The sequence below is a fragment of the Phyllobates terribilis genome, unplaced genomic scaffold (genome assembly GCF_046119375.1).
Source record: "Phyllobates terribilis strain yellow unplaced genomic scaffold, ASM4611937v1 Scaffold_3__8_contigs__length_932513732, whole genome shotgun sequence".
Classification (NCBI taxonomy): domain Eukaryota; kingdom Metazoa; phylum Chordata; class Amphibia; order Anura; family Dendrobatidae; genus Phyllobates; species Phyllobates terribilis.
The window spans coordinates 251,848,418-252,425,133 of NW_027362763.1; positions in this window are offsets into that span (position 1 = coordinate 251,848,418).

Consider the following 576,716-nt stretch of genomic DNA (forward strand, 5'->3'; position numbering starts at 1 on the left):
TATATATACTGTGTATATGTGTGTATTTTTCTGCATAATGTGCACATGAACATTCTGTATATGTGCGTATCTCATTTATGTGTGTCAATGGATCTCAAACAGGCCACCAGATCGGCCATATTAGACTCTGCCAAATTCAAGATTGCAGCCAAGTCAGATTTTTGTATTAAAATTAATGTTTCAAAAGGGAATAGTAGAAACCAGATTCTCATAAAAATTATATTTAGGGTCCAATATAAAAAAAATAAATAAATAAAAATGGACGTATTTGGTATTGTTGGACTTGTAATAGTTTAAGCCAGGGGTCTCAAACATGCGGCCCGCAGGTACATAGACCCCATAACGATCGTGGCTCTCTCCAGCAGAAGCCGCCATCAGTGCCGTAGTGCAGTGTATTGCTGCGCAGAGACAATCCCAGCACAGCGGCGTATGACGTCACTGACATGTGCAGATGTCAGCTGCTGGCCTCTGATAGGCCGGCGGCTGACACTGGTATTGCTGTGCAGAGAGCCGGTCTCTGTGCGGCAATACACTGCATTACAGCGCTGATGGCGGCGGCTGCTGGAGAGAGCCGCGATCGTTACGGGTCTGTGCCTGCACGTCACAGGTGCAGAAAGGACGCCGAGGGAACGGAGGACAGGTGAGAATAATCTTTTTTTTTTTTTCTGTCATGTCTATGTGAAATACCTGGGGAGGGAACCTGTGCACAGTATATGGGGAGGGAGGGAGGGAACCTGTGCACAGTATATGTTGGGGGGGTGACCTGTGCACATTATATGGGGGGGAGGGAACCTGTGCACAGTATATGTTGGGGGCTGACCTTTGCACAGTATATGGGGTGGAGGGAACTTGTGCATAGTATATGGGGGGGGAAACCTGTGCACAGTATATGGGGGGGAACCTGTGCACAGTATATGGGGGGGAGGGAACCTGTGCACAGTATATGTTGGGGGGGTGACCTGTGCACAGTATATGGGGGGGAGGGAACCTGTGCACAGTATATTGGGGGGGGAGGGAACCTGTGCACAGTATATGGGGGGGTGACCTGTGCATAGTATATGGTGGGAGGGAATCTGTGCACAGTATATGGGGGGGACGACCTGTGCACAGTATATGGGGGGGAGGGAGGGAACCTGTGCACAGTATATGTTGGGGGGGTGACCTGTGCACAGTTTATGGGGAGGGGGAAACCTGTGCACAGTATATGTTGGGGGTGACCTGTGCACACTATATGGGGGGGAGGGAACCTGTGCACAGTATATGGGGGGGGGACCTGTGCACAGTATATGGGGGGGGAGGGAACCTGTGCACAGTATATGTTGGGGGGGCGACCTGTGCACAGTATATGGGGGAGGGAATCTGTGCACAGTATATGGGGGGGTGAGTTGTGCACAGTATATGGAGGGGTGACCTGTGCACAGTATATGGGGGGGTGACCTGTGCACAGTATATGGGGGGTGACCTGTGCACAGGATATGGGGGGGTGACCTGTGCACAGTATATGGGGGGGTGACCTGTGCACAGTAAATGGGGGGTGACCTGTGCACAGTATATGGGGGGTGACCTGTGCACAGTATATGGGGGGGTGACCTGTGCGCAGTATAATGGGGGGTGACCTGTGCGCAGTATATGGGGGGGTGACCTGTGCGCAGTATGGGGGGGGTGGACCTGGATGGGGGACGTGTCTGCAATATGGGGACCTGGATGGGGGACGTGTCTGCAATATGGGGACCTGGATGGGGGACGTGTCTACAATATAGGGACCTGGATGGGGAATGTGTCTGCAATATGGGGACCTGGATGGGGCACGTGTCTGCAATATGGGGACCTGGATGGGGGACGTGTCTGCAATATGGGGACGTGTCTGCAATATGGGGACCTGGATGGGGGACATATCTGCAATATGGAGACCTGTTCAAAAGGTGTATAGAAAAAAAAATGCTATCCCTAAAAATGTCACTTTGTCCTGCAAATAATGCGGCCCCCCAAATTAAATGTTTTTCCGTGTGCGGCCCATATACCCAGCTGAGTTTGAGACCCCTGGTTTAAGCCATGAAGTTGCAATGTGTTTTATTCAGTCTGGTGGTTGCTGTAAAATTAACTGAAGTTATCAAGGACTCAAATGTCTACATTGCTGCCCCCAAACTCCCCAAATAAAGATATGTTTTAATATTAGAATAAACTTTAACCCCTTCACGATATCCGCCATACATTTATGGCGCAAGTCAGAAGTAGGTGTATGGAGAAGGCTCACGAGGTGAATTTGTCCCTTACTCGGCAGCTAATGGCTGTGTGTTACGCCAGGACCTGCTTCTAACAATCACAGGTGGCATGAAACGCTGTTAACGATTGTTAACCTGTGGGGGGGGGGAACCTGTGCACAGTATATGTTGGGGGGTTACCTGTGCACAGTATATGTTGGGGGGTGACCTGTGCACAGTATATGGGGGGGAGGGAACCTGTGCACAGTATATTGGGGGGAACCTGTGCACAGTATATGTTGGGGGGGTGACCTGTTCACAGTATATGGGGGGAGGGAATCTGTGCACAGTATATGGGGGGGTGACTTGTGCACAGTATATGGGGGGGGTGACCTGTGCACAGTATATGGGGGGAGGGAACCTGTGCACAGTATATGGGGGGGAGGGAACCTGTGCACAGTATATGTTGGGGGGGTGACCTGTGCACAGTATATGGGGGGAGTGAATCTGTGCACAGTATATGGGGGGTGACCTGTGCACAGTATATGGGGGGGTGACCTGTGCACAGTATATGGGGGGGTGACCTGTGCACAGTATATGGGGGGTGACCTGTGCACAGTATATGGGGGGGTGACCTGCGCACAGTATATGGGGGGGTGACCTGTGCGCAGTACATGGGGGATGACCTGTGCGCAGTATATGGGGGGGTGACCTGTGCGCAGTACATGGGGGGGTGACCTGTGCGCAGTATGGGGGGGTGGACCTCGATGGGGGACGTGTCTGCAATATGGGGACCTGGATGGGGGACGTGTCTGCAATATGGGGACCTGGATGGGGGACGTGTCTACAATATGGGGACCTGGATGGGGGATGTGTCTGCAATATGGGGACCTGGATGGCGGACGTGTCTGCAATATGGGGACCTGGATGCGGGACGTGTCTGCAATATGGGGACGTGTCTGCAATATGGGGACCTGGATGGGGGACATGTCTGCAATATGGAGACCTGTTCAAAAGGTGTATAGAAAAAAAAAATGGTATCCCTAAAAATGTCACTGTGTCCAGCAAATAATGCGGCCCCCCCCCCAATTAAATGTTTTTCTGTGTGCAGCCCATATACCCAGCTGAGTTTGAGACCCCTGGTTTAAGCCATGAAGTTGCAATGTGTTTTATTCAGTCTGGTGGTTGCTGTAAAATTAACTGAAGTTATCAAGGACTCAAATGTCTACATTGCTGCCCCCATACTCCCCAAATAAAGATATGTTTTAATAATAGAATAAACTTTAACCCCTTCACGATATCCACCATACATTTATGGCGCAAGTCAGAAGTAGGTGTATGGAGAAGGCTCACGAGGTGAACTTGTCCCTTACTCGGCAGCTAATGGCTGTGTGTTACGCCAGGACCTGCTTCTAACAATCACAGGTGGCATGAAGCGCTGTTAACGATTGTTAACCTGTTAAATGCCGATGAGAGGGGGGTGAGCATCATTCTAGGAGCTGAACACCACACCTGTGATGTGTTCTCTGGTCACTGATGGGTTGCTATGACTGCAGGTGGTCAGTTGAAGATCTCCATGCTTTTCATTGCAGAGCTATCTTGAAACCCAGCATGTGGCATAAACCTCAATTAAGGATGGGGCCTATACCAAGATTTGATATCAGGCCTATGATTTCAGTGTTCACCTCTGATATCTCCAGACTGATATTAAAAGAGGGGCAGCAGGGAAGTCGTTTAACCAGCAACATTTCATGTAAGTGCCTCATCTATTATAACCTTAACCTTATATGCATGTCATACTTGCACAGTGACTTTATGCCTAATTTTGGTTACTAATTTGATATGTTATGTGGACCTGGTTTGTATAGTTGTATAATTATTTATTAAGTGAGCTATATTGCAAATAATCACTTTATAATGTTACGAGGTGTTAATTGCACAACTATATTATGTATATCTGGCTGGTGTAAATGTATACTATATATCCCCATATATAAATAGCAGCCTTTAGTTTTATTATTACTTTTAATTTGTTTAATTAATAAAGATTTACTTTGGTTGAACACACTTTGGGTGTATGGGCTTTTCTTTATGTCCGCGATTTTGCTTCAATGATATTAAAAGTGTTAGCAGCCGTGAGATATTTGATTAGTAGGGATCCCCCACTTACACACGTGAACCAAGTACTGTAGTATAATCTATGGTAGCCACAGATATAGCCAGGTGAAATAAATATTACTTTATAGCTTGTAGTTGTCATGGTTACATCCCTTACTTCTCCATAATGGGATAGAATGGAACATGATAACTTCACAATGGATGGAAAGGTTTTATACATGGAGATCCACTGTGTGACCCCTTTGAGGGTTTATAGTGAAGGCGAGTGAAGATGTCAGGTATGTTCTGGAAAAAGGTTTAACTTTTATTATTTCATTCTTTAGTGCCCTTATCCAACATTTCGGCAGGGTTGGCAGAAATTTTGGGGCCCATAATAGAGTGATCCAGTACCCCCTTGTGACTTTTTGTAGCTGTATGTCAGAAGTGGTCTAATCTCCATATACTGCCCTGTGATGATCACACAGCGACAAAGTGATTCGTGAGCAATGCGAACTGTCTGATTACGTGTCATTTCCTGGCAGTGTAATAATTCTCAAGTATATTAGGGCCAGTGTTATTATGGGTATTATGCCATGTATTAAGTGGTGGCAGCATTATTTATGGTGTATGGACTATATGATATGATATCAGCACCATGATGAGCAATATATATATATATATATTGGAAACATATTTGGCTCGTTATTTAGTAAAACCAATATTCTGAAAATGGGGGAGTTAGGTTGCCTCATTCAGGAGTCCCCCCAGAATTCAAGTTGCAGGCTCAGTTTGGTAATTTTTGGGCTATTTATTGTAATGATAAAGGTATGTTATCCTGCCCTAATATTAGAGCTCATATCAGCAACAGATAGTCTTCTCATAAGGAGTTTATAACATTAATATTTCTCTTCACAATCTGAGATTTTTTCATCCAATATCTTCCTCCTTACCCCGGGGTCCATACTTCTTACTCCTATTCAGAGCAGGATTACTCTGTCTAAAATTCACATTGGAACTTTATAGTGACCTCAATCCTACTGTAAATCTAATCTCTTTTTATACAGGAGTTTACAAGATTGTTGAGGTTTTCCTTGGTGCAATAGCCTTTGTGTTTATTGCACTTTTTCTTCTTGAAGTAGTAGCGTTTGCTATTAATCTACGATGTTGTTTCTGGTAAGTTACTGATCACTTGTATTATATTCATTATTTATAGATAGAAAGGCACACATAGTAACCATTATTATATCTCCGCGATGTATGTAATTGGGGTTCGGTGATATAAAATTAGATGGGTTCATGTAGAATAATAGATACTTCATCCTTTCCACCATGAGAGCTAGTGAGTTCTTATCACTGGACAAAGCATAGTGTGATGTTTCTGTATGATAGTTGTGTATGAGCTGGGAGTAGTGGTAATAATAAAAATGGTTTGCTGTCTATTGCCGCCCCGGATTTTATTGGATTAGGTAAAAGTTTACAAAAATCGAAAATTTTTTACTCTTACTGGGGGCTCCTTAGGCCAACCTGAGGGAATGATTCTGATGCCCATTCTTTTATTTTTACACACATAGGATAGCTCATCAAGAACCTCTAATATCTTATTTGTGTATACCTATATGAGGTCAAAATATATTTAAGGCACTCTCAAACATTAAAGAAACCCAAAAATAACTATAGAAACACAAATGGAAATAAAATATCAACCTTTATGAATGATTCATCAGAAAACATGACTGGCATAAATTCTTAATATTGACCATATGTCATATTACTCCCAATTACCAAAAACCTATAGAAAAATGGAGTGCTACAGTACTAGTAAAAATATATATAAATCTTTATTCACAAATGTTGATTCAAAATTACAACAATCAAAACAGCATAAACTTAAAAAACATGAATACATAGTACAGATGAGGGGGCCATAGACAGGGTTAATGACTAGAATCGGAAAATGATAGCACGTATGCTAGTTGAAGTTATTAGCATTCATACCCACCCACCACTAGGGATGTAAATGGCCTATTGTGCATCCATAACATAATATAAAACAATAGTGTGGCAAATTCACTAATAATGTGGCCATTTACATCCCTAGTGGTGGATGCTAATAACTTCGACTAGCATACGAGATATGTTTATATAATTATGCAGTAAACCCATCACCACTTAGCGATGCACCTTGTATTTGTGTAGGAATCTGTTCCACCATTATTTTATTGGTCCTCAGCAGTCCCTTTTCTTTCATCCACTAACAATAAGAGTGGTATTGGCTACAGTTTACACAAATCTTGGTTATAATTACTCTCTGTGGGCAATGATTAATTCATTTTCCGATTCTAGTCATTAACCCTCTCTACGGCCCCCTGATCTGTACTATGTCTTCATGTTTTTTATGTTTATGCTGTTTTTATTGTTGTAATTTTTAATCAATTTTTGTGAATAATTTAAAGCATGTTGTATAAGAGTATGGGAATGGGACACAGAACTTCATACCACCCGGGAAACAAATCAAAATGACGTCAAGATTCTAAGTGTAACATACAAAATGTATAACCAAAATATGTATAATGATAGGCCAAGTGGCCAAATGATTGAGTTAAATATAGTAAATAAAGCCCAAAAGTGGCTCAAGTAACAGTGCAAGTATATATGGGAAAGGGTTATTCCCATCTCCAAGACTCTATCCCAATATGTAGTAGCTGTAATAAAAATATTAGCAAATATCTCCAATTAGAAATGTAGTATAGTTGCAGTAGCTTAGGTATCCATGGTTACGACCACTAGCAACTAGCTAACTGTCACTATATGAGTGGTTGCAACCATGGATATCTAATCTACTGCAACGATACTACATTTCTAAGTAAAGGTATTTGCTATTATTAATATTACACCTACAACATATTAGGATAGGATCTTGGAGATGGGAATACCCCTTTAAGTAATAAATGGAATAGAGACCTGGGAGGAAATGAACCGAAATCCCAATGTATTAGCTTCTTCCAGGGGGATCACCTGGATATATAGGATTATAGATACTATATATATAGGATTGTGCATTTTGTATGTTACAGCTATAATCTTGATGTCATTTTGATTTGTTTCCTGGTTGGTAAGGATCTCTGTATACCATATTCTTATATAATAGGTTATTTCATTTTTTGCTGTCACAGTTTTTGGGGTTTATTTGTGAATCAGCCTATAAGAAATAGAGCCTGATGGGAAGTTATTGTCTCTAAAGTCACCTCAAACGTTGTCTTCTTCTGGACCTTTTTGGATTATTAATGTGGCATAGTCTTGGTTTCCTGATAAGCTCCTCTTATACTTTGATGGTTCAGTCCAACACTGGTCAGAAAAGTCTATCCTGCTTTAAAGAAAAAAGTAGAAATGGGAGATCACAAAATATGAGAACTTAGAAGTCATTTTAGAATTTTAATAAATCATAGAATCATAGAATGGTAGAGTTGGAAGGGACCTCCTGGGTCATCTGGTCCAACCCCCTGCTCAAAGCAGGATTCACTAGATCATCTCAGACAGATGTCTGTCCAGCCTCTGTTTGAAGACGTCCATTGAAGGGGAACTCACCACCTCTCGTGGCAGCCTGTTCCACTCATTAATCACCCTAACTGTCAAAAAGTTTTTTCTAATATCTAATCTGTGTCTCCTCCCATTTAGTTTCATCCCATTGCTTCTAGTCTTTCCTTGTGCAAATGAGAATAAAGATGATCCTTCTACAATGTGACAGCCCTTGACATATTTGTAGACAGCTATTAAGTCTCCTCTCAGTCTTCTTTTTTGCAAGCTAAACATTCCCAAATCCTGCAACCGTTCCTCATAGGACATGGTTTGCAGACCAGTCACCATTCTGGTCGCTCTTCTCTGAACTTGCTCCAGTTTGTCTATGTCTTTTTTAAAATGTGGTGCCCAAAACTGTACACAGTATTCCAGATGAGGTCTGACCAAAGAGGAGTAAAGACCGATAATGACTTCACATGATCTAGACTGTATGCTTCTGTTAATACATCCCAGAATTGTATTTGCCTTTTTTGCTGCTGCATCACACTGTTGACTCGTGTTCAGTCTATGATCTATTAGTATACCTAAGTCTTTTTCACATGTACTGTTGCTTAGCTCTATTCCTCCCATTCTGTATATGCTTTTTTCATTTTTATTGCCCAGATGTAGTACTTTGCATTTTTCCCTGTTAAAAACCATTCTGTTGGTTGCTGCCCACAGCTCCAGTTTATTTAGGTCTTTTTGAATCCTCTCTCTCTCTTCTCTAGTATTAGCTATCCCTCCTAGCTTTGTGTCATCAGCAAATTTAATCAGTTTACCCTCAATTCCTTCATCTAAATCATTGATAAAGATGTTGAACAATACAGGTCCCAGGACGGAGCCCTGTGGTACCCCACTTGAGACATTCATCCAGCTGGATGTGAAGCCATTTACAACCACCCTTTGAGTCCGATCACTAAGCCAGTTATGAATCCACCTAACAGTTGCCTGGTCCATTGCATACTTGGTCATTTTTTCAATAAGGATGGTGTGAGATACTTTGTCAAATGCTTTGCTGAAGTCAAGATATACTATATCTACAGCATTTCCCTGATCCACCCAGTCAATGATTCTGTCAAAGAAGGAAATTAAGTTAGTCTGACATGACTTGTTAGTTGCAAACCCATGCTGACTCTGGTTAATCACTTCATTCTTATCCATGTACTTACATACATGTTGTTTAATAATTTGTTCAAAGATCTTTCCTGGTATAGAAGTCAGACTCACCGGCCTATAGTTCCCTGGGTCCACCTTCTTCCCCTTTTTGAAGATAGGAACAACATTTGCTCTTCTCCAGTCTTCTGGGACTTCTCCTGTTCTCCAAGAATTTTCAAAGATTATGGAGAGTGGTTCTAAAATTTCTTCTACGATCTCCTTCAGTACTCTGGGGTGTAATTCATCTGGACCTGGAGACTTGAACTCATTTATGTTAGCTAAATATTCCCTCACAATCTTTCTGTTTACAGATAACTTGGATTCCTCTATTCCTTTAAAAGGACAGTGAAGATCAGTTGATGTTACATTTTCTTTCTGAGAGAAAACAGATGCAAAATAGGAATTAAAAAGTTCGGCCTTCTCAACATCCTCTCTTACCATTTCTCCATTTTCATCCTGTAAAAATCCTATAGCATCTTTGACTTTTCTTTTACTTTTGACATACCCCCAAAATCCTTTTTTATTGCTTTTGACATCTCTTGCAAGCCTTAATTCATTGTCAGCTTTAGCTAACCTGATACGTGCCCTACAGGATCTGCAGACTGCATTATAATCTTCTTTAGATATGCCTCCCTCTTTCCATTTAATAAACATTTCTTTCTTTCTTTTTAGCATGTGTTTAAGTTCTGTGTTCATCCATCCTGGTTTCCTTAAATGCTTCCCATTCTTCCAACTTTTCGGGATTGTTAACGATTGTGCTTTGAGAATCTCATTTTTAAAAATTTCCCATCCTTCCTGGACATTTTTGTTCTTAAGGACATCCAGCCATTGGATCCCTCCTATTCTCTTTCTGAGTCTCTTAAAATCTGCCTTTCTAAAATCTAACCTTGAAGTTTGAGTCTTCACATGTCTTCCTCCTCTAGTTATCCAAAATTCTATAATAGCATGATCGCTGCCTCCTAGGGTCCCAGCCACCTTTACCTCCTCAACCATTTCCTCCCTGTTTATAAGGATTAGATCCAAAGTAGCAGATCCCTTGTTTTCTCCCCTACCTTTTGGTAGGGGGAGAAATATACAGAATGGCTGTGAGACCAAGTATAGATATATATGAAATCTTTATCTGCTCAGCTATTACAACTTTCCTAATTATTAGAGATGAGCGGTGTTCGACTAGAACTGTTCGCCAATCTCAAATTCGAGCTGTTTTGGGCGGTGTTCGAGTCGTTCGACGAACGCAAACGATTTGCAAAAAATTCGGCTGTTCGAGGTTATGTTCGATAACTGTTCGTGCACCAAAAGCGTGTCCTGCGTGTCTGGCGCTATTTAGAGCACCAATCATGCAGGGATTGTCTGCCACTCACTGTAATGCCACAGCCATGGTGGTTGTGGCATTACAGTGGTTGCCCAAATCGATGGGAACAGTGCTCACAGTGAAACATGAAAAGCCGGCAATTCAGCAGCGGCATACACCGGTACCCGACAATATAGAACAGAAAGAATAGAGCATCACACATAGATTAGATAGATAGAAACATGTCAGTCACATATATAAGAAGTACAGTGACAGTGTTGGTTACTGTACTTGTCATTTAGCGTAAAGGATTTATTAAAAAAAATAATAGTGTTTTCATGCACCGTCTCTTTAAAAAAGCCAGCCGACAATTCAGAATTGGTACCCGACAATTTATAACAGAAAGAATAGAGCATGACACATAGATTAGATAGATAGAAACATGTCAGTCACATATTTAAGAAGTACAGTGATAGTGTTGATTACTGTACTTGTCATTTAGTGTTAAAATAAAGGATTTATTAAAAAAAAAAATTGGCGTGGGGTTCCCAGTAATTTTAGTCTCTAGCAGAGGTTAAGCAGACGGCTGGGGCAGATGTTTGAAGCCTGGGAAGGGGGTAATACCCACGGAGCTTCCCAGGCTACTAATATCAGCCCCCAGCTGAATACCTAGCCTTTACTAGGTATTAAAATGGGGGACACCAAAAAAAATGATGCAGGGTCCCCCCTATTTTAATAGCTAGCAAAGGCTAGGCAGACAGCTGGGGGCTGATATTAATAGCCCAGGAAGGGTGCCATGAATATTGGCCCCCTCCCAGGCTAGAAACACCAGCCGTCAGCCGCCCCAGAAATGGCGTATCCATAGGATGCGCCAATTCTGCCACTTAGCCTCGCTCTTCTCACTGCCCTGTAGCGGTGGCAGTGGGGTAATAGGGCTGGGGTTGATGTCAGCTTATAATGCCAGCTGACATCAAGCCCAGGTTAGTAATGGAGAGGCGTCTATAAGACACCCCCAATACTAACCCCATAGTCAAAGTTAAAAAAAACACAAACACCCAGAATAAAGTCCTTTAATTGAAATAAAGACACAATTCTTTATTGTTCTAAATTAAACCATACTTACCATCACGCCCATTCCAGCTGAAGCCAACGATCTCCTGCAATAAAAGTAAAATAATAAAGCAACATCATACTTACCTTTCCATGGTTCCCACGACAGTTTCAGCTCTGCTACATTCACATGACAGGCTGGACCGCAGCAGAACGCTGCCATCCAGCTTGCCATGCGGCAGACACTGAGAAGCGCAGGCATGCTTGCGCTCCTCAGTGTCTGGCTGTGACGGCATCCAGATGAGCCGAGTTCATGTCCAATGAACTCAGCTCACCTCATGCACATCACTAACAGCGTGGGAAAATTCTCCTGCGCATGCGGTGAGTGCAGGAGAATTTTCCCACGCTGTCAGTGACGTGCATGAGGTAAGCTCATGTCCAATGAACTCGGCTCACCTCATGCACGTCACTGACAGCGTAGGAAAATTTTCAGCGCTCAGCGCTTGAGCAGGAGAATTCTCCCACGCTGGGATGGCCTTGAGATGACAGGCTGGATCACAGCTGAGCGCTGCCATCCAGCATGCCATCATTCATAGACACTGCAGAGCGCAAGCATGCCTGCGCTTCTCAGTGTCTGCCGCATGGCAAGATGGATGGCAGCGTTCTGCTGCGGTCCAGCCTGTCATGTGAATGTAGCAGAGCTGAAGCTGTCATGGGAACCATGGAAAGGTAAGGATGATGTTGCTTCATTATTTTACTTTTATTGCAGGAGATCGTTGGCTTCAGCTGGAATGGGCGTGATGGTAAGTATGGTTTAATTTAGAACAATAAAGAATTGTGTCTTTATTTCAATTAAAGGACTTTATTCTGGGTGTTTGTGTTTTTTTTAACTTTGACTATGTGGTTAGTAATGGGGGTGTCTTATAGACGCCTCTCCATTACTAACCTGGGCTTGATGTCAGCTGGCATTATAAGCTGACATCAACCCCAGCCCTATTACCCCACTGCCACCACTACAGGGCAGTGGGAAGAGCGAGGCTAAGTGCCAGAATTGGCGCATCCTATGGATGCGCCATTTCTGGGGCGGCTGACGGCTGGTGTTTCTAGCCTGGGAGGGGGCCAATATTCATGGCACCCTTCCTGGGCTATTAATATCAGCCCCCAGCTGTCTGCCTAGCCTTTGCTAGCTATTATAATAGGGGGGAAACCACGTCATTTTTTTGGGGGTCCCCCATTTTAATAACTAGTAAAGGCTAGGTATTCAGCTGGGGGCTGATATTCGTAGCCTGGGAAGCTCCGTGGGTTATTACCCCCTTCCCAGGCTTCAAAAATCTGCCCCAGCCATCTGCTTAACCTCCGCTAGAGACTAAAATTATGGGAACCCCACGCCAATTTTTTTTAAAATAAATCCTTTACTGTACTTGTCATTTAGTGTTAAAATAATCAACACTATCACTGTACTTATTATATATGTGACTGACATGTTTCTATCTAGCTAATCTATGTGTGATGCTCTATTCCTTCTTGTCTAAATTGTCGGGTACCGGTGTATGCCGCTGCTGAATTGCCGGCCGGCTTTTTTAGAGTGTCTTCTGAGCAGTTTGTCAGCTTTTGGACACCTTTGCAGGTGTTTTCTATGTGTTTCTATGTGTTTTTGTTTGCCTGCCATTGGTTTTAACGGTGTTCGACGGTGTTCTAAGGTGTTCGACGAACAGTTCCTCGAACATCCCAGTGTTCGACGAACCGAACCGAACCCGAACACTACGGGGGTGGCTCAACACTACTAATTATCTTAAATGGATTGTAAATTCAGAAAAAAAATAATTTGTAACAGCAACTCCCAAAAGTCTAAGCTAATCATTGAGGATCCGGTCTCTACACCACCAAGTAATCAGCTTTTATTACTCAAAACTGTTGGCATTTAATACTTCTCATGCCTTAAAGCTGAATAGAAAATATAAAGTGACATATTGCAGTAGGGTATTCGGTCATACAAGACTATGCAAGTTCTCCAGAATGAGGCCTGCCTTTTTGGCTTTCTATCTGGCTAATTTAGAAGACAGTGGGGGTCAAACATGGGAGACCACCTCTACAATGTTCATATATCAGGTGTGTTAGCTGGGGGTGTCCTGCAAGGATAATCTTATTTAATCCAAAGCCCCATCTGTCTGCATTATCCTGCACAGTGCATCAATGTATCTACTGTCTTCTCTAAATCCTGTACAAAAAAGCTAAAGTCTTTTCTTCTTTTATTATTTGTTTTAGCTGCAATAAAAAGGATCGAAGAACAGATGATCTAATGGAAGTAATTCTAGATAATCCAGGTAACAACAATCAGAATTGATCATGGCTCCTAACAGGCAATATCTCACTAATCAGTCACCCGATAGAATACGATGTGATTTACTTTTGGTTGATTCCATAGAACTTTGTACTAGGCTATGTTCACATGCAGCATTTATGCAAGTTAAAAGCTGTGTTTTAATGTACCAGCAAAAGCTAGGAGATTTCAGAAATCTCATGGACATGCTTGTTTTTTTTCCCAATTGAATTTGAGAAATGTAGCTTTTTTTAAATCTGCAGCATGTCAATTCTTTCAGCATTTTTGTAGCTTTGTTGCATCATTTTTTTCACACATAGAAAGCAATGAGAAAGGTGTTTTTCATGATATTTTGTTTTTTTTCATCAATAAAATTTCCTTCATTAACCCCTTAAAAGCCCAAGGCGTACTAATACGTATCTGCGCCCTGGGACTTAAGAGCCTGGTGCGTATTAGTACGCCTTTGCGATTTTGCCCACACACAGGCTGTGCAGGCGAGATCGCCCCCGGGTGTCAGCTGATTGTTACAGCTGACACCAGGTGCTATGTGCAGGGAGTGATCCCGCACCTCTCCCGACACATTATTCCCCGCAATGCTGCTTTCGAAGTCGATAGCAGTATTGCGGTGACAAGGGGAGGTAATAGCGATACTCACCTCTCCTGCCGGCATCCAACGCTGTCTGCTGCAGCTTCCTGAATGTTGCCATGGCGTCCCAATCTCGTCATGACAACATCCGGGTGACCAGACAGCAGGAAGATACTTTGCTCATGCGCAGTGCATGACCAAAGATTCTTCTGTCACTGCAGCGCTGACAGCCTGTACTGTAAAGAACAGGGATGGTGCTCCATCCCTATGCTATACAGGCGATCAGAATAAAAAAAGTGAAAGTCCCATAGTGGGACAAAAAATAAAAGTAAAAAATGAAAAAAAAAAATTTTTTTTAAATAATCCACCAAAAATAAAATATAATGTACCCATCAATAAATATTATGAAAAAAAAAAAAACAGTAAAAGTACACATATTCGGTATTGCCGCGTCCAGAACGACCTGACCTATAAATCTGTCCCACTAGTTATCCCCTTTAGTGAACACGGTAAAAAAAAAAATAAAAATAAATACGAAGCAAAAAGCAATGCTTTATCATCATACCGCCAAACAAAAAATGGAATAACACGCGATCAAAAAGATGAAGATAAATAAAAATGGTACCACTAAAAACGTCATCTTGTCCTGCAAAAAACAAGCCACCTTACAGCTCCATCAGCCCAAAAATAAAAAAGTTATAGCTCTCAGAATAAAGCAATGCAAAAAATAATTTTTTTCTCTAAAATAACTTTTATTGTGTAAAAGCGCTAAAACATAGAAAAACAATATAAATGTGGTACAGCAGTAAACGTACTGACCCGAAGAATAAAGCTACCTTATCAATTTTACCACACGCGGAACAGAATAAAAAAATAAAACCATTCCTGAATTGTTGGTTTTTGTTTATTCTGCCTCCCAAAAATCGGAATACGAAGCGATCAAAAAATGTCACGTGCCTGAAAATGGTACCAATAAAAATGTCAACTCATCCCGCAAAAAACAAGCCATCACATGACTGTCGACCAAAATATGGAAAAATTATAGCTCTCAAAATATGGTGATGCAAAAACTAGATTTTACAAAAAAATGTGTCTTTTAGTGTGCAACAGCTGTCAATCATAAAAACCCGATATGAATCTGGTATCGCTGTAATCGCACCGACCCGAAGAATAAAGTCGTCTAATCACTTATATCGCATGAGGAATGGCGTAAAAAATAAACGTTGGGGTTGGGCTAGGGTTATGGTTAGGGTTGGGATTTTTTTTCAAAAATTAAAAAAAACAAAAATGACGATATGGCGACTAGTGTTGAGCGCAAGTGCTCGCTATTTGAGTTTTCATCGATTGCTCAGGTATGCACTGAGTATCGCGGGTGCTCAAGTGACATGCTCGAGTCTCTGCCCCATATACTTCTTGGCCAAAAGAACCTTGCGGGGATTGCCTACCATGCATGAGCAATCCCCGCATGTTTTTTTTGGGGTGTCTGATAACCATGAAACATGCGGGCGGGGACTCGAGCATCTCAATCGAGCACGCGCAATGCATAGTGCATACCTGAGTACCCGATGCAAACTCAAGTAGCGAGCACTTGCGCTCAAGACTAATGACAACTTATTCAAAATGATGACCTTGACCTAATGTTATCAAATTCTGTGTCGCACCTCTGGGTTCAAAATGTTCACTTTACCCCTTGATAAAATCCTTGAGGGGTGTACTTTCCAAAATGGGGTCACTTATTGGGGATTTCCACTATTTAGGCACATCAGGGGCTCTCCAAACGCGACATGGCGTCCGCTCTCAATTCCAGCCAATTTTGCGTTCAAAAAGTCACACAATGCTCCTTCCCTTCTGAACTCTGCCGTGAACCCAAACACTGTATTTTCCCCACATATGGGGTATTGGTGTACTCAGGAGAAATTGCAAAAAAGTTTTTGGGTCCATTTTTTCTTCTTACCCTTGTGAGAAAAAAAAATTGGGGATAAAAAGTTATATATTTTTTTTTTTACGGCTCCATGTTATAAACTTCTGTAAAGCACTTGGGGGTTCAGGGTGCTCACCACACATCTAGATAAGTTCCCTGAGGGGTCTAGCTTCCAAAATGGTGTCACTTGTGAGGGTTTTCCACTGTTTAGGCACATGAGGGGCACATCCGCTAATTATTCAAGCACATTTTACATTCAAAAAGTCAAATGGTGCTCCTTCCCTTCCGAACCCTGCCGTATGCCCAATCAGTGGTTTTCCCCCACATATGGAGTATCTGCTTAGTCAGGAGAAATTGCACAACAAGTTGCATGGTGCAATTTCTCCTGTTACCCTTATGAAAATGCAAAACTGGGGGCTGAAAAACATTTTTGTGGGAAAAATGTGAACATTTTATTTTCACTGCTCCATGTTATAAAATTCTGTGAAGCACCTGGGGGTTCAAGGTGCTCACCACACATCTAGATAAGTTCCCTGAGGGGTCTAGTTTCCAAAATGGTGTCACTTGTGGGGGGTTTCCACTTTTTAGGCACATCAGGGGCTCTCCAAACGCAACATGGCGTCCACTAATTATTCAAGCAAATTTTTCCGATCAAAAAGTCAAATGGCGCTCCTTCCTTTCCGAGCCCTGCTGTGCCCCAAATAGTAGTTTTTCCCCACATATGGGGTATCTGCATGCTCAGGGGAAATTGCACAACAAATTTTGAGGTCCATTTTTTCCTGTTACCCCTGCAAAAATAAAAAAAATTGGGTCTCAAATAATATTTTCCACATTTCAAAAATTCCTGTGAAGCATCTGAAGGGTTAACAAACTTCTTGAATGTGGTTTTGAGCACCTTGAGGGGTGCAGTTTTTAGAATGGTGTCACTTTTGGGTATTTTCTGTCATAAAGACCTCTCAAAGTGACTTCAAATGTGATGTGATCTCTAAAAAAAATGGTTTTGTAAATTTTGTTGGAAAAATGAGAAATCGCTTGTCAACTTTTAACCCTTATAGCTCCCTAATAAAAAAAAAAAAAAAAAAAAAAAAAAAATTGGTTCCAAAATTGTGCTGATGTAAAGTAGACATGTGGGAAATGTTATTTATTAACTATTTTGTGTGACATATCTCTGATTTAAGGGAATAAAAATTCAAATTTTGAAAATTGCTAAATTTTCTAAATTTTTGCCAAATTTCCATTTTTTTCACAAATAAACACAAGTGATATCGAAGAAATTTTACCACAATCATGAATCACAATATGTCACGAAAAAACAATCTCAGAATCAGGGGGATCCGTTGAAGCGTTCCAGAGTAAATACCTCATAAAGTGACGGTCAGAATTCTAAAATTTGGCCCGGTCATTAACGTGCAAACCCCCTTGGAGGGTAAAGGGGTTAAAGATATCCTGTAGACAAAGCATAAATTTACTCCACTCCTCAAAAGAAACCTCTGTAAAAATCGTGACAAAAATGTAGTGAAAGCGCTGAAAAACAGGCGTTTCACTGCATTGAACGCAATGAAGAAGAGAAAAAATGCTGCAAAAAATGTTTTGGTTTTTAATGAATAAAACTACCTTTATTAAACATTTACTGTAGACAAAAGACACATGTAGTCCACACCTAAAAAAAAAAAAAAAAAAAAAAAAAAAAAAAAAAAAAAAAAAAAAAAAATTGCCAAGAAGCTAGACGAAAATGCAGTGAAAACACTGAAAAACAGTAGTTTTGAATGTAGAATTTTTACAACTAAGAAAGCATAACCAATGTGAACACAGCCTTAGAGCTCATTTAGATGTTAGTTTTTCTTGTACGAGCGCTATCCGTGTTTTTCATTAATGGCACTCATAACTATGATATTCTATGGCCTAGTTCACATGACTGATTTTTTTCTTTGACCCAAGTGGTCTGCACAGAAGCCTAGAAACTTGTTCAATATTGATCTGAGTGTCGGCACTAAATTGCAAATTCAAGTCTATGGATCAGTGAAAAAATCGATTAGCACTTCGAAGCCATCTATGTACTGTCCAATTTTCACTGACTGTTTTATAGGAAAAGTTAGGCCACGTTCAGTATTTGGTCATTATTTTACATCATTGTTTGTAAGCCAAAACCAGGAGTGATAAATACAGAAGTGGTGATGTGTTTCAATTATAATTTTCCTCTGATTGTTCCACTCCTGTTTTTGGCTTACAAATAGTATTGCCAAATACTTAACATGGGTACGTGGCCGAGAGAAACTTCCATCAGTTTATCTTTTTCAGCAGAGAAAAACTGATGGTAAATTCTGTCACTGACAAAACTCTGATGACACTGATCAAAAACACTGATGAAACTCGGACCGTTTTCTACATATTGCATTGATAATGTGTCATTAACCTGCTTTAGAGCTATAGAACAATTTACAGCATCTTTTATTTTTTCCTTCTATAACATCGAAGAAGAGGAAATTGTGCTCTGGGTGAAGTCAGTGGAAGGATGAAAGAGTGGAAGAAATGTGCTGAGATACCAACATGATTTTGAGATAACAGCAAAAAAAATAAAAATACAATCATCATTAACATAATAAAATAATCATCATTAACACCACTGAGATCACAATTGGCATTATCATCATTATCAGCAGTGAGATCATAGTTAACATGGACTTTATGGTTCGATATGTACAGTACGGTTAGAATTAGGACTCCACTATGTTGTTTGGTTGCTAGCGATTGGCAGCAAGACAAAGCATTAAAACAATATTTCCTAATGAACAATTTTGCAGGAATCTTCTGCAGATTGCACATATTCCCTGTCTCCACCACAAAGGGATGCATTGAGGTTGCACATAAGTCTTGGTAATTCAGTATTTTTTCATGAATCATAGATGACCATATGTCATCATAGAATCCTAAGCACAGTACAAAACTAAAGCGGCCAGTACATGGTTTTGTCAGCAAACTTGACAGTCATTCTTTCTCAATCAGAACAACCAATTATTGCTGTGGTGGATTAAATTTAAACTGTTCGCTGATTATCAAATGTTGTCATCCGGATGGTCCAGAAGTTAGCCATTTCTAGTAGTTTTTTTAATTTATTTTATTCACTTGCATAGCACCATCAATTCCACAGCTCTTTACAGACTTGATCATCACTGTCCCCATTTGGACTCACAATCCCCTATCAGTATGTCTTTGGAGCATGGGAGGAAACCGGAGTACCTGGAGGGAACAAATGAAAACATGAGAAGAACATACAAACTCCTTGCATATGTTGTCCTTGGCTGGATTTGAACCCAGGAGCCCAGCACTTGATAGCAACAGTGCTAACCACTGAGCTTCCATGCTGCCCAGTTAGAGCCTCTCCGCTGCTCCCAAACAGTCTTTGGTGAGATATATGCAGCTGTGAAATCACATCCACGGCAAGGTACAACCAATTAACCAATAATTACAGGGAGCTGCTGAGAGATGGCACTGGAGCAGTAAAATCCAGGCCTCATTCTGGAGGACATGCCTATGAGTTATTAAAGTTTAAAAACGGAATACTTCTTTATGGCTCCAATTCCCTAATGCAAGATCTGGAACAAAGCCCTTACCAACATTTTTCCATTTATAATACTGGTGTTTTCTTACATGCTAGAGTTGGCTTTGGGTCCCTTTAGACTCTAGGCCTTTAAAATTGACCCTTGTGGCAAGTAATTGACTCCTGGCACATCCAAATGGGACGGTCTTCTGCTAGATCTTTATGGTTCAATAATATGCCCGAGCCTTGGCCAGGGACATTCTTTGGCACTCTGATGGGCCAGTCTGATCTTTATTCTTCAGACACGTACTTTTTAAGTTTTATAGGTTCAATGGTCAGGCAAGGACATTCTAAAAGTTGTCACTATCCTATCTTTTTTTCAGATTGTGACAGCACAGCACCTATAATGAATTGTTTCTCTGAGATCTGAGATAGTTACCATGAAGAATAAGTTAATAATCTAAAATAAAGGATCATAAGAAAATTTCATGAAGAAAAAAATAAACCACTTTCATTTTTACTTTTTTCCACAATTTGTTCAACAAATGTAACTATTGATGTTTTTCTGCTTTTATCTAGAATTATACGTGTATATGACAATATATCAGCTCAAAAATGGTTCACAGGGACATATTTGCAACTGGTTATGAAAGTTTCAGTACTTAAGGAGGCAGCTTTCAGGGGGTGGTGCCATGGGGGAAGACATTTTTTTTGTTATTTTATCTTTTTACATCCTCCTTCCCACCTTCCAACATCCACGTCTCCGAGAAGAGGGGGAGTTGGCAGAGTTCAATGCGCTTTGTATGCATCCCACATGAATATGAGTGCTGCTCTGACTGGTGGCGCAGCAGAAGGCTGACTACTGCTTTACCAATCACAGCTCAGTCAATACACTTGCGGTGCAATGGCAATTGTTACCTCACAATGAATGCTGTAAAAGAAAACCCAAAAACCAATGGAAGAATTGCAGTTTTTACACCAATTCACTATACTTGTAATTTTTTTCCCTGTATTCCAGTACATTGAATGGTAAAATTAATATCATTATTCATGAATAGTACTAGTTCTGCAAAAAAATACTTCTTCATATGGCTGTGGCAATGCAAAAATACAAAATTTATGACTCTTACAAGCGGAGAAAGAACTAAAGTGCAAAAAAGGAAATTCATCCAGTCATGGAAATTTTAAGAGTGAAATAAAGAGGGATGTAAATGGTGACTATCTGTATGCAACACTGTGCAATATATTGGTGGTATACTAGCATCAAGAAATAACATCAGGAATAAAATACGTAGCAGATCATAATATTAAATAAATGTGACTGACCACATAAAAAAATCTGTAGATTTCATGTGTTCTGTATATCATCTGAGGCTTCTGTGTCTGCCTAAAAGAGAAAGCCGTGATACAAGCTCGTTCAGAACTTCTTGTCCAGCTGCAGTACAGGCAGAGAGCTGTGTTAGCCAAAATAGTCACCGCAGAAATGTTTTCACTCTAATGCTTTCAACTACAATACAGATTGGTCGACCACAGGGAATCCTCTATTCCAATCTGCATGATTTGTTTTATCATATGTTGCCCTGAACTGATTCCAATTAATAGAAAAAAACTACAGTATGAAAGAAATAAGAGATCTGAAACTAAATGAGTATACAGTATGTAGAGACGTACACAGACAACCATCTCCAACATGCAAACTGCCTCTTCAGAGAGGAAGAGGATGAGAATGCTAGTGCCACCTATTGAAATCCTAAAAGTCAATATTGACCCTTCAGGAACCCTTGCCACATGACTTAAGATAACTACTTTTAGGATTTTTGACTTTTAGGAGTGCTACTTCCAATAGGTGGCACTGGAGTTCTAGTCTTCTTCCTCTCTGAAGAAACAATTTACATATTTAATTTCCCAGAGGAGCATTGCATTGCTTTTAAGCTTCCTTACACTGGCATGCCAGGCATGTCACTCTCCACAAGAAGAAACTTTACCCTTTAGAATTAATTTTGTTGGAAAATGATTATGACATGGTGGGGATATCTGAGACATCGCTGGACGAGAGCCATCACTGGGCCGTTTATTTACAGGGCTATATTCTGTTCAGAAATAACCGTACAAACAAGCGAGGGTAGGAGGTGTTTATATGTAAAATCATCCTTAAAACCCATCTTGAGTGAGAATATATGTGAATCTAATGAAAATGTAGAGTCCCTGTGGGTGGAGATAAGGGGAGGGGGGGAGGGATAAAAAATACTGATAGGGGTTTGTTGCAAGTCTCCAAAAATAGTGGAAGCAGCGGAGAATATCCTCATAAAGCAAATAGATGAAGCAGCGACTCAAGGAGATGTCATTATTATAGGGGACTTTAACTACCCTGAAATTCATTGGGGAACAGAAACCTGTAGTTCAAGCAAAGGTAATAGGTTTTTGACAACTATGAGAGACAATTACCTTTCACAACTGGTTCAGGACCCAACAAGAAAGGGGGCACTGCTAGACCTAATATTAATCAACAGGCCAGACCGCATATGAAATATACGAGTTGGGGGTCACTTGGGTAATAGTGAACACAAAATAATAAGTTTCCGTGTATCCTTTAATAAGATGTATAGCAGAGGGGTTACAAGGACACTAAACTTAAGGAAGGCAAATTTCTAACGGTTGAGAGATGATCTTAGTGCAATAAACTGTGACGATATCCTGAGACATAAAGCTACACAAAGCAAATGGGAGACATTTATTAACATCCTGAATAGGACCTGTGCACAATATATACCCTATGAGAATAAACATGCTAGAAATAGGGGGAAACCACTATGGCTAAATAGAGCTGTAAGTGACAAAAAGAAAGCATTTAGAGAACTAAAGCAAGTAGGTAGTGATGAAGCAGTAAATAAATGCAGAAATGTAAATAAATTCTGTAAAAACCAAACAAGGCAGCAAAGATTGAGACAGAGAGACTCATTGCCAGAGAAAGTAAAAATAATCCCAAAATATTCTTTTACTACATAAATAGTAAAAAATTAAAAAATGATAGTGTTGGCCCTCTTAAAAATAGTCTGGGTGAAATGGTGGATGAGGATGAGGAAAAAGCCAATATGCTAAATGATTTTTTTTCAACAGTATTTACACAAGAAAATCGTATGACAGAAAACATGATTAGTGATAACAAAAATTCTCCATTAAATGTCACTTGCTTAACCCAGCAGGAAGTACGGCGGCGTCAAAAAATCACTAAAGTTGAAAAATCCCCGGGCACGGATGGTATACACCCGCAAGTACTACAGGAATTAAGTAACGTCATAGATAGACTATTATTTTTAATCTTTAAAGATTTCATAATAGTGTCTGTACCACAGGACTGGTGTATAGCAAATGTGGTGCCAATATTCAAAAAGGGGACAAAAACTGAACTTGGAAATTATAGGCCAGTAAGCTTAACCTCTACTGTGGGTAAAATCCTGGAAGGTTTCCTAAGAGATGCTATACTAGAGTATCTGAAGAATAACCTCATGACCCAATATCAACATGGGTTTACGACGGACCGCTCCTGTCAGACTAATCTGATCAGCTTTTATGAGGGGGTAAGTTCCAGACTGGACCAAGGAAATGCAGTGGATGTTGTGTATATGGACTTTTCAAAAGCTTTTGATACGGTTCCACAAGAAAGGTTGATAAATAAAATGAGAACAATGGGGATGGGGGAAAATATATGTAAGTGGGTTAAGAATTGGCTCAATGATAGGAAACAAAGGGTGGTTATTAATAGAGCACATTCAGACTGGGTCTCGGTTAACAGTTAGGTACCACAGGGGTCAGTATTGGGCCCGCTTCTTTTTAACATATTTATTAATGACCTTGTAAAGGGGCATACAGAGTAGTATTTCAATATTTGCAGATGACACTAAACTCTGCAGGGAAATCAATACAGAGGAAGACAATTTTATATTACAGGAGGATCTATGTAAAGTAGAAGCTTGGGCTGATAAATGGCAAATGAGCTTTAATGGGGATAAATGTAAGGTAATGCACTTGGGCAGAGGAAATAAAATGTATAATTATATGCTTATGTGACGCCTCTACTCGAAAGCCTTTTATTTACCCTGGGAGATGGGGGATTCGGAGTCGGGTCCTATGATGGAGAGATGGGGTGCAGCCGTGGCCCGGACCCTACCCGTGCTCAGGGCCGTCACAATTAAAAGGATGGTGTGGGCTTATCCGGGTTGAGTGGCTAATTCTGACTATGCCACCTGTGGCACCTGGTGAAGGCCACCAGCGGCGCTGCAGTCCACTGAGGCATGGTGTTATGGCGGCCAAAGTTATTACTACTCCCCACAGGCGGAGCAAGGCCTCAGCGCAGAGAGACAGGATGACAGGGGTAGTAGTAGAGGAGTACGGGCGCCGCGTCGTGCGGTGTGGCGCAGAATAAACAGTCCGGAGGCCATAGGGGTGAAATTCCAAAGCTTTACTCACATTAGAGATGGCAGCAGGAAGGCAACCCCCTGCTCCCCGCGGAGTCCTGCGGTCACCAGGGACGGGGGTCCGAGCAAATCCAGCATTCGATCAGGACCCTGCACCAGAGTGCTCCTGAACTACAGACCGTCTGTGTGTGTAGATTGGCCCGAGTCTCCCTCTGAGCTCCTCTCAGAACAAGGGCATGGGTGGCAGCTCCGCTCCTTCCGATACCCGGTGGGATCCTCAGGGCCTACCGGGCTTTCCCGACCAGGACATGGAGTAGCAAGGTTGGGTGTAGGGGGCCAGTACCCCTCTTGCAGCCGGACTCCCTCTGAATATATCAGGTGGCGAGGACAGGTGGCATACGCCACTCCATCTGCATCCTTCCCGGGATCCATTTGCTGTGGAGCTACACTCTTAAGCTCCGGGCCTTCTTGGTCGTGCTCCTTGGTCGGGTCGAGACATTCCTTGTCTCCAACCTGCCCCTCGTCCCAAGGCCGGGGAACGAGGGCTGGGTCTCCATCCACTGCAGGTCCACACAGGATCCACGTTCAGGGTGGGAGATCCCAGTACCTCACAGTCCAAAGACAGTACCCCTCTTGCAGCTGGACTCCCTCTGAATAGATCAGGTTGTCGAGGACAGGTGGCGCATACAGCTCCGTCTGCATCCCCCCGGGATCCATTTGCGGTGGAGCTACACTCCTATGCTCCTGGCCTTCTTGGTCATGGTCCTTGACCGGGCTGAGACATACATTATCTGCAACCTGCACCTCGACCCAAGGCCTGGATACGAGGGCCGTGTCTCCATCCTCTGCAGGTCCACACAGGATCCACGCTCAGGGAGGGAGATCACGATCAAAGAACCCAGAACCAAGATGGCTGTGTATTAAATATGAAATTTAAAGTGTCACTAAAATGTGAATCCTCCACCCTCACCCACTAATTGGTTCCCCCATCTCTTGGTTCCCCAGTCTCCCAACTTCCAGTAGGGGCAGCACCTGGTGCCTACTTGCCCCCTCTGGTGGGAGAAGTGTGGTGTTGGATGTGGAGGGAGGGTCCTGACCATCGCACTGTTCTTACCTCAAAGGAGGAACACTACACCCCATTAAAGAGGTGCAGCATCCCTGTGGCGGTCGAACCCTCAGGGGCGCCACACATGCACATGAGAGATTCAGTTGTAATCTCATACCGAAATCCAGTAAGAACACAATCTTATGCTATTTCTCTCTTGTCCACATTTAAATGTCTGGAACTAGACCCCAACACTTCACACACCATGATCTCCCCCTCTTTTTGTAACTGGAATTGAATTGACAGTGATAAGTAATTTTTGCTACCAACTGTTCATCTTGGCAATGGCATCAAATTTCCAAACTTACATGGTGATTAATGAATTCAACTTTAACCAACATTGCCAATTAATAATAATAATCTGACAAAAAATACTAAATTTACAAAGGTAAAGGTGTTGTCCTCTTGCTGAAAATCTGGTTTCCCGGGCGCAGTTTGTAATGTAAAAAACATACTGCCCTTTACTCACCATGAAGAGTTCAATTGTGAGTTTCTAGTGCTGCTCCCAGTGTCTGGTATTAGCTGCAGCGCTGAAGTCACGTCAACAGTAGGACAGCCAATCAGTGAGCTCAGGGGCTCTGTCCGTGTAAATGGAACACCCTCTCTGAGCCGCTTGGAGTTCACTGATTGGCTGCTGCACTACAGTATTAGCAAACTAATTACTGTTGCACTCAACATAGCTTTACGAGAAACTGGGTTATGCTTTCTTCTTTTCTTTTTTCAGTTTTAATGTTTTTATTTGTCATAATGAAGACTTGATTTGTTTTTCCAATTCATAGGGTTTATTTGGGTTTAAAGACACCATTTCCCCCAATTGTTGATAATTATTCATCATATAATACATAAAAAAAAGCGAGTAACACATTCTATAAGCTTTGTTCCATACAAGACATTTTAACCTTGATTGTTTCCTTACTGTCATGATTCCACCCCTCAGTGTGTCTGGGATGCAGTTACTGACAGCTCAGCTGTCTAATCTGGTACAGGGGTGTGCTGAAACTGTCAGTACTGACTGCTCAGTGTTCAGTCTGGTGCAGGGGCGTGCTGAGTAGTGTTGAGCCACCCCCGTACTGTTCGAGTTCGGTTCGGTTCGTCAAACACCGTCGAACACCGTTAAAACCAATGGCAGGCAAACAAAAACACATAGAAACACATAGAAAACGCCTTCAAAGGTGTTCAAAAGCTGACAAACTGCTCAGAATACATAACTAACACATGGAAAAGTGACAAGTACATATAGTCATGCGAAAAGAAAAGAGGTGGAGGAGTAAAAGGAGGGGGAGACACAGATATAGGCATGTCATGCGCTTCTAAAACCCAAAAAGTGAGAAGCCGACACAGCCAGTCCGGGTTTGTGCCAGAGCCGCGGTGGACCCTGACGGCCAGCCCCCCTATCCCAATACTGGTGCCTGTCCGCTGGTGGGTCGAGCAAGCCCCCCTGTGGTGGAGGCAGGTCTAAGCTTTTTAATTTAAATTGTCTCTCTAATTTGAATGAGTACACTTTAAATCCTTTTACAAGGATCTATTGGAGGGCAAGTCTCATGCCAGCAGCCACGTAATTCCAGCTCCAGTAGCGTCCACTAAAGCTGCTGCAGTTAAAAAGCATTTATAAGGATCGAGCTCGGCGGTCCACTGCAAGGCGTCCTACCACCAGTCCCAGCCCCTGTGCCTTGGGGTGCCTCCTGATGCTCTTCACTGAGTGTCCCGGGGACCCGAACCATTTCCTTTGAAAAAATTAAGTGTCCAAACTACAGGTGGTGTAGCTTGCTTAACAGCTGGGATAATCCGCTAACTAGCAGACACTGCTACTAGGCACAAAGTATTTCCTGGGCTAGATGCAGTTAAAAATTTGTAATTAGATACTCTCGTTGGATGCTGAGAAAGCATTCCATAGAGTCTCGTGGCACGCCATATATTATTCTCTTAAAAAGCTTGGAGTAGGGGTCTAGGAGACCCTTTTATAGCCAAAATCACGGCCCTGTATCGCAATACGTCACCTAGGCTGAAGATAAATGGAACTGTAGCACCCCGAGGGCTCGGTTGCTACAGAGGTATTGCACCTCACCCAGAGGTATGATATCTCACTCTCAAGTAAGGATGGAGTGTGGATCAGGACCCCGACACCTGCATGCATTACACCACATTGCCATGGGGCAGGGCGACCAATATTCCCCTGAGATGGGCACGACAGTCCCTGTCCCTGGCTGGAGTGGGGGGAGGGAACACTGAGGAAGGGGAACCCTGTAGTGCAGGAGCAGGGAGGAAGCAGTTAATGGGTGCATTGAGAAGGGAGTATAAAAGGTGGGCACCATCTTAGTTCAGTGCAGAGAAGTCTGTGCAGAAGTGACAGGGAGCAGGGGCTCTGCTTGAGCTCTGCTCCGGAGGCGGGCCTAGTAACAGAGGCCCAGGCCTGGAAGAGGGAGAAGGAAGGAAGAGGAGCGGAGAAGGCTCCAGGAAAGACGAATGAAGGGATCCCAGGGGTGCGGACAGGCGAGTCGCCACCGCACGCCCTAATCCACCTGCGTGGAAGGGTCAGGCCAAAGGGGGAAAACGGTCCCCGAAACTAGTGGAGGCGGGAAATGACCCTCAGCTACAAACCGGAGACTGTGACATTTTATGTGGCGCAGCCCCTCGCTACACCCGCTAGGAAGGCACCACATAGGGTCAGGGAAACTGGCGCCAAGTTTACCAAGAGGAGGCCCGAGGCAGTCGGACATAAGCGTTGGTAAGAAAGGCCAGACAAAGGACACACAAAGGGGGTCCTGTGAAGAGCTCCAAAGTTATCTGGAAGTTGTCTGAGCCCCTCACCTGGTGAGCACAGTACGATGTGGGCAGCTGTTACCTGCAGAAGTGGTCTGGATAATAAGAACTGTGAGTAAAGGCCCTGGACTGCATCACTGACTCCGTGTCGATACTGCTGCTGCCCTGCACCATCACCCCCATCCTCCGCATACACTGCCCTGAGGCTATACTCCTCCCGTGGGGAGTTATACTACGCTCTGCTGCACCCACAACACCAACCTCAGCGGTCTGCCCTGCAGCGGCGGTTCACTCTGACTGGTGGTGTAGTCGGACATTTAAACATCAAAACCACATAAATAGTTCCGCCACTGGTTTGACCGCCCTGAGCCACGGAACCGGGTCGCTGCCACGGAAACTGCAACCCCCAGCATCCACCAAAAAGGGAACGGCTCCGGGTGTCCCAAGGCCCAGGGAGCGCGTCAGAACATTTTCATCACCTTTCATAATCACCAATGGGACAAGGCAGGGATGTCCTCTCTCCCCTCTCTTATACATCCTAGTGACGGAGCACCTGCTCTCATCAATTCGCCATAACCCCAATATTAGGTGGATTGAGGTGGGAGGCACCGAGTACAAGTGCTCTCTATTTGCTGATGATGTCCTAGTATATATCACTCAATCACATATATCCATCCCTGCTGTTATGGCTGAAATAGATCACTTTGTTACATGGTCAAATTTTAAAATCAATGCAGCGAAGTCTGAGGCCCTCGATGTCTCCCTCCCCAAATCCATACAGGATTCCATCCAGTCCAACTTTCCCTTTGCCTGGCCCTCACAGGGTATCAAATACTTAGGAATTCCTATTCATAGAGACCTCTCCCGTCTATGTTTTCTTAATTTTGGGCCCTTTATTGAAAAACTCCATACAGACCATGGTTGGCATATTAGAACTGTAACATTCACTACGTGAACCACTGGTGTTTTGTTGAAAAGCACATGTACACTGTGTTCCAAATTATTATGCAAAAAGTGTTTAGGAGTGATAAGGGAAGAATTTGTTTGTTTGTCAGTTAAACTCATTGATGGTGATGTGTGTCAGGGCTCTTTATATCACTGTAAGCAATTGCAGACACCTGTGCTAATTAGTTTGGCAGGTGTGTCCAATGAAAGGCAAGACTACTTAAGAAGGCTGTCCCACATTATTAAGCAGCCTACATTTTCTGCCAAAATAGGAAAGAAAAAGGATGTGTCGGCTGCTGAGAAGCAACAAATTGTGGAGTGTTTAGGTCAAGGCATGACTACAATCAACATTGTGCGATGATCAGGATGAAGTGTCTTGGCAATCAAGAATTATGTAGCTGATTCACAGTACACACATGTGCGTGCTGATAAGGGCAAATTGAGGACTCTTTCCTACAGGCAATTACGTCAGGTTAAAAGAGCAGCGGCAAAAAAGCCTTGTCATAGCAGCAGACAAGTTTTTCAAGCTGCTGGTGCCTCCAACGTCCCCCGAACAACAAGATGCAGGGTCCTTCAGAGGTTTGCAGCTGTGCGTAAGCCATCCTGTCGACCTCCTCTATCCACTGCACACAAGCAGAAATGGCTCCAGTGGGCCAAACAATACATGAAGACTTCAAAACTGTTTTGTTCACGGATGAGTGCCGTGCAACGCTCGATGGTCCAGATGGATGGAGTGGAGGATGGCTGGTTGATGGACACCCCACGCAAACACGGCTACAGCGCCAACAAGGAGGAGGTGGAGTAATGTTTTGGGCTGGAATCATGGGGAGAGATTGTCGGCCCCTTTAGGATCCCTGAAGGGGTAAAGATGAACTCCATAATGTATGTGGAGTTTCTCAAACAGCACTTACTGCCATGGTTCAAGAAGAAGAACCGTGTATTCCACAGCAAGATCATTTTCATGCATGATAATGCACCGTCTCATGCTGCAAATAACACACCTGCATCTCTGGCTGATATGGGCATAAAAGGGGACAAACTTATGGTGTGACCCCCATGCTCCCCTGACCTCTACCCCATTCAGAACCTCTGGAGCATCATCAAAAGGAGTGTCTATGATGGCGGGAGGCAGTTCACATCTAAGCAACAGCTCTGGGAGGGTATTCTGTCCTCATGCAAAACAATTGAAGCAGAAACCATCCAAAACCTGACAAATTCAATGGACGAGAGAGTTCAGAAGCTCCTTTCGAACAAGGGGTCCTATGTGAAAATGTAACATCACCTAGAATAAAGTTTTGAGTTGAAAACTGTTTGATTTCAGTTTCTAATAACCTGCTAATGCTTATAATTTCAAAAATGACAATTTTTTTGTTCTTTATTAAAATGAAAAGGTTGATCGAAGAGTATGGGGGATCTAAGAGTGTGGCAACCCAGTAGTCAGGATTACTTCGAATTCTGAGAATCTGAGGGTCATGTTGCAGGTAGTGCAGCAAGAAGGCACTCATGTGTCTTGCGCATCTAGGAGCCCCAAAATAATTTTCCAGGCTAGATGCAGCTAAAAATTATTATTAATTTTAAATCTGGTGGAGCTTAGTATAGATGGCCTAATAGAATCAGTACTGCAAACTGCTACAAAGCCCAAATTATTTTCCAGCCAAGAGACAGATAAACATGGTTAGTAATTTTAAATCTGGTGGAGCTTAGTATAGATGGCCTAATAGAATCAGTACTGCACACTGCTACAAATCCCAAATTATTTTCCAGCCAAGATACAGATAAACATGATTAGTAATTTGAAAGCTTAAAACGGTTGGTGAGGTGATTTTAACAAATCATCAAGCTTTTACTCTCCCCAGGATGACACAGGGGTAGAAAAGTCATTTCGGATCCATGATTTGTTCATCTTTATGAACGTGAGTCTGTCTACATTATCAGTGGAGAGCCCCGTGCACTTATCTGTCAGCACACCACCAGCAGCGCTGAACACACGTTCAGACAGAACGCTGGCTGCAGGGCATGACAAGATCTCCAAGGCATAAGTGGCGAGCTCCGGCCATTTATCCAAATTGGAAGCCCAAAAGAGCAAGGGTCCAGTGACACAGTCATGGCTTCAATGTTTACTTGGAGATACTCCTGTACCATCATCTCTAGGCGTTGACTATGTGTCAGACTTCTTGTATCCTGTGGCCTTGCAAAGGATGGGCTAAAAAAGTGGTGAAATGATTCCGCAAAATTGATGTTACCAGCAGATACTGTGGTTCTGTTACGGTTTGAGTGCTGAACACTCGACGGTCCCACGGTTGGCAAGTTGGAACTGTGAGATTCACTACGTGCACCACTGGTGTTTTGTGGAAAAGCACATGTAAGATTCTGCAACAGTCTCTGCTGATACTCCTGCATGCGTGCATCCCTTTCTATGGCAGCAATAATTTCTGCAAATTTACTTTTGTACCGGGGATCTAACAGTGTAGCAACCCAGTAGTCAGGATTATTTCTAATTCTCACAATTCGAGGGTCATGTTGCAGGTAGTGCAGCAAGAAGGCACTCATGTGTCTTGCGCATGCAGGAGCACCAAGTCCCTGTTGTGTTAGTGGCGAGGTAACAATCATGCTTCCTTCCTCTGTCCTCTCCCCCCAACCTCGCACAACAGAAATGTGATCAAGGTCTCCCTCATCTGATGAGTCTTCCATCAGTTCGTCCTCCACTTCTTCCTGGGCTCCTGCACCTTCCTCACTAGTTTGGCTGCTACCATGCGCCCTGGTAAAACCATCTCCCCCACCCTCACATGTCTGCCGCCTTGGTGCTGCCGACCGTCTGGACCTTGCAGATGTTAGCCCTTCCGCATACAACTCCTCCTCCTCTACTTCCTCCACCTTCTCTTGTGCCACCACCTGACTCCGAATTCTGTTTAACATGTGCTCCAGCATGTAAATCACCGGAATAGTCATGCTGATAATGGCATCATCAGCACTAAACATCTTCGCCGCCATTTCAAAACTGTGCAGAAGGGAGCATAGGTCCCTGATCTGAGACCACTCCTCCAGCGTAACTTGCCCCACCTCTGGATCTCGTTGGCCCAGGCTATACGTCAGAACGTATTGCACCAGGGCTTATCGGTGCTGCCACAGTCGCTGCAACATGTGCAGAGTTGAATTCCACCGGGTAGGCACATCGCATTTTAGCCGGTGAAGTGGCAGGCCCAACGACTTCTGTAGAGATGTAAGTCGCTGAGCTGCGGGATGCGAATGGTGGAAGTGAGCACACAGCGACCGTGCCCTCTGCAGAAGGCCATCTAGTCCGGGATAGTGGGCTAAACATTGCTGGACAACTAGGTTCAACACGTGAGCCATACAAGGCACGTGTGTGACATTGCCCCGGCGAAGGGCCTCACCCAGGTTTGCAGCAATGTCGCACACGGCCTTCCCTAGTTTCAGGTCCAGTGGAGACAGCCATTCATGAAATTGGTTCTCCAGAGCTGACCACAACTCCTCAGCTGTGTGACTCACATTTCCCAGACATTTCAAAGTAAAAACTGCCTGATGACGTTGAGCCCTGCTGCCAGCATAGTAAGGAGGTGTGCAGGATCCCTTCTGCGCAGTTAGAAAGCTTGTGGCATGATCAGACAGGCTTTGGGTGCAGGTGGAGGACCAAGAGGAGGTTGAGGAGGCAGAAGCAGTGGAGGAACTTTGAGATAAAGAGGATTGACGCACAACTCGTGGGGACGGCAAGACTTGGACAGCAGCCCCTTGTCCTGCTGTCACCATAGTTACCCAGTGCCCAGTCAGCGACATGTAACGCCCCTGTCCATGCCTACTCATCCAAGTGTCTGTGGTGAAATGCACCCTGTCACACACACAGTTTCTCAAAGAAGCGGTGATGTTGTGTGCGACAGCTGGTGGAGCGCAGGCACACCTTTCTTTGAGAAGTAGTGCCGACTGGGCATCTGGTACTGGGGCACTGCGACGGACATAAGGTCTCGAAAATCCTCTGTGTCCACCAGGCGGAAAGGGAGCATTTCTGTAGCCAAGAGCTTGCAGATGGTGAAATTCAACCTCTTAGCTTTCTTATGGCTAGGAGGAAATGGTCTTTTACTTGTCCACATCTGAGGGACCGAGGGCTGGCTGTTGTGCTTAGACGGGGTTGAGAAGGGTGTCCCTGGCAAACTTCCGGTCTGTGAGGAAGATGCAGGCGGACATGTTAGGTTGCCTTGATCCAAAGGTGGTGCTATTGATGTCGGACAGCGCTCAACACCAGCTGGTGTTTACACCTCCAAAGAAAATGATGACCTGCCAATCACCCTGGCTGTTGCGGGTAAAGAGGTGGCAGGTCTGCATCCCAAAACAGGTGTGACTGCTGTCCCCCAAGTCACAGAGGATGAAGAGGCCGCGGATGCACAAGATGTGGCAGACGGCGGTTGGCCCGGCCGGCAAAGCCGCATTGTAGCAAAGTGAGCTTCCCACTGCAACTTATGCTTCATGTCCATGTGCCGGTTCATGCATGAAGTACTCAAACTATGTATTTTTTGGCCTCTACTTAGCTTTTGCTGACAAATGTTACAGATAACACGAGTTGGGTCATCCTTATCGATCTGAAAAAATGCCCAGGCTATGCAAGGCTTAGCACCCATGCGACCTGAAGAGCCACCACGACTTGTGGTCAGAGGCAGAGTTGAGTTTGAGGATGCAGTTGTTGACGTGCTTCCAGTACTACGTCTCTGTCCAGGAAGGCGCAACCTGACCTCGTCGTCACTAGCATCCTCCTCCACCTCCTCTGCTGACCTCATCTCTTGGCTGACTGTGGGTTGACAGTAAGTGGGATCTCCAACCTCATCATCATCACCCCGTGCGTTATCACACCCGTCGTCCTCAGAGCCAACCTGTTCCTGTCCTGACAAAAAACTAAAGTTGTCGCTCCAATCAGGTATTTGAGTCTCATCATCGTCTTCCTCATTGTCTCCACCAACAGGAGTTACAGTTTGGGAACGAGGGTATACATTATGGTCAGAACCTTCTGCGTCTGGTCCTGGATACGACTCATAAAGATTCTGGGCTTCAGTGCAGATCATTTCCTCGTCTGGATTGACAGAAGCTCTGGAGCCGACCTCTGATTCCCAGGCTATAGCATGAGTAAACAGCTCTGCAGACTCAACCATCTGTTCTACCCCATACTCAGACGGGCAGCTGGAGATTTGGGAGCTGTGAGGAAGCAAGTGCGATTGGGGTGACACCTCTGAGGACTGGAGTATTTGTGATGTTGAAGTTGAGCTGGAGGAGAGCCCACTTAAAGGAGCACTTGATATCCGTTGAAGCACCTACTGTTTTTGTGCCTCATCTGGAATTTGTAGCGATTGGCGTGGCCGTAAGAAAGGGATCTTATCGCATTGTCCGCTAAAAGAAGTAGACATTTTAGTTTGGCTGGAAGATGGTCTTTCTTCTGCAGATGTTACTGTTGCTTTAACACCTACCCCACGGACACAACCTTTTTTCCCCTTCCCAACACGCCTATTCCCCTTTCCACCAGCAGCAGGCCTTTTTCCACTCATTTTGGTGGTTAACTAATTCACAACTCTGGAGTTGTTTGCACAAAAAAACAATGGATGGGAACCGAGCAGAGCTGAGTGGCCAAACTGTGGTATTAGGCCAAAAGTATTGGCTGGGTTAGATGCAGATAAAAATGATATTGAATTTGCAACCTGGTGGAGGTTAGTATAGATGGTCTAATAAAACAAGTCCCACACACTGCTAGATGCCCAAATATTTTTTCAGAGCTAGATGCAGAAAAAAATTATTTTGAATTTGCAACCTGATGGAGGTCAGTATAGATGGACTAATAGACCAAGTCCCACACACTGCTAGAAGCCCAAATATTTTTTCAGAGCTAGATGCAGAAAAAAATTATATTGAATTTGCAACCTGATGGAGGTCAGTATAGATGGACTAATAGACCAAGTCCCACATACTGCTAGAAGCCGAAATATTTTTTCAGAGCTAGATGCAGATAAAAATTATATTGAATTTGCAACCTGATGGAGGTCAGTATAGATGGACTAATAGACCAAGTCCCACACACTGCTAGAAGCCCAAATATTTTTTCAGAGCTAGATGCAGAAAAATATTATATTGTATTTGCATCCTGGTGGAGGTTAGTATATAAGGACTAATAGAATGATGCTATGCCCAAAAGGTTTTACTTCACTAGGTGCAGTAAAAAAATTGGTATTCTATACACAGGTGGTGTAGCTTGCAACACAGATAGGCTACTCCACTGACTAACACACTCTGCAATAGGCCAAAAAGGATTTGCTTTGCTAGATTTAGCCAAATGCTGTGAAAAAAACTTGCACAGCACTGGCACAGACCTGCCTGGCAAAAACTGATAGGAACTGATGTAACTTAGTCCTGAAAAGGACTGCAATTACAATTAGTCTTTACTCCCAACCTATCTATTTGAGCACAGACCTGTCTGATAAGTCGTAGGAAATGATTTAACCTAGTCCTTAAAAGGACTGCAATCACAACTCTTCCCTACTCCCAAGCTATCTGTAGATTTGTGTGAAAATTGGCTTGAAATGAACAGGTATAGCGCACACAGCAACAGCGGTGCCGTCTAACACGCGGCTGCAGCAGTGAGAAAATGGTGGCGACGGGGAAAATGGCTGGGTCTTATAGGGCAAGGACATGTGACATAACTGCCAATGACACATGCCCTTGCTTGTGTGAAATAAAGCACTTCGCTCCGTGTGTGCGCTGCTGATAGGCTGACAGATTGCACCTCCCCACTGTATATGCAGGAAAGAGAAAAAAAAATGGAGATCTTCATTATTCCTGCAGAGATCCATCCCCTGCCCCTCCCCCCGCCCCGCTGTACACTCAAACTGCGTATTAACATTAATTTTCATCATTACTGAGAAAAAATCCAGTTATGATTTTGGTGCACGAACAGTTATCGAACATAACCTCGAACAGCCGAATCTTTTTCAAATCGTTCGTGTTCGCCGAACGGCTCGAACACCGCCCAAAACAGCTCGAATTTGAGATTGGCGAACAGTTCGAGTCGAACAGCGCTCATCTCTAGTGCTGAGCTGTCGGTGTTTTGACTGACAGCTCGGCCATCCAATCTGAGACTGGAAGATGCTGGCTGTCTTCAAGTGTTCATGGTCCCAGGTGATTTCATGGGTACTTAGCTGGGCTGTTAGTTGCAGACCTCTGCCTGATGTAGCTTCTGCTAAGTGTGGTTGATTTTCTCTGTGCCTAGTGTTTTGCTTGATGATCATTCGTTGCTTCATCTTGGAATTCGTTCTGACTCTCCATTTTTTAACCCCCTTGTTCTGCTCTGCTATCCTGCTGATATTTTGACTTTGGACCTGACTATGCCTTTGTCTCTTCCCTCTGTTTATGATGCACCCTCCTGGCTTTTGACCTCGGACTCCTTAAATATCAAGACTCATGGCTGGTCCATGAGAAGTGACTCAGGGTCACACTTACCAAGCGTTTTTGAGCAAGTTGAAATAAGTATTGCTGATTGGTTGATGGTTTCTTCTGTGGAGCTTTTTCAGGAACACTAATCTCATTTATCTTCATTTATTACTATATGTATTATTATAATTATTATTTTTTAAATCGTAGGTATTAAATTAGTGACAGTCAGACTTTGGGAATCTCCACTGAATGGCATGAATAACAAAGATAAGCCAACAATATCAAAGCCATCAATAAAGTTTTTAGCAATCACGTTCACTAATATAAGCTATCCCAGGCAATTGGATTAATTCCCAACAGCTGTAGCTTTAGGCGTGCCTCACAAACACATCTTTTCAGGCAGACCTACAATTCTCTTCATTCAATATTACACTTCCTTGTTACTTTATTCTTCAGAATCTGATGCCTTCTCCAAATGCTATAGACATCACACATGACACAGATGGAAGACCTGCCAATGAGATGAACTTCTGGTCCATTGTTAAAGAGTTGATCTCAAGTTTAATCTGTGGCAGCACACCGTTGCCTTTTGGCTTCCTGATTAATGGGCGCGATGCATCCTGAAGAATGACGGCTCGGATCAGTGGCATAGTTACACTACTTTGTAGAGATATACGGCACTCCCAGGTTTGGAGACGAGGTGCTCAAGTAGGGTTCCAACTCGTAGATAAGCAAGTAAGAGACTTAGCACTCAAAATGCAGTGGAATGGCACCATTCTTTTAGACACAATTAACACAGCGCTGCAGCCTGGCAGAAAATAAGAAAAATCAAACAAGGCAATCAGTCCTGATGAAGGTCCAACGTTAGCAACAACTGCTTGAATTGCCATTAAGGAATGTATTTCATTCCATTGCATTGACAAGTCTCTTACTTGCATAGTTACACTACTGGCCTGAACTGTGCACACTTCTATGTTGCACTTCAGATGAGAGCAGTGTCACTTAAGCTGATCGATCCAGCCAACTTTAGATCAGTGCTTACAGGGATTTATTAAAAAGAGCCAGTAAGCACACAAGTGGTCAGTATCCTAAAAAATTAGAAATCCCTCCATTTGTGATAATGGAGAGGATTTTTAATGAAGTTAAAATTGCAAAATTGCTTGTTTTTACAAACACGATGCAATTTTAATCATTATTGATGTTGAAATGACCTCTTTAAGGCAACTCTTGAACTGACCTGTCAAACTGTTGTCAATCAATAGAATAAGTAGTAGAACTCTGAGGGATTTGGGGGTCTTTCATTGTCCCCTGTTAGTGATATTCAGGTGCATGTGGAAAGATGCTTTGCCTTTAGCTCGCTAGATGTTTACAGACTAAGGAATATCTAAATGTTGCCCTATTGGAAAGTATATTTTCATAGCAAACAAAAACTTGTTTTTAATGAGCTTAATAGCAGAGGATAAGGAACTGTAAGGAATTATCTTTAGAAAAATGCACACTCCTCCCCAACATACAATAAGGTAATTAAGAACAGTGATTGTTTTAAGTTAGCAATATTAGTACAGGAAATCCTCCTTGTGAGAGAGTACAATAGTTCTTTAATTTTTCCAGTGCATGGACAAGCCAGTAAAAACAGGCACTATCCTGTTACACTATATCAGTGGTATAAACAATATCTTTCAAATATTAGCATGTGTGAACAACACAGTTAACAGTTTAGAAATGGTCCCAACGCAAAAGAGAATCCTAAATATAGAAGAAAATGTATTAATTGCTGATCATACCATGCTTGCTCAATTTTAGGTTTTAACTTTATTTTATTCAAACAACACAGTTACGATTATGTAGAGGCTTTGTTTAGAATGACCCATCTCGTAGTGTATCCTTAACGTTAAAGGGGCTGTCTCATATACTGAATTTATCTCTTATTCAAATAATAGATGATACATTTAAGATTGCAGTGAGTCGAGCTGCTATAACCCCCTACTAATTACAAGAATGGATGGTCAAAAGAACCTGTATGAAAGAAGCATTTGTGAGCATGTGCAACCACTGCTCCATTAAAGGGGTATTCCCATCTCCAAGATCCTATCCCAATATGTAATAGATGTAATAATAATAATATTAGAAAATACCTCCAATTAGAAATGTAGTATAGTTCTTCTGATTCTTTATGTCTCTTACCCCATGTGCAGGGCATTGCAGTAGCTTAAGTATCCATGGTTGCGACCACTCATATAGTGACAGTTAGATAGTTAGCTGTTAGTGGTCGTACCATGGATACCTAAGTTACTGCAATGCCCTGCACATGGGGTAAGCGACATAGCGAATCAGAAGTACTATACTACATTTCTAATTGGAGATATTTGCTAATATTAATTTTTACATCTACTACATAAAGGGATAGGATATTGGAGATGGGAATACACCTTTCACTGTCTGTTATGGGACCCATATCTGGATTCTGATGATTCCTAAAAGGGGGTTCCACAGAAAGTCTTAGTGCTTCCTATTCTGCTTAGTAAATCCAAGGAAATCCTTTGGTGTTCACTCTTCTACCCCTGTAGAGGTATCTCACATCTACTGCAAAGGAATATCTGTTAACATTTAAGCATGTTTGCAGTAGAAAAGTGACCAATCTATGTCAAAGTAAAAGGGACCATACCAAGAACAAAATAAGCAGGCAGGGATGAGGTCAGGAGCATTTTCAGGGTCAAATCAGCGTGAGGGAACCAGAGGCTAAATTAGCAGGCAAGAAAGGGGTTAAATCAGTCCATAGTCATATCCAAGTAACAATCCAAGAGTCAGACATTAGAGTAATAATAAATGAGCTGGGTCAGGTAAAATAATTACCAATCAAGATCATAGCCCCAAGAGCAGAATAAATGCTTATAAATGCTTGGACCCCAGCAAAAATAAATTTATAATCTACACTGTGCATAGTTAATATATTTTATTAATGGTTAAAAAAACCCTTTAAAGGGCTATTCTAAGTTAGACATTCCAATGATATACCACATACAGTACAGACCAAAAGTTTGGACACACCTTCTCATTTAAAGATTTTTCTGTCTTTTCATGACTATGAAAATTGTACATTCACACTGAAGGCATCAAAACTATGAATTAACACATGTGGAATCATATACTTAACAAAAAAGTGTGAAATAACTGAAAATATATCTTATATTCTAGGTTCTTCAAAGTAGCCACCTTTTGCTTTGATGACTGCTTTTCACACTCTTGGCATCTGATTGGTAGAACAGAATCACATGACCCCTGTGCATGAACTGAGCCAACAGATGCTTGAAGAAAAGTTTCCCATACAGTTGTGTGTAACACTGCTTATCAGTCTATTGGCTGTTACAAAGCCGAATGAGCTCTCATAAGTATGAGAAAGAGAAAATCTTTTGATATTCTCCATCTTCACTGGATTATTTAAATCAATTTGAGGTGAATTGATTCGCAGAGAATCTAAAGTACTGCAAAGCCTCCTGAAAATACATGTATGCCTGTCTGAGGTTTCCTAGGACTCTATCTAACCAGTTTCAAGCTCTTTAAAACAAATACAGTTTTAGAAATGTCAAAGTGACCGCTACATATGGCTATGAGTAAATGGATGGTTACTGGTGATAACAAAGAGTCTGTTTCATGCACACTAGTCTTCTTTACTGCTGTACTGTCACACACAATCTTTTCATATTCTTCTGTGTTTTACGACTTTCTCTCCTTATCTCTATGGCTAAGCTGTGAGCTGTGTCATCTGATTGGCTGTGTTATGAAACCGAAATGATAGCTACAAGGCATTATGGGGATGCCCGCACTTCCTCACCTAGGTGGCAGCTTTAATTGATTCACGCAAGGCAAATAACATATTGCTCGAATTTGCCAGGTTCAATAAATTCTTAAATATTCAACATGAATATGATTCACATAGGATCAATTTGCTCATTTCTAGTAAATGTCAATTGTCGGAATAACTTTCTGAAATGCGGAAAGTGAAAAAATCAGTGGCTGCACTTGGTACAAAGAAACATAATATACGGTATATGTGGCAGGCTTACAAAATGAGTGTACAGTCATATCTTTTTAAAAAAATGTACATGTAAAAAATGTATGGTTAATTACCTACGCCAGTGATGGATTGTATTTTAGTACGGTGCACCAGTATTTACAAAGATTGAACTTGTTGCATGAACAAATGTATATTTCTTTGTCTTTTCTATTTGTTCAACAAATCTGAGATGTGTCATGAGATGAGCAGTTTTGAAAATAAAACATGATTTTAATGATACTATGTCTATGTTTTAAATGTCTATACGTTATGAACCAGTGGTTATGACATGAATTGCAGCTATTCAAGAGTTTTGTTAGCATGTAATAATAATGTGTTGAATCTATATCATAAGAAGTTGGAATTCTTAACAAAATTTGCGGCAAGTATGTCTATTTCCACTGTGTTTGTCTCATCATATGGCTGTTTAGTCCATTGAACGAAGGCTATTTTCACACATCATGTTATTTTCAGTGTGTTTGATGCGTTTTTTTATGCAAATTTTCAGCTTGGTTTTACAGTACCAGCAAAGTCTATGAGATTCCAGTAATCTCATGCACACAGCTTGGTTTTTCTTAATTCAGGATCTTGTGCTTTACATGTTTTTTGCAAAATCATAGAATCATAGAAAGGTAGAGTTGGAGGGGACCTGGTCATCTGGTCCAACCCCCTGCTCAAAGCAGGATTCAATAAATCATCTCAGGCTGATGTCTGTCCAGCCTCTGTTTGAAGACGTCCATTGAAGGGGAACTCACAACCTCTCGCGGCAGCCTGTTCCACTCATTGATCACCCTAACTGTCAAAAAGTTTTTTCTAATATCTAATCTGTGTCTCCTCCCATTCAGTTTCATCCCATTGCTTCTAGTCTTTCCTTGTGCAAATGAGAATAAAGATGATCCTTCTAAAATGTGACAGCCCTTGAGATATTTGTAGACAGTTATTAAGTCTCCTCTCAGTCTTCTTTTTTGCAAGCTAAACATTCCTAACTCCTGTAACCGTTCCTCATAGGACATGGTTTGCAGACCGGTCACCGTTCTGGTTGCTCTTCTCTGAACTTGCTCCAGTTTGTCGATGTCTTTTTTAAAATGTGGTGCCCAAAACTGGACGCAGTATTCCAGATGAGGTCTGACCAAAGAGGAGTAAAGTCCGATAATGACTTCACGTGATCTAGACTGTATGCTTCTGTTAATACATCCCAGAATTGTATTTGCCCTTTTTGCTACTGCATCACACTGTTGACTCATGTTCAGTCTATGATCTATTAGTATACCTAAGTCTTTTTCACATGTACAGTTGCTTAGCTCTATTCCTCCCATTTTATATATGCTTTTTTCACTTTTATTGCCCAGATGTAGTACTTTGCATTTTTCCCTGTTAAAAAACATTCTGTTAGTTACTGCCCACTGCTCCTGTTTATTTAGGTCTTCTTGAATCCTCTCTCTCTATTCTCTAGTATTAGCTATCCCTCCTAGCTTTGTATCATCAGCAAATTTAATCAGTTTACCCTCAATTCCTTCATCTAAATCATTGATAAAGATGTTGAACAATACAGGTCCCAGGACAGAGCCCTGTGGTACCCCACTTGAGACATTCATCCAACTGGATTTGAAGCCATTTACGACCACTCTTTGAGTCCGATCACTAAGCCAGTTATGAATCCACCTAATAGTTGCCTTGTCCATTCCATACTTGGTAATTTTTTCAATAGGAATGGTGTGAGATACTTTGTCAAATGCTTTGCTGAAGTCAAGATATACTATATCTACAGCATTTCCCTGATCCACCCAGTCAGTGATTCTGTCATAGAAGGAAATTAAGTTAGTCTGACATGACTTGTTAGTTACAAACCCATGCTGACTCTGGTTAATCACTTCATTCTTATCCAGGTACTTACATACATGTTTTTTAATAATTTGTTCAAAGATCTTTCCTGGTATAGAAGTCAAACTCACCGGCCTATAGTTCCCTGGGTCCACCTTCTTCCCCTTTTTGAAGATAGGAACAACATTTGCTCTTCTTCAGTCTTCTGGGACTTTTCCTGTTCTCCAAGAATTTTCAAAGATTATGGAGAGTGGTTCTAAAATTTCTTCTACGATCTCCTTCAGTACTCTGGGGTGTAATTCATCTGGACCTGGAGACTTGAACTCATTTATGTTAGCTAAGTATTCCCTCACAATCTCTCTGTTTACAGATAACTTGGATTCTTCTATTCCTTTAATAGTACAGTGAAGATCAGTTGATGTTAAATTTTCCTTCTGAGAGAAAACAGATGCAAAATAGGAATTAAAAAGTTCGGCCTTCTCAACATCCTTTCTTACCATTTCACCATTTTCATTCTGTAAAAATCCTATAGCATCTTTGACTTTTCTTTTACTTTTGACATACCCCCAAAATCCTTTTTTATTGCTTTTGACATCTCTTGCAAGCTTTAATTCATTGTCAGCTTTAGCTAACCTGATACGTGCCCTGCAGGATCTGCAGACTGCATTATAATCTTCTTTAGATATGCCTCCCTCTTGCCATTTGATAAACATTTCTTTCTTTTTAGCATGTGTTTAAGTTCTGTGTTCATCCATTCTGGTTTCCTTAAATGCTTCCCATTCTTCCTACTTTTCGGGATTGTTAATGATTGTGCTTTGAGAATCTAATTTTTATAAATTTCCCATCCTTCCTGGACATTTTTGTCCTTAAGGACATCCAGCCATTGGATCCCTTCTATTCTCTTTCTGAGTCGCTTAAATTCTGCCTTTATGAAATCTAACCCTGAAGTTTGAGTCTTCACATGTCTTCCTCCTCTAGTTATCCAAAATTCTATAATAGCATGATCGCTGCCTCCTAGCGTCCCAGCCACTTTTACCTCCTCAACCATTTCCTCCCTGTTTATAAGGATTAGATCCAAAGTAGCAGATCCCCTTGTTTTCTCCTCTACCTTTTGGAAGATAAAGTTGTCAGCAAGAGAGGATAAGAATTTGCTTGACCTGTTAGCTTCACTTGAGAGAGATTCCCAGCAAATGTCTGGATAGTTGAAATCTCCCATGACCACTACGTCATATTTTTTTGAGAACTTGGTCATTTGATACATAAAGAGGTCATCCATATCTTCAGCTTGCCCAGGTGGCCTGTAGTAAATGCCTACAATGGGGTCCTTTCTGTTGTTCTCTCCTTGTATTCTTACCCAAACAGTTTCCACAGAACTCCCAGTCTCTGCTTCAATCTCTGTGCAGATATACGCTTTTCTAACATACAATGCGACACCTCCTCCTCATTTATCAAGTCTGTTTCTTGCAAATAAGTTGTATCCTTTTAGCCTTGTATTCCAATCATGTGTATCGTCCCACCAAGTTTCAGTGATTCCAATGACATCATATTCCTTTTCCTGCGTTAGTAGTTCCAATTCTCCTTGTTTGTTGCCCATGCTTTGTGCATTTGCATAAAAACATTTTAGTTTGTGATTGGTTTCTCTTCCTCCCATATTTTTATTATTTAAATTTTTTTGTGTTTGTTCTTCTCTGCCACTTCCAATAGCAGAGATCTCAATAGTATTTGTCAGCTGTATAGCTTTTTCTGGCCTTTTGCTTCCCTTCCTACATTGTTCTAGTTTAAAGCTCTCCTGATGAGTGTAGCAAGGCGACTTCCAAATATCTAGCAAGTAGTCAATCATATAGGTAATTCATTCCGTGATCCAGAAATCCAAATCCTTGTTGACGGCACCATCGACGTAGCCAGTTGTTCACCTGTAGAATCTTATTCCACCTCATTGTTCCATGGCCATCCAAATAGAGCATGTCACTTCTTTCAGCATTTTTTTCAGCGTTTTTTCACCCAATGGAAGTAATGGGTGGTGAAAAAAAATGCTGAAAAAATGCACCAAAAACACAGGTGTCAGGTTTTTCAGCGTTTTTGGTGCCAAAACCAAAATGAGATTTTTTTTTTCACTGAACTTTATGTACATGCATAAAAGAGACAAAAGGACAGTGGAAAAAACACTGAAAAAATGCATCAAAAACACAAAAAAAACAAGCAAAGAAGCAAGAAAAATCCTTAACAACCTCCTGGCAAGAGATCAGGTTTTGTTGTAAAAAAACGCTGAAAAACTATGATGTGTGAACATAGCCTTAATGTAAAGTTATCATCTTCACATAGTGCAATTTATACAGTTAAATTACAAATTCATATCTGCTATGTCTGAACATTTATAATACTATGTATTAAAGTATGCATACAATGAATATACAGCAGTAATACATTTGTTTCTAAAGTAACACTGAAAATAGAGTTGAATCCAGAAGTTTACATACACTATATAAAAAGACACATATGCATGTTTTTCTCAATATCTGCATCAAATCAGAATAAACCTTTCCCTTTTTAGGTCAATTAGGATTACCATAATCTTTAATATTTGCCAAATGCGAGAATAATGAGAGAGCGAATGTTTTAAGGCATTTTTATTACTTACTGCAAAGTCAAAAGTTTACATACACTAAGATTACTATGCCTTTAAACAATTTTGGACTGCCCATATGATGATGTCATGTGTTTGGAAGCTTCTGATAGTTTTTTTAGCAACATCTCAGTTAATTAGAGACACATCTATGGATGTATTTTAATGCACACCTGAAACACATTGCTTCTTTTTGTAGCATCATGGGAAAGTCTAAAGAAATCAGCCAAGATATCAGGAAGAGAATTATGGACTTGCACTAGTCTGGCTCATCCTTGGGTACAATTTCAAGATACCTGAAGGTGCCTCGTTCATCTGTACAAACAATTATACACAAGCACAAGCAAGATGGGAATGTCCAGCCATCATACAGCTAAGGAAAGAGACGGGTTCGGTGTCCCAGAGATGAACATGCTTTGGTCCGACATGTGCATAACAACCCAAGGACAAAAGCAAAAGACCTTGAGAAGATGATGGCGGAGGCTGGTAAGATTGTGTCAATAGCCACAGTGAAACGAGTACTATATCAACATGGGCTGAAAGGCCACTCTGCCAGGAAGCCAATTCTCCAAAAGAAACATAAAAAAGCCAGATTAAAGTTTGCAAATGCACACAGGAACAAAGACCTTAATTTTTGGAGACATGTCCTGTGGTCTGATGAAACAAAAATTTTACTTTTTGGGCATAATGACCATTGTTACATTTGGAAGAAAAAGGGAGAAGCTTGGAAGCCTAAAAACACAATCCCAACTGTGAAACACGGTGGTCGCAGCATCATGTTGTGGAGTTATTTGCTGCAGGAGGGACCGGTGCACTTCACAAAATAGATGGCATCATGAGAAAAGAAGATTATGTGGCAATACTGAAGCAACATCTCAAGATATAAGCCAGGAAGTTAAAGCTTGGGTGGAAATGGGTCTTCCAAATGGACAATGACCTGAAGCATACTGCCAAAATGGTAACAAAGTGGATGTTTTGGAGTGGCCATCAGCAAGGCGACCTACAAACCTGGATCAGTTACAGCAGTTTTGTCAGAAGCAATGACCCCAAATTCCGACCAACTATTGTGAGAAGCTTGTGGAAGGATATCCCAAACGTTTGACCCAAGTCATTCAATTTAAGGGCAATGGTACCAAATACTAATGAAATGAATGTAAACTTTTGACTTTGCAGTAAGTAATAAAAATGCCTTAAAACATTCTCTTTCTCTCATTATTCTGACATTTGGCAAATACTAAAAATTATGGTAATCCTAATTGACCTAAAACGGGAAAGGTTTATTCTGATTTCAAGTCAGATATTGAGAAAAACATGCATACGTGTCTTTTTATATAGTGTATGTAAACTTCTGGTTTCAACTGTATGTGCTACACTGTAATATGTATAAATGACTAGAGCTTAGTTTTTCATTACAACATAATATGTCTAAGGAATTAATATATAGCTTGCAGCAAAACAGAATCACCAGCCTATATATTTACTCATTTTTATAGGATTTCTGTTCTCGTTGGGGACACAATTACCTTTTAGAAGTAACCTTGCATTGAGCCATTGAGCACACGGTGCAGAACTTACAGTTCCAGCTTTCAGAATAAAATATAACATACATTTTGATGAATTTTCATTTTCAGATATCAATTTCTAATATTTTGATATGAAAATATTTCTTAAAACATAGTCAGAAAAACTAAGGTGGAACCATCTATTGAAGTTATGATGCTGCAATGGGATAGGATGTTGGAATTATTTTATTTTTTTAATTAATAAAGGGGGACCCCAGGTTCTATTTTAAATGAGAGATTTTTTATAGCATGAATAATATATATATCCTTTTTAATCAACATGTTCTAAAATGCTTTGAGAAAAGTGAACCTTTAAAAGAACCAAATAGTAGGACTATATTTGCAGCATTTTAAATGTGATGGAATGCTAAGAATACGCACTGAAAAACAGCTCTATTGATCAAACAGATCTCAACAGCAACAGGTAGATTCTTAGGCCACTATCATGCCCACCATTCCTTGCTAGCCAGTGTTCAAATTTTAGGAGAATGGTTGCAGCCGATTGCAGTACTTATGTAAGTTCTTTGCGGATTTACTTTGCTTCTTTTTGATACTTTGTCTCTTTATAAGTGATGATCGAGCACTAAAATGCTCCAGTGCTCGGTACTCATAACGAGCTGGTCGGACACTGGAATGGGCTCAACTTGAGTAACAAATGTAATGGAAGTCAATGGGAAACTCAAGCATTTTTCTGGAAGACCTTATCTGGATGGCTGGGGGGGCAGGAAAATCACTGGGATAGAAACAGTGCTCAAATGGAATGGGAACAGCATGGGGAAGACTCCTGGACACATATCTGACTCCCAGATCGCTGCTGGGATTAATGTTGTCAGAGTATTATGCAACTTTTACGGACTCACAATAAAACATTCAAAACCAAAAATAAAATGGATTTTACGGGAAAAAATGTTAGGAAACATTCTTTACTGTATGTTGATTTGTATATAAGGCAAAATTAAAAGAGAAAAAAAATAAACACCTCCTCCACCCTTTTAACCCCTTTCCAACCTTGGACATATAAGTACGTTCAAGGTCATATCCCTGCACTCCATGCGGGCTCCGGTGATGAGCCCGCATATTTGAGATGCAGGGCAGCCCGATGACCCTACATTTGAATTGGCTTTATGTTCTGCTGCTGTCATCTGATGAGGTTAAGAAATATGTGCCAATCCAGGTCTTGTTCATTTTGAGTGAAGGCCGCCTGATGACCCTCTAAAGACTTTGAGTGAGGGCTGCCTGGTGCCCCTATAAAGAATTGAGCAAGGGCCACCTGAAGACCCTATAAAGAATTTAAGAGAGGGCAACCTGTTTACCCTATTAAAATGTTGAATGAGAGCTGCCTGCTGACTCTATAAAGATTTTGATTGAGAGCCACCTGATGACTCTATAAAGATTTTGAGTGAGGGCCGCCTGAAAACCATAAAAAGATTTTGATTGAGGGCCATCTGATGACCCTATAAAGATTTTGAGTGAAAGCCGCCTGATGACCCTATAAAGATTTTGAGTGCGGGCCACTTGTTGAGCCTGTAAATATTTTGAGTGAAGGCCGTCTGACGACCATACAAAAATTTTGAGTAAGTGTCGCCTGATGACCCTACAAAGTTTTTGAGTGAGCCAAAACATTGGCTTTATGTTCCGCTGCTGTAATCCAGTGTGGTTGAGAAGTCTGTGCCAATCCAGGCCTTGTTCATTTTGATGAGAATCAGCTTGTCACCATTTTCAGTTGACAAGCGGATGCGTCTATCAGTAATTATGCCCCCGATGTCACTAAAAATCCACTCTGATAAAACGCTAGCGGCAGGGCAGGCCAGGATCTCCATGGCGTAGAGGGACAGGTCATGCTACATGTCCAGCTTAGATACCCAATAGTTGTACAGCACATAGTAATCACTGCGGGTGCTGGTACATTCAGCTAGGTACTCCTTCACCATCTTCAATAACTTTTCCCTCCTTGTCAGACTATGTGTGCCAGACACCAGGTGGACAACTCTCTATCTCCTCCTTCTCACTCTCCTACTCCTCCTCCTCTTCAGCCCATCCGGAGTTTAAGCACGTGGTCACGTTGCACACCAGTCGATGAGCTGGCACTTGCAAGCACTGCTGCAGCACTGCTGCCATTCCAGTGGCAGTTGTAACCAACTTGTGGAAGTGGGCACGCACAAGGCATACCTTCACAAGTAGCTCAGGAAAGAATATGGATGGGTTTTCAGAAACCACTGAACCACTAAGTTGAGCACATGGGCCAGACATGGCTCATGTGTGAGCTTGCCAAGCGTCATAGTTGCCACCAGGTTATGGTTATTATCACACATGACCATGCTTGGTTTTAGGTTCAGCGGTGAGAGCCACAGATCTGTTTGAGTCCGACCCGGTCCTGGCCTTCACTAGGTTTACCCAATGTGCCATCAGTGAAATGTAGCATCCCTGACCACAAGCGCATGTCCACGTGTCGGTCATAATAGATTTTCTCAGTAACTAGGTTGGTCAGGGAACACGTGATGTTATGGAACAAGTGCTGGTGTAAAGCAGGGAAAGCACACCAGGAAAATAGTGGTGGCTGGGGACCAAGTACTGAGGGATGGTCACCGCCATGAGGTTGTGGAAAGCCTCAGTGTCCACAAGCCTAAATGGCAACATTTCCAGGGCAAGCAGTTGCAGTCTGGAAATGTGACTGTTTATTGTTTGAGCCTGTTGCTGGGTGGCTGGTTATTTACGCTTGCATTCCAAGGCCTGGGGTAGGGACAGCAGAACGCTGCATTGGGACAAAGAATTGGACGTTGCTGATGGTGCTTGCGAATGAGTAACGACAGATGCAGGACTGGAGGGTCTTCTGACCATGACTGATTAAATATTTGGGCATCACTACACATGAGCTCCTCATGTTCCTCTTGACATGTGCAGGGCGAAAGGCAAGAATCAATAAATTGAAATGTAAAGAGCTCCTTGGAGTGTCCGAGTGTGAGATCTCTTGTCTCCTGGGACTCGCCATGGTGGGAGTAAGGAAGATCAGTTTGAGGATTATGCAGTCCAGACTCTTGGCTAGTGAGACTGGACCATGTGGAAGACAGGAGTGATGCTGAGAAACATACTGGAAGCATTATGAGCCATCCAACCGACCACCTGTCCGCACTGTTGTGACTTCAAGTGTGGTGTCCCATGCATCCCTTCAAAGTGGTACAGGAAGCTACGTCTCGTGGATGAGCGTGTTTGTTGTGTTCCCTCAGCAGGCACAGTTTCACCTGGCCAATGGCCTGGGCCTCTGCATGTACCATCAACAGCATGTCTTACCGCACATCTTGCGCATTTTAAATTAGGTATAAATGCCTGCAAACTTTCTGTTATTAATAAGGAAACAAAATTTCGCCCTGACAAGGACTGTTGTTTTATCAGTGTAGTAGCAGTGGTATACAAGTACTGCAATAGTAATATTAAACCCTGCCTAGATGCCTATAATCCTAAACTTTGCCTCCACTGAATGCAGGTAACAGCAGTTTTACTACAGAAAAGAAAATATTTAGCCTCGATAAGGACTGTTGTTTTAACGGTGCAGCATCAGTCGTAGTATGAAAGTAATGCAATAGTAATATTAAACCCTGCCTAGATGCCTCTAAACCTAAACTTTCCCTCCACTGAATGAAGGTAACAGTAGTTTTACTACAGAAATTAAAATATTTAGTCCTGAAAATAACGGTTGTTTTAATGCTGCAGGGCCAGTATACAAGCGCTGCAATAGCAATATTAAACCCTTCCTAGATGCCTCTAATCCTAAACTTTCCATCCACTGAATGCAGGTAACAGCGGTTTTACTACAGGAAGGAAAATACTTAACCCTGAAAAGGACTGTTGTTTTAATGCTGCAGGAGCAGAATGCATGTACTGAAATAGCAATAGTATTAAAACGTGACTATGTCCCCGCTCTGAACTGCGCTCTCCCTCTTTTAACAACTCTACCTGACCTGCTTCCTGGACAGAGTGTGCCAAGCATCGCATCACCGAGTCTTATGGAAGACCCCATGAAGCGATGCAGCCGGCCAAACACAATATGGCTACGGAATTATCGTTCATGACGGGCAATTCCTGCATGTTCATTGGCTGCCTAACAGGTGCCAAACATGTGGGGCGGGGACTCGAGTATGGCGCTTGGGCACTCGTGAAACTTGATCGATTATCAAGCAGTGGTGAGTATGCTCGCTGATCACTATTTTTTATGTTTCCCTCCTCTTTTATCGCATAGTAAAACATTCAGTAACCTACGATCATAGAGGCATTCTCTAGGAATAGAAAAACTAAATACATACAACATGTCACTAAAAATAGATTCATAAGAACTAGTGATGAGCAAGCACTAAAATGCTTGGGTACTCGTTGCTCGAGTCAAGCAAATTGGAATGCTCGAGTGCTCGACCCGAGCAAAGAGTCCAATGTAAGTCCATGAGAAACTCTAGCATTTTTCCAGCTCCCCCCCAGAGGTCTGCAGTGGGCCTAAAAATTGCCAAAATCGATGGGAACAGTGCTCAAATGACATGGGAACAGCATGAGGAAGACCCCTGGAAGCATTTCTGACTCCCATGTCACTGCTGTCAACAACGTTGTCAGAGTATTAAGCCACTTTTACAGACTCACAATAAAACATACAAAAACAAAACAAAATGGATTTTCCTGGGGAAAAATGTTAAGGAACATCCTTTCCAGGGTTATGACTTGTATATAAGGCAAAATAAAGAAACAAAAACAAAAATGATCCTCCACACCTTGAGCTATGTTTACACGGATGTTTTGAAGCTGGTACTGAACAACTGCCCTGTGCTGCTCACAAATCCTCCCCAACATATGCAACGTTGAGTTCCAATGCGTACGGACATTGCACACCAGTCGGTGAGCTGGAAGATGCAAATGCTGATGAAGCATGGCAAGGGCGGCGCAAGCTGGAGCTAACTTTCTAAAATGGGCACACACGAGGCGTACTTTGACAAGTAGATCCGGCAGCTCTGGGTATGTTTTGAGAAACCACTGAACCACGAGGTTAAACACATGGGCCAGGCATGGTACATGTGTGAGCTTGCCTCGCTTCAGAGCCGCCACCAGGTTCCAGCCATTGCTACACACGACCATACCTGTCTGTAGGGTCAGCATTGTGAGCCACAGATCTGCCTGCTCTTTCAGAGCTGTCCACCACTCTTCAGAATTGTGTGGTTTGTCACCTAAGCATATTAGCTTCAGCACAGCCTGTTGCCGCTTGGCCGAGGCAGTGCTGCAGTACTTCCAGCGTGCGACTGATGTGGTAAATTCGGAGATGGATGCTGAAGAGGAAGAGGTGCAGGAGATGTAGAACATGGGGGCAACCCTGATTGACCCAGGACCCACAATCCTCGGCGTCGGAAGGACGTGTTCCATCCCAAAGTCCGACTTGGTCCCGGCTTCCACTATGTTAACCCAGTGTGCCGTCAGCGAGATCTACCATCCCTGCCCACAAGCACTTGTCCGTGTGTCTGTGGTTAGGTGGACCTTCCCAGTAAATGCGTTGCTGAGGGCATGGCTATTATTCTGGGACACGTGCCTGTGTAATGTGGGGACGGCACAGCGGGAGAAATAGTGGCGGCTGGGGACCGAGTATCGAGGGACAGCCGCTACCATCAGGTTGCGGAAAGCTTCTGTCTCCACAAGCCTAAAAGGCAACATTTCGAGCTCAAGCATTCGCAAAATGTGTGAATTTAGTAGTGTGGTCTGTGGGGCATTGACTGCATATTTGCGCTTGCGTTCAAAGAACTGAGGTAGGGACAACTGAACGCTGCCCTGGGATGAATACGTGGACGTGGTTGATGATTGTGCTAGTTAAGAGTGTGCAACGAGAGGTGCAGTGCAGGGGCATTTTCGCATGGACAGGGGATTCGCGTGCTCGCACAACAGCAGAACAAGCAGCGGTGTCACCCGCTGACACTGTTTCTGGACCCTGACGTTAGGCCCACTTAGTCGGGTACTTTGCTGTCATGTGCCTGATCATGCTGGTGGTGGTAAGACTGCTAGTTTTGCTACCCCTGCTGATGCTGGCCTGGCAGATGGTGTAAATGGCCTTTTTGGGGTTATCAGCAGAGTCTTTAAAAAAAAAACAGACTCGGGAAGACCTAACAGTTGTACTGGCAACTTCAACATCTACCACCTCATCTTCCACTTCAGGATCCTGGTCCTCCTACTGACTTTCTGGCAATTGTGTCTCATCATCATCATCCACCTCTTGCGACAGTAATTGCACTTTCGTGGTCTCGTCTTGCCCCGCTTGAAGCTGGCCAGGCGAGAGGCCCGAATCTATAAATGGAAAAGTTAACAGCTCTTCGGAGTGTCCAAGTGTGAGATCTGTTGTCTCTGGGCACTCGGCATGGTGGGAGGAAGGAGGATCAGGGTGAGGAATATGCGGTCCAGACTCACGGCTACTGAGACTTGACTGAGTGGAAGACAGGTTTTTGGTGGTGGTGCAAAGTGACTGGAAGCATTACCTGCTATCCAACCAACAACCTTTTGACACTGTTCTGGTTTCAATAGTGGTGTTCTCTAGTAATTGGAATAGGAAGATCGGTCGACAAGATGTGGGTGTTGTTACGGGTCCGGGTGGTGGAACCTCTGTGCTGCGGTGCAAGGAGTGACCAGAAGGGCGTGACTACGTACCTACTCGGCCTGACCAAGGTCGCACGGCGGCTCAGTCGACTCCGTGAACCAGGAAGGGACCGAGCAGGGGGACCAGGTGGGTAGGGAAGGACACCAGTAATGCCGGGCGATGAGCAGGAAGGTCTTCCTCTGGCCAGCATGGCTGGCTAGTTTGGATGAATGGCCCCAGAGAAGAACCTTCTTATGATCCGGAACCACTACAAAGGTCTTAGCGGGTGCAAGACGAGACCTTTCAAACGGAGCCGCAGTCATACACAGGTATACTAATAGATCATAGACTGAACATGAGTCAACAGTGTGATGCAGCAGCAAAAAAGGCAAATACAATTCTGGGATGTATTAACAGAAGCATACAGTCTAGATCACGTGAAGTCATTATCGGTCTTTACTCCTCTTTGGTCAGACCTCATCTGGAATACTGTGTACAGTTTTGGGCACCACATTTTAAAAAAGACATCGACAAACTGGAGCAAGTTCAGAGAAGAGCGACCAGAATGGTGACTGGTCTGCAAACCATGTCCTATGAGGAACGGTTGCAGGATTTGGGAATGTTTAGCTTGCAAAAAAGAAGACTGAGAGGAGACTTAATAGCTGTCTACAAATATGTCAAGGGCTGTCACATTGTAGAAGGATCATCTTTATTCTCATTTGCACAAGGAAAGACTAGAAGCAATGGGATGAAACTAAATGGGAGGAGACACAGATTAGATATTAGAAAAAACTTTTTGACAGTTAGGGTGATTAATGAGTGGAACAGGCTGCCACGAGAGGTGGTGAGTTCCCCTTCAATGGACGTCTTCAAACAGAGGCTGGACAGACATCTGTCTGAGATGATCTAGTGAATCCTGCTTTGAGCAGGGGGTTGGACCAGATGACCCAGGAGGTCCCTTCCAACTCTACCATTCTATGATTCTATGATTCATTACTTTGGAGGGGTCGATGATATGCAGAGGCTCCTCCTCTTGGTCGGAAGACAAGAATGAGCGGGATAGAGTGTCCGCTTTAATATTCTTGTCCGCAGGCCGGTAGTGTAGAGCAAAGCAGAATCGGGCAAAGAACAGAGACCACCAGGCCTGACGTGGATTGAGTCTTTGGGCGTTTTGTAAATAGGCCAGGTTTTTGCAGTTAGTGTAGATGACCACCGGGTGCAGAGCCCCCTCCAGCAGGTAGCACCACTCCTCCAGCACGAATTTGATGGCTAGCAGCTCACGATCTCCTATGAAGTAGTTGCGCTCGGTTGAGGAGAAGAGCTTGAAAATGAAGCTGCAGGTTACCATTCTCCGGGACGGAGATTTCTGGGTGAGCACCGCTCCGGCTCGGGAGGAGGAAGCATCAACCTCCAGGAAGAACTGATTGTTGCAATCTGGACGGTGCAGCACAGGGGCAGAGGAGAAAGCTTGTTTAAGGGAGACGAAGGCCTCCTCTACTTCGGAAGTCCATTCCCTGGGATTTGCTCCCTTACGGGTGAGCGCGGAGATGGGAGAGGTCCAGGAGGAGAAATGAGGGATGAAGAGGCGGTAATAATTTGCGAAGCCCAGGAATCGCTGAATCGCCTTCAACCCCTCCAGTCAGGGCCACTTTAAGACGGCAGAAACCTTCTTGGGATCCATCCATAGACCAGTCTCGGAGATAATATATCCCAGCAACGGAAGGGAAGTCTGCTCGAAGAGGCATTTCTCAAATTTTGCGTATAGGCAATTCTGCCAGAGCCTTAGCAGAACCTGATGAACATCCCTCCCGTATGTGGGCAGGTCCGGAGAGAAGACCAAGATATCGTCCAAGTACACCACCATGCAAGAATATCGGAGATCACGGAAGATGTCGTTAACCAGCTCCTGGAAGACGGCTGGGGCATTACAGAGACCTAAGGGCATCACGCGATATTCATAGTGACTGTCCCGGGTGTTGAATGCCGTCTTCCACTCATCTCCCTGGCGGATCCGGACCAAATTGTACGTCCCACGAAGCTCGAGCTTGGTGAAGATCTTCGCGCCTTTTAGGCGGTCGAACAGCTCCGAGATGAGAGGCAGGGGTACTTATTCTTGATGGTAATCTGGTTAAGACCCCTGTAATCAATACAGGGATGTAGTGAACCGTCTTTCTTCTTAACGAAGAAGAACCCTGCTCCTGCCGGGGAAGTAGATTTCTGGATGAATCCCCTAGCAAGATTCTCTTCTATGTACTCAGACATGGCCCGGGTCTCAGCCAGTGACAAGGGGTAGATACACCCGCGAGGACGAGAAGCTCCGGGTACCAGGTCGATTGCGCAATCATATGGCCTAGTGTCTCAGCCTCCATCTTGTCGAAGACGTCCGCATAGGACCAGAAGGGTGCCGGCAGACCAGGTAGATTAGCCGGAGTAGATGGGGGTCGAGCTGGACGAATCGGAACCAGACAGGACTCATGGCAATCCTGCCCCCAACAGAGTACCTCACCAGATCGCCAATTCAGGACGGGTTCATGTCTCTGTAACCAGGGTAGACCAAGCAAGAGGAAGTGAGAGAGACCGGACAGCACATGAAAGGAGATCCTCTCCTAGTGCAGCATTTCCACCTGAAGGGTTAAAGGCTCTGTGACGAGCAAGATGGTCTCCGGAAGAAGTCTTCCATCCACGGAAGCGACTGCCAATGGTTCAGCCAGACGTATGGTAGGAATCTGATACCGCTCCACTACAACCTGTGGAATGAGATTCCCAGCGGCTCCGGGCAGTCTCGAAGAAGAGGATCTCACCATTGGAAATGGAAACAGATAGGGTCAAGGACGGAGAGGATTTACTCTTGCCTAGGACGACCTCTCCGAGCCGTCCTAGACACTGGAGTTTCCCGGCCTCACTGGGCAGGATTGGATCAGATGCTCTTTACTGCCATAGTAGAAGCAACTCCCCTCGGCTCGGCGCGTCTCCTGGCGAGACTTGACCATGTTGGTTTGGTCAATTTGCATGCTCTCAGGCGAACATGCCCGGGGAATTGCTGGTTGAGAGGCAGGCTTTTGTAATACAGGAGCGAGACGCGGAAATCTTCTCTCCAGGGTAGTCTCCTTGGCACGTTCCTGAAAACGGATGTCAATCGGGGTAGCTAATGACACCTAGTCGTCCAGAGTGGTAGGGATGTCACGACCGGCTAGCTCATCCTTGATCCGTCCAGAAAGACTCTCCCAGAAGGTGGACACCAGGGCCTCATTGTTCCAGGCAAGCTCAGATGCGAGGGTTCAAAAATGTATGGCATACTGGCCCACGGTGAGATTCCCTTGGCAGAGACGGAGAAGTGTCGAGGCAGTAGAACATTTTCATCCGGGCTCATCAAAGACCTTCCGGAAGGCAGTGAGGAAAGCCGGAAGATCGGACACTAGTGGATCCCCTCTCTCCCACTGCCAATGCCAATGCCTCCCCGGTGAGGTGAGACATGATGAACGCCACCTTGGCCCGGTCGGAGGGGATCTGATGTGCCAGGAGTGCACTGATTTAGGAAGCCCCGACATAAGACGGGTCAACACCAAAACGTGGAGGTGCAGAGAGCCGGGGTCCAGAGCCGGGTGCCATAGCGCCAATAGGTCGAGGTGCCACCGGAGCGGGTGCCACTTGGCTAGAGACGGACACAGATGGGATGGACAGCGTGTCCAGGCGGGAATTGACATTCCGCAGATAGGTCAGGATAGTCTCCTGTTGGGATCTCTGACATGAGACTTCCTGGTACAGGTGAGAGACTGAAGGAGGCTGGGGGCTGTTACGGGTCCGAGTTGTGGAACCTCTGTGCTGCGGTGCAAGGAGGGACCAGAGGGGTGTGACTAAGTACCTACTCGGCCTGACCAAGGTTGCATGGCGGCTCAGTCGACTCCGTGAACCAGGGAGGGACCAAGCAGGGGGACCAGGTGCCACTCTGGGACCGACCTTGTATGAGAGCAGGTGACTCCCACGGGTCAGATGGCAGGAACAGACCGGTAAAGTGGATAAGCAGGCTGATTCGGCAGATAGCCAGATGGGTGCTCTGGGTAGACAGGCTGGCGGGCACAACGGGTAAATGGCAGGTGCTTCCATGTAAGCAGGTGGGCAGAGCCCGTAGACAGACTGGCGGACTGGACTGTAGACAGACTGTCGGGCTGGATTGTAGTCAGACTGGCGGGATGGACTGAAGAACAGGCTGGTCGACAGGACTGACTTACAGAGGGACCTGAGGGCTGAAGCAACAGTAAGAATACAGAGCAACAACCTTGCATGGGCACCTCTATATTGGAGGAGGTGCTTCAAATAGGGAAAGTCCTCCGGCCATTGGCCGGGGACTTTTAGGATGGCGTGAGCAGCCCCTTTAATAGGGAGGGAGCGCACGCGTGCCCTAAGCACAGTGCCCGGGAAGCTGCGTGCACCAGCAGCAGCAGCAGGGAGGCCGGAAGACGCCAGACCAGGACCGCGGTGGTAAGGGGGGCGGCGTCTCTGCCTGGCAGGGGGCAGAGACGCCAATGCTACAGGTGTTTGTTGTGGCCTTGGCCTCTGCATGCACCATCAGCATCACATCCACTTCCCCGTCCCTTGCCACACGCCTTGCCCATTTTAAATGGAAGACAATATTTTCCACAGTCGCTACAAATGGCTGTATTTGTACCCCAGTTATATGTGATACGCCTGACGGACGCCCACTGTTTTAAATAGCAGGCTTGTAGTTTCTTATTATTCACAGCGACCACGTGTGAACAGCTTCACTAACACACTGTTACAAACTGTAAATCAAAGACAATATTTTCCACGGTTATATAAATGGCTGGATTTTTACCGCAGTTATATGTGATACGTCTGACAGACGCTCACAGTTTTAAACAGTGGGCTTGTAGCTTCTAGTGATGAGCGAACGTGCTCACCACTGCTTGGTACTCACCCGAGCATCTCACTGCTCGAGATGCTTGGCGCTCGACGAGTACTTCTGGGTTGCTCGGGCGGGAACTCGGGTCTCCTCCTTTGGCGCTTTTTAGAGAGCCAATGAACACGCAGGGATTGCCTGCCACGTACTGTAATGCCGTAGCCATGTTGGTTGTGGGCAATACAGTGATTGGCTGGCCGCACAGCATGATCAGGTGAATATAAGACCAGGCACCGCCATGCTCATTACAGTCTACCCCGGAATCAGGCAGAGTGTGGAGAGCTGCTGCTGCGTCAGGGAAAGATTTGTTTATTCATAGTTCGTATAGGTATTCCACAACACATATTTATATCCATCTCAACTAAAACAGTCTTTCTTAGGACTAATCCAGCTGCATATATTCAGTGGTGACAGCAGGAATTAGGCAGGAAGGCAGTGTATGTGGCAGACTGCAGTGCATATAGCAAGAGGGTTCATTGGTCTAGGTATTCCACAACATATATATATTTATATATGTAAACTGCTCAAAAAAATAAAGGGAACACTTAAACAACAGAATATAACTCCAAGTAAATCAAACTTCTATGAAATCAAACTGCCCACATAGGAAGCAACACTGATTGACAATCAATTTCACATGCTCTTGTGCAAATGGAATAGACAATAGAGGGAAATTATTGGCAATTATCAAGACCCATTCAATAAAGGAGTGGTTCTGCAGGTGGGGACCACAGACCACATCTCAGTACCAATGCTTTCTGGCTGATGTTTTGATCACTTTTGAATGTTGGTTGTGCTTTCACCCTCGTGGTAGCATGAGATGGACTCTACAACACCACAGAAGTTGCTCAGGTAGTGCAGCTCATCCAGGTTGGCACATCAATGCGAGCTGTGGCAAGAAGGTTTGCTGTGTCTGTCAGCGTAGTGTCCAGAGGCTGGAGGCACTACCAGGAGACAGGCCAGTACACCAGGAGACATGGAGGGGGCCGTAGGAGGGCAACAACGCAGAAGCAGGACCGCTACCTCCGCCTTTGTGCAAGGAAAAACAGGAGCAGCACTGCCAGAGCCCTGCAAAATGACCTCCAGCAGGCCACAAATGTGCATGTGTCTGCACCAATGGTTAGAAACCGACTCTATGAGGGTGGTATGAGGGCCTGACGTCCATAGATGGGGGTTGTGCTCACAACCCAACACCGTGCAGGACACTTAGCATTTGCCACAGAACACCAGGATTGGCAAAGTCGCCACTGGCGCCCTGTGCTCTTTACAGATGAAAGCAAGTTCACACTGAGCACATGTGACAGACGTGACAGAGTCTGGAGACGCCATGGAGAGCGATCTGCTGCCTGCAACATCCTTCAGCATGACCGGTTTGGCAGTGGGTCAGTAATGGTGTGGGGTGGCATTTCTTTGGAGGGCTGCACAGCCCTCCATGTGCTCGCCAGAGGTAGCCTTACTGCCATTAGGTACCGAGATGAGATCCCCAGACCCCTTGGGAGACCATATGCTGGTGCGTTTGGCCCTGGGTTCCTCCTAATGCAGGACAATGCCAGACCTCATGTGGCTTGAATCCGATTGAGCACATCAGGGACATCATGTCTCGCTCCATCCACCAACGTCACGTTGCACCACAGACTGTCCAGGAGTTAGTGGATGCTTCAGTCCAGGTCTGGGAGGACATCCCACAGGAGACCATCCGCAACCTCATCAGCAGCATGTCCAGGCATTGTAGGGAGGTCATACAGGCATATGGAGGCCACACACAATACTGAGCCTCATTTTGACTCGTTTTAAGGACATTGCATCAAAGTTGGATCAGCCTGTAGTGTGTTTTTCCATTTTAATTTTGGGGGTGACTCCAAATCCAGGCCTCCATTGGTTTATAAATTTGATTTCCATTGATGATTTTTGTGTGATTTTCTTGTCAGCACATTCAACTTTGTACAGAACAAAGTATTCAATGAGAATATTTCATTCATTCAGAGCTAGGATGTGTTATATATACAGTACAGACCAAAAGTTTGGACACACCTTCTCATTTAAAGATTTTTCTGTATTTTCATGACTATGAAAATTGTACATTCACACTGAAGGCATCAAAACTATGCATTAACACATGTGGAATTATATACTTAACAAAAAAGTGTGAAACAACTGAAAATATGTCTTATATTCTCTATTCTTCAAAGTAGCCACCTTTTGCTTTGATGACTGCTTTGCACACTCTTGGCATTCTCTTGATGAGCTTCAAGAGGTAGTCACCGGAAATGGTTTTCACTTCACAGGTGTGCCCTGTCAGGTTTAATAAGTGGGATTTCTTGCCTTATAGAATCATAGAATCATAGAATGGTAGAGTTGGAAGGGACCTCCTGGGTCATCTGGTCCAACCCCCTGCTCAAAGCAGGATTCACTAGATCATCTCAGACAGATGTCTGTCCAGCCTCTGTTTGAAGACGTCCATTGAAGGGGAACTCGCCACCTCTCATGGCAGCCTGTTCCACTCATTAATCACCCTAACTGTCAAAAAGTTTTTTCTAATATCTAATCTGTGTCTCCTCCCATTTAGTTTCATCCCATTGCTTCTAGTCTTTCCTTGTGCAAATGAGAATAAAGATGATCCTTCTACAATGTGACAGCCCTTGACATATTTGTAGACAGCTATTAAGTCTCCTCTCAGTATTCTTTTTTGCAAGCTAAACATTCCCAAATCCTGCAACCGTTCCTCATAGGACATGGTTTGCAGACCAGTCACCATTCTGGTCGCTCTTCTCTGAACTTGCTCCAGTTTGTCTATGTCTTTTTTAAAATGTGGTGCCCAAAACTGTACACAGTATTCCAGATGAGGTCTGACCAAAGAGGAGTAAAGACCGATAATGACTTCACGTGATCTAGACTGTATGCTTCTGTTAATACATCCCAGAATTGTATTTGCCTTTTTTGCTGCTGCATCACACTGTTGACTCATGTTCAGTCTATGATCTATTAATATACCTAAGTCTTTTTCACATGTACTGTTGCTTAGCTCTATTCCTCCCATTCTGTATATGCTTTTTTCATTTTTATTGCCCAGATGTAGTACTTTGCATTTTTCCCTGTTAAAAACCATTCTGTCGGTTGCTGCCCACTGCTCCAGTTTATTTAGGTCTTTTTGAATCCTCTCTCTCTCTTCTCTAGTATTAGCTATCCCTCCTAGCTTTGTGTCATCAGCAAATTTAATCAGTTTACCCTCAATTCCTTCATCTAAATCATTGATAAAGATGTTGAACAATACAGGTCCCAGAACGGAGCCCTGTGGTACCCCACTTGAGACATTCATCCAGCTGGATGTGAAGCCATTTACAACCACCCTTTGAGTCCGATCACTAAGCCAGTTATGAATCCACCTAACAGTTGCCTGGTCCATTGCATACTTGGTCATTTTTTCAATAAGGATGGTGTGAGATACTTTGTCAAATGCTTTGCTGAAGTTAAGATATACTATATCTACAGCATTTCCCTGATCCACCCAGTCAGTGATTCTGTCATAGAAGGAAATTAAGTTAGTCTGACATGACTTGTTAGTTACAAACCCATGCTGACTCTGGTTAATCACTTCATTCTTATCCATGTACTTACATACATGTTGTTTAATAATTTGTTCAAAGATCTTTCCTGGTATAGAAGTCAGACTCACTGGCCTATAGTTCCCTGGGTCCACCTTCTTCCCCTTTTTGAAGATAGGAACAACATTTGCTCTTCTCCAGTCTTCTGGGACTTCTCCTGTTCTCCAAGAATTTTCAAATGGGGTTGGGACCATCAGTTGTGTTTTGCAGAAGTCTGGTGGATACACAGCTGATAGTCCTACTGAATAAACTGTTAGAATTTGTATTATGGCAAGAAAAAAGCAGCTAAGTAAAGAAAAACGAGTGGCCATCATTACTTTAAGAAATGAAGGTCAGTCAGTCCGAAAAATTGGGCAAACTTTGAAAGTGTCCCCAAGTGCAGTTGCAAAAACCATCAAGCGCTACAAAGAAACTGGCTCGCATGAGGACCACCCCAGGAAAGGAAGACCAAGAGTCACCTCTGTTTCTGAGGATAAGTTTATCCGAGTCACCAGCCTCAGAAATCGCAGGTTAACAGCAGCTCAGATAGAGACCAGGTCATTGCCACACAGAGTTCTAGAAGCAGACACATCTCTACAACAACTGTTAAGAGGAGACTTTGTGCAGCAGGCCTTCATGGTAAAATAGCTGCTAGGAAACCACTGCTAAGGACAGGCAACAAGCTGAAGAGACTTTTTTGGGCTAAAGAACACAAGGAATGGACATTAGACCAGTAGAAATCTGTGCTTTGGTCTGATGAGTCCAAATTTGAGATCTTTGGTTCCAACCAATGTGGCTTTGTGCGACGCAGAAAAGGTGAACCGATGGACTCTACATGCCTGGTTCCCACCGTGAAGCATGGAGGAGGTGAGATGGTGTGGGGGGGCTTTGCTGGTGACACTGTTGGGGATTTATTCAAAATTGAAGGTATACTGAACCAGCATGGCTACCACAGCATCTTGCAGCGGCATGCTATTCCATCCGGTTTGTGTTTAGTTGGACCATCATTTATTTTTCCACAGGACAATGACCCCAAACACACCTCCAGGCTGTGTAAGGGCTATTTGACCAAGAAGGAGAGTGATGGGGTGCTACACAAGATGACCTGGCCTCCACAGTTGTGGCGCCCCTGAGGGTTCGACCGCCACAGGGATGCTGCACCTTTTCAATGGGGTGTGGTGTTCCTCCTTTGAGGTAAGAACGGTGCAATGGTCAGGACCCCACCTCCACATCCAACACCACACTTCTCCCACCAGAGGGGGCTAGTAGGCACTAGGGTGCCGCCCCTACTGGAAATTGGGAGACTGGGGAACCACAAAATAGGGGGGAACCATGTAGTGGGTGAGGGTGGAGGACGCACATCTAGTTACACTTAATATTTCATATTTAATAAACAGCCATCTTGGCTCATGGTTATTTGATTGTGATCTCCCTCCCTGAACGTGGCTTCTGGGTGAACCTGCAGCGGATGGGGACATGGCCCTCGTAGCCTGGCATTGGGTCGAGGGGCAGGTTGGAGTTAATGTATGTCTCAACCCGGTCAAGGACCATGACCAAGAAGGCCCGGAGCTTAGGAGTATAGCTCCACCGCAAAAGGATCCCAGGGGGATGCAGACGGAGCGGTATACGCCACCTGTCCTCGCTATTCTGACCTAGTCAGGGGGATTCCGGCTGCAAGAGGTGTACCGGCCCCCGATACCTGACTTTGCTACTCTACGTCCTGGTCAGGGAAGCCTGGTAGGCCCAGAGGATCCCACCGGGTAACGGAAGCAGCGGAGCTGCCACCCATACCCTTTTTATTCAGAGCGAAGTCCAGATGGAGACCCGGCCTTTCTACACACACACAGACAGGAAAGGACCCGGTCTGAAGTCTAGGAACACTCTGGTGCGGGGTCCTTATTGAGCACTTGAGTTACTCGGAGGTTGTCGGAACCCCGTTCCTGGTGACCGCAGAACTCTGCGAAGAGCAGGGAGAAGCCTTGCAGCTGTACTCTCCACTGTGAGTAAAAACCCTGGAAGTCAACCCCTATGGCCTCCGGAATCTTTATTTCTGCACGGCACCGCACCACGTAGCACCAGACCTCCTACACTACAACCCCCTCCATCCTTGTCTCTGCTCTGAGGCCCTGCTCTGCCTGTGGGGAGTAGTATCAACGTCGGCTGCCACAGCATCCTGCCTCAGAGGACTGAAGCAGCGCTGGTGGCCTTCACCAGGTACCACAGGTGGCGTAGTCGATAGCAACCACTCAACCCTGATAGCCCGTACCACCCATTTTAATGTGACGGCCCTGGGCACGGAGCGGGTCCAGGCCACGGCTGCACCCTACCAAGACACAGGACCCGGCTCCGAGTAACCCCCCATCTTCCCAGGGTTAGGGCTGCGAGCGTCACACAGTCACCAGACCTGAACCTAATCGAGATGGTTTGCGGTGAGCTGGACTGCAGAGTGAAGGCAAAAGGACCAACAAGTGCTAAGCATCTCTGGGAACTCCTTCAAGATTGTTGGAAGACCATTTCCGGTGACTACCACTTGAAGCTCATCAAGAGAATGTGCAAAGCATTCATCAAAGCAAAAGGTGGCTACTTTTTATAAATATAAGACATATTTTCAGTTGTTTCACACTTTTTTGTTAAGTATATAATTCCACATGTGTTAATTCATAGTTTTGATGCCTTCAGTGTGAATGTACAATTTTCATAGCCATGAAAATACAGAAAAATCTTTAAATGAGAAGGTGTGTCCAAACTTTTGGTCTGTACTGTAAGTGCGATACAAATTCAGCCATTTCTGGCCTCCATTTAAATTTTGTTGCAGTGTGTCAGTGACGTTTTTGACACGAGGTCGCTGTGAAAAATAGTAACCTACAGGCCAGTTATTTAAAACTTTGGTTGTCCATCACATGTATCACTTATAAGTGCACCCCAAATTCAGCCATTTCTGGCCTCCATTTAAATGTTGTTGCAGTGTGTCAGTGAAGTTATTGACATGAGGTCACTGTGAAAAATAGTAACCAATAGGCCAGCTATTTAAAACTGTGGTTTTCCGTCACATGTATCACATATCACTGCGGTTCCAATCCAGCCATTTGTAGTGAACTTTGAAAATACTGGCGCGTGGCAAGGGATCGGAAAGTGGGTATGATGGTGATGATGCATGCAGAGGATGAGGCTGAAGTCGTGGGCAAGCTAAAATTAGTCCCCAAAAAAACTCACATCTTGTCGATCGACCTTCCTGTCTCATTTAATAGGGGACTGCAGAACACCACAATTGAACACAGAGCAGTGTGAAAAGGTTATTGCTTGAATAGCAGATAATGCTTCCAGTCAAATAGCCGCCACCACCACCACCACCCTGTCTTCCACACGGTCAAAACTCAGTAGCCTGGACTGCATATTCCTCACCCTGATCCTTCTTCCACCCACCATGCCGAGTGCCCGGAGACAACTGATTTCATACTTGAAAACTCTAAAGAGCTGTTCACTTTTCCATTTATAAATTCGGGCCTCTCACCCGGTCTACTTGAAGCGGGGCAAGAGGAGATCGCATGTAGCGATGCTCAAATATTTGAGCAGCCATGGTCACACGAAGGCGACAGTGAGAAACTGTCACAAGAGGTGGATGATGATGAGACATAATTGTCAGAAAGACAGGAGGAGGACCAGGGTGCGGAAGTGGAAGATGAGGTGGTGGACGATGAAGTCACTGACCCAATCTGGCAAGGTGACATTCAGAGCGAGGACAGCAGCACACAGGCGGAGGGAGGCATAGCACCACAACAGGCAAGAACAAGCAGTGAGGTGGCCGCAGACAGAAGGCAGGCAACCATTCCCCGTAACATCAACACGACGCCGAGAATTGCGGGCCCTGGGTCAATCAGGGTTGTCCCCACATTCTACAGCTCCTGCACCTCATCCTCCTCCTCTTGAGCATCCATCTCCAAAATGACCCCATCAGTCACAAGCTGGAAGCACTTCAGCACTGCCTCAGCCAAGCGGCAACAGGCTGTGTTGAAGCTAATATGCTTAGGTGACAAACCACACAATGCCGAAGAGTTGTCGACAGCTCTGAAAGAGCAGGCAGATCTGTGGCTGACACCGCTGACCCTACAGTCAGGCGTGGTTGTGTGTGACAATAGCCGGAACCTCGTGGCGGCTCTGAGGCGAGGCGAGCTACACATGTACCGTGCCTAGCCCATGTGCTTAACCTCATGGTTCAGCGGTTTCTCAAAACTTACCCGGATCTGCCAGATCTGCTTGTCAAAGTACGCCGCCTGTGTGCCCGTTTTAGAAAGTCAGATACAGCTTCCGCCGCCCTTGCCATACTTCAGCAGCATTTGCAGCTTCCGGCTCACCGACTGGTGTGTGATGTCCCCACGTGTTGGAACTCTACATTGCAGATGTTGGGAAGGATTTGTGAGCAGAAGAGGGCAGTTGTTGACTACCAACAACAAGTCCGTCGGTATTCAGTTCAGACTCCACACATAAGACCTCAGGAGTGGACATGGATGTCAGACATATGTAGCATTCTCCAAAACTTTAAGGACTCCACCAAGATGGTGAGCGGCGATGATGCCATAATTAGCGTCACCATCCTGCTTTTCTGTCTTCTGAAACGCTCTCTGTTCACAATTAAAGAGGATGCATTGCAGGCGGAGCATGATGAGATGGAGCAAGGAACCATACAGGGTGATTACACACAGCCCATCCTCATGTCATCCCAACATGGATTGGGTGACAATGAGGAAGAGGAAGTACAGGAGCTAAGTTCATGCACTATAGATAATACTACCTGCACAACTGTCATACAATCTGTTCAGTGTGGATGGCCTGAGGACAGGGAGGAAGAGGAGGAGGAGGAGAAGAGCATGGTCAGTCGTCCTCTTGGAGAGGACACGGAAGTCTTGCGTCTTTGCAGTCTGGCACACATGGCTGAGTTTATGTTACACTGCCTTTCCCATGACCCTCGCGTTGTCCAAATTTTGGGTGACAGTCTTTATTGGTTGGTGACACTTCAAGACCCACGCTACAAGGAGAACTTTCTGTCTCTTATTCCCGTTCAGGACAGGCCTAATAAAATGGGGCAGTACAAGAATGCCCTTGTTGCCGAGTTATTAAAAAAATTCCCATCTGAAAACGCTCGCGGCAGAGGTCACAGTTCGTTGGACAACCAAGGAGCACAGGCGAGAGAAACACAAATGCAATCCAGCAGAGGCAGACGAACACTGTCAAATTTCTGGGACAATTTTCTCAGACCCTGCCATCGCACAAGCCCTGATGCGCAGGGTACTCTCCCTAGGAGGGAGAAGTTGCAGATGATGCTGAGGGAGTACCTTGCTGACAGTACCAACATCCTCTGTGATTCCTCTGTGCCTTATAATTATTGAGTATCCAAGCTGGACACGTGGCATGAACTGGCTCTCTATGCCTTGGAGAACCTGGCCTGCCCTGCCGCTAGCGTTTTGTCAGAGCGTGTTTTTAGTGCCGCTGGTGGAATTATAACTGATAGGCGCATCCGTCTGTCAACTGAAAATGCTGACAGGCTGACTCTTATAAAAATGAACAAGGGCTGGATTGGGCCAGACTTCTCAAATCCAGTGGGTTTTTTTGGGGAGGTCTAACTCTATTCCCGTGCACCTCTGTCTTCACACCCAGACATGGGTATACGCTTCCTGATTTTGTCTATTTGCTCTTGTCCTCCTCCTTCTCCGCATCCTCCACCACCATAACACCACCATATGTACCATATTAACATACTGTATCTAAGTCTCTTGCAAGGGGCATTGGAGTTCCTACAAATTGTTGGCAGCCGTTGCTTCACTGCATAGGCAAACAGAATGGGAGACACACTTCTAATAATGGGAGCATTTTTGCAGGAGGACCTCCGACCTCTACGTCTCTTGCAAGGGGCATTGGAGTTCCTCCACATTTTTGGCAGCCGTTGCTTCACTGCATAGGCAAACAGTATGGGAGACACTTCTAATAATGGGAGCATTTTTTGCAGGAGGCCCCCCAACCTCTACGTCTCTTGCAAGGGGCATTGGAGTTCCTCCAAATTTTTGGCAGCCGTTGTTTTACTGCATAGGCAAACAGTATGGGAGACACACTTCCTAATAATGGGAGCATTTTTTGCAGGAGGCCCTCTGACCTCTACATCTCTTGCAAGGGGTATTGGAGTGCCTCCAAATATTTGATAGCTATTGCAGTCACTGCATAGGCAAACAGTATGGGAGACCCGCTCCTTTGTAATGGGAATATGTTGTTACTGTGGCCCTGCTCTATGTGTCTTTAAATTGTTAGTGAGGTTTTTCCTAAATGTTTTCAGCCATTGGACTTACTTCATACCCTATAACTGTATAGCAGACCCGCTCATTTCTAATGGAAACATGTCGTTACTGTGGCCCAGCTCTGTGTCTTTAAATTGTTAGTGGGGTTTTTCTTAAAATTTGACAGCCGTTGGACTCACTGCATACACTTTAACTGTATAGCAGACCCGCTGTTTACTAATGGAAGGATGTCATTACCTTGGCCCAGCTCTATGTGTCTTTAAATTGTTAGTGAGGTATTTCCTAAATGTTGGCAGCCATTGGACTTACTTCATACCCTATAACTGTATAGCAGACCCACTCATTTCAAATGGAAACATGTCATTAATGTGGCCCTGCTCTGTGTCTTTAAATTGTTAATTTTGGTTTTTCCTAAATTTTGGCAGCCTTTGGACTCCCTTCATACCCCATAACTGTATCGCAGACCCGCTCTTTGCTGATGGAAGCATGTCGTTACTGTGGCCCAGCTTTATATGTTTTTAAATTGTTAGTGGGGCTTTTCCTAAATGTTGGCAGCCATTGGACTTACTTCATACCCTATAACTGTATAGCAGAACGGCTCCTTTCTAATGGAAACATGTCATTACTGTGGCCCAGCTCTATATGTCTTTAAATTGTTAGTGGGGTTTTTCCTAAATTTTGGCACTTGTTGCACTCACTGCATACCCTATAACTGTATAGCAGACCCTCTCCTTTCTAATGGGAACATGTGATTAATGTGGCCCAGCTCTATATGTCTTTGTTAGTGGGCTTTTTTTCCCAAATTTTGGCAGCCCTTGCAGTCACGGCATTGGCTTTATCACTATAGGAGACCCTCTCCTTTATAATGGGAACATTTTTTTTACTGAGACCCTCCTCTATGTCTCTTCAAAGGGGTATTGTGTTGCGTCAAAACTTTTGCCTGCCCTTGCAGTCACTGCATACACAATAACAGTATAGAAGACCCACTCGTTAATAATGGGAACAATAAAGCATAGCCTGCTGATGGCTCTCTAAAAATAGCGAGGGCCGACTGCTTGCCCTTTAAAAGTAGTAAGGGCCGCCTGATGACCCGATAAAAATAGGCTTTGTGACTTTCAGAGTCCCTCCATTATAAATGAAACAGGATGTGTCTGATGATGTGTCACGCACCACATGGCCAGATAAGGTTGTAAAACGTTAAAACGACATTTCCCGGTGAATGCATTTGCCTAAAAAATGACGTGAAAAAAATTTAAAAAATAAAAACACAGTAGGATATTTGTTTAGTATAAAAACCAGACTCACCAATGTAACCTCAATGTAATCAGAGTGTTCAGCTCCTGCACCTCCTCCTCCAGTTCGGCCTCCATCTCTGAAATGACCATATCAGTCACAAGCTGGAAGCACTGCTGCACTGCCTTGGCAAACCGGCAACAGGCTGTGCTGAAGATAACATGCTTAATGCTTAGGTGACAAACGGCCCACCGCTGCAGAGTTGTTGAAAGCTGTAATACAGCATCCTGATCTGTGGCTCTCACCGCTGACCATACAGCCAGGCATGGTCATGTGTGACAATGGGCAGAACCTGCCGACGGAAAAATAACAGCAGGAGTAGATACGAGCTAAAGAATATGGCTGTGGTGAAATACAACTCCCACTGACAAGCAGTTTCAAACTGAAAAACATTGGGCCCACCAGAGGATTTGATTTTGAGGGCTCATCTTTCTCCCCCTCTCAAGAGCCCCATAGCTGCTGCAAAGTTTGCACTATCATGAACTCTCCTGATGGAGAAGCCAGGGCTCACCTGAGGATTCTCTGGTGGGACCGTCCAACCCTGCCGAGAAGCAGTCCTGGCTAAGAAAAGTGTGTGGGAAGGTTCCTGGACACTCTATGGCTGTTTTTTTTAATGTGGATTGGACATGCTTAATTGCATGTTATTTCTGAAACCGCGTTGCAGATCCAGCCATTGCCCAACTCTGTAGTCATGAAATTAAAGGGCAAAGAAAGATGTTTGTGTGTTAAAGCACCACCGATAAGAGCGAGCTGATGTTGGACGGGTTGATTGCCATTGCTTATGCGTCAAGCTGCATTAGAGGACTTCCTGTTAGAAATGACAGCTGGAGTAGATACTGTTTCCCAAAAGTCAGTCCTTCTACCCAGCTAAAAAATATGCTTGTGGTGAAATACAACTACCACAAAAAGCTGTGGACTAGCTCCGTACCAGCCATGGCCACATTTACTTGTCCACATGTTTGTGGTTAGGCGGTCCTTTCCAGTAAGTGCACTGGGGAGGGCACGGGTAATGTTCTGGGACCCGCGCTTGTGAAAGGCGGAGACGATACCGAGAAATAGTGGCGGCTGGGGACCGAGTATGGACACCCGGCCGCCGCCACCATGAGGTTGTGAAAAGCTTCCGCCTCCACAAGCCTAAAAGGCCACATTTCAAAAGCAAGCAGCTGCCCAGAAATCCGTCAGTTTACTTTTGCAGCCTGAGGGTGAATGGGTGGCAGGCTGCATACTTGCGCTTGCATTCCAAGTAACAGAAAACGAAGCAAATGGTGGCCTCTATCATCATCATGGCCTCACCTCGGCACTATGAACTCTCCTGAAGGAGAAGCCAGGGCCCCCCAGAGGAGTCTCCGGTTCTCTGGTGGTCCCGTCCAACCCTGCCGAGAAGCAAGTTTGTGTGTCGAAGATCCACCAACAAGTGCGAGCTAATGTTGGACGGGCTGCCATTGCTTATGCGCCAAGCTGCATTAGAGGACTTCCTGGGAGAAATGACAGTCCTTTCACTGAGCTAAAAAATATTGCTGTCGTGAAATACAACTCTCACAAAAAGCTGTGGACTGGCTTCGTACCGTCCCTGGTCGCAATCACTTGTCCAAGTGTTTGTGGTTAGGCAGTTCTTCCCAGTAAGTGCACTGGGGAGGGCACGGGTAATGTTGTAGGACCCGTGCTTGTGGAAGGGGGAGACGACACCGGGACAAATAGTGGCAGCTGGGGACTGAGTATGGACACCCGGCCACCACTTATGGGTGGGTGGATAGCTGGCTGCATACTTGCGCTTGCATTCCAAGGAATGGGGTAGGGACAACTGAACGCTGTGCTGGGACAAGGACATGGATGGTGATTATTGCAAGTCTGCAATGATAGGTGCATGGCGGGAGGCATCTTCGCATGCACCAAGGATCATTTATGATGGGCACACTTTTAGGCAGTGACCTGAGAGTCAGAGATGCTTCAAGGGGTCTTCCCCATGCTGTTCCCATGTCTTTTCAGCACTGTATGCATGTGTCTGATGATGTGTCACACACCACATGGCCAGATAAGGTTGTAAAATGTTAAAATGACATTTATCAGTGAATGCATTTGTCTTGGTTGAGAGCAAAAGTGCAAAAACGCATCAAAAACGCTACGTGTGAACATAGCCCACGGTGTGGAGGAGCATTTTTTGGGGGGGGGTATTTATTTTGCCTTATATTCAAGTCATTACCCTGGAAAGGATGTTCCTTAACATACTGAACAGGAAAATCCATTTTGGTTTAGGTTTTGTATGTTTTATTGTCAGTCCGTAAAAGTGTTACATATGATACGTCGGATGGACGCCCATGGTTTTAAATAGCGGTCATGTAGTTTCCTATTATTCACAGCAACCACATGTGAATGGCCTCACTGACACACTGCTACAAACTATAAATGGAGGACAATATTTTCCATGGTCGTTACAAATGGCTGGATTTGTACCGCAGTTATATGTGCTACATCTGACAGACACCCACGGTTTTAAATAGCGGGCATGTAGTTTCCTATTGTTCACAGCAACCACGTGTGAATAGCTTCACTGACACACTGCTACAAACTGTAAATGGAAGACAATATTTTCCACGGTCGCTACAAATGGCTGGATTTTTACCGCAGTTATATGTGATATGTCTGACGGACGCCCATGGTTTTAAATAGCGGGCTTGTAGTTTCCTATTTTTCACAGTGACCACGTGTGAATAGCTTCACTGACGCACTGCTACAAACTGTAAATGGAGAACAATATATTTAACAGTCGCTACAAATGGCTCGATTTGTACCGAAGTTATATGTGATACTTCTGACAGACGCCCACGGTTTTAAATAGCGGGCATGTAGTTTTCTATTATTCACAGTGACCACGTGTGAATAGCTTCACTGGCACACTGCTGCCAAACTATAAAAGAAGGATAACATTTTCCACGTGCTCTACAAATTTCTGGATTTTTATCGCTGTTATATGGGATCACGTCTGATGATGGAAAAGATCAGGCTGTTTTCTGCAGTGCTAACAAGAAAATTGAGCTGTAAAATGTTTGAAGCTAATAATTTTTAGAAAATAATCAGGATTAAGATGAAAAAATAATAATTAGCCCTGACCCCTGATATCTGGGGCTATGTCTACGGATATCTGTAACAGCAGGAACAGACAGAACGTGCAATGGACCCTCTTGTGCTGTATACACTGCCACAAGCCCTGCCCTCCTAACTCCTGCTATCACCACTGAATATATGCAGCTGGATTAGTCCTCAGAAGGACTGTTAGTTCAGATGGATATATATATACTCCTGGAGGACTACTACCTATATCTATCTATTACACAGCCAATTCTTTCCCTCACACAGCTGCACCTCTCCCTACTCTGCCTCTTTCTGGGATAGACTGTGATGAGCCTAGCATCACCAGGTCTTATATAGACCCGATGATGCTATGCGGACAGACAATCACTGTAATGCCGCAACCAACATGGCTAAGGCATTACAGTGTGTGGCAAGCAATCCCTGCCATATTCATTGGCTCTCTAAAGAGCATGCAGGGCGGGGACCAGAGCTCCCACCCGAGCAACCCGGAAATACTCGCCGAGCATGTCAAGAAGTGTGATGCTCGAGCGAGTACCTAGCAGTGGCGAGCACGCTCGCTCATAACTACTAAGAGCATTTAATTTGCATATTTGCAGACAACACTTGTTTTCTCAACGAATGTAATCACACTTGTTTTCTCAAGGAATTAAAATGGCCACTGTCTTTTTACGCTGACAGAATTGTAATATGAAAGGTTTCTGTGAGCATGTGCATTAGGAGAAGCTCTGCTCACCATCATTTCATTTGTAGAATATGTGCTCCCAGAGGGCATTCTAATGTAATACCGGAGATACCAGGGATGCTGAGGTAATAAGTGGCTGCTCATACTGCTGTCTGCCATGTCTGACTGATCTAATACAGAAGATACCATGGAGGCTGAGGTAAGAAGAGTCTGTTCACACTGCAGTCCACCTTGTCTGACTGATCTAATACTGCAGATACCAGAGGTAATGAGGTAAGAAGAGGTTCCTTATACTGCTGTCCACCTTATCTATCTGATCTAATACTGGATATAGTAGAGGTGCGGAGTTAAGAGGAGGTTGCTTACACTGTTATCCATCCTGTCTTTCTAATACTGCAGATACCATGGTGTTAAGGTATGATGAGACTGCTCACATTGCTGTCCACTCTGTCTTTTTGATCTAATGCTAGAGATAACAGTATGCTGAGGTAAAAGAGGCTGCTCACACTGCTGCCCACCCTGTATATCTGATCTAATGCAGAAAGTACAAGGGATCTGAAGTAAGAAGAGGCTACTCATACCGCTATGCACCCTATCTTTTTTATATAATACTGAATACATCAGGTGTGCTGAGGTAAGAGGCTGCTCATACTGCTGTGCATCTTGTCTTTCTGATCTAATATTGATTACACCAGGGGTGCTGAGGTAAGAAGACATTGTCACACTTCTGTTCATCCTGTCAACCTGATCAAATACTGGAGATTCCAGGTGTGTTAAGGTAAGAAGAGAGTGATCACCTTGCTGTCCACCCTGTCTTTATGATCTAATGCTGGAGATACTAGGGTGCTGAGGTAAAATAGGCTGTTCACACTGCTGTCCACCCTTTCTATCTGATCTAATTCTGGAGATACCAGTGGTGCTAAGGCAAGAAAAAGCTGCTCACACTGCTGTCCACCCTCTATATCTAACTTTATGCAGGGTGTTGAAGCAAGAAGAGGCTGCTCTTACCGCTCTGCACCCTGTCCTTTTGCTTTAATACTGGATACACTAGGGGTGCTGAGGTAAGAGGAAACTGCTCATACCACTGTGAACTCTGTCTGTCTGATATATACTGGAGATACCAGGGGTGTTGAGGTCAGAAGAGGCTGCTCGTACTGCTGTGCATCCTGTTTTTTCTGATCTAATATTGATTACACCAGGAGTGCTGAGGTAAGAAGAGGCTGCTCGTACCGTTGTGCATCCTGTCTTTTTGATCTAATACAGGATACACCAGAGGTGCTGAGGTAAGAAGAAGCTGCTTATACTGCATTGCCGTCTATCATGTCTTTTGATCTAATACTGGAGATACCAGGGTGCTGAGGTAAGAAGAGTCTTCTCACACTGATGTTCACTTTGTCTAACTGATCTAATGCAGAAGATACCAGGGATGCTGAGGTAAGAAGAGGCTGCTCATACTGCTGTGCACCCTGTATTTCTGATCTAATAATGATTAAACCAGGTTTGCTGAGGTGCGAAGATGCTGCCGCTACCATTGTGCATCCAGTCTTTTTGATCTAATACTAGATACACCAGGGGAGCTGAGGTTAGAAGAGGCTGCTCATACTGCTGTGCACCCTGTCTTTCTGATCTAATATTGATTAAACCAGGTTTGCTGAGGTAAGAAGAGGCAGCCGATACCGTAGTGCATCCTGTCTTTTTGACCTAATACTGGATACATCAGGGGTGCTGAGATAAGAAGAGGCTGCTTATAGGTTGCTCACACTGCTTTCCGCCATGGTGCTCACATACACCTGTTCAATTAGCATTCTATGACAGGTTTTTGCAAGTACAACAAAATGGCAGCCATTTTAATGTTCTATAATAAATATCTTTTTAGACAAAGCAAGTGTAATTTGATAATTAAAGGTATACAGAGATTTATTTATAATGACATTTTCTTTATGTATTTTTTTATCTATTCACAGGGAGCCACTTTAATGTATAATCCTAAATTGGCATCTTCTCCACCCAATTCCCTAGATTGACACTTGTCTGTGTGTGTATAAGGAGAGAACTGTAAGTCTATGAGAGCAGGTGTAAGGGGGAAGACCGAGGTGTAAGTGCTTTCAGAGCAAGGGATCCGGAACTGCTGGGGCCATACCTCCTGTTGCAGGGGGGAGACAGACTGCGAGCACAGGAGTCATGTGACTGGGAAGTTGGGGGTGTGTCCAGAGACAGAGATGGGAAGTCAGGTGACCGAGGGACTCCTGGTGTGACTGGAGAGAGGAAGAGACGAGGACGTTTTGCATGGAAAAGCGGAGCTGAGTCCTGCGCAGGAGAACAGTGTGAGGGGGTCCAAGCTCCTGGCTCGAGTACTGGGAGCAGGAGTCGAGTGCAGTGGACCGGAGGAGTCAAGCCCGACTATAGAGATAAGGGACGCAGGGTCCGTGGAGCCGAGGCACGTGAGGTGCCGTGTTATGGACTAGGGACTCAGCGGGTAAAACCGGAAAGCCAGGCGGAGGTGAGGGAGAGCCAGGCGGAGGTGACCGAGCAGACCGGGAGGACCAGTAGGAGGCGACCGGAGGGACGAGCGCAAGAGAGCGCTGTGGCAGCGTGCAGTGCCGGCCAGCGGAGGGTGCCAGGTGGTGGTGATCAGGAGGACCGGTAAGAGGCGACCGGAGGGACAAGCGCGCTGTGATAGCGTGCAGCGTCCCTAGAGGAGGTGAGTGAGGGGCAGAGGCCGCGATAAGCGGCCCTACTGAACCCAAGTGTGTACTGTACTGTATTGTATTTGTATCTGTATTGTAATTGTATTGTATTCCCTAGTCCATATTTAATTGATTACCCCCGTCCATATTTAATTGATCACCCCCGTCCATATTTAAATTGATTCCCCTGAACACCCCCGTCCATATTTAACTGATCCCTCTGACCACATTAAATTGACCCCCCGTCCTAATTTAATTGATCCCCGACCACCCCCCGTCCATATTAAAGTGATCCCCCTGACCACATTTAAATGATTGACCCCCCCAGCCCATAATTGATTGATCCCCCTTGTCCTATTTAATAGATTCCCCTTGTCCACTTTCACTCATCCCCAGTCCCTATCTATTTGCCTTATCCCCCACCATATTTAATTAACCCCTGTCCATAATTAATTGATTGATTCCCCAGACCACAATTAATTATTTCCCCAGTCCATATTTATTGATATTATTGATACTTATTGATCCCCAGTCCTTAGTTAATTGACCCACCGTCCATACCTATATATTTGCTTTACCCCCCATCCTATTTAATTAAACCCCCTGTCCATAATTAATTGATTGATTCCCTCTAGTCCACAATTAATTATTTCCCCAGTCCATAATTATTGATCCCAGTCCATAGTTAATTGACACACCGTCCATACTTAATTAATCCACCTGACCCACTCAGCTGATCCCCGTCCATACTTAATTGATACTTAATTGATCCCCCGTCCATACTTAACTGATCCCGCGCCGATATCTAATCGATACACTTGCACATCCCTAATTGATCCCCGTCCATACACCTATATATAAATAATTGTGTTTTGTACTTGTACATATATACTGACTGTATCCCCATATTTAGAATGACGTCCATGTTGGCCGGAGCCGTGCAGTGTACATCTTGCGCAATGTATGCATTCCCTGAGCTACCGCTCAGGGATCCATACTGCTGCGAGAGATGTGAGCATATCGTGCACTTGGAAGCCCAAATCCTGGATCTAAGTGCTCAGATAGCGGTACTGAGGAGCATCGACAACATGGAACGGAGTTTGCTGCTCACCGAGCAGACACTCAATGGGTCAACACAGGGGGTGGAGCTTAGTGGGGAAGCGCAGGCTGAACAGGCAGGGAGCTGGGTAACAGTTAGAAGGGATAGAGGGAAGAAGTATAGGAAGGCTGGTTCAGAACCGGCATTATTGGAGCACGACAGATCCTCTGACCGCCGGGGGAGTGTATGCTCCAGTAATGAGGGGGAGGGGGGAAGTGTAGGGCAGGCTAGACAGGTCCTGGTAGTGGGTGACTCTATTATTAGGGGGACAGACAGGGCAATCTGTCACAAAGACCGGGATCGCCGAACGGTGTGCTGCCTCCCTGGCGCTCGAGTCCGGCACATCGCGGATCGGGTTGACAGGTTACTGGGTGGGGCTGGCGAAGACCCAGCGGTCATGGTCCACATTGGCACCAATGACAAAGTGAGTGGTAGATGGAGGGTCCTTAAAAATGATTTCAAGGATCTAGGTAGGAAGCTTAGGGCAAGGACCTCCAAGGTAGTTTTCTCAGAAATACTACCAATCCCGCGAGCCACACAGGAGCGCCAACGGGAGGTTAGGGAGGTGAATAAGTGGCTAAAGAGTTGGTGCAAGGCAGAAGGGTTTGGGTTCATGGAGAACTGGGCCGACTTCGCTGTCGGCTACAGGCTCTACCGTAGGGATGGGCTGCACCTCAATGGGGAGGGTGCAGCGGTGCTGGGGAAGAAGATGGCTAATAGGTTGGGGGAGTTTTTAAACTAGAGACGGGGGGGGAAACCAAGGAAATAGGTGGGATGTGAGGCAAGCAAGGGGGAAGGGGAGAAGTGAATATAATGAGGGTGGAGAGGGGGGTGGGGATAGTACAGTTAGATCGTTAGAGAAGAATAGGATGCTAAATAACCCCAAAGTTTTATCTTGCATGCTGACCAACGCAAGAAGCCTGACCAATAAGGCGGATGAGCTGCGGGCGCTTATATCGGAGGAGAGGTATGACATCGTAGGTATAACAGAGACTTGGCTAGACGATAGCTACGACTGGGCGGTAAATTTAACAGATTATAGTTTATTTAGAAGGGACCGGAAACAGGGGAAGGGCGGAGGAGTCTGCTTATATGTAAAGTCACGTCTAAAGCCCAGACTAAGGGAAGATATAGGAGAGGGAGAAGAGGGGGTCGAGTCCATGTGGGTAGAGATAGAGGGGGCAAAAAATAATAATAAAATATTACTGGGGGTCTGCTATAAGCCACCCAATATAACAGAGGAGAATGAGAAACTGCTATTAGGACAAATAGACAAAGTAGCAAAACATAATGAGGTGATTGTAATGGGGGACTTCAACTACCCGGATATTGACTGGGAAACAGAAACCTGTAGATCGCAGAAAGGAAAAAGGTTCTTGACAAATATCAAGGATAATTATCTCTCCCAACTAGTGCAGGAACCAACGAGAGGGAAGGCAGTGTTGGACTTAATATTGACTAATAGGCCTGATAGAATAACTGAGGTACAGATAGGGGGGCACCTAGGTAATAGCGATCATAATATTATCAATTTCAAAATGCCCTTCAGTAGGGTTATCAATAAGTGAACAACTAAAACATTAAACTTTAGGAGGGCGAAGTTTGATCAGCTGAAAGAAAACCTTCAACTTATAGACTGGGACAAAGTTCTTAATCAAGGAAATACGAATAGTAAATGGGAAACCTTCAAAAGAATTCTGAATACTCAGTGCAAGAGGTATATACCGTATGGGAATAAAAGGGCCAGAAATAAGAGGAAACCAATATGGTTGAATAAGAACGTAAAAGGGGCGTTAAATAGCAAAAAAGAGGCATTCAAGAGATTAAAACAGGAAAACAGCAAGGAGGCACTAATGTGTTACAAGGAAAAAACGAGAACCTGCTAAAAACAAATAAAAATAGCAAAGGAGGAAACAGAGAGACGTATTGCTAGGGAAAGTAGATCAAATCCCAAACTGTTCTTTACGTACATAAATAGTAAAAGGATTAAATCGAATAATATTGGACCGATAAAAAGTGATGAAGGCAAAATCATAGAGAAAGATGAGGATAAAGCTAATCTATTAAATAAATTTTTTTCGTCAACTTTCACAAAGGAAAAAGAACTAACAGGCGAAATGAGAAGTGACAAGCTTAATCCTCCACTAAGTATGACAAATCTAACCCAAGCTGGGGTACAGAAACGCCTCAGTAACATTAAAATAAACAAATCACCAGGACCTGATGGCATACACCCACGGGTACTAAGGGAACTAAGTAATGTGATAGACAGACCGTTATATCTTATATTTAAGGACTCTGTTGAGACTGGGTCTGTACCACTTGATTGGCGACAGGCGAATGTAGTGCCTATATTCAAAAAGGGAGCAAAAAGTAACACCGGAAACTATCGGCCGGTGAGTCTGACGTCCGTTGTGGGCAAAATTTTTGAAGGCTTTATTAATGAGGCAATCATGGAGCATCTTGATGCTAATAATCTATTAACCCCGAACCAACATGGATTCATGAGGAATCGCTCCTGCCAAACAAACCTGATTGACTTCTACGAGGAGGTTAGCTCTCGAGTAGATCAGGGGGAACCAGTGGATGTCGTGTATCTCGACTTCTCAAAAGCGTTCGATAGCGTGCCACATAATAGGTTGGTATACAAAATGAGAATAATGGGGCTGGGCGAAAATGTCTGCAAGTGGGTAGCTAACTGGCTAAAGGATAGAAGGCAGAGGGTGGTTATAAATGGAATATACTCAGATTGGGTAAGCGTCACTAGTGGGGTACCACAGGGGTCTGTACTAGGCCCAATGTTATTTAATATCTTTATTAACGACATAGTCAACGGGATAAATAGTAAAATATCAATATTTGCAGATGACACAAAGTTATGTAAAACAATTAATACAAAAGAGGATAGTGAAGACCTACAGAGGGATTTGGATAAGCTGGGTAGGTGGAGCATTAAATGGCAAATGAGGTTTAACGAGGAGAAATGTAAGGTCATACATATGGGAAGGAAAAATGGAAGTCACCACTACTCACTGAATGGGAAATCATTGGGGAATTCAGAGATGGAGAAGGACTTGGGCATCTTGATTGATAGCAAACTAAATTGGAGTGCCCAAAGTCAGGCCGCTGCTGTAAGGGCAAACAGGGTAATGGGATGTATCAGAAGAGGTATAGCTGCAAAGGATGAGAACATTGTTCTTCCACTGTACAAAGCACTGGTCAGACCACACTTGGAATACTGTGCTCAGTTATGGGCCCCAATATATAGAAAGGATATAAATGAGCTTGAAAAGGTACAAAGGAGGGCAACAAAATTAATAAGGGGAATGGAGGGACTGCAATACCCAGAGAGGTTGGCAAAACTAGGACTATTCAGCCTGGAAAAGAGAAGGTTGAGGGGGGACATAATAAATGTGTACAAATATGTTAGGGGACAGTATAGAGACCTTGCCCGGGATTTGTTCAAAAGGAGGGATATTACGGTAACAAGAGGGCATTCACTAAGACTGGAAGAGAAAAGGTTTCAGCACCAGCATAGGAAGGGGTTCTTTACGGTAAGAGCAGTGAGAATATGGAATTCACTGAGTGAGGAGACGGTAATGTCGGATTCACTAAACCAGTTCAAGCGGGGACTGGATGCTTTTCTAGATACCAGGCAGATTTCTGCATATACTTAAAAATAGAATAAAATAGTAGGTTGATACAGGGATTTATTCTGACTGCTGGTTTCAGAGTCGGGAGGGAATTTTTCCTCAGGTGAAGATTGGCTAAATCATTTGGGGTTTTTGCCCTCCTCTGGATCAACTTTAGCAATTACAGAAGTAACAGGTCGAACTTGATGGACGCAAGTCTTTATTCGGCTTTACTAACTATGTAACTATGTAACTATGGAGACCGCCCGCTGCCGCCAGAAGACGGAGCATTGTTTGGGCAGGGAAGCCTGAAGAAATCATTACCTGCATCCGCTGGTGACTGCCTTGTGAGGAGCCAGAGTCAGCTAAGTGTACAAACTGACGTTTACAACCGGTTCGGCTCTGCTACATCTTGTCAGACTGTGAACTGTTAGTTATAGACTTTCACCTGCTATTTTCCTTGTTTTCTCCCCCCATATTTTTCTTGTTGCTCCCTGCTTGGAGATTTACCTTGTTCTTATAAACTCCCCCCTTTTTATTAACCCCATATTGGCTGCTCTGTGTTTCTGTGTCACTGCATCTAAAGTACCTGTGTTACATTTGGCGTAGTCGGCAGGATGCAGTCTTTAGACACAGACACTGCAGAGCAGTCCATCCTGGGTGCTCCTAAATCTAGCTTGCCGCTGGGGGCCATGCTCCACAATCTCCCAAAGTTCACCGGGGACAATATGATGCTGTGGGACTGGGTTGAGAGAGTTAGGAGTATGTTACGTATTCATCCGATGACCCCAGCTATGCAAGTCGAAATAGCCTTACTGGCCCTGGACGGCGATGCCCGACAATCCGTGATGTACCACCCTCCCCATGACCGGGATACTGTAGAAAAAGTAGTGCAGATACTAGGGGAGATGCATGGCGATCCCACCAATGTAGGAGAGCTGAGGATACGGCTGTTTCACCAAGTGCAGCAGGAGGGGGAGACTGTGACGCAGTCTGTTAATGCCTTACAGAGGGTGCCTGCCTATATCACAAGAAAAGACAACATGGGGAATTTGGGAATGGGCCCCCCTGACGTGATCTTGAGGGACCAGTTTGTGGCAGGCCTCATGGATGTGCAGCAGAAGCAGGCCTTGCGGGAGCGCCTGCGCGCCAACCCACGTATGACTTTTCTAGAAGTGGGGGCAGAGGCACGTGTGAGAGAGCAGGAGATGGGGGTGACGGCCCTGGCAGGGATGGTCCAGAGTAATGAGGTACCCACACCGCCTGCAGCTGAACCGGAATGGGCTCGAGAGATGCGGAAGGAGTACGGGAGATGCGGGATGAATGGTCCAGTCTCAAGAAGACCCCTGCCCCGACACCTGAGATACCCAGATTGATTGACCCACTTATGGAAAGAATTTAATTCAGCCCCCCCCCCTGCAGGAGAGTTCCGTAGAGGAGTGAGGCAGCCCTACACAGACAGAGACACGACCTGCTGGAAGTGTGGAGGCGCAGGACATTACGCCAGGGGCTGTGCTAGCCGAGGGCGGCCCCTGTCGCGGCAGCCATTAAACTAGCAGGCTCCATGTTTGGGGGACACAACCTGGAGCCTGAGGAAGGGGAAAGAAGAAAAGGAAGTCCCAAGGACCTGGTTTCCACCAGCCCAACTGTCTGGGCCAAAATAAGCGGTCGGGCTGTTCACTGCCTGATTGACTACAATGACAGAAGCCTACTTCCAACAGCGATTCCCAGAGATAGCTCAGCCTGAATGGGGACCAGTAATTAGACTCACGACAGCTAATCAATACCCATCCCGGTCGCAGGGGTGGTGTGGATGAAGATCCGAGTATGTGGAAAAGATGTGGGGAAAAAAGGAGTCGTCTTAGTCGCAGGGGGAACCGGAAGTGGACCCCCGGTGACCCTCGGAATGAATGTGCTGAAAGAGATCGGGCAAATCCTGATTAGTGAGCCGAGGGAGATTCCTCTAGACCAGTGGGACCCACAAACCCCCCAAAGGAGGGTCTTTCAACAACTAATCCGAGCTGCCCAGGCTCAGGAGACGTCAAGTGAAGGGAAGGTACTGGGAAAAATAATTGTGCCAGCAGCTACGGTGCTCAACTTACCGCCCGGACAAACTGTACTCACGTTACCCGCACGGCCTGTACACCTCTTGAGGGAGTCAAAGTTCAGATAGAACCAACATCGATGGACAAAGTACCTCCCGGACTCTTGGTGGCTCAGACACTGGCCACCATCTAGGGTGGCAATGTTATAGTGCGGTGTGTTAATCTGGGCGAAGATGATCTCACACTCCCTCCCAGGGCGGAAATAGCCCAGATTCTGGGAATGCCAGAGAAGTTGGTGCGACCTGATGTGGTACAGCTGTCCGCTGTATGAGGAGACCCCTCGACTCTGGCAGTCACCGTGCCGCCAGAACCCCACCGGGCTAGTGCGAAGGGGGGACGAAGAATCCTAGAATGAATGCGGGCTAAATTGAAGGGACTTACACCTCGACAGGTGCAGCAGGTTGAGGAGGTACTGGAGCGGTACCAGGAAGTCTTTGCTTGCCATGAAGATGATTTTGGTTGCACCGAAGCCATTACCCACGAGATTGCCACGGGGAGTGCTGCCCCATTGTGGGAGAGATACCGGCAGATACCTCCCCAGATGTATAAAGAGGTTAAGGAGATGCTAGCCCATATGTTACAGAATGGTGTGATACGGGAGAGTCAGAGTCCGTGGGCAGCCCCGATTGTCCTGGTCTGGAAGAAAGATGGGACCCTGCGGTTCTGTGTGGACTATAGAAGACTGAATGCCTGTACAGTACGGGACTCTTACCCACTACCTCGAATCGAAGAGTCTCTGTCGGCCTTAGGGAAGGCAAGATACTTCTACTCATTGGATCTGGCCAGTGGGTACTGGCAGGTGCCCGTGGCCGAACATGACCGTGCGAAGACGGCATTCATATTACCCATGGGAGCCTACATGGTCTAGTAGTCATGTTATCCCAAGCACAGGAGGGGAAAGAACGCGTGATTGCATACGCCAGTCGCTCCCTTCACGACTCTGAGAGGAACCCAGATAATTATAGCTCTTTCAAATTAGAGTTGCTGGCTCTGGTTTGGGCAATGACCGAGAAGTTTGCAGAGTATTTTTGTCCGGGTCCGAAGTACTAGTGAGAACAGATAACAACCCGCTGGCCCACCTGGAGAATGCAAAACTGGGAGCCCTGGAGCAGCGGTGGGTGGCCCGCATGGTCAGGTACCGGTATAAGATCGCCTACCGGCCTAAGGCAGAGAATACTCACGCAGACGCCCTCTCCAGAGTGACATATGAACGGCCTGATCATGACCGCGATGAAGATTTGGAGGCGGATGAGACCCCTAGCTTCCGAAGTTTCGTGGGACCGCTGACCGCGGCGCAGGGACAGATTGGAGAGACGTCGGAAGAACAAGTGCTAGGGCGGCCAAGAGATGACTGGATCCGACTTCAACAGACTGACAGAGAGGTTGCTCAATTACGTCAATGGGTGGCTTTGCGGCAAGTCCCCAGTCGAGAAGAGAGGAGTACCCTGTCCCCGGGAGCACTGAAAATGCTGGGACAAGGGGAGAGACTGTGTTTGCGAGGCGGGCTGCTGTACAAATGGGGGCAGCTACTGCGAGAGTTTGGGACCACCTGGCAAGTGGTGATCCCAGAGAAGTTGGCCCGAGTAGTGGCCAAGGAGGCTCATGAACGAGGGGCTCACTTCGGACCAGAGAAGACATTTCAGTAGTTGCAGAGGCTGGTGTATCATCCCCGACTGCGAGTAACAATAGAAGACACTTGTCGAAGATGTCGGAGCTGTGAGCTGGTTAAGACCCCGGAGCAGCAGATCCCCATACAAACCATTGTGATTTCTGCCCCCTTGGAGGTGCTGATGATCGACTATTTGGCTGTTGGACCAGCGCATCATGGGTATGAACATTGCCTGGTAATGACAGACCACTTCACAAAGTTTGCGGTAGTGACCCCGACCAGGGACCAGACCGCCGAGTCAGCTGCGCAGGCCATAGGCAACATCATTCGGGACTACGGCTGCCCAAAGAGGATCCATTCGATCAAGGCGCCTGCTTCCAAGGCCGGGTGATGGAAGAGCTGCATCGGTTGTACAAGATTGAGAAGTCACGTACTGCTCCTTACCACCCTCAAGGAAATGGGGCCTGTGAACACTTTAATCGGACACTGATCCAAATGCTCCACACGTTGGAGGAAGATCGGACGGTACGATGGCCTGAGTTTGTGGCCGAGCTGGTGTGGGTCTACAACAACCGAGTGAATAGTACAACGGGGTTCACACCTTATACCTTGCTGTTCGGGCGAAAGGGGCGAGAGATCACTGAGTTAGAGCTGGACCCCGAGGAGGACTACCCACGGACGGGGATGTCTTCCTGGGTCTGGGAACATCGGCATCGACTGCAGACCCTCCGACGGTTGGTACAACAAAAGTTTCAGGAACTCAAACATCATGAGACATTGCCTCTTCGAGGGACAGCTCTGAGGCCCGGGGAGCGGGTGTTGGTTCGGGACAGGCGGCCCCGGGGAAAATTGAGTAAGCGGTGGGAACGGACCCCGCACCGAGTGAAGCGCAGGATTGGCGCTGAAGGACCTGTGTATGAAGTTCAACCTGAGGGGACTGAAGGAGCCCCTACCAGAGTGATTCATCGAAGTATGCTGCGGCCCTGTCAGTCTAAAGATGACAAGGATGAAGAAGAATCACCTGCTTCTAGAGAAGGTCCTGTCACAGTTGCCCCAAGCCACGATGTGGATGAAGAAGAATTGTTGATTCTTCCTCCAAGCCCCAGCACTCGATTACCTGCAGTCCCCAGTGCAGGCGGCGAGGGAACAACATCGGTTGAAGCCATCCGGCATTTACGATTGGGAATCCGAGAGACCCTGCACCCCCCATCAGTCAAACTGAGTTACGCCGATCAGAACAGACAACAGCAGGATTGCCTCCTCAATGTTACGAACAAGATCAATTTATATGGCACCGTATCATCCAGGAAGTCCAAGAGTGTGAACGTTTGATGAAGGAACTCTCGCTCGTGGAATGGCGAGTTAAAGGAGAGCGGGAGTGTAAGGGGGAAGACCGGGGTGTAAGTGCTTTCAGAGCAAGGGATCCGGAACTGCCTGGGCCATACCTCCTGTTGCATGGAGGAGACAGACTGCGAGCACAGGAGTCATGTGACTGGGAAGTTGGGGGTGTGTCCAGAGACAGAGCTGGGAAGTCAGGTGACCAATGGACTCCTGGTGTGACTGGAGAGAGGAAGAGACGAGGACGTTTTGCACGGGAAAGCGGAGCTGAGACCTGTGCAGGAGAACAGTGTGAGGTGGTCCAGGCTCCTGGCTCGAGTACTGGGAGCAGGAGTCGAGTGCAGTGGACCGGAGGAGTCAAGCCCGACTATAGAGATAAGGGACGCAGGGCCCCGTATGGACTAGGGGCTCAGCGGGTAAAACCGGAGACCGCCCGCTGCCGCCAGAAGACAGAGCATTGTTTGGGCGGGGAAGCCTGAAGAAATCATCACCTGCATCCGCTGGCGACTGCCTTGTGAGGAGCCAGAGTCAGCTAAGTGTACAAACTGACGTTTACAACCGGTTCGGCTCTGCTACATCTTGTCAGACTGTGAACTGTTAGTTATAGACTTTCACCTGCTATTTTCCTTGTTCCCCCCCCCCCCCCATATTTTCCTTGTTGCTCCCTACGTGGAAATTTACCTTGTTCTTATAAACCCTCCCTGTTTATTAACCCTGTATTGGCTGCTCTGTGTTTCTGTGTCACTGCATCTAAAGTACCTGTGTTACACCGGGTGCGGTGGGGAGAAGCCGTCTTTCATGTTGCATAGTCCATGGCTGGTTTGTTGAAGTATGTTTTCTCTGAAACATTTTTATTGCTTAAAAATAATATAAAGAATTTATTAAAAGAAATCTGGTTATAAATACAGGAGAGAAGAGAAAATTACAGAGACAACATAAGATAGTAATATAAAATATAGCAAGGATGGCAGGTTTATATTGGCAGCATTGTCTTACTAGGCAGACATATTTCTTTTCACTTAAATCATTTCAAAATTGACGCAAAGGTCTGAGAAGAGGTTTGATGCTAATGACTATAAAATAAATAAATCAGTTTGACCTGACCAAGTGAAACTCAACTTAATGTACAACGGAATAAAGTACTCAATTATTTAATAATTGCAGTAAATGTCAATTTTATGTGTTCTAACATGAACTAGCATCACGAGTAGAGATGAGCGTTGTTCTACTCGAACTGTTCGCCAATCTCAAATTCGAGCTGTTTTGGGCGGTGTTCGAGCCGTTCGGCGAACACGAACAATTTGAGAAAAATTCGGCTGTTCGAGGTTATGTTCGATAACTGTTCGTGCACCAAAATCATAACTGGATTTTTTCTCAGTAATGATGAAAATTAATGTTAATACGCAGTTTGAGTGTACAGCGGGGTGGGGGGAGGGGCAGGGGATGGATCTCTGTAGGAGCAATGAAGATCTCCATTTTTTTTTCTCTTTCCCGCATTTGCAGTGGGGAGGTGCAATCTGTCAGCCTATCAGCAGCGCACACACGGAGCGAAGTGCTTTTTTTCACACAAGCAAGGGCATGTGTCATTGGCAGTGTATGTCACATGTCCTTGCCCTATAAGACCCAGCCATTTTCCCCGTCGCCACCATTTTCTCACTGCTGCAGCTGCGTGTTAGACGGCACCGCTGTTGCTGTGTGCGCTATACCTTGTTAATTTCAAGCCAATTTTCGCACAAATCTACAGATAGCTTGGGAGTAGGGAATAGTTGTGATTGCAGTCCTTTTAAGGACTAGGTTACAGCATTTCCTACGACTTTTATCAGGCAGGTCTGTGCTCTTAAATAGATAGATTGTGGGAGTAAAGACTAATTGTAATTGGAGTCCTTTTCAGGACTAGGTTGCATCAGTTCCTATCAGTTTTTGCCAGGCAGGTCTGTGCCAGTGCTGTGCAAGTTTTTTTCACAGCATTTGGCTGAATCTAGCAAAGCTAATCCTTTTTGGCCTATTGCAGAGTGTGTTAGTCAGTGGAGTAGCCTATCTGTGTTGCAAGATATACCACCTGTGTATAGAATACCAATTTTTTTACTGCACCTAGTGAAGTAAAATCTTTTGGGCATAGCATCATTCTATTAGTCCATCTATACTGACCTCCATCAGGTTGCAAATTGAATATAATTTTTTTCTGCATCTAGCTCTGAAAAAATATTGGGCTTCTAGCTGTGTGTGGGACTTGTTCTATTAATCCATCTATACAGACCTCCATCAGGTTGCAAACTGAATATATTTTTTTCTGCATCTACCTCTGAAAAAATATTGGGCTTCTAGCTGTGTGTGGGACTTGTTCTATTAATCCATCTATACAGACCTCCATCAGGTTGCAAATTGAATATATTTTTTTCTGCATCTACCTCTGAAAAAATATTGGGCTTCTAGCTGTGTGTGGGACTTGTTCTATTAATCCATCTATACAGACCTCCATCAGGTTGCAAACTGAATATATTTTTTTCTGCATCTACCTCTGAAAAAATATTGGGCTTCTAGCTGTGTGTGGGACTTGTTGTATTAGTCCATCTATACTGACCTCCATCAGGTTGCAAACTGAATATATTTTTTTCTGCATCTACCTCTGAAAAAATATTGGGCTTCTAGCTGTGTGTGGGACTTGTTCTATTAATCCATCTATACAGACCTCCATCAGGTTGCAAATTGAATATAATTTTTTTCTGCATCTAACCCAGCCAATAGTTTTGGCCTAATACCACAGTTTGGCCACTCAGCTCTGCTCAGTTCCCATCCATTGTTTTTTTGTGCAAACAACTCCAGAGTTGTGAATTAGTTAACCACCAAAATGAGTGGAAAAAGGCCTGCTGCTGGTGGAAAGGGGAATAGGCGTGTTGGGAAGGGGAAAAAAGGTTGTGTCCGTGGGGTAGGTGTTAAAGCAACAGTAACATCTGCAGAAGAAAGACCATCTTCCAGCCAAACTAAAATGTCTACTTCTTTTAGCGGACAATGTGATAAGATCCCTTTCTTACGGCCACGCCAATCGCTACAAATTCCAGATGAGGCACAAAAACAGAAGGTGCTTCAATGGATATCAAGTGCTCCTTTAAGTGGGCTCTCCTCCACATCAACTTCAACATCACAAATACTCCAGTCCTCAAAGGTGTCACCCCAATCGCACTTGCTTCCTCACAGCTCCCAAATCTCCAGCTGCCCGTCTGAGTATGAGGTAGAACAGATGGTTGAGTCTGCAGAGCTGTTTACTCATACTATAGCCTGGGAATCAGAGGTCGACTCCAGCGCTTCTGTGAATCCAGACGAGGAAATGATCTGCACTGATGCCCAGAATCTTTATGCGTCGGATCCAGGACCAGACGCAGAAGGTTCTGACCATAATGTAGACCCTCATTCCCAAACTGTAACTCCTGTTGGTGGAGACAATGAGGAAGACGATGATAAGACTCAAATACCTGATTGGAGCGACAACTTTAGTTTTTTGTCAGGGCAGGAACAGGTTGGCTCTGAGGACGACGGGTGTGATAACGCACAGGGTGATGATGATGAGGTTGGAGATCCCACTTACTGTCAACCCACAGTCAGCCAAGAGATGAGGTCAGCAGAGGAGGTGGAGGAAGATGCTAGTGACGACGAGGTCAGGTTGTGCCTTCCTGGACAGAGACGTAGTACTGGAAGCACGTCAACAACTGCATCCTCAAACACAACTCTGCCTCTCACCACAAGTCGTGGTGGCTCTTCAGGTCGCATGGGTGCTAAGCCTTGCATAGCCTGGGCATTTTTTCAGATCGATAAAGATGACCCAACTCGTGTTATCTGTAACATTTGTCAGCAAAAGCTAAGTAGAGGCCAAAAAATACATAGTTTGAGTACTTCATGCATGAACCGGCACATGGACATGAAGCATAAGTTGCAGTGGGAAGCTCAGTGTGCTACAATGCGGCCTAGCCGGCCGGGCCAACCACCGTCTGCCATATCTTGTGCATCCGCGGCCTCTTCATCCTCTGTGACTGGGGGGACAGCAGTCACACCTGTTTTGGGGCGCAGACCTGCCACCTCTTTACCCGCAACAGCCAGCGTGATTGGCAGGTCATCATTTTCTTTGGAGGTGGTAACACCAGCTGGTGTTGAGCGCTGTCCGACATCGATAGCACCACCTTTGGATCAAGGCAACCTAACATGTCCGCCTGCATCTTCCTCACAGACCGGCAGTTTGCCGGGGACACCCTTATCAACCCCGTCTAAGCACAATAGCCAGCCCTCGGTCCCTCAGATGTGGACAAGTAAAAGACCATTTCCTCCTAGCCATGAGAAAGCTAAGAGGTTGAATTTCACCATCTGCAAGCTCTTGGCTACAGAAATGCTGCCTTTCCGCCTGGTGGACACAGAGGATTTTCGAGACCTTATGTCCGTCGCAGTGCCCCAGTACCAGATGCCCAGTCGGCACTACTTCTCAAAGAAAGGTGTGTCTGCGCTCCACCAGCATGTCGCACACAACATCACCGCTTCTTTGAGAAACTCTGTGTGTGACAGGGTGCATTTCACCACAGACACTTGGACGAGTAGGCATGGACAGGGGCGTTACATGTCGCTGACTGGGCACTGGGTAACTATGGTGACAGCAGGACAAGGGGCTGCTGTCCAAGTCTTGCCGTCCCCACGAGTTGTGCGTCAATCCTCTTTATGTCAAAGTTCCTCCACTGCTTCTGCCTCCTCAACCTCCTCTCGGTCTTCCACCTGCACCCAAAGCCTGTCTGGTCATGCCACAAGCTTTCTAACTGCGCAGAAGGGATCCTGCACACCTCCTTACTATGCTGGCAGTAGGGCTCAACGTCATCAGGCGGTTTTTACATTGAAATGTCTGGGAAATGTGAGTCACACAGCTGAGGAGTTGTGGTCAGCTCTGGAGAACCAATTTCATGAATGGTTGTCTCCACTGGACCTGAAACCAGGGAAGGCCGTGTGCGACAATGCTGCAAACCTGGGTGCGGCCCTTCGCCGGGGCAATGTCACACACGTGCCTTGTATGGCTCACGTGTTGAACCTGGTTGTCCAGCAATTTTTAGCCCACTATCCCAGACTAGATGGCCTTCTGCAGAGGGCACGTTCGCTGTGTGCTCACTTCCGCCGTTCGCATCCCGCAGCTCAGCGACTTACATCTCTACAGAAGTCGTTGGGCTTGCCACTTCACTGGCTAAAATGCGATGTGCCTACCCGGTGGAATTCAACTCTGCACATGTTGCAGCGACTGTGGCAGCACCGACAAGCCCTGGTGCAATACGTTCTGACGTATAGCCTGGGCCAACGAGATTCAGAGGTGGGGCAAATCACGCTGGAGGAGTGGTATCAGATCAGGGACCTATGCACCCTTCTGCACAGTTTTGAAATGGCGACGAAGATGTTTAGTGCTGACGATGCCATTATCAGCATGACTATTCCGGTGATTTACATGCTGGAGCACATGTTAAACAGAATTCGGAGTCAGGTGGTGGCACAAGAGGAGGTGGAGGAAGTAGAGGAGGAGGACTTGTATGCGGAAGGGCTAACATCTGCAAGGTCCAGACGGTCGGCAGCACCAAGGCGGCAGGCATGTGAGGGTGGGGGAGATGGTTTTACCAGGGCGCATGGTAGCAGCCAAACTAGTGAGGAAGGTGCAGGAGCCCAGGAAGAAGTGGAGGACGAACTGATGGAAGACTCATCAGATGAGGGAGACCTTGATCACATTTCTGTTGTGCGAGGTTGGGGGGAGAGGACAGAGGAAGGAAGCATGATTGTTACCTCGCCACCAACACAACAGGGACTTGGTGCTCCTGGATGCGCAACACACATGAGTGCCTTCTTGCTGCACTACCTGCAACATGACCCTCGAATTGTGAGAATTAGAAATAATCCTGACTACTGGGTTGCCACACTGTTAGATCCCCGGTACAAAAGTAAATTTGCAGAAATTATTCCTGCCATAGAAAGGGATGCACGCATGCAGGAGTATCAGCAGAGACTGTTGCAGAATCTTACATGTGCTTTTCCACAAAATACCAGTGGTGCACGTAGTGAATCTCACAGTTCCAACTTGCCAACCGTGGGACCGTCAAGTGTTCAGCACTCAAACCGTAACAGAACCACAGTATCTGCTGGTAACATCAATTTTGCGGAATCATTTCACCACTTTTTTAGCCCATCCTTTGCAAGGCCACAGGAGACAAGAAGTCTGACACATAGTCAACGCCTAGAGACGATGGTACAGGAGTGTCTCCAAGTAAACATTGAAGCCACGACTGTGTCACTGGACCCTTGCTCTTTTTGGGCTTCCAATCTGGATAAATGGCCGGAGCTAGCCACTTACGCCTTGGAGATCTTGTCATGCCCCGCAGCCAGCGTTCTGTCTGAACGTGTGTTCAGCGCTGCTGGTGGTGTGCTGACAGATAAGCGCACGCGGCTCTCCACTGATAATGTAGACAGACTCACGTTCATAAAGATGAACAAATCATGGATCCGAAATGACTTTTCTACCCCTGTGTCATCCTGGGGAGAGTAAAAGCTTGATGATTGGTTAAAATCACCCTACCAACCGTTTTAAGCTTCCAAATTACTAATCATGTTTATCTGTATCTTGGCTGGAAAATAATTTGGGCTTTGTAGCAGTGTGCAGCACTGATCCTATTAGGCCATCTATACTAAAGCTTCACCAGATTTAAAATTAATAATAATTTTTAGCTGCATCTAGCCCGGAAAATAATTTTTGGGCTCCGAGATGCGCAAGACACATAAGTGCCTTCTTGCTGCACTACCTGCAGCATGACCCTCATATTGTCAGAATTCGAAGTAATCATGACTACTGGGTTGCCACACTCTTAGATCCCCCAAACTTTTCGATCAACCTTTTAATTTTAATAAAGACCAAAAAATGGTCATTTTTGAAATTATAAGCATTAGCAGGTTGTTAGAAACTGAAATCAAACAGTTTTCAACTCAAAACTTTATTCTAGGTGATGTTACATTTTCACATAGGACCCCTTGTTCGAAAGGAGCTTCTGAACTCTCTCGTCCATTGAATTTGTCAGGTTTTGGATGGTTTCTGCTTCAATTGTTTTGCATGAGGACAGAATACCCTCCCAGAGCTGTTGCTTAGATGTGAACTGCCTCCCGCCATCATAGACACTCCTTTTAATGATGCTCCAAAGGTTCTGAATGGGGTACAGGTCAGGGGAGCATGGGGGTCACACCATAAGTTTGTCCCCTTTTATGCCCATATCAGCCAGAGATGCAGATGTTTTATGTGCAGCATGAGATGGTGCATTATCATGCAGAAAAATGATCTTGCTGTGAAATACACGGTTCTTCTTCTTGAACCATGGCAGGAAGTGCTGTTTGAGAAAATCCACATACATTATGGAGTTCATCTTTAGCGCCTTCAGGGATCCTAAAGGGGCCGACAATCTCTCTCCCCATGATTCCAGCCCAAAACATTACTCCACCTCCTCCTTGTTGGCGCTGTAGCCATGTTTGCGTGGGGTGTCCATCAACCAGCCATCCGCCACTCCATCCATCTGAACCATCGAGCGCTGCACGGCACTCATCCGTGAACAAAACAGTTTTGAAATCAGTCTTCATGTAATGTTTGGCCCACTGGAGCCGTTTCTGCTTGTGTGAAGTGGATAGAGGAGGTCGACAGGATGGCGTATGCACAGCTGCAAACCTCTGAAGGACCCTGCATCTTGTTGTTCGGGGGACGTTGGAGGCACAAGCAGCTTCAAAAACTTGTCTGCTGCTATGACAAGGCTTTTTTGCCGCTGCTCTTTCAACCTGACGTAATTGCCTGTAGGAAAGAGTCCTCAATTTGCCCTTATCAGCACGCACACGTGTGTACTGTGAATCAGCTACATACTTCTTGATTGCCAAGACACTTCATCCTGATCATCGCACAATGTTGATTGTAGTCATGCCTTGACCTAAACACTCCACAATTTGTTGCTTCTCAGCAGCCGACACATCCTTTTTCTTTCATTTTGGCAGAAAATGTAGGCTGCTTAATAATGTGAGACAGCCTTCTTAAGTAGTCTTGCCTTTCATTGGACACACCTGCCAAACTAATTAGCACAGGTGTCTGCAATTGCTTACAGTGATATAAAGAGCCCTGACACACATCACCATCAATGAGTTTAACTGACAAACAAACAAATTCTTCCCTTATCACTCCTAAACACTTTTTGCATAATAATTTGGAACGCAGTGTACATGTGCTTTTCCACAAAACACCAGTGGTTCACGTAGTGAATCTTACAGTTCTAACTTGCCAACCGTGGTCTGTATGGAGTTGTTCAATAAAGGGCCCAAAATTAAGATAACATAGATGGGAGAGGTCTCTATGAATAGGAATTCCTAAGTATTTGATACCCTGTGAGGGCCAGGCAAAGGGAAAGTTGGACTGGATGGAATCCTATATGGATTTGGGGAGGGAGACATCGAGGGCCTCAGACTTCGCTGCATTGATTTTAAAATTTGACCATGTAACAAAGTGATCTATTTCAGCCATAACAGCATGGATGGATATATGTGATTGAGTGATATATACTAGGACATCATCAGCAAATAGAGAGCACTTGTACTCGGTGCCTCCCACCTCAATCCACCTAATATTAGGGTTATGGCGAATTGATGAGAGCAGGTGCTCCGTCACTAGGATGTATAAGAGAGGGGACAGAGGACATCCCTGCCTTGTCCCATTGGTGATTGTGAAAGGTGATGAAAATGTTCTGATGCACCCCCTGGGCCTTGGGACACCCGGAGCCGGACCCTTTTTGGTGGATGCTGGTGGTTGTAGTCTTCGTGGCGGCGACCCGGTTCCGTGGCTCAGGGCGGTCAAACCAGTGGCGGAACTATTTATGTGGTTTTGATGTTTAAATGTCCGACTACGCCACCCGTGGATTGCGGTCAGAGTGAACCGCCGCTGCAGGGCAGACCGCTGAGGCTGGTGTTGTGGGTGCAGCAGAGCGTAGCATAACTCCCCACGGGAGGAGTATAGCCTCAGGGCAGTGTATGCGGAGGATGGGGGTGATGGTGCAGGGCAGCAGCAGTAACGACACGGAGTCAGTGATGCAGTTCAGGGCCTTTACTCACAGTTCTTATTATCCAGACCACGTCTGCAGGTAACGGCTGCCCACGTCGTACTGTGCTCACCAGGTGAGGGGCTCAGACAACTCCCAGATAACTTTGGAGCGCTTCACAGGACCCCCTTTGTGTGTCCTTTGTCTGGCCTTTCTTACCAACCCTTCTGTCCGGCTGCCTCGGGCCTCCTCTTGGTAAACTTGGAGCCAGTTTCCCTGACCCTATGTGGTGCCTTCCTAGCGGGTGTAGCGAGGGGCTGCGCCACATAAAATGTCACAGCCTCCGGTTTCTAGCTGAGGGTCGTTTCCTGCCTCCACTAGTTTCGGGGACCGGTCTCCCCCTTTGGCCTGACCCCTCCACGCAGGTGGATTCGGGCGTGCGGTGGCGACTCGCCCGTCCGCACCCCTGGGATCCCTTCATTCCTCGTTCCTGGAGCCTTCTCCGCTCCTCTTCCTTCCTTCTCCCTCTTCCAGGCCTGGGCCTCTGTTACTAGGCCCGCCTCCGGAGCAGAGCTCATGCAGAGCCCCTGCTCCCTGCCACTTCTGCTCAGACTTCTCTGCACTGAACTAAGATGGTGCCCACCTTTTATACTCCCTTCTCAATGCACCCAGGAACTGATTCCTCCCTGCTCCTGCCTACAGGGTTCCCCTTCCTCAGTGTTCCCTCCCCCCACTCCAGCCAGGGACAGGGACTGTCGTGCCCATCTCAGAGGCATATTGGTCGCCCTGCCCCACGGCAATGTGGTGTAATGCATGCAGGTGTCGGGTCCTGATCCACACTCCATCCTTACCTGAGAGTGAGATATCACACCTCTGGGTGAGGTGCAATACCTCTGTAGCAACCGAGCCCTCAGGGTGCTACAGTTCCATTTATCTTCAGCCTAGGTGACGTATTGTGATACAGGGCCGTGATTTTGGCTATAAAAGGGTCCCCTAGACCCCTACCCCAAGCTTTTTAAGAGAATCATATATGGCGTGCCAGGAGACTCTATGGAATGCTTTCTCAGCATCCAACGAGAGTATCTAATTACAAATTTTTAACTGCATCTAGCCCAGGAAATACTTTGTGCCTAGTAGCAGTGTCTGCTAGTCAGCGGATTATCCCGGCTGTTAAGCAAGCTACACCACCTGTAATTTAGACACTTAATTTTTTCAAAGGAAATGCTTCGGGACCATGGGATACTCAGTGAAGAGCATCAGGAGGCACCCCAAGGCATAGGGGCTGGGACTGGCAGTAGGATGCCTTGCGGTGGACAGCCGAGCTCGATCCTTATAAAAGCTTTTTAACTGCAGCAGCTTTAGTGGACGCTACTGGAGCTGGAATTACGCAGCTGCTGGCATGAGACTTGCCCTCCAATAGATCCTTGTAAATGGATTTAAAGTGTATTCATTCAAATTAGAGAGACAATTTAAATTAAAAAGCTTAGAGCTGCCTCCACCACAGGGGGGCTCGCTCGACCCACCAGCGGACAGGCACCAGTATTGGGAGAGGGGGGCTGGCCATCAGGGTTCACCGCGGCTCTGGCACAAACCCGGCGACACGGAGGTGGCACGGGCAGGGGCGGACTGGCCGTGTCGGCTTCTCACTTTTTGGATTTTAGAAGGGCATGACATGCCTATATCTGTGTCTCCCCCTCCTTTTACTCCTCCACCTCTTTTATTTTCGCATGACTATATGTACTTGTCACTTTTCCATGTGTTAGTTATGTCTTCTGAGCAGTTTGTCAGCTTTTGGACACCTTTGAAGGTGTTTTCTATGTGTTTCTATGTGTTTTTGTTTGCCTGCCATTGGTTTTAACGGTGTTCGAAGGTGTTCGACGAACAGTTCGGCGAACACACGGGTGTTCGACGAACCGAACCGAACTCGAACACTACGGGGGTGGCTCAACACTAATCACGAGTACTCGAGGCTTTTCAGATTAGTCTCATTTGTGAGATGCACATACAGTACTACAGTAAGCATTTTCTGGGGTGTGACAGAAAATACACTGGGATTGTGTAATAACTTTAGTTTGACTTGGATTGCAAAGGATAGTGCCATAAAAAATTTGATTCTGAGATGAAAGCTGAAACCAATTAGTATTGTTTAGAAATGTCTGTAATCCTAAGAAAAAAAATACTTTTGATTTCTTATATATGTATTCAAGATATATATATATATATATATATATATATATATATATATATATATATATATATATATATATATATATATATATATACACACACTGCTCAAAAAAATAAAGGGAACACTTAAACAACAGAATATAACTCCAAGTAAATCAAACTTCTGTGAAATCAAACTGTCCTCTTAGGAAGCAACACTGATTGACAATCAATTTCACATGCTGTTGTGCAAATGGAATAGACAATAGATGGAAATTATTGGCCATTATCAAGACCCACTCAATAAAGGAGTGGTTCAGCAAGTGGGGACCACAGACCACATCTCAGTACCAATGCTTTCTGGCTGATGTTTTGGTCACTTTTGAATATTGGTTGTGCTTTCACACTCATGGTAGCATGAGACGGACTCTACAACCCACAGAACTTGCTCAGGTAATGCAGCTCATCCAGGATGGCACATCAATGCGAGCTGTGGCAAGAAGGTTTGCTGTGTCTATCAGCGTAGTGTCCAGTGGCTGGAGGCGCTACCAAGAGACACGCCAGTACACCAGGAGACGTGGAGGGGGCCGTAGGAGGGCAACAACCCAGCAGCAGGACCGCTACCTCTGCCTTTGTGCAAGGAGGAACAGGAGGAGCACTGCCAGAGCCCTCCAAAATGACCTCCAGCAGCCACAAATGTGCATGTGTCTGCACAAATGGTTAGAAACTGACTCCATGAGGGTTGTATGAGGGCCCGACATCCACTGATGGGGGTTGTGCTCACAGCCCAACACCGTGCAGGATGCTTGGCATTTGCCACAGAACACCAGGATTGGCAAAGTCGCCACTGGCGTCCTGTGCTATTCACAGATGAAAGCAGGTTCACACTGAGCACATGTGACAGACGTGACAGAGTCTGGAGAAGCCGTGGAGAGCGGTCTGCTGCCTGCAACATCCTTCAGCATGACCGATTTGGCAGTGGGTCAGTAATGGTGTGGGGTGGCATTTCTTTGGAGGGTCGCACAGCCCTCCATGTGCTCGCCAGAGGTAGCCTGACTGCCATTAGGTACCGAGATGAGATCCTCAGACCCCTTGTGAGACCATATGCTGGTACGGTTGGCCCTGGGTTCCTCCTAATGCAGGACAATGCCAGACCTCATGCGGCTGGAGTGGGTCAGCAGTTCCTGCAAGATGAAGGCATTGAAGCTATGGACTGGCCCGACTGTTCCCAAGACCTCAATCCGATTGAGCACATCTGGGACATCATGTCTCGCTCCATCGACCAACGTCACGTTGCACCACAGACTGTCCAGAAGTTGGTGGATGCTTTAGTCCAGGTCTGGGAGGAGATCCCACAGGAGGCCATCCGCAACCTCATCAGGAGCATGCCCAGACATTGTAGGGAGGTCATACAGGCACATGGAGGCCACACACAATACTGAGCCTCATTTTGACTTGTTTTAAGGACAATACATCAAAGTTGGATCAGCTTGTAGTATGTTTTTCCACTTTAATTTTGGGGGTGATTCCAAATCCAGGCCTCCATTGGTTAATAAATTTGATTTCCATTGCTGATTTTTGTGTGATTTTGTTGTCAGCACATTCAACTTTGTACAGAACAAAGTATTCAATCAGAATATTTCATTCATTCCGATCTAGGATTTGTTATTTGAGTGTTCCCTTTATTTTTTTGGGCAGTGTATATATATACATATATATATATATATATATATATATATATATATATATATATATATATATATATATATATATATATATATATATATATATATACAGTACAGAACAAAAGTTTGGATACACCTTCTCATTTAAAGATTTTTCTGCATTTTCATGACTATGAAAACTGTAAATTCACACTGAAGGCATCAAAACTATGAATTAACACATGTGGAATTATATACTTAACAAAAAAGTGTGAAACAACTGAAAATATGTCTTATATTCTAGGTTCTTCAAAGTAGTTACCTTTTGCTTTGATGACTGCTTTGCACACTCTTGGCATTCTCTTGATGAGCTTCAAGAGGTAGTCACCGGAAATGGTTTTCACTTCACAGGTGTGCCCTGTCCAGTTTAATAAGTGGGATTTCTTGCCTTATAAATAGGGTTGGGACCATCAGTTGTGTTGTGCATAAGTCTGGTGGAAACACAGCTGATAGTCCTACTGAATAGACTGTTAGCTGCTTTTTTCTTGCCATAATACAAATTCTTAGTAAAGAAAAACGAGTGGTCATCATTACTTTAAGAAATGAAGGTCAGCCAGTGCGAAAAATTGGGAAAACTTTGAAAGTGTCCCCAAGTGAAGTTGCAAAAGCCATCAAGCGCTACAAAGAAACTGGCTCACATGAGGACTGCCCCAGTAAAGGAAGACCAAGAGTCACCTCTGCTTCTGAGGCTAAGTTTATCCGAGTCACCAGCCTCAGAAATTGCAGGTTAACAGCAGCTCAGATTAGAGACCAGGTCAATGCCACACAGAGTTCTAGCAGAAGACACATCTCTTCAACAACTGTTAAGAGGAGACTTTGTGCAGCAGGCCTTCATGGTAAAATAGCTTCTAGGAAACCACTGCTAAGGACAGGCAACAAGCAGAAGAGACTTGTTTGGGCTAAAGAACACAAGGAATGGACATTAGACCAGTGGAAATCTGCTTTGGTCTGATGAGTCCAAATTTGAGATCTTTGGTTCCAACCACAGTGTCTTTGGGCGACGCAGAAAAGGTGAACGGATGGACTCTACATGCCTGGTTCCCACCATGAAGTTTGGAAGAGGAAGTGTGATGGTGTGGGGGTGCTTTACTGGTGACACTGTTGGGGATTTATTCAAAATTGAAGGCATACTGAACCAGCATGGGTACCACAGCATCTTGCAGCGGCATGCTATTCCATCCGGTTTGCGTTTAGTTGGACCATCATTTATTTTTCAACAGGGTAATGACCCCAAACACACCTCCAGGCTGTGTAAGGGCTATTTGACCAAGAAGGAGAGTGATGGGGTGCTATGCCAGATGACCTGGCCTCCACAGTCACCAGACCTGAACCCAATCGAGATGGTTGGGGGTGAGCTGGACCGCAGAGTGAAGGCAAAAGGGCCAACAAGTGCTAAGTATCTCTGGGAACTCATTCAAGATTGTTGGAAGACCATTTCCGATGACTATCTCTTGAAGCTCATCAAGAGAATGCCAAGTGTGCGCAAAGCAGTCATCAAAACAAAAGGTGGCTACCTTGAAGAACCTAGAATATAAGACATATTTTCAGTTGTTTCACACTTTTTTGTTAACTATATAATTCCACGTGTTAATTCATAGTTTAGATGCCTTCAGTGTGAATGTACAATTTTTATAGTCATGAAAATACAGAAAAATCTTTAAATGAGAAGGTGTGTCCAAACTTTTGGTCTGTACTGTGTGTATATATATATATATATATACAGTACAGACCAAAAGTTTGGACACACCTTCTCATTTATAAATTTTTCTGTATTTTCATGACTTTGAAAATTGTACATTCACACTGAAGGCATCAAAACTATGAATTAACACGTGTGGAATTATATATTTAACAAAAAAGTGTGAAACAACTGAAAATATGTCTTATATTCTAGGTTCTTTACCATGAAGGCCTGCTGCACAAAGTCTCCTCTTAACAGTTGTTGAAGAGATGTGTCTGCTGCTAGAACTCTGTGTGGCATTGACCTGGTCTCTAATCTGAGCTGCTGTTAACTAGAGATGAGCGTTGTTCTACTCGAACTGTTCGCCAATCTCAAATTCGAGCTGTTTTGGGCGGTGTTCGAGCCGGTCGGCGAACACGAACAATTTGAGAAAAATTCAGCTGTTCGAGGTTATGTTCGATAACTGTTCGTGCACCAAAATCATAACTGGATTTTTTCTCAGTAATGATGAAAATTAATGTTAATACGCAGTTTGAGTGTACAGCGGGGTGGGGGGAGGGGCAGGGGATGGATCTCTGCAGGAACAATGAAGATCTCCATTTTTTTTTCTCTTTCCCGCATTTGCAGTGGGGAGGTGCAATCTGTCAGCCTATCAGCAGCGCACACACGGAGCGAAGTGCTTTTTTTCACACAAGCAAGGGCATGTGTGATTGGCAGTGTATGTCACATGTCCTTGCCCTATAAGACCAAGCCATTTTCCCCGTCGCCACCATTTTCTCACTGCTGCAGCTGCGTGTTAGACGGCACCGCTGTTGCTGTGTGCGCTATACCTTGTTAATTTCAAGCCAATTTTCGCACAAATATACAGATAGCTTGGGAGTAGGGAATAGTTGTGATTGCAGTCCTTTTAAGGACTAGGTTACAGCATTTCCTACGACTTTTATCAGGCAGGTCTGTGCTCTTAAATAGATAGATTGTGGGAGTAAAGACTAATTGTAATTGGAGTCCTTTTCAGGACTAGGTTACATCAGTTCCTATCAGTTTTTGCCAGGCAGGTCTGTGCCAGTGCTGTGCAAGTTTTTTTCACAGCATTTGGCTGAATCTAGCAAAGCTAATCCTTTTTGGCCTATTGCAGAGTGTGTTAGTCAGTGGAGTAGCCTATCTGTGTTGCAAGATATACCACCTGTGTATAGAATACCAATTTTTTTACTGCACCTAGTGAAGTAAAATCTTTTGGGCATAGCATCATTCTATTAGTCCATCTATACTGACCTCCATCAGGTTGCAAACTGAATATAATGTTTTTCTGCATCTAGCTCTGAAAAAATATTTGGGCTTCTAGCAGTGTGTGGGACTTGGTCTATTAGTCCATCTATACTGACCTCCATCAGGTTGCAAATTAAAAATAATTTTTTTCTTCATTTAGCTCTGAAAAAATATTTGGGCTTCTAGCAGTGTGTGGGACTTGTTCTATTAGTCCTTCTATACTGACCTCCAGCAGGTTGCAAATTGAATATAATTTTTTTCTGCATCTAGCTCTGAAAAAATATTTGGGCTTCTAGCGGTGTGTGGGACTTGGTCTATTAGTCCATCTATACTGACCTCCATCAGGTTGCAAATAAAAATAATTTTTTTCTGCATCTAGCTCTGAAAAAATATTTGGGCTTCTAGCAGTGTGTGGGACTTGGTCTATTAGTCCATCTATACTGACCTCCATTAGGTTGCAAATTAAAAATAATTTTTTTCTTCATTTATCTCTGAAAAAATATTTGGGCTTCTAGCAGCGTGTGGGACTTGTTCTATTAGTCCATCTATACTGACCTCCATCAGGTTGCAAATTAAAAATAATTTTTTTCTGCATCTAGCTCTGAAAAAATATTTGGGCTTCTAGCAGTGTGTGGGACTTGGTCTATTAGTCCATCTATACTGACCTCCATCAGGTTGCAAATTAAAAATAATTTTTTTCTGCATCTAGCTCTGAAAAAATATTTGGGCTTCTAGCAGTGTGTGGGACTTGGTCTATTAGTCCATCTATACTGACCTCCATCAGGTTGCAAATTAAAAATAATTTTTTTCTGCATCTAGCTCTGAAAAAATATTTGGGCTTCTAGCAGTGTGTGGGACTTGGTCTATTAGTCCATCTATACTGACCTCCATCAGGTTGCAAATTAAAAATAATTTTTTTCTGCATCTAACCCAGCCAATAGTTTTGGTCTAATACCACAGTTTGGCCACTTAGCTCTGCTCGGTTACCATCCATTGTTTTTTTGTGCAAACAACTCCAGAGTTGTGAATTAGTTAACCACCAAAATGAGTGGAAAAAGGCCTGCTGCTGGTGGAAAGGGGAATAGGCGTGTTGGGAAGGGGAAAAAAGGTTGTGTCCGTGGGGTAGGTGCAGAAGAAAGACCATCTTCCAGCCAAACTAAAATGTCTACTTCTTTTAGCGGACAATGTGATAAGATCCCTTTCTTACGGCCACGCCAATCGCTACAAATTCCAGATGAGGCACAAAAACAGCAGGTGCTTCAACGGATATCAAGTGCTCCTTTAAGTGGGCTCTCCTCCACATCAACTTCAACATCACAAATACTCCAGTCCTCAAAGGTGTCACCCAAATCGCACTTGCTTCCTCACAGCTCCCAAATCTCCAGCTGCCCGTCTGAGTATGATGTAGAACAGATGGTTGAGTCTGCAGAGCTGTTTACTCATACTATAGCCTGGGAATCAGAGGTCGACTCCAGCGCTTCTGTGAATCCAGACGAGGAAATGATCTGCACTGATGCCCAGAATCTTTATGAGTCGGATCCAGGACCAGACGCAGAAGGTTCTGACCATAATGTAGACCCTCATTCCCAAACTGTAACTCCTGTTGGTGGAGACAATGAGGAAGACGATGATAAGACTCAAATACCTGATTGGAGCGACAACTTTAGTTTTTTGTCAGGGCAGGAACAGGTTGGCTCTGAGGACGACGGGTGTGATAACGCACAGGGTGATGATGATGAGGTCGGAGATCCCACTTACTGTCAACCCACAGTCAGCCAAGAGATGAGGTCAGCAGAGGAGGTGGAGGAAGATGCTAGTGACGACGAGGTCAGGTTGCGCCTTCCTGGACAGAGACGTAGTACTGGAAGCACGTCAACAACTGCATCCTCAAACACAACTCTGCCTCTCACCACAAGTCGTGGTGGCTCTTCAGGTCGCATGGGTGCTAAGCCTTGCATAGCCTGGGCATTTTTTCAGATCGATAAAGATGACCCAACTCGTGTTATCTGTAACATTTGTCAGCAAAAGCTAAGTAGAGGCCAAAAAATACATAGTTTGAGTACTTCATGCATGAACCGGCACATGGACATGAAGCATAAGTTGCAGTGGGAAGCTCAGTGTGCTACAATGCGGTCTAGCCGGCCGGGCCAACCACCGTCTGCCATATCTTGTGCATCCGCGGCCTCTTCATCCTCTGTGACTGGGGGGACAGCAGTCACACCTGTTTTGGGGCGCAGACCTGCCACCTCTTTACCCGCAACAGCCAGCGTGATTGGCAGGTCATCATTTTCTTTGGAGGTGGTAACACCAGCTGGTCTTGAGCGCTGTCCGACATCGATAGCACCACCTTTGGATCAAGGCAACCTAACATGTCCGCCTGCATCTTCCTCACAGACCGGCAGTTTGCCGGGGACACCCTTATCAACCCCGTCTAAGCACAATAGCCAGCCCTCGGTCCCTCAGATGTGGACAAGTAAAAGACCATTTCCTCCTAGCCATGAGAAAGCTAAGAGGTTGAATTTCACCATCTGCAAGCTCTTGGCTACAGAAATGCTGCCTTTCCGCCTGGTGGACACAGAGGATTTTCGAGACCTTATGTCCGTCGCAGTGCCCCAGTACCAGATGCCCAGTCGGCACTACTTCTCAAAGAAAGGTGTGCCTGCGCTCCACCAGCATGTTGCACACAACATCACCGCTTCTTTGAGAAACTCTGTGTGTGACAGGGTGCATTTCACCACAGACACTTGGACGAGTAGGCATGGACAGGTGCGTTACATGTCGCTGACTGGGCACTGGGTAACTATGGTGACAGCAGGACAAGGGGCTGCTGTCCAAGTCTTGCCGTCCCCACGAGTTGTGCGTCAATCCTCTTTATGTCATTTTTCCTCCACTGCTTCTGCCTCCTCAACCTCCTCTCGGTCTTCCACCTGCACCCAAAGCCTGTCTGGTCATGCCACAAGCTTTCTAACTGCGCAGAAGGGATCCTGCACACCTCCTTACTATGCTGGCAGTAGGGCTCAACGTCATCAGGCGGTTTTTACATTGAAATGTCTGGGAAATGTGAGTCACACAGCTGAGGAGTTGTGGTCAGCTCTGGAGAACCAATTTCATGAATGGTTGTCTCCACTGGACCTGAAACCAGGGAAGGCCGTGTGCGACAATGCTGCAAACCTGGGTGCGGCCCTTCGCCGGGGCAATGTCACACACGTGCCTTGTATGGCTCACGTGTTGAACCTGGTTGTCCAGCAATTTTTAGCCCACTATCCCAGACTAGATGGCCTTCTGCAGAGGGCACGGTCGCTGTGTGCTCACTTCCGCCGTTCGCATCCCGCAGCTCAGCGACTTACATCTCTACAGAAGTCGTTGGGCCTGCCACTTCACCGGCTAAAATGCGATGTGCCTACCCGGTGGAATTCAACTCTGCACATGTTGCAGCGACTGTGGCAGCACCGACAAGCCCTGGTGCAATACGTTCTGACGTATAGCCTGGGCCAACGAGATTCAGAGGTGGGGCAAATCACGCTGGAGGAGTGGTCTCAGATCAGGGACCTATGCACCCTTCTGCACAGTTTTGAAATGGCGACGAAGATGTTTAGTGCTGACGATGCCATTATCAGCATGACTATTCCGGTGATTTACATGCTGGAGCACATGTTAAACAGAATTCGGAGTCAGGTGGTGGCACAAGAGGAGGTGGAGGAAGTAGAGGAGGAGGAGTTGTATGCGGAAGGGCTAACATCTGCAAGGTCCAGACGGTCGGCAGCACCAGGGCCGCAGGCATGTGAGGGTGGGGGAGATGATTTTACCAGGGCGCATGGTAGCAGCCAAACTAGTGAGGAAGGTGCAGGAGCCCAGGAAGAAGTGGAGGACGAACTGATGGAAGACTCATCAGATGAGGGAGACCTTGATCACATTTCTGTTGTGCGAGGTTGGGGGGAGAGGACAGAGGAAGGAAGCATGATTGTTACCTCGCCACCAACACAACAGGGACTTGGTGCTCCTGGATGCGCAACACACATGAGTGCCTTCTTGCTGCACTACCTGCAACATGACCCTCGAATTGTGAGAATTAGAAATAATCCTGACTACTGGGTTGCCACACTGTTAGATCCCCGGTACAAAAGTAAATTTGCAGAAATTATTCCTGCCATAGAAAGGGATGCACGCATGCAGGAGTATCAGCAGAGACTGTTGCAGAATCTTACATGTGCTTTTCCACAAAATACCAGTGGTGCACGTAGTGAATCTCACAGTTCCAACTTGCCAACCGTGGGACCGTCAAGTGTTCAGCACTCAAACCGTAACAGAACCACAGTATCTGCTGGTAACATCAATTTTGCGGAATCATTTCACCACTTTTTTAGCCCATCCTTTGCAAGGCCACAGGAGACAAGAAGTCTGACACATAGTCAACGCCTAGAGACGATGGTACAGGAGTATCTCCAAGTAAACATTGAAGCCACGACTGTGTCACTGGACCCTTGCTCTTTTTGGGCTTCCAATCTGGATAAATGGCCGGAGCTAGCCACTTACGCCTTGGAGATCTTGTCATGCCCCGCAGCCAGCGTTCTGTCTGAACGTGTGTTCAGCGCTGCTGGTGGTGTGCTGACAGATAAGCGCACGCGGCTCTCCACTGATAATGTAGACAGACTCACGTTCATAAAGATGAACAAATCATGGATCCGAAATGACTTTTCTACCCCTGTGTCATCCTGGGGAGAGTAAAAGCTTGATGATTGGTTAAAATCACCCTACCAACCGTTTTAAGCTTTCAAATTACTAATCATGTTTATCTGTATCTTGACTGGAAAATAATTTGGGCTTTGTAGCAGTGTGCAGCACTGATCCTATTAGGCCATCTATAATAAGCTTCACCAGATTTAAAATTAAAAATAATTTTTAGCTGCATCTAGCCCGGAAAATAATTTTGGGGCTCCGAGATGCGCAAGACACATAAGTGCCTTCTTGCTGCACTACCTGCAGCATGACCCTCATATTGTCAGAATTCGAAGTAATCATGACTACTGGGTTGCCACACTCTTAGATCCCCCAAACTTTTCGATCAACCTTTTCATTTTAATAAAGACCAAAAAATGGTCATTTTTGAAATTATAAGCATTAGCAGGTTGTTAGAAACTGAAATCAAACAGTTTTCAACTCAAAACTTTATTCTAGGTGATGTTACATTTTCACATAGGACCCCTTGTTCGAAAGGAGCTTCTGAACTCTCTCGTCCATTGAATTTGTCAGGTTTTGGATGGTTTCTGCTTCAATTGTTTTGCATGAGGACAGAATACCCTCCCAGAGCTGTTGCTTAGATGTGAACTGCCTCCCGCCATCATAGACACTCCTTTTAATGATGCTCCAAAGGTTCTGAATGGGGTAGAGGTCAGGGGAGCATGGGGGTCACACCATAAGTTTGTCCCCTTTTATGCCCATATCAGCCAGAGATGCAGATGTTTTATGTGCAGCATGAGATGGTGCATTATCATGCAGAAAAATGATCTTGCTGTGAAATACACGGTTCTTCTTCTTGAACCATGGCAGGAAGTGCTGTTTGAGAAAATCCACATACATTATGGAATTCATCTTTAGCGCCTTCAGGGATCCTAAAGGGGCCGACAATCTCTCTCCCCATGATTCCAGCCCAAAACATTACTCCACCTCCTCCTTGTTGGCGCTGTAGCCGTGTTTGCGTGGGGTGTCCATCAACCAGCCATCCTCCACTCCATTCATCTGGACCATCGAGCGCTGCACGGCACTCATCCGTGAACAAAACAGTTTTGAAATCAGTCTTCATGTAATGTTTGGCCCACTGGAGCCGTTTCTGCTTGTGTGAAGTGGATAGAGGAGGTCGACAGGATGGCGTATGCACAGCTGCAAACCTCTGAAGGACCCTGCATCTTGTTGTTCGGGGGACGTTGGAGGCACAAGCAGCTTCAAAAACTTGTCTGCTGCTATGACAAGGCTTTTTTGCCGCTGCTCTTTCAACCTGACGTAATTGCCTGTAGGAAAGAGTCCTCAATTTGCCCTTATCAGCACGCACACGTGTGTACTGTGAATCAGCTACATACTTCTTGATTGCCAAGACACTTCATCCTGATCATCGCACAATGTTGATTGTAGTCATGCCTTGACCTAAACACTCCACAATTTGTTGCTTCTCAGCAGCCGACACATCCTTTTTCTTTCCCATTTTGGCAGAAAATGTAGGCTGCTTAATAATGTGAGAGAGCCTTCTTAAGTAGTCTTGCCTTTCATTGGACACACCTGCCAAACTAATTAGCACAGGTGTCTGCAATTGCTTACAGTGATATAAAGAGCCCTGACACACATCACCATCAATGAGTTTAACTGACAAACAAACAAATTCTTCCCTTATCACTCCTAAACACTTTTTGCATAATAATTTGGAACGCGGTGTACATGTGCTTTTCCACAAAACACCAGTGGTTCACGTAGTGAATCTTACAGTTCTAACTTGCCAACCATGGTCTGTATGGAATTGTTCAATAAAGGGCCCAAAATTAAGATAACATAGATGGGAGAGGTCTCTATGAATAGGAATTCCTAAGTATTTGATACCCTGTGAGGGCCAGGCAAAGGGAAAGTTGGACTGGATGGAATCCTATATGGATTTAGGGAGGGAGACATCAAGGGCCTCAGACTTCGCTGCATTGATTTTAAAATTTTACCATGTAACAAAGTGATCTATTTCAGCCATAACAGCAGGGATGGATATATGTGATTGAGTGATATATACTAGGACATCATCAGCAAATAGAGAGCACTTGTACTCGGTGCCTCCCACCTCAATCCACCTAATATTGGGGTTATGGCGAATTGATGAGAGCAGGTGCTCCGTCACTAGGATGTATAAGAGAGGGGACAGAGGACATCCCTGCCTTGTCCCATTGGTGATTGTGAAAGGTGATGAAAATGTTCTGACGCACCCCCTGGGCCTTGGGACACCCGGAGCCGGACCCTTTTTGGTGGATGCTGGTGGTTGTAGTCTTCGTGGCGGCGATCCGGTTCCGTGGCTCAGGGCGGTCAAACCAGTGGCGGAACTATTTATGTGGTTTTGATGTTTAAATGTCCGACTACGCCACCCGTGGATTGCGGTCAGAGTGAACCGCCGCTACAGGGCAGACCGCTAAGGCTGGTGTTGTGGGTGCAGCAGAGCGTAGCATAACTCCCCACGGGAGGAGTATAGCCTCAGGGCAGTGTATGCGGAGGATGGGGGTGATGGTGCAGGGCAGCAGCAGTAACGACACGGAGTCAGTGATGCAGTTCAGGGCCTTTACTCACAGTTCTTATTATCCAGACCATGTCTGCAGGTAACGGCTGCCCACGTCGTACTGTGCTCACCAGGTGAGGGGCTCAGACAACTCCCAGATAACTTTGGAGCGCTTCACAGGACCCCCTTTGTGTGTCCTTTGTCTGGCCTTTCTTACCAACACTTCTGTCCGGCTGCCTCGGGCCTCCTCTTGGTAAACTTGGCGCCAGTTTCCCTGACCCTATGTGGTGCCTTCCTAGCGGGTGGAGCAAGGGGCTGCGCCACATAAAATGTCAGAGCCTCCGGTTTCTAGCTGAGGGTCGTTTCCTGCCTCCACTAGTTCGGGGACCGGTCTCCCCCTTTGGCCTGACCCCTCCACGCAGGTGGATTCGGGCGTGCGGTGGCGACTCGCCCGTCCGCACCCCTGGGATCCCTTCATTCCTCGTTCCTGGAGCCTTCTCCGCTCCTCTTCCTTCCTTCTCCCTCTTGCAGGCCTGGGCCTCTGTTACTAGGCCCGCCTCTGGAGCAGAGCTCATGCAGAGCCCCTGCTCCCTGCCACTTCTGCTCAGACTTCTCTGCACTGAACTAAGATGGTGCCCACCTTTTATACTCCCTTCTCAATGCACCCAGGAACTGCTTCCTCCCTGCTCCTGCACTGCAGGGTTCCCCTTCCTCAGTGTTCCCTCCCCCCACTCCAGCCAGGGCACATGGACTGTCGTGCCCATCTCAGGGGCATATTGGTCGCCCTGCCCGACGGCAATGTGGTGTAATGCATGCAGGTGTCGGGTCCTGATCCACACTCCATCCTTATCTGAGAGTGAGATATCACACCTCTGGGTGAGGTGCAATACGTCTGTAGCAACCGAGCCCTCGGTGCTACAGTTCCATTTATCTTCAGCCTAGGTGACGTATTGAGATACAGGGCCGTGATTTTGGCTATAAAAGGGTCCCCTAGACCCCTACCCCAAGCTTTTTAAGAGAATCATATATGGCGTGCCAGGAGACTCTATGGAATGCTTTCTCAGCATCCATCGAGAGTATCTACTTACAAATTTTTAACTGCATCTATCCCAGGAAATACTTTGTGCCTAGTAGCAGTGTCTGCTAGTCAGCGGATTATCCCGGCTGTTAAGCAAGCTACACCACCTGTAGTTTGGACACTTAATTTTTTCAAAGGAAATGCTTCGGGACCACGGGATACTTAGTGAAGAGCATCAGGAGGCACCCCAAGGCATAGGGGCTGGGACTGGCACTAGGATGCCTTGCGGTGGACAGCCGAGCTCGATCCTTATAAAAGCTTTTTAACTGCAGCAGCTTTAGTGGACGCTACTGGAGCTGGAATTACGCGGCTGCTGGCATGAGACTTGCCCTCCAATAGATCCTTGTAAATGGATTTAAAGTGTATTCATTCAAATTAGAGGGACAATTTAAATTAAAAAGCTTAGAGCTGCCTCCACCACAGGGGGGCTCTCTCGACCCACCAGCGGACAGGCACCAGTATTGGGAGAGGGGGGCTGGCCGTCAGGGTTCACCGCGGCTCTGGCACAAACCCGGCGACACGGAGGTGGCACGGGCAGGAGCGGACTGGCCGTCTCGGCTTCTCACTTTTTGGATTTTAGAAGGGCATGACATGCCTATATCTGTGTCTCCCCCTCCTTTTACTCCTCCACCTCTTTTCTTTTCGCATGACTATATGTACTTGTCACTTTTCCATGTGTTAGTTGTGTCTTCTGAGCAGTTTGTCAGCTTTTGGACACCTTTGAAGGTGTTTTCTATGTGTTTCTATGTGTTTTTGTTTGCCTGCCATTGGTTTTAACGGTGTTCGAAGGTGTTCGACGAACAGTTCGACGAACAGTTCGGCGAACACACGGGTGTTCGACGAACCGAACCGAACTCGAACACTACGGGGGTGGCTCAACACTACTGTTAACCTGCGATTTCTGAGCCTGGTGACTCGGATAAACTTATCCTCAGAAGCAGAGGTTACTCTTGGTCTTCCTTTCCTTGGGCGGTCCTCATGTGAGCCAGTTTCTTTGTAGCTCTTGATGGTTTTTGCAACTGCACTTGGGGACACTTTCAAAGTTTGCCCAATTTTTCAGACTGATTGACCTTCATTTCTTAAAGTAATGATGGCCACTCGTTTTTCTTTACTTAGAATTTGTATTATGGCAAGAAAAAAGCAGGTAACAGTCTATTCACTAGTAGAGATGAGCGGTGTTCGACTAGAACTGTTCGCCAATCTCAAATTCGAGCTGTTTTGGGCGGTGTTCGAGTTGTTCGACGAACCCGAACGATTTGCAAAAAATTCGGCTGTTCGAGGTTATGTTCGATAACTGTTCGTGCGCCAAAAGCGTGTCCTGCATGTCTGGCGCTATTTAGAGCACCAATCATGCAGGGATTGTCTGCCACTCACTGTAATGCCACAGCCATGGTGGTTGTGGCATTACAGTGATTGCCCAAATCGATGGGAACAGTGCCAACAGTGAAACATGAAAAGCCGGCAATTCAGCAGCGGCATATACCTGTACCCGACAATTTAGAACCGAAAGAATAGAGCTTCACACATAGATTAGATAGATATAAACATGTCAGCCACATATATACGAAGTACAGTGAAAGTGCTGCTTACTGTACTTGTCATTTAGCGTAAAGGATTTATCAAAAAAAATAATAGTGTTTTCATGCACTGTCTCTTTAAAAAAGCCTGCCGGCAATTCAGCAGCGGTACCCGACAATTTATAACAGACAGAATAGAGCATCATACATAGATTAGATAGATAGAAACATGTCAGTCACATGTATACGAAGTACAGTGACAGTGTTGCTTACTGTACTTGTCATTTAGCGTAAAGGATTTATCAAAAAAAATAATAGTGTTTTCATGCACCGTCTCTTTAAAAAAGCCGGCCGGCAATTCAGCATCTGTACCCGACAATTTATAACAGACAGAATAGAGCTTCACACATAGATTAGATAGATAGAAACATGTCAGTCACATATATATGAAGTACAGTGATAGTGTTGGTTACTGTACTTGTCATTTAGTATTAAAATAAAGGATTTATTATTAAAAAAATTGGCGTGGGGTTCCCCTTAATTTTAGGCTCTAGCGGAGGTTAAGCAGACGGCTGGGGCAGATGTTTGAAGCCTGGGAAGGGGGTAATACCCACGGAGCTTCCCAGGCTACTAATATCAGCCCCCAGCTGAATACATAGCCTTTACGAGCTACTAAAATGGGGGACCCCCCAAAAAAAATAACGTGGGGTCCCCCCTAATTTAATAGCTAGCAAAGGCTAGGCAGACAGCTGGGGGCTGATATTAATAGCCCAGGAAGGGAGCCATGAATATTGGCCCCCTCCCAGGCTAGAAACACCAGCCGTCAGCCGCCCCAGAAATGGCGCATTCATAGGATGCGCCAATTCTGGCACTTACCCTCGCTCTTCCACGCTGCCCTGGTGCGGTGGCAGGGGGTAATAGGGTTGGGGTTGATGTCAGCTTATAATGCCAGCTGACATCAAGCCCAGGTTAGTAATGGAGAGGCGTCTATAAGACACCCCCATTACTAACCCCATAGTCAAAGTTAAAAAAAACACAAACACCCAGAATAAAGTCCTTTAATTGAAATAAAGACACAATCCTTTATTGTTCTAAATTAAACCATACTTACCGTCACGCCCATTCCAGCTGAAGCCAACGATCTCCTGCAATAAAAGAAAAATAATAAAGCAACCTCATCCTTACCTTTCCATGGTTCCCACGACAGCTTCAGCTCTGCTACATCGAGATGACAGGCTGGACCGCAGCAGAACGCTGCCATCCAGCCTCTCATCCCGCAGACACTGAGAAGCGCAGGCCTGCTTGCGCTGCTCAGCGTCTCTCTGTGACGACATCCAGATGAGCCGAGTTCATGTCCAATGAACTCGGCTCACCTCATGCACGTCACTGACAGCGTGGGAAAATTCTCACGCTGAAGCGGTGAGTGCAGGAGAATTCTCCCACGCTGTCAGTGACGTGCATAAGGTGAGCTCATGTCCAATGAACTCAGCTCACCTCCTGCACGTCACTGACAGCGTGGGAGAATTCTCCTGCACTCAGCGCTTCAGCGTGAGAATTCTCCCGCTGAAGCGCTGAGTGCAGGAGAATTTTCCCACGCTGTCAGTGACGTGCATAAGGTGAGCTCATGTACAATGAACTCAGCTCACCTCCTGCACGTCACTGACAGCGTGGGAGAATTCTACTGCACTCAGCGCTTCAGTGTGAGAATTCTCCCACGCTGAAGTGCTGAGTGCAGGAGAATTTTCCCACGCTGTCAGTGACGTGCATGAGGTGAGCCGAGTTCATTGGACATTAACTCGGCTCATCTGGATGCCCTCACAGAGAGACACTGTGGAGCGCAAGCAAGCCTGCGCTTCTCAGTGTCTGCGGGATGACAGGCTGGATGGCAGCGTTCTGCTGCGGTCCAGCCTGTCATCTCGATGTAGCAGAGCTGAAGCTGTCATGGGAACCATGGAAAGGTAAGGATGATGTTGCTTTATTATTTTTCTTTTATTTCAGGAGATCGTTGGCTTCAGCTGGAATGGGCGTGATGGTAAGTATGGTTTAATTTAGAACAATAAAGAATTGTGTGTTTATTTCAATTAAAGGACTTTTTTCTGGGTGTTGTGTTTTTTTTAAATACTTTACTAGAAATTCATGGTGGTCATGTCTAATATTGGCGTGACCCCATGAATTTCGGGCTTAGGGCCAGCTGATAATGCCAAGCTGGCCCTAACCCCTTTATTACCCAGTGAGCCACCGCATCAGGGCCCTGGATGAGTTGGGTACAGCGCCAGAAGATGGCGCTTCTATGAACGCGCCATTTTTCGGGGTGGCTGCGGACTGCAATTTGCAGCGGGGGTGGCCCAGAAAGCTTGGGCCTCCCTGCGCTGCGGATTCCAGCCCCCAGCTGCCTAGTTGTACCTGGCTGGACACAAAAACAGGGCGAAGCCCCATGTCAATTTTCTTTAAATTATTTCATGAAATAATTAAGAAAAATTAGGGCTTCCCTATATTGTTGTGTCCGGCCAGGTACAAATAGGCAGCTGGTGGTTGGGGGCAGCCCGTTCCTGCCTGCTGTACCTGGCTGGACACAAATATAGTGCGAAGCCACACGTCAATTTTTTTTAAATTATTTCATGAATTTCCTGAAATAATTTAAAAAAATTGAAGTGGGGCTTCGCACTATATTTGTGTCCAGCCAGGTACAGCAGGCAGGAACGGGCTGCCCCCATCCACCAGCTGCCTATTTGTACCTGGCCGGACACAACAATATAGGGAAGCCCTTTTTTTCTTAATTATTTCATGAATTTCATGAAATAATTAAAAAAAATTGAAGTGGGGCTTCGCACTATATTTGTGTCCAGCCAGGTACAGCAGGCAGGAACGGGCTGCCCCCAACCACCAGCTGCCTATTTGTACCTGGCCGGACACAACAATATAGGGAAGGCCTTTTTTTCTTAATTATTTCATGAATTTCATGAAATAATTAAAAAAAAAGTACGTGGGGCTTCGCCCTATTTTTGTGTCCAGCCAGGTAACACTAGGCAGCTGGGGGCTGGAATCTGCAGCGCAGGGAGGCCCAAGCTTTCTGGGCCCCCCCCCGCTACAAATTGCAGTCCGCAGCCACCCCGGAAAATGGCGCGTTCATAGAAGCGCCATCTTCTGGCGCTGTACCCAACTCATCCAGGGCCCTGGTGCGGTGGCTCACTGGGTAATAAAGGGGTTAAGGCCAGCTTGGTATTATCAGCTGGCCCCAAGCCCAAAATTCATGGGGTCACGCCAGTATTAGACATGACCGCCATGAATTTCTAGTAAAGTATTTAAAAAAACACAACACCCAGAATAAAGTCCTTTAATTGAAATAAAGACACAATTCTTTATTGTTCTAAATTAAACCATACTTACCATCACACCCATTCCAGCTGAAGCCAACGATCTCCTGCAATAAAAGAAAAATAATAAACCAACCTCATCCTTACCTTTCCATGGTTCCCACGACAGCTTCAGCTCTGCTACATCGAGATGACTGGCTGGACCGCAGCAGAACGCTGCCATCCAGTCTGTCATCCCGCAGACACTGAGAAGCGCAGGCATGCTTGCGCTCCTCACTGTCTCGCTGTGACGGCATCCAGATGAGCCGAGGTCATGTCCAATGAACTCGGCTCACCTCATGCACGTCACTGACAGCGTGGGAAAATTCTCACGCTGAAGTGCTGAGTGCAGGAGAATTCTCCCACGCTGTCAGTGATGTGCATGAGGTGAGCTCATGTCCAATGAACTCAGCTCACCTCCTGCACGTCACTGACAGCGTGGGAAAATTCTCCTGCAATCAGCGCTTCAGCGTGAGAATTTTCCCACGCTGTCAGTGATGTGCATGAGGTGAGCCGAGTTCATTGGACATGAACTCGGCTCATCTGGATGTCGTCACAGAGAGACGCTGAGCAGCGCAAGCAAGCCTGCGCTTCTCAGTGTCTGCGGGATGACAGGCTGGATGGCAGCGTTCTGCTGCGGTCCAGCCTGTCATCTCGATGTAGCAGAGCTGAAGCTGTCGTGGGAACCATGGAAAGGTAAGGATGAGGTTGCTTTATTATTTTTCTTTTATTGCAGGAGATCGTTGGCTTCAGCTGGAATGGGCGTGATGGTAAGTATGGTTTAATTTAGAACAATAAAGGATTGTGTCTTTATTTCAATTAAAGGACTTTATTCTGGGTGTTTGTGTTTTTTTTAACTTTGACTATGGGGTTAGTAATGGGGGTGTCTTATAGACGCCTCTCCATTACTAACCTGGGCTTGATGTCAGCTGGCATTATAAGCTGACATCAACCCCAACCCTATTACCCCCTGCCACCGCACCAGGGCAGCGTGGAAGAGCGAGGCTAAGTGCCAGAATTGGCGCATCCTATGAATGCGCCATTTCTGGGGCGGCTGACGGCTGGTGTTTCTAGCCTGGGAGGGGGCCAATATTCATGGCTCCCTTCCTGGGCTATTAATATCAGCCCCCAGCTGTCTGCCTAGCCTTTGCTAGCTATTAAATTAGGGGGGACCCCACGTCATTTTTTTTGGGGGGTCCCCCATTTTAATAGCTAGTAAAGGCTATGTATTCAGCTGGGGGCTGATATTAGTAGCCTGGGAAGCTCCGTGGATATTACCCCCTTCCCAGGCTTCAAACATCTGCCCCAGCCGTCTGCTTAACCTCCGCTAGAGCCTAAAATTAAGGGGAACCCCACGCCAATTTTTTTAATAATAAATCCTTTATTTTAATACTAAATGACAAGTACAGTAACCAACACTATCACTGTACTTCATATATATGTGACTGACATGTTTCTATCTATCTAATCTATGTGTGATGCTCTATCTTTCTGTTCTAAATTGTCGGGTACCGCTGCTGAATTGCCGGCCGCCTTTTTTAAAGAGACAGTGCATGAAAACACTATTATTTTTTTAAATAAATCCTTTACACTAAATGACAAGTACAGTAAGCAACACTATCACTGTACTTATTATATATGTGACTGACATGTTTCTATCTATCTAATCTATGTGTGAAGCTCTATTCTGTCTGTTATAAATTGTCGGGTACAGATGCTGAATTGCCGGCCGGCTTTTTTAAAGAGATGGTGCATGAAAACACTAATATTTTTTTTAATAAATCCTTTACACTAAATGACAAGTGCAGTAACCAACACTGTCACTGTGCTTCTTATATGTGTGACTGACATGTTTCTATCTATCTAATCTATGTGTGATGCTCTATTCCTTCTTGTCTAAATTGTCGGGTACCGGTGTATGCCGCTGCTGAATTTGCCGGCCGGCTTTTTTAAAGAGAGTGTCTTCTGAGCAGTTTGTCAGCTTTTGGACACCTTTGCAGGTGTTTTCTATGTGTTTCTATGTGTTTTTGTTTGCCTGCCATTGGTTTTAACGGTGTTCGACGGTGTTCTAAGGTGTTCGATGAACAGTTCGACGAACAGTTCCTCGAACATCCCGGTGTTCGACAAACCGAACCGAACCCGAACACTACGGGGGTGGCTCAACACTATTCACTAGGACTATCAGCTGTGTATCTACCTGATTTCTGCTCAACCCAACTGATAGTCCCAATCCTATTTATAAGGCAAGAAATCCCACTTATTAAACCTGACAGGGCACACCTGTGAAGTGAAAACCATTTCCGGTGACTACCTCTTGAAGGTCATCAAGAGAATGCCAAGAGTGTGCAAAGCAGTCATCAAAGCAAATGGTGGCTACTTAAAGAACCTAGAATATAAGACATATTTTCAGTTGTTTCACACTTTTTTGTTAAGTATATAATTCCACATGTGTTAATTCATAGTTTTGATGCCTTCAGTGTGAATGTACAATTTTCATTGTCATAAAAATACAGAAAAATCTTTAAATGAGAAGGTGTGTCCAAATTTTTGGTCTGTACTGTATGTATACTGTGGGGAAAATAAGTATTTGATACACTGCCGATATTGCAAGTTTCCCCACCTACAAAAATGGAGAGGTCTGTAATTTTTATCATAGGTTACACTTCAGTGAGAGACAGAATCTAAAAAGAATAGAAAAAACAGAAAATCACATTGTATGTTTTTAAATAATTAAATTGCATTTTATTTCATGAAAAAAGGATTTGATCACATACCAACCAATAAGAATTCTGGCTCTCCGAGACCTGTTAGTTTTTCTTTAAGAACCCCTCCTACTCTGCACCCATTACCTGTATTAATTGCACGTGTTTGAACTTGTTACCTGTATAAAAGACACCTGTCCACACATTCAATCAATCACACTCCAACTTCTCCACCATGGCTGTTACTCTCACGCCCGGACTGACTGGCGTGAGCGTGATTAGTGATCCCACTGTACCATGAACCGAGGAGTGCCTGGAGGGGTGTAGCTAAGTATCAACCCGATTCGACTCCGTGGACCAAGGAGGAACCGAGCAGAGGGACCAGGTGCGGCTCCAGGTCAGACCCCGGTCACAGTTGTTGACCCACACCGGGGAATGCAGGAGCAGGCAGGTTAAACTGGCATACAGGCAGGTGGGTATTGGCAAGTACGGCTGGTATGCATACAGGTGGGCACTGGCAAGCACAGCTGGTATTGAAATGAGATACAAGAACGAGCCTGGGAATACAGCCCCCAGAGAGGTGGAACAGACTAGAAGTCACAGATAATAGGTCTGGGTATGCAGCCCCCAGAGATGGCAGAGACGGACAAGAAGTCACAGATAACAGGTCTGGGAATGCAGCCCCCAGAGTGGTGGAAACAGACTAGAAGTCAGAGATAACAGGACAGGACCTGGCAATACAGTTGCAAAGACAAACTGAGTGAAGGTGTTGCTCAGGCACCTCCTACTGGGTGGAGGGGGTTTAAATATCCAGTGACTCACAGCAATAGGCTGGAGACAGCAGCTATAAGAATCAGGAAGTAACCGGGCTGCCGCCCTAAGCAGTCAGTCAAGAGGCATGCGCACAGCATGAACTGGAGCAAGATAAGCAGGCTGGACTGACAGGTAAGATTGCGATCTTGCATAGTGGGAGGTGATGCACTATACAAGAAAGCTGCCAGGGGTGTTACAATGGCCAAGGCCAAAGAACTGTCTAAGGACACCAGGAACAAAATTGTAGACCTGCACAAGGCTGAGATGGGCTGCAGGACAATAGGCAAGCAGCTTGGTAAGAAGGCAAGAACTGTTAGCACAATTATTAGAAAATGGAAGAAACACAAGATGACTGTCAATCTTCCTCAGTCTAGGGTTCCATGCAAGATCTTGCCACTTGGGGTAAAGATGATTCTGAGAAAGTTCAGGAATCAGCCTAGAAATATAGGACCTGATCAATGACCTGAAGAAAGCTGGGACCACAGTCTCAAACATTACCGTTAGTAACACACTACGCCATCATGGATTAAAATCTTGCAGGGCACACAAGGTCCCCCTGCTCATGCCAGCTTATGTCCAGGCTCATTTGAAGTTCGTTAATGACCATCTGAATGATCCAGAGGAGACACAGGAGAAGTTCATGTTGTCAGATGAGACCAAAATAGAACTTTTTGGTATAAACTCCACTCGCTGTGTTTGGAGAAAGAAGAAGGATGAGTACAACCCCAAGAACACGATCCCAACTGTGAAGCATGGTGGGGGAAACATCTTTGGGGGTGCTTTTCTGTAAAGGGGACAGGACAACTGCACCATATTGAAGGGAGGATGGATGGTGTCATGTATCGCGAGATTTTGGCCAACAACCTCCTTCCCTCAGTAAGAGCATTGAAGATGGGTCACAGCTGGGTCTTCTAGCATGATGATGACCCAAAACACACAGCCAGGTCAACTAAAGATTGGCTCCGTAAGAAGCATTTGAAGGGCCTGTAGTAGTCTAGCCAGTCTCCAGACCTGAAATCAATAGAAAATATTTGGAGGGAGCTGAAACTCAATGTTGCCCAGCAACAGCCCCGAAACTTGAAAGATCTGGAGAAGATCTGTATGGAGGAGTGTGCCAAAATCCCTGCTGCAGTGTGTGCAAACTTGGTCAAGAACTACAGGAAATGTCTGACCTCTGTAATTGCAAACAAAGATTTCTGTACCAAATATTAAGTTTTGTTTTTCTATTGTACCAAATACTTATTTCATTTAATAAAATGCTAATTCATTATGTAAAAATCATACAATGTGATTTTCTGGATTTTTTTAAAGATTCTGTCTCTCACAGTTAATAAAAATTACAGACCTGTCCATTATTTGTAGGTGGGAAAATTTGTAAAATTGGCAATGTGTCAAATATTTATTTTCCCCACTGCGTATATGTACTGTATATATATTTATAATGTATCCCTTTTAGCTTCATCCGGCTTTACCAGAGACCAAGTATATTACAAAGATTAAATAAATGAAGTTTTTTTTCTATTTGTCTGTAGAACCATTAAAGTAAAATTTGCTTAGAATACCATTACACCATAAGAGAAAGTTAAGGAGAAAATAACAGCTGTACAGTACGAGAGTCACAGACTGTTTTACTATGGTCTATTATTAGGAATATATTGTTGATGAATCAATTAGTCAGGTCACACTTTGGAAAGTGGGCAGAATATTGCAGAACATTGGCACATGGAATTATCTGTCACTTGTTGATGCCAGGAGCAACAATTCCAAAGTTTCCGGAATTGCCAACCTCAATTTAGACAATGTTTTGCTAAGAATCAGAAATTCAAAGGTACTTATGTAGACAAAAACAGCTTTTCTATTAAAAAAAAGAGAGAAAAGAAAGATTGATGTAATATGCTGTCTGATACCAGAAGATGTGACCACAGTAGACGAAGGAACATTCTAAGCAGATGACAGTGGAATGGAAAAATGTTGACTAAGCTATCAAAATTTACTACCAGTTACTGCAGAGTATATGTCATGCAAGTTGAAAGGAAATAGTCTGGTCTTAGATGAAAAAAAACCCCAAAAAGACTTTATTTTATGCTTCTGGTTGATTTTAAGGAATGCGTACCAATGTTTGTTAGTTGTAATATGTGAATTTAACATTATTTTCAATGTCTACATAGGGTTATGAAAATAAAATAATGATTAAGCAAAATTTTCATATCCATGTCTATTGTTATATCTATGTTAAATGGACCATTTTTTCTCATCTGTTTTACCTCCATTGTGTATCCATGTTGCATCTGTTTTTTCCTCATCACTTTTTAAAAACTGAAGGAGGCGGACTGCCTGAATATGTATTTATCCACTGACTCTTAGAAATGGCTCTGTGAAAAATGCATAAAATATGAATGAAATACAAAGTTTTTCATCTGTGTTTAGCAGATCTCCTATTACTTTATTTGACAAGTTCAATCTGCAAAATCAATGCAAATGGATCATATTCACAGTCTCGTGTATCAAACACACAGATCTGTTTTTAAAATGGATGTGTGGATGGATCAATAAAACTCTAGGTGTCCATGCAATGTCCAAAATAAAAATGAATAGCAAATGGACGTGTACAACAGATATCTTGTGCGTCATGTGTCTTCTAAAGGGGATCTCCACTTCTTAGATATTGATAAGCTATTCTTGGCATTGTTCTTTAATATCAAAATGAAGGGGGTGTCTGATATCTGACAACCCTACCAATCAGCTGTTTGCAGTTCTGGTGGTGACCAGATGAAAACCGTAAAAGTATCTGAAGCTCAGCTTGTATTGAAGTGGATAGGAGCTGAGAATGTAGTACCTGAAAATGGACAGAATACAGTGTATGGAACTTTTGTGTTCCAGTTCCATACACTATTTATATCTGGCAGCCACTGAACCTCCACACAGTGCCACATAAAGGGGGGATCAAGTGGGGCAGGTGGAGAGCAGCAACCAGGGTGTCTTCTCGGCAGCTGCATTTTGCTGCCACCCCAGAGTGGGATTTGGCTGTTCTCTGAGCTGGTTGTCAAGCTGACAGCCGGGACCAGACTAGATGTAATATGCCAGCTGCGAGATTTCAATTATACTTGAGTCTTTCAGGCACGAGTACAATTGAAGTCATGACCGCTGGCACTTTAGGGTCAGGGCAACATCAGCAACATGATCAAGTCATCTGATCTGCTGCGTCGCATAGGCGCTGTGAATATCGGTCTGGTTAGCACTTCAACTGAGCTGAAGAAACCCAAGAAGTATATTTTTAAGGAGAAAGTATGGGAGGAGGGATATTTGTGAGGTGAGAATATAGGGAGTGGAGAGAGAAATGAGTGAGGTGACCGTATATGGAGTGAGGGAGATATGTGAGGGGGCAATATGGTGAGTGGGGGAAATGTGTGTGGAAACAGTATGGAGAGCAGGGAGGGAAATGTGTGAGTAGACAGTATGGGGAGCCGGGTGGAATGTGTGAGGAGACAGTATGAGCGAGAATATACAGTCATATGAAAAAGTTTGGGCACCCCTATTAATCTTAAGCTTAATGTTTTATAAAAATTGGTGTTTTTGCAACAGCTATTTCAGTTTGATATATGTAATAACTGTTGGACACAGTAATGCTTCTGCCTTGAAATGCGGTTTATTGTACTAACAGAAAATGTGCAATCTGCATTCAAACAAAATTTGACAGGTGCATAAGTATGGGCACCCTTATCATTTTCTTGTTTTAAATACTCCTACCTACTTTTTACTGACTTACTAAAGCACTTTTTTTGGTTTTGTAACCTCATTTAGCTTTGAACTTCATAGCCGGGTGTATGCAATCATGAGAAAAGCTACTTAAAGTGGCCACTTGCAAGTTGTTCTCCTGTTTGAATCTCTTCTGAAGAGTGGCATCATGGGCTCCTCAAAACAACTGTCAAATGATCTGAAAACAACGATTATTCAACATAGTTGTTCAGGGGAAGGATACAAAAAGCTGTCTCAGAGATTTAACCTGTCAGTTTCCACTGTGAGGATCATAGTAAGGAAATGGAAGAACACAGGGACTGTTCTTGTTAAGGCCAGAAATGGCAGGCCAAGAAAAACATCAGAAAGGCAGAGAAGAAGAATGGTGAGATCAGTCAAGGACAATCCTCAGACCACCTCCAGAGAGCTGCAGCATCAACTTGCTGCAGATGGTGTCACTGTGCATCGGTCAACTATACAATGCACTTTGCACAAGGAGAAGCTGTATGGGAGAGTGATGCGAAAGAAGCCGTTTCTGCAAGCACGCCACAAACAGAGTCGGCTGAGGTATGCAAAAACACATTTGGAGAAGCCAATTTCTTTTTGGAAGAAGGTCCTGTGGACTGATGAAACCAAGATTGAGTTGTTTGGTCATACAAAAAGGCGTTATGCATGGTGGCAAAAAAACACAGCATTCCAAGACAAACACTTGCTACCCACAGTAAAATTTGGTGGAGGTTCCATCATGCTTTGGGGCTGTGTGGCCAATGCCGGCACCGGGAATCTTGTTAAAGTTGAGGGACGCATGGATTCCACTCAGTATCAGCAGATTCTTGGCAATAATGTTGAAGAATCAGTGATAAAGTTGAAGCTACACAGGGAATGGATCTTTCAGCAACACAATGATCCAAAACACCGCTCCAAATCTACTCAGGCATTCATGCAGAGGAACAATTACAATGTTCTGGAATGGCCATCCCAGTCCCCAGACCTGAATATCATTGAATATCTGTGGGATCATTCGAAGAGGGCTATCCATGCTCGGCGACCATCAAACTTAACTGAACTGGAATTGTTTTGTAAAGAGGAATGGTCAAAAATACCTTCATCCAGGTTCCAGGAACTCATTAAAAGCTACAGGAAGCGACTAGAGGCTGTTATTTTTGCAAAAGGAGGATCTACTAAATATTAATGTCACTTTTCTGGTGAGGTGCCCATACTTATGCACCTGTCAAATTTTGTTTGAATGCAGATTGCACATTTTCTGTTAGTACAATAAACCTCATTTCAAGGCAGAAACATTACTGCGTCCAACAGTTATTACATATATCAAACTGAAATAGCTGTTGCAAAAACACCAATTTTTATAAAACATTAAGCTTCAGATTAATAGGGGTGCCCAAACTTTTTCATATGACTGTATGTTAGGAGAAAAGTGTGATAGGACATGATGGGAGAAAATGCTATGGGACACAATATAGAGACTGGGTAGCATGCGGGTCAGGATATAGGAGGGGCAGTATGAGAGGGCAGTTTGATGCCACAGCATGGAGGGGACAGTATGCCAATGTGGGGAAGTGTGAGGAAGGTGCATAGTATATAGACTGGGAAATATAGGGGGGCAAAGTATGAGAAGACAGTGTGAAGAGGGGGCCCAGTATGGAAAGGAGAGAACAGTGAGAATAATATATACCATAAGAGGCACCATGTGGGAGTTATATTTTGAGCAGGGAGGAACTATTTATTCAGATACACATCATAGGGCAGATATTTTTATTCAGGAGCATTATAATCACGCTGCTGTTTTCAAGGATGCCATAGTAACATAGTAACATAGTTTGTAAAGCCGAATAAAGACTTGCGTCCATCAAGTTCGACCTGTTAGTTCTGTAATTGCTAAAGTTGATCCAGAGGAGGGCAAAAACCCCAAACGATTTGGCCAATCTTCACCTGAGGAAAAATTCCCTCCCGACTCTGAAACCAGCAGTCAGAATAAATCCCTGTATCAACCTACTATTTTATTTTATTTTTAAGTATATGCTGAAATCTGCCTGGTATCTAGAAATGCATCCAGTCCCCGCTTGAACTGGTTTAGTGAATCCGACATTACCGTCTCCTCACTCAGTGAATTCCATATTCTCACTGCTCTTACCGTAAAGAACCCCTTCCTATGCTGGTGCTGAAACCTTTTCTCTTCCAGTCTTAGTGAATGCCCTCTTGTTACCGTAATATCCCTCCTTTTGAACAAATCCCGGGCAAGATCTCTATACTGTCCCCTAACATATTTGTACACATTTATTATGTCCCCCCTCAACCTTCTCTTTTCCAGGCTGAATAGTCCTAGTTTTGCCAACCTCTCTGGGTATTGCAGTCCCTCCATTCCCTTTATTAATTTTGTTGCCCTCCTTTTTACCTTTTCAAGCTCATTTATATCCTTTCTATATATTGGGGCCCATAACTGAGCACAGTATTCCAAGTGTGGTCTGACCAGTGCTTTGTACAGTGGAATAACAATGTTCTCATCCTTTGCAGCTATACCTCTTCTGATACATCCCATTACCCTCTTTGTCCTTACAGCAGCGGCCTGACTTTGGGCACTCCAATTTAGTGTGTTATCAATCAAGATGCCCAAGTCCTTCTCCGTCTCTGAATTCCCCAATGATTTCCCATTCAGTGAGTACTGGTGACTTCCATTTTTCCTTCCCATATGTATGACCTTACATTTCTTCTCGTTTAACCTCATTTGCCATTTAATGCTCCACCTACCCAGCTTATCCAAGTCCCTCTGTAGGTCTGCACTGTCCTCTTTTGTATTAATTGTTTTACATAACTTTGTGTCATCTGCAAATATTGATATTTTACTATTTACCCCGTTGACTATGTCGTTAATAAAGATGTTAAATAACATTGGGCCTAGTACAGACCCCTGTGGTACCCCACTAGTGACGCTTACCCAATCTGAGTATATTCCATTTATAACCACCTTCTGCCTTCTATCCTTTAGCCAGTTAGCTACCCACTTGCAGACATTTTCCCCCAGCCCCATCATTCTCATTTTGTATACCAACCTATTATGTGGCACGCTATCGAACGCTTTTGAGAAGTCGAGATACACGACATCCACTGGTTCCCCCTGATCTACTCGAGAGCTAACCTCCTCATAGAAGTCAATCAGGTTTGTTTGGCAGGAGCGATTCCTCATGAATCCATATTGGTTCGGGATTAAAAGATTATTAGCATCAAGATGCTCCGTAATTGCCTCTATAATGAAGCTTTCAAAAATTTTGCCCACAACGGACGTCAGAATATTGGCACTACATTCGCCTGTCGCCAATCAAGTGGCACAGACCCAGTCTCAACAGAGTCCTTAAATATAAGATATAACAGTCTGTCTATCACATTACTTAGTTCCCTTAGTACCCGTGGGTGTATGCCATCAGGTCCTGGTGATTTGTTTATTTTAATGTTACTGAGACGTTTCTGTACCCCAGCTTGGGTTAGATTAGTCATACTTAGTGGAGGATTAAGCTTGTCACTTCTCATTTCTCCTGTTAGTTCTATATCCTTTGTGAAAGTTGTTGAAAAAAAATTAATTAATAGATTAGCTTTATCCTCATCTTTCTCTATGATTTTGCCTTCCTCACTTTTTATCGGTCCAATATTATCCGATTTAATCCTTTTACTATTTATATACGTAAAGAATAGTTTGGGATTTGATCTACTTTCCCTAGCAATACGTTTCTCTGTTTCCTCCTTCGCTATTTTTATTTGTTTTTTACAGGTTCTCGTTTTTTCCTTGTAACACATTAGTGCCTCCTTATTGTTTTCCTGTTTTAATCTCTTGAATGCCTCTTTTTTGCTATTTAACGCCCCTTTTGCGTTCTTGTTCAACCATATTGGTTTCCTCTTATTTCTGGCCCTTTTATTCCCATACGGTATATACCTCTCGCACTGAGTATTCAGAATTCTTTTGAAGGTTTACCATTTACTATGCGTATTCCCTTGATTAAGTACTTTGTCCCAGTCAATAAGTTGAAGGTTTTCTATCAGCTGATCAAACTTCGCCCTCCTAAAGTTTAATGTTTTTGTTGTTCCCTTATTGATAACCCTACTGAAGGGCATTTTGAAGTCGATAATATTATGATCGCTATTACCTAGGTGCCCCCCTATCTGTACCTCAGTTATTCTATCAGGCCTATTAGTCAATATTAAGTCCAACACGGCCTTCCCTCTCGTTGGTTCCTGCACTAGTTGGGAGAGATAATTATCCTTAATATTTGTCAAGAACCTTTTTCCTTTCTGAGATCTACAGGTTTCTGTTTCCCAGTTAATATCCGGGTAGTTGAAATCCCCCATTACAATCACTTCATTATGTTTTGCTACTTTGTCTATTTGTCCTAATAGCAGATTCTCATTCTCCTCTGTTATATTTGGTGGCTTATAGCAGACCCCCAGTAATATTTTATTATTATTTTTTGCCCCCTCTATCTCTACCCACATGGACTCGACCCCCTCTTCTCCCTCTCCTATATCTTCCCTTAGTCTGGGTTTTAGACATGACTTTACATATAAGCAGACTCCTCCGCCTTTCCCCTGTTTCCGGTCCCTTCTAAATAAACTATAATCTAATAAATTTACCGCCCAGTCGTAGCTATCGTCTAGCCAAGTCTCTGTTATACCTACGATGTCATACCTCTCCTCCGATATAAGCGCCCGCAGCTCATCCGCCTTATTGGTCAGGCTTCTTGCGTTGGTCAGCATGCAAGATAAAACTTTGGGGTTATTTAGCATCCTATTCTTCTCTAACGATCTAACTGTACTATCCCCACCCCCCTCTCCACCCTCATTATATTCACTTCTCCCCTTCCCCCTTGCTTGCCTCACATCCCACCTATTTCCTTGGTTTCCCCCCCCCGTCTCTAGTTTAAAAACTCCTCCAACCTATTAGCCATCTTCTTCCCCAGCACCGCTGCACCCTCCCCATTGAGGTGCAGCCCGTCCCTACGGTAGAGCCTGTAGCCGACCGCGAAGTCGGCCCAGTTCTCCATGAACCCAAACCCTTCTGCCTTGCACCAACTCTTTAGCCACTTATTCACCTCCCTAACTTCCCGTTGGCGCTCCTGTGTGGCTCGCGGGATTGGTAGTATTTCTGAGAAAACTACCTTGGAGGTCCTTGCCCTAAGCTTCCTACCTAGGTCCCTGAAATCATTTTTAAGGACCCTCCATCTACCACTCACTTTGTCATTGGTGCCGATGTGGACCATGACCGCTGGGTCTTCGCCAGCCCCACCCAGTAACCTGTCAACCCGATCCGCGATGTGCCGGACTCGAGCGCCAGGGAGGCAGCACACCGTTCGGCGATCCCGGTCTTTGTGACAGATTGCCCTGTCTGTCCCCCTAATAATAGAGTCACCCACTAACAGAACCTGTCTTGCCTGCCCTACACTTCCCCATGCTGAGATGTGCAGTAGAAGAGCAGAGAAAGATAATCAGAATAACTGGACCAGATGGAGAAGAAAAGAAGCAGAATGACTCCAATGAAAGAAAGTGTCACCTAAAAGGTACCTGGATGCATATGCTTATTTGTGATGCTGACCACAGTACTGTGGCTTCTTTATGGTACGCAGTCTGATAACGACTGATAATAACTAGTGTTGAGCCACCCCCATAGTGTTCGGGTTCGGTTCGTCGAACACCGGGATGTTCGAGGAACTGTTCGTCGAACACCTTAGAACACCGTCGAACACCGTTAAAACCAATGGCAGGCAAACAAAAACACATAGAAACACATAGAAAACACCTTCAAAGGTGTCCAAAAGCTGACAAACTGCTCAGAAGATGCTTTCTTTAAAAAAGCCGGCCGGCAATTCAGCAGCGGCATACACCGGTACCCGACAATTTAGACAAGAAGGAATAGAGCCTCACACATAGATTAGATAGATAGAAACATGTCAGTCACATATATATGAAGTACAGTGACAGTGTTGCTTACTGTACTTGTCATTTAGTGTAAAGGATTTATTAAAAAATATAATAGTGTTTTCATGCACTGTCTCTTTAAAAAAGCCGGCTGGCAATTCAGCATCTGTACCCGACAATTTATAACAGACAGAATAGAGCTTCACACATAGATTAGATAGATAGAAACATGTCAGTCACATATATATGAAGTACAGTGACAGTGTTGCTTACTGTACTTGTCATTTAGTGTAAAGGATTTATTAAAAAATATAATAGTGTTTTCATGCACCATCTCTTTAAAAAAGCCGGCCGGCAATTCAGCATCTGTACCCGACAATTTATAACAGACAGAATAGAGCTTCACACATAGATTAGATAGATAGAAACATGTCAGTCACATATATATGAAGTACAGTGACAGTGTTGGTTACTGTACTTGTCATTTAGTATTAAAATAAAGGATTTATTATTAAAAAAAATTGGCGTGGGGTTCCCCTTAATTTTAGTCTCTAGCGGAGGTTAAGCAGACAGCTGGGGCAGATGTTTGAAGCCTGGGAAGGGGGTAATACCCACGGAGCTTCCCAGGCTACTAATATGAGCCCCCAGCTGAATACATAGCCTTTACTAGCTATTAAAATGGGGGACCCCCCCAAAAAAATGACGTGGGGTCCCCCCTAATTTAATAGCTAGCAAAGGCTAGGCAGACAGCTGGGGGCTGATATTAATAGCCCAGGAAGGGAGCCATGAATATTGGCCCCCTCCCAGGCTAGAAACACCAGCCGTCAGCCGCCCCAGAAATGGCGCATTCATAGGATGCGCCAATTCTGGCACTTAGCCTCGCTCTTCCACGCTGCCCTGTAGCGGTGGCAGGGGGTAATAGGGCTGGGGTTGATGTCAGCTTATAATGCCAGCTGACATCAAGCCCAGGTTAGTAATGTTGAGGCGTCTATAAGACACCCCCATTACTAACCCCATAGTCAAAGTTAAAAGAAAACACAAACACCCAGAATAAAGTCCTTTAATTGAAATAAAGACACAATCCTTTATTGTTCTAAATTAAACCATAATTACCATCACGCCCATTCCAGCTGAAGCCAACGATCTCCTGCAATAAAAGAAAAATAATAAAGCAACATCATCCTTACATTTCCATGGTTCCCACGACAGCTTCAGCTCTGCTACATCGAGATGACAGGTTGGACCGCAGCAGAACGCTGCCATCCAGCCTGTCGTCCCGCAGACACTGAGAAGCGCAGGCTTGCTTGCGCTCTGCAGTGTCTGGCTGTGACGGCATAAAGATGAGACGAGTTCATGTCCAATGAACTCGGCGCACCTCAATCACGTCACTGACAGCGTGGGAAAATTCTCACGCTGAAGCGCTGAGTGCAGGAGAATTCTCCCACGCTGTCAGTGACGTGCATAAGGTGATCTCATGTCCAATGAACTCAGCTCACCTCCTGCACGTCACTGACAGCGTGGGAGAATTCTCCTGCACTCAGCGCTTCAGCGTGAGAATTCTCCCACGCTGAAGCGCTGAGTGCAGGAGAATTTTCCCACGCTGTCAGTGACGTGCATAAGGTGAGATCATGTCCAATGAACTCAGCTCACCTCCTGCACGTCACTGACAGCGTGGGAGAATTCTCCTGCACTCAGCGCTTCAGTGTGAGAATTCTCCCACGCTGAAGCGCTGAGTGCAGGAGAATTTTCCCACGCTGTCAGTGACGTGCATGAGGTGAGCCGAGTTCATTGGACATTAACTCGGCTCATCTGGATGCCCTCACAGAGAGACACTGTGGAGCGCAAGCAAGCCTGCGCTTCTCTGTGTCTGCGGGATGACAGGCTGGATGGCAGCGTTCTGCTGCGGTCCAGCCTGTCATCTCGATGTAGCAGAGCTGAAGCTGTCATGGGAACCATGGAAAGGTAAGGATGATGTTGCCTTATTATTTTTCTTTTATTTCAGGAGATCGTTGGCTTCAGCTGGAATGGGCATGACGGTAAGTATGGTTTAATTTAGAACAATAAAGAATTGTGTGTTTATTTCAATTAAAGGACTTTTTTCTGGGTGTTGTGTTTTTTTTAAATACTTTACTAGAAATTCATGGTGGTCATGTCTAATATTGGCGTGACCCCATGAATTTTGGGCTTAGGGCCAGCTGATAATGCCAAGCTGGCCCTAACCCCTTTATTACCCAGTGAGCCACCGCATCAGGGCCCTGGATGAGTTGGGTACAGCGCCAGAAGATGGCGCTTCTATGAACGCGCCATTTTCCGGGGTGGCTGCGGACTGCAATTTGCAGCGGGGGTGGCCCAGAAAGCTTGGGGCTCCCTGCGCTGCGGATTCCAGCCCCCAGCTGCCTAGTTGTACCTGGCTGGACACAAAAACAGGGCGAAGCCCCACGTCAATTTTCTTTAAATTATTTCATGAAATAATTAAGAAAAAAAGGGCTTCCCTATATTGTTGTGTCCGGCCAGGTACAAATAGGCAGCTGGTGGTTGAGGGCAGCCCGTTCCTGCCTGCTGCACCTGACTGGACACAAATATAGTGCGAAGGCCCACGTCAATTTTTTTTTAATTATTTCATGAAACCCAACCCATTCCAGCTGAAGCCAACAATCTCCTGCAATAAAAGAAAAATAATAAACCAACCTCATCCTTACCTTTCCATGGTTCCCACGACAGCTTCAGCTCTGCTACATCGAGATGACAGGCTGGACCGCAGCAGAACGCTGCCATCCAGCCTGTCATGCCGCAGACACTGAGAAGAGCAGGCATGCTTGCGCTCCTCAGTGTCTCGCTGTGACGGCATCCAGATGAGCCGAGGTCATGTCCAATGAACTCGGCTCACCTCATGCACGTCACTGACAGCGTGGGAAAATTCTCCTGCACTCAGCGCTTCAGCGTGAGAATTCTCCCACGCTGTAAGTGACGTGCATGAGGTGAGCCGAGTTCATTGGACATGACCTCGGCTCATCTTTATGCCGTCACAGAGAGACAATGTGGAGCGCAAGCAAGCCTGCTCTTCTCAGTGTCTGCGGGATGACAGGCTGGATGGCAGCGTTCTGCTGCGGTCCAGCCTGTCATCTCGATGTAGCAGAGCTGAAGCTGTCGTGGGAACCATGGAAAGGTAAGGATGAGGTTGCTTTATTATTTTATTTTTATTACAGGAGATCGTTGGCTTCAGCTGGAATGGGCGTGATGGTAAGTATGGTTTAATTTAGAACAATAAAGAATTGTGTCTTTATTTCAATTAAAGGACTTTATTCTGGGTGTTTGTGTTTTTTTTAACTTTGACTATGGGGTTAGTAATGGGGGTGTCTTATAGACGCCTCTCCATTACTAACCTGGGCTTGATGTCAGCTGGCATTATAAGCTGACATCAACCCCAGCCCTATTACCCCCTGCCACCGCACCAGGGCAGCGTGGAAGAGCGAGGCTAAGTGCCAGAATTGGCGCATCCTATGAATGCACCATTTCTGGGGCGGCTGACGGCTGGTGTTTCTAGCCTGGGAGGGGGCCAATATTCATGGCTCCCTTCCTGGGCTATTAATATCAGCCCCCAGCTGTCTGCCTAGCCTTTGCTAGCTATTAAATTAGGGGGGACCCCACGTCATTTTTTTGGGGGGTCCCCCATTTTAATAGCTAGTAAAGGCTATGTATTCAGCTGGGGGCTGATATTAGTAGCCTGGGAAGCTCCGTGGGTATTACCCCCTTCCCAGGCTTCAAACATCTGCCCCAGCTGTCTGCTTAACCTCCGCTAGAGCCTAAAATTAAGGGGAACCCCACGCCAATTTTTTTTTAAATAAATCCTTTATTTTAATACTAAATGACAAGTACAGTAACCAACACTATCACTGTACTTCATATATATGTGACTGACATGTTTCTATCTATCTAATCTATGTGTGAAGCTCTATTCTGTCTGTTATAAATTGTCGGGTACAGATGCTGAATTGCCGGCCGGCTTTCTTAAAGAGACGGTGCATGAAAACACTATTATTTTTTTTAATAAATCCTTTACACTAAATGACAAGTACAGTAAGCAACACTGTCACTGTACTTCATAGATATGTGACTGACATGTTTCTATCTATCTAATCTATGTGTGAAGCTCTATTCTGTCTGTTATAAATTGTCGGGTACAGATGCTGAATTGCCGGCCGGCTTTTTTAAAGAGACGGTGCATGAAAACACTATTATTTTTTTTGATAAATCCTTTACGCTAAATGACAAGTACAGTAAGTAGCACTGTCACTGTACTTCATATATATGTGACTGACATGTTTCTATCTATTTAATCTATGTGTGAAGCTCTATTCTGTCTGTTATAAATTGTCGGGTACAGATGCTGAATTGCCGGCCGGCTTTTTTAAAGAGATGGTGCATGAAAACACTATTATTTTTTTTGATAAATCCTTTACACTAAATGACAAGTACAGTAATCAACACTGTCACTGTACTTCATATATATGTGACTGACATGTTTCTATCTATCTAATCTATGTGTGATTCTCTATTCCTTCTATTCTAAATTGTCGGGTACCGCTGCTGTATTGCCGGCCGGCTTTTTTAAAGAGACGGTGCATGAAAACACTATTATTTTTTTTGATAAATCCTTTACGCTAAATGACAAGTACAGTAAGCAGCACTTTCACTGTACTTCGTATATATGTGGCTGACATGTTTATATCTATCTAATCTATGTGTGAAGCTCTATTCTTTCGGTTCTAAATTGTCGGGTACCGGTGTATGCCGCTGCTGAATTGCCGGATTTTCATGTTTCACTGTTGGCACTGTTCCCATCGATTTGGGCAATCACTGTAATGCCACAACCACCATGGCTGTGGCATTACAGTGAGTGGCAGACAATCCCTGCCTGATTGGTGCTCTAAATAGCACCAGACATGCAGGACACGCTTTTGGTGCACGAACAGTTATCGAACATAACCTCGAACAGCCGAATTTTTTGCAAATCGTTCGGGTTCGTCGAACAACTCGAACACCGCCCAAAACAGCTCGAATTTGAGATTGGCGAACAGTTCTAGTCGAACACCGCTCATCTCTAATAATAACAACTTCCAGCATCTCCCTACCATTGGTAAGGACATATTGGGAATTATAGGTTCATGTGATACAATTGTATATGGGACTGGATTGACATTAAAATTGATTGCTGTAGTAAGCGTGGTGCTGTATTCATGTGCAGTTGGTGATTCTGGTAATGTATTCTTATACTGATGGTGGTTCTGGTGAAGTATTCCTGTACTGTTGATGGTTCTGGTGATGTATTTCTGTACTTATATTGGTTATGGTGATGTATTCCTGTGCTGATGGTGGTTTTGGTGATTTATTCCTGTACTGATGGTGGCTCTGGTGATGAATTCCTGTATTGATAGTTGTTCTGGTGATGTAGTTTTGTACTGCTGGTGGTTCTGGTGATGTATTTCCATACTGCTGGTGGTTCTGGTGATGTATTTCTGTACTGATAGAAGTTTTAGTGGTGTTTTTCTGTACCTCTGCCTCCACACAGCTGATCAATGTAGATGATGTGTGTCTCTCCCCAACTGATCTGATATTGATGACTTATCCTAAGGATAGGTCATAACTTAGTGGACATCCCCTTAATGTCAATCCATATTTATATTTACCAGCACTCTGCAAAATGAAATATGTTTTATATTGCTGCTTAAACAAGAGGCAGACGGCATAGAGCATGAGTACTGTAAATTTATTAAATAGAATTACTGCAAGCCACAGTTTAGTGATGTTTACACCACATTCTAAAGTTCTTAATAAAATCTACATATGCATCTAAATCTTAGGCCCCCTTCACACGTGCACATAAAACATGTTCGTGTTTTGACCATCCCTATGTTTTTTAATCAGCATCCGTGTGTATGTACATGTGCGGCATCCATGTGGTATCCATGAACCACCTGTGTGCTGTCCGTATGACATGTATCACAATATAATGCATTCAAGAAATGACTGATTTTTAAGCGTTAAAGATGTGCAAATATACTAGATAAATAGATAGATACAGTGCTGGCCAAAAGTATTGGCACCCCTGCAATTCTGTCAGATAATACTCAGTTTCTTCCTGAAAATGATTGCAATCACAAATTCTTTGGTATTATTCTCTTCATTTAATTTGTCTTCAATGAAAAAAACACAAAGAATTGTTCTAAAGCCAAATTTGATATAATTCCACACCAAACCAAAAAAAGGGGGTGGACAAAAGTATTGGCACCCTTTGAAAAATCATGTGATGCTTCTCTAATTCGTGTAATTAACAGCACCTGTAACTTCCCTGTGGCACCTAACAGGTGTTGGCAATAACTAAATCACACTTGCAGCCAGTTAACATGGATTAAAGTTGACTCAACCTCTGTCCTGTGTCCTTGTGTGTACCACATTGAGCATGGAGAAAAGAAAGAAGACCAAAGAACTGTCTGAGGACTTGAGAAACCAAATTGTGAGGAAGCATGAGCAATCTCAAGGCTACAAGTCCATCTCCAAAGACCTGAATGTTCCTGTGTCTTCCGTGCGCAGTGTCATCAAGAAGTTTAAAGCCCATGGCACTGTGGCTAACCTCCCTAGATGTGGACGGAAAAGAAAAATTGACGAGAGATTTCAATGCAAGATTGTGTGGATGGTGGATAAAGAACCTCGACTAACATCCAAACAAGTTCAAGCTGCCCTGCAGTCCGAGGGTACAACAGTGTCAACCCGTACTATCCGTCGACGTCTGAATGAAATGGGACTGTATGGTAGGATACCCAGGAAGACCTCACTTCTTACCCCGAGACATAAAAAAGCCAGGCTGGAGTTTGCCAAAACTTACCTGAGAAAGCCTAAAACGTTTTGGAAGAATGTTCTTTGGTCAGATGAGACAAAAGTAGAGCTTTTAGGGAAAAATCATCTACATAGAGTGTACAGGAAAAAAAGAGAGGCATTCAAAGAAAAGAACACGGTCCCTACAGTCAAACATGGCGGAGGTTCCCTGATGTTTTGGGGTTGCTTTGCTGCCTCTGGCACTGGACTGCTTGACCGTGTGCATGGCATTATGAAGTCTGAAGACTACCAACAAATTTTGCAGCATAATGTATGGCCCAGTGTGAGAAAGCTGGGTCTCCCTCAGAGGTCATGGGTCTTCCAGCAGGACAATGACCCAAAACACACTTCCAAAAGCACTAAAAAATGGTTTTAGAGAAAGCACTGGAGACTTCTAAGGTGGCCAGCAATGAGTCCAGACCTAAATCCCATGGTGTTAGAACCTTGCTGTTAGGTTTTTTTTCCTTTGCTGGTCACATGACCTTGTTGGCCTATTTAGTCCTGCTCCGCCCTTCTGGCTTTGCTGGACTTCATTGTATATCTACTTTCTAGCTAGCCTGTGCTCTGTATCTAACTCTGTTAGTTTGCTTGGTCTACGGACCTCTATGTTCTATCTATTTTGTTTGTTCGTCTGTCTGCTACTATTTCTGTTAGGAGGTGTCCCATATTCCTCCCAGTCCTTAGTACTTGTAGGGATTCCCTCCCCACATCTATAGGTCTTCGTACAGACTAGATTAGAACTTTAGCAGGTCTGATCGCAGGATCAGGTTCCCTGTTACATCGTAGGGATTCAGCTGAGTCTCATAGTAGGGACAGATCTCCTCTCTTTCCTTAGCTTTGGTAGCAGAACATAACAGTAAGTCCAGCCAGCAAATTCTCTAAGGAAAGATTTTTCTGTTCCATCATGGTGTCGGTTCAGGATTTGGCTCATCGCCTGCAGGGACTCTCTCTGGAGGTGGCCGAGCTCCGTCAGCACGTGAGTAACTGTCCTGGAGCACATTTCTTGGAGCCTAAGGTATATTTGCCGGATTTGTTTTTTGGTGAACACCGAGAATTTTTTTCATTTAAAAATGCTTGCTTATTGTATTTTCGTTTGAGACCTAAGTCCTCTGGGGATGAATCCCAGCGCGTAGGGTTCATAATGTCACTTTTGCGCAAAGAGCCTCAGGAGTGGGCCTTTTCTTTGCAACCTAGTGATTCATGCTTCAGATCAGTGGATAGTTTTTTTTCTGCTTTGGGACTATTATATGATGATCCTGACCGTGTCGCATCAGCTGAGACTGAGTTGAGACGTCTTAAACAAGGATCGGGTAATGTGGAAAAAAATATTGTACTCATTTTCGTCGTTGGTCCACTCAAACAGGGTGGAACGATTCTGCTCTGAAAAGTCTATTTCTTGCTGGGCTCAGTGAAAGGGTTAAAGACCTGCTAATTGCTTATCCTACACCTGAGGATTTGCAACAGGCTATGCAATTAGCTATACGGGTGGATAGAAGACTGCGTGCTAGGGTTAATGAGAGCAAATCCTCTGCTATGTCAGTTTCTGGTTATGATAATGTGTGTACTAACAGTGGTGAACCGATGGAGATTGGATCGGTGGCACCTCGCTCTCAAGAAAAAGACCGTCGTTTTTCGGAAGGCTTGTGTTTCTATTGCGGAAAATCTGGTCATTTGATTAAAGGCTGTGAGCTTCGTATGAAGAAAGAAAAAAAAATGGTCAGTCACGCCCGTATTGCCTGTTTAAATTCCAAGGGTATATTTTTAGCTGCTTCCACGATTGCTCAGGAAAAATTAATGGAATTTCGGGTGTTTGTTGATTGCGGGTCTACACTGAATGTAATTGATGGGGGATTCGTGGAAAAACTCAATTTAAAACCTGAACCTTTATCATCCCCCATTGCTGTGGTTTCTGTGGATGGCTCCCCTTTGAAGAATATTACTCTCAAGGTCAGTGAATTTCCTCTCACTATTAATGGTGTTCACCATGAGAAATTGGATTTGGTAGTGTTGAATAACTTGCCTTCTCCAGTAATATTGGGTTTGCCCTGGTTAAAATTTCACAATCCTGTACTGGATTGGTCTACCAGTGAAATTAAATCCTGGAGCCATAAATGTTATGACAAGTGTTGTAACGGGCGTATTGCAGCTTTGGATAGGGGAGAATTGCCTGTTCCTATTCAGGATTTTTGGAGAGTTTTTTCTGAGAAGGAATCGCAGGTTTTGCCTCCCCATAGAGACTATGATTGTTCTATTGAATTTGTCCCTGGAGCGACTCTTCCTAAGAGTCGTTTATTTAACCTTACTATTCCTGAGAGGAAGGCTTTGGAGGAATACATACAGACAAGCTTGGCCGCCGGTCACATTAGGCCCTCTAAGTCTCCTGTGGCGGTTGGATTTTTTTTTGTAAAAAAAAAGGACGGCGGTTTACGTCCTTGTCTGGATTTTCGTGAGATTAACAAAATTACGGTACGCAATCCTTACCCACTGCCATTGATTCCTGATCTGTTTAACCAGTTATTGGGGGCCAAGTGGTTCTCTAAAATTGACCTTAAGGGGGCATACAATCTGTTGCGCATGAAGGAGGGTGATGAATGGAAGACTGCTTTTAACACTCCTGTGGGTCATTTTGAGAATCTGGTTATGCCTTTTGGTCTCACTAATGCTCCTGCATTTTTTCAGAATCTGATTAATGACATCCTTAGACCTTTGATCGGTAAAAATGTGGTTGTGTATTTGGATGACATTTTGATTTATTCGCCAGATCTGGAGTCTCATTGGCGGAGCGTGCGTGAGGTATTACAGTTATTAATGGACAATTCGCTTTTTGCTAAGCTGGAGAAATGTGAGTTCGCTGTACAGAGAATTAGTTTTTTGGGCTACATTATCTCCAGCAAAGGTTTTGAGATGGATCCGGTTAAGGTTCAGGCTGTGCAGGAATGGCCTAGGCCTATTGGTTTGAAATCGATACAGAGGTTTTTGGGTTTCGCCAATTACTATAGAAAGTTCATAAAAAATTTTTCTAGTATTGTCAAACCTCTGACTGATCTCACCAGGAAAGGTGCTGATGCGGTTCAGTGGTCTTCTGAGGCCATTGAAGCTTTTGTGTATCTCAAGGAGAGGTTCACCTCTGCTCCCATCCTTATGCAGCCTGATGTTACTAGGCCGTTTTTGGTTGAGGTTGATGCTTCCTCTGTGGGGGTTGGCGCAGTATTGTCTCAGGATAACGGGGATGGATTACATCCCTGTGCCTTTTTTTCAAAAAAATTTTCGGAGACTGAATTGAATTACGATATTGGTAATCGGGAATTATTGGCTATTAAACTCGCATTTGAACACTGGCGCCACTTCTTGGAAGGTGCGGAATTTCCCGTTCAGGTTCTTACGGATCATAAAAATCTGATATATCTTGATGCTGCCAAGCGCCTGAATGCCCGTCAGGCTAGGTGGGCACTGTTTTTCTCGCGGTTTAATTTCTCCGTTACTTACATCCCTGGTACTAAGAATGTTAAGGCGGATGCCTTGTCTCGCAGTTTTTCTCCCATAGTCGGTGCTGAGAAAGAGGAAAACATTTTACAAGAAGGTGTTGTGATAGCTGCTTTAGACTCCGTTTTGGAAGATGAGATTCTTAAAGCTCAGGAGAATGCCCCATCTAACACTCCTCATGGGAGGTTGTTTGTGCCTGAGACCTTTAGGAGAGATTTGTTTGTTGAGTGTCACGAATCTCGGTTGGCAGGTCATCCCGGAATCTCTGAGACCAAGAGACTGGTGGGTCGCAGTTTTTGGTGGCCTGGATGGCAGAAGGAAGTCATTAAGTGGGTGCGCCAATGTACTATATGTGCTAGATCTAAGTCCTCACATACTCCTGCTGCGGGGTTGCTTTGTCCTTTGGAGGTCCCCAGTGCTCCTTGGACACATTTGGCTATGGACTTTATAACTGACCTTCCCCCCTCTGAGGGTTTTACTGTCATCTGGGTGGTCGTGGACCGCTTTAGCAAGATGTGTCACTTGGTTCCCTTCGTCAAACTGCCCTGCGCTAAAACTCTCGCTAAGGCCTTTGTCAAGGAAATTGTCAGACTTCATGGCGTTCCTACTGACATTGTTTCTGATAGGGGTCCTCATTTCGTGGCTCGTTTTTGGCGTGCCTTTTGTGACAGGTTGGGAATTCATTTGTCGTTTTCGTCCGGATATCATCCTGAATCTAATGGCCAGACAGAAAGGAAAAACCAGGATGTTGAGCAGTTCTTGCGTTGTTTTGTGGCAGACAATCAAGAGGGGTGGTCTGAGTTTCTGCCACTTGCTGAATTTGCTCTGAACAATCATACATCTTCTTCTGCTGGTTGTTCGCCTTTTTTTTGTTGTTCTGGGAGACATCCGTCGTTTGGGTCGTTCTCCAAGTTGGGATCTGCCGTGCCTGAGGAGGAGAATTTTTCCGGTGATTTGGAAAGAGTTTGGACGGATGTGCGTGGTAATCTTCAGGAGGCCAACAGAAAATCTAAAGACTACTTTGATAGGAAACGACAGGAGGTTTTGTTCGCTGTTGGTGACATGGTTTGGTTGTCCTCTAGGAATCTGCGGTTGAGGATTCCTTCTAAGAAATTGGGTCCCAAGTTTGTAGGGCCCTTTAAGGTGCTTCAGGTTGTCAACCAATCTGCTGTTAGGTTGGAGGTTCCTACCTCCTGGAGAATTAATCCGGTCTTTCATGTCTCTCTGTTAAAAAAAGCTGTTGTGTCGGATGGTGACGCCTCTGCCTCTGTTCCTCCGGTGGTGGAGGACGGGGAATATGAAATTTCTCGCATCCTTGACTCTAGACGGTATAGAGGTAGTTTGCAGTATCTTGTGGCCTGGAAAGGTTTCGGACCCGAGGATAACTCTTGGGTGAGGTCAGATGATGTTTCCGCGTCCAGACTTATCAGAGCGTTTCACAGGAGATTTCCTGATAAGCCTGGTCCTAGGGGATCCGGAGGATCCTCTTAGAAGGGGGGGTACTGTTAGAACCTTGCTGTTAGGTTTTTTTTCCTTTGCTGGTCACATGACCTTGTTGGCCTATTTAGTCCTGCTCCGCCCTTCTGGCTTTGCTGGACTTCATTGTATATCTACTTTCTAGCTAGCCTGTGCTCTGTATCTAACTCTGTTAGTTTGCTTGGTCTACGGACCTCTATGTTCTATCTATTTTGTTTGTTCGTCTGTCTGCTACTATTTCTGTTAGGAGGTGTCCCATATTCCTCCCAGTCCTTAGTACTTGTAGGGATTCCCTCCCCACATCTATAGGTCTTCGTACAGACTAGATTAGGACTTTAGCAGGTCTGATCGCAGGATCAGGTTCCCTGTTACATCGTAGGGATTCAGCTGAGTCTCATAGTAGGGACAGATCTCCTCTCTTTCCTTAGCTTTGGTAGCAGAACATAACACATGGAACACCTGTGGAGAGATCTCAAAATGGCAGTTTGGAGAAGGCACCCTTCAAATATCAGGGACTCGAGCAGTTTGCCAAAGAAGAATGGTCTACAATTCCAGCAGAGCATTGTAAGAAACTCATTGATGGTTACCGGAAGCGGTTGTTCGCTGTTATTTTGGCTAAAGGTTGTGCAACCAAGTATTAGGCTGAGGGTGGCAATACTTTTGTCCGGCCCTTTTTTGGAGTTTTGTGTGAAATGATCAATGATTTGATTTTTGCTTCATTCTCTTTTGTGTTTTTTCCTTGCAAGCAAATTAAATGAAGATAATAATACCAAAGAGTATGTGATTGCAATCATTTTCAGGAAGAAACTGAGTATTATCTGACAGAATTGCAGGGGTGCCAATACTTTTGGCCAGCACTGTACATAGATAGATAATAGTTAGACAGATTGATAGATGATAGATAGAAAACCCTACAAGCTATATATCTATCTTATCTATCTAACTAATAAGCCAAATAAATAAATAATGAAATGAAAAAAAATATGTGTGGTTGCCACTATTTTTTTTAAACCAGCAGATGTCTGTAGCCTTTGCCTACAGCCACTTTTGGGCTCCACTGCATAATGTGAGATCTGGCGACTGTGAAGAGCAGGAACATTACTGACATCACCGCTTTTCAGAGTCACCAAGTGCTGCTCGTAAAAAAACAGACATGTAAGCAGCACCCTTGATTATAATGGGTGTGCATGTGTAAGTGTCTCTGGTACATGTGAAAATGGACACCACACATACCGGAAACACTGACATGTGAAGGGGGCCGTAGAGATATTTTCTGACAAGTTATGTGTTGCTCATTTTACTAAACCTTTATCATTTATATAAGTAAAATTAAACCTCTGAGTCAAAAACCTAATAATATGTGCAGCATTTTCAAAGTTTATACATATGCATATCCGTATAGCTGCCATGCACTAAACTAATAAAGATAATCTAAATAGGCAGCTGTATGTGAATGTATATGCGTGGAAAAACATGCTTTGCCCATGCAATGCTAGTACTCAAAATATTGGCTAAGGACTCAATTTTGAAATAGTGCCAGTGGAAAACATGCTGAATGGGACAAAATGTTCAGACCGTAGAAAACTTTGAACATTCATTCATGCCATTAAACTGAGTGGTTCTAGGGTCTATGTAGAGAGAAATTAGAATTTACTACACTTTTCGTAGATTAATTTTTAAATTAAATTTGATTAAGACATTAAAGATTTTTCACTAGTCACTGGAGTAATAATAATATTCATGATTAATAGAGTATCAATACAATCAGTAGTTCTTTACAGTTAGGAAAGTAACAATTAAAAAAATAAACTCATAATGATACGAAAAAAAAAGAAGCCCCTGCTTAAAATGAAGGGTTCTGCTCACATCTGCATCTCTCTTGCAGATCTGGACAAAAATAAAAGACAAATACAAGACATACTAGCTCCCATTGGCAAGCAATTTTGTCTGCTGAATTAACAAATTTTATGAGAGAAACCCAATGGACCCCATTATAATCAGTGGGGTATGTCCAGAATTGCTGCTATAATGTAATGATTCTGGCACTGACATTAATTGCGCAGATGTGAATAATACTTAAGTAAGCGAACATTTTTTAGCTTGCTTGTCAGCGTTAGGATTGAGGACGTTCGGAGAAACATGTGTCTGGTGCGTGTTCTTCTGGTGGGTGACATCCATCTTGCTATTATGTATTGATCTTTTTATACTTTTTCAATCCATTACTCGACACACTAGGGGCATATTTTGATATAATTTGATTTGTTTCTTACTCTGATTTCATATGCTTAACATGTAACACGCTGAATACTTATTTCATATTTTTTTAACATGATTTGAACATTTGATTTATTCAGAGATTCACCCATTACTTTGTCTTGTATCTATAATCGTGGCCAAAAATTTTAAAATCTAAACAAATTTTGGTTTTCACAAAGTTTGCTGCTTCAGTGTTTTTAGAACTTTTAGGCCACATTCACATTTTCAGTATTTGGTCAGTAATTTACATCACTATTTGTAAGCCAAATCCAGGAGAGGAACAATCAAGGGAAAAGTATAACAGAAATACAGTATGTACACCACTTTTGTATTTTTCACCCCCAGTTTTGGCTTACAAATACTGATGTAAAATACTGATCAAATAATGAAAGTGTGAATGTGGCCTTAGTCAGAAATTTGTATGGTAACTGAAGTATGAATATTTCGCATGTCATACGTTTTTTTTTTTACTTTTATTGAAAAAGAAAAGTTTATGCAAAGACTCAATATTTACAGTATTAACCCTTTTTTCAAGATCTGCAATTTACCTGACATGCTGGATATCCGCTTCTAGGCCAAATCCTATTTTAATCAGTGTTCAGAGTTTATCAAAACTTCTGTGTTCTTGTTGGTCTTCCTGCTTTTTAAGGATTGAACACACTAATTTTTGAGAGACGTCCAATTTTAAGTAATGTCACTGTTGCGCCATATGTAAGTTACTTCTGTGAGGTGGACTTACTGGTGTGTTTTGAATCATTATCCTGCCACATAACCAAAGTGCGCTCCAGCTTGAGGTCATGAACAGATGGCCGGACATTCTCCTTCAGGATTTTTTGGTAGACAGTAGAATTCATGGTTCCATTTACCACAGCAAATCTTACAGGTCCTGAAGCAGCAAAACAGCCCCAGATCATCACACTACCACCATCTTATTTTATAGTTGGTATGATGTTCCTTTTCTGAAATGCTGTGTTACTTCTACGTCAAATGTAATAGGACATACAGTACAGACCAAAAGTTTGGACACACCTCATTTAAAGATTTTTTCTGTATCTTCATGACTTTGAAAATTGTGCATTCACACTGAAGGCATCAAAACTATGAATTAACACATGTGGAATTATATACTTAACAAAAAAGTGTGAAACAACTGAAAATATGTCTTATATTCTAGGTTCTTCAAAGTAGCCACCTTTTGCTTTGATGGCTGCTTTGCACACTCTTGGCATTCTCTGGATGAGCTTCAAGAGGTAGTCACCGGAAATGGTCTTCCAAAAATCTTGAAGGAGTTCCCAGAGATGCTTAGCACTTGTTGCCCCTTTTGCCTTCACTCTGTGGTCCAGCTCACTCCTAACCATCTCGATTGGGTTCAGGTCTGGAGATTGTGGAGGCCAGGTCAACTGGTGTAGCACCCCATCACTCTCCTTCTTGGTCAAATAGTCCTTACACAGCCTCTAGGTGTGTTTGGGGTCATTGTCGTGTTGAAAAATAAATGATGGTCCAACTAAACGCAAACCGGAAGGAATAGCATGCCTCTGCAAGATGCTGTGGTAGCCAAGCTGGTGCAGTATGCCTTCAATTTTGAATAAATCCCCAACAGTGTCACCAGCAAAGCACCCCCACACCATCACACCTCCTCCTCCATGCTTCACGGTGGGAACCAGGCATGTAGAGTTCATCCGTTCACCTTTTCTGTGTCGCACAAAGACACGGTGGTTGGAACCAAAGATCTCAAATTTGGACTCATCAGACCAAAGCACAGATTTCCACTGGTCTAATGTCCATTCCTTGTATTCTTTAGCCCAATCAAGTCACTTCTGCTTGTTGCCTGTCCTTAGCAGTGGTTTCCTAGCAGCTATTTTACCATGAAGGCCTGCTGCACAAAGTCTCCTCTTAACAGTTGTTGTAGAGATGTTTCTGCTGCTAGGACTCTGTGTGGCATTGACCTGGTCTCTAATCTGAGCTGCTGTTAACCTGCGATTTCTGAGGCTGGTGACTCGGATAAACTTATCCTCAAAAGCAGAGGTGACTCTTGGTCTTCCTTTCCTGGGGCGGTCCTCATGTGAGCCAGTTTCTTTGTAGCGCTTGATGGTTTTTGCAACTGCACTTGGGGACACTTTCAAAGTTTGCCCAATTTTTCGCACTGACTGACCTTCATTTCTTAAAGTGATGATGGCCACTTGTTTTTCTTTACTTAGCTGCTTTTTTCTTGCCATAATACAAATTCTAACAGTCTATTCAGTAGGACTATCAGCTGTGTATCCACCAGACTTCTGCACAACACAACTGATGGTCCCAACCCCATTTATAAGACAAGAAATCCCACTTATTAAACCTGACAGGGCACACCTGTGAAGTGAAAACCATTTCCGGTGACTACCTCTTGAAGTTCATCAAGAGAATGCCAAGAGTGTGCAAAGCAGTCATCAAAGCAAAAGGTGGCTACTTTGAAGAACCTAGAATATAAGACATATTTTCAGTTGTTTCATACTTTTTTGTTAAGTATATAATTCCACATGTGTTAATTCATAGTTTTAATGCCTTCAGTGTGAATGTACAATTTTCAAAGTTATGAAAATACAGAAAAATCTTTAAATGAGAAGGTGTGTCCAAACTTTTGGTTTGTACTGTACATCTTCTAAAAAGTTCAACTTCTGTCTCGTCAGTCCACAGAGTATTCTCCAAAAAGTCTTGGCGATTATCTAGATGTTTTCTGGCAAAACTGAGATGAGCCTTTATGTTCTTTTTGCTCAGCAGTGGTTTTCATCTTGGAACTGTGCCATGCATGACATTTTTGCCCAGTCTTTCTTATAGTTGAATAATGAACATTGACCTTAACTGAGGCAAGTGAAGCTTGCAGTTCTTTGGATGGTGTTATGGGGTCTTTTGTGACCTCTTGGATGAGCTGTCACTGCTCTCTTAGGGTTATTTTGGTCAGTCAGCCACTTCTGGGAAGGTTCACCACTGTTCCATGTTTTTGCCATTTGTGGATAATGGCTCTCATTGTGGTTCGCTTGAGTCTCACAGCTTTAGAAATTGCTTTAAAACTTTTTCCAAACGATTGAAAAATCTCAATTACTTTGTTTCTCATTTGTTGCTGAATGTTTTTGGATCGCAGCATGATGTCTAGCTTTTGAGGGTCTTTTGGTCTACTTCTCTTTGTCAAGATATAAAGTAAGCAAGGTTCTGGCACTCTTAAAGATGAAGCAAGTCAGAAGAATATAAATGTAAATTCACTTTCTTTTATTGGTTCTCCAGTGAGTGATCGCCCAACGTTTCTACCCCGCAGGGGTTTTCATTAGGGGCTTTAAACAAAATTGTATATGTAAATAAAGAACAGACAAATAATATAGGTATGTATTAGTATTGATAATGTACATACTAGAAAAACCAAAAGATCATCATTGAGTGATAAATAACTCCAGAAAGGAGTACAATACAAGATATACAATCTGAAGTGAACAGCAGTCCCACGTGGAGGTGTCACACATAGCACAGAATACGGCGGAACCTGTAAAAGGTGACTAGAAAAATTGCCTTCACATATGGGTGCTATAGTGAATATTAAGGAACAATGTAGGTGTAACATATGTAACAAAGAGACCGGGGGGGTGGGGGAGAGGAAAGAATGATGCAGACATGCAGCCAAGGTAATGGGGAATAAATAACACCAAGATAAAAAGAAATTGATAAAAAGAGGAAAACAGGAGAACAAGAATAAATACCCTGGATCAATAGAATCTGGAACCACGGAAGATGGATAATCCTCTGGAAAAATATATGGCAGCTAGAAACTGAGGTTGAAAAAAATAGAGAGTGTGTATACTCATTATGGTACGGGGGAACCAGGTAATAGGAAGTATAAGTCAATAAATACCAAAGTTGGGGGTGAATCACAGTTACCAGTAGAGAGTAATGTGGAAAGCTTGTAGTCATCAAAACCCAGGGTAAAGGGGATAGCATATATGCTCAGAGGTTATGGGCTGCCAACCTGTTGTTCAAATAAATAATCATGTGCCAAATGACGATGTATAAACAGGGAATATAGGCATTCATATATGCTGTAGGTAAAATTACAGGCTATCCCGTCCTCTAGTGATATTATAGGTCTTTCCTGGGTCCTGTACGAGGTGACCGTGGTGTATGTGTGCGTCTTCAACGTGCAGACAGGCTATAAATAGCCTCCCTGCGTTCTCTTTGTCAGGCAGGTCCTATTTAAGTGATTTCTTGATTGAGAACAAGTGTGGCAGTAAGAAGGCCTGTGTGTGGCTAGGTAAATTGAACTCAGCTTCCCAAAGATGTGATAAACCACAGTTAATCAGCGATTTGGGCGCCACATTTAAATAGCGACCGCGACCAATCACCGATCTTGGCGCCACATTTAAACACTGCTGTGCTGATTGGTCGTGGACGCCAGCCGTGACCAATCAGCGAGATTGGCGCCAAATTTAAACAACGCTCTGCTGATTGGTTGCGGCCACCAGCCGACCGCGAACAATCAGCGAGATTGGCGCCAAATTTAAACAATGCTCTGCTGATTGGTTGCGGCCGCCAGCTGACCACGACCAATCACCGATATTGGCACCAAATTTAAACAACGCTCTGATCTCCTGACGGCAAGTGTGAATGGAGGACCGAGGAGCGGCGCCGCCGGTCGGGATGCTTCTGCTGCGAGCAGCCGCTCATCTCCCAGCTGCTCGCAGCGGAAGTAGCCGCACAAGCAGCGCTGCTCCCCGGTCCTCACTAATACGACGCTGATTGGTTGCGGCCGCCGGACGCGACCAATTAGCGATATGGGCGGCAAATTTAAACCCCGCTCTGCTGATTGGTAGCGGTCGTCGGCCGCGACCAATCAGCAGTATTGGCGCCAAATTTAAACACCGCTCTGCTGATTAGTCGCAACCAACGGCCGTGACCAATCAGCGATATTGTCGCAAAACAGCATTATTGGCTCCAAATTTAAACCGCGCTCTGCTGATTGGTCGCGGTCGCCGGTCTGGATACTTCTGCTGCGAGCGCCCGCTCATCTCCCAGCAGCGCCGCTCCCCCGTCCCCCCTCCCGGCTTCTCGCAGCGGAAGTAGCCGCTGAGGCAGCGCCGCTCCCCGGTCCTCACCAATACGATTCGCTGATTAATCACGGCCTCTGACCGCGACCAATCAGTGATCTTGGTGCAAAATTTAAACACCGCTGTGCTGATTGGTCAAGGGCGCTGCCCGCGACCAATCAGCGATTTTGGCGCCACATTTAAACACTGCTGTGCTGATTGGTCGCGGATGCTGCCCGCGACCAATCAGCGATCTTGGCGGCCACATTTAAACACTGCTGTGCTGATTGGTCGCGGACGCTGCCCGCGACCAATCACCGATTTGGGCGCAACATTTAAATAGCGGCCGTGACCAATCAGCGATCTTGGCGCCAAATTTAAACACTGCTGTGCTGATTGGTCGCGGGCTGCGTCCGCGACCAAACAGCAGTATTGGCGTCAAATTTAAACCCCGCTCTGCTGATTAGTCGCGACCGCCGGCCGCGACCAGTCAGCGATTTTGGCGCCAAATTTAAACACCGCTCTGCTGATTGCGCCCGGTCGGCCACATACATATTCTAGAATACCTGATGCGTTAGAATCGGGCCACCATCCAGTATATATATATATACAGTACAGACCAAAAGTTTGGACACACCTTCTCATTTAAAGATTTTTCTGTATTTTCATAACTATGAAAATTGTACATTCACACTGAAGGCATCAAAACTATGAATTAACACATGTGGAATTATATACTTAACAAAAAAGTGTGAAACAACTGAAAATATGTCTTATATTCTAGGTTCTTTAAAGTAGCCACCTTTTGTTTTGATGACTGCTTTGCACACTCTTGGCATTCTCTTGATGAGCTTCAAGAAGTAGTCACCGGAAATGGTCTTCCAACAATCTTGAAGGAGTTCCCAGAGATGCTTAGCACTTGTTGGCCCTTTTGCCTTCACTCTGCGGTCCAGCTCACCCCAAACCATCTCGATTGGGTTCAGATCTGGTGACTGTGGAGGCCAGGTCATCTGGCGTAGCACGCCATCACTCTCTTTCTTGGTCAAAAAGCCCTTACACAGCCTGGAGATGTGTTTGGCGTCACTGTTCTGTTGAAAAATAAATGATGGTCCAACTAAACGCAAACCGGATGAAATAGCATGCCGCTGCAAGATGCTGTGGTAGCCATGCTGGTTCAGTATGCCTTCAGTTTTGAATAAATCCCCAACAGTGTCACCAACAAAGCACCCCCACACCATCACACCTCCTCCTCCATGCTTCACGGTGGGAACCAGTCATGTAGAGTCCATCCGTTCACCTTTTCTGCATCGCACAAAGACACGGTGGTTGGAACCAAAGATCTCAAATTTGGACTCATCAGACCAAAGCACAGATTTCCACTAGTCTAATGTCCATTCCTTGTGTTCTTTAGCCCAAACAAGTCTCTTCTGCTTGTTGCCTGTCCTTAGCAGTGGTTTCCTAGCAGCTATTTTACCATGAAGGCCTGCTGCACAAAGTCTCCTCTTAACAGTTATTGAAGAGATGTGTCTGCTGCTAGAACTCTGTGTGGCATTGACCTGGTCTCTAATCTGAGCTGCTGTTAACCTGCGATTTCTGAGGCTGGTGACTCGGATAAGCTTATCCTCAGAAGCAGAGGTGACTCTTGGTCTTCCTTTCCTGGGGCGGTCCTCATGTGAGCCAGTTTCTTTGTAGCGCTTGATGGTTTTTGCAACTGCACTTGGGGACACTTTCAAAGTTTTCACAATTTTTCGAACTGACTGACCTTCATTTCTTAAAGTTATGATGGCCACTCGTTTTTTCTTTACTTAGCTGCTTTTTTCTTGCCATAATACAAATTCTAACAGTCTATTCAGTAGGACTATCAGCTGTGTATCCACCAGACTTCTGCACAACACAACTGATGGTCCCAACCCCATTTATAAGACAAGAAATCCCACTTATTAAACCTGACAGGGCACACCTGTGAAGTGAAAACCATTTCCGGTGACTACCTCTTGAAGCTCATTAAGAGAATGCCAAGAGTGTGCAAAGCAGTCATCAAAGCAAAAGGTGGCTGCATTGAAGAACCTAGAATATAAGACATATTTTCAGGTGCTTCACACTTTTTTGTTAAGTATATAATTCCACATGTGTTAATTCATAGTTTTGATGCCTTCAGTGTGAATTTCCAATTTTCATAGTCATGAAAATACAGAAAAATCTTTAAATGAGAAGGTGTGTCCAAACTTTTGGTCTGTACTGTATATATGTGTATATATATATATATATATATATATATATATATATATATATACATACACACTGCTCAAAAAAATAAAGGGAACATTCAAATAACACATTCTAGATCTGAATGAATGAAATATTCTCATTGAATACTTTGTTCTGTACAAAGTTGATTGTGCTGACAACAAAATCACACAAAAATCATCAATGGAAACCAAATTTATTAACCAATGGAGGCCTGGATTTGGAGTCACCCCCAAAATTAAAGTGGAAAAACACACTACAGGCTGATTCAACTTTGATGTAATGTCCTTAAAACAAGTCAAAATGAGGCTGAGTATTGTGTGTGGCCTCCACGTGCCTGTATATATACAGTTATATGAAAAAGTTTGGGCACCCCTATTACTCTTAAGCTTAATGTTATATAAAAATTGGTGTTTTTGCAACAGCTATTTCAGTTTGATATATGTAATAACTGTTTGACACAGTAATGTTTCTGCCTTGAAATGAGGTTTATTGTACTTACAGAAAATGTGCAATCTGCATTTAAACAAAATTTGACAGGTGCATAAGTATGGGCACCCTTATCATTTTCTTGTTTTAAATACTCCTACCTACTTTTTACTGACTTACTAAAGCACTTTTTTTGGTTTTGTAACCTCATTGAGTTTTGAACTTCATAGCCAGGTGTATGCAATCATGAGAAAAGCTACTTAAAGTGGCCACTTGCAAGTTGTTCTCCTGTTTGAATCTCCTCTGAAGAGTGGCATCATGGGCTCCTCAAAACAACTGTCAAATGATCTGAAAACAAAGATTATTCAAGATAGTTGTTCAGGGGAAGGATACAAAAAGCTGTCCCAGAGATTTAACCTGTCAGTTTCCACTGTGAGGAACATAGTAAGGAAATGGAAGAACACAGGGACAGTTCTTGTTAAGGCCAGAAGTGGCAGGCCAAGAAAAACATCAGAAAGGCAGAGAAGAAGAATGGTGAGATCAGTCAAGGACAATCCTCAGACCACCTCCAGAGAGCTGCAGCATCAACTTGATGCAGATGGTGTCACTGTGCATCATCAACTATACAACACACTTTGCACAAGGAGAAGCTGTATGGGAGAGAGATGAGAAAGAAGCCGTTTCTGCAAGCACGCCACAAACAGAGTCGGCTGAGGTATGCAAAAGCACATTTGGAGAAGCCAATTTCTTTTTGGAAGAAAGTCCTGTGGACTGATGAAACCAAGATTGAGTTGTTTGGTCATACAAAAAGGCGTTATGCATGGCGACAAAAAAACACAGCATTCCAAGAAAAACACTTGCTACCCACAGTAAAATTTGGTGGAGGTTCCATCATGCTTTGGGGCTGTGTGGCCAATGCCGGCACCGGGAATCTTGTTAAAGCTGAGGGACGCATGGATTCCACTCAGTATCAGCAGATTCTTGACAATAATGTTCAAGAATCAGTGACAAAGTTGAAGTTACGCAGGGGATGGATCTTTCAGCAAGACAATGATCCAAAACACCGCTCCAAATCTACTCAGGCATTCATGCAGAGGAACAACTACAATGTTCTGGAATGGCCATCCCAGTCCCCAGACCCGAATATCATTGAACATCTGTGGGATCATTTGAAGAGGGCTGTCCATGCTGGGCGACCATCAAACTTAACTGAACTGGAATTGTTTTGTAAAGAGGAATGGTCAAAAATACCTTCATCCAGGATCCAGGAAATCATTAAAAGCTACAGGAAGCGACTAGAGGCTGTTATTTTTGCAATAGGAGGAACTACTAAATATTATTGTCACTTTTCTGGTGAGGTGCCCATACTTATGCACCTGTCAAATTTTGTTTGAATGCAGATTGCACATTTTCTGTTAGTTCAATAAACCTCATTTCAAGGCAGAAACATTACTGTGTCCAACAGTTATTACATATATCAAACTGAAATAGCTGTTGCAAAAACACCAATTTCGATAAAGCATTAAGATTAAGATTAATAGGGGTGCCCAAACTTTTTCATATAACTCTATATACAGTACAGACCAAAAGTTTGGACACACTTTCTCATTTCAAGATTTTTCTGTATTTTCATGACTGTGAAAATTGTACATTCACACTGAAGGCATCAAACCTATGAATTAACACATGTGGAATTATATACTTAACAAAAAAGTGTGAAACAACTGAAAATATGTCTTATATTCTAGGTTCTTCAAAGTAGCCATCTTTTGCTTTGATGACTGCTTTGCACACTCTTGGCATTCTCTTGATGAGCTTCAAGAGGTAGTCACCGGAAATGGTCTTCTAACAATCTTGAAGGAGTTCCCAGAGATGCTTAGCACTTGTTGGACCTTTTGCCTTCACTCTGCGGTCCAGCTCACCGCACAACATGGGCGTACCCAGGATCAAAACTGGGGGGGGGGGGGGCAAGCCATGGTCACAGATACCGAAGAGAAATATATAAATATAGTACAATGCTAAGATTTCACTTCTTACATTACATGAGTGATATCTATTGTAGATTCCACAATAACTCAGAAACCGGCGAATCGCTCCACACAGTATACTGGCCGCCATAAAAATCCCCATACAGGATACCGGTCCCCATATAACGCTCCATGCAGAACACTGGCCCCCATATAACGCTCCATACAGAATACTGGCCCCCATATAACGCTCCATACAGAATACTGGCCCCCATATAACGCTCCATACAGGATACTGGCCCCCATATAACGCTCCATGCAGGATACTGGCCACCATATAACGCTCCATACAGAATACTGGCCCCCACATAATGCTCCATACAGAATACTGACCCACATATAACACTCCATACAGGATACTGGCCCCCATATAACGCTCCATGCAGGATACTGGCCCCCATATAATGCTCCATATAGAATACTGGCCCAAATAAAATGCTCCATACAGAATACTGGCCCCCATATAATGCTCCATACAGAATACTGGCCCCCATATAACGCTCCATACAGAATACTGGCCCCCATATAACGCTCCATACAGGATACTGGCCCCCATATAATGCTCCATACAGAATACTGGCCCCCATAAAATGCTCCATACAGAATACTGGCCCCCACATAACGCTCCATACAGAATACTGACTCCCATATAACACTCCATACAGGATACTGGCCCCCATATAACGCTCCATGCAGGATACTGGCCCCCATGTAATGCTCCATATAGAATACTGGCCCAAATAAAATGCTCCATACAGAATACTGGCCCCCATATAACGCTCCATACGGAATACTGACCCCCATATAACACTCTTACAGGATACTGGCCCCCATATAACGCTCCATGCAGGATACTGGCCCCCATATAATGCTCCATGCAGGATACTGGCCCCCATATAATGCTCCATGCAGGATACTGGCCCCCATATAACGCTCCAAGCAGGATACTGGCCCCCATATAATGCTCCATACAGAATACTGGCCCCATATAACGCTCCATACAGAATACTGGGCCCCATATAATGCTCCATGCAGGCTGTTCCCCACACATAATGCCTCATGCAGGCTGTCCCCCCCACATAATGCCCCATGCAGGGTGTTCCCCCCCACATAATGCCCCATGCAGGCTGTTCCCCCCATATAATGCCCCATGTAGGATGTCACCCCACCTTATCATGTCCAATGCAGTATGACACACACCCCCCTTCCTTATAAAGCCCCATGCAGGATGTCACACCCCCCCTCCCTTATAATGCCCCATGCAGGATGTCACCCCCCCTTATAATGCCCCATGCAGGATGTCACACACACACCTTCCCTTATAATGCCCCATGCAGGATGTCACACCCCCCCTCCCTTATAATGCCCCATGCAGGATGTCACACCCCCCTCCCTTATAATGCCCCATGCAGGATGTCACCCCCCCATTATAATGCCCCATGCAGGATGTCACACACCCCCTTATAATGCCCCATGCAGGATGTCACCCTCCCCCCTTATAATGCCCCATGCAGGATGACACACCCCCCTCCCTTATAATGCCCCATGCAGGATGTCACCCCCCCCTTATAATGCCTCATGCAGGATGTCACACACCCCCCTTATAATGCTCCATGCAGGATGTCACACACACCCACCTCATCCCCCTCCCTTATACTGCCACAGGCCTCCATAAAATTTTAAAAAAAATCAAATACTCACCTCACATCTCACCTGCTGCCGCTGCTCCGGACTCCAGTGTCACCGGCCTCATCCCGCTCTCCGCTGTGACGGCTCAGGAGAGAGCGTGGTGTAAAGATGTCACCGCGCCCTCTGACCTGAGACGTCACAGTGCAGCATCCGCGGAGGATGCAGGAGGTGCTGCGGAGGCACGGGGAGGGGTAAGTATTGTGCCGGAGCTCTGAGAAAGCGGGGGAAAGCGGGTGCTGACAGTAAGGGCCCCACCCCCCGCCTGCTCAGGGCCCCGGCATTTGCCCGGGTGCGCCGAGTGCTGACGCCGGCCCTGGTGTGCGGCTTGCGTGCCTGCTTCTAGGGGGGGGCAAAATAGCCCTTACACAGCCTGGAGGTGTGTTTGGGGTCATTGTCCTGTTGAAAAATAAATGATGGTCCAACTAAACGCAAACCGAATAGGATAGCATGCCGCTGCAAGATGCTGTGGTAGCCATGCTAGTTCAGTATGCCTTCAATTTTGAATAAATCCCCAAGTGTCACCAGCAAAGCACCCCCACACCATCACACCTCCTCCTCCATGCTTCACGGTGGGAACCAGGCATGTAGAGTCCATCCGTTCACCTTTTCTGCGTCGCACAAAGACATGGTGGTTGGAACCAAAGATCTCAAATTTTGACTCATCAGACCAAAGCACAGATTTCCACTGGTCTAATGTCCATTCCTTGTGTCCTTTAGCTCAAACAAGTCTCTTCTGCTTCTTGCCTATCCTTAGCAGTGGTTTCCTAGCAGCTATTTTACCATGAAGGCCTGCTGCACAAAGTCTCCTCTTAACAGTTGTTGTAGAGTGTTACGGGTCCGGGTGATGGAACCTCAGTGCCGCGGTGCAAGGAGGGACCCAGAGAGGCGTAACTAAGTATCAACCCGAACCGACCCTGGTCGGACGGCAGCTAACGACTCCGTGACCAGGGAGGATCCGGGCAGAGGGACCAGGTGCTACTCTGGGGATGACCTTGCAAGAGAGCAGGTGGCTCCCACGGGTCAGCTGGCTGGGACTGACCGGTATGACGGATGGATACAGCAAGCAGGCAGAAGTCTCTGGTTAACTGACAGGTGTTCACGGCACATGACAGCAGAGCAAGTAGTAGTCTCTAGGTTTACCGGGCAGGTGGTCCCAGTAAGTGACGGCAGAGCCTCCAGGTAGGCTAGCAGGAAACAGACGGGTACTCCCAGGTGAGTGGGCTGACAGACAAGGCAGGTAACAGGCAGGTAACATTGGGCGCTCCCAGGTGAGCGGGCTGACAGACACAGCAGGTAACAGGCGGGTGCTCCCAGGTGAGCAGACTGACAGCCAAGGCAGGTAACAGGCAGGTAACAGGTGTGCGCTCCAGGTGAGCAGGCTGGCAGGCTAGGTAGGTAACGGGCAGATAACAGGCTGGCCGGCAGGACGAGGAGTCAGGCTAGCAGCGGGACCTGAGGGCTGAAGCAGAGATGAGCAACTGTGCAACAACTTTTGCTCAGGCACCTCCATTTTGGAGGAGGTGCCTTAAATATGGGAGGTCATCCGGTAATTGGCCGGGGACTCCTTAGGACGGTGTTCGCGGCCCCTTTAAGAGAGAGGGAGCGTGCGCGCCCTAAGCACAGTGCCCGGGAAAGAACGCGCGCCGGAAGAGGAGTGCAGGAGGACGCCGCGCGGGGAGCGGAGAGGGACTGCATCTCTGCCTGGCAGGAGGCAGAGACGCCGATGCTGCAGCACCCCCCCTTTACGCCCCCTCTTTTTTTAGGCTGGCAAGAAATTTTTCAAGGAGAAGCGGGGCGTGGATGTTCTCCCTGGGTTCCCAAGTTCTCTCCTCTGGGCCAAACCCCTTCCAATCCACCAGAAAACAGGTTCTCCCTCTTACCCTCTTGGTGGCCAGAATATTCTCTACCTCAAAAATGTCCTCAGCAGCAACCGGAGCAGGAGGAGTACCTGAATTATTGGAGAAAGAGTTAAAGACAGCAGGTTTGAGGAGAGATACGTGGAAGGAGTTGAGAATGCGTGGAAGCTTCAACTTGTAGGCCACTGGATTGATCTGTTTAAGGACCTCAAATGGACCGATGAACCGAGGGCCCAGCTTGTAGGAGGGTATTTTGAGCCGCACATGTTTGGAGGAGAGCCAAACCTTGTCTCCCGGACGGAAATGAGGCGGATCCAGACGTCTTTTGTCAGCAAATCTCTTCATCCGCTCGGGACACTGAAGAAGTGTGGACCTAGTATTCTCCCAAATAGTGGAAAAGTCACTGACCAGGGACTCCGCAGCAGGGTTGTCCACAGAAGCGGAGACGGGAAACGGAATACGGGGTTGTTGGCCATAGACAATAAAGAACGGGGACTTGGAAGTGGATTCGCTCTCATGATTGTTATAAGAGAATTCGGCCCATGGTAGGAGGTCCACCCAATCAGTATGGTAGGCATTGACAAAGTGCCGGAGGTAGCTGGTAAGGATCTGGTTGATCCGCTCTACTTGACCATTGGACTGAGGGTGGTAAGCGGAGGAGAAATCCAGGGTGACATCCAGCAGCTTACAGGTAGCTCTCCAAAAGCGTGAGGTGAACTGAACCACTCGATCTGACATGATGTGGAGGGGTAGGCCATAGAGACAAAAGATATGGTGAAAGAAGTCTTTAGCTAGCTCAGATGCAGATGGGAGACCAGGCAGAGGAATGAAGTGGGCCATTCTAGAAAAGCGGTCCGCAACCATCCAAATGACTGTACAACCGGCAGAAACAGGGAGATCGGTAATAAAGTCCATAGCAATATGTTGCCATGGGGCAGCAGGTATGGGAAGAGGCAGGAGATGACCCGCTGGTAAATGTCTGGGAACTTTGTTGCGGGCACAAGATGAACAGGCTGAGACAAAGTCTACCACATCCTTACGCAGGGTAGGCCACCAGTAATGCCGGGTGATGAGCAGGAAGGTCTTCTTAGTTTTGAAGAATGACCCCAGCGAAGAACCTTCTCACGGTCTGGAACCGCTACAAACGTCTTACCGGGTGGAAGGTGATTTACATCCAAGGGGGCCACATTCATCACCTTGGAGGGATCGATGATGTGCATAGGCTCCTCCTCTAGATCGGAAGACAGGAAGGATCGGGACAAGGCATCGGCTTTGACATTTTTGTCCGCCGGGCGGAAATGTAGGATGAAGTCGAAGCGGGAAAAGAACAAAGACCACCGGGCCTGACGCGGATTGAGTCTTTGGGCATTCTGGAGATATGCCAGATTTTTGTGATCCGTATAGATGATCACCGGGTATAGAGCCCCCTCAAGCAGTTAGCGCCACTACTCCAGCGCCAATTTGACGGCTAGCAATTCTCGGTCTCCTATGGAGTAGTTGCGCTCAGATGAGGAGAAGATTTTGGAGAAGAAGCCGCAGGTTACCATTCTCCCAGAAGAAGATTTTTGGGTGAGCACCGCTCCGGCTCCAGAGGAGGAAGCATCAACCTCCAGGTAGAATTGTATATTACAGTCCGAACGGTACAGTACAGGGGCAGAGGAGAAGGCTTGCTTTAAGGAAAGGAAGGCCTCCTCGGCTTCGGGCGGCCATACCTTCAGATTTGCTCCCTTACAGGTGAGCACAGATATGGGAGCCTTCCGGGACGAGAAGTGTGGAATGAAGAGACGATAGTAATTGGCGAGGCCCAGGAATCGCTGAATCGCCTTCAACCCCTCCGGACGGGACAACTTTAGGACGGCAGAGAGTTTCTCGGGATCCATTCGCAAGCCTGTCTGGGAGATAACATAGCCCAGGAATGGAAGAGAGGTCTGTTCGAAGAGGCACTTCTCGTATTTAGCATAGAGGTGGTTCTGCCTGAGCCTAAGCTGGACCTGACGAACATTCCTCCGGTGTGTGGGAAGATCCAGAGAGAAGACCAAGATGTCATCTAGGTAAAGAAGATCACGGAAGATGTCGTTGACCAGTTCTTGGAAGACGGCAGGAGCATTGCAGAGACCAAAGGACATCACACTGTACTCATAGTGACCGTCCCGGGTATTGAATGCCGTCTTCCACTCGTCTCTTTGCTGGATACGGACCAGGTTATATGCTCCACGTAGATCCAGCTTGGAAAAGATCCTGGCGCCTTTAAGGCGATCAAACAATTCGGAGATGAGTGGCAGGGGGTATTTATTTTTAACCGTGATCTGATTGAGTCCTCTATAGCAAAACCTACAGAAGACAAAAAATATATCTCATACCCTACCATCATTATATCATTATATCACTTTGATATACAGTAAGGTTTTTAATATAGACAGTATAGGTACCGTCCCAATTTAGGGTCACCTTGCCGCTGGTGGGACGGCTTGTATACTTTTTTTGATCAAAAATAGTTCACTAAGTACCCTATATTTATTATGCAACTTTGCTTTACATTTATATATAATGATGGTAGGGTATGAGATATATTTTTTGTCTTCTGTAGGTTTTGCTTCTTTTTGCTAGTGTGAACATGCTCCTATTTCTTGCATGTCTACCATCTTAGACCTCAGTTCACATTGCTTGGTTTTCTGTCTTGTTTGCATTCTGTGCAATTTAAGGGGGTGGCATCCCCTTTGTTGAGCTGATTAGTATATGTGTAGCTTACCACGGGCCTAGGTGGTCTGGAGTTGGGACCCGGTCCTATTTGTCTACCCTTTTATATGCATTACTTCAACTTTGATATACAGTAAGGTTTTTAATATAGACAGTATAGGTACCGTCCAAATTTAGGGTCACCTTGCCGCTGGTGGGACGGCTTGTATACTTTTTTTTGATCAAAAATAGTTCACTAAGTACCCTATATTTATTATGCAACTTTGCTTTACATTTATATATAATGATGGTAGGGTATGAGATATATTTTTTGTCCTCTGTAGGTTTTGCTTCTTTTTGCTAGTGTGAACATGCTCCTATTTCCTGCATGTCTACCATCTTAGACCTCAGTTCACATTGCTTGGTTTTCTGTCTTGTTTGCATTCTGTGCAATTTAAGGGGGTGGCATCCCCTTTGTTGAGCTGATTAGTATATGTGTAGCTTACCACGGGCCTAGGTGGTCTGGACTTGGGACCCGGTCCTATTTGTCTACCCTTTTATATGCATTACTTCAACTTCGATATACAGTAAGGTTTTTAATATAGACAGTATAGGTACCGTCCCAATTTAGGGTCACCTTGCCGCTGGTGGGACGGCTTGTATACTGTTTTTGATCAAAAATAGTTCACTAAGTACCCTATATTTATAATGCAACTTTGCTTTACATTTATATATAATGATGGTAGGGTATGAGATATATTTTTTGTCTTCTGTAGGTTTTGCTTCTTTTTGCTAGTGTGAACATGCTCCTATTTCTTGCATGTCTACCATCTTAGACCTCAGTTCACATTGCTTGGTTTTCTGTCTTGTTTGCATTCTGTGCAATTTAAGGGTGTGGCATCCCTTTGTTGAGCTGATTAGTATATGTGTAGCTTACCACGGGCCTAGGTGGTCTGGAGTTGGAACCCGGTCCTATTTGTCTACCCTTTTATATGCATTACTTCAACTTTGATATACACTAAGGTTTTTAATATAGACAGTATAGGTACCGTCCCAATTTAGGGTCACCTTGCCGCTGGTGGGACGGCTTGTATACTTTTTTTGATCAAAAATAGTTCACTAAGTACCCTATATTTATTATGCAACTTTGCTTTCCATTTATATATAATGATGGTAGGGTATGAGATATATTTTTTGTCTTCTGTAGGTTTTGCTTCTTTTTGCTAGTGTGAACATGCTCCTATTTCTTGCATGTCTACCATCTTAGACCTCAGTTCACATTGCTTGGTTTTCTGTCTTGTTTGCATTCTGTGCAATTTAAGGGTGTGGCATCCCCTTTGTTGAGCTGATTAGTATATGTGTAGCTTACCACGGGCCTAGGTGGTCTGGAGTTGGGACCCGGTCCTATTTGTCTACCCTTTTATATGCATTACTTCAACTTTGATATACAGTAAGTTTTTTAATATAGACAGTATAGGTACCGTCCCAATTTAGGGTCACCTTGCCGCTGGTGGGACGGCTTGTATACTTTTTTTGATCAAAAATAGTTCACTAAGTACCCTATATTTATTATTCAACTTTGCTTTACATTTATATATAATGATGGTAGGGTATGAGATATATTTTTTGTCTTCTGTAGGTTTTGCTTCTTTTTGCTAGTGTGAACATGCTCCTATTTCTTGCATGTCTACCATCTTAGACCTCAGTTCACATTGCTTGGTTTTCTGTCTTGTTTGCATTCTGTGCAATTTAAGGGTGTGGCATCCCCTTTGTTGAGCTGATTAGTATATGTGCAGCTTACCACGGGCCTAGGTGGTCTGGAGTTGGGACCCGGTCCTATTTGTCTACCCTTTTATATGCATTACTTCAACTTTGATATACACTAAGGTTTTTAATATAGACAGTATAGGTACCGTCCCAATTTAGGGTCACCTTGCCGCTGGTGGGACGGCTTGTATACTTTTTTTGATCAAAAATAGTTCACTAAGTACCCTATATTTATTATGCAACTTTGCTTTACATTTATATATAATGATGGTAGGGTATGAGATATATTTTTTGTCTTCTGTAGGTTTTGCTTCTTTTTGCTAGTGTGAACATGCTCCTATTTCTTGCATGTCTACCATCTTCGACCTCAGTTCACATTGCTTGGTTTTCTGAGTCCTCTATAGCCAATACAGGGGTGTAGCGAGCCATCCTTTTTTTTTTGACAAAGAAGAATCCGGCTCCAGCCGGGGAGGTAGACTTCCGGATGAATCCCCTAGCCAGATTCTCTTCAATGTACTCAGACATGGCCCGGGTTTCGGCTGCAGACAACGGGTAAATACAGCCACGGGGTGGAGTGGCGCCAGGTACTAGGTCGATCGGGCAATCATATGGCCTATGAGGTGGCAATGTCTCTGCTTCCTTTTTACCAAAGACGTCAGCATAGGGCCAATAAGGAGCCGGAAGATCGGGTAAATTAGCTGGGGTAGGTGGTGGACGAACCGGACGAACCGGAACCAGGCAGGTCTTGTGGCAGTCCGGCCCCCACCGGAGTACTTCACCGCATTGCCAGTTCAACACGGGTTCATGTGTCTGGAGCCAAGGTAGACATAGCAATAGGGAGTGAGAGAGTCCGGGTAGCACATGGAAGGAGATTTTCTCAGAGTGCAGCATTCCCACCTGCAGGGTTATGGGTTCTGTGACGAGCAGCATGGTCACCGGAAGGCGTCTTCCATCCATGGAGGCGACTGACAATGGTTCAGCCAGAGACTTGGTGGGAATATGGTATTTCTCAACCAGGGACTGGGAAATGAGGTTTCCAGCAGCTCCAGAATCCAGGTGGGTGAGTTCAAAGTGACGGTTCTCTCCCCAGAAGATAGAGACAGACAAAGTCAGGGATGGAGAGGGCTTACTTTTGTCTAGGGCGACCTCTCCGAGCGGTCCTAGACATTGGAGTTTCCCGGCCTCTCCGGGCAGGAACGGATCAGGTGCTCCTTACTGCCACAATAGAAACAGCTCCACTGCTAATAATAGCAGTTCTGATGTCCTCAGATAGCTCCTTTGTCTTCACCATTGTGACAAAAACACAGGGCCTACTATGTGGATTTTAAAACACCGAAGTCATCATTCATTAGCTAATTCATGTCACATGGGCACTCACAATTAATTACAGGTGAATCACTTTTGTAATTTACAACAGGGAGTCCAAATGTGTTTCCATACTAAATTAATTTAAAGGATTTTTTTATTTTTCCCTCCCAGTGTTTTTTGTTTTAAATTGTTTATCATTTGCTCTTTTGTATTTAACACGAGTGTTCTATACAAAAAAACTGTTTCACTTGATATTCAATATTCCACAATATGTACTTAAACTTCATGGGTGCCAGTAACGATGAGCAGGACTGAAGAGCAAGAAAATGGCAAGAATTATGGGTTTTCGGCTAATTCAAAAAATGTAACAAGAGGCAATGAAAACATTGTATCTACCCCAAATTGATATCAATAAATCCATCAACTTGGGATGCAACAACAAGCCCCCAGAAAGCTCCATATCCTGAAAATCGAAAACATAACAGCTTTCGGTTAATGGAGTTACAAGCAAAAATTTTTTTTAGAAATTTCAGAATTTTTTTTCACCATTTAAATAAAAATAAAACTATGCATGTTTTGGTATCACCATAATCGTACTGACCTGGAAATTCATATTGTCAGGTCATTTTTACTGTAAAAAAAAAACTTTACAAATAAAAATCAAAAACAATTGCAGAATTGCGGGTTTTTTGGCAATTTTTCAACACTTGGAAAATTTTTCCTGCTTTCCAGTACATCACATGCTAAAATTTAGGGTACAGTGCAAAACAACTCATCCTGCAAGAAACAAACCTTCACATGGGTATGTTGAAGGAAAAATAAAAAATTTATGGATCTTGGAATAAGAGGGGGGAAAAAAAAAGCACAAAAAAGAAAAATCGCTTGATCCTCAAGGGATTAAAAGATGTTCTTTACAGTATGCTGCTGATGTTGTAAGTTTAATTTTTTCAAAATATTTAGACACTTTATTGCCCCTTCCTTATTACATAGTGGCTCATATTTGCTCATGTAATATGTATGACTAATGCTAGATGCGGCCACCACTGATAATAGCTTGCATATGAAATAAAAAATCATACTTAGAATTGCATAATTATATTGTGTTTCCTTCTTATTTCTTTGTATTTTCTTATTTTATCTTACAATGCTTTTGTTTTTTTTTATTTTTGATACTACTCATCCAGTTATATGAATAGGCATCAAGATGAAAATGATAAAAATTGTTTGCAATGATTGAGGCTACATTTCACTGCAACCAATTTTTCCATAGTTTTAAGATTGTGATATGAGTATGTCTTAAATCACCACTCCAGCATTTTTTTTTATTGCTCGCTGGAGTGGTGCCTTAAATGTAAGTCCCCTGCCCCCTGTCTGATACTCACCTGCAGCCTCCTTCATCTGTTTCCAGCGTTCCTCCAGTCAGTCTCCAGCGAAGAGTAACCTGCTCGCAGCTCCTGTGTTTCATGGAGCGAGCCGGAGGTCAATACAAGTCTTTAAGAGTCTTTAAGAGCCTAGTTCTTGCTCTCATAGACTTGTATTGAGAGTGTGTGACGTAGCTTCTGACTTTCAGCCAGTCAGAAGCTATTGTCACAAAATGGCGCGGGTTACCGGAAAGGCACCAAAAAAACTATAAAGATGCCAGAGGGTGAGTATTAGCGATGAGTGAGCACTAAAATGCTCGGTTACTCATTGTTCGAGTCGAGCAAATTGGAATGCTCGAGAGCCCGGACAGAGTAACGAGCCCAAGTAAGTCTGTGGAAAACTCGAGCATTTTTCCGGCGGCTCCCCCCGGCGGTCTGCAGAGGGCCTAAAAATTGCCCAAATCGATGGGAACAGTGCTCAAATGACATGAGAACAGCATGGGGAAGACCCCTGGAAGCATTTCTGACTCCCAGGTCACTGCTGTCAACAACATTGTCAGAAGTATTACGCCACTTTTACGGACTCACAATCAAACATACAAAAACGAAACCAAAATGGATTTGTTAAGGAACATCCTTTCAAGGGTAATGACTTGTATATAAGGCAAAATAAATATACAAAAACAAAAATACTCCTCCACACCTTGGGCTATGTTCAGACGTAGCATTTTTTTATGCGTTTTTGCACTTTTGCATTGCTTTAAATCAAGACAAATGCATTCACTGGGAAATGTAATTTTAACATTTTACAACCTTATCTGGTCATGTGGTGTGTGACACATCATCAGACACATCCTGTTTCATTTATGATGGAGGGACTCTAAAAGTCACAAAGACTATTTTTATACGGCCATCAGGTGGCCCTTACTATTCTTAAGGGGCCAGCAGTCGACTATGCTTTTTTGCTCCCATTATAAACGAGTGGGTCTCCTATACTGTTATTGCGTATGCAGTGACTGCAACGGCTGCCAAAAAATTGGAGGAACTCCAATGCCCCTTGCAAGAAACGGAGAGGTCACAGAGCCGCCTGCAAAAAATGCTCCCATCATTAGGCAGTGTGTCTCCCATACTGTTTGCCTATGCAGTGAAGCAACAGCTGCCAAAAAATTGGACGAACTCCAATGCCCCTTGCAAGAGACGTAGAAGTCGGAAGGCCTCCTGAAAATAATGTTCCCATTAATAGGAAGTGTGTCTCCCATACTGTTTGCCTATGCAGTGAAGCAACAACTGCCCAAAATTTGGAGGAACTCCAATGCCCCTTGCAAAAGACGGAGAGGTCACAGAGTCGCCTGCAAAAAATGCTCCCATCATTAGGAAATGTGTCTCCCATACTGTTTACCTATGCAGTGAAGCAATGGCTGCCAAAAATTTGGAGGAACTCCAATCCTTCCCACCATCTGCAATGTAGAGTTCCAAAGCGTGGGGACTAGAGATGAGCGGTGTTCGACTAGAACTGTTCGCCAATCTCAAATTCGAGCTGTTTTGGGCGGTGTTCGAGTTGTTCGACGAACCCGAACGATTTGCAAAAAATTCGGCTGTTCGAGGTTATGTTCGATAACTGTTCGTGCACCAAAATCGTGTCCAGCATGTCTGGCGCTATTTAGAGCACCAATCATGCAGGGATTGTCTGCCACTCACTGTAATGCCACAGCCATGGTGGTTGTGGCATTACAGTGATTGCCCAAATCGATGGGAACAGTGCCAACAGTGAAACATGAAAAGCCGGCAATTCAGCAGCGGCATACACCGGTACCCGACAATTTAGAACCGAAAGAATAGAGCTTCACACATAGATTAGATAGATATAAACATGTCAGCCACATATATACGAAGTACAGTGAAAGTGCTGCTTACTGTACTTGTCATTTAGCGTAAAGGATTTATCAAAAAAATAATAGTGTTTTCATGCACCGTCTCTTTAAAAAAGTCGGCCGGCAATTCAGCAGGGTACCCGACAATTTAGAATAGAAGGAATAGAGAATCACACATAGATTAGATAGATAGAAACATGTCAGTCACATATATATGAAGTACAGTGACAGTGTTGATTACTGTACTTGTCATTTAGTGTAAAGGATTTATCAAAAAAAATAATAGTGTTTTCATGCACCGTCTCTTTAAGAAAGCCGGCCGGCAATTCAGCATCTGTACCCGACAATTTAGAATAGAAGGAATAGAGAATCACACATAGATTAGATAGATAGAAACATGTCAGTCAAATATATATGAAGTACAGTGACAGTGTTGCTTACTGTACTTGTCATTTAGTGTAAAGGATTTATTTAAAAAAATAATAGTGTTTTCATGCACCGTCTCTTTAAGAAAGCCGGCCGGCAATTCAGCATCTGTACCCGACAATTTATAACAGACAGAATAGAGCTTCACACATAGATTAGATAGATAGAAACATGTCAGTCACATATATATGAAGAACAGTGATAGTGTTGGTTACTGTACTTGTCATTTAGTATTAAAATAAAGGATTTATTATTAAAAAAATTGGCGTGGGGTTCCCCTTAATTTTAGGCTCTAGCGGAGGTTAAGCAGACAGCTGGGGCAGATGTTTGAAGCCTGGGAAGGGGGTAATGCCCACGGAGCTTCCCAGGCTACTAATATCAGCCCCCAGCTGAATACATAGCCTTTACTAGCTATTAAAATGGGGACCCCCCCAAAAAAAATGACGTGGGGTCCCCCCTAATTTAATAGCTAGCAAAGGCTAGGCAGACAGCTGGGGGCTGATATTAATAGCCCAGGAAGGGAGCCATGAATATTGGCCCCCTCCCAGGCTAGAAACACCAGCCGTCAGCTGCCCCAGAAATGGCGCATCCATAGGATGCGCCAATTCTGGCACTTAGCCTCGCTCTTCCACGCTGCCCTGGTGCGGTGGCAGGGGGTAATAGAGCTGGGGTTGATGTCAGCATATAATGCCAGCTGACATCAAGCCCAGGTTAGTAATGGAGAGGCGTCTATAAGACACCCCCATTACTAACCCCATAGTCAAAGTTAAAAAAAACACAAACACCCAGAATAAAGTCCTTTAATTGAAATAAAGACACAATTCTTTATTGTTCTAAATTAAACCATACTTACCGTCACACCCATTCCAGCTGAAGCCAACGATCTCCTGTAATAAAAATAAAATAATAAAGCAACCTCATCCTTACCTTTCCATGGTTCCCACGACAGCTTCAGCTCTGCTACATCGAGATGACAGGCTGGACCGCAGCAGAACGCCGCCATCCAGCCTGTCATCCCGCAGACACTGAGAAGAGCAGGCTTGCTTGCGCTCCACATTGTCTCTCTGTGACGGCATAAAGATGAGCCGAGGTCATGTCCAATGAACTCGGCTCACCTCATGCACGTCACTGACAGCGTGGGAGAATTCTCACGCTGAAGCGCTGAGTGCAGGAGAATTTTCCCACGCTGTCAGTGAGGTGCATGAGGTGAGCTGAGTTCATTGGACATGAGCTCACCTCATGCACGTCACTGACAGCGTGGGAGAATTCTCCTGCACTCAGCACTTCAGCGTGAGAATTTTCCCACGCTGTCAGTGACGTGCATGAGGTGAGCTGAGTTCATTGGACATGAACTCGGCTCATCTGGATGCCGTCACAGCGAGACACTGAGGAGCGCAAGCAAGCCTGCTCTTCTCAGTGTCTGCGGCATGACAGGCTGGATGGCAGCGTTCTGCTGCGGTCCAGCCTGTCATCTCGATGTAGCAGAGCTGAAGCTGTCGTGGGAACCATGGAAAGGTAAGGATGAGGTTGGTTTATTATTTTTCTTTTATTGCAGGAGATCGTTGGCTTCAGCTGGAATGGGCGTGATGGTAAGTATAGTTTAATTTAGAACAATAAAGAATTGTGTGTTTATTTCAATTAAAGGACTTTATTCTGGGTGTTGTGTTTTTTTTAAATACTTTACTAGAAATTCATGGCGGTCATGTCTAATACTGGCGTGACCCCATGAATTTTGGGCTTGGGGCCAGCTGATAATACCAAGCTGGCCCTAACCCCTTTATTACCCAGTGAGCCACCGCACCAGGGCCCTGGATGAGTTGGGTACAGCGCCAGAAGATGGCGCTTCTATGAACGCGCCTTTTTCCGGGGTGGCTGCGGACTGCAATTTGCAGCGGGGGGGGCCCAGAAAGCTTGGGCCTCCCTGCGCTGCAGATTCCAGCCCCCAGCTGCCTAGTTGTACCTGGCTGGACACAAAAATAGGGCGAAGCCCCACGTATTTTTTTTTTAATTATTTCATGAAATTCATGAAATAATTAAGAAAAAAAGGCCTTCCCTATATTGTTGTGTCCAGCCAGGTACAAATAGGCAGCTGGTGGTTGGGGGCAGCCCGTTCCTGCCTGCTGTACCTGGCTGGACACATATATAGTGCGAAGCCCCACTTCAATTTTTTTAAATTATTTCAGGAAATTCATGAAATAATTAAAAAAAAATTGACGTGGGGCTTCGCACTATATTTGTGTCCAGTCAGGTACAGCAGGCAGGAACGGGCTGCCCCCAACCACCAGCTGCCTATTTGTACCTGGTCGGACACAACAATATAGGGAAGCCCTTTTTTTCTTAATTATTTCATGAAATAATTTAAAGAAAATTGACGTGGGGCTTCGCCCTGTTTTTGTGTCCAGCCAGGTACAACTATGCAGCTGGGGGCTGGAATCCGCAGCGCAGGGAGGCCCAAGCTTTCTGGGCCACCCCCGCTGCAAATTGCAGTCCGCAGCCACCCCGGAAAATGGCGCGTTCATAGAAGCGCCATCTTCTGGCGCTGTACCCAACTCATCCAGGGCCCTGATGCGGTGGCTCACTGGGTAATAAAGGGGTTAGGGCCAGCTTGGCATTATCAGCTGGCCCTAAGCCCAAAATTCATGGGGTCACGCCAATATTAGACATGACCACCATGAATTTCTAGTAAAGTATTTAAAAAAAACACAACACCCAGAAAAAAGTCCTTTAGTTGAAATAAACACACAATTCTTTATTGTTCTAAATTAAACCATACTTACCGTCACGCCCATTCCAGCTGAAGCCAACGATCTCCTGAAATAAAAGAAAAATAATAAAGCAACATCATCCTTACCTTTCCATGGTTCCCATGACAGCTTCAGCTCTGCTACATCGAGATGACAGGCTGGACCGCAGCAGAACGCTGCCATCCAGCCTGTCATCCCGCAGACACTGAAAAGCGCAGGCTTGCTTGCGCTCCACAGTGTCTCTCTGTGAGGGCATCCAGATGAGCCGAGTTAATGTCCAATGAACTCGGCTCACCTCTTGCACGTCACTGACAGCGTGGGAAAATTCTCCTGCACTCAGCGCTTCAGCGTGGGAGAATTCTCACACTGAAGCGCTGAGTGCAGGAGAATTCTCCCACGCTGTCAGTGACATGCAGGAGGTGAGCTGAGTTCATTGGACATGAGCTCACCTTATGCACGTCACTGACAGCGTGGGAGAATTCTCCTGCACTCAGCGCTTCAGCGTGAGAATTCTCCCACGCTGAAGCGCTGAGTGCAGGAGAATTTTCCCACGCTGTCAGTGACGTGCATAAGGTGAGCTCATGTCCAATGAACTCAGCTCACCTCCTGCACGTCACTGACAGCGTGGGAGAATTCTCCTGCACTCAGCGCTTCAGTGTGAGAATTCTCCCACGCTGAAGCGCTGAGTGCAGGAGAATTTTCCCACGCTGTCAGTGACGTGCATGAGGTGAGCCGAGTTCATTGGACATTAACTCGGCTCATCTTTATGCCGTCACAGCCAGACACTGCAGAGCGCAAGCAAGCCTGCGCTTCTCAGTGTCTTCGGGATGACAGGCTGGATGGCGGCGTTCTGCTGCGGTCCAGCCTGTCATCTCGATGTAGCAGAGCTGAAGCTGTCGTGGGAACCATGGAAAGGTAAGGATGATGTTGCTTTATTATTTTTCTTTTATTGCAGGAGATCGTTGGCTTCAGCTGGAATGGGCGTGATGGTAAGTATGGTTTAATTTAGAACAATAAAGGATTGTGTCTTTATTTCAATTAAAGGACTTTATTCTGGGTGTTTGTGTTTTATTTTAACTTTGACTATGGGGTTAGTAATGGGGGTGTCTTATAGACGCCTCTCCATTACTAACCTGGGCTTGATGTCAGCTGGCATTATAAGCTGACATCAACCCCAGCTCTATTACCCCCTGCCACCGCTACAGGGCAGCGTGGAAGAGCGAGGCTAAGTGCCAGAATTGGCGCATCCTATGAATGCGCCATTTCTGGGGCGGCTGACGGCTGGTGTTTCTAGCCTGGGAGGGGGCCAATATTCTTGGCACCCTTCCTGGGCTATTAATATCAGCCCCCAGCTGTCTGCCTAGCCTTTGCTAGCTATTAAATTAGGGGGGACCCCACGTCATTTCTTTGGGGGGGTCCCCCATTTTAATAGCTAGTAAAGGCTATGTATTCAGCTGGGGGCTGATATTAGTAGCCTGGGAAGCTCCGTGGGTATTACCCCCTTGCCAGGCTTCAAACATCTGCCCCAGCTGTCTGCTTAACCTCCGCTAGAGACTAAAATTAAGGGGAACCCCACGCCAATTTTTTTTAATAATAATTCCTTTATTTTAATACTAAATGACAAGTACAGTAACCAACACTATCACTGTACTTCATATATATGTGACTGACATGTTTCTATCTATCTAATCTATGTGTGAAGCTCTATTCTGTCTGTTATAAATTGTCGGGTACAGATGCTGAATTGCCGGCCGGCTTTTTTAAAGAGACGGTGCATGAAAACACTATTATATTTTTTAATAAATCCTTTACACTAAATGACAAGTACAGTAAGCAACACTGTCACTGTACTTCATATATATGTGACTGACATGTTTCTATCTATCTAATCTATGTGTGAAGCTCTATTCTGTCTGTTATAAATTGTCGGGTACAGATGCTGAATTGCCGGCCGGCTTTTTTAAAGAGACAGTGCATGAAAACACTATTATTTTTTTTAATAAATCCTTTACACTAAATGACAAGTACAGTAAGCAACATTGTCACTGTACTTCATATATATGTGACTGACATGTTTCTATCTATCTAATCTATGTGTGAAGCTCTATTCTGTCTGTTATAAATTGTCGGGTACAGATGCTGAATTGCCGGCCGGCTTTTTTAAAGAGACAGTGCATGAAAACACTATTATATTTTTTAATAAATCCTTTACACTAAATGACAAGTACAGTAAGCAACACTGTCACTGTGCTTCATATATATGTGACTGACATGTTTCTATCTATCTAATCTATGTGTGATGCTCTATTCCTTCTTGTCTAAATTGTCGGGTACCGGTGTATGCCGCTGCTGAATTGCCGGCCGGCTTTTTTAAAGAAAGCATCTTCTGAGCAGTTTGTCAGCTTTTGGACACCTTTGAAGGTGTTTTCTATGTGTTTCTATGTGTTTTTGTTTGCCTGCCATTGGTTTTAACGGTGTTCGATGGTGTTCTAAGGTGTTCGATGAACAGTTCGACGAACAGTTCCTCGAACATCCCGGTGTTCGACGAACCGAACCGAACCCGAACACTACGGGGGTGGCTCAACACTAGTGGGGACATCGCAGATCAATCGGTGAGCTGGAAGCTGCAAACGCTGCTGAAGCATGGCAAGGGAGGCGGAAGCTCTAGCTGACTTTCTAAAATGGGCACACAGGTGGAGTACTTTGACATGCAGATCTGACAGATCTGGTTACGTTTTGAGAAACTGCTGAACCACGAGGTTAAGCACATGGGGCCAGGCATGAAACATGTGTGAACTCAACTCGCCTCAGAGCCGCCACCAGGTTCCTGCCATTGTCACACATGACCATGCCTGGCTGTAGGTTCAGTGGTGTCAGCCACAGATCTGCCTGCTCTTTCAGAGCTGTCAACAACTCTTCAGCATTGTGCAGTCTGTCACCTAAGCTTATTAGCTTCAACACAGCCTGCTGCTGCTTGGCCAAGACAGTGCTGCAGTGCTTCCAGCTTGCGACTGATGTGGTCATTTCGGAGACGGAGGCTGAAGAGGAGGAGGTGCAGGAGCTGTAGAATGTGGGGGCGACCCTGATTGACCCAGGGCCTGCAATCCTCGGCGGCGTCGGAAGGACATGTTCCGTCCCATGGTCCGACTGGGTCCCGGCTTCCACTATGTTAACCCAGTGTGCCGTCAGCGAGATGTACCGTCCCTGCCCACAAGCACTTGTCCACGTGTCCGTGGTTAGGTGGACTGCATTGTTGAGGGCACATCTAATGTTGTGGGACACGTGCTAGTGTAATGCGCGGACGGCACACCAGGAGAAATAGTGGCGGATGGGGACTTTGTACAAAGGGACGGCCGCCGCGATCAGGTTGCGGAAAGCTTCCATCTACACAAATCTAAAAGGCAATATTTTGAGAGCAAGTATTCACAAAACGTGTGAATTTAGTAGTGTGGCCTGTGGGGCGTTGGCTGCATATTTGTGTTTGCGTTCCAAGGACTGGGGTAGGAACCATTGAACGCTGCACTGGGACAAGGACATGGACGTGCTTGCTGATATTGCTAGTTGAGAGTGTGCAATGACAGGTGCAGGGCGGGGCGGCATCTTGGCATGCGCCATGGACAGGAGATTGGCATGCATGCACAACAGCTGAACAAGCAGTGGTGTCACCCACAGACACTGTTGCTGAACCCTGGGGTTCAGCCCACTTAGTCGGGTGCTTTGCTGCCATGTGCCTGATCATGCTGGTGGTGGTCAGGCTGCTAGTTTTGCTACCCCTGCTGATGCTGACCTGGCAGGTGGTGCAAATGGCCTTTTTGGGGTTATCTGCAGAGTCTTTAAAAAAGAACCAGACTCGGGAAGACCTAATCGTTGTACTGGCAACTTCCGTCGTGTTGGTGTTACAAGGAATGCTTTCCCGCCTTGTGTCTGTGGCTACCACGCTGCTTCTTCCTGACTGTTATGGAAGAAATGTCTGATTTTGGAACACTCATATAGGTGTTATGTCTGACAGGGACCACGGTTTTAAATAGAAGGCCTGTAATTTACTAATACTATTCTTCACAGACACCTAGCGTGACTAGCTTGACCAACACACTGCAACAAAATGAAAATGAAAGAAATGTCTGATTTTGTAACACACTTATACAGTACAGACCAAAAGTTTGGACACACGTTCTCATTTAAAGATTTTTCTGTATTTTCATGACTATGAAAATTGGAAATTCACACTGAAGGCATCAAAACTATGAATTAACACATGTGGAATTATATACTTAACAAAAAAGTGTGAAGCACCTGAAAATATGTCTTATATTCTAGGTTCTTCAATGCAGCCACCTTTTGCTTTGATGACTGCTTTGCACACTCTTGGCATTCTCTTAATGAGCTTCAAGAGGTAGTCACCGGAAATGGTTTTCACTTCACAGGTGTGCCCTGTCAGGTTAAATAAGTGGGATTTCTTGCCTTATAAATGGGGTTGGGACCATCAGTTGTGTTGTGCAGAAGTCTGGTGGATACACAGCTGATAGTCCTACTGAATAGACTGTTAGAATTTGTATTATGGCAAGAAAAAAGCAGCTAAGTAAAGAAAAACAAGTGGCCATCATTACTTTAAGAAATGAAGGTCAGTCCGTCCGAAGAATTGGGAAAACTTTGAAAGTGTCCCCAAGTGCAGTTGCAAAAACCATCAAGCGCTACAAAGAAACTGTCTCACATGAGGACCGCCCCAGGAAAGGAAAACCAAGAGTCACCTCTGCTTCTGAGGATAAGTTTATCTGAGTCACCAGCCTCAGAAATCGCAGGTTAACAGCAGCTCAGATTAGAGACCAGGTCAATGCCACACAGAGTTCTAGCAGCAGACCCATCTCTTCAACAACTGTTAAGAGGAGACTTTGTGCAGTAGGCCTTCATGGTAAAATAGCTGCTAGGAAACCACTTCTAAGGACAGGCAACAAGCAGAAGAGACTTGTTTGGGCTAAACAACACAAGGAATGGACATTAGACCAGTGGAAATCTGTGCTTTGGTCTGATGAGTCCAAATTTGAGATCTTTGGTTCCAACCACTGTGTCTTTGTTCGACGCAGAAAAGGTGAACAGATGGACTCTACATGCCTGGTTCCCACCGTGAAGCATGGAGGAGGAGGTGTAATGGTGTGGGGGTGCTTTGCTGGTGACACTGTTGGGGATTTATTCAAAATTTAAGGCATACTGAACCAGCATGTCTACCATAGCATCTTGCAGTGGCATGCTATTCCATCCGGTTTGTGTTTAGTTGGACCATCATTCATTTTTCAACAGGACAATGACCCCAAACACACCTCCAGGCTGTGTAAGGGCTATTTGACCAAGAAGGAGAGTGATGCGGTGCTATGCCAGATGACCTGGCCTCCACAGTCAACAGACCTGAACCCAATCGAGATGGCTTGGGGTAAGCTGCAACGGAGAGTGAAGGCAAAAGGGCCAACAAGTGCTAAGCATCTCTGCGAACTCCTTCAAGATTGTTGGAAGACCATTTCCTGTGACTACCTCTTGAAGCTCATAAAGAGAATGCCAAGAGTGTGCAAAGCAGTCATCAAAGCAAAAGGTGCTACTTTGAAGAACCTAGAATATAAGACATATTTTCAGTTGTTTCACACTTTTTTGTTAAGTATATAATTCCACATGTGTTAATTCATAGTTTTGATGCCTTCAGTGTGAATGTACAATTTTCATAGTCAAGAAAATACAGAAAAATCTTTAAATGAGAACGTGTGTCCAAACTTTTGGTCTGTACTGTAGGTGTCATGTCTGATAGAGAACCACGGTTTTAAATAGCAGGCCTGTAATTTACTAATACTATCCTTCACAGACACCTAGTGTGAATAGCTTGACCAACACACTGCAACAGAATGGAAAAGGAGGCCGATATTTTCTACGTTCAGGTTAAATTTCTGGATTTTTAGCGCTGAAATATGGAACACAACTGGCTTTATTCATCAGTGAGAACATGCAAATGGAACAGAAAAATGGTGTAGTCTGGATAGCTTTTTAAACAAATAACCAGGATTAAGATAAAAAAAAATGTTTCCCTGGCCTCTGATATCTGTGGCTATGTCTACAAATATCTGTAAGAACAGCAGCAGCAGGAACATTCAATGGACCCTCTTGCACTATATGCACTGCAGTCTGCCACATACACTGCCTGTCTGCTTTATTCCTGCATTCACCATTGAATATATGCAGCTGGTTAGTCCTCAGAAGGTCTGTCAGTTTAGATGGATATATATGTTGTGGAATACCTATTCTAACAGGATGTTCAATGGACCCTCATGCACTGCAGTCTGTCACATACACTGCCTGCCATGGCCACTGAATATATGCAGCTGGATTAGTCCTCCGAAGGATTGTTAGTTCAGTTGGATATATACACTGCTCGAAAAAATAAAGGGAACACTCAAATAACACATCCTAGATCAGAATGAATGAAATATTCTCATTGAATACTTTGTTCTGTATAAAGTTGAATGTGCTGACAACAAAATCACACAAAAATCATCAATGGAAATCAAATTTATTAACCAATGGAGGCCTGGATTTGGAGTAGATTAAAGTGGAAAAACACACTACAGGCTAATCCAACTTTGGTGTAATGTCCTTAAAACAAGTCAAAATGAAGCTCAGTATTGTGTGTGGCCTCCACGTTCCTGTATGACCTCCCTACAATGCCTGGCCAAGCTCCTGATGAGGTTGTGGATGGTCTCCTGTGGGATCTCCTCCCAAACCTGGACTAAAGCGTCTGCCAACTCCTGGACAGTCTGTGGTGCAACGTGACGTTGGTGGATGGAGCGAGACATGATGTCCCAGATGTGCTCAATCAGATTAATGTCTGGAGAATGGACGGGCCAGTCCATAGCTTCAATGCCTTCATCTTGCATCTGTTGATACACTCTAGCCACATGAGGTCTGGCATTGTCCTGCATTAGGAGGAACCCAGGGCCAACCGCACCAGCATATGGTCTCACAACGGGTCTGAGGATCTCATCTCGGTACCTAATGGCAGTCAGGTTACCTTTGGAGAGCTTATGGAAATGCCACCCTGCACCATCACTGACCTACTGCCAAACCAGTCATGCTGAAGGATGTTGCAGGCAGCAGATCGCTCTCCACGGCATCTCCAGATTCTGTCACGTCTGTCACATGTGCTCAGTGTGAACCTGCTTTCATCTGTGAAGAGCACATGGTGCCAGTGGCGACTTTGCCAATCCTGGTGTTCTGTGGCAAATGCCAAGCATCCTGCTCGGTGTTGGGCTGTGAGCACAACCCCCATCTGTGGATGTCGGGCCCTCATACCACCCTCATGGAGTCGGTTTCTAACCGTTTATGCAGACACATGCACATTTGTGGCCTGCTGGAGGTCATTTTGCAGGGCTCTGCCAGTGCTCCTCCTATTCCTCCTTGCACAAAGGCGGAGGTAGCTGTCCTGCTGCTGGGTTGTTGCTCTCATACGGCCCCCTTCACGTCTCCTGGTGTACTGGCCTGTCTCCTGGTAGCGCCTCCAGCCTCTAGACACTACGCTGACAGACACAGCAAACCTTCTTACCACAGCTCGCATTGATGTGCCATCCTGTATGAGCTGCACTACATGTGCAACTTCTGTGGGTTGTAGAGTTGGTCTCATGCTACCACGAGTGTGAAAGCAAAACCAATATTCAAAAGTGACCAAAACATCAGCCAGAAAGCATTGGTACTGAGATGTGGTCTGTGGTCCCCACCTGCAGAACCACTCCTTTATTGAGTGTGTCTTGATGATTGCCAATAATTCCCATCTATTGTCTATTCCATTTGCACAACAGCATGTGAAATTGATTGTCAATCAGTGTTGCTTCCTAAGTGAACAGTTTGATTTCACAGAAGTTTGATTTACTTGGAGTTATATTCTGTTGTTTAAGTGTTCCCTTTATTTTTTTGAGCAGTGTATATCTCTTTTGCAAGTGAAGCTTTCAGTGCTGTATGACTGATGAAACAGCAAAACCACTTGCTCTCTTGGGCTTTGTACCGACAGAATTACAGCATTTTTGGATTAGGACTCCTATAAATAATGCCTGTGAAGACATTATCTTTATTGGCGATATTCTGTAAATGATCTTTTCATTTGTAAAAGAGACAAGGGTATTATAGAAAAATAATTTTCTATAATATTGGTAATATTACCCAATATTTCAAACACTATATAATTATTTTTTTAATGTTGCATTATGATAATTGATGTATCTAATTTGGAAGGTAAGACAAAATTAAAAAATAAAACAATACAACAATGTAAATGATTCAGATAATATGTTCATCTTATAATAGCACAATTATTACTCTGTGCTTGCAAACACTTGAATCCCAAATCCCTGATTTGCCTGGAAATTACCCCAAAATGCTACAGTAAAATGAAACAGGTACAAAGAATAATACTTGTTTACAAACTTTTAGTATATGAAAACCATATTTTTTCCTATTAAGGAAGTTTAGCTATTTCTAACCTTATGATGCTTCAGCTTACAAATGAGAGTGTTGTATTTTTATCTAAGTGCTAAATCTAACACTATAAATCAAGGCTTGCTCCCAAAATTGTGTTTACTCATAGTACTGTATTTCTTCATTTTATAATATAAATAGACTTACAGTAGAAATTTGAAGGCAGAAGAAAATGTGATGTGGTGTAAAATAAAGCAGTTTATGCCCTGTTGCAGGCTTATCATTATTATTATTATTATTATTATTATTTATTATAGAGCCATTTATTCCATGGCGCTTTACATGTGAAAGGGGAATACAAAGTACAAGCAATTACAATAATTTTCAAAAATATAAGTCAGCGACTGATACAGGAGGAGTGATGACCCTGCCCGCGAGGACTCACAATCTACAAGAGATGGGAGAGGATACAGTAGATGAGGGTAGAGCTAGTCATGAAGCAGTAAGATGGAGAAGTGGTAACTGCAGGTTGTAGGCTTGTCGGAAGGGGTGGGTCTTTAGGTTCCTTTTGAAGATATCCTTTTGAAGATATCCACTGTAGGCAAGAGTCTGATATGTTGGGGTAGAGAGTTCCAGAGTAGGGGGGATGCACGGGAGAAATCTTGTATGCGATTGTGGGAAGAGGAGATTAGAGGGGAGTAGAGAAAGAGATCTTGTGAGGATCAAAGGTTATGTGCAGGTAATTACCGGTAGACTAGGTCACAGAGGTATGGAGGAGACAGGTTGTGGATGACTTTGTATGCCATGGTTAGGGATTTGAACTGGAGTCTCTGGGCAATGAGGAGCCATTGAAGGGATTGACAGAGAGGAGAGGCTGTGGAATAGCAGGGGGACAGGTGGATTAGTCGGGCAGCAGAGTTTAGGATAGATTGGAGGGGTGCGAGAGTGTTAGAGGGGAGGCCACAGAGCAGGAGGTTGCAGAAGTCAAGGCGGGAGATGATGAGGATGTGCACTAGTGTTTTTTGCAGATTCGTGGTTGAGGAATGTGCAAATCCGGGAGATATTTTTGAGTTGGAGTCGGAAGTGGAAAGGGCTTGGATATGTGGTTTGAAGGAGAGATCAGAGTCCAGGGTTACCCCGAGGCAGTGAGCTTGCGGGGCAGGGGAGAGTGAGCAGTCATTGACTATTATGGATAGGTTAGATGGGGAGGTTGAGTGAGGCGGTGGAAAGATGATGAATTTTGTTTTATCCATGTTAAGTTTTAGGAATCTAGCAGAGAAGAAAGATGAAATAGCTGACAGACATTGCGGGATTCTTGTTAGTAAGGAGGAGATAATCGGGTCCAGAGAGATAGATCTGTGTGTCATCAGCATAGAGGTGATACTGAAAGCCATGGCACCCTATGAGCTGTTTGAGGCCAAAAGTGTAGGTGGAGAAGAGCAGGGGTCCTAGGACTGAACCTTGGGGGATACCGACAGATAGGGGGCAAGATGAGGAGGTGGTGTGTAAGTGGGAGAAACTGAATGTCCGATCTGTTAGGTATGAAGAGATCCAAGATAGGGCTAAGTCTCTGATGATGAGAGATGAGAGAGTCTGTAGTAAGAGGGAATGGTCCATTGTGTCAAAGGCAGATGATAGGTCTAGGAGGAGGAGGATAAAGTTGTGTCGCTTGGACTTGGCAGTTAGTAGGTCGTTGGTGACTTTAGTCCGGGCAGTTTCAGTGGAGTGATGTGGTCGGAAGCAAGATTGTAAGTGGTCAGAAAGGGAGCAGGAGGAGAGGTGGGAGGACAGTTCAAGGTGGACGTGTTGTTCCATTAGTTTTGAGGCATATGGGAAAAGTGATATGGGGCGATAGATAGTCAGAGAGGATGGGTCAAGGGAGTGCTTTTTGAGGATGGCTGTGATCAAGGCATGTTTGAAGCATGAGGGGAAGACATCAGTTGTTAATGACAGGTTGAAAAGGTGGGTTAGGGTTGGGATGAAGATTGTGGTGAGGTTAGGGAAGAGGTGGGATGGGATTGGGTCAAGTTTGCAGGTGGTGAGGTGTAATTTGGAGAGTAAATAGGAAACTTGATCTTCCGTAATGGTGGAGAAGCTGGTTTTGAAGGACGAGGGTTGAGTAGATATGAGGAGGGGCTGTGGGGACTTTAGGCAAAAGCTTTGTCTGATGGTGTCAATCTTCTGCTTGAAGAATGAGGCAAAGTCTTCGGCTGAGATGAGAGGCGAGGGAGGAGGCACTGGGGGACGGAGGAGAGAATTGAAGGTGTTGAATAGCAGTTTAGGGTTGTGAGACAGGGAGGATATGAGAGATGAGAAGTATAGTTGTTTTGCTGCAGTGAGTGTGGACTTGAAGGTAGTGAAGTGTAGCACCCTGAGGATTCGGCTGCTACAGGGGTATTACACCTCAAGCCAGAGGTGTGGTATTCCACTCCCGGGTAAGGATGGAGTGTGGAACTGAGCTTAGTAGGCTGCATGCACTACATACATCCCATTTCCGGGGGACAGAACAACGGTACTCCCACCAGTATATGTGCAGGTACGACAGCGTCTGTCCCTGGCTGGAGTGGGAGGGGGGTGGAACATCCCAGTAGTGTAGGGGCAGATAGGGGGAGTAGTCTGGGTAAAGCTAGGAGCCCATTGGGTGCTGGTCACCTGGGTTCACACATAGAGGGAGTATATAAGGTGGGCACCATCTTAGGACAGGGTCTTTGGTCAGAGAGCCTGAGGAGAAGCAGAGCAGAGGAGCTCAGCCAGGAGGGCTGACAGGGAGCTGTGGCTCCGGCTGGGCCCAGCTCCAGAGCAAGGCCTGCAGAGAGAGGAGTAAGAAGGACCCAGAGAGAAAGACAGAGGGAACCCCAAGAACCCAGAAACAGACCAGAAAGGGTGAAGGGTTGGCGAACACGGATACCGGAACCCGAACTGGTGGAGGCCACTTATCCTCAGCCAGGAACCGGAGGTCGTGGTCAAGATTTGCCACGACCCTCACCAAATCCACCAGAAAGGCACACCAAGCATAGGTCAGGGAACCCAGAGGAGGTTTGACCACCAAGAGACCCGAGGGAGCCGGCCAAAGGTGGATCCCTGGTGGGAACGGCCAGGAGAAAGAGAGTGAGAGGGAAGCTCAGGACCACGCTCCGGAATTGCCTGGGAGTTAGCCGAGTCCCGCACCTGGTGGGCGCAGCACGGCTCGGGTGGTCACTCAAGGCCAGAGTGACTAAAGCAACATCAGTGAGTAAAAACCCTGAAACTGCATCTCACGTCTCTGCCTCTCCTTTCTACAACATAACTACACCCATCATCCACACCTGCTGCCCTGAGGCCATACCCCTCCCGTTGGGGGTTATACCATCACTGCTGCACATATACCACCGGCCTCAGCGGACTGCTCTGCAGCGGCGGCTTCAAAGCCGCACTCAACGGGTGGCGTAGTCGATCAAATTAACATCTACTGCCATAGACTGCCACTTAGTTTGACACCCTGGGCACGGACCGGGTCACCGCCACAAGGACTACTACCCCCGTCGAGATCCGGCTCCGGGTATCCCTTGCACATGGCCCAGGGGGCGCGTCAGAAGGACTGTTTGTATGCGATGAAATGCTCATCATCACAACTATTATCATAAATGCAGGTTTTGATTAATATGCAAATTGCCTCTTCAGAGAAAAAGAGGACTTGTACTCTATAGCGCCACCTGTTGGAAGTAGCAATCCTACAAGTCACAATTAACCCTTTAACTTGTCATGCAATATGACATAGGATAAAAGCCAAATCAGAATCTCATTAATTTTTCTTAGAAGCAAATATTACTAATCCCAGTTCGAACATATTGTCTTTATGCTATTAAATTGCCTACTAATTTAACATTTGTATTTTCTCACCATAATTTGTAGTCAAACTTTGAAACTATAATGTATACATAGAATTGTGAGCTATGTTTATATCCAAGGTAGTAATGTCTTGATGTTGTACAGCAGTGCAGCACAGCTTCTATCGTGCACTTATTTCCTCTTCATGTGTTTTCTTCCTTATCAATACCTTGTTTTATCTACCCTCCCTGAGGCTTTCTTCCCTCTCCTCACTGTGGAGATGTATATAGCCCCCTTCCTATTGCTAACTCTAACACTAAGCTAATAGAGATGGGAGTAGAGAGCTGTCAAAACTGAGCAGATGCTCAGACAGATTTGCAGAGCAACAAAAGACTTGCAGACATTCTGTGACAGCAGAATGGTAAAAAAATTTAATGATGAATATATAGAAAGTTACATTTAGGAGGCAATTGTACAATAAAAAAAATGTGTAAATGAATACATTGTCTTTAATATTTCTAAAATGTACTTTTTCTTAAATTTTTGAAGTATACACTCCTCAATATTGACATTTTAACACCAAGAAAAGAAATGTAGAATTATGAAAATCACAGGATTGATAGACATATAAATAATATGCAACTGATGAAAATTAAAAACAAATTTTCAAAACGTCTATATTTTTTCTGCATCAAATATGAACAACATATGCAGAAATACACTTGCTTATACAATTTAGCATGCCAACAATGAGGTTAGTCACGGTTGTCTAGGGAATGTTCTGCCACGCTGAACGCACTTGGGCACGCAAATCATCAGATCTGCTGCTGGCATCTCCCTTTGAAATTGCCGACCAATGACGTCCCAGATATGCACAATGGGAGACCAAAAAATCTACAAAAAATGTTGCAGCCAAAACAAGCACAAATATATACATTTTATTAAACATATAACATACAGATGAGTAAAAGACAAATGTATAAAATAGGGGGAGCGCGAAAGGGTGACAAAACACAGGAGAAGGAGGCAAATGGATGATAATAAAAATTGTATACCAAATACAATGAAGGAAATAATTATTTGATCCCTTGCTGTTTTTGTAAGTATGCCCACTGACAAAGACATAAACAGTCTATAATTTTAAGGGCAGGTTAATTTTAATATTGAGAGAGAGAATATCCAAAAGAAAATCACATTGTATAAATTAGATACATTTATTTGCATTTAGCGGTGAGAAATAAGTATTTGATTCCTCTGGCAAACAACACTTTTGGTCTACTCCTTTTTGCAGATCATCTCTAAATCATTCAGATTTTGAGGCTGTCGATTGGCAACTTGGAGCTTCAACTCCCTCCATAAGTTTTCTATGGGATTAAGGTCTGGAGACTGGCTAGGCCACTCCATGACCTTACTGTGCTTTTTTTTGAGCCACTCCTTTGTTGCCTTGGCTGTATGTTTTGGGTCATTGTCTTGCTGGAAGAACCGGCCACGACCCATTTTTAATGTCCAGGCAGAGGGAAGGATGTTGTTACCCAGGATTTTACGGTACATGGCTCCATCCATTCTCCCATCGATGCGGTGAAGTAATCCTGTGCCCTTGGCAGAGAAACACCCCAAAACATAATGTTTCAACGTCCATGCTTGACATTGGGGATGATGTTCTTTGGGTCCTAGGTAGAGATGAGCGTTGTTCGACTAGAACTGTTCGCCAATCTCAAATTCGAGCTGTTTTGGGCGGTGTTCGAGTTGTTCGACGAACCCGAACGATTTGCAAAAAATTCGGCTGTTCGAGGTTATGTTCGATAACTGTTCGTGCACCAAAAGCGTGTCCTGCATGTCTGGCGCTATTTAGAGCACCAATCATGCAGGGATTGTCTGCCACTCACTGTAATGCCACAGCCATGGTGGTAGTGGCATTACAGTGATTGCCCAAATCGATGGGAACTGTGCTCACAGTGAAACATGAAAAGCCGGCAATTCAGCAGCGGCGTACACCGGTACCCGACAATTTAGAACCGAAAGAATAGAGCTTCACACATAGATTAGATAGATAGAAACATGTCAGTCACATATATAAGAAGTACAGTGACAGTGTTGATTACTGTACTTGCCATTTAGTGTAAAGGATTTATTAAAAAAAATAATAGTGTTTTCATGCACCGTCTCTTTAAAAAAGCCGGCCGGCAATTCAGCAGCGGTACCCGACAATTTAGAATGGAAGGAATAGAGCATCACACATAGATTAGATAGATAGAAACATGTCAGTCACATATATATGAAGTACAGTGACAGTGTTGATTACTGTACTTGTCATTTAGTGTTAAAATAAAGGATTTATTTAAAAAAAAATTGGCGTGGGGTTCCCCTTAATTTTAGGCTCTAGCGGAGGTTAAGCAGACAGCTGGGGCAGATGATTGACGCCTGGGAAGGGGTAATACCCACGGAGCTTCCCAGGCTACTAATATCAGCCCCCAGCTGAATACTTAGCCTTTACTAGCTATTAAAATGGGGGACCCCCCAAAAAATTGACGTGGGGTACCCCCTATTTTAATAGCTAGCAAAGGCTAGGCAGACAGCTGGGGGCTGATATTAATAGCCCAGGAAGGGTGCCATGAATATTGGCCCCCTCCCAGGCTAGAAACACCAGCCGTCAGCCGCCCCAGAAATGGCACATCCGTAGGATGCGCCAATTCTGGCACTTAGCCTCGCTCTTCCCACTGCCCTGTAGCGGTGGCAGTGGGATAATAGGGCTGGGGTTGATGTCAGCTTATAATGCCAGCTGACAGCAAGCCCAGGTTAGTAATGGAGAGGCGTCTATAAGACACCCCCATTACTAACCCCATAGTCAAAGTTAAAAAAAAAACACAAACACCCAGAATAAAGTCCTTTAATTGAAATAAAGACACAATTCTTTATTGTTCTAAATTAAACCATACTTACAATCACGCTCATTCCAGCTGAAGCCAACGAACCCCTGCAATAAAAGAAAAATAATAAAGCAACATAACCCTTACGTTTCCATGGTTCCCACGACAGCTTCAGCTCTGCTACATCGAGATGACAGGCTGGACCGCAGCAGAATGCTGCCATCCAGCCTGTCATCCCGCAGACACTGAGAAGCGCAGGCTTGCTTGCGCTCCTCAGCGTCTCTCTGTGACGGCATCCAGATGAGCCGAGTTCATGTCCAATGAACTCGGCTCACCTCATGCACGTCACTGACAGCGTGGGAAAATTCTCACGCTGAAGCGCTGAGTGCAGGAGAATTCTCCCACGCTGTCAGTGACGTGCATGAGGTGAGCTCATGTCCAATGAACTCAGCTCACCTCATGCACGTCACTGACAGCGTGGGAAAATTCTCCTGCACTCAGCGCTTCAGCGTGAGAATTCTCCCACGTTGAAGCGCTGAGTGCAGGAGAATTTTCCCACGCTGTCAGTGACGTGCATGAGGTGAGCCGAGTTCATTGGACATTAACTCGGCTCATCTGGATGCCCTCACAGAGAGACACTGTGGAGCGCAAGCAAGCCTGCGCTTCTCAGTGTCTGCGGGATGACAGGCTGGATGGCAGCGTTCTGCTGCGGTCTAGCCTGTCATCTCGATGTAGCAGAGCTGAAGCTGTCATGGGAACCATGGAAAGGTAAGGATGATGTTGCTTTATTATTTTTCTTTTATTTCAGGAGATCGTTGGCTTCAGCTGGAATGGGCGTGACGGTAAGTATGGTTTAATTTAGAACAATAAAGAATTGTGTGTTTATTTCAATTAAAGGACTTTTTTCTGGGTGTTGTGTTTTTTTTAAATACTTTACTAGAAATTCATGGTGGTCATGTCTAATATTTTCGTGACCCCATGAATTTCGGGCTTAGGGCCAGCTGATAATGCCAAGCTGGCCCTAACCCCTTTATTACCCAGTGAGCCACTGCATCAGGGCCCTGGATGAGTTGGGTACAGCGCCAGAAGATGGCGCTTCTATGAACGCGCCATTTTCCGGGGTGGCTGCGGACTGCAATTTGCAGCGGGGGTGGCCCAGAAAGCTTGGGCCTCCCTGCGCTGCGGATTCCAGCCCCCAGCTACCTAGTTGTACCTGGCTGGACACAAAAATAGGGCGAAGCCCCACGTCAATTTTCTTTAAATTATTTCATGAAATAATTAAGAAAAAAAGGCCTTCCCTATATTGTTGTGTCCGGCCAGGTACAAATAGGCAGCTGGTGGTTGGGGGCAGCCCGTTCCTGCCTGCTGCACCTGACTGGACACAAATATAGTGCGAAGCCCCACGTCAATTTTTTTTTAATTATTTCATGAATTTCCTGAAATAATTTAAAAAAATTGAAGTGGGGCTTCACACTATATTTGTGTCCAGCCAGGTACAGCAGGCAGGAACGGGCTGCCCCCAACCACCAGCTGCCTATTTGTACCTGGCCGGACACAACAGTATAGGGAAGGCCTTTTTTTCTTAATTATTTCATGAATTTCATGAAATAATTAAAAAAAATTGAAGTGGGGCTTCGCACTATATTTGTGTCCAGCCAGGTACAGCAGGCAGGAACGGGCTGCCCCCAACCACCAGCTGCCTATTTGTACCTGGCCGGACACAACAATATAGGGAAGGCCTTTTTTTCTTAATTATTTCATGAATTTCATGAAATAATTAAAAAAAAAATACGTGGGGCTTCGCCCTATTTTTGTGTCCAGCCAGGTACAACTAGGCAGCTGGGGGCTGGAATCTGCAGCGCAGGGAGGCCCAAGCTTTCTGCCCCCCGCTGCAAATTGCAGTCCGCAGCCACCCCGGAAAATGGCACGTTCATAGAAGCGCCATCTTCTGGCGCTGTACCCAACTCATCCAGGGCCCTGGTGCGGTGGCTCACTGGGTAATAAAGGGGTTAGGGCCAGCTTGGTATTATCAGCTGGCCCTAAGCCCAAAATTCATGGGGTCACGCCAGTATTAGACATGACCGCCATGAATTTCTAGTAAAGTATTTAAAAAAAACACAACACCCAGAATAAAGTCCTTTAATTGAAATAAACACACAATTCTTTATTGTTCTAAATTAAACCATACTTACCATCACGCCAATTCCAGCTGAAGCCAACGATCTCCTGCAATAAAAGAAAAATAATAAACCAACATCATCCTTACCTTTCCATGGTTCCAACGACAGCTTCAGCTCTACTACATCGAGATGACAGGATGGACCGCAGCAGAAAGCTGCCATCCAGCCTGTCATCCCGCAGACACTGAGAAGCGCAGGCATGCTTGCGCTCCTCAGTGTCAGGCTGTGACGGCATCCAGATGAGCCGAGGTCATGTCCAATGAACTCGGCTCACCTCATGCACGTCACTGACAGCGTGGGAAAATTCTCACGCTGAAGCGATGAGTGCAGGAGAATTTTCCCACGCTGTCAGTGATGTGCATGAGGTGAGCCGAGTTCATTGGACATGACCTCGGCTCATCTGGATGCCGTCACAGAGAGACACTGAGGAGCGCAAGCATGCCTGCGCTTCTTAGTGTCTGTGGGATGACAGGCTGGATGGCAGCTTTCTGCTGCGGTCCATCCTGTCATCTCGATGTAGCAGAGCTGAAGCTGTCCTGGGAACCATGGAAAGGTAAGGATGATGTTGGTTTATTATTTTTCTTTTATTGCAGGAGATCGTTGGCTTCAGCTGGAATGGGCGTGACGGTAAGTATGGTTTAATTTAGAACAATAAAGAATTGTTTGTTTATTTCAATTAAAGGACTTTATTCTGTGTGTTTGTGTTTTTTTTAACTTTCACTATGGGGTTAGTAATGGGGGTGTCTTATAGACGCCTCTCCATTACTAACCTGGGCTTGATGTCAGCTGGCATTATAAGCTGACATCAACCCCAGCCCTATTACCCCACTGCCACCGCTACAGGGCAGTGGGAAGAGCGAGGCTAAGTGCCAGAATTGGCGCATCCTATGGATGCGCCATTTCTGGGGCGGCTGACGGCTGGTGTTTCTAGCCTGGGAGGGGGCCAATATTCATGGCACCCTTCCTGGGCTATTAATATCAGCCCCCAGCTGTCTGCCTAGCCTTTGCTAGCTATTAAATAGGGGGTACCCCACGTCATTTTTTTGGGGGGTCCCCCATTTTAATAGCTAGTAAAGGCTAGGTATTCAGCTGGGGGATGATATTAGTAGCCTGGGAAGCTCCATGGGTATTACCCCCTTCCCAGGCTTCAAACATCTGCCCCAGCCGTCTGCTTAACCTCCGCTAGAGACTAAAATTACGGGGAACCCCACGCCAATTTTTTTTTTAATAAATCCTTTATTTTAACACTAAATGACAAGTACAGTAACCAACACTGTCACTGTACTTATTATAAATGTGACTGACATGTTTCTATCTATCTAATCTATGTGTGATGCTCTATCTTTCTTTTCTAAATTGTCGGGTACAGATGCTGAATAGTTTTGAGCCACCCCCGTAGTGTTCGAGTTCGGTTCGGTTCGTCGAACACCCGTGTGTTCGCCGAACTGTTCGTCGAACTGTTCGTCGAACACCTTCGAACACCGTTAAAACCAATGGCAGGCAAACAAAAGCACATAGAAACACATAGAAAACACCTTCAAAGGTGTCCAAAAGCTGACAAACTGCTCAGAAGACATAACTAACACATGGAAAAGTGACAAGTACATATAGTCATGCGAAAATAAAAGAGGTGGAGGAGTAAAAGGAGGGGGAGACACAGATATAGGCATGTCATGCCCTTCTAAAATCCAAAAAGTGAGAAGCCGACACGGCCAGTCCGCTCCTGCCCGTGCCACCTCCGTGTCGCCGGGTTTGTGCCAGAGCCGCGGTGAACCCTGACGGCCAGCCCCCCTCTCCCAATACTGGTGCCTGTCCGCTGGTGGGTCGAGCGAGCACCCCTGTGGTGGAGGCAGCTCTAAGCTTTTTAATTTAAATTGTCTCTCTAATTTGAATGAATACACTTTAAATCCATTTACAAGGATCTATTGGAGGGCAATACAGCAGCCGCGGTAATTCCAGCTCCAGTAGCGTCCACTAAAGCTTCTGCAGTTAAAAAGCTTTTATAAGGATCGAGCTCGGCTGTCCACCGCAAGGCATCCTACTGCCAGTCCCAGCCCCTATGCCTTGGGGTGCCTCCTGATGCTCTTCACTAAGTATCCCATGGTCCCGAAGCATTTCCTTTGAAAAAATTAAGTGTCTAAACTACAGGTGGTGTAGCTTGCTTAACAGCCGGGATAATCCGCTGACTAGCAGACACTGCTACTAGGCACAAAGTATTTCCTGGGCTAGATGCAGTTAAAAATTTGTAATTAGATACTCTCGTTGGATGCTAAGAAAGCATTCCATAGAGTCTCCTGGCACGCCATATATGATTCTCTTAAAAAGCTTGGGGTAGGGGTCTAGGGGACCCTTTTATAGCCAAATTCACGGCCCTGTATCGCAATACGTCACCTAGGCTGAAGATAAATGGAACTGTAGCAGCCTGAGGGCTCGGTTGCTACAGACGTATTGCACCTCACCCAGATGTGTGATATCTCACTCTCAGGTAAGGATGGAGTGTGGATCAGGACCCGACACCTGCATGCATTACAACACATTGCCGTGGGGCAGGGCGACCAATATACCCCTGAGATGGGCACGACAGTCCCTGTCCCTGGCTGGAGTGGGGGGAGGGAACACTGAGGAAGGGGAACCCTGTAGTGCAGGAGCAGGGAGGAAGCAGTTCCTGGGTGCATTGAGAAGGGAGTATAAAAGGTGGGCACCATCTTAGTTCAGTGCAGAGGAGTCTGAGCAGAAGTGGCAGGGAGCAGGGGCTCTGCATGAGCTCTGCTCCGGAGGCGGGCCTAGTAACAGAGGCCCAGGCCTGGAAGAGGGAGAAGGAAGGAAGAGGAGCGGAGAAGGCTCCAGGAACGAGGAATGAAGGGATCCCAGGGGTGCGGACGGGCGAGTCGCCACCGCACGCCCGAATCCACCTGCGTGGAGGGGTCAGACCAAAGCGGGAGACCGGTCCCCGAACTAGTGGAGGCAGGAAACGACCCTCAGCTAGAAACCGGAGGCTCTGACATTTTATGTGGCGCAGCCCCTCGCTACACCCGCTAGGAAGGCACCACATAGGGTCAGGGAAACTGGCGCCAAGTTTACCAAGAGGAGGCCCGAGGCAACCGGACAGAAGTGTTGGTAAGAAAGGCCAGACAAAGGACACACAAAGGGGGTCCTGTGAAGTGCTCCAAAGTTATCTGGGAGTTGTCTGAGCCCCTCACCTGGTGAGCACAGTACGACGTGGGCAGCCGTTACCTGCAGACGTGGTCTGGATAATAAGAACTGTGAGTAAAGGCCCTGGACTGCATCACTGACTCCGTGTCGTTACTGCTGCTGCCCTGCACCATCACCCCCATCCTCCGCATACACTGTCCTGAGGCTATACTCCTCCCGTGGGGAGTTATGCTACGCTCTGCTGCACCCACAACACCAGCCTCAGCGGTCTGCCCTGTAGCGGCGGTTCACTCTGACCGCAATCCACGGATGGCGTAGTCGGACATTTAAACATCAAAACCACATAAATAGTTCCGCCACTGGTTTGACCGCCCTGAGCCACGGAACCGTGTCGCCGCCACGAAGACTACAACCACCAGCATCCACCAAAAAGGGTCCGGCTCCGGGTGTCCCAAGGCCCAGGGGGTGCGTCAGAACATTTTCATCACCTTTCAGAATCACCAATGGGACAAGGCAGGGATGTCCTCTGTCCCCTCTCTTATACATCCTAGTGACGGAGCACCTGCTCTCATCAATTCGCCATAACCCCAATATTAGGTGGATTGAGGTGGGAGGCACCGAGTACAAGTGCTCTCTATTTGCTGATGATGTCCTAGTATATATCACTCAATCACATATATCCATCCCTGCTGTTATGGCTGAAATAGATCACTTTGTTACATGGTCAAATTTTAAAATCAATGCAGCGAAGTCTGAGGCCCTCGATATCTCCCTCCCCAAATCCATATAGGATTCCATCCAGTCCAACTTTCCCTTTGCCTGGCCCTCACAGGGTATCAAATACTTAGGAATTCCTATTCATAGAGACCTCTCCCATCTATGTTATCTTAATTTTGGGCCCTTTATTGAACAATTCCATACAGACCACGGTTGGCAAGTTAGAACTGTAAGATTCACTACGTGAACCACTGGTGTTTTGTGGAAAAGCACATGTACACTGCGTTCCAAATTATTATGCAAAAAGTGTTTAGGAGTGATAAGGGAAGAATTTGTTTGTTTGTCAGTTAAACTCATTGATGGTGATGTGTGTCAGGGCTCTTTATATCACTGTAAGCAATTGCAGACACCTGTGCTAATTAGTTTGGCAGGTGTGTCCAATGAAAGGCAAGACTACTTAAGAAGGCTCTCTCACATTATTAAGCAGCCTACATTTCTGCCAAAATGGGAAAGAAAAAGGATGTGTCGGCTGCTGAGAAGCAACAAATTGTGGAGTGTTTAGGTCAAGGCATGACTACAATCAACATTGTGCGATGATCAGGATGAAGTGTCTTGGCAATCAAGAAGTATGTAGCTGATTCACAGTACACACGTGTGCGTGCTGATAAGGGCAAATTGAGGACTCTTTCCTACAGGCAATTACGTCAGGTTGAAAGAGCAGCGGCAAAAAAGCCTTGTCATAGCAGCAGACAAGTTTTTGAAGCTGCTTGTGCCTCCAACGTCCCCCAAACAACAAGATGCAGGGTCCTTCAGAGGTTTGCAGCTGTGCATACGCCATCCTGTCTACCTCCTCTATCCACTTCACACAAGCAGAAATGGCTCCAGTGGGCCAAACATTACATGAAGACTGATTTCAAAACTGTTTTGTTCACGGATGAGTGCCGTGCAGCGCTCGATGGTCCAGATGGATGGAGTGGAGGATGGCTGGTTGATGGACACCCCACGCAAACACGGCTACAGCGCCAACAAGGAGGAGGTGGAGTAATGTTTTGGGCTGGAATCATGGGGAGAGAGATTGTCGGCCCCTTTAGGATCCCTGAAGGCGCTAAAGATGAACTCCATAATGTATGTGGATATTCTCAAACAGCACTTCCTGCCATGGTTCAAGAAGAAGAACCGTGTATTTCACAGCAAGATCATTTTTCTGCATGATAATGCACCATCTCATGCTGCACATAAAACATCTGCATCTCTGGCTGATATGGGCATAAAAGGGGACAAACTTATGGTGTGACCCCCATGCTCCCCTGACCTCTACCCCATTCAGAATCTTTGGAGCATCATTAAAAGGAGTGTCTATGATGGCGGGAGGCAGTTCACATCTAAGCAACAGCTCTGGGAGGGTATTCTGTCCTCATGCAAAACAATTGAAGCAGAAACCATCCAAAACCTGACAAATTCAATGGACGAGAGAGTTCAGAAGCTCCTTTCGAACAAGGGGTCCTATGTGAAAATGTAACATCACCTAGAATAAAGTTTTGAGTTGAAAACTGTTTGATTTCAGTTTCTAACAACCTGCTAATGCTTATAATTTCAAAAATGACCATTTTTTTGGTCTTTATTCAAATGAAAAGGTTGATCGAAAAGTTTGGGGGATCTAAGAGTGTGGCAACCCAGTAGTCATGATTACTTCGAATTCTGACAATATGAGGGTCATGCTGCAGGTAGTGCAGCAAGAAGGCACTTATGTGTCTTGCGCATCTCGGAGCCCCAAAATTATTTTCCGGGCTAGATGCAGCTAAAAATTATTTTTAATTTTAAATCTGGTGGATCTTATTATAGATGGCCTAATAGGATCAGTGCTGCACACTGCTACAAAGCCCAAATTATTTTCCAGTCAAGATACAGATAAACATGATTAGTAATTTGAAAGCTTAAAACGGTTGGTAGGGTGATTTTAACCAATCATCAAGCTTTTACTCTCCCCAGGATGACACAGGGGTAGAAAAGTCGTTTCGGATCCATGATTTGTTCATCTTTATGAACGTGAGTCTGTCTACATTATCAGTGGAGAGCCGCGTGCGCTTATCTGTCAGCACACCACCAGCAGCGCTGAACACACGTTCAGACAGAACGCTGGCTGCGGGGCATGACAAGATCTCCAAGGCGTAAGTGGCTAGCTCCGGCCATTTATCCAGATTGGAAGCCCAAAAAGAGCAAGGGTCCAGTGACACAGTCGTGGCTTCAATGTTTACTTGGAGATACTCCTGTACCATCGTCTCTAGGCGTTGACTATGTGTCAGACTTCTTGTCTCCTGTGGCCTTGCAAAGGATGGGCTAAAAAAGTGGTGAAATGATTCCGCAAAATTGATGTTACCAGCAGATACTGTGGTTCTGTTACGGTTTGAGTGCTGAACACTTGACGGTCCCACGGTTGGCAAGTTGGAACTGTGAGATTCACTACGTGCACCACTGGTGTTTTGTGGAAAAGCACATGTAAGATTCTGCAACAGTCTCTGCTGATACTCCTGCATGCGTGCATCCCTTTCTATGGCAGGAATAATTTCGGCAAACTTACTTTTGTACCGGGGATCTAACAGTGTGGCAACCCAGTAGTCAGGATTATTTCTAATTCTCACAATTCGAGGGTCATGTTGCAGGTAGTGCAGCAAGAAGGCACTCATGTGTGTTGCGCATCCAGGAGCACCAAGTCCCTGTTGTGTTGGTGGCGAGGTAACAATCATGCTTCCTTCCTCTGTCCTCTCCCCCCAACCTCGCACAACAGAAATGTGATCAAGGTCTCCCTCATCTGATGAGTCTTCCATCAGTTCGTCCTCCACTTCTTCCTGGGCTCCTGCACCTTCCTCACTAGTTTGGCTGCTACCATGCGCCCTGGTAAAACCATCTCCCCCACCCTCACATGCCTGCCGCCTTGGTGCTGCCGACCGTCTGGACCTTGCAGATGTTAGCCCTTCCGCATACAACTCCTCCTCCTCTACTTCCTCCACCTCCTCTTGTGCCACCACCTGACTCCGAATTCTGTTTAACATGTGCTCCAGCATGTAAATCACCGGAATAGTCATGCTGATAATGGCATCATCAGCACTAAACATCTTCGTCGCCATTTCAAAACTGTGCAGAAGGGTGCATAGGTCCCTGATCTGAGACCACTCCTCCAGCGTGATTTGCCCCACCTCTGGATCTCGTTGGCCCAGGCTATACATCAGAACGTATTGCACCAGGGCTTGTCGGTGCTGCCACAGTCGCTGCAACATGTGCAGAGTTGAATTCCACCGGGTAGGCACATCGCATTTTAGCCGGTGAAGTGGCAGGCCCAACGACTTCTGTAGAGATGTAAGTCGCTGAGCTGCGGGATGCGAACGGCGGAAGTGAGCACACAGCGACCGTGCCCTCTGCAGAAGGCCATCTAGTCTGGGATAGTGGGCTAAAAATTGCTGGACAACCAGGTTCAACACGTGAGCCATACAAGGCACGTGTGTGACATTGCCCCGGCGAAGGGCCGCACCCAGGTTTGCAGCATTGTCGCACACGGCCTTCCCTGGTTTCAGGTCCAGTGGAGACAGCCATTTATGAAATTGGTTCTCCAGAGCTGACCACAACTCCTCAGCTGTGTGACTCACATTTCCCAGACATTTCAAAGTAAAAACCGCCTGATGACGTTGAGCCCTACTGCCAGCATAGTAAGGAGGTGTGCAGGATCCCTTCTGCGCAGTTAGAAAGCTTGTGGCATGACCAGACAGGCTTTGGGTGCAGGTGGAAGACCGAGAGGAGGTTGAGGAGGCAGAAGCAGTGGAGGAACTTTGACATAAAGAGGATTGACGCACAACTCGTGGGGACGGCAAGACTTGGACAGCAGCCCCTTGTCCTGCTGTCACCATAGTTACCCAGTGCCCAGTCAGCGACATGTAACGCCCCTGTCCATGCCTACTCGTCCAAGTGTCTGTGGTGAAATGCACCCTGTCACACACAGAGTTTCTCAAAGAAGCGGTGATGTTGTGTGCGACATGCTGGTGGAGCGCAGGCACACCTTTCTTTGAGAAGTAGTGCCGACTGGGCATCTGGTACTGGGGCACTGCGACGGACATAAGGTCTCGAAAATCCTCTGTGTCCACCAGGCGGAAAGGCAGCATTTCTGTAGCCAAGAGCTTGCAGATGGTGAAATTCAACCTCTTAGCTTTCTCATGGCTAGGAGGAAATGGTCTTTTACTTGTCCACATCTGAGGGACCGAGGGCTGGCTATTGTGCTTAGACGGGGTTGATAAGGGTGTCCCCGGCAAACTGCCGGTCTGTGAGGAAGATGCAGGCGGACATGTTAGGTTGCCTTGATCCAAAGGTGGTGCTATCGATGTCGGACAGCGCTCAACACCAGCTGGTGTTACCACCTCCAAAGAAAATGATGACCTGCCAATCACGCTGGCTGTTGCGGGTAAAGAGGTGGCAGGTCTGCGCCCCAAAACAGGTGTGACTGCTGTCCCCCCAGTCACAGAGGATGAAGAGGCCGCGGATGCACAAGATACGGCAGACGGTGGTTGGCCCGGCCGGCTAGGCCGCATTGTAGCACACTGAGCTTCCCACTGCAACTTATGCTTCATGTCCATGTGCCGGTTCATGCATGAAGTACTCAAACTATGTATTTTTTGGCCTCTACTTAGCTTTTGCTGACAAATGTTACAGATAACACGAGTTGGGTCATCTTTATCGATCTGAAAAAATGCCCAGGCTATGCAAGGCTTAGCACCCATGCGACCTGAAGAGCCACCACGACTTGTGGTGAGAGGCAGAGTTGTGTTTGAGGATGCAGTTGTTGACGTGCTTCCAGTACTACGTCTCTGTCCAGGAAGGCGCAACCTGACCTCGTCGTCACTAGCATCTTCCTCCACCTCCTCTGCTGACCTCATCTCTTGGCTGACTGTGGGTTGACAGTAAGTGGGATCTCCAACCTCATCATCATCACCCTGTGTGTTATCACACCCGTCGTCCTCAGAGCCAACCTGTTCCTGCCCTGACAAAAAACTAAAGTTGTCGCTCCAATCAGGTATTTGAGTCTTATCATCGTCTTCCTCATTGTCTCCACCAACAGGAGTTACAGTTTGGGAATGAGGGTCTACATTATGGTCAGAACCTTCTGCGTCTGGTCCTGGATCCGACTCATAAAGATTCTGGGCATCAGTGCAGATCATTTCCTCGTCTGGATTCACAGAAGCGCTGGAGTCGACCTCTGATTCCCAGGCTATAGTATGAGTAAACAGCTCTGCAGACTCAACCATCTGTTCTACCTCATACTCAGACGGGCAGCTGGAGATTTGGGAGCTGTGAGGAAGCAAGTGCGATTTGGGTGACACCTTTGAGGACTGGAGTATTTGTGATGTTGAAGTTGATGTGGAGGAGAGCCCACTTAAAGGAGCACTTGATATCCGTTGAAGCACCTGCTGTTTTTGTGCCTCATCTGGAATTTGTAGCGATTGGCGTGGCCGTAAGAAAGGGATCTTATCACATTGTCCGCTAAAAGAAGTAGACATTTTAGTTTGGCTGGAAGATGGTCTTTCTTCTGCAGATGTTACTGTTGCTTTAACACCTACCCCACGGACACAACCTTTTTTCCCCTTCCCAACACGCCTATTCCCCTTTCCACCAGCAGCAGGCCTTTTTCCACTCATTTTGGTGGTTAACTAATTCACAACTCTGGAGTTGTTTGCACAAAAAAACAATGGATGGTAACCGAGCAGAGCTGAGTGGCCAAACTGTGGTATTAGGCCAAAATTATTGGCTGGGTTAGATGCAGAAAAAAATTATATTCAATTTGCAACCTGATGGAGGTCAGTATAGATGGACTAATACAACAAGTCCCACACACAGCTAGAAGCCCAATATTTTTTCAGAGGTAGATGCAGAAAAAAATATATTCAGTTTGCAACCTGATGGAGGTCAGTATAGATGGACTAATACAACAAGTCCCACACACAGCTAGAAGCCCAATATTTTTTCAGAGGTAGATGCAGAAAAAAATATATTCAGTTTGCAACCTGATGGAGGTCTGTATAGATGGATTAATAGAACAAGTCCCACACACAGCTAGAAGCCCAATATTTTTTCAGAGGTAGATGCAGAAAAAAATATATTCAGTTTGCAACCTGATGGAGGTCAGTATAGATGGACTAATACAACAAGTCCCACACACAGCTAGAAGCCCAAATATTTTTTCAGAGGTACTGTAGATGCAGATAAAAATTATTTTTAATTTGCAACCTGATGAAGGTCAGTATAGATGGACTAATAGAGAAAGTCCGACACACTGCTAGAAGGCCAAATATTTTTTCAGAGCTAGATGCAGAAAAAAATTAGATTCAGTTTGCAACCTGATGGAGGTCAGTATAGATGGACTAACAGAGAAAGTCCCACACACTGCTAGAAGGCCAAATATTTTTTCAGAGCTAGATGCATACAAAAAATTATTTTGAATTTGCAACCTGATGGAGATCAGTATAGGTGGACTAATAGAACAAGTCCCACACACTGCTAGAAGGCCAAATATTTTTTCAGAGCTAGCTGCAGAAAACAATTATATTCAGTTTGCAACCTGATGGAGGTCTGTATAGATGGATTAATAGAACAAGACCCACACACAGCTAGAAGCCCAATATTTTTTCAGAGGTATATGCAGAAAAAAATATATTCAGTTTGCAACCTGATGGAGGTCAGTATAGATGGACTAACAGAGAAAGTCCCACACACTACTAGAAGGCCAAATATTTTTTCAGAGCTAGATGCAGAAAAAAATTATATTCAGTTTGCAACCTGATTGAGGTCTGTATAGATGGATTAATAGAACAAGACCCACACACAGCTAGAAGCCCAATATTTTTTCAGAGGTAGATGCAGAAAAAAATATATTCAGTTTGCAACCTGATGGAGGTCAGTATAGATGGACTAATACAACAAGTCCCACACACAGCTAGAAGCCCAATATTTTTTCAGAGGTAGATGCAGAAAAAAATATATTCAGTTTGCAACCTGATGGAGGTCAGTATAGGTGGACTAATAGAACAAGTCCCACACACTGCTAGAAGGCCAAATATTTTTTCAGAGCTAGATGCAGAAAATAATTTGATTCAGTTTGCAACCTGATGGAGGTCAGTATAGATGGACTAATAGAATGATGCTATGCCCAAAAGATTTTACTTCACTAGGTGCAGTAAAAAAATTGGTATTCTATACACAGGTGGTATATCTTGCAACACAGATAGGCTACTCCACTGACTAACACACTCTGCAATAGGCCAAAAAGGATTAGCTTTGCTAGATTCAGCCAAATGCTGTGAAAAAAACTTGCACAGCACTGGCACAGACCTGCCTGGCAAAAACTGATAGGAACTGATGTAACCTAGTCCTGAAAAGGACTCCAATTACAATTAGTCTTTACTCCCACAACCTATCTATTTAAGAGCACAGACCTGCCTGATAAAAGTCGTAGGAAATGCTGTAACCTAGTCCTTAAAAGGACTGCAATCACAACTATTCCCTACTCCCAAGCTATCTTTATATTTGTGCGAAAATTGGCTTGAAATTAACAAGGTATAGCGCACACAGCAACAGCGGTGCCGTCTAACACGCAGCTGCAGCAGTGATAAAATGGTGGCGACGGGGAAAATGGCTTGGTCTTATAGGGCAAGGACATGTGACATACACTGCCAATGACACATGCCCTTGCTTGTGTGAAAAAAAGCACTTCGTTCCGTGTGTACGCTGCTGATAGGCTGACAGATTGCACCTCCCCACTGTAAATGCGGGAAAGAGAAAAAAAAATGGAGATCTTCATTGTTCCTGCAGAGATCCATCCCCTGCCCCTCCCCCCACCCCGCTGTACACTCAAACTGCGTATTAACATTAATTTTCATCATTACTGAGAAAAAATCCAGTTATGATTTTGGTGCACGAACAGTTATCGAACATAACCTCGAACAGCCGAATTTTTCTCAAATTGTTCGTGTTCGCCGAACGGCTCGAACACCGCCCAAAACAGCTCGAATTTGAGATTGGCGAACAGTTCGAATAGAACAACGCTCATCTCTAATGCTGAATTGCCGGCCGGCTTTTTTAAAGAGACGGTGCATGAAAACACTATTATTTTTTTAAATAAATCCTTTACACTAAATGACAAGTACAGTAATCAACACTGTCACTGTACTTCTTATATATGTGACTGACATGTTTCTATCTATCTAATCTATGTGTGATTCTCTATTCCTTCTATTCTAAATTGTCGGGTACCGCTGCTGAATTGCCGGCCGGCTTTTTTAAAGAGACGGTGCATGAAAACACTAATATTTTTTTTAATAAATCCTTTACACTAAATGACAAGTACAGTAACCAACACTGTCACTGTACTTCATATATATGTAACTGACATGTTTCTATCTATCTAATCTATGTGTGATGCTCTATTCCTTCTTGTCTAAATTGTCGGGTACCGGTGTATGCCGCTGCTGAATTTGCCGGCCAGCTTTTTTAAAGAGAGTGTCTTCTGAGCAGTTTCTCAGCTTTTGGACACCTTTGAAGGTGTTTTCTATGTGTTTCTATGTGTTTTTGTTTGCCTGCCATTAGTTTTAACGGTGTTCTAAGGTGTTCGACGAACAGTTCGACGAACAGTTCCTCGAACATCCCGGTGTTCGACGAACCGAACCGAACCCGAACACTACGGGGGTGGCTCAACACTAGTCCTAGGCAGAATTTCTCTTCCTCCAAACACGGCAAGTTGAGTTAATGTCAAAGAGCTCATTTTTTGTCTCATATGACCACAGAATCTTCTCCCAATAACTCACAGAATCATCCAGGTGTTCTTTTGCAAACTTCAGACGGGCCTGTACATGTGCCTTCTTGAGCAGGGGGACCTTGCGGGCACTGCAGGATTTTAAACATTTAAGGCGTAATGTGTTACGAATGGTTTTCTTGGTGACAGTGGTCCCAGCTGCCTTGAGATCATTAAAAAGTTCCCCCCCATGTAATTTTAGGCTGATCTCTCACCTTCCTCATGATCAAGGATACCCCACGAGGTGAGATTTTGCATGGTGCTCCAGAGCAATGTCGATTGGCAGTCATTTTGTATTTCTTCCATTTTCTCACTATTGCACCAACAGTTGTCTCCTTCTTACCCAGCATCTTGCTTATGGTTTTGTAGCCCATTCCAGCTTTGTGCAGGTCTATGATCTTGTCTCTGACATCCTTAGAAAGCTCTTTGGTCTTGCCCATGTTGTAGAGGTTAGAGTCTGACTGATGAATTGAGTCTGTAGACAGGAGTCTTTTATAGAGGTGACTATGTAAGACAGCTGTCTTTAATGCAGGTAACAAGTTTATTAGGAGCGTCTAACTGGTCTGTAGGAGCCAAATCTGACTGATTAATTGAGTCTGTGGACAGGAATCTTTTATACTGGTGACTATGTAAGACAGCTGTCTTTAATGCAGGTAACGAGTTGATTAAGGAGGGTCTAACTGGTCTGTAGGAGCCAGAACTCATAATGGTTTGTATGGGATCAAATACTTATTTCTCACTGCAAAATGCAAATAAATGTATCAAATTTATACAATGTGATTTTCTTGATTTTTTGGGGGATATTCTATCTCTCAATGTTAAAATTAACCTACTCTTAAAATTATAGACTGTTCATGTATTTGTCAGTGGGCAAACTTAAAAAAACAGTAAGGGATCAAATAATTATTTCCTTCACTTTATGTATAAGATATATATAAATTGGAAGGGTGATATGATGGAAAAGACAGCCAGACAATAAATAGGATAAGTTAAAACCTAATAACAGAGAGATCACCTGCAAGGATTAAGTAACTAGAATCAGTGTGCAATAAAGTAGTATCATACGCATGGTAAAGGCAATCATAAAGACCATCTCACCCATAATTTTCTCCTGCTAGAAAATAGAAACCAATTTTAAAAACATCTATATTTTTTTCTGTATCAAGTATGAACATCAAATGCAGAAATACACTTGCTTATACACTTTAGCATTCCAACAATGAGGTTAATCGAGGTTGTCTAAGGAATGTTCTGCCATGCTGAATGCACTTAAGCACGCAAATCATCAGACCTGCTGCTGGCATCTCCCTTTGCAATTGCCGACCAATGACGTCCCAGATGTGCACAATGGGAGACAAGTCCAGGGACAGTGTAGGCCATGGTAGCTTGTTTAGGCCACACAGGCTGCATAAGCAACATGCAACCTCACATTGTACCACTGATTCCACCACAAAATCAATATAACACTGAGTCATTGTGTATCTGGAAAAAAGACTCTAGGAGACTGGCTACCATACATTATACCACACCACACCATAATCCCAGGAGTAAAGCTAGTGTTGCCTCGTGAAGGCCTCTTCATGACTTTTTGGACATGTTATTTTTTGTTATTCATAACTGAAACTTTAGTTAGGTTGTGATTATTAGTTTTCCATCAAGACTTGAAAATGTGTGCATAAGTATAGAGCTAGACTGATAGGATAGATGAACAGATAGATAGATAGATATGACAAAAAAAAGGAACAGCACACTTTTTATCAAATATGACGGGTGCAAGGCTTCCCATGCAAAATATCCTCCGTTTGCAAAAAATATACAAAAATAGAAAAAGCAGGCAGCACTCCAATATTTCCAAAAAAACAAAGTGGACTTTATTTAGCCCATATGGCGTTGTGACTAGTGATGAGCAAGCGCGCTCGTTTAATCCTTTCACCGAGCACGCTCGGGTGCTTCCCGAGTATCTTCAGCGTGCTTGTATATTATGTTTCAGTCCCTGCGTCTGCATGATTTATGGCTGTTACACATCCTAAATACATTCTGGGATTGCCTGTTTGTTAGGGAATCCTCACATGTGTTTAGGCTGTGCAACAGCCATAAATCATGCAGACGCAGGGACTGAAACATAATATACGAGCACGTCGAAGATACTAGGGAAGCACTTGAGCGTGCTCAGTGAAAGGGTTAAACAAGCACACTCGCTCATCCCTAGTGGTGACGTTTCGGTTGCAGTGAACCTTTTTCAAGCCAAAGGTTGATCAAGCTTGGAAAAGGTTCACTGCAACCAAAATGTCGCCACACCATATGGGCTAAATAAAGTCCACTTTGCTTTTTGGTAAATATTGGAGTTTTGCCTTCTTTTTCTGTTTTAGATAGATAGATAGATAGATAGATAGATAGATAGATAGATAGATAGATAGATAGATAGATAGATAGATAGATAGATAGATGGGAGCAACACTCAAAAGTCAGATGATGAAAACTATTATTTTATCAGCCCATGCAATATTTTGGCAGGAAATGTTAGAGCCTTTCTCAAGCATTATATAGGGTGAACACATATATAAAGAGCCAGCAATGAATGTGTTATAAACATTTAAAAACTGGAGCAAGTTTACTGAAGAGCTACCAGGATGGTGAGTGGACTGCAAATTATGCCCTACGAGGAACGGTTAAAGGACCTGGGAATGTTTAGCTTGCAAAAAAGAAGGCTAAGAGGAGACTTAATAGATGTCTACATATATCTGAAGGGATGTCACAGTATATTCTCATTTGCACATGGAAACACGAGAAGCAATGGAATGAAACTGAAAGGGAGAAGATACAGATTAAATATTAGAAAAAACTTTTTGACAGTGAGGGCAATCAATGAGTGGAACAGGCTGCCACAAGAGATGGTGAGTTATCTTTCAATGGAAGTCTTTAAACAGAGGCTGGACAGACATCTGTCTGAGATGGTTTAGTGAATCCTGCATTGAGCAGGGAGTTGGACACGATGACCATGGAAGTCCCTTCCAACTCTAACATTCTATGATTCTATGATATTAATTAGCTAATTAAAGCAAAACTAATAAATACAGTATATCACAAAAATACACATGTAAGTTGTGACACTAGTCACTACTCATGGACTAGCCATGAGGTGGGGAAGTCAAGGAGTCAGAGGTCAAAAGCCAGGAGGGTACATCATAAACAGTGGGGTGAGGAAAAGGCGTAGTCAGGTCACAGTCTGGAGTCAGAATTCCAAGAAGGTAGTGGATTAAGACAAATGGGGTAGGAAAACGGATCGTCAAAGGCAAATCCAAAGTCAGGCAACAAAGATCAGAATTCTAGAACTCAAAGAATAGAGTAACACACACCACTTGAGCAGAGCTACAACTGGCAGATACAGTGGGTACGGAAAGTATTCAGACCCCTTTAAATTTTTCACTCTTTGTTTCATTGCAGCCATTTGGTAAATTCTAACAAGTTAATTTTTTTCTCATTAAAGTACACTCTGCGCCCCCATCTTGACTGACAAAAACCAGAAATGTAGAAATTTTTGCAAATTTATTAAAAAAGAAAAACTGAAATATCACATGGTCATACAGTTAGGTCCATATATATTTGGATGGAGACAACATTTTTCTAATTTTGGTTCTAGACATTACCACAATGAATTTTAATCAAAACAATACAGATGCTGTTGAAGTTCAGACTTTCAGCTTTCATTTCACGGTATCCACATTAAAATTGGATGAAGGGTTTAGGAGTTTCAGCTCCTTAACATGTGCCACCCTGTTATTAAAGGGACCAAAATTAGTTGGACAGATTAAATAATTGTAAATAAAATGTTCATTTCTAGTACTTGGTTGAAAACCCTTTGTTGGCAATGACTGGCTGACGTCTTGAACTCTTGGACATCACCAGACGCTGTGTTTCCTCCTTTTTGATGCTCCGCCAGGCCTTCACTGCGGAGGCTTTCAGTTGCGGTTTGTTTGTGGGCCTTTCTGTCTGAAGTTTAGCCTTTAACAAGTGAAATGCATGCTCAATTGGGTTGAGATCAGGTGACTGACGTGGCCATTCAAGAATATTCCACTTCTTTGCTTTAATAAACTCCTCCTGGGTTGCTTTGGCTTTATGTTTTGGGTCATTGTCCATCTGTAGTATGAAACGTTGACCAATCAGTTTGGCTGCATTTGGCTGGATCTTAGCACACAGTATGGCTCTGAATACATCAGAATTCATTCGGCTGCTTCTGTCTTGTGCCACATCATTAATAGAGATGAGCGTTGTTCTACTCGAACTGTTTGCCAATCTCAAATTCGAGCTGTTTTGGGCGGTGTTCGAGCCGTTCGGCGAACACGAACAATTTGAGAAAAATTCGGCTGTTCGAGGTTATGTTCGATAACTGTTCGTGCACCAAAATCATAACTGGATTTTTTCTCAGTAATGATGAAAATTAATGTTAATACGCAGTTTGAGTGTACAGCGGGGTGGGGGGAGGGGCAGGGGATGGATCTCTGCAGGAATAATGAAGATCTCCATTTTTTTTTCTCTTTCCCGCATTTACAGTGGGGAGGTGCAATCTGTCAGCCTATCAGCAGCGCACACACGGAGCGAAGTGCTTTTTTTCACACAAGCAAGGGCATGTGTCATTGGCAGTGTATGTCACATGTCCTTGCCCTATAAGACCAAGCCATTTTCCCCGTCACCACCATTTTCTCACTGCTGCAGCTGCGTGTTAGACGGCACCGCTGTTGCTGTGTGCGCTATACCTTGTTAATTTCAAGCCAATTTTCGCACAAATATACAGATAGCTTGGGAGTGGGGAATAGTTGTGATTGCAGTCCTTTTAAGGACTAAGTTACAGCATTTCCTACGACTTTTATGAGGCAGGTCTGTGCTCTTAAATAGATAGGTTGTGGGAGTAAAGACTAATTGTAATTGGAGTCCTTTTCAGGACTAGGTTACATCAGTTCCTATCAGTTTTTGCCAGGCAGGTCTGTGCCAGTGCTGCGCAAGTTTTTTTCACAGCATTTGGCTGAATCTAGCAAAGCTAATCCTTTTTGGCCTATTGCAGAGTGTGTTAGTCAGTGGAGTAGCCTATCTGTGTTGCAAGATATACCACCTGTGTATAGAATACCAATTTTTTTACTGCACCTAGTGAAGTAAAATCTTTTGGGCATAGCATCATTCTATTAGTCCATCTATACTGACCTCCATCAGGTTGCAAACTGAATCTAATTTTTTTCTGCATCTAGCTCTGAAAAAATATTGGGCTTCTAGCTGTGTGTGGGTCTTGTTCTATTAATCCATCTATACTGACCTCCATCAGGTTGCAAACTGAATCTAATTTTTTTCTGCATCTAGCTCTGAAAAAATATTGGGCTTCTAGCTGTGTGTGGGTCTTGTTCTATTAATCCATCTATACTGACCTCCATCAGGTTGCAAACTGAATATAATTTTTTTCTGCATCTAGCTCTGAAAAAATATTGGGCTTCTAGCTGTGTGTGGGTCTTGTTCTATTAATCCATCTATACTGACCTCCATCAGGTTGCAAACTGAATAAAAAATTTTTCTGCATCTAGCTCTGAAAAAATATTTGGCCTTCTAGCAGTGTGTGGGACTTGTTCTATTAGTCCACCTATACTGACCTCCATCAGGTTGCAAACTGAATATATTTTTTCTGCATCTACCTCTGAAAAAATATTGGGCTTCTAGCTGTGTGTGGGACTTGTTGTATTAGTCCATCTATACTGACCTCCATCAGGTTGCAAACTGAATATATTTTTTTCTGCATCTACCTCTGAAAAAATATTGGGCTTCTAGCTGTGTGTGGGTCTTGTTCTATTAATCCATCTATACTGACCTCCATCAGGTTGCAAACTGAATCTAATTTTTTTCTGCATCTAGCTCTGAAAAAATATTGGGCTTCTAGCTGTGTGTGGGTCTTGTTCTATTAATCCATCTATACTGACCTCCATCAGGTTGCAAACTGAATATAATTTTTTTCTGCATCTAGCTCTGAAAAAATATTGGGCTTCTAGCTGTGTGTGGGTCTTGTTCTATTAATCCATCTATACTGACCTCCATCAGGTTGCAAACTGAATATAATTTTTTTCTGCATCTAGCTCTGAAAAAATATTGGGCTTCTAGCTGTGTGTGGGTCTTGTTCTATTAATCCATCTATACTGACCTCCATCAGGTTGCAAACTGAATATAATTTTTTTCTGCATCTAGCTCTGAAAAAATATTTGGCCTTCTAGCAGTGTGTGGGACTTGTTCTATTAGTCCACCTATACTGACCTCCATCAGGTTGCAAACTGAATATATTTTTTTCTGCATCTACCTCTGAAAAAATATTGGGCTTCTAGCTGTGTGTGGGACTTGTTGTATTAGTCCATCTATACTGATCTCCATCAGGTTGCAAACTGAATATATTTTTTTCTGCATCTACCTCTGAAAAAATATTGGGCTTCTAGCTGTGTGTGGGTCTTGTTCTATTAATCCATCTATACTGACCTCCATCAGGTTGCAAACTGAATATAATTTTTTTCTGCATCTAGCTCTGAAAAAATATTGGGCTTCTAGCTGTGTGTGGGTCTTGTTCTATTAATCCATCTATACTGACCTCCATCAGGTTGCAAACTGAATATATTTTTTTCTGCATCTACCTCTGAAAAAATATTGGGCTTCTAGCTGTGTGTGGGACTTGTTGTATTAGTCCATCTATACTGACCTCCATCAGGTTGCAAATTGAATATAATATTTTTCTGCATCTAACCCAGCCAATAGTTTTGGCCTAATACCACAGTTTGGCCACTCAGCTCTGCTCGGTTACCATCCATTGTTTTTTTGTGCAAACAACTCCAGAGTTGTGAATTAGTTAACCACCAAAATAAGTGGAAAAAGGCCTGCTGCTGGTGGAAAGGGGAATAGGCGTGTTGGGAAGGGGAAAAAAGGTTGTGTCCGTGGGGTAGGTGTTAAAGCAACAGTAACATCTGCAGAAGAAAGACCATCTTCCAGCCAAACTAAAATGTCTACTTCTTTTAGCGGACAATGTGATAAGATCCCTTTCTTACGGCCACGCCAATCGCTACAAATTCCAGATGAGGCACAAAAACAGCAGGTGCTTCAACGGATATCAAGTGCTCCTTTAAGTGGGCTCTCCTCCACATCAACTTCAACATCACAAATACTCCAGTCCTCAAAGGTGTCACCCAAATCGCACTTGCTTCCTCACAGCTCCCAAATCTCCAGCTGCCCGTCTGAGTATGAGGTAGAACAGATGGTTGAGTCTGCAGAGCTGTTTACTCATACTATAGCCTGGGAATCAGAGGTCGACTCCAGCGCTTCTGTGAATCCAGACGAGGAAATGATCTGCACTGATGCCCAGAATCTTTATGAGTCGGATCCAGGACCAGACGCAGAAGGTTCTGACCATAATGTAGACCCTCATTCCCAAACTGTAACTCCTGTTGGTGGAGACAATGAGGAAGACGATGATAAGACTCAAATACCTGATTGGAGCGACAACTTTAGTTTTTTGTCAGGGCAGGAACAGGTTGGCTCTGAGGACGACGGGTGTGATAACACACAGGGTGATGATGATGAGGTTGGAGATCCCACTTACTGTCAACCCACAGTCAGCCAAGAGATGAGGTCAGCAGAGGAGGTGGAGGAAGATGCTAGTGACGACGAGGTCAGGTTGCGCCTTCCTGGACAGAGACGTAGTACTGGAAGCACGTCAACAACTGCATCCTCAAACACAACTCTGCCTCTCACCACAAGTCGTGGTGGCTCTTCAGGTCGCATGGGTGCTAAGCCTTGCATAGCCTGGGCATTTTTTCAGATCGATAAAGATGACCCAACTCGTGTTATCTGTAACATTTGTCAGCAAAAGCTAAGTAGAGGCCAAAAAATACATAGTTTGAGTACTTCATGCATGAACCGGCACATGGACATGAAGCATAAGTTGCAGTGGGAAGCTCAGTGTGCTACAATGCGGCCTAGCCGGCCGGGCCAACCACCGTCTGCCATATCTTGTGCATCCGCGGCCTCTTCATCCTCTGTGACTGGGGGGACAGCAGTCACACCTGTTTTGGGGCGCAGACCTGCCACCTCTTTACCCGCAACAGCCAGCGTGATTGGCAGGTCATCATTTTCTTTGGAGGTGGGAACACCAGCTGGTGTTGAGCGCTGTCCGACATCGATAGCACCACCTTTGGATCAAGGCAACCTAACATGTCCGCCTGCATCTTCCTCACAGACCGGCAGTTTGCCGGGGACACCCTTATCAACCCCGTCTAAGCACAATAGCCAGCCCTCGGTCCCTCAGATGTGGACAAGTAAAAGACCATTTCCTCCTAGCCATGAGAAAGCTAAGAGGTTGAATTTCACCATCTGCAAGCTCTTGGCTACAGAAATGCTGCCTTTCCGCCTGGTGGACACAGAGGATTTTCGAGACCTTATGTCCGTCGCAGTGCCCCAGTACCAGATGCCCAGTCGGCACTACTTCTCAAAGAAAGGTGTGCCTGCGCTCCACCAGCATGTCGCACACAACATCACCGCTTCTTTGAGAAACTCTGTGTGTGACAGGGTGCATTTCACCACAGACACTTGGACGAGTAGGCATGGACAGGGGCGTTACATGTCGCTGACTGGGCACTGGGTAACTATGGTGACAGCAGGACAAGGGGCTGCTGTCCAAGTCTTGCCGTCCCCACGAGTTGTGCGTCAATCCTCTTTATGTCAAAGTTCCTCCACTGCTTCTGCCTCCTCAACCTCCTCTCGGTCTTCCACCTGCACCCAAAGCCTGTCTGGTCATGCCACAAGCTTTCTAACTGAGCAGAAGGGATCCTGCACACCTCCTTACTATGCTGGCAGTAGGGCTCAACGTCATCAGGCGGTTTTTACATTGAAATGTCTGGGAAATGTGAGTCACACAGCTGAGGAGTTGTGGTCAGCTCTGGAGAACCAATTTCATGAATGGTTGTCTCCACTGGACCTGAAACCAGGGAAGGCCGTGTGCGACAATGCTGCAAACCTGGGTGGGGCCCTTCGCCGGGGCAATGTCACACACGTGCCTTGTATGGCTCACGTGTTGAACCTGGTTGTCCAGCAATTTTTAGCCCACTATCCCAGACTAGATGGCCTTCTGCAGAGGGCACGGTCGCTGTGTGCTCACTTCCGCCGTTCGCATCCCGCAGCTCAGCGACTTACATCTCTACAGAAGTCGTTGGGCCTGCCACTTCACCGGCTAAAATGCGATGTGCCTACCCGGTGGAATTCAACTCTGCACATGTTGCAGCGACTGTGGCAGCACCGACAAGCCCTGGTGCAATACGTTCTGACGTATAGCCTGGGCCAACGAGATTCAGAGGTGGGGCAAATCACGCTGGAGGAGTGGTCTCAGATCAGGGACCTATGCACCCTTCTGCACAGTTTTGAAATGGCGACGAAGATGTTTAGTGCTGACGATGCCATTATCAGCATGACTATTCCAGTGATTTACATGCTGGAGCACATGTTAAACAGAATTCGGAGTCAGGTGGTGGCACAAGAGGAGGTGGAGGAAGTAGAGGAGGAGGAGTTGTATGCGGAAGGGCTAACATCTGCAAGGTCCAGACGGTCGGCAGCACCAAGGCGGCAGGCATGTGAGGGTGGGGGAGATGGTTTTACCAGGGCGCATGGTAGCAGCCAAACTAGTGAGGAAGGTGCAGGAGCCCAGGAAGAAGTGGAGGACGAACTGACGGAAGACTCATCAGATGAGGGAGACCTTGATCACATTTCTGTTGTGCGAGGTTGGGGGGAGAGGACAGAGGAAGGAAGCATGATTGTTACCTCGCCACCAACACAACAGGGACTTGGTGCTCCTGGATGCGCAACACACATGAGTGCCTTCTTGCTGCACTACCTGCAACATGACCCTCGAATTGTGAGAATTAGAAATAATCCTGACTACTGGGTTGCCACACTGTTAGATCCCCGGTACAAAAGTAAATTTGCAGAAATTATTCCTGCCATAGAAAGGGATGCACGCATGCAGGAGTATCAGCAGAGACTGTTGCAGAATCTTACATGTGCTTTTCCACAAAATACCAGTGGTGCACGTAGTGAATCTCACAGTTCCAACTTGCCAACCGTGGGACCGTCAAGTGTTCAGCACTCAAACCGTAACAGAACCACAGTATCTGCTGGTAACATCAATTTTGCGGAATCATTTCACCACTTTTTTAGCCCATCCTTTGCAAGGCCACAGGAGACAAGAAGTCTGACACATAGTCAACGCCTAGAGACGATGGTACAGGAGTATCTCCAAGTAAACATTGAAGCCACGACTGTGTCACTGGACCCTTGCTCTTTTTGGGCTTCCAATCTGGATAAATGGCCGGAGCTAGCCACTTACGCCTTGGAGATCTTGTCATGCCCCGCAGGCAGCGTTCTGTCTGAACGTGTGTTCAGCGTTGCTGGTGGTGTGCTGACAGATAAGCGCACGCGGCTCTCCACTGATAATGTAGACAGACTCACGTTCATAAAGATGAACTAATCATGGATCCGAAACGACTTTTCTACCCCTGTGTCATCCTGGGGAGAGTAAAAGCTTGATGATTGGTTAAAATCACCCTACCAAACGTTTTAAGCTTTCAAATTACTAATCATGTTTATCTGTATCTTGACTGGAAAATAATTTGGGCTTTGTAGCAGTGTGCAGCACTGATCCTATTAGGCCATCTATACTAAAGCTTCACCAGATTTAAAATTTAAAATAATTTTTAGCTGCATCTAGCCCGGAAAATAATTTTGGGGCTCCGAGATGCGCAAGACACATAAGTGCCTTCTTGCTGCACTACCTGCAGCATGACCCTCATATTGTCAGAATTCGAAGTAATCATGACTACTGGGTTGCCACACTCTTAGATCCCCCAAACTTTTCGATCAACCTTTACATTTTAATAAAGACCAAAAAAATGGTCATTTTTGAAATTATAAGCATTAGCAGGTTGTTAGAAACTGAAATCAAACAGTTTTCAACTCAAAACTTTATTCTAGGTGATGTTACATTTTCACATAGGACCCCTTGTTCGAAAGGAGCTTCTGAACTCTCTCGTCCATTGAATTTGTCAGGTTTTGGATGGTTTCTGCTTCAATTGTTTTGCATGAGGGCAGAATACCCTCCCAGAGCTGTTGCTTAGATGTGAACTGCCTCCCGCCATCATAGACACTCCTTTTAATGATGCTCCAAAGGTTCTGAATGGGGTAGAGATCAGGGGAGCATGGGGGTCACACCATAAGTTTGTCCCCTTTTATGCCCATATCAGCCAGAGATGCAGATGTTTTATGTGCAGCATGAGATGGTGCATTATCATGCAGAAAAATGATCTTGCTGTGAAATACACGGTTCTTCTTCTTGAACCATGGAAGGAAGTGCTGTTTGAGAAAATCCACATACATTATGGAGTTCATCTTTAGCGCCTTCAGGGATCCTAATGGGGCCGACAATCTCTCTCCCCATGATTCCAGCCCAAAACATTACTCCACCTCCTCCTTGTTGGCGCTGTAGCCGTGTTTGCATGGGGTGTCCATCAACCAGCCATCCTCCACTCCATCCATCTGGACCATCGAGCGCTGCACGGCACTCATCCGTGAACAAAACTGTTTTGAAATCAGTCTTCATGTAATGTTTGGCCCACTGGAGCCGTTTCTGCTTGTGTGAAGTGGATAGAGGAGGTCGACAGGATGGCGTATGCACAGCTGCAAACCTCTGAAGGACCCTGCATCTTGTTGTTCGGGGGACGTTGGAGGCACAAGCAGCTTCAAAAACTTGTCTGCTGCTATGACAAGGCTTTTTGGCCGCTGCTCTTTCAACCTGACGTAATTGCCTGTAGGAAAGAGTCCTCAATTTGCCCTTATCAGCACGCACACGTGTGTACTGTGAATCAGCTACATACTTCTTGATTGCCAAGACACTTCATCCTGATCATCGCACAATGTTGATTGTAGTCATGCCTTGACCTAAACACTCCACAATTTGTTGCTTCTCAGCAGCCGACACATCCTTTTTCTTTCCCATTTTGGCAGAAAATGTAGGCTGCTTAATAATGTGAGAGAGCCTTCTTAAGTAGTCTTGCCTTTCATTGGACACACCTGCCAAACTAATTAGCACAGGTGTCTGCAATTGCTTACAGTGATATAAAGAGCCCTGACACACATCACCATCAATGAGTTTAACTGACAAACAAACAAATTCTTCCTTTATCACTCCTAAACACTTTTTGCATAATAATTTGGAACGCAGTGTACATGTGCTTTTCCACAAAACACCAGCGGTTCACGTAGTGAATCTTACAGTTCTAACTTGCCAACCGTGGTCTGTATGGAGTTGTTCAATAAAGGGCCCAAAATTAAGATAACATAGATGGGAGAGGTCTCTATGAATAGGAATTCCGAAGTATTTGATACCCTGTGAGGGACAGGCAAAGGGAAAGTTGGACTGGATGGAATCCTATATGGATTTGGGGAGTGAGACATCGAGGGCCTCAGACTTCGCTGCATTGATTTTAAAATTTGACCATGTAACAAAGTGATCTATTTCAGCCATAACAGCAGGGATGGATATATGTGATTGAGTGATATATACTAGGACATCATCAGCAAATAGAGAGCACTTGTACTCGGTGCCTCCCACCTCAATCCACCTAATATTGGGGTTATGGCGAATTGATGAGAGCAGGTGCTCCGTCACTAGGATGTATAAGAGAGGGGACAGAGAACATCCCTGCCTTGTCCCATTGGTGATTGTGAAAGGTGATGAAAATGTTCTGACGCGCCCCCTGGGCCTTGGGACACCCGGAGCCGGACCCTTTTTGGTGGATGCTGGTGGTTGTAGTCTCCGTGGCGGCAACCCGGTTCCGTGGCTCAGGGCGGTCAAACCAGTGGCAGAACTATTTATGTGGTTTTGATGTTTAAATGTCCGACTACACCACCCGTGGATTGCGGTCAGAGTGAACCGCCGCTCCAGGGCAGACCGCTGAGGCTGGTGTTGTGGGTGCAGCAGAGCGTAGCATAACTCCCCAGGGGAGGAGTATAGCCTCAGGGCAGTGTATGCGGAGGATGGGGGTGATGGTGCAGGGCAGCAGCAGTAACGACACGGAGTCAGTGATGCAGTCCAGGGCCTTTACTCACAGTTCTTATTATTCAGACCACGTATGCAGGTAACGGCTGCCCACGTCGTACTGTGCTCACCAGGTGAGGGGCTCAGACAACTCCCAGATAACTTTGGAGCACTTCACAGGACCCCCTTTGTGTGTCCTTTGTCTGGCCTTTCTTACCAACACTTCTGTCCGGCTGCCTCGGGCCTCCTCTTGGTAAACTTGGCGCCAGTTTCCCTGACCCTATGTGGTGCCTTCCTAGCGGGTGTAGCGAGGGGCTGCGCCACATAAAATGTCAGAGCCTCCGGTTTCTAGCTGAGGGTCGTTTCCTGCCTCCACTAGTTCGGGGACCGGTCTCCCCCTTTGGCCTGACCCCTCCACGCAGGTGGATTCGGGCGTGCGGTGGCGACTCGCCCGTCCGCACCCCTGGGATCCCTTCATTCCTCGTTCCTGGAGCCTTCTCCGCTCCTCTTCCTTCCTTCTCCCTCTTCCAGGCCTGGGCCTCTGTTACTAGGCCCGCCTCCGGAGCAGAGCTCATGCAGAGCCCCTGCTCCCTGCCACTTCTGCTCAGACTTCTCTGCACTGAACTAAGATGGTGCCCACCTTTTATACTCCCTTCTCAATGCACCCAGGAACTGCTTCCTCCCTGCTCCTGCACTACAGGGTTCCCCTTCCTCAGTGTTCCCTCCCCCCACTCCAGCCAGGGACAGGGACTGTCGTGCCCATCTCAGGGGCATATTGGTCGCCCTGCCCCACGGCAATGTGGTGTAATGCATGCAGGTGTCGGGTCCTGATCCACACTCCATCCTTACCTGAGAGTGAGATATCACACCTCTGGGTGAGGTGCAATACGTCTGTAGCAACCGAGCCCTCAGGGTGCTACAGTTCCATTTATCTTCAGCCTAGGTGACGTATTGCGATACAGGGCTGTGATTTTGGCTATAAAAGGGTCCCCTAGACCCCTACCCCAAGCTTTTTAAGAGAATCATATATGGCGTGCCAGGAGACTCTATGGAATGCTATCTCAGCATCCAACGAGAGTATCTAATTACAAATTTTTAACTGCATCTAGCCCAGGAAATACTTTGTGCCTAGTAGCAGTGTCTGCTAGTCAGCGGATTATCCCGGCTGTTAAGCAAGCTACACCACCTGTAGTTTAGACACTTAATTTTTTCAAAGGAAATGATTCGGGACCATGGGATACTTAGTGAAGAGCATCAGGAGGCACCCCAAGGCATAGGGGCTGGGACTGGCATTAGGATGCCTTGCGGTGGACAGCCGAGCTCGATCCTTATAAAAGCTTTTTAACTGCAGCAGCTTTAGTGGACGCTACTGGAGCTGGAATTACACGGCTGCTGGCATGAGACTTGCCCTCCAATAGATCCTTGTAAATGGATTTAAAGTGTATTCATTCAAATTAGAGAGACAATTTAAATTAAAAAGCTTAGAGCTGCCTCCACCACAGCGGGGCTCGCTCGACCCACCAGCGGACAGGCACCAGTATTGGGAGAGGGGGGCTGGCCGTCAGGGTTCACCGCGGCTCTGGCACAAACCCGGCGACACGGAGGTGGCACGGGCAGGAGCGGACTGGCCGTGTCGGCTTCTCACTTTTTGGATTTTAGAAGGGCATGACATGCCTATATCTGTGTCTCCCCCTCCTTTTACTCCTCCACCTCTTTTATTTTCGCATGACTATATGTACTTGTCACTTTTCCATGTGTTAGTTATGTCTTCTGAGCAGTTTGTCAGCTTTTGGACACCTTTGAAGGTGTTTTCTATGTGTTTCTATGTGTTTTTGTTTGCCTGCCATTGTTTTTAACGGTGTTCGAAGGTGTTCGACGAACAGTTCGACGAACAGTTCGGCGAACACACGGGTGTTCGACGAACCGAACCGAACTCGAACACTACGGGGGTGGCTCAACACTAATCATTAATAAACACTAGTGACCCAGTGCCACTGGCAGCCATGCATGCCCAAGCCATCACACTGCCTCCGCTGTGTTTTACAGATGATGTGGTATGCTTTGTATCATGAGCTTTACCACACCTTCGCCATACTTTTCTCTTTCCATCATTCTGGTAGAGGTTGATCTTGGTTTCATCTGTCCAAAGAATGTTCTTCCAGAACTGTGCTGGCTTTTTTAGATGTTTTTTAGCAAAGTCCAGTCTAGCCTTTTTAATCTTGATGCTTATGAGTGGCTTGCACCGTGCAGTGAACCCTCTGTATTTACTTTCATGCAGTCTTCTCTTTATGGTAGATTTGGATATTGATATGCCTACCTCCTGGAGAGTGTTGTTCACTTGGTTGGCTGTTGTGAAAGGGTTTCTCTTCACCATGGAGATTATTCTGCGATCATCCACCACTATTGTCTTCCGTGGGCGCCCAGGTCTTTTTGCATTGATGAGTTCACCAGTGCCTTCTTTCTTTCTCAGGATGTACCAAACTGTAGATTTTGCCACTCCTAACATTGTAGCAATTTCTCGGATGCGTTTTTTCTGTTTTTGTAGCTTAAGGATGGCTTGTTTCACCTGCATGGAGAGCTCCTTTGACCGCATGTTTACTTCACAGTGAAACTTTCCAAATGCAAGCACCACACCTTAAATCAACTCCAGGCCTTTTATCTGCTTAATTGAGAATGACATAACAAAGGGATTGCCCACACCTGTCAATGCAATAACCTTGAAGTCAATTGTCCAATTACTTTTGGTCCCTTTAAAAACAGGGTGGCACTTGTTAAGGGGCTGAAACTCCTAAACCCTTCATCCAATTTTAATGTGGATACCCTCAAATGAAAGCTGAAAGTCTGAACTTCAACTGCATCTGAATTGTTTTGTTTAAAATTCATTGTGGTAATGTCTAGAACCAAAATAAGAAAAATTTTGTCTCTGTCCAAATATATATGGACCTAACTGTAAGTATTCAGACCATTTGCTCAGACACTCATATTTAAGTCACTTGCTGTCCATTTACTTGTGATACTCCTTGAGATGGTTCTTCTTCTTTATTGGAGTCCAGCTGTGTTTAATTAAACTGATAGGACTTGATTTGGAAAGGCACACACCTATCTATATAAGACCTCACAGCTCAAAGTGCATGTCAGACCAAATGAGAATCATGAGCTCAAAAGGAACTGCTCAAGGAGCTCAGAGACAGAATTGTGGCAAGGCACAGATCTGGCCAGGGTTACAAAAGAATTTCTGCATTAATCAAGATTCCTAAGAGCACAGTGGCCTCCATAATCTTTAAATGGAAAAAGTTTGGGACCACCAAAAGTCTTCCTAGACCTGGCCATCCAGCCAAACTGAGCAATCATGGGAGAAGAGCCTAGGTGAGAGAGGTAAAGAAGAACACCAAGATCACTGTGGCTGAGCTCCAGAGATGCAGTAGGGAGATGGGAGAAAGTTTCACAAAGTCAACTATCACTGCAGCCCTCCACCAGTCGGGCCTTTATGGCAGAGTGGCCCGACGGAAGCCTCTCCTCAGTGCAAGACATATGAAAGCCCGCATAGCGTTTGCTCAAAAACACATGAAGGACTCCCAGACTATGAGAAATAAGATTCTCTGGTCTGATGAGACGAACATAGAACTTTTTGGTGATAATTCTAAGCTGTATGTGTGGAGAAAACCAGGCACTGCTCATCACCTTCCCAATACAATCCCGACAGTGAAACATGGTGGTGGCAGCATCATGCTATGGGGGTGTTTTTCAGCTGCAGCGACAGGACGACTGATTACATTTGAAGGAAACATGAATGCAGCAGTGTACAGAGATTAGTGATGAGTGAGCACTAAAATGCTCGGGTACTCGTTGTTCGGGTCGAGCAAATTGGAATACTCGGGTGCTCGACCCGAGCAACGAGCCCAATGTAAGTCTGTGGGAAACTCGAATATTTTTCAGGTGGCTCCCCCCGGCGATCTGCAGAGTGCCTAAAAATTGCCCAAATCGATGGAAACAGTGCTCAAATGACATGGGAACAGCATGGCGAAGACGCCTGGACGCATTTCTGACTCCCAGGTCACTGCTGTCAACAACGTTGTCAGAGTATTGCGCCACTTTTACGGACTCATAATAAAACATCCAAAAACGAAACCAAAATGGATTTTCCGCGGAAATATGTTAAGGAACATCCTTTCCAGGGTAATGACTTGTATATTAGGCAAAATAAATAACCAAGCTCGATGAAAGGACTGGCATAGGGGGAAACCGTATCTTCTCTGGGTGTCATTTCTCCCAGGAAGTCTTCTAATGCAGCTTGTTGCAGAAGCAATGGCAGCCCGTACAACATCAACTTGCATGTGTCGGTGGTACTATCTGTTGGTGCCCTGATGAAGGGGTGTGGAATACCCAGAAACGCGTAGGCATTTACCAATAAACAAGGATTTTATTATATGTTCCTGATTTGAGGATTTTTCAGCGGCGCGGACGTATATCTCTACCTTCACCGCCTTCGGTGGTGCTTTGACACACAAACATCTTTCATTGCGCATTTAATTTCATGACTACAGAGTTGGGCAATGGCCTGATCTGCAATGCGGTTTGAAAAATAACATGCATAAGCATGTCTCATCCACATTAAAAAGCAGCCATAGAGTGTCCGGGAACCTTCCCCCACACTTTTCTTAGCCAGGACTGCTTCTCGGCAGGGTTGGACGGTCCCACCAGAGAATCCTCTGGTGTGCCCTGGCTTCTACTTCAGGAGAGTTCATGATAGAGCTAACTTTGCAGCTGCTATGGTGTTCTTGAGCTGGGGAGAAAGATGAGCCCTCAGAATCAAATCCTCTGGTGTGCACAATGTTTTTCAATCTGAAACAGCTTCTTAGTGGGAGTTGTATTTCACCACAGCCATATTCTTTAGCTTGGTGAAAGGACTGGCATAGAGGGAAACCGTATCTACTCCGGCTGTCATTTCTCCGTCACCAGGTTCCACCCATTGTCACACAAAACCATGCCTGGCTGTATGTTCAGCGGTGAGAGCCACAGATCAAGATGCTGTGATACAGCTTTTAACAACTCTGCAGCGCTGGGCGGTTTGTCACTTAAGCATTAAGTATGTTAACTTCAGCACAGCCTGTTGCCGTTTGGCCAAGGCAGTGCTGCAGTGCTGTCAGCTTGTGACTGATGTGGTAATTTCGGAGATGAACAAGGGGGTCGCTATACACCCCGAGCAGACTGCGGACTACGTATTCCCGGCCTGTTAGCCGCGTGGAGAGATACTCCGCAGTCCAGTAGCACGCCGGCTGGAGCACGTATACACCGGCGTGAATCACACACGCCTGCTGCGTAGTCTCTGTGCAGTTAACAGGGCTACGGCTACATTATTTGTCGCACATCTCTCATGCAGTTAATGGAGATAATACGAATCCCTTCCGGTGTGCTGTAACACGGAAGGGATTGATATATCGGTTGGTTGTTTTACCTTCTTACCTGAAAGGTGTTCGGCTGCAGTCTTCCAGGCTGCATCGTGGACCCCGAGTTCGGTTGCTTTCCATTATTAATAAAGTTGTTTGAAACCGTTCCCTTAACAGTATCTGAGCGCCAGGGTCTAGCCGAACATGGCCGGCAACCAGCAACTGCAGCGCTATATACAGAAACTTGAGGCCAGACTTAGGACTCTGGAACAAGCTGACCCGGTAGCTGATGTCACTGCAGTAGCTACCTAGGCAGCTTCACAGGCAGCTAATCTAGTGAATACGGCTGCGGTGAATGCTGCGGCAGCTGTCATTGCTCCATTACCCCGTTTTTCTCTCTCGGAAAAATTTTATGGTGACTACAGATCCTGCAGAGGTTTTATTAATCTGTGCTCCATTCAGTTAGAGATGATGGAGGCATGGTTCCCCTCCGAAAGGGCCAAAGTGGGTTTTGTCATCTTGTTACTCTCCCACAGGGCTTTTGAGTTGGCTACCCCTCTGTGGGAGAGGAATGGCCAGGTAGTGGCTAATGTGGGCCTCTTTCTTAGTGCCCTAAAGAGTGTTTTCCTAGGTCCTCAGGTCACGCATGATATGGATCTTAAGCTTCTTGCGTTGGTCCAAGGTTCGGTCACCGCCAGCCACTATGCCATCCAGTTCAGAACCTTAGCGGGTGAACTGAATTGGTCTGAGCGGTCGCTAATCCCGGTGTTCTAGAGGTGGCTGGCTGGGCATATTAAAGATGCTCTAGCTACCAAAGAGATCCCAACCTCTCTGAAAGAGTTAATCACTCTCGCTAACCGAATAGTTTTGTGTCATGCAGAACGCAAGTTAGAGCTGGAGGTCTCCAGACCTCGGTTTCGGTTGGCATCTTCATTCTCTAGACCTATCTCCAAACCCGCGGCTCCCGACCCGAGTCTGAGGCTATGGATATATCCCGGACTAAGTCTAAGCCCCCTCGTTTCCGACATGCACATCTCTTGGAGTACCCCATTAATAAGGGTTCCAAGCGGTCGGGAAACGAAGGTGTTTAACCACCATTGGAGGGAGTGTGTTAGATTCAGGGGCTTCTTCCTCCAAATTATTGTATGAGGTGGCATTGTTCTTAGGAACAACCACGGTTACTGCCAGGGCGTGGGTGGATTTTTTGTCATCAACATTTGCCCAGAGGCACGCCATTCCTATGGAGTTACTGCCAAAACGAATGAACATTGGGGTGGTCAACGGTTCACTGCTGGACACGCAAATCACTCACCAGTCGATCCCCCTCACCATGTCGTTTCCTCAGGGTCACCGGGAGGTTATCTCCTTCCTTATTATTCCCGGTGGATTAGATGAGGTGCTATTGGGTCTTCCATGGCTACATTGTCACACTCCACACATTGACTGGAATACGGGGAGAATTTCTTCCTGGGGTGAGAATTGTGTTTCTCAATGTATGGTTACAGCCGCCCGGAGCGTAGTCTCAGAGACTTCTACCGACTTGTCCGCTCTGCCTGTGCAATATCAGACTTTTGGGGACGTCTTTTCCAAAAAGGCTGCAGAGACTTTACCTCCCCACCGACCGTATGACTGTCCTTTTGATTTGGTCCCCGGCACGGAGCCTCCACGCGGTAGGGTTTACCTCCTGTCTGTCCCCGAGACCCATGCCATGTCAGATTATATCAAAGAGAACCTGGCCCGGGGGTTTATCAGAAAATCGGTCTCTCCTGCTGGAGCGGGGTTTTTCTTTGTCCAGAAGAAAGGGGGTGATTTACGTCCCTGCATTGATTACAGAGGACTAAATGCCATCACCATCAAAAATAAATACCCTCTGCCCCTTATTTCTGAACTATTTGACAGGTTGCGAGGGGCTAACATCTTCACTAAATTGGACCTGCGAGGGGCATATAATCTTGTGCGAATCCGTGAAGGTGACGAGTGGAAAACGGCCTTTAACACTCGTGATGGTCATTACGAGTATCTCGTCATGCCTTTCGGGTTATGCAATGCCCCTGCTGTTTTTCAGGATTTTGTCAATGAAATCTTTCGGGATTTGCTGCTATCATCCGTGGTAGTCTATCTTGATGATATCCTTATTTTTTCCCCGGACCTTTCCACACACAGAGAGGATGCTCGCAATGTTTTTGAACGATTGCGTGCAAATTCTCTGTATTGAAAGCTGGAGAAATGTCAGTTCGAACGAGAGTCTCTACCTTTCCTGGGCTACATCATATCCAGTAAGGGATTGGCCATAGACCCACGAAAATCGGTGGCGGTATAGAACTGTCAGGAGACCAATTCCCTTAAAGTGGTACAACACTTCATGGGCTTTAACAACTACTACTGGCAGTTCATACCACATTTTTCCACACTGGAGGCTCCTTTGGCCGTTTTAACCAGTAAAGGTGCCAATCCCAAGAATTGGTCAAAGGAGACATCCGAGGCGTTCCGGGAGATTAAATCCTATTTTCTAGAGCTCCCATTCTCCGTCGCCCGGATGTGGACAAGCCATTCTTCCTGGAGGTCGACGCTTCCTCTGTTGGAGCAGGAGCGGTTCTCTCTCAAAAGAATGAACAGGGTCGGACAAGACCATGTTTCTTCTTCTCCAAGACCTTCTCTCCAGCAGAGAGGAATTATACGATTGGTGACAAAGAATTACTTGCTATTAAGATGGCTTTTTTGGAGTGGAGGTACCTCTTGGAGGGAGCTAAATATCCTTTCGTGGTATATTCTGATCATAAAAATCTCTCGTACCTACAGACGGCGCAGCGTCTTAACCCGAGGCAGGCCAGGTGGTCTCTTTTCTTTTCCCGACTCAATTTTTTCATTCACTTTTTTAAAAGGGGAAAAGAACCCTCGTGCGGATGCTTTGTCCCGGTCCATGGATACAGCTGAGGACGATGACGAGCCCAGGCTTATTGTTCCTCCGGAGTGTATGCGGACGGTGGCTCCAGTGTCCCTAAACCAGGTTAACCCCGGGAGAACGTTCGTTCCTTCTAATTTACAAATTGAGGTGCTCTCCTGGGCACATGCCTCTAAGATCGGAGGTCATTTTGGGGTCAAACGTACCACGGAGTTTCTCCAATTGTCGTATTGGTGGCCTCGGTTACCCCAGGACGTTAAGGAATATGTTCAAGCGTGTGTCTCCTGTGCGAGAAATAAGTCATCGTGTCAGAGGCCGGCTGGACTTCTTCATCCGTTACCTGTGGCGGATAGACTTTGGATGCTGGTTGGGATGGATTTCATTGTCGAGTTAATTAAGTCCCGGGGAAACACAACAATATGGGTGGTTTCTGACCATTTTTCTAAGATGGTTCACCTGGTTCCTTTGCCTAGGGTACTTTCTTCCCTGGTTCTGGCATCGCTGTTCATTCGTCATGTTTTCCGTCTCCATGGAATGCCTGATAGGATTGTCTGTGACCGGGGTCCACAGTTTTCCTCCCGGTTCTGGAAAGAATTGTGCAATTTGCTTAGCATTGAACTGAATCTTTCTACTGCCTATCACTGGGAGACCAATGGTCTTGTGGAACGCACTAACCAGACACTTGTGACATAGTTGCGCCATTTTGTTTCGGCCAACCATAATGATTGGACGATATTGCTTCCTTAGGCAGAGTTTGCTAAAAACAACGCAGTGGCGGATTCCACAGGTCAGACTCTGCTTCTTCTAAATAATGGCCAACATCCACGAGTCCCGGTTCCTATGCCAGTTTCCTCTGTGGAACCTGGGGTCAGAGATTGGGCTCTGGAGGCGCGGGAGGTTTGGGACCATACCCAGGATGCTATATTGGCCTCCAAGAATCGGATAAGAGAGTCGACTGAGACTCATCGTCGTCCAGCCCCCGTATTCTCTCCGGGAGACAGGGTGTGGCTCGCGGCTCACAATATCAGAGTACACGGGGAATCTGCTAAGTTTGCCCCCCGTTTTATTGGTCCTTTCAAAATTTGGGCCCAAATAAACTGTAGTGTACCGGTTACAGTTACCACGACACATAAGATTCACGACACTTGTCATGTGTCGCTCATTAAGCCGGTTCGCCTGACAAAAGTCTCTGAACCCCAACCGGCTTCAGACACCAGGGGTGATGATCTCGGGATACAGGCGATTGTGGGGTCCAAGATCGTTCGTGAGAAAAAATATTACCTAGTACACTGGAGGGGCCATGGATCTGAGGATCATATCTGGGAACCGGTGGACCACATTCATGCTCCCCTGCTCATTGAGGAATATGACCGTCAAGAGGAGGGGGATGTTAGAAGGGGGGATAATGTTAGGTTTCGGGCGTTTGCTGTATCTGAAATGGGTTCAGAATCATCAGTGGATTCTGTGGACTCCCATTCCAGTCCAGCCAGGGCAGATGCTGCTCAGCATCACCGTCGGTCCCAACGCCTAGCTGGTACACGAGATGTAGAAGTTGTCTCTTGGGTCTTTGTTCCTAGCAACGTGACGCATATTTTGCAGAGGGAAACAGGGCTGCTACAGCCTAAGTCCAGGATGCACTGCACTGAGCATGCCCGCGACATGGCGGACCGTGATTGGTGGTTTGGGAGTCAGCTGATCCGGTGACTTGGCACCGCCTGATTGGCCGCGGGTGAAGTCACCAATAATGCGACGGTGGGCAGGGCTTAATGTTTAAATAGCCCGCCCACAAACATGGCGGTGCGCTCTGATCATTGAGCTGAGATGGGATAGGCAGCCTTAGATGGAGGGAGGCAGGTAGCTTCGTCTGACAGTCTGGCTCCGACAAGGGGGTCGCTATACACCCTGAGCAGACTGCGGACTCCGTATTCCCGACACCGCCTGTTAGCCACGTGGAGAGATACTCCGCCGTCCGGTAGCACGCCGGCTGGAGCACGTATACACCGGCGTGAATCACACACGCATCCTAGCGCCTGCTGCGTAGTCTCTGTGCAGTTAACAGGGCTATGGCTACATTATTTGTCGCACATCTCTCGTGCAGTTAACGGAGATAGTGCGAATCCCTATTCCCGTTCCGGTGTGCTGTAACACGGAAAGGATTGATATGTCAGTTGGTTGTTTTAACTTCATACCCGGAAGGTGTTCGGCCGCAGTCTTCCAGGCTGCATCGCGGACCCCGGGTTCGGTTGCTTTCCATTATTAATAACGTTGTTTGCAACCGTCCCCTTAACAGAGAGGGTCTGCTATACAGTTTAGGGTATGCAGTGAGTCCAACGGCTGACGAATTTTAAAACAAAACCCACTAAGAACTTAAAGACACATAGAGCAGGGCCACAGTAACAAGTACGACATGTTCCCATTAGAAAGGAGAGGGTCTGCTATACAGTTATAGGGTATGCAGTGAGTCCAACGGCTGACCAATTTTAGGAAAATCCGCTCTAAGAATTTAAAGACACATAGAGCAGGGCCACAGTAACAAGTACGACATGTTACCATTAGAAAGGAGAGGGTCTGTGATACAGTTACAGAGTATGCAGTGAGTCCAACGGCTGACCAAATTTAGGAAAAGCCCCACTAAGAATTTAAAGACCCATAGAGCAGGGCCACAGTAACAATTACGACATGTTCCCATTAAAAAGGAAAGGATCGGCTATACAGTTAAAGGGTATGCAGTGAGTCCAACGGCTGACCAATTTTAGGAAAAATACCACTAAGAATTCAAAGACACATAGAGCAGGGCCACAGTAATGACAAAATACCATTAGAAAGGAGAGAGTCTGCTGTACATTTATAGGGTATGCAGTGAGTCCAACGGCTGACCAATTTTAGTAAAAACCCCACTAAGAATTTAAAAATACATAGAGCAGGGCTACAGTAACAACAAATTCCCATTAGAAAACAGCAACAACAGAGTGCACAATGACAGGTGCAGGGCAGGAGGCATCTTCGCATGCACCATGGACAGGATATTGGCTTGCATGCACAACAGCGGAAGAAGCAATGGTGCCACCCGCAGACACTGTTACTGGACCCTGGGGTTCGGCCCACAAAGTCGGATGCTTTGCTGCCATGTGCCTGATCATGTTGCTGGTGGTCAGGCTGGTCGTTTTGCCACCCTTGCTGATGCTGGCCTGGCAGGTGGTGCAAATGGCCTTTTTGGGGTTATCGGCAGAGACTTAACCTAACAGTTGTACTGGAAACTTCCTTCGTGTTGGTGTTATTTTCTGAAAATGTATATGTGATCCATGTGACGGAGAAAACCCAGTTTTAAATACCTGGCCTGTAGGTAACTATTTTGAACAGCAATCTGGTGTCAAGTGCTTCACTGACACACTGCAACAAATTATTAATGAACGTCAGAAATGGCAGTATTTTCTTAAAACATATATGTGATCCGTGTGAGGGAGAAAACACAGTTTTAAGTACCTGGCCTGTATGTAAATATTTTGAACAGCAATCTGGTGTCAATTGCTTCACTGACACACTGAAACAAATTTTTAGTGGCGGTCAGAAATGGCAGTATTTTCTGAAAACGTATATGTGATCCGTGTGACGGAGAAAACACAATTTTAAATATCTGGCCTGTAGGTAACTATTTTGAACTGCAAACCGGTGTCAAAAACTTTGCTGACACACTGAAAAAAAAAATTTAATGGAGTCCAGAAATGGCAGTATTTTCTGAAAACGTATATGTGATCCGTATGACGGAGAAAACACAGTTTTACATACTTGGCCTGAAGGTAACTATTTTGAACAGCAATCTGGTGTCAATTGCTTCACTGACACACTGAAACAAATTTATAATGGAGGTCAGAAATGGTAGTATTTTCTGAAAATGTATATGTAATCCATGTGACAGAGAAAACCCAGTTTTAAATACCTGGCCTGTATTTAAACCTTAGAACGCATGACCTTAAAAATCTACACTTTCACATACCTGGGGCCTTTTAGGCCCGTGTGCAAATAACATGGAATAACTCAAGCAAAAATAATTTTCAAAGTTTATTTGAAAATTGCAAAGTAAGGATGCATTACCACTAGCGCTGGTGTCTGCCAGGAGGAGATCTGTAATGGATCTGACCTCTTGGTGACCCCAGCTAAGGCTGGTGGAATCCCGGCATTCCAGAAGCCTTAACTGGAGTTACCAAGAGATCAGATCCATTACGGATCACCTCCTGCCAGACCCCAGCGCCAGTGGGAACGCAGCCTAAGATGTGAATAATTCAAAACATTATTATGTGCAAAAAAAAACAGAAAAGTAACTGAACGGGCTTAAAACGCCCAATATACGCATTCGATATAACTCTTTATAATAATGTTTTTTTGTCTAAAAGTTTTTTATATAAAAGTTGCAGTAAACATGCTGCAGGAATATCTCTTTTCAAAGGTTCCTTTTCTACTTTACTAATGACCGCAACAACTTTCACACGTTATCTGTTTGGAAGAATGCTCCTTGCAGACATTTTGTCCACAAGTAGTACAGACACGCTCGGATTTCCTGTCCTTCTTTGCTGGACAAATATAACATCGCTTTCTTTTTGGCTCTGGATGTTCCTGAAAACGTATACCACATCGGATCATAGCTTCTGTTGTTTGCCTTTGTAAGCATTTTGTTCGCATACAGTTCCTCTTTTGTTATATTTTTCCATGTTTTTTTTCTTCCTGAAGCGATACGTTTTCCTTCTAAGTTAGTACACAAAACTACCTCATCTACAATATCATCTGAAAAAAATTTACAGAACATATCTCTTTTGGACAAGAATTGTGGAATTCCTACAGTTCCTTGAGCAACTCTTACAATATTATGTGATGAGGTTCGTCCAAGAACCTCAGCAGTACTGTTCCAAAAAACATTAGTTTTGGATGTTCTATTTGTATGTTCTGCTGGATCCATTACTTCTTCATCATCTGAAGAATCACTGGACGATGAAGTAGAGACATTAGCTGGTGGCATGTACTCGACATCAGACAAAGAAAGTTCACTATCTTCATCACTATCAAAAAGTATTGCTTCGATTTCTTGGTCAGTCAAACCCCTGGATGTAGACTGTGCCATTGTAACCTTAGAAGTCAGTAAACTGAAATGAAAAAAAAAAAGATTACAATCAGGGTTGTACACTCTTTGTTAGTGTGTGTGCTAAGGGTAAAGTGCAGTAGAAGCTTTTGGATTTTTGGAACTCAGAAAGTTTCTTTTTCAAGAAACAAGAAACAAGAAAGCTGACTCCTTCCTCCAAAGTCTCTTCAGCAAGTAGTACACAATGAACAGTGTTCAGGACCTATGATGATGTCAGAGATGCATGACGTTGTGAGGGAGCCTCCTTCCCAAGATCACATGACCATGTAGTCAGGCAGAATTCACTCTCTTCATAGCAACAGCAGAGTCATAAAGACTGAGTCAAAGTCTTCCCCAGCAACAGTAAAGACAAAAAGACTTAGGATCACAAGTAAACCTAGTACGAGACTAAAAGGCCCCAGTTATGTGAATATGGGGTATTCACAAAAAAGAGTTGTTATACCGAAATGCCTGTAACATAAAAATAAATGAACAACTGGAAATGACAAACAACTATATACCTGAGGAATACCTACAGTTTCAAAATTCTAACTAAAGTAATCTTGCAGAAAATAGAAAACAATTAACAGGGTGGGCCTGCGAGGCCCCAGGTATGCGTTCTAGGGGTAGGCAACTATTTTGAACAGCAAACCGGTGTCAAAAACTTAGCTGACACACTGAAAATTTTTTTAATGGAGGCCAGAAATGGCAGTATTTTCTGAAAACGTATATGTAATCCATGTGATTGAGACAACACAGTTTTAAATATCTGGCCTGTAGGTAACTATTTTGAACAGCAATCTGGTGTTAACTGCTTCACTGACACACTGAAATACATTTTTAGTGGAGGTCAGAAATGGCAGTATTTTCTTAAAATGTATATGTGATCCGTGTGAGGGAGAAAACACAGTTTTAAATATCTGGCCTGTAGGTAACTATTTTGAACAGCAATCTGGTGTTAACTGCTTCACTGACACACTGAAATACATTTTTAGTGGAGGTCAGAAATGGCAGTATTTTCTTAAAATGTATATGTGATCCGTGTGAGGGAGAAAACACAGTTTTAAGTACCTGGCCTGTAGGTACCTATTTTGAACAGCAATCTGGTGTCAAGTGCTTCACTGACACAATGCAACAAATTATTAATGAACGTCAGAAATGGCAGTATTTTCTTAAAACGCATATGTGATCCGTGTGAGGGAGAAAACACAGTTTTAAGTACCTGGCCTGTAGGTACCTATTTTGAACAGCAATCTGGTGTCAATTGCTTCACTGACACACTGAAACAAATTTTTAGTGGAGGTTAGAAATGGCAGTATTTTCTGAAAACGTATAAGTGATCCGTGTGACGAAGAAAACACAGTTTTAAGTACCTGGCCTGTAGGTAACTATTTTGAACAGCAAACCGGAGTCAAAAACTTTGCTGACACACTGAAAATTTTTTTAATGGAGGCCAGAAATGGCAGTATTTTCTGAAAACGTATATGTAATCCGTGTGAGTGGGAAAACACAGTATTAAATATCTGGCCTGTAGGTAACTATTTTGAACAGCAATCTGGTGTCAACTGCTAAACTGACACAATGAAACAAATATTTAATAGAGGTCAGAAATGGCAGTATTTTCTGAAAACGTATATGTGATCCGTGTGACGGAGAAAACCCAGTATTAAATACCTGGCCTGTAGGTAACTATTTTGAACAGTAAACCGGTGTCAAAAACTCTGCTGACACACTGAAAAAAAAATGTAATGGAGGCCCGAAATTGCAGTATTTTCTGAAAGTGTATATGTGATCTCTGTGACGGAGAAAACACAAGTTGAAATATCTGGCATTTAGGTAACTATTTTGAACAGCAAACCGGTGTCAAAAACTTTGCTGACACACTGAAAAAAAAATTTAATGGAGTCCAGAAATGGCAATATTTCCTGAAAACGTATCTGTGATCCGTTTGATGGAGAAAACACAGTTTTACATACCTGGCCTGTAGGTAATTATTTTGAACAGCAATCTGGTGTCAATTGCTTCATTGACACACTGAAACTAATTTTTAATGGAGGTCAGAAATGGTAGTATTTTCTGAAAATGTATATGTGATCCGTGTGACAGAGTAAACCCAGTTTTAAATACATGGCCTGTAGGTAACTATTTTGAACAGCAAGCCGGTGTCAAAAACTTTGCTGACACACTGAAAAAATTTTTAATGGAAGCCAGAAATGGCAGTATTTTCTGAAAACGTATATGTGATTCGTGTGATTGAGAAAACACAGTTTTAAATATCTAGCCTATAGGTAACTATTTTCAACAGCGATATGGTGTCAAGTGCTTCACTGACACACTGCAACAAATTATTAATGAACGTCAGAAATGGCAGTATTTTCTGAAAACGTATATGTGATCCGTGTGACGGAGAAAACACAGTTTTAAGTACCTGGCCTGTAGGTAACTATTTTGAACAGCAACCTGGTGTCAACTGCTTCACTGACACAATGAAACAAAATTTTAACAGAGGTCAGAAATGGCAGTATTTTCTGAAAACGTATATGTGATTCGTGTGACGGAGAAAACCCAGTTTTAAATACCTGGCCTATAGGTAACTCTTTTGAACAGCAAACCGGTGTCAAAAACTTTGCTGACACACTGAAAAAAAAATTTAATGGAGTCCAGAAATGGTAGTATTTTCTGAAAACGTATATGTGATCCGTTTGACGGAGAAAACACAGTTTTACATATCTGGCCTGTAGGCAACTATTTTGAACAGCAATCTTGTATCAATTGCTTCACTGACACACTGAGACAAATTTTTAATGGAGGTCAGAAATGGCAGTATTTTCTGAAAATGTATATGTGATCCGTGTGACAGAGAAAACCCAGTTTTAAATACCTGGCCAGCAGGTAATTATTTTGAACAGCAAGCCGGTGTCAAAAACTTTGCTGACACACTAAAAAAAATTTTAATGGAGGCCAGAAATGGCAGTATTTTATGAAAACGTATATCTAATCCGTGTGCTTGAGAAAACACAGTTTAAAATATCTGGCCTGTAGGTAACTATTTTGAACAGCAATCTGGTGTCAACTGCTTCACTGACACAATGAAACAAATTTTTAATAGAGGTCAGAAATGGCAGAATTTTCTGAAAACGTATATGTGATTCGTGTGACGGAGAAAACCCAGTTTTATATACCTGGCATGTAGGTAACTATTTTGAACAGCAAACCGGTGTCAAAAACTCTGCTGACACACTGGAAAAAAAATGTAATGGAGGCCAGAAATCGTAGTATTTTCTGAAAACTTATATGTGATCCGTTTGACGGAGAAAACACAGTTTTACATACCTGGCCTGTAGGCAACTATTTTGAACAGCAATCTTGTATCAATTGCTTCACTAGCACACTGAGACAAATTTTTAATGGAGGTCAGAAATGGCAGTATTTTCTGAAAATGTATATGTGATCCGTGTGACAGAGAAAACCCAGTTTTAAATACCTGGCCAGCAGGTAATTATTTTGAACAGCAAGCCGGTGTCAAAAACTTTGCTGACACACTAAAAAAAATTTTAATGGAGGCCAGAAATGGCAGTATTTTATGAAAACGTATATCTAATCCATGTGCTTGAGAAAACACAGTTTAAAATATCTGGCCTGTAGGTAACTATTTTGAACAGCAATCTGGTGTCAACTGCTTCACTGACACAATGAAACAAATTTTTAATAGAGGTCAGAAATGGCAGAATTTTCTGAAAACATATATGTGATTCGTGTGACGGAGAAAACCCAGTTTTATATACCTGGCATGTAGGTAACTATTTTGAACAGCAAACCGGTGTCAAAAACTCTGCTGACACACTGGAAAAAAAATGTAATGGAGGCCAGAAATCTTAGTATTTTCTGAAAACGTATATGTGATCCATTTGACAGAGAAAACACAGTTTTACATACATGGCCTGTAGGTAACTATTTTGAACAGCAATCTGGTGTCAATTGCTTCACTGACACACTGAAACAAATTTTTATTGGAGGTCAGAAATGGCAGTATTTTCTGAAAACGTATATGTGATCCGTGTGAATGAGAAAACACAGTTTTAAATATCTGGCCTGTAGGTAACTATTTTGAACAGCAATCTGGTGTCAAAAATTTTGCTGACACACTGAAAATTTTTTTAATGGAGGCCAGAAATGGCAGTATTTTCTGAAAACGTATATGTGATCCGTGTATTTGAGAAAACACAGTTTTAAATATCTGGCCTGTAGGTAACTATTTTGAACAGCAATCTGGTGTCAAAAACTTTGCTGACACACTGAAAAAATGTTTAATGGAGGCCACAAATGGAATTATTTTTGGAAAACGTACATCTAATCCGTGTGATTGAGAAAACACAGTTTTAAATATCTGGCCTGTAGGTAACTATTTTGAACAGCAATCTCGTGTCAACTGCTTCACTGACACAATGAAACAAATTTTTAATAGAGGTCAGAAATGGCAGTATTTTCTGATAACGTATATGTGATCCATGTGACGGAGAAAGCCCAGTTTTATATACCTGGTGTTATGATCTGCTACAAGCACTAAGGAAAGAAAGGAAATCTGTCCCTACAATAGAACTAAGCTTGATCCCTACGATGTAACGGGGAACCTGATCCTGCAATCAGACCCGCTAAAGTCCTCGGCTAGTCTGTACGAAGACCTATAGATGCAAGGGAGGGATCCCTACAAGAACTAGGGACTGGGATAAAGTTGGACACCTCCTAGCAGAGATTGTAGCAGTAAAATACAAACACACAACATAGAACATAAAGGTCCGAAGACCTAGCTAAACTGACTGAGAAAGGTAACTAAGCACCAGGCTAACTAAGAGTAGAAATTACAATGAAGTCCAGCAAGGCGAAGCAGGATTAAATAGGCAAAAAAGGTCATGTGACCAGCAAGATAGAAAAAACCTAACAGGAGAGTTCTAACAGTACCCCCTCTTCTATGAGGATCCTCCGGATCCCCTAGGCCCAGGCTTATCAGGAAACCTCTTGTGAAATGCTCTGACAAGTCTGGAAGCAGAAACATCATCCGCCCTCACCCATGAGTTATCCTCGGGTCCGAAACCCTTCCAAGCGACGAGATACTGCAAACTCCCTCTATACCGTCTAGAATTTAGGATGCGGGAAATTTTGTATTCCCCGTCCTCCACCACCGGAGGAACAGTGGCAGAGGCGTCTCCATCCGACACATAAGCTCTTTTCAACAGAGAAACATGAAACACTGGATTAATCTTCCAGGAGGTAGGAACCTCCAACCTAACAGCAGATTGGTTAACTACCTGAAGCACCTTAAAGGGCCCTACAAACTTGGGACCCAATTTTTTAGAAGGAATCCTCAACCGCAGATTCTTAGAGGACAACCAAACCATGTCACCAATAGCAAACAAAACCTCTTGCCGTTTCCTATCAAAGTACCTCTTAGATTTTTTGTTAGCCTCCTGAAGATTACCACGCACATCCGTCCAAACTCTCTCCAAATCACCGGAAAAACTCTCCTCCTCAGGCACAGCCGATACCAATTTGGAGAATAACCCAAAAGACGGATGTCTCCCAGAACAACAAAAAAAAGGCGAACAACCAGCAGAAGAGGATGTTTGGTTGCTAAGAGCAAACTCAGCAAGTGGCAGAAACTCAGACCACCCCTCCTGATTGTTTGCCATAAAACAACGCAAGAACTGCTCAACATCCTGATTCTTCCTTTCAGTCTGGCCATTAGACTCAGGATGATATCCGGAAGAAAACGACAAATGAACTCCCAACCTGTCACAAAAATCACGCCAAAAATGAGCCACGAACTGAGGTCCCCTATCCGAAACAATGTCAGTAGGAACGCCATGTAGTTTGACAATTTCCTTGACAAAGGCCTTAGCAAGTGTCTTAGCGCAGGGCAGTTTGATGAAAGGAACCAAGTGACACATCTTGCTAAAACGGTCCACGACCACCCGGATGACTGTGAAACCCTCAGAGGGGGGAAGGTCAGTAATAAAGTCCATATCCAGATGTGTCCAAGGTGCACTAGGAACCTCCAGAGGGCAAAGTAACCCCGCTGCAGGAGTATGTGAAGACTTAGATCTAGCACACACCGTACATTAACGCACCCTCTTAATGACTTTCTTCTGCCATCCAGGCCACCAAAAACTGCGACCCACAAGTCTCTTGGTCTCAGAAATTCCTGGATGACCTGCCAACCGAGACTCATGACACTCAACAAACAAATCTCTCCTAAAGGTCCTAGGCACAAACAACCTCCCATGGGGAGTGTTAGATGGGGCATTCTCCTGAGCTTTAAGAATCTCATCCTCCAAAATGGAGTCCAAAGCAGCAATCACAACACCTTCTTGTAAAATGCTCTCCTCCTCCTCCTCAGCACTGACCATGGGAAAAAAGCTTCGAGACAAAGCATCCGCTTTAACATTCTTGGTACCCGGGATGTAAGTAACGGAAAAATTAAACCGCGAGAAAAAAAGTGCCCACCTAGCCTTACGGGCATTCAAGCGCTTGGTAGCATCAAGATAGATCAGATTTTTATGATCAGTGAAAACCTGAATGGGAAATTCAGCACCTTCCAAGAGATGACGCCAGTGTTCAAATGCGAGTTTAATAGCCAGCAATTCCCGATTACCAATATCGTAATTAAGTTCAGTCTCAGAAATTTTTTTTTAAAAAAAAGCACAGGGATGTACTCCATCCTTGTTTTTCTGAGACAACACCGCACCGACCCCCACCGAAGAAGCATCAACCTCAACCAAAAACGGCTTAGTCACATCAGGCTGCATAAGGATGGGAGCAGAGCTGAACCTCTCCTTTAGAAACACAAAAGCTTCATTGGCCTCAGTAGTCCACTGAACCACATTAGCACCTTTCCTGGTGAGATCGGTCAGTGGTTTGACAATAATAGAAAAATTTTTAATGAATTTTCTGTAATAATTGGCGAAACCCAAAAACCTCTGTATCGATTTCAAACCAATAGGCCTAGGTCATTCCTGAACCGCCTGAACCTTCACAGGGTCCATCTCAAAGCCCTCGCTGGAGATAATGTAGCCCAAAAAACTAATTCTCTGTACAGCGAACTCACATTTCTCCAGATTAGCAAAAAGCGAATTGTCAATTAATAACTGTAATACCTCACGTACGCTCCGCCAATGAGACTCCAGATCCGGTGAATAAATCAAAATGTCATCCAAATACACAACCACATTTTTGCCGATCAAAGGTCTAAGGATGTCATTAATAAGATTCTGAAAAAATGCTGGAGCATTGGTAAGACCAAAAGGCATAACCAGGTTCTCAAAATGACCCACAGGAGTGTTAAAAGCAGTCTTCCATTCATCACCCTCCTTCATGCGCAACAAATTGTATGCCCCCCCAGAGATCAATTTTAGAGAACCACTTGGACCCCACTAACTGGTTAAACAAATCAGGAATCAATGTCAGTGGGTAAGGATTGCGTACAGTAATTTTATTAATCTCACGAAAATCCAGACAAGGACGTAAACCGCCGTCCTTTTTTTTAACAAAAAAAAATCCAACAGCCACAGGAGACTTGGAAGGCCTAATGTGACCGGCGGCCAAGCTTGTCTGTATGTTTTCCTCTAAAGCCTTTCTCTCAGGAATAGTAAGATTAAATAAGCGACTTTTAGGAAGAGTCGCTCCAGGGACAAATTCAATGGTACAATCATAGTCTCTATGGGGAGGCAAAATTTGTGACTCCTCCTCAGAAAAAACTCTCCAAAAGTCCTGAATAGGTACAGGTAATTCCCCTTTTTCCACCGCAGCAATACGTCCATTACAACACTTGTCATAACACTTAGGGCTCCAGGACTTAATTTCATTGGTAGACCAATCCAGTACAGGATTGTGCAATTTTAACCAGGGTAACCCCAAAATTACTGGAGAAGGCAAATTATTTAATACCACCAAATCCAAATTTTCTTGGTGAATACCATTAACAGTGAGGGGAAACTCACAGACATTGTGAGTAACACTCTTCAAGGGGGAGCCATCGACAGAAACCACAGCAATAGGGGATGACAAAGGTTTGGGTTTTAATTTAAGTTTTTCCAAAAATCCCCCATCAATCACATTCAGAGTAGAACCACAATCCACAAATATCCGAAATTCAATTAATTCTTCCTGAGCAGCAGTAGTAGCAGAAAGAAATACCCCCTTAGTATTTAAACAGGCAATACGGGCGTAACTGACCTTTTTTTTTTTTCTTTGTTCATACGAAGCACACAGTTCTTAATAAAATGGTCAGATTTCCCGCAATAAAAGTACAAACCTTCAGAAGATCTGCAGTCTTTTTCCTGAGAGCGGGGTGCCATTGCCCCAATCTCCATCGGCTCTCCAATGTCAGTACAGACCCTCTCAAGACTCGGAGCTGACATGGCAGAGGATTTACTCTCATTAACCCTTGCACGCAGTCTCCTGTCCACCCGTATAGCTAATTGCATTGCCTCCTGCAAGTTTCCAGGTGTGGGATAAGCAATCAGCAAATCCTTAACCCTTTCACCTAGCCCCGCAAGAAACAAACTTTTCAAAGCTGAATCGTTCCACCCCACCTGGGCAGACCACCGACGGAAGTGAGAACAATATTTTTCCACATTACCTGATCCCTGCCTTAAACGTCTCAATTCAGTCTCAGCTGATGAGACACCATCAGGATCATCATACAACAAACCCAAAGCAGAAAAAAAACTATCCACTGATCTAAAGCATGGATCACTAAGTTGGAGAGAAAAGGCCCATCCCTGAGGTTCTTTGCGCAAAAGTGACATTATGAACCCTATGCGCTGTGATTCATCACCAGAGGATCTGGGTCTCAAACGAAAATACAACAAACAAGCATTTTTAAAGGAAAAAAATTCCTGTTGATCGCCAAAAAATAAATCAGGCAAACGTACCTTTGGCTCCACCAAGTGTGCTCCAGAACAGCTACTCACGTGTTGTTGGAGCTCGGCCACCTCCAGAGAGAGTCCCTGCAGGCGTTGAGCCAAATCCTGAACCGACACCATGATGGAAACTGGAGGTCTTTCTTTAGAGATATTTTTGGGCTGGACTTACTGTTATGATCTGCTGCAAGCACTAAGGAAAGAAAGGAAATCTGTCCCTACATTAGAACTAAGCTAGATCCCTACGATGTAACGGGGAACCTGATCCTGCGATCAGACCCGCTAAAGTCCTCGGCTAGTCGGTACGAAGACCTATGGATGCAAGGGAAGGATCCCTACAAGAACTAGGGACTGGGATAAAGTTGGACACCTCCTAGCAGAGATTGTAGCAGTAAAAGACAAACACACAACATAGAACATAAAGGTCCGAAGACCTAGCTAAACTGACTGAGAAAGGTAACTAAGCACCAGGCTAACTAAGAGTAGAAATTACAATGAAGTTCAGCAAGGCCAGGAGGGCGGAGCAGGATTAAATAGGCAAAAAAGATCATGTGACCAGCAAGATAGAAAAAACCTAACAGGAGAGTTCTAACACCTGACATGTAGGTAACTATTTTGAACAGCAAACCGGTGTCAAAAACTCTGCTGACACACTGAAAAAAAAATTTAATGGAGGCCAGAAATGGCAGTATTTTCTGAAAACGTATATGTGATCCGTGTGATGGAGAAAACACAATTTTAAATATCTGGCCTTTAGGTAACTAGTTTGAACTGCAAACCGGTGTCAAAAACTTTGCTGACACACTGAAAAAAAAATTTAATGGAGTCCAGAAATGGTAGTATTTTCTGAAGACGCATATGTGATCCGTTTGACAGAGAAAACACAGTTTTACATACGTGGCCTGTAGGTAACTATTTTGAACAGCAATCTGGTGTCAATTGCTTCACTGACACACTGAAACAAATTTTTAATGGAGGTCAGAAATGGCAGTATTTTCTGAAAACGTATATGTGATCCATGTGACAGAGAAAACCCAGTTTTAAATACCTGGCCTGTAGTTAACTATTTTGAGCAGCAAGCCGGTGTCAAAAACTTTGCTGACACACTGAAAAAATTTATAATGGAGGCCAGAAATGGCAGCATTTTCTGAAAACGTATATGTGATCCATGTGACGGAGAAAACACAATTTTAAATATCTGGCCTTTAGGTAACTCTTTTGAATAACAAACCGTTGTCAAAAACTTTGCTGACACACTGGAAAAAAAATTTAATGGAGGCCAGAAATGGTAGTATTTTCTGAAAACGTATATGTGATCCGTTTGATGGAAAAAACACAGTTTTACATACCTGGCCTGTAGGTAACTATTTTGAACAGCAATCTGGTGTCTATTGCTTCACTGACTCACTGAAACAAATTTTTAATGGAGGTCAGAAATGGTAGTATTTTCTGAACATGTATATGTGATCCGTGTGACAGAGAAAACCCAGTTTTAAATACCTGGCCTGTAGGTAACTATTTTGAACAGCAAGTCGGTGTCAAAAACTTTGCTGACACACTGAAAAAATTTTTAATGGAGGCCAGAAATGGCAGTATTTTCTGAAAACGTATATGTGATCCGTGTGATTGAGAAAACACAGTTTAAAATATTTGGCCTGTAGGTAACTATTTTGAACAGCAATCTGGTGTCAACTGCTTCACTGACACAATGAAGCAAATTTTTAATAGAGGTCACAAATGGCAGTAATTTCTGAAAACGTATATGTGATCCGTTTGACGGAGAAAACACAGTTTTACATACCTGGCCTGTAGGTAACTATTTTGAACAGCTAATTACCTCTTCAGAAAAAAAGAGGACTTGTACTCTATGGCGCCACCTATTGGAAGTAGCAATCCTACAAGTCACAATCAACCCTTTAACGAGTCATGCAATATGACTTAGGATAAAAGCCCAATCAGAATCTCAATTTGCAGACACGGTGTTTCGGGCTGTTGGCCCTCGTCAGTGAAAAGTATGAGAACTGATTTGGCTAGGTGAGAGGCTCTGGACTGAAGTCTAAGGGGTAGCGTTTTTCCTTATGGAGAGTGACACACCAGCTCTGGCACGTCAAGGTAAGCAAACCGGTGTCAAAAACTTTGCTGACACGCTGAAAAATTTTTTTAATGGAGGCCAGATATGGCAGTATTTTCTGAAATTGTATATGTGATCCATGTGACGGAAAAAACACAGTTTTAAATACCTGGCCTGTAGGTAACTATTTTGAACAGCAATCTGGTGTCAAGTGCTTCACTGACACACTGCAACAAATTTTTAATGAAGGTCAGAAATGGCATTATTTTCTGAAAATGTATATATGTGACACATGTGATTGAGAAAACACACTTTTAAATACCTGGCCTGTAGGTAACTATTTTGAACAGCAGTCTGGTGTCAATTGCTTCACTGACACACTGAAAAAAAAAATTCATGAAGGCCAGAATTGGCAGTATTTTCTGAAAACGTACTGTATATGTGATCCGTGTGACGGAGAAAACACAGTTTTATATACCTGGCCTGTAGGTAACTATTTTGAACAGCAATCCGGTGTCAATTGCTTCACTGACACACTGCAACAAATTTTTAATGGAGGTCAGAAATGGCAGTATTTTCTGAAAACGTATATGTGATACGTGTGACGGAGAAAACACAGTTTTAAGTATCTGGCCTGAAGGTAACTATTTTGAACAGCAATCCGGTGTCAAAAACTTTGCTGACACACTGAAAAACATTTTTAATGGAGGCCGGAAATGGCAATATTTTCTGAAAACGTATATGTGATCCGTGTGATGGTGAAAGCACAGTTTTAAATACCTGGCCTGTAGGTAACTACTTTGAACAGAAATCTGCTGTCAATCGCTTCACTGACACACTGAAAAAAAAATTTAATGGAGGCCAGAAATGGCAATATTTTCTGAAAACATATATGTGATCCGTGTGACAGAGAAAACACAATTTTAAATAGCTGGATTTTTAGCGCTGTAATATGGAAAGCACCTGGCTGTATTCTGCAGTGCCAACAAGCAAATGGCGCAGAAAAACTGTGCTTTCTGGATTGCTTTTTAAGCAAATAATGAGGATTAAGATCCAGGAAAAAATATTCCTGGCCCCTGAGACCTGGGCCTATTTCTAGAAATATAACAGCAGCAGCAGACAGAACTGGAATGGAGCCTCTTGTGCTATATGCACTGCAGTCTGCTATATACACTGCCTGCCTGCCTATATACTGTTACGGATCCGGGTGGTGGAACCAGAGGGGCGTAACTAGGTATCAACTCGGACCGACCAAGGTCGTACGGCGGCGCAATCGACTCCGTGACCAGGGAAGGACTGAGCAGAGGCACCAGGTGCTACTCTGGGCCAGACCTTGTATGAGAGCAGGTGACTCCCATGAGTCAGAAGGCAGGGACTGACCAGTACAACAGATGAGCATGGTAGGCAGGCTGACAGGTGATCCGGGTAGACGGACTGGCAGACATGGCAGGTAACAAGCAGAAGCCTCCAGGTAGGCTGGCTGGTAGGCACGGCAGGTAACAGGCAGGTGCTTCCAGGTAAGCAGGCGGGCAGGGCCCATAGATGGACTGGTGGACTGGACTGTAGACAGACTGTCGGGCTGGAGAGTAGACAAGCTGGCGGACAGGACTGGTAAGCTGGAGGACTGGACTGGTAGTCAGGCTAGCAGCGCGACCTGAGGGCTGAAGCAGAGTTTAACACACAAAGCTACAACCTTGCACGGGCACCTCCTTTTTGAAGGAGGTGCCTTTTATATGAGAGGTCCTCTGGCCATTGGCTGGGGACTCCTTATGACGGCACACGCGGCCCCTTCGCTAAGCACAGAGCCCGGGAGGCTGCATGTGCCGGCAGCAGCAGAAGCAGGAGCACCGGAGGATGCTGGGCAGGGAGCGCGGCGGTAAGAGGGACGGCATCTCTGCCTGTCAGGGGGCAGAGACGCCGATACTACATATACACTGCCCGCCTGATATCTCTGCAGGTAGAATAGTCCTCAGAAGGACTGTTTGTTGAGATGGATATGTGTCTCTAATTTAGTTTGGTACATCTACACTAACTAGAAACAAGCAAATCTCTCCCTAGCTCAGCAGCAGCTCTCCCTACACTGTCTGATTCCAGAGTGACTGTGATGAGCATGGCAGCACCAGGTCTGATATAGACCTGATGACTCTGTGCGGCCAGCCAATCACTGTAATGCCACAACCAACATGGCTACGGCATTACAGTGAGTGGCAGGCAATCCTTGCGTGTTCACTCCATTGAAGAGCGCCAAACATGCAGAGAGGAGACCCGAGCAACCGCGGAAAAACTCGGCGAGCGTCGAGCATGTCAAGCAGTGAGATGCTCGGGCGAGCACCGAGCAGTAGCGAACAAGCTCGCTCATCACTAACAGAGATATCCTGGATGAAAACCTCTTCCAGAGCGCTCTGGACTAGTGTTGAGCGAGCATGCTTGGCACTGCTCGGTACTTGCCCGAGCATCTCACTACTCTGGATGTTCGGCGAGCACCGAGCATTTCCGGGTTACTCGAGCGGGAGCTCGGGTCTCCGCCCTGCACGTTTGGCGCTCTTTACAGAGCCAATGAACATGCAGGGATTGTCAGCCAGTCACTGTAATGCCGCTGCCATGTTGTTTGTGGCCATTACAGTGATTGGCTGGCTGCACAGCGTCACCTCGAGTATTTAAAACCGGGCGCCGCCATCTTGGACACAGTCGCTCCAGATCAGCCAGTGTAGGGTCAGTGCTGCTGAGCTAGGGAGAGATTTATACTCCGAAATAGTTAGTGTAGGCTCTCTAAAGCCTGCCAAATCAAACAGTCCTTCTCAGGACTAATATCCATCCCAGATATCAGGCAGGCAGGCTGTATAGGAGACACAGTGGTTATACCAGCAAACGCTGCATTACAGTCCTGTGTGCTCCTGTTAGTCAAATTGCTAGACTTATCACCCGGTCTCAGGGGCCAGGCAAATTTATTTTTTTTTCATCTAAATCCTGTATTTTTCTTTTCATCAGTCAGACTGTACAAATACCCATCTTATTAACCTTTTGGTATTCCTCCCCCCCAAAAAAAAAAAAATTGAGTGTGTCTATGACTGTTCAGACACCAATATATCTATTTAAAAGAGTCTGGTATACGCCAGTAAATTAGAACTGTGGTTTTGCAGTTCCACTGGTCAAATCTCTGTATTATCCTGTCTTTGGCATTTTTTGCCATAAAAAAAACTGTAATAGTGTCTCCCTGAATGGTCAGACACCAATATACTGTATCTGTTTAAAAGAGTCTGGTGTATTCCAGAAAAATATAACTGTGGTTTTGCAGTTCCACAGGTCAAATCTCTGTATTATCCTGCTTTTGGCATTTTTTGCTGTAAAAAAAAACAGTAATAGAGTCTCCCTGACTGGTTCAAATCTCTGTATTATCCACTTTTGGGCCTTTTTTACATTAAAAAAAACAGTTTGAGTGTGTCGCTGACTGTTCAGCCCAAATATATCTATTTAAAAAAGTCTGGTATACGCCAGTAAATTAGAACTGTGGTTTTGCAGTTCCACGGTTCAAATCTCTGTATTATCCAGCTTTTGGTATTTTTTCTGTAAAGAAAAACAGTAATAGTGTCTCCCTGATTGTTCAGACACAAATATATCTCTTTGAAAAATTCTGGTGTACGCCACATAACTATAACTGTGGTTTTGCAGTTCCACGGTTCAAATATCTGCATTATCCACTTTTGGGCCTTATTTACATTAAAAAAAGCAGTTTGAGTGTGTCGCTGACTATTCAGCCCCAAATATATCTATTTAAAAGAGTCTGGTATACGCCAGTAAATTAGAACTGTGGTTTTGCAGTTCCACGGTTCAAATCTCTGTATTATCCAGCTTTTGGCCTGTTTTACTTAAAAAGAAACAGTAGTAGTGTCTCCCTGTCTGTTCAGTCACAAATATATCTGTTTAAAAGATTCCGGTGTAGGCCAGAGATATAGAACTGTGGTTTTCCTCTTCCACGGTTCTAATCTCCTTTTTATTACCCTTTTTCCATTGATAGTGCGAGTGTAAGCTATCTTACTTCATTTACAATGGGCAAGGCGCGTTGCAAGGGAAGTGGAACTGGACGTTCTGGTGATGGTGCGTGTAGAGGACGGGGCCGTGGCCAAGGTGAAAATGTGCCACAACCAACAGCCACATCTTCTCAATCCCACTTCTTGACCGAATTACTAGGGAAGCACACTACAACACCAGTATTGCGAACTGATCAGTGTTATTTATTGGATAGCAGATAATACTTCCAGTTACCTGGGCACCACCACCTCCGGTCTGTCTTCCACACGGTCAAGTTTAAGTAGCCGTGAGTCTCGACCGCATACTCCTCCTCACCCAGATACTCCTTCCTCCCACCATGCCGAGTGTCGTTAGACAGCAACTGATCCCACAGTTGGACACTGAAGAGCAGTTCACTGATCCATTTCCATATTTGTGCCCCTCGCCTGCTTCGCTTGAAGTGGTGGAAGAGGAGATCCCATGTAGCGATGCCCAAATATTTGAACAGCCACGACCAGAGGAAGTCGACGCTGGCAATTTGTCACAAGAGGTGGACGATGACGAGACACAATTGCCACGAAGTGAGGAGTAGGATCGTGGTGCGCAAGAGGAAGAGGAGGGGGTGGGGGATGATCTAGTCACTGACCCAACGTGGCAGGAGGACACACAGAGCGAGGCCAACAGCGCACAGGGGGAGGGAGGCAGAGTACCCACAGGCAGGAAGAAGCAGTGTGGTGGCTGCACACAGAAGGTGGGCAACAGTTCCCCGTAACACCAACACAAGGGACGTTGCCAGTACAACCGGTAGGACTTCCAGAGTCTGGGATATTTTTAAAGACTCTGCTGATAACCCCAAGAAGGCCATTTGTACCACCTGCCATGCCAGCATCAGCAGGGGTGACAATACTACCAGCCTGACCACCACCAGCATGATCAGGCACATGGCAGCAAAGCACCCGACTTTGTGGGGCTAACCCCAGGGTCCATGACTAGTGTCAGCGGGTGTCACTACTGCTTCATCCGCTGTTGTGCATGTAAGAGAACCCCCTGTTGTGCGTGCAAGGAAATCCCCTGTCCATACTGAATGCAAAGATGCCCCCTCCTCTCAGTCTTCACTTGTTATGGCAGTTTCTCAAGAAACAGCATCAACGTCCACGTCCCACCGCAGTGTTCAATTGTCCATATCCCATAGCTTTGAATGAAAGCGCAAATTCGCAGCCGACGCCCCACAGTCCACAGTCCTAAATTCGCACATTTCACGACTGCTTGCGTTGGAAATGCTGCCTTTTAGGCTGGTGGAGACGGAATCCATCCGCAACCTTATGGCGATGGCCGTCCCTCGGTACTCGGTCCCCAGCGACAATATTTTGCCCGGTGTGCCATCCCCACACTACACAAGCACGAGTCCCAAAACATCTGCCGTGCCCTCAACAACACAGTTACTGGGAGAGTCCACCTGACAACGGACACGAGGACAAGTGCTTGTGGCCAGGGATGGTACATCTCCCTGACGGCACAGTGGGTAAACATAGTGGAAGCCGGGACCCAGTCGGACCTTGGACGGAACACATCCTCCCCACACCGAGGATTGCGGGCCCTATGTCAGTCAGAGTTGCCCCCACAGTGTACAGCTCCTGCGCATCATCCTCCTCCTCCTCCTCATGTTCAGCCTCCATCTCAGATATCACCACATCATTTACAAGCTGGAAGCACTGCAGTACTGCCTCAGCCAAGCGGCAACAGGCTGTGCTGAAACTCATAAGCTTAGGTAATAAACCTCACACTGCTTGTGAGTTGTGGACAGCTGTGAAAGAGCAGGCAGATCTGTGGCTGAGACCGCTGAACCTACATCCAGGCATGGTCATGTGTGACAATGGCAGTAACCTGGTGGCGGCTCTGAGACTAGGCGAAATCACACACGTACCATGCCTGGCTCATGTGCTTAACCTCGTGGTTCAGTGGTTTCTTAAATCGTACCCCGAGTTGCCAGATCTGCTCGTCAAAGTATGCTGCCTGTCAGCTCCTTTTTCGAAGTGGGCTACAGCTTCCACTGCCCTTGCTGTGTTGCAGCAGCGTTTGCAGCGTTTGCAGCTTCCGGCACACCGACTGGTGTGTGATGTCCCAACACGCTGAAACTCTACCCTCCACATGTTGCAAAGGATTTGTGAGCAGAAGAGAACAGTTGTGGAGTACCAGCTGCAACAAGGCCGTCGATATTCAGGTCAGGCTCCACACATAAGACCTCAGCAGTGGACATGGATGTCTGACATATGTACCATCCTGACAAACTTTGAGGAGTCCACCAAGATGGTGAGTGGCGATGACGCCATCATTAGTGTCAGCATCCCACTTGTCTGTCTTTTGCAACGCTCTCTGCAGAGAATTAAAGAGGAGGCATTGCAGCCAGAGTATGATGAGATGGATCAAGTAATGGGCGATTACACACAGCCCAGCCTCATCTCATCCCAACGTGCATTGGGGGACAATGAGGGAGAGGAGGAGGAGGAAGATGAAGAACAGGAGCTGGTATCATGCGCTGTAGATGGTAGTACCTGTACAACTGTCATACAGTCGGTTCAGCGTGAGTGGCCTGAGGACAGGGGGGAGGAGAAGGAGGAGGAGGAGAGCATGGTCAGTCGTCATCTTGGTGAGGACACGGACGTCTTGCCCGTTACCAGTCTGGCACACATGGCTGACTATATGTTGCTCTGCCTTAACCGTGACCCTCGCATTGCCAAATGTTGGGTGACAGTCATTACTGGTTGGAGACACTTTTAGACCCCCGCTACAAGGAGAACTTTCACTCTCTTATTCCTGAGGTGGAGAGGTCTACAAAAATGGGGCAGTACCAGAACTGTTAAAAAAATTCCCATCTGAACATGCTAGCGGCAGAGGTAACAGTTCATTGCCCAACCAAGGCGTACAGGCGAGAGAGACCCAACTCCAATCCAGCAGAGGCAGGGGAACACTGTCAACGTTCTGCGACAGTCTTCTGAGACACGCCCAGCTTACAGGCCCTGTGGCGCGGGGTACTCTCACAAGGAGTGGAAAGTTTCAAAAGATGGTGAGGGAATACCTTGCCGACCATACCAGCGTCCTCTGTGATTCCTCTGTGCCTTTTAATTATTGGGTATCCAAGCTGGATACTTGGAATGAACTCGCTCTGTACGCCTTGGAGGTCATGGCCTGCCCTGCCGCTAGCGTGTTATCGGAGAGTGTTTTTAGTGCCGCTGGGGGAATTATAAATGATAAGTGCTCTCGCCTGTCAACTGACAATGCTGACAAGCTGACCCTTATCAAAATGAACAAGGGCTGGATTGGGCCAGACTTCTCATCACCACCAAATGACAGCAGAGTAACATAAAGTAAAATCCACTGTGTTATTTCGGGAGGTGTATTCCCATGCACCGCTTCACACCCACACATGGGTATACGCTTCCTCAATTCGGCTTTTTTTTGCTCTTCTCCTTATCCTCAGCCTCCACCACCACTATACCACCAGGGTGACCGTGGTCCGTGTTGCCAGCATTGCAACTTCCTCCATCCTAATTTTTTGCAGCTTTTGCTTGGAAGGCATAGGCAAAGACTATGGGAGACCCACTCCCCAATAATGGGAATATTGTTTTTAATATGCTGTACTGCATGGCTCTTGTAAGGGACATTAACCCCTTTATAGCCCATGACGTACTAATACGCGTCTGTGCCCTGGGCTTTAAGAGCCTGACCCGTATTAGTACGTCATCGCGATCGCGCGCGCAGGCTGTGCAGGCGCGATCGCCTCCGGGTGTCAGCTGATTGTCACAGCTGACACCCGGTACTATGTGCAGGGAGCAGTCCTGCACCACTCCCAGCACATTAACCCCCGCAATGCTGCAATCGAAGTCGATTGCAGCATTGCGGTGGCAAGGGGAGGTGATCGCAGATACTCACCTCCTCTTCCGGCCTCCAGCGCTGTCTGCCGCGGCTTCCCTGGTGTTGCCATGACGACCTGATGTTGACAACATCCGGGTCACCAGACAGCAGGAAGATTGTTTGGACATGCGCAGTGCATCTCCAAACTATCTTCTCCCTGTCCAGCGCTGACTGCCTGCATGGCACAGGGATGGTGCTGCATTCCTGTGCCATGCAGGCGATCAGAATAAAAAAAGTAAAAGTCCCATAGTGGGGCAAAGTAAAAAAGTAAAAAAGTTAAAAAAAACTCCCAGAAAGTGAAAAAAAAAAAATTGTAAAATAAAATAAAAAAAATAATCCACTAAAAATAAAAATATAATGTACCCATCAATAAATATTATTATGAAAAAAAAAAAAAAAAAACAATAAAAGTACACATATTTGGTATCGCCACGTCTGTAACAACCTGACCTATAAAACTGTTCCACTAGTTAACCCTTTCAGTGAACACGGTAAAAAAAAAAAAAAAAAACGAAGCAAAAAACAATGCTTTATCATCATACCGCCAAACAAAAAATAGAATAACTCGCGATCAAAAAGACGAATATAAATAAAAATGGTACCGCTGAAAACGGCATCTCGTCCCGCAAAAAACAAGCTGCGACACAGCTCCATCATCCAAAAAATCAAAAAGTTACAGATCTCAGAATAAAGCGATGCAAAAAAATAAGTTTTTCTATAAAATAGCTTTTACTGTGTAAAAGGGCCAAAACATAAAAATATATATAAATGTGGTACCGCTGTAAACATACTGACCCAAAGAATAAAGCTACCTTATCAATTTTACCACACCCAGAGCAGAATAAAAAATGTAAAAAAACACAATTCCTGAATTCTTGGTTTTTGTTTATTCTGCCTCCCAAAAATAGGAATAGAAAGCGATCAAAAAATGTCACGTGCCTGAAAATGGCACCAATAAAAATGTCAACTCGTCCCGCAAAAAACAAGCCGTCACATGACTGTGTCGGCCAAAATATGGCGATGCAAAAACTAGATTTTACAAAATATGTGTCTTTTAGTGTGTGACAGCTGTCAATCATAAAAACCCAATATGATTCTGGTATCGCTGTAATCGCACCGACCCGAAGAATAAAGTAATCTCATCACTTAAACCGCACGAGGAATGGCGTAAAAAATAAACGCTAGGGCTGGGTTGGGGTTGTGCTAATGTTAAGGTTGGTTTTTTTTTTTCAAAAGTAAAAAAAAAAAAAAAATAATGACGATATGGCGACTAGTGTTGAGCGCAAGTGCTCGCTACTTGAGTTTGCATCGGGTGCTCGGGTATGCACTGAGTATAGCGGGTGCTCGAGTCTCCGCCCCATATGCTTCACGGCCAAAAAAACCTTGTGGGGATTGCCTGCCATGCACGAGCGATCCCCGCATGTTTTTTTTGGGGTGTCTAATAACCGTGAAACATGCGGGCGGGGACTCGAGCATTTCACTTGAGCACCCGTGATACATGGTCCATACCTGAGTACCCGATGCAAACTCAAGTAGCGAGCACTTGCGCTCAAGAGTAATGACAACTTATTCAATATTATGACCTAATGTTATCAAATTCTGTGTCGTACCTCTGGGTTCAAAATGTTCACTATACCCCTTAATAAAATCCTTGAGGGGTATAGTTTCCAAAATGGGGTCACTTGTGGGGGAGCTCCACTGTTTAGGCACATCAGGGGCTCTCCAAACGCGACATGGTGTCCGCTAACAAATTGAATGGAAAATCGGCTCAAATTGTTAGCGGACACCATGTTGCGTTTGGAGAGCCCCTGTGTGCCTAAACATTGGAGATCCCCCACAAGTGACCCCATTTTTGAAACTAGACCACCCAAGGCACCTATCTAGATGCATAGTGAGCACTTGAAACCCCCAGGTGCTTCACAAATTGATTCGTAAAAATGAAAAAGTGTTTTTTTTTCCACTTTTTCCAAGGGGCATTAAAGCTGTCTTGTTAAGCTACTGCGACCTCCACGTCTCTTCCAAGGGGCATTAAAACCATCTTGTTAAGCTAATGCGACCTCCACCACTCTTCCAAGGGGCATTAAAACCGTCTTTTTAAGCTACTGCGACCTCCACCTCTTTTCCCAGGGTCATTGATATTGTCTTTTTATTCCACTGCGACCTCCACGTCTCTTCCAAGGGGCATTAAAACTGTCTTGTTAAGCTACTGCGACCTCCACCACTTTTCCCAGGGGCATTGATGTTGTCTTTTTATTCCACTGCGACCTCCACGTCTCTTCCAAGGGGCATTAAAACCGTTTTGTTAAGCTACTGCGACCTCCACCACTTTTTCCAGGGGTATTGATATTGTCTTTTTATTCCACTGCGACCTCCACCGCTTTTCCAAGGGGCATTAAAACCATCTTGTTAAGCTACTGCGACCTCCACCACTTTTCCCAGGGGCATTGATATTGTCTTTTTAATCCACTTTGACCTCCACGTCTCTTCCAAGGGGCATTAAAACCGTTTTGTTAAGCTACTGCAACCTCCACCACTTTTCCCAGGGGTATTGATATTGTCTTTTTATTCCACTGCGAACTCCACCATTCTTCCAACGGGCATTGCATTTCCTCCTAATTTTAGTCAGCTTTTGATTTTCAATGCATAGGCGAACACTAAGGGAGACCCACTCCCCAATAATGGGTAGAAGGTTTTTAGTATGCTGTAATCCACGTCTGTTTCAAGGGGCATTGCAGTTCTTCATAATTTTTGGAAAGCCTTCCATTCACTGCTTAGGCCAACAGTGCACAGGAGACCCAGTTGCTAGAAATGGAAAAAAAAGGTTTAGTTAAGGCCCTCTGACCTCCATGTCACTTCCAAGGGGCATTGGAGTGCCTCTAAATTTTTGGTAGGCATTGCACTCACTGCATGCCCTATAACTTTGCAGCCGAACCTCTCCTTTTGATACAGAAACATATCCTACTAGAAATGTGTGGTTGACTGGCCTGATATTGATGTGAATGGTCCCTGTTTCTCCTTTGCCACCACCTCATCCATCATTTATCACCTGAAGCTTTGTTTTAACGGGAGTCATAGAACTGGGATAGTAGCAGGAAAACATCCAGCAATCCTCGGAGGAGATAGGATATGTGCCAAAACGCTGACCACCTACTACATGCATGCCCTTGCATTCCAAGAAAACAAAGCGGATGCTAACTTCTATCATCATCATCTTGCTCCTCACCTTGGCACTCTCAACTCCCCTGATGGAGAAGCAAGGGCCCACCGGAGGAGTCTGGTTCTCTGGTGGGCTCGTCCAATGCTGCCCTAAAGCAGGCCAGGCTAAGAAAAGTGTGGGGGAATGTTCCAAGGAGAAATAGGTATGGCTGGGAACCGTTTATGGACACCCGGACGCCCCCAATGTGGCTGGGGACCGTGTGTGGACACCCGGCCGTGGGGCAGCTGGGGACAGAGTATGGACACCCGGCTGCCCCCTGGCAGGTGGGGACCAAGCGTGGACAGCCGTTCGCTGGGCGGCTCAGGACTGGGTATGGGATACCAGGCCGCTGACGCAGCCATGACATGGTGGCCGGCGTCTGCCTCCACATGCCTAAAAGTCCCAATTTCAAGTGCAAGCAAGCTAGCAGTATGGTATTGCAGCCTGGGGGTGGGTGGGTGGCAGGTTGCACACTTATGCTTGCATTCCAAGAAAACAAAGCAGATGCTAACTTCTATCATCATCATCATCCTCACCTTGGCACTCTCAACTCCCCTGATGGAGAAGGCAGGGCCCACTGGAGGAGTCTGGTTCTCTGGTGGGGTCGTCCAGTGCTGCCCTAAAGCAGGCCAGGCTAAGAAAAGTGTGGGGGGATGTTCCAAGGAGAAATAGGTATGGCTGGGAACCGTTTATGGACACCCGGACGCCCCCAATGTGGCTGGGGACCGTGTGTGGACACCCGGCCGTGGGGCGGCTGGGGACCGAGTATGGACACCCGGCTGCCCCCTGGCAGCTGGGGACCAAGCATGGACAGCCGTTCGCCGGGCGGCTCGGGACTGGGTATGGGATACCAGGCCGCTGACGCAGCCATGACATGGTGGCCGGCGTCTGCCTCCACATGCCTGAAAGACCCAATTTCAAGTGCAAGCAAGCTAGCAGTATGGTATTGCAGCCTGGGGGTGGGTGGGTGGCAGGTTGCACACTTATGCTTGCATTCCAAGAAAACAAAGCAGATGCTAGCTTCTATCATCATCATCATCCTCACCTTGGCACTCTCAACTCCCCTGATGGAGAAGGCAGGGCCCACTGGAGGAGTCTGGTTCTCTGGTGGGGTCGTCCAATGCTGCCCTAAAGCAGGCCGGGCTAAGAAAAGTGTGTGGGGGGATGTTCCAAGGAGAGATAGGGGTGGCTGGGGACCGTTTATGGACACCCGGCCGCCCCCAGGCAGCTGGGGACCGTGTGTGGACACCCGGCCGTGGGGCGGCTGGGGACTGAGCATGGACACCCAGCCGCCCCCTGGTGGCTGGGGACTGAGCGTGGACATCCGGCCGCCGGGCGGCTGGGGACTGAGTATGGATACCTCGCTGCCGAAGCAGCCATGAGGTAGTGGCCAGCTTCAGCCTCCTCCAAACTAAAAGGCCCCATTTCAAGTGCAAGCAAGCTAGCAGTATGGTATTGCAGCCTTAGGGTGGGTGGGTGGCAGGCTGCATACCTGTGCTTGCATTGCAAGGAATGGGGGAGGTATAATTGAACACTGCCCTGGGACAAGGACTTGCACGGGGATAGTTGCAAGTCTGCATCTTCTGATGCGGAAAGGATCACTTCTGATGGGCACACTTTTAGGCAGTGACCTGGGTGTCAGAGATGCTTCCAGGGGTCTTCCCCATGCTGTTCCCATGTCTTTTCAGCATTGTATGCATGTGTCACACAGCACATGGCCAGATAAGATTGTAAAATGTTAAAATGACATTTCCCGGTGAATGCATTTGTCATGGTTGAAAGCAATACAAAAGTGCAAAAACACATAAAAAATGCTACTTGTGAATATAGCCCAAGGTGTGGAGGAGTACTTTTGTTTTTGGTTATTTATTTTACCTTATACACAAGTCTTTACCCTGGAAAGGAAATTCCTTAACATATTTCACAGTTAAACAGTTTCAGTTTTGTTTTTGAACTTTTTATTGTGAGCCCGTTAAATACCTCTGACCACGTTGTTGACAGCATTGACCTGGGGGTCAGAAATGCTTCCTGGGGCGATGCCCATGCTGTCCCCATGTCTTTTGATCACTGTTACTATCGTTTTGGGCACTTTCTAGGCTTTCTACAGACTGCCGGGGGTGCCGCCGCAAAAATGCTCGGGTCTCCCATAGACTAACATTGGGCTCGTTGCTCGGGTCGAGCACTCGAGTATCACGGCGAGCTCGTCCCAAGCTTCGAGCACCCGAGCATTTTAGTGCTCGCTCAACACTAGTGTGCAACTATATATCTGTTCAAACAAATTGAAAAAATTGTATTATTTAAACTATTATTATAATAAGGATGATCTTTTCTATCCATATCTTTGTTCTTTTTTGTTTATCCTTCACCACTCTTTCCTTTTATTCCTTTTGCTTCACTTTCCTTTCTCCTCACATTGCCCTTTTTCATTCTCCTCTTCCTATTCCCCTTTCCCCCTCCCCCTTCTGCTTTAACCCTTCCTTATTTTCTAATATTTCCTCCTAGGTTATAAAGTTTTACTTAATTGTATGATTTGAATAATTGTTTACTAATGTGATTAATACTTATTGCTTGATCATATATATATTCCCTTATTCCTTAAATTGTTAAAATTCCCAAAATTAAAAGATATTGTAATATAAAATCATGATCCTTTTTTGGCTTGTGAAAAGAGTATAGTTTATTCATTTATCATATAACAAACCTCTTGTTACTCCCCAAACAGGGACAAGTTTTGCATGACCTCACGTGACAAAGCTATGGCTTCTAACAAGCACAAAATGTGTATAAATACTAGCAAAGCAGGCATCTGATCCCAAAAAAGGGATAACTTTTGGAACATTTTTATAATTTAAAAAGCCTGAGAGATGTGTTAATGCTTTGTGTTGTTGAACACGCTGCTGGTTACCATCTGATAACCCATACCCAGATAAATATGTTAAGGTCACTTTGACAATTTTAATGCTGTGTTCGCACTGAAGGGTTTAATGCAGACCTATGAGACCTCAGACGGTCAAACAACTTATCTGGGCAAATGAACGTCTACCAGTACTTGTGACTCACAGCAAATTGTTTACTTGCACATCAAATTTTGAAAGAAAATTTTGATGAACTTTGCAAATTTGAATTTCAAAATATTTGATAAATAGTAATGTCATCTGTGTTACAGTAAATGCTAAGTGTAACTGGCATTAAAACTTGAGAACTATTCCAGCAAAGGAAAGCACTGAGCTATGGATTTGTTTTCACTTGGTAAGTGATTTATATTTTCATAGTCTTTTATTTTCACCATGATGCAAATTACATTTATAAACATGACATCACAATTACTCAGTAATAGAAGAAGTGAGTCTACTGTTTATATTACCTCTGAAAATATGTTCACGTGTGAGCTCTGGGTTGTTTCAGTTTTTGGTTGTTTGCTGAAATGTTTTTATCACACGTCACCTGGTAAAAAAGTAAGTGGCATCTAACTCGAAATTCTAGCCAATGGGCAGATGGCCACATGAAGAAATGAATGTGAAAGGTTTACTTATCCTGCTTTATTCCTAACAAGGCTTTAATTACCCTTTATCCAGGGTAGCTAGCACACCTTAATGATGTTATTTTTCTTCTTCAAGGAAAATATGAGTTACATTTTTTCAACCAATTTCCTGGATATGAAGTAGAGAAAGAAATATCATAAGTTGTTGTACAACTAGAATCACGCAAAATCCTGCCAGCCATATGAGTCAGTGGAAGATCTTGAGCTATTTCCTACTTATAGACTTGTTCAGTTTCAACCTTTTTCAATAGGCTTTATAGCAATAAATGAACATGCAATTTACCAACTGTGTATTTTGCCCTACCTCAGTTTATACCAAAATTTGCATCTATGTGCTTGAAAAAACTTACTATAGTTATAGTGTTTTAGAGCAAAATTATTTGGAACGTTATAAGGAATGTTGATGTGTCTTCTACCATCTAGATACCCCTCATTAAAACCACTGGCAGGTGAAATAAACTACATTGATTATATTGTTGTCATGGTGTCTGACAGGTTATGAAATATACCTCTGTGGCCAAAAGGTTTGAGACTAGCATAAATTCTGGTTTTCTCAAAGTTTACTGCTTTAGTTTTTATAGTGGCAGTTTGCATTAACTCCAGAATGTTATGAAGAGTGATCAAATAAATTGCAAATGCAAATAAAATCGACCTTTTATTTTTATCAACAAGAACTTCAAAGAGAGAGGTCCAATTACTGTGAAGAAGGTTTCACAAAACAGGACATTCAGCAGGTGCCAGGATCATCTCATAAAGAAGATTCAGATATGGGATTGATACTATCACTGCAGAGCTTTCTCAGGAAGGTGTCAGTGTATCTACACAAACAGATAGGCAAAGATTTTTGAAGGCTGGCCCTTTTAGACTGTTTGGGATACCTGTTAGGCTGACTGCACACGATGCAGTTTTAATGCGTTTCTGATTATTTTTTTACGCCGCGGAAACGCATTAAAACCGCTTGGTGATAGGTCTGCCATGTGTAGCAATAATTGTTAGAATCTATGTTGTTTTACTATCGGCCATCTTGTTGTGGTTTGCTGGCTTCTAGTCTTTTCCTCTGGTGCTGGGTGTCTTGGTCATGTGATCTCTTCACTCTTTATTACTCAGCACAAGTGTTGAGCGAGTATGCTCGACACTGCTCGGTACTCACCCGAGCATCTCACTACTCGGGATGTTCGGCGAGCACCGAGCATTTCCGGGTTACACGGGCGGGAGCTCGGGTCTCCGCCCTACACGTTTGGCGCTCTTTACAGAGCCAATGAACATGCAGGGATTGCCAGCCAGTCATTGTAATGCCGCATTCATGTTGGTTGTGGGCATTACAGTGATTGGCTGGCCGCACAGCGTCACCTCAAGTATTTAAAACTGGGCGCCGCCATCTTGGACATAGTCGCTCCGGATCAGACAGTGTAGAGTCAGTGCTGCTGAGTTAGGGAGAGATATATAGTGCAAAATAGGTAGTGTAGGGTCTCTAAAGCCTGACAAATCAAACAAACAGTCCTTCTCAGTAGTGTTGAGCCACCCCCGTAGTGTTCGAGTTCGGTTCGGTTCGTCGAACACCCGTGTGTTCGCCGAACTGTTCGTCGAACTGTTCGTCGAACACCTTCGAACACCGTTAAAACCAATGGCAGGCAAACAAAAACACATAGAAACACATAGAAAACACCTTCAAAGGTGTCCAAAAGCTGACAAACTGCTCAGAAGACACAACTAACACATGGAAAAGTGACAAGTACATATAGTCATGCGAAAAGAAAAGAGGTGGAGGAGTAAAAGGAGGGGGAGACACAGATATAGGCATGTCATGCCCTTCTAAAATCCAAAAAGTGAGAAGCCGACACGTTCAGTCCGCTCCTGCCCGTGCCACCTCCGTGTCGCCGGGTTTGTGCCAGAGCCGCGGTGAACCCTGACGGCCAGCCCCCCTCTCCCAATACTGGTGCCTGTCCGCTGGTGGGTCGAGCGAGCCCCCCTGTGGTGGAAGCAGCTCTAAGCTTTTTAATTTAAATTGTCTCTCTAATTTGAATGAATACACTTTAAATCCATTTACAAGGATCTATTGGAGGGCAAGTCTCATGCCAGCAGCCGCGTAATTCCAGCTCCAGTAGCGTCCACTAAAGCTGCTGCAGTTAAAAAGCTTTTATAAGGATCGAGCTCGGCTGTCCACCGCAAGGCATCCTACTGCCAGTCCCAGCCCCTATGCCTTGGGGTGCCTCCTGATGCTCTTCACTGAGTATCCCGTGGTCCCGAAGCATTTCCTTTGAAAAAATTAAGTGTCCAAACTACAGGTGGTGTAGCTTGCTTAACAGCCGGGATAATCCGCTGACTAGCAGACACTGCTACTAGGCACAAAGTATTTCCTGGGCTAGATGCAGTTAAAAATTTGTAATTAGATACTCTCATTGGATGCTGAGAAAGCATTCCATAGAGTCTCCTGGCACGCCATATATGATTCTCTTAAAAAGCTTGGGGTAGGGGTCTAGGGGACCCTTTTATAGCCAAAATCACGGCCCTGTATCGCAATACGTCACCTAGGCTGAAGATAAATGGAACTGTAGCACCCTGAGGGCTCGGTTGCTACAGAGGTATTGCACCTCACCCAGAGGTGTGATATCTCACTCTCAGGTAAGGATGTAGTGTGGATCAGGACCCGACACCTGCATGCATTACACCACATTGCCGTGGGGCAGGGCGACCAAAATGCCACTGAGATGGGCACGACAGTCCCTGTCCCTGGCTGGAGTGGGGGGAGGGAACACTGAGGAAGGTAAACCCTGTAGTGCAGGAGCAGGGAGGAAGCAGTTCCTGGGTGCATTGAGAAGGGAGTATAAAAGGTGGGCACCATCTTAGTTCAGTGCAGAGAAGTCTGAGCAGAAGTGGCAGGGAGCAGGGGCTCTGCATGAGCTCTGCTCCGGAGGCGGGCCTAGTAACAGAGGCCCAGGCCTGGAAGAGGGAGAAGGAAGGAAGAGGAGCGGAGAAGGCTCCAGGAACGAGGAACGAAGGGATCCCAGGGGTGCGGACGGGCGAGTCGCCACCCCACGCCCGAATCCACCTGCGTGGAGGGGTCAGGCCAAAGGGGGAGACTGGTCCCTGAAACTAGTGGAGGCAGGAAATGACCCTCAGCTAGAAACAGGAGGCTGTGACATTTTATGTGGCGCAGCCCCTCGCTACAACCGCTAGGAAGGCACCACATAGGGTCAGGGAAACTGGCGCCAAGTTTACCAAGAGGAGGCCCGAGGCAGCCGGACAGAAGGGTTGGTAAGAAAGGCCAGACAAAGGACACACAAAGGGGGTCCTGTGAAGCGCTCCAAAGTTATCTGGGAGTTGTCTGAGGCCCTCACCTGGTGAGCACAGTACGACGTGGGCAGCCGTTACCTGCAGACGTGGTCTGGATAATAAGAATTGTGAGTAAAGGCCCTGGACTGCATCACTGACTCCGTGTCGTTACTGCTGCTGCCCTGCACCATCACCCCCATCCTCCGCATACACTGCCCTGAGGCTATACTCCTCCCGTGGGGAGTTATGCTACGCTCTGCTGCACCCACAACACCAGCCTCAGCGGTCTGCCCTGGAGCGGCGGTTCACTCTGACCGCAATCCACGGGTGGCGTAGTCGGACATTTAAACATCAAAACCACATAAATAGTTCCGCCACTGGTTTGACCGCCCTGAGCCACGGAACCGGGTCGCCGCCACGGAGACTACAACCACCAGCATCCACCAAAAAGGGTCCGGCTCCGGGTGTCCCAAGGCCCAGGGGGCGCGTCAGAACATTTTCATCACCTTTCACAATCACCAATGGGACAAAGCAGGGATGTTCTCTGTCCCCTCTCTTATACATCCTAGTGACGGAGCACCTGCTCTCATCAATTCGCCATAACCCCAATATTAGGTGGATTGAGGTGGGAGGCACGGAGTACAAGTGCTCTCTATTTGCTGATGATGTCCTAGTATATATCACTCAATCACATATATCCATCCAAGCTGTTATGGCTGAAATAGATCACTTTGTTACATGGTCAAATTTTAAAATCAATGCAGCGAAGTCTGAGGCCCTCGATGTCTCCCTCCCCAAATCCATATAGGATTCCATCCAGTCCAACTTTCCCTTTGCCTGGCCCTCACAGGGTATCAAATACTTAGGAATTCCTATTCATAGAGACCTCTCCCATCTATGTTATCTTAATTTTGGGCCCTTTATTAAACAACTCCATACAGACCACGGTTGGCAAGTTAGAACTGTAAGATTCACTACGTGAACCACTGGTGTTTTGTGGAAAAGCACATGTACACTGTGTTCCAAATTATTATGCAAAAAGTGTTTAGGAGTGATAAGGGAAGAATTTGTTTGTTTGTCAGTTAAACTCATTGATGGTGATGTGTGTCAAGGCTCTTTATATCACTGTAAGCAATTGCAGACACCTGTGCTAATTAGTTTGGCAGGTGTGTCCAATGAAAGGCAAGACTACTTAAGAAGGCTGTCTCACATTATTAAGCAGCCTACATTTTCTGCCAAAATGGGAAAGAAAAAGGATGTGTCGGCTGCTGAGAAGCAACAAATTGTGGAGTGTTTAGGTCAAGGCATGACTACAATCAACATTGTGCGATGATCAGGATGAAGTGTCTTGGCAATCAAGAAGTATGTAGCTGAATCACAGTACACACGTGTGCGTGCTGATAAGGGCAAATTGAGGACTCTTTCCTACAGGCAATTACGTCAGGTTGAAAGAGCAGCGGCAAAAAAGCCTTGTCATAGCAGCAGACAAGTTTTTGAAGCTGCTGGTGCCTCCAACGTCCCCCGAACAACAAGATGCAGGGTCCTTCAGAGGTTTGCAGCTGTGCATACGCCATCCTGTCGACCTCCTCTATCCACTTCACACAAGCAGAAACGGCTCCAGTGGGCCAAACATTACATGAAGACTGATTTCAAAACTGTTTTGTTCACGGATGAGTGCCGTGCAGCGCACGATGGTCCAGATGGATGGAGTGGAGGGTGGCTGGTTGATGGACACCCCACGCAAACACGGCTACAGCGCCAACAAGGAGGAGGTGGAGTAATGTTTTGGGCTGGAATCATGGGGAGAGAGATTGTCGGCCCCTTTAGGATCCCTGAAGGCGCTAAAGATGAACTCCATAATGTATGTGGATTTTCTCAAACAGCACTTCCTGCCATGGTTCAAGAAGAAGAACCGTGTATTTCACAGCAAGATCATTTTTTTGCATGATAATGCACCATCTCATGCTGCACATAAAACATCTGCATCTCTGGCTGATATGGGCATAAAAGGGGACAAACTTATGGTGTGACCCCCATGCTCCCCTGACCTCTACCCCATTCAGAACCTTTGGAGCATCATTAAAAGGAATGTCTATGATGGCGGGAGGCAGTTCACATCTAAGCAACAGCTCTGGGAGGGTATTCTGTCCTCATGCAAAACAATTGAAGCAGAAACCATCCAAAACCTGACAAATTCAATGGACGAGAGAGTTCAGAAGCTCCTTTCGAACAAGGGGTCCTATGTGAAAATGTAACATCACCTAGAATAAAGTTTTGAGTTGAAAACTGTTTGATTTCAGTTTCTAACAACCTGCTAATGCTTATAATTTCAAAAATGACCATTTTTTTGGTCTTTATTAAAATGTAAAGGTTGATCGAAAAGTTTGGGGGATCTAAGAGTGTGGCAACCCAGTAGTCATGATTACTTCGAATTCTGACAATATGAGGGTCATGCTGCAGGTAGTGCAGCAAGAAGGCACTTATGTGTCTTGCGCATCTCGGAGCCCCAAAATTATTTTCCGGGCTAGATGCAGCTAAAAATTATTATTAATTTTAAATCTGGTGAAGCTTTAGTATAGATGGCCTAATAGGATCAGTGCTGCACACTGCTACAAAGCCCAAATTATTTTCCAGTCAAGATACAGATAAACATGATTAGTAATTTTAAATCTGGTGGAGCTTATTATAGATGGCCTAATAGAATCAGTGCTGCACACTGCTACAAAGCCCAAATTATTTTCCAGCCAAGATACAGATAAACATGATTAGTAATTTGAAAGCTTAAAACGGTTGGTAGGGTGATTTTAACCAATCATCAAGCTTTTACTCTCCCCAGGATGACACAGGGGTAGAAAAGTCTTTTCGGATCCATGATTTGTTCATCTTTATGAACGTGAGTCTGTCTACATTATCAGTGGAGAGCCGCGTGCGCTTATCTGTCAGCACACCACCAGCAGCGCTGAACACACGTTCAGACAGAACACTGGCTGCGGGGCATGACAAGATCTCCAAGGCGTAAGTGGCTAGCTCCGGCCATTTATCCAGATTGGAAGCCCAAAAAGAGCAAGGGTCCAGTGACACAGTCATGGCTTCAATGTTTACTTGGAGATACTCCTGTACCATCGTCTCTAGGCGTTGACTATGTGTCAGACTTCTTGTCTCCTGTGGCCTTGCAAAGGATGGGCTAAAAAAGTGGTGAAATGATTCCGCAAAATTGATGTTACCAGCAGATACTGTGGTTCTGTTACGGTTTGAGTGCTGAACACTTGACGGTCCCACGGTTGGCAAGTTGGAACTGTGAGATTCACTACGTGCACCACTGGTATTTTGTGGAAAAGCACATGTAAGATTCTGCAACAGTCTCTGCTGATACTCCTGCATGCGTGCATCCCTTTCTATGGCAGGAATAATTTCTGCAAATTTACTTTTGTACCGGGGATCTAACAGTGTGGCAACCCAGTAGTCAGGATTATTTCTAATTCTCACAATTCGAGGGTCATGTTGCAGGTAGTGCAGCAAGAAGGCACTCATGTGTGTTGCGCATCCAGGAGCACCAAGTCCCTGTTGTGTTGGTGGCGAGGTAACAATCATGCTTCCTTCCTCTGTCCTCTCCCCCCAACCTCGCACAACAGAAATGTGATCAAGGTCTCCCTCATCTGATGAGTCTTCCATCAGTTCGTCCTCCACTTCTTCCTGGGCTCCTGCACCTTCCTCACTAGTTTGGCTGCTACCATGCGCCCTGGTAAAATCATCTCCCCCACCCTCACATGCCTGCCGCCTTGGTGCTGCCGACCGTCTGGACCTTGCAGATGTTAGCCCTTCTGCATACAACTCCTCCTCCTCTACTTCCTCCACCTCCTCTTGTGCCACCACCTGACTCCGAATTCTGTTTAACATGTGCTCCAGCATGTAAATCACCGGAATAGTCATGCTGATAATGGCATCGTCAGCACTAAACATCTTCATCGCCATTTCAAAACTGTGCAGAAGGGTGCATAGGTCCCTGATCTGAGACCACTCCTCCAGCATGATTTGCCCCACCTCTGGATCTCGTTGACCCAGGCTATACGTCAGAACATATTGCACCAGGGCTTGTCGGTGCTGCCACAGTCGCTGCAACATGTGCAGAGTTGAATTCCACCGGGTAGGCACATCGCATTTTAGCCGGTGAAGTGGCAGGCCCAACGACTTCTGTAGAGATGTAAGTCGCTGAGCTGCGGGATGCGAACGGCGGAAGTGAGAACACAGCGACCGTGCCCTCTGCAGAAGGCCATCTAGTCTGGGATAGTGGGCTAAAAATTGCTGGACAACCAGGTTCAACACGTGAGCCATACAAGGCACGTGTGTGACATTGCCCCGGCGAAGGGCCGCACCCAGGTTTGCAGCATTGTCGCACACGGCCTTCCCTGGTTTCAGGTCCAGTGGAGACAACCATTCATGAAATTGGTTCTCCAGAGCTGACCACAACTCCTCAGCTGTGTGACTCACATTTCCCAGACATTTCAATGTAAAAACCGCCTGATGACGTTGAGCCCTACTGCCAGCATAGTAAGGAGGTGTGCAGGATCCCTTCTGCGCAGTTAGAAAGCTTGTGGCATGACCAGACAGGCTTTGGGTGCAGGTGGAAGACCGAGAGGAGGTTGAGGAGGCAGAAGCAGTGGAGGAACTTTGACATAAAGAGGATTGACGCACAACTCGTGGGGACGGCAAGACTTGGACAGCAGCCCCTTGTCCTGCTGTCACCATAGTTACCCAGTGCCAGTCAGCGACATGTAACGCCCCTGTCCATGCCTACTCGTCCAAGTGTCTGTGGTGAAATGCACCCTGTCACACATAGAGTTTCTCAAAGAAGCGGTGATGTTGTGTGCGACATGCTGGTGGAGCGCAGGCACACCTTTCTTTGAGAAGTAGTGCCGACTGGGCATCTGGTACTGGGGCACTGCGACGGACATAAGGTCTCGAAAATCCTCTGTGTCCACCAGGCGGAAAGGCAGCATTTCTGTAGCCAAGAGCTTGCAGATGGTGAAATTCAACCTCTTAGCTTTCTCATGGCTAGGAGGAAATGGTCTTTTACTTGTCCACATCTGAGGGACCGAGGGCTGGCTATTGTGCTTAGACGGGGTTGATAAGGGTGTCCCCGGCAAACTGCCGGTCTGTGAGGAAGATGCAGGCGGACATGTTAGGTTGCCTTGATCCAAAGGTGGTGCTATCGATGTCGGACAGCGCTCAACACCAGCTGGTGTTACCACCTCCAAAGAAAATGATGACCTGCCAATCACGCTGGCTGTTGCGGGTAAAGAGGTGGCAGGTCTGCGCCCCAAAACAGGTGTGACTGCTGTCCCCCCAGTCACAGAGAATGAAGAGGCCGCGGATGCACAAGATATGGCAGACGGTGGTTGGCCCGGCCGGCTAGGCCGCATTGTAGCACACTGAGCTTCCCACTGCAACTTATGCTTCATGTCCATGTGCCGGTTCATGCATGAAGTACTCAAACTATGTATTTTTTGGCCTCTATGTAACGGGTCTGGGAGGCGGAACCTCTGAGCTACTATACAAGGGGGCAGTCCTTGTAAGGGAGCGGGTGGCGACCAGGGAAGACGGGCAGGAGGTCACAGCAGGTGACCGGGACAGTCTCTGAGTGAACGGGCTGGAGGTCACGGCAAGTGACCGGGGCAGTCTCTGGATGAACGGGCTGATGGTCACAGCAGGTGACCGGGACAGTCTCTGAGTGAACGGGCTGGAGGTCACGGCAAGTGACCGGGGCAGTCTCTGGATGAACGGGCAGATGGTCACGGCAAGTGACTGGGGCAGTCTCTGGATGAACGGGCAGATGGTCACGGCAAGTGACCGGGGCAGTCTCTAGGTAAAGGGTTGGTACGACCTGTGGCGGCTGATGATAGACGTGAGCTCCCAGGTGAGCAGGCGAGAGTCTCTGGATGAACGGGTGGTCACAGCATGTGACGGCGGAGCCTCCAGGAAGACCAACAGACAGGCGGCAGATGAGCGCTCCCAGGTGAGCGGGCAGAAGTCTCTGGACAGGCGGGTGGTCATAGCACGTGACGGCAGAGCCTCCAGGTAGGCTAGTAGACAGGCAGCTGATGAGCGCTCCCAGGTGAGTGAGCAGGAGTCACTGGACAGGCAGGTGGTCACAGCACGTGACGGCGGAGCCTCCAGGTAGACTAGCAGGCAGGTAGCAGGTGTGTGCTCCCAGGTGAGCGGGCAAGCTGGTCCATAGACAGACTGACAGGAGTTGGAAGGCAGACCGTCGGACCTCAGGCAAGCAGGCAGGTGGCTGATGTGCGCTCCCAGGTGAGCGGGCAGGCTGGTCCTTAGACAGACTGACAGGAGAAGTAAGGCAGACCGTCGGACCTCAGACTAGCAGGCAGGTAGCAGATAATCAGGCAGGAATCTGGCAGGTAACTGGCAGGTAACTGGCAGGTAACTGGCAACGGGACCTGAGGGCTGAAGCAGAGTAGTGAACAGTGCAACAACATTGCTCGGGCACCTCCATTTTGGGGGAGGTGCCTTATATATGGTGAAGTCCTCCTGCCATTGGCCGGGGACTCCTTAGGACAGCGCGCGCGGCCCCTTTAAGAGGGAGGGAGAGCGCGCGCCCTAAGCACAGTGGCCGGGAAGGAGCGCGCGCTGCCAGCAGAGCGGGAGGAGGACGCCAGGCACGGAGCAGAGAGGTGAGGGGAACAGCGTCCCTGCCTAGCAGAGGGCAGGGACGCCGGCGCTACAGTACCCCCCCTTTAGGCCACCCCTTTTTTAGGCCAGACAGAAATTTAGCTAGGATAAGAGGGGCATGGATGTTCTCCCGGGGCTCCCACGTTCTCTCCTCAGGACCAAACCCCTTCCAATCTACTAGAAAAAAGGTCTTTCCTCTTACCCTTTTGGTGGCAAGAATGTTCTCTACCTCAAACTCGTCCTCAGCAGAAACCGGAGCAGGAGGCGTACCTGTAGACTTGGAAAAAGAGTTAAGTACCACAGGTTTGAGGAGAGATACATGGAAGGAGTTAGGGATCCGTAAGTTGGCCGGGAGTTTCAATTTATAGGCCACCGGGTTGATCTGACTGATGACCTCCAGAGGACCGATGAACCGAGGCCCTAACTTGTAAGAAGGTATCTTGAGTCGGACATATTTAGATGAGAGCCAGACTTTATCTCCAGGACAAAATTGTGGAGGATCCAGGCGTTTTTTGTCAGCGTGTCTTTTCATCCGTTCGGACGACTGAAGGAGTGCGGATCGGGTACTCTCCCAAATGGAGGAAAATTTGCTAACGAGAGATTCCGCAGCCGGGTTGTCCACAGAGGTGGAGACAGGAAAAGGAATCTGAGGATGCTGACCGAAGACTACAAAAAACGGGGATTTGGAGGAGGATTCGCTCTCGTGATTGTTATAGGAGAACTCGGCCCAAGGTAGGAGATCCACCCAGTCTGAATGGTGGGCATTAACGAAGTGCCGGAGGTAACTGGTCAGGTTCTGATTGATCCGCTCCACTTGACCATTGGACTGTGGGTGGTAAGCGGAAGAGAAGTCCAGGGTGACGTCTAGCAGTTTACAAGTGGCTCTCCAGAAACGTGAGGTGAACTGTACCCCACGATCCGACACGATGTGGAGGGGCAGGCCATGAAGACGGAAGATGTGGCGGATAAAGTCTTTAGCCAGCTCGGGTGCAGACGGGAGGCCTGGCAGGGGAATAAAGTGAGCCATCTTGGAAAAGCGGTCAGCGACCACCCAAATGACCGTACAACCGGCAGAGATAGGGAGATCAGTTATGAAGTCCATAGCAATATGCTGCCAGGGGGCAGCAGGCACAGGAAGCGGAAGAAGGCGACCGGCTGGCAGGTGTCTCGGGACTTTGTTGCGGGCGCAGGACACACAGGCAGAAACAAAGTCTATTACGTCCTTGTGCAGGGTAGGCCACCAGTAGTGCCGGGCAATAAGCTGGAGGGTCTTTTTCTGACCGGCGTGGCCAGCTAGTTTAGACGAGTGACCCCAGTGTAGGATCTTCTCCCGATCAGGTACTGATACGAACGTCTTACCGGGAGGGAGACGATTTAGACTCACGGGAGCCACCTGCATTACTCTGGCGGGATCGATGATATGTTTAGGTTCTTCCTCGAGATCGGACACCAGAAAGGATCGGGACAAGGCATCTGCTTTGATGTTTTTGTCAGCCGGGCGAAAATGAAGAACAAAATCAAAGCGAGCAAAAAACAAGGACCACCGGGCTTGGCGCGGGTTAAGTCTCTGGGCATGCTGGAGGTAAGCCAAGTTCTTGTGGTCAGTGTAAATTATTACCGGGTGGAGAGCCCCCTCGAGTAGGTAACGCCACTCCTCCAATGCCAGCTTGATGGCCAATAACTCTTGGTCTCCTATGGAATAGTTGCGCTCAGAAGAGGAGAAGAGTTTGGAGAAGAAGCCACAAGTTACCATTCTCCCGGAAGATGATTTTTGAGTAAGTACCGCTCCGGCTCCAGAGGAGGAGGCGTCAACTTCCAGGAAGAACTGCTTGTTGCCGTCCGGGCGATGCAGCACCGGGGCGGAAGAGAAGGCCTGTTTTAGGGAAAGAAAGGCCTCCTCTGCTTCGGGCGGCCACTCTTTGGGATTAGTACCCTTACGGGTGAGCGCGGAAATTGGGGCAGTCCGGGAAGAGAAGTGTGGTATGAAGAGGCGGTAGTAGTTGGCGAAGCCCAGGAATCGCTGAATGGCCTTCAACCCCTCCGGTCGAGGCCATTTCTCGATGGCAGACAGTTTCTCTGGATCCATTCGTAGGCCGGTCTGAGAAATAATGTAGCCCAAAAACGGAAGCGAGGTCTGCTCAAAGAGGCACTTCTCGTATTTAGCGAAGAGGTGATTCTGCCTGAGCCTGAGCAGGACCTGACGAACGTCCCTCCGGTGAGTCTGGAGATCCGGAGAGAAGACCAAGATGTCGTCCAGGTACACCACTACGCAGGAGTAGAGAAGGTCCCGGAAGATGTCGTTGACCAACTCTTGAAAGACGGCAGGAGCGTTACAGAGACCAAAGGGCATTACCAGATATTCATAGTGGCCGTCCCGGGTGTTGAATGCCGTCTTCCATTCATCCCCCTGACGGATACGAACCAGGTTGTACGCCCCACGGAGGTCCAGTTTGGTGAAGATTCTAGCCCCCCTCAGACGATCAAATAACTCCGGAATGAGCGGAAGGGGGTACTTATTCTTCACCGTGATCTGGTTAAGGCCTCTATAGTCTATACAGGGACGGAGAGAGCCGTCCTTCTTTTTTACGAAGAAGAAGCCTGCTCCCGCCGGGGAGGTAGATTTCCGGATGAATCCCCTGGCCAGATTCTCCTCAATATATTCGGACATCGACCGGGTCTCAGCAGCGGATAAAGGATAAATACGCCCACGGGGAGGAGTAGTACCAGGTAACAGGTCGATAGGGCAGTCGTATGGTCTATGAGGGGGCAGTGTCTCTGCTTCCTTTTTATTAAAGACATCAGCATAAGACCAATAAGGAATCGGAAGTCCGGGTAGATTAGCTGGGGTAGGAGAAGGACGGACAGGATGGACGGGAACCAGACAGGTCTTATGGCAGTCCTGTCCCCAGCGAAGGACTTCTCCGGTCTGCCAGTCAAGCACGGGTGCATGTCTCTGGAGCCAAGGTAGGCCTAGCAAGAGGGCGTGAGAGAGTCCAGGCAGAACATGAAAGGAGATACTCTCAGAATGCAGCATTCCCACCTGCAGAGTAATGGATTCGGTGATGAGTTGGATGGGGCGTGGTAAGAGACCCCCATCCACGGCAGCAACAGACAAGGGTACAGCCAGAGGTTTGGTGGGGATGCGGTATTTCTCTACCAGGGACTGTGAAATAAGATTTCCGGCTGCTCCAGAGTCAAGTTGGGCTAGTTCGAAATAACGGTTCTCCCCGCAGACGATTGAGACTGACAACAGCAGAGATGGAGAGGATTTATTCTTGTCTAGGTCGACCTCTCTGAGCGAACCTAGACACAGGCGTTTCCCGACCTCTCCGGGCAGGCACGGATCCGGTGCTCCTTACTGCCACAGTAGAAGCAGCTCCCCTCGGCACGGCGTAAGTCCTGACGGGTTTTGACCATCTTGGTCTGGTCGACCTGCATAGGCTCAGGAGAGTGTACCTGGGTAGAGACGGAGGGAGTGACGGGTTTCTGAAAAGTAGGAGCTAGACGTGGTAACCTCCTCTCACGGGTGACCTCTTTGGCACGCTACTGGAACCGTAGGTCAATCCGGGTGGCAAGAGTTATTAGGTCATCGAGAGTGGTAGGAATGTCCCGACCGGCAAGTTCATCTTTAATACGGCCGGACAGACCCTCCCAGAAGACGGATACCAGAGCGTCGTTATCCCAGGCCAGCTCCGAGGCAAGGGTACGGAACCGTATGGCATATTGGCCCACGGTGAGACTTCCCTGACGGAGGCGTAGCAGTGATGATGCGGATGAGGTCTTCCGTCCGGGTTCGTCGAAGACTTTCCGGAAAGCCGTGAGAAAAGCAGGCAAGTTGGACACCAGGGGGTCTCCTCTCTCCCATAGAGGATTTAGCCAGGCCAGGGCCTCCCCGGTGAGATGGGACATGATGAATGCAATTTTGGCCCGGTCGGAGTTAAACTGGTAGGACAATAGTTCAAAATGCAGGGTGCACTGATTTATGAAGCCCCGAGCCTGGGCGGAGTCGCCTCCGAAGCGAGGAGGTGCAGAAAGCCGGGGTCCGGGGTAGGATACCATGGTATTAGTGGACAGCGGAGCTGCCGGACTGCGAGACATGGCACTGGCGGAGGTTGCTGGTGGAGCAGTCAGAGTGTCCAGGCGAGTATTGACATTCCGCAGGTGACCCAGGATGGACTCCTGTTGGGACCTTTGACGGGACAGTTCATGACACAGGTCCGAGAGCGAGGGAGCTTGGGTGCCACCGGGTTCCATGGCCCGAGCAAACTGTAATGGGTCTGGGAGGCGGAACCTCTGAGCTACTATACAAGGGGGCAGTCCTTGTAAGGGAGCGGGTGGCGACCAGGGAAGACGGGCAGGAGGTCACAGCAGGTGACCGGGACAGTCTCTGAGTGAATGGGCTGGAGGTCACGGCAAGTGACCGGGGCAGTCTCTGGATGAATGGGCTGATGGTCACAGCAGGTGACCGGGACAGTCTCTGAGTGAACGGGCTGGAGGTCACGGCAAGTGACCGGGGCAGTCTCTGGATGAACGGGCAGATGGTCACAGCAAGTGACCGGGGCAGTCTCTGGATGAACGGGCAGATGGTCACGGCAAGTGACCGGGGCAGTCTCTAGGTAAAGGGTTGGTACGACCTGTGGCGGCTGATGATAGACGTGAGCTCCCAGGTGAGCAGGCGAGAGTCTCTGGATGAACGGGTGGTCACAGCATGTGACGGCGGAGCCTCCAGGAAGACCAACAGACAGGCGGCAGATGAGCGCTCCCAGGTGAGCGGGCAGAAGTCTCTGGACAGGCGGGTGGTCACAGCACGTGACGGCAGAGCCTCCAGGTAGGCTAGTAGACAGGCAGCTGATGAGCGCTCCCAGGTGAGCGAGCAGGAGTAACTGGACAGGCAGGTGGTCACAGCACGTGACGGCGGAGCCTCCAGGTAGACTAGCAGGCAGGTAGCAGGTGTGTGCTCCCAGGTGAGGGGGCAAGCTGGTCCATAGACAGACTGACAGGAGTTGGAAGGCAGACCGTCAGACCTCAGGCAAGCAGGCAGGTGGCTGATGTGCGCTCCCAGGTTAGCGGGCAGGCTGGTCCTTAGACAGACTGACAGGAGAAGTAAGGCAGACCGTCGGACCTCAGACTAGCAGGCAGGTAGCAGATAATCAGGCAGGAATCTGGCAGGTAACTGGCAACGGGACCTGAGGGCTGAAGCAGAGTAGTGAACAGTGCAACAACATTGCTCGGGCACCTCCATTTTGGGGGAGGTGCCTTATATATGGTGAGGTCCTCCGGCCATTGGCCGGGGACTCCTTAGGACGGCGCGCGCGGCCCATTTAAGAGGGAGGGAGAGCGTGCGCACGCGCCCTAAGCACAGTGGCCGGGAAGGAGCGCGCGCTGCCAGCAGAGCGGGAGGAGGACGCCGGGCACGGAGCAGAGAGGTGAGGGGAACAGCGTCCCTGCCTAGCAGAGGGCAGGGACGCTGGCGCTACACTCTACTTAGCTTTTGCTGACAAATGTTACAGATAACACGAGTTGGGTCATCTTTATCGATCTGAAAAAATGCCCAGGCTATGCAAGGCTTAGCACCCATGTGACCTGAAGAGCCACCACGACTTGTGGTGAGAGGCAGAGTTGTGTTTGAGGATGCAGTTGTTGACGTGCTTCCAGTACTACGTCTCTGTCCAGGAAGGCGCAACCTGACCTCGTCGTCACTAGCATCTTCCTCCACCTCCTCTGCTGACCTCATCTCTTGGCTGACTGTGGGTTGACAGTAAGTGGGATCTCCAACCTCATCATCATCACCCTGTGCGTTATCAGACCCGTCGTCCTCAGAGCCAACCTGTTCCTGCCCTGACAAAAAACTAAAGTTGTCGCTCCAATCAGGTATTTGAGTCTTATCATCGTCTTCCTCATTGTCTCCACCAACAGGAGTTACAGTTTGGGAATGAGGGTCTACATTATGGTCAGAACCTTCTGCGTCTGGTCCTGGATCCGACTCATAAAGATTCTGGGCATCAGTGCAGATCATTTCCTCGTCTGGATTCACAGAAGCGCTGGAGTCGACCTCTGATTCCCAGGCTATAGTATGAGTAAACAGCTCTGCAGACTCAACCATCTGTTCTACCTCATACTCAGACGGGCAGCTGGAGATTTGGGAGCTGTGAGGAAGCAAGTGCGATTGGGGTGACACCTTTGAGGACTGGAGTATTTGTGATGTTGAAGTTGATGTGGAGGAGAGCCCACTTAAAGGAGCACTTGATATCCGTTGAAGCACCTGCTGTTTTTGTGCCTCATCTGGAATTTGTAGCGATTGGCGTGGCCATAAGAAAGGGATCTTATCACATTGTCCGCTAAAAGAAGTAGACATTTTAGTTTGGCTGGAAGATGGTCTTTCTTCTGCAGATGTTACTGTTGCTTTAACACCTACCCCACGGACACAACCTTTTTTCCCCTTCCCAACACGCCTATTCCCCTTTCCACCAGCAGCAGGCCTTTTTCCACTCATTTTGGTGGTTAACTAATTTACAACTCTGGAGTTGTTTGCACAAAAAAACAATGGATGGGAACCGAGCAGAGCTGAGTGGCCAAATTGTGGTATTAGGCCAAAACTATTGGCTGGGTTAAATGCAGAAAAAAATTATATTCAATTTGCAACCTGATGGAGGTCAGTATAGATGGACTAATAGAACAAGTCCCACACACAGCTAGAAGCCCAAATATTTTTTCAGAGGTAGATGCAGAAAATTTTTTTATTCAGTTTGCAACCTGATGGAGGTCTGTATAGATGGATTAATAGAACAAGTCCCACACACAGCTACAAGCCCAATATTTTTTCAGAGGTAGATGCAGAAAAAAAATATATTCAGTTTGCAACCTGATGGAGGTCAGTATAGATGGACTAATAGAGAAAGTCCCACACACTGCTAGAAGGCCAAATATTTTTTCAGAGCTAGATGCAGACAAAAAATTATTTTGAATTTGCAACCTGATGGAGGTCAGTATAGGTGGACTAATAGAACAAGTCCCACACACTGCTAGAAGGCCAAATATTTTTTCAGAGCTAGATGCAGAAAAAAATTATATTCAGTTTGCAACCTGATGGAGGTCTGTATAGATGGATTAATAGAACAAGTCCCACACACAGCTAGAAGCCCAAATATTTTTTCAGAGGTAGATGCAGATAAAAATTATTTTTAATTTGCAACCTGATGGAGGTCAGTATAGATGGACTAATAGAGAAAGTCCCACACACTGCTAGATGGCCAAATATTTTTTCAGAGCTAGATGCATATAAAAATTATATTCAATTTGCAACCTGATGGAGGTCAGTATAGATGGACTAATAGAACAAGTCCCACACACAGCTAGAAGCCCAAATATTTTTTCAGAGGTACTGTAGATGCAGATAAAAATTATTTTTAATTTGCAACCTGATGGAGGTCAGTATAGATGGACTAATACAACAAGTCCCACACACAGCTAGAAGCCCAATATTTTTTCAGAGGTAGATGCAGAAAAAAATATATTCAGTTTGCAACCTGATGGAGGTCAGTATAGATGGAGTAATAGAACAAGTCCCACACACAGCTAGAAGCCCAAATATTTTTTCAGAGGTAGATGCAGATAAAAATTATTTTTTCATTTGCAACCTGATGGAGGTCAGTATAGGTGGACTAATAGAGAAAGTCCCACACACTGCTAGAAGGCCAAATATTTTTTCAGAGCTAGATGCAGAAAAAAATTATATTCAATTTGCAACCTGATGGAGGTCAGTATAGATGGACTAATAGAGAAAGTCCCACACACTGCTAGAAGGCCACATATTTTTTCAGAGGTAGATGCAGAAAAAAATATATTCAGTTTGCAACCTGATGGAGGTCTGTATAGATGGATTAATAGAACAAGTCCCACACACAGCTAGAAGCCCAATATTTTTTCAGAGGTAGATGCAGAAAAAAATATATTCAGTTTGCAACCTGATGGAGGTCTGTATAGATGGATTAATAGAACAAGTCCCACACACAGCTAGAAGCCCAATATTTTTTCAGAGGTAGATGCAGAAAAAAATATATTCAGTTTGCAACCTGATGGAGGTCAGTATAGATGGACTAATACAACAAGTCCCACACACAGCTAGAAGCCCAATATTTTTTCAGAGCTAGATGCAGAAAAAAATTATATTCAATTTGCAACCTGATGGAGGTCAGTATAGATGGACTAATAGAATGATGCTATGCCCAAAAGATTTTACTTCACTAGGTGCAGTAAAAAAATTGGTATTCTATACACAGGTGGTATATCTTGCAACACAGATAGGCTACTCCACTGACTAACACACTCTGCAATAGGCCAAAAAGGATTAGCTTTGCTAGATTCAGCCAAATGCTGTGAAAAAAACTTGCACAGCACTGGCACAGACCTGCCTGGCAAAAACTGATAGGAACTGATGTAACCTAGTCCTGAAAAGGACTCCAATTACAATTAGTCTTTACTCCCACAATCTATCTATTTAAGAGCACAGACCTGCCTGATAAAAGTCGTAGGAAATGCTGTAACCTAGTCCTTAAAAGGACTGCAATCACAACTATTCCCTACTCCCAAGCTATCTGTAGATTTGTGCGAAAATTGGCTTGAAATTAACAAGGTATAGCGCACACAGCAACAGCGGTGCCGTCTAACACGCAGCTGCAGCAGTGAGAAAATGGTGGCGACAGGGAAAATGGCTTGGTCTTATAGGGCAAGGACATGTGACATACACTGCCAATGACACATGCCCTTGCTTGTGTGAAGAAAAGCACTTCGCTCCGTGTGTGCGCTGCTGATAGGCTGACAGATTGCACCTCCCCACTGTAAATGCGGGAAAGAGAAAAAAAAAATGGAGATCTTCATTGTTCCTGCAGAGATCCATCCCCTGCCCCTCCCCCCACCTCGCTGTACACTCAAACTGCGTATTAACATTAATTTTCATCATTACTGAGAAAAAATCCAGTTATGATTTTGGTGCACGAACAGTTATCGAACATAACCTCGAATAGCCGAATTTTTCTCAAATTGTTCGTGTTCGCCGAACGGCTCGAACACCGCCCAAAACAGCTCGAATTTGAGATTGGCGAACAGTTTGAGTAGAACAACGCTCATCTCTACTTCTCAGGACTAATATCCATCCCAGATATCAGGCAGTCAGGCTGTATAGGAGACGCAGTTGTTATACCAACAAACACTGCATTACAGTCCTGTGTGCTACCGCTGCTCAAATTGCTAGACTTAGCCCTAGGTCTCAGGGGCCAGGAAAAATCCTTTTTTTTCATCTAAATCCTCTTTTTTTTTTTTTTTTCCTCAGTCAGACTGTACAAATACCAATACCCGTCTTATTAACCTTTTGGTATTCTCCCCCCCCCCCCCAAAATAAAAATTTAGTGTGTCTGTGAGTGTTCAGACACAAATATATCTGTTTAAACGAGTCTGGTGTAGGCCAGATAACTAGAACTGTGGTTTTGCAGTTCCACGGTTCAAATCTGAGTGTAATTCACCTTTTTGCATTAAAAAAAAACATTTTGAGGGTCTCGCTGACTGTTCAGACACAAATATATCTGTTTAAAAGAGTTTGGTGTAGGCCAGATAACTAGAACTCTGGTTTTCCTCTTCCACGGTTCAAATCTCTGTATTATCCACTTTTTTGCCTTTTTTGCATAAAAAAAACATTTTGAGTGTCTCGCTTACTGTTCAAGAGTCAATAGTTTCAATTTTCAAACCAAATTCCTTTTAATGATTCTCCAGTGTGTAATTGCCCAACATTTCAACCCCACCGGGGTTTTCATCAGGGGCTTCAAATCAACTAATACAAGATCATAAAAACAAAAAGAAAAAATGTGATATTAATGCTAGATAAACTAACATCACAGTAGCTGGAAAACCACCAATATATGTACATTTTGACAATAAATAGTGTATATTTCCTAACATAATAACAAAGAAGCTGGAAAAAATGGTGAATGAATCAAACTCACATCAGACAAGTATTTAACATGGAAAAAATGTGCTATACGATACATTAAGGAACAATAACAATAAACTCGTGAGACATATGCCCTCAATGTATATCCTCGATATGGGACACCAAATGAAAACAATTTTGAATGAAAGACAAGGGACAGAGGAAAGAAAAATATAACAAAGGAATGTAATGTAGTCTTGGCACAAGGAAAGACTAGAAGCAATGGTATGAAACTGAATGGGAGGAGACACAGATTAGATATTAGAAAAAACTTTTTGACAGCGTGATCAATGAGTGGAACAGGCTGCCCTGAGAGGTGGTGAGTTCCCCTTCAATGGACGTCTTCAAACAAAGGATGGACAGATATCTGTCTGAGATGATTTAGTGAATCCTGCTTTGAGCAGGGGGTTGGACCAGATGACCCAGGAGGTCCCCTCCAACTCTACCATTCTATGATTCTATGATTCTATGAAATACCCAGGATTGTTGGTTTTAGACAATTAAAGGTGTAGAGTCTTCAGGGAATGTCCAGGCAGCTAAAACTGTTACTAGTAATAATAAGATGAACAAGACCCATGTGAAAAAGTAAAGTGGATATAAAGCTCAATAGAGCTCAGTGTAAATATACAAACCAATTGATTGAGGGTCGGCTAAGCAACCAAAAATAGGTATTAGTGGTATTACTACCAGGGACTGCAAAGGAAATATGCTTCCAGTCTAAAAATAAGATGGGTCCTATAAGACAAATGGTCCAGGAATATATTGTTGTATAAAACCGAGACCTTGCCATATGAGTAAATCATACCTGTATGGTTTGTGAGAAGGCCGTGGTATGATGTAAGTACGGCTGTCTGGCATTAAATAGCACTATAACGGGCGCTGTGTTTCCTGTTTCCGGAGTTTTGGAACGCAAGTTCCGGTTTGGTGGAACGCACCTCCGCGCATGCGCGGGATGCGTACTTTCCGACCAGATTTAGCAATGGAATGCAAGCTGTGCGTTCTACTGCGTAACTAGAAACTGGGATTCGTGGATAGTACAATGCAACTAAATGCTAAAAGCGGAAAGTATATATTTACTGATGTCTATATAGAGGGGGCCAACAGCAGAAGAATGGGAGGAAAAGGGGGAAAGAAGAAGGTTAATGAGGGGCACAAACTAGGGATAAAGTTGGAGGGGGAAAAAAGGAAGAAAGAAGGAATGCTACGGAACCAACATGACATACACTATATGCAGAACAAAACATGAATGACATTTTAAGAGTCATAAAAAGATGCATAGACGTATAATACAGTTTTAGTATGACAAAGGATATATGGTATCATATTCATTGATGACCCAAGAGCAACAGATCCTATCTATACATGAAGGGTCTGAAAGAGAAAAATACCATTAGTATATTGTCATGGGAACAGTAAATGGCTAAAATTGGTAGAAAAAATTAGTAGAAAAAATTGTTTAGAAAGAAATTGGTAGAGAAAACTAGTGTAGAAAACCAAGAGAAAAGATCTCTCTCATAGTAAGGTTGGAAAGGGGATGATTAAACATGAATCTCATACTTTCTATTGAGACCATGGGGTTCCAGTGTTTTCAGGGTAAAGATCCAAAAAGTTTCTCTATCCTTGAGTCTCTGTATCCTATTACCCCCTCTCCTGCTTACCGGGACGTGATCAATAATTTGAAAGTGAAGCTATGCAACAGAATGGTGTTGTGTGGAGAAATGATTCGGAATAGGCAGCAAGTTATATTTACATCAGATGGTGGATTTATGTTTACTGATACGATTTAGGATATGCTGGGTGGTTTCTCTAACATATCCGAGACCGCATGGACATTTGATCAATAAAACAACAAAAGAAGACTCGCATGTGAAATAACCCTTTATGGGGAATCTCTTGCCCGATGATGGATGGGTGAAAAAACTGCCCTTTGTCATGTTGGAACACTGGCGACATCCCGGACATGGGATATTTCCCATGCAAGGCGTCGCCAGAGTGGTCTGACGTATACTTGTATGAAGACTGCCAATGTTGGCCCTCACCAATCTGTCTCTTAAATTGGGTGATCTTTTATTGCATATCAGAACTGGTTGTTGAAAGTCCATTATTCTAGGGTAGGAGCTGCCCAATACTGACCAATGATCTTTAAGAATATCTTGGATCAATGTCTGATATGGATGGTAAGTATTTACAAAAATCATCCTGTTTGATATAAGTTTACGTTGTCTAGGTTCGAGTGGCGGAAATGAGATGAAAGGTGGGTATCCTCTATTGATGAATTTTTGTCCCATCTCCTTGTGCCGTCTAATTTTGGGGGATGGGTCTGACACTATTCTACTAACTCTTGTATGTTGGGAGATTGGAAGAGATTTTTTTACACGTCTAGGGTGACAACTGGTATAGTGTAGTAAGGCATTCCGATCTGTAGATTTAACAAACAGGTCAGTGGTTAGATGTCCCCTGTCATCCATAATGACCATAATGTCGAGAAAATGAATACGACATCTGTCATAGTTCAGGGTAAATGAAACACAGCCATTGAGATATTGAAAAAATTCATTTAATCTTTTTTCGTCTATTTTTTTCGTCTTTATCCCAGATGACAAAGACATCGTCAATGTATCGTTTCCATAATCTGATGCCTGGATATGTACCTGTATCTGGTGATACATATTTCTCTTCAAAGTGCGCCATAAAAATATTGTCATAGGGGGGTGGCATTGTTGGAACCCATGGCTGTCCCTCGCTTTTGTATGTAAAATCTGTCACCAAATAGAAAGAAGTTATTATGTAGAATAATGTCAGATAAATCCCTACAGAGGTCTTTATGGGACTGTGAACAGTTACTGTATTTATTCAAGAACCATGTAAGTGCCTCCAGGCCTAGGTCATGGTTGATGGACGTATACAAACTGTTCACGTCTAATGTAACTAAAATGGATCCTGGAGGTATTGTGTCAAGTTGGCGAAGATGCAATAAAAAATCCGATGAATCTTTGATATATGATGGAATAGCTGGCAAAAGTGATGTTAGAATTTTCTCAACTGTTTTCGCAAGCGGGGAGAGTAGGAAATCTGTGGATGCGAAAAACGGTCGTCGAGGTGGATACTGTAAGTTTTTGTGAATTTTGGGAAGTGTGTAAAAAACGGGAGTAATGGGATATTTGTTTATCAGATAATCGGATAATTTCTGATCTATGACTCCTAAGTTGGATAGTGTCTCTACCTTGGTGTGGATAAGCTGACTGATATGGGATGTGGGATTATTTTGAACCATCGTATATACAGTACATCTGGATCACTTAGTTGCTCTTCAATCTCTCTGGTATAATAAGAGTGATCCATGACTACTATAGCGCCCCCTTTGTCTGCCGGTTTGATAAAGTTTTGATCATTCATAGTTAATGAATATAGAGCTTGTTTCTCCTCCTTATTAAGGTTCATCTGGAGGGGAAACATACCACTGGAGACATTAGTCTTGAGTTTTTCAATGTCTCTTTTGACCAATGTGATGTATGTCTCCAACGGATGATATATTTTGGGAGGATTAAATTGGGATGGAATTCTAAGGCCCAATTCATTTAATGAAAGTTGTTCTGTCCAGTGCTCAAGTTGGGGATGACTAGGAGGTTCCTCACTATTGGAAAAATGAACCTTGAGCCTGAGGTTCTGGAAAAAACACCTGAGTTCCAGATCTAGGGTGAATGGGTCAAAGGAAGGGGTGGGACAGAAGGATAATCCCTTTTGTAGTAATTTTGTCTCTGTGGGGGTGAGAGCCTGTGATGAAATGTTGTAGACAAGAGTGTCGGGCCTACCTGTGACCGGAGTGTCATTCTGTCAGTCTGCACCTGTGAGGAAAGAGGAGGCGGTATGGCTATAATCGTATTGGGCTCTGTGACGTGACCCCCTGCTGCCCCGCCACATTTTGCGCGTCGGGGTTAACGTGTCCCAAAAAAACGTCTTGGGCGTGGAGCCACATATTCGCCCTCGCTGCCCGAGGAAGAATAGAAGCGGGAATTTTGTGTTGTGTAACCAGCCAGCCATCTGTACACCTGTCCTGACTGATAATCTTCCTGGTCCCTCCTGAATTTCACTATTTTACGATCCTGTAATGTTTTCTTATAAGTAACCAATATATCCGTGGTTCTCTTTTTAAGGCTCTCAAATTGTTCTAATGAGGTGGTGTTAGCTAATTGGTCCTCTAGGGAAATAATTCTACCTTCGAGTTCGGTTATTTCTTTTTGTATGAATTCTATGGTAAGCAAGATAAGGTCCATGGACCATTTATTTAAAATGCTCTCAAATTTGTTACAATATTCAGTGTTGTCTGCAAAGAGAATTGGATGGAGATTAACTCGAAGTCTAGGAATTCGTTTTACACGATGGTACTCTGCTAAAGTTGATAGGTGAAGATCTAATACTACTGATTTCTTTTTTTCTTTTTCATAGTCTCTAGTTTTGTTATCCTCTGTTGAAGAATGTAGAAAAGAACTCCTGTCAATCCTTGACAGAATGGCTGCAGTTTCTTCGTCGTTGTCTGTATAGCACATTTTTTCCATGATAAATACTTGTCTGGTGTGAGTTTGATTCATTCACCATTTTTTCCAGCTTCTTTGTTATTATGTTAGGAAATATACACTATTTATTGTCAAAATGTACACATATTGGTGGTTTTCCAGCTACTATGATGTTAGTTTATCTAGCATTAATATCAACTTTTTACTTTCTGTTTTTATGATGTTGTATTAGTTGATTTGAAGCCCCTGATGAAAACCCCGGTGGGGATGAAACGTTGGGCAATTACACACTGGAGAATCATTAAATGGAATTTGGTTTGAAAATTGAAACTATTGACTCTTTGCATCATTCTTTGAGTGCCGGAAACTCATTCTGCTATTTGGACTACGTTGTGTTCCTGGCACCTATCTTTTATAGTTGAGCCTGGTCTTTACATACTTTAGAGATCGCTGACTGTTCAGACACAAATTTATCTGTTTAAAAGAGTCTGGTGTAGGCAAGATAACTAGAACTGTGGTTTTGCAGTTCCACGGTTCAAATCTCTGTATTATCCACTTTTTTTCCTTTTTTGCATAAAAAAACATTTTGAGTGTCTCGCTGACTGTTCAGACTCAAATATATCTGTTTAAAAGAGTCTGGTGTAGGCCAGATAACTAGAACTGTGGTTTTGCAGTTCCACGGTTCAAATCTCTGCATTATCCACTTTTTTGCATTATTTCAATTAAAAAAAAAACATTTTGAGTGTCTCGCTGACTGTTCAGACACAAATATATCTGTTTAAAAGAGTCTGGTGTAGGCCAGATAACTAGAACTGTGGTTTTGCAGTTCCACGTTTCAAATCTCTGCATTATCCACTTTTTTGCCTTTTTCAATAAAAAAAAACATTTTGAGTGTCTCGCTGACTGATCAGACACAAATATATCTGTTTAAAAGAGTCTAGTGTAGGCCAGATAACTAGAACTGTGGTTTTGCAGTTCCACGGTTCAAATCTCTGCATTATCCACTTTTTTGCATTATTTCAATTAAAAAAAAAACATTTTGAGTGTCTCGCTGACTGTTCAGACACAAATATATCTGTTTAAAAGAGTCTGGTGTAGGCCAGATAACTAGAACTGTGGTTTTGCAGTTCCACGGTTCAAATCTCTGCATTATCCACTTTTTTGCCTTTTTCAATAAAAAAAACATTTTGAGTGTCTCGCTGACTGTTCAGACACAAATATATCTGTTTAAAAGAGTCTAGTGTAGGCCAGATAACTAGAACTGTGGTTTTGCAGTTCCACGGTTCAAATCTCTGTATTATCAATTTTTTTGCCTTTTTTGCAAAAAAAAAAAAATTTTGAGTGTCTCGCTGACTGTTCAGGCTCAAATATATCTGTTTAAAAGAGTCTGGTGTAGTCCAAATAACTAGAACTGTGATTTTGCAGTTCCATGGTTCAAATCTGTGTATTATCCACTTTTTTGCCCTTTTTCAATAAAAAAAAAACATTTTGAGTGTCTCGCTGACTGTTCAGACACAAATATGTCTGTTTAAAAGAGTCTGGTGAAGGCCAGATAACTAGAACTGTGGTTTTCCTCTCCCACGGTTCAAATCTGGGTGTAATCCACCTTTTTGCATAAAAAAAAACATTTTGAGTGTCTCGCTTACTGTTCAGACACAAATATATCTGTTTAAAAGAGTCTGGTATAGGCCAGATAACTAGAACTGTGGTTTTCCTCTTCCACGGTTCAAATCTCTGTATTATCCACTTTTTTGCCTTTTTGCATAAAAAAAAAACATTTTGAGTGTCTCGCTGACAGTTCAGACACAAATATATCTGATTAAAAGAGTTTGGTGTAGGCCAGATAACTAGAACTGTGGTTTTCGTCTTCCACGGTATAAATCTCCTTTTTATTACCCCATTGCAATTGATAGTGAAAGTGTAAGCTATTTAACTTCATTTACAATGGGCAAGGCGCGTGGCAAGGGACGTGGAACTGGACATTCTGGTGATGGTGTGTGCAGAGGACGGGGCCGTGGCAAAGGTGAAAATGTGCTACAACCAACAACCACATCTTCTCGCTCCCAGTTCTTGACCGAATTACTAGGGAATCACACAACAGCACCACTATTACGAACTGATCAATGTGAACAGGTTATTAATTGGATAGCAGATAATACTTCCAGTCACCTGGGCACCACCACCTCCTGTCTGTGTTCCACACGTTTAAGTGTTAGTAGCCGTGAGTCTCGACTGCATACTCCTCCTCACCCTGATGCTCCTTCCTCCCACCATGCTGAGTGTCGTCAGACAGCAACTGATACCACAGTTGAACACTCTGAAGAGCTGTTCACTGGTCCATTTCCATATTTGTGCCCCTTGCCTGCTCCGTTTGAAGTGGTGGAAGTGGAGATCCAATGTAGCGATGGCCAAATATTTGAACAGCCACGGTCACAGGAAGGCAACGCTGGCAATTTGTCACAAGAGGTGGACGATGACGAGACACAATTGCCACAAAGTGAGGAGGAGGACCGTGGTGTGGAAGTGGAAGAGGAGGAGGTGGTGGATGATCTAGTAACTGACCCAACGTGGCAGGAGGACATGCAGAGCGAGGCAAGAAGCACACAGGGGGAGGGAGGCAGAGTACCCCAACAGGGAGGAAGAAGCAGTGTGGTGGCCGCAGACAGAAGGCGGGTAACCGTTCCCCGTAACACCAACACGAGGGACATTGCCAGTACAACCGGTAGGTCTTCCAGAGTCTGGAATTTTTTTAAAGACTCTGCTGATAACCCCAAAAAGGCCATTTGAAGCACCGGCCAGGCCAGCATCAGCAGGGGTGACAAAACTACCAGGTGACCACCACCAGCATGATCAGGCACATGTCAGCAAAGCACCCGACTTTGTGAGACGAACCCCAGGGTCCACGACCAGTGTCAGCGGGTGTCACCACTGCTTCTTCTGCTGTTGTGCGTGTAAGAGAACCCCCTGTTGTGCGTGCAAGGCAATCCCCTGTCCGTTCTGCATGCAAAGATGCCCCCTCCTCTCAGTCTTCACTTGTTATGGCAGTTTCTCAAGAAACAGCATCAACGTCCACGTCCATGTCCCATCGCAGTGTTCAATTGTCCATATCCCAGACCTTTGAAAGAAAGCGCAAATTCGCAGCCAACGCCCCACAGGCCACAGTCCTAAATTCGCACATTTAAGGACTGCTTGCATTGGAAATGCTGCCTTTTAGGCTGGTGGAGATGGAATCCTTCCGCAAACTTATGGCGGTGTCCAACCCTCGGTACTCGGTCCCCAGCCGACACTATTTTGCCCGGTGTGCCATCCCCGCACTACACAAGCACGTGTCCCAAAACATCTGCCGTGCCCTCAACAATGCAGTTACTGGTAGAGTCCACCTGACAACGGACACGTGGACAAGTGCTTGTGGCCAGGGATGGTACATCTCCCTGACGGCACACTGGGTAAACATAGTGGAAGCCGGGACCCAGTCGGACTTTGGGACACACCAAGGATTGCGGGCCCTGTGTCAGTCAGAGTTGCCCCCACAGTGTACAGCTCCTGCGCATCATCCTCCTCCTCCTCCTCATGTTCAGCCTTCATCTCAGATATCACCACATCAGTTACAAGCTGGAAGCACTGCAGTACTGCCCCAGCCAAGCGGCAACAGGCTGTGCTGAAACTCATAAGCTTAGGTGATAAACCTCACACTGCTTGTGAGTTGTGGATAGCTGTGAAAGAGCAGGCAGATCTGTGTCTGAGACCGCTGAACCTACATCCAGGCATGGTCGTGTGTGACAATGGCCGTAACCTGGTGGCGGTTCTGAGGCGAGGCGAGATCACACACGTACCATGCCTGGCTTATGTGCTTAACCTCGTGGTTCAGCGGTTTCTTAAATTGTACCCTGAGTTGCCAGATCTGCTTGTCAAAGTACACCGCCTGTCAGCTCATTTTCGCAAGTCGGCTACTTGCTGTGTTGCAGCAGTGTTTGCAGCTTCCGGCACACCGACTGGTGTGTGATGCCCCCACACGTTGAAACTCTACCCTGCACATGTTGCAAAGGATTTGTGAGCAGAAGAGAACAATTGTGGAGTACCCGCTGCAACAAGGCCGTAGATATTCAGGTCAGACACCACACATAAGACCATAGGAGTGAACCTGGATGTCTGACATATGTACCTGACAAACTTTGAGGAGTACACCAAGATGGTGAGTGGCGATGATGCTATCATTAGCATCAGCATCCCACTTGTCTGTCTTTTGCAATGCTCTCTGCAGAGAATTAAAGAGGAGGCATTGCAGCCAGAGTATGATGAGATGGATCAAGAAGCCATAGCGGGTGATTACACACAGCCCAGCCTCATCTCATCCCAATGTGCATTGGGGGACAATGAGGGAGAAGAGGAGGAGGAGGAAGAACAGGAGCTGGTATCATGCGCTGTAGACGGTAGTACCTGTACAACTGTCATACGTCGGTTCAGCGTGGGTGGCCTGAGGACAGGGGGGAGGAGGAGGAGGAGAGAATGGTCAGTCATCAACTTGGTGAGGACACAGAAGTATTGCCCGTTACCTGTCTGGCATGCATGGCTGACTTTATGTTACGCTGCCTTAACCGTGACCCTCGAGTTGTCAAAATGTTGGGTGACAGTCATTACTGGTTGGTGACACTTTTAGACCCCCGCTACAAGGAGAACTTTCACTCTCTTATTCCTGAGGTGGAGAGGTCTACAAAAATGGGGCAGTACCAGAAGGCCCTTGCTGCAGAACTGTTAAAAAAATTCCCATCTGAACACAGGAGCGTCAGAGGTCACAGTTCGTTGCCCAACCAAGGCGTACAGGCGAGAGAGACCCAACTCCAATACAGCAGAGGCAGGGGAACACTGTCAACGTTCTGTGAAAGTTTTTTGAGACCTGCCCAGCTTACAGGCCCTGAGGCGCGGGGTACTCTCACAAGGAGTGGAAAGTTTCAAAAGACTGTGAGGAAGTACCTTGCCGACCATACCAGCGTCCTCCATGATTCCTCTGTGCCTTTTAATTATTGGGTATCCAAGCTGGACACTTGGAGCGAACTCGCTCTGTACGCCTTGGAGGTCCTGGTCTGCCCTGCCGCTAGCGTGTTATCGGAGCGTGTTTTAAGTGCCACGGGGGGAATTATAACTGATAAGTGCACGCGCCTGTCAACTGACAATGCTGAAAAGCTGACCCTTATCAAAATGAACAAGGGCTGGATTGGGCCAGACTTCTCATCACCACATAAAGTCAAATCCAATGTGTCATTTCGGGAGGTGTATTCCCATGCACCGCTTCACACCCACACATGGGTATATGCTTCCTCATTTCGGCTTTTTTTTGCTCTTCTCCTTATCCTCAGCCTCCACCACCACTATACCACCAGGGTGACCGTGGTCCATGTTACCAGCATTGGAAGTTCCTCCGTCCTAATTTTTGGCAGCTTTTGCTTGGAAGGCATAGGCAAAGACTATGGGAGACCCACTCCCCAATAATGGGAATAATGTTTTTAATATGCTGTACTGCATGGCTCTTGTAAAGGGCATTGCAAATTCCTCCATCCTAATTTTTGGCAGCTTTTGCTTGGAAGCCATAGGCAAAGACTATGGGAGATCCACTCCCCAATAACGGGAATAATGTTTTCAATATGCTGTACTGCATGGCTCTTGTAAGGGGCATTAAAATCGTCTTTTTAAACTACTGTGACCTCCACGCCTCTTCCATGGGGCATTAAAACCGTCTTGTTAAGCTACTGTGGCCTCCACATCTCTTCCAAGGGGCATTAAAACTGTCTTGTTAAACCACTCTGACCTACACGTCTCTTCCAATGGGCACTAAAACCGTCTTGTTAAACCACTCTGATCTCCACATGTCTTCCAAGGTGCATTAATGTTATGATCAGCTACAAGCACTAAGGAAAGACAGGAGATCTGTCCCTACAATAGAACTAAACTGGATCCCTACGATGTAATGGGGAACCTGATCCTGCGATCAGACCCGCTAAAGTCCTCAGCTAGTCTGTACGAAGACCTATAGATGCAAGGAAGGGATCCCTACAAGAACTAGGGACTGGGATAAAGTTGGACACCTCCTAACAGAAATTGTAGCAGTAAAAGACAAACACACAACATAGACATAGAGGTCAGAAGACCTAGCAAAACTAACAGAGAAAGGTAACAGAGCACCAAGCTAGCTCAAGAGTAGAAATTACAATGAAGTCCAGCAAGGCCAGGAGGGCGGAGCCGGATTAAATAGGCAAAAAAGGTCATGTGACCAGCAAACTAGAAAAAAACCAACAGGAGAGTTCTAACAGTACCCCCTCTTCTAAGAGGATCCTCCGGATCCCCTAGGCCCGGGCTTATCAGGAAACCTCCTGTGAAGCACTATGACAAGTCTGGAAGCAGAAACATCATCCGCCCTCACCCATGAGTTATCCTCGGGTCCGAAACCCTTCCAAGCGACGAGATACTGCAAACTCCCTCTATACCGTCCAGAATTTAGGATGCGGGAAATTTCATATTCCCCGTCCTCCACCACCGGAGGAACAGTGGCAGAGGCGTCACCAACCGACACATCAGCTCTTTTCAACAGAGAAACATGAAACACCGGATTAATCTTCCAGGAGGTAGGAACCTCCAACCTAGCAGCAGATTGGTTAACTATCTGAAGCACCTTAAAGCACCCTACAAACATGGGACCCAATTTTTTAGAAGGAATCCTCAATCGCAGATTCTTAGAGGACAACCAAACCATGTCACCAATAGCAAACGAAACCTCTTGCCGTTTCCTATCAAAGTACCTCTTAGATTTTTTGTTAGCCTCCTGAAGATTATCACGCACATCCGTCCAAACTCTTTCCAAATCACCGGAAAAACTCTCCTCCTCAGGCACAGCCGATACCAATTTGGAGAATGACCCAAAAGACAGATGTCTCCCAGAACAACAAAAAAAAGGCGAACACCCAGCAGAAGAGGATGTATGGTTGTTAAGAGCAAATTCAGCAAGTGGCAGAAACTCAGACCACCCCTCTTGATTGTCTGCCACAAAGCAACGCAAGAACTGATCAACATCCTGGTTCTTTCTTTCTGTCTGGCCATTAGACTCAGGATGATATCCGGATGAAAACGACAAATGAACTCCCAACCTGTCACAAAAGGCACGCCAAAAACGAGCCACGAACTGAGGTCCCCTATCAGAAACAATGTCAGTAGGAGCGCCATGTAGTCTGACAATTTCCTTGACAAAGGCCTTAGCGAGTGTCTTAGCGCAAGGCAGTTTGATGAAGGGAACCAAGTGACACATCTTGCTAAAACGGTCCACGACCACCCAGATGACCGTGAAACCTTCAGAGGGGGGAAGTTCAGTAATAAAGTCCATAGCCAGATGTGTCCAAGGTGCACTAGGAACCTCCAGAGGGCAAAGCAACCCCGCTGCAAGAGCATGCGAAGACTTAGATCTAGCACACACAGTACATTGACGTGCCCACTTAATGACTTCCTTCTGCCATCCAGACCACCAAACACTGCAACCCACAAGTCTCTTGGTCTCAGAAATTCCTGGATGACCTGCCAACCGAGACTTATGACACTCAACAAACAAATCTCTCCTAAAGGTCCTAGGCACAAGCAACCTCCCATGGGGAGTGTTAGATGGGGCATTCTCCTGAGCTTTAAGAATCTCATCCTCCAAAATGGAGTCCAAAGCAGCAATCACAACACCTTCTTGTAAAATGCTCTCCTCCTCCTCCTCAGCACTGACCATGGGAGAAAAGCTTCGAGACAAAGCATCCGCTTTAACATTCTTGGTACCCGGGATGTAAGTAACGGAAAAATTAAACCGCGAGAAAAAAAGTGCCCACCTAGCCTGACGGGCATTCAAGCGCTTGGCAGCATCAAGATAGATCAGATTTTTATGATCAGTGAAAACCTGAATGGGAAATTCAGCACCTTCCAAGAGATGACACCAGTGTTCAAATGCGAGTTTAATAGCCAGCAATTCCCGATTACCAATATCGTAATTAAGTTCAGTCTCAGAAAATTTTTTTGAAAAAAAGGCACAGGGATGTACTCCATCCTTGCTTTCCTGAGACAACACCGCACCGACCCCCACAGAAGAAGCATCAACCTCAACCAAAAAACGGCTTAGTCACATCAGGCTGCATAAGGATGGGAGCAGAGGTGAACCTCTCCTTTAGAAACACAAAAGCTTCAATGGCCTCAGAAGTCCACTGAACCGTATTAGCACCTTTCCTGGTGAGATCGGTCAGCGGTTTGACAATAATAGAAAAAATTTTTATGAATTTTCTGTAATAATTGGCGAAACCCAAAAACCTCTGTATCGATTTCAAACCAATAGGCCTAGGCGATTCCTGCACAGCTTGAACTTTAACCGGGTCCATCTCAAAACCTTCACTGGAGATAATGTAACCCAAAAATCTAATTCCCTGTACAGCGAACTCACATTTCTCTAGCTTAGCAAAAAGCGAATTGTCCATTAATAACTGTAAAACCTCACGTACGCTCCGCCAATGAGACTCCAGATCAGGCGAATAAATCAGAATGTCATCCAAATACACAACCACATTTTTGCCGATCAAAGGTCTAAGGATGTCATTAATAAGATTCTGAAAAAATGCTGGAGCATTGGTAAGACCAAAAGGCATAACCAGATTCTCAAAATGACCCACAGGAGTGTTAAAAGCAGTCTTCCATTCATCACCCTCCTTCATGCGCAACAAATTGTATGCCCCCCGGAGATCAATTTTAGAGAACCACTTGGCCCCCACTAACTGGTTAAACAAATCAGGAATCAATGGCAGTGGGTAAGGATTGCGTACAGTAATTTTATTAATCTCACGAAAGTCCAGACAAGGACGTAAGCCGCCATCCTTTTTTTTAACAAAAAAAAATCCAACAGCCACAGGAGACTTGGAAGGCCTAATGTGACCGGCGGCCAAGCTTGTCTGTATGTATTCCTCCAAAGCCTTTCTCTCAGGAATAGTAAGATTAAATAAACGACTTTTAGGAAGAGTCGCTCCAGGGACAAATTCAATGGTACAATCATAGTCTCTATGGGGAGGCAAAATTTGTGACTCCTCCTCAGAAAAAAACTCTCCAAAAATCCTGAATAGGTACAGGTAATTCCCCTTTTTCCACCACTGCAATACGTCCGTTACAACACTTGTCATAACATTTAGGGCTCCAGGACTTAATTTCATTGGTAGACCAATCCAGTACAGGATTGTGCAATTTTAACCAGGGCAACCCCAAAATTACTGGAGAAGGCAAATTATTTAATACTACCAAATCCAAATTCTCTTGATGAATGCCATTAATAGTGAGGGGAAATTCACAGACCTTGTGAGTAACACTCTTCAAGGGGGAGCCATCAACAGAAACCACAGCAATAGGGGATGACAAAGGTTTAGGTTTTAATTTAAGTTTTTCCAAGAATCCCCCATCAATCACATTCAGAGTAGAACCACAATCCACAAATATCCGAAATTCAATTAATTCTTCCTGAGCAGCGGTAGTAGCAGAAAGAAATACCCCCTTAGAATTTAAACAGGCAATACGGGCGTAACTGACCTTTTTTTTTTCTTCGTTCATACGAAGCACACAGTTCTTAATAAAATGACCAGAATTTCCGCAATAGAAGCACAAACCTCCGGAAAGCCTGCGGTCTTTTTCCTGAGAGCGAGGTGCCATCGCCCCAATCTCCATCGGCTCTCCTTTGTCAGCACAGACCCTCTCAAGACTCGGAGCTGACATGGCAGAGGATTTACTCTCATTAACCCTTGCACGCAGTCTCCAGTCCACCCGTATAGCTAATTGCATTGCCTCCTGCAAGTTTCCAGGTGAGGGATAAGCAATCAGCAAATCCTTAACCCTTTCACCTAGTCCTGCAAGAAACAAACTTTTCAAAGCTGAATCGTTCCACCCCACCTGGGCAGACCACCGACGGAAGTGAGAACAATATTTTTCAACACTACCTGATCCGTGACTCAGATGTCTCAATTCAGACTCAGCAGATGAGACACGATCAGGATCATCGTACAACAAACCCAAAGCAGAAAAAAAACTATCCACTGATCTAAAGCACGGATCACTAGGTTGGAGAGAAAAGGACCATCCCTGAGGATATTTGCGCAAAAGTGACATTATGAACCCTATGCGCTGTGATTCATCACTAGTGTTGAGCCACCCCCGTAGTGTTCGAGTTCGGTTCGGTTCATCGAACACCCGTGTGTTCGCCGAACTGTTCGTCGAACTGTTCGTCGAACACCTTCGAACACCGTTAAAACCAATGGCAGGCAAACAAAAACACATAGAAACACATAGAAAACACCTTCAAAGGTGTCCAAAAGCTGACAAACTGCTCAGAAGACACAACTAACACATGGAAAAGTGACAAGTACATATAGTCATGCGAAAAGAAAAGAGGTGGAGGAGTAAAAGGAGGGGGAGACACAAATATAGGCATGTCATGCCCTTCTAAAATCCAAAAAGTGAGAAGCCGACACGTTCAGTCCGCTCCTGCCCGTGCCACCTCCGTGTCGCCGGGTTTGTGCCAGAGCCACGGTGAACCCTGACGGCCAGCCCCCCTCTCCCAATACTGGTGCCTGTCCGCTGGTGGGTCGAGCGAGCCCCCCTGTGGTGGAGGCAGCTCTAAGCTTTTTAATTTAAATTGTCTCTCTAATTTGAATGAATACACTTTAAATCCATTTACAAGGATCTATTGGAGGGCAAGTCTCATGCCAGCAGCCGCGTAATTCCAGCTCCAGTAGCGTCCACTAAAGCTGCTGCAGTTAAAAAGCTTTTATAAGGATCGAGCTCGGCTGTCCACCGCAAGGCATCCTACTGCCAGTCCCAGCCCCTATGCCTTGGGGTGCCTCCTGATGCTCTTCACTGAGTATCCCGTGGTCCCGAAGCATTTCCTTTGAAAAAATTAAGTGTCCAAACTACAGGTGGTGTAGCTTGCTTAACAGCCGGGATAATCCGCTGACTAGCAGACACTGCTACTAGGCATAAAGTATTTTCTGGGCTAGATGCAGTTAAAAATTTGTAATTAGATACTCTCGTTGGATGCTGAGAAAGCATTCCATAGAGTCTCCTGGCACGCCATATATGATTCTCTTAAAAAGCTTGGGGTAGGGGTCTAGGGGACCCTTTTATAGCCAAAATCACGGCCCTGTATCACAATACGTCACCTAGGCTGAAGATAAATGGAACTGTAGCACCCTGAGGGCTCGGTTGCTACAGAGGTATTGCACCTCACCCAGAGGTGTGATATCTCACTCTCAGGTAAGGATGGAGTGTGGATCAGGACCCGACACCTGCATGCATTACACCACATTGCCGTGGGGCAGGGCGACCAATATGCCTCTGAGATGGGCACGACAGTCCCTGTCCCTGGCTGGAGTGGGGGGAGGGAACACTGAGGAAGGGGAACCCTGTAGTGCAGGAGCAGGGAGGAAGCAGTTCCTGGGTGCATTGAGAAGGGAGTATAAAAGGTGGGCACCATCTTAGTTCAGTGCAGAGAAGTCTGAGCAGAAGTGGCAGGGAGCAGGGGCTCTGCATGAGCTCTGCTCCAGGGGCGGGCCTAGTAACAGAGGCCCAGGCCTGGAAGTTTGATAAGGAAGGAAGAGGAGCGGAGAAGGCTCCAGGAACGAGGAATGAAGGGATCCCAGGGGTGCGGAAGGGCGAGTCGCCACTGCACGGCCGAATCCACCTGCGTGGAGGGGTCAGGCCAAAGGGGGAGACCGGTCCCCAAAACTAGTGGAGGCAGGAAACGACCCTCAGCTAGAAACTGGAGGCTCTGACATTTTATGTGGCGCAGCCCCTCGCTACACCCGCTAGGAAGGCACCACATAGGGTCAGGGAAACTGGCGCCAAGTTTACCAAGAGGAGGCCCGAGGCAGCTGGACAGAAGGGTTGGTAAGAAAGGCCAGACAAAGGACACACAAAGGGGGTCCTGTGAAGCGCTCCAAAGTTATCTGGGAGTTGTCTGAGCCCCTCACCTGGTGAGCACAGTACGACGTGGGCAGCCGTTACCTGCAGACGTGGTCTGGATAATAAGAACTGTGAGTAAAGGCCCTGGACTGCATCACTGACTCCGTGTCGTTACTGCTGCTGCCCTGCACCATCACCCCCATCCTCCGCATACACTGCCCTGAGGCTATACTCCTCCCATGGGGAGTTATGCTACGCTCTGCTGCACCCACAACACCAGCCTCAGCGGTCTGCCCTGCAGCGGCGGTTCACTCTGACCGCAATCCACGGGTGGCGTAGTCGGACATTTAAACATCAAAACCACATAAATAGTTCCGCCACTGGTTTGACCGCCCTGAGCCACGGAACCGGGTCGCCGCCACGAAGACTACAACCACCAGCATCCACCATAAAGGGTCCGGCTCCGGGTGTCCCAAGGCCCAGGGGGTGCATCAGAACATTTTCATCACCTTTCACAATCACCAATGGGACAAGGCAGGGATGTCCTCTGTCCCCTCTCTTATACATCCTAGTGACGGAGCACCTGCTCTCATCAATTCGCCATAACCCCAATATTAGGTGGATTGAGGTGGGAGGCACCGAGTACAAGTGCTCTCTATTTGCTGATGATGTCCTATTATATATCACTCAATCACATATATAAATCCATGCTGTTATGGCTGAAATAGATCACTTTGTTACATGGTCAAATTTTAAAATCAATGCAGCGAAGTCTGAGGCCCTCGATGTCTCCCTCCCCAAATCCATATAGGATTCCATCCAGTCCAACTTTCCCTTTGCCTGGCCCTCACAGGGTATCAAATACTTAGGAATTCCTATTCATAGAGACCTCTCCCATCTATGTTATCTTAATTTTGGGCCCTTTATTGAACAACTCCATACAGACCACGGTTGGCAAGTTAGAACTGTAAGATTCACTACGTGAACCACTGGTGTTTTGTGGAAAAGCACATGTACAATGTGTTCCAAATTATTATGCAAAAAGTGTTTAGGAGTGATAAGGGAAGAATTTGTTTGTTTGTCAGTTAAACTCATTGATGGTGATGTGTGTCAGGGCTCTTTATATCACTGTAAGCAATTGCAGACACCTGTGCTAATTAGTTTGGCAGGTGTGTCCAATGAAAGGCAAGACTACTTAAGAAGGCTGTCTCACATTATTAAGCAGCCTACATTTTCTGCCAAAATGGGAAAGAAAAAGGATGTGTCGGCTGCTGAGAAGCAACAAATTGTGGAGTGTTTAGGTCACGGCATGACTACAATCAAAATTGTGCGATGATCAGGATGAAGTGTCTTGGCAATCAAGAAGTATGTAGCTGATTCACAGTACACACGTGTGCGTGCTGATAAGGGCAAATTGAGGACTCTTTCCTACAGGCAATTACGTCAGGTTAAAAGAGCAGCGGCAAAAAAGCCTTGTCATAGCAGCAGACAAGTTTTTGAAGCTGCTGGTGCCTCCAACGTCCCCCGAACAACAAGATGCAGCGTCCTTCAGAGGTTTGCAGCTGTGCATACGCCATCCTGTCGACCTCCTCTATCCACTTCACACAAGCAGAAACGGCTCCAGAGGGCTAAACATTACATGAAGACTGATTTCAAAACTGTTTTGTTCACGGATGAGTGCCGTGCAGCGCTCGATGGTCCAGATGGATGGAGTGGAGGATGGCTGGTTGATGGACACCCCACGCAAACACGGCTACAGCGCCAACAAGGAGGAGGTGGAGTAATGTTTTGGGCTGGAATCATGGGGAGAGAGATTGTCGGCCCCTTTAGGATCCCTGAAGGCGCTAAAGATGAACTCCATAATGTATGTGGATTTTCTCAAACAGCACTTCCTGCCATGGTTCAAGAAGAAGAACCGTGTATTTCACAGCAAGATCATTTTTTTGCATGATAATGCACCATCTCATGCTGCACATAAAACATCTGCATCTCTGGCTGATATGGGCATAAAAGAGGACAAACTTATTGTGTGACCCCCATGCTCCCCTGACCTCTACCCCATTCAGAACCTCTGGAGCATCATCAAAAGGAGTGTCTATGATGGCGGGAGGCAGTTCACATCTAAGCAACACCTCTGGGAGGGTATTCTGTCCTCATGCAAAACAATTGAAGCAGAAACCATCCAAAACCTGACAAATTCAATCGACGAGAGAGTTCAGAAGCTCCTTTCGAACAAGGGGTCCTATGTGAAAATGTAACATCACCTAGAATAAAGTTTTGAGTTGAAAACTGTTTGATTTCAGTTTCTAATAACCTGCTAATGCTTATAATTTCAAAAATGACCATTTTTTTGGTCTTTATTAAAATGAAAAGGTTGATCAAAAAGTTTGGGGGATCTAAGAGTGTGGCAACCCAGTAGTCATGATTACTTCGAATTCTGACAATATGAGGGTCATGTTGCAGGTAGTGCAGCAAGAAGGCACTTATGTGTCTTGCGCATCTCGGAGCCCCAAAATTATTTTCCGGGCTAGATGCAGCTAAAAATTATTATTAATTTTAAATCTGGTGGAGCTTAGTATAGATGGCCTAATAGGATCAGTGCTGCACACTGCTACAAAGCCCAAATTATTTTCCAGCCAAGATACAGATAAACATGATTAGTAATTTGAAAGCTTAAAACGGTTGGTAGGGTGATTTTAACCAATCATCAAGCTTTTACTCTCCCCAGGATGACACAGGGGTAGAAAAGTCGTTTCGGATCCATGATTTGTTCATCTTTATGAACGTGAGCCTGTCTACATTATCAGTGGAGAGCCGCGTGCGCTTATCTGTCAGCACACCACCAGCAGCGCTGAACACACGTTCAGACAGAACGCTGGCTGCGGGGCATGACAAGATCTCCAAGGCGTAAGTGGCTAGCTCCGGCCATTTATCCAGATTGGAAGCCCAAAAAGAGCAAGGGTCCAGTGACACAGTCATGGCTTCAATGTTTACTTGGAGATACTCCTGTACCATCGTCTCTAGGCGTTGACTATGTGTCAGACTTCTTGTCTCCTGTGGCCTTGCAAAGGATGGGCTAAAAAAGTGGTGAAATGATTCCGCAAAATTGATGTTACCAGCAGATACTGTGGTTCTGTTACGGTTTGAGTGCTGAACACTTGACGGTCCCACGGTTGGCAAGTTGGAACTGTGAGATTCACTACGTGCACCACTGGTGTTTTGTGGAAAAGCACATGTAAGATTCTGCAACAGTCTCTGCTGATACTCCTGCATGCGTGCATCCCTTTCTATGGCAGGAATAATTTCTGCAAATTTACTTTTGTACCGGGGATCTAACAGTGTGGCAACCCAGTAGTCAGGATTATTTCTAATTCTCACAATTCGAGGGTCATGTTGCAGGTAGTGCAGCAAGAAGGCACTCATGTGTGTTGCGCATCCAGGAGCACCAAGTCCCTGTTGTGTTGGTGGCGAGGTAACAATCATGCTTCCTTCCTCTGTCCTCTCCCCCCAACCTCGCACAACAGAAATGTGATCAAGGTCTTCCATCAGTTCGTCCTCCACTCCTTCCTGGGCTCCTGCACCTTCCTCACTAGTTTGGCTGCTACCATGCGCCCTGGTAAAACCATCTCCCCCACCCTCACATGCCTGCCGCCTTGGTGCTGCCGACCGTCTGGACCTTGCAGATGTTAGCCCTTCCGCATACAACTCCTCCTCCTCTACTTCCTCCACCTCCTCTTGTGCCACCACCTGACTCCGAATTCTGTTTAACATGTGCTCCAGCATGTAAGTCACCGGAATAGTCATGCTGATAATGGCATCGTCAGCACTAAACATCTTCGTCGCCATTTCAAAACTGTGCAGAAGGGTGCATAGGTCCCTGATCTGAGACCACTCCTCCAGCGTGATTTGCCCCACCTCTGGATCTCGTTGGCCCAGGCTATATGTCAGAACGTATTGCACCAGGGCTTGTCCCTGCTGCCACAGTCGCTGCAACATGTGCAGAGTTGAATTCCACCGGGTAGGCACATCGCATTTTAGCCGGTGAAGTGGCAGGCCCAACGACTTCTGTAGAGATGTAAGTCGCTGAGCTGCGGGTTGCGAACGGCGGAAGTGAGCACACAGCGACCGTGCCCTCTGCAGAAGGCCATCTAGTCTTGGATAGTGGGCTAAAAATTGCTGGACAACCAGGTTCAACACGTGAGCCATACAAGGCACGTGTGTGACATTGCCCCGGTGAAGGGCCGCACCCAGGTTTGCAGCATTGTCGCACACGGCCTTCCCTGGTTTCAGGTCCAGTGGAGACAACCATTCATGAAATTGGTTCTCCAGAGCTGACCACAACTCCTCAGCTGTGTGACTCACATTTCCCAGACATTTCAAAGTAAAAACCGCCTGATGACGTTGAGCCCTACTGCCAGCATAGTAAGGAGGTGTGCAGGATCCCTTCTGCGCGGTTAGAAAGCTTGTGGCATGACCAGACAGGCTTTGGGTGCAGGTGGAAGACCGAGAGGAGGTTGAGGAGGCAGAAGCAGTGAAGGAACTTTGACATAAAGAGGATTGACGCACAACTTGTGGGGACGGCAAGACTTGGACAGCAGCCCCTTGTCCTGCTGTCACCATAGTTACCCAGTGCCCAGGCAGCGACATGTAACGCCCCTGTCCATGCCTACTCGTCCAAGTGTCTGTGGTGAAATGCACCCTGTCACACACAGAGTTTCTCAAAGAAGCGGTGATGTTGTGTGCGACATGCTGGTGGAGCGCAGGCACACCTTTCTTTGAGAAGTAGTGCCGACTGGGCATCTGGTACTGGGGCACTGCGACGGACATAAGGTCTCGAAAATCCTCTGTGTCCACCAGGCGGAAAGGCAGCATTTCTGTTGCCAAGTGCTTGCAGATGGTGAAATTCAACCTCTTAGCTTTCTCATGGCTAGGAGGAAATGGTCTTTTACTTGTCCACATCTGAGGGACCGAGGGCTGGCTATTGTGCTTAGACGGGGTTGATAAGGGTGTCCCCGGCAAACTGCCGGTCTGTGAGGAAGATGCAGGCGGACATGTTAGGTTGCCTTGATCCAAAGGTGGTGCTATCGATGTCGGACAGCGCTCAACACCAGCTGGTGTTACCACCTCCAAAGAAAATGATGACCTGCCAATCACGCTGGCTGTTGCGGGTAAAGAGGTGGCAGGTCTGCGCCCCAAAACAGGTGTGACTGCTGTCCCCCCAGTCACAGAGGATGAAGAGGCCGCGGATGCACAAGATATGGCAGACGGTGGTTGGCCGGCCGGCTAGGCCGCATTGTAGCACACTGAGCTTCCCACTGCAACTTATGCTTCATGTCCATGTGCCGGTTCATGCATGAAGTACTCAAACTATGTATTTTTTGGCCTCTACTTAGCTTTTGCTGACAAATGTTACAGATAACACGAGTTGGGTCATCTTTATCGATCTGAAAAAATGCCCAGGCTATGCAAGGCTTAGCACCCATGCGACCTGAAGAGCCACCACGACTTGTGGTGAGAGGCAGAGTTGTGTTTGAGGATGCAGTTGTTGACGTGCTTCCAGTACTACGTCTCTGTCCAGGAAGGCGCAACCTGACCTCGTCGTCACTAGCATCTTCCTCCACCTCCTCTGCTGACCTCATCTCTTGGCTGACTGTGGGTTGACAGTAAGTGGGATCTCCAACCTCATCATCATCACCCTGTGCGTTATCACACACGTCGTCCTCAGAGCCAACCTGTTCCTGCCCTGACAAAAAACTAAAGTTGTCGCTCCAATCAGGTATTTGATTCTCATCATCGTCTTCCTCATTGTCTCCACCAACAGGAGTTACAGTTTGGGAATGAGGGTCTACATTATGGTCAGAACCTACTGCGTCTGGTCCTGGATCCGACTCATAAAGATTCTGGGCATCAGTGCAGATCATTTCCTCGTCTGGATTCACAGAAGCGCTGGAGTCGACCTCTGATTCCCAGGCTATAGTATGAGTAAACAGCTCTGCAGACTCAACCATCTGTTCTACCTCATACTCAGACGGGCAGCGGGAGATTTGGGAGCTGTGAGGAAGCAAGTGCGATTGGGGTGACACCTTTGAGGACTGGAGTATTTGTGATGTTGAAGTTGATGTGGAGGAGAGCCCACTTAAAGGAGCACTTGATATCCGTTGAAGCACCTGCTGTTTTTGTGCCTCATCTGGAATTTGTAGCGATTGGCGTGGCCGTAAGAAAGGGATCTTATCACATTGTCCGCTAAAAGAAGTAGACATTTTAGTTTGGCTGGAAGATGGTCTTTCTTCTGCAGATGTTACTGTTGCTTTAACACCTACCCCACGGACACAACCTTTTTTCCCCTTCCCAACACGCCTATTCCCCTTTCCACCAGCAGCAGGCCTTTTTCCACTTATTTTGGTGGTTAACTAATTCACAACTCTGGAGTTGTTTGCACAAAAAAACAATGGATGGGAACCGAGCAGAGCTGAGTGGCCAAACTGTGGTATTAGGCCAAAACTATTGGCTGGGTTAGATGGAGAAAAAAATTATATTCGATTTGCAACCTGATGGAGCTCAGTATAGATGGACTAATAGAACAAGTCCCACACACAGCTAGAAGCCCAAATATTTTTTCAGAGGTAGATGCAGATAAAAATTATTTTTAATTTGCAACCTGATGGAGGTCAGTATAGATGGACTAATAGAGAAAGTCCCACACACTGCTAGAAGGCCAAATATTTTTTCAGAGCTAGATGCAGATAAAAATTATTTTTAATTTGCAACCTGATGGAGGTCAGTATAGATGGACTAATAGAGAAAGTCCCACACACTGCTAGAAGGCCAACTATTTTTTCAGAGCTAGATGCAGAAAAAAATTATATTCAGTTTGCAACCTGATGGAGGTCTGTATAGATGGATTAATAGAACAAGTCCCACACACAGCTAGAAGCCCAATATTTTTTCAGAGGTAGATGCAGAAAAAATATATATTCAGTTTGCAACCTGATGGAGGTCTGTATAGATGGATTAATAGAACAAGTCCCACACACAGCTAGAAGCCCAATATTTTTTCAGAGGTAGATGCAGAAAAAAAATATATTCAGTTTGCAACCTGATGGAGGTCAGTATAGATGGACTAATAGAGAAAGTCCCACACACTGCTAGAAGGCCAAATATTTTTTCAGAGCTAGATGCAGAAAAAAATTATATTCAGTTTTCAACCTGATGGAGTTCAGTATAGATGGACTAATAGAACAAGTCCCACACACAGCTAGAAGCCCAAATATTTTTTCATAGGTAGATGCAGATAAAAATTATTTTTAATTTGCAACCTGATGGAGGTCAGTATAGATGGACTAATAGAGAAAGTCCCACACACTGCTAGAAGGCCAAATATTTTTTCAGATCTAGATGCAGATAAAAATTATTTTTAATCTGCAACCTGATGGAGGTCAGTATAGATGGACTAATAGAGAAAGTCCCACACACTGCTAGAAGGCCAAATATTTTTTCTGAGCTAGATGCAGATAAAAATTATTTTTAATTTGCAACCTGATGGAGGTCAGTATAGATGGACTAATAGAGAAAGTCCCACACACTGCTAGAAGGCCAAATATTTTTTCAGAGCTAGATGCAGAAAAAAATTATATTCAGTTTGCAACCTGATGGAGGTCTGTATAGATGGACTAATAGAACAAGTCCCACACACAGCTAGAAGCCCAAATATTTTTTCAGAGGTAGAGGCAGATAAAAATTATTTTTAATTTGCAACCTGATGGAGGTCAGTATAGATGGACTAATAGAGAAAGTCCCACACACAGCTAGAAGGCCAAATATTTTTTCAGATCTAGATGCAGATAAAAATTATTTTTAATTTGCAACCTGATGGAGGTCAGTATAGATGGACTAATAGAGAAAGTCCCACACACTGCTAGAAGGCCAAATATTTTTTCAGAGCTAGATGCAGAAAAAAATTATATTCAGTTTGCAACCTGATGGAGGTCAGTATAGATGGACTAATAGAACAAGTCCCACACACTGCTAGAAGCCCAAATATTTTTTCAGAGCTAGATGCAGAAAAAATTATATTCAATTTGCAACCTGATGGAGGTCAGTATAGATGGACTAATAGAATGATGCTATGCCCAAAAGATTTTACTTCACTAAGTGCAGTAAAAAAATTGGTATTCTATACACAGGTGGTATATCTTGCAACACAGATAGGCTACTCCACTGACTAACACACTCTGCAATAGGCCAAAAAGGATTAGCTTTGCTAGATTCAGCCAAATGCTGTGAAAAAAACTTGCATAGCACTGGCACAGACCTGCCTGGCAAAAACTAATAGGAACTGATGTAACCTAGTCCTGAAAAGGACTGCAATTACAATTAGTCTTTACTCCCACAATCTATCTATTTAAGAGCACAGACCTGCCTGATAAAAGTCGTAGGAAATGCTGTAACCTAGTCCTTAAAAGGACTGCAATCACAACTATTCCCTACTCCCAAGCTATCTGTAGATTTGTGCGAAAATTGGCTTGAAATTAACAAGGTATAGCGCACACAGCAACAGCGGTGCCGTCTAACACGCAGCTGCAGCAGTGAGAAAATGGTGGCGACGGGGAAAATGGCTTGGTCTTATAGGGCAAGGACATGTGACATACACTGCCAATGACACATGCCCTTGCTTGTGTGAAAAACAGCAGTTCGCTCCGTGTGTGCGCTGCTGATAGGCTGACAGACTGCACCTCACCACTGCAAATGCGGGAAAGAGAAAAAAAAATGGAGATCTTCATTATTCCTGCAGAGATCAATCCCCTGCCCCTCCCCCCACCCCGCTGTACACTCAAACTGCGTATTAACATTAATTTTCATCATTACTGAGAAAAAATCCAGTTATGATTTTGGTGCACGAACAGTTATCGAACATAACCTCGAACAGCCGAATTTTTCTCAAATCGTTTGTGTTCGCCGAACGGCTCGAACACCGCCCAAAACAGCTCGAATTTGAGATTGGCGAACAGTTCGAGTAGAACAACGCTCATCTCTATTCATCACCAGAGGATCTGAGTCTTAAACGAAAATACAATATACAAGCATTTTTAAAAGAAAAAAAATCTTGTTGTTCACCAAAAAATAGATCAGGCAGACGTACCTTTGGCTCCACAAAATGTGCTCCAGAACAGCTACTCACGTGTTGTTGGAGCTCGGCCACCTCCAGAGAGAGTCCCTGCAAGCGTTGAGCCAAATCTTGAACCGAGACCATGATGGAAACTAGAGGTCTTTCCTTAGAGAAATTTTTTTTTTAAGCTGGACTTACTGTTATGATCTGCTACAAGCACTAAGGAAAGACAGGAGATCTGTCCCTACAATAGAACTAAACTGGATCCCTACGATGTAACGGGGAACCTGATCCTGCGATCAGACCCGCTAAAGTCCTCAGCTAGTCTGTACGAAGACCTATAGATGCAAGGAAGGGATCCCTACAAGAACTAGGGACTGGGATAAAGTTGGACACCTCCTAGCAGAAATTGTAGCAGTAAAAGACAAACACACAACATAGAACATAGAGGTCAGAAGAACTAGCAAAACTAACAGAGAAAGGTAACAGAGCACCAAGCTAGCTCAAGAGTAGAAATTACAATGAAGTCCAGCAAGGCCAGGAGGGCGGAGCCGGATTAAATAGGCAAAAAAGGTCATGTGACCAGCAAACTAGAAAAAAAACAACAGGAGAGTTCTAACAATTAAAACCATCATCTTAAACCACTCTGACCTCCACATCTCTTCCAAGAGGCATTAAAACCATCTTGTTAAGCTACTGTGACCTCCACGTCTCTTCCAAGGGACATTAAAACCGTCTTGTTAAACCACTCTGACCTCCATGTCTCTTTCACGGGACATTAAAATCATCTTTTTAAACCACTCTGACCTCCACGTCTCTTCCAAGAGGCATTACAACAGTCTTGTTAAATCACTCTGAACTCCACGTCTCTTCCAAGGGGCATTAAAACCGTCTTGTTAAACCACTCTGACCTCCACGTCTCTTCCAAGGGGCATTAAAACCATCTTGTTAAACCAATCTGACCTCCATGTCTCATCCAAGAGGCATTAAAACCATCTTGTTAAACCACTCTGACCTCCACCTCTCTTCCAAGGGGCATTAAAACTGTCTTGTTAAACCACTCTGACCTCCAAGTCTCTTCCAAGGGGCATTAAAACCGTCTTGTTAAGCTACTTTGACCTCCAAGTCTCTTCCAGGGAGCATTAAAACCGTCTTGTTAAATCACTCTGACATCCACGTCTCTTCCAAGGGGCATTAAAACTGTCTTATTAAACCATTCTGACCTCCAAGTCTCTTCCAAGGGTCATTAAAACCGTCTTGTTAAACCACTCTGACCTCCATGTCTCTTCCAAGGGGCATTAAAACCATCTTGTTAACCCACTCTGACCTCCACGTCTCTTCCAAGGGGCCTTAAAACCATCTTGTTAAGCTACTGTGACCTCCACGTCTCTTCCAAGGGGCATTAAAACCGTTTTGTTAAACCACTCTGAACTCCACGTCTCTTCCAAGGGGCATTGAAATGTTGTTTTTAATTCTAACCTCTACGACTCTTCCAACGGGCATTGCATTTCCTCCTAATTTTAGTCAGCTTTTGCTTTTCAATGCATAGGCGAACACTAAGGGAGACACACTTCACAATAATGGGTAGAAGGTTTTTAGTATGCTGTAATCCACGTCTGTTTCAAGGGGCATTGCAGTTCCTCATAATTTTTGGAAAGTCTTCCATTCACTGCTTAGGCCAACAGTGCACAGGAGACCCAGTTGCTATAAATGGAAAAAACGGTTTAGTTAAGGCCCTCTGACCTCCATGTCACTTCCAAGGGGCATTGGAGTGCCTCAAAATTTTGGTAGGCATTGCACTCACTGTATGCCCTATAACTGTGTAGCCGAGCCGCTCCTTTTGGTACAGAAGCATATTCTACAAGACATGTGTGGTTGACTGGCCTGATATTGATGTGAATGGTCCCTGTTCCTCCTGCTCTTTCTCCTTTGCCACCACCTCATCCACCATTCATCACCTGACGCTTTGTTTTAACGGGAGTCATAGAACTGGGATAGTAGCAGGAAAACATCCAGCAATCCTTGGAGGAGGTAGGATATTCGCCAAAACGCTGACCACTTCAGACCTAGCCGCTCTTGCATTCCAAGGAACAGAAAGCTAAGGAGATGGATGGCCTCATGATCATGAATAATCTACTCGTTGTGTAGGAGGCCGACCACTGCTGCTGTCTACCTTCTGAACTTTGTGTTGAAGCCTGATTGACCCAGGACTAGAGATGAGCGTTGTTCTACTCGAACTGTTCGCCAATCTCAAATTCGAGCTGTTTTGGCCGGTGTTCGAGCCGTTCGGCGAACACGAACAATTTGAGAAAAATTCGGCTGTTCGAGGTTATGTTCGATAACTGTTCGTGCACCAAAATCATAACTGGATTTTTTCTCAGTAATGATGAAAATTAATGTTAATACGCAGTTTGAGTGTACAGCGGGGTGGGGGGAGGGGTAGGGGATGGATCTCTGCAGGAACAATGAAGATCTCCATTTTTTTTTCTCTTTCCCGCATTTACAGTGGGGAGGTGCAATCTGTCAGCCTATCAGCAGCGCACACACGGAGCGAAGTGCTTTTTTTCACACAAGCAAGGGCATGTGTCATTGGCAGTGTATGTCACATGTCCTTTCCCTATAAGACCAAGCCATTTTCCCCGTCGCCACCATTTTCTCACTGCTGCATCTGCGTGTTAGACGGCACCGCTGTTGCTGTGTGCGCTATACCTTGTTAATTTCAAGCCAATTTTCGCACAAATATACAGATAGCTTGGGAGTAGGGAATAGTTGTGATTGCAGTCCTTTTAAGGACTAGGTTACAGCATTTCCTACGACTTTTATCAGGCAGGTCTGTGCTCTTAAATAGATAGGTTGTGGGAGTAAAGACTAATTGTAATTGGAGTCCTTTTCAGGACTAGGTTACATCAGTTCCTATCAGTTTTTGTCAGGCAGGTCTGTGCCAGTGCTGTGCAAGTTTTTTTCACAGCATTTGGCTGAATCTAGCAAAGCTAATCCTTTTTGGCCTATTGCAGAGTGTGTTAGTCAGTGGAGTAGCCTATCTGTGTTGCAAGATATACCACCTGTGTATAGAATACCAATTTTTTTACTGCACCTAGTGAAGTAAAATCTTTTGGGCATAGCATCATTCTATTAGTCCATCTATACTGACCTCCATCAGGTTGCAAATAGTGTTGAGCCACCCCCGTAGTGTTCGAGTTCGGTTCGGTTCGTCGAACACCCGTGTGTTCGTCGAACTGTTCGTCGAACACCTTCGAACACCATTAAAACCAATGGCAGGCAAACAAAAACACATAGAAACACATAGAAAACACCTTCAAAGGTGTCCAAAAGCTGACAAACTGCTCAGAAGACACAACTAACACATGGAAAAGTGACAAGTACATATAGTCATGCGAAAAGAAAAGAGGTGGAGGAGTAAAAGGAGGGGGAGACACAGATATAGGCATGTCATGCCCTTCTAAAATCCAAAAAGTGAGAAGCCGAGACGGCCAGTCCGCTCCTGCCCGTGCCACCTCCGTGTCGCCAGGTTTGTGCCAGAGCCACGGTGAACCCTGACGGCCAGCCCCCCTCTCCCAATACTGGTGCCTGTCCGCTGGTGGGTCGAGAGAGCCCCCCTGTGGTGGAGGCAGCTCTAAGCTTTTTAATTTAAATTGTCCCTCTAATTTGAATGAATACACTTTAAATCCATTTACAAGGATCTATTGGAGGGCAAGTCTCATGCCAGCAGCCGCGTAATTCCAGCTCCAGTAGCGTCCACTAAAGCTGCTGCAGTTAAAAAGCTTTTATAAGGATCGAGCTCGGCTGTCCACCGCAAGGCATCCTAGTGCCAGTCCCAGCCCCTATGCCTTGGGGTGCCTCCTGATGCTCTTCACTAAGTATCCCGTGGTCCCGAAGCATTTCCTTTGAAAAAATTAAGTGTCCAAACTACAGGTGGTGTAGCTTGCTTAACAGCCGGGATAATCCGCTGACTAGCAGACACTGCTACTAGGCACAAAGTATTTCCTGGGCTAGATGCAGTTAAAAATTTGTAAGTAGATACTCTCGTTGGATGCTGAGAAAGCATTCCATAGAGTCTCCTGGCACGCCATATATGATTCTCTTAAAAAGCTTGGGGTAGGGGTCTAGGGGACCCTTTTATAGCCAAAATCACGGCCCTGTATCACAATACGTCACCTAGGCTGAAGATAAATGGAACTGTAGCACCGAGGGCTCGGTTGCTACAGACGTATTGCACCTCACCCAGAGGTGTGATATCTCACTCTCAGATAAGGATGGAGTGTGGATCAGGACCCGACACCTGCATGCATTACACCACATTGCCGTGGGGCAGGGCGACCAATATGCCCCTGAGATGGGCACGACAGTCCCTGTCCCTGGCTGGAGTGGGGGGAGGGAACACTGAGGAAGGGGAACCCTGCAGTGCAGGAGCAGGGAGGAAGCAGTTCCTGGGTGCATTGAGAAGGGAGTATAAAAGGTGGGCACCATCTTAGTTCAGTGCAGAGAAGTCTGAGCAGAAGTGGCAGGGAGCAGGGGCTCTGCATGAGCTCTGCTCCGGAGGCGGGCCTAGTAACAGAGGCCCAGGCCTGCAAGAGGGAGAAGGAAGGAAGAGGAGCGGAGAAGGCTCCAGGAACGAGGAATGAAGGGATCCCAGGGGTGCGGACGGGCGAGTCGCCACCGCACGCCCGAATCCACCTGCGTGGAGGGGTCAGGCCAAAGGGGGAGACCGGTCCCCGAACTAGTGGAGGCAGGAAACGACCCTCAGCTAGAAACCGGAGGCTCTGACATTTTATGTGGCGCAGCCCCTTGCTCCACCCGCTAGGAAGGCACCACATAGGGTCAGGGAAACTGGCGCCAAGTTTACCAAGAGGAGGCCCGAGGCAGCCGGACAGAAGTGTTGGTAAGAAAGGCTAGACAAAGGACACACAAAGGGGGTCCTGTGAAGCGCTCCAAAGTTATCTGGGAGTTGTCTGAGCCCCTCACCTGGTGAGCACAGTACGACGTGGGCAGCCGTTACCTGCAGACGTGGTCTGGATAATAAGAACTGTGAGTAAAGGCCCTGAACTGCATCACTGACTCCGTGTCGTTACTGCTGCTGCCCTGCACCATCACCCCCATCCTCCGCATACACTGCCCTGAGGCTATACTCCTCCCGTGGGGAGTTATGCTACGCTCTGCTGCACCCACAACACCAGCCTTAGCGGTCTGCCCTGTAGCGGCGGTTCACTCTGACCGCAATCCACGGGTGGCGTAGTCGGACATTTAAACATCAAAACCACATAAATAGTTCCGCCACTGGTTTGACCGCCCTGAGCCACGGAACCGGATCGCCGCCACGAAGACTACAACCACCAGCATCCACCAAAAAGGGTCCGGCTCCGGGTGTCCCAAGGCCCAGGGGGTGCGTCAGAACATTTTCATCACCTTTCACAATCACCAATGGGACAAGGCAGGGATGTCCTCTGTCCCCTCTCTTATACATCCTAGTGACGGAGCACCTGCTCTCATCAATTCGCCATAACCCCAATATTAGGTGGATTGAGGTGGGAGGCACCGAGTACAAGTGCTCTCTATTTGCTGATGATGTCCTAGTATATATCACTCAATCACATATATCCATCCCTGCTGTTATGGCTGAAATAGATCACTTTGTTACATGGTAAAATTTTAAAATCAATGCAGCGAAGTCTGAGGCCCTCGATGTCTCCCTCCCTAAATCCATATAGGATTCCATCCAGTCCAACTTTCCCTTTGCCTGGCCCTCACAGGGTATCAAATACTTAGGAATTCCTATTCATAGAGACCTCTCCCATCTATGTTATCTTAATTTTGGGCCCTTTATTGAACAATTCCATACAGACCACGGTTGGCAAGTTAGAACTGTAAGATTCACTACGTGAACCACTGGTGTTTTGTGGAAAAGCACATGTACACCGCGTTCCAAATTATTATGCAAAAAGTGTTTAGGAGTGATAAGGGAAGAATTTGTTTGTTTGTCAGTTAAACTCATTGATGGTGATGTGTGTCAGGGCTCTTTATATCACTGTAAGCAATTGCAGACACCTGTGCTAATTAGTTTGGCAGGTGTGTCCAATGAAAGGCAAGACTACTTAAGAAGGCTCTCTCACATTATTAAGCAGCCTACATTTTCTGCCAAAATGGGAAAGAAAAAGGATGTGTCGGCTGCTGAGAAGCAACAAATTGTGGAGTGTTTAGGTCAAGGCATGACTACAATCAACATTGTGCGATGATCAGGATGAAGTGTCTTGGCAATCAAGAAGTATGTAGCTGATTCACAGTACACACGTGTGCGTGCTGATAAGGGCAAATTGAGGACTCTTTCCTACAGGCAATTACGTCAGGTTGAAACAGCAGCGGCAAAAAAGCCTTGTCATAGCAGCAGACAAGTTTTTGAAGCTGCTTGTGCCTCCAACGTCCCCCGAACAACAAGATGCAGGGTCCTTCAGAGGTTTGCAGCTGTGCATATGCCATCCTGTCGACCTCCTCTATCCACTTCACACAAGCAGAAACGGCTCCAGTGGGCCAAACATTACATGAAGACTGATTTCAAAACTGTTTTGTTCACGGATGAGTGCCGTGCAGCGCTCGATGGTCCAGATGAATGGAGTGGAGGATGGCTGGTTGATGGACACCCCACGCAAACACGGCTACAGCGCCAACAAGGAGGAGGTGGAGTAATGTTTTGGGCTGGAATCATGGGGAGAGAGATTGTCGGCCCCTTTAGGATCCCTGAAGGCGCTAAAGATGAACTCCATAATGTATGTGGATTTTCTCAAACAGCACTTCCTGCCATGGTTCAAGAAGAAGAACCGTGTATTTCACAGCAAGATCATTTTTCTGCATGATAATGCACCATCTCATGCTGCACATAAAACATCTGCATCTCTGGCTGATATGGGCATAAAAGGGGACAAACTTATGGTGTGACCCCCATGCTCCCCTGACCTCTACCCCATTCAGACCCTTTGGAGCATCATTAAAAGGAGTGTCTATGATGGCGGGAGGCAGTTCACATCTAAGCAACAGCTCTGGGAGGGTATTCTGTCCTCATGCAAAACAATTGAAGCAGAAACCATCCAAAACCTGACAAATTCAATGGACGAGAGAGTTCAGAAGCTCCTTTCGAACAAGGGGTCCTTTGTGAAAATGTAACATCACCTAGAATAAAGTTTTGAGTTGAAAACTGTTTGATTTCAGTTTCTAACAACCTGCTAATGCTTATAATTTCAAAAATGACCATTTTTTTGGTCTTTATTAAAATGAAAAGGTTGATCGAAAAGTTTGGGGGATCTAAGAGTGTGGCAACCCAGTAGTCATGATTACTTCGAATTCTGACAATATGAGGGTCATGCTGCAGGTAGTGCAGCAAGAAGGCACTTATGTGTCTTGCGCATCTCGGAGCCCCAAAATTATTTTCCGGGCTAGATGCAGCTAAAAATTATTTTTAATTTTAAATCTGGTGAAGCTTATTATAGATGGCCTAATAGGATCAGTGCTGCACACTGCTACAAAGCCCAAATTATTTTCCAGTCAAGATACAGATAAACATGATTAGTAATTTGAAAGCTTAAAACGGTTGGTAGGGTGATTTTAACCAATCATCAAGCTTTTACTCTCCCCAGGATGACACAGGGGTAGAGAAGTCGTTTCGGATCCATGATTTGTTCATCTTTATGAACGTGAGTCTGTCTACATTATCAGTGGAGAGCCGCGTGCGCTTATCTGTCAGCACACCACCAGCAGCGCTGAACACACGTTCAGACAGAACGCTGGCTGCGGGGCATGACAAGATCTCCAAGGCGTAAGTGGCTAGCTCCGGCCATTTATCCAGATTGGAAGCCCAAAAAGAGCAAGGGTCCAGTGACACAGTCGTGGCTTCAATGTTTACTTGGAGATACTCCTGTACCATCGTCTCTAGGCGTTGACTATGTGTCAGACTTCTTGTCTCCTGTGGCCTTGCAAAGGATGGGCTAAAAAAGTGGTGAAATGATTCCGCAAAATTGATGTTACCAGCAGATACTGTGGTTCTGTTACGGTTTGAGTGCTGAACACTTGACGGTCCCACGGTTGGCAAGTTGGAACTGTGAGATTCACTACGTGCACCACTGGTATTTTGTGGAAAAGCACATGTAAGATTCTGCAACAGTCTCTGCTGATACTCCTGCATGCGTGCATCCCTTTCTATGGCAGGAATAATTTCTGCAAATTTACTTTTGTACCGGGGATCTAACAGTGTGGCAACCCAGTAGTCAGGATTATTTCTAATTCTCACAATTCGAGGGTCATGTTGCAGGTAGTGCAGCAAGAAGGCACTCATGTGTGTTGCGCATCCAGGAGCACCAAGTCCCTGTTGTGTTGGTGGCGAGGTAGCAATCATGCTTCCTTCCTCTGTCCTCTCCCCCCAACCTCGCACAACAGAAATGTGATCAAGGTCTCCCTCATCTGATGAGTCTTCCATCAGTTCGTCCTCCACTTCTTCCTGGGCTCCTGCACCTTCCTCACTAGTTTGGCTGCTACCATGCGCCCTGGTAAAATCATCTCCCCCACCCTCACATGCCTGCCGCCTTGGTGCTGCCGACCGTCTGGACCTTGCAGATGTTAGCCCTTCCGCATACAACTCCTCCTCCTCTACTTCCTCCACCTCCTCTTGTGCCACCACCTGACTCCGAATTCTGTTTAACATGTGCTCCAGCATGTAAATCACCGGAATAGTCATGCTGATAATGGCATCGTCAGCACTAAACATCTTCGTCGCCATTTCAAAACTGTGCAGAAGGGTGCATAGGTCCCTGATCTGAGACCACTCCTCCAGCGTGATTTGCCCCACCTCTGAATCTCGTTGGCCCAGGCTATACGTCAGAACGTATTGCACCAGGGCTTGTCGGTGCTGCCACAGTCGCTGCAACATGTGCAGAGTTGAATTCCACCGGGTAGGCACATCGCATTTTAGCCGGTGAAGTGGCAGGCCCAACGACTTCTGTAGAGATGTAAGTCGCTGAGCTGCGGGATGCGAACGGCGGAAGTGAGCACACAGCGACCGTGCCCTCTGCAGAAGGCCATCTAGTCTGGGATAGTGGGCTAAAAATTGCTGGACAACCAGGTTCAACACGTGAGCCATACAAGGCACGTGTGTGACATTGCCCCGGCGAAGGGCCGCACCCAGGTTTGCAGCATTGTCGCACACGGCCTTCCCTGGTTTCAGGTCCAGTGGAGACAACCATTCATGAAATTGGTTCTCCAGAGCTGACCACAACTCCTCAGCTGTGTGACTCACATTTCCCAGACATTTCAATGTAAAAACCGCCTGATGACGTTGAGCCCTACTGCCAGCATAGTAAGGAGGTGTGCAGGATCCCTTCTGCGCAGTTAGAAAGCTTGTGGCATGACCAGACAGGCTTTGGGTGCAGGTGGAAGACCGAGAGGAGGTTGAGGAGGCAGAAGCAGTGGAGGAAAAATGACATAAAGAGGATTGACGCACAACTCGTGGGGACGGCAAGACTTGGACAGCAGCCCCTTGTCCTGCTGTCACCATAGTTACCCAGTGCCCAGTCAGCGACATGTAACGCCCCTGTCCATGCCTACTCGTCCAAGTGTCTGTGGTGAAATGCACCCTGTCACACACAGAGTTTCTCAAAGAAGCGGTGATGTTGTGTGCGACATGCTGGTGGAGCGCAGGCACACCTTTCTTTGAGAAGTAGTGCCGACTGGGCATCTGGTACTGGGGCACTGCGACGGACATAAGGTCTCGAAAATCCTCTGTGTCCACCAGGCGGAAAGGCAGCATTTCTGTAGCCAAGAGCTTGCAGATGGTGAAATTCAACCTCTTAGCTTTCTCATGGCTAGGAGGAAATGGTCTTTTACTTGTCCTCATCTGAGGGACCGAGGGCTGGCTATTGTGCTTAGACGGGGTTGATAAGGGTGTCCCCGGCAAACTGCCGGTCTGTGAGGAAGATGCAGGCGGACATGTTAGGTTGCCTTGATCCAAAGGTGGTGCTATCGATGTCGGACAGCGCTCAAGACCAGCTGGTGTTACCACCTCCAAAGAAAATGATGACCTGCCAATCACGCTGGCTGTTGCGGGTAAAGAGGTGGCAGGTCTGCGCCCCAAAACAGGTGTGACTGCTGTCCCCCCAGTCACAGAGGATGAAGATTCCGCGGATGCACAAGATATGGCAGACGGTGGTTGGCCCGGCCGGCTAGACCGCATTGTAGCACACTGAGCTTCCCACTGCAACTTATGCTTCATGTCCATGTGCCGGTTCATGCATGAAGTACTCAAACTATGTATTTTTTGGCCTCTACTTAGCTTTTGCTGACAAATGTTACAGATAACACGAGTTGGGTCATCTTTATCGATCTGAAAAAATGCCCAGGCTATGCAAGGCTTAGCACCCATGCGACCTGAAGAGCCACCACGACTTGTGGTGAGAGGCAGAGTTGTGTTTGAGGATGCAGTTGTTGACGTGCTTCCAGTACTACGTCTCTGTCCAGGAAGGCGCAACCTGACCTCGTCGTCACTAGCATCTTCCTCCACCTCCTCTGCTGACCTCATCTCTTGGCTGACTGTGGGTTGACAGTAAGTGGGATCTCCGACCTCATCATCATCACCCTGTGCGTTATCACACCCGTCGTCCTCAGAGCCAACCTGTTCCTGCCCTGACAAAAAACTAAAGTTGTCGCTCCAATCAGGTATTTGAGTCTTATCATCGTCTTCCTCATTGTCTCCACCAACAGGAGTTACAGTTTGGGAATGAGGGTCTACATTATGGTCAGAACCTTCTGCGTCTGGTCCTGGATCCGACTCATAAAGATTCTGGGCATCAGTGCAGATCATTTCCTCGTCTGGATTCACAGAAGCGCTGGAGTCGACCTCTGATTCCCAGGCTATAGTATGAGTAAACAGCTCTGCAGACTCAACCATCTGTTCTACCTCATACTCAGACGGGCAGCTGGAGATTTGGGAGCTGTGAGGAAGCAAGTGCGATTTGGGTGACACCTTTGAGGACTGGAGTATTTGTGATGTTGAAGTTGATGTGGAGGAGAGCCCACTTAAAGGAGCACTTGATATCCGTTGAAGCACCTGCTGTTTTTGTGCCTCATCTGGAATTTGTAGCGATTGGCGTGGCCGTAAGAAAGGGATCTTATCACATTGTCCGCTAAAAGAAGTAGACATTTTAGTTTGGCTGGAAGATGGTCTTTCTTCTGCACCTACCCCACGGACACAACCTTTTTTCCCCTTCCCAACACGCCTATTCCCCTTTCCACCAGCAGCAGGCCTTTTTCCACTCATTTTGGTGGTTAACTAATTCACAACTCTGGAGTTGTTTGCACAAAAAAACAATGGATGGTAACCGAGCAGAGCTGAGTGGCCAAACTGTGGTATTAGGCCAAAACTATTGGCTGGGTTAGATGCAGAAAAAAATTATTTTTAATTTGCAACCTGATGGAGGTCAGTATAGATGGACTAATAGACCAAGTCCCACACACCGCTAGAAGCCCAAATATTTTTTCAGAGCTAGATGCAGAAAATTTTTTTATTCAATTTGCAACCTGATGGAGGTCAGTATAGATGGACTAATAGACCAAGTCCCACACACTGCTAGAAGCCCAAATATTTTTTCAGAGCTAGATGCAGAAAAAAATTATTTTTAATTTGCAACCTGATGGAGGTCAGTAAAGATGGACTAATAGACCAAGTCCCACACACTGCTAGAAGCCCAAATATTTTTTCAGAGCTAGATGCAGAAAAAAATTATATTCAGTTTGCAACCTGATGGAGGTCAGTATAGATGGACTAATAGAATGATGCTATGCCCAAAAGATTTTACTTCACTAGGTGCAGTAAAAAAATTGGTATTCTATACACAGGTGGTATATCTTGCAACACAGATAGGCTACTCCACTGACTAACACACTCTGCAATAGGCCAAAAAGGATTAGCTTTGCTAGATTCAGCCAAATGCTGTGAAAAAAACTTGCACAGCACTGGCACAGACCTGCCTGGCAAAAACTGATAGGAACTGATGTAACCTAGTCCTGAAAAGGACTCCAATTACAATTAGTCTTTACTCCCACAATCTATCTATTTAAGAGCACAGACCTGCCTGATAAAAGTCGTAGGAAATGCTGTAACCTAGTCCTTAAAAGGACTGCAATCACAACTATTCCCTACTCCCAAGTTATCTGTATATTTGTGCGAAAATTGGCTTGAAATTAACAAGGTATAGCGCACACAGCAACAGCGGTGCCGTCTAACACGCAGCTGCAGCAGTGAGAAAATGGTGGCGACGGGGAAAATGGCTTGGTCTTATAGGGCAAGGACATGTGACATACACTGCCAATCACACATGCCCTTGTTTGTGTGAAAAAAAGCACTTCGCTCCGTGTGTGCGCTGCTGATAGGCTGACAAATTGCACCTCCCCACTGCAAATGCGGGAAAGAGAAAAAAAAATGGAGATCTTCATTGTTCCTGCAGAGATCCATCCCCTGCCCCTCCCCCCGCCCCGCTGTACACTCAAACTGCGTATTAACATTAATTTTCATCATTACTGAGAAAAAATCCAGTTATGATTTTGGTGCACGAACAGTTATCGAACATAACCTCGAACAGCCGAATTTTTCTCAAATTGTTCGTGTTCGCCGACCGGCTCGAACACCGCCCAAAACAGCTCGAATTTGAGATTGGCGAACAGTTCGAGTAGAACAACGCTCATCTCTAGTTGCAAACTGAATCTAATTTTTTTCTGCATCTAGCTCTGAAAAAATATTTGGCCTTCTAGCAGTGTGTGGGACTTGTTCTATTAGTCCACCTATACTGACCTCCATCAGGTTGCAAACTGAATATATTTTTTTCTGCATCTACCTCTGAAAAAATATTGGGCTTCTAGCTGTGTGTGGGACTTGTTGTATTAGTCCATCTATACTGACCTCCATCAGGTTGCAAACTGAATATATTTTTTTCTGCATCTACCTCTGAAAAAACATTGGGCTTCTAGCTGTGTGTGGGTCTTGTTCTATTAATCCATCTATACAGACCTCCATCAGGTTGCAAACTGAATATAATTTTTTTCTGCATCTACCTCTGAAAAAATATTGGGCTTCTAGCTGTGTGTGGGACTTGTTGTATTAGTCCATCTATACTGACCTCCATCAGGTTGCAAACTGAATATATTTTTTTCTGCATCTACCTCTGAAAAAATATTGGGCTTCTAGCTGTGTGTGGGTCTTCTTCTATTAATCCATCTATACAGACCTCCATCAGGTTGCAAACTGAATATAATTTTTTTCTGCATCTAGCTCTGAAAAAATATTTGGCCTTCTAGTAGTGTGTGGGACTTTCTCTGTTAGTCCATCTATACTGACCTCCATCAGGTTGCAAACTGAATATATTTTTTTCTGCATCTACCTCTGAAAAAATATTGGGCTTCTAGCTGTGTGTGGGTCTTGTTCTATTAATCCACATATACTGACCTCCATCAGGTTGCAAACTGAATATAATTTTTTTCTGCATCTAGCTCTGAAAAAATATTTGGCCTTCTAGTAGTGTGTGGGACTTTCTCTGTTAGTCCATCTATACTGACCTCCATCAGGTTGCAAACTGAATATATTTTTTTCTGCATCTACCTCTGAAAAAATATTGGGCTTCTAGCTGTGTGTGGGTCTTGTTCTATTAATCCATCTATACTGACCTCCATCAGGTTGCAAACTGAATATAATTTTTTTCTGCATCTAGCTCTGAAAAAATATTTGGCCTTCTAGTAGTGTGTCGGACTTTCTCTATTAGTCCATCTATACTGACCTCCATCAGGTTGCAAATTAAAAATAATTTTTATCTGCATCTACGGTACCTCTGAAATAATATTTGGGCTTCTAGCTGTGTGTGGGACTTGTTGTATTAGTCCATCTATACTGACCTCCATCAGGTTGCAAACTGAATATATTTTTTTCTGCATCTAGCTCTGAAAAAATATTGGGCTTCTAGCTGTGTGTGGGTCTTGTTCTATTAATCCATCTATACAGACCTCCATCAGGTTGCAAACTGAATCTAATTTTTTTCTGCATCTAGCTCTGAAAAAATATTTGGCCTTCTAGCAGTGTGTGGGACTTGTTCTATTAGTCCACCTATACTGACCTCCATCAGGTTGCAAATTCAAAATAATTTTTTGTATGCATCTAGCTCTGAAAAAATATTTGGCCTTCTAGCAGTGTGTGGGACTTTCTCTGTTAGTCCATCTATACTGACCTCCATCAGGTTGCAAACTGAATCTAATTTTTTTCTGCATCTAGCTCTGAAAAAATATTTGGCCTTCTAGCAGTGTGTCGGACTTTCTCTATTAGTCCATCTATACTGACCTCCATCAGATTGCAAATTAAAAATATTTTTTATCTGCATCTACAGTACCTCTGAAAAAATATTTGGGCCTCTAGCTGTGTGTGGGACTTGTTGTATTAGTCCATCAATACTGACCTCCATAAGGTTGCAAACTGAATATATTTTTTTCTGCATCTACCTCTGAAAAAATATTGGGCTTCTAGCTGTGTGTGGGTCTTGTTCTATTAATCCATCTATACAGACCTCCATCAGGTTGCAAACTGAATATAATTTTTTTCTGCATCTAGCTCTGAAAAAATATTTGGCCTTCTAGTAGTGTGTGGGACTTTCTCTGTTAGTCCATCTATACTGACCTCCATCAGGTTGCAAACTGAATATATTTTTTTCTGCATCTACCTCTGAAAAAATATTGGGCTTCTAGCTGTGTGTGGGTCTTGTTCTATTAATCCCTCTATACTGACCTCCATCAGGTTGCAAACTGAATATAATTTTTTTCTGCATCTAGCTCTGAAAAACTATTTGGCCTTCTAGTAGTGTGTCGGACTTTCTCTATTAGTCCATCTATACTGACCTCCATCAGGTTGCAAATTAAAAATAATTTTTATCTGCATCTACAGTACCTCTGAAAAAATATTTGGGCTTCTAGCTGTGTGTGGGACTTGTTGTATTAGTCCATCTATACTGACCTCCATCAGGTTGCAAACTGAATATATTTTTTTCTGCATCTACCTCTGAAAAATATTGGGCTTCTAGCTGTGTGTGGGACTTGTTGTATTAGTCCATCTATACTGACCTCCATCAGGTTGCAAACTGAATATATTTTTTTTCTGCATCTACCTCTGAAAAAATATTGGGCTTCTAGCTGTGTGTGGGTCTTGTTCTATTAATCCATCTATACTGAACCTCCATCAGGTTGCAAACTGAATATAATTTTTTTCTGCATCTAGCTCTGAAAAAATATTTGGCTTCTAGTAGTGTGTCGGACTTTCTCTATTAGTCCATCTATACTGACCTCCATCAGGTTGCAAATTAAAAATAATTTTTATCTGCATCTACAGTACCTCTGAAAAAATATTTGGGCTTCTAGCTGTGTGTGGGACTTGTTGTATTAGTCCATCTATACTGACCTCCATCAGGTTGCAAACTGAATATATTTTTTTCTCCATCTACCTCTGAAAAAATATTGGGCTTCTAGCTGTGTGTGGGTCTTGTTCTATTAATCCATCTATACAGACCTCCATCAGGTTGCAAACTGAATCTAATTTTTTTCTGCATCTACCTCTGAAAAAATATTGGGCTTCTAGCTGTGTGTGGGTCTTGTTCTATTAATCCATCTATACTGACCTCCATCAGGTTGCAAACTGAATATAATTTTTTTCTGCATCTAGCTCTGAAAAAATATTTGGCCTTCTAGTAGTGTGTCGGACTTTCTCTATTAGTCCATCTATACTGACCTCCATCAGGTTGCAAATTAAAAATAATTTTTATCTGCATCTACAGTACCTCTGAAAAAATATTTGGGCTTCTAGCTGTGTGTGGGACTTGTTGTATTAGTCCATCTATACTAACCTCCATCAGGTTGCAAACTGAATATATTTTTTTCTGCATCTACCTCTGAAAAAATATTGGGCTTCTAGCTGTGTGTGGGACTTGTTGTATTAGTCCATCTATACTGACCTCCATCAGGTTGCAAACTGAATATATTTTTTTCTGCATCTACCTCTGAAAAAATATTTGGGCTTCTAGCTGTGTGTGGGACTTGTTGTATTAGTCCATCTATACTAACCTCCATCAGGTTGCAAACTGAATATATTTTTTTCTGCATCTACCTCTGAAAAAATATTGGGCTTCTAGCTGTGTGTGGGTCTTGTTCTATTAATCCATCTATACAGACCTCCATCAGGTTGCAAACTGAATATAATTTTTTTCTGCATCTAGCTCTGAAAAAATATTTGGCCTTCTAGCAGTGTGTGGGACTTGTTCTATTAGTCCACCTATACTGACCTCCATCAGGTTGCAAATTCAAAATAATTTTTTGTATGCATCTAGCTCTGAAAAAATATTGGGCTTCTAGCTGTGTGTGGGACTTGTTGTATTAGTCCATCTATACTAACCTCCATCAGGTTGCAATCTGAATATATTTTTTTCTGCATCTACCTCTGAAAAAATATTGGGCTTCTAGCTGTGTGTGGGACTTGTTGTATTAGTCCATCTATACTGACCTCCATCAGGTTGCAAACTGAATATATTTTTTTCTGCATCTACCTCTGAAAAAATATTGGGCTTCTAGCTGTGTGTGGGACTTGTTCTATTAATCCATCTATACAGACCTCCATCAGGTTGCAAACTGAATATATTTTTTTCTGCATCTACCTCTGAAAAAATATTGGGCTTCTAGCTGTGTGTGGGACTTGTTGTATTAGTCCATCTATACTGACCTCCATCAGGTTGCAAATTGAATATAATTTTTTTCTGCATCTAACCCAGCCAATAGTTTTGGCCTAATACCACAGTTTGGCCACTCAGCTCTGCTTGGTTACCATCCATTGTTTTTTTGTGCAAACAACTCCAGAGTTGTGAATTAGTTAACCACCAAAATGAGTGGAAAAAGGCCTGCTGCTGGTGGAAAGGGGAATAGGCATGTTGGGAAGGGGAAAAAAGGTTGTTTCCGTGGGGTAGGTGTTAAAGCAACAGTAACATCTGCAGAAGAAAGACCATCTTCCAGCCAAACTAAAATGTCTACTTCTTTTAGCGGACAATGTGATACGATCCCTTTCTTACGGCCACGCCAATCGCTACAAATTCCAGATGAGGCACAAAAACAGCAGGTGCTTCAACGGATATCAAGTGCTCCTTTAAGTGGGCTCTCCTCCACATCAACTTCAACATCACAAATACTCCAGTCCTCAAAGGTGTCACCCAAATCGCACTTGCTTCCTCACAGCTCCCAAATCTCCAGCTGCCCGTCTGAGTATGAGGTAGAACAGATGGTTGAGTCTGCAGAGCTGTTTACTCATACTATAGCCTGGGAATCAGAGGTCGACTCCAGCGCTTCTGTGAATCCAGACGAGGAAATGATCTGCACTGATGCCCAGAATCTTTATGAGTCGGATCCAGGACCAGACGCAGAAGGTTCTGACCATAATGTAGACCCTCATTCCCAAACTGTAACTCCTGTTGGTGGAGACAATGAGGAAGACGATGATAAGACTCAAATACCTGATTGGAGCGACAACTTTAGTTTTTTGTCAGGGCAGGAACAGGTTGGCTCTGAGGACGACGGGTGTGATAACACACAGGGTGATGATGATGAGGTTGGAGATCCCACTTACTGTCAACCCACAGTCAGCCAAGAGATGAGGTCAGCAGAGGAGGTGGAGGAAGATGCTAGTGACGACGAGGTCAGGTTGCGCCTTCCTGGACAGAGACGTAGTACTGGAAGCACGTCAACAACTGCATCCTCAAACACAACTCTGCCTCTCACCACAAGTCGTGGTGGCTCTTCAGGTCGCATGGGTGCTAAGCCTTGCATAGCCTGGGCATTTTTTCAGATAGATAAAGATGACCCAACTCGTGTTATCTGTAACATTTGTCAGCAAAAGCTAAGTAGAGGCCAAAAAATACATAGTTTGAGTACTTCATGCATGAACCAGCACATGGACATGAAGCATAAGTTGCAGTGGGAAGCTCAGTGTGCTACAATGCGGCCTAGCCGGCCGGGCCAACCACTGTCTGCCATATCTTGTGCATCCGCGGCCTCTTCATCCTCTGTGACTGGGGGGACAGCAGTCACACCTGTTTTGGGGCGCAGACCTGCCACCTCTTTACCCGCAACAGCCAGCGTGATTGGCAGGTCATCATTTTCTTTGGAGGTGGTAACACCAGCTGGTCTTGAGCGCTGTCCGACATGGATAGCACCACCTTTGGATCAAGGCAACCTAACATGTCCGCCTGCATCTTCCTCACAGACCGGCAGTTTGCCGGGGACACCCTTATCAACCCCGTCTAAGCACAATAGCCAGCCCTCGGTCAATCAGATGTGGACAAGTAAAAGACCATTTCCTCCTAGCCATGAGAAAGCTAAGAGGTTGAATTTCACCATCTGCAAGCTCTTGGCTACAGAAATGCTGCCTTTCCGCCTGGTGGACACAGAGGATTTTCGAGACCTTATGTCCGTCGCAGTGCCCCAGTACCAGATGCCCAGTCGGCACTACTTCTCAAAGAAAGGTGTGCCTGCGCTCCACCAGCATGTCGCACACAACATCACCGCTTCTTTGAGAAAATCTGTGTGTGACAGGGTGCATTTCACCACAGACACTTGGACGAGTAGGCATGGACAGGGGCGTTACATGTCGCTGACTGGGCACTGGGTAACTATGGTGACAGCAGGACAAGGGGCTGCTGTCCAAGTCTTGCCGTCCCCATGAGTTGTGCGTCAATCCTCTTTATGTCAAAGTTCCTCCACTGCTTCTGCCTCCTCAACCTCCTCTCGGTCTTCCACCTGCACCCAAAGCCTGTCTGGTCATGCCACAAGCTTTCTAACTGTGCAGAAGGGATCCTGCACACCTCCTTACTATGCTGGCAGTAGGGCTCAACGTCATCAGGCGGTTTTTACTTTGAAATGTCTGGGAAATGTGAGTCACACAGCTGAGGAGTTTTGGTCAGCTCTGGAGAACCAATTTCATGAATGGCTGTCTCCACTGGACCTGAAACCAGGGAAGGCCGTGTGCGACAATGCTGCAAACCTGGGTGCGGCCCTTCGCCGGGGCAATGTCACACACGTGCTTTGTATGGCTCACGTGTTGAACCTGGTTGTCCAGCAATTTTTAGCCCACTATCCCAGACTAGATGGCCTTCTGCAGAGGGCACGGTCGCTGTGTGCTCACTTCCGCCGTTCGCATCCCGCAGCTCAGCGACTTACATCTCTACAGAAGTCGTTGGGCCTGCCACTTCACCGGCTAAAATGCGATGTGCCTACCCGGTGGAATTCAACTCTGCACATGTTGCAGCGACTGTGGCAGCACCGACAAGCCCTGGTGCAATACGTTCTGACGTATAGCCTGGGCCAACGAGATCCAGAGGTGGGGCAAATCACGCTGGAGGAGTGGTCTCAGATCAGGGACCTATGCACCCTTCTGCACAGTTTTGAAATGGCGACGAAGATGTTTAGTGCTGATGATGCCATTATCAGCATGACTATTCCGGTGATTTACATGCTGGAGAACATGTTAAACAGAATTCGGAGTCAGGTGGTGGCACAAGAGGAGGTGGAGGAAGTAGAGGAGGAGGAGTTGTATGCGGAAGGGCTAACATCTGCAAGGTCCAGACGGTCGGCAGCACCAAGGCGGCAGGCATGTGAGGGTGGGGGAGATGGTTTTACCAGGGCGCATGGTAGCAGCCAAACTAGTGAGGAAGGTGCAGGAGCCCAGGAAGAAGTGGAGGACGAACTGATGGAAGACTCATCAGATGAGGGAGACCTTGATCACATTTCTGTTGTGCGAGGTTGAGGGGAGAGGACAGAGGAAGGAAGCATGATTGTTACCTCGCCACCAACACAACAGGGACTTGGTGCTCCTGGATGCGCAACACACATGAGTGCCTTCTTGCTGCACTACCTGCAACATGACCCTCGAATTGTGAGAATTAGAAATAATCCTGACTACTGGGTTGCCACACTGTTAGATCCCCGGTACAAAAGTAAATTTGCCGAAATTATTCCTGCCATAGAAAGGGATGCACGCATGCAGGAGTATCAGCAGAGACTGTTGCAGAATCTTACATGTGCTTTTCCACAAAACACCAGTGGTGCACGTAGTGAATCTCACAGTTCCAACTTGCCAACCGTGGGACCGTCAAGTGTTCAGCACTCAAACCGTAACAGAACCACAGTATCTGCTGGTAACATCAATTTTGCGGAATCATTTCACCACTTTTTTAGCCCATCCTTTGCAAGGCCACAGGAGACAAGAAGTCTGACACATAGTCAACGCCTAGAGACGATGGTACAGGAGTATCTCCAAGTAAACATTGAAGCCACGACTGTGTCACTGGACCCTTGCTCTTTTTGGGCTTCCAATCTGGATAAATGGCCGGAGCTAGCCACTTACGCCTTGGAGATCTTGTCATGCCCCGCAGCCAGCGTTCTGTCTGAACGTGTGTTCAGCGCTGCTGGTGGTGTGCTGACAGATAAGCGCACGCGGCTCTCCACTGATAATGTAGACAGACTCACGTTCATAAAGATGAACAAATCATGGATCCGAAACGACTTTTCTACCCCTGTGTCATCCTGGGAAGAGTAAAAGCTTGATGATTGGTTAAAATCACCCTACCAACCGTTTTAAGCTTTCAAATTACTAATCATGTTTATCTGTATCTTGACTGGAAAATAATTTGGGCTTTGTAGCAGTGTGCAGCACTGATCCTATTAGGCCATCTATAATAAGCTCCACCAGATTTAAAATTAAAAATAATTTTTAGCTGCATCTAGCCCGGAAAATAATTTTGGGGCTCCGAGATGCGCAAGACACATATGTGCCTTCTTGCTGCACTACCTGCAGCATGACCCTCATATTGTCAGAATTCGAAGTAATCATGACTACTGGGTTGCCACACTCTTAGATCCCCCAAACTTTTCGATCAACCTTTTCATTTTAATAAAGACCAAAAAAATGGTCATTTTTGAAATTATAAGCATTAGCAGGTTGTTAGAAACTGAAATCAAACAGTTTTCAACTCAAAACTTTATTCTAGGTGATGTTACATTTTAACATAGGACCCCTTGTTCGAAAGGAGCTTCTGAACTCTCTCGTCCATTGAATTTGTCAGGTTTTGGATGGTTTCTGCTTCAATTGTTTTGCATGAGGACAGAATACCCTCCCAGAGCTGTTGCTTAGATGTGAACTGCCTCCCGCCATCATAGACACTCCTTTTAATGATGCTCCAAAGGTTCTGAATGGGGTAGAGGTCAGGGGAGCATGGGGGTCACACCATAAGTTTGTCCCCTTTTATGCCCATATCAGCCAGAGATGCAGATGTTTTATGTGCAGCATGAGATGGTGCATTATCATGCAGAAAAATGATCTTGCTGTGAAATACACGGTTCTTCTTCTTGAACCATGGCAGGAAGTGCTGTTTGAGAAAATCCACATACATTATGGAGTTCATCTTTAGCGCCTTCAGGGATCCTAAAGGGGCCGACAATCTTTCTCCCCATAATTCCAGCCCAAAACATTACTCCACCTCCTCCTTGTTGGCGCTGTAGCCGTGTTTGCGTGGGGTGTCCATCAACCAGCCATCCTCCACTCCATCCATCTGGACCATCGAGCGCTGCACGGCACTCATCCGTGAACAAAACAGTTTTGAAATCAGTCTTCATGTAATGTTTGGCCCACTGGAGCCGTTTCTGCTTGTGTGAAGTGGATAGAGGAGGTCGACAGGATGGCGTATGCACAGCTGCAAACCTCTGAAGGACCCTGCATCTTGTTGTTCGGGGGATGTTGGAGGCACAAGCAGCTTCAAAAACTTGTCTGCTGCTATGACAAGGCTATTTTGCCGCTGCTCTTTCAACCTGACGTAATTGCCTGTAGGAAAGAGTCCTCAATTTGCCCTTATCAGCACGCACACGTGTGTACTGTGAATCAGCTACATACTTCTTGATTGCCAAGACACTTCATCCTGATCATCGCACAATGTTGATTGTAGTCATGCCTTGACCTAAACACTCCACAATTTGTTGCTTCTCAGCAGCCGACACATCCTTTTTCTTTCCCATTTTGGCAGAAAATGTAGGCTGCTTAATAATGTGAGAGAGCCTTCTTAAGTAGTCTTGCCTTTCATTGGACACACCTGCCAAACTAATTAGCACAGGTGTCTGCAATTGCTTACAGTGATATAAAGAGCCCTGACACACATCACCATCAATGAGTTTAACTGACAAACAAACAAATTCTTCCCTTATCACTCCTAAACACTTTTTGCATAATAATTTGGAACGCAGTGTACATGTGCTTTTCCACAAAACACCAGTGGTTCACGTAGTGAATCTTACAGTTCTAACTTGCCAACCGTTGTCTGTATGGAATTGTTCAATAAAGGGCCCAAAATTAAGATAACATAGATGGGAGAGGTCTCTATGAATAGGAATTCCTAAGTATTTGATACCCTGTGAGGGCCAGGCAAAGGGAAAGTTGGACTGGATGGAATCCTATATGGATTTGGGGAGGGAGACATCGAGGGCCTCAGACTTCGCTGCATTGATTTTAAAATTTTACCATGTAACAAAGTGATCTATTTCAGCCATAACAGCAGGGATGGATATATGTGATTGAGTGATATATACTAGGACATCATCAGCAAATAGAGAGCACTTGTACTCGGTGCCTCCCACCTCAATCCACCTAATATTGGGGTTATGGCGAATTGATGAGATCAGGTGCTCCGTCACTAGGATGTATAAGAGAGGGGACAGAGGACATCCCTGCCTTGTCCCATTGGTGATTGTGAAAGGTGATGAAAATGTTCTGACGCACCCCCTGGGCCTTGGGACACCCGGAGCCGGACCCTTTTTGGTGGATGCTGGTGGTTGTAGTCTTCGTGGCGGCGACCCGGTTCCGTGGCTCAGGGCGGTCAAACCAGTGGCGGAACTATTTATGTGGTTTTGATGTTTAAATGTCCGACTACGCCACCCGTGGATTGCGGTCAGAGTGAACCGCCGCTACAGGGCAGACCGCTGAGGCTGGTGTTGTGGGTGCAGCAGAGCGTAGCATAACTCCCCACGGGAGGAGTATAGCCTTAGGGCAGTGTATGCGGAGGATGGGGGTGATGGTGCAGGGCAGCAGCAGTAACGACACGGAGTCAGTGATGCAGTCCAGGGCCTTTACTCACAGTTCTTATTATCCAGACCACGTCTGCAGGTAACGGCTGCCCACGTCGTACTGTGCTCACCAGGTGAGGGGCTCAGACAACTCCCAGATAACTTTGGAGCACTTCACAGGACCCCCTTTGTGTGTCCTTTGTCTGGCCTTTCTTACCAACACTTCTGTCCGGCTGCCTCGGGCCTCCTCTTGGTAAACTTGGCGCCAGTTTCCCTGACCCTATGTGGTGCCTTCCTAGCGGGTGTAGCGAGGGGCTGCGCCACATAAAATGTCAGAGCCTCCGGTTTCTAGCTGAGGGTCGTTTCCTGCCTCCACTAGTTCGGGGACCGGTCTCCCCCTTTGGCCTGACCCCTCCACGCAGGTGGATTCGGGCGTGCGGTGGCGACTCGCCCGTCCGCACCCCTGGGATCCCTTCATTCCTCGTTCCTGGAGCCTTCTCCGCTCCTCTTCCTTCCTTCTCCCTCTTCCAGGCCTGGGCCTCTGTTACTAGGCCCGCCTCCGGAGCAGAGCTCATGCAGAGCCCCTGCTCCCTGCCACTTCTGCTCAGACTTCTCTGCACTGAACTAAGATGGTGCCCACCTTTTATACTCCCTTCTCAATGCACCCAGGAACTGCTTCAACCCTGCTCCTGCACTACAGGGTTCCCCTTCCTCAGTGTTCCCTCCCCCCACTCCAGCCAGGGACAGGGACTGTCGTGCCCATCTCAGGGGCATATTGGTCGCCCTTCCCCACGGCAATGTGGTGTAATGCATGCAGGTGTCGGGTCCTGATCCACACTCCATCCTTACCTGAGAGTGAGATATCACACCTCTGGGTGAGGTGCAATACGTCTGTAGCAACCGAGCCCTCAGGGTGCTACAGTTCCATTTATCTTCAGCCTAGGTGACGTATTGCGATACAGGGCCGTGATTTTGGCTATAAAAGGGTCCCCTAGACCCCTACCCCAAGCTTTTTAAGAGAATCATATATGGCGTGCCAGGAGACTCTATGGAATGCTTTCTCAGCATCCAACGAGAGTATCTAATTACAAATTTTTAACTGCATCTAGCCCAGGAAATACTTTGTGCCTAGTAGCAGTGTCTGCTAGTCAGCGGATTATCCCAGCTGTTAAGCAAGCTACACCACCTGTAGTTTAGACACTTAATTTTTTCAAAGGAAATGCTTCGGGACCATGGGATACTTAGTGAAGAGCATCAGGAGGCACCCCAAGGCATAGGGGCTGGGACTGGCAGTAGGATGCCTTGCGGTGGACAGCCGAGCTCGATCCTTATAAAAGCTTTTCAACTGCAGCAGCTTTAGTGGACGCTACTGGAGCTGGAATTACCGCGGCTGCTGGCATGAGACTTGCCCTCCAATAGATCCTTGTAAATGGATTTAAAGTGTATTCATTCAAATTAGAGAGACAATTTAAATTAAAAAGCTTAGAGCTGCCTCCACCACAGGGGTGCTCGCTCGACCCACCAGCGGACAGGCACCAGTATTGGGAGAGGGGGGCTGGCCGTCAGGGTTCACCGCGGCTCTGGCACAAACCCGGCGACACGGAGGTGGCACGGGCAGGAGCGGACTGGCCGTGTCGGCTTCTCACTTTTTGGATTTTAGAAGGGCATGACATGCCTATATCTGTGTCTCCCCCTCCTTTTACTCCTCCACCTCTTTTATTTTCGCATGACTATATGTACTTGTCACTTTTCCATATGTTAGTTATGTCTTCTGAGCAGTTTGTCAGCTTTTGGACACCTTTGAAGGTGTTTTCTATGTGTTTCTATGTGTTTTTGCTTGCCTGCCATTGGTTTTAACGGTGTTCGAAGGTGTTCAACGAACAGTTCGACGAACAGTTCGGCGAACACACGGGTGTTCGACGAACCGAACCGAACTCGAACACTACGGGGGTGGCTCAACACTACCCAGGACCCGGAATCCTCTATGTCTGGAGGATGTGTTGCATCCCAGTGTCCAACTGTGTCCCGGCTTCCACAATATTAACCCAGTGTGAAGGCGTCAGTGAGATGGACCATCCCTGGCAACATTCACTTGTCTATGTGTTTGTGGTTAGGCTGTCCTTCCCACTAAATGCACTGGGGAGGGCACAGGTAATGTTTTGGTATGCGTTTTGTGTATAAGGCGCACCTGGACATATAGGGGCTGCTGGGGACCGTTAATAGACACCCAGCACGGCCCCAGTCGGCTGGGGACCGTGTGTGGGCACCCGGCCCCGGGGCAGCTTGAGACCGAGTATGGATTCGAGGCCGCCGACGCAGCCATGACGTGGTGGCCAGATTCCGCCTCCACATGCCTAAAAGGCCTAATTTCAAGTGCAAGCAAGCAGTATGGTATTGCAGCCTGGGGGTGGGTGGGTGGCAGGCAGCATACTTGCGCTTGCATTGCAAGGAATGGGGGAGGTACAATTGAACACTGCCCTAGTACAAGGACTTGCACGGGGATAGTTGCAAGTCTGCATCTTCTGATGTGAAAAGGGTCACTTCTGATGGGCACACTTTTAGGCTGTGACCTGGGTGTCAGAGATGCTTCCAGGGGTCTTCCCCATGCTGTTCCCATGTTTTTCAGCACTGTATGCATGTGTCACACAGCACATGGTCAGATAACTTTGTAAAATGCTAAAATGACATTTCCCGGTGAATGCATTTGTCACGGTTGAAAGCAATACAAAAGTGCAAAAATGCATAAAAAATGCTACTTGCGAACATAGCCCAAGGTGTGCAGGAGTATTTTTGTTCTTGGTTATTTATTTTACCTTATACACAAGTCTTTACCCTGGAAAGGATGTTCCTTAACATATTTCACAGCAAAGCAGTTTGAGTTTCGTTTTTGAGCGTTTTATTGTGAGCCCGTAAAAGTGGCTTAATACCTCTGACCACTTTGTTGACAGCAGTGACCTGGAGGTCAGAAATGCTTCCTGGGGCAATCCCCATGCTGTCCCCATGTCATTTGAGCACTGTCACTATCGTTTTGGTCACTTTTTAGGCTTTCTACAGACCCCCGGAGGTGCCGCTGCAAAAATGCTCAGGACTCCCATAGACTAACCTTGAGCTCGTTGCTCGGGTTGAGCACCCGAGTTTCACGGTGAACTCGGCCCGAGCTTCGAGCACCCGGGCATTTTAGTGCTCCCTCAACACTACTCAGCACCTGTCTCCCATTCCCTGCTGGACATCAGTGTTGTTGTGCTTGAGCTCTGGCTAAGTTGCCTTGTTAAGTTCTTAGTGCTTTGGACAATTCATATCCTGGGACTTCTTGTTACACTAGTTTTGTTCCCTTTAATCTTCGTTTCTGCAACTAACTTTTCTGTTAGGAGGTCTCCTGTTTTTCTCCCAGTCCTTAGATCTTTTAGGGACACCTTTCCCCTTCCTTCAGGTTTTTGTTTGAGTTCAGTGCAGGAGTTTCGATGGGGCTATTCACAAGGAATAGGGCACCCACTCCAGCGTAGGGTTAAGTTGAGTCTCAGTGCAGGGACAGATTATCCCTCATATTCCTTAGTTCTAAGTTGCAGAACATAACAGTATGTCCAGCCCCGTTTTAAAAAAAAAGAAATTAAAAAAAAGTTTGTTTTTTTTTTCTTCTCCTCTCTTCCTGAATTTTTTTTCAGTATGAGTACCATCCAGGAGCTTGCTCAACGCTTGAAAGGGTTGACTCTGGAGGTTACCGGTCTTCAGCAGTATGTGAGTAAATACTCTGCAGAATGCCATGAAAAACCTAAGGTAGGATTAACTGAGTGTTTCTTGGGGAAACGACAGGATTTTTTTTTATTTAAAAATGCTTGTTTGTTGTATTTTCGGCTCAGACCTAGATCTTCTGTGAGTGAACTACAGAGTGTAGAGATTATTATGTCTCTATTGCGTAAAGAACCTCAAATCTGGGCATTTTCCTTGTCTCCTGATGATCATTGTTTGAGGTCTGTGGATGCATTTTTGATGCTAAGGGTTTGCTGTATGATGATCCTGATCGGGTTACATCAGCTGAGGCTGAGCTCAGACATCTCAAACAGGGTTCTCTTGATGCTGAGAGTTATTGCACCCTGTTCAGATAATGGTCTGCAGAGGTTAGGTGGAATGACCCTGCACTCAAGTTTCAGTTTCTGGCAGGCTTGAGTGAAAGGGTTAAAGATTTGCTCATTCCATTCCCTGCACCTGATACTCTGCAAGTTGCCATGCTGTTAGCTATCTGTGTGGATAGAAGGTTGAGGGCCACACAGAATGAGGAGAAGTTTCCTGTATTTCTGGATTCTGTTTTTCACAATATTCCTGCCGACACTGGAGAATCTATGCAGGTGGGGGCAATGTCATCCCGTTCCAAGGAGAGGGACAGGAGGTTCTCTGAGGGACTTTGCTTGTATTGCGGTAAGGCTGATCATTTTTTAAAGCAATGCGAGGTTCGCTTAAGGAAAGAAAAAAAAATGGTCAGTAGAAATAACACACCCGTTCACATTGCGTTTTTACGTTCTGCTGGGGTGTTTTTTCTTGGTAACACCACCTGTCAGGGTCGTTCAATTGAGTTTCAAGTTATGGTGGATTGTGGTTCTGCACTTAATTTGATTGATCAACAATTTCTTTAAAAGTATAAGTTTGATTCTGAACCTTTGTCGCCTCCTTTTCCTGTGGTGGCGATTGATAGTACTCCCCTGGACCATGGGAGCATTCTTCGGAAGGTCAGTGGGTTTCCGATTACTATGAATATGGAATATCAGGAGCAGATTGACTTATTTGTACTTGCTAAGTTGCCTTCCCCGGTCGTTCTGGGGTTGCCCTGGTTAAAAGTGCATAATCCTTTGCTGGACTGGTCGTCTGGTTTCATAAGATCCTGGGGTCAGGGGTGTTATGGTAAGTGTTGTAATGTTCACATTGCGGCTGTTGTGAAGGGGGAGTTACCTGAACCCATTCAGGATTTTTGGAGGTTTTTTTCGGAGGTGGAGTCGAAAGCTTTACCACCTCATAGAGATTACGATTGCGCTATTGACTTCGTCCCTGATGCTAAGCTCCCTAAGAGTCGGTTGTTTAATCTGACAATTCCTGAGAGGGAGGCTTTGAAGGCGTACCTTCAGACTAGTTTAGCTGCAGGTCACATAAGACCCTCTAAGTCTCCTGTGGCGGTTGAATTCTTTTTTGTCAAAAAGAAGGATGGGGGTCTTAGGCCATGTCTGAATTTTTGGGAGATTAATAAGATCACTGTGCGCAATCCTTACCCATTACCACTTATTCCGGATTTGTTTAACCAATTGACAGGAGCTAAATGGTTTTCTAAGATTGACCTTCGTGGGGCATATAATTTGCTGCGGGTGAAGTAAGGAGATGAATGGAAGACAGCTTTTAACACCCCAGAAGGTCATTTTGAGTGTTTGGTGATGCCTTTTTGGCTTACTAACACCCCGGCATTTTTTCAAATTTTCATCAATGACATTCTGAGACCCTTGATCGGTAGGAGTGTTATTGTTTATCTGGATGACATTTTGATTTATTCATTGGATCTTAAGTCTCATTGGCAGAGAGTCCGCAAAGTTCTTCAGATACTGAGTGATAACACACTCTTTGCTAAATCGGAGAAGTGTCAGTTTGCTGTCCAGAAAATACGTTTTTTGGGTTACTTTGTCTCTTTTGATGGTTTTGAGATGGACCTGGTGAAAGTTCAGGCTGTGCTGGAGTGGCCGAGGCCTGAGGGTTTGAAGTCCGTACAGAGGTTTTTGGGGTTTGCCAATTATTACAGGAAATTCATAAAGAATTTCTCTGTCATCGCTAAGCCCATTACTGATCTCACCAAGAAGGGTGCTAATACAGTCCAATGGTCCACTGAGGCTATTGAAGCTTTTGAGTATCTCAAGGAGAGGTTCAGCTCTGCTCCTGTTCTTATCCAGACGGACGAGACCAAGCCATTTTTGGTTGAGGTGGATGCCTCATCTATAGGCATAGCGGCAGTTCTGTCCCAGGAGGGTGAGGATGGGGTGCATCCCTGTGCTTTCTTTTCAAAATAATTTTCTGAGACAGAGCTCAACTATGATGTTAGGAATCGTGAGTTGTTGGCTATTAAATTCGCTTTCGAGCATTGCGACATTTTTTTGAGGGGGCTCGACATCCTATACAGGTTTTTACTGATCATAAGAATTTGATTGATCTGGGCGCAGCTAAACGTTTGAATGCCCGTCAGGCTAGGTGGGCACTGTTTTTTGCCCGGTTCAATTTTTCCGTAACTTTTGTCCCGGGCGACAAAGAATGTCAAGGCCGATGCTTTGTCTCCTAGTTTCTCTCCAGCGGTGAATGCTGAGAGGGAGGAGTGTATTTTACAGAGAGGGGTGGTGGTGGCCGCATTCGATTCTGAGTTGGAGAATAGCATCCTAGGAGCTCAGAGTGCGGTACCAACTAACACTCCGTGTGGTAAATTGTTTGTGCCTAGAGCCTTGAGGAGAGCGTTGTTTGGTGAATGTCATGAGTCTCAGTTGGCGGGTCACCCAGGGATTTCGGAAACTAGGAAGTCTATCGGTCGGAGTTTCTGGTGGCCAGGGTGGCAAAGGGAAGTCATCAAGTAGGTGCGTCAGTGTTCTGTGTGCGCTAGGTCGAAGGCCTCTCACGCTCCAGCTGCGGGGTTGCTGTGCCCCTTGGAAGTTCCTAGTTCGCCATGGACGCACCTTGCCATGGATTTTATCACCGATCTGCCTTTATCGGAGGGTTTTTCTGTCATCTGGGTTGTTGTGGACCAGTTTAGTAAAATGTGTCATCTGGTTCCGTTCAACAAGTTACCTTGCGCCAAGACTCTTGCTAAGGCTTTTGTGAAGGAGATTCTCAGGCTCCATGGTGTTCCCACAGGCATTGTTTCCGATAGAGGCCCACAGTTTGTGGCTCGCTTTTGGCATGCTTTTTGTGACAGATTGAAAATTCATTTGTCATTCTCGTCGAGGTATCATCCAGAGTCCAATGGACAGACTGAAAGGAAGAACCAGGATGTCGAGCAGTTTTTGAGATGTTTTGTGGCAGACAATCAGGAAATAAGGTCAGAATTTCTACCTCTAGTGGAGTTTGCCCTTAATAATCATACTTCTTCCTCGGCTGGTTGTTCTCCTTTTTCTTGTTGTACTGGCAGGTATCCATCTTTTGGTCCATTTTCCAAAGTTGGGGCTGCTGTACCGGAGGAGGACAATTTTTCTGGTGATTTGGAGAGGGTTTGGACCAGTGTACGCCTGAACCTTAAAGAGGCTAACAGGAGATCAAAAAGGTATTTTGGCAAAAAAAGAAAGGAGTCCTTGTTTGCTGTTGGGGATATGGGTTGGTTGTCCTCTAGGAATATTCATTTGAAAATTCCTTCTAAAAAACTGGGGCCTAAATTTGTGGGCCCTTTCAAAGTTGTTCAGATTGTAAACTCGGCAGCGGTGAGGTTGGGCATTCCCTCGTCCTGGAGGATTAATTCTGTGTTTCATGTGTCGTTACTTAAGAAGGCGGACACGTCTGATAAGCAGATGAAGCCTACTGTTCCTTCTGTTGAGGAGGACGGTGAATTTGAGATTTCTCGCATTTTGGATTCCAAGTGGCATGGAGGAAGATTACAGTATCCTGTGTCCTGGAGAGGTTTTCAGCCCCGAGGATAATTCCTGGATGAAGGTTGAGGACGTCTCGGCCTCAAGGCTAATTAACTCTTTTCCACAGGAGATTTCCTAGTAAGGCTCGGCCTAGAGGATCCGAAGGATCCTCGTAAAATGGGAGGTACTGTTAGAATCTATGTTGTTTTACTATTGGCCATCTTGTTGTGGTTTGCTGGCTTCTAGTCTTTTCCTCTCATGCTGGGTGTCTTGGTCATGTGATCTCTTCACTCTTTATTACTCAGCACCTGGTTCCCAATCCCTGCTGGACATCAGTGTTGTTATGCTTGAGCTCTGGCTAAGTTGTCTTGTTAAGTTCTTTGTGCTTTGGACAATTGATATCCTGGGACTTCTTGCTCCATCAGTTTTGTTCCCTTTAATCTTCATTTCTGCAATGAACTTTTCTGTTCGGAGGTCTCCTGTTTTTGCTTCCAGTCCTTAGATCTTTTAAGGACCCCTTTCCCCTTCCTTCAGGTCTTTGTTTGAGTTCAGTGCAGGAGTTTCGGTGAGGCTATTCACAAGGAATAAGGCACCCACGCCAGCGTAGGGTTAAGCTGAGTCTCAGTGCAGGGACAGCTTATCGCTCCTATTCCTTAATTCTAAGTTGCAGAACATAACAATAATAATCCGCATGTGCTGTGCACATGATGTGGAAATTTCTGCAGCATAACTAATTCAGGCGCTATTACGTGGCGAATTTGAGCCCATTGACTTGCATTGAATCACAGCAAACCTGCATGTATAATATCTATACATGCAGATTTGCTACGTTTCAATGAAAATCAATAGGCGCAAAATCGCCCGGAATTGCGCTGCGGCTGGTACCTGGGTCGAGAGAGGAGGCTGCTACTTCTCTAATCTGACCGCTGCTCTGGCTGATAACAGCGAGAGCAGCGTAGATGGGAGAAGCAGCAGTCTGCTCTTCCCAGCCCGAGTGCCCGCTCTAGGAAAAAAAAAGAATAAAAAAGTACAAATAAAAGAAAAAATCTCATACTCACCTGTCCGGCGGCCCCCGGTGTTCTCCTGGTCCCTGGTGTTGATCCCCTCTCATCGGTGGCCAGCAGTACACTGCAGGGCGCGGGCTTGCGCCCCGCAGTGTACTGGCATTGCCTGTGGTGACGTCACTGATCACCAAGTGATAGGTGACGTCAGCTAATCAGTCATGTGACCATCAGCTGATTGCTGACACTGGTAATCAGTCTCACGACCCATCAGCTGATGCTCACCATGGGAATGTTCCCACGGTGTCTAGTTCACTGGGGCTCATCAGCTGATCTTCAGCTGGTAAACCCCAGTGACCTCCTGCAGCCTTTATACTGATGGGGTGATTTTACACCTCTGTCAGTATACAGTAGAGTTGAGCCACCCTGTAGTGTTCGAGTTCGGTTCGGTTCGTCGAACACCCGTATGTTCGTCGAACTGTTCGTCGAACACCTTCGAACACCGTTAAAACCAATGGCAGGCAAACAAACACATAGAAACACATAGAAAACACCTTCAAAGGTGTCCAAAAGTTGCTCAGAAGACACAACTAACACATGGAAAAGTGACAAGTACATATAGTCATGTGAAAAGAAAAGAGGTGGAGGAGTAAAAGGAGGGGGAGACACAGATATAGGCATGTCATGCCCTTCTAAAACCAAAAAAGTGCGAAGCTGACACGGCCAGTCCGTTCCTGCCCGTGCGACCTCCGTGTTGCCGGGTTTGTGCCAGAGCTGCGGTGGACCCTGACGGCCAGCCCCCTCTCCCAATACTGGTGCCTGTCCGCTGGGGGGTCGAGCGAGCCCCCCTGCGGTGGAGGCAGCTCTAAGCTTTTTCATTTAAATTGTCTCTGTAATTTGAATGAGTACACTTTAAATCCTTTTACAAGGATCTATTGGAGGGCAAGTCTGATGCCAGCAGCCACGGGAATTCCAGCTCCAGTAGCGTCCACCAAAGCTTCTGCAGTTAAAAAGCATTTATAAGGATCGAGCTTGGCGGTGCACCGCAAGGCGTCCTACCACCAGTCCCAGCCCCTGTGCCTTGGGGTGCCTCCCCGATGCTCTTCACTGAGTGTCCTGGGGGCCCGAAGCATTTCCTTTGAAAAAATTAAGTGTCCAAACTACAGGTGGTGTAGCTTGCTTAACAGGTGGGATAATTCGCTGACTAGCAGACACTGCTACTAGGTCCAAAGTATTTCCTGGGCTAGATGCAGTTAAAAATTTGTAATTAGATCTACAGGCGGTGGCTACTCCACTGACTAGCAGACACTGCTACTAGGCCCAAAGTATTGCCTGGGCTAGATGTAGTTAAAGATTTGTAATTAGATACTCTCGTTGGATGCTGAGAAAGCATTCCATAGAGTCTCCCGGCACGCCAAATATTATTCTCTTAAAAAGCTTGGGGTAGGGGTCTAGGGGACCCTTTTATAGCCAAAATCATGGCCCTGTATCACAATCCGTCAGCTAGGCTGAAGATAAATGGAACATTTTCAGCACTTTTCATAATCACCAATGGGACAAGGCAGGGATGTCCTCTGTCCCCTCTCTTATACATCCTAGTGATGGAGCACCTGCTCTCATCAATTCGCGATAACCCCAATATTAGGTGGATTGAGGTGGGAGGCACCGAGTACAAGTGCTCTGCATTTGCTGATGATGTCCTAGTATATATCACTCAATCACATATATCCATCCCTGCTGTTATGGCTGAAATAGATCACTTTGTTACATGGTCAAATTTTAAAATCAATGCAGCGAAGTCTGAGGCCCTCGATGTCTCCCTCCCCAAATCCATACAGGATTCCATCCAGTCCAACTTTCCCTTTGCCTGGCCCTCACAGGGTATCAAATACTTAGGAATTCATATTCATAGAGACCTCTCCCGTCTATTTTATCTTAATTTTGGGCCCTTTATTGAACAACTCCATAAAGATCTTACTTCCTGGACGGGAAGGATTTTTCCTGGTTCGGCAGAATAAGTATACTAAAAATGAACGTCCTACCTAAACTCTTATACCTCTTACAAACCATTCCCGGGGTAATTCCCTCAAATTTTTGGAAAAGACTACGCAGTAGCTTTTAGTCTCCCCAGGATGACACAGGTGGGGCAGATGGTGGTTGTTCCGGCCCGCTAGGCCGCATTGTAGCACAGTGAGCTTCGCACTGCAACTTAAGCTTCATATCCATGTGACGGTTCATGCATGAAGTACTCAAACTATGTCTTTTTTGGCCTCTTCTTAGCTTTTGGTGACAAATGTTACAGATAACACGAGTTGGGTCATCCTTAGCGATCTGAAAAAAAAGCACAGGCTATGCAAGGTTTAGAGCCCATGCGACTTTGCTACTAGCAGTACTATCAAATGATTGGCTGGGTTAGATGCAGAGCGTCTGGGTTTGGTTGGGGGTCCCCACAGTCTGCCTAGGCTAGATGCAGTTAAAAATTCTCATTAGATACACAGGCGGTGCAGCTTGCTTCGCAGCTGGGCTAATACGCCCAAAGTATTGGTAGACTCTATACTAAATAAGGAAGGATTCACTGACTGTGGTGGCCCCTCCGTGGGCCGTGGCGATTGGTGGAGATTTGGTGGATGATTATAGGAGAAAGCTCCTAAATAGAGAAAGTTGGTGGATTTATACTTTAAATACACGTGTAACAGCAGGTTTAAACATCAGACATGATTTAATGTATCATTATGAGTGATCATTTATAGATTATTATTATATATATGTTCCTTTTTTCTTCTTTTCTTTTTGATTATTTACATTTATATGCATTTTTTCTATGCTATACAATTTTAACATGGTATGTGTGTTTAAATTTCTGATTAACTCAGCCTTGAACAGGTGCATAGCAGGACATGACATATAAATACCACTTCCTTGCTGTTTTTTTGCTATGCAATGATTAAGAACTCGTATATATATTGTGCAGAAAGAAGGGTGAAAGTAAACCCAGGCGGGAGGAAATTGGAGTTTCATAACACATATTTGAACTGGAGAGGTATTAGAGGGCTGCAATGGCCACAGGTACTAATTGAGGTAATCAAGGTAGGGAGAGAGGCAAGAGATCCGGTCATCTTAGTTATACAGGCCGGGGGAAACGACATAGCTTATCACAAGAGCGCATAACTAATGGCAATAATGAAACTAGAAACTGAGCGCTTCAGAGAATTTTTCACAAAACTAACTATAGTATGGTCAGAGATTGTGCCGAGAATGGTATGGCAAGGTGCGTGAGACATCACGGCCATCGAACGGATAAGGCAGGTAATAAATATTCGGATGGCAAAATTTATAAGAGAAAGAGGCTGTGTAGTGATATGACACCGACATCTGGAAGGAGATAAAGCAGGCCTCATAAGGCCCAACGGTGTTCACTTAATGGATTTTGGACTGGACATATTCCTGTCAGGACTCCAGGACGGAGTGGAACAAGCGTTAAGAGTGATGGATGGAGGTCGGAGTCCTGCATACGAGTAAGCAGGATCCTCCGTGGCCTGGAAATAGAAAGGACATGTTGGAGAGTTACACTTGTTGGCCAACTTGCCGTTGTGGAGACTGGAGACACAGGGCATGCTGCAACAAGCTGAATTATTTTAGAAATAAAATTCATTTCTAATGGAATGAGTATAAACAGTTAATAAAGCTGTGACCGATCCTCACCCATCCAGTTGTAAGAGTTACATGATTGTATTGTCAAAGGAAGGGGGGCATTAGAGGGCTGAGTGTCTGGGTTTGGTTAGGGGTCCCTACAGTCTGCCTAGGCTAGATGCATTTAAAAATCATTATTAGATACACAGGCGGTGCAGCTTGCTTCGCAGCTTGGTTACTACACTGACTAGCAGACACTGAAGCTTTGGAGCAGAACTCTGAGTAAACAGCTCTTCAGACTCAACCATCTGTGTTACCCCAAGCCATAGTGTATGTATTTTCTTATGGTTAAAAGGGGGGGAGACCCAACCCACCTCTAATTGACGATGGCAACGTCACGTAAAACAAAGCAAAGGGACTCCAAAAAGAGTCTCCATTTTTTCCAAAAATTTGTGGCACAGACACCACTTAAGTGGCATCAATTGCCCCAGAGTTGCTTAAAATGGTTGGTTAGAATGAGTACCACACACTGCTACTATGCCCAAAATTATTTTCCAGACAAGATGCAGCTAAAAATTATTAGTAATTTGCAAGCTGGTGGAGCTTAGTATAGATGGCATAATAGAATGAGTACCGCACACTGCTACAGGCCCAAAATTATTTTCCAGACAAGATGCAGCTAAAAATTATTAGTAATTTGCAAGCTGGTGGAGCTTAGTATAGATGGCATAATAGAATGAGTACTGCACACTGCTACAGGAACAAAATTATTTTCCAGACTTGATGCAGCTAAAAATTATTAGTAATTTGAAAGCTTAAAACGGTTGGTGAGGTGATTTTACGAAATCCTCCAGCTTTTACTCTCCCCAGGATGACACAGGGGTAGAAAAGTCCTTGCGGATCCATGATTTGTTCATCTTTATGAACATGAGTCTGTCTACATTCTCAGTGGACAGCAGCGTGCACTTATCTGTCAGCACACCACCAGCAGCGCTGAACACACGTTCAGAGAGAACGCTGGCTGCGGGGCATGACAAGATCTCCAAGGCATAAGTGGCGAGCTCTGGCCATTTATCCAGATTGGAAGCCCAAAAAGAGCAAGGGTCCAGTGAGACAGTCATGGCTTAGATGTATACTTGGAGATACTCCTGTACCATCGTCTCTAGGCGTTGACTATGTGTCAGACTTCTTGTCTCCTGTGGCCTTGCAAAGGATGGGCTAAAATAGCTGTGAAATGATTCCGCAAAATTGCTGTTACCAGCAGATACTGTGTTTCTGTTACGGTTTGAGTGCTGAACACTCGACAGTCCCACGGTTGGCAAGTTAGAACTGTGAGATTCACTACTTGCACCACTGGTGTTTTGTGGAAAAGCACATGTAAGATTCTGCAACAGTCTCTGCTGATACTCCTGCATGCGTGAATCCCTTTCTATGGCAGGAATTATTTAGGCAAATTTACTTTTGTACCGGGGATCTAAGAGTGTGGCAACCCAGTAGTCAGGATTATTTCGAATTCTGAAAATTCGAGGGTCATGTTGCAGGTAGTGCAGCAAGAAGGCACTCATGTGTCTTGTGCACCCAGGAGCACCAAGTCCCTGTTGTGTTGGTGGCGAGGTAACAATCATGCTTCCTTCCTCTGCCCTCTCCCCCCAACCTCGCACAACAGAAATGTGATCAAGGTCTCCCTCATCTGAAGAGTCTTCCATCAGTTCGTCCTCCACTTCTTCCTGGGCTCCTGCACCTTCCTCACTAGTTTGGCTGCTACCATGCGCCCTGGTAAATCCATCTCCCCCACCCTCACATGCCTGCTGTCTTTGTGCTGCCGACCGTCTGGACCTTGCAGATATTAGCACTTCCGCATACAACTCCTCCTCCTCTACTTCCTCCACCTCCTCTTGTCGCACCACCTGACTCCGAATTCTGTTTAACATGTGCTCCAGCATGTAAATCACCGGAATAGTCATGCTGATAATGGCATAGTCAGCACTAAACATCTTCGTCGCCATTTCAAAACTGTGTAGAAGGGTGCATAGGTCCCTGATCTGAGACCACTCCTCCAGCGTGATTTGCCCTACATCTGGATCCCGTTGGCCCAGGCTTTACGTCAGAACGTATTGCACCAGGGCTTGTCGGTGCTGCCACAGTCGATGCAACTTGTGCAGAGTTGAATTCCACAGGGTAGGCACATTGCATTTTAGCCGGTGAAGTGGCAGGCCCAATGACTTCTGTAGAGATGTAAGTCGCTGAGTTGCGGGATGCGAACGGCGGAAGTAAGCACACAGCGACCGTGCCCTCTGCAGAAGGCCATCTAGTCCGGGATAGTGGCCTAAAAATTGCTGGACAACCAGGTTCAACACGTGAGCCATACAAGGCACGTGTGTGACATTGCCCCGGCGAAGGGTCGCACCGAGGTTTGCAGCATTGTCGCACACAGCCTTCCCTGGTTTCAGGTCCAGTGGAGACAACCATTCATAAAACTGGTTCTCCAGAGCTGACCTCAACTCCTCAGCTGTGTGACTCATATTTCCCAGACATTTCAAAGTAAAAACCGCCTGATGACGTTGAGCCCTGCTGCCAGCATAGTAAGGAGGTGGGCAGGATCCCTTCTGCGCAGTTACAAAGCGTGTGGCATGACCAGACAGGCTTTGGTTGCAGGTGGAGGACCGAGAGGAGGTTGAGGAGGCAGAAGTAGTGGAGGAACTTCGAGATAAAGAGGATTGACGCACAACTCGTGTGGACGGCAAGACTTGGACAGCAGCCCCTTGTCCTGCTGTCACCATACACTGTGTGCAGAATTATTAGGCAAGTTGTATTTAGAGGATTATTTTTATTATTGATCAACAACTATGTTCTCAATCAACCGAAAAGACTCATAAATATCCAAGCTTAATATTTTTGGAAGTTGGAGTGTTTTTTTTTTAGATTTGGCTATATTAGGAGGATATCTGTTTGTGCAGGTAACTATTACTGTGCAGAATTATTAGGCAAATTAGTAAAAACCAAATATAATCCCATCTCACTTGTTTATTTTCACCAGGTAAACCAAAATCAGTGCACAAAATTTAGAAATAAACATTTCTGACATGCATAAACAAAACCCCCAAAAATTAGTGATCAATATAGCCACCTTTCTTCATGATGACACTCAACAGCCTTCCATCCATAGATTCTGTCAGTTGCTTGATCTGTTTTCGATCAACATTGTGTGCATCAGCCACCACAGACTCCCAGACACTGCTCCAAGAGGTGTACAGTTTTCCCTCCTGTAGATCTCACATTTTATGATGGACCACAGGTTCTCTATGGGGTTCAGATCAGGTGAACAAGGGGGCCATGACATTATTTTTTCTTCTTTTAGACCTTTACTGGCCAGCCACGCTGTGGAGTAGTTGGATGCATGTGATGGAGCATTTTCCTGCATGAAAATCATGCTTTTCTTGAACGATACCGACTACTTCCTGTACCACTGCTTGAAGAAGTTGTCTTCCAGAAACTGGCAGTAGGTCTGGGAGTTGAGCTTCACTCCATCCTCAACCCGAAAAGGTCCCACAAGTTCATCTTTGATGATACCAGCCCATACCAGTACCCCACCTCCACCTTGCTGGCGTCTGAGTCGGAGTGGAGCTCTCTGCCCTTTACTGATCCAGCCTCTGGCCCATCAAGAGTCACCCTCATTTCATCAGTCCATAAAACCTTTGAAAAATCAGTCTTAAGATATTTCTTGACCCATTCTTGACGTTTTATCTTATGTTTTTTGTTCAAAGGTGGTCGTTTTTCAGCCTTCCTTACCTTTGCCATGTCCCTGAGCATCGCTCACCTTGTGCTTTTTGATACTCCAGTAATGTTGCAGCTCTGAAATATGGCAAAAATGGTGGCGAATGGCATCTTGGCAACTTCGCGCTTGATTTTCCTCAATTCATGGGCAGTTATTTTGTGCCTTTTTTGGCCAACACGCTTCTTGCGACCCTGTTGGCTATTTGCCATGAAACGCTTGATTGTTCGGTGATCACGCTTCAAAATTTTGGAAATTTCAAGACTGCTGCATCCCTCTGCAAGACATCTTACAATTTTGGACTTTTCAGAGCCCGTCAAATCTCTCTTCTGACCTATTTTGCCAAAGGAAAGGAAGTTACCTAATAATTAAGCACACATTATATAGGGTGTTGATGTCATTAGTCAACACCCCTCCTCATTACAGAGATGCACATCACCAGATTTACTTAATTGGTGATTGGCTCTCAAGTCTATGCAGCTTGGAGTAGGACAATATGTATAAAAAGTATCACGTGATCAAAATACTTATTTGCCTAATAATTCTGCACGCGGTGTAGTTACCCAGTGCCCTGTCCATGCCTACTCGTCCAAGTGTCTGTGGTGAAATGCACCCTGTCACACACAGAGTTTCTCAAAGAAGCGGTGATGCTGTGTGCGACATGCTGGTGGAGCGCAGGCACACCTTTCTTTGACAAGTAGTGCCGACTGGGCATCTGGTACTGGGGCACTGCGACGGACATAAGGTCTCAAAAATCCTCTGTGTCCACCAGGCGGAAAGGCAGCATTTCTGTAGCCAAGAGCTTGCAAATGGTGAAATTCAACCTTTTAGCTTTCTCATGGCTAGGAGGAAATGGTCTTTTATTGTCCACATCTGAGGGACCGAGGGCTGGCTGTTGTGCTTAGACGGGGTTGAGAAGGGTGTCTGTGATGAAGATGCAGGCTGTTAGGAGGGCGGTTGCAGACAACTTTAATATAATGGAATGCAATCGACCCCGGGGTCTGCGATGCAGCCTGGTAGACTGCTGCCGAACACTTTCCGGGTGGAAAGGAAAGCAACCAACTTAAATGTAAAACCCTTCGGTGTTACCGCACACGGTAATGGGTATAGTGGTTCGCTCAATCTCCGTTAACAGCACAGGAGATGTGTGACCGGAAAACTAACGGGTATAGCGGTTCACTCAATCTCCGTTAACAGCACGGGAGATGTGCGACCGGGAAACTATCAGTAGTCCTGTTACAGCACAGGGACTACAGTGGCGTCGCTAGGATGCGTGTGTGACTACGCCAACGGGTACACGTGCCCCCAGCCGGCGTGCTACCGGACTGATGGTTCAACTCCACGTGGCGAACCGGCGTTAGCCGTGCACAGGACGTCAGCAGGCTGCTCGGTGTGATAGGCGACCCCTTTGGCTGAGCCAGGTTGCCAGACGAAGCTACCTGCCTTTATGGAGCTAACCTGCCTCTATGGAGCTATCCTGCCTATGCGACCTGTGCTAATAAGCCGAGCGAACTCTGGCATCGGCAGGCCACGGAGTGAACAGCTAGGGAGCACATGGAACAGAGTTGTCCACACAACGGCATCACTTGCTCAAATGATCAGAGCGCGTCGCCATGTTTGTGGGCGGGCCTTTTAAAAACTAAGCCCTGCCCACCGACGTGCCATTGGTGACGTTACCCGTGGACCAATCAGGCGGTGCCAGGTCACCGGGTCAGGTGGGTGCCAACCCACCACTCATGATCCGCCAGGTCATGGACATGCTCAGTGCGGCAAATCCTTGACTTAGATTCCACAAGCCCTGTTTCCCTCTGCAACCCAGGCTTAACATTGCTAGGCACAACTACCTGGGAGATAAACAGTGCTTGCGGATCAGTTAGGTGATGAGACTGATGGTGATGCTGAGCAGCATCAGCCCAGGCTGGACAGAAATGGGAGACCACAGAATGTCCTGGACCCATTTCAAATCCAGCACCAGTCTGATGCCTAACACAGGCCAACATGTTAGGTTGCCTTGATCTCGATGTTGGAGAGCGCTCAACACCAGCAGGTGTTTCCACCTCCGAAGAATATGATAACCTGCCAATCACACTGGCTGTTGCGGGTAAAGAGGTGGCAGGTCTGCATCCCAAAACAGGTGTGACTGCTGTCCCCCCAGTCACAGAGGATGAAGAGGCCACGGATGCACAAGATGGGACAGACGGTGGTTGGCCTGGCTGGCTAGGCCGCATTGTAGCACAGTGAGCTTTCCACTGCAACTTATGCTTCATATCCATGTGACAGTTCATGCATGAAGTACTCAAACTATGTATTTTTTGGCCTCTACTTAGCTTTTGGTGACAAATGTTACAGATAACACGAGTTGGGTCATCCTTATCGATCTGAAAAAATGCCCAGGCTATGCAAGGCTTAGCACCCATGCGACCTGAAGAGCCACCACGACTTGTGGTCAGAGGCAGAGTTGTGTTTGAGGATGCAGTTGTTGACGTGCTTCCAGTACTACGTCTCTGTCCAGGAAGGCGCAACCTGACCTCGTCGTCACTAGCATCCTCCTCCACCTCCTCTGCTGACCTCATCGACTGGCTGACTGTGGGTTGACAGTAAGTGGGATCTGCAACTTCGCCATCATAACCCTGTGTGTTCTCACACCCGTCGACCTCGGAGCCAACCTCTTCCTGCCCTGACAAAAAACTCAAGTTGTCGCTCCAATCAGGTATTTGAGTCTCATCATCGTCTTCCTCATTGTCTCCACCAACAGGAGTTACAGTTTGGGAACGAGGGTCTACATTATGGTCAGAACTCTCTGCGTCTGGTCCTGGATCTGACTCATAAAGATTCTGGGCATCAGTGCAGATCATTTCCTCGTCTGGATTCACAGAAGCTCTGGAGCCGAGCTCTGATTCCCAGGCTTTAGTATGAGTAAACAGCTCTGCAGACTCAACCATCTGTTCTACCCCATACTCAGACTTGGGAGCTGTGAGGAAGCAAGTGCGATTGGGGTGACACCTCTGAGGACTGGAGTATTTGTGATGTTGAAGTTGAGGTGGAGGAGAGCCCAATTAAAGGAGCACTTGATATCCGTTGAAGCACCTGCTGTTTTTGTGCCTCAACTGGAATTTGTAGTGATTGGCATGGCCGTAAGAAAGGGATCTTATCACATTGTCCGCTAAAAGAAGTAGACATCTTAGTTTGGCTGGAAGATGGTCTTTCTTCTGCAGATGTTACTGTTGCTTTAACACCTGCCCCACGGACACAACCTTTTTTTCCTTCCCAACACGCCTATTCCCCTTTTCACCAGCAGCAGGCCTTTTTACACTCATTTTGGTGGTTAACTAATTGACAACTCTGGAGTTGTTTGCACAAAAAACGATGGATGGGAACCGAACAGAGCTGAGTGGCCAAACTGTGGTATTAGCCCAAAAGGATTGTCTGGGTTAGATGCAGTAAAACAATTTGATTACATACACAGGTGGTGGAGCTTAGTATAGATGGAATCATAGAATGAGTCCCACACACTGCTACAAGCCCAAAATTATTTTCCGAGCTAGATGCAGATAAAAATTATTTGTAATTTGCAAGCTGGTGGAGCTTAGTATAGATGGACTAAGAATAAATCCCACACACTTCTACAAGCCCAAAATTATTTTCCGAGCTAGATGCAGATAAAAATTATTTGTAATATGCAAGCTGGTGGAGCTTAGTATAGATGGACTAAGAATAAGTCCCACACACTGCTACAAGCCCAAAATTATTTTCTGAGCTAGATGCAGACAAAAATTATTTGTAATTTGCAAGCTGGTGGAGCTTAGTATAGATGGACTAAGAATAAGTCCCACACACTGCTACAAGCCCAAAATTATTTTCCGAGCTAGATGCAGATAAAAATTATTTGTAATTTGCAAGCTGGTGGAGCTTAGTACAGATGGACTAAGAATAAGTCCTACAAACTGCTACAAGCCCAAAATTATATTCCGAGCTAGATGCAGATAAAAATTATTTGTAATTTGCAAGCTGGTGGAGCTTAGTATAGATGGAGTAAGAATAAGTCCCACACACTGCTACAAGCCCAAAATTATTTTCCGAGCTAGATGCAGATAACAATTATTTGTAATTTGCAAGCTGGTTGAGTTTAGCATAGATGGACTAAGAATTAATCCCACACACTGCTACAAGCCCAAAATTATTTTCCGAGCTGGATGCAGATAAAAATTATTTGTAATTTGCAAGCTGGTGGAGCTTAGTATAAATGGACTAAGAATAAGTCCCACACACTGCTACAAGCCCAAAATTATTTTCCGAGCTAGATGCAGCAAAAATTATTAGTAATTTGCAAGCTGGTGGAGCTTAGTATAGATGGACTAAGAATAAGTCCCACACACTGCTACAAGCCCAAAATTATTTTCCGAGCTAGATGCAGCTAAAAATTATTTGTAATTTGCAAGCTGGTGGAGCTTAGTATAGATGGCCTAATAGAATGATGCTATGCCCAAAAGGTTTTACTTGGCTAGGTGCAGTAAAAAAAAAAATATTCTATACACAGGTGGTGTAGCTTGCAACACAGGTACGCTACTCCACTGACTATCACACACTGCAAGAGGCCAAAAAGGATTTGCTTAGCTAGATTTAGCCAAATGCTGTGAAAAACACTTGCACAGCACTGACACAGACCTGCCTGCTAAAAGTCGTAGGAAATGCTGTAACTTAGTCCTCAAAAGGACTGCAATTACAACTATTCCCTACTCCCAAGCTATCTGTATATTTCTGAGAAAATTGGCTTGAAATTAACACTGAAAGTATAGTGCACACAGCAACAGCGGTGCCATCTAACATGCAGCTGCAGCAGTGAGAAAATGGTGGCGATGGGGAAAATGGCTGGGTCTTATAGGGCAAGGACATGTGACATTCTCAGCCAATGACACATGCCCTTGCTTGTGTGAAAAAAATCAGTTCACTCCGTGTGTGTGCTGCTGATAGGCTGACAGATTGCATCGCCCCACTGTAAATGCGGGAAAGAGAAAAAAAAATGGAGATCTTTATTATTTCTGCAGAGATCCATCCCCTGCCCCTCCCCCCACCCCGCTGTACACTCAAACTGCATATTAACATTGATTATCAGCATTACTGTGAAAAAATTCAGTTATGATTTTGGTGCACGAACAGTTATCGAACATAACCTCGAACAGCCGGATTTTTTTCAAATCGCTCGTGTTCGCCGAACGGCTCGAACACCGCTCAAAACAGCTCGAATTTGAGATTGGCGAACAGTTCAAGTCGAACACCGCTCATCTCTAGTATACAGTGCTGTATTCTACAGCTGTGACATCAGTGATTTCTGATGTCACAGCTGTAGAATTCACCCGGATCGTCATGGGACACTTGGCGTTACATGGACTGCGTCATTGACGGCGGACAGGTGAGGAATATTGTTGTTAGGTTTTTTACTTTTTTTTCGGGAGATCGAGGGCTTCGCGGAGGCGTGTAATAAAAAAAAATGTAGAACGTTGTGTGTTTTATTTCATTAAAATACTTTATTCTGTCCGTGCCTTTTATTGAAAAAGCTGCGACTATTTTACCACGCGGTTAGTAATGGGGGCGTCTTATAGATGCCCTCCGTTACTAACCTGGGCTTCACATCTGCTGCCAATACAAGGCTGACATGAACCCCAACCCCATTACCCCCTGCCACCACTACAGGGCAGTGGGTAGAGCAAGGCTAAGCGCCAGATTTGGTGCATCTTATGGATGTGCCATTTCTTGGACTGCTGAGGAGTGATATTAATAGCCGCGGAGAGAGCTAGTAACCACGGCCCCTTCCATAGCTATTAATATCAGTCCGCAGCTGTCTAGTTTAGCCTTTGCTGGTTAAATTTTATAGGGGGACCCAACGTCAATTTTTTTCTGGGGTCCCCCTGTAATGTAGCCAGTGAAGGCTAAACAAACAGCTGTGGGCTGATATTAATATCCAGGGTACATTGTTGGCTAATGGCCCCTTCCCCGGCTACTAATATCAGCCCCCAGCGGTCGGCTTTCCCTCAGCTGGTTATAAAAATGACGCGGGAGCCAACGCCATTTTTATTTTTATTTTAGGCTCTGTGCCCATAATTCAGACGTAGCAGCACTTTGGACGCAAATTTTTGCTTCCAAAACGTTGCATTCTATTGAATTCATGTAAATCCACATGTGTTCGCTGAACCATGCAGATTTACCGCATTCAATACTTTCAAGTGGTCAAATTTCTGTTGTGGAGACTAGCGACTCCATAAAAGAAATTGACATGCTGTGGTCCTGAAAGACGCGCTGCATGTCCGTGTCCACTGGTGATTTACATCCTCTGATGCATGCATGGCAGACATGGGATTTCTTGAGGTCCCATCCACTATGCTGTAAGATCTGGACGCTGAGGGTTTGACGCTGTATATACACACAGCGTCAAACCTGCAGCGGCTCCTGACTGTGGCCACGTACCGTACGTACTCACCCGCAGCATGTCAATTTCTGTAGCGGACACGCTAGTCTCTGCTGCAGATTTTGACCGACTGAAGTGTCATTATATGCGGTGGATTCACATGTACCGGCAACAAAAGTGCGGCATTAGAACACTGCGTTTTGGACACAACATAAATACGTTGTGTTCAAAGCGCTGCTGGGTGCTGATCGGGGAACGTAGGGGCTAACGAACCAGCTGTGAGATGTCATTGCCTAATGGCACCTTCCCAGGCTAAAAAAAACAGCTCACAGCAGTCACATAAATTACATGAATAGAAATGCTAATGAAGATTGGGTGAATGGGACTAGCTGACACCCAGCTCTTTTCTTTGGTGATGTCAAGGTGTCAATCAGACCTTTTCATGACCAAACAAAGCAAAGAAACACACAGACACAGTGTTACCACTTTATTTGAAATACAACAGAGCCATTATTTAATCATTTAACCAATATACTCACCCCAGTTCTTATGATAATCCAAGGGCTTAAGCAATGTCCTACAAAATAACTTTATTTAGCTCCAAAAATCATTCATTGATGCTCAAAAAATCTTCAAAAACCGCTTTAAAAACGCATGTAAAAACGCATGTACATCTGCATGCGTTATTTTTTGCTAGGGAGAGGGAAAAACACTCAGGAAATTTCTGCTTCAATTCCTGAACATGTGCACTTAACCCTAAGAATGATGTTGTTTAGAAAAAAAAAAAGCATTCTCACCATCGAATCCCCTTCTTATCCTCCTTAGCATTGCCTGGGTTACCTTCCAGTTTCCTTGCTTATTCTTTCAGCTGATATGGACATGTGACAACTGCAGCCAGTTAGTGGTTCAAATGGTGACCAACGCATTCCTGGTAACTAACACAGATGTAACATGTCCATATGATAAGAACCAAATAGAGAATGAACAGAATATCCTATTCTAATTGTTCAGGGGGTTAACCAAAGAAATATATATAAATGTTTTTTAGATCAAAACAAATCTTCCTCATAATCTGTTTACACCCCACAGTATCTATTACAAGAGGCATCCAAAATCTAACTAGGTGTGCTCCCGCTCGCTCACATCTGCAGTAGAGATGAGCGGTGTTCGACTCGAACTGTTCGTCAATCTCAAATTCGAGCTGTTTTGGGCGGTGTTCGAGTCGTTCAACGAACTCGAACGATTTGCAAAAAATTCGGCTGTTCGAGGTTTTGTTCGATAACTGTTCGTGCACCAAAAGCGTAACTGAATTTTTTCACAGTAATACTGTTAATCAATGTTAATAGACAGTTTCAGTGTAGAGTGGGCGGGGGGAGGGGCAGGGGATGGATCTCTACAGAAATAATGCCGATCTACATTTTTTTTTCTTTCCCACATTTACAGTGGGGCGGTGCAGTCTGTCAGCCTATCAGCAGCGCACACACGCAGCGAAGTGCTTTTTTTTCACACAAACAAGGGCATGTGTCATTGGCTGTGTATGTCACATGTCCTTACCCTATAAGACCCAGCCATTTTCCCCGTCGCCACCATTTTCTCACTGCTGCAGCTGAGTGTTAGCACCGCTGCTGCTGTGGGCGTTATAGAGTATAACTGTGTGAATTGCGAGTGAATTTCCAGTTACATAGAGAGATAGGTTTACGGAGTAGGGACTAGCTCTAATTGCAGCCCTTTTGAGGGCTAGGTTACAGCAGTTCATAGCACTTTTTGCCAGGCAGGTCTGTGCCAGTGCTGTATAAAGTGTTTTTCACAGCATTTTGCGAAATGTAGCTCAGCCAATCCATTTGAGCCTGTAGCAGTGTCTGTTAGTCAGTGGAGTAGCCAATCTGTGTTGCAAGCTACAACACCTTTGTATCTAATACCAATTTTTTACTGCATCTAAGCCAGGAAATCCTTTTGGGCCTGTAGCAGTGTCTGGTAGTCAGTGGAGTAGCCCATCGGAAGCAAGCTACACCACCTGTGTATCTCATAACAATTTTTTACTGCATCTAACCCAGTAAATCCTTTTGGCCATAGTAGCAGTGTCTCGTAGTCAGCGGAGTAGCCCACCTGTGAAGGAAGCTACACCGCTTGTATATATAATTCTAATTTTTTACTGCATCTAACCCAGGAAATCTTTTTGGGCCTACAAGCAATGTCTGGTAGTCAGCGCAGTAGCCCACCTGTGAAGGAAGCTACACCTCATGTGTATCTAATTTTAATTTTTTACTGCATCTAACCCAGGAAATCTTTTTGGGCCTAGTAGCAGTGTCTCATAGTCAGCGGAGTAGCCCACCTGTGAAGGAAGCTACACCGCCTATGCATCTAATTCTAATTTTTTACTGCATCTAACCCAGGAAATCTTTTTGGGCCTAGTAGCAGTGTCTGGTAGACAGCGGAGTAGCCCACCTGTGAAGGAAGCTATACCGCCTGTGTATCTAATTCTAATTTTTTAATGCATCTAGCCCAGTAAATCCTCTTGGGCATAGTAGCAGTATCTCGTAGTCAGCGGAGTAGCCCACCTGTGAAGGAAGCTACACCGCCTGTGTATCTAATTCTAATTTTTTACTGCCTCTAACGCAGGAAATCTTTTTGGGCCTAGTAGCAGTGTCTGGTAGTCAGCGGAGTAGCCCACCTGTGAAAGCAGCTACACCGCCTGTTCATCTAATTCTAATTTTTTATTGCATCTAAGCCAGCCAATCCTTTTGGGCCTAGTAGCAGTGTCTGGTAGTCAGTGGAGTAGCCCATCTGAAGCAAGCTACACCACCTGAGTATCTAATAACAATTTTTTACTGCATCTAACCCAGTAAATCCTTTCGGCCATAATAGCAGTGTCTCATAGTCAGCGGAGTTGCCCACCTGTGAAGGAAGCTATACCACCTGTGTATCTTATTCTAAATTTTTACTGCATCTAACCCAGGAAATCTTTTTGGGCCTAGTAGCAGTGTCTGGTAGTCAGCGGAGTAGCCCACCTGTGAAGGAAGCTACACCGCCTGTGTATCTAATTCTAATTTTTTACTGCATCTAACCCAGGAAATCTTTTTGAGACTGTAGCAGTGTCTGGTAGTCAGCGGATTAGCCCACCTGTGAAGTAAGCTACACCGCCTGTGTATCTAATTCTAATTTTTTACTGCATCTAACCCAGGAACTCTTTTTGGGCCAAGTAGCAGTGTTTCGTAGTCAGGGGAGTAGCCCACCTGTGAAGGAAACCACACCGCCTGTGTATCTCATTCTAATTTTTTACTGCATCTAACCCAGGAAATCTTTTTGGGCCTAGTAGCAGTGTCTCGTAGTCAGCAGAGTAGCCCACCTGTGAAGGAAGCTACACCGCCTGTGTATCTAATTCTAATTTTTTACTGCATCTAACCCAGGAAATCTTTTTGGGCCTAGTAGCAGTGTCTTGTAGTCAGCGCAGTAGCCCACCTGTGAAGAAAGCTACACCGCCTGTGTATCTAATTCTAATTTTTTACTGCATCTAGCCCAGGAAATCTTTTTGGGTCTAGTAGTAGTATCTGGTAGTCAGCGGAGCAGCCCACCTGTGAAGGAAGCTATACCGCCTGTGTATCTAATTCTAATTTTTTACTGCATCTAACCCAGGAAATCCTTTTGGGCCTAGTAGCAGTGTCTCGTAGTCAGTGGAGTAGCCCAGCTGTGAAGCAAGCTACACCGCCTGTGTATCTAATATAATTGTTTTACTGCATCTAACCCAGCCAATCCTTTTGGGCTTATGCCACAGTTTGGCCACTCAACTCTGCTCAGTTTTCATCCATCGTTTTTTGTGCAAACAACTACAGAGTTGCCAGTTAGTTAACCACCAAAATGAGTGGCAAAAGGCCTGCTGCTGGTGGAAAGAGGAATAGGCTTGTTGGAAAGGGAAAAAAAGGTTGTGTCCGTGGGGTAGGTGGTAAAGCGACAGTAACATCTGCAGAAGAAAGACCATCTTCCAGCCAATCCTCCAGTCTACTTCATTTCGTGGACAATGTGATACGATCCCTTTCTTACGGACACGCCCATCGCTACAAATTCCAGATGAGGCACAAAAACAGCAGGTGCTTCAATGGATATCAAGTGCTCCTTCAAGTGGGCTCTCCTACACCTCAACTTCAACACCACAAATACTCCAGTCCTCAGAGGTGTCATCCCAATCGCACTTAATTTCTCACAGCTCCCAAGTCTCCAGCTGCCCGTCTGAGTATGGGGTAACACAGATGGTTGAGTCTGCAGAGCTGTTGACTCATACTATAGCCTTGGAATCAGAGGTCTGCTCCAGAGCTTCTGTAAATCCAGACGAGGAAATGATCTGAACTGATGTCCAGAATGTTTATGAGTCGGATCCAGGCTCAGATGAAGATGGTTCTGAGCATAATGTAGACCCTCGTTCCCAAATTCTAACTCCTGTTGGTGGAGACAATGAGGAAGACGATGATGAGACTCAGATACCTGATTGGAGCAACAACTTGACTTTTTGGTCAGGGCAGGAAGAGGTTGGCTCTGAAGACGACGAGTGTGAGAACACACAGGGTGATGATGACGAGGTTGGAGATCCCACTTACTGTCAACCCACAGTCAGCCAGTCGATCAGGTCAGCAGAGGAGGTGGAGGAGGATGCTAGTGACGACGAGGTTAGGTTGCGCCTTCCTGGACAGAGACGGAGTACTGGAAGCACGTCAACAACTGCATCCTCAACCACAACTCTGCCTCTGACCTCAAGTCGTGGTGGCTCTTCAGGTCGCATGGGCTCTAAGCCTTGCATAGCCTGGGCATTTTTTGAGATCGCAAAGGATGACCCAACTCATGTTATCTGCAACATTTGTCACCAAAAGCTAAGTAGAGGCCAAAAAATCCATAGTTTGAGTACTTCATGCATAAACCGTCACATGGATATGAAGCATAAAATGCAGTGGGAAGCTCACTGGGCTACAATGCGGCCTAGCGGGCCGGGCCAACCACCGTCTGCCCCATCTTGTGCATCCGTGGCCTCTTCATCCTCTGTGACTGGGAGGACAGCAGTCACACATGTTTTTGGACGCAGACCTGCCACCTCTTTATCCGCAACAGCCAGTGTGATTGGCAGGTCGTCAGTTCATTTGGAAGTGGAAACACCTGCTGATGTTGAGTGCTCTCCGACATCGAGAGCACCACCTTTGGATCAAGGCAACATAACATGTCCACCTGCATCTTCCTCACAGACTGGCAGTTTGCCGGGGACACCCTACTCAACCCCGTCTAAGCACAACAGCCAGCCTTCAGTCCCTCAGATGTGGACAAGTAAAAGACCATTTCCTCCTAGTCATGACAAAGCTAAGAGGTTGAATTTCACCATCTGCAAGCTGTTGGCTACAGAAATGCTGCCTTTCCGCCTGGTGGACACAGAGGATTTTCGAGACCTTATGTTCGTCGCAGTGCCCCAGTACCAGATGCCCAGTCGCCACTACTACTCAAAGAAAGCTGAGCCTGCGCTACACCAGCATGTCGCACACAGCATCACCGCTTCTTTGAGAAACTCTGTGTGACAGGGTGCATTTCACCACAGACACTTGGACGAGTAGGCATGGATAGGGGCGTTATATGTCACTGACTGGGCACTGGGTAACTATGGTGACAGTAGGACAAGGGGCTTCTGTCCAAGTCTTGCCGTCCCCACGAGTTGTGCGTCAATCATCTTTATCTGGAAGTTCCTCCACTGCTTCTGCCTCCTCAACCTCCTCTCGGTCCTCCACCTGCACCCAAAGCCTGTCTGGTAATGCCACCCGTGTTCTAACTGCACAGAAGGAATCCTGCACACCTCCTTACTATGCTGGCCGCAGGGCTCAATGGCATCAGGCGGTGTTTACTTTGAAATGTCTGGGAAATGTGAGTCACACAGCTGAGGAGTTGTGGTCTGCTCTGGAGACCCAGTTTCATGAATGGTTGTCTCCACTGAACCTGCAGCCAGGGAAGGCCGTGTGCGACAATGCTGCAAACCTGGGTGCGGCCCTTCGCCGGGGCAATGTCACACACGTGCCTTGTATGGCTCCCGTGTTGAACCTGGTTGTCCAGCAATTTTTAGCCCACTATCTCGGACTAGATGGCCTTCTGCAGAGGGCATGGTCGCTGTGTGCTCACTTCCGCCGTTCGCATCCCGCAGCTCAACGACTTACATCTCTACAGAAATCGTTGGGCCTGCCAGTTCACCGGATGAAATGCGATGTGCCGACGCGATTGAATTCAACTCTGCACATGTTGCAGCGACTGTGGCAGCACCGACGAGCCCTGGTGCAATACGTTATGATGTATAGCCTGGGCCAACGAGATCCAGAGGTGGGGCAAATCACGCTGCAGCAGTGATCTCAGACCAGGGATCTATGCACCCTTCTGCACAGTTTTGAAATGGCGACAAAGATGTTTAGTGCTGACGATGCCATTATCAGCATGACTATTCCGGTCATTTACATGCTGGAGCACACTTTAAACAGTATTCGGAGTCAGGTGGTGGGACAAGAGGAGGGGGAGGAAGTGCAAGAGGAGTCTTATGCGGAAGGGATAACATCTCCAAGGTCCAGACGGTTGGCAGCACCAAGGCGGCAAACATGGGAGGGTGGGGGAGAGGGATTAACGAGGGCGCATGGTAGCAGCCAAACTGTTGAGGAAGGTGCAGGAGCCGAGGAAGAAGTGGAGGACGAACTGGCGATGGGCATGGAAGACTCATCAGATGAGGAAGACCTTGATCACATTTCTGTTGTGCGAGGTTGGGGGGAGAGGGCAGAGGAAGGAAGCATGATTCTTACCTCGCCACCAACACAACAAGGACTTGGTCCTCCTGGATGCGCAAGACACATGAGTGCCTTCTTACTGCACTACCGGCAACATGACCCACGGATTGTCAGAATTTGAAGTAATCCCGACTACTGGGTTGCCACATTCTTAGATCCTCGGTACAAAAGTAAATTTGCCGAAATAATTCCTGCCATACAAAGGGATTCACGTATGCCAGAGTATCAGCAGAGGCTGTTACAGAATCTTACATCTGCTTTTCCACAAAACAACAGTGGTGCACGTAGTGAATCTCACAGTTCTAACTTGCCAACCGTGGGACTGTCGAGTCTTCATCACTCAAACCGTAACAGTAACACCGTATCTGCTGGTAACAGCAATTTTGTGGAATCGTTTCACCAATTTTTTAGACCATCCTTTGCAAGGCCACAGGAGACAAGAAATCTGACACATAGTCAACGCCTAGAGAGGATGGTACAGGAGTATCTCCAAGTGAACATCGAAGCCATGACTGTGTGCTCGCCACTCACGCTTTGGAGAACTGGTTGTGCCCCGCAGCCAGCGTTATCTCTGAACGTGTGTTCAGCGCTGCTGGTGGTGTGCTGACAGATAAGCGCACGCGGCTGTCCACAGAGAATGTAGACAGACTCACGTTCATAAAGATGAACAAATCATGGATCCGCAAGGACTTTTCTACCCCTGTGGCATCCTGGGGAGACTAAAAGCTTGAGGATTTGGTAAAATCACCTCACCAACCATTTTAAGCAACTCTGGGGCAATTGATGCCACTTAAGTGGTGTCTGTGTCACAATTTTTGGAAAAAATGGAGACTCTTTTTGGAGTCCCCTTGCTGTGTTTTACATGACGTTGGCATCGTCAATTCCAGGTGGGTCGGGTCGCCCCCCCCCCCCTTTTAACCGTAAGAAACTACATACACTATGGCTTGGGGTAACACAGATGGTTGAGTCTGCAGAGCTGTTTACTCATACTATAGCCTGGGAATCAGAGGTCTGCTACAAAGCTTCAGTGTCTGCTAGTCAGCGTAGTAGCCCAGCTGTGAAGCAAGCTACACCGCCTGTGTATCTAATAACAATTTTTTACTGCATGTAACCCAGCCAATCATTTTGGGCTAGTAGCAGTGTCTCGTAGTCAGCGGAGTAGTTCATCTGAAGCAAGCTACACCACCTGTGTTTCTAATAACAATTTTTTTACTGCATCTAACCCAGGAAATCCTTTTGGGCTAGTATCAATGTCTCGTAGTCAGCGGAGTAGCCCATCTGAAGCAAGCTACACTGCCTGTAGATCTAATGACTAATTTTTAACTGCATCTAGCCCAGGCAATACTTTGGGCCTAGTAGCAGTGTCTGCTAGTCAATGGAGTAGCCCAGCTGTTAAGCAAGCTACACCGCCTGTAGATCTAATTACAAATTTTTAACTGCATCTAGCCCAGGCAATACTTTTGGCCTAGTAGCAGTGTCTGCTAGTCAGCGGAGCAGCCCAGCTGTTAAGCAAGCAACACCGCCTGTAGATCTAATTACAAATTTTTAACTGCATCTATCCCAGGAAATACTTTGGGCCTAGTAGCAGTGTCTGCTAGTCAGCGGAGTAGCCCAGCTGTTAAGCAAGCTACACCACCTGTGCTTTGGACACTTAATTTTTTCAAAGGAAACGCTTCGGGCCCCCGGGACACTCAGTCAAGAGCATCGGGGAGGCGCCCCAAAGCAAAGGGGCTGGGACTGGCGGTAGCACGCCTTGTGGTGGACCGCCAAGCTCGATCCTTATAAAAGCTTTTTAACTGCAGCTGCTTTAGTGGACGCTACTAGAGCTGGAACTCTTTTTTTTATTTTATATAAAAGTACAAAAACACAAAAACAAAACACAAATATAAACCACAAATACAAACATTATACAAGAAAAACAAAAAACCCCAGCAAGACATAGCCCAAAATTATATAGAGTCCAACAAACTAACACATGACACTTAACACGAAACACAAGACACAAAACGTCTTCGTTCTTTCCAAAAGACCCCCCAGCAAGGGAAGACCTTCCGTACCTACCAGCCAGGCCACATCCTAAAGCGCACAAGACCCCTAACATCCGCAACATTCATACCTGCACATTCACACCTAACCCCAAAAAGGAAAATTAAATAACTGACCCACCGCCAAATACAAGAGATGGGCCACCTGGCCAAAACTAACACTCTACACACAAAAAAAATTATTTTTTTATTTTTTTATTTTTTTTTCAATTTTTTCCAATTTTTTTTTTTTTTTTTTATTTATTCATTTATTTATTTATTTTTTTCCCCACCACCATTTTTAAACACCCAAGGTCCCACGAAAGTCTGTGGCCTCTTAATACCAACAAGGTCCCATGAAAGTTTGTTGCCATTTACGCGCAAAAAGGGTCCTTTTTCCCGCATCCCGCAGGATGTCCATTTTTCTTCTTTTTTTTTTTTACAAAAACAAAAACACCCCTTCCCCCTCCCCCCCTGAAACCCCCCACCCAACCTAAAACTACACCCCCCCACACGCAATACACATATATATACATACAATACACATATACATACAATACACAACATAAAAAGTCTGTTTTAACACTTAGCAGTAACATGATAACTTCAAACCACAAAGAACCAACCATAAATCAAAAATCAGACCCAAGTTCAGTGCTTGCAAGCCCTATATTCTGATTCCGATACCGCAAAACAAAAAACTACAATGTGAGGGGAGCAGCCCACCACCAGGAAACTGGAGACTACAGAGGCTCTCACCCTAATCTAACACACAACACCCAGTCCCTCCCTATAAAAAAAAAAAAAACTGGCCCTACCGCCCTACCATTCTTTCCCTACCTGTCCCTACCTGTCCCTCACTGACCCTCACTACCAACCTAATACTAAACTACCTATCCCTGATGACTGTCCCTGTCTGTCCCTCCCTGACCCTACACGACTACCTGACCCTACAAATAAATATAAAGTATAGAAGGAGACTAACTCACCCTATCACAGACACGCATAGCCTAACTCTCCCTAGGGCACATTGAATGAGAACCCCCTCCATAGAAGGGAAGCCCTCCCTGCACCCAGCCTCTCATGCTCCAGCGAGCGCACTTTTGCCAGGTCACCCAGGATGTTCCTAATCACCTCTTCCCGGGGGAGGGCTTTCTGCTGGGTGGACACTAAGCACCGTGCGTTCCACATGTAAAACCTAGTCACTAAGCTAACTAAGAAAACAGTGCCCCGATCTCGGCCACCCAGGGACCTGAATGCCCCATAGGCCCACTCCGCATAGGAAAGGCCTGCCAGCCTGGGCCAGCCAATGGAAGCACCCACCCTACTGTAGACCTCTGTATTAAAGGGACACCGAAGCAGGAAGTGCTCTATGCTCTCAAGCATGCCGTCACACTCCTCGCGGGGACAATCCCGGTCATCAGAGTTCCTGTACTTCAGGTTGACCCTCACATACAGTCTCCCATGGAAGCAGCGCCAAGCCAAGTCCCAAAACTTCAAGGGGATCCGTTTAGAGTTCAATAACCCAAGCCCTACCTCCAGATCCCGGCTTGGGCAATCCTTGAGCACCAGGGGCTTCTGAAAGTGGGTCAACAGGACCCTATTGTCAAGTAACCTCCTTGACAAGGTCCTGATCTCCCACACTCCCAGACCCCACCGACGGATCACCTTCAGAACCGGGGTAGCATAAGCCGGAAGATGCCCATGAGGCGTTCGAAGGTCCTTCACCTGCCCTCCTGTCTCCCATTCCTGGAAGAAAGGCCGAAACCACCCCCTACGGGAGAATACCCACGGAGGAGCCCTCTCTAACCAGAGGTTGGCGATGTTTGCCTTAATAAAGGTGTTTACTAGGAACACCACTGGGTTGACCATACCCAACCCTCCTAGTCTCCTCGTGCGGTACGTGACCTCCCTCTTGATTAGGTTCAGCCTATTCCCCCATAATAGTTGAAAGAACAGGCTGTAGACCCGTGTCCAAAGAGGCTCTGGCAAGATGCAGACACTGCCCAGGTATATTAGTAAAGGAAGCAAATACCCTTTGGCCAGGCTAACCCTTTCCCTCAGGGCCAGGGACCAGCCCTTCCACTGATCCACCTTCTGGGCGGCAATCTTAAGTCTGCCCTCCCAGTTTTGCTGGGGGTAGTCCCCCGGGCCGAAACTGATGCCTAGTATTTTTGCTGTGGCCTGAGGCCCTGGAAGAGTGTCCGGGAGATCAAAACTAGGATCTCCCCCTCCCAGCCAGAGACTTTCACACTTATCCCGGTTGATCATGGACCTGGATGCCACCGAGTAGCGCTCAACCTCAGACATGACCCAATCTGCCTCCCCACTCGAGGTTACAAAAAGGGAAACGTCGTCGGCGTACGCCACTACCCTCAAGGTGGCATCTGGCTCCGCCTGGTCCATGCCGACTCCCACCAACGGTCGGCGCTCCACCCTCCTTAGAAGGGGGTCAATCGCAAACACGTATAACAGTGGGCTCAGAGGACAGCCCTGGCGGACACCAGACTTCACCTCAAAAGGGGGTCTGACCCAACCGTTCACAAGTGGAAAAGTCTCAGCCCCATTGTATAAAACTCTCAACCAATCAACAAACCTCCCGGGCAGACCGTACCTCAGAAGGACGGACCAGAGGTACTCGTGGTTAACCCGGTCAAAGGCTTTCGCCTGGTCTAAGGACAGCAAGTACCCCTTCCAGTGACCTGACCTGCTCTGCTCCACTGCCTCTCGGACACCGAGCACAGCACTAAATGTGCTGCGGCCTGGAACAGAGCAGTGCTGGGCCCCCGAAAGGAGCCGGGGTGCGAATTTCACCAACCGATTAAAAAGCACCTTTGCCAGAACCTTTCGGTCCGTATTGAGAAGCGCTATGGGATGCCAATTCTCAATACGGGACGAGTCTTTACCCTTTGACAGAATAATCAGGGCTGACTTCCTCATTGAACTGGGCAGAGCGTCCGAGGAGAGACACTCATTAAACACCTCAGTCAAGAGGGGGACCAAGGAGTCCCTAAAAGTCTTGTAAAACTCGGATGTTAAGCCATCCGGACCAGGCGACTTTTTGGGCCGGAGCCCATCAATCGCCCGTCTCAATTCCTCTTCCCTGATTGCTTCTGCCAAAACATGAAGAGAGGGGTCATCCCCTGGCTCAGGGATGGTTTCAGCCAGGAAAGCCGACATCTCTTCCCGATCAGGTTCCCTCCCCTCCAAGAGGTGCGAGTAGAAGGATCTGACCACCTCCAGGATCCCTGATTTGGATCTTTTCAGGGACCCCGTACTGTCGATCAGTCCTGTTACCACCTTACAACTCACTGACATCCTGCAGTTCCTGTAAGGGTTGGGCGAGCGGTACCTCCCGAAATCCCTCTCAAAATCCAAGGATGTGTGCCTATCATACTGGCACCCCTTGAGCAAGGCCTTCACCCTAGAGATTTCCTCACGGTCCCCTCCAGTCGAGACGAGCTGCTCGAGTTTCCTCCCCAGATCCCGATACAGGCGGTGCCTGTTCAGGCCCCTGAGGCTCGAGAGCTGACGGAAGAACCTTGCAACCCTTCTTTTGAAGATCTCCCACCACTCAGACTTAGTACTACAGAGACCCAAGAGTGGTACCTGGCTCTGAAGAAATTCCTCAAAGGATTGTCTTACATCAGCTTCTTCCAACAGGGACGAATTCAGCTTCCACAGGCCTCTCCCCATCGGGGGGGTCTCTGTAACATTCAAGGAAAAGAAAATGAAACAGTGATCGGAGAATTCCACCTCAACAGCGGACACTGCAGAAGAGACGGCCTCCTCCTTTAAATAAAACCTATCTATCCTAGACCTACTGCTACCCCTATGAAAGGTGAAACCCCCATGACCTGGGGTGTGCCGGATGTGGACATCCACCAGGCGAGCTTCACTTGCTATGCTATTCAGGGCTATGCTATCATAAGCCAGCCGGTCTCCGGGGCCTCCCCTATCACGGGTTCTAGTTACAGTGTTAAAATCCCCACCGAAGACCACCTGCCGGCTTGTAAAAAGATAGGGCTTGACCTTCAGGAAGAGACATTTACGGTCCCACTTAGATTGCGGGCCGTAGATATTAATGAGCCGGAGCTCCTGTCCCCTCATGAAGATGTCAAGAACCAAGCACCTCCCCATTTCTACCTCAATCACCCATCTGCATTCCACCGAAGCGGCCTTAAAAAGGACCGCTACCCCGCTATACGGCTCGGCCGCAAGAGACCAGTATGAGGGCCCACACCTCCACTCCCTCTTTGCTTTATAAATGGCCCCCATGTCCGTTAGTCTGGTCTCCTGCAAAAATAAAATGTCAGCCTCAACTCGGGTGAAAAAATCAAAGGCCGTAAATCTGGCCGCATCTGACTTTATACTGGCGACATTAATCGACGCCAGAGTCAACGGGGTAGGTTCCGCCATCATGGGTGATTGAGTTAGATGGCCTTCTTTTTCCCCGTACCCCCCTTTTTCCTCTCGCCTTCTGAGGAGGAGCCCGAGTTACCCCTCCTCTTTAGGGATACCGAGGTGTCCATGCCCGCCCCTCCAGCATCGGACACCTCCTTCCTAGCACAGGTTTCCTCGCCTCCGGACCCCGGGGCTGTCCCCCCCCAAGGGGCAGCCGAGTCCCCCGGGGGACAGACCCCGCCGCCCCTTGAAGGCACCCCAGATGTTGTCTCCGGCTCCTTAACCCCGACCTCCGATACAGCAGAGTCATCGAGGGATTGGAACCGATTGGAGAGGGGGATCAGAGGGGAGCCGGTGAGCCCTTCCGTAGGCACCGTAGTGGTCAGGAGTGGGGGGGGCTTTAGTTTTTTTTACCCTTTTCCTGTTCTTTTTCCTCCGACTACTGGTACTTTTGTCTCCTGATTTTTTTGGCTGCTCCACCACCTCCTCATCCAGACTTTCATACTGGGAGGAGTTATCGGAAGCAGCCACCTCCTCCCTCTCCATCCTCCTGATCTCCTCGCTCACCGCCTTTTCCCCCAGGGCCTCAGAGGCTCCGGCTGCAACCTCCGGGGAGGGGGCAGTCATCACCCCAGTCGCCTGGGGCTTATCCTGCCCCCTGTCCCTTCGGCGCCTCATCTGTTGCCACTGGTGGGCAGGTGTATTCGCCTCGCCTTTCCTCCCTGACCCCTCAACTCCCCTCTCACCCCCACCTCCAGTTCCAGCAGAAGATGAACCACTGGGGACCCCCCCGCGGCCCTCCTCCGCCTGACCAGAGATGGTGTTGGAAAAGGAATGTGGGCAGCGGCTATACGGGTGACCTAGATCACCACACAGGTGACACCTAATGTCACCACAGGCCGCGGCCAGATGACCTACCCCGCCACACAAGGCACATTTCTGCACCTTGCAGCCCGCGCTGAAGTGGCGGGGGTCACCGCACCTGTGGCAGACCTTTGGCTGCCCCTGGTAGAAGATCAGGATCCTGTCCCTCCCCAGGAATGCCGAGGAGGGGATGTGAGTGACAGTACCACCTGAAACCTTCAATTTCATCATGAAGGTCCAGCCCCCTGACCAAATGCCGAACTCGTCCCTGTTCTTCTTTGGGACCTCTGTGACTTCCCCATAACGAGAAAGCCACGTCATAGTATCGATCCCTGAGAGTGACTCGTTATTTGTTAGAACGGTCACCCTCTTTACGCCATTTTGGCGAGACACCGCCTGTACAGCAAAGTCTCGCCAGCCGGGCTCCCCCTTTACCAGTTCAAAATTCGACCAGAAAAGCTCTAAGTCCTCCGGCCGAACAAAACTGATGTCAAAGATGGAGGTACCAAAAGGATGGATCAGGGCAAAGATGTCAATTGCCCTGAAGTCCATCTTCAGGAGGAGCTCCACGACCCTCGCTCTAGGCGGGCACGCTTCACTGCCCCTCCACCGAAGACGGACCACATTCCTCCTGGCCACCCCTGCCCGGCTGTCGGGAGGGACCACACTGTTTCCCCCTCCCTTTTATCTTGCAAGGCAGCCTGGCCATGCCTGTCCAGCCAAAAGGTCAGATCCACCTCTCTTCCCTCTACCGTGTGTAACGGGTCTGGGAGGCGGAACCTCTGAGCAACTTATACAAGGGAGCGGTCCTTGTAAGGAAGCGGGTGGCGACCAGGGAAGACAGGCAGGTAGTCACAGCAGGTGACCGGGACAGTCTCTGGGTAAACGGGCAGGAGGTCACAGCAAGTAACCGGGGCAGTCTCTGGGTGAACGGGCAGGAGGTCACGGCAAGTGACCGGGACAGTCTCTGGGTGAACGGGCAGGAGGTCACGGCAAGTGACCGGGGCAGTCTCTGGGTGAACGGGCAGAAGGTCACGGCAAGTGACCGGGACAGTCTCTGGGTAAAGGGTAGGTATGACCTGTGACGGCTGAGCCTCCAGGTAGGCTAGCAGGCAGATGGCAGATGTGTGCTCCCAGGTGAGCAGGCGAGAGTCTCTGGACTGGCAGGTGGTCACAGCACGTGACGGCGGAGCCTCCAGGTAGGCTAGCAGACAGGTAGCAGATGAGCGCTCCCAGGTGAGCGGGCAAGAGTCTCTGGACTGGCAGGTGGTCACAGCACGTGACGGCGGAGCCTCCAGGTAGGCTAGCAGACAGGTAGCAGATGAGTGCTCCCAGGTGAGCGGGCAAGAATCTCTGGACTGGCAGGTGGTCACAGCACGTGACGGCGGAACCTCCAGGTAGGCTAGCAGGCGGGTAGCAGGTGGGCGCTCCCAGGTGAGCGGGCAAGCTGGTCCATAGATAGACTGACAGGTGTCGGAAGGCAGACCGTCAGACCTCAGGCTAGCAAGCAGGTAAGCGGATAACAGGCAGGAATCAGACAGCAATCTGGCAGGAAACTGGCAGGTAACTGGCAGGTAACTGGAAACGGGACCTGAGGGCTGAAGCAGAGTAGTGAACAGTGCAACAACATTGCTCGGGCACCTCCATTTTGGAGGAGGTGCCTTATATATGGTGAAGTCCTCCGCCCTAAGCACCGTGGCCGGGAAGGAGCGCGCGCTGCCAGCAGAGCGGGAGGAGGACGCCGGGCTCGGAGCGGAGAGGTGAGGGGAACAGCGTCCCTGCCTAGCAGAGGGCAGGGACGCCGACGCTACAGTACCCCCCCCTTTAGGTCCCCCCTTTTTTAGGCCAGACAGAAATTTAGCAAGGATGAGAGGGGCATGGATGTTCTCCCGGGGCTCCCACGTTCTCTCTTCAGGACCAAACCCCCTCCAATCTACTAGAAAAAAGGTCTTTCCTCTTACCCTTTTTGTGGCCAGAATGTTCTCTACCTCAAACTCGTTTTCAGCGGAAACCGGAGCAGAAGGCGTACCTGTAGACTTGGAAAAAGAGTTAAGTACCACGGGTTTGAGGAGAGATACATGGAAGGAGTTAGGGATCCGCAAGTTGGCCGGGAGTTTCAATTTATAGGCCACCGGGTTGATCTGACTGATGACCTCCAGAGGACCGATGAACCGAGTCCCTAACTTATAGGAAGGAATCTTGAGCCGGACATACTTGGACGAGAGCCAGACCTTATCCCCTGGACGGAATTGAGGAGGATCCAGACGTTTTTTGGCAGCATGTCTTTTCATACGCTCGGACGACTGAAGGAGTGCGGACCGGGTACTCTCCCACAAGGAGGAAAATTTGTTAACAAGAGATTCCGCAGCCAGATTATCCACCGAGGTGGAGATGGGAAATGGGATCCGAGGATGCTGACCGAAGACTACAAAAAACGGGGATTTGGAGGAAGATTCGCTCTCGTGATTGTTGTAAGAGAATTCGGCCCATGGCAGGAGATCCACCCAGTCAGAATGGTGGGCATTAACGAAGTGCCGGAGGTAACTGGTCAGGATCTGATTGATCCGCTCCACTTGACCATTAGACTGTGGGTGGTAAGCAGAGGAGAAGTCCAGGGTGACGTCTAGCAATTTACAAGTGGCTCTCCAGAAACGACAGGTGAACTGTACCCCACGATCCGACACGATGTGGAGGGGCAGGCTATGAAGACGGAAGATGTGGCGGATAAAGTCTTTAGCCAGCTCGGGTGCAGACGGGAGGCCTGGCAGGGGAATAAAGTGAGCCATCTTGGAAAAGCGGTCAGCGACCACCCAAATGACCGTACAACCGGCAGAGACGGGGAGATCAGTTATGAAGTCCATAGCAATATGCTGCCAGGGGGCAGCAGGCACAGGAAGCGGAAGGAGGCGACCGGCTGGCAGGTGTCTCGGGACTTTGTTGCGGGCGCAGGACACACAGGCAGAAACAAAGTCTATTACGTCCTTGTGCAGGGTAGGCCACCAGTAGTGCCGGGTAATAAGCTGGAGGGTCTTTTTCTGACCGGCGTGGCCAGCTAGTTTAGACGAATGGCCCCAGTGTAGGATCTTCTCCCGATCAGGTACTGAAACGAACGTCTTACCGGGAGGGGGACGATTTAGACTCACGGGAGCCACTTGCATTACTCTGGCGGGATCGATGATATGTTTGGGTTCTTCCTCGAGATCGGACACCAGAAAGGATCGGGACAAGGCATCTGCTTTGATGTTTTTGTCAGCCGGGCGAAAATGAAGAACAAAATCAAAGCGAGCAAAAAACAAGGACCACCGGGCTTGGCGCGGGTTAAGTCTCTGGGCATGCTGGAGGTAAGCCAAGTTCTTGTGGTCAGTGTAGATTATTACCGGGTGAAGAGCCCCCTCAAGTAGGTAACGCCACTCCTCCAATGCCAGCTTGATGGCCAATAACTCTCGGTCTCCTATGGAATAGTTGCGCTCAGAAGAGGAGAAGAGTTTGGAGAAGAAGCCACAAGTTACCATTCTCCCGGAAGACGATTTTTGGGTAAGTACCGCTCCGGCTCCAGAGGAGGAGGCGTCAACTTCCAGAAAGAACTGCTTGTTGCTGTCCGGGCGATGCAGCACCGGGGCGGAAGAGAAGGCCTGTTTTAAGGAAAGAAAGGCCTCCTCTGCTTCGGGCGGCCACTCTCTGGGATTAGTGCCCTTACGGGTGAGCGCGGAAATTGGGGCAGTCCGGGAAGAGAAGTGCGGTATGAAGAGGCGGTAGTAGTTGGCGAAGCCCAGGAACCGCTGAATAGCCTTCAACCCCTCCGGTCGAGGCCATTTCTCGATGGCAGACAGTTTCTCTGGATCCATTCGGAGGCCGGTCTAAGAAATAATGTAGCCCAAAAACGGAAGCGAGTTCTGCTCAAAGAGGCACTTCTCATATTTAGCGAATAGGTGATTCTGCCTGAGCCTGAGCAGGACCTGACGAACATCCCTCCAGTGAGTCTGGAGATCCGGAGAGAAGACCAAGATGTCGTCCAGGTACACCACTACACAGGAGTAGAGAAGGTCCCGGAAGATGTCATTGACCAACTCTTGAAAGACGGCAGGAGCATTACAGAGACCAAAGGGCATTACCAGATATTCATAGTGTCCGTCCCGGGTGTTGAATGCAGTTTTCCATTCATCCCCCTGACGGATACGGACCAGGTTGTACGCCCCACGGAGGTCCAGTTTGGCGAAGATTCTAGCCCCCCTCAGACGATCAAATAACTCCGGAATGAGCGGAAGGGGGTACTTATTCTTCACCGTGATCTGGTTAAGGCCTCTATAGTCTATACAGGGATGGAGAGAGCCGTCCTTCTTTTTAACGAAAAAGAAGCCTGCTCCCGCCGGGGAGGTAGATTTCCGGATGAATCCCCGGGCCAGATTCTCCTCAATATATTCGGACATCGACCGGGTCTCAGCAGCGGACAATGGGTAAATACGCCCACGGGGAGGCGTAGTACCGGGTAACAGGTCGATAGGACAGTCGTATGGTCTATGAGGGGGTAATGTCTCTGCCTCCTTTTTATTAAAGACATCAGCAAATGACCAATAAGGAATCGGAAGTCCAGGTAGATTAGTTGGGGTAGGAGAAGGACGGACGGGATGAACGGGAACCAAACAAGTCTTATGGCAGTCCTGTCCCCAATGAAGGACTTCTCCGTTCTTCCAGTCAAGCACGGGTGCATGTCTCTGGAGCCAAGGTAGGCCTAGTAAGAGGGCGTGAGAGAGTCCAGGCAGAACATGAAAAGGGATGCTCTCAGAATGCAGCATTCCCACCTGCAGAGTAATGGATTCGGTGATGAGTTGGATGGGACGTGGTAAGAGGCCCCCATCCATGGCAGCGACAGATAAGGGTACAGCCAGAGGTTTGGTGGGAATGCGGTGTTTTTCTACCAGGGACTGTGAAATAAGATTCCTGGCTGCTCCAGAGTCAAGTTGGGCTAGTTCGAAAAAACGGTTCTCCCCGCAGATAATTGAGACTGACAGCAGCAGAGATGGAAAGGATTTATTCTTGTCTAGGTCGACCTCTCTGAGCGAACCTAGACACAGGCGTTTCCCGACCTCTCCGGGCAGGTACGGATCCGGTGCTCCTTGCTGCCACAGTAGAAGCAGCTCCCCTCGGCACGGCGTAAGTCCTGACGGGTTTTGACCATCTTGGTCTGGTCGACCTGCATAGGCTCAGGAGAGTGTACCTGGGGAGAAACGGAGGGAGTGACGGGTTTCTGGAAGGTAGGAGCTAGACGTGGAAACCTCCTCTCACGGGTGACTTCTTTGGCACGCTCCTGGAACAGTAGGTCAATCCGGGTGGCAAGAGTTATTAAGTCATCGAGAGTGGTAGGAATGTCCCGACCGGCGAGTTCATCTTTAATACGGCCGGACAGACCCTCCCAGAAGACAGACACCAGAGCGTCGTTATCCCAGGCCAGCTCCGAAGCAAGGGTACGGAACCGTATGGCATATTGGCCCACGGTGAGACTTCCCTGACGGAGGCGTAGCAGAGACGATGCGGATGAGGTCTTCCGTCCGGGTTCGTCGAATACTTACCGGAAAGCCGTGAGAAAGGCAGGCAAGTCGGACACCAGGGGGTCTCCTCTCTCCCATAGAGGATTTAGCCAAGCCAGTGCCTCCCCCGTGAGATGGGACATGATGAAGGCTACTTTGGCCCGGTCGGAGTTAAACTGGTGGGACAGGAGTTCAAAGTGCAGTGTGCACTGGTTTATGAAGCCCCGAGCCAGAGCGGAGTCGCCTCCGAAGCGAGAAGGTGCAGAAAGCCGGGGTCCGGAGCAGGATACCATGGTATTGGTGGGCAGCGGAGCTGCCGGGTTGCGAGTCAAGACACTAGCGGTGGTTGCTGGTGGAGCAGTCAGAGTGTCCAGACGAGAATTGACATTCCGCAGGTGACTCAGGATGGACTCCTGTTGGGACCTCTGACGGGACAGTTCATGACAATGGTCCGAGAGCGAGAGAGCTTGGGTGCCACCGGGTTCCATGGCCCGAGCAAACTGTAACGGGTCTGGGAGGCGGAACCTCTGAGCAACATATACAAGGGGGCGGTCCTTGTAAGGAAGCGGGTGGCGACCAGGGAAGACAGGCAGGTAGTCACAGCAGGTGACCGGGACAGTCTCTGGGTAAACGGGCAGGAGTCACAGCAAGTAACCGGGGCAGTCTCTGGGTGAACGGGCAGGAGGTCACGGCAAGTGACCGGGACAGTCTCTGGGTGAACGGGCAGGAGGTCACGGCAAGTGACCGGGGCAGTCTCTGGGTGAATGGGCAGGAGGTCACGGCAAGTGACCGGGACAGTCTCTGGGTAAAGGGTAGGTACAACCTGTGATGGCTGAGCCTCCAGGTAGGCTAGCAGGCAGATGGCAGATGTGTGCTCCCAGGTGAGCAGGCGAGAGTCTCTGGACTGGCAGGTGGTCACAGCACGTGACGGCGGAGCCTCCAGGTAGGCTAGCAGACAGGTAGCAGATGAGCGCTCCCAGGTGAGCGGGCAAGAGTCTCTGGACTGGCAGGTGGTCACAGCACGTGACGGCGGAACCTCCAGGTAGGCTAGCAGGCGGGTAGCAGGTGGGCGCTCCCAGGTGAGCGGGCAAGCTGGTCCATAGACAGACTGACAGGTGTCGGAAGGCAGACCATCGGACCTCAGGCTAGCAAGCAGGTAAGCGGATAACAGGCAGGAATCAGACAGCAATCTGGCAGGAAACTGGCAGGTAACTGGCAGGTAACTGGCAGGTAACTGGCAGGTAACTGGAAACGGGACCTGAGGGCTGAAGCAGAGTAGTGAACAGTGCAACAACATTGCTCGGGCACCTCCATTTTGGAGGAGGTGCCTTATATATGGTGAAGTCCTCCGGCCATTGGGCGGGGACTCCTTAGGACGGTGCGCGCGGCCCCTTTAAGAGGGGGGGAGCGCGCGCGCGCGCTCCCTAAGCACCGTGGCCGGGAAGGAGCGTGCGCTGCCAGCAGAGCGGGAGGAGGACGCCGGGCTCGGAGCGGAGAGGTGAGGGGAACAGCGTCCCTGCCTAGCAGAGGGCAGGGACGCCGACGCTACAGTACCCCCCCCTTTAGGCCCCCCATTTTTTAGGCCAGACAGAAATTTAGCAATGATGAGAGGGGCATGGATGTTCTCCCGGGGCTCCCACGTTCTCTCTTCAGGACCAAACCCCCTCCAATCTACTAGACAAAAGGTCTAAGCACCGTGGCCGGGAAGGAGCGCGCGCTGCCAGCAGAGCGGGAGGAGTACGCCGGGCTCAGAGCGGAGAGGTGAGGGGAACAGCGTCCCTGCCTAGCAGAGGGCAGGGACGCCGACGCTACACCGTGATCGTACGTTCTCCCTTATTGAGGGCCTCCAGAAAACGGCGTCGTAGTCACCATCCCTGAGGTCCAGAGGCGAGGAAACCCCCCGAGGGGACCCCGAGGCCCCGGCCACTACCCGCGCAAAACTCTGGGGGCTCGCGGCCGGTGGGCAGATGGACCAGTCCCCCCCCCGTGCTCCCCGCTACCAACAGACACTCCATTCACGCACCCTACCGCAGACACCCCACCATTTGCATCCCCAGCCACAGACACATTCGTACCCACACCATCCCCATTTGTGTCCTCAATCACCCCACTCGCCCCGCTCCCACTCCCATGTGCACCGGGGTCAATGTTTTTCTTTTTTTGTGTACACTTTCTGGGCACAGTTTCACTACCACCGTCCATATTACTTGTGTTGCCGGTACTGCCGCCTGCTGGTGGCGTCTTCCCTGCAGGGGGGTTCACTTTTAATGCTGCTGGCCTATCAAGCACCACGCTGCAGGACTTAAGCAGTGCAGCACCACTGCTCCCAGCATACCTGGAGCTTCCTGCTTTACTGGCAGGAAGAGAGCCAGGTGTAGCTCCTCCCACTGCACCATCCAGCCCTGCTGCAGCTTTCCTGGATACCCACAGTGCCGGAGCCACTGCCCCAGGTAAGCCCCCAGACACAGTGGACCCCGGCACACAGGCACCCACATCAGCCACAGAAGCAGCCCCCATACTGGCACTGGCCGCAGCTGTGGTCTCTGTTGCTCCAGGGGCAGCCACCGGCGCCGGCGCTAAGCCCCGCCCCCGGGCGTGGCCACGCCCACATGGGCAGACCCGGCTCGGGAAGCCACGCCCTCAGCACCCGGCAGCACAGTGCGGCCCTCCGTGGCCACTCCCACATGGGTGGGGGACGCCAGGGAGGCCATGCCCCCCGAAAATGGCCTCGACGAGACCCCCAAAACCGACCCGGAGCCGGGTCTACTCTCGGGGGTCCCCGGTCCAGCAGCACCAATTCCCGGAGGCACAGCACCCCCCACCGTCACTCCCTTAGCCACAAAGAGCTTGGCCACAGCAACTCCGGCAGCCGGCCCCAGGCTAGGCCACTCCCCCTCGGCATCCACCGGCGGCAGAGCCCTCAGCGCCGACCCCTTACTGGGCCCCTGCGCCGGGGGCCCCGACTTCGCCATGGACCCCGCCAGGGGAGCAGGCCCCACCACCTTCCTTTTACGAACCGGCTCTGCCGGAGCTGCAGGCCCCGCACTTTTTGCCCCGCCAGATGCCTTACCGGGTGTCTGGGTCCCCAAAAGTGATCCAGATTTAACGGATCCGTGAGTGAGGGATCCAGACACTTTCCCAGCACACGCCGCCGGAGATGCGGCCCCGGCTGGGAAGTTACGCTCGCCGCCCCCCACACGCCAGCAGGCACACCAGGTGCCAGGCCAGCCCCCTTTCTCACAGGGGACCCAGCCTGAGCACCACCATGGTTTTTGCCCGCCGCCGGGCCGCCCTCCGTGCCATGCTCCATGTCAGACACATCCGACACACCACCTTCATTACTGCAAACAGAGGCGGCGCTCTGCGTGCCATGGCCTATAGTCTCCCCGCCCCCTCGCTGCGGACCCACATCAGGGCCCGAGCCGGGGTGGGTGGCGGGTGCCGCACAACGGGACCGGGGGGCCCCAGAAAGGGGGACATACACAAATTTATGTGTTACCGATGTTTTTTTTTTCATAGCTCTCTTCGCTTTCCTCTTCATCCCCCTCCCGGTTGCCTCGTCCTCACAGATCTCGTCCCCGAACATCAGCTGTTTAAAACGTACCGGGGACTCAATCTGCCTGATCTGCTTAATGACGAGGCAGCCCCCTCACTAGTACTACCACCATCCTCATCCTCCCCTTCGCTCCCGCTGCCCTCTGAAGGGCTAGAGTCAGACGGGAGAGCCATCTGCTGAGGGGCTATCCCGCTATGCGATGCCTGGAGATCACTTACCAGGCCACCAGATGGCGGGTAGGGCGCAACCTCCTCCTCACAGTCCTCTTCCTCCTCATCCTCCACCGCCACCACCTGGCTGGAGCTCCGTGACCCCTCCAGAGATCCACCGGCCATGGCTCTGAACCGGTCGTCGTTCTCCAATTTTTCTCTGAATGGCCCGCTGCCGGCCAGGATGGTACACCGCCGGTTTTCCACCTCCTGGATGGCCTTCTTAATCCTCCTGACCGCGGCAGATAGCTCAGGCTTCTTGCTGCTAGAGGCCCTGTCGGACCTCTCCTGAGCTACCCTCAACTCCCCCCAGAGGGATTTTAGCTTCCTAGAGGCATCCTCATACTTGCAGAGGTGCGCATGGAGGCAGGAGCCATAGATGACAGTGGACTCCTTCGCCACCTTGGTGTCCCAATCGGGGGGCACCGCTGCAGCACCCCTGCACGTACTCGGCCTACCTCCGGGGGGAGGAGCTGCCACGGCCGTGGCCTCGGGGGTTCCTCTGGTCTTCATGCCGGACCCCTTGCCTTTTCCGGACCTGGTCATCCCAGCCACGATGGTATTCCTCCTGCCCCCAGCCGGCTTGGACCGGGGGGCAGGAGCTGGGGGCCCAGCCCCGGAGGCCAATCCCACAGCAAGTCTCCTTTCCTGGGAAGGGGGCAGACAAAAAGTCCCAGATGGAAAAGGCAAAACCTCCCTTCCCAGGAGCTCTCTCCACACACCAAACACAGCAGCACTCGGCAGGCTCCGCCTCTTCCTCCTCCTGCAACCGTGGCTGCTGGCATGAGACTTGCCCTCCAATAGATCCTTGTAAAAGGATTTAAAGTGTACTCATTCAAACTACAGAGCCAATTTAAATTACAGACCTTAGACCTGCCTCCACCGTGGGGGATCTCGACCCACAAGCGGACAGGCACCAGTATTGGGAGAGGGGGGGCTGGCCGTCAGGGTCCACTGCGGCTCTGGCACAAACCATGTGACACGGAGGTCACACGGGCAGGAACGGCCTGGCCGTGTTTACTTCGCACTCCAGCGTAGTCCCCCTGCCCGCTCACGCCCGTAACCTCAAAGGGATGTGCAAGCGGCTTTTCTTCCCAGTGCTATTCCCCGCCCAGCAGGAACGTGGGGGAGCTCAGGTCGGCCTTCCACCATACTCCCTTACCTCCCTCGCCCTCTTTCCTTCTTCCGTTCTCCATCTAACCCCTCAGCTCTGTGGTGTCCGCTCTCCCTCCAGCTCTCTCCTTCTCACAGGTGGACTACCGCGTGTATTCACACTGTGGTGAATATTTTGGGCCCAGGCATAAGAAGTCATCGAGATAATGGATAATATGTGCATCCTTAGAAACGTTCATGACGACCCATTCAAGGAAGCAACTAAACGCTTCAAATAGTGAGCAGGATATGAAGCACCCCATGGGCAAACAGCGATCTATATAGTATGCTCCTTCTCAGAAGCAGACCAATAGGCGGACACTATTCGGAGGCACAGGTAGTAAGTAACCACAACGCCCCCTCAAGGTCTGTTTTTGCCATTAGGGTGCCCCTTCCCAACTTCTTGACCCGCCTGATTGCCTTGTCAAAGGAGGTACAGTATATACTACTGAACTTGGTTCCACATTGATGTTGTCGTTTACTGACCTGCCCCTTGGATATGACAAATGGTGGATTATTCCGAATGTATTGGGTTCCGTTTTTGGCACGACTCCCAATGGGGATACCTCTACGTCTTGTAAGGAAAGTGTTCTGAATGGAACCGCCATTCTACCTAAAGATATTTATTTTTTTAATTTTCTTGTCACGACGTCTGGGTGTTGGTAGGCTGATTTTAGATTTTTACTCCAGCCTTTCTTGATTTTAGAAGGGCATGACATGCCTATATCTGTGTCTCCTCCTCCTTTTACTCCTCCACCTCTTTTCTTTTCGCATGACTATATGTACTTGTCACTTTTCCATGTGTTAGTTGTGTCTTCTGAGCAGTTTGTCAGCTTTTGGACACCTTTGAAGATGTTTTCTATGTGTTTCTATATATACAGCGATCCCGACAATGATACGACCTGTCAGGGATCGTTGCTGCGTCGCTATGTGGTCGCTGGTGAGATGTCAAACAGTCAGATCTTCCCAACGACGCAGCAACGATGCGGCGGCCCGTAACGATCTGTATAATGATGCACGCCTATGTGTTTCTGTGTCTGAGTCATCAACAAGGTCGTTGGTAAGGTGTCAAACACAGCGATGCATGCTACCCAGCGGGACTTCAAGGATCAAAGAAATGTCCAGACCATTCCGACACGACCAGCGATCTCACAGCAGGGGCCTGGTCGCTGCTAAGTGTCAAACGTAGTGAGATCGCTACTGAGGTCGTTGTTGCATCACAAAACTTGTGACTCAGCAGCGATCTCGCTAGCGATCTCGCTTAGTGTGACGGGGGCTTAATCTGCAGTACTCGTGCATGGATTATGTGCACATTCATTAACTGTTAAACCGCCTATTAATGTCTTCCTTTAGGGATTGTATGGAGCACTTTGGGATTGATCCATATCTTTATTCAGAGGTGCTACCATTGATATCAACTTCAAAGCACTGAGTAAAGATTTTGTTGCTTTGCATTATTTAGAAAGGACCTCATTGGGAGAATTCAGAGAAACCCCACTTGTTTCATTGCCATTGGTGGTAGTTACGGTGTGAGATGCTAACACCTACCCAAACACATGCAAACCAAGTGTATTCATTCATGAATACAGTATTCCCTAATTGCGAAGCTCTGAGCAGGATAATGGGTCCGGCCACACAAAAAGTGTTTAGGAATTGTTTGAGGAGCATGACAGAGAGTGCAAGGTGAGGAATTGACCCTTAAATTCATGAGATCTAAATGTGATTGAACATCTGTGGGAAGTCTTTGCCTTGATTGATCAGACCTGTTTTGAATGCATGAGGGGAACCTGCACAATATTATGCAGGTGGATAAATGGCTGCTTGATGTATGTGGTATGAACAAGGGTTTGACTAGCTCTTTTTAAATCTTTTGGTGTAATAAGATTCCCTAATGTTTAAAGAGGACCTGTCACCAACTCAAAAGTCTTTGTTCTTATTTTATTCCATCTGCTCCTTTGAGTATTCTATCTTTTTTATCCACCATAAACACTTTTTATTTATTGATAATTTTTATAGTCTTTACCATAGCCTAGGTAAATGAAGAGGATAATAAAGATTCCCCTCCACACACATACACCCCCAGAGAATCATGTGAGCAACACCCTTTTGGAAAAGACCACAAACATTAACACAAAAAAAGGCCTAAATCTCTGGATGCATTAAAAATATGAAATACTCATGGGAGAAGAGGGAATATAATAAGAGCAGAAACTGGCTACTTTTGACCTGATGTCAGGTTCTATTTAAATTAGTTTTTTTTTGTGCTAAGTGTATTTTTTTTAAGTGTTTGCTACTTTTTCCATATCATGATTTGCATAAAAAAACAAAATTAGAAATCTCGCCATTTTTATACTGGACACTGATGCTTTTTTAGACTCATACTTTCTGTCCTTTTAGGATGAGTTTTTAGTCTCATTATCATCACAGTCAGGATTACAGTAACTGATAACACCTTTATGCACAGCTGATAACACATGATCTACCTTTTGCAAGAGGTGATGTCGCAGCTTTTACTTCTTCCCCTAACTTTACAATTGTGACATCTGTGTCGGTGCCTGCCCTTCCTGTTTCTGCTTCTTTCAACAGGCGGCACTGTGTTCTTGTGATGCGACTACTCTAGTTCCATTTTCTCGGGTACTTGTAGCTCTGTCCATACTGGGAGATCAGGAGTAGAGATGAGCGGTGTTCGACTAGAACTGTTCGCCAATCTCAAATTCGAGCTGTTTTGGGCGGTGTTCGAGTTGTTCGACGAACCCGAACGATTTGCAAAAAATTCGGCTGTTCGAGGTTATGTTCGATAACTGTTCGTGCACCAAAAGCGTGTCCTGCATATCTGGCGCTATTTAGAGCACCAATCATGCAGGGATTGTCTGCCACTCACTGTAATGCCACAGCCATGGTGGTTGTGGCATTACAGTGATTGCCCAAATCGATGGGAACAGTGCCAACAGTGAAACATGAAAAGCCGGCAATTCAGCAGCGGCATACACCTGTACCCGACAATTTAGAACCGAAAGAATAGAGCTTCACACATAGATTAGATAGATATAAACATGTCAGCCACATATATACGAAGTACAGTGAAAGTGCTGCTTACTGTACTTGTCATTTAGCGTAAAGGATTTATCAAAAAAAATAATAGTGTTTTCATGCACCGTCTCTTTAAAAAAGCCGGACGGCAATTCAGCAGCGGTACCCGACAATTTATAACAGACAAAATAGAGCTTCACACATAGATTAGATAGATAGAAACATGTCAGCCACATATATACGAAGTACAGTGACAGTGTTGCTTACTGTACTTGTCATTTAGCGTAAAGGATTTATCAAAAAAAATAATAGTGTTTTCATGCACCGTCTCTTTAAAAAAGCCGGCCGGCAATTCAGCAGCGGCACCCGACAATTTATAACAGACAGAATAGAGCTTCACAAATAGATTAGATAGATAGAAACATGTCAGTCACATATATATGAAGTACAGTGATAGTGTTGGTTACTGTACTTGTCATTTAGTATTAAAATAAAGGATTTATTATTAAAAAAATTGGCGTGGGGTTCCCCTTAATTTTAGGCTCTAGCGGAGGTTAAGCAGACGGCTGGGGCAGATGTTTGAAGCCTGGGAAGGGGGTAATACCCACGGAGCTTCCCAGGCTACTAATATCAGCCCCCAGCTGAATACATAGCCTTTACTAGCTATTAAAATGGGGGACCCCCCAAAAAAAATGACGTGGGGTCCCCCCTAATTTAATAGCTAGCAAAGGCTAGGAAGACAGCTGGGGGCTGATATTAATAGCCCAGGAAGGGAGCCATGAATATTGGCCCCCTCCCAGGCTAGAAACACCAGCCGTCAGCCGCCCCAGAAATGGCGCATTCATAGGATGCGCCAATTCTGGCACTTAGCCTCGCTCTTCCACGCTGCCCTGGTGCGGTGGCAGGGGGTAATAGGGTTGGGGTTGATGTCAGCTTATAATGCCAGCTGACATCAAGCCCAGGTTAGTAATGGAGAGGCGTCTATAAGACACCCCCATTACTAACCCCATAGTCAAAGTTAAAAAAAACACAAACACCCAGAATAAAGTCCTTTAATTGAAATAAAGACACAATCCTTTATTGTTCTAAATTAAACCATACTTACCGTCACGCCCATTCCAGCTGAAGCCAACGATCTCCTGCAATAAAAGAAAAATAATAAAGCAACCTCATCCTTACCTTTCCATGGTTCCCACGACAGCTTCAGCTCTGCTACATCGAGATGACAGGCTGGACCGCAGCAGAATGCTGCCATCCAGCCTCTCATCCCGCAGACACTGAGAAGCGCAGGCTTGCTTGCGCTGCTCAGCGTCTCTCTGTGACGACATCCAGATGAGCCGAGTTCATGTCCAATGAACTCGGCTCACCTCATGCACGTCACTGACAGCGTGGGAAAATTCTCACGCTGAAGCGGTGAGTGCAGGAGAATTCTCCCACGCTGTCAGTGACGTGCATAAGGTGAGCTCATGTCCAATGAACTCAGCTCACCTCCTGCACGTCACTGACAGCGTGGGAGAATTCTCCTGCACTCAGCGCTTCAGTGTGAGAATTCTCCCACGCTGAAGCGCTGAGTGCAGGAGAATTTTCCCACGCTGTCAGTGACGTGCATGAGGTGAGCCGAGTTCATTGGACATTAACTCGGCTCATCTGGATGGCCTCACAGAGAGACACTGTGGAGCGCAAGCAAGCCTGCGCTTCTCAGTGTCTGCGGGATGACAGGCTGGATGGCAGCGTTCTGCTGCGGTCCAGCCTGTCATCTCGATGTAGCAGAGCTGAAGCTGTCATGGGAACCATGGAAAGGTAAGGATGATGTTGCTTTATTATTTTTCTTTTATTTCAGGAGATCGTTGGCTTCAGCTGGAATGGGCGTGATGGTAAGTATGGTTTAATTTAGAACAATAAAGAATTGTGTGTTTATTTCAATTAAAGGACTTTTTTCTGGGTGTTGTGTTTTTTTTAAATACTTTACTAGAAATTCATGGTGGTCATGTCTAATATTGGCGTGACCCCATGAATTTCGGGCTTAGGGCCAGCTGATAATGCCAAGCTGGCCCTAACCCCTTTATTACCCAGTGAGCCACCGCATCAGGGCCCTGGATGAGTTGGGTACAGCGCCAGAAGATGGCGCTTCTATGAACGCGCCATTTTCCGGGGTGGCTGCGGACTGCAATTTGCAGCGGGGGTGGCCCAGAAAGCTTGGGCCTCCCTGCGCTGCGGATTCCAGCCCCCAGCTGCCTAGTTGTACCTGGCTGGACACAAAAACAGGGCGAAGCCCCACGTCAATTTTCTTTAAACTCAGCTCACCTCCTGCACGTCACTGACAGCGTGGGAAAATTCTCCTGCAATCAGCGCTTCAGCGTGAGAATTTTCCCACGCTGTCAGTGACGTGCATGAGGTGAGCCGAGTTCATTGGACATGAACTCGGCTCATCTGGATGTCGTCACAGAGAGACGCTGAGCAGCGCAAGCAAGCCTGCGCTTCTCAGTGTCTGCGGGATGACAGGCTGGATGGCAGCGTTCTGCTGCGGTCCAGCCTGTCATCTCGATGTAGCAGAGCTGAAGCTGTCGTGGGAACCATGGAAAGGTAAGGATGAGGTTGCTTTATTATTTTTCTTTTATTGCAGGAGATCGTTGGCTTCAGCTGGAATGGGCGTGATGGTAAGTATGGTTTAATTTAGAACAATAAAGGATTGTGTCTTTATTTCAATTAAAGGACTTTATTCTGGGTGTTTGTGTTTTTTTTAACTTTGACTATGGGGTTAGTAATGGGGGTGTCTTATAGACGCCTCTCCATTACTAACCTGGGCTTGATGTCAGCTGGCATCAACCCCAACCCTATTACCCCCTGCCACCGCACCAGGGCAACGTGGAAGAGCGAGGCTAAGTGCCAGAATTGGCGCATCCTATGAATGCGCCATTTCTGGGGCGGCTGACGGCTGGTGTTTCTAGCCTGGGAGGGGGCCAATATTCATGGCTCCCTTCCTGGGCTATTAATATCAGCCCCCAGCTGTCTGCCTAGCCTTTGCTAGCTATTAAATTAGGGGGGACCCCACGTCATTTTTTTGGGGGGTCCCCCATTTTAATAGCTAGTAAAGGCTATGTATTCAGCTGGGGGCTGATATTAGTAGCCTGGGAAGCTCCGTGGGTATTACCCCCTTCCCAGGCTTCAAACATCTGCCCCAGCCGTCTGCTTAACCTCCGCTAGAGCCTAAAATTAAGGGGAACCCCACGCCAATTTTTTTAATAATAAATCCTTTATTTTAATACTAAATGACAAGTACAGTAACCAACACTATCACTGTACTTCATATATATGTGACTGACATGTTTCTATCTATCTAATCTCTGTGTGATGCTCTATCTTTCTGTTCTAAATTGTCGGGTACCGCTGCTGAATTGCCTGCCGGCTTTTTTAAAGAGACAGTGCATGAAAACACTATTATTTTTTTAAATAAATCCTTTACACTAAATGACAAGTACAGTAAGCAACACTATCACTGTACTTATTATATATGTGACTGACATGTTTCTATCTATCTAATCTATGTGTGAAGCTCTATTCTTTCTGTTCTAAATTGTCGGGTACAGATGCTGAATTGCCGGCCGGCTTTTTTAAAGAGACGGTGCATGAAAACACTAATATTTTTTTTAATAAATCCTTTACACTAAATGACAAGTGCAGTAACCAACACTGTCACTGTGCTTCTTATATGTGTGACTGACATGTTTCTATCTATCTAATCTATGTGTGATGCTCTATTCCTTCTTGTCTAAATTGTCGGGTACCGGTGTATGCCGCTGCTGAATTTGCCGGCCGGCTTTTTTAAAGAGAGTGTCTTCTGAGCAGTTTGTCAGCTTTTGGACACCTTTGCAGGTGTTTTCTATGTGTTTCTATGTGTTTTTGTTTGCCTGCCATTGGTTTTAACGGTGTTCGACGGTGTTCTAAGGTGTTCGACGAACAGTTCGACGAACAGTTCCTCGAACATCCCGGTGTTCGACGAACCGAACCGAACCCGAACACTACGGGGGTGGCTCAACACTAATCAGGAGTCCATTTTTTTGTTTGTTTCCTCCTGTGTGGCCTAGGCTGGGCTGCCAGTTATAATTTGAATTGCTCCTTGAGAACTTTTTAGCATCCCGCTTTGACTCCCTCGTAGACATTCCCGATTTTGACGGTTTGTTTTTTGACTACTCTACTGCCTTGTAATTTAGTTCCTGTACTGACCTACCGTTTATTACCCGGCTACCAGACTATTCTATCTGCCAGCTTGTACCAGTGAATGGCAGCTAACTCCATGGGCTCAGCCTAGGGGTCCTTATTAAGACGACATCTCTGTATAAGGGTTAAATGGTGAAGGCCAGAGCATCCCCTGGGATCTAGAAAATGGAGTAGCTTGTGACAAGCCTGTTGATGGTAGTCTTCTTTAGAGCTGCCAAGTGACCACGTACAGTACTCCAATTACGACAATTAAATTTGTATATGCTGATTATTAGTGATGAGCGAGCATGCAATGTTAACCCTTTCGGCAAGCACGCTCCGGTGCTTGCCGAGTATTTGTGGCATGCTCGATTGTTATGTTTGAGTCACTGCGTGTGCATGATTTGCGATTGTTTGACAGCTTTAATACATGTGAAGAATGCCTAACAAACACGCATACGCAGTGACTCAAACATAGCATTCAAGCACGCCGAAGATACTCGGAAAACACCTGACCATGCTCGTAAATCTCGAGTAACGAGCATGCTCTCTCATCACTACTGATTATATGTTTCAATACAAAAGATATGGTCAGAAGCAATCTGTTCCTGCTAATATACATACGGATTTCCTGAAACAACAAGAAATATTAGTATAGGTTAGCCAAAGTGGTCAGTGTGAAAATTGCAGGATTTTGAATTGGATTTTTAATACAGATTGTGATATGGGAGTAAAAAAGTACTGCCCAAAAATTAAGTTTAAGATAAAACCCCAATTGAAACAATAAGTGACACTTTTCTTTTAACCACTTCGCACCAGAGCCTGTTTTTGCCTTCGTGACCGGGCCAATTTTTTCAATTCTGACCACTGTCACTTTATGAAGCAATTACTCTCGAACGCTTCAACGGATCCCCCTGATTCTGAGATTGTTTTTTCGTGAAATATTGTACTTCATGATAGTGGTAAAATTTCTTTGATATCACATGCGTTTATTTGTGAAAAAAATCGGAAATTTGGCGAAAATTTTGAAAATTTTGCAATTTTCAAACTTTGAATTTTCATGCCCTTAAATCAGAGAGATATGTCACACAAAATACTTAATAAATAACATTTCCCACATGTCTACTTTACATCAGCACAATTTTGGAACCAAAATTTTTTTTTGTTAGGGAGCTATAAGGGTTAAAAGTTGACCAGCGATTTCTCATTTTTCCAACAAAATTTACAAAAACATTTTTTTAGGGACCACATCATATTTGAAGTCACTTTGAGGGGTCTTTATGACAGAAAATACCCAAAAGTGACACCGTTCTAAAAACTGCACCCCTCAAGGTGCTCAAAACCACATTGAAGAACTTTATTAACCCTTCAGGTGCTTCACAGGAATTTTTGGAATGTGGAAGAAAAAAAATTAACATTTAACTTTTTTCACAAAAATGTTACTTTAGACCCAATTTTTTTTATTTTCACAGGGGTAACAGGAAAAAATGGACCCCAAAATATTTTGTGCAATTTCTCTTGAGCGTGCTGATACCCCATATGTGAGGGAAAACCACTGTTTGGGCACACGGCAGGGCTCGGAAAGGAAGGAGCGCCATTAGACTTTTTGAATGTAAAATTTGTCTGAATAATTAGCAGACACCATGTTGCGTTTGGAGAGCTCCTGATGTGACTAAACAGTGGAAACCCCCCACAAGTGACACCATTTTGGAAACTAGACCCCTTAGGGAACATATTTAGATGTGTGGTGAGCACCTTGAACCCCAAGGTGCTTTACAGAAGTTTATAATATTGAGCTGTAAAAATAAAATTTTCACATTTTTCCCACAAAAACGTTTTTCATCCCTTAATTTTCCATTTTCATAACGGTAATAGGATAAATTGCACCATGAAATTTGTTGTGCAATTTCTCCTGAACACGCCGATACCCCATATGTGGGGGAAAACCACTGTTTGGGCGCACGGCAGGGTTTGGAAGGGAAGGAGCGTCATTTGACTTTTTGAATGTAAAATTTGTCTGAATAATTAGCAGACGCCATGTTGCGTTTGGAGAGCCCCTGATGTTCCTAAACAGTGGAAACCCCCCACAAGTGACACCATTTTGGAAACTAGACCCCTTAGGGAACTTATCTAGATGTGTGGTGAGCACCTTGCACCCCCAGCTGCTTTACAGAAGTTTATAATATTGAGTCATAAAAATAAAATTTTCCCATTTTTCCCACAAAAAATGTTTTCCTTTCCCTAATTTTGTACTATCATAAGGGTAACAGGATAAATTGCACCATGAAATTTGTTGTTCAATTTCTCCTGAACACGCCGATACCCCATATGTGGGGGAAAACCACTGCTTTGGTGTACGGCAGGGTTCGGAAGAGAAAGGAGCGCTATGTTGGCTGGGATAGGCAGCAGACACCATGTCACATTTGAAGAGTCGCTGACATGCCGAAACAGCAGAAACCCCCACAAGTGACCCCATTTTGTAAACTACACCTCTCAAGAAATTCATCTAGGGAAGTAGTGAGTATTTTTTAATTTTTAAATTTATACCATTGGGCAGTGAAAAAAGCATAATTATATTTTTACCACAAAAAAATGTTTTACCCTCAGATTTTACATTTTCACACAGGGCAATGGGTAAAAATGGTGCCGAAATGTGTCACACAATTTCTTCTAAAAGTGGCAATACCCCATATGTGGCTGTATCGTACCGCTCAGCCATTTGGCGAGATCTGGGGGGGACGGAGTGCTATTTGACAATTGGAGAACAAATTATTGTAGAATAGGCATTTGGATTTGGGAGCACAAAATTTTTTGAATTTCTTTTGGGGGGCAAGGGCCATTTCGCTTTTCCAGAGCCTTTCTGCTACCAGTAACTTGGAAGTCCCTTATATTTTTAACAGATGACGGACCTGAGTGGGGACTAGCTTTTTTTGAGGACTGAGTTGAAGCTTTTATTGGGAACATTTTACGTAACATTTATCCGGCGCTCTAGGCTGAGCACTTACATCGGGGTTTCCATCTAAATTTCCAAGTGATGTAATTCAGATGAAACCCCTGCGGGATCCATTCACTGTAATGAGGCAGCAGAGTTACTCTGGACTCCGTCTGGCCTCTGTTTAGTGGTGTCCTTTTTTTCAGAAGTGCACAAAACTGTGGCCAACCGCACTTTTATGCACGCCTAAAACAAATGACACCGTGGGATCACAGGCCAGACGGCATCCACAGTGGCCTATATCTGCCTCATTACAGGGAATCTTCCGTCATGGGTTCCGGCTGAATCACATATTTCAGAGATTTACATGGAAACTCTGGCGTAAGTGCTCAGCGCAGAGCGCAGGATAAATGTGTGCCGAGCTATACTGCGATCTTTGGGAGACATAATAAACAAATCAGTAGCAGGTGAAGAATTGGTTTTATTTATTTTTTACGCCATTCCTAGTGTGATATAACTGATTAGATTACTTTATTCTTCGGGTCGGTGCGATTACAGAGATACCAGATTTATATTGGGTTTTTATGACTGACAGCTGTCACACACTAAGAGACGCTTTTTTTTTGCAAAATCTAGTTTTTGCATCGCCATATTTTGAGAGCTATAATTTTTCCATATTTCGGCCGACAGAGTCATGTGATGGCTTGTTTTTTGCGGGACGAATTGACATTTTTATTGGTACCATTTGTGGGTACATGACATTTTTTGATCGCTTTCTATTCCGTTTTTTGGGAGGTAAAATTAACAAAAACCAACAATTCAGGAATTGTTTTTTGAGGTTTTTTTTTATGCCGTTCTGCATGTAGTAAAAGTGATCAGGCAGCGTTATTCTTCGGGTCAGTACATTTACAGCGATACTACACTTACTGTATATTTTTTTATGTTTTGCCGCTTTTACACAATAAAACAATTTTATAGAAAAAATATTTTTTTTGCATTGCTTTATTCTGAGAGGTATAACTTTTTTATTTTTTGGCTGATGGAGCTGTATAGCAGCTTGATTTTTGCGGAACAAGATGACGTTTTCAGCGGTACCATTTCTATTTCCATTTTGCTTTTTGATCGCATTTTTTCCACTTTTTGTTTGGCGATATGAGGAAAAAGCATAGTTTTTTGCTCCGTTTTTTATTTATTTTTATTACGGTGTACACATAAGGAGTTAATTAGTGTGACAGTTTTATAGCTCGGGTTGTTTCGGACGCGGAAATACCAAATATGTGTACTTTTTTTATTTTTGCATAAATATATGGATTTATCGGTTTAATATTTTATTTATTTATTTTCATTTATTTTGTATTTTTTTTTTAACAGTTTCAAAACATTTTTTTTTACTTTTTTTTTAATTTTTACTTAGTCCCTGTATGGGACATTAATTTTTATTTTTCTGATCCCTGATGTCATGTAATGTAATAGACATGTATTACATTATATGAGATCTTCACTGACTGTTTCACAGTCTACTGTCTGGCATCAGCTACAGGCTGAAGCCAGACAGGAAGGACACCATATATGGCAGAGCTGGAGGCGGTCATGTGACCTCCAGCTGCCATAGCAACGCCAGGTCCTGAAAGCAATCAAGGGGTCGTCGGAGAGGTAAGTGGACGACCCCCTCTCCTCCTGCTGTCTTCTATATGCCGCGATCACTATAGATCGCGGCATATAGAAGACAGCAAAGGGTTAACATCACTGGGACCTGATCTAATCAGGTCCCGATGATGTTCCCTGTCAGAGCTAATGCTCTGCACCGCTCCCGCAGCGATTGCAGGACCCTGGGGGTCCTGAGCGCTGCGAGACCACCCACCGTTTTTAAACGTCCGCGCTGCACAGAGCCCAGGCAGCGCGGACGTTTATCTACAGTGGGCGGTCGGGAAGCGGTTAAAATGCCATTCAAGACCTGTTCCAAAGTCTTCATATTATATTGTAATCCAAATAAAGAGAATGAGAAGGACATTTTACCCATCCTGTGTTACAGACCATACCTGCACTAGAGCAGTCTTTTTTTTACTTGAAAACGGTGTCTGTAATATTGTATTGATAAAGTTAAATCTATTTTGATTTTTTTGGACTGCTGCTTCTCCTTGTATTGATTTGTATGTAAACTACCACTAGTCTTGAACACAGCCCAGAAAAAAGCAACTGATTGGTCGAAGTAGGTGCCTGTCAAAAGTTACAGTCTGACAAAACAATACCATCAGTCCATCAGTTTAACTTACTATACTGCAGTGTTGACCCAAAGGATGAGCATATATGTAGTCATATGTGTATATGTTTAGGCTTTTTACCACTTCAGGTTTATAAAGATGCCTGGCAATTACAAGAAGTAATGTCCATTCTTCTAGTGTTTTCCTATAGGAAGACAATCTGCTTTACAGTACAAATCAATGAGACAGCTCAAAAGACACCTGGAAGATGACTGGACATTTTTTGAAGCGTTTTGCATCATCTTTCCTTTTAAAAACGCTAATGGTTCTTTATCTTTCAATGGAGTGAAGAAAATTATTGGTAAACGACAGTAAAAAAAGACTACCAAAACCATGGGAAAACCCTTAAAAAAACACCGCTGGCCAAAACGATAGGAAAAATGCTCAGGAAAAGACCAACAACACAACACAAAAGAATCTTTAGAAAAACAGTTCCAGGGTTTCCTGAAGCGTCTTATGCTTGAAAAACTTGTTGGGTTCACCTGAGTTTAAAAATGTTATGTGCACAAAACCTATGACACTAATAGCAGACGGTAGGTTTCCTGACTTGAAGTTCTACAGTGACTAGAAAGCCCTTATATTACTGTAATTATATAAAAGTGAACTTGTATCTGTTTTATGAGTTATATAAATAATTTAACTTTAATATGAGAGGGCAAGTCTAGAGGATATCTCTGAAATTTTCTGAACATGTCTATGGGGTTCGGACTGCAAACTGCAGAATTGTCTTTGAACAATCATTTTCGCTAATACTTAGGTTCTTAATAATAAAAATATATTCTTCAAAGAAACTTAAGAAATGAGGAAGGATCACAATGCAATTTACTTTAAAAAATAGTCCAAAAGCATACATAAAACATTAATTGACAAAAGCCAATTAAGTGAACTGTTTATCGTCTAATATACAAATTAGAAACATTTTTTTTTTCATACAAGTAGTAGTAAAAGTGTACACCTTTCATCAAAATGCCCACTTCCATTTTTTTACAGGTACCACGCCCCTTTTTGGCACATGTCCCGCCTCCACTTCTGGTATAACCCCCCCTTTCCTCCCCATTCTCCATCCACTCGCCACCCCTATGTGTGTCAATGCATGTTACGTCAGTTGCGTCACCGCTCCGGTAGCAACCCCGTACAGCCTCTGTTATATCCCCATGACCGCCCATTCTCTGCCTCTGTTACACACCCATCTTGTGGGATTATGTGTCAGTCCTTGATAGGTGGTGATTGTGCCATTTGGTGTTGATACTGGCACATTCCCCATCCCTCATTAGCTTTGTGTAAGCTGAATTGCTAGAAGGTGATCATACCCTTCCCCCTAAGGCTGTAGGTTAAAGTGTAAGCTGCATATGTAAGAAAACAGGTCAAGACTAGTGTTGAGCATTCCGATACTGAAATATCGGGTATCGGCCGATATTCGCGGTATCGGAATTCCGATACTTAATTCCGATACTTTTGCAATATCGTATACCGGAATCGGAAGTTCCCATAATGCAATGAGACATTTTCATTTTATTCAGCCAATGAGGATCCTAAGAAGTGTGGGCACATCCTGTTAGGCATGTAGGCATCTTAACTAATGGCATGGCTGTGATTGGCTGCTGAAATGATGTCATGATGCACTATAAAAGCCACCGCCGCCATTTTGAGCTCACTCTGCTGTGAATTCAGTTAGGGATAGGACGCTGTTGTTCTGAGGGACAGTTTTAGCTACCTATTTGCTCTATACTGCTTTACCCAAGCTACTTTCTAAATCACTGTGCCTTGCAGTGCTAGTGCACAGTTCCCTGTGCTGTTCACCGCTGTCTGCAAGGTCTGTGTGTGTGAGTGCAGCTCACCCTGTAGTGTGTGCTTCAGCCAAGTCTGGTTGTAGTGCACTCAGTGTGTGTCACTGCCTCATACATTGTCCTTTTTTGCCAATTCATAATTTTTCCTGATATCTCCTATTAGTGTGGTGGTTCCATCTGTATTCAGCTAAATTGGTTCCAAACACACTATACAGGAGTAGATAGAGAAATTTTTTTCCGTCTTGCAGCGCTAGTGCACAGTGCTCTGCATCTGTACTGTTCACCGCTGTCTGCAAGGTCTGGTGTGTGAGTGCAGCTCACCCTGTAGTGTGTGCCTCAACCCCGTCTGGTTGTAGTGCACTCAGTGTGTGTCACTGCCTCATACATTGTCCTTTATTGCCAATTCATAATTTTTCCTGATATCTCCTATTAGTGTGGTGGTTCCATCCGTATTCAGCTAAATTGGTTCCAAACACACTATATAGGAGTAGATAGAGGAGCCTTTCTGCAGCCTTGGGCCCTCCAGCCCCAGACAGATTAGTATTAGCCTATTTTTTGCAGCCTCATCTATTGCATTGTAGGTTACCTTCCTACATTGTAATAGCTACAAAAAGTTTGTGATACTATCGTTATTACATCTTTGGGCACATCCAGTGTCTTTTTGTGACAAAAAAAAACTAAATAAAGTTCACCAAACACTCCACTTTACAGTTGTGTAGGCCACATTAGCTCATATTAAAGTCTAGTCCACACTTTATAAAATTAGTGTTTCTTATACCTGTTAGCAGCTGTTCAGGAATAAGCACACTAAGCCCTTAGTACTTTTCTGCCTATCTTTATCAGTCTACCAAGATGAAGAAGGCAGGGAGTAAGGCATGTGGTCGTGGGCGTGGGCGTGGAGTTTCTGCAGGGAGAGGACGTGAGGATTCTGTGCCTGCAGGGAGAGGACGTGGGGATTCTGTGCCTGCTGCGGGCACCAGTGACTCAGCATCCCCCAGTTTTACCAGGGAACAGTCCTTTATGCGTAGCTTTGTAGGAGCTAGCCGTACCCCACTGCTGCGCGAGGACCAAATTGAAGCCGTTGTCGGATGGATGGCAGCTAACGCATCGACTTCAATTAGTTCCAGATCCTCTCAGGTCCTGAGCACTGAAGAGCACCCATCTGTCTCTTCACCACATGCCAAATTGCCCAGGCAGTCAGAGAGCCCTGGACAGGAGCCATCTCTACTTCTGTTCTCTGAATCTCTTGGCTTGGAAAGAGGGGGCCAGCCAAGCAGAATTCGAGAATTTGAAGAAGAGGTAGTATGCAGTGATGCGCAACCGTTTTGTCTCTCTGAATCTGAAGAGGCGGGTGGGCCAGTGCCTATGGTCAGCAGCACACCTCAGTACGCATCTGATGATGAGACTCAGGTGCCACTTTCTGGTGCGTACTGTGCTGTCGAGACTACCCAGGAGAAGCAGTTGTTTGAAGAGGGTGGTGTAGATGATGAGGTCCTTGACCCATCATGGCGTGAGGGACAGGAAGGTGGTGGGAGCAGCTCTGAGGAAGAGATTCCCCGAACGGCCCAAAAAGGAGGGAGAGGGAGGGGGCAGACTTGGTTGCCTGTAGCCTCCACTTCGGCACCCATTAGGAGCATGGCTCTTCCAAAATCCAAAGCGGGCGCTCCCAAGACTTGCAGTGCCTGGTCCTTTTTTGACACAGTTGCAGATGACATTTGCTTTGTCAAATGCAAGCTGTGTAATCAGAAGGTGAAAAGAGGGAAAAGTGTCAGCAACCTCAATACCATAAATATGTGGAAACATGTGCGGACCAAGCACGTGGTGGAGTTACACAAACACACTGAAGACCTAGGCCAACCTACAGCGCCACCTACCACCTCTTCAGCTCGTGTTGTAGCCTCTTCCTCCAGCTCACACACAGCTGGTTCGGCTTCCTCACAGGATCGCCATGGAAGAATCTCTGGCACTGTTGTACAGAGACACAGTGTAATTCCACCCACAGCACCACTTTCCCAGTCATCCTCACACTCCCAGGCCAGTCTACAGCCATCGTTAGCACAGGCATGGGAGAAAAGGCGCCCATACTCGGCAAACCACCCCCGAGCACAGGCTCTGAATGCTGGCATTGCTAAACTACTGGCCCTTGAAATGCTATCATTCAGGCTGGTGGAGACTGACACATTCTGTAACTTTATGGCATTGGCAGTCCCACAATACAACGTGCCCAGCCGCTTTTATTTCAGCAGGCAAGCCGTCCCTGCCCTGCAACATCATGTGGAGGGAAAAATTAAACATGCGCTACAAAACGCCATCAGTAGCAAGGTCCACCTGACCACTGATGCGTGGACCAGTAAGCATGGACAGGGACGATACCTTTCCCTCACTGCCCATTGGGTAAATGTTGTGGAGCCGGGTACAGATCTTGAGAGTGGCGCTGTACGTGTTCTGCCAACTCCAAGGATTGCAGGAATCCAGTCTGTACACATTGACTCCTCCTCATACTCCAGTTCCTCTGAATCAGCGCTGCAGGAGCCGTCACGGTCTACCTCCACATCGACCCGTGAACAGTTACCTGTTAAGATGACCGATATGAGCACAGCCGTGGCCAAACGTCAACAGGCCGTATTAAAATTAATTTCTTTGGGGAATCGAAGCCACACAGCGCAGGAGCTCTGGAATGCCATCAAGCAGCAGAGTGACGTGTGGTTTGTGCCAGCGAATCTCCAGCCAGGCATGGTAGTGTGTGACAATGGCCGAAATCTGGTGGCAGCTCTGGGCCTAGGCAACCTCACTCACATCCCATGTCTGGCACATGTGCTCAACTTGGTCGTGCAGAGTTTTTTGAGGGACTATCCGGATCTTGATGCACTGCTTCACAAGGTCCGCATAGAGTGCGCTCACTTGCGGCGTTCCAGCAATGCAAGATCACGCATTGCAGCTCTGCAGCGCCGATTATGTCTTCCGGAACATCGCATCATATGTGACCTACCCACCAGGTGGAATTCAACGTTACATATGTTGGAGAGGTTGTGTGAGCAGCAGGCAGCAGTAATGGAGTACCAGCTGCAGCAGGCGCAAACAAGTCGCAGTGCGCGCCGTTCACACTTCACCACCACTGAGTGGGCCTCTATGAAGGACATTTGCCACGTTTTGCGTGCCTTCGATTATTCCACGCGGATGGCGAGTGCAGATGATGCACTAGTCAGCATGACTATCCCCCTTATCTGCCTGCTTGAAAAAACACTGCAAGCACTAAAGGACGAGGTTTTGGAAGAGGTGGAGGATGAGGAGTCACAAATGCCATCTGCTTCTCTACAGTCTGCGCAACGTGGTTCCTCACAAAGGCCTAGGCAGGGGACACTTTGTGAGGAGGATGAGGAGGAGTCAATGGATGAGGAAGACATCTGTCCAGAGGAGGGAGGTACACAATGCTCTAGTAGTCAGTATCTAGAGCGAGGGTGGGGTGATGCAGAGCAGGCAGAGATCACGCCTCAAGCAGGGGACAGCGTTTCTTGGCCAGTTGGCAGTCTGCAGCACATGGTTGATTTCATGCTGCAGTGCCTGAGAAACGACCGCCGCATCGCCCACATTCTTAACACGGCTGATTATTGGGTGTCCACCCTCCTAGATCCTCGCTACCGGGACAACTTACAAAGCCTCATAACACCGTTGAACCGGGAGCGTAAAATGCGGGAGTACCAAGACGCACTGGTGCATTCCATCATGTTCTCCATTCCAACCGAGAGCAGTGCTGCTAGTGCTTTACAAAGCAGCTCAGTGCGTCGAGGCAGTGGAGGAAGCTCTGCACAAAGAGGGAGCAGAAGCAGCGCCTCAGCACAAGGCAAGACCAGTATGGCCGAAATGTGGCAAAGTTTTGTGTCCCCGCCGCCACAAATGTCTACACCATCACAGACGGCTCCAGTCAGCAGGAGGCAACGTTTCCGTCAGATGGTGACAGACTACATGTCTTGCCCTCTTAGTGTACTCCCAGACGGCTCTTCTCCCTTCAAGTTTTGGGTCTGTAAGCTGGATACATGGCCAGAGCTTAGTCAGTATGCACTGGAGGTGCTAGCTTGCCCTGCTGCTAGTGTATTATCGGAACGCGTCTTTAGTGCCGCAGGTGGTGTACTAACAGACCGTCGCATGCGACTATCCTCCGATAACGTTGACCGGCTTACTTTTCTCAAAATGAACAAGGCCTGGATCTCTCATGAATTTGCCAGTCCTCTTCCAGAATAAATAATTGGTTGGCAACAGTATCCAGGTCTCCTGTTCTGTTCATGTTTCTACCACCTGAACTGTAATCCCTGAGCTCCAACACCGCCAGTTGGCGCTCGGAAGTGCCGTCTGCACAGTCAACACTTGCTGCCGTGTTATTGGGGTTCAGTAACGTCAGCTGTTCCCCTGCTGTGCGGACGGCAATTTCTCCTGCTCTGTCCACATCCACTGTACTACTGATTTAAAACCTCCTCCAAATACACCTCTGGCTCCTCTGTTTTCAGTATTATCCCTGAGCTCCAACACCGCCAGTTGGCGCTCGGAAGTGCCGTCTGCACAGTCAACACTTGCTACCATGTTATTGGGGTTCAGTAACGTCAGCTGTTCCCCTGCTGTGCGGATGGCAATTTCTTCTGCTCTGTCCACATTCTCACTACTACAGATTTTAAAGTTGCTCCAATTACACCTCTGGCTCCTCTGTTTTCAGTATTATCCCTGAGCTCCAACACCGCCAGTTGGCGCTCGGAAGTGCCGTCTGCACAGTCAACACTTGCTGCCGTGTTATTGGGGTTCAGTAACGTCAGCTGTTCCCCTGCTGTGCGGACGGCAATTTCTCCTGCTCTGTCCACATCCACTGTACTACTGATTTAAAACCTCCTCCAAATACACCTCTGGCTCCTCTGTTTTCAGTATTATCCCTGAGCTCCAACACCGCCAGTTGGCGCTCGGAAGTGCCGTCTGCACAGTCAACACTTGCTACCATGTTATTGGGGTTCAGTAACGTCAGCTTTTCCCCTGCTGTGCGGATGGCAATTTCTCCTGCTCTGTCCACATTCTCACTACTACAGATTTTAAAGTTGCTCCAATTACACCTCTGGCTCCTCTGTTTTCAGTATTATCCCTGAGCTCCAACACCGCCAGTTGGCGCTCGGAAGTGCCGTCTGCACAGTCAACACTTGCTGCCGTGTTATTGGGGTTCAGTAACGTCAGCTGTTCCCCTGTTGTGCGGACGGCAATTTCTCCTGCTCTGTCCACATCCACTGTACTACTGATTTAAAACCTCCTCCAAATACACCTCTGGCTCCTCTGTTTTCAGTATTATCCCTGAGCTCCAACACCGCCAGTTGGCGCTCGGAAATGCCGTCTGCACAGTCAACACTTGCTACCATGTTATTGGGGTTCAGTAACGTCAGCTGTTCCCCTGCTGTGCGGACGGCAATTTCTCCTGCTCTGTCCACATTCTCACTACTACAGATTTTAAAGTTGCTCCAATTACACCTCTGGCTCCTCTGTTTTCAGTATTATCCCTGAGCTCCAACACCGCCAGTTGGCGCACGGAAGTGCCATCTGCACAGTCAACACTTGCTGCCGTGTTATTGGGGTTCAGTAACGTCAGCTGTTCCCCTGCTGTGCGGACGGCAATTTCTCCTGCTCTGTCCACATCCACTGTACTACTGATTTAAAACCTCCTCCAAATACACCTCTGGCTCCTCTGTTTTCAGTATTATCCCTGAGCTCCAACACCGCCAGTTGGCACACGGAAGTGCCATCTGCACAGTCAACACTTGCTGCCGTGTTATTGGGGTTCAGTAACGTCAGCTGTTCCCCTGCTGTGCGGACGGCAATTTCTCCTGCTTTGTCCACATCCACTGTACTACACATTTTAAAGTTGCTCCAATTACACCTCTGGCTCCTCTGTTTTCATTCTTATCCCTGGGCTCCAACACCGCCAGTTGGCGCTCGGAAGTGCCGTCTGCACAGTCAACACTTGCTGCGGTGTTATTGGGGTTCGGTAACGTCAGCTGTTCCCCTGCTATGTTCACGGCAATTTCTCCTGCTCTGTCCATATTCACTGTGCTACTTATTTAAAACTTGCTCCAATTACACCTCTGGCTCCTCTCTATTTTTATTCTTATCCCCGGGCTCCAGCACCGCCAGTTGGCGCTCGGAAGTGCTGTCTGCACAGTCAACACTTGCTGCCGTGTTATTGGGGTTCGGTAACATCAGCTGTTCCCCTGCTGTGTTCACGGCAATTTCTCCTGCTCTGTCCATATTCACTGTGCTACTTCTTTAAAACTTGCTCCAATTACACCTCTGGCTCCTCTCTATTTTTATTCTTATCCCTGGGCTCCAGCACCGCCAGTTGGCGCTCGGAAGTGCTGTCTGCACAGTCAACACTTGCTGCCGTGTTATTGGGGTTAGGTAACGTCAGCTGTTCCCCTGCTGTACGGACGGCAATTTCTCCTGCTCTGTCCATATTCACTGTGCTACTTATTTAAAACTTGCTCCAATTACACCTCTGGCTCCTCTCTATTTTTATTCTTATCCCTGGGCTCCAGCACCGCCAGTTGGCGCTCGGAAGTGCTGTCTGCACAGTCAACACTTGCTGCCGTGTTATTGGGGTTCAGTAACGTCAGCTGTTCCCCTGCTGTACGGACGGCAATTTCTCCTGCTTTGTCCACATCCACTGTACTACACATTTTAAAGTTGCTCCAATTACACCTCTGGCTCCTCTGTTTTCATTCTTATCCCTGGGCTCCAGCACCGCCAGTTGGCGCTCGGAAGTGCCGTCTGCACAGTCAACACTTGCTGCGGTGTTATTGGGGTTCGGTAACGTCAGCTGTTCCCCTGCTGTGTTCACGGCAATTTCTCCTGCTCTGTCCATATTCACTGTGCTACTTATTTAAAACTTGCTCCAATTACACCTCTGGCTCCTCCGTTTTTAGTATTTAACCTGGGCTCCAATACCGCTAGTTGCTGCTCAGAAGTGCCGTCTGCACAGTCAACGCTTGCTCCAGTGTTATTGGGGTTCAGTAACGTCAGCTGATCCCCAGCTGTGTGTCCGGCAAATTCTCCTGCTTTGTCCACATCCACTGTACTACGGATTTAAAACCTCCTCCAAATACACCTCTGGCTCCTCTGTTTTTAGTATTTACCCTGGGCTCCAGCACCGCCAGCTGGTTCTCGGCAGTTCCATTGGCTCTTGTACCTTCTGCTACCCATCCGGGTTCCAGTACCGTCAGCTGGTCCTCGGTAGTTCCATTTGCTCTTGTATCTTCTGCTACCCATCCGGGTTCCAGTACCGTCAGCTGGTTCTCGGCAGTGTCTTTGGCACAGGTACTCCCTCCTGCCCAGCCTGGTTCCAGCACGCCAGCTGTTTCCGGGTAGTGTCAACGTCACTTTGCCTCCAATGCGTTGTCCTGTCGTGTTGCGGTCGGGTTAGCCGACTCTATGGTGCCTGCAGTTTAGGTGACTCCTATGTGGGCTGCGGGATCTGGCAATGAAGGCTGGTTCCATAGTGCCAATAGGACAAGCACCCCCTGTAGGACTGTGGGTTTTGGTAACTGCGGCCGGCTCGCGGCCTTGAACTTTTTTTTACATGGGTACCTTCTGCTACCCATCCGGGTTCCAGTACCGTCAGCTGGTTCTCGGCAGTGCCTTTGGATTAGGTGCCTCCTTCTCGGTATCCAAGTTCCACCAACGTCTGCTGGTCCTTGGTAGTGCTTTCTGGCACAGGTACCTCCTGCTTAGTAACCGAGTTCCAGTAACATCAGCTGGTCCTCGGTAGTTCCATTGGCTCTTGTACCTTCTGCTACCCATCCGGGTTCCAGTACCGTCAGCTGGTCCTCGGTAGTTCCTCAGCTTTCTTGTACCTTCTGCTACATTTCCAAGTTCAAGCTTTTAGAAATGGTTCTTGGTAATCACTCTGGATCTCCCTGACGAGGACCCTGAAGACGAGGACCCTGAAGACCAACCCTAAGAAGACGAGGACCCCGAAGACAATGACCCTGAAGACGAGGACCCTGAAGACCACCCCGAAGAAGACGAGGACCCTGAAGACCACCCCGAAGAAGACGAGGACCCTGAAGACCACCCCGAAGAAGACGAGGACCCCGAAGATGACGACCCTGAAGACCACCCCGAAGAAGACCAAGAAGATGACCCTGAAGAAGTTGACCAAGAAGACAAAGAAGAGAAGACAAGCACCAAGATACAGAAGAACAAGAGACAGAAAACCAAGAAGCAGAAATACAAGAAGCTGCAAAACAAAAAGCGGAAGAACATTAAGCATAAGACTAAAAATCAGAGCAAAAGATAATATCTAAATTATAAGCAGAAGATGACTAAGCAGTGTATGTGGGTGAGTCCGTTCCTCCTCGTGGTGCCCCTAGAAAAGACCTGCTGCTGCAGGCCAAACTGAACGCGGACAAATCCTGTTGTAAATCTTTTGTGACGGGCAGAACGAAAGGTGTAATGTCCAACCTTTTATAGATAAGAACTACAGGAATGCCTGTCACAAATAAGAATATGATGAAGAAGAAGAATATGAAGAAGATGAAGAAGTAGAATATGAAGAATGTAAAAAAAAGAATAATACGAAGAAGGTGAAGAAGAAGAAGGTGAAGAAGAAGTGGATGAAAAAGATGCTGAGGATGATGAAGGAGAAAGTGTGGGAGAAGTAAAAAAGAAGGTGAAGAGCATGGAAGTAGTGAAACATAAATATCTGACAAAATATAGAAAATACTTAACATAGTTAATATTTCCGTAACTCAGAACATAATAAAAAAATAGTAATTCCTGCTATTCCATTTGACTGGGCTAAACCTCTATGCCTTTATTGTCTCTCCCACCTCCCCCAATACATTCTACATTATTCTTAGTTGTTTTCCTTCATGTAGAAATAACCTACAAGGAAAGAAAGGGTTTATTTTAATTCCGATATTTATGTCCCATTGACTTGCATTGGTTTCCGGTATCGGAATCGGCGATATCCGATACTTTTTCGGTATCGGTCCGATCCAATCTGATCCGATATTTCCCGATATCGGAAGGTATCGCTCAACACTAGTCAAGACATGTTTTGTGAGAGAAGGCAGCCCCAGGTTCCCAAGGGTAATAAAAAGCTAAGGGTTAATAATTGTAGTGTATAGTATCCCAAATTATTATTGAGAAGGCAGCCCCTGGTTCCCAAAGGTAATAAAAAAACAAGGGTTAGTGATTGTAGTGTATAATATCCCAAATTATTATTATGTAAGTATGAGAAAAGCTAACCATACCTCGCGGCCTTACTTAAAAATAAAATACATTTATTGTAGCTTCACACAGAATACAGACCAATAATATGAATAAAATAAACAACACATTTACGCTAATAGTGGGGCAGTGGGGTAATGTTATTTAGAGGTATACACAAATCAATAAATGAAAAAGGTGTAAAGTAGATCTAAAAAATACAGCATTACACAAACAGGTCTATAGGTTACAAAAAACACATTAGTCCTATAACAGAAATAAAGCAAGATCATGTTTTGCAGGGCGGTTTGCAAGCCTGATTATATTTGCATAATGGAGTACGTAAAATCGTGATAGAGTTAGAAATATTTTGTACAAATGCAGCTACTAGACGATCATTACTTTTTAAATTATTTGTAAAGTTTTTCAGTATTCGCTACAATTTCATTCCCGCAGTGACGTGATACAACACGTAAATACAAAACTGTCCGCAAAAACTCGACATAAAGTCTTGTAGCTGGCGGTTCTTGTAGCAATACGACGAGGAGTTTCTTCTTAAAAATTGTATAATAGTCTTCGGAAATATGCCGGCGTCAGGTTGTAACCCGTAACAGTCAAAAAATAAGGATTTGTTCCTGCCTAGAATAATGAGTAGCCAATGCGTACCAGGCTCTTCCAAAAAAATCTGTGTTGACGATATAGGCACTAGGTTTATACCTGATAACGTGAGGAGGTAAGAGGTTGCTGGGAAATACACCAGCAAACATACTCCGAGAAACGGAATTTCATTCCAAAATGTCTGTCAGTTGCATAGTATTCATTATAGACGAAGCCCACGGTGGAGTCACAAAAATTTTACTAAAGTCGTTTAGGACTTCTCGATGTTGGTTAATCTCCAGTACAGCCGTGGTTGATTGCATAAACAATCATATTCACCATGTGGGGTGTGGCATCAGCAAAATGAATTTCGGCCCGTAGGTTACCCGTTTTAATGAGCGAAAAGTGAGCGCTCGGTTCCTGATCCGGTGACTAATCGAACGCGAAGAAAGTGTAGCAACTCATAAAATCGTCATGGTCTATGGTTAATCTGGCGTCGGCTTTTTGTTTTCCAGAGATGCGAACGAGCGCCATATATTCCCTCACAGCATGTTCAGCATAAAAATTAGGGTGAAACGGCTTGGCGAGAATCTGCTGACCGTCCAAATACAGAGAAGCGTAGTTGATCCGATAGTGGGGAAAGCAAAGTGGGTTTTTCTGTTAACTTCCGCTGAAGGCCTCGTTGTCCACAAAGCATAGAATCACCGTTTTTGGTATCTGCCCCAGAAAAAGATTTTCATGATTACTATTCCTCGTTCCTCCAGGTATGCTATAGACTTTCAAACAGGCTCTGTCTAGAGCGTATTTAGTGGGGCTTGATAGAAGAGCTTGGCTGTGACCGAGCCTGACGGCAGGAGAGACTTGTACTCTTTTTACATAGAGGGTGGCGTTCACGATCTGAACCTTAAACTGCTCCTGTTCGGTGGTCATAAGGCATAACGAGTCCTTATTTCTTGATAACTTGATCTTAAGATCTAGCTCAATTAAAATGAGTTTTTATTGATTAAAAATGTCACCGAACATCGGGCCCACCAGTAGAGATGAGCGGTGTTTGAATCGAACTGTTCACCAATCTAAATTCGAGCTGTTTTGGGCGGTGTTCGAGCCGTTCGACGAACCCGAACGATTTGAAAAAAATCTGGCTGTTCGAGGTTATGTTCGATAACTGTTCGTGCACCCAAATCGTAACTGGATTTTTTCACAGTAATGCTGATAATCAATGCTAATACACAGTTTGAGTGTACAGTGGGGTGGGGGGAGGGGCATGGGATGGATCTCTGCAGAAATAATGAAGATCTCCATTTTTTTTCTCTTTCCCGCATTTATAGTGGGGAGGTGCAGTCTGTAAGCCTATCAGCAGCGCACACACGTAGCGAAGTGCTTTTTTTCACACAAGCAAGGGCATGTGTCATTGGCTGTGTATGTCACATGTTCTTGCCCTATAAGACCCAGCCATTTTCCCCGTCGCCACCATTTTCTCACTGCTGCAGCTGAGTGTTAGACGGCACTGCTGCTGCTGTTAGCGCTATATTGTGCAACTGAATTGCAAGCGAATTTTCTCTTAAATAGACAGAAATGTTTAGGCAGTAGGGACTAGTTTGTAATTGCAGCCCTTTTGAGGGCTAGGTTACAGCAGTTCCTAGCACTTTTAGCAGGCAGGTCTGTGCTGTTAAATCGACAGATAGGTTGGGAGTAGTGACTAGTTGTAATTCCAGCCCTTTTGAGGGCAAGGTTACATCAGTTCCTATCACTTTTTGCCAGGCAGGTCTGCTTTAGTGCTGTGCAAGTGTTTTTCACAGCATTTTGCTAAATCTAGCTAAGCAAATCCTTTTGGGCCTCTTGCAGTGTGTGTTAGTCAGTGGAGTAGCCTATCTGTGTTGCAAGCTACACCACCTGTGTATGTAATGCAAATTTTTTACTGCACCTAGCCAAGTAAAACCTTTTGGGCCTGTAGCAGTGTGTGGTACTCAATCTATTAGGCCATCTATATCAAGCTCCACCAGCTTTGAAATTAATAATAATTTTTAGCTGCATCTTGACTGTAAAATAATTTTGGGCATATTAGCAGTGTGTGGTACTCATTCTATTAGGCCATCTATACTAAGCTCCACCAGCTTTCAAATTACTAATAATTTTTAGCTGCATCTTGCCTGGAAAATAATTTTGGGCATAGTAGTAGTGTGTGGTACTCATTGTATTAGGCCATCTATACCAAGCTCCACCAGCTTTGAAATTAATAATAATTTTTAGCTGCATCTAGCCCGGAAAATAATTTTTGGCTTAGTAGCAGTGTGTGGTACTCATTGTATTAGGCCATCTATACCAAGCTCCACCAGCTTTGAAATTAATAATAATTTTTAGCTGCATCTTGCCTGTAAAATTATTTTGGGCATATTAGCAGTGTGTGGTACTCATTCTCTTAGGCCATCTATACTAAGCTCCACCAGCTTTCAAATTACTAATAATTTTTAGCTGCATCTAGCCCGGAAAATAATTTTGGGCTTAGTAGCAGTGTGTGGTACTCATTGTATTAGGCCATCTATACCAAGCTCCACCAGCTTTGAAATTAATAATAATTTTTAGCTGCATCTTGCCTGTAAAATAATTTTGGGCATATTAGCAGTGTGTGGTACTCATTCTATTAGGCCATCTATACTAAGCTCCACCAGCTTTCAAATTACTAATAATTTTTAGCTGCATCTTGCCTGTAAAATAATTTTGGGCATATTAGCAGTGTGTGGTACTCATTGTATTAGGCCATCTATAGCAAGCTCCACCAGCTTTGAAATTAATAATAATTTTTACATGCATTTTGCGTGTAAAATAATTTTGGGCATATTAGCAGTGTGTGGTATTCATTCTATTAGGCCATGTATACTAAGCTCCACCAGCTTTCAAATTACTAATAATTTTTACCTGCATCTAGCCCGGAAAATAATTTTGGGCTTAGTAGCAGTGTGTGGTACTCATTGTATTAGGCCATCTATACCAAGCTCCACCAGCTTTGAAATTAATAATAATTTTTAGCTGCATCTTGCCTGTAAAATAATTTTGGGCATATTAGCAGTGTGTGGTACTCATTCTATTAGGCCATCTATACTAAGCTCCACCAGCTTTCAAATTACTAATAATTTTTAGCTGCATCTTGCCTGGAAAATAATTTTGGGCATAGTAGTAGTGTGTGGTACTCATTGTGTTAGGCCATCTATACCAAGCTCCACCAGCTTTGAAATGAATAATAATTTTTGGCTGCATCTAGCCCGGAAAATAATTTTGGGCTTAGTAGCAGTGTGTGGTACTCATTCTATTTCGGCCATCTATACTAAGCTCCACCAGCTTTCAAATTACTAATAATTTTTAGCTGCATCTTGCCTGGAAAATAATTTTGGGCATAGTAGTAGTGTGTGGTACTCATTGTATTAGGCCATCAATACCAAGCTCCACCAGCTTTGAAATTAATAATAATTTTTACATGCATTTTGCGTGTAAAATAATTTTGGGCATATTAGCAGTGTGTGGTATTCATTCTATTAGGCCATGTATACTAAGCTCCACCAGCTTTCAAATTACTAATAATTTTTAGCTGCATCTTGCCTGGAAAATAATTTTGGGCATAGTAGTAGTGTGTGGTACTCATTGTATTAGGCCATCAATACCAAGCTCCACCAGCTTTGAAATTAATAATAATTTTTAGCTGCATCTAGCCCGTAAAATAATTTTGGGCTTAGTATCAGTGTGTGGTACTCATTGTATTAGGCCATCTATACCAAGCTCCACCAGATTTGAAATTAATAATAATTTTTAGCTGCATCTAGCCCGGAAAATAATTTTGGGCTTAGTAGCAGTGTGTGGTACTCATTGTATTAGGCTATCTATACCAAGCTCCACCAGCTTTGAAATTAATAATAATTTTTAGCTGCATCTTGCCTGTAAAATAATTTTGGGCATATTCGCAGTGTGTGGTACTCATTGTATTAGGCCATCTATACCAAGTTCCACCAGCTTTGAAATTAATAATAATTTTTAGCTGCATCTTGCCTGTAAAATAATTTTGGGCTTAGTAGCAGTGTGTGGTACTCATTGTATTAGGCCATCTATACCAAGCTCCACCAGCTTTGAAATTAATAATAATATTTAGCTGCATCTAGCCCAGAAAATAATTTTTCTTCCCAATAGTGGTAGCAATAGAAATATGGGGCGCACGCCTGGCTGACAGAAGTATACGCTTCATAACAAAAAACACCAGCCTAGCGCACTGCATTAATAAGATGGCATCATCGTCTCTCCCAGTGCTAGGCCTACTACCCAGGCTAGCATTCCTGTGCCTAAAACACAATGTATGGGTCCACGCTAGCCACGATGCTGAGGGGTCTAAAGCTGCTGCTAACGCTTTATCACAATTCAATTGGCAGATTTTCACAGAGCTCCTCCCCAACGACCACCCATCGGGCAATAGTTGCCCACCCTCCCTATGGGATCTAGTGGCGAATAGTTGATGCCATTAATCAGAGCGTCAGTTGCCCCGTCGACGTGGCAAGCATACGGTAAGGCATGGGAAGAGTGGACACGACTAGTAGCAGGCAGACAGGTTGAGCAATGTGAACAAGCCAGATTACAAGTCACCATAAAATTTCTCCACCAGCTAATGATGAGGGGCATATCAGGGGCGTCAGCACAGCGGTGTCTGACCGGAGTAGCATTTCACTTCCAATTACTGAATTGGGGAGATGTGACAAAGAGATTCATCATCAGACAATCCATAAAAGGGTGGAAAAGGGGTCAGCCAAGTCAGGAGTGTAGACGTCCCATCCCGTGTCACTAAAACTGATTTCTCACATCATATCCCTAACACCATTAACATGACACTCACAATTTGAAACAACACTACTGTCTACTGCATTTGCGATCGCCTTTTTCGGGGCGCTATGCATAAGCGAATTAGTCCCTCAATCCAAAATTACCACCAGTGGAGGCTTATTACACCAGGACGTAGTCATATCCAATAATGCAATACGTCTACGCATACGCCAATCGAAAATGGTTCCAGCGGGCAGGGGCACTTGGGTACTTCTACAACCCACAAACGGTACACTGAGTCGGGTAACAATAGTAAAAATATATATAACCGTCTGATCATAAAGTAATTTCTTCCTATCACACATTGATGGAATGCCATTATCAAGATACCAGTTCCAAGCTATATTTAATAAATGCATAACATCGGCAGGGAACCACCCCAAAGATTATGGGACACACTCATTCCACATAGGCGCGGCCACGGAAGCAGCAAGAGCAGGACTGTCAGAAATGGAAGTTCAGAGGATAGGGAGATGGCGATCCACGTGTTTGGCGAGATACATAAGACCGGACTTGTTATCCTAACGTGGTTTGTTTCTTTTACAGGTGATGCTAAGCCAACAGTGATAGGCCACTCGTATATATATTGGGCAGAAAAAAGGGCGAAAGTCCGCCCAGGCGGGAGGAAATTAGAGTTTCATAACACATATTTGAACTGGAGAGGTATTAGAGGTCTGCTATGGCCACAGGTACTAAAGGAGGTAATCAAGGTAGGGAGAGAGGCAAGAGGTCCAGTCATCTTAGTTATACAGGCCGGGGGAAACGACCTAGGTCATCACAAGAGCGCATAACTAATGGCAATAATGAAACTAGAAACTGAGCGCTTCAGAGAATTTTTCACAAAACTAACTATAGTATGGTCAGAGATTGTGCCGATTGCAGTATGGCAAGGTGCCCGAGACATCACGGCCATCGAACGGACAAGGCGGGTAATAAATATTCGGATGGCAAAATTTAGAAGAGACAGAGGCGGTGTAGTGATACAACACCGACAACTGGAAGGAGATAAAGCAGGCCTCATACGGCCCGACGGTGTTCACTTAATGGATAATAGACTGGACATATTCCTGTCAGGACTCCATGACGGAGTGGAACAAGCGTTAAGAGTGATGGATGGGGGTCAGAGTCCTGCATACGAGTACGCAGGATCCTCCGTGGCCTGGAAATAGAAAGGACATGTTGGAGAGTTACACTTGTTGGCCAACTTGCCGGTGTGGAGACCCAGGGCATGCTGCAACAAGCTGAATTATTTTAGAAATAAAATGCCTTTCTAGTGGAATGAGTATAAAGAGTTAATAAAGCTGTGACCAATCCTCACCCATTCAGTTGTAAGTGTTACATTATTGTATTGTCAAGGAAAGGGGGGCAGTAGGGGGGCTGAGCGTCTGGGTTTGGTTGGGGGGTCCCCACAGTCTGCCAAGGCTAGATGCATTTAAAAATTCTTATTAGATACACAGGCGGTGCAGCTTGCTTTGCAGCTGGGCTACTACGCCCAAAGTATTGCCTAGGCTAAATGCAGTTAAAAATTCTACGCTGACTAGCAGACACTGAAGCTTTGGAGCAGACCTCTGAGTAAACAGCTCTTCAGACTCAACCATCTGTGTTACCCCAAGCCATAGTGTATGTAGTTTCTTACAGTTAAAAGGGGGTGGGAGCGACCCAACCCACCTGGAATTGATGATGCCAACGTCAAGTTAAACACAGCAAGGGGACTCCAAAAAGAGTCTCCATTTTTTCCAAAAATTGTGGCACAGACACCACTTAAGTGGCATCAATTGCCCCAGAGTTGCTTAAAACGGTTGGTGAGGTGATTTTACCAAATCCTCAAGCTTTTAGTCTCCCCAGGATGACACAGGGGTAGAAAAGTTCTTGCGGATCCATGATTTGTTCATCTTTATGAATGTGAGTCTGTCTACATTCTCAGTGGACAGCCGCGTACGCTTATCTGTCAGCACACCACCAGGAGCGCTGAACACACATTCAGAGAGAACGCTGGCTGCAGGGCATGACAAGATCTCCAAGGTGTGAGTGGCGAGCTCCAGACATTTTTCCAGATTGGAATCCCAAAATGAGCAAGGGTCCAGTGACACAGTCATGGCTTCGATGTTCACTTGGAGATACTCCTGTACCATCCTCTCTAGGCGTTGACTATGTGTCAGACTTCTTGTCTCCTGTGACCTTGCAAAGGATGGTCTAAAAAAGTGGTGAAACGATTCCACAAAATTGCTGTTACCAGCAGATACTGTGTTACTGTTACGGTTTGAGTGATGAAGACTCGACAGTCCCACGGTTTGCAAGTTAGAACTGTGAGATTCATTACTTGCACCACTGGTGTTTTGTGGAAAAGCACATGTAAGATTCTGCAACAGCCTCTGCTGATACTCCTGCATGCGTGAATCCCTTTCTATGGCAGGAATTATTTCGGCAAATTTACTTTTGTACCGGGGATCTAAGAGTGTGGCAAGTTGCCACACTCTTAGATCCCCGGTACAAAAGTAAATTTGCCAAAATAATTCCTGCCATAAAAAGGGATTGACGCATGCAGGAGTATCTGCAGACGCTGTTGCAGAATCTTACATGTGCTTTTCCACAAAACACCAGTGGTGCACGAAGTGAATCTCACAGTTCTAACTTGCCAACCGCGGGACTGTCGAGTCTTCATCACTCAAACCGTAACAGTAACACAGTATCTGCTGGTAACAGCAATTTTGTGAAATCGTTTCACCACTTTTTTAGACCATCCTTTGCAAGGCCACAGGAGACAAGAAGTCTGACACATAGTCAATGCCTAGAGAGGATGGTGCAGGAGTATCTCCAAGTGAACATCGAAGCCATGACTGTGTCACTGGACCCTTGCTCATTTTGGTATTCCAATCTGGAAAAATGGCCGGAGCTCGCCACTCACGCCTTGGAGATCTTGTCATGCCCTGCAGCCAGTGTTCTCTCTGAACGTGTGTTCAGCGCTGCTGATGGTGTGCTGACAGATAAGCGCACGCGGCTGTCCACTGAGAATGTAGACAGACTCACGTTCATAAAGATGAACAAATCATGGATTCGCAAGGACTTTTCTAATCCTGTGTTATCCTTGGAAGGCTAAAAGCTTGAGGATTTGGTAATATCACCTCACCAACCGTTTTAAGCAACTGTGGGGCAATTGATGCCACTTAACCCTAGAACGCATGACCATAAAAATCTACACTTTCATATACCTGGGGCCTTTTAGGCCCGTGTGCAAACAACATTGAATAACTCAAACTCAAATGACAAACAACTATATACATGAAGAATACCTAGAGTTTCAAAATTCTAACTAAAGTAATCTTGCAGAAAATAGAAAACAATTAACAGGGCGGGACTGCGAGGCCCCAGGTATGCGTTCTAGGGTTAAGTGGTGTCTGTGCCACAATTTTGGGAAAAAATGGAAACTCTTTTTGGAGTCCCCTTGCTGTGTCTTACGTGACGTTGGCATCGTCAATTCCAGCTGGGTTGGGTCGCTCCCCCCCCCTTTTAACTGTAAGAAACTACATACACTATGGCTTGGGGTAACACAGATGATTGAGTCTGAAGAGCTGTTTACTCAGAGGTCTGCTCCAAATCTTCAGTGTCTGCTAGTCAGCGTAGAATTTTTAACTGCATCTAGCCTAGGCAATACTTTGGGCGTAGTAGCCCAGCTGCGAAGCAAGCTGCACCGCCTGTGTATCTAATAAGAATTTTTAAATGCATCTAGCCTAGGCAGACTGTGGGGACCCCCAACCAAACCCAGACGCTCAGCCCCCCTACCGCCCCCCTTTCCTTGACAATACAATAATGTAACTCTTACAACTGGATGGGTGAGGATCGGTCACAGCTTTATTAACTCTTTATACTCATTCCATTAGAAAGACATTTTATTTCTAAAATAATTCAGCTTGTTGCAGCATGCCCTGGGTCTCCACTCCGGCAACTTGGCCAACAAGTGTAACTCTCCAACATGTCCTTTCTATTTCCAGGCCACGGAGGATCCTGCATACTCGTATGCAGGACTCTGACCCCCACCCATCACTCTTAACGCTTGTTCCACTCCGTCCTGGAGTCCTGACAGGAATATGTCCAGTCCAATATCCATTAAGTGAACACCGTCGGGCCGTATGAGGCCTGCTTTATCTCCTTCCAGTTGTCGGTGTCGTACCACTACACCGCCTCTGTCTCTTCTAAATTTTGCCATCCGAATATTTATTACCCGCCTTGTCCTTTCGATGGCCGTGATGTCTCGCGCACCTTGCCATACCGCTATCGGCACAATCTCTGACCATACTATAGCTAGTTTTGTGAAAAATTCTCTGAAGCGCTCAGTGTCTAGTTTCATTATTGCCATTAGTTATGCGCTCTTGTGATGACCTACGTTGTTTCCCCCGGCCTGTATTACTAAGATGACCAGACATCTTGCCTCTCTCCCTACCTTGATTACCTCCATTAGTACCTGTGGCCATAGCAGGCCTCTAATACCTCTCCAGTTGAAATATGTGTTATGAAACTCTAATTTCCTCCCGCCTGGGCGGACTTTCGCCCTTTAATCTGCCCAATATATATACGAGTGGCCTATCACCTACACTGTTGGCTTAGCGTCACCTGTAAAAGAAACAAACCACGTTAGGATAACAAGTCCGGTCTTATGTATCTTGCCAAACACGTGGATCACCATCTCCCTATCCTCTGAACTTCCGTTTCTGACAGTCCTGCTCTTGCTGCTTCTGTGGCCGCGCCTATGCGGAATGAGTGTGTCCCGTAATCTTTGGGGTGGTTCCCTGCCGATGTTATGCATTTATTAAATATAGCTTGGAACTGGTATCTTGCTAATGGCGTCCCATCAATGTGTGATAGGAACAAATTACTTTGTGATCTGATGGTTAGATATGGTTTTACTATTGTTACCCGACTCAGTGTACCGTTTGTGGGTTGTAGAAGTACCCAAGTGCCCCTGCCCGCTGGAACCATTTTCGATTTGTGTATGCGTAGATGTATTGCATTATTGGCTATGACTACGTCCTGGTGTAATAAGCCTCCACTGGTACTAATTTTGGATTGAGGGACTAATTCGCTTATGCATAGTGCCCCGAAGAATGCGATCACAAATGCAGTAGACAGTAGTGTTGCTTCAAATTGTGAGTGTCATGTTAATGGTGTTAGGGATATGATGTGAGAAATCAGTTTTAGTGACACGGGACGGGACGTCTACACTCCTGACTTGGCTGACCCCTTTTCCACCCTTTTATGGATTGTCTGATGATGAATCTTTGTCACATCTCCCCAATTCAGTAGTTGGAAGTGAAATGCTACTCCGGTCAGACACCGCTGCGCTGACGCCCCTGATATGCCCCTCATCATTAGCTGGTGGAGAAATTTTATGGTGACTTGTGATCTGGCTTGTTCACATTGGTCAACCCGTCTGCCTGCTACTAGTCGTGTCCACTCTTCCCATGCCTTACCGTATGCTTGCCACGTCGACGGGGCAACTGACGCTCTGATTAATGGCATCAACTATTCGCCACTAGATCCCATAGGGAAGGTGGGCAACTGTTGTCCCGATGGGTGGGCATTGTGGAAGAGCTCTGTGAAAATCTGCCAATTGAATTGTTATAAAGCGTTAGCAGCAGCTTTAGACCCCTCAGCATAGTGGCTAGCGCGGACCCATACATTGTGTTTTAGGCACAGGAATGCTAGCCTGGGTAGTAGGCCTAGCACTGGGAGAGACGATGATGCCATCTTATTAATGCAGTGCGCTAAGCTGGTGTTTTTTGTTATGAAGCGTATATTTTTGTAAGCCAGGAGCGCGCCCCATATTTCTATTGCTACCACTATTGGGAAGAAAAATTATTTTCAGGGCTAGATGCAGCGAAAAATTATTATTAATTGAAAAGCTGGTGGAGCTTGGTATAGATGGCCTAATACAATGAGACCCACACACTGCTAGAAGGCCAAATATTTTTTCAGAGGTAGTTTCAGAAAAAAATTATATTCAGTTTGCAACCTTAAGGAGGTCAGTATAGATGGACTAATAGAACAAGTCCCACACACAGCTAGAAGGCCAAATATTTTTTCAGAGGTAGATGCAGAAAAAAATTATATTCAGTTTGCAACCTTATGGAGGTCAGTATAGATGGACTAATAGAACAAGTCCCACACACAGCTAGAAGGCCAAATATTTTTTCAGAGGTAGATGCAGACAAAAAATTATTTTGAATTTGCAACCTGATGGAGGTCAGTATAGATGACTAATAGAACAAGTCCCACACACAGCTAGAAGGCCAAATATTTTTTCAGAGGTAGATGCAGAAAAAAATTAAATTCAGTTTGCAACCTAATGGAGGTCAGTATAGATGGACTAATAGAACAAGTCCCACACACAGCTAGAAGCCCAAATATTTTTTCAGAGGTAGATGCAGACAAAAAATTATTTTGAATTTGCAACCTTATGGAGGTCAGTATAGATGGACTAATAGAACAAGTTCCACACACAGCTAGAAGGCCAAATATTTTTTCAGAGGTAGATGCAGAAAAAAATTATATTGAATTTGCAACCTGATGGAGGTCAGTATAGATGACTAATAGAACAAGTCCCACACACAGCTAGAAGGCCAAATATTTTTTCAGAGGTAGATGCAGAAAAAAATTATATTCAGTTTGCAACCTTATGGAGGTCAGTATAGATGGACTAATAGAACAAGTCCCACACACAGCTAGAAGCCCAAATATTTTTTCAGAGGTAGATGCAGACAAAAAATTATATTCAGTTTGCAACCTTATGGAGGTCAGTATAGATGGACTAATAGAACAAGTCCCACACACAGCTAGAAGGCCAAATATTTTTTCAGAGGTAGATGCAGAAAAAAATTATATTCAGTTTGCAACCTTATGGAGGTCAGTATAGATGGACTAATAGAACAAGTCCCACACACAGCTACAAGGCCAAATATTTTTTCAGAGGTAGATGCAGAAAAAAATTATATTCAGTTTGCAACCTGATGGAGGTCAGTATAGATGGACTAATAGAATGATGCTATGCCCAAAAGATTTTACTTTTTATTAGGTGCAGCAGTGAGAAAATGGTGGCGACGGGGAAAATGGCTGGGTCTTATAGGGCAAGGACATGTGACATACACTGCCAATGACACATGCCCTTGCTTGTGTGGAAAAAAAGCACTTTGCTCCGTGTGTGCGCTGCTGATAGGCTGACAGATTGCACCTCCCCACTGCAAATGCGGGAAAGAGAAAAAAAAATGGAGATCTTCATTGTTCCTGCAGAGATCCATCCCTTGCCCCTCCCCCCACCCCGCTGTACACTCAAACTGCGTATTAACATTAATTTTCATCATTACTGAGAAAAAATCCAGTTATGATTTTGGTGCACGAACAGTTATCGAACATAACCTCGAACAGCCGAATTTTTCTCAAATTGTTCGTGTTCGCCGAACGGCTCGAACACCGCCCAAAACAGCTCGAATTTGAGATTGGCGAACAGTTCGAGTAGAACAACGCTCATCTCTAGTGGCAACCCAGTAGCCGGGATTACTTCGAATTCTGACAATCCAAGGGTCATGTTGCAGGTAGTGCAGCAAGAAGGCACTCATGTGTCTTGCGCATCCAGGAGGACCAAGTCCTTGTTGTGTTGGTAGCGAGGTAAGAATCATGCTTCCTTCCTCTGCCCTCTCCCCCCAACCTCACACAACAGAAATGTGATCAAGGTCTCCCTCATCTGATGAGTCTTCCATGCCCATCGCCAGTTCGTCCTCCACTTCTTCCTCGGCTCCTGCACCTTCCACAACAGTTTGGCTGCTACCATGCGCCCTGGTTAATCCCTCTCCTCCACCCTCCCATGCCTGCCGCCTTGGTGCTGCCGACCGTCTGGACCTTGGAGATGTTATCCCTTCCGCATACGACTCCTCCTCTACTTCCTCCACCTCCTCTTGTCCCACCACCTGACTCTGAATTCTGTTTAACGTGTGCTCCAGAATGTGAATCACCGAATAGCTGATAATGGCATCGTCAGCACTAAACATCTTCGTTGCCATTTCAAAACTGTGCAGAAGGGTGTTAGCCGCCCCTGAGGGTTCAGTCGCCACAGAGGTACTGCATCTCACCCAGAGGTGTGGTATCTCACCCTCAGGTAAGGAAGGAGTATGGCTCGGGACCCTAACACCTGCATCCAGCACATACCCGCAGTGGGGGTAGGGCGAGATTGCGCCTAAGGGAGAGCACAGTCCCAGGTCCCTAGCTGGCGGGAGGGTCCTATGTAGTGGGTGTGGGTGGAGAAAGCAGCTTAGGGGAGCAAATGACAGGGAGAGTATAAATAGGAAGCCATCTTAGAAAGAGCAAGCCAGTCAGAGGAGGAGAAGTGACAGAAGCAGAGGCTCTGCATGAGCTCGGCTCCGGAGGTGGGCCTAGCCTGGGAGGCCCAGGACTGAAGGAGAGAAGAGAGGAGTGGGAGCAGGAAGGCTCCAGGAACCGAAGGGACCCTAGGGGTACGGGCCGTGAAGAAGGCCACCCGTACGCCCGCTGCTACCAGGAGGTAGAGGGGTCAGGCCAGAAAAGGGGAACCGCTCCCTCAACTAGCGGAGAAACAGCAAGGCTCAACTAGAAACAGCATTTCATGTACTGCAGGCCAAAGTCCACACCAGTCTCACTAAGAAGGTAGCCACATAGGACCCAGGGGACGGAACACACGTCGCCCGCCATGACCCGAGGATACCAGATAGAAGTGTCACTGGGTGTGAGGTGCAGGTAGAAGGCCAGAGAAAGGACACACAAAAGGGGGTCCTGCTAAGTACTCCGGAGCTATCTGGGAGTGGACTGAGCCCCTCACTGAGTACGCACAGCACGACGGGGGAGATTGCTCTGGTACATATAATCTGGACTGCAACAACTGTGAGTAAAGATCTTAGGACTGCATCACATGGACTCTGTGTTCATTACTAACTCCCTGCACTACAACCACAATCATCCAGCCACACTGCCCTGAAGCTACACTCTTCCTGTGGGGAGTAATAATACCATTGCTGCAAAACCACCAGTTTCAGAGGACTGTTCCGCAGTAGCGGCCCCTTTGGCCGCACTCCACAGGTGGCGTAGTCGGACATTATAAAACCCATATATACAAATTAGCCTTGGATTGACCGCCCTGGGTCACGGACCGGGTCACCTCCACAGTGACTACAACCCCCAGCGTCTACCGACCCGGCTCCGGGTACCCCACAGCCCAGGGGGCGCGTCACCTTCATAGGTCCCTGATCTGAGACCACTCCTGCAGCGTGATTTGCCCCACCTCTGGATCTCGTTGGCGCAGGCTATACGTCAGAACGTATTGCACCAGGGCTTGTCGGTGCTGCCACAGTTGCTGCAACATGTGCAGAGTTGAATTCCACCATGTCGGCACATCGCACTTCAGCCGGTGAACTGGCAGGCCCAACGACTTCTGTAGAGATGTAAGTCGTTGAGCTGCGGGATGCGAACGGTGGAAGTGAGCACACAGCGACCATGCCCTCTGCAGAAGGCCATCTAGTCCGGGATAGTGGGCTAAAAATTGCTGGACAACCAGGTTCAACACGTGAGCCATACAAGGCACGTGTGTGACATTGCCCCGGCGAAGGGCCGCACCCAGGTTTTCAGCATTGTTGCACATGGCCTTCCCTGGTTGCAGTCTAGTGGAGACAACCATTCATGAAACTGGGTCTCCAGAGCTGACCACAACTCCTCAGCAATGTGACTCACATTTCCCAGACATTTCAAAGTAAACACCGTCTGATGCCGTTGAGCCCTGCTGCCAGCATAGTAAGGAGGTGTGCAGTATTCCTTCTGCGCAGTTAGAAAGTGGGTGGCATTACCAGACAGGCTTTGGGTGCAGGTGGAGGACCGAGAGGAGGCTGAAGAGGCAGAAGCAGTGGAGGAACTTCTAGATAAAGAGGATTGACGCACAACTCGTGGGGACGGCAAGACTTGGACAGCAGCCCCTTGTCCTGTTGTCACCATAGTTACCCAGTGCCCAGTCAGCAGCATGTAACGCCCCTGACCATGCCTACTCGTCCAAGTGTCTGTGGTGAAATGCACCCTGTCACACACAGAGTTTCTCAAAGAAGTGGTGATGTTGTGTGCGACATGCTGGTGGAGCGCAGGCACACCTTTCTTTGAGAAGTAGTGCCGACTGGGCATCTGGTACTGGGGCACTGCGACGGACATAAGGTCCCGAAAATCCTCTGTGTCCACCAGGCGGAATGGCAGCATTTCTGTAGCCAACAGCTTGCAGATGGTGAAATTCAACCTCTTAGCTTTGTCATGGCTAGGAGGAAATGGTCTTTTACTTGTCCACATCTGAGGGACCGAGGGCTGGCTTTTGTGCTTAGATGGGGTTGAGTAGGGTGTCCCCAGCAAACTGCCGGTCTGTGAAGAAGATGCAGGCGGAAAAGTTAGGTTGTCTTGATCCAAAGGTGGTGCTCTCGATGTCGGAGAGCGCTCAACACCAGCTGGTGTTTCCACTTCCAAATGAAATGATGACCTGCCAATCACACTGGCTGTTGCGGGTAAAGAGGTGGCAGGTCTGCGTCCAAAAACATGTGTGACTGCTGTCCCCCCAGTCACAGAGGATGAAGAGGCCGCGGATGCACAAGATGGGACAGACGGTGGTTGGCCCGGCCCGCTAGGCCGCATTGTAGCACAGTGAGCTTCCCACTGCAACTTATGCTTCATATCCATTTGACGGTTCATGCATGAAGTACTCAAACTATGGATTTTTTGGCCTCTACTTAGCTTGTGGTGACAAATATTACAGATAACACGAGTTGGGTCATCCTTATCGATCTGAAAAAGTGCCCAGGCTATGCAAGGCTTAGAGCCCATGCGACCTGAAGAGCTACCACGACTTGTGGTCAGAGGCAGAGTTGTGGTTGAGGATGCAGTTGTTGACGTGCTTCCAGTACTCCGTCTCTGTCCAGGCGCAACCTAACCTCGTTGTCAATAGCATCTGTGATGCCCAGCTGTGCTTGGTATCACCGATCCTAGAAGAGTGCATTGATGGAATCCTCCACAAGAGGCCCCCATAAACATTCACACATCTCCACTTTCCACCTCAGACCAGCAGAGGGAGCCCGTTAAGGATATAAATAGGGAAGGTGGAGCCAGGCAGTTCAGTTCCTCTGAAGAGTTCCTGCAGTAGAGAAGCCTAAGAGAGGTCAGTCTGCAGTGGAGCTCAGTCTAGTCTAGAGAACTCAGTTAATAGTTCAGCAGTGGAGCACGAGGCTCCTGCAAGCTAGATTCAGGGAGCCCAGTTAGAGCTTAAGGTGTGCCGGCCCCATAAGATCGGTGAAGCACGGCAAGCTGCCTTTAGTGTGTATAGCCTAGTGAGGGCCCAAGTAGGCCAAAGGCCAGTGGAGAGTTAGTACATAGGGGCAGAGGAGCTTAACCAGCTCACCCCGAAGCTTTTACCGGACACCGGATCCGAGCTTACCGGGATCTCTATGACCCAGTAAGGCATAACCGGAATCCCTGGAGAACTACAAGTCCCAGGATCGCTAAGGTGCTGATACGTAACAGAGCCAGGAGACACTTAGGCCCCGCATACTGGGAGCGTGAACTCCAAGACAAGGCCCTACCACAAGGTCAGCCAGCGCAGGACAGAGACAAAGTTAGGCCTAGCTCCAGGCAGGTCAGAAACTTACTATGCAGAGGCAAGAAACAGGAGACCCTACACCCGCTCATTCGAGAGGATCCTGATATGCAGCCTTCACCCTACAGTGCTCCGGGATGTGCCTGAATTTCCCCCAGTAAAAGGTACTGAAGTGACTACCGTGTCCATTCCCGTTCTTGCTCTGACCCAGCTGGGTCTCGCCTGTCCTGCATTCCCCCAGCATACGCTGCCCTGAGGTCTAGCTCCACCTGTGGGGAGCTATATCATCGAGCTGCCTTATCACCGGCCTCAGTGGACTGCTGCAGCGCTGGTGCTTCTCACCAGATACCACAGGTGGCGTCACTAACTCTTATAAAATTAACAATTATCCAGCCTTTTAAAGAGTGACCCCAGGGTACGGGCCTGGGAGCCGACCACCGCGACATCGCAAAGGCCAGGCAAAGGCCCGGGTACCAAGTTATCCCCATTTCCTGGGCTAGTCACATCCTCCTCCACCTCCTCTGCTGACCTCATCGACTGGCTGACTGTGGGTTGACAGTAAGTGGGATCTCCAACCTCGTCTTCATCACCCTGTGTGTTCTCACACCCGTCGTCCTCAGAGCCAAACTCTTCCTGAACTGACCGAAAAGTCAAGTTGTCGCTCAAATCAGGTATTTGAGTCTCATCATCCTCTTCATCATTGTCTCCACCAACATGAGTTACAGTTTGGGAACGAGGGTCTATATTATGCTCAGAACCTTCTTCATCTGGTCCTGGATCCGACTCATAAAAATTCTGGGCATCAGTGCAGATCATTTCCTCGTCTGGATTAACAGAAGCTCTGGAGCAGACCTCCATTTCCCAGGCTATAGTATGAGTAAACTGCTGTGCAGTCTCAACCATCTGTGTTACCCCATGCTCAGATGGGCAGCTGGAGACTTGGGAGCTGTGAGGAAGCAAGTGCGATTGGGGTGACACCTCTGAGGACTGGAGTATTTGTGATGTTGAAGTTGAGGTGGAGGAGAGCCCACTTGAAGGAGCACTTGATATCCGTTGAAGCACCTGCTGTTTTTGTGCCTCATCTGTAGTGATGGGCGTGTCCGTAAGAAAGGGATCGTTTGTAGCGATGGGCATGTCCGTAAGAAAGGGATCGTATCACATTGTCCACGAAAAGAAGTAGACATCTTAGTTTGGCTGGAAGATGGTCTTTCTTCTGCAGATGTTACTCCCCCCCCACCGCGGGGGGGTTCGACGGACCAGCGGACAGGCACCACTATTGGGAGAGGGGGGCTGGCCATCAGGTTCCACCGTGGCTCTGGCACAAACCCGGCGACACGGAGGTCGCACGGGCAGGAATGGACTAGCCGTGTCGGCTTCGCACTCCAGCGTAGTCCCTCTGCCCGCTTGCACCCGTAACCACAAAGGGATGCGCAAGCGGCTTTTCTTCCCAGGACTGTTCCACGCTGAGCAGGAATGTGGGGGAGCTCAGGTCGGCCTTCCACTGTACTCCCTTACCTCCCTCACCCTCTTTCCTTCTTCCGATCTCCATCTAACCCCTCGGCTCTGTGGTGTCCGCTCTCCCTCCAGCTCTCTCCTTCTCACAGGTGGACTACCGCATGTATTCACACTGTGGCGAATCTTTTGGGCCCAGGCATAAGAAGTTGTTGAGGTAATGAATAATATGTGCCCCCTTAGAAACGTCCATTACAACCCATTCGAGGAAGCAACTAAACACCTCAAATAGTGAGCTGGATCTGGACCACCCCATGAGCAAACAGCGAAACTATTCAGAGGCACAGGAGGTAGTAAGTAACCGGAATGCCACATCAATGTCTGTTTTGGCCATTAGGGTGACGCTTCCCAACTTCTTGATCCGCCTGATTGCCTTGTCAAAGGATGTACAGTATATACTACTGCACTTGGTTCCGCATCGATGTTGTCGTTTACTGACCTGCCCCTTGGATATGACAAATGGTGGATCAGTCCGAATGTATTGGGTTCCGTTTTTGGCACAATTCACAACAGGGATACCACTACGTCTTGTAAGGAAAGTGTTCTGAATGGAACCTCCATTCTACCTAAAGATATTTCTTTTTTTAATTTTCTTGTCACGACGTCTGGATGTTGGTAGGCTGATTTTAGATTTTTACTCCAGCCTTTCTTGATTTTAGAAGGGCATGACATGCCTATATCTGTGTCTCCCCCTCCTTTTTACTCCTCCACCTCTTTTCTTTTCGCATGACTATATGTACTTGTCACTTTTCCATGTGTTAGTTGTGTCTTCTGAGCAGTTTGTCAGCTTTAGGACACCTTTGAAGTGTTTTCTATGTGTTTTCTATGTGTTTCTATGTGTTTTTGTTTGCCTGCCATTGGTTTTAACGGTGTTCGAAGGTGTTCGATGAACAGTTCGACGAACAGTTCGGCGAACATACGGGTGTTCGATGAACCGAACCGAACTCAAACACTACGGGGGTGGCTCAACACTACCCACGAGCTTCACAGACCTTGAGAGACGGGTTGCATGGGCTCTGCGTGAGAATCCTTGATTCTGATTTTTGCCGTTGAGTACAGTGGTCTGGTGATGTCTGGCCTTGTCTTTATAGAATAATCCCGCTGTAAATTGTGATCTCACCCCTTGCGGAATGCAGTTTAAAAGCGTTTCAATGTAGGCCTGGTAAATATAAAGGTTATCAGATTGTGAAATCAAACAATCCCCCAGAGTAATGTCCACCTGATTGAAAAGTGTGGCTATGGGGTAATTTTAAGTCCCACACACATGCCAGCCGTGAGAGCCGTACCATCCTGTTTCAGGATGTGGCACTGGATGTTCAAGAGTGTATTATTCAAATCATAATAATATTCCCCGCTTCCCGATACGAAAAATTCCAGGTGGGGCATTATCGGCTAGAGGGGCGATCGGTTGCACTTCAACAAAAAGCAATTTTTCGATGCTAGTCTGCGTGGGAGGCATGGTAAAGATATCCAGTTCTCTTTTAGAGTACTCTATTGATGCTTCGTGAATAAACGCCATGACCGGCTATTAGAAGATGTCACTCGTGAGGTGTCTTGCGGACTTCTGATGAGAGCTCGATTTACGCTGAGTGGTGTTATTCATGAGGCGCGGCGGGGGTCTTTTCGCTCATAGTAAAGAGTTTCTTTCTCTTTTCCTTTTACGCATTTTTGTGGTTACGTAGATTAGTTTGACGCCCTCTTGGTTGTTTTTAGCATTGCAATTTAATCTGTCCACTACAGGCGTAGACATACTCGTGATAGCGTCTTTAGCAATATTTCTTACGCCTATTTTTACATGCGGTTTGACTAGTTCTAGGCCTTTTTCTGAAAAGCGATGCGGCTCTCCTAAAAAGACTTCGAAACAGCCCGCCGATAAATGTATTTTATTTTTAAACATGGCCGCGAGGTATGGTTAGCATTTCTCAAGCTTACATAATAATAATTTGGGATACTATACACTATAATCATTAACCCATGGTTTTTTATTACCCTTGGGAACCAGGGGCTGCCTTCTCAATAATAATTTGGGATACTATACACTACAATCATTAACCCTTAGTTTATTATTACCCTTGGGAACCTGGGGCTGCCTTCTCTCACAAAACATGTCTTGACATGTTTTCCAACATACGCAGCTTATACTTTAACCTACAGCCTTGGGGGGAAGGGTATGATCACCTTCCAGCAATTCAGCTTACACAAAGCTAATGGGGGATGGGCAATGTGCCATTATCAACACCAAATGGCACGATCACCACCTATCAAGGACTGACACATAATCCCACAAGATAGGAGTGTAACAGGGGCAGAGAATGGGCGGTTATGGGGATGTAACAGAGGCTGTACAGGGTTGCTACCGGAGCGGGGACGCAACTGATGTAACATGTATTGACACACATAAGGGCGGCGAATGGGGGGAGAATGGGGAGGAGAGGGAAGGGGTTTAGACCGGAAGTGGAGGCGGGACATGTGCCAAAAAGGGGCGTGGAATCTGTCAAAAACCATGAGTGGGCGTTCTGATGAAAGGTGTACACTCTTACGGCTTATACAAAACTGAAATTTCAATCATCTATAGAAGCAAAAAATCTCATCCCTTGATCTGAAAAATATATGAAAATAACTCATCCATTGGAAATGTTTTTCAGCTTATAGTAGGTATGTAGAAAATGTTAAGATGGAAATGAAACTCCTGAGTATCTCTGTAGCAACCGAGATGTCCCTATTTATGGAGTACAGAGAAATGACCTTCCTTCCTATGTTGCTTTGATTATATAATATGTAATGTAGAAGAAAATGTACTGTACAAAGAACATAATTTGCAAGAACAAGGCTAATACGAATCAATAATGCATGCACTATATTCTTCATAACGTCAAAGTTCTTTTACAGGCTCGCTGCGGTCATTGTCCTGTTCCTATTTTATGTGGGGGGGAGAATGGTCATAAGGTTGTAGGGGATAAGAAACATATAGCTGTTTGTTTTTCCAAAAACAGTACTCCATTTCTGGAGTTGTATGTAGAATTTTATCTCAGCTCCAATTACTTTAAGTGAAATGAGGAAACCATTGGGCAGATTTGGTGCTTTAGAGGGGAAAAAGTAGCTAAGCTATGGTTTCTAATCCTACAAAAAACCCTTCCATGAATCTAAGGCCTTTAAGGAATATTTTTTATACAAATAATTAATATTTGTATTATTGTATTAATCACCTTTACACTTACACTCTCAAAAACAATTGTAACCACTGTATTTTTCTGACAGTACAGAATATACATAACTTAGGATGGGTAGATATTCCTTCTGCATAAGCAGCAAGCACCTGCCCAATTGATGGGGCGTTCATTTATCAGATGACCATAGAGTCCTCATGTGGGTCAAAGTTCTGACTTTATTATAGACTTATCCAAAGCACTGGCCATGAAGTCCGGCATAAGGCAATCCAACCTGATGCTAATAGTGGAGGTGATTATTTGTTTATGGATTTCACCAAGTTTGGGATAATTCACAAAAAAATTCTAATTGGAATTGATGATATGGATCATAAGGGAGATCCTAACCACATCATTATTTATTTATCGAGGTTGACTTTATATGAATTTATTGTGACGGTGGGCAAAAAAACAGTCAGGCCTTATTTATAGGATTGGATGCCAAGACTATATAGTAAGAAACTCTCCCAAACAACAAGCTCTTAAGACAATTGAACACATGAAATTAACTAAAGAAAGTTTTTCACTATTGCTTAATCATTTGCCAAATGTCTTGATAATATAATGAAGCATATTATTTGTATGCTGTCTACTTGACATATGGAAGTCTGCCATCTTCTCACATAACTATTCTCTTTCTTCCTGAAGCAACCTGCTGCTGCTGCAGTCATACGTGATACGGATTTTAAATATAATCTTTATTTTAATCTCAGGAGGTACAAAGACTTTAACGGCAACATGCACCTTCAAGAAATGAAATCTGAGCTGAAATTTAAGATTTAAGGTGCAATAGATGCACGTTTATGAGAACGATGGTCTCTGATGTATAGAAAATACATTTTGGAAAATGTTCTTAAAAAAATAAGGGAATGCAAGAAATTAAACTATAAAATATGATTTTTTTTTCAGTTTAGTTTCTGATAGTTCATATTTATATCCCTATGTGCTGATTTAGTACAATTAGTCCATTAGTAGTCATGATTCCTGATTAATTACAACTGTTTCAGCACAGTGGCTCAGTGGTTAGCACTGCAGCCTTGCAGCACTGGGGTCCTGGGTTCAAATCCAACCAAGGACAACATCTTCAAGAAGTTTTTATGTTCTCCCTGTGTTTGCGAGGATTTCCTCCCAGTACTCCGATTTCCTCCCACACTCCAAAGACATACTGATAGGGAATTTAGAGCCCCAATGGGGACAGTGCCGATAATTCCTGTAAAACGCTGTGGAATTAATGGCGCTATATAAGTGAGTAAAATAAATAAACTGTTTTATTATATTTGCATCATTTTATTTGTAAGCTCTGTCATTAAAACTTACAGATTGAAAACATTTAAAAACAAAATTTACTTTGATTAAGACAGTTTTCTTCTAAGGCATTTCCTTTTCTTCTTCTACTGTTTAAAATGCCTTAACCCCTTTAATCCCTTGGTGATGAAGCCAATTATGTCCTTAATGACCAAGTCAAATTTAACAATTCTGACCACTGTCACTTTATTAAGTAATAACTCTGGAACACTTTAACGGATCTCACTGATTCTGAGATTGTTTTTTCATGACTTATTGTACTTCATGAAAGTGGTAAAATTTCTTTGATATGACTTGCGTTTATTTGTGAATAAAATTAAAATTTGGCAAAAATTTTGACAATTTTGCAATTTTCAAACTTTGAATTTTCATGCCCTTAAATCAATGCCACACAAAATAGTTAATAAATAACATTTACCATATGTCTACTTTACATCAGCGCAATTTTTGCTACAAAATTTTTTTTTGTTAGGAAGTTATAAGGGTTAACAGTTGACTAGCGATTTTTAATTTTTCCAATGAAATTTACAAAACCATTTTTTAGAAGCCACATCATATCTGAAGTGACAGTATTCTAAAACTGCACCCCTCAAGGTGCTGAAAAACACATTCAGGCTGCGTTCACACATTGCGTATTTTCCTGCATTTTTTACCTGCGTTGTTTCACGCAGGTAAAAAAAAGCGCCTCCATTCACACACTGCGTTTTTTCCTGCGTTTTTTTACGGAGGTGCAGGAGAAATGAAGTGTGAGGAGCATGGACACCTGTATGTGTCTGTATGTGTATGTATGTAATGTAATGTATGTGCCTGTGTGTCCTGTCTGTGTCTATGTGTCATGTGTGTGAGTGTCCCCCTAGCAGTGTATGTACAGACAGCTTCTGGCTGCAGTACATACACTGCTTTAAAAGAAAAAAACTATGGATACTCACCTATCCGATGGATAGGAGAGGCGCCCGGTCCAGTCCCGCGGCTTCCAGCATCTGTCGTGAAGCGATCAGCTGACTGTCAGCTGACCGGCTTGTAAATCAACTGACTGGAAGCCAGTAAGCTACAGTCAGCTGAATGGTTCTCCGGCAGATGCTGGAAGCGGCGGGACCGGACCGGACGGCTCTCCCATCCATCGGATAGGTGAGTATCCATAGTTTCCCCTGCGCCTCCATAAAAAAGCGCTGGAATTACGCAGTGTGTGAACACCGCTGCATAATTCCATCACTTATAACGGGCACAATAGGAGAAAGCGCAGGACGCAGCTGCGTAAAGAATTGACATGTCAATTCTTTACGCAGCTGCGCTTTCGCGCTGCGTAAAATCACACAGTGTCTGAATGGCAAAGTGAATTTCCCATTCGCTTTGCTGGCAGACACAAGGCACATTGCGTATTTTGAAAAAGCGAGCGCAAAAAAGCGCGTGAAAATACGCAATGTGTGAACGCAGCCTCAAGAAGTTTATTAACCCTTCATGTGCTTCACAGGAACTGAAGCAATGTGGAAGGAAAAAATTAACATTTAACAAATTTTACTTCAGACCCCAATTTCTTTATTTTCGCAAGGGTAGCAAGAGAAAATGGACCTGTGCAATTTCTCCTGAGTACACCTATACCCATATGTGGGGGGAAACTACTGTTTGGGCGCACGGCACGGCTTGGAAAGGAAGGAGCACTCCATGTCTAGATCACGTGAAGTCATTATCGGTCTTTACTCCTCTTTGGTCAGACCTCATCTGGAATACTGTGTACAGTTTTGGGCACCACATTTTAAAAAAGACATAGACAAACTGGAGCAAGTTCAGAGAAGAGCGACCAGAATGGTGACTGGTCTGCAAACCATGTCCTATGAGGAACGGTTGCAGGATTTGGGAATGTTTAGCTTGCAAAAAAGAAGACTGAGAGGAGACTTAATAGCTGTCTACAAATATGTCAAGGGCTGTCAAATTGTAGAAGGATCATCTTTATTCTCATTTGCACAAGGAAAGACTAGAAGCAATGGGATGAAACTAAATGGGAGGAGACACAGATTAGATATTAGAAAAAACTTTTTGACAGTTAGGGTGATTAATGAGTGGAACAGGCTGCCACGAGAGGTGGTGAGTTCCCCTTCAATGGACGTCTTCAAACAGAGGCTGGACAGACATCTGTCTGAGATGATCTAGTGAATCCTGCTTTGAGCAGGGGGTTGGACCAGATGACCCAGGAGGTCCCTTCCAACTTTACCATTCTATGATTCTATGATTCTATGACTTTTTGAACGGAAAATTGGCTGGAATCTAGAGCGGATGCCATGTCGCATTTGGAAAGCCACTGGTGGGCCTAAACAGTGGAAACCCCCACAAAAGACCCCATTTTGTAAACTACACCCCTCAAGGATTTTATCAAAGGGTATAGTCAGCATTTTGAACCCAGTGGTACGGCACAAAATTTGATAACTTTAGGTCGTCATATTGAATATCTTGTCATTAGTGTCGAGCACAAGTGCTTGCTTCTTGAAATGCAATGAGATGTAGAAAATCTCTAAGCACCACTGTGTCAATTTTACAAAGTTTCAAACCTGCAACTGTGTAGCATGATTCAGGTGGTGCAATGCTTAACACAACGTCTGGTCAAAGTTAGAAGATAAATAGTGATGAGCGAGCATGCTCGCTACTGTTCGGTGCTCGCACGAGCATCTCACTGCACTCACCGAGTATTTCCGGGGTTGCTCGGCGGGAGCTCGGGTCTCCTGCCTGCATGTTTGGTGCTCTAAAGAGCGCCAATCAACATGCAGGGATAGTCTGCCACACACTGTAATGCCGCAGCCATGTTGGTTGTGGCATTATAGTGACTGGCTGGTCGCACAGCATCATCAGGTCTATATCAGACCTCGTGCAACCATGCTCGTCACAGTCACTCTGGAATCATACAGTGTAAGGAGAGCTGCTGCTGAGCTAGGGAGAGATTTGCTTGTTTCTAGTTAGTGTAGGTATACCAGGTTATATTAAAGACACATATCCATCTCAACTAACAGTCCTTCTGAGGACTAATCCAGCTGCAGAGATATTAGTGCTAGGCAGGCAGGCAGGGTATATAGCAGAATGCAGAGCACATAGCAAGATGGTCCATTCCAGTTCTGCCTGCTGGTGCTTTTACAAATATTTGCAGAAATAGCCTCAGGTATCAGGGGCCAGTAATATTTTTTTTATTTATTAATCCTGATTATTTGCTTAAAAAGCAATCCAGAGAACACCGTTTTTCTGCGGTATTTGCTTGCTGGCACTGCAGAATACAGCCAAGTACATTCCATATTACAGCTCTAAAAATCCAGCTATTTAAAACTGTGGTTTGTCCGTCACACGGATCACATATAATTGCACTGAAAATATTGCCATTTCTGGCCTCCATTGAAATTTTTTTGCAGTGTGTCAGCGAACTTATTGACACAATGTCGGCGCTGTTAAAAATAGTTACCTACAGGCCAGCTATTTAAAACTGTGGTTTGTCCGTCACACGGATCACATATAATTGCACTGAAAATATTGCCATTTTTGGCCTCCATTGAAATTTTGTTGCAGTGTGTCAGCGAACTTATTGACACAACGTTGGTGCTGTTAATAATAGTTACCTACAGGCCAGCTATTTAAAACTGTGGTTTGCCCGTCACATGGATCACATATAATTTCGCTGAAAATATTGCCATTTCTGGCCTACATTGAAATTTTGTTGCAGTGTGTCAGTGAACTTATTGACACAAGGTCGGCGCTGTTAAAAATCGTTACCTACAGGCCAGCTATTTAAACCTGTGGTTTGTCCGTCACATGGATCATATATAGGTTCACTCTAAATTCAGCCATTTGTAGTGAGCATGTAAGATATTGTCCTCTAGTTAAAATGGGCAAGGCACGTGACAAGGGACGGGGAACTGGACATGATGGTGATGGTGCATACAGAGGCCAAGGCTTTTGGGCAAGCTGAAATTGTGCCACAACAAATACCCATATCTTCTTGCTTAACCTTCCTATCCCAATTAATAGGGGACCACAGAACACCACTATTAAACAGAGAGCAGTGTGAAATGGTTATTGGTTGGACAGCAGACAATGCTTCCAGTCACTTAGCCACCACCACCACCACCCTGTCTTACACACAGTCAGGTCTCAGTATCCGTGAGTCTGGACCACATATTCCTCACCCTATTCCTCCTTTCTCCCACCATGTCAAATGCCCAGAGACAACTGATCCCACATTTGGACACTCCGAAGAGCTGTTCACTTTTCCATTTATAGATTCGGGCCTCTCGTCTGGTCCACTTGAAGCAGGGCAACAGGAGATCGCATGTAGCGATGCCCAAATATTTGAACAGCCACGGTCATACGAAGGCGACGGTGGGAAAGTGTCACAAGAGGTGGACGATGATGAGACACAATTGCCAGAAAGTCAGGAGGAGGACCAGGGTGCAGAAGTGGAAGATGAGGTGGTGGATGATATAGTAACTGACCCAACCTGGCAGGAGGATATGCAGCACATAGGGTGAGCGAGGCAGGGCACCCCAACAGGTAGGAAGAAGCAGTGTTGTGCCCGCAGAAAGAAGGCAGGCAACCGTTCCCCGTAACACCAACACTAAGGAAGTTGCCAGTACAACTGTTAGGTCTTCCCGAGTTTGGTTGTTTTTAAAGACTCTGCCGGTAACCCCAAAAAGGCCATTTGCACCACTGCCAGGCCAACATCAGCAGGGGTAGCAAAACTACCAGCCTGACCACCAGCAGCATGATCAGGCACAAGGCAACAAAGCACCTGACTTTGTGGGCCGAACTCCAGGGTATAGGAACAGTGTCTGCGGGTGACACCACTGCTTCTTCCGCTGTTGTGCGTGCAAGCCAATCCCCTGTCCATAGTGCATGCGAAGATGCTTCCTGCCCTGCACCTGTCATTGCACACTCTCAACTAGCACCATCAGCAAGCACATCCATGTTCCAGCGCAGCGTTCAGTTGTCTATAACCCAGTCCTTGTAACGCAAGCGCAAATACACAGCCAACGCCCCACAGGCCACGCTACTAAAGTCCCACATTTCGCGACTGCTTGCACTCGAAATGTTACCTTTTAGGCTAGTGGAGAAGGAATCTTTCCGCAACCTGATGGCAGCGGACGTCCCTCGGTACTCGGTCCCCAGCTGCCACTATTTTTCCTGATGTGCCATCCCCGCTTTACACAAGCACGAGTCCCACAACATTAACCTTGCCCTAAACAATGCAGTTACAGGGAAAGTCCACCTAACCACGGACACGTGGACAAATGCTTGTGGGCAGGGACGGTACATCTTGCTGATGTCACACTGGGTTAACAAAGTGGAAGCCGGGACCCAGTCGGACCTTGGGACGGAACACATCCTCCCGACGCCGAGGATTGCGGGCCCGAGGTCAATCAGGGTTGCCCCCACAATCTACAGCTTCTGCACCTCATGCTCCTCAGCCTCCTCCTCCTCTTTAGCCTCCATCTCCGAAATGACCACATCAGTCACAAGCTGGAAGCACTGCAGCACTGCCTCAGCCAAGTGGCAGCAGGCTGTGCTGAAGCTAATATGCTTAGGTGACAAATCACACAATGCTGAAGAGTTGTGGACAGCTCTGAAAGAGCAGGCAGATCTGTGGCTGACACCGCTGAACCTACAACCAGGCATAGTCGTGTGTGACAATGGCCGGAACCTGGTGCCGGCTGTGAGGCGAGGCGAGCTCACACATGTACCATACCTGGCCCATGTGCTTAACCTCCTGGTTCAGGGGTTTCTCAAAACCTACCCGGAGCTGCCGGATCTGCTTGTCAAAGTACGCCAACTGTGTGCCCATTTTAGAAAGTCAGCTACAGCTTCCACCACCCTTGCCGTGGTTCAGCAGCGTTTGCAGGGTCCGGCTCACCGACTGGTGTGTGATGTCCCCACACGTTGGAACTCTGCACTACAGATGTTGGGAAGGATTTGTGAGCAGAAGATGGCAGTTGTTGACTACCAGCATCAACAAGGTCGTCGGTATTCAGTTCAGACTCCACGCGTTAGACCTCAGGAGTGGACATGGATGTCAGATATCTGTACCACCCTCCAAAACTTTGAGGACTCCACCAAGACAGTGAGCGGCGATGACTAGAGATGAGCGTTGTTCTACTCGAACTGTTCGCCAATCTCAAATTCGAGCTGTTTTGGGCGGTGTTCGAGCCGTTCGGCGAACACGAACAATTTGAGAAAAATTCGGCTGTTCGAGGTTATGTTCGATAACTGTTCGTGCACCAAAATCATAACTGGATTTTTTCTCAGTAATGATGAAAATTAATGTTAATACGCAGTTTGAGTGTACAGCGGGGTGGGGGGAGGGGCAGGGGATGGATCTCTGCAGGAACAATGAAGATCTCCATTTTTTTTTCTCTTTCCCGCATTTGCAGTGGGGAGGTGCAATCTGTCAGCCTATCAGCAGCGCACACACGGAGCGAAGTGCTTTTTTTCACACAAGCAAGGGCATGTGTCATTGGCAGTGTATGTCACATGTCCTTGCCCTATAAGACCAAGCCATTTTCCCCGTCGCCACCATTTTCTCACTGCTGCAGCTGCGTGTTAGACGGCACCGCTGTTGGTGTGTGCGCTATACCTTGTTAATTTCAAGCCAATTTTCGCACAAATATACAGATAGCTTGGGAGTAGGGAATAGTTGTGATTGCAGTCCTTTTAAGGACTAGGTTACAGCATTTCCTACGACTTTTATCAGGGAGCTCTGTGCTCTTAAATAGATAGGTTGTGGGAGTAAAGACTAATTGTAATTGGAGTCCTTTTCAGGACTAGGTTACATCAGTTCCTATCAGTTTTTGCCAGGCAGGTCTGTGCCAGTGCTGTGCAAGTTTTTTTCACAGCATTTGGCTGAATCTAGCAAAGCTAATCCTTTTTGGCCTATTGCAGAGTGTGTAAGTCAGTGGAGTAGCCTATCTGTGTTGCAAGATATACCACCTGTGTATAGAATACCAATTTTTTTACTGCACCTAGTGAAGTAAAATCTTTTGGGCATAGCATCATTCTATTAGTCCATCTATACTGACCTACATCAGGTTGCAAATTAAAACTAATTTTTATCTGCATCTACAGTACCTCTGAAAAAATATTTGGGCTTCTACCTGTGTGTGGGACTTGTTGTATTAGTCCATCTATACTGACCTCCATCAGGTTGCAAACTGAATATATTTTTTTCCTGCATCTACCTCTGAAAAAATATTGGGCTTCTAGCTGTGTGTGGGTCTTGTTCTATTAATCCATCTATACTGACCTCCATCAGGTTGCAAACTGAATATAATTTTTTTCTGCATCTAGCTCTGAAAAAATATTTGGCCTTCTAGTAGTGTGTCGGACTTTCTCTATTAGTCCATCTATACTGACCTCCATCAGGTTGCAAACTGAATATAATTTTTTTCTGCATCTAGCTCTGAAAAAATATTTGGCCTTCTAGTAGTGTGTCGGACTTTCTCTATTAGTCCATCTATACTGACCTCCATCAGGTTGCAAATTAAAACTAATTTTTATCTGCATCTACAGTACCTCTGAAAAAATATTTGGGCTTCTAGCTGTGTGTGGGACTTGTTGTATTAGTCCATCTATACTGACCTCCATCAGGTTGCAAACTGAATATATTTTTTTCTGCATCTACCTCTGAAAAAATATTGGGCTTCTAGCTGTGTGTGGGACTTGTTGTATTAGTCCATCTATACTGACCTCCATCAGGTTGCAAACTGAATATATTTTTTTCTGCATCTACCTCTGAAAAAGTATTGGGATTCTAGCTGTGTGTGGGTCTTGTTCTATTAATCCATCTATACTGACCTCCATCAGGTTGCAAACTGAATATAATTTTTTTCTGCATCTAGCTCTGAAAAAATATTTGGCCTTCTAGTAGTGTGTCGGACTTTCTCTATTAGTCCATCTATACTGACCTCCATCAGGTTGCAAATTAAGACTAATTTTTATCTGCATCTACAGTACCTCTGAAAAAATATTTGGGCTTCTAGCTGTGTGTGGGACTTGTTGTATTAGTCCATCTATACTAACCTCCATCAGATTGCAAACTGAATATATTTTTTTCTGCATCTACCTCTGAAAAAATATTGGGCTTCTAGCTGTGTGTGGGACTTGTTGTATTAATCCATCTATACTGACCTCCATCAGGTTGCAAACTGAATATATTTTTTTCTGCATCTACCTCTGAAAAAATATTGGGTTTCTAGCTGTGTGTGGGTCTTGTTCTATTAATCCATCTATACTGACCTCCATCAGGTTGCAAACTGAATATAATTTTTTTCTGCATCTAGCTCTGAAAAAATATTTGGCCTTCTAGTAGTGTGTCGGACTTTCTCTATTAGTCCATCTATACTGACCTCCATCAGGTTGCAAACTGAATATATTTTTTTCTGCATCTACCTCTGAAAAAATATTTGGCCTTCTAGTAGTGTGTCGGACTTTCTCTATTAGTCCATCTATACTGACCTCCATCAGGTTGCAAATTAAAACTAATTTTTATCTGCATCTACAGTACCTCTGAAAAAATATTTGGGCTTCTAGCTGTGTGTGGGACTTGTTGTATTAGTCCATCTATACTGACCTCCATCAGGTTGCAAACTGAATATATTTTTTTCCTGCATCTACCTCTGAAAAAATATTGGGCTTCTAGCTGTGTGTGGGTCTTGTTCTATTAATCCATCTATACTGACCTCCATCAGGTTGCAAATTCAAAATAATTTTTTTCTGCATCTAACCCAGCCAATAGTTTTGGCCTAATACCACAGTTTGGCCACTCAGCTCTGCTCGGTTACCATCCATTGTTTTTTTGTGCAAACAACTCCAGAGTTGTGAATTAGTTAACCACCAAAATGAGTGGAAAAAGGCCTGCTGCTGGTGGAAAGGGGAATAGGCGTGTTGGGAAGGGGAAAAAAGGTTGTGTCCGTGGGGTAGGTGTTAAAGCAACAGTAACATCTGCAGAAGAAAGACCATCTTCCAGCCAAACTAAAATGTCTACTTCTTTTAGCGGACAATGTGATAAGATCCCTTTCTTACGGCCACGCCAATCGCTACAAATTCCAGATGAGGCACAAAAACAGCAGGTGCTTCAACGGATATCAAGTGCTCCTTTAAGTGGACTCTCCTCCACATCAACTTCAACATCACTAATACTCCAGTCCTCAAAGGTGTCACCCAAATAGCACTTGCTTCCTCACAGCTCCCAAATCTCCAGCTGCCCGTCTGAGTATGAGGTAGAACAGATGGTTGAGTCTGCAGAGCTGTTTACTCATACTATAGCCTGGGAATCAGAGGTCGACTCCAGCGCTTCTGTGAATCCAGACGAGGAAATGATCTGCACTGATGCCCAGAATCTTTATGAGTCGGATCCAGGACCAGACGCAGAAGGTTCTGACCATAATGTAGACCCTCATTCCCAAACTGTAACTCCTGTTGGTGGAGACAATGAGGAAGACGATGATAAGACTCAAATACCTGATTGGAGCGACAACTTTAGTTTTTTGTCAGGGCAGGAACAGGTTGGCTCTGAGGACGACGGGTGTGATAACGCACAGGGTGATGATGATGAGGTCGGAGATCCCACTTACTGTCAACCCACAGTCAGCCAAGAGATGAGGTCAGCAGAGGAGGTGGCGGAAGATGCTAGTGACGACGAGGTCAGGTTGCGCCTTCCTGGACAGAGACGTAGTACTGGAAGCACGTCAACAACTGCATCCTCAAACACAACTCTGCCTCTCACCACAAGTCGTGGTGGCTCTTCAGGTCGCATGGGTGCTAAGCCTTGCATAGCCTGGGCATTTTTTCAGATCGATAAAGATGACCCAACTCGTGTTATCTGTAACATTTGTCAGCAAAAGCTAAGTAGAGGCCAAAAAATACATAGTTTGAGTACTTCATGCATGAACCGGCACATGGACATGAAGCATAAGTTGCAGTGGGAAGCTCAGTGTGCTACAATGCGGCCTAGCCGGCCGGGCCAACCACCGTCTGCCATATCTTGTGCATCCGCGGCCTCTTCATCCTCTGTGACTGGGGGGACAGCAGTCACACCTGTTTTGGGGCGCAGACCTGCCACCTCTTTACCCGCAACAGCCAGCGTGATTGGCAGGTCATCATTTTCTTTGGAGGTGGTAACACCAGCTGGTGTTGAGCGCTATCCGACATCGATAGCACCACCTTTGGATCAAGGCAACCTAACATGTCCGCCTGCATCTTCCTCACAGACCGGCAGTTTGCCGGGGACACCCTTATCAACCCCGTCTAAGCACAATAGCCAGCCCTCGGTCCCTCAGATGTGGACAAGTAAAAGACCATTTCCTCCTAGCCATGAGAAAGCTAAGAGGTTGAATTTCACCATCTGCAAGCTCTTGGCTACAGAAATGCTGCCTTTCCGCCTGGTGGACACAGAGGATTTTCGAGACCTTATGTCCGTCGCAGTGCCCCAGTACCAGATGCCCAGTCGGCACTACTTCTCAAAGAAAGGTGTGCCTGCGCTCCACCAGCATGTCGCACATAACATCACCGCTTCTTTGAGAAACTCTGTGTGTGACAGGGTGCATTTCACCACAGACACTTGGACGAGTAGGCATGGACAGGGGCGTTACATGTCGCTGACTGGGCACTGGGTAACTATGGTGACAGCAGGACAAGGGGCTGCTGTCCAAGTCTTGCCGTCCCCACGAGTTGTGCGTCAATCCTCTTTATGTCAAAGTTCCTCCACTGCTTCTGCCTCCTCAACCTCCTCTCGGTCTTCCACCTGCACCCAAAGCCTGTCTGGTCATGCCACAAGCTTTCTAACTGCGCAGAACGGATCCTGCACACCTCCTTACTATGCTGGCAGTAGGGCTCAACGTCATCAGGCGGTTTTTACATTGAAATGTCTGGGAAATGTGAGTCACACAGCTGAGGAGTTGTGGTCAGCTCTGGAGAACCAATTTCATGAATGGTTGTCTCCACTGGACCTGAAACCAGGGAAGGCCGTGTGCGACAATGCTGCAAACCTGGGTGCGGCCCTTCGCCGGAGCAATGTCACACACGTGCCTTGTATGGCTCACGTGTTGAACCTGGTTGTCCAGCAATTTTTAGCCCACTATCCCAGACTAGATGGCCTTCTGCAGAGGGCACGGTCGCTGTGTGCTCACTTCCGCCGTTCGCATCCCGCAGCTCAGCGACTTACATCTCTACAGAAGTCGTTGGGCCTGCCACTTCACCGGCTAAAATGCGATGTGCCTACCCGGTGGAATTCAACTCTGCACATGTTGCAGCGACTGTGGCAGCACCGACAAGCCCTGGTGCAATACGTTCTGACGTATAGCCTGGGCCAACGAGATTCAGAGGTGGGGAAAATCACGCTGGAGGAGTGGTCTCAGATCAGGGACCTATGCACCCTTCTGCACAGTTTTGAAATGGCGACGAAGATGTTTAGTGCTGACGATGCCATTATCAGCATGACTATTCCAGTGATTTACATGCTGGAGCACATGTTAAACAGAATTCGGAGTCAGGTGGTGGCACAAGAGGAGGTGGAGGAAGTAGAGGAGGAGGAGTTGTATGCGGAAGGGCTAACATCTGCAAGGTCCAGACGGTCGGCAGCACCAAGGCGGCAGGCATGTGAGGGTGGGGGAGATGGTTTTACCAGGGCGCATGGTAGCAGCCAAACTAGTGAGGAAGGTGCAGGAGCCCAGGAAGAAGTGGAGGACGAACTGATGGAAGACTCATCAGATGAGGGAGACCTTGATCACATTTCTGTTGTGCGAGGTTGGGGGGAGAGGACAGAGGAAGGAAGCATGATTGTTACCTCGCCACCAACACAACAGGGACTTGGTGCTCCTGGATGCGCAACACACATGAGTGCCTTCTTGCTGCACTACCTGCAACATGACCCTCGAATTGTGAGAATTAGAAATAATCCTGACTACTGGGTTGCCACACTGTTAGATCCCCGGTACAAAAGTAAATTTGCAGAAATTATTCCTGCCATAGAAAGGGATGCACGCATGCAGGAGTATCAGCAGAGACTGTTGCAGAATCTTACATGTGCTTTTCCACAAAATACCAGTGGTGCACGTAGTGAATCTCACAGTTCCAACTTGCCAACCGTGGGACCGTCAAGTGTTCAGCACTCAAACCATAACAGAACCACAGTATCTGCTGGTAACATCAATTTTGCGGAATCATTTCACCACTTTTTTAGCCCATCCTTTGCAAGGCCACAGGAGACAAGAAGTCTGACACATAGTCAACGCCTAGAGACGATGGTACAGGAGTATCTCCAAGTAAACATTGAAGCCACGACTGTGTCACTGGACCCTTCCTCTTTTTGGGCTTCCAATCTGGATAAATGGCCGGAGCTAGCCACTTACGCCTTGGAGATCTTGTCATGCCCCGCAGCCAGCGTTCTGTCTGAACGTGTGTTCAGCGCTGCTGGTGGTGTGCTGACAGATAAGCACATGCGGCTCTCCACTGATAATGTAGACAGACTCACGTTCATAAAGATGAACAAATCATGGATCCGAAACGACTTTTCTACCCCTGTGTCATCCTGGGGAGAGTAAAAGCTTGATGATTGGTTAAAATCACCCTACCAACCGTTTTAAGCTTTCAAATTACTAATCATGTTTATCTGTATCTTGACTGGAAAATAATTTGGGCTTTGTAGCAGTGTGCAGCACTGATCCTATTAGGCCATCTATACTAAAGCTTCACCAGATTTAAAATTAAAAATAATTTTTAGCTGCATCTAGCCCTGAAAATAATTTTGGGGCTCCGAGATGCGCAAGACACATAAGTGCCTTCTTGCTGCACTACCTGCAGCATGACCCTCATATTGTTAGAATTCGAAGTAATCATGACTACTGGGTTGCCACACTCTTAGATCCCCCAAACTTTTCGATCAACCTTTTAATTTTAATAAAGACCAAAAAAATGGTCATTTTTGAAATTATAAGCATTAGCAGGTTGTTAGAAACTGAAATCAAACAGTTTTCAACTCAAAACTTTATTCTAGGTGATGTTACATTTTCACATAGGACCCCTTGTTCGAAAGGAGCTTCTGAACTCTCTCGTCCATTGAATTTGTCAGGTTTTGGATGGTTTCTGCTTCAATTGTTTTGCATGAGGACAGAATACCCTCCCAGAGCTGTTGCTTAGATGTGAACTGCCTCCCGCCATCATAGACACTCCTTTTAATGATGCTCCAAAGGTTCTGAATGGGGTAGAGGTCAGGGGAGCATAGGGGTCACACCATAAGTTTGTCCCCTTTTATGCCCATATCAGCCAGAGATGCAGATGTTTTATGTGCAGCATGAGATGGTGCATTATCATGCAGAAAAATGATCTTGCTGTGAAATACACGGTTCTTCTTCTTGAACCATGGCAGGAAGTGCTGTTTGAGAAAATCCACATACATTATGGAGTTCATCTTTAGCGCCTTCAGGGATCCTAAAGGGGCCGACAATCTCTCTCCCCATGATTCCAGCCCAAAACATTACTCCACCTCCTCCTTGTTGGCGCTGTAGCCGTGTTTGCGTGGGGTGTCCATCAACCAGCCATCCTCCACTCCATCCATCTGGACCATCGAGCGCTGCACGGCACTCATCCGTGAACAAAACAGTTTTGAAATCAGTCTTCATGTAATGTTTGGCCCACTGGAGCCGTTTCTGCTTGTGTGAAGTGGATAGAGGAGGTCGACAGGATGGCGCATGCACAGCTGCAAACCTCTGAAGGACCCTGCATCTTGTTGTTCGGGGGACGTTGGAGGCACAAGCAGCTTCAAAAACTTGTCTGCTGCTATGACAAGGCTTTTTTGCCGCTGCTCTTTCAACCTGACATAATTGCCTGTAGGAAAGAGTCCTCAATTTGCCCTTATCAGCACGCACACGTGTGTACTGTGAATCACCTACATACTTCTTGATTGCCAAGACACTTCATCCTGATCATCGCACAATGTTGATTGTAGTCATGCCTTGACCTAAACACTCCACAATTTGTTGCTTCTCAGCAGCCGACACATCCTTTTTCTTTCCCATTTTGGCAGAAAATGTAGGCTGCTTAATAATGTGAGAGAGCCTTCTTAAGTAGTCTTGCCTTTCATTGGACACACCTGCCAAACTAATTAGCACAGGTGCCTGCAATTGCTTACAGTGATATAAAGAGCCCTGACACACATCACCATCAATGAGTTTAACTGACAAACAAACAAATTCTTCCCTTATCACTCCTAAACACTTTTTGCATAATAATTTCGAACGCAGTGTACATGTGCTTTTCCACAAAACACCAGTGGTTCACGTAGTGAATCTTACAGTTCTAACTTGCCAACCGTGGTCTGTATGGAGTTGTTCAATAAAGGGCCCAAAATTAAGATAACATAGATGGGAGAGGTCTCTATGAATAGGAATTCCTAAGTATTTGATACCCTGTGAGGGCCAGGCAAAGGGAAAGTTGGACTGGATGGAAACCTATATGGATTTGGGGAGGGAGACATCGAGGGCCTCAGACTTCGCTGCATTGATTTTAAAATTTTACCATGTAACAAAGTGATCTATTTCAGCCATAACAGCATGGATGGATATATGTGATTGAGTGATATATACTAGGACATCATCAGCAAATAGAGGGCACTTGTACTCGGTGCCTCCCACCTCAATCCACCTAATATTGGGGTTATGGCGAATTGATGAGAGCAGGTGCTCCGTCACTAGGATGTATAAGAGAGGGGACAGAGGACATCACTGCCTTGTCCCATTGGTGATTGTGAAAGGTGATGAAAATGTTCTGACGCACCCCCTGGGCCTTGGGACACCCGGAGCCGGACCCTTTTTGGTGGATGCTGGTGGTTGTAGTCTTCGTGGCGGCGACCCGGTTCCGTGGCTCAGGGCGGTCAAACCAGTGGCGGAACTATTTATGTGGTTTTGATGTTTAAATGTCCGACTACGCCACCCGTGGATTGCGGTCAGAGTGAACCGCCGCTACAGGGCAGACCGCTGAGGCTGGTGTTGTGGGTGCAGCAGAGCGTAGCATAAGTCCCCACGGGAGGAGTATAGCCTCAGGGCAGTGTATGCGGAGGATGGGGGTGATGGTGCAGGGCAGCAGCAGTAACGACACGGAGTCAGTGATGCAGTTCAGGGCCTTTACTCACAGTTCTTATTATCCAGACCACGTCTGCAGGTAACGGCTGCCCACGTCGTACTGTGCTCACCAGGTGAGGGGCTCAGACAACTCCCAGATAACTTTGGAGCACTTCACAGGACCCCCTTTGTGTGTCCTTTGTCTGGCCTTTCTTACCAACACTTCTGTCCGGCTGCCTCGGGCCTCCTCTTGGTAAACTTGGCGCCAGTTTCCCTGACCCTATGTGGTGCCTTCCTAGCGGGTGTAGCGAGGGGCTGCGCCACATAAAATGTCAGAGCCTCCGGTTTCTAGCTGAGGGTCGTTTCCTGCCTCCACTAGTTCGGGGACCGGTCTCCCCCTTTGGCCTGACCCCTCCACGCAGGTGGATTCGGGCGTGCGGTGGCGACTCGCCCGTCCGCACCTCTGGGATCCCTTCATTCCTCGTTCCTGGAGCCTTCTCCGCTCCTCTTCCTTCCTTCTCCCTCTTCCAGGCCTGGGCCTCTGTTACTAGGCCCGCCTCCGGAGCAGAGCTCATGCTGAGCCCCTGCTCCCTGCCACTTCTGCTCAGACTTCTCTGCACTGAACTAAGATGGTGCCCACCTTTTATACTCCCTTCTCAATGCACCCAGGAACTGCTTCCTCCCTGCTCCTGCACTACAGGGTTCCCCTTCCTCAGTGTTCCCTCCCCCCACTCCAGCCAGGGACAGGGACTGTCGTGCCCATCTCAGGGGCATATTGGTCGCCCTGCCCCACGGCAATGTGGTGTAATGCATGCAGGTGTCGGGTCCTGATCCACACTCCATCCTTACCTGAGAGTGAGATATCACACCTCTGGGTGAGGTGCAATACGTCTGTAGCAACCGAGCCCTCAGGGTGCTACAGTTCCATTTATCTTCAGCCTAGGTGACGTATTGCGATACAGGGCCGTGATTTTGGCTATAAAAGGGTCCCCTAGACCCCAACCCCAAGCTTTTTAAGAGAATCATATATGGCGTGCCAGGAGACTCTATGGAATGATTTCTCAGCATCCAACGAGAGTATCTAATTACAAATTTTTAACTGCATCTAGCCCAGGAAATACTTTGTGCCTAGTAGCAGTGTCTGCTAGTCAGCGGATTATCCCGGCTGTTAAGCAAGCTGCACCACCTGTAGTTTAGACACTTAATTTTTTCAAAGGAAATGCTTCGGGACCATGGGATACTTAGTGAAGAGCATCAGGAGGCACCCCAAGGCATAGGGGCTGGGACTGGCAGTAGGATGCCTTGCGGTGGACAGCCGAGCTCGATCCTTATAAAAGCTTTTTAACTGCAGCAGCTTTAGTGGACGCTACTGGAGCTGGAATTACCGCGGCTGCTGGCATGAGACTTGCCCTCCAATAGATCCTTGTAAATGGATTTAAAGTGTATTCATTCAAATTAGAGAGACAATTTAAATTAAAAAGCTTAGAGCTGCCTCCACCACAGGGGGGCTCGCTCGACCCACCAGCGGACAGGCACCAGTATTGGGAGAGGGGGGCTGGCCGTCAGGGTTCACCGCGGCTCTGGCACAAACCCGGCGACACGGAGGTGGCACGGGCAGGAGCGGACTGGCCGTGTCGGCTTCTCACTTTTTGGATTTTAGAAGGGCATGACATGCCTATATCTGTGTCTCCCCCTCCTTTTACTCCTCCACCTCTTTTATTTTCGCATGACTATATGTACTTGTCACTTTTCCATGTGTTAGTTATGTCTTCTGAGCAGTTTGTCAGCTTTTGGACACCTTTGAAGGTGTTTTCTATGTGTTTCTATGTGTTTTTGTTTGCCTGCCATTGGTTTTAACGGTGTTCGAAGGTGTTCGACGAACAGTTCGACGAACAGTTCGGCGAACACACGGGTGTTCGACGAACCGAACCGAACTCGAACACTACGGGGGTGGCTCAACACTAGCGATGACACCATAATTAGTGTCACCATCCCTCTTCTCTGTATTCTGAAATGCTCTCTGCTCACAATCAAACAGGATGCATTGCAGACGGAGCACGATGAGATGGAGCAAGGAACCATACAGGGTGATTACACACAGCCCAGCCTCATCTCATCCCAACGTGGATTGGGTGACAATGAAGAGGAGGAGGAGGAGAGCATGGTCAGTCATCCTCTTGGTGAGGACATGGAAGTCTTGCCTGTTAGCAGTCTGGCTTGCATGGTTGAGTTCATGTTACGCTGCCTTTCCCGTGACCCTTGAATTCTCAAAATTTTGGGTGACAGTCATTACTGGTTTGTGACACTTCTAGACCCACGCTACATGGAGAACTTTATATCTCTTTTTCCTGAGGCGGAAAGGTCTACAAAAATGGGACAGTTCCAGAAGGCCCTTGTTGCGCAACTATTAAAAAAATTTCCCATCTGAAAACGCTGGCGGCAGAGCTTACAGTTCATTGGACAACCAAGGAGTACAGCCGAGAGAGACACAACTCAAATCGAGCAGAGGCAGGGGAACACTATCAAAGTTCTGGGAGAGTTTTCTCAGCCCCTCCCATCACACAGGCCCTGAGGCACGGGATACTCTCACAAGGAGTGCCAAGTTTGGGAAGATGCTGAGGGAATACCTTTGTTAGAACCTTGCTCTTAGGTTTTTTTTCCTTTGCTGGTCACATCCTTGTTGGCCTATTTAATCCTGCTCCGCCCTTCTGGCTTTGCTGGACTTCATTGTATATCTACTTTCTAGCTAGCCTGTGCTCTGTGTCTTGCTCTGTTAGTTTGCTTGGTCTACTGACCTCTATGTTCTATATATTTTGTTTGTTCGTCTGTCTGCTACTATTTCTGTTAGGAGGTGTCCCATATTCCTCCCAGTCCTTAGTACTTGTAGGGATTCCTTCCCCACATCTATAGGTCTCCGTACAGACTAGCTTAGGACTTTAGCAGGTCTGATCGCAGGATCAGGTCCCCTGTTACATCGTAGGGATTAAGCTGAGTTCTATCGTAGGGACAGATCTCCTCTCTTTCCTTAGCTCTGGTAGCAGAACATAACAGTAAGTCCAGCCAGCAAATTCTCTAAGGAAAGATTTTTCTGTTCCATCATGGTGTCGGTTCAGGATTTGGTTCATCGCCTGCAGGGACTCTCTCTGGAGGTGGCCGAGCTCTGTCAGCACGTGAGTAACTGTCCTGGAGCACATTTCTTGGAGCCTAAGGTATGTTTGCCGGATTTATTTTTTGGTGAACACCGAGAATTATTTTCATTTAAAAATGCTTGCTTATTGTATTTTCGTTTGAGATCTAAGTCCTCACATACTCCTGCTGCGGGGTTGCTTTGTCCTTTGGAGGTTCCCAGTGCTCCTTGGACACATTTGGCTATGGACTTTATAACTGACCTTCCCCCCTCTGAGGGTTTTACTGTCATCTGGGTGGTCGTGGACCGTTTTAGCAAGATGTGTCACTTGGTTCCTTTCGTCAAACTGCCCTGCGCTAAAACTCTCGCTAAGGCCTTTGTCAAGGAAATTGTCAGACTTCATGGCGTTCCTACTGACATTGTTTCTGATAGGGGTCCTCAGTTCGTGGCTCGTTTTTGGCGTGCCTTTTGTGATAGGTTGGGAGTTCATTTGTCATTCTCGTCCGGATATCATCCTGAATCTAATGGCCAGACAGAAAGGAAAAACCAGGATGTTGAGCAGTTCTTGCGTTGTTTTGTGGCAGACAATCATGAGGGGTGGTCTGAGTTTCTGCCACTTGCTGAATTTGCTCTGAACAATCATACATCTTCTTCTGCTGGTTGTTCGCCTTTTTTTTGTTGTTCTGGGAGACATCCGTCGTTTGGGTCGTTCTCCAAGTTGGGATCTGCCGTGCCTGAGGAGGAGAATTTTTCCGGTGATTTGGAGAGAGTTTGGACGGATGTGCGTGGTAATCTTCAGGAGGCCAACAGAAAATCTAAAGACTACTTTGATAGGAAACGACAGGAGGTTTTGTTCGCTGTTGGTGACATGGTTTGGTTGTCCTCTAGGAATCTGCGGTTGAGGATTCCTTCAAAGAAATTGGGTCCCAAGTTTGTAGGGCCCTTTAAGGTGCTTCAGGTTGTCAACCAATCTGCTGTTAGGTTGGAGGTTCCTACCTCCTGGAGAATTAATCCGGTATTTCATGTCTCTCTGTTGAAAAAAGCTGTTGTATCGGATTGTGACGCCTCTGCCTCTGTTCCTCCGGTGGTGGAGGACGGGGAATATGAAATTTCTCGCATCCTTAACTCTAGACGGTATAGAGGTAGTTTGCAGTATCTTGTGGCCTGGAAAGGTTTCGGTCCCGAGGATAACTCTTGGGTCAGGTCGGATGATGTTTCCGCGTCCAGACTTATCAGAGCGTTTCACAGGAGATTTCCTGATAAGCCTGGTCCTAGGGGATCCGGAGGATCCTCTTAGAAGGGGGGGTACTGTTAGAACCTTGCTCTTAGGTTTTTTTCCCTTTGCTGGTCACATCCTTGTTGGCCTATTTAATCCTGCTCCGCCCTTCTGGCTTTGCTGGACTTCATTGTATATCTACTTTCTAGCTAGCCTGTGCTCTGTGTCTTGCTCTGTTAGTTTGCTTGGTCTACTGACCTCTATGTTCTATATATTTTGTTTGTTCGTCTGTCTGCTACTATTTCTGTTAGGAGGTGTCCCATATTCCTCCCAGTCCTTAGTACTTGTAGGGATTCCTTCCCCACATCTATAGGTCTCCGTACAGACTAGCTTAGGACTTTAGCAGGTCTGATCGCAGGATCAGGTCCCCTGTTACATCGTAGGGATTAAGCTGAGTTCTATCGTAGGGACAGATCTCCTCTCTTTCCTTAGCTCTGGTAGCAGAACATAACAACCTTGCTGACCGTACCAACTTCCTCCGTGATTCCGCTGTGCCTTATAATTATTGGGTATCCAAGCTGGACACGTGGAATGAAATGGCTCTCTATGCTTTGGAGGTCTTGGCCTGCCCTGTCACCAGCGTTTTATCAGAGCAGGTTTTTAGTGCCGCTGGTAGAATTATAACTGATTAGCGCATCCACCTGTCAGCTGAAAATGCTAACAGGCTGACTCTTATAAAAATGATCAAGGGCTGGATTGGGCCAGATTTCTCAACACCACCGAATGATAGCAGAGTAACATAAACTCAAATCCAGTGTCTTTTTTTTGGAGGTGTATTGCCATGCACCTTTTCACACCCACACACAGGTATACGCTTCCTGATTTTGCCTATTTGCTCTTGTCATCCTCCTTCTCCTCATCTTCATCCTCCACCACCATTTCACCAGGGTGACCATAGACCATGATGCAACACCCACATCATTTTTTTAAAGGGTGTTTATGATGCCCGTAAGAAATTTTTTTTTATTCAGTATGTTCATGTATACCCCCCCAGGGGTAAATGTTTGTCAGCCCATACACTTAGTGCATGGGCATTACAAGTATAGGAGACCCGCTCCTTTCTAATGGGAACATTTTTTTATGAGACCCTTCTCCACGTCTTTTCCAAGGAGCATTGGAGTGCCTCCCAATTTTTGGCAGCCCTTGCATTCACAGCATAGGCCAACACTATCCGAGACCCACTTCCTAATAATGGGAACATTTTTTTTCAGCAGACTCCCTTCTACGTCTCTTCCAAGGGGCATTGGGGTCCATCCAAATTTTCGAAGGAGTACTGGAGTGCGTCCAAATTTTGGGCAGCCCTGCCACTCACTGCATACACAATAACAGTATAGGAGACCCACTCTTTAGTAATGGAAACAACAAAGCATAGCCGGCTGATGGCTCTCTAACAAAAGTGAGGGCCGACTGCTGGCCCTTTAAGAATAGTAAAGGCCGCCTGATGGCCCTTTAAAAATAGACTTTGTGACTTTCAGAACCCTCCTTCATAAATGAAACAGGATGTGTCTGATCGTGTCTCACCCACCATATGGCCAGATAAGGTTGTAAAATGTTAAAATGACATTTCCCAGTGAATGCATTTGTCTTGATTTAAAGCAATGCAAAAGTGCAAAAACGCATCAAAAATGCTACGTGTGAACATAGCCCAAGGTGTGGAGGAGTATTTTTGATTTTGGTTATTTATTTTGCTTTATATACAAGTCATTACCGTGGAAAGGATGTTCCTTAACATATTTCCCAGGAAAATCCATTTTGGTTTAGTTTTTTGTATGTTTTATTGTGAGTCTTTTAAAAATGGCATAATATCTCTGACAACATTGTTCACAGCAGTGACCTGGGTGTCAGAAATGCTTCCAGGGGTCTTCCCCATGCTGTTCCCATGTCATTTGAGCACTGTTCCCATCGATTTGGGCAATTTTTAGGCCTCTGCAGACCGCCGGGAGGAGCCACCTGAAAAATGCTCGAGTTTCCCATAGACTTACATTGAGCTCGTCATCGCCCATCACTAAAGATAAATAGAACAGCAGCACTCACCATATCCTTAGGCTAAAAGTCCACCTGTCTCTCCTTGCATGTCTCCCCTGCTTTTATGAAACACCATTGTACCTGATGTCCAATTCTACATGAAATAAAGGACTTTTAGCCTAAGGATACGGAGACGGAGCAGGGACGTGAAACGTGTGGTCTGGGAGCTCCTGGTGGATGAGAAAAAAAAGGAAGGTTCGGAGTAGGCGAACCTGGTTCCCCCTTGGAGTGCAGCGGTTTCGTGCTCCTGTGATTGGTGACGTCTGGGACAATAATACTCTATTTCTGTTCGATGAAGAGCGCAGGGAAGTGCAACAGTGGGATAACATTGAAAAGAGCCGGCCATCTTGTGAAGTGTGACACGGCGCCCGTGGAGGGTAAATCACCCTATGTTTTATACAAGGATGAGGTACCTCATGTTGTTCTTCTTATTTGAAATTCTCCCTGACCGGTCCAAAGAGTTAGTTAGGGTCAGCTAGGTGTTGAGACCAATCTAAATGACTAGTCTCCATGGGACGGTGTCAGTGAGGCACGAACTGTGTTCATCTTGTCAACGACTGTTGATAGCGCGGTACAAAGTTCAGAAAGGCCACAGTCCGTGGTGAAGCGGGGTAGCATTATTGGCCCAAGGGAAGACATCCCCTTACTGGGACCCGGGATATGTGGCTGTTCTCCTGGTAAGAAAAATAAAACACAATTCTTTTGTACGAGTTGTTGGATTAAAAATTTTACTGTTTATTTTATTCACTTTTCTTCCCCATAGAAACAGGGGCGAGTTTTGTTACAATAAATGTTGTTATTGTTTTACCACCGTTTTTCTTTTGAAGCTCATCTGTCCTGTCAGTGGCATCACTGTATCAAAACGGAATCTTACCCCCGCCGTTAGTAGTTGGGGCCTTTTACATTTTTGGCGTGGTCGGCAGGATACAGTGTTCGCCATGGACGGGGACGATGGTGTGTTGGCCCTTAGAGCTTACCCTGGCGTTTTGTTGAACCATCTTATGAAGTTCGATGGTTACAATATGCTGCTGCCAGATTGGATAGGGAGGGTGAAAAGCGATATTGCCCAGTACAGAATCGCTGCTGATGTACAGGTAGAGGTGGCACTTAATGCTCTGGAGGGGGATGCCAGGAAGGCAGCATTATCGAAGCCAGAGCAGAAACGTAAGATGGTAGATGACACCATAGAGGTCCTGAAAGGCTCTTTTGACCATTTAGCCACCGCTGGACACTTAAGGGTTAAGCTGTTCGCTCGCGTTCATAGGGCTGGGGAAAGTTTGGTGCAATATGCTATTGCACAAGAGGAGTTATATTGAGACGTCCGATAGAAATCTTCATTGGTAGTAGAGACTATTGTAGACGGAGATCATGCTTTGTGAGATCATTTTATGGAGGGATTACAGAATGACATCCTGCGGGGTGAACTGTCCGCACTAGTGCGGAAGAAACCTGATATAACTTATGAGGAAATACAGAAAGAGGCAATGGCTCGCAATGTGGAAATGAGAGGGGATACTTCTCAAAACTGTGTTCAAGTGGTAGGAAGAGGACAGGATCCCCAGAACATGATGCAGGAACAGTTGTTCAGCATGCAGAAGTCAATTGAGCGGTTGGAAGAAAAGACGACTCGAATGATAGCTTGGGAAAACCCCATTGACCACCCGAGGTTCGGTATGAGTATGTCGGCACCTTCACCTCCTTCGGAATATTTGCCTTGGGAGAGATGAGGGCAGGAGAGACCCCCTCGGGTGGGGAATGAAGGGGGCAGTGTCAGAGGCCCAGAGCATCGGAGCCAGGGCGTGAGGCGCTGCTGTAATTGCCAGGAGCCTGGACATTTGAGATGGGATTGTCCAAGAAGTGGCCCAAGAAACCCCGGGGTTTCGGTAAAAGGGAAGCCCTCGCTGTAGTTGGGCATACAGCGAGGCAAGGGCAAAATCCCCCATCCACTAAGTGCCCAACCGACTTGATTGCGGATAGCCCAGTGTTAGAAATAAGTCTAGAGGGGAAGGCAGTAATATGCCTGGTAGACACGGAATCAGAAGTAACCACTATGCCAGTAGGGTACTTCGAAGAACACTTTGGGCAGCTAATAATGAGGAGATCCCAGTGACAGGGGTTGCCTGGATGAGTGTGAAAGTGTGAAAGTGTGTGGGCAGGAACTGGCACGAAGGGGGTGGTGCTGGTGAAAGCCCAGGCCAGACCGGACCTTCCGGTGGTGTTAGGAGTGAATGTTCTGAGAGAAATTGATTCCCGATTGTTTGAACTGGAAGGGCCTGGTTATTGGAGGAGGGCTACGCCTCACAAAAAAACCCAATGGGTGTTACGGCAGATGGTGCGTACCTGTGGCATAAAAAAAGTGCTGCCAAGGGGAGAGCTGTGGGGGTAGTGTAAGTGCCTCCTGATGCGAACGCTAAGATAGCGGCGGGCCAGGAAACGGTACTGATGATTAGTGTTGAGCCACCCCCGTAGTGTTCGAGTTCAGTTCGGTTCGTCGAACACCCATATGTTCGCCGAACTGTTCGTCGAACTGTTCGGCGAACACCGTCGAACACAGTTAAAACCAATGGCAGGCAAACAAAAACACATAGAAACACATAGAAAACACCTTCAAAGGTGTCCAAAAGCTGACAAACTGGTCAGAAGACACAACTAACACATGGAAAAGTGACAAGTACATATAGTCATGCGAAAAGAAAAGAGGTGGAGGAGTAAAAGGAGGGGGAGACACAGATATAGGCATGTCATGCCCTTCTAAAACCAAAAAAGTGCGAAGCCGACACGGCCAGTCCGTTCCTGCCCGTGCGACCTCTGTGTCGCCGGGTTTGTGCCAGAGCCGCGGTGGACCCTGACGGAAAGCCCCCCTCTCCCAATACTGGTGCCTGTCCGCTGGTGGGTCGAGCGAGCCCCCCTGCGGTGGAGGCAGGTCTAATCTTTTTAATTTAAATTGTCTCTCTAATTTGAATGAGTACACTTTAAATCCTTTTACAAGGATCTATTGAAGGGCAAGTCTCATGCCAGCAGCCGTGGTAATTCCAGCTCCAGTAGCATCCACTAAAGCTGCTGCAGTTAAAAAGCTTTTATAAGGATCGAGCTTGGCGGTCCATCGCAAGGCGTCCTACTGCCAGTCCCAGCCCCTGTGCCTTGGGGTGCCTCCCCGATGCTCTTCACTGAGTGTCCCGGGGGACCGAACCATTTCCTTTGAAAAAATTAAGTGTCCAAACTACAGGTGGTGTAGCTTGCTTAACAGCTGGGATAATCCGCTGACTAGCAGACACTGCTACTAGGCACAAAGTATTTCCTGGGCTAGATGCAGTTAAAAATTTGTAATTAGATACTCTCGTTGGATGCTGAGAAAGCATTCCATAGAGTCTCCTGGCACGCCATATATTATTCTCTTAAAAAGCTTGGGGTAGGGGTCTAGGGGACCCTTTTATAGGCAAAATCACGGTCATGTATCGCAATACGTCACATAGGCTGAAGATAAATGGAACATTTTCATCGCCTTTCATAATCACCAATGGGACAAGGCAGGGATGTCCTCTGTCCCCTCTCTTATACATCCTAGTGATGGAGCACCTGCTCTCATCAATTCGCCATAACCCCAATATTAGGTGGATTGAGGTGGGAGGCACCGAGTACAAGTGCTCTGAATTTGCTGATGATGTCCTAGTATATATCACTCAATCACATATATCGATTCCTGCTGTTATGGCTGAAATAGATCACTTTGTTACATGGTCAAATTTTAAAATCAATGCAGCGAAGTCTGAGGCCTTCGATGTCTCCCTCCCCAAATCCATACAGGATTCCATCCAGTCCAACTTTCCCTTTGCCTGGCACTCACAGGGTATCAAATACTTAGGAATTCGTATTCATAGAGACCTCTCCCGTCTATGTTATCTTAATTTTGGGCCCTTTATTGAACAACTCCATACAGACCACGGTTGGCAAGTTAGAACTGTAAGATTCACTACGTGAACCACTGGTGTTTTGTGGAAAAGCACATGTACACTGTGTTCCAAATTATTATGCAAAAAGTGTTTAGGAGTGATAAGGTAAGAATTTTTTTGTTTGTCAGTTAAATTCATTGATGGTGATGTGTGTCAGGGCTTTTTATATCACTGTAAGCAATTGCAGACACCTGTGCTAATTAGTTTGGCAGGTGTGTCCAATGAAAGGCAAGACTACTTAAGAAGGCTGTCCCACATTATTAAGCAGCCTACATTTTCTGCCAAAATGGGAAAGAAAAAGGATGTGTCGGCTGCTGAGAAGCAACAAATTGTGGAGTGTTTAGGTCAAGGCATGACTACAATCAACATTGCCAAGACACTTCATCCTGATCATCGCTCAATCAAGAAGTATGTAGCTGATTCACAGTACACACGTGTGCGTGCTGATAAGGTAAAACTGAGGACTCTTTCCTACAGGCAATTACGTCAGGTTAAAAGAGCAGCGGCAAAAAAGCCTTGTCATAGCAGCAGACAAGTTTTTGAAGCTGCTGGTGCCTCCAACTTCCCCCGAACAACAAGATGCAGTGTCCTTCAGAGGTTTGCAGTTGTGCGTAAGCCATCCACTCGACCTCCTCTATCCACTGTACACAAGCAGAAACGGCTCCAGTGGGCCAAACAATACATGAAGACTGACTTCAAAACTGTTTGGTTCACCGATGAGTGCCATGCAACGCTCGATGGTCCAGATGGATGGAGGGGAGGATGGCTGGTTGATGGACACCCCATGCAAACATGGCTACGGCGCCAACAAGGAGGAGGTGGAGTAATGTTTTGGGCTGGAATCATGGGGAGAGAGATTGTCGGCCCTGAAGGGGTAAAGATGAACTCCATAATGTATGTGGAGTTTCTCAAACAGCACTTCCTGCCATGGTTCAAGAAGAAGAACCGTGTATTCCGCAGCAAGATCATTTTCATGCATGATAATGCATCGTCTCATGCTGCACATAACACATCTGCATCTCAGGCTGATATGGGCATAAAAGGGGACAAACTTATGGTGTAACCCCCATGCTCCCCTGACCTCAACCCCATTGAGAACCTCTGTAGCATCATCAAAAGGAGTGTCTATGATGGAAGGAGGCAGTTAACATCTAAGCAACAGCTCTGGGAGGGTATTCTGTCCTCATGCAAAACAATTGAAGCAGAAACCATCCAAAACCTGACAAATTCGATGGACGAGAGAGATCAGAAGCTCCTTTTGAACAAGGGGTCCTATGTGCAAATGTAACATCACCTAGAATAAAGTTTTGAGTTGAAAACTGTTTGATTTCAGTTTCTAATAACCTGCTAATGCTTATAATTTCAAAAATGACCATTTTTTTGTTCTTTATTAAAATGAAAAGGTTGATCGAAGAGTGTGGCAACCCAGTAGTCAGGATTATTTCGAATTCTGACAATCTGAGGGTCATGTTGCAGGTAGTGCAGCAAGAAGGCACTCATGTGTCTTGCGCATCTAAGAGACCCAAAATTATTTTCCGGGCTAGATGCAGCTAAAAATTATTATTAATTTGAAAGCTGGTGGAGCTTAGTATAGATGGCCTAATAGAATCAGTACAGCAAACTGCTACAAGGCCCAAATTATTTTCCAGCCAAGATACAGATAAACATGATTAGTAATTTTAAATCTGGTGGAGTTTAGTATAGATGGCCTAACAGAATCAGTACTGCACACTGCTACAAAGCCCAAATTATTTTCCAGCCACGATACAGATAAATATGATTAGTCATTTTAAATCTGGTGGAGTTTAGTATAGATGGCCTAATAGAATCAGTACTGCACACTGCTACAAGGCCCGAATTATTTTCCAGCCAAGATACAGATAAACATGATTAGTAATTTGAAAGCTTAAAACGGTTGGTGAGGTGATTTTAACAAATCATCAAGCTTTTACTCTCCCCGGGATTACACAGGGGTAGAAAAGTCGTTTCGGATCCATGATTTGTTCATCTTTATGAACGGGAGTCTGTCTACATTATCAGTGGAGAGCCGCGTGCGCTTATCTGTCAGGACACCACCAGCAGCGCTGAACACACGTTCAGACAGAACGCTGGCTGCGGGGCATGACAAGATCTCCAAGGCGTAAGTGGTGAGCTCCGGCCATGTAACCAGATTGAAAGCCCAAAAAGAGCAAGGGTCCAGTGACACAGTCATGGCTTCAATGTTTACTTGGAGATACTCCTGTACCATCGTCTCTAGGCGTTGACTATGTGTTAGACTTCTTGTCTCCTGTGGCATTGCAAAGGATGGGCTAAAAAAGTGGTGAAATGATTCCGCAAAATTGATGTTACCAGCAGATACTGTGTTTCTGTTACGTTTTGAGTGCTGAACACTTGACGGTCCCACGGTTGGAAAGGTGGAACTGTGAGATTCACTACGTGCACCACTAGTGTTTTGTGGAAATGCACATGTAAGATTCTGCAACAGTCTCTGCTGATACTCCTGCATGCTTGCATCTCTTTCTATGGCAGGAAAAATTTCTGCAAATTTACTTTTGTACCAGGGATCTAACAGTGTGGCAAACCAGTAGTCAGGATTATTTCTAATTCTCACAATTCGAGGGTCATGTTGCAGGTAGTGCAGCAAGAAGGTACTCATGTGTCTTGCGCATCCAGGAGCACCAAGGCCCTGTTGTGTTGGTGGTGAGGTAACAATCATGCTTCCTTCCTCTGCCCTCTCCCCCCAACCTCGCACAACAGAAATGTGATCAAGGTCTCCCTCATCTGAAGAGTCTTCCATCAGTTCGTCCTCCACTTCTTCCTGGGCTCCTGCACCTTCCTCACTAGTTTGGCTGCTACCATGCGCCCTGGGCTCCTGCACCTTCCTCACTAGTTTGGCTGCTACCATGCGCCCTGGGCTCCTGCACCTTCCTCACTAGTTTGGCTGCTACCATGCGCCCTGGTAAAACCATCTCCCCCACCCTCACATGCCTGCCGCCTTGGTGCTGCCGACCGTCTGGACCTTGCAGATGTTAGCCCTTCCGCATACTACTCCTCCTCCTCTACTTCCTCCACCTCCTCTTTTGCCACCACCTGACTCCAAATTCTGTTTAACATGTGCTCCAGCATGCAAATCACTGGAATAGTCATGCTGATAATGGCATCGTCAGCACTAAACATCTTCGTCGCCATTTCAAAACTGTGCAGAAGGGTGCATAGGTCCCTGATCTGACACCACTCCTCCAGGTGATTTGCCCTACCTCTGGATCTCGTTGGCCCAGGCTATACGTCAGAATGTATTGCACCAGGGCTTGTCAGTGCTGCCACAGTCACTGCAACATGTGCAGAGTTGAATTCCACTGAGTAGGCACATCGCATTTTAGCCGGTGAAGTGGCAGGCCCAACGACTTCTGTAGAGATGTAAGTCACTGAGCTGCGGGATGCGAATGGCGGAAGTGAGCACACAGCGACCGTGCCCTCTGCAGAAGGCCATCTAGTCCGGGATAGTGTGCTAAAAATTGCTGGACAACCAGGTTCAACATGTGAGCCATACAAGGCACGTGTGTGACAATTGCCCCGGCGTAGTGCCGCACCCAGGTTTGCAGCATTGTCGCACACGGCCTTCCCTGGTTTCAGGTCCAGTGGAGACAACCATTCATGAAACTGGTTCTCCAGAGCTGACCGCAACTCCTCAGCTGTGTGACTCACATTTCCCAGACATTTCAAAGTAAAAACTGCCTGATGACGTTGAGCCCTACTGCCAGCATAGTAAGGAGGTGTGCAGGATCCCTTCTGCGCAGTTAGAAAGCTTGTGGCATGACCAGACAGACTTTGGGTGCAGGTGGAGGACCGAGAGGAGGTTGAGGAGGCAGAAGCAGTGGAGGAACTTCGAGATAAATAGGATTGACGCACAACTCGTGGGGACGGCACGACTTGGACAGCAGCCCCTTGTCCTGCTGTCACCATAGTTACCCAGTGCCCAGTCAGCGACATGTAACGCCCCTGTCCATGCCTACTTGTCCAAGTGTCTGTGGTGAAATGCACCCTGTCACACACAGAGTTTCTCAAAGAAGCGGTGATGTTGTGTGCGACATGCTGGTGGAGCGCAGGCACACCTTTCTTTGAGAAGTAGTGCCGACTGGGCATCTGGTACTGGGGCACTGCGACGGACATAAGGTCTCGAAAATCCTCTGTGTCCACCAGGCGGAAAGGCAGCATTTCTGTAGCCAAGAGCTTGCAGATGGTGAAATTCAACCTCTTAGCTTTCTCATGGCTAGGAGGAAATGGTCTTTTACTTGTCCACATCTGAGGGACCGAGGGCTGGCTGTTGTGCTTAGACGGGGTTGAGAAGGGTGTCCCCGGCAAATGCCGGTCTGTGAGGAAGATGCAGGCAGACATGTTAGGTTGCCTTGATCCAAAGGTGGTGCTATCGATGTCGGACAGCGCTGAACACCAGCTGGTGTTTCCACCTCCAAAGAAAATGATGACCTGCCAATCACGCTGGCTGTTGCGGGTAAAGAGGTGGCAGGTCTGCGTCCCAAAACAGGTGTGACTGCTGTCCCCCCAGTCACAGAGGATGAAGAGGCCGCGGATGCACAAGATGTGGAAGACGGTGGTTGGCCCGGCCGGCTAGACCGCATTGTAGCACAGTGAGCTTCCCACTGCAACTTATGCTTCATATCCATGTGCCGGTTCATGCATGAAGTACTCAAACTATGTATTTTTTGGCCTCTACTTAGCTTTTGCTGACAAATGTTACAGATAACACGAGTTGGGTCATCTTTATCGATCTGAAAAAATGCCCTGGCTATGCAAGGCTTAGCACCCATGCGACCTGAAGAGCCACCACGACTTGTGGTCAGAGGCAGAGTTGTGTTTGAGGATGCAGTTGTTGACGTGCTTCCAGTACTACGTCTCTGTCCAGGAAGGCGCAACCTGACCTCGTCATCACTAGCATCCTCCTCCACCTCCTCTGCTGACCTCATCGACTGGCTGATTGTGAGTTGACAGTAAGTGGTATCTCCAACCTCGTCATCATCACCCTGTGTGTTATCACACCTGTCGTCCTCAGAGCCAACCTCTTCCTGCCCTGATGAAAAAATAAAGTTGTCGCTCCAATCAGGTATTTGAGTCTCATCATCGTCTTCCTCATTGTCTCCACCAACAGGAGTTACAGTTTGGGAACTTGGGTGACATTATGGTCAGAACCTTCTGCGTCTTGTCCTGGATCCGACTCATAAAGATTCTGGGCATCAGTGCAGATGATTTCCTCGTCTGGATTCACAGAAGCTCTGTAGCCGACCTCTGATTCCCAGGCTATAGTATGAGTAAACAGCTCTGCAGACTCAACCATCTGTTCTACCCCATACTCAGACGGTAGCTGGAGACTTGGGAGCTGTGAGGAAGCAAGTGCGATTGGGGTGACACCTCTGAGGACTGGAGTATTTGTGATGTTGAAGTTGAGGTGGAGGAGAGCCCACTTAAAGGAGCACTTGATATCCGTTGAAGCACTTGCTGTTTTTGTGCCTCATCTGGAATTTGTAGCAATTGGCGTGGCCGTAAGGAAGGGATCTTATCACATTGTTCGCTAAAAGAAGTAGACATCTTAGTTTGGCTGGAAGATGGTCTTTCTTCTGCAGATGTTACTGTTGCTTTAACATCTACCCCACGGACACAACCTTTTTTTCCCTTCCCAACACTCCTATTCCCCTTTCCACCAGCAGCAGGCCTTTTTCCACTCATTTTGGTGGTTAACTAATTGACAATTCTGGAGTTGTTTGCACAAAAAACAATGGATGGGAACCGAGCAGAGCTCAGTGGCCAAACTGTGGTATTAGCCCAAAAGCATTGGCTGGGTTAGATGCAGATAAAAATTATATTGAATTTGCAACCTGGTGGAGGTTAGTATAGATGGACTAATAGAACAAGTCCCACACACTGCTACAAGCCGAAATATTTTTTCAGAGCTAGATGCAGAAAAAAATTAAATTGAATTTGCAACCTGCTGGAGGTTAGTATAGATGGACTAATAGAACAAGCCCCACACACTGCTACAAGCCGAAGCCCAAATATTTTTTCAGAGCTAGATGCAGATAAAAATTATATTGAATTTGCAACCAGGTGGAGGTTAGTATAGGTGGATTAATAGAACAAGTCCCACACACTGCTACAAGCCGAAATATTTTTTCAGAGCTAGATGCAGATAAAAATTATTTTGAATTTGCAACCTGGTGGAGGTTAGTATAGATGGACTAATAGAACAAGTCCCACACACTGCTACAAACCGAAGCCCAAATATTTTTTCAGAGCTAGATGCAGATAAAAATTATATTAAATTTGCAACCTGGTGGAGGTTAGTATAGATGGACTAATAAAACAAGTCCCACACACTGCTACAAGCCGAAATATTTTTTCAGAGCTAGATGCAGAAAAAAATTATATTGAATTTGCAACCTGGTGGAGTTTAATATAGATGGACTAATAGAACAAGTCCCACACACTGCTACAAGCCAAAATATTTTTTCAGAGCTGGATGCAGAAAAAAATTATATTGAATTTGCAACCTGGTGGAGGTTAGTATAGATGGACTAATAGAACAAGTCCCACACACGGCTACAAGCCGAAATATTTTTTCAGAGCTAGATGCAGATAAAAATTATTTTGAATTTGCAACCTGGTGGAGGTTAGTATAGATGGACTAATAGAACAAGTCCCACACACTGCTACAAGCCGAAGCCCAAATATTTTTTCAGAGCTAGATGCAGATAAAAATTATATTGAATTTGCAACCTGGTGGAGGTTAGTATAGATGGACTAATAGAACAAGTACCACACACTGCTACAAGCCAAAATATTTTTTCAGAGCTAGATGCAGAAAAAAATTATCCTGAATTTGCAACCTGGTGGAGGTTAGTATAGATGGACTAATAGAACAAATCCCACACACTGCTACAAGCCGAAATATTTTTTTCAGAGCTAGAGGCAGATAAAAATTATATTGAATTTGCAACCTGGTGGAGGTTAGTATAGATGGACTAATAGAACAAGTCCCACACACTGCTACAAGCCGAAATATTTTTTCAGAGCTAGATGCAGAAAAAAATTATATTGAATTTGCAACCTGGTGGAGTTTAGTATAGATGGACTAATAGAACAAGTCCCACACACTGCTACAAGCCAAAATATTTTTTCAGAGCTAGATGCAGATAAAAATTATTTTGAATTTGCAACCTGGTGGAGGTTAGTATAGATGGACTAATAGAACAAGTCCCACACACTGCTACAAGCCGAAGCCCAAATATTTTTTCAGAGCTAGATGCAGATAAAAATTATATTGAATTTGCAACCTGGTGGAGGTTAGTATAGATGGACTAATAGAACAAGTACCACACACTGCTACAAGCCAAAATATTTTTTCAGAGCTAGATGCAGAAAAAAATTATCCTGAATTTGCAACCTGGTGGAGGTTAGTATAGATGGACTAATAGAACAAATCCCACACACTGCTACAAGCCGAAATATTTTTTTCAGAGCTAGAGGCAGATAAAAATTATATTGAATTTGCAACCTGGTGGAGGTTAGTATAGATGGACTAATAGAACAAGTCCCACACACTGCTACAAGCCAAAATATTTTTTCAGAGCTAGATGCAGAAAAAAATTATATTGAATTTGCAACCTGGTGGAGTTTAGTATAGATGGACTAATAGAACAAGTCCCACACACTGCTACAAGCCAAAATATTTTTTCAGAGCTAGATGCAGATAAAAATTATTTTGAATTTGCAACCTGGTGGAGGTTAGTATAGATGGACTAATAGAACAAGTCCCACAAACTGCTACAAGCCGAAGCCCAAATATTTTTTCAGAGCTAGATGCAGATAAAAATTATATTGAATTTGCAACCTGGTGGAGGTTAGTATAGATGGACTAATAGAACAAGTACCACACACTGCTACAAGCCAAAATATTTTTTCAGAGCTAGATGCAGAAAAAAATTATACTGAATTTGCAACCTGGTGGAGGTGAGTATAGATGGACTAATAGAACAAATCCCACACACTGCTACAAGCCGAAATATTTTTTTCAGAGCTAGAGGCAGATAAAAATTATGTTGAATTTGCAACCTGGTGGAGGTTAGTATAGATGGACTAATAGAACAAGTCCCACACACTGCTACAAGCCGAAATATTTTTTCAGAGCTAGATGCAGAAAAAAATTATATTGAATTTGCAACCTGGTGGAGGTTAGTATAGATGGACTAATAGAACAAGTCCCACACACGGCTACAAGCCGAAATATTTTTTCAGAGCTAGATGCAGAAAAAAATTATATTGAATTTGCAACCTGGTGGAGGTTAGTATAGATGGACTAATAGAACAAGTCCCACACACTGCTACAAGCCAAAATATTTTTCAGAGCTAGATGCAGATAAAAATTATTTTGAATTTGCTACCTGGTGGAGGTTAGTATAGATGGACTAATAGAACAAGTCCCACACACTGCTACAAGCCGAAGCCCAAATATTTTTTCAGAGCTAGATGCAGATAAAAATTATATTGAATTTGCAACTTGGTGGAGGTTAGTATAGATGGACTACTAGAACAAGTCCCACACACTGCTACAAGCCAAAATATTTTTTCAGAGCTAGATGCAGAAATTTTTTTTATTGAATTTGCAACCTGGTGGAGGTTAGTATAGATGGACTAATAGAACGAGTCCCTCACACTGCTACAAGCCGAAATATTTTTTCAGAGCTAGAAGCAGAAAATTTTTTTTTATTGAATTTGCAACCTGGTGGAGGTTAGTATAGATGGACTAATAGAACAAGTTCCACACACTGCTACAAGCCAAAATATTTTTTCAGAGCTAGATGCAGAAAAAAATTATATTGAATTTGCAACCTGGTGGAGGTTAGTATAGATGGACTCATAGAACAAGTCCTACACACTGCTACAAGCCGAAATATTTTTTCAGAGCTAGATGCAGAAAAAAATGATATTGAATTTGCAACCTGGTGGAGGTTAGTATAGATGGACTAATAGAACAAGTCCCACACACTGCTACAAGCCGAAATATTTTTTCAGAGCTAGATGCAGAAAAAAATTATATTGAATTTGCAACCTGGTGGAGGTTAGTATAGATGGACTAATAGAACGAATCCCACACACTGCTACAAGCCGAAATATTTTTTCAGAGCTAGATGCAGAAAAAAATTATTTTGAATTTGCAACCTGGTGGAGGTTAGTATAGATGGATCAATAGAATAATGCTATGCCCAAAAGGTTTTACTTCACTAGGTGCAGTAAAAAAATTGGTATTCTATACACAGGTGGTGTAGCTTGCAAAACAGATAGGCTACTCCACTGACTAACACACACTGCAAGAGGCCAAAAAGGATTTGCTTTGCTAGATTTATCCAAATGCTGTGAAAAAAACTTGCACAGCACTAAAACAGACCTGCCTGGCAAAAAGTGATAGGAACTGATGTAACCTAGCCCTCAAAAGGACTGCAATTACAATTAGTCTTTACTCCCAACCTATCTATTTTAGAGTACAGACCTGCCTCGAACAGACAAATTTTTTTCAAATTGTTTGTGTTCGCTGAACGGCTCGAACACAGCCCAAAACAGCTCGAATTTGAGATTGGCGAACAGTTCGAGACGAACACCGCTCATCTCTACTGATGATGCCTGTGGGAACAGACAGTTACTTAAATGTCTAGGTTGTCCTAGAGCCTGTATGTATGGCAGAGAACCTGAGTGGGTCGCTTGTTGCTCGCACAGTGTCCATAGTGAAAGATGGGAATGTGCCTGTGAGATTTCTGAATCTTCGGGAACATGAGATAACCATGTTGGCTGGGACACAGTTGGCCTAGGTGTATATTTGTAATGAAGAAATTTTTCCCTGAAATTTGTTCACTCTGGACATGAGCAGGCATATGACCTGGATGGTGGCACGCCAGTGTTATGATCTGCTACAAGAACTAAGGAAAGATAGGAAAACTGTCCCTACAATTGGACTAAGCTGATTCCCTACGATGCAGCGGGCAACCTGTTCCTTGTGAACAGACCCGCCTTCGTCCTCAGCTAGTCTGAATGCAGACTTATAGATATAAGGGAGGGGTCCCTAAAAGTACTAAGGACTGGGACAAAATTGGACACCTCCTAGCAGAAGTTGTAGCGGAGCAAAAAGACAAACAGACAAAAATACTTAGAGGTCCAAGGACCAAGCAAACTATAGAGGTAGGTACAGAGCACCTGGCTAGATTAAGAGTCAAAGTAACACTGAAGTCCAGCAAAGCCAGAAGGGTGGAGCTGGAATAAATAGGCAGCAGGTCACGTGACCACAAAATAGAAAAAAACTAACAGGAGGGTTCTAACAGTACCCCCTCTTCTATGAGGATCCTCTGGATCCTCCAGGCCCAGGCCTATCAGGAAACCTCCTGTGAAACGCTCTGATAAGTCTAGGAGCAGAGACATCATCTGCCCTTACCCAGGAGTTATCCTCAGGACCGAAACCTTTCCAAGCGACGAGATACTGCAATCTCTCTCTATGCCTTCTGGAATTCAGGATACGAGATATTTCATATTCACCGTCTTCCACCACCGGAGGAACTGTGACAGTGGCATCCCTATCCTATACATCAGCTTTTTTCAACAAGGAAACATGAAACACCGGATTAATCTTCCAGGAGGAGGGAACCTCCAACCTAACAGCAGACTGGTTAACCACCTGAAGCACCTTAAATGGTCCCACAAACTTCGGACCCAATTTCTTAGAAGGAATCCTCAACCGCAGATTCTTTGAGGACAACCAAACCATGTCACCAACAGTAAACAAAACCTCTTGACGTTTCCTGTTAAAATACTTCTTAGACTTTTTGTTAGCCTCTTGAAGGTTACAACGTACAGTACATCAGTCCAAACTCTCTCCAAATCACCGGAAAAATTCTCCTCCTCCGGCACAGCCGACACCAATTTGGAGAATGAACCAAACGACGGATGTCTCCCAGTACAAAAAAAAAAAAGGAGAACACCCAGCAGAAGAGAATGTATGGTTGTTAAGAGCAAATTCAGCAAGTGGCAGAAACTCAGACCACCCCTCTTGATTGTCTGCCACAAAACAACGCAAAAACTGCTCAACATCCTGGTTCTTTCTTTCTGTCTGTCCATTAGACTCAGGATGATACCCAGATGAAAATGACAAATGGACTCCCAACCTGTCACAAAAGGCACGCCAAAAACGAGCCACAAACTGAGGTCCTCTATCAGAAACAATGTCGGTGGGAACGCCATGGAGTCTGACAATTTCCTTGACAAAAGCCTTAGCGAGTGTCTTAGCGCAGGGTAGTTTAATGAAAGGAACCAAGTGACACATCTTGCTAAAACGGTCCACGACCACCCAGATAACAGTGAAACCCTCGGACACAGGAAGGTCAGTAATAAAATCCATTGCAAGATGCGTCCAAGGTGCACTAGGACCTCCAGAGGGCAAAGCAACCCCACAGCAGGAGCATGTGAAACCTTTGATCTAGCACACACTGTACATTGACGCACCCATTTAATGATTTCCTTCTGCCACCCAGGCCACCAAAAACTGCGACCTACCAGTCTCTTAGTCTCTGAAATTCCTGAATGACCTGCCAACCAAGACTCATGATACTCCACAAACAACTCTCTTCTAAAGGTTCTAGGTACAAACAACCTTGCATGGGGAGTGTTAGATGGGGCATCCTCCTGGGCTTTCAGAATCCCATCTCCCAAAACGGAGTCCAATGCTGCTATCACAACTCCTTCCTGTAAAATGCTCTCTACCTCCTCGGTACCAACCATGGGAGAAAAGCTGCGAGATAAAGCATCAGCTTTAACAATCTTAGTACCCGGGATGTAAGTAACAGAAAAATTAAACCGAGAAAAAAACAGTGCCCACCTAGCCTGATGGGCATTCAAGCGCTTGGCAGCATCTAGATAGATGAGATTCTTATGATCAGTGAAAACCTGAATGGGAAATTTAGCACTTTCCAAGAAATGATGCCAATGTTCAAATGCGAGTTTGATAGCCAGCAATTCCCAATTACCAACATCGTAATTAAGTTCGGTTTCAGAAATTTTTTTCGAAAAAAAAACACAGGGATGAACCCCATCCTTGTTCTCCTGGGACAAAACCGCACGACCCCCCCCCGAAGAAGCATCAACCTCGACCAAAAAAGGCTTGGTCTCATCAGGCTGCATAAGGATGGGGGCAGAACTGAACCTCTCCTTGAGATACACAAAAGCTTCAATGGCCTCAGTAGTCCACTGGACCGTATTCGCACCTTTCCTGGTGAGATCGGTCAGCGGCTTAACAATTATAGAAAAATTCTTAATGAATTTTCTGTAATAATTGATGAAACCCAAAAATCTCTGTATCGATTTTAAACCAATAGGCCTAGGCCATTCCTGCACAGCCTGAACCTTCACCGGGTCCATCTCAAAGCCCTCGCTGGAGATAATGTAGCCCAAAAAACTAATTCTCTGCACAGCGAACTCGCATTTCTCCAGCTTAGCAAAAAGTGAATTGTCACTTAATAACTGCAATACCTCACGTACGCTCTGCCAATGAGACTCCAGATCTGGCGAATAAATCAAAATGTCATCGAAATACACCACCACATTCTTACAAATCAAAGGTCTCAGGATGTCATTAATAAGGTTCTGAAAAAACGCTGGTGCATTGGTAAGACCAAAAGGCATAACCAGATTCTCAAAATGACCCACCGGAGTGTTAAAAGCAGTCTTCCATTCATCACCCTCCTTCATTCGCAACAAATTGTATGCCCCCCGGAGATCAATTTTAGAGAACCAATTGGCCCCCACTAACTGGTTAAACAAGTCAGGAATTAGCGGCAGTGGGTAGGAATTGCGTACGGTAATTTTATTAATTTCGCGAAAGTCCAGACATGGACGTAAACTGCTGTCTTTACGTCCAACAGCCACAGGTGACTTAGAAGGTCTAATGTGACCAGCAGCCAAGCTCGTCTGTATGTATTCCTCCAAGGCTTTTCTTTCAGGGATAGTAAGATTAAATAAGCGACTCTTGGGAAGAGTAGCTCCGGGAACAAACTCAATGGTGCAATCATAGTCCCTATGAGGAGGTAGAATTTGCGACTCCTCCTCTGAAAAAACCTTCCAAAAATCCTGAATAGGTACAGGTAATTACCCTCTTTCCACAGCAGCAATGCGACCGTTACAACATTTATCATAACACTTAGGACTCCAAGATTTAATCTCATTAGTAGACCAGTCCAGTAAAGGATTGTGCAGTTTTAACCAAGGCAAACCTAACACTACTGGAGAAGGTAAATTATTTAATACCACTAAATCCAAATTCTCTTGGTGAATACCATTAATAGTGAGGGGAAATTCAAAAACCTTGTGAGTAACACATTTCAAAGGAGTGTTATCAACAGCAACCACAAAAATAGGAGATGACAAAGGTTTAGGTTCCAATTTAAGTTTTTCCAAAAATCCCTTATCAATCACATTCAGTTTAGAACCACAATCCACAAAAACCTGAAATTCAATCAACTCCTCCTGCAATGAGGTACTCCCTGAAAGAAATACTCCCTTAGAGTTTAAACAAGCAATACGGGCGTAACTGACCTTTTTTTTTTCTTTGTTTAACAGAAGCTCACAGTTCTTAACAAAATGGTCAGATTTACCACAGTAAAAACACAATCCCTTGGAAAACCTGCGGTCTTTTTCCTGAGAGCGGAGTGGCATCGCCCCAATCTCCATCGGTTCTCCGTCGTCCGAGCAGACCCTCTGATGACTAGGAGCTGCCATAGCAGGAGTTTTCTCCTAATTAACCCTGGCACGCAGTCTCCTGTCCACCCATATAGCTAATTGCATGGCTTCTTGCAAGTTTCCAGGTGCAGGGAAAGCAATCAGCAGATCCTTAAGCCTTCCACTTAGACCAGCAAGAAACAAACATTCTAACGCCAAATCATTCCATCTCACTTCAGAAGACCACCTTCTGAAGTGTGTACAATAATTTTCAACATCACCTGACCCCTGCTTTAAACGTCTCAGTTGTGTCTCAGCAGAAGAGACTCGATCAGGATCATCATACAACAACCCCATAGCAGAAAAAAAATCTTCCACTGATCTAAAACACGGATCATTAGGTTGGAGATAAAAGGCCTATCCCTGTGGTTCCTTGCGCAAAAGTGACATGATAAACCCAATGCGCTGTGAATAATTCCCAGAGGACCTGGGTCTCAAATGAAAATATAATAAACAAGCATTTTTAAAGGAAAAAAAATCTTGTTGCTTACCATAAAAAAAATCAGGCAGTCCTACCTTCGGTTCAACAAAATGCGCTCCAGGACAGCTACTCACATGTTGCTGGAGCTCGGCCACCTCAAAAGACAATCCCTGTAGGCGTTGAGCCAATTCCTGAACAGACACCATGCTAATCTCCGGATCTCGTTCCTTAGGATTTTTATTTTTTTTTATTTTGGGCTGGACTTACTGTTATGATCTGCTACAAGAACTAAGGAAAGATAGGAAAACTGTCCCTACAATTGGACTAAGCTGATTCCCTACGATGCAGCGGGCAACCTGTTCCTTGTGAACAGACCCGCCTTCGTCCTCAGCTAGTCTGAACGCAGACCTATAGATATAAGGGAGGGGTCCCTAAAAGTACTAAGGACTGGGACAAAATTGGACACCTCCTAGCAGAAGTTGTAGCGGAGCAAAAAGACAAACAGACAAAAATACTTAGAGGTCCAAGGACCAAGCAAACTATAGAGATAGGTACAGAGCACCTGGCTAGATTAAGAGTCAAAGTAACACTGAAGTCCAGCAAAGCCAGAAGGGTGGAGCTGGAATAAATAGGCAGCAGGTCACGTGACCACAAAATAGAAAAAAACTAACAGGAGGGTTCTAAAAGCCAGCTTTCGGCAAAGGAGAAACCTACTCCCGAATGGAACGGTAGGAAAATCCTGGAGCTGATGGAGATGGAGTATTCCTCGATCACTCCCATGCAGATAAAACAGCTGGAGGCGACCTTGTGGGAATACCAATCAGCGTTCTCTCGGGGAGATGAGGATTTTGGGTGTACTAAATGGATTGAGCATGAGATCAATTCTGGAGACATCCCGCCGGTTCGGGAAAGGTACCATCAAATTCCTCCAACAATGTACCAAGAGGTGAAAAACATGTTATCTCAAATGTTGGATAATGGGGTTGTTCGTCCGAGTCAGAGCCCTTGGGCAGCTCCGGTGGTACTGGTCCGAAAAAAAGACGGTACTCTCCAATTCTCTGTAGATTATAGAAAGTTGAGTGCACACACAGTAAGAGATTCCTATCCTCTGCCTCGCATTGAGGAGTCTTTGTCAGCGTTAGGAAAGGCTACATACTTTTCTACCCTGGATCTTGCCAGGGGATACTGGCAGGTCCCAGTAGCTGCCACAGATATGGCAAAGACCGCATTCATCTTACCTATGGGCCTATATGAATTCGATCGGATGCCTTTTGGCTTGACTAATGCCCCTGGTACTTTCCAGCGACTGATGGAGTATTGTCTGGGTGAATATAATTTTGAGTCAGTACTGATTTACCTTGACGATGTGATTTTATTTGGAGACACTTTCGGAGATCATCTTCTGAAGCTTCGGCAAGTACTCCAAAAGTTGCTAGATGCAGGGCTAAAAATTAAGCCCAAGAAGTGTCGTCTGTTCCGCAGACAGATTGAATATCTTGGTCATATTGTGTCGGCTGAAGGAGTGAGATCAGCCAAGAGTAAAATTGAAGCCATTCAAAAGTGGCCTATCCCCGGGACTGTTAGGGAGGTGCGGGCCTTCTTGGGATTGGCTGGTCATTATCGCCGGTTCGCAAAGAATTTCTCTAAGCTGCCTGAATCTTTGAATGAGTTATTGAGGTGTACTAGTCGGGGCCCTAAATCTAGGCCTGTTCAATGGGCTGAGAGACAACAAGAGGAGTTTGATCAGATCCCGAACGCCCTTACTCAGGTACCCATGTTGGCATATGCGAGTTTCGATTGTCTTTTCAGGTTGCATACTGATGGCAGCCTACACGGATTGGGGGCGGTGCTAGCCCAAGAGCAAGATAGGCATGAGTGAGTTATTGCATATGTGAGTCGGTCTCTAAGAGATGCAGAAAGAAATTACACAAATTATAGCTCTTTCAAATTGGAGATGCTGGCATTAGTGTGGGCCATGACAGAAAAATTTGCTGGTTACTGGACAGGCACAGATGTTCTGGTCATGACTGACAATAATCCACTTGCCCACCTAGGTAATGCCAAACTAGCAGCATTAGAACAGAGGTGGATGGCCAGAATGTCGAAATTCAATTACCAAATCCGGTTTCGCTCTGGGAGGGAGAACGCAAATGCTGATGCATTGTCAAGGGTACCCCATAAATCCCCGGAGATGGCAACGGATGAGGATTTGGAAGATACATAAATACCAGATCTTAGACAGTTGCCGGTATTCGTAGATTTAGCCCGCTCAAGTGGGGTGGATGCTCTGATGGGCACTTTACTAGGTAGGACCCGACAAGATTGGGTCCAGGTGCAAGATGCATATTTAGAATTGGCCTTGATCAAGCAGTGGTTGAATGATCACTCTTGGCCTAAGGGTGATGAGCGAAACAAATTAAAGTCTGAGGGGGCAGAAATTACTGCGATAATGGGATCGGATTGCTGTAGCCGAAGGAGTTCTGTATTGCTGGATGTATGCTAATGCTGAATTAGGGCATCGCTGGCAAGTGGAGATTCCAGGGTCCCTGGCCCCTGAGGTGGCTCAGGAGGCCCACGTACAGGGTGCTCATTTTAGGCCGGACAAAACTTACAAGTGGCTACATAGGTTTCTTTATACTCCTGGTTTAGAGGAGGTGGTTCGCCATGTGTGCAACTAGTGTCGTACCTGTGAAGTCAACAAATCCAGTGAGGAGAGGGCTCCAGTACAAACCATTGTAATGTCTGCCCCGTTAGAAGTTTTGATGATCGACTATTTCTCTGTGGGTTCCTCAAAGAGTGGACATACGTCTTGTTTAGTAATGACAGACCATTTCACAAAATATGCTGTGGTGGTACCCACTAAGGATCAAACTGCGGAGACCGTGGTTTAAGCCGTCTGCAAACACTTTATTCAAGTGTATGGTTGCCCGAAGAGAGTACACTCTGATCACGGAGCCAGTTTCCAAGGTAAACTTATAACGGAGTTACTCCAGTTGTATGGAGTGCGGCAGTCCTGGACTACCCCTTATCATCCAAAAGGCAATGGAGCTTGTGAAAGGTTCAATAGAACTCTGTTGCAGATGTTGAGAACCCTAGAACAAGACCAAAAGAGTTGTTGGCCTGAATTGATATCAGAGTTAATGTGGGCATACAATAATCATGTGCATGGTGCAACTGGGTTCTCTCCATACACGATGATGTTTGGTAGACCTGGAAGGGAAGTCGGTGAACTGAACCTTTCAGCGCTGGAAGAGTTCGAATATCGAACTCCGCATGAGTGGATGCGGGACCATAAGTGTAAACTGGAGGCGGTACATAAGCTGGAAAAGGAGTCATCCCCATTACGACCGGGGGATGGTGTCCGAGGAGACATTTACGATTATCCCTGAGGGAAGTGATGGTCCTTGTCACACGGTGCATAGGAATTGGTTGAAACGATGTGTGTCAGTTGCTCCCGAATCGCAGGGTGAGAAGCCAAGGCCACCCAGCCCAGGGGTATTGCTGAAACAACCAGGCGGCATCTGGTGTGATTGTTTTGATGAGCCTGAGATAGAAATGAGAACCCGATTAAGAATCCCCGAAAGTCAGGAAATCCCTCCGTAGGTAGTGGTGTCACCTGACATACTTGCTCGTTCCTCAGAGGTCGATCTGCGGAGATCAAAGAGGGACACTGCTGGTATTCCTCCCAAGAGGTATAATCCTGATCAGTATGTGTTGACTGTAATTTGTACAAATAATGATGGTCGGGACGACTAATTATAAGTGGGGTGGAGTGTAAGAGGGTGATATGTGTGTTAGTGATGACTGTGAGTAGAGGCCACACCTGTAATGATGACATCTGACAACTAGATGTCAGTGACACTCACTGTTGATCTAAATTTTATTAAGTGCTAACAAAACAATACTTGAATAATTTTATGAATGCTGCGATGCAAATAATAGACGAACTGTGCAGTGAAAATGCAATTTTGCTGCTTGAGTTATAAAATACATTCATTGCATCATTGCTCTACCACTCAAGCTGAGGATGGATAAAGTTTGTTTTGTGGAGATGGGTTGGGTTGCCAGGGAAATGGAGCAGGGACATGATGCTTGTGGTCTGGGAGCTCCTGGTGGATGAGAAAAAAAAAGGAAGGCCCGGAGTAGGCGAACCTGGTTCCCCCTTGGAGCGCAGCGGTTTCGTGCTCTGTGATTAGTGACGTCTGGGACAATAATCCTCTATTTCTGTTCGGTGAAGAGCACGGGGAAGTGCAACAGTGGGATAACATTGAAAAGAGCCGTCCATCTTGTGAAGTGTGACACGGCGCCCGTGGAGGGTAAAGCACCCTATGTTTTAAACAAGGATGAGGTACCTCATGTTGTTCTTCTTATTTGAAATTCTCCCTGACTGGTCCAACGAGTTAGTTAGGGTCAGCTAGGAGGCTGGGTTTTTATAAAACTGCGGAAATTGCATCAACTGGCCTGGGATAATGAACAAGCCATAACCCTAACAGGCTAATTAAGATCAGAAACCTTGGAGAAAGTTATTTGAGCACCGAAATCTCCAGAGGTGCCCAAGCTTTTGCATCAGCTCATTTTCCTTTTTATAATTTATTAAATGTAAAATATTTATTTATGAAAGAAATATATGAATAGTGTTGAGCGAGCACTAAAATGCTCAGGCCGAGCTCACCGTGATACTCGGGTGCTCGACCCGAGCAACGAGCCCAATGTTAGTCTATGGGAGACCCGAGCATTTTTGCGGCAGCACCCCCGGCAGTCTGTAGAAAGCCTAAAAAGTGCCCAAAACGATAGTGACAGTGCTCAAAAGACATGGGGACAGCATGGGGATCGCCCCAGGAAGCATTTCTGACCCCCAGGTCACTTCTGTCAACAATGTGGTCAGAGGTATTAAGCCACTTTTACGGTCTCACAATAAAACGTTCAAAAACTAAACTGAAATTGCTTTCCTGTGAAATATGTTAAGGAACATCCTTTCCAGGGTAAAGACTTCTGTATAAGGTAAAATAAATAACCAAAAACAAAAATACTCCTCCACACCTTGGGCTATGTTCAAAAGTAGCATTTTTTATGTATTTTTGCACTTTTGTATTGCTTTCAACCATGACAAATGCATTCACCGGGAAATGTAATTTTAACATTTTACAACCTTATCTGGCCATGTGCTGTGTGACACATGCATACAGTGCTGAACAGACATGGGAACAGTATGGGGAAGACCCCTGGAAGCATCTCTGACACCCAGGTCACTGCCTAAAAGTGTGCCCATCAGAAGTGATACTTGCCGCATCAGAAGATGCAGATTTGCAACTATCCCTGTGCAAGTCCTTGTCCCTGGGCAGTGTTCAATTGTACCTCCCCCATTCCTTGCAATGCAAGCGCAAGTATGCAGCCTGCCACCCACCCACCCCCAGGCTGCAATACCTTACTGCTTGCTTGCACTTGAAATTGGGCCTTTTAGGCATGTGGAGGCGGAATCTGGCCACCACGTCATGGCTGCGTCGGCAGCCTGGTATCCATACTTGGTCCCCAGCCGCCCGGCGGCCGCGCGTCCACACTTGGTCCCTAGCCGCCAGGAGGCAGCCGGGTGTCCATACTCGGTCCCCAGCCGCCCCGGGGCCGGGTGCCCACGCACGGTCCCCAGCCGCCTGGGGGTGGCCGGGTGTCCATAAACGGTCCCCAGCCGCCCCTATTTGAAGGACAGCCTAACAACAAACATGTGGACAAGTGAATGTGGCCAGGGATGGTCCATCTGACTGACGCCTTCACACTGAGTTAATATTGTGGATAACGGGACACAGTTGAACATTGGGATGCAACATGTCCTCCAGACATAGAGGATTGCTGGTCCTGGGTCAATCAGGCTTCAACACAAAGTTCAGAAGGTAGACAGCAGCAGTGGTCGGCCTCCTGCACACCGAGTAAATTATTCATGATCATGAGCCCATCCATCTTCTTAGCTTTCTGTTCCTTGGAATGCAAGCGCATGTTTGTAGTAGCGGCTAGGCCTGAGGTGGTCAGCATTTTAGCGCATATCCTACCTCCTCCGAGGATTGCTGGATGTTTTCCTGCTACTATCCCAGTTGTTTGACTCCCGTTAAAACAAAGCTTTAGGTGATGAATGATGGATAAGGTGGTGGCAAAGGAGAAAAAGCAGGAGGAACAGGGACCATTCACATCAATATCAGGCCAGTCAGCCACATATGTCTTGTAGGATATGTTTCTGTACCAAAAGGAGCGGTTCGGCTATACAGTTATAGGGCATACAGTGAGTGCAATGCCTACCAAAAATTTCGAGGCACTCCAATGCCCCTTGGAAGTGACATGGAGGTCAGAGGGCCTAAACTAAACTGTTTTTTCCATTTATAGCAACTGGGTCTCCTGTACACTGTTGGCCTAAGCAATGAATTGAAGGCTTTACAAAAATTATGAGGAACTGCAATGCCCCTTGAAACAGATGTGGATTACAGCATACTAAAAACCTTCTACCCATTATTGGGGAGTGGGTCTCAATTAGTGCTCGCCTATGCATTGAAAAGCAAAAGCTGACTAAAATTAGGAGGAAATGCAATGCCCGTTGGAAGAGTCGTGGAGGTTAGAGTTAATTAAAAACAACATTTCAATGCCCCTTGGAAGAGCTGTGGAGTTCAGAGTGGTTTAACAAGATGATTTTAATGCCCTTTGGAAGAGACTTGGAGGTCAGAGTGGTTTAACAAGACGGTTTTAATGCCCCTTGGAAGAGTGGTGGAGGTCACAGTAGCCTAACAAGACGGTTTTAATGCCCCTTGGAAGAGAGGTGGTGGTCAGAGTGGTTTAACAAGACGATTTTAATGCCCCTTGGTAGAGTGGTGGAGGTCACAACAGATTAACAAGATGGTTTTAATGACCCTTGGAAGAGGCATGGAGTTAAGAGTAGCTTAACAAGACTGTTTTAATGCCCCTTGGAAGAGTGGTGGAGGTCGCAGTAACATAGTAACATAGTAACATAGTTTTTAAGGTTGAAGGAAGACTAAGTCCATCTAGTTCAACCCATAGCCTAACATGTTGATCCAGAGGAAGGCAAAAAAACCCATGTGGCCATCACTAAACTCCACATTGGGGGAGAAAATTCCTTCCCGACTCCATGCGACAATCAGACTAGTTCCCTGGATCAACGCCCTATCAAGGAATCTAGTATATATAACCTGTAATATTATACTTTTCAAGAAAGGCATCCATGCCCTTCTTAAATTTTAATCATGAATCACTCATTACAACATCATGCGGCAGAGAGTTCCATAGTCTCACTGCTCTTACAGTAAAGAATCCCTGTCTGTGATTATGATTAAACCTTCTTTCCTCCAGACGTAGAAGATGCCCCCTTGTCCCCGTCTCTGGCCTCAGAGTGAAAAGATCAGTAGAAAGGTCTTTGTACTGTCCCCTCATATACTTGTACATAGTAATAAGATCACCCCTAAGCCTTCTTTTTTCCACAGTAAATAACCCCAAGTGTAATAACCTGTCTTGGTATTGCAGACCCCCCAGTCCTCTAATAACCTTGATCGCTCTTCTCTGCACCCTCTCTAGTTCAGCTATGTCTTTTTTATACACCGGAGACCAAAACTGTACACAGTATTCTAAGTGTGGTCGCACTAATGACTTGTATAGAGGTAAAATTATGTTCTCCTCATGAGCATCTATGCCTCTTTTAATGCATCACAGTATTTTATTTGCCTTTGCAGCAGCTGCCTGACACTGACCACTAAATGTGAGCTTGTCGTCCACCAATACACCGAGGTCTTTTTCAGTTACAGTTTTCCCCAGTGTTTTACAATTAAGCATATAGTTATACATTTTGTTTCCTCTGCCCAAGTGCATTACCTTACATTTATCCCCATTAAAGCTCATTTGTCATTTATCAGCCCAAGCTTCTAGTTTACATAGATCCTTCTGTAATATAAAATTGTCCTCCTCTGTATTGATTACCCTGCAGAGTTTAGTGTCATCTGCAAATATTGAAATATTACTCTGTATGCCCCCTATAAGGTCATTAATAAATATGTTAAAAAGAAGGGGGCCCAATACTGACCCCTGTGGTACCCCACTGTTAACTGAGACCCAGTCTGAGTGTTTCCCATTAATAACCACCCTTTGTTTCCTATCACTGAGCCAATTCTTAACCCACATACATATATTTTCCCCTATCCCCATTGTTCTCATTTTATGTATCAACCTTTTGTGTGGAACCGTATCAAAAGCTTTTGAAAAGTCAATATACACAACATCCACCGCATTTCCTTGGTCCAGTCCAGAACTTGCCTCCTCATAAAAACTGATCAGATTAGTCTGACAGGAACGGTCCCTCGTAAACCCGTGTTGATATTGGGTCATGAGGTTATTCTTCTTCAGATTCTCTATTATAGCATCTCTTAGGAAACCCTGCAGGATTTTACCCACAGTAGAGGTTAAGCTTACTAGCCTATAATTTCCAAGTTCAGTTTTTGTCCCCTTTTTGAATATTGGCACCACATTTGCTATACGCCAGTCGTGTGGTACAGACCCTGTTATTATGGAATCTTTAAAGATTAAAAATAATGGTCTATCTATGACGTCACTTAATTCCTGCAGTACTCGCTGGTGTATCCCATCCGGGCCCGGGGATTTGTCAATTTTAGTGATTTTTAGACGCTGCCATACTTCCTGCTGGGTTAAGCAAGTGACATTTAATGGAGAATTTTTGTTATCACTAATCATGTTTTCTGTCATGCGATTTTCTTGTGTAAATGCGGTTGAAAAAAAATCATTTAGCATATTAGCTTTTTCCTCATCCTCATCCACCATTTCACCCAGACTATTTTTAAGGGGGCCAACACTGTCATTTTTTAGTTTTTTACTATTTATGTAGTTAAAGAATATTTTGGGGTTATTTTTACTTTCTCTGGCAATGATTCTCTCTGCCTCAATCTTAGCTGCCTTGATTTGTTTTTTACATAATTTATTTAATTTTCTATATCTATTTAATGCCTCATCACTACCTACTTGCTTTAGTTCTCTAAATGCTTTCTTTTTGTCACTTATTGCGCCCCTTACAGCTCTATTTAGCCATAGTGGTTTCCTCCTATTTCTAGCATGTTTATTGCCAAAGGGTATATATTGTGCACAGGTCCTATTCAGGATGTTAATAAATGTCTCCCATTTGCTTTGTGTAGCTTTATGTCTCAGGATATCGTCCCAGTTTATTGCACTAAGATCATCTCTCAACCGTTGGAAATTTGCCTTCCTGAAGTTTAGTGTCCTTGTAACCCCTCTACTACACATCTTATTAAAGGTTACATGAAAACGAATTATTTTGTGATCACTATTACCTAAGTGACCCCCAACTCGTATATTTGATATGCGGTCTGGCCTATTGGTTAATATTAGGTCTAGCAGTGCCCCCCTTCTTGTTGGGTCCTGAACCAGTTGTGAAAGGTAACAAGACGGTTTTAATTCCCCTTAGAAGAGACGTGGAGGTCAGAGTGGCTTAACAAGACGGTTTTAATGCCCCTTGGAAGAATGGTGGAGGTCACAGTAGCTTAACAAGACGGTTTTAATGCCCCTTGGAAGAGTGGTGGAGGTCACAGTAGCTTAACAAGACGGTTTTAATGCCCCTTGGAAGAGACGTGGAGGTCACAATAGCTTAACAAGACGGTTTAAATGCCCCTTGGAAGAGACGTGGAGTTCAGAGTGGCTTAACAAGACAGATTTAATGCCCCTTGGAAGAGTGGTGGAGGTCGCAGTAGCTTAACAAGACGGTTTTAATGCCCCTTGGAAGAGACGTGGAGGTCACAATAGCTTAACAAGACGGTTTAAATGCCCCTTGGAAGAGACGTGGAGTTCAGAGTAGCTTAACAAGACAGATTTAATGCCCCTTGGAAGAGTGGTGGAGGTCGCAGTAGCTTAACAAGACGGTTTTAATGCCCCTTGGAAGAGACGTGGAGGTCAGAGTAGCTTAACAAGACTGTTTTAATGCCCCTTGGTAGAGTGGTGGAGGTCATAGTAGCTTAACAAGACATTTTTAATGCCCCTTGGAAGAGTGGTGGAGGTCGCAGTAGCTTAACAAGACGGTTTTAATGCCCCTTACAAGAGCCATGCAGTACAGCATATTAAAAACATTATTCCCATTATTGGGGAGTGGGTCTCCCATAGTCTTTGCCTATGCCTTCCAAGCAAAAGCTGCAAAAATTAGGACGGAGGAACTTGCAATGCTGGCAACACGGACCACGGTCACCCTGGTGGTATAGAGTTGGTGGAGGCTGAGGATAAGGAGAAGAGCAAAAAACAGCTGAAATGAGGAAGCGCATACCCATGTGTGGGTGTGAAGCGGTGCATGGGAATACACCTCCCGAAATAACACAGTGGATTTGACTTTATGTTACTTTGCTGTCATTTGGTGGTAAGGAGAAGTCTGGCCCAATCCAACCCTTGTTCATTTTGATAAGGGTCAGCTTGTCAGCATTGTCAGTTGACAGGCGAGTGTGCTTATCAGCTATAATTCCCCCAGCGGCACTAAAAACATGCTCCGATAACACGCTAGCGGCAGGGCAGGCCAGGACCTCCAAGGAGTACAGAGCGAGTTCATTCCAAGTGTCCAGCTTTGATACCCAATAATTAAAAGGCACAGAGGAATCACGGAGGACGTTGGTGCGGTCGGCAAGGTACTCCCTCACCATCTTTTGAAACTTTCCACTCCTTGTGAGAGTACCCCGTGCCTCAGGTCCTGTAAGCTGGGCGGGCTTCAGAAAACTGTCCCAGAACGTTGACTGTGTTCCCCTGCCTCTGCTGGATTGGAGTTGCGTCTCTCTAGCCTGTACACCTTGGTTGGTCAACGAACTGTAACCTCTGTCGCTAGCGTGTTCAGATGGGAATTTTTTTAACAGTTCTGCAGCAAGGGCCTTCTGTTACTACCACATTTTTGCAGACCTCTCCACCTCAGGAATAAGAGAGTGAAAGTTCTCCTTGTAGCGGGGGTCTAAAAGTGTCACCAACCAGTAATGACTGTCACCCAACATTTTGACAACGCGAGGGTCACGGTTAAGGCAGCGTAACAAAAAGTCAGCGATGCGTGCCAGACTGGTAATGGGCAAGACTTCCGTGTCCTCAATAAGATGACGACTGACCATGCTCTCCTCCTCCTCCTCCTCCCCCCTGTCCTCAGGCCACCCATGCTGAACCGACGGTATGACAGTTGTACAGGTACTACCCTCTACAGCGCATGATACCAGCTCCTGTTCTTCCTCCTCCTCTCCCTCATTGCCCCCCAATGCACGTTGGGATGAGATGAGGCTGGGCTGTGTGTAATCGCCCATTACTTGATCCATCTCATCATACTCTGGCTGCAATGCCTCCTCTTTAATTCTCTGCAGAGAGCGTTGCAAAAGACAGACAAGTGGAATGCTGACACTAATGATGGTGTCATCGCCACTCACCATCTTGGTGGACTCCTCAAAGTTTGTCAGGATGGTACATATGTCAGACATCCAGTCCACTCCTGAGGTCTTATGTGTGGAGTCTGACCTGAATATCGACGGCCTTGTTGCAGCTGGTACTCCACAACTTCTCTCTTCTGCTCACAAATCCTTTGCAACATGTGGAGGGTAGAGTTCCAACGTGTGGGGACATCACACACCAGTCGGTGTGCCAGAAGCTGCAAACGCTGCTGCAACACAGCAAGGGCGGCGGAAGCTCTAGCCGACTTGCGAAAATTAGCTGACAGGCGGCATACTTTGACGAGCAGATCTGGCAACTCGGGGTACGATTTAAAAAACCACTGAACCACGAGGTTAAGCACATGAGCCAGGCATGGTACGTGTGTGATCTCACCTCGCCTCAGAGCCGCCACCAGGTTACGGCCATTGTGACTCACGACCATGCCGGGATGTAGGTTCAGCGGTCTCAGCCACAGATCTGCCTGCTCTTTCACAGCTGTCCACAACTCACAAGCAGTGTGAGGTTTATCACCTTAGCTTACGAGTTTCAGCACAGCCTGTTGCCGCTTGGCTGAGGCAGTACTGCAGTGCTTCCAGCTTGTAACTGATGTGGTGATATCTGAGATGGAGGCTAAACATGAGGAGGAGGAGGAGGAAGAGGAAGAGGATGCGCAGGAGCTGTACACTGTGGGGGCAACTCTGACTGACATAGGGCCCGCAATCCTCGGTGTGGGGAGGATGTGTTCCATCCCAAGGTCTTACTGGGTCCCGGTGTTAGGCGTCAGTCTGGTGCTGGATTCGAAATGGGTCCAGGACCTTCTGTGGTCTCCCATTTCAGTCCAGCTGGGGCTGATGCTGCTCAGCATCGCCGTCAGCCCCAATGCCTAGCTGGTCCGCGAGCACTGTTTGTCTCCCAGGTAGTTGTGCCTAGCAATGTTAAGCCTGGATTGCAGAGGCAGACAGGGCTTGTGGAATTTAAGTCCGAGATGCGCCGCACTGAGCATGTCCATGACATGGCGGACCGTGATTGGTGGTTCAGGAACCAGCTGATCCGGTGACCTGGCACCGCCTGATTGGTCATGGGTGTCATCACCAATGGTGCGACAGTGGGGCAGGGCTTAATCTTTAAAAAGCCCGCCCACAAACATGGCAGCACGCTCAGATCATTTGAGCTGGCTGTATGTGGTGTGCACCCTTTCTCTTGGGCTCCTCTAAGAGCCATAGCTTTAAATAGGCAGGTAGAAAAAGTAGGCAGGTAGCTTCGCCTTGCAGACTGACTCTAACCAAGGGGGTTCGCCTTACACCCCGAGCCGCCTGTGAGCTATATAGAGCCGGTTTGCTCAGTCCGGTGGCACGCCGGCTGAGTGCTCGAATACCCGGCGGGAATCACACCCGCACGCTAGCACCGTCTCCTATAGCGTAGCGCCTCTATCGTAGACAGGGCTACTGCTCCTAGTCCGGTCACACGTCCCCCTGCAGTTCTTGGAGATAGTGTGAACCGCTTTAGCGCCAATCCCCATAGCGTAGCGCCTGTATCAAAGACAGGGCTACTGCTGTTCCCACGGTCGCACGTCTCCCTGCAGTTCTTGGAGATTGTGCGAACCGTCTTACCCTTCCGTGTGCTTTATCACGAAGGGCTAAGATTGTTGTTAGGTGCGTCGATGGTCGCTCTCCCTCCGTGCAGTTAACGGAGATAGAGCGTACCGCTTTACCCGTTCCTGTGTGAATTAACACGGAAGGGTTTAACATTTAAGTTGTCATTGCCTTTCCACCCGGGAAGTGTTCGGCAGCAGTCCTCTAGGCAGCATCGCGGACCCCGGGGTCGGTTGCGTTCCATTAAATAAAGTTGTCTGCAACCGCCCTCCTAACACCCGGCTTCCACTATGTTTACCCAGTGTGCCGTCAGGGAGATGTACCATCCATGGCCACAAGCACTTGTCCACGTGTCCATTGTCAGATGGACTCTCCCAGTAGCTGCGTTGTTGAGGGCACGGCGGATGTTTTGGGACACGTGCTAGTGTAGTGCGGGGATGGCACACCGGGCAAAATAGTGTTGGCTGGGGACTGAGTACCGAGGGACGGCCACCGCCAAAAGGTTGAGGAAGGATTCCGTCTCCACCAGCCTAAAAGGCAGCATTTCCAACGCAAGCAGTCGTGAAATGTGCGAATTTAGGACTGTGGCCTGTGGGGCGTTGGCTGCTAATTTGCGATATCGTTCAAAGCTCTGGGATATGGACAATTGAACGCTGCGGTGGGACGTGGACGTGGACGTTGATGCTGTTTCTTGATGCTGTAACAAGTGAAGACTGAGAGGAGGGGGCATCTTTGCATGCAGTATGGACAGGGGATTGCCTTGCACGCACAAAAGGGGGATCTATTACATGCACAACAGCGGAAGAAGCAGTGGTGACACCCGCTGACACTGGTCGTGGACCCTGGGGTTCGCCCCACAAAGTCGGGTGCTTTGCTGACATGGGCCTGATCATGCTGGTGGTGTCACCTTTAACTTTAGGCCTTTTATAGATCATTTCATCTTCAACTTGCATAACTCTTCACAATAACAGGGGTGGCCAAACTTTTACTTGCCACTGTATTTTGCTTGTTTGTTTGATGATCAGTAGCATACTTACTTGAGACAATTACTGGAATGAGTTTGCTTATGCAATCGTTCTGCAATTATCAGCCACTGTAAAAGGGTCTTAAAAATTTATGCTGGATATGGCTGAGGTGTGAAGATTAAATGGTGAAAATTGCATGAAAGTGTTCCACTTTGTAATGCACACGCCCGGACTGACTGGCGTGTGCGTGTTTAGTGGTTCCACTGTGCCATGAACCGGAGAGTATCTGGAGGGGCGTAACTAAGTATCTGCCCGATCTGACCAAGGTCGCACGACGGCATACGACGCCAGTGCACCAGGGAGGAACCGAGCAGAGGGACCAGGGTCTACTCCAGGTCAGACTCCGGACACAGCTGTTGACCCACACCGGGGAATACAGGAACAGGCAGACTAGAGCGCAGGCTGGGTAGGGTCCAGTACAGACTGGGAGACAAATTCGGAGCCGCAGATGTGGTAAACAAGCAGAGCAAAGCGAAACTGCAGGTGCGGTAGTCAAGGCCGAGCAGAGCAGAACCGCAGACACGGTAGACAAGGCAGAGCAGAGCAGAACCACAGACGCGGTGGACAGGGCTGAGCAAAGCGAAACCGCAGACGCGGTGGACAGGGCTGAGCAAAGAGAAACCGCAGATGTGGTGGACAGGGCTGAGCAAAGCGAAACCGCAGACACGGTAGACAAGGCAGAGCAGAGCAGAACCACAGACGCGGTGGACAGGGCTGAGCAAAGCGAAACCGCAGACGCGGTGGACAGGGCTGAGCAAAGAGAAACCGCAGATGTGGTGGACAGGGCTGAGCAAAGCGAAACCGCAGACGCGGTGGACAGGGCTGGGCAAAGCGAAACCGCAGACGCGGTGGACAGGGCTGAGCAAAGCGAAACCGCAGACGCGGTTGTCAAGGCTGAGCAAAGCGAAACCACAGATGCAGTGGACAGGGCTGAGCAAAGCGAAACCGCAGACGCGGTGAACAGGGCTGAGCAAAGAGAAACCGCAGACGCTGTGGACAGGGCTGAGCAAAGAGAAAGGTGGACAAGGCTGAGCAAAGCAAAACCGCAGACGCGGTGGACAGGGCTGAGCAAGGCGAAACCGCAGACGCGGTGGACAGGGCTGAGCAAGCAAAGCCCGCGGAAGCGGCAAGCAAGGCAGAGCGGAGGGGACAGGGCTCAGTTCACATGGAACAGACAGGAGGGGAAAGGCAGAACCAGATACCCACAGGGTACTTGCAGTGAAGTAGCGAGTGGACCACAAACTCACAAACGGAAGTACAGTGACAACGAGCAGGAGTTAGGTACGAGTTCAGACCCTGCAGAAAAAGGGAAGGTACGGACATAGAGAAAAACAGAAAACAGGCTAGGAGAGTATTCAGACAAGAACAGACACAGCAGCAAGATACAGGAGCGGGTCTAGGTATGCGGCCCCTAGAAGGCGGAACGAACAGGCTAGGAGCGTGTTCAGTTAGGAACAGGCAAGATACAGGAATGGATCTAGGTATGCGGCCCCTAGAAGGCGGAAAGAACAGGCTAGGAGCGTGTTCACACAGGCCTGGAAATACAGCCTCCAGGATAGGCAGAAGACAACAGGCTAGAAGATAATACAGACAGGACACAGTTCAGACACGGGAACTGATACTGAAGGCAGGAAACATAAACGGGACCTGGCATATCAGTGACCAGAAGCCAACTGACAGAACACAATGCTCAGGCATGGGTTAATTGGAGCAGCTGGTTTAAATACCAGGTGACAGACAGCAATAGGCTGAGGACGCACAAGGGGTGTGCCTGCAGCAGGTACTAAAAGCAGGAAGTGATCGGGCGCTGCCCTTAAGCAGCAGAAACAGAAGCAAACAGACAGCATGGAGGGAAGCCAGAGAGACATTCTGGATTGGAGATCAAGTGCACGCTCTTGCACAGTGGGAGATGGACCACTATGCAAGGACGCCGCCAGGTATGTTACACACTTCTTTGTAATTGTCATATTAAGTCATTTTTTAAACAGCATAAACTGATCTATAGAGAACTAGAGAATCCTGCAGTGGCCACAAGATCTTAGACAATAGTGTGACCCTAATACAATAGCACCAAAAAGTCCAGCAGAGAACCCAATTTGAACCTGACTCACCTACTCTACCATTAGGAATTATTTATTAGAAGTTGAGTTACAAACAACTTTAGATGGATATATTCTGTCTTTGCAATGATAAACTCAGGGATTATGATAAAATTCAAAATGGATATGCACATATTCTGTGTACGGTAGATGGAGCATAGGACCTCAGAATCATTTAGTCTGGTGAGATTAAGGAAGACCAGACAGCAAGAACTGCAGTCAAGTAGCTACATACAAAAGAATCTGTCTGAAAACCTAAGCAGAAAGGACCACAACCCAAGTAGCACAGGACCATAGGATCCTCTTGTTGGCCAATGTCAGATATAATAGTAGTTTCACAAGTCATAAGGTCCAAATTCTACACAATCCCATTTGATCACTTGACACTAGTTTCATTTGTTTTACAGAATACTTATTAGACATTTCGTCCATTATGTACTATGGTAAAAATAGAGATACCAATTAAATGTGTAGATGTGTTCCTCCCACAAACATTCTGATACATACAAAGACTGTCAGATAGACTTTTTTGGTAAGCAGAAATTTATTTTTTTCACACCTGATTCATTTACCATGACATGGTATGAGTTGCTTTGGTTTGGTATATTAATCGTTCCAATTAACAGAAATCAGAAAGGCAATTAGAAAAGAGGGAATAAAATCACACGACCCTGTTCCTCGGCATCTCTTCTGATTTGTAGGCGCGGTGTGATGTCATTGTTAAGATGTGATGCACGCATGATATCACTCTGGGCCTGCTAATCAGAATAGGCGCTGGGGATGCCAGCAGGTAGGAGGCATTTTGCAGGGCTCCTGGCAGCCGGCTACGGAATACTAGTAGAGAAAATTGGCGCGCACACAGTGAGGGATTCGGGGTGCAGAGGGAAGATGGTGCATGCCCCTGTTTCATATAACAAGGAATTTTACCACACACTCTTGTTTCACAGTTGCAAGAATATTTTATTCCAAATGAAGGCAATTAAACAGACATGTATTTCAATTTTTCAAAGGTGTTGAAATGAAGCCAGCAAAATATAACATTTCGACCTGGTCCCGGGTCTTTGTTACATAGTTGCTTTAGGAAAAGTAGATGGACATGTCATTAGTGACAAGAACAGTAAATAAATTATACTTGTAAATTCACTATATACGCCATCTCTTTAAGCCTAGAGGGAAGCAAAGTTTTGTCAGAGACGATCCTGGACACTTTGTGAAATTGTGATCTTGGTAGGCTGTATTTTGGTAGTTCTTGGAAGATAGCTGGAGTAGTAAACTGTTGCAGTCTGAGGGTTTGGAGTATAGGTCAGTGGAGAGGAGCCATGCCAGATTTTTGAGTACCAGTGTGCAAGAAAAGGTATTTGGTTGGGGTTATGTTTGGGCAGAAGTTTGACTTATGATCTGAATGAGTTGAGTGTTGTGACAAAGTTTTGTGTCATTAGGACACCACCAATACTAGGTTACCATGCTTCCATGACTCTTGTTTACTGATACACTGCTTTCTCACTTGTTATATTATTTATCCCTCTGCTACACTAATGTGCCTCTGATTCTCTCTGGCTGTTCCCATAAAACTATTTAACAACCATCTACTGTATCTGTAATGCTGTATACTGTGGTCTGAAATATCAACCTATGTGAACCAGTTTTCTATGTTTTTTCTGTACATTTTGTAAACAGTGTCTTTACGTGTATTATTTGTTTAATGTTCTTGTCACTAATGACATGTCCATCTCCTTTTCCTATAGCGACTATGTGACAAAGACCCGGGACCAGGTTGAAACGTTATATTTTTTCATCTTCATTCTTGCACCTTTGAAAATTTAAATACATGTCTGTTTATTTGTCTTCACTTAGAATAAAATATTCTTGCAACTGTGAAAGAAGAGTGTGCGGTGAAATTCCTGGCCACTGAATACTGACGTGGCCGCTAGACCGGGATATTGCAGATGGATTTGCTTATCTCTAAAAAACACCAATAATTCTTCTACTTTTTCTAACTTGATATTTTCCATAACCAAAAAGTAGTTGCTTGACAGAAGTCTGAAATTCCTGCATATTACCTTTAGATTTATCGTGGAGGGTGGGGGAGTTTCTCTTGTTAATATTCAGCCTACTTAAATTGTGGTTATGTTCCTTTAACAGTTTAGAGATAAAGTCAATATAATAGTCATCAATTCCCATATAAGTTACTGACAGGTCTATCACTTATACTGTTAGGAAAAATGCAAAAGGCTCTACATCACCTATTGAAGTAGTGACTCAGATCATCAGCAAGCAGTGAGTAATATAATTGCTGCTCTCTTAACGTAGTCAGGCTCAAACAAGTAATGTGCTGATAAGTGCAGATCCAGTGTTTTATAGAGGTGCTTACTTAATAGGGAATTTCAGTAGTCTCAAGACAGAAATAGTCAATAAAGCTTCAGAAACAGGTGTGGACTTAACTGTTCTGTTGTAAGAGACAAACGTGCCATGGCTTCTGTCGATCATCCCTATCTCTAAAGGAAGGGCTGTAGTACAGCATTTATGTTATATTTCTAACTAGTAATGAAAATATGAATGAAAAGATTAAAAAAGTGCTCAGAAAATTCCAAAACTTTTTAATAAATTAAGTAAGGCCATGTGCACACAGTCTTTTTGCTGAATTTTCACAGCATATAGTCAATGGAAACTGCAAGTTTGTGAGGAGTTTTGAAATGTAGAGTGTGGTTTGGAGAGATTACCCTCAATTTCTGCTCCAAAAACTTTGTGTGTACAGTACAGACAGGGCCGGCGTCAGCACCCGGCGCACCTGGGCAAGTGCCGGGGCCCTGAGGAGGCGGAGGGGCCCACAGCCATTGGGCACCCGCCGCGCTATGGGACCTGTGAGCGGTGCGGTGCCGGTGTCAAACCCCCCCCCCCCCCCGCTTGCTCAGGGCCCCGGCAGCCAGCACAATACTTACCCCTCCCCGTGCCTCCGCAGCGTCTTCCGCGTCCTCTGACTGTGACGTCTCAGGTCAGAGGGCGCGGTGATGTCTTTACACCGCGCGCGCTCTCTCCTGACCTGTCACAGTGCAGAGCGGGAAGACGCGGGAGACGCTGGAGTCCGGAGCAGCGCCAGCAGCAGGTAAGAAGTGAGGTGAGTATTGGATTTTTTTATTTTTTTCATGAATGGGGGCATGGGGCATTATATGGTGGGGGGGTGACATCCTGCATGGGGCATTATAAGGGAGGGGGGGTGACATCCTGCATGGGGCATTATAAGGGAGGGGCGGTGACATCCTGCATGGGGCATTAATTATAAGGTGAGGGAGGGTGTGACATCCTGCATGGGGCATTATAAGAAGGGGAGGGGGGAAGTGACATCCTGCATTGGGCATTATAAGAGGGGGAGGGGGGAAGGGACATCCTGCATGGGGCATTATAAGAGGGGGAGGGGGGAAGTGACATCCTGCATGGGGCATTATAAGAGGGGGAGGGGGGAAGTGACATCCTGCATGGGGCATTATAAGAGGGAAGGGGGGAAGTGACGTCCTGCATGGGGCATTATAAGAGGGGGAGGGGGGAAGTGACATCCTGCATGGGGCATTATAAGAGGGGGAGGGGGAAGTGAAATCCTGCATGGGGCATTATAAGGGGGGTGTGACATCCTGCATGGGGCATTATAAGGTGGGGTGACATCCTGCATGGGGCATTATAAGGAGGGTGGGTATGTGACATACTGCATGGGGCATTATAAGGGAGGGGGTGGTCTGACATCCTGCATGGGGCATTAAAGGGGGGGAGTGACATCCTGCAAGGGGCATTATATGGGGGGGAGAGGTGACATCCTGCATGGGACATTATATGGAGGGGGAGAGGTGACATCCTGCATATGGCATTAAAAGGGGTGGGGGTGACATCCTGCATGGGGCATTATAAGGAGGGTGGGTATGTGACATACTGCATAGGGCATTATAAGGACGGTGGGTGTGTGACATACTGCATGGGGCATTATAAGGGAGGGGGGGTGACATCCTGCATGGGGCATTATAAGGGAGGGGGGGTGACATCCTGCATGGGGCATTAAAGGGGAGGAAGTGACATCCTGCAAGGGGCATTATATGGGGGGGAGAGGTGACATCCTGCATGGGACATTATATGGAGGGGGGAGAGGTGACATCCTGCATAGGGCATTAAAAGGGGGGTGGGGTGACATCCTGCATGGGGCATTATAAGTGGGTGACATCCTGCATGGGGCATTATAAGGGGGGAACAGCCTGCAAGGAGCGTTATATGGGGGCCAGTATTTTGTATGGAGCGTTATATGGGGTCCAGTATTCTGTATGGAGCGTTATATGGGGACCAGTATCCTGTATGGAGCGTTATATGGAGACCAGTATCCTATATGGAGCTTTATATGGGGACTAGTATCCTGTATGGAGCATTTTATGGGGGTCAGTATTCTGTATGGAGCGTTATATGGGGACCAGTATCCTGTATGGAGCGTTATATGGGGGTCAGTATCCTGTATGGGGCATTATATGGGGGCTAGTATCCTGTATGGATCATTATATGGGGACCAGTATCCTGTATGGAGCATTTTATGGGGTCCATTATACTGTATGGAGGACTATACTGTGCAGTCTGCACTGTGTGCTGTGAGGATTCGCCGGTTTCTGAGCTATTGTAGAATTTACAATAGATATCACTCATGTAATGTAGTAAGTGAAATCTTTGCATTGTGCTATATATATATATTTCTCTGTGGTATCTGTGCATCATGAATCATGGTTTGTGCTAAAGGGGCCCACTGAGACTCTTTCGCCCAGGGCCCACAAAAACCTGAAGCCGGCCCTGAGTACAGACCAAAAGTTTGGACACTCATTTAAAGATTTTTCTGTATTTTCATAACTATGAAAATTGTACATTCACACTGAAGGCATCAAAACTATGAATTAACACATGTGGAATTATATACTTAACAAAAAAGTGTGAAAAAACTGAAAATATGTCTTATATTCTAGGTTCCTCAAAGTAGCCACCTTTTGCTTTGATGACCGCTTTGCACACTTTTGGCATTCTTTTGATGAGCTTCAAGAGGTAGTCACCGGAAATGGTTTTCACTTCACAGGTGTGCCCTGTCTGGTTTAATAAGTGGGATTTCTTGCCTTATAAATGTTGTTGGGACCATCAGTTGTGCTGTGCAGAAGTCTGGTGGAAACACAGCTGATAGTCCTACTGAATAGACTGTTAGAATTTGTATTATGGCAACAAAAAAGCAGCTAAGTAAAGAAAAATGAGTGGCCTTCATTACTTTAAGAAATGAAGGTCAGTCAGTGCGAAAAATTGGGCAAACTTTGAAAGTGTCCCCAAGTGCAGTTGCAAAAACCATCAAGGGCTACAAAGAAACTGGCTCACATGAGGACCGCCCCAGGAAAGGAAGACCAAGAGTCACCTCTGCTTCTGAGGATAAGTTTATCCGAGTCACCAGCCTCAGAAATCGCAGGTTAACAGCAGCTCAGATTAGAGACCAGGTCAATGCCACACAGAGTTCTAGCAGCAGACACATCTCTACAACAACTGTTAAGAGGAGACTTTGCGCAGCAGGCCTTCATGGTAAAATAGCTGCTAGGAAACCACTGCTAAGGACAGGCAACAAGCAGAAGAGACTTGTTTGGGCTAAAGAACACAAGGAATGGACATTAGACCAGTGGAAATCTGTGCTTTGGTCTGATGAGTCCAAATTTGAGATCTTTGGTTCCAACCACCCTGTCTTTGTGCGACGCAGAAAAGGTAAACGGATGGACTCTACATGCCTGGTTGGGGATTTATTCAAAATTGAAGGCATACTGAACCAGCATGGCTACCACAGCATCTTGCAGCGGCATGCTATTCCATCCGGTTTGCGTTTGGTTGGACCATCATTTATTTTTAACAGGACAATGACCCCAAACACACCTCCAGGCTGTGTAAGGGCTATTTGACCAAGAAGGAAAGTGATGGGGTGCTACGCCAGATGACCTGGCCTCCACAGTCACCAGACCTGAACCCAATCGAGATGGTTTGGGGTGAGCTGGACCGCAGAGTGAAGGCAAAAGGGCCAACAAGTGCTAAGCATCTCTGGGAACTCCTTCAAGATTGTTGGAAGACCATTTCCGGTGACTACCTCTTGAAGCTCATCAAGAGAATGCCAAGAGTGTGCAAAGCAGTCATCAAAGCAAAAGGTGGCTACTTTGAAGAACCTAGAATATAAGACATATTTTCAGTTGTTTCAAACTTTTTTGTTAAGTATATAATTCAACATGTGTTAATTCATAGTTTGATGCCTTCAGTGTGAATGTACAATTTTCATAGTCATGAAAATACAGAAAAATCTTTAACCCCTTTCCGACCTTGTCAATAATAGTACGTAGCTGTGCCCTGGGACTTATGGACCAGCTACGTATTATTACGCGCGCTGCGATCGCGCCTGCACACAAGCGGTGCGGGGCGATCGCCGCCGGGTGTCAGCTGATTGTCACAGCTGACACCCGGTGCTATGTGCTGGGAGCGGTCCCGCACCGCTCCCGGCACATTAACCCCCGCAATGCTGCGATCGAAGTTGATCGCAGCATTGCGGTGGCAAGGGGGGAGGTGATTGGTATACTCACCTCTCCTGCCGGCGTCCAGCGATGTCTGCGGCGGATTCCGGATGTTGCCATGACGACCCGATGTCGTCACACCGACCCGAAGAATAAAGTAGTCTAATCACTTATACCACACAAGGAATGGTATAAAAAAATAAACTCTAGGGTTACAGTTGTGCTAGGGTTAGGGTTGGGCTAGGGTTAGGGTTGGGGTTGTATTAGGGTTGGGGCTAGGGTTTGGGTTTTTTCAAAAGTTAAGAAAAAAAAATGATGACAATATGGCGACCAGTGTTGAGCGCTACTTCAGTTTGCATCGGGTACTCGGGTATGCACTGAGTATCGCAGGTGCTCGAGTCTCTGCCCCATATGCTTCGCGGCCAAAAAAAACGCTGCTGGGATCGGCTGCCATGCACGAGTGATCCCCGCATGTTTGTTTTTTTGGGTGTCTAACAACCGTGAAACATGCGGGGCGGGGACTCGAGCATGTCATTCGTGCACCCGAGATACTTGATGCATACCCGAGTACCCGATGCAAACTCAAGTAGCGATCACTTGAGCTTAAGACTAATGACAACTTATTCAATATGTTGACCTAATGTTATCAAATTTTGTCGTACCTTTGGGTTCAAAATGTATACTATACCCCTTGATAAAATTCTTGAGGGGTCTAGTTTCCAAAATGGTGTCACTTGTGGGGGTTTTCCACTGTTTAGGCACATCATGGGCACATCCGCTAATTATTCAAGCAAATTTTACATTCAAAAAGTCAAATGGCGCTCCTTCCCTTCCGAACCCTGCAGTGCGCCCAAACAGTGGTTTTCCCCCACATATGGGGTATTGGCTTACTCAGGAGAGATTGCACAACAAGTTGCATGGCGCAATTTCTCCTGTTACCCTTATGAAAATGCAAAACTGGGGGCTGAAAAACATTTTTGTGGGAAAAATGTAAAAATTTTATTTTCTCTGCTCCATGTTATAAACTTCTGTGAAGCACCTGGGGGTTCAAGATGCTCACTACACATCTAGATAAGTTCCCTGAGGGGTCTAGTTTCCAAAATCGTGTCATTTGTGGGGGGTTTCCACTGCTTAGGCACATCAGGGGCTCTCCAAACGCAACATGGCGTCCGCTAATTATTCAAGCAAATTTTACATTCAAAAAGTCAAATGGTGCTCCTTCCCTTCTGAGCTCTGCTGTGCGCCCAAACAGTGCTTTTTCCCCACGTATGGGGTATCTGCGTACTCAGGGGAAATTTCAAAGCAAATTTTGAGGTCCATTGTTTCCTGTTACCCCTGCAAAAATAAAAAAATAGGGTCTAAAGTAACATTTTTGTGAAAAAAGTTAAATGTTCATTTTTTTCTTCCCCATTCTAAAAATTCCTGTGAAGCACATGAAGGGTTAATAAAGTTCTTGAATGTGGTTTTGAGCACCTTGAGGGGTGCAGTTTTTAGAATGGTGTCATTTTGGGGTATTTTCTTTCATAAATGCCCCTCAAAGTCACTTCAAATGTGATGCGGTCCCTAAAAAAATGGTTTTGTAAATTTTGTTGGAAAAATGAGAAATCGCTGATCAACTTTTAACCCTTATAGCGCACTAATAAAAAAAATTTTGGTTCCAAAATTTTGCTGATGTAAAGTAGACATGTGGGAAATGTTATTTATTAACTATTTTGTGTAACATATCTCTCTGATTTAACAGAATAAAAATTCAAATTTTGAAAATTGTGAAATTTTCAAAATTTTCACCAAATTTCAAATTATTTCACAAATAAATGCAAGTGATATCGAAGAAATGTTACCACTATCATGAAGTACAATAAAAAACAATCTCAGAATCAGCGGGATCCGTTGAAGCGTTTCAGAGTAATTACCTCATAAATTGACAGTGGTCAGAATTGTAAAAATTGGCCTTGTCATTAACGTGCAAACCACCCTGGGGGGTAAAGGGGTTAAATGAGAAGGTGTGTCCAAACTTTTGGTCTGTACTGTACATAGCAAAGTATTGCAAAAAATGATGTGATTAAAATGTCTTTATTTGTAATAGGCTGAATAGTGGCACACATAGTTTCTGAGGCAACGCACTATATACTCTATGTTTTGCTACATATTACCTCCATATGGCACTGAATTATCATGTTTGCCAATGACAATTTTCCAGTAATGTCCAGCAGGCTCCAGGAAAAAGCAAATACTTCCTTGGCTCTTGGAAAAGATGGCAAATCTCTTGAACATTGAATCCTCCTGAAACCTCCTGGAAAGCACAAGTTTTTTTCTGTGGAGGGGATGAGGAATAGGCATGGAGGGCCTGTGGATAAGTACTGGGAATGTGGTCTGAAAAAGGGGCTTGTATCTATGGTGAATAAAACTTTTAGATAGCATTCCTTGTGCACCTAATGCAATCTTCTCCTCAAAGCTTGCCTAAAAATTGGCAAATATGTGTATTGTGAGGGTGTGCCTTTAGGGGAGAATATCACCACAATATTGCACTTGATATCTATATAAATAAAAATATAAATGTTCATTTGTTCAAAATCCTAAATCTCCGAAAGTTTTTCACTGATTGCTTTAAAATTTTGACACAACATTGCATTTGAAAACACGCATGTTTTTATCTACCTACTATGTTTTTATCTACCAGCTGTTGGACGTAAAAGCAACAACGAGAGGGGGGTGTTACCAGCTCAGTCCCAGGCTGACTCTCCCCGGCCGCCTGGCATTCTCCCTCCTTAGTGACATCTCATTCATAAACCCTTCTCCCTCTCCTTCATTCGACCCAGCCACTGCCTGTGCTCTGCTCCTTTCGTGTCCCCTGTGGGGGTTGGAAGAAAGGGGAATGATGAGACCGTCTGTTCAAGGCCGAAAGACGCTGCTGCTCATCACCACCACCGCCTGAGAGGCAGCCGCCTCTGCTCTGCAGCTTCTTCTTCTCTGGCAAGTGAGTCTTATTTCCGACTACACAACAACAAGCGAGGGAGGGAGGGAAGAAGAGAGGAAGGCTGCATGGAGATGTACAGGTCGCGGCCTCCGCTCTGGGCGCTGAGCTGGGCCTGAGCCTTGCACCAGTGGGTGGGTAGCGAGCGAGATCAAATCCCTCTGAGCCACGTGCGGGAGCGGTGCTGTGATCTGGCTGGTACCGGCCCGGGACATGTCAAGTGGATCACCCCCTCCTCCTTGTGCCGCCTGCCTTCATCTCTGCACCCCCTCCTGTCACATTCCCTCTGTACTAGGGAATTGCATAACTAGTAATCCCTGACATGACGTGCTCCATTGTGACACCTGACTGTGTCAAAATTTCAAAGGAATCGGTGAAGAACTTTTGGAGATTTAAGATTTTGAAATTCGCAATCACCATCATCAAAGCTCAGGGCCAATGTTTAGAATTGTGCGGTTTAAATGTAGACATGGATTGCTTCTCACATGGACAATTTGTTTATGCTGCGTGTTCTACAGTCGGCAAACCAGACAATCTCTATATCTACACTCTACACAGACAATGGAAGAACAAAAAATATTATATACCCACAAGCATTGTGAAATTAAATATTTTAGAAATGTGCGCTTTCTCTTTTCTTTCTTATCCATTTAACTACACTGAACCACAGCAACACGTGGCCGGATACAGCTAGTTGTTAAAGGGGTTGTCCACTACTATTTAAAATATGCCAAAGCGTTTTTATGATGAAAAGCAGCTTCTTTGTAATTACCTTGCTCTGCCTTTTCTGCCTGTGAGCGGCGCTATCACTGGCCGCTCACAGGCATCACGTGACCCCCGGCTGCAGCCAGCTCTGACATCCGCTGATGTTAAGACAAGTCCAGGCTGCAGCCGGAGGTCTCTCTCTTCCACATTCCACGGTGGCTGCTGGGTTGTGGGCGGGGTTACCCCATGCGTCATACCCGGCATCCACCGCGAGCTCTCCCTGTCCCCATTCATTGGGAAAGCAGTGGATGCTGGGTGTGACGCGGGGGGTAACCCCGCCCACAACCCAGCAGCCACCACGGGGACCCCAGCGCAGAGTCACGCCTCAATAGACAGGATGTCAGCGGAGGTCACGTGAGCAGCCAGTGATAGCGCCGCTCACAGGCAGAAAAGGCAGAAGGAGGTAATTAGAAAGAAGTTGCTTTTCATCATAAAAACGCTTTGGCATATTTTAAATAGTAGTGTACAACCCCTTTAATATTTAAGGAACGAGCCACTTTGTAGGTTAATGACCAGGCCTCGTTTTTTAAATCAGAGCAGTTTCATTTTATGAGGTAATAACTCTGGAACGCTTCAATGGATTCCAATGATTCTGAAATAGTTTTTTGTGATATATTGTACTTCATGATAGTGGTAAATATGACTTGCGTTTATTTATGAATATAACCTATTTTCACAATTTTCTAAATTTTAATTCTCATGCCGTTAAATCAGAGAGTTTAATTAGTATATGTCGTATTACAAAAATGTTTTCCCCTAGAGGGAGGTCACATATTATTCAGCCCATTATACTGCTTGAGTAAAAGCAATTTAATATGATGGCATTTCCTTATTGACATTTTTCTGATATGTTCAAATATATGAATGTGTTGAAAGTTGATGTTTTTATTATATTTTATATGTAGACTAAAGGGGTGCTTTCTGATTTATTTGGCAGTACATGTAACTCTCCTCTTAGATGAGTGACATGGCACCAGTAAGAATCAGCCCTGGCACCATGCAAAATATTGAAACCCAACTACAGTTATAGCAAAAATTTAATTATTCTTGGGCTGAACATGTCTGGAAGCAAAAGGCCATTATATGTGGAGAATGAGTCTCCGTGATTGCTGATTGTTAGGATAGGCAGGTAGAGGGTGGAATCTCCGTGCATCATAGGTAGAGTCCTGAGAGAGACATGCCATAATGATAATTCTAGTAAGCCAAGGGCAACAATCTGAAAACCATAACACTTTAAAAGGGGTGTTCACCACTACAGTTCACCACTGCATTCCTTCATTATGTTTGTGAGCCTTAATCTCTTATATGCCCTTTGTTAGTCCAACTGTTATGCTCATGTGCCTCTCTGGAAAAAGATTAAGACTCTGTTTGGGTTCAACTGTCTCTGCAAATAACATCAATGCTGATCACAGTCTGAGGCCGGCATAACATGCTTTACCCTCTGTCCCATCTACTCTGTGTTTCCTCAGTCCATGCACAACACATATACCCACAGTGGGTGCATTACAGAACCATTGTAGGTATAGGAGATTAGAGTGATACACAAGTGCCTACAGCTCAATATTACATGCCACTGTACATATACAGTAAATTACCTTTTTTCCTCAGTAATGCAAAATTATACTATGAAACTGACTCTCACCCTCCAGCCTTTCAGTGATGATTTGGAGTTCCCCTTTACCTATACAATTACAGAGCTTCTTGGTGGAATAAAGACCTATTTTCTCAGACACCATTAGTACATTAAGCTTAGTTAAAAAAATGTACAATAGGGCTGATGGTTACAATATAATTCATGTGGCCAAAAAAAGCTTGATGGTTATCAGACACTCTGGGTGGCAAGGAAGAACTGAACGTTCTGTAGCACGACTGCAACAGTTTAATGCTTCACTGATTCCAATTTCTATTGGTCAATGTTATTTAATAGAGACCCGAAATCAGTGCAATGTACAAACCAATTGGTTCATGTTATCACACATAAACTGAGTAAGCACAACTAACTTCACAAACCTGCCATGATGAAGAAAGAACATTCTCCATATCTTCAGCTTGCACCCTTTAGCTTACTAATAAAAGACTCCTATTATATTTGATCCGGAACTGCCGGGGCCATACCTCTGGTTGCAGGGGAAGACAGACTTCCAGCACAGGAGTTAGGTGACTGGGAAGCTGGGAGCGTGTCCAGAGTGAGAGCTGGGAGGTCAGGTGACCGGAAAACTGGTGGCGTGGCTAGAGAGAGGGAGAGACAAGGACTTTTGCGCGGGAAAGCGAGAGCAGAGTCCCACTCAGGAAAGGAGAGTACGGCTCAGGAGAGCAGTGTGAGGGGGTCCAGGCTCCTGGCTCCAGTACTGGGAGCAAGAGCCGAGTGCAGTGGACCGGAGGAGTCAAGCCGACTAGAGGGAGAAGAAACGTGGAGCCGAGCACGTGAGGTGCTGTGTTATGGACTAGGGGCTCAGCGGGTAAAACCACCCGCTGCCGCCAGAAGACGGAACATTGTTTGGGCAGGGAAGCCTGAAGAAATCAACACTGGCATCAGCTGGCAACTGCCTTGTGGAGGAAAAGAGTCAGCTAAGTGTAAAAACTGTCGATTACAACCGGTTCGACTCTGCTATGTCTAGTTAAACTGTGAACTGTCAGTTAAAGACTTTTACCTGCTACTTCCCTTGTTTTCCCCCATATTTTTCCTTGTTACTCCCTGCATGGAGATTGACCCTGTTATTATAAACTTCCCCTGTTTAATAACCCTGTATTGGCTGCTCTGTGTTTCTGTGTCGCTGAATCTAAAGTACCCATGTTACATTTGGCGTAGTTGGCAGGATGCAGTTGTTAGACACAGACACTGCAGAGCAGTCCATCCTGGGAGCCCCTATATCTAGCTTGCTGCTGGGGGCCATGCTCAGCAATCTCCCAAAGTTCACCGGGGACAATATGATGCTGTGGGACTGGCTTGAGAGAGTTAGGAGTATGTTACGTATGCATCCGATGACCCCAGCTATGCAAGCCGAAATAGCCTTACTGGCCTTGGACGGTGAGGCCCCACAATCCGTGATGTACCGCCCTCCCCATGACCGGGATACTATAGAAAAAGTGGTGCGGATACTGGAGGAGATGCATTGGGATCCCACCAATGTAGGAGAGCTGAGGATACGGCTGTTTCACCAAGTGCAGCAGGAGGGGGAGACTGTGACGCAGTATGTTAATGCCTTACAGAGGGTGCATGCCTATATCACTAGAAAAGACGACATGGAGAATTTGGGAATGGGCCCCCATGACGTGATCTTAAGGGACCAGTTTGTGGCAGGCCTCAGGGATGTGCAGCTGAAGCAGGTCTTGCGGGAGCGCCTGTGCGCCAACCCATGTATGACTTTTCTAGAAGTGGGGGCGGAGGCACGTGTGAGAGAGCAGGAGATGGGGGTGACGGCCCTGGCAGGGATGGTCCGGAGTAACGAGGTACCCACCCTGCCTGCAGCTGAACCGGAGTGGGCTCAAGAGTAGTGTTGAGCCACCCCCGTAGTGTTCGAGTTCGGTTCGGTTCGTCGAACACCCGTGTGTTCGCCGAACTGTTCGTCGAACTGTTCGTCGAACACCTTCGAACACCGTTAAAACCAATGGCAGGCAAACAAAAACACATAGAAACACATAGAAAACTCCTTCAAAGGTGTCCAAAAGCTGACAAACTGCTCAGAAGACACAACTAACACATGGAAAAGTGACAAGTACATATAGTCATGCGAAAAGAAAAGAGGTGGAGGAGTAAAAGGAGGGGGAGACACAGATATAGGCATGTCATGCCCTTCTAAAATCCAAAAAGTGAGAAGCCGAGACGGCCAGTCCGCTCCTGCCCGTGCCACCTCCGTGTCGCCGGGTTTGTGCCAGAGCCGCGGTGAACCCTGACGGCCAGCCCCCCTCTCCCAATACTGGTGCCTGTCCGCTGGTGGGTCGAGAGAGCCCCCCTGTGGTGGAGGCAGCTCTAAGCTTTTTAATTTAAATTGTCCCTCTAATTTGAATGAATATACTTTAAATCCATTTACAAGGATCTATTGGAGGGCAAGTCTCATGCCAGCAGCCGCGTAATTCCAGCTCCAGTAGCGTCCACTAAAGCTGCTGCAGTTAAAAAGCTTTTATAAGGATCGAGCTCGGCTGTCCACCGCAAGGCATCCTAGTGCCAGTCCCAGCCCCTATGCCTTGGGGTGCCTCCTGATGCTCTTCACTGAGTATCCCGTGGTCCCGAAGCATTTCCTTTGAAAAAATTAAGTGTCCAAACTACAGGTGGTGTAGCTTGCTTAACAGCCGGGATAATCCGCTGACTAGCAGACACTGCTACTAGGCACAAAGTATTTCCTGGGCTAGATGCAGTTAAAAATTTGTAAGTAGATACTCTCGTTGGATGCTGAGAAAGCATTCCATAGAGTCTCCTGGCACGCCATATATGATTCTCTTAAAAAGCTTGGGGTAGGGGTCTAGGGGACCCTTTTATAGCCAAAATCACGGCCCTGTATCACAATACGTCACCTAGGCTGAAGATAAATGGAACTGTAGCACCGAGGGCTCGGTTGCTACAGACGTATTGCACCTCACCCAGAGGTGTGATATCTCACTCTCAGATAAGGATGGAGTGTGGATCAGGACCTGACACCTGCATGCATTACACCACATTGCCGTGGGGCAGGGCGACCAATATGCCCCTGAGATGGGCACGACAGTCCCTGTCCCTGGCTGGAGTGGGGGGAGGGAACACTGAGGAAGGGGAACCCTGCAGTGCAGGAGCAGGGAGGAAGCAGTTCCTGGGTGCATTGAGAAGGGAGTATAAAAGGTGGGCACCATCTTAGTTCAGTGCAGAGAAGTCTGAGCAGAAGTGGCAGGGAGCAGGGGCTCTGCATGAGCTCTGCTCCGGAGGCGGGCCTAGTAACAGAGGCCCAGGCCTGCAAGAGGGAGAAGGAAGGAAGAGGAGCGGAGAAGGCTCCAGGAACGAGGAATGAAGGGATCCCAGGGGTGCGGACGGGCGAGTCGCCACCGCACGCCCGAATCCACCTGCGTGGAGGGGTCAGGCCAAAGGGGGAGACCGGTCCCCGAACTAGTGGAGGCAGGAAACGACCCTCAGCTAGAAACCGGAGGCTCTGACATTTTATGTGGCGCAGCCCCTTGCTCCACCCGCTAGGAAGGCACCACATAGGGTCAGGGAAACTGGCGCCAAGTTTACCAAGAGGAGGCCCGAGGCAGCCGGACAGAAGTGTTGGTAAGAAAGGCCAGACAAAGGACACACAAAGGGGGTCCTGTGAAGCGCTCCAAAGTTATCTGGGAGTTGTCTGAGCCCCTCACCTGGTGAGCACATTACGACGTGGGCAGCCGTTACCTGCAGACGTGGTCTGGATAATAAGAACTGTGAGTAAAGGCCCTGAACTGCATCACTGACTCCGTGTCGTTACTGCTGCTGCCCTGCACCATCACCCCCATCCTCCGCATACACTGCCCTGAGGCTATACTCCTCCCGTGGGGAGTTATGCTACGCTCTGCTGCACCCACAACACCAGCCTTAGCGGTCTGCCCTGTAGCGGCGGTTCACTCTGACCGCAATCCACGGGTGGTGTAGTCGGACATTTAAACATCAAAGCCACATAAATAGTTCCGCCACTGGTTTGACCGCCCTGAGCCACGGAACCGGATCGCCGCCACGAAGACTACAACCACCAGCATCCACCAAAAAGGGTCCGGCTCCGGGTGTCCCAAGGCCCAGGGGGTGCGTCAGAACATTTTCATCACCTTTCACAATCACCAATGGGACAAGGCAGGGATGTCCTCTGTCCCCTCTCTTATACATCCTAGTGACGGAGCACCTGCTCTCATCAATTCGCCATAACCCCAATATTAGGTGGATTGAGGTGGGAGGCACCGAGTACAAGTGCTCTCTATTTGCTGATGATGTCCTAGTATATATCACTCAATCACATATATCCATCCCTGCTGTTATGGCTGAAATAGATCACTTTGCTACATGGTAAAATTTTAAAATCAATGCAGCGAAGTCTGAGGCCCTCGATGTCTCCCTCCCTAAATCCATATAGGATTCCATCCAGTCCAACTTTCCCTTTGCCTGGCCCTCACAGGGTATCAAATACTTAGGAATTCCTATTCATAGAGACCTCTCCCATCTATGTTATCTTAATTTTGGGCACTTTATTGAACAATTCCATACAGACCACGGTTGGCAAGTTAGAACTGTAAGATTCACTACGTGAACCACTGGTGTTTTGTGGAAAAGCACATGTACACCGCGTTCCAAATTATTATGCAAAAAGTGTTTAGGAGTGATAAGGGAAGAATTTGTTTGTTTGTCAGTTAAACTCATTGATGGTGATGTGTGTCAGGGCTCTTTATATCACTGTAAGCAATTGCAGACACCTGTGCTAATTAGTTTGGCAGGTGTGTCCAATGAAAGGCAAGACTACTTAAGAAGGCTCTCTCACATTATTAAGCAGCCTACATTTTCTGCCAAAATGGGAAAGAAAAAGGATGTGTCGGCTGCTGAGAAGCAACAAATTGTGGAGTGTTTAGGTCAAGGCATGACTACAATCAACATTGTGCGATGATCAGGATGAAGTGTCTTGGCAATCAAGAAGTATGTAGCTGATTCACAGTACACACGTGTGCGTGCTGATAAGGGCAAATTGAGGACTCTTTCCTACAGGCAATTACGTCAGGTTGAAACAGCAGCGGCAAAAAAGCCTTGTCATAGCAGCAGACAAGTTTTTGAAGCTGCTTGTGCCTCCAACGTCCCCCGAACAACAAGATGCAGGGTCCTTCAGAGGTTTGCAGCTGTGCATACGCCATCCTGTCGACCTCCTCTATCCACTTCACACAAGCAGAAACGGCTCCAGTGGGCCAAACATTACATGAAGACTGATTTCAAAACTGTTTTGTTCACGGATGAGTGCCGTGCAGCGCTCGATGGTCCAGATGAATGGAGTGGAGGATGGCTGGTTGATGGACACCCCACGCAAACACGGCTACAGCGCCAACAAGGAGGAGGTGGAGTAATGTTTTGGGCTGGAATCATGGGGAGAGAGATTGTCGGCCCCTTTAGGATCCCTGAAGGCGCTAAAGATGAACTCCATAATGTATGTGGATTTTCTCAAACAGCACTTCCTGCCATGGTTCAAGAAGAAGAACCGTGTATTTCACAGCAAGATCATTTTTCTGCATGATAATGCACCACCTCATGCTGCACATAAAACATCTGCATCTCTGGCTGATATGGGCATAAAAGGGGACAAACTTATGGTGTGACCCCCATGCTCCCCTGACCTCTACCCCATTCAGAACCTTTGGAGCATCATTAAAAGGAGTGTCTATGATGGCGGGAGGCAGTTCACATCTAAGCAACAGCTCTGGGAGGGTATTCTGTCCTCATGCAAAACAATTGAAGCAGAAACCATCCAAAACCTGACAAATTCAATGGACGAGAGAGTTCAGAAGCTCCTTTCGAACAAGGGGTCCTATGTGAAAATGTAACATCACCTAGAATAAAGTTTTGAGTTGAAAACTGTTTGATTTCAGTTTCTAACAACCTGCTAATGCTTATAATTTAAAAAATGACCATTTTTTGGTCTTTATTAAAATGAAAAGGTTGATCGAAAAGTTTGGGGGATCTAAGAGTGTGGCAACCCAGTAGTCATGATTACTTCGAATTCTGACAATATGAGGGTCATGCTGCAGGTAGTGCAGCAAGAAGGCACTTATGTGTCTTGCGCATCTCGGAGCCCCAAAATTATTTTCCGGGCTAGATGCAGCTAAAAATTATTTTTAATTTTAAATCTGGTGAAGCTTATTATTGATGACCTAATAGGATCAGTGCTGCACACTGCTACAAAGCCCAAATTTTTTTCCAGTCAAGATACAGATAAACATGATTAGTAATTTGAAAGCTTAAAACGGTTGGTAGGGTGATTTTAACCAATCATCAAGCTTTTACTCTCCCCAGGATGACACAGGGGTAGAAAAGTCGTTTCGGATCCATGATTTGTTCATCTTTATGAACGTGAGTCTGTCTACATTATCAGTGGAGAGCCGCGTGCGCTTATCTGTCAGCACACCACCAGCAGCGCTGAACACACGTTCAGACAGAACGCTGGCTGCGGGGCATGACAAGATCTCCAAGGCGTAAGTGGCTAGCTCCGGCCATTTATCCAGATTGGAAGCCCAAAAAGAGCAAGGGTCCAGTGACACAGTCGTGGCTTCAATGTTTACTTGGAGATACTCCTGTACCATCGTCTCTAGGCTTTGACTATGTGTCAGACTTCTTGTCTCCTGTGGCCTTGCAAAGGATGGGCTAAAAAAGTGGTGAAATGATTCCGCAAAATTGATGTTACCAGCAGATACTGTGGTTCTGTTACGGTTTGAGTGCTGAACACTTGACGGTCCCACGGTTGGCAAGTTGGAACTGTGAGATTCACTACGTGCACCACTGGTATTTTGTGGAAAAGCACATGTAAGATTCTGCAACAGTCTCTGCTGATACTCCTGCATGCGTGCATCCCTTTCTATGGCAGGAATAATTTCTGCAAATTTACTTTTGTACCGGGGATCTAACAGTGTGGCAACCCAGTAGTCAGGATTATTTCTAATTCTCACAATTCGAGGGTCATGTTGCAGGTAGTGCAGCAAGAAGGCACTCATGTGTGTTGCGCATCCAGGAGCACCAAGTCCCTGTTGTGTTGGTGGCGAGGTAACAATCATGCTTCCTTCCTCTGTCCTCTCCCCCCAACCTCGCACAACAGAAATGTGATCAAGGTCTCCCTCATCTGATGAGTCTTCCATCAGTTCGTCCTCCACTTCTTCCTGGGCTCCTGCACCTTCCTCACTAGTTTGGCTGCTACCATGTGCCCTGGTAAAATCATCTCCCCCACCCTCACATGCCTGCCGCCTTGGTGCTGCCGACCGTCTGGACCTTGCAGATGTTAGCCCTTCCGCATACAACTCCTCCTCCTCTACTTCCTCCACCTCCTCTTGTGCCACCACCTGACTCCGAATTCTGTTTAACATGTGCTCCAGCATGTAAATCACCGGAATAGTCATGCTGATAATGGCATCGTCAGCACTAAACATCTTCGTCGCCATTTCAAAACTGTGCAGAAGGGTGCATAGGTCCCTGATCTGAGACCACTCCTCCAGCGTGATTTGCCCCACCTCTGAATCTCGTTGGCCCAGGCTATACGTCAGAACGTATTGCACCAGGGCTTGTCGGTGCTGCCACAGTCTCTGCAACATGTGCAGAGTTGAATTCCACCGGGTAGGCACATCGCATTTTAGCCGGTGAAGTGGCAGGCCCAACGACTTCTGTAGAGATGTAAGTCGCTGAGCTGCGGGATGCGAACGGCGGAAGTGAGCACACAGCGACCGTGCCCTCTGCAGAAGGCCATCTAGTCTGGGATAGTGGGCTAAAAATTGCTGGACAACCAGGTTCAACACGTGAGCCATACAAGGCACGTGTGTGACATTGCCCCGGCGAAGGGCCGCACCCAGGTTTGCAGCATTGTCGCACACGGCCTTCCCTGGTTTCAGGTCCAGTGGAGACAACCATTCATGAAATTGGTTCTCCAGAGCTGACCACAACTCCTCAGCTGTGTGACTCACATTTCCCAGACATTTCAATGTAAAAACCGCCTGATGACGTTGAGCCCTACTGCCAGCATAGTAAGGAGGTGTGCAGGATCCCTTCTGCGCAGTTAGAAAGCTTGTGGCATGACCAGACAGGCTTTGGGTGCAGGTGGAAGACCGAGAGGAGGTTGAGGAGGCAGAAGCAGTGGAGGAACTTTGACATAAAGAGGATTGACGCACAACTCGTGGGGACGGCAAGACTTGGACAGCAGCCCCTTGTCCTGCTGTCACCATAGTTACCCAGTGCCCAGTCAGCGACATGTAACGCCCCTGTCCATGCCTACTCGTCCAAGTGTCTGTGGTGAAATGCACCCTGTCACACACAGAGTTTCTCAAAGAAGCGGTGATGTTGTGTGCGACATGCTGGTGGAGCGCAGGCACACCTTTCTTTGAGAAGTAGTGCCGACTGGGCATCTGGTACTGGGGCACTGCAACGGACATAAGGTCTCGAAAATCCTCTGTGTCCACCAGGCGGAAAGGCAGCATTTCTGTAGCCAAGAGCTTGCAGATGGTGAAATTCAACCTCTTAGCTTTCTCATGGCTAGGAGGAAATGGTCTTTTACTTGTCCACATCTGAGGGACCGAGGGCTGGCTATTGTGCTTAGACGGGGTTGATAAGGGTGTCCCCGGCAAACTGCCGGTCTGTGAGGAAGATGCAGGCGGACATGTTAGGTTGCCTTGATCCAAAGGTGGTGCTATCGATGTCGGACAGCGCTCAAGACCAGCTGGTGTTACCACCTCCAAAGAAAATGATGACCTGCCAATCACGCTGGCTGTTGCGGGTAAAGAGGTGGCAGGTCTGCGCCCCAAAACAGGTGTGACTGCTGTCCCCCCAGTCACAGAGGATGAAGAGGCCGCGGATGCACAAGATATGGCAGACGGTGGTTGGCCCGGCCGGCTAGGCCGCATTGTAGCACACTGAGCTTCCCACTGCAACTTATGCTTCATGTCCATGTGCCGGTTCATGCATGAAGTACTCAAACTATGTATTTTTTGGCCTCTACTTAGCTTTTGCTGACAAATGTTACAGATAACACGAGTTGGGTCATCTTTATCGATCTGAAAAAATGCCCAGGCTATGCAAGGCTTAGCACCCATGCGACCTGAAGAGCCACCACGACTTGTGGTGAGAGGCAGAGTTGTGTTTGAGGATGCAGTTGTTGACGTGCTTCCAGTACTACGTCTCTGTCCAGGAAGGCGCAACCTGACCTCATCGTCACTAGCATCTTCCTCCACCTCCTCTGCTGACCTCATCTCTTGGCTGACTGTGGGTTGACAGTAAGTGGGATCTCCGACCTCATCATCATCACCCTGTGCGTTATCACACCCGTCGTCCTCAGAGCCAACCTGTTCCTGCCCTGACAAAAATCTAAAGTTGTCGCTCCAATCAGGTATTTGAGTCTTATCATCGTCTTCCTCATTGTCTCCACCAACAGGAGTTACAGTTTGGGAATGAGGGTCTACATTATGGTCAGAACCTTCTGCGTCTGGTCCTGGATCCGACTCATAAAGATTCTGGGCATCAGTGCAGATCATTTCCTCGTCTGGATTCACTTTGTAAATGTTTTTTCCCAGCAATATGCGCTCCTGAAGGATGATGATGGAACTTGATATTCGGATTCAAAGAATTTTTATTTCAAACTAAAATACAACCGGTTTCGACTTCTTTGAGTCTTCCTCAGGTATAACATCATGCATCTGGATTCACAGAAGCGCTGGAGTCGACCTCTGATTCCCAGGCTATAGTATGAGTAAACAGCTCTGCAGACTCAACCATCTGTTCTACCTCATACTCAGACGGGCAGCTGGAGATTTGGGAGCTGTGAGGAAGCAAGTGCGATTTGGGTGACACCTTTGAGGACTGGAGTATTTGTGATGTTGAAGTTGATGTGGAGGAGAGCCCACTTAAAGGAGCACTTGATATCCGTTGAAGCACCTGCTGTTTTTGTGCCTCATCTGGAATTTGTAGCGATTGGCGTGGCCGTAAGAAAGGGATCTTATCACATTGTCCGCTAAAAGAAGTAGACATTTTAGTTTGGCTGGAAGATGGTCTTTCTTCTGCACCTACCCCACGGACACAACCTTTTTTCCCCTTCCCAACACGCCTATTCCCCTTTCCACCAGCAGCAGGCCTTTTTCCACTCATTTTGGTGGTTAACTAATTCACAACTCTGGAGTTGTTTGCACAAAAAAACAATGGATGGTAACCGAGCAGAGCTGAGTGGCCAAACTGTGGTATTAGGCCAAAACTATTGGCTGGGTTAGATGCAGAAAAAAATTATTTTTAATTTGCAACCTGATGGAGGTCAGTATAGATGGACTAATAGACCAAGTCCCACACACCGCTAGAAGCCCAAATATTTTTTCAGAGCTAGATGCAGAAAAAATTATATTCAATTTGCAACCTGCTGGAGGTCAGTATAGAAGGACTAATAGAACAAGTCCCACACACTGCTAGAAGCCCAAATATTTTTTCAGAGCTAAATGAAGAAAAAAATTATTTTTAATTTGCAACCTGATGGAGGTCAGTATAGATGGACTAATAGACCAAGTCCCACACACTGCTAGAAGCCCAAATATTTTTTCAGAGCTAGATGCAGAAAAAAATTATTTTTAATTTGCAACCTGATGGAGGTCAGTATAGATGGACTAATAGACCAAGTCCCACACACCGCTAGAAGCCCAAATATTTTTTCAGAGCTAGATGCAGAAATTTTTTTTATTCAATTTGCAACCTGATGGAGGTCAGTATAGATGGACTAATAGACCAAGTCCCACACACTGCTAGAAGCCCAAATATTTTTTCAGAGCTAGATGCAGAAAAAAATTATTTTTAATTTGCAACCTGATGGAGGTCAGTATAGATGGACTAATAGACCAAGTCCCACACACTGCTAGAAGCCCAAATATTTTTTCAGAGCTAGATGCAGAAAAAAATTATTTTTAATTTGCAACCTGATGGAGGTCAGTATAGATGGACTAATAGAACAAGTCCCACACGCTGCTAGAAGCCCAAATATTTTTTCAGAGATAAATGAAGAAAAAAATTATTTTTAATTTGCAACCTGATGGAGGTCAGTATAGATGGACTAATAGACCAAGTCCCACACACTGCTAGAAGCCCAAATATTTTTTCAGAGCTAGATGCAGAAAAAAAATATTTTTAATTTGCAACCTGATGGAGGTCAGTATAGATGGACTAATAGACCAAGTCCCACACACCGCTAGAAGCCCAAATATTTTTTCAGAGCTAGATGCAGAAAAAAATTATATTCAATTTGCAACCTGCTGGAGGTCAGTATAGAAGGACTAATAGAACAAGTCCCACACACTGCTAGAAGCCAAATATTTTTTCAGAGCTAAATGAAGAAAAAAATTATTTTTAATTTGCAACCTGATGGAGGTCAGTATAGATGGACTAATAGACCAAGTCCCACACACTGCTAGAAGCCCAAATATTTTTTCAGAGCTAGATGCAGAAAAAAATTATATTCAGTTTGCAACCTGATGGAGGTCAGTATAGATGGACTAATAGAATGATGCTATGCCCAAAAGATTTTACTTCACTAGGTGCAGTAAAAAAATTGGTATTCTATACACAGGTGGTATATCTTGCAACACAGATAGGCTACTCCACTGACTAACACACTCTGCAATAGGCCAAAAAGGATTAGCTTTGCTAGATTCAGCCAAATGCTGTGAAAAAAACTTGCACAGCACTGGCACAGACCTGCCTGGCAAAAACTGATAGGAACTGATGTAACCTAGTCCTGAAAAGGACTCCAATTACAATTAGTCTTTACTCCCACAATCTATCTATTTAAGAGCACAGACCTGCTTGATAAAAGTCGTAGGAAATGCTGTAACCTAGTCCTTAAAAGGACTGCAATCACAACTATTCCCTACTCCCAAGCTATCTGTATATTTGTGCGAAAATTGGCTTGAAATTAACAAGGTATAGCGCACACAGCAACAGCGGTGCCGTCTAACACGCAGCTGCAGCAGTGAGAAAATGGTGGCGACGGGGAAAAAGGCTTGGTCTTATAGGGCAAGGACATGTGACATACACTGCCAATCACACATGCCCTTGCTTGTGTGAAAAAAAGCACTTCGCTCCGTGTGTGCGCTGCTGATAGGCTGACAGATTGCACCTCCCCACTGCAAATGCGGGAAAGAGAAAAAAAAATGGAGATCTTCATTGTTCCTGCAGAGATCCATCCCCTGCCCCTCCCCCCGCCCCGCTGTACACTCAAACTGCGTATTAACATTAATTTTCATCATTACTGAGAAAAAATCCAGTTATGATTTTGGTGCACGAACAGTTATCGAACATAACCTCGAACAGCCGAATTTTTCTCAAATTGTTCGTGTTCGCCGACCGGCTCGAACACCGCCCAAAACAGCTCGAATTTGAGATTGGCGAACAGTTCGAGTAGAACAACGCTCATCTCTACTCAAGAGATGCGAAAGGAGATACAGGAGATACGGGATGAATGGTCCAGTCTCAAGAAGACCCCTGCTCAGACACCAGAGATACCCAGATCGATTGCTCCAGTTATGGAAAGAATTGAATTCAGGACCCCCCCTGCAGGAGAGTTCCGTATGGGAGTGAGGCAGCATTACACAGACAGAGACACCACCTGCTGGAAGTGTTGAGGCGCAGGACATTACACCAGGGGCTGTGCTAGGCGAGGGCGGCCCCTGTCGCGGCAGCCGTTAAACTAGCGGGCTCCGTGTTTGGGGGACACAGCCCGGAGCTTGAGGAAGGGGAAAGAAAAAGAGGAAGTCCCAAGGACCTGGTTTCCACCAGCCCGACTGTCTGGGCCAGCCAAAATAAGCGGTCGGGCTGTTCACTGCCTGATTGACACGGGATCCCAGGTGACTACGATGACAGAAGCCTTCTTTCAGCAGCGATTTCCAGAGATAGCGCGGCCTGAATGGGGACCAGTAATTAGACTCACGGCAGCTAATCAATTACCCATCCCGGTCGCAGGGGTGGTGTGGATGAAGATCCGAGTGTGTGGAAAAGATGTGGAAAAAAAAAGGAGTCGTCCTGGTCGCAGGGGGAACCGGAAGTGGACCCCCGGTGACCCTCGGAATGAATGTGCTGAAAGAGGTCGGGCAAATCCTGATTAGTGAGTCAAAGGAGATTCCTCTAGACCAGTGGGACCCACGAACCCCCCAAAGGAGGGTCTTTCAACAACTAATCCGAGCTGCCCAGGCTCAGGAGACGTCGAGTGAAGGGAAGATCCTGGGGAAAATAATAGTGCCAGCAGCTACGGCGCTCACCTTTCCGCCCGGACAAACTGTACTCACGTTATCCGCACTGGCCTGCACACCTCTTAAGGGGGTCGAAGTTCAGATAGAACCAACATCGATGGACAAAGTACCCCCCCAGACTCTTGGTGGCTCGGACACTGGCCACCGTTCAGGGTGGCAATGTTATAGTGCGGTGTGTTAATCTGGGCAAAGATGATCTCACACTCCCTCCCAGGGCGGAAATAGCCCAAATTCTGGGAATGCCAGAGAAGTTGGTGCGACCTGATGTGGTACAGCTGTCCGCTGTACGAGGAGACCCCTGGACTCTGGCGGTCACCGTGCCGCCGGAATCCCACCGGGCTAGTGTGAAGGTAGGACGAAGAATCCAAGAATGAATGCGGGCTGAATTGACGGGACTTACACCTCGACAGGTGCAGCAGGTTGAGGAGGTACTGGAGCAGTACCAGGAAGTCTTTGCTCGCCATGAGGATGATTTTGGTTGCACCGAAGCCATTACCCACGAGATTCCAATAGGGAGCGCTGCCCAAGTGCGGGAGAGATTGCAGCAGATACCTCCCCAGATGTATAAAGAGGTTAAGGAGATGCTAGCCCATATGTTACAGAATGGTGTGATACGGGAGAGTCAGAGTCCGTGGGCAGCCCTGATTGTCCTGGTTCGGAAGAAAGATGGGACCCTGCGATTCTGTGTGGACTATAGATGACTGAATGCCTGTACAGTATGGGACTCTTACCCACTACCCCGAATCGAAGAGTCCCTGTCGGACTTGGGGAAGGCAAGATTCTTCTCCTCCTTGGATCTGGCCAGTGGGTACTGGCAGGTGCCCGTGAGCGAACATGACCGTGTGAAGATGGCGTTCATATTACCCATGGGACTGTTCGAATTCAATCGGATGCCCTTCGGCCTGAATAACGCCCCCGGGACGTTCCAGCGTCTGATGGAGAGGTGCCTGGGCGATTTGAACTTCGAGGCGACACTGATTTACCTTGACGACAAAATTGTCTATGCCGCCACGTTCGAGGAGCACCTCCAGCGACAGGAGCAAGTACTGAGTCGCCTACAGAGTCATGGCCTAAAGGTGAAGCCCCAGATAGTACGACGAGGTTCACTCCTTATACCTTGCAGTTCGGGCGAAAGGGGCGAGAGATTACCGATTGAGAAGTCACGTACTACTCCTTACCACCCTGGGGCCTGTGAACGCTTTAATTGGACACTGATCCAAATGCTCCGCACATTGGAGGAAGATTGGAAGGTACGATGGCCTGAGTTTGTGGCCGAGCTGGTGTGGGTCTATAACAACCGAGTGAATAGTACGACGAGGTTCACTTCTTACACCTTGCAGTTCGGGCGAAAGGGGCGAGAGATTACCGAGTTAGATCTGGACCGCGAGGAGGACTACCCACGGACGTGGATGTCTTCCTGGGTCCGGGAACAACGGCATCGACTGCAGACCCTCCGACGGTTGGCACAACAAAAGTTTCAGGAGCTCAAACATCATGAGACATTGCCTCTTCAAGGGACAGCTCTGAGGCTCGGGGAGCGGGTGTTGGTTCGGGACAGGCGGCCCCAGGGCAAATTGAGTAGGCAGTGGGAACGGACCCCGCACCGAGTGAAGCGCAGGATTGGCGCTGAAGGACCAGTGTATGAAGTTAAACCCGAGGGGGCTGAAGGAGCCCCTATCAGAGTGGTTCATCGTAGTATGCTGTGACTCTGTCTGTCTAAAAATGACGAGGATGGAGAAGAATCACCTGCTTCTAGAGAGGGTCCTGTCACAGTTGCCCCAAGCCACGATGTGGACGAAGAAGAATTGTTGGTTCTACCTCCGAGCCCCAGAACTCGATTACCTGCAGTCCCCAGTGCAGGCGGCGAGGGAACAACCTCGGTTGAAGCCACTGGGCAGGCGGAGATTGGGAATCCGAGAGACCCTGCACCCCACATCGGTCAAACTGAGTTACGCTGGTCAGAACGAACAACAGCAGGAGTGCCTCCTCACCGTTACGAACAAGATCAATTCATATGGTACCGTATCATCCAGGAAGTCCAAGAATGTGAACGTTTGGTGAAGGAACTCTCACCCGTGGAATGGTGAGTTAAAGGAGAGTGGGGGTGTAAGAGGGAAGACCGGGGTGTAAGTACTTTCAGAACAAGGGATCCGGAACTGCCGGGGCCGTACCTCTGGTTGCAGGGGGAAGACAGACTTCAAGCACAGGAGTTAGGTGACTGGGAAGCTGAGGGCATATCCAGAGTGAAAGCTGGGAGGTCAGGTGACCGGAAAACTGGTGGCGTGGCTAGAGAGAGGGAGAGACGAGGAATTTTGCACGGGAAAGCGAGAGCAGAGTCTCGCTCAGGAGAGTGTGAGACGGTCCAGGCTCCTGGCTCCAGTACTGGGAGCAAGAGCCAAGTGCAGTGGACCGGAGGAGTCAAGCCGACTAGAGGAAGAAGAGACGCAGGGTCTATGGAGCAGAGCACGTGAGGTGCCGTGTTATGGACTAGGGGCTCAGCGGGTAAAACCGGAGACCGCCCGCTGCCGCCAGAAGACGGAGCATTGTTTGGGCGGGGAAGCCCGAAGAAACCAACACCGGCATCAGCTGGCAACTGCCTTGTTGAGGAAAAGAGTCAATTAGGTGTAAAAACTGTCGATTAAAACCGGTTTGACTCTGCTATGTCTAGTTAAACTGTGAACTGTCAGTTAAAGACTTTTACCTGCTACTTCCCTTGTTTTCCCCCATATTTTCCCCTGTTACTCCCTGCGTGGAGATTGACCCTGTTATTATAAACTTCCCCTGTTTATTAACCCTGTTTTGGCTGCTCTGAGTTTCTGTGTCGCTGCATCTAAAGTACCTCTGTTACACTACCTTAACTGCAGCTCCCTCAGGCTCCCAGCTGGTGTTTGCCTCTTAAACAAAAAGAAAGCAAACACCAGCTCACCCTGACTCAGGTGACCCGAAGCACGGAATAGACAAGGAATCACTCGCCAGCAAATTGCAGGAAAAACAAGGGAGGAATTCCAGCTTCTGAAGTGCAGCAGACAAAACTTTATTCCATAAAAACAGATTCCATGGTTAAAACAGGATTAGCTTACGCGTTTCGAACGTTCCAACCTGCGTTCTTTTTCAAAGCTCTGAAAACGCTTTTGAACCATGGAATCTGTTTTTATGGAATAAAGTTTTGTCTGCTGCACTTCAGAAGCTAGAATTCCTTCCTTTTTTTCCTGCAGTTTGGACGCCAAGCAATCCTCGTCTATGTGCTTATTATTGCCCCAAATCCCCGCCTATGTGCTTAATTATTATATTCCCCCCCTCCCAAGGCTTATTGGCTGGGACTTGAGGGCTTGCTGACTCATTGAAGATATAAAGAAGAAGTTGGATGGATTAGAAATAGGATCACTGGGAAGAAAATAATAAATATTGATTTAAATATGGACCCTATCTACCTATTGGGAAATAAAGGACATCATAATTTAATGATATTCAGGCCTGTTTTTGGTTTTTCGAATTATGATGAACGTTTTGGGCCACTTGATGTTTAGATCGATGAAATTGAGTGTATGTTTGCACAATATCTTCTTATTTGCTGCTGGGTATGAGATATAATTGGATATATATTGTATAAGCGCATGCTTTCAGATTTATGTTGCAACATAAAACAACACTTAGGGAGAATATTAAAAATAGGTACTAAAGGTTATATGTTCAATGGATTTACAGTACAGACCAAAAGTTTGGACACACCTTCTCATTTAAAAAAATTTCTGTATTTTCATGACTTTGAAAATTGTACATTCACACTGAAGGCATCAAAACTATGAATTAACACAAGTGGAAGACCAAGAGTCACCTCTGCTTCTCAGGATAAGTTTATCCGAGTCACCAGCCTCAGAAATCGCAGGTTAACAGCAGCTCAGATTAGAGACCAGGTCAATGCCACACAGAGTTCTAGCAGCAGACACATCTCTACAACAACTGTTAAGAGGAGACTTTGTGCAGCAGGCCTTCATGGTAAAATAGCTGCTAGGAAACCACTGCTAAGGACAGGCAACAAGCAGAAGAGACTTGTTTGGGCTAAAGAACACAAGGAATGGACATTAGACCAGTGGAAATCTGTGCTTTGGTCTGATGAGTCCAAATTTGAGATCTTTGGTTCCAACCACCCTGTCTTTGTGCGACGCAGAAAAGGTAAACGGATGGACTCTACATGCCTGGTTCCCACCATGAAGCATGGAGGAGGAGGTGTGATGGTGTGGGGGTGCTTTGCTGGTGACACTGTTGGGGATTTATTCAAAATTGAAGGCATACTGAACCAGCATGGCTACCACAGCATCTTGCAGCGGCATGCTATTCCATCCGGTTTGCGTTTAGTTGGACCATCATTTATTTTCAACAGGACAATGATCCCAAACATACCTCCAGGCTGTGTAAGGGCTATTTGACCAAGAAGGAGAGTGATGGGGTGCTACGCCAGATGACCTGGCCTCCACAATCATCAGACCTGAACCCAATCGAGATGGTTTGGGGTGAGCTGGACCGCAGAGTGAAGGCAAAAGGGCCAACAAGTGCTAAGCATCTCTGGGAACTCCTTCAAGATTGTTGGAAGACCATTTCCGGTGACTACCTCTTGAAGCTCATCAAGAGAATGCCAAGAGTATGCAAAGCAGTCATCAAAGCAAAAGGTGGCTACTTTGAAGAACCTAGAATATAAGACATATTTTCAGTTGTTTCACACTTTTTTTAAGTATATAATTCCACATGTGTTAATTCATAGTTTTGATGCCTTCAGTGTGAATGTACAATTTTCATAGTCATGAAAATACAGAAAAATCTTTAAATGAGAAGGTGTGTCCAAACTTTTGGTCTGTACTGTATATGTGTACGTATTTACCTTGATACATGGATATCTACATCTATATATAGGAGTATACAATATATGCGTGCTAGAAGGGCTTCTCTGTGTTCTTGAGTTTCCCTTTGTATATTTGTATTTGTCGTGATTTATAAATAGACATCTAGTCGAATTTACATTATAATGAGACTCGCCTCTAAGATTTTTGGTATACTGGGTATTTAATATAATGCTATGGGAAAATATATATAGATGTGGAGAAGCCCATAAACTCCCTATTGCAGCTCAGATAAGGTTATCGTTTGCATGGATCTCTCATACTTATTAGGGAGCAATGTCCACAGTTCTCACATCTTTTGGTGCACTTTGACTGTAGTGTATAAGTGCACTACGGACGGTGGGTCTTGAGAATAGATTGTATTGATCTCTTATACTTACATTTGACTAGTGCCCCCTGTATTTTATCCCGCTGTGGGTAGCTGCACTCTGTCAGATGCGCACTGCGGATGTGGCGTCGTTATAGCAGATCCACCGCTCATATTCAGCGTCCGTAGTTACAATGATTGGACTGATATCACTTCCTATGTGCGCCTGCGTGGGCGTTCCTTATGGCGCTGAATGAGAAGTATTACTTTAAATGGGCTCTCCTGCTCTCCCAACATGTCGGCACCACCACCGGTAACAAATCTTGTTGATTAGATGGGCTTATATACAGTGGCATGCAAAAGTTTGGGCACCCCTGGTCAAAGTTAGTGTTATTGTGAACAGTTAAGCAAGTTGAAGATGAAATGATCTCTAGAAGGCCTGAAGTTAAAGATAACTAGTGTTGAGCGAGCACTAAAATGCTCGGGTGCTCGAAGCTCGGGCCGAGCTCGCCGTGATACTCGGGTGCTCGACCCGAGCAATGAGCCCAATGTTAGTCTATGGGAGACTCGAGTATTTTTGCGGTGGCACCCCCGGCAGTCTTTTAAAAGCCTAACACGTGCCCAAAACGATAGTGACCGTGCTCAAATGACATGGGGACAGCATGGGGATCGCCCCAGGAAGCATTTCTGACCCCCAGGTCACTGCTGTGAACAACGTGGTCAGAGGTATTAAGCCACTTTTACGGGCTCACAATAAAACGTTCAAAAATGAAAGTGAAACTTTTTTCCTGTGAAATATGTTAAGGAACATCCTTTCCAGGGAAAAGACTTGTGTATAAGTTAAAATAAATGACCAAAAACAAAAATACTCCTCCACACCTTCGGCTATGTTCACAAGTAGCATTTTTTATGCGTTTTTGCACTTTTGTATTGCTTTCAACTATGACAAATGCATTCACCGGGAAATGTCATTTTAACATTTTACAACCTTATCTGGCCATGTGCTGTGTGACACATGCATAAAGTGCTGAAAAGACATGGGAAAAGCATGGGGAAGACCCCTGGAAGCATCTCTGACTCCCAGGTCACTGTCTAAAAGTGTGCCCATCATAAGTGATCCTTGCCGCATCAGAAGATGCAGACTTGCAACTATCCCCATGCAAGTTCTAGTCCCAGGGCAGTGTTCAATTGTACCTCTCCCATTCCTTGCAACACAAGCGCAAGTATGCAGCCTGCCACCCACCCACCCCCAGGCTGCAATACCATACTGCTTGCTTGCTTGAACTTGAAATTGGGCCTTTTAGGCATGTGGAGGCGGAATCTGGCCACCACGTAATGGCTGTGTTGGCGGCCTGGAATCCATACTCAGTCCCCAGCCGCCCGGCTGCCGGGTGTCCATACTCGGTCCCAAGCCGCCCCGCGGCCGGGTGTCCACACACGGTCCACAGCCGCCTTGGGGCAGCCGGGTGTCCATAAACGGTCCCCAGCCGCCCCTATTTCTCCTTGGAACATCCCCCCACACACTTTTCTTAGCCCGGCCTGCTTTAGGCAGCATTGGACGAGCCCACCAGGGAACCAGACTCCTCCGGTGGGCCCTGACTTCTCCATCGGTGGAGTTGAGAGTGCCAAGGTGAGGAGCATGATGATGATGACAGAAGTTAGCATCTGCTATGTTTTCTTTTAATGCAAGTGTAAGTGTGCAGCCTGCCACCCACCCACCCCCAGACTGCAATTCCATACTGCTAGCTTGCACTTGAAATTGGGCCTTTTAGTTTGGAGGAGGCCGAAGCTGGCCACTACCTCATGGCTGCTTCGGCAGCGAGGTATCCATACTCAGTCCCCAGCCGCCCCTATTTGTCCTGGTGTGCCTTATACATAAGAATAAGCGCGTATACCAAAACATTACCTGTGCCCTCCCCAGTGCATTTAGTGGGAAGGAGAGCCTATTCCGCTGTAGTGCGTGCATGCCAAACCCCTGTTCATTGTACATGCGAAGATGCCTCCCACCTTGCACCTGTCGTTGCAGACTTGCAACTATCCCCATTCAAGTCCTTGTCCCAGGGCAGTGTTCAATTGTACCTCTCCCATTCCTTGCAATGCAAGTGCAAGTATGCAGCCTGCCACCCACCCACCCCCAGGCTGCAATACCATACTGCTTGCTTGCTTGCACTTTAAATTGGGCCTTTTAGGCATGTGGAGGCGGAATCTGGCCACCACGCCATGGCTGTGTCGGCGGCCTGGTATCCATACTCAGTCCCCAGCCGCCTGGTGGCCGGGTGTCCCCGCTTGCTCCCCAGCCTCCAGGGGGAGGCCGAGTGTCCATACTTGGTCCCCAGCCACCCCTATTTGTCCCGGTAACCTTTCCCACACTTTTCTTAGCCTGGCCTGCTTTAGGGCAGCATTGGCCGAGCCCACCGGACTATCAGACTCCTCCGGTGGGCCCTGGCTTCTCCATCAGGGGAGTTGAGAGTGCCAAGGTGAGGAGCATGATGAGGATGATAGAAGTTAGCATCTGATTTGTTTTGTTGTAATGCAAGCGCATGTATGTAGTAGCGGCTAGGCCTGAGGTGGTCAGCGTTTTGGCGCATATCCTACCTCCTCCGAGGATTGCTGGATGTTTTCCTGCTACTATCCAAGTTCTATGACTCCCGTTAAAACAAAGCTTCAGGTGATAAATGATGGATGAGGTAGTGGGAAAGGAGAAAGAGCAGGAGGAACAGGGACCATTCACATCAATATCAGGCCAGTCAACCAGATATGTCTTGTAGGATATGTTTCTGTAACAAAAGGAGCGGTTCGGCTACACAGTTATAGGGCATACAGTGAGTGCAATGCCTACCTAAAATTTCGAGACACTCCAATGCCCCTTGGAAATGACATGGAGGTCAGAGGGCGTTAACTAAACCTTTTTTTCCATTTATAGCAACTGGGTCTCCTGCGCACTGTTGGCCTAAGCAGTGAATGAAAGGCTTTCCAAAAATTATGAGGAACTGCAATGCCCCTTACAAGAGCCATGTGTGGAACCCCAGGGGTCTGGTCACCACAGTAATAGAGATATTACGTCGGAGAGCAAGTGGGAGGTTTCCTGGTCAGGATCCCTTAAACATGCAACATCCTCCTGCCCCAGTCCTGGGAGGGGAGAATTCTGCCCTTATAAACTGGATCTGGGGCGGGGTTGAGTGAGTCAGAGAACAGTCAGAGTCAGAGTGAGAGCAAGGGAAAGTAACAGCATGGAGCTCTGTAGGAGCTAGGAGCTAAAGACCAGGGGCTGGAAGCTGAGCAGAGCTCGTCCTGGCAGAAGACAATAGGAACCGGACACAGGAGTCCGAGGCTGTGAGGACTTATATATCCAGCAGCAGAAACCAGCCGGCAGGGGATTTCAGGTCCTCTGGCCATAGAAGCCCGGAGGCTCAGTCACAAGCAAGGGACCAGCACAGCCGTCGTGGAGCGGAGGCTAGCAGAAGGCCCCAAGTCACCAGCCATACGGGTGAGCACTACACGGTACACTCAGGGACGTGGGCTACTTCTACCCGCTTACAGCAAGGTAGCCAGGAAGAGAGCAGACAGACGGGGAGGCCTACAACTCCACCTGGCCAGGGGAACTCCAGCTTGCTCACAGACTGACCAGGCCTCTTATGCTAGCCAGTACTCCCGGGAGGGTCTACCTTATAATCATCAGTAAAGACCCTGAACTGCACTGCAAAGACTCTGAGTCGTTCCTGCTGCGCTCGTGCACCATCACCCCCATCATCCACACTCACTGCCCTGAGGCTATACTCCTCCCGTGGAGAGTTATCCCATTCTCTGCTGCGCACACAACACCAGCCTCAGTGGTCTGCCTCGCAGCGGTGGTACTCCCTGACCGCAATCCACGAGTGGCGCAGTCGGACAATTAACCTCAAAACCTAAGAAAGACTGCCACTTGTTTGACCAGCCTGAGCTAGGGGACCGGGTCACCGCCACGGAGACTACAGACCCCAGAGACCCGGCACCGGCTATCCCACACACGTGTACACACGGCCCAGGGGGCGCGTCACATGTGTAGTGCCGGCGTCCCTGCCCTCTGCTAGGCAGGGACGCTGTTCCCCTCACCGCTCTGCTCCGTGCCCGGCGTCCCTCTCCCGCTCTGCTGGCAGCGCGCGCTCCTTCCCGGCCACTGTGCTTAGGGCGCGCGCGCGCGCCCTCCCTCCCTCTTAAAGGGGCCGCGCGCGCCGTCCTAAGGAGTCCCCGGCCAATGGCCGGAGGACTTTACCATATATAAGGCACCTCCTCCAAAATGGAGGTGCCCGAGCAATATTGTTGCACCGTTCTACTCTGCTTCAGCCCTCAGGTCCCGTTGCCAGTTACCTGCCAGTTACCTGCCAGATTCCTGCCAGCTTGCTGTCCTAATCCTGCCTGATTTCCTGTTACCTGCCTGCCTGCCTGAGGTCCGACGGTCTGCCTTACAACTCCGGTCAGTCTGTCTAAGGACCAACTTGCCCGCTCACCTGGGAGCGCACATCAGCTACCTGCCTGCTTGCCTGAGGTCCGACGGTCTGCCTTACAACTCCGGTCAGTCTGTCTATGGACCAGCTTGCCCGCTCACCTGGGAGCGCTTCTCCGCTACCTGCCTGCTTGCCTGCCCGGAGGCTCCGCTGTCACGTGCTGTGACCACCAGCTATTCCAGACTCTTGCCCGCTCACCTGGGAGCGCTTCTCCGCTACCTGCCTGCTTGCCTGCCCGGAGGCTCCGCTGTCACGTGCTGTGACCACCAGCTATTCCAGACTCTTGCCCGCGCACCTGGGAGCGCTTCTCCGCTACCTTCCTGCTTGCCTGCCCGGGGGTTCCGCTGTCACGTGCTGGGACCACCAGCTATTCCAGAGACTCTTGCCCGCTCACCTGGGAGCGCTTCTCCGCTACCTGCCTGCTTGCCTACCTGGAGGCTCCGCCGTCATGTGCTGTGACCACCTGCTATTCCAGAGACTCTCGCTTGCTCACTTGGGAGCACACATCCTCCATCTGCCTTGCTAGCCTACCTGGAGGTTCAGCCATCACAGGTCGTACCTACCCTTTACCTAGAGACTGCCCCGGTCACTTGCCGTGACCTCCAGCCCGTTCTTCCAGAGACTGCCCTGATCACTTGCCGTGACCTCCTGCCCGTACACCCAGAGACTGTCCCGGTCACCTGCTGTGACTGCCTGCCTGGTCGCCACCCGCTCCCTTACAAGGACCGCTCCCTTGTATAGTAGCCCAGAGGTTCCGCCTCCCAGACCCGTTACAGTTTGCTCGGGCCATGGAACCCGGTGGCACCCAAACTCCCTCGCTCTCGGACCTGTGTCATGAACTGTCCCATCAAAGGTCCCAACAGGAGTCCATCCTGGGTCACCTGCGGAATGTCAATACTCGCCTGGACACTCTGACTGTTCCACCAACAACCTCCGCCAGTGCCATGTCTCGCAATCCGGCAGCTCCGCTGTCCACTAACACCATGATATCCTACCCCGGACCTCGGCTTTCTGCACCTCCTCGCTTCGGAGGCGACTCAGCCCAGGCTCGGGGCTTCATAAATCAGTGCACCCTGCACTTTGAACTATTGTCCCACCAGTTTAACTCCGACCGAGCCAAAATTGCATTCATCATGTCCCATCTCACCGGGGAGGCCCTGGCCTGGCTAAATCCTCTATGGGAGAGAGGAGACCCCCTGGTGTCCAACTTGCCTGCTTTTCTCACGGCTTTCCGGAAAGTCTTCGACGAACCCGGACGGAAGACCTCATCCGCATCATCGTTGCTACGCCTCCGTCAGGAAAGTCTCACCGTGGGCCAATATGCCATACGGTTCCGTGCCCTTGCCTCGGAGCTGGCCTGGGATAACGACGCTCTGGTTTCCGTCTTCTGGGAGGGTCTGTCCGGCCGTATTAAAGATGAACTTGCCGGTCGGGACATTCCTACCACTCTTGATGACTTAATAACTCTTGCCACCCGGATTGACCTACGGTTCCAGGAGCGTGCCAGAGAGGTCACCCGTGAGAGAAGGTTACCACGTCTAGCTCCTACTTTTCAGAAAACCGTCACTCCTTCTGTCTCTAACCAGGTACACCCTCCTGAGCCTATGCAGGTCGACCAGACCAAGATGGTCAAGACCCGTCAGGACTTACGCCGTGCCGAGGGGACCTGCTTCTACTGTGGCAGTAAGGAGCACCGGATCCGTGCCTGCCCGGAGAGGTCGGGAAACGCCTGTGTCTAGGTTCGCTCAGAGAGGTCCACCTAGACAAGAATAAATCCTCTCCATCCCTGCTGTTGTCAGTTTCAATCGTCTACGGGGAGAACCGTTATTTCGAACTAGCCCAACTGGACTCTGGAGCAGCCGGGAATCTTATTTCACAGTCCCTGGTAGAGAAATACCGCATCCCCACCAAACCTCTGGCTGTACCCTTGTCTGTTGCTGCCGTGGATGGGGGGCTCTTACCACGCCCCATCCAACTCATCACCGAATCCATTACTCTGCAGGTGGGAATGCTGCATTCTGAAAGTATCTCCTTCCATGTTCTGCCTGGACTCTCTCACGCCCTCTTGCTAGGCCTATCTTGGCTCCAGAAACATGCACCCGTTCTTGACTGGCAGACCGGAGAAGTCCTTCGCTGGGGACAGGGCTGCCATAAGACCTGTCTGGTTCCCGTTCATCCCGTCCGTCCTTCTCCTACCCCAGCTAATCTACCTGGACATCCGATTCCTTATTGGTCTTATGCTGATGTCTTTAATAAAAAGGAGGCAGAGACACTACCCCCTCATAGACCATACGACTGCCCTATCGACCTGTTACCTGGTACTTCTCCTCCCCGTGGGCGTATTTATCCATTATCCACTGCTGAGACCCGGTCGATGTCCGAATATATTGAGGAGAATCTGGCCAGGGGATTCATCCGGAAATCTACCTCCCCGGCGGGAGCAGGCTTCTTTTTCGTCAAAAAGAAGGACGGCTCTCTCCGTCCCTGTATAGACTATAGAGGCCTTAACCAGATCACGGTGAAGAATAAGTACCCCCTTCCGCTCATTCCGGAGTTATTTGATCGTCTGAGGGGGGCTAGAATCTTCACCAAACTGGACCTCCGTGGGGCGTACAACCTGGCTCGTATCCGTCAGGGGGATGAATGGAAGACGGCATTCAACACCCGGGACGGCCACTATGAATATCTGGTAATGCCCTTTGGCCTCTGTAACGCTCCTGCCGTCTTTCAAGAGTTGGTCAATGACATCTTCCGGGACCTTCTCTACTCCTGCGTAGTGGTGTACCTGGACGACATCTTGGTCTTCTCTCCGGATCTCCAGACTCACCGGAGGGATGTTCGTCAGGTCCTGCTCAGGCTCAGGCAGAAACATCTCTACGCTAAATATGAGAAGTGCCTCTTTGAGCAGACCTCGCTTCCGTTTCTGGGCTACATTATCTCTCAGACCGGCCTACAAATGGATCCTGAGAAACTGTCTGCCATCGAGAAATGGCCCCGACCAGAGGGGTTGAAGGCTATTCAACGGTTCCTGGGCTTCGCCAACTATTACCGCCTCTTCATCCCGCACTTCTCTTCCCGGACTGCCCCAATTTCCGCGCTCACCCGTAAGGGTACTAATCCCAAAGAGTGGCCGCCCGAAGGAGAGGAGGCCTTTCTTTCCCTAAAACAGGCCTTCTCTTCCGCCCCGGTGCTGCATCGCCCGGACGGCAACAAGCAGTTCTTCCTGGAAGTTGACGCCTCCTCCTCTGGAGCCGGAGCGGTACTTACTCAAAAATCATCTTCCGGGAGAATGGTAACTTGTGGCTTCTTCTCCAAACTCTTCTCCTCTTCTGAGCGCAACTATTCCATAGGAGACCGAGAGTTATTGGCCATCAAGCTGGCGTTGGAGGAGTGGCGTTACCTACTCGAGGGGGCTCTTCATCCGGTAATAATTTACACTGACCACAAGAACTTGGCTTACCTCCAGCATGCCCAGAGACTTAACCCGCGCCAAGCCCGGTGGTCCTTGTTTTTTGCTCACTTTGATTTTGTTCTTCATTTTCGCCCGGCTGACAAAAACGTCAAAGCAGACGCCTTGTCCCGATCCTTTCTGGTGTCCGATCTCGAGGAAGAACCTAAACATATCATCGATCCCGCCAGAGTAATGCAGGTGGCTCCCGTGAGTCTAAATCGTCTCCCTCCCGGTAAGACGTTTGTTTCAGTACCTGATCGGGAGAAGATCCTACACTGGGGCCATTCGTCTAAACTAGCTGGCCACGCCGGTCAGAAAAAGACCCTCCAGCTTATTGCCCGGCACTATTGGTGGCCTACCCTGCACAAGGACATAATAGACTTTGTTTCTGCCTGTGTGTCCTGCGCCCGCAACAAAGTCCCGAGACATCTGCCAGCCGGACGCCTCCTTCCGCTTCCTGTACCTGCTGCCCCCTGGCAGCATATAGCAATGGACTTTATAACTGATCTCCCCGTCTCTGCCGGTTGTACGGTCATTTGGGTGGTCGCTGACCGCTTTTCCAAGATGGCTCACTTTATTCCCCTGCCTGGCCTTCCGTCTGCACCCGAGCTGGCTAAAGACTTTATCCGCCACATCTTCCGTCTTCATGGCCTGCCCCTCCACATCGTGTCGGATCGTGGGGTACAGTTCACCTCACATTTCTGGAGAGCCACTTGTAAACTACTAGACGTCACCCTGGACTTCTCTTCCGCTTACCACCCACAGTCCAATGGTCAAGTGGAGCGGATCAATCAGAACCTGACCAGTTACCTCCGGCACTTCGTTAATGCCCACCATTCTGACTGGGTGGATCTCCTACCATGGGCCGAGTTCTCTTATAATAATCACGAGAGCGAATCCTCCTCCAAATCCCCGTTTTTTGTAGTCTTTGGTCAGCATCCTCGGATTCCTTTTCCTGTCTCCACCTCTGTGGACAACCCGGCTGCGGAATCTCTCGTTAGCAAATTTTCCTCCATATGGGAGAGTACCCGGTCCGCACTCCTTCTGTCATCCGAGCGTATGAAAAGACACGCTGACAAAAAACGCCTGGATCCTCCACAATTTCGTCCAGGAGATAAAGTCTGGCTCTCATCTAAATATGTTTGACTCAAGATACCTTCTTACAAGTTAGGGCCTCGGTTCATCGGTCCTCTGGAGGTCATCAGTCAGATCAACCCGGTGACCTATAAATTGAAACTCCCGGCCAACTTACGGATCCCTAACTCCTTCCATGTATCTCTCCTCAAACCCGTGGTGCTTAACTCTTTTTCCAAGTCTACAGGTACGCCTCCTGCTCCGGTTTCTGCTGAGGACGAGTTTGAGGTAGAGAACATTCTTGCCACCAAAAGGGTAAGAGGAAAGACCTTTTTTCTGGTAGATTGGAAGGGGTTTGGTCCTGAGGAGAGAACGTGGGAGCCCCGGGAGAACATCCATGCCCCTCTCATCCTAGCTAAATTTCTATCTGGCCTAAAAAAGGGGGGGCCTAAAGGGGGGGGTACTGTAGTGCCGGCGTCCCTGCCCTCTGCTAGGCAGGGACGCTGTTCCCCTCACCGCTCTGCTCCGTGCCCGGCGTCCCTCTCCCGCTCTGCTGGCAGCGCGCGCTCCTTCCCGGCCACTGTGCTTAGGGCGCGCGCGCGCGCCCTCCCTCCCTCTTAAAGGGGCCGCGCGCACCGTCCTAAGGAGTCCCCGGCCAATGGCCGGAGGACTTTACCATATATAAGGCACCTCCTCCAAAATGGAGGTGCCCGAGCAATGTTGTTGCACCGTTCTACTCTGCTTCAGCCCTCAGGTCCCGTTGCCAGTTACCTGCCAGTTACCTGCCAGATTCCTGCCAGCTTGCTGTCCTAATCCTGCCTGATTTCCTGTTACCTGCCTGCCTGCCTGAGGTCCGACGGTCTGCCTTACAACTCCGGTCAGTCTGTCTAAGGACTAGTGTTGAGCCACCCCCGTAGTGTTCGAGTTCGGTTCGGTTCGTCGAACACCCGTGTGTTCGCCGAACTGTTCGTCGAACTGTTCGTCGAACACCTTCGAACACCGTTAAAACCAATGGCAGGCAAACAAAAACACATAGAAACACATAGAAAACACCTTCAAAGGTGTCCAAAAGCTGACAAACTGCTCAGAAGACACAACTAACACATGGAAAAGTGACAAGTACATATAGTCATGCGAAAAGAAAAGAGGTGGAGGAGTAAAAGGAGGGGGAGACACAGATATAGGCATGTCATGCCCTTCTAAAATCCAAAAAGTGAGAAGCCGAGACGGCCAGTCCGCTCTTGCCCGTGCCACCTCCGTGTCGCCGGGTTTGTGCCAGAGCCGCGGTGAACCCTGACGGCCAGCCCCCCTCTCCCAATACTGGTGCCTGTCCGCTGGTGGGTCGAGAGAGCCCCCCTGTGGTGGAGGCAGCTCTAAGCTTTTTAATTTAAATTGTCCCTCTAATTTGAATGAATACACTTTAAATCCATTTACAAGGATCTATTGGAGGGCAAGTCTCATGCCAGCAGCCGCGTAATTCCAGCTCCAGTAGCGTCCACTAAAGCTGCTGCAGTTAAAAAGCTTTTATAAGGATCGAGCTCGGCTGTCCACCGCAAGGCATCCTAGTGCCAGTCCCAGCCCCTATGCCTTGGGGTGCCTCCTGATGCTCTTTACTAAGTATCCCGTGGTCCCGAAGCATTTCCTTTGAAAAAATTAAGTGTCCAAACTACAGGTGGTGTAGCTTGCTTAACAGCCGGGATAATCCGCTGACTAGCAGACACTGCTACTAGGCACAAAGTATTTCCTGGGCTAGAAGCAGTTAAAAATTTGTAAGTAGATACTCTCGTTGGATGCTGAGAAAGCATTCCATAGAGTCTCCTGGCACGCCATATATGATTCTCTTAAAAAGCTTGGGGTAGGGGTCTAGGGGACCCTTTTATAGCCAAAATCACGGCCCTGTATCACAATACGTCACCTAGGCTGAAGATAAATGGAACTGTAGCACCGAGGGCTCGGTTGCTACAGACGTATTGCACCTCACCCAGAGGTGTGATATCTCACTCTCAGATAAGGATGGAGTGTGGATCAGGACCCGACACCTGCATGCATTACACCACATTGCCGTGGGGCAGGGCGACCAATATGTCCCTGAGATGGGCACGACAGTCCCTGTCCCTGGCTGGAGTGGGGGGAGGGAACACTGAGGAAGGGGAACCCTGCAGTGCAGGAGCAGGGAGGAAGCAGTTCCTGGGTGCATTGAGAAGGGAGTATAAAAGGTGGGCACCATCTTAGTTCAGTGCAGAGAAGTCTGAGCAGAAGTGGCAGGGAGCAGGGGCTCTGCATGAGCTCTGCTCCGCAGGCGGGCCTAGTAACAGAGGCCCAGGCCTGCAAGAGGGAGAAGGAAGGAAGAGGAGCGGAGAAGGCTCCAGGAACGAGGAATGAAGGGATCCCAGGGGTGCGGACGGGCGAGTCGCCACCGCACGCCCGAATCCACCTGCGTGGAGGTGTCAGGCCAAAGGGGGAGACCGGTCCCCGAACTAGTGGAGGCAGGAAACCACCCTCAGCTAGAAACCGGAGGCTCTGACATTTTATGTGGCGCAGCCCCTTGCTCCACCCGCTAGGAAGGCACCACATAGGGTCAGGGAAACTGGCGCCAAGTTTACCAAGAGGAGGCCTGAGGCAGCCGGACAGAAGTGTTGGTAAGAAAGGCCAGACAAAGTACACACAAAGGGGGTCCTGTGAAGCGCTCCAAAGTTATCTGGGAGTTGTCTGAGCCCCTCACCTGGTGAGCACAGTACGACGTGGGCAGCCGTTACCTGCAGACGTGGTCTGGATAATAAGAACTGTGAGTAAAGGCCCTGAACTGCATCACTGACTCCGTGTCGTTACTGCTGCTGCCCTGCACTATCACCCCCATCCTCCGCATACACTGCCCTGAGGCTATACTCCTCCCGTGGGGAGTTATGCTACGCTCTGCTGCACCCACAACACCAGCCTTAGCGGTCTGCCCTGTAGCGGCGGTTCACTCTGACCGCAATCCACGGGTGGCGTAGTCGGACATTTAAACATCAAAACCACATAAATAGTTCCGCCACTGGTTTGACCGCCCTGAGCCACGGAACCGGATCGCCGCCACGAAGACTACAACCACCAGCATCCACCAAAAAGGGTCCGGCTCCGGGTGTCCCAAGGCCCAGGGGGTGCGTCAGAACATTTTCATCACCTTTCACAATCACCAATGGGACAAGGCAGGGATGTCCTCTGTCCCCTCTCTTATACATCCTAGTGACGGAGCACCTGCTCTCATCAATTCGCCATAACCCCAATATTAGGTGGATTGAGGTGGGAGGCACCGAGTACAAGTGCTCTCTATTTGCTGATGATGTCCTAGTATATATCACTCAATCACATATATCCATCCCTGCTGTTATGGCTGAAATAGATCACTTTGTTACATGGTAAAATTTTAAAATCAATGCAGCGAAGTCTGAGGCCCTCGATGTCTCCCTCCCTAAATCCATATAGGATTCCATCCAGTCCAACTTTCCCTTTGCCTGGCCCTCACAGGGTATCAAATACTTAGGAATTCCTATTCATAGAGACCTCTCCCATCTATGTTATCTTAATTTTGGGCCCTTTATTGAACAATTCCATACAGACCACGGTTGGCAAGTTAGAACTGTAAGATTCACTACGTGAACCACTGGTGTTTTGTGGAAAAGCACATGTACACCGCGTTCCAAATTATTATGCAAAAAGTGTTTAGGAGTGATAAGGGAAGAATTTGTTTGTTTGTCAGTTAAACTCATTGATGGTGATGTGTGTCAGGGCTCTTTATATCACTGTAAGCAATTGCAGACACCTGTGCTAATTAGTTTGGCAGGTGTGTCCAATGAAAGGCAAGACTACTTAAGAAGGCTCTCTCACATTATTAAGCAGCCTACATTTTCTGCCAAAATGGGAAAGAAAAAGGATGTGTCGGCTGCTGAGAAGCAACAAATTGTGGAGTGTTTAGGTCAAGGCATGACTACAATCAACATTGTGCGATGATCAGGATGAAGTGTCTTGGCAATCAAGAAGTATGTAGCTGATTCACAGTACACACGTGTGCGTGCTGATAAGGGCAAATTGAGGACTCTTTCCTACAGGCAATTACGTCAGGTTGAAACAGCAGCGGCAAAAAAGCCTTGTCATAGCAGCAGACAAGTTTTTGAAGCTGCTTGTGCCTCCAACGTCCCCCGAACAACAAGATGCAGGGTCCTTCAGAGGTTTGCAGCTGTGCATATGCCATCCTGTCGACCTCCTCTATCCACTTCACACAAGCAGAAACGGCTCCAGTGGGCCAAACATTACATGAAGACTGATTTCAAAACTGTTTTGTTCACGGATGAGTGCCGTGCAGCGCTCGATGGTCCAGATGAATGGAGTGGAGGATGGCTGGTTGATGGACACCCCACGCAAACACAGGTACAGCGCCAACAAGGAGGAGGTGGAGTAATGTTTTGGGCTGGAATCATGGGGAGAGAGATTGTCGGCCCCTTTAGGATCCCTGAAGGCGCTAAAGATGAACTCCATAATGTATGTGGATTTTCTCAAACAGCACTTCCTGCCATGGTTCAAGAAGAAGAACCGTGTATTTCACAGCAAGATCATTTTTCTGCATGATAATGCACCATCTCATGCTGCACATAAAACATCTGCATCTCTGGCTGATATGGGCATAAAAGGGGACAAACTTATGGTGTGACCCCCATGCTCCCCTGACCTCTACCCCATTCAGAACCTTTGGAGCATCATTAAAAGGAGTGTCTATGATGGCGGGAGGCAGTTCACATCTAAGCAACAGCTCTGGGAGGGTATTCTGTCCTCATGCAAAACAATTGAAGCAGAAACCATCCAAAACCTGACAAATTCAATGGACGAGAGAGTTCAGAAGCTCCTTTCGAACAAGGGGTCCTATGTGAAAATGTAACATCACCTAGAATAAAGTTTTGAGTTGAAAACTGTTTGATTTCAGTTTCTAACAACCTGCTAATGCTTATAATTTCAAAAATGACCATTTTTTTGGTCTTTATTAAAATGAAAAGGTTGATCGAAAAGTTTGGGGGATCTAAGAGTGTGGCAACCCAGTAGTCATGATTACTTCGAATTCTGACAATATGAGGGTCATGCTGCAGGTAGTGCAGCAAGAAGGCACTTATGTGTCTTGCGCATCTCGGAGCCCCAAAATTATTTTCCGGGCTAGATGCAGCTAAAAATTATTTTTAATTTTAAATCTGGTGAAGCTTATTATAGATGGCCTAATAGGATCAGTGCTGCACACTGCTACAAAGCCCAAATTATTTTCCAGTCAAGATACAGATAAACATGATTAGTAATTTGAAAGCTTAAAACGGTTGGTAGGGTGATTTTAACCAATCATCAAGCTTTTACTCTCCCCAGGATGACACAGGGGTAGAAAAGTCGTTTCGGATCCATGATTTGTTCATCTTTATGAACGTGAGTCTGTCTACATTATCAGTGGAGAGCCGCGTGCGCTTATCTGTCAGCACACCACCAGCAGCGCTGAACACACGTTCAGACAGAACGCTGGCTGCGGGGCATGACAAGATCTCCAAGGCGTAAGTGGCTAGCTCCGGCCATTTATCCAGATTGGAAGCCCAAAAAGAGCAAGGGTCCAGTGACACAGTCGTGGCTTCAATGTTTACTTGGAGATACTCCTGTACCATCGTCTCTAGGCGTTGACTATGTGTCAGACTTCTTGTCTCCTGTGGCCTTGCAAAGGATGGGCTAAAAAAGTGGTGAAATGATTCCGCAAAATTGATGTTACCAGCAGATACTGTGGTTCTGTTACGGTTTGAGTGCTGAACACTTGACGGTCCCACGGTTGGCAAGTTGGAACAGTGAGATTCACTACGTGCACCACTGGTATTTTGTGGAAAAGCACATGTAAGATTCTGCAACAGTCTCTGCTGATACTCCTGCATGCGTGCATCCCTTTCTATGGCAGGAATAATTTCTGCAAATTTACTTTTGTACCGGGGATCTAACAGTGTGGCAACCCAGTAGTCAGGATTATTTCTAATTCTCACAATTCGAGGGTCATGTTGCAGGTAGTGCAGCAAGAAGGCACTCATGTGTGTTGCGCATCCAGGAGCACCAAGTCCCTGTTGTGTTGGTGGCGAGGTAGCTTCCTTCCTCTGTCCTCTCCCCCCAACCTCGCACAACAGAAATGTGATCAAGGTCTCCCTCATCTGATGAGTCTTCCATCAGTTCGTCCTCCACTTCTTCCTGGGCTCCTGCACCTTCCTCACTAGTTTGGCTGCTACCATGCGCCCTGGTAAAATCATCTCCCCCACCCTCACATGCCTGCCGCCTTGGTGCTGCCGACCGTCTGGACCTTGCAGATGTTAGCCCTTCCGCATACAACTCCTCCTCCTCTACTTCCTCCACCTCCTCTTGTGCCACCACCTGACTCCGAATTCTGTTTAACATGTGCTCCAGCATGTAAATCACCGGAATAGTCATGCTGATAATGGCATCGTCAGCACTAAACATCTTCGTCGCCATTTCAAAACTGTGCAGAAGGGTGCATAGGTCCCTGATCTGAGACCACTCCTCCAGCGTGATTTGCCCCACCTCTGAATCTCGTTGACCCAGGCTATACGTCAGAACGTATTGCACCAGGGCTTGTCGGTGCTGCCACAGTCGCTGCAACATGTGCAGAGTTGAATTCCACCGGGTAGGCACATCGCATTTTAGCCGGTGAAGTGGCAGGCCCAACGACTTCTGTAGAGATGTAAGTCGCTGAGCTGCGGGATGCGAACGGCGGAAGTGAGCACACAGCGACCGTGCCCTCTGCAGAAGGCCATCTAGTCTGGGATAGTGGGCTAAAAATTGCTGGACAACCAGGTTCAACACGTGAGCCATACAAGGCACGTGTGTGACATTGCCCCGGCGAAGGGCCGCACCCAGGTTTGCAGCATTGTCGCACACGGCCTTCCCTGGTTTCAGGTCCAGTGGAGACAACCATTCATGAAATTGGTTCTCCAGAGCTGACCACAACTCCTCAGCTGTGTGACTCACATTTCCCAGACATTTCAATGTAAAAACCGCCTGATGACGTTGAGCCCTACTGCCAGCATAGTAAGGAGGTGTGCAGGATCCCTTCTGCGCAGTTAGAAAGCTTGTGGCATGACCAGACAGGCTTTGGGTGCAGGTGGAAGACCGAGAGGAGGTTGAGGAGGCAGAAGCAGTGGAGGAAAAATGACATAAAGAGGATTGACGCACAACTCGTGGGGACGGCAAGACTTGGACAGCAGCCCCTTGTCCTGCTGTCACCATAGTTACCCAGTGCCCAGTCAGCGACATGTAACGCCCCTGTCCATGCCTACTCGTCCAAGTGTCTGTGGTGAAATGCACCCTGTCACACACAGAGTTTCTCAAAGAAGCGGTGATGTTGTGTGCGACATGCTGGTGGAGCGCAGGCACACCTTTCTTTGAGAAGTAGTGCCGACTGGGCATCTGGTACTGGGGCACTGCGACGGACATAAGGTCTCGAAAATCCTCTGTGTCCACCAGGCGGAAAGGCAGCATTTCTGTAGCCAAGAGCTTGCAGATGGTGAAATTCAACCTCTTAGCTTTCTCATGGCTAGGAGGAAATGGTCTTTTACTTGTCCACATCTGAGGGACCGAGGGCTGGCTATTGTGCTTAGACGGGGTTGATAAGGGTGTCCCCGGCAAACTGCCGGTCTGTGAGGAAGATGCAGGCGGACATGTTAGGTTGCCTTGATCCAAAGGTGGTGCTATCGATGTCGGACAGCGCTCAAGACCAGCTGGTGTTACCACCTCCAAAGAAAATGATGACCTGCCAATCACGCTGGCTGTTGCGGGTAAAGAGGTGGCAGGTCTGCGCCCCAAAACAGGTGTGACTGCTGTCCCCCCAGTCACAGAGGATGAAGAGGCCGAGGATGCACAAGATATGGCAGACGGTGGTTGGCCCGGCCGGCTAGACCGCATTGTAGCACACTGAGCTTCCCACTGCAACTTATGCTTCATGTCCATGTGCCGGTTCATGCATGAAGTACTCAAACTATGTATTTTTTGGCCTCTACTTAGCTTTTGCTGACAAATGTTACAGATAACACGAGTTGGGTCATCTTTATCGATCTGAAAAAATGCCCAGGCTATGCAAGGCTTAGCACCCATGCGACCTGAAGAGCCACCACGACTTGTGGTGAGAGGCAGATTTGTGTTTGAGGATGCAGTTGTTGACGTGCTTCCAGTACTACGTCTCTGTCCAGGAAGGCGCAACCTGACCTCGTCGTCACTAGCATCTTCCTCCACCTCCTCTGCTGACCTCATCTCTTGGCTGACTGTGGGTTGACAGTAAGTGGGATCTCCGACCTCATCATCATCACCCTGTGCGTTATCACACCCGTCGTCCTCAGAGCCAACCTGTTCCTGCCCTGACAAAAAACTAAAGTTGTCGCTCCAATCAGGTATTTGAGTCTTATCATCGTCTTCCTCATTGTCTCCACCAACAGGAGTTACAGTTTGGGAAGGAGGGTCTACATTATGGTCAGAACCTTCTGCGTCTGGTCCTGGATCCGACTCATAAAGATTCTGGGCATCAGTGCAGATCATTTCCTCGTCTGGATTCACAGAAGCGCTGGAGTCGACCTCTGATTCCCAGGCTATAGTATGAGTAAACAGCTCTGCAGACTCAACCATCTGTTCTACCTCATACTCAGACGGGCAGCTGGAGATTTGGGAGCTGTGAGGAAGCAAGTGCGATTTGGGTGACACCTTTGAGGACTGGAGTATTTGTGATGTTGAAGTTGATGTGGAGGAGAGCCCACTTAAAGGAGCACTTGATATCCGTTGAAGCACCTGCTGTTTTTGTGCCTCATCTGGAATTTGTAGCGATTGGCGTGGCCGTAAGAAAGGGATCTTATCACATTGTCCGCTAAAAGAAGTAGACATTTTAGCTTGGCTGGAAGATGGTCTTTCTTCTGCACCTACCCCACGGACACAACCTTTTTTCCCCTTCCCAACACGCCTATTCCCCTTTCCACCAGCAGCAGGCCTTTTTCCACTCATTTTGGTGGTTAACTAATTCACAACTCTGGAGTTGTTTGCACAAAAAAACAATGGATGGTAACCGAGCAGAGCTGAGTGGCCAAACTGTGGTATTAGGCCAAAACTATTGGCTGGGTTAGATGCAGAAAAAAATTATTTTTAATTTGCAACCTGATGGAGGTCAGTATAGATGGACTAATAGACCAAGTCCCACACACCGCTAGAAGCCCAAATATTTTTTCAGAGCTAGATGCAGAAAAAAATTATATTCAATTTGCAACCTGCTGGACGTCAGTATAGAAGGACTAATAGAACAAGTCCCACACACTGCTAGAAGCCCAAATATTTTTTCAGAGCTAAATGAAGAAAAAAATTATTTTTAATTTGCAACCTGATGGAGGTCAGTATAGATGGACTAATAGAACAAGTCCCACACACTGCTAGAAGCCCAAATATTTTTTCAGAGCTAAATGAAGAAAAAAATTATTTTTAATTTGCAACCTGATGGAGGTCAGTATAGATGGACTAATAGACCAAGTCCCACACACTGCTAGAAGCCCAAATATTTTTTCAGAGCTAGATGCAGAAAAAAATTATTTTTAATTTGCAACCTGATGGAGGTCAGTATAGATGGACTAATAGACCAAGTCCCACACACTGCTAGAAGCCCAAATATTTTTTCAGAGCTAGATGCAAAAAAAAATTATTTTTAATTTGCAACCTGATGGAGGTCAGTATAGATGGACTAATAGAACAAGTCCCACACGCTGCTAGAAGCCCAAATATTTTTTCAGAGATAAATGAAGAAAAAAATTATTTTTAATTTGCAACCTGATGGAGGTCAGTATAGATGGACTAATAGACCAAGTCCCACACACTGCTAGAAGCCCAAAAATTTTTTCAGAGCTAGATGCAGAAAAAAATTATTTTTAATTTGCAACCTGATGGAGGTCAGTATAGATGGACTAATAGACCAAGTCCCACACACCGCTAGAAGCCCAAATATTTTTTCAGAGCTAGATGCAGAAAAAAATTATATTCAATTTGCAACCTGCTGGAGGTCAGTATAGAAGGACTAATAGAACAAGTCCCACACACTGCTAGAAGCCCAAATATTTTTTCAGAGCTAAATGAAGAAAAAAATTATTTTTAATTTGCAACCTGATGGAGGTCAGTATAGATGGACTAATAGACCAAGTCCCACACACTGCTAGAAGCCCAAATATTTTTTCAGAGCTAGATGCAGAAAAAAATTATATTCAGTTTGCAACCTGATGGAGGTCAGTATAGATGGACTAATAGAATGATGCTATGCCCAAAAGATTTTACTTCACTAGGTGCAGTAAAAAAATTGGTATTCTATACACAGGTGGTATATCTTGCAACACAGATAGGCTACTCCACTGACTAACACACTCTGCAATAGGCCAAAAAGGATTAGCTTTGCTAGATTCAGCCAAATGCTGTGAAAAAAACTTGCACAGCACTGGCACAGACCTGCCTGGCAAAAACTGATAGGAACTGATGTAACCTAGTCCTGAAAAGGACTCCAACTACAATTAGTCTTTACTCCCACAATCTATCTATTTAAGAGCACAGACCTGCCTGATAAAAGTCGTAGGAAATGCTGTAACCTAGTCCTTAAAAGGACTGCAATCACAACTATTCCCTTCTCCCAAGCTATCTGTATATTTGTGCGAAAATTGGCTTGAAATTAACAAGGTATAGCGCACACAGCAACAGCGGTGCCGTCTAACACGCAGCTGCAGCAGTGAGAAAATGGTGGCGACGGGGAAAATGGCTTGGTCTTATAGGGCAAGGACATGTGACATACACTGCCAATCACACATGCCCTTGCTTGTGTGAAAAAAAGCACTTCGCTCCGTGTGTGCGCTGCTGATAGGCTGACAGATTGCACCTCCCCACTGCAAATGCGGGAAAGAGAAAAAAAAATGGAGATCTTCATTGTTCCTGCAGAGATCCATCCCCTGCCCCTCCCCCCGCCCCGCTGTACACTCAAACTGCGTATTAACATTAATTTTCATCATTACTGAGAAAAAATCCAGTTATGATTTTGGTGCACGAACAGTTATCGAACATAACCTCGAACAGCCGAATTTTTCTCAAATTGTTCGTGTTCGCCGACCGGCTCGAACACCGCCCAAAACAGCTCGAATTTGAGATTGGCGAACAGTTCGAGTAGAAAAACGCTCATCTCTACTAAGGACCAACTTGCCCGCTCACCTGGGAGCGCACATCAGCTACCTGCCTGCTTGCATGAGGTCCGACGGTCTGCCTTACAACTCCGGTCAGTCTGTCTATGGACCAGCTTGCCCGCTCACCTGGGAGCGCTTCTCCGCTACCTGCCTGCTTGCCTGCCCGGAGGCTCCGCTGTCACGTGCTGTGACCACCAGCTATTCCAGACTCTTGCCCGCTCACCTGGGAGCACTTCTCCGCTACCTGCCTGCTTGCCTGCCCGGAGGCTCCGCTGTCACGTGCTGTGACCACCAGCTATTCCAGACTCTTGCCCGCTCACCTGGGAGCGCTTCTCCGCTACCTGCCTGCTTGCCTGCCCGGGGGTTCCGCTGTCATGTGCTGGGACCACCAGCTATTCCAGAGACTCTTGCCCGCTCACCTGGGAGCGCTTCTCCGCTACCTGCCTGCTTGCCTACCTGGAGGCTCCGCCATCACGTGCTGTGACCACCTGCTATTCCAGAGACTCTCGCTTGCTCACCTGGGAGCACACATCCTCCATCTGCCTTGCTAGCCTACCTGGAGGTTCAGCCATCACAGGTCGTACCTACCCTTTACCTAGAGACTGCCCCGGTCACTTGCCGTGACCTCCAGCCCGTTCTTCCAGAGACTGCCCCGGTCACTTGCCGTGACCTCCAGCCCGTTCTTCCAGAGACTGCCCTGATCACTTGCCGTGACCTCCTGCCCGTACACCCAGAGACTGTCCCGGTCACCTGCTGTGACTGCCTGCCTGGTCGCCACCCGCTCCCTTACAAGGACCGCTCCCTTGTATAGTAGCCCAGAGGTTCCGCCTCCCAGACCCGTTACAACATGCAGTACAGCATATTACAAACATAAGTCCCATTATTGGGGAGTGGGTCTCCCATAGTATTTGCTTATGCCTTGCAAGCAAAAGCTGCCAAAAATTAGGACGGAGCAACTTCCAATGCCCCTTACAAGAGCCATGCAGTAGAGCATATTACAAACATAAGTCCCATTATTGGGGAGTGGGTCTCCCATAGTATTTGCTTATGCCTTGCAAGCAAAAGCTGCCAAAAATTAGGACAGAGCAACTTGCAATGCCACTTACAAGAGCCATGCAGTACAGCATATTACAAACGTAAGTCCCATTATTGGTGAGTGGGTCTCCCATAGTATTTGCTTATGCCTTGCAAGCAAAAGCTGCCAAAAATTAGGACGGAGCAACTTGCAATGCCCCTTACAAGAGCCATGCAGTACAGCATATTACAAACATAAGTCCCATTATTGGGGAGTGGGTCTCCCATAGTATTTGCTTATGCCTAGCAAGCAAAAGCTGCCAAAAATTAGGACGGAGCAACTTGCAATGCCCCTTACAAGAGCCATGCAGTACAGCATATTACAAACATAAGTCCCATTATTGGGGAGTGGGTGTCCCATAGTATTTGCTTATGCCTTGCAAGCAAAAGCTGCCAAAAATTAGAACGGAGCAACTTGCAATGCCCCTTACAAGAGCCATGCAGTACAGCATATTACAAACATAAGTCCCATTATTGGGGAGTGGGTGTCCCATAGTATTTGCTTATGCCTTGCAAGCAAAAGCTGCCAAAAATTAGGACGGAGCAACTTGCAATGCCCCTTACAAGAGCCATGCATTACAGCATATTACAAACATAAGTTCTATTATTGGGGAGTGGGTCTCCCATAGAATTTGCTTATGCTTTCCAAGAAAAAGCTGCCAAAAATTAGGACGGAGCAACTTGCAATGCCCCTTACAAGAGCCATGTAGTACAGCATATTACAAACATAAGTCCCATTATTGGGGAGTGGGTCTCCCATAGTATTTGCTTATGCCTTGCAAGCAAAAGCTGCCAAAAATAAGGACGGAGGAACTTGCAATGCTGGCACCCTGGTGGTATAGTGGTGGTGGAGGCTGAGGATAAGGAGAAGAAGATAAAACAGCCGAAACGAAGAAAAGTATACCCATGTGTGGGTGTGAAGCGGTGCATGTGAATACACCTCCCGAAATAACACAGTGGATTTGACTTTATGTTACTCTGCTGTCATTTGGTAGTGATGAGAAGTATGGCCCAATCCAGCCCTTGTTCATTTTGATAAGGGTCAGCTTGTCAGCATTGTCAGTTGACAGGCGAGTGCGCTTATCAGTTATAATTCCGGCAGCAGCACTAAAAACACGCTCCGATAACACGCTAGCGGAAGGGCAGGCCAGGACCTCCAGGGCGTACAGAGCGAGTTCATTCCAAGTGGCCAGCTTGGATACCCAATAATTAAAAGGCACAGAGGAATCACGGAGGACGCTGGTAAGGTCGGCAAGGTACTCCCTCACCATCTTTTGAAACTTTCCACTCCTTGTGAGAGTACCATGCGCCTCAGGGCCTGTAAGCTGGGCGGGTGTCAGAAAACTGTCCCAGAACGTTGACAGTGTTCCCCTGCCTCTGCTGGATTGGAGTTGCATCTCTCTCGCCTGTACACCTTGGTTGGGCAACGAACTGTGACCTCTGCCGCTAGCGTGTTCAGATGTGAATTTTTTTATGAGTTCTGCAGCAAGGGCCTTCTGGTACTGCCCCATTTTTGTAGACCTCTCCACCTCAGGAATAAGAGAGTGAAAGTTCTCCTTGTAGCGGGGGTCTACAAGTGTCACCAACCAGTAATGACTGTCACCCAACATTTTGACAATGCGAGGGTCATGGTTAAGGCAGCGTAACATAAAGTCAGCCATGCGTGCCAGACTGGTAACGGGCAAGGTTTCCGTGTCCTCACCAAGTTGACGACTGACCATGCTCTCCTCCTCCTCCTCTTCCTCCTCTCCCCTGTCCTCAGGCCACCCACGCTGAACCGACAGTATGACACTTGTACAGGTACTACCGTCTACAACGCATGATAGCAGCTCCTGTTCTTCCTCCTCCTCCTCCTCTCCCTCATTGTCCCCCAATGCACGTTGGGATGAGATGAGGCTGGGCTGTGTGTAATCGCCCGCTATGGCTTCTTGATCCATCTCATCATACTCTGGCTGCAATGCCTCCTCTTTAATTCTCTGCAGAGAGCGTTGCAAAAGACACACAAGTGGGATGCTGACACTAATGATGGCGTCTTAGCCACTCACCATCTTGGTGGCCTCCTCAAAGTTTGTCAAGATGGTACATATGTCAGACATCCAGGTCCACTCCTGAGGTCTTATGTGTGGAGTCTGACCTGAATATCGACAGCCTTGTTGCAGCTGGTACTCCACATCTGCTCTCTTCTGCTCACAAATCCTTTGCAACATGTGGAGAGTAGAGTTCCAACGTATGGCGACATCACACACCAGTCGGTGTGCCGGAAGCTGCAAATGCTGCTGCAACACAGCAAGGGCGGCGGAAGCTGTAGCCGACTTGCGAAAATGAGCTGACAGGCGGCGTACTTTCACGAGCAGATCTGGCAACTCGGGGTACGATTTAAGAAACCGCTGAACCACGAGGTTAAGCACATGAGCCAGGCATGGTACGTGTGTGATCTCACCTCGCCTCAGAGCCGCCACCAGGTTACGGCCATTGTCACACATGACCATGCCGGGATGTAGGTTCAGCGGTCTCAGCCACAGATCTGCCTGCTCTTTCACAGATGTCCACAACTCACAAGCAGTGTGAGGTTTATCACCTAAGCTTATGAGTTTCAGCACAGCCTGTTGCCGCTTGCAATGCTTCCAGCTTGTAACTGATGTGGTGATATCTGAGATGGAGGCTGAACATGAGGAGGAGGAGGAGGAAGAGGATGCGCAGGAGCTGTACACTGTGGGGGCAACTCTGACTGACATAGGGCCCGCAATCCTCGGTGTGGGGAGGATGTGTTCCGTCCCAAGGTCCGACTGGGTCCCGGCTTCCACTATGTTTACCCAGTGTGCCGTCAGAGAGATGTACCATCCCTGGCCACAAGCACTTGTCCACGTGTCCGTTGACAGGTGGACTCTCCCAGTAACTGCGTTGTTGAGGGCACGGCAGATGGTTTGGGACACGTGCTAGTGTAGTGCGGGGATGGCACACCGGGCAAAATAGTGTCGGCTGGGGACCGAGTACCAAAGGACGGCCACCGCCATAAGATTGCGGAAGGATTCCGTCTCCACCAGCCTAAAAGGCAGCATTTCCAATGCAAGCAGTCTTGAAATGTGCGAATTTAGGACTGTGGCCTGTGGGGCGTTAGCTGCGAATTTCCGCTTTCATTCAAAGGTCTGGGATATGGACAATTGAACGCTGCGGTGGGACGTGGACGTTGATGCTGTTTCTTGAGAAACTGCCATAACAAGTGAAGACTGAGAGGAGGGGGCATCGTTACATGCAGTATGGACAGGGGATTGCCTTGCACACACAACAGGGTGTTCTATTGCATGCACAACAGTGGAAGAAGTAGTGGTGACACCAGCTGACACTGGTCGTGGACCCTGGGTTTCGCCCCACAAAGTCGGGTGCTTTGCTGCCATGTGCCTGATCATGCTGGTGGTGGTCAGGCTGGTAGTTTTGTCACCCCTGCTGATGCTGGCATGGCAGGTGGCACATATGGCCTTTTTGGGGTTATCAGCAGAGTCTTTAAAAAAATTCCAGTCTCTGGAAGACCTTCCGCTTGTACTGGCAACGTCCCTCGTGTTGGTGTTACGGGGAACGGTTGCCTGCCTTCTGTCTGCGGCCACCACACTGCTTCTTCCTGCCTGTTGGGGTACTCTGCCTCCCTCCCCATGTGTGCTGCTGGCCTCACTCTGCATGTCCTCCTTCCACGTTGGGTCAGTTACTAGATCATCCACCACCTCCTCTTCTTCCACTTGCGCACCACGATCCTCCTCCTCACTTCCTGGCAATTGTGTCTCGTCATCGTCCACCTCTTGTGACAGATTGCCAATGTCGACTTCCTGTGGCCATGGCTGTTCAAATATTTGGATATCGCAACATGGGATCTCCTCTTCCACCACTTCAAGCGTATCAGGCGAGGGGCCCAAATATGGAAATGGACCAGTGAACAGCTCTTCAGAGTGTCCAAGTGTGGGATCACTTGCTGTCTGACGACACTCGGCATGGTGGGAGGAAGGAGCATCAGGGTGAGAAGGAGTATGCGGTCGAGACTCACGGCTATTAAGAGTTGACCGTGTGGAAGACAGACCGGAGGTGGTGGTGCCCAGGTAACTGGAAGTATTATCTGCTATCCAATTAATAACCTGTTCACACTGATCAGTTCTCAATACTGGTGTTGCTCTGTGCTTCCCTAGTAATTCGGTCATGAAGTGGGAGCGAGAAGATGTGGCTGTTGGTTGTGGCACATTTTCACCTTGGCCACGGCCCCGTCCTCTGCACGAACCATCACCAGAACGTCCACTTCCGCGTCCCTTGCCATGCGCCTTGCCCATTGTAAATGAAGTAAAATAGCTTACACTTGCACTATCAATGGAAAAAGGGTAATAAAGAGTAGATTAGAACCATGGAAGAGGAAAACCACAGTTATTGTTTACTGGGGTATACCACACTTTTTTAAATAGAGATATTTGCGGCTGAACAGTGAGCGACACACTCAAACTGCTTTTTTTTTTTAGATACCAAAGGCCCAAAACTGGATAGTACAGCGATTTGACCCGTGGAACTGCGAAACCACACTGGGATGTCGGGCCTACACAAGACTATTTTCAACAGATATATTTTTGTGTCACGACAGTCAGGAGACACAACTGTTTTGCTTTACGAAAAAACTGCCAAAAGCTGAATAATAGAGATTTTTTACCGTGGGATGGCAAAACCACAGTTATTGTTTACTGGGGTATACCACACTTTTTTAAATAGAGATATTTGCGGCTTAACAGTGAGCGACACACTCAAACTGCTTTTTTTTTAGATACCAAAGGCCCAAAACTGGATAGTACAGCAATTTGACCCGTGGAACTGCGAAACCACACTGGGATGTCGGGCCTACACAAGACTATTTTCAACAGATATATTTTTGTGTCACAACAGTCAGGAGACACTACTGTTTTTCTTTACGGAAAAAACTACCAAAAACTGAATAATAGAGATTTTTTACCGTGGGAAGGCAAAACCACAGTTATTGTTTACTGGGGTATACCACACTTTTTTAAATAGAGATATTTGCGGCTGAACAGTGAGCGACACACTCAAACTGCTTTCTTTTTAGATACCAAAGGCCCAAAACTGGATAGTACAGCAATTTGACCCGTGGAACTGAGAAACCACAGTGGGATGTCGGGCCTACACAAGACTATTTTCTACAGATATATTTTTGTGTCACAACAGTCAGGAGACACTACTGTTTTTCTTTATGGAAAAAACTACCAAAAGTTGAATAATAGAGATTTTTTACCGTGGGATGGCAAAACCACAGTTATTGTTTACTGGGGTATACCACACTTTTTTAAATAGAGATATTTGCAGCTGAACAGTGAGCGACACAGTCAAACTGCTTTTTTTTTAGATACCAAAGGCCCAAAACTGGATAGTACAGCGATTTGACCCGTGGAACTGCGAAACCACACTGGGATGTCGGGCCTACACAAAACTATTTTCAACAGATATATTTTTGTGTCACAACAGTCAGGAGACACTACTGTTTTTCTTTACGGAAAAAACTACCAAAAGCTGAATAATAGAGATTTTTTTACCGTGGGATGGCAAAACCACAGTTATTGTTTACTGGGGTATACTAGACTTTTTTAAATAGAGATATTTGCGGCTGAACAGTGAGCGACACACTCAAACTGCTTTTTTTTTAGATACCAAAGGCCCAAAACTGGATAGTACAGCAATTTGACCCGTGGAACTGCGAAACCACACTGGGATGTCGGGCCTACACAAGACTATTTTCAACAGATATATTTTTGTGTCACAACAGTCAGGAGACACTACTGTTTTTCTTTATGGAAAAAACTACCAAAAGTTAAATAATAGAGATTTTTTACCGTGGGATGGCAAAACCACAGTTATTGTTTACTGGGGTATACCACACTTTTTTAAATAGAGATATTTGTGGCTGAACAGTGAGCGACACACTCAAACTGCTTTTTTTTTAGATACCAAAGGCCCAAAACTGGATAGTACAGCGATTTGACCCGTGGAACTGCGAAACCACACTGGGATGTCGGGCCTACACAAGACTATTTTCAACAGATATATTTTTGTGTCACAACAGTCAGGAGACACTACTGTTTTTCTTTACGAAAAATATACCAAAACCTGAATAATAGAGATTTTTTACCGTGGGATGGCAAAACCACAGTTATTGTTTACTGGGGTATACCACACTTTTTTAAATAGAGATACTTGCGGCTGAACAGTGAGCGACACACTCAAGCTGCTTTTTTTAGATACCAAAGGCCCAAAACTGGATAGTATAGCGATTTGACCCGTGGAACTGCGAAACCACACTGGGATGTCGGGCCTACACAAGACTATTTTCAACAGATATATTTTTGTGTCACAACAGTCAGGAGACACTACTGTTTTTCTTTACGGAAAATATACCAAAACCTGAATAATAGAGATTTTTTACCGTGGGATGGCAAAACCACAGTTATTGTTTACTGGGGTATACCAGACTTTTTTAAATATATAGATTTGCGGCTGAACAGTGATCGACACACTCAAACTGTTTTTTTTTTTTAGATACAAATGGCCCAAAATGGATAATACAGAGGTTTGAACCGTGGAAGTGCAAAACAACACTTCTGTTTCTCTAGCCTACACCAGACTATTTTCAACAGTTATATTTGTGTCTTTAAAATCAGAGACACGCTTTTTTTGGGGGCGGGGGGGGGACACACCAAAAGGTTAATAAGATGGGTATTTGTACAGTGTGAAGGAGGAAAAAAAAAGGAGGATTTAGATGAAAAAAAAAGGATTTTTCCTGGCCCCCGACACCTGGTGCTAAGTCCAGCAATTTCAGCAACAGGAGCACACAGGACTGTAATGCAGCGTTTGCTGGTATAACCACTGTGTCTCCTATACAGCCTGCCTGCCTGGTATCTGGGATGGATATTAGTCCTGAAAAGGACTGTTTGTTTGTTCTGGCAGCCTTTACAGACCCTACACTAACTATTTTGCTGTTTATATCTCTCCCTAAATCAGCAGCGCTGTCCCTACACTGTCTAATCCGGAGCGACTGTGTCCAAGATGGCAGCGCCCGGTTTTAAATACTCAAGGTGACACTGTGCGGCCAGCCAATCACTGTAATGCCCACAACCAACATGGCTGCAGCATTACAGTGACTGGCTGGCAATCCCTGCATGTTCATTGGCTCTGTAAAGAGCGCCAAACATGCAGGGCGGAGACCCGAGCTCCCGCCCGAGTAACCTGGAAATGCTCGGTGCTCGCAGAACATTCCGAGTAGCGTGATGCTCGGGCGAGTACCAAGCAGTGTCGAGCATGTTCGCTCAACACTAAAGATAACATATTTCCTTTGTATTTTACGCAAAAAATATATATATTTTAATCTTTTTACATTTTAAAAATGACGAAAAAGGAAAATGGACCAATGCAAAAGTTTGGGCATCCTGCATGGTTAGTTCCTAGTAGCACCCCCTTTTGAAAGTATCACAGCTTGTAAAAGCTTTTTGTAGCAAGGCAAGAGACTTTCAATTCTTGTTTGAGGGATTTTCATCCATTCTTTCTTGGAAATTCCTTCCAGTTCTGTGAGATTCCTTGGTCATCTTGCATGCACTGCTATTTTGAGGTCTAGCCACAGATTTTCATTGATGTTCAGAAGAGGGGACTGTGAGGGCCATTGTAAAACCTTTAGCTTGCACCTTTTGAGGTAGCGTATTGTGGATTTTGATGTTTGCTTAGGATCATTAACCATTTGTAGAAGCCATCTTCTTTTCAACTTCAGCTTTTTTACAGATGGTGTTATGTTTGCATCAAGAATTTGTTGAAATTTCATTGAATCCATTGTTCCCTCTACCCGTGAAATGTCCCCTGTACCATCGGCTGCAACACAACCCCAAAGCATGACTGATCCACCCCCATGCTTAATAGTTGGCGAGATGTTATTTTCCTGAAATTTGGTGGCCTTTTTTCTCCACACATACCTTTGATCATTGTGGCCAAAGACTTCTATTTTAACCTTTTCGGTCAACAGAACTTGTTTCCAAAATGTATCAGGCTTGTTTAGATGTTCTTTTGCATACTTCTGATGCTGAATTTTATGGTGAGGCTGCAGGAGAGGTTTTCTTCTGATGACTCTTCCATGAAGGTCATATTTGTGCAGGTGTCTCTGAACAGTTGAACAATTAACCACAAAGCTAGAGTCTGCTAAATCTTTCTGTAGGTCTTTTGAGGTCAAGCGGGGGTTCTGATTTGCCTTTCTAGCAATCGTACGAACAGCTCTCACTGAAATTTTGCTTGGTCTTCCGGACCTTATCTTGACCTTCACTGTTCCTGTTAATTAATTTCTTAATTACATTTCAAACTGAGGAAAGGGCAACTTGAAAACACTTTGCTATCTTCTTATAGCCTTCTCCTGCTTTATGGGCCTCCACCATTTTCATTTTCAGAGTGCTAGGCAGCTGCTTAGAAGAACCCATGGCTGCTGTTTTTTTGGTATAAAGTTAGAGGAGGCTTGGTTTTTACAAAGCTGGGAAATTTTCATCACCTGGCATTTCCTAACGATGGTAGTGAACAAGCCATAACCCTAACAGGCTAATTAAGGTCTGAAACCTTGGTCAAAATTATCAAAGCACACAAATCTCCAAGGGTGCCCAAACTTTCGCATAGACCCATTTCCCTTATTGTAATTTTTTAAAATGAAAAAAAAAAAGACAATATATATATTTATTTGCCTAAAATACAACTGAAATATGTCATCTTTAACAATATGCCTTTTAGAGATCATTTCATATTCAACTTGCTTAACTGTTCACAATAACAGTGATTTTGACCAGGGGTGCCCAAACTTTTACATGCCACTGTACCTCCTGGTTTTTGTATTTCATGCATACCTTCCCTGATAAAGCTGTTTTGTTAACAGCGATACGTGTGGGGTTGCCTCCTGATGCACACATGGTCCTTGGGATATCAGAAAGCTTTTGACATGTGATGATTTTATTGTTTGTTTGTCATCATAGGTTAGGAAGGTTTTCTTCGATATAGGCTGCTATTTAACAGGTATTTTCTATGAAGAATGTGCAATAATGTATGTGATTGAACTGTGAATTTAGGCACTGGGTGCACGGAGACTTTAATATATGCTAGTGCAGATTGATGGTATTATTCATTTGTTTGCTATTGGACTAGTGTTGAGTGAGCATGCTTGACACTGCTCGGTACTCGCCCAAGCATCTCACTACTCGGGATGTTCGGTGAGCACCGAGCATTTTCGGGTTACTCGGGCGGGAGCTCGGCTCTCCGCCCTGCATGTTTAGCGCTCTTTACAGAGCCAATGAACATGTAGGGATTGCCAGCCAGTCACTGTAATGCCGCAGCCATGTTGGTTGTGGGCATTACAGTGATTGGCTGGCCGCACTGCGTCACCTCGAGTATTTAAAACCGGGCGCCGCCATCTTGGACACAGTCGCTCCCAATCAGACGGTGTAGGGAGAGTGCTGCTGAGTTAGGGAGAGATATATAGTGCGAAATAGGTAGTGTAGGGTCTCTAAAGCCTGCCAAATCAAACAAACAGTCCTTCTCAGGACTAATATCCATCCCAGATATCAGGCAGGCAGGCTGTATAGGAGACGCAGTGGTTATACCAACAAACACTGCATTACAGTCCTGTGTGCTACCGCTGCTCAAATTGCTAGACTTAGCCCCAGGACTCAGGGGCCAGGAAAAATCCTTTTTTTTTCAGCTAAATCCTCTTTTTTTTTTTTTTTTCCTCAGTCACACTGTACAAATACCCGTCTTATTAACCTTTTGGTATTTCCCCCCCTACCCAAAAAAAAATTGAGTGTGTCTGTGAGTGTTCAGACACAAATATATCTGTTTAAAAGAGTCTGGTGTAGGCCAGATAACTAGAACTGTGGTTTTGCAGCTCCACGCTTCAAATCTCTGTATTATTCACTTTTTCGCCTTTTTTCAACAAAAAAAAAACATTTTGAGTGTCTCGCTGACTGTTCAGACACAAATATATCTGTTTAAAAGAGTCTGGTGTAGGCCAGATAACTAGAACTGTGGTTTTGCAGCTCCACGCTTCAAATCTCTGTATTATTCACTTTTTCGCCTTTTTTCAACAAAAAAAAACATTTTGAGTGTCTCGCTGACTGTTCAGACACAAATATATCTGTTTAAAAGAGTCTGGTGTAGGCCAGATAACTAGAACTGTGGTTTTCCTCTCCCACGGTTCAAATCTGGGTGTAATCCACCTTTTTGCATAAAAAAAAACATTTTGAGCATCTTGCTGATTGTTCAGACACAAATATATCTGTTTAAAAGAGTCTGGTGTAGGCCAGATAACTAGAACTGTGGTTTTGCAGTTCCACGGTTCAAATCTCTGTATTATCCACTTTTTTGCCTTTTTTCCAAAAAAAAAAAACATTTTGAGTGTCTCGCTGACTGTTGAGAATCAAGTATATCTGTTTAAAAGATTCTGGTGTAGGCCAGATAACTAGAACTGTGATTTTCCTCTCCCACGGTTCAAATCTGGGTGTAATCCACCTTTTTGCACGAAAAAAGCATTTTGAGTGTCTCGCTGACTGTTCAGACACAAATATAACTATTTAAAAGAGTCTGGTGTAGGCCAGATAACTAGAACTGTGGTTTTGCAGTTCCACGGTTCAAATCTCTGTATTATCCACTTTTTTGCCTTTTTTTAAAAAAAAAAAAAAAAAAACATTTTCAGTGTCTCGCTGACTGTTCAGACACAAGTATATCTGTTTAAAAGATTCTGGTGTAGGCCAGATAACTAGAACTGTGATTTTCCTCTCCCACGGTTCAAATCTGGGTTTAATCCACCTTTTTGCACAAAAAAAAACATTTTGAGTGTCTCGCTGACTGTTCAGACACAAATATATCTGTTTAAAAGAGTCTGGTGTAGGCCAGATAACTAGAACTGTGGTTTTGCAGTTCCACAGTTCAAATCTCTGTATTATCCACTTTTTTGCCTTTTTTCAATAAAAAAAAACATTTTGAGTGTCTCGATGACTGTTCAGACACAAATATATCTGTTTAAAAGACTCTGGTGTAGGCCAGATAACTAGAACTGTGGTTTTTCTCTCCCACGGTTCAAATCTGGGTGTAATCCACCTTTTTGCATAAAAAAAAACATTTAGAGTGTCTCGCTGACTGTTCAGACACAAATATATCTGTTTAAAAGAGTCTGGTGTAGGCCAGATAACTAGAACTGTGGTTTTGCAGTTCCACGGTTCAAATTTCGGTATTGTCCACTTTTTTGCCTTTTTTCAATAAAAAAAAAACATTTTGAGTGTCTCGCTGACTGTTCACACACAAATATATCTGTTTAAAAGAGTCTGGTGTAGGTCAGATAACTAGAACTGTGGTTTTGCAGTTCCACGCTTCAAATCTCTACATTATCCACTTTTTTGCATAAAAAAAGCATTTTGAGGGTCTCGCTGACTGTTCACACACAAATATATCTGTTTAAAAGAGTCTGGTGTAGGCCAGATAACTAGATCTGTGGTTCTGTAGTTCCACGGTTCAAATCTCTGTATTATCCACTTTTTTGCCTTTTTGCATAAAAAAAAACATTTTGAGCATCTCGCTGACTGCTCAGACACAAATATATCTGTTTAAAAGATTCTGGTGTAGGCCAGATAACTAGAAATGTGATTTTCCTCTCCCACGGTGCAAATCTGAGTGCAATCCACCTTTTTGCATAAAAAAAACATTTTGAGGGTCTCGCTGACTGTTCAGACACAAATATATCTGTTTAAAAGAGTCTGGTGTAGGCCAGATAACTAGAACTGTGGTTCTGCAGTTCCACGGTTCAAATCTCTGTATTATCCACTTTTTTGCCTTTTTTTTAAAAAAAAAAAAAAACATTTTGAGTGTCTCGCTGACTGTTCAGACACAAGTATATCTGTTTAAAAGATTCTGGTGTAGGCCAGATAACTAGAACTGTGATTTTCCTCTCCCACGGTTCAAATCTGGGTTTAATCCACCTTTTTGCACAAAAAAAACATTTTGAGTGTCTCGATGACTGTTCAGACACAAATATATCTGTTTAAAAGAGTCTGGTGTAGGCCAGATAACTAGAACTGTGGTTTTGCAGTTCCACTGTTCAAATTTTTGTATTATCCACTTTTTTGCCTTTTTTGCATAAAAAAAAACATTTTGAGTGTCTCGCTGACTGTTCAGACACAAATATATCTGTTTAAAAGAGTCTGGTATTGGCCAGATAACTAGAACTGTGGTTTTGCAGTTCCACGGTTCAAATCTCTGTATTATCCACTTTTTTGCCTTTTTTCAATAAAAAAAAACATTTTGAGTGTCTCGATGACTGTTCAGACACAAGTATATCTGTTTAAAAGATTCTGGTGTAGGCCAGATAACTAGAACTGTGATTTTCCTCTCCCACGGTTCAAATCTGGGTGTAATCCACCTTTTTGCACGAAAAAAGCATTTTGAGTGTCTCGCTGACTGTTCAGACACAAATATATCTATTTAAAAGAGTCTGGTGTAGGCCAGATAACTAGAACTGTGGTTTTGCAGTTCCACGGTTCAAATCTCTGTATTATCCACTTTTTTGCCTTTTTAAAAAAAAAAAAAAAAAAACATTTTGAGTGTCTCGCTGACTGTTCAGACACAAGTATATCTGTTTAAAAGATTCTGGTGTAGGCCAGATAACTAGAACTGTGATTTTCCTCTCCCACGGTTCAAATCTGGGTTTAATCCACCTCTTTGCACAAAAAAAAACATTTTGTGTGTCTCGCTGACTGTTCAGACACAAATATATCTGTTTAAAACAGTCTGGTGTAGGCCAGATAACTAGAACTGTGGTTTTGCAGTTCCACGGTTCAAATCTCTGTATTATCCACTTTTTTGCCTTTTTTCAATAAAAAAAAACATTTTGAGTGTCTCGATGACTGTTCAGACACAAATATATCTGTTTAAAAGACTCTGGTGTAGGCCAGATAACTAGAACTGTGGTTTTTCTCTCCCACGGTTCAAATCTGGGTGTAATCCACCTTTTTGCATAAAAAAAAACATTTTGAGTGTCTCGCTGACTGTTCAGACACAAATATATCTGTTTAAAAGAGTCTGGTGTAGGCCAGATAACTAGAACTGTGGTTTTGCAGTTCCACGGTTCAAATTTCGGTATTGTCCACTTTTTTGCCTTTTTTCAATAAAAAAAAAACATTTTGAGTGTCTCGCTGACTGTTCACACACAAATATATCTGTTTAAAAGAGTCTGGTGTAGGTCAGATAACTAGAACTGTGGTTTTGCAGTTCCACACTTCAAATCTCTGCATTATCCACTTTTTTGCATAAAAAAAGCATTTTGAGGGTCTCGCTGACTGTTCACACACAAATATATCTGTTTAAAAGAGTCTGGTGTAGGCCAGATAACTAGATCTGTGGTTCTGTAGTTCCACGGTTCAAATCTCTGTATTATCCACTTTTTTGCCTTTTTGCATAAAAAAAAACATTTTGAGCATCTCGCTGACTGCTCAGACACAAATATATCTGTTTAAAAGATTCTGGTGTAGGCCAGATAACTAGAAATGTGATTTTACTCTCCCACGGTTCAAATCTGAGTGCAATCCACCTTTTTGCATAAAAAAAACATTTTGAGGGTCTCGCTGACTGTTCAGACACAAATATATCTGTTTAAAAGAGTCTGGTGTAGGCCAGATAACTAGAACTGTGGTTCTGCAGTTCCACGGTTCAAATCTCTGTATTATCCACTTTTTTGCCTTTTTTAAAAAAAAAAAAAAAACATTTTGAGTGTCTCGCTGACTGTTCAGACACAAGTATATCTGTTTAAAAGATTCTGGTGTAGGCCAGATAACTAGAACTGTGATTTTCCTCTCCCACGGTTCAAATCTGGGTTTAATCCACCTTTTTGCACAAAAAAAACATTTTGAGTGTCTCGATGACTGTTCAGACACAAATATATCTGTTTAAAAGAGTCTGGTGTAGGCCAGATAACTAGAACTGTGGTTTTGCAGTTCCACTGTTCAAATCTTTGTATTATCCACTTTTTTGCCTTTTTTGCATAAAAAAAACCATTTTGAGTGTCTCGCTGACTGATCAGACACAAATATATCTGTTAAAAAGAGTCTGGTGTAGGCCAGATAACTAGAACTGTGGTTTTGCAGTTCCACTGTTCAACTCTTTGTATTATCCACTTTTCTGCCTTTTTTGCATAAAAAAAAAAACATTTTGAGTATCTCGCTGACTGTTCAGACACAAATATATCTGTTTAAAAGAGTCTGGCGTAGGCCAGATAACTAGAACTGTGGTTTTCCTCTCCCACGGTTCAAATCTGGGTGTAATCCACCTTTTTGCATAAAAAAAAACATTTTGAGTGTCTCGCTGACTGTTCAAACACAAATATATCTGTTTAAAAGAGTCTGGTGTAGGCCAGATAACTACAACTGTGGTTTTGCAGTTCCACGGTTCATATCTCTGTATTATCCACTTTTTTGCCTTTTTTCAATAAAAACAAACATTTTGAGTGTCTCGCTGACTGTTCAGACACAAATATATCTATTTAAAAGAGTCTGGTGTAGGCCAGATAACTAGAACTGTGGTTTTGCAGTTCCACTGTTCAACTCTTTGTATTATCCACTTTTCTGCCTTTTTTGCATAAAAAAAAAAACATTTTGAGTATCTCGCTGACTGTTCAGACACAAATATATCTGTTTAAAAGAGTCTGGTGTAGGCCAGATAACTAGAACTGTGGTTTTCCTCTCCCACGGTTCAAATCTGGGTGTAGTCCACCTTTTTGCATAAAAAAAACATTTTGAGTGTCTCTCTGACTGTTCAGACACAAATATATCTGTTTAAAAGAGTCTGGTGTAGGCCAGATAACTAGAACTGTGGTTCTGCAGTTCCACGGTTCAAATCTCTGTATTAACCACTTTTTTGCCAGTTTTGCATAAAAAAAGATTTTGAGCATCTCGCTGACTGTTCAGACACAAATATATCTGTTTAAAAGAGTCTGGTGTAGGCCCGATAACTAGAACTGTGATTTTGCAGTTCCACGGTTCAAATCTCTGCATTATCCACTTTTTTGCCTTTTTTCAATAAAAAAAAACATTTTGAGTGTCTCGATGACTGTTCAGACACAAATATATCTGTTTAAAAGAGTCTGGTGTAGGCCAGATAACTAGAACTGTGGTTTTCCTCTCCCACGGTTCAAATCTGGGTGTAATCCACCTTTTTGCATAAAAAAAAACATTTTGAGTGTCTCGCTGACTGTTCAGACACAAATATATCTGTTTAAAAGAGTCTGGTGTAGGCCAGATAACTAGAACTGTGGTTTTGCAGATCCATGGTTCAAATCTCTGTATTTTCCACTTTTTTGCCTTTTTTCAATAAAAAAACATTTTGAGTGTCTCGCTGACTGTTCAGACACAAATATATCTGTTTAAAAGATTCTGGTGTTGGCCAGATAACTAGAACTGTGGTTTTCCTCTCCCACGGTTCAAATCTGGGTGTAATCCACCTTTTTGCATAAAAAAAAACATTTTGAGTGTCTCGCTGACTGTTCAGACACAAATATATCTGTTTAAAAGAGTGTGGTGTAGGCCAGATAACTAGAACTGTGGTTTTGCAGTTCCACGGATCAAATCTCTGTATAATGCACTTTTTTGGCTTTTTTCAATAAAAAAAAAGCATTTTGAGTGTCTCGCTGACTGATCAGACACAAATATATCTGTTTAAAAGAGTCTGGTGTAGGCCAGATAACTAGAACTGTGGTTTTCCTCTCCCACGGTTCAAATCTGGGTGTAATCCACCTTTTTGCATAAAAAAAAAACATTTTGAGTGTCTCGCTGACTGTTCAGACACAAATATATCTGTTTAAAAGAGTCTGGTGTAGGCCAGATAACTAGATCTGTGGTTTTGCAGTTCCACGGTTTAAATCTCTGTATTATCCACTTTTTTGCCTTTTTTCAATAAAAAAAAACATTTTGAGTGTCTCCCTGACTGTTCAGACACAAATATATTTGTTTAAAAGAGTCTGGTGTAGGCCAGATAGCTAGATCTGTGGTTCTGCAGTTCCACAGTTCAAATCTCTGAATTATCCACTTTTTTGCCTTTTTTGCATAAAAAAAACATTTTGAGCATCTCGCTGACTGCTCAGACACAAATATATCTGTTTAAAAGATTCTGGTGTAGGCCAGATAACTAGAACTGTGGTTTTCCTCTCCCATGATTCAAATCTGAGTGTAATCCACCTTTTCGCATAAAAAAAAACATTTTGAATGTCTCGCTGACTGTTCAGACACAAATATATCTGTTTAAAAGAGTCTGGCGTAGGCCAGATAACTAGAACTGTGGTTTTCCTCTCCCACGGTTCAAATCTGGGTGTAATCCACCTTTTTGCATAAAAAAAAACATTTTGAGTGTCTCGCTGACTGTTCAGACACAAATATATCTGTTTAAAAGAGTCTGGTGTAGGCCAGATAACTAGAACTGTGGTTTTGCAGTTCCACGGTTCAAATCTCTGTATTATCCACTTTTTTGCCTTTTTTCAATAAAAAAAAAAAACACTTTGAGTGTCTCGCTGACTGTTCACACAGAAATATATCTGTTTAAAAGAGTCTGGTGTAGGCCAGATAGCTAGAACTGTGGTTTTGCCGTTCCATGGTTCAAATTTCTGTATTATCCACTTTTTTGCCTTTTTTTAATACAAAAAAACATTTTGAGTGTCTCGCTGACTGTTCAGACACAAATATATCTGTTTAAAAGAGTCTGGTGTAGGCCAGATAACTAGAACTGTGGTTTCCCTCTCCCACGGTTCAAATCTGAGTATAATCCACCTTTTTGCATAAAAAAAACATTTTGAGTGTCTCGCTGACTGTTCACACACAAATATATCTGTTTAAAAGAGTCTGGTGTAGGCCAGATAACTAGAACTGTGGTTTTGCAGTTCCATGGTTCAAATCTCTGTATTATCCACTTTTTTGCCTTTTTTCAATAAAAACAAACATTTTGAGTGTCTCGCTGACTGTTCAGACACAAATATATCTGTTTAAAAGATTCTGGTGTAGGCCAGAAAACTAGAAATGTGATTTTCCTCTCCCACGGTTAAAATCTGGGTGTAATCCACCTTTTTGCATAAAAAAAACATTTTGAGTGTCTCAATGACTGTTCAGACACAAATATATCTGTTTGAAAGAGTCTGGTGTAGGCCAGATAACTAGAACTGTGGTTCTGCAGTTCCACGGTTCAAATCTCTGTACTATTAACTTTTTTGCCTTTTTTGCATAAAAAAAACATTTTGAGCATCTCGCTGACTGTTCAGACACAAATATATCTGTTTAAAAGATTCTGGTGTAGGCCAGATAACTAGAACTGTGGTTTTGGAGTTCCACGGTTCAATCTCTGTATAATCCACTTTTTTGGCTTTTTTCAAAAAAAAAAAAAACATTTTGAGTGTCTCGTTGACTGTTCAGACACAAATATATCTGTTTAAAAGAGTCTGGTGTAGGCCAGATAGCTAGAAATGTGGTTCTGCAGTTCCACGGTTCAAATATCTGTATTATCCACTTTTTTGCCTTTTTTGCATAAAAAAACATTTTGAGCATCTCGCTTAGGGTTCAGACACAAATATATCTGTTTAAAAGAGTCTGGTGAAGGCCAGATAACTAGTACTGTGGTTTTGCAGTTCCACTGTTCAAATCTTTGTATTATCCACTTTTTTGCCTTTTTTCAATAAAAACAAACATTTTGAGTGTCTCGCTGACTGTTCAGACACAAATATATCTGTTTAAAAGATTCTGGTGTAGACCAGATAACTAGAACTGTGGTTTTGCAGTTCCACGGTTCAAATCTCTGTATTGCCCACTTTTTTGCCTTTTTTCAATAAAAAAAAAACATTTTGAGTGTCTCGATGACTGTTCAGACACAAATATATCTGTTTAAAAGAGTCTGGCGTAGGCCAGATAACTAGAACTGTGGTTTTCCTCTCCCACGGTTCAAATCTGGGTGTAATCCACCTTTTTGCATAAAAAAAAACATTTTTAGTGTCTCGCTGACTGTTCAGACACAAATATATCTGTTTAAAAGAGTCTGGTGTAGGCCAGATAATTAGAACTGCGGTTTTGCAGTTCCACGGTTCAAATCTCTGTATTATCCACTTTTTTGCCTTTTTTCAATAAAAAAAAAAACACTTTGAGTGTCTCGCTGACTGTTCCCACAGAAATATATCTGTTTAAAAGAGACTGGTGTAGGCCAGATAGCTAGAACTGTGGTTTTGCAGTTCCATGGTTCAAATCTCTGTATTATCCACTTTTTTGCCTTTTTTCAGTACAAAAAAACATTTTGAGTGTCTCGCTGACTGTTCAGACACAAATATATCTGTTTAAAAGAGTCTGGTGTAGGCCAGATAACTAGAACTGTGGTTTTGCAGTTCCACGGTTCAAATCTCTGTATTATCCACTTTTTTGCCTTTTTTCAATAAAAAAAAAAACACTTTGAGTGTCTCGCTGACTGTTCACACAGAAATATATCTGTTTAAAAGAGTCTGGTGTAGGCCAGATAGCTAGAACTGTGGTTTTGCCATTCCATGGTTCAAATCTCTGTATTATCCACTTTTTTGCCTTTTTTCAATACAAAAAAACATTTTGAGTGTCTCGCTGACTGTTCAGACACAAATATATCTGTTTAAAAGAGTCTGGTGTAGGCCAGATAACTAGAACTGTGGTTTTCCTCTCCCATGGTTCAAATCTGAGTGTAATCCACCTTTTTGCATAAAAAAAAACATTTTGAGTGTCTCGCTGACTGTTCAGACACAAATATATCAGTTTAAAAGAGTCTGGTGTAGGCCAGATAACTAGGACTGTGGTTTTGCAGTTCCACTGATCAAACCTTTGTATTATCCACTTTTTTGCCTTTTTTGCATAAAAAAAAACATTTTGAGTGTCTCGCTGACTGTTCAGACACAAATATATCTGTTTAAAAGAGTCTGGTGTAGGCCACATGACTAGAACTGTGGTTTTCCTCTCCCACGGTTCAAATCTGGGTGTAATTCACCTTTTTGCATAAAAAATACATTTTGAGTGTCTCGCTGACTGTTCAGACACAAATATATCTGTTTAAAAGAGTCTGGTGTAGGCCAGATAACTAGAACTATGGTTTTGCAGTTCCACGGTTCAAATCTCTCTATAATCCACTTTTTTGTTTTTTTCAATAAAAAAAAACAATTTGAGTGTCTCGCTGACTGTTCAGACACAAATATATCTGTTTAAAAGATTCTGGTGTAGGCCAGATAACTAGAACTGTGATTTTCCTCTCAAACGGTTCAAATATGGGTGTAATCCACCTTTTTGCATAAAAAAAACATTTTGAGTGTCTCTCTGACTGTTCAGACACAAATATATCTGTTTAAAAGAGTCTGGTGTAGGCCAGATAACTAGAACTGTGGTTCTGCAGTTCCACGGTTCAAATCTCTGTATTATCCACTTTTTTTCATAAAAAAAACATTTTGAGCATCTCGCTGACAGTTCAGACACAAATATATCTGTTTAAAAGATTCTGGTGTAGGCCAGATAACTAGAACTGTGGTTCTGCAGTTCCACGGTTCAAATCTCTGTATTATCCACTTTTTTGCATAAAAAAACATTTTGAGCATCTCGCTGACAGTTCAGACACAAATATATCTGTTTAAAAGAGTCTGGTGTAGGCCAGATAACTAGAACTGTGGTTTTGCAGTTCCACTTTTCAAATCTTTGTATTAGCCACTTTTTTGCCTTTTTTGCATAAAAAAAAACATTTTGAGTGTCTCGCTGACTGTTCAGACACAAATATATCTGTTTAAAAGAGTCTGGTGTAGGCCAGATAACTAGAACTGTGGTTTCCCAGTTCCACGGTTCAAATCTCTGTAATATCCACTTTTTTGCCTTTTTTCAATAAAAAAAAACATTTTGAGTGTCTCGATGACTGTTCAGACACAAATATATCTGTTTAAAAGAGTCTGGTGTAGGCCAGATAACTAGAACTGTGGTTTTGCAGTTCCATGGTTCAAATCTCTGTATTATCCACTTTTTTGCCTTTTTTCAATAAAAAAAAACATTTTGAGTGTCTCGCTGACTGTTCAGACACAAATATATCTGTTTAAAAGAGTCTGGTGTAGGCCAGATAACTAGAACTGTGGTTTTGCAGTTCCACGGTTCAAATCTCTGTATTATCCACTTTTTTGCCTTTTTTCAATAAAAAAAAAAACACTTTGAGTGTCTCGCTGACTGTTCACACATAAATATATCTGTTTAAAAGAGTCTGGTGTAGGCCAGATAACTAGAACTGTGGTTTTGCAGTTCCATGGTTCAAATCTCTGTATTATCCACTTTTTTGCCTTTTTTCAATAAAAACAAACATTTTGAGTGTCTCGCTGACTGTTCAGACACAAATATATCTGTTTAAAAGATTCTGGTGTAGGCCAGAAAACTAGAAATGTGATTTTCCTCTCCCACGGTTAAAATCTGGGTGTAATCCACCTTTTTGCATAAAAAAAACATTTTGAGTGTCTCAATGACTGTTCAGACACAAATATATCTGTTTGAAAGAGTCTGGTGTAGGCCAGATAACTAGAACTGTGGTTCTGCAGTTCCACGGTTCAAATCTCTGTACTATTAACTTTTTTGCCTTTTTTGCATAAAAAAAACATTTTGAGCATCTCGCTGACTGTTCAGACACAAATATATCTGTTTAAAAGATTCTGGTGTAGGCCAGATAACTAGAACTGTGGTTTTGGAGTTCCACGGTTCAATCTCTGTATAATCCACTTTTTTGGCTTTTTTCAAAAAAAAAAAAACATTTTGAGTGTCTCGTTGACTGTTCAGACACAAATATATCTGTTTAAAAGAGTCTGGTGTAGGCCAGATAGCTAGAAATGTGGTTCTGCAGTTCCACGGTTCAAATATCTGTATTATCCACTTTTTTGCCTTTTTTGCATAAAAAAACATTTTGAGCATCTCGCTTAGGGTTCAGACACAAATATATCTGTTTAAAAGAGTCTGGTGAAGGCCAGATAACTAGAACTGTGGTTTTGCAGTTCCACTGTTCAAATCTTTGTATTATCCACTTTTTTGCCTTTTTTCAATAAAAACAAACATTTTGAGTGTCTCGCTGACTGTTCAGACACAAATATATCTGTTTAAAAGATTCTGGTGTAGACCAGATAACTAGAATTGTGGTTTTGCAGTTCCACGGTTCAAATCTCTGTATTGCCCACTTTTTTGCCTTTTTTCAATAAAAAAAAACATTTTGAGTGTCTCGATGACTGTTCAGACACAAATATATCTGTTTAAAAGAGTCTGGCGTAGGCCAGATAACTAGAACTGTGGTTTTCCTCTCCCACGGTTCAAATCTGGGTGTAATCCACCTTTTTGCATAAAAAAAAACATTTTTAGTGTCTCACTGACTGTTCAGACACAAATATATCTGTTTAAAAGAGTCTGGTGTAGGCCAGATAACTAGAACTGCGGTTTTGCAGTTACACGGTTCAAATCTCTGTATTATCCACTTTTTTGCCTTTTTTCAATAAAAAAAAAAACACTTTGAGTGTCTCGCTGACTGTTCACACAGAAATATATCTGTTTAAAAGAGACTGGTGTAGGCCAGATAGCTAGAACTGTGGTTTTGCAGTTCCATGGTTCAAATCTCTGTATTATCCACTTTTTTGCCTTTTTTCAGTACAAAAAAACATTTTGAGTGTCTCGCTCACTGTTCAGACACAAATATATCTGTTTAAAAGAGTCTGGTGTAGGCCAGATAACTAGAACTGTGGTTTTGCAGTTCCACGATTCAAATCTCTGTATTATACACTTTTTTGCCTTTTTTCAATAAAAAAAAAAACACTTTGAGTGTCTCGCTGACTGTTCACAAAGAAATATATCTGTTTAAAAGAGTCTGGTGTAGGCCAGAATGCTAGAACTGTGGTTTTGCCATTCCATGGTTCAAATCTCTGTATTATCCACTTTTTTGCCTTTTTTCAATACAAAAAAACATTTTGAGTGTCTCGCTGACTGTTCAGACACAAATATATCAGTTTAAAAGAGTCTGGTGTAGGCCAGATAACTAGGACTGTGGTTTTGCAGTTCCACTGATCAAACCTTTGTATTATCCACTTTTTTGCCTTTTTTGCATAAAAAAAAACATTTTGAGTGTCTCGCTGACTGTTCAGACACAAATATATCTGTTTAAAAGAGTCTGGTGTAGGCCACATGACTAGAACTGAGGTTTTCCTCTCCCACGGTTCAAATCTGGGTGTAATCCACCTTTTTGCATAAAAAATACATTTTGAGTGTCTCGCTGACTGTTCAGACACAAATATATCTGTTTAAAAGAGTCTGGTGTAGGCCAGATAACTAGAACTATGGTTTTGCAGTTCCACGGTTCAAATCTCTGTATAATCCACTTTTTTGTTTTTTTCAATAAAAAAAAACAATTTGAGTGTCTCGCTGACTGTTCAGACACAAATATATCTGTTTAAAAGATTCTGGTGTAGGCCAGATAACTAGAACTGTGATTTTCCTCTCAAACGGTTCAAATATAGGTGTAATCCACCTTTTTGCATAAAAAAAACATTTTGAGTGTCTCTCTGACTGTTCAGACACAAATATATCTGTTTAAAAGAGTCTGGTGTAGGCCAGATAACTAGAACTGTGGTTCTGCAGTTCCACGGTTCAAATCTCTGTATTGTCCACTTTTTTTCATAAAAAAAACATTTTGAGCATCTCGCTGACAGTTCAGACACAAATATATCTGTTTAAAAGAGTCTGGTGTAGGCCAGATAACTAGAACTGTGGTTCTGCAGTTCCACGGTTCAAATCTCTGTATTATCCACTTTTTTGCATAAAAAAACATTTTGAGCATCTCGCTGACAGTTCAGACACAAATATATCTGTTTAAAAGAGTCTGGTGTAGGCCAGATAACTAGAACTGTGGTTTTGCAGTTCCACTTTTCAAATCTTTGTATTAGCCACTTTTTTGCCTTTTTTGCATAAAAAAAAACATTTTGAGTGTCTCGCTGACTGTTCAGACACAAATATATCTGTTTAAAAGAGTCTGGTGTAGGCCAGATAACTAGAACTGTGGTTTTCCAGTTCCACGGTTCAAATCTCTGTAATATCCACTTTTTTGCCTTTTTTCAATAAAAAAAAACATTTTGAGTGTCTTGATAACTGTTCAGACACAAATATATCTGTTTAAAAGAGTCTGGTGTAGGCCAGATAACTAGAACTGTGGTTTTGCAGTTCCATGGTTCAAATCTCTGTATTATCCACTTTTTGCCTTTTTTCAATAAAAAAAAACATTTTGAGTGTCTCGCTGACTGTTCAGACACAAATATATCTGTTTAAAAGAGTCTGGTGTAGGCCAGATAACTAGAACTGTGGTTTTGCAGTTCCACGGTTCAAATCTCTGTATTATCCACTTTTTTGCCTTTTTTCAATAAAAAAAAAAACACTTTGAGTGTCTCGCTGACTGTTCACACATAAATATATCTGTTTAAAAGAGTCTGGTGTAGGCCAGATAACTAGAACTGTGGTTTTGCAGTTCCATGGTTCAAATCTCTGTATTATCCACTTTTTTGCCTTTTTTCAATAAAAACAAACATTTTGAGTGTCTCACTGACTGTTCAGACACAAATATATCTGTTTAAAAGATTCTGGTGTAGGCCAGATAACTAGAAATGTGATTTTCCTCTCCCACGGTTAAAATCTGGGTGTAATCCACCTTTTTGCATAAAAAAAACATTTTGAGTGTCTCATGACTGTTCAGACACAAATATATTTGTTTGAAAGAGTCTGGTGTAGGCCAGATAACTAGAACTGTGGTTTCCCTCTCCCACGGTTCAAATCTGAGTATAATCCACCTTTTTGCATAAAAAAAACATTTTGAGTGTCTCGCTGACTGTTCACACACAAATATATCTGTTTAAAAGAGTCTGGTGTAGGCCAGATAACTAGAACTGTGGTTTTGCAGTTCCATGGTTCAAATCTCTGTATTATCCACTTTTTTGCCTTTTTTCAATAAAAACAAACATTTTGAGTGTCTCGCTGACTGTTCAGACACAAATATATCTGTTTAAAAGATTCTGGTGTAGGCCAGAAAACTAGAAATGTGATTTTCCTCTCCCACGGTTAAAATCTGGGTGTAATCCACCTTTTTGCATAAAAAAAACATTTTGAGTGTCTCAATGACTGTTCAGACACAAATATATCTGTTTGAAAGAGTCTGGTGTAGGCCAGATAACTAGAACTGTGGTTCTGCAGTTCCACGGTTCAAATCTCTGTACTATTAACTTTTTTGCCTTTTTTGCATAAAAAAAACATTTTGAGCATCTCGCTGACTGTTCAGACACAAATATATCTGTTTAAAAGATTCTGGTGTAGGCCAGATAACTAGAACTGTGGTTTTGGAGTTCCACGGTTCAATCTCTGTATAATCCACTTTTTTGGCTTTTTTCAAAAAAAAAAAAAACATTTTGAGTGTCTCGTTGACTGTTCAGACACAAATATATCTGTTTAAAAGAGTCTGGCGTAGGCCAGATAACTAGAACTGTGGTTTTCCTCTCCCACGGTTCAAATCTGGGTGTAATCCACCTTTTTGCATAAAAAAAAACATTTTTAGTGTCTCGCTGACTGTTCAGACACAAATATATCTGTTTAAAAGAGACTGGTGTAGGCCAGATAGCTAGAACTGTGGTTTTGCAGTTCCATGGTTCAAATCTCTGTATTATCCACTTTTTTGCCTTTTTTCAGTACAAAAAAACATTTTGAGTGTCTCGCTGACTGTTCAGACACAAATATATCTGTTTAAAAGAGTCTGGTGTAGGCCAGATAACTAGAACTGTGGTTTTGCAGTTCCACGGTTCAAATCTCTGTATTATCCACTTTTTTGCCTTTTTTCAATAAAAAAAAAAACACTTTGAGTGTCTCGCTGACTGTTCACACAGAAATATATCTGTTTAAAAGAGTCTGGTGTAGGCCAGATAGCTAGAATTGTGGTTTTGCCGTTCCATGGTTCAAATTTCTGTATTATCCACTTTTTTGCCTTTTTTTAATACAAAAAAACATTTTGAGTGTCTCGCTGACTGTTCAGACACAAATATATCTGTTTAAAAGAGTCTGGTGTAGGCCAGATAACTAGAACTGTGGTTTACCTCTCCCACGGTTCAAATCTGAGTATAATCCACCTTTTTGCATAAAAAAAACATTTTGAGTGTCTCGCTGACTGTTCACACACAAATATATCTGTTTAAAAGAGTCTGGTGTAGGCCAGATAACTAGAACTGTGGTTTTGCAGTTCCATGGTTCAAATCTCTGTATTATCCACTTTTTTGCCTTTTTTCAATAAAAACAAACATTTTGAGTGTCTCGCTGACTGTTCAGACACAAATATATCTGTTTAAAAGATTCTGGTGTAGGCCAGAAAACTAGAAATGTGATTTTCCTCTCCCACGGTTAAAATCTGGGTGTAATCCACCTTTTTGCATAAAAAAAACATTTTGAGTGTCTCAATGACTGTTCAGACACAAATATATCTGTTTGAAAGAGTCTGGTGTAGGCCAGATAACTAGAACTGTGGTTCTGCAGTTCCACGGTTCAAATCTCTGTACTATTAACTTTTTTGCCTTTTTTGCATAAAAAAAACATTTTGAGCATCTCGCTGACTGTTCAGACACAAATATATCTGTTTAAAAGATTCTGGTGTAGGCCAGATAACTAGAACTGTGGTTTTGGAGTTCCACGGTTCAATCTCTGTATAATCCACTTTTTTGGCTTTTTTCAAAAAAAAAAAAAACATTTTGAGTGTCTCGTTGACTGTTCAGACACAAATATATCTGTTTAAAAGAGTCTGGCGTAGGCCAGATAACTAGAACTGTGGTTTTCCTCTCCCACGGTTCAAATCTGGGTGTAATCCACCTTTTTGCATAAAAAAAAACATTTTTAGTGTCTCGCTGACTGTTCAGACACAAATATATCTGTTTAAAAGAGACTGGTGTAGGCCAGATAGCTAGAACTGTGGTTTTGCAGTTCCATGGTTCAAATCTCTGTATTATCCACTTTTTTGCCTTTTTTCAGTACAAAAAAACATTTTGAGTGTCTCGCTGACTGTTCAGACACAAATATATCTGTTTAAAAGAGTCTGGTGTAGGCCAGATAACTAGAACTGTGGTTTTGCAGTTCCACGGTTCAAATCTCTGTATTATCCACTTTTTTGCCTTTTTTCAATAAAAAAAAAAACACTTTGAGTGTCTCGCTGACTGTTCACACAGAAATATATCTGTTTAAAAGAGTCTGGTGTAGGCCAGATAGCTAGAATTGTGGTTTTGCCGTTCCATGGTTCAAATTTCTGTATTATCCACTTTTTTGCCTTTTTTTAATACAAAAAAACATTTTGAGTGTCTCGCTGACTGTTCAGACACAAATATATCTGTTTAAAAGAGTCTGGTGTAGGCCAGATAACTAGAACTGTGGTTTCCCTCTCCCACGGTTCAAATCTGAGTATAATCCACCTTTTTGCATAAAAAAAACATTTTGAGTGTCTCGCTGACTGTTCACACACAAATATATCTGTTTAAAAGAGTCTGGTGTAGGCCAGATAACTAGAACTGTGGTTTTGCAGTTCCATGGTTCAAATCTCTGTATTATCCACTTTTTTGCCTTTTTTCAATAAAAACAAACATTTTGAGTGTCTCGCTGACTGTTCAGACACAAATATATCTGTTTAAAAGATTCTGGTGTAGGCCAGAAAACTAGAAATGTGATTTTCCTCTCCCACGGTTAAAATCTGGGTGTAATCCACCTTTTTGCATAAAAAAAACATTTTGAGTGTCTCAATGACTGTTCAGACACAAATATATCTGTTTGAAAGAGTCTGGTGTAGGCCAGATAACTAGAACTGTGGTTCTGCAGTTCCACGGTTCAAATCTCTGTACTATTAACTTTTTTGCCTTTTTTGCATAAAAAAAACATTTTGAGCATCTCGCTGACTGTTCAGACACAAATATATCTGTTTAAAAGATTCTGGTGTAGGCCAGATAACTAGAACTGTGGTTTTGGAGTTCCACGGTTCAATCTCTGTATAATCCACTTTTTTGGCTTTTTTCAAAAAAAAAAAAAACATTTTGAGTGTCTCGTTGACTGTTCAGACACAAATATATCTGTTTAAAAGAGTCTGGTGTAGGCCAGATAGCTAGAAATGTGGTTCTGCAGTTCCACGGTTCAAATATCTGTATTATCCACTTTTTTGCATAAAAAAACATTTTGAGCATCTCGCTTAGGGTTCAGACACAAATATATCTGTTTAAAAGAGTCTGGTGAAGGCCAGATAACTAGAACTGTGGTTTTGCAGTTCCACTGTTCAAATCTTTGTATTATCCACTTTTTTGCCTTTTTTCAATAAAAACAAACATTTTGAGTGTCTCGCTGACTGTTCAGACACAAATATATCTGTTTAAAAGATTCTGGTGTAGACCAGATAACTAGAACTGTGGTTTTGCAGTTCCACAGTTCAAATCTCTGTATTGCCCACTTTTTTGCCTTTTTTCAATAAAAAAAAACATTTTGAGTGTCTCGATGACTGTTCAGACACAAATATATCTGTTTAAAAGAGTCTGGCGTAGGCCAGATAACTACAACTGTGGTTTTCCTCTCCCACGGTTCAAATCTGGGTGTAATCCACCTTTTTGCATAAAAAAAAACATTTTTAGTGTCTCGCTGACTGTTCAGACACAAATATATCTGTTTAAAAGAGTCTGGTGTAGGCCAGATAACTAGAACTGTGGTTTTGCAGTTCCACGGTTCAAATCTCTGTATTATCCACTTTTTTGCCTTTTTAAAAAAAAAAAAAAAAAAACATTTTGAGTGTCTCGCTGACTGTTCAGACACAAGTATATCTGTTTAAAAGATTCTGGTGTAGGCCAGATAACTAGAACTGTGATTTTCCTCTCCCACGGTTCAAATCTGGGTTTAATCCACCTTTTTGCACAAAAAAAAACATTTTGAGTGTCTCGATGACTGTTCAGACACAAATATATCTGTTTAAAACAGTCTGGTGTAGGCCAGATAACTAGAACTGTGGTTTTGCAGTTCCACTGTTCAAATCTTTATATTATCCACTTTTTTGCCTTTTTTGCATAAAAAAAAACATTTTGAGTGTCTCGCTGACTGTTCAGACACAAATATATCTGTTTAAAAGAGTCTGGTGTAGGCCAGATAACTAGAACTGTGGTTTTGCAGTTCCACGGTTCAAATCTCTGTATTATCCACTTTTTTGCCTTTTTTCAATAAAAAAAAACATTTTGAGTGTCTCGATGACTGTTCAGACACAAATATATCTGTTTAAAAGACTCTGGTGTAGGCCAGATAACTAGAACTGTGGTTTTTCTCTCCCACGGTTCAAATCTGGGTGTAATCCACCTTTTTGCATAAAAAAAACATTTTGAGTGTCTCGCTGACTGTTCAGACACAAATATATCTGTTTAAAAGAGTCTGGTGTAGGCCAGATAACTAGAACTGTGGTTTTGCAGTTCCACGGTTCAAATTTTGGTATTGTCCACTTTTTTGCCTTTTTTCAATAAAAAAAAAACATTTTGAGTGTCTCGCTGACTGTTCACACACAAATATATCTGTTTAAAAGAGTCTGGTGTAGGCCAGATAACTAGATCTGTGGTTCTGTAGTTCCACGGTTCAAATCTCTGTATTATCCACTTTTTTGCCTTTTTGCATAAAAAAAAACATTTTGAGCATCTCGCTGACTGCTCAGACACAAATATATCTGTTTAAAAGATTCTGGTGTAGGCCAGATAACTAGAAATGTGATTTTCCTCTCCCACGGTGCAAATCTGAGTGCAATCCACCTTTTTGCATAAAAAAAACATTTTGACGGTCTCGCTGACTGTTCAGACACAAACATATCTGTTTAAAAGAGTCTGGTGTAGGCCAGATAACTAGAACTGTGGTTCTGCAGTTCCACGGTTCAAATCTCTGTATTATCCACTTTATTGCCTTTTTTTTTAAAAAAAAAAAAACATTTTGAGTGTCTCGCTGACTGTTCAGACACAAGTATATCTGTTTAAAAGATTCTGGCGTAGGCCAGATAACTAGAACTGTGATTTTCCTCTCCCACGGTTCAAATCTGGGTTTAATCCACCTTTTTGCACAAAAAAAACATTTTGAGTGTCTCGATGACTGTTCAGACACAAATATATCTGTTTAAAAGAGTCTGCTGTAGTCCAGATAACTAGAACTGTGGTTTTGCAGTTCCACGGTTCAAATCTCTATATTATCCACTTTTTTGCCTTTTTTCAATAAAAAAAAAACACTTTGAGTGTCTCGCTTACTGTTCACACACAAATATATCTGTTTAAAAGAGTCTGGTGTAGGCCAGATAACTAGAACTGTGGTTTTGCAGATCCATGGTTCAAATCTCTGTATTATCCACTTTTTTGCTTTTTTTCAATAAAAAAAACATTTTGAGTGTCTCGCTGACTGTTCAGACACAAATATACCTGTTTAAAATATTCTGGTGTAGGGCAGATAACTAGAACTGTGGTTTTCCTCTCCCACGGTTCAAATCTGAGTGTAATCCACCTTTCTGCATAAAAAAAAACATTTTGAGTGTCTCGCTGACTGTTCAGACACAAATATATCTGTTTAAAAGAGTCTGGTGTAGGCCAGATAACTAGAACTGTGGTTTTGCAGTTCCACTGATCAAATCTTTGTATTATCCACTTTTTTGCCTTTTTTGCATAAAAAAAAAACATTTTGAGTGTCTTGCTGACTGTTCAGACACAAATATATCTGTTTAAAAGAGTCTGGTGTAGGCCAGATAACAAGAACTGTGGTTTTCCTCTCCCACGGTTCAAATCTGGGTGTAATCCACCTTTTTGCATAAAAAAAACATTTTGAGTGTCTCGCTGACTGTTCAGACACAAATATATCTGTTTAAAAGAGTCTGGTGTAGGCCAGATAACTAGAACTGTGGTTTTGCAGTTCCACGGTTCAAATCTCTGTGTAATCCACTTTTTTGGCTTTTTTCAATAAAAAAAAACATTTTGAGTGTCTCGCTGACTGTTCAGACACAAATACATCTGTTTAAAAGAGTCTGGTGTAGGCCAGATAACTAGGACTGTGGTTTTCCTCTCCCACATTTCAAATCTGGGTGTAATCCACCTTTTTGCATAAAAAAAAACATTATGAGTGTCTCGCTGACTGTTCTAACACAAGTATATCTGTTTAAAAGAGTCTGGTGTAGGCCAGATAACTAGATCTGTGGTTTTGCAGTTCCACGGTTCAAATCTCTGTATTATCCACTTTTTTGCCTTTTTTCAAAAGAAAAAAACACTTTGAGTGTCTCGCTGTCTGTTCACACACAAATATATCTGTTTAAAAGAGTCTGGTGTAGGCCAGATAACTAGATCTGTGGTTCTGCAGTTCCACGGTTCAAATCTCTGTATCATCCACTTTTTTGCGTTTTTGCATAAAAAAAACATTTTGAGCATCTCGCTGACTGTTCAGACACAAATATATCTGTTTAAAAGATTCTGGTGTAGGCCAGATAACTAGATCTGTGGTTTTCCTCTCCCACGGTTCAAATCTGAGTGTACTCCAGCTTTTTGCATAAAAAAAAACGTTTTGAGGGTCTCGCTGACTGTTCAGACACAAACATATCTGTTTAAAAGAGTCTGGTGTAGGCCAGATAACTAGAACTGTGGTTCTGCAGTTCCACGGTTCAAATCTCTGTATTATCCCCTTTTTTGCCTTTTTTTAAAAAAAAAAAAAAACATTTTGAGTGTCTCGCTGACTGTTCAGACACAAGTATATCTGTTTAAAAGATTCTGGCGTAGGCCAGATAACTAGAACTGTGATTTTCCTCTCCCACGGTTCAAATCTGGGTTTAATCCACCTTTTTGCACAAAAAAAACATTTTGAGTGTCTCGATGACTGTTCAGACACAAATATATCTGTTTAAAAGAGTCTGGTGTAGGCCAGATAACTAGAACTGTGGTTTTGCAGTTCCACTGTTCAAATCTTTGTATTATCCACTTTTTTGCCTTTTTTGCATAAAAAAAAAAATTTTGAGTGTCTCGCTGACTGTTCAGACACAAATATATCTGTTTAAAAGAGTCTGGTATTGGCCAGATAACTAGAACTGTGGTTTTGCAGTTCCACGGTTCAAATCTCTGTATTATCCACTTTTTTGCCTTTTTTCAATAAAAAAAAACATTTTGAGTGTCTCGATGACTGTTCAGACACAAATATATCTGTTTAAAAGACTCTGGTGTAGGCCAGATAACTAGAACTGTTATTTTCCTCTCCCACGGTTCAAATCTGGGTGTAATCCACCTTTTTGCATAAAAAAAAAACATTTTTAGGGTCTCGCTGACTGTTCAGACACAAATATATCTGTTTAAAAGAGTCTGCTGTAGTCCAGATAACTAGAACTGTGGTTTTGCAGTTCCACGGTTCAAATCTCTATATTATCCACTTTTTTGCCTTTTTTCAATAAAAAAAAAAAACACTTTGAGTGTCTCGCTTACTGTTCACACACAAATATATCTGTTTAAAAGAGTCTGGTGTAGGCCAGATAACTAGAACTGTGGTTTTGCAGATCCATGGTTCAAATCTCTGTATTATCCACTTTTTTGGTTTTTTTCAATAAAAAAAACATTTTGAGTGTCTCGCTGACTGTTCAGACACAAATATACCTGTTTAAAATATTCTGGTGTAGGGCAGATAACTAGAACTGTGGTTTTCCTCTCCCACGGTTCAAATCTGAGTGTAATCCACCTTTCTGCATAAAAAAAAACATTTTGAGTGTCTCGCTGACTGTTCAGACACAAATATATCTGTTTAAAAGAGTCTGGTGTAGGCCAGATAACTAGAACTGTGGTTTTGCAGTTCCACTGATCAAATCTTTGTATTATCCACTTTTTTGCCTTTTTTGCATAAAAAAAAACATTTTGAGTGTCTTGCTGACTGTTCAGACACAAATATATCTGTTTAAAAGAGTCTGGTGTAGGCCAGATAACTAGAACTGTGGTTTTGCAGTTCCACGGTTCAAATCTCTGTGTAATCCACTTTTTTGGCTTTTTTCAATAAAAAAAAACATTTTGAGTGTCTCGCTGACTGTTCAGACACAAATACATCTGTTTAAAAGAGTCTGGTGTAGGCCAGATAACTAGGACTGTGGTTTTCCTCTCCCACATTTCAAATCTGGGTGTAATCCACCTTTTTGCATAAAAAAAAACATTATGAGTGTCTCGCTGACTGTTCTAACACAAGTATATCTGTTTAAAAGAGACTGGTGTAGGCCAGATAACTAGATCTGTGGTTTTGCAGTTCCACGGTTCAAATCTCTGTATTATCCACTTTTTTGCCTTTTTTAAAAAAAAAAAAACACTTTGAGTGTCTCGCTGACTGTTCACACACAAATATATCTGTTTAAAAGAGTCTGGTGTAGGCCAGATAACTAGATCTGTGGTTCTGCAGTTCCACGGTTCAAATCTCTGTATCATCCACTTTTTTGCGTTTTTGCATAAAAAAAACATTTTGAGCATCTCGCTGACTGTTCAGACACAAATATATCTGTTTAAAAGATTCTGGTGTAGGCCAGATAACTAGATCTGTGGTTTTCCTCTCCCACGGTTCAAATCTGAGTGTACTCCAGCTTTTTGCATAAAAAAAAACATTTTGAGTGTCTCGCTGACTGTTCAGACACAAATATATCTGTTTAAAAGAGTCTGGTGTAGGCCAGATAACTAGAACTGTGGTTTTGCAGTTCCATGGTTCAAATCTCTGTATTATCCACTTTTTTGTCTTTTTTCAATAAAAACAAACATTTTGAGTGTCTCGCTGACTGTTCAGACACAAATATATCTATTTAAAAGATTCTGGTGTAGGTCAGATAACTAGAAATGTGATTTTCCTCTCCCACGGTTCAAATCTGAGTGCAATCCACCTTTTTGCATAAAAAAAAACATTTTGAGTGTCTCGCTGACTGATCAGACACAAATATATCTGTTAAAAAGAGTCTGGTGTAGGCCAGATAACTAGAACTGTGATTTTGCAGTTCCACGGTTCAAATCTCTGTATTATCCACTTTTTGCCTTTTTTTGAATAAAAAAAAAACACTTTAAGTGTCTCGCTGACTGTTCACACACAAATATATCTGTTTAAAAGAGTCTGGTGTAGGCCAGATAACTAGAACTGTGGTTTTGCAGTTCCACGGTTCATATCTCTGTATTATCCACTTTTTTGCCTTTTTTCATTAAAAAAAAACATTTTGAGTGTCTCGATGACTGTTCAGACACAAATATATCTGTTTAAAAGAGTCTGGCGTAGGCCAGATAACTAGAACTGTGGTTTTCCTCTCCCACGGTTCAAATCTGGGTGTAATCCACCTTTTTGCATAAAAAAAAAACATTTTGAGTGTCTCGCTGACTGTTCAGACACAAATATATCTGTTTAAAAGAGTCTGGTGTAGGCCAGATAACTACAACTGTGGTTTTGCAGTTCCACGGTTCATATCTCTGTATTATCCACTTTTTTGCCTTTTTTCAATAAAAAAAAACATTTTGAGTGTCTCGATGACTGTTCAGACACAAATGTATCTGTTTAAAAGAGTCTGGCGTAGGCCAGATAACTAGAACTGTGGTTTTCCTCTCCCACGGTTCAAATCTGGGTGTAATCCACCTTTTTGCATAAAAAAAAACATTTTGAGTGTCTCGCTGACTGTTCAGACACAAATATATCAGTTTAAAAGAGTCTGGTGTAGGCCAGATAACTAGGACTGTGGTTTTGCAGTTCCACTGATCAAACCTTTGTATTATCCACTTTTTTGCTTTTTTTGCATAAAAAAAAACATTTTGAGTGTCTCGCTGACTGTTCAGACACAAATATATCTGTTTAAAAGAGTCTGGTATTGGCCAGATAACTAGAACTGTGGTTTTGCAGTTCCACGGTTCAAATCTCTGTATTATCCACTTTTTTGCCTTTTTTCAAAAAAAAAAAACACTTTGAGTGTCTCGCTGACTGTTCACACACAAATATATCTGTTTAAAAGAGTCTGGTGTAGGCCAGATAACTAGATCTGTGGTTCTGAAGTTCCACGGTTCAAATCTCTGTATCATCCACTTTTTTGCGTTTTTGCATAAAAAAAACATTTTGAGCATCTCGCTGACTGTTCAGACACAAATATATCTGTTTAAAAGATTCTGGTGTAGGCCAGATAACTAGATCTGTGGTTTTCCTCTCCCACGGTTCAAATCTGAGTGTACTCCAGCTTTTTGCATAAAAAAAACATTTTGAGTGTCTCGCTGACTGTTCAGACACAAATATATCTGTTTAAAAGAGTCTGGTGTAGGCCAGATAACTAGAACTGTGGTTTTGCAGTTCCATGGTTCAAATCTCTGTATTATCCACTTTTTTGCCTTTTTTCAATAAAAACAAACATTTTGAGTGTCTCGCTGACTGTTCAGACACAAATATATCTATTTAAAAGATTCTGGTGTAGGTCAGATAACTAGAAATGTGATTTTCCTCTCCCACGGTTCAAATCTGAGTGCAATCCACCTTTTTGCATAAAAAAAACATTTTGAGTGTCTCGCTGACTGATCAGACACAAATATATCTGTTAAAAAGAGTCTGGTGTAGGCCAGATAACTAGAACTGTGATTTTGCAGTTCCACGGTTCAAATCTCTGTATTATCCACTTTTTTGCCTTTTTTTGAATAAAAAAAAAACACTTTAAGTGTCTCGCTGACTGTTCACACACAAATATATCTGTTTAAAAGAGTCTGGTGTAGGCCAGATAACTACAACTGTGGTTTTGCAGTTCCACGGTTCATATCTCTGTATTATCCACTTTTTTGCCTTTTTTCAATAAAAAAAAACATTTTGAGTGTCTCGATGACTGTTCAGACACAAATATATCTGTTTAAAAGAGTCTGGCGTAGGCCAGATAACTAGAACTGTGGTTTTCCTCTCCCACGGTTCAAATCTGGGTGTAATCCACCTTTTTGCATAAAAAAAAACATTTTGAGTGTCTCGCTGACTGTTCAGACACAAATATTTCAGTTTAAAAGAGTCTGGTGTAGGCCAGATAACTAGGACTGTGGTTTTGCAGTTCCACTGATCAAACCTTTGTATTATCCACTTTTTTGACTTTTTTGCATAAAAAAAAACATTTTGAGTGTCTCGCTGACTGTTCAGACACAAATATATCTGTTTAAAAGAGTCTGGTATTGGCCAGATAACTAGAACTGTGGTTTTGCAGTTCCACGGTTCAAATCTCTGTATTATCCACTTTTTTGCCTTTTTTCAATAAAAAAAAACATTTTGAGTGTCTCGATGACTGTTCAGACACAAATATATCTGTTTAAAAGAGTCTGGTGTAGGCCAGATAACTAGAACTGTGGTTTTGCAGTTCCACGGTTCAAATTTTGGTATTGTCCACTTTTTTGCCTTTTTTCAATAAAAAAAAAACATTTTGAGTGTCTCGCTGTCTGTTCACACACAAATATATCTGTTTAAAAGAGTCTGGTGTAGGTCAGATAACTAGAACTGTGGTTTTGCAGTTCCACGCTTCAAATCTCTGCATTATCCACTTTTTTTGCATAAAAAAAGCATTTTGAGGGTCTCGCTGACTGTTCACACACAAATATATCTGTTTAAAAGAGTCTGGTGTAGGCCAGATAACTAGATCTGTGGTTCTGTAGTTCCACGGTTCAAATCTCTGTATTATCCACTTTTTTGCCTTTTTGCATAAAAAAAAACATTTTGAGCATCTCGCTGACTGCTCAGACACAAATATATCTGTTTAAAAGATTCTGGTGTAGGCCAGATAACTAGAAATGTGATTTTCCTCTCCCACGGTGCAAATCTGAGTGCAATCCACCTTTTTGCATAAAAAAAACATTTTGAGGGTCTCGCTGACTGTTCAGACAAAAACATATCTGTTTAAAAGAGTCTGGTGTAGGCCAGATAACTAGAACTGTGGTTCTGCAGTTCCACGGTTCAAATCTCTGTATTATCCACTTTTTTGCCTTTTTTTAAAAAAAAAAAAAAACATTTTGAGTGTCTCGCTGACTGTTCAGACACAAGTATATCTGTTTAAAAGATTCTGGCGTAGGCCAGATAACTAGAACTGTGATTTTCCTCTCCCACTGTTCAAATCTGGGTTTAATCCACCTTTTTGCACAAAAAAAACATTTTGAGTGTCTCGATGACTGTTCAGACACAAATATATCTGTTTAAAAGAGTCTGGTGTAGGCCAGATAACTAGAACTGTGGTTTTGCAGTTCCACTGTTCAAATCTTTGTATTATCCACTTTTTTGCTTTTGCATAAAAAAAAAAATTTTGAGTGTCTCGCTGACTGTTCAGACACAAATATATCTGTTTAAAAGAGTCTGGTATTGGCCAGATAACTAGAACTGTGGTTTTGCAGTTCCACGGTTCAAATCTCTGTATTATCCACTTTTTTGCCTTTTTTCAATAAAAAAAAACATTTTGAGTGTCTCGATGACTGTTCAGACACAAATATATCTGTTTAAAATACTCTGGTGTAGGCCAGATAACTAGAACTGTTATTTTCCTCTCCCACGGTTCAAATCTGGGTGTAATCCACCTTTTTGCATAAAAAAAAAACATTTTTAGGGTCTCGCTGACTGTTCAGACACAAATATATCTGTTTAAAAGAGTCTGCTGTAGTCCAGATAACTAGAACTGTGGTTTTGCAGTTCCACGGTTCAAATCTCTATATTATCCACTTTTTTGCCTTTTTTCAATAAAAAAAAAACACTTTGAGTGTCTCGCTTACTGTTCACACACAAATATATCTGTTTAATAGAGTCTGGTGTAGGTCAGATAACTAGAACTGTGGTTTTGCAGATCCATGGTTCAAATCTCTGTATTATCCACTTTTTTGCTTTTTTTCAATAAAAAAAACATTTTCAGTGTCTCGCTGACTGTTCAGACACAAATATACCTGTTTAAAATATTCTGGTGTAGGGCAGATAACTAGAACTGTGGTTTTCCTCTCCCACGGTTCAAATCTGAGTGTAATCCACCTTTCTGCATAAAAAAAAACATTTTGAGTGTCTCGCTGACTGTTCAGACACAAATATATCTGTTTAAAAGAGTCTGGTGTAGGCCAGATAACTAGAACTGTGGTTTTGCAGTTCCACTGTTCAAATCTCTGTGTAATCCACTTTTTTGGCTTTTTTCAATAAAAAAAAACATTTTGAGTGTCTCGCTGACTGTTCAGACACAAATACATCTGTTTAAAAGAGTCTGGTGTAGGCCAGATAACTAGAACTGTGGTTTTGCAGTTCCACTGATCAAATCTTTGTATTATCCACTTTTTTGCCTTTTTTGCATAAAAAAAAAACATTTTGAGTGTCTTGCTGACTGTTCAGACACAAATATATCTGTTTAAAAGAGTCTGGTGTAGGCCAGATAACAAGAACTGTGGTTTTCCTCTCCCACGGTTCAAATCTGGGTGTAATCCACCTTTTTGCATAAAAAAAACATTTTGAGTGTCTCGCTGACTGTTCAGACACAAATATATCTGTTTAAAAGAGTCTGGTGTAGGCCAGATAACTAGAACTGTGGTTTTGCAGTTCCACGGTTCAAATCTCTGTGTAATCCACTTTTTTGGCTTTTTTCAATAAAAAAAAACATTTTGAGTGTCTCGCTGACTGTTCAGACACAAATACATCTGTTTAAAAGAGTCTGGTGTAGGCCAGATAACTAGGACTGTGGTTTTCCTCTCCCACATTTCAAATCTGGGTGTAATCCACCTTTTTGCATAAAAAAAAAACATTATGAGTGTCTCGCTGACTGTTCTAACACAAGTATATCTGTTTAAAAGAGTCTGGTGTAGGCCAGATAACTAGATCTGTGGTTTTGCAGTTCCACGGTTCAAATCTCTGTATTATCCACTTTTTTGCCTTTTTTCAAAAAAAAAAAACACTTTGAGTGTCTCGCTGACTGTTCACACACAAATATATCTGTTTAAAAGAGTCTGGTGTAGGCCAGATAACTAGATCTGTGGTTCTGCAGTTCCACGGTTCAAATCTCTGTATCATCCACTTTTTTGCGTTTTTGCATAAAAAAAACATTTTGAGCATCTCGCTGACTGTTCAGACACAAATATATCTGTTTAAAAGATTCTGGTGTAGGCCAGATAACTAGATCTGTGGTTTTCCTCTCCCACGGTTCAAATCTGAGTGTACTCCAGCTTTTTGCATAAAAAAAAACATTTTGAGTGTCTCGCTGACTGTTCAGACACAAATATATCTGTTTAAAAGAGTCTGGTGTAGGCCAGATAACTAGAACTGTGGTTTTGCAGTTCCATGGTTCAAATCTCTGTATTATCCACTTTTTTGTCTTTTTTCAATAAAAACAAACATTTTGAGTGTCTCGCTGACTGTTCAGACACAAATATATCTATTTAAAAGATTCTGGTGTAGGTCAGATAACTAGAAATGTGATTTTCCTCTCCCACGGTTCAAATCTGAGTGCAATCCACCTTTTTGCATAAAAAAAACATTTTGAGTGTCTTGCTGACTGATCAGACACAAATATATCTGTTAAAAAGAGTCTGGTGTAGGCCAGATAACTAGAACTGTGGTTTTGCAGTTCCACTGTTCAACTCTTTGTATTATCCACTTTTCTGCCTTTTTTGCATAAAAAAAAAAACATTTTGAGTATCTCGCTGACTGTTCAGACACAAATATATCTGTTTAAAAGAGTCTGGTGTAGGCCCGATAACTAGAACTGTGATTTTGCAGTTCCACGGTTCAAATCTCTGTATTATCCACTTTTTTGCCTTTTTTTGAATAAAAAAAAAACACTTTATGTGTCTCGCTGACTGTTCACACACAAATATATCTGTTTAAAAGAGTCTGGTGTAGGCCAGATAACTAGAACTGTGGTTTTGCAGTTCCACGGTTCATATCTCTGTATTATCCACTTTTTTGCCTTTTTTCAATAAAAAAAAACATTTTGAGGGTCTCGCTGACTGTTCACACACAAATATATCTGTTTAAAAGAGTCTGGTGTAGGCCAGATAACTAGATCTGTGGTTCTGTAGTTCCACGGTTCAAATCTCTGTATTATCCACTTTTTTGCCTTTTTGCATAAAAAAAAACATTTTGAGCATCTCGCTGACTGCTCACACACAAATATATCTGTTTAAAAGATTCTGGTGTAGGCCAGATAACTAGAAATGTGATTTTCCTCTTCCACGGTGAAAATCTGAGTGCAATCCACCTTTTTGCATAAAAAAAACATTTTGAGGGTCTCGCTGACTGTTCAGACACAAACATATCTGTTTAAAAGAGTCTGGTGTAGGCCAGATAACTAGAACTGTGGTTCTGCAGTTCCACGGTTCAAATCTCTGTATTATCCACTTTTTTACCTTTTTTTAAAAAAAAAAAAAACATTTTGAGTGTCTCGCTGACTGTTCAGACACAAGTATATCTGTTTAAAAGATTCTGGCGTAGGCCAGATAACTAGAACTGTGATTTTCCTCTCCCACGGTTCAAATCTGGGTTTAATCCACCTTTTTGCACAAAAAAAACATTTTGAGTGTCTCGATGACTGTTCAGACACAAATATATCTGTTTAAAAGAGTCTGGTGTAGGCCAGATAACTAGAACTGTGGTTTTGCAGTTCCACTGTTCAAATCTTTGTATTATCCACTTTTTTGCCTTTTTTGCATAAAAAAAAAAATTTTGAGTGTCTCGCTGACTGTTCAGACACAAATATATCTGTTTAAAAGAGTCTGGTGTAGGCCAGATAACTAGAACTGTGGTTTTGCAGATCCATGGTTCAAATCTCTGTATTATCCACTTTTTTGCTTTTTTTCAATAAAAAAAACATTTTGAGTGTCTCGATGACTGTTCAGACACAAATATACCTGTTTAAAATATTCTGGTGTAGGGCAGATAACTAGAACTGTGGTTTTCCTCTCCCACGGTTCAAATCTGAGTGTAATCCACCTTTCTGCATAAAAAAAAACATTTTGAGTGTCTCGCTGACTGTTCAGACACAAATATATCTGTTTAAAAGAGTCTGGTGTAGGCCAGATAACTAGAACTGTGGTTTTGCAGTTCCACTGATCAAATCTTTGTATTATCCACTTTTTTGCCTTTTTTGCATAAAAAAAAAACATTTTGAGTGTCTTGCTGACTGTTGAGACACAAATATATCTGTTTAAAAGAGTCTGGTGTAGGCCAGATAACAAGAACTGTGGTTTTCCTCTCCCACGGTTCAAATCTGGGTGTAATCCACCTTTTTGCATAAAAAAAACATTTTGAGTGTCTCGCTGACTGTTCAGACACAAATATATCTGTTTAAAAGAGTCTGGTGTAGGCCAGATAACTAGAACTGTGGTTTTGCAGTTCCACGGTTCAAATCTCTGTGTAATCCACTTTTTTGGCTTTTTTCAATAAAAAAAAACAGTTTGAGTGTCTCGCTGACTGTTCAGACACAAATACATCTGTTTAAAAGAGTCTGGTGTAGGCCAGATAACTAGGACTGTGGTTTTCCTCTCCCACATTTCAAATCTGGGTGTAATCCACCTTTTTGCATAAAAAAAAACATTATGAGTGTCTCGCTGACTGTTCTAACACAAGTATATCTGTTTAAAAGAGTCTGGTGTAGGCCAGATAACTAGATCTGTGGTTTTGCAGTTCCACGGTTCAAATCTCTGTATTATCCACTTTTTTGCCTTTTTTCAAAAAAAAAAACACTTTGAGTGTCTCGCTGACTGTTCACACACAAATATATCTGTTTAAAAGAGTCTGGTGTAGGCCAGATAACTAGATCTGTGGTTCTGCAGTTCCACGGTTCAAATCTCTGTATCATCCACTTTTTTGCGTTTTTGCATAAAAAAAACATTTTGAGCATCTCGCTGACTGTTCAGACACAAATATATCTGTTTAAAAGATTCTGGTGAAGGCCAGATAACTAGATCTGTGGTTTTCCTCTCCCACGGTTCAAATCTGAGTGTACTCCAGCTTTTTGCATAAAAAAAAAAATTTTGAGTGTCTCGCTGACTGTTCAGACACAAATATATCTGTTTAAAAGAGTCTGGTATTGGCCAGATAACTAGAACTGTGGTTTTGCAGTTCCACGGTTCAAATCTCTGTATTATCCACTTTTTTGCCTTTTTTCAATAAAAAAAAACATTTTGAGTGTCTCGATGACTGTTCAGACACAAATATATCTGTTTAAAATACTCTGGTGTAGGCCAGATAACTAGAACTGTTATTTTCCTCTCCCACGGTTCAAATCTGGGTGTAATCCACCTTTTTGCATAAAAAAAAAACATTTTTAGGGTCTCGCTGACTGTTCAGACACAAATATATCTGTTTAAAAGAGTCTGCTGTAGTCCAGATAACTAGAACTGTGGTTTTGCAGTTCCACGGTTCAAATCTCTATATTATCCACTTTTTTGCCTTTTTTCAATAAAAAAAAAACACTTTGAGTGTCTCGCTTACTGTTCACACACAAATATATCTGTTTAATAGAGTCTGGTGTAGGTCAGATAACTAGAACTGTGGTTTTGCAGATCCATGGTTCAAATCTCTGTATTATCCACTTTTTTGCTTTTTTTCAATAAAAAAAACATTTTCAGTGTCTCGCTGACTGTTCAGACACAAATATACCTGTTTAAAATATTCTGGTGTAGGGCAGATAACTAGAACTGTGGTTTTCCTCTCCCACGGTTCAAATCTGAGTGTAATCCACCTTTCTGCATAAAAAAAAACATTTTGAGTGTCTCGCTGACTGTTCAGACACAAATATATCTGTTTAAAAGAGTCTGGTGTAGGCCAGATAACTAGAACTGTGGTTTTGCAGTTCCACTGTTCAAATCTCTGTGTAATCCACTTTTTTGGCTTTTTTCAATAAAAAAAAACATTTTGAGTGTCTCGCTGACTGTTCAGACACAAATACATCTGTTTAAAAGAGTCTGGTGTAGGCCAGATAACTAGAACTGTGGTTTTGCAGTTCCACTGATCAAATCTTTGTATTATCCACTTTTTTGCCTTTTTTGCATAAAAAAAAAACATTTTGAGTGTCTTGCTGACTGTTCAGACACAAATATATCTGTTTAAAAGAGTCTGGTGTAGGCCAGATAACAAGAACTGTGGTTTTCCTCTCCCACGGTTCAAATCTGGGTGTAATCCACCTTTTTGCATAAAAAAAACATTTTGAGTGTCTCGCTGACTGTTCAGACACAAATATATCTGTTTAAAAGAGTCTGGTGTAGGCCAGATAACTAGAACTGTGGTTTTGCAGTTCCACGGTTCAAATCTCTGTGTAATCCACTTTTTTGGCTTTTTTCAATAAAAAAAAACATTTTGAGTGTCTCGCTGACTGTTCAGACACAAATACATCTGTTTAAAAGAGTCTGGTGTAGGCCAGATAACTAGGACTGTGGTTTTCCTCTCCCACATTTCAAATCTGGGTGTAATCCACCTTTTTGCATAAAAAAAAAACATTATGAGTGTCTCGCTGACTGTTCTAACACAAGTATATCTGTTTAAAAGAGTCTGGTGTAGGCCAGATAACTAGATCTGTGGTTTTCCAGTTCCACGGTTCAAATCTCTGTATTATCCACTTTTTTGCCTTTTTTCAAAAAAAAAAAAACACTTTGAGTGTCTCGCTGACTGTTCACACACAAATATATCTGTTTAAAAGAGTCTGGTGTAGGCCAGATAACTAGATCTGTGGTTCTGCAGTTCCACGGTTCAAATCTCTGTATCATCCACTTTTTTGCGTTTTTGCATAAAAAAAACATTTTGAGCATCTCGCTGACTGTTCAGACACAAATATATCTGTTTAAAAGATTCTGGTGTAGGCCAGATAACTAGATCTGTGGTTTTCCTCTCCCACGGTTCAAATCTGAGTGTACTCCAGCTTTTTGCATAAAAAAAAACATTTTGAGTGTCTCGCTGACTGTTCAGACACAAATATATCTGTTTAAAAGAGTCTGGTGTAGGCCAGATAACTAGAACTGTGGTTTTGCAGTTCCATGGTTCAAATCTCTGTATTATCCACTTTTTTGTCTTTTTTCAATAAAAACAAACATTTTGAGTGTCTCGCTGACTGTTCAGACACAAATATATCTATTTAAAAGATTCTGGTGTAGGTCAGATAACTAGAAATGTGATTTTCCTCTCCCACGGTTCAAATCTGAGTGCAATCCACCTTTTTGCATAAAAAAAACATTTTGAGTGTCTTGCTGACTGATCAGACACAAATATATCTGTTAAAAAGAGTCTGGTGTAGGCCAGATAACTAGAACTGTGGTTTTGCAGTTCCACTGTTCAACTCTTTGTATTATCCACTTTTCTGCCTTTTTTGCATAAAAAAAAAAACATTTTGAGTATCTCGCTGACTGTTCAGACACAAATATATCTGTTTAAAAGAGTCTGGTGTAGGCCCGATAACTAGAACTGTGATTTTGCAGTTCCACGGTTCAAATCTCTGTATTATCCACTTTTTTGCCTTTTTTTGAATAAAAAAAAAACACTTTATGTGTCTCGCTGACTGTTCACACACAAATATATCTGTTTAAAAGAGTCTGGTGTAGGCCAGATAACTAGAACTGTGGTTTTGCAGTTCCACGGTTCATATCTCTGTATTATCCACTTTTTTGCCTTTTTTCAATAAAAAAAAACATTTTGAGGGTCTCGCTGACTGTTCACACACAAATATATCTGTTTAAAAGAGTCTGGTGTAGGCCAGATAACTAGATCTGTGGTTCTGTAGTTCCACGGTTCAAATCTCTGTATTATCCACTTTTTTGCCTTTTTGCATAAAAAAAAACATTTTGAGCATCTCGCTGACTGCTCAGACACAAATATATCTGTTTAAAAGATTCTGGTGTAGGCCAGATAACTAGAAATGTGATTTTCCTCTTCCACGGTGCAAATCTGAGTGCAATCCACCTTTTTGCATAAAAAAAACATTTTGAGGGTCTCGCTGACTGTTCAGACACAAACATATCTGTTTAAAAGAGTCTGGTGTAGGCCAGATAACTAGAACTGTGGTTCTGCAGTTCCACGGTTCAAATCTCTGTATTATCCACTTTTTTACCTTTTTTTAAAAAAAAAAAAAACATTTTGAGTGTCTCGCTGACTGTTCAGACACAAGTATATCTGTTTAAAAGATTCTGGCGTAGGTCAGATAACTAGAACTGTGATTTTCCTCTCCCACGGTTCAAATCTGGGTTTAATCCACCTTTTTGCACAAAAAAAACATTTTGAGTGTCTCGATGACTGTTCAGACACAAATATATCTGTTTAAAAGAGTCTGGTGTAGGCCAGATAACTAGAACTGTGGTTTTGCAGTTCCACTGTTCAAATCTTTGTATTATCCACTTTTTTGCCTTTTTTGCATAAAAAAAAAAATTTTGAGTGTCTCGCTGACTGTTCAGACACAAATATATCTGTTTAAAAGAGTCTGGTATTGGCCAGATAACTAGAACTGTGGTTTTGCAGTTCCACGGTTCAAATCTCTGTATTATCCACTTTTTTGACTTTTTTCAATAAAAAAAAACATTTTGAGTGTCTCGATGACTGTTCAGACACAAATATATCTGTTTAAAAGACTCTGGTGTAGGCCAGATAACTAGAACTGTTATTTTCCTCTCCCACGGTTCAAATCTGGGTGTAATCCACCTTTTTGCATAAAAAAAAACATTTTGAGTGTCTCGCTTACTGTTCACACACAAATATATCTGTTTAAAAGAGTCTGGTGTAGGCCAGATAACTAGAACTGTGGTTTTGCAGATCCATGGTTCAAATCTCTGTATTATCCACTTTTTTGCTTTTTTTCAATAAAAAAAACATTTTGAGTGTCTCGATGACTGTTCAGACACAAATATACCTGTTTAAAATATTCTGGTGTAGGGCAGATAACTAGAACTGTGGTTTTCCTCTCCCACGGTTCAAATCTGAGTGTAATCCACCTTTCTGCATAAAAAAAAACATTTTGAGTGTCTCGCTGACTGTTCAGACACAAATATATCTGTTTAAAAGAGTCTGGTGTAGGCCAGATAACTAGAACTGTGGTTTTGCAGTTCCACTGATCAAATCTTTGTATTATCCACTTTTTTGCCTTTTTTGCATAAAAAAAAAACATTTTGAGTGTCTTGCTGACTGTTGAGACACAAATATATCTGTTTAAAAGAGTCTGGTGTAGGCCAGATAACAAGAACTGTGGTTTTCCTCTCCCACGGTTCAAATCTGGGTGTAATCCACCTTTTTGCATAAAAAAAACATTTTGAGTGTCTCGCTGACTGTTCAGACACAAATATATCTGTTTAAAAGAGTCTGGTGTAGGCCAGATAACTAGAACTGTGGTTTTGCAGTTCCACGGTTCAAATCTCTGTGTAATCCACTTTTTTGGCTTTTTTCAATAAAAAAAAACACTTTGAGTGTCTCGCTGACTGTTCACACACAAATATATCTGTTTAAAAGAGTCTGGTGTAGGCCAGATAACTAGATCTGTGGTTCTGCAGTTCCACGGTTCAAATCTCTGTATCATCCACTTTTTTGCGTTTTTGCATAAAAAAAACATTTTGAGCATCTCGCTGACTGTTCAGACACAAATATATCTGTTTAAAAGATTCTGGTGAAGGCCAGATAACTAGATCTGTGGTTTTCCTCTCCCACGGTTCAAATCTGAGTGTACTCCAGCTTTTTGCATAAAAAAAAACATTTTGAGTGTCTCGCTGACTGTTCAGACACAAATATATCTGTTTAAAAGAGTCTGGTGTAGGCCAGATAACTAGAACTGTGGTTTTGCAGTTCCACTGATCAAATCTTTGTATTATCCACTTTTTTGCATAAAAAAAAAACATTTTGAGTGTCTTGCTGACTGTTCAGACACAAATATATCTGTTTAAAAGAGTCTGGTGTAGGCCAGATAACAAGAACTGTGGTTTTCCTCTCCCACGGTTCAAATCTGGGTGTAATCCACCTTTTTGCTTAAAAAAAACATTTTGAGTGTCTCGCTGACTGTTCAGACACAAATATATCTGTTTAAAAGAGTCTGGTGTAGGCCAGATAACTAGAACTGTGGTTTTGCAGTTCCACGGTTCAAATCTCTGTGTAATCCACTTTTTTGGCTTTTTTCAATAAAAAAAAACATTTTGAGTGTCTCGCTGACTGTTCAGACACAAATACATCTGTTTAAAAGAGTCTGGTGTAGGCCAGATAACTAGGACTGTGGTTTTCCTCTCCCACATTTCAAATCTGGGTGTAATCCACCTTTTTGCATAAAAAAAAACATTATGAGTGTCTCGCTGACTGTTCTAACACAAGTATATCTGTTTAAAAGAGTCTGGTGTAGGCCAGATAACTAGATCTGTGGTTTTGCAGTTCCACGGTTCAAATCTCTGTATTATCCACTTTTTTGCCTTTTTTCAAAAAAAAAAAACACTTTGAGTGTCTCGCTGACTGTTCACACACAAATATATCTGTTTAAAAGAGTCTGGTGTAGGCCAGATAACTAGATCTGTGGTTCTGCAGTTCCACGGTTCAAATCTCTGTATCATCCACTTTTTTGCGTTTTTGCATAAAAAAAACATTTTGAGCATCTCGCTGACTGTTCAGACACAAATATATCTGTTTAAAAGATTCTGGTGTAGGCCAGATAACTAGATCTGTGGTTTTCCTCTCCCACGGTTCAAATCTGAGTGTACTCCAGCTTTTTGCATAAAAAAAAACACTTTGAGTGTCTCGCTGACTGTTCAGACACAAATATATCTCTTTAAAAGAGTCTGGTGTAGGCCAGATAACTAGAACTGTGGTTTTGCAGTTCCATGGTTCAAATCTCTGTATTATCCACTTTTTTGTCTTTTTCAATAAAAACAAACATTTTGAGTGTCTCGCTGACTGTTCAGACACAAATATATCTATTTAAAAGATTCTGGTGTAGGTCAGATAACTAGAACTGTGATTTTCCTCTCCCACGGTTCAAATCTGGGTGTAATCCACCTTTTTGCACGAAAAAAACATTTTGAGTGTCTCGCTGACTGTTCAGACACAAATATATCTATTTAAAAGAGTCTGGTGTAGGCCACATAACTAGAACTGTGGTTTTGCAGTTCCACGGTTCAAATCTCTGTATTATCCACTTTTTTGCCTTTTTAAAAAAAAAAAAACATTTTGAGTGTCTCGCTGACTGTTCAGACACAAGTATATCTGTTTAAAAGATTCTGGTGTAGGCCAGATAACTAGAACTGTGATTTTCCTCTCCCACGGTTCAAATCTGGGTTTAATCCACCTTTTTGCACAAAAAAAAACATTTTGAGTGTCTCGATGACTGTTCAGACACAAATATATCTGTTTAAAACAGTCTGGTGTAGGCCAGATAACTAGAACTGTGGTTTTGCAGTTCCACTGTTCAAATCTTTGTATTATCCACGTTTTTGCCTTTTTTGCAAAAAAAAAAACATTTTGAGTGTCTCGCTGACTGTTCAGACACAAATATATCTGTTTAAAAGAGTCTGGTGTAGGCCAGATAACTAGAACTGTGGTTTTGCAGTTCCATGGTTCAAATCTCTGTATTATCCACTTTTTTGCCTTTTTTCAATAAAAAAAAACATTTTGAGTGTCTCGATGACTGTTCAGACACAAATATATCTGTTTAAAAGACTCTGGTGTAGGCCAGATAACTAGAACTGTGGTTTTTCTCTCCCACGGTTCAAATCTGGGTGTAATCCACCTTTTTGCATAAAAAAAACATTTTGAGTGTCTCGCTGACTGTTCAGACACAAATATATCTGTTTAAAAGAGTCTGGTGTAGGCCAGATAACTAGAACTGTGGTTTTGCAGTTCCACGGTTCAAATTTTGGTATTGTCCACTTTTTTGCCTTTTTTCAATAAAAAAAAAACATTTTGAGTGTCTCGCTGTCTGTTCACACACAAATATATCTGTTTAAAAGAGTCTGGTGTAGGTCAGATAACTAGAACTGTGGTTTTGCAGTTCCACGCTTCAAATCTCTGCATTATCCACTTTTTTTGCATAAAAAAAGCATTTTGAGGGTCTCGCTGACTGTTCACACACAAATATATCTGTTTAAAAGAGTCTGGTGTAGGCCAGATAACTAGATCTGTGGTTCTGTAGTTCCACGGTTCAAATCTCTGTATTATCCACTTTTTTGCCTTTTTGCATAAAAAAAAACATTTTGAGCATCTCGCTGACTGCTCAGACACAAATATATCTGTTTAAAAGATTCTGGTATAGGCCAGATAACTAGAAATGTGATTTTCCTCTCCCACGGTGCAAATCTGAGTGCAATCCACCTTTTTGCATAAAAAAAACATTTTGAGGGTCTCGCTGACTGTTCAGACACAAACATATCTGTTTAAAAGAGTCTGGTGTAGGCCAGATAACTAGAACTGTGGTTCTGCAGTTCCACGGTTCAAATCTCTGTATTATCCACTTCTTTGCCTTTTTTAAAAAAAAAAAAAAAACATTTTGAGTGTCTCGCTGACTGTTCAGACACAAGTATATCTGTTTAAAAGATTCTGGCGTAGGCCAGATAACTAGAACTGTGATTTTCCTCTCCCACGGTTCAAATCTGGGTTTAATCCACCTTTTTGCACAAAAAAAACATTTTGAGTGTCTCGATGACTGTTCAGACACAAATATATCTGTTTAAAAGAGTCTGGTGTAGGCCAGATAACTAGAACTGTGGTTTTGCAGTTCCACTGTTCAAATCTTTGTATTATCCACTTTTTTGCCTTTTTTGCATAAAAAAAAACATTTTGAGTGTCTCGATGACTGTTCAGACACAAATATATCTGTTTAAAAGACTCTGGTGTAGGCCAGATAACTAGAACTGTTATTTTCCTCTCCCACGGTTCAAATCTGGGTGTAATCCACCTTTTTGCATAAAAAAAAACATTTTTAGGGTCTCGCTGACTGTTCAGACACAAATATATCTGTTTAAAAGAGTCTGCTGTAGTCCAGATAACTAGAACTGTGGTTTTGCAGTTCCACGGTTCAAATCTCTATATTATCCACTTTTTTGCCTTTTTTCAATAAAAAAAAAACACTTTGAGTGTCTCGCTTACTGTTCACACACAAATATATCTGTTTAAAAGAGTCTGGTGTAGGCCAGATAACTAGAACTGTGGTTTTGCAGATCCATGGTTCAAATCTCTGTATTATCCACTTTTTTGCTTTTTTTCAATAAAAAAAACATTTTGAGTGTCTCGCTGACTGTTCAGACACAAATATACCTGTTTAAAATATTCTGGTGTAGGGCACATAACTAGAACTGTGGTTTTCCTCTCCCACGGTTCAAATCTAAGTGTAATCCACCTTTCTGCATAAAAAAAAACATTTTGAGTGTCTCGCTGACTGTTCAGACACAAATATATCTGTTTAAAAGAGTCTGGTGTAGGCCAGATAACTAGAACTGTGGTTTTGCAGTTCCAATGATCAAATCTTTGTATTATCCACTTTTTTGCCTTTTTTGCATAAAAAAAAAACATTTTGAGTGTCTTGCTGACTGTTCAGACACAAATATATCTGTTTAAAAGAGTCTGGTGTAGGCCAGATAACAAGAACTGTGGTTATCCTCTCCCACGGTTCAAATCTGGGTGTAATCCACCTTTTTGCATAAAAAAAACATTTTGAGTGTCTCGCTGACTGTTCAGACACAAATATATCTGTTTAAAAGAGTCTGGTGTAGGCCAGATAACTAGAACTGTGGTTTTGCAGTTCCACGGTTCAAATCTCTGTGTAATCCACTTTTTTGGCATTTTTCAATAAAAAAAAACATTTTGAGTGTCTCGCTGACTGTTCAGACACAAATACATCTGTTTAAAAGAGTCTGGTGTAGGCCAGATAACTAGGACTGTGGTTTTCCTCTCCCACATTTCAAATCTGGGTGTAATCCACCTTTTTGCATAAAAAAAAACATTATGAGTGTCTCGCTGACTGTTGTAACACAAGTATATCTGTTTAAAAGAGTCTGGTGTAGGCCAGATAACTAGATCTGTGGTTTTGCAATTCCACGGTTCAAATCTCTGTATTATCCACTTTTTTGCCTTTTTTAAAAAAAAAAAAACACTTTGAGTGTCTCGCTGACTGTTCACACACAAATATATCTGTTTAAAAGAGTCTGGTGTAGGCCAGATAACTAGATCTGTGGTTCTGCAGTTCCACGGTTCAAATCTCTGTATCATCCACTTTTTTGCGTTTTTGCATAAAAAAAACATTTTGAGCATCTCGCTGACTGTTCAGACACAAATATATCTGTTTAAAAGATTCTGGTGTAGGCCAGATAACTAGATCTGTGGTTTTCCTCTCCCACGGTTCAAATCTGAGTGTACTTCAGCTTTTTGCATAAAAAAAAACATTTTGAGTGTCTCGCTGACTGTTCAGACACAAATATATCTGTTTAAAAGAGTGTGGTGTAGGCCAGATAACTAGAACTGTGGTTTTGCAGTTCCACTGATCAAATCTTTGTATTATCCACTTTTTTGCCTTTTTTGCATAAAAAAAAAACATTTTGAGTGTCTTGCTGACTGTTCAGACACAAATATATCTGTTTAAAAGAGTCTGGTGTAGGCCAGATAACAAGAACTGTGGTTTTCCTCTCCCACGGTTCAAATCTGGGTGTAATCCACCTTTTTGCATAAAAAAAACATTTTGAGTGTCTCGCTGACTGATCAGACACAAATATATCTGTTTAAAAGAGTCTGGTGTAGGCCAGATAACTAGAACTGTGGTTTTGCAGTTCCACGGTTCAAATCTCTGTATTATCCACTTTTTTGCCTTTTTTCAATAAAAAAAAACATTTTGAGTGTCTCGATGACTGTTCAGACACAAATATATCTGTTTAAAAGACTCTGGTGTAGGCCAGATAACAAGAACTGTGGTTTTCCTCTCCCACGGTTCAAATCTGGGTGTAATCCACCTTTTTGCATAAAAAAAACATTTTGAGTGTCTCGCTGACTGTTCAGACACAAATATATCTGTTTAAAAGAGTCTGGTGTAGGCCAGATAACTAGAACTGTGGTTTTGCAGTTCCACGGTTCAAATTTTGGTATTGTCCACTTTTTTGCCTTTTTTCAATAAAAAAAAAACATTTTGAGTGTCTCGCTGTCTGTTCACACACAAATATATCTGTTTAAAAGAGTCTGGTGTAGGTCAGATAACTAGAACTGTGGTTTTGCAGTTCCACGCTTCAAATCTCTGCATTATCCACTTTTTTTGCATAAAAAAAGCATTTTGAGGGTCTCGCTGACTGTTCACACACAAATATATCTGTTTAAAAGAGTCTGGTGTAGGCCAGATAACTAGATCTGTGGTTCTGTAGTTCCACGGTTCAAATCTCTGTATTATCCACTTTTTTGCCTTTTTGCATAAAAAAAAACATATTGAGCATCTCGCTGACTGCTCAGACACAAATATATCTGTTTAAAAGATTCTGGTATAGGCCAGATAACTAGAAATGTGATTTTCCTCTCCCACGGTGCAAATCTGAGTGCAATCCACCTTTTTGCATAAAAAAAACATTTTGAGGGTCTCGCTGACTGTTCAGACACAAACATATCTGTTTAAAAGAGTCTGGTGTAGGCCAGATAACTAGAACTGTGGTTCTGCAGTTCCACGGTTCAAATCTCTGTATTATCCACTTCTTTGCCTTTTTTTAAAAAAAAAAAAAAACATTTTGAGTGTCTCGCTGACTGTTCAGACACAAGTATATCTGTTTAAAAGATTCTGGCGTAGGCCAGATAACTAGAACTGTGATTTTCCTCTCCCACGGTTCAAATCTGGGTTTAATCCACCTTTTTGCACAAAAAAAACATTTTGAGTGTCTCGATGACTGTTCAGACACAAATATATCTGTTTAAAAGAGTCTGGTGTAGGCCAGATAACTAGAACTGTGGTTTTGCAGTTCCACTGTTCAAATCTTTGTATTATCCACTTTTTTGCCTTTTTTGCATAAAAAAAAAAATTTTGAGTGTCTCGCTGACTGTTCAGACACAAATATATCTGTTTAAAAGAGTCTGGTATTGGCCAGATAACTAGAACTGTGGTTTTGCAGTTCCACGGTTCAAATCTCTGTATTATCCACTTTTTTGCCTTTTTTCAATAAAAAAAAACATTTTGAGTGTCTCGATGACTGTTCAGACACAAATATATCTGTTTAAAAGACTCTGGTGTAGGCCAGATAACTAGAACTGTTATTTTCCTCTCCCACGGTTCAAATCTGGGTGTAATCCACCTTTTTGCATAAAAAAAAACATTTTTAGGGTCTCGCTGACTGTTCAGACACAAATATATCTGTTTAAAAGAGTCTGCTGTAGTCCAGATAACTAGAACTGTGGTTTTGCAGTTCCACGGTTCAAATCTCTATATTATCCACTTTTTTGCCTTTTTTCAATAAAAAAAAAACACTTTGAGTGTCTCGCTTACTGTTCACACACAAATATATCTGTTTAAAAGAGTCTGGTGTAGGCCAGATAACTAGAACTGTGGTTTTGCAGATCCATGGTTCAAATCTCTGTATTATCCACTTTTTTGCTTTTTTTCAATAAAAAAAACATTTTGAGTGTCTCGCTGACTGTTCAGACACAAATATACCTGTTTAAAATATTCTGGTGTAGGGCAGATAACTAGAACTGTGGTTTTCCTCTCCCACGGTTCAAATCTGAGTGTCATCCACCTTTCTGCATAAAAAAAAACATTTTGAGTGTCTCGCTGACTGTTCAGACACAAATATATCTGTTTAAAAGAGTCTGGTGTAGGCCAGATAACTAGAACTGTGGTTTTGCAGTTCCAATGATCAAATCTTTGTATTATCCACTTTTTTGCCTTTTTTGCATGAAAAAAAAAACATTTTGAGTGTCTTGCTGACTGTTCAGACACAAATATATCTGTTTAAAAGAGTCTGGTGTAGGCCAGATAACAAGAACTGTGGTTTTCCTCTCCCACGGTTCAAATCTGGGTGTAATCCACCTTTTTGCATAAAAAAAACATTTTGAGTGTCTCGCTGACTGTTCAGACACAAATATATCTGTTTAAAAGAGTCTGGTGTAGGCCAGATAACTAGAACTGTGGTTTTGCAGTTCCACGGTTCAAATCTCTGTGTAATCCACTTTTTTGGCTTTTTTCAATAAAAAAAAACATTTTGAGTGTCTCGCTGACTGTTCAGACACAAATACATCTGTTTAAAAGAGTCTGGTGTAGGCCAGATAACTAGGACTGTGGTTTTCCTCTCCCACATTTCAAATCTGGGTGTAATCCACCTTTTTGCATAAAAAAAAACATTATGAGTGTCTCGCTGACTGTTCTAACACAAGTATATCTGTTTAAAAGAGTCTGGTGTAGGCCAGATAACTAGATCTGTGGTTTTGCAATTCCACGGTTCAAATCTCTGTATTATCCACTTTTTTGCCTTTTTTCAAAAAAAAAAAAACACTTTGAGTGTCTCGCTGACTGTTCACACACAAATATATCTGTTTAAAAGAGTCTGGTGTAGGCCAGATAACTAGATCTGTGGTTCTGCAGTTCCACGGTTCAAATCTCTGTATCATCCACTTTTTTGCGTTTTTGCATAAAAAAAACATTTTGAGCATCTCGCTGACTGTTCAGACACAAATATATCTGTTTAAAAGATTCTGGTGTAGGCCAGATAACTAGATCTGTGGTTTTCCTCTCCCACGGTTCAAATCTGAGTGTACTCCAGCTTTTTGCATAAAAAAAAACATTTTGAGTGTCTCGCTGACTGTTCAGACACAAATATATCTGTTTAAAAGAGTCTGGTGTAGGCCAGATAACTAGAACTGTGGTTTTGCAGTTCCACTGATCAAATCTTTGTATTATCCACTTTTTTGCCTTTTTTGCATAAAAAAAAAACTTTTTGAGTGTCTTGCTGACTGTTCAGACACAAATATATCTGTTTAAAAGAGTCTGGTGTAGGCCAGATAACAAGAACTGTGGTTTTCCTCTCCCACGGTTCAAATCTGGGTGTAATCCACCTTTTTGCATAAAAAAAACATTTTGAGTGTCTCGCTGACTGTTCAGACACAAATATATCTGTTTAAAAGAGTCTGGTGTAGGCCAGATAACTAGAACTGTGGTTTTGCAGTTCCACGGTTAAAATTTTGGTATTGTCCACTTTTTTGCCTTTTTTCAATAAAAAAAAAAACATTTTGAGTGTCTCGCTGTCTGTTCACACACAAATATATCTGTTTAAAAGAGTCTGGTGTAGGTCAGATAACTAGAACTGTGGTTTTGCAGTTCCACGCTTCAAATCTCTGCATTATCCACTTTTTTTGCATAAAAAAAGCATTTTGAGGGTCTCGCTGACTGTTCACACACAAATATATCTGTTTAAAAGAGTCTGGTGTAGGCCAGATAACTAGATCTGTGGTTCTGTAGTTCCACGGTTCAAATCTCTGTATTATCCACTTTTTTGCCTTTTTGCATAAAAAAAAACATTTTGAGCATCTCGCTGACTGCTCAGACACAAATATATCTGTTTAAAAGATTCTGGTATAGGCCAGATAACTAGAAATGTGATTTTCCTCTCCCACGGTGCAAATCTGAGTGCAATCCACCTTTTTGCATAAAAAAAACATTTTGAGGGTCTCGCTGACTGTTCAGACACAAACATATCTGTTTAAAAGAGTCTGGTGTAGGCCAGATAACTAGAACTGTGGTTCTGCAGTTCCACGGTTCAAATCTCTGTATTATCCACTTCTTTGCCTTTTTTTAAAAAAAAAAAAAAACATTTTGAGTGTCTCGCTGACTGTTCAGACACAAGTATATCTGTTTAAAAGATTCTGGCGTAGGCCAGATAACTAGAACTGTGATTTTCCTCTCCCACGGTTCAAATCTGGGTTTAATCCACCTTTTTGCACAAAAAAAACATTTTGAGTGTCTCGATGACTGTTCAGACACAAATATATCTGTTTAAAAGAGTCTGGTGTAGGCCAGATAACTAGAACTGTGGTTTTGCAGTTCCACTGTTCAAATCTTTGTATTATCCACTTTTTTGCCTTTTTTGCATAAAAAAAAAAATTTTGAGTGTCTCGCTGACTGTTCAGACACAAATATATCTGTTTAAAAGAGTCTGGTATTGGCCAGATAACTAGAACTGTGGTTTTGCAGTTCCACGGTTCAAATCTCTGTATTATCCACTTTTTTGCCTTTTTTCAATAAAAAAAAACATTTTGAGTGTCTCGATGACTGTTCAGACACAAATATATCTGTTTAAAAGACTCTGGTGTAGGCCAGATAACTAGAACTGTTATTTTCCTCTCCCACGGTTCAAATCTGGGTGTAATCCACCTTTTTGCATAAAAAAAAACATTTTTAGGGTCTCGCTGACTGTTCAGACACAAATATATCTGTTTAAAAGAGTCTGCTGTAGTCCAGATAACTAGAACTGTGGTTTTGCAGTTCCACGGTTCAAATCTCTATATTATCCACTTTTTTGCCTTTTTTCAATAAAAAAAAAACACTTTGAGTGTCTCGCTTACTGTTCACACACAATTATATCTGTTTAAAAGAGTCTGGTGTAGGCCAGATAACTAGAACTGTGGTTTTGCAGATCCATGGTTCAAATCTCTGTATTATCCACTTTTTTGCTTTTTTTCAATAAAAAAAACATTTTGAGTGTCTCGCTGACTGTTCAGACACAAATATACCTGTTTAAAATATTCTGGTGTAGGGCAGATAACTAGAACTGTGGTTTTCCTCTCCCACGGTTCAAATCTGAGTGTAATCCACCTTTCTGCATAAAAAAAAACATTTTGAGTGTCTCGCTGACTGTTCAGACACAAATATATCTGTTTAAAAGAGTCTGGTGTAGGCCAGATAACTAGAACTGTGGTTTTGCAGTTCCAATGATCAAATCTTTGTATTATCCACTTTTTTGCCTTTTTTGCATAAAAAAAAAACATTTTGAGTGTCTTGCTGACTGTTCAGACACAAATATATCTGTTTAAAAGAGTCTGGTGTAGGCCAGATAACAAGAACTGTGGTTTTCCTCTCCCACGGTTCAAATCTGGGTGTAATCCACCTTTTTGCATAAAAAAAACATTTTGAGTGTCTCGCTGACTGTTCAGACACAAATATATCTGTTTAAAAGAGTCTGGTGTAGGCCAGATAACTAGAACTGTGGTTTTGCAGTTCCACGGTTCAAATCTCTGTGTAATCCACTTTTTTGGCTTTTTTCAATAAAAAAAAACATTTTGAGTGTCTCGCTGACTGTTCAGACACAAATACATCTGTTTAAAAGAGTCTGGTGTAGGCCAGATAACTAGGACTGTGGTTTTCCTCTCCCACATTTCAAATCTGGGTGTAATCCACCTTTTTGCATAAAAAAAAACATTATGAGTGTCTCGCTGACTGTTCTAACACAAGTATATCTGTTTAAAAGAGTCTGGTGTAGGCCAGATAACTAGATCTGTGGTTTTGCAATTCCACGGTTCAAATCTCTGTATTATCCACTTTTTTGCCTTTTTTCAAAAAAAAAAAAACACTTTGAGTGTCTCGCTGACTGTTCACACACAAATATATCTGTTTAAAAGAGTCTGGTGTAGGCCAGATAACTAGATCTGTGGTTCTGCAGTTCCACGGTTCAAATCTCTGTATCATCCACTTTTTTGCGTTTTTGCATAAAAAAAACATTTTGAGCATCTCGCTGACTGTTCAGACACAAATATATCTGTTTAAAAGATTCTGGTGTAGGCCAGATAACTAGATCTGTGGTTTTCCTCTCCCACGGTTCAAATCTGAGTGTACTCCAGCTTTTTGCATAAAAAAAAACATTTTGAGTGTCTCGCTGACTGTTCAGACACAAATATATCTGTTTAAAAGAGTCTGGTGTAGGCCAGATAACTAGAACTGTGGTTTTGCAGTTCCACTGATCAAATCTTTGTATTATCCACTTTTTTGCCTTTTTTGCATAAAAAAAAAACATTTTGAGTGTCTTGCTGACTGTTCAGACACAAATATATCTGTTTAAAAGAGTCTGGTGTAGGCCAGATAACAAGAACTGTGGTTTTCCTCTCCCACGGTTCAAATCTGGGTGTAATCCACCTTTTTGAATAAAAAAAACATTTTGAGTGTCTCGCTGACTGTTCAGACACAAATATATCTGTTTAAAAGAGTCTGGTGTAGGCCAGATAACTAGAACTGTGGTTTTGCAGTTCCACGGTTCAAATCTCTGTGTAATCCACTTTTTTGGCTTTTTTCAATAAAAAAAAACATTTTGAGTGTCTCGCTGACTGTTCAGACACAAATACATCTGTTTAAAAGAGTCTGGTGTAGGCCAGATAACTAGGACTGTGGTTTTCCTCTCCCACATTTCAAATCTGGGTGTAATCCACCTTTTTGCATAAAAAAAAACATTATGAGTGTCTCGCTGACTGTTCTAACACAAGTATATCTGTTTAAAAGAGTCTGGTGTAGGCCACATGACTAGATCTGTGGTTTTGCAGTTCCACGGTACAAATCTCTGTATTATCCACTTTTTTGCCTTTTTTCAAAAAAAAAAAACACTTTGAGTGTCTCGCTGACTGTTCACACACAAATATATCTGTTTAAAAGAGTCTGGTGTAGGCCAGATAACTAGATCTGTGGTTCTGCAGTTCCACGGTTCAAATCTCTGTATCATCCACTTTTTTGCGTTTTTGCATAAAAAAAACATTTTGAGCATCTCGCTG